The 519338-nt window shown below is 48.3% G+C and overlaps 1 protein-coding gene across 4 annotated transcripts; it reads left to right on the forward strand.

Moving 5' to 3' along the window:
- Positions 1-121113: 121113 nt before the first annotated feature.
- PIK3C3 (phosphatidylinositol 3-kinase catalytic subunit type 3) lies at positions 121114-486766 on the forward strand. 4 transcript variants are annotated; one of them, XM_063958224.1, is made up of 26 exons: positions 121114-121323; positions 129225-129413; positions 145389-145532; positions 173484-173613; positions 189466-189492; positions 224195-224281; positions 246591-246686; positions 266473-266544; positions 267156-267260; positions 272695-272787; positions 275284-275469; positions 292564-292718; positions 293113-293203; positions 301840-301907; positions 314480-314585; positions 327458-327574; positions 329825-329956; positions 331121-331249; positions 334743-334812; positions 335234-335298; positions 335875-335959; positions 343872-343946; positions 384001-384169; positions 403826-403916; positions 464038-464163; positions 486122-486766. In XM_063958224.1, exons 1-26 carry the CDS (start codon positions 121256-121258, stop codon positions 486134-486136), a joined length of 2691 nt encoding a protein of 896 aa, XP_063814294.1. In that variant the 5' UTR covers positions 121114-121255; the 3' UTR covers positions 486137-486766. The 4 variants fall into 4 exon arrangements, with proteins under 4 accessions (XP_063814294.1, XP_063814312.1, XP_063814320.1 ...); XM_063958242.1 differs by lacking the exons at positions 464038-464163; positions 486122-486766 and adding an exon at positions 423649-424211; XM_063958250.1 differs by lacking the exons at positions 464038-464163; positions 486122-486766 and adding an exon at positions 421098-423321.
- Positions 486767-519338: the final 32572 nt, after the last annotated feature.

The following is a 519338-nucleotide window of genomic DNA, read 5'->3' on the forward strand; positions in this document are numbered from 1 at the left end:
AGAGGGGAAGTCGTAAGCCCACTTGTACTACTTCCAGTAAGCAATTGACTGTTCAACAGTCCTTTGCGAGGAAGATGAAATATCACAGCAGTCATCCTACTGCAAAGCGGATAACTGAGTCCTTGACAACTATGTTGGTGTTAGACGTGCGTCCGGTATCCGCCGTTAGTTCACAGGGAACTAGACAATTTATTGAGGTAGTGTGCCCCCGTTACCAAATACCATCTAGGTTCCACTTCTCTAGGCAGGCGATACCGAGAATGTACACGGACGTCAGAAAAAGACTCACCAGTGTCCTATAAAATGCAGTTGTACCCAATGTCCACTTAACCACGGACATGTGGACAAGTGGAGCAGGGCAGGGTCAGGACTATATGACTGTGACAGCCCACTGGGTAGATGTATGGACTCCCGCCGCAAGAACAGCAGCGGCGGCACCAGTAGCAGCATCTCGCAAACGCCAACTATTTCCTAGGCAGGCTACGCTTTGTATCACCGCTTTCCAGAATACGCACACAGCTGAAAACCTCTTACGGCAACTGAGGAAGATCATCGCGGAATGGCTTACCCCAATTGGACTCTCCTGTGGATTTGTGGCATCGGACAACGCCAGCAATATTGTGTGTGCATTAAATATGGGCAAATTCCAGCACGTCCCATGTTTTGCACATACCTTGAATTTGGTGGTGCAGAATTTTTTTAAAAACGACAGGGGCGTGCAAGAGATGCTGTCGGTGGCCAGAAAAATTGCGGGACACTTTCGGCGTACAGGCACCACGTACAGAAGACTGGAGCACCACCAAAAACTACTGAACCTGCCCTGCCATCATCTGAAGCAAGAAGTGGTAACGAGGTGGAATTCAACCCTCTATATGCTTCAGAGGTTGGAGGAGCAGCAAAAGGCCATTCAAGCCTATACAATTGAGCACGATATAGTAGGTGGAATGCACCTGTCTCAAGTGCAGTGGAGAATGATTTCAACGTTGTGCAAGGTTCTGATGCCCTTTGAACTTGCCACACGTGAAGTCAGTTCAGACACTGCCAGCCTGAGTCAGGTCATTCCCCTCATCAGGCTTTTGCAGAAGAAGCTGGAGGCATTGAAGAAGGAGCTAAAAGGGAGCGATTCCGCTAGGCATGTGGGACTTGTGGATGCAGCCCTTAATTCGCTTAACAAGGATTCACGGGTGGTCAATCTGTTGAAATCAGAGCACTACATTTTGGCCACCGTGCTCGATCCTAGATTTAAAGCCTACCTTGGATCTCTCTTTCCGGCAGACACAGGTCTGCTGGGGTTGAAAGACCTGCTGGTGACAAAATTGTCAAGTCAAGCGGAACGCGACCTGTCAACATCTCCTCCTTCACATTCTCCCGCAACTGGGGGTGCGAGGAAAAGGCTCAGAATTCCGAGCCCACCCGCTGGCGGTGATGCAGGGCAGTCTGGAGCGACTGCTGATGCTGACATCTGGTCCGGACTGAAGGACCTGACAACGATTACGGACATGTCGTCTACTGTCACTGCATATGATTCTCTCAACATTGATAGAATGGTGGAGGATTATATGAGTGACCGCATCCAAGTAGGCACGTCACACAGTCCGTACTTATACTGGCAGGAAAAAGAGGCAATTTGGAGGCCCTTGCACAAACTGGCTTTATTCTACCTAAGTTGCCCTCCCACAAGTGTGTACTCCGAAAGAGTGTTTAGTGCCGCCGCTCACCTTGTCAGCAATCGGCGTACGAGGTTACATCCAGAAAATGTGGAGAAGATGATGTTCATTAAAATGAATTATAATCAATTCCTCCGCGGAGACATTGACCAGCAGCAATTGCCTCCACAAAGTACACAGGGAGCTGAGATGGTGGATTCCAGTGGGGACGAATTGATAATCTGTGAGGAGGGGGATGTACACGGTGATATATCGGAGGGTGAAGATGAGGTGGACATCTTGCCTCTGTAGAGCCAGTTTGTGCAAGGAGAGATTAATTGCTTCTTTTTTGGGGGGGGTCCAAACCAACCCGTCATATCAGTCACAGTCGTGTGGCAGACCCTGTCACTGAAATGATGGGTTGGTTAAAGTGTGCATGTCCTGTTTTGTTTATACAACATAAGGGTGGGTGGGAGGGCCCAAGGACAATTCCATCTTGCACCTCTTTTTTCTTTTCTTTTTCTTTGCATCATGTGCTGATTGGGGAGGGTTTTTTGGAAGGGACATCCTGCGTGACACTGCAGTGCCACTCCTAGATGGGCCCGGTGTTTGTGTCGGCCACTAGGGTCGCTAATCTTACTCACACAGCTACCTCATTGCGCCTCTTTTTTTCTTTGCGTCATGTGCTGTTTGGGGAGGGTTTTTTGGAAGGGACATCCTGCGTGACACTGCAGTGCCACTCCTAGATGGGCCCGGTGTTTGTGTCGGCCACTAGGGTCGCTTATCTTACTCACACAGCGACCTCGGTGCAAATTTTAGGACTAAAAATAATATTGTGAGGTGTGAGGTATTCAGAATAGACTGAAAATGAGTGTAAATTATGGTTTTTGAGGTTAATAATACTTTGGGATCAAAATGACCCCCAAATTCTATGATTTAAGCTGTTTTTTAGTGTTTTTTGAAAAAAACACCCGAATCCAAAACACACCCGAATCCGACAAAAAAAATTCGGTGAGGTTTTGCCAAAACGCGTTCGAACCCAAAACACGGCCGCGGAACCGAACCCAAAACCAAAACACAAAACCCGAAAAATTTCAGGCGCTCATCTCTAATACCGACAGCTTGGCAAGCACAAATGAGCGCCTTGTGGGCTCGATGCGCTCGCCACGCTGCGGGCACGATGGCGTGCGACACTATCTATTCTCCCTCCAGGGGGGTCGTGGATCCCCAAGAGGGAGAAAAGTTGTCGGTATGCCAGTGGTCGGGATTCTGGTGCCGGTATGGTGGTCATCGGGAGCCCGGCCACCGGCAACCTGAAGACCACCCCTCTGTGTCTACCTCCCTTAGGATTCGGAGGATCACAGAGAGAGTTACCGAGAAACATATTGGTGGGGACGACACAGGAAATCTGATGAGCGGTGAGTTTGATAAGAGACCAGTCACATTGAGAAGAGCAGATAAGTGCTATTGATATATAAAGAGAACAAGAGTGCCAGAGGGACTAATTCAATTGAGAGCAGGAAAAATAAAAAAAATACCTGAGTTTATCCTGCAACCGTTCGGGTTTTCCTATTCAATTAAAGGAGAGAAAATGAGACACAGTGGGCGGTATTTAATTCTTTTAACCCCCTTCGACACCTGTTCTGTTTCTGCTGACGGGCGTGGTATAATTATTTCAGCTTGCTACCACCGGGGTAGCGAGAGCACCCAACTCTTTACGCAGCTAACTCTGATTACTATGGGGGCAATATGAGCGATAACGGGGATCACTTTAGTAAGGAGATCGTGCGTGATATATCATTTGAATACCGCCCAGTGATTTCTATAGAAATCAATGCGTCTTTGCTTTTTGGTTTTGGATCTGGATGATTTTTGGGAAAAAAACATAAAAACAGCTAAAATCACAGAATTTGGGGGTAATTATGATCTTACTGCATTATTAACCTCAATAACATTCATTTCCACTCATTTCCAGTCTATTTTGAACACCTCACAATATTGTTTTTAGGACAAAAAAGTTGCACCGAGGTCGCTGGATGACTTTGCTAAGCGACACAAGTGGGCAGCACAAACACCTGGCCCATCTAGGAGTGGCACTGCAGTGTCAGACAGGATGGCAGATTTAAAAGATAGGCCCCAAACAGCACATGATGTAAAGAAAAAAAAGAGGTGCACCGAGGTTGCTGGATGGCAAAGCTAAGCATGAGAAGCTGAGCCACCAGTCATGAACATAGGTCAGGGCCTTAGCTTTTCCTTGCCACTTCGTGTAGTGAATGGCATATTGCCAATTTTACGTTTCTCATCAGATAATTTCTTTTTTTTTTGGCTATTAATTTTTGCTTCTTGGATTTTATACGCCCTCTGTGACATTGGGCATCGGCCTTAACAGACAACGTTGATGGAATTGCATCGTCAATGTTATGACTGGTGGCAGCAGCAGCTTCAGCGCTAGTACTAGAAACTGGAAGTGGTTCCTGATCTTCCACTATTTTTTCCTCCAAATTTTTGTTCTCCATTTCACAGGACAGCACCCCTTTATTATTACAGCACACAGAACAGTGCCCCTTTATTTTCACAGCGCCCCTGTATTCTTAAAGCATACAAGACAGGTCCAGTGTAATGTTATCTTAACAGCAGCAGCACCCCTGAATATATACAACATACAGGGCCAGTGTAATGTTATAAAGACATCAGCACCCCTATATTTCACCACATACAGGAACAGTGTGCTTTTCATTTCTAACTGCACCAACATTGCTATAGCAGACAGGATCAGTGTAACATTATTAAGACATCAGCACCCCTATATTTCACAGCATACAGGAACAGTGTGCTTTTCATTTTTAACTGCACCCAAGTTTTTATAGCAGACAGGGCCAGTGTAATGTTACTCATCTCTAATTTTAACCATGTGGGCATTGCAGGATAACTTTATACATTCCCTTAAGGCGGCATGTTTAGAGTTATAATGTCTGCACGCAGGTAAAATGCTGAAGAAGCCATGTTGGTATCCCAGGCAGCGCCGACTTTCTCGTGTCTAGAGAATAACGGTTGACATGGTGACAACAGACACCCAGACTGCATCCCCGTCAAAGGGTTCTCTTCATTGCTAAGACAAACCCTGTATTTTATGGTGCACAAAAGCCTTCACTCTGCGGAGATAAGTTACCTTCAGCTGACAGGCTTCACGTTAAATGAGCAAGTTGATGTACGGATTTATTTTGCATAAAAAGTGTAAGTGTCTCATACTTTATCAATCTCCTCGTATATTAATCTTGGGAGTTTTAACAAAGCTTTTCCTCAGCAATATGATTTGTGTGACTGGGAGAAAAAAGACGACTCATAATTCACCAGCGGAAGTGAGTAAAGCGGCAGATGTGCGCCAATTAAAAGTAAAATATGCTCTAGAAAAATCAGCGAAAACATACAGTTAGGAACTGGATACTGAAATATATAGACGTGTGGGACAGAAGCTGCACCTCATTATAATGTGCCTTATTTCTCTATATCACATGGCCGAATGTATGAACACACGCAGTAGTTACAGCACATGGATGTCCATGTTTATCAATGGAAGTGTGACACGCACTGCATGTTATAAACATGTGCTATCCGCTATGTGGTCTATCTAGAAAAGGAAAAATTCCTAAATTAAGAGCGGTGTGTGTGCCGGGTGATCCGTGGTCTCTGGCAAGCGCAGTGTGGTTTCCGTTGTGGTCCTGCGCCATAGAACATCAGGATCCTGCGCTGTCAGGTAATCAAGTTACCTCCTGCTCATAGCTGCACTGCCCTGGCAATGAAAATGGCATTGTATCTCCATTAAATAAATGGTTAATTGTACAATTAACCAGTCAATGCTGGGAGCCTATCTCACCCTCTACTCACTGTAACTCTCCCCTCACTACACTAAGCTACAGTATTCACTGAGTCTCCTACCTGCATCCCTGTTTTCTCTTGCTGCTGCTGACTGAGCTCCGACTACAGTACACTTCCTGGTCACATGACACATTCAAGTGTCCATCAGGGCACAAGGCCCGCCCCCACGCTCAGAGGCACACCTCTATTGGCTTCTTTTCTGTGCAGCGTTAATGCCTGTGGTGTGTCCCCGCCTCCCAGCTCTGCAAAGCTGTACCTGACTAAAACACAGAGGCAGAGCTGTTGCTGCCTCATCTCTCGTCTCCCTTCTGCTCCAGGGCTCTCCACAAAGTGCTGGGTGTCAGCTATAAAAAGAATTACACTAAACAAAGAAGATATTTTTGTAATAAATATCTTCTTTGTACTATTCTAATGGGTTTTATATAAAATGTCAGGGGTATGACAGAGGAGGCACGTGCTGTGTAGCACGTAACATGTTTTTTTCCTATGATGTGTATTTTGCAGTAGGGATCTTATACTGTATATATTTTACACCTGCATAGATTGGTGTTGTTTTTTTGTACTCCTTAAGATGGTTTACATTCTGCAGAAGTGTGTGTGGCATCACTATGTTGCTACATGTTGCTACATATTGACTGCCTGTTTTTTGTTTGTTTTTTGCAGCTGAGGGCACAATGACAAGCTGGAACAGTGTCACCATTTTGTCATGATCTACTATTCTAGTGAGGTGTTTCCCACCACTTATTCCATTACCTCTTGTGGTACATCCTATCACATATGCTGTGTAAGAAGGGCAGCATACCTGATTACCGCTGGCCTTTGCAATCTGCGCCACTAACTGGACTTAGGAGTTTCTGCCCAGAGTGATGCTGCGGCCCTGGTGGTTCTAGGAGGAATAGGATTGTATCCTTCTCACAGCACATTGCTGTAATTGAGTCCATAGGCTTCTTATAGGTTCATGCCAGCAAAATCTGTTCTTATCCTTCGTTGTGAAATCCAGCTTTGCCGGGCTTAGTAGATATTTGAAACGCTCTAAAAACCCTTAAAAAGGGTTTTGGGGTTTTTTTTTACAGCAATTTCACTTTAGTACATTCCACCCTTCTACTAATGACATACAGTATGTACTTACGTGTTCTGCAAAGGATAACTTTCCTGTCTGTGTTGACCGCTGAATTACCAGGTATATGATTTGGGAATTCCTATGTGCATGCACAGATAAACCAATTGGCAGTGCATTCCGCCACACATAGTGCCGATACTAGTATTCGTATATGTATTAACGTGCAATTAGTAACGTAAAGGACAGCTCTCCGGGTAAGTGCTGTTCTTTGCAGGGCTGGCAACAGACATCTTGAATAAATATTGTAACAGGAGTCTTGCTAGGATGCACTCTGCTACAAAAATTCCACCAGCGACCGACTCCAGTCTTGTGCAAAAACAACAGATACCTTTTATTCAAGTTGCTCAGAAACAAAGATATACATAAAACAAAGATCACTGTCTTTAGTATAAACAACCAGGGAGGTTAGGCCCTGCCTCACTCCCTCTTACTTAATAAGGAACCCTTCAGGTCCCGACATCCTGACACTAGTGCCCCAGTCTTCCGGATCCCACTGTCCCTAGCAGGCCTATCAACTGGACACTAACTGCCTTCAGGAGCCCTGACTCATGGGAGAGACTCTGCTTTAAACCCAGTAGCCAGGTGCTGACTGATGAAGCAGCTTCTCGTGCTAAAAAGCTTATAAGACCTGGTCTGGGCCAAATGTATGGGAACATGGCCCATCCACACTTCCCATCTACCCCCAGGACCCTGTGTATAGCTTACAGGTGGCAAAGTACCTCTCCTGCCACTATATATATTAGTGATGAGCGGGTTCGGTTTCTCGGAAACCGACCCACCCGAACTTCAGCCTTTTTACATGGGTCCGAGGCAGACTCGGATCCTCCCGCCTTGCTCGGTTGACCCGAGCGCGCCCGAACGTCATCATCCCGCTGTCGGATTCTCGCGAGATTCGGATTCTATATAAGCAGCCGCGCGTCGCCGCCATTTTCTCACGTGCATTGAGATTGATAGGGAGAGGACATGGCTGGCGTCCTCTCCGTTATAGTAGAAAAGAGTGACTTAGTTATAATTGTGGGGAGGATTGGGGACGGGGAGCAGCTGTTAGGGAGTACAGTGCAGGGTTTTGATTATAATACCACCAGTGAGTTTAATCCGTTGTTTCTCTTCCTGGAAAAAACGCTCCACCATATCTGTGCTCAGTGTGCTGCACTGCTGCATGATATATCTGTGCAGAGTGCACTGCTCACACTGCCTAATTGTGGGGACTGGGGAGCAGTTATAGCAGGAGTACAGTGCACAGTTTTGCTGACAGTGACCACCAGTCCAGTATACGTTTGTCTGCCTGAAAAACACTCCTGTGGTGGCTTTTTTTTCCTTCATACTAGTTTAGCAGTCTGCTGACAGTGTCCACCAGGTCCGTTATTATTATACAGTATATTATATATATATATATATATAGCAGTACGGTAGGCCACGGCTGTACCTACCTCTGTGTCGTCAGTGCACTCGTCCTCCATAAGTAATATAATACTATACTATCCATCCATCTACATTGTATACCTGTGGTGGCTTTTTTTTCTTCATACTAGTTTAGCAGTCTGCTGACAGTGTCCACCAGGTCCGTTATTATTATACAGTATAATATATATATATATATATATATATATATATAGCAGTACGGTAGGCCACGGCTGTACCTACCTCTGTGTCGTCAGTGCACTCGTCCTCCATAAGTAATATAATACTATACTATCCATCCATCTACATTGTATACCTGTGGTGGCTTTTTTTTTCTTCATACTAGTTTAGCAGTCTGCTGACAGTGTCCACCAGGTCCGTTATTATTATACAGTATATTATATATAGCAGTACGGTAGGCCACGGCTGTACCTACCTCTGTGTCGTCAGTGCACTCGTCGTCCATAAGTAATATAATACTATACTATCCATCCATCTACATTGTCTACCTGTGGTGGCTTTTAGTTGTGCGCATTAAAATATGGAGAACAAAAATGTGGAGGTTAAAAAAATAGGGACAGATCAAGATCCGCTTCCACCTCGTGCTGAAGCTGCTGCCACTAGTCATGGCCGAGACGATGAAATGCCATCAACATCGTCTGCCAAGGCCGATGCCCAATGTCATAGTACAGAGCATGTAAAATCCAAAACACAAAAGTTCAGTAAAATGACCCAAAAATCAAAATTTAAAGCGTCTGAGGAGAAGCGTAAACTTGCCAATATGCCATTTACGACACGGAGTGGCAAGGAACGGCTGAGGCCCTGGCCTATGTTCATGGCTAGTGGTTCAGCTTCACATGAGGATGGAAGCACTCATCCTCTCGCTAGAAAAAAGAAAAGACTTAAGCTGGCAAAAGCACAGCAAAGAACTGTGCGTTCTTCGAAATCACAAATCCCCAAGGAGAGTCCAATTGTGTCGGTTGCGATGCCTGACCTTCCCAACACTGGACGGGAAGAGCTTGCGCCTTCCACCATTTGCACGCCCCCTGCAAGTGCTGGAAGGAGCACCCGCAGTCCAGTTCCTGATAGTCAAATTGAAGATGTCAGTGTTGAAGTACACCAGGATGAGGATATGGGTGTTGCTGGCGCTGGGGAGGAAATTGACAAGGAGGATTCTGATGGTGATGTAGTTTGTTTAAGTCAGGCACCCGGGGGGACACCTGTTGTCCGTGGGAGGAATATGGCCATTGACATGCCTGGTCAAAATACAAAAAAAATCAGCTCTTCAGTGTGGAATTATTTCAACAGAAATGCGGACAACTGGTGTCAAGCCGTGTGTTGCCTTTGTCAAGCTGTAATAAGTAGGGGTAAGGACGTTAACCACCTCGGAACATCCTCCCTTATACGTCACCTGCAGAGCATTCATAATAAGTCAGTGACAAGTTCAAAAACTTTGGGCGACAGCGGAAGCAGTCCACTGACCAGTAAATCCCTTCCTCTTGTAACCAAGCTCCCGCAAACCACACCACCAACTCCCTCAGTGTCAATTTCCTCCTTACCCAGGAAAGCCAATAGTCCTGCAGGCCATGTCACTGGCAAGTCTGACGAGTCCTCTCCTGCCTGGGATTCCTCCGATGCATCCTTGAGTGTAACGCCTACTGCTGCTGGCGCTGCTGTTGTTGCTGCTGGGAGTCGATCGTCATCCCAGAGGCAAAGTCGGAAGACCACTTGTACTACTTCCAGTAAGCAATTGACTGTCCAACAGTCCTTTGCGAGGAAGATGAAATATCACAGCAGTCATCCTGTTGCAAAGCGGATAACTCAGGCCTTGACAACTATGTTGGTGTTAGACGTGCGTCCAGTATCCGCCGTTAGTTCACGGGGGAACTAGAGAATTGCTTGAGGTAGTGTGCCCCCGTTACCAAATACCATCTAGGTTCCACTTCTCTAGGCAGGCGATACCGAGAATGTACACGGACGTCAGAAAAAGACTCACCAGTGTCCTAAAAAATGCAGTTGTACCCAATGTCCACTTAACCACGGACATGTGGACAAGTGGAGCAGGGCAGACTCAGGACTATATGACTGTGACAGCCCACTGGGTAGATGTATTGCCTCCCGCTGCAAGAACAGCAGCGGCGGCACCAGTAGCAGCATCTCGCAAACGCCAACTCGTTCCTAGGCAGGCTACGCTTTGTATCACCGCTTTCCAGAATACGCACACAGCTGAAAACCTCTTACGGCAACTGAGGAAGATCATCGCAGAATGGCTTACCCCAATTGGACTCTCCTGGGGATTTGTGGCATCGGACAACGCCAGCAATATTGTGCGTGCATTACATCTGGGCAAATTCCAGCACGTCCCATGTTTTGCACATACCTTGAATTTGGTGGTGCAGAATTATTTAAAAAACGTCAGGGGCGTGCAAGAGATGCTGTTGGTGGCCAGAAGAATTGCGGGCCACTTTCGGCGTACAGGCACCGCGTACAGAAGACTGGAGCACCACCAAAAACACCTGAACCTGCCCTGCCATCATCTGAAGCAAGAGGTGGTAACGAGGTGGAATTCAACCCTCTATATGCTTCAGAGGATGGAGGAGCAGCAAAAGGCCATTCAAGCCTATCCATCTGCCCACGATATAGGCAAAGGAGGTGGAATGCACCTGTCTCAAGCGCAGTGGAGAATGATTTCAACGTTGTGCAAGGTTCTGCAACCTTTTGAACTTGCCACACGTGAAGTCAGTTCAGACACTGCCAGCCTGAGTCAGGTCATTCCCCTCATCAGGCTTTTGCAGAAGAAGCTGGAGGCATTGAAGGAGGAGCTAAAACAGAGCGATTCCGCTAGGCATGTGGGACTTGTGGATGGAGCCCTTCATTCGCTTAACCAGGATTTACGGGTGGTCAATCTGTTGAAATCAGAGCACTACATTTTGGCCACCGTGCTCGATCCTAGATTTAAAACCTACATTGGATCTCTCTTTCCGGCAGACACAAGTCTGCAGAGGTTCAAAGACCTGCTGGTGAGAAAATTGTCAAGTCAAGCGGAACGCGACCTGTCAACATCTCCTCCTTCACATTCTCCTGTAACTGGGGGTGCGAGGAAAAGGCTACGAATTCCGAGCCCACCCGCTGGCGGTGATGCAGGGCAGTCTGGAGTGACCACTGATGCTGACATCTGGTCCGGACTGAAGGAACTGCTAACGATTACTGACATGTTGTCTACTGTCACTGCATATGATTCTCTCACCATTGAAAGAATGGTGGAGGATTAAATGAGTGACCGCATCCAAGTAGGCACGTCAGACAGTCCGTACGTATACTGGCAGGAAAAAGAGGCAATTTGGAGGCCCTTGCACAAACTGGCTTTATTCTACCTAAGTTGCACTCCCTCCAGTGTGTACTCCGAAAGAGTGTTTAGTGCCGCCGCTCACCTTGTCAGCAATCGGCGTACGAGGTTACTTCCAGAAAATGTGGAGAAGATGATGTTCATTAAAATGAATTTTAATCAATTCCTCCATGGAGACATTCACCAGCAGCAATTGCCTCCAGAAAGTACACGGTGGTGGAGATGGTGGATTCCAGTGGGGACGAATTAATAATCTGTGAGGAGGGGGATGTACACAGTGAAAGGGGTGAGGAATCGGACGATGAGGAGGAGGTGGACATCTTGCCTCTGTAGAGCCAGTTTGTGCAAGGGGAGATTGATTGCTTCTTTTTTGGTGGGGGCCCAAACCAACCAGTCATTTTAGTCACAGTCGTGTGGCAGACCCTGTCGCTGAAATGATGGGTTCGTTAAAGTGTGCATGTCCTGTTTATACAACATAAGGGTGGGTGGGAGGGCCCAAGGACAATTCCATCTTGCACCTCTTTTTTCTTTCATTTTTCTTTGCGTCATGTGCTGTTTGGGGAGTATTTTTTTGAAGGGCCATCCTGCGTGACACTGCAGTGCCACTCCTAGATGGGCCAGGTGTTTGTGTCGGCCACTTGTGTCGCTTAGCTTAGTCACACAGCGACCTTGGTGCGCCTCTTTTTTTCTTTGCGTCATGTGCTGTTTGGGAAATATTTTTTTCAAGTGCCATCCTGTCTGACACTGCAGTGCCACTCCTAGATGGGCCAGGTGTTTGTGTCGGCCACTTGGGTCGCTTAGCTTAGTCACACAGCTACCTCGGTGCAAATTTTAGGACTAAAAATAATATTGTGAGGTGTGAGGTGTTCAGAATAGACTGAAAATGAGTGGAAATTATGGTTATTGAGGTTAATAATACTATGGGATCAAAATGACCCCCAAATTCTTTTATTTAAGCTGTTTTTTAGGGTTTTTTGAAAAAAAAAACACCCGAATCCAAAACACACCCGAATCCGACAAAAAAAATTCGTTGAGGTTTTGCCAAAACACGTTCGAACCCAAAACACGGCTGTGGAACCGAACCCAAAACCAAAACACAAAACCCGAAAAATTTCCGGTGCACATCACATATATATATATATATAGAATGTGGGGTAGACCTAACAATAGCGCTAAATGAAGAGCTCAACCTCCAGACGTACTCCCTGTTAGACGGAGTACAAAAGCACAAATGCAGAGAAAGGGGTGGTGTCTAAGGGAGCTAGACCCAATGATATCTTCCCGAATTTGACCACAAATCACTTTCAAATAATTTTTTAAATATATTTGGATAAAAGTATTCAACAATCACAGTGAATAACAAATGGCTGACATCATTAAAAAGTGCAGACATCAGATATGAACACCATATATTGCGGATAAATAGTAAGTCCAATGTGGTTTTCTTAATTAGTACATATCCAATGTTCTTATATCCGAATCAGAAACCCGAAGCGTTTCGTCCAACTGGACTTCATCAGGGGCTCAATATCAAAAACAAGTCGGAAGAACATAAAGGAATAGATGACCAATTAATGATCATATTAATCACACATCAGTAAAACAGGCTTTGCAATAACAGATGTAATAAAGAGTGCGCTGATTCCACAGCAAGGTTTTTATAGAATAAACTCAGCAGGAAGAGTGGCTTCTCCTAGTCAGCAGTGATTAATACGATCATTAATTGGTCATCTATTCCTTTATGTTCTTCCGACTTGTTTTTGATATTGAGCCCCTGATGAAGTCCAGTTGGACGAAACGCGTCGGGTTTCTGATTCGGATATAAGAACATCGGATATGTACTAATTAAGAAAACCACATTGGACTTACTATTTATCCGCAATATATGGTATTCATATCTGATGTCTGCACTTTTTAATTATGTCAGCCATGTGTTATTCACTGTGATTGTTGAATACCTTTATACAAATATATTAAAAAAAATATTTTAAAGTGATTTGTGGTCAAATTCGGGAAGATATCATTGGGTCTAGCTCCCTTAGACACCACCTCTCTCTCTCTCTCTCTCTATATATATATATATATATATATATATACATTTATTTATCTACAGTATACAGATATATAAATATGTATATCTCTCCTTCCTCCCCCACACACACCACGGTCTGTCTTTCCCCAATAACTCCATGATGATTCCCTGCTCACATCCCTGCTGGACACTAAGTGGCATACGCTTGGGGCCCCTCTGTTCCTCGGGGCCCAGTACTGGTGTCCCCTTTGACCCCCCCCCCCCCCTGTTGCTGGCTCTGGTTCTTTGTGTTGGCCACCGGCCGCTGTACTGTACCTCCGGGTTAATTAATGGGAAGTTCATTTGCACGTGCGCAGAGTGGTGGGGTGGCCACTGGGGGTGCAGGGAGGGAACCAGTGGGATCCCTCTGACTGCACCAATGTGGAATGAAGCCCATAGGTTTCTATAGGATAACACTAGCATTTGCTGGCATTACCATCTGCATCAGAAACCTGGCGGCCGGGCTTTAGTACATATAGGAAATGCTGTAAAATGCTGAAAATTTTGTTTTTTTCTTCATCTTCGGGGTGGCTATCTGCTTCAAAAATGAACTTAAACTTAGGGTCCACCCTATTGAAACTACTCGCTCATTTGAGTGCATTGCTGCCCAGAGTTCGACAGGATTAGGTTTCAGAGTACTTCTCATCTACCGGCCACCTGGAGATGGAAAGATATTTCTACAAGAAATTGCAGACACTGTTGCTGGCCTGGTTCTGGAACATCAAAGATGGCTCATCCTCGGGGATTTCAATGCATGGGTGGATGATGAGCTCTCACGCCTTGGCCAAGACCTCCTGTGCACAATGAATGGTCTGGGCTTCACACAGATAATTCCCTCTGCCACACATAAAAGTGGTCACACTCTTGATCTTGTCTTTCAGATTGGATTAGAAGTCACTGACCTAAAAATAAACCCAGTCATCTGGTCAGACCACTACTCCCTCTGGTTCTCAGTTGCAACCCCTCAAATAAGATCTCTGCCCGTGGAGTTGACCAGGTACCGTCCAAGGAGGGGTATGACTCCCCAGGCTCTTGCAGCAAATATGGATCTCTCTGCTATACTGGGTGCCTGTGAAGATCCCTGTTCCCTAGTCCGTTATTATAATAGGGATGTTAAGGCTGCAATTGATATTATCGCCCCTGTGCGTATAAGACCTCGTAAACCACATCGTCAAGCTCCATGGTACGACAACAGTGTTAGTGAGCTCAAGAAAAGGGGGCGTAGACTGGAAAGACGATGGAGGAAGACTAACCTAGTGGATGACAAAATAAAACTAATAAAGCATAACGAAGAATATCAATCGACAATCACTCGCAAGAAATCACAGTTCCTGTCAAATGAGATCACAGCAGCAAACAATAGGCCAGCTCAACTTTTCCGCACAGTGGAGATGCTTTGCAAGCCAGCATGCCTGCAGACTGATGAGACCCTTTCCCAAGCAAGATGCAACGAGTTTGCAAACTTCTTTGCAGATAAAATATCCACCATCCGGGCTGGAATATCCACAGTGCCATCAAAGGAGAGCCAAACTACAAAGCCTGCCAATATAAGCTACCTGCCTTCATGGACCAGCTTTGACCCAGTGGATGTAAAGGACACTGCTGAAATTGCTCGGATTTTGCGTCCCACCACCTGTGGTCTGGACCCAGCCTCAACCAAGCTTTTAATAGGTTGTACGGAAATAATCGGTCCTGTCTTTGCAAAAATTGTTCAATGCTCTTTGCAGACAGGCATTTTTCCTGGACCCCTAAAGGAAGCAATTGTTAGACCACTTCTTAAAAAACCTAATTTAGATCCCGACTGCATGTCCAACTACAGACCGGTATCAAACCTTCCTTTCCTAGGAAAGGTTATTGAGAAAGTGGTTGCAAATCAACTGGAAACTCGCCTGACAACCCATGATATTTATGATCCATTTCAATCAGGATTCAGGAGAAGACATAGCACTGAAACAGCCCTGGTGTGTGTGTTAAATGATCTTCTGATGGCAAAAGACAGAGGTGACTGTTCAATATTAATCCTTCTGGATCTCTCGGCAGCATTTGATACCGTGGACCACGGGCTTCTGATTGAGCGACTGATACACTTCTGTGGTCTGGATGGCACAGTCCTAAACTGGTTCAAATCATTTCTCACAGGCAGGTCACAGAGAGTATCATCTGGATTATACTCATCACCACCAGTGCCATTGCCATGTGGTGTCCCACAAGGTTCTATACTATCCCCCATGCTTTTTGCAGTATACATGCTCCCATTGGGCGAAATAATCAGGCGCCATGGCCTGGTCTACCACTGCTATGCAGATGATACACAACTGTACTTGTCCTTTGCTCCGGGCACTGATAACCCAGTAGCAACCCTAAATGGCTGTCTAGCTGAACTACAGGAGTGGATGAGCGCCAGTTGGCTGCGACTGAACCCGGATAAAACAGAGGTCCTTATAATACGACCGCAACATCAAAGGACAAGACTGCAGCATAGCCAACCAACTGGTCTTACACTCGGGGATTCAGAATTACAGACCAGTGATCATGTGCGGAATCTTGGCGTTGTCCTGGATGATGGCTTGACACTTAAACATCAGATATCAGCCACAATCAAATCCTCATTCTTTCACCTGAGGAACATAGCCAGAATCAAGCACTTAATTCCCTCAGATGATATGCCAAAAGTCATACATGCATTTGTATCATCTCGATTAGACTACTGTAATGCCCTCTACCTTGGTCTACCAGCAAAAGAATTGCAACGCTTACAGCTGGTGCAAAACACAGCTGCCAGGCTGTTAACCAACCAGCCCCGTTCCAGCCACATAACACCCATCCTCTACTCCCTTCACTGGCTGCCTGTAAGATGGCGAATCCTCTTCAAGATTGGCTTACTGAGTTTCAAAGCATTACATGACCAAGGCCCAAGGTACCTGAAACAGCTTCTGATCCCATACTGCCCCACTCGATTACTGCGATCTGTAGATGAAGGACTTTTAGCAGTACCTAGAATCTACCGTAATTCATCTGGGGGTCGAGCTTTTAGTCATGCGGCTCCGACTCTATGGAACTCACTTCCCAGCACAGTGCGAGAGGCCCCAACTATAGAATCCTTCAAAAGTAGACTCAAGACTTTCCTGTTTACTCAAGCATTTCCATAGTGTCTCTTTTAGTATCTTCATGCTTCTGTATTTTATGAAAAATGTACTTCATTATTTTTCTGTACTATATTATGCTGTGTATCTGTTAAGCGCCTTGAGTCCTATTGGAGAAAGAGCGCTATATAAATAAAATTATTATTATTATTATTATTATCATTTTCCCATTGTAGTGGGTGATGGGAGGGAAGTGACTGGTTTTATTTTGGAGCACAATAAGGAAAGAGGGTTGTACTGTTTCTGTAGGGTAACATGTGCTATATCTCCTGTTACCAGGGACGGATTAAGCCTTGGGGGTGCCCGGGGCACTTAAGACAGGGGCCCCGGTGGAAGGTGAGGGATGTATATTAGATTGTGCAAACCTCCCAACATGTCCCATTTCAGGAGGAACAAAATGCTCTCTACCTGGACTTCCCTCTTAATATATGATTGATGTCACCTGTGTTGAACTATTTAATTGATAAGAAAGGTAGTTCAACACAGATGTTTGCAATCATAAATTAAGAAGGAAGTCCAGGTAGAGAGCATTTTGTCACTCCTGGAATGGGTCACGGTGAGAGATATAGATTGTGTGTATATTAAATTGAAACCAATGGTGTATATTAGTTTTAAACTAATAGTTTAATAATGCCTGGGTACTGTTTATACAGTAGCTCCACCTAATTGAAAGTCAACTATTTTATACAATTTTCTTGTAGTGGAACAAAGAACTTAAACAACCTTAAAATACATATAGAAAAATAAAATAATTTATCTTATCACATGCAAGAATAGCTGCAGCCTCCGTACTACTTACACACTGGGACAGGACTCAAGAGGACTCTCTGTGTGTCTCTCTATCTCTAGACCCAATTGGTTTAGTTGCATAACAGTTTACACAGGACTTAGACACCCAGACGGGGAGGAGCAGAAGCTGGGATCCCTGTGTGACTTACAGATCTCTCCACCCTCCTATATCTCCTCTGGTCAAAAAGCTCCATCTGTAGCTCATATTGTCCTGCTCACATTCTGGCTCTCTCATTAAGAGGCAAAGCTAGTGATATCAGTGTGCTTTGGCTGGGGGGCCCCTGACACATGGGGGCCCGGGGTACAGTATGCCCTGCATCCCCCCCTTAATCTGGCTATGCCTGTTACGCTTTGCAATGTATAGTAGGCCGGTTTTGGAGCGCTTGGTTTCTTTTAGAGATGTTGCTTTGGCCAGAAAACCTGTTTTTATGGCTGCATTTTCTGTTTATTTCATCCCAATCCTTTTCCATAGTTGCTGCTGTTTGACACTGTTTTCCCATCACACAGAGGGGGGAACCCTATTTGCCTGTGGGAATGTGCCCTTTAATCAGTTATCATTTGTGGCCCTGTCCATGTAAACACCTGCTTGCTGCAAATATTATGTATCCCAGCAGGGCCGTAACTACGTGTGTGCCAAGTGGGCTTGGCACACAGCGCAGTTGCCCTGAGGGCGCACGGCCAGCGGCATGTAATGAGTCAAATTGACTCATTACATGCCGCCTCTGAAGTCTGCGCCGTGCGCTGCGCTGTGGAGGGAGAAGTCAGCAGCGCCGGGCAGCGGAGAAGGAGGAGGAGGGAGGGGGACTGGAGCCGCAGCAGCGCTATTTCATTGGTAGTAAGCGCCGCTGCAGCATCCCCCTCTCCTTCCGTATTGGCTGCCCGGCGCTGCTGTGGATGCTGGGATGCGGTTCCTCCATCCCAGCATCCACAGCAGCGCCGGGCAGCCAATACGAAAGGAGATGGGACAGCTGCAGCGGCGCTCACTACCAATGAAATAGCGCTGCTGCGGCTCCAGTCCCCCTCCCTCCTCCTCCTTCTCACCTGCCTGCGCCGAGGGAGCTGAGCTGCACGAGGAGCCTGACTGCCAGATGGTAAGTATCTCTCTTTCTTTCTCTCTCTCTCTCTCTCTGGGGGAAACCGTCTGCCATAATGTGTAAAAAGGGGGCCTGGCTGCCGCAATGTGTAAAAATGGGGACTGGCTGCCGTAATGTGTAAAAATGGGGACTGGCTGCCGCAATGTGTAAAAAGGGGGACTGGCTGCCGTAATGTGTAAAAAGGGGGACTGGCTGCCGCAATGTGTATAAAGGGGGACACCGTCTGCCGTAATGTGTAAAAAAGGGGACGCTGTCTGCTGTAATGTGTAAAAAGGGGACGCTGTCTGCCGTAATGTTAAAAAAGGGGACGCTGTCTGCTGTAATGTGTAAAAAAGGGGACGCTGTCTGCCGCAATGTGTAAAAAGGGGGACTGTCTGCTGTAATGTGTAAAAACGGGGACGCTGTCTGCTGTAATGTGTAAAAAGGGGACGCTGTCTGCCGTAATGTTAAAAAAGGGGACGCTGTATGCCGCAATGTGTAAAAAGGGGGACTGGCTGCCGCAATGTGTTAAAAGGGAGACTGTCTGCTGTAATGTGTAAAAAGGGGGACGCTGTCTGCTGTAATGTGTAAAAAGGGCTCTACCTGGTGTAGTGGCGCTACTGTGCAGCGTAATTTGAATAATGTAGACTACTGTGCACCGTAGTATGAATTGCTATTATTTTGTGGCCACGCCCCTTCCCCATGAAGCCACGCCCCTATATATTTTTCACGCGCCTACGGCGCGCACTGCCCCTATCTTACATGGGGGGGCGCCACTGTCGTTTCTTGCACACAGCGCTAAAATGCCTAGTTACGGCACTGTAATCCCAGCAATGTATGTTAGATAGTCATGCAGCATATGGATCAGCTAATTACTGTGTTCTCCGCATTCCCGCTGCAAGCTGCATCCTCCTTAGGTTCCTGTAGGGGATGCTACTCAGAAAGTGATTGAGATAATTGGGCCCGATTCAGATCTGATCGCTGCTGTGCGTTTTCGCACAGCGGGAGATCAGGTCTGAACTGCGCACACGTATGCACCACAAGTCCACAATACGCAGGCGTGACGGACCGCAGCAACGGGGATGGTGGGATGGGATGGTTGCGAAAATGCCAAATGCACCGGCAAACGCAAGGAGATTGAAAGGAAGAGGGCGTTTGTAGGTGGCAACTGACCATTTTTAAGGAGTGTCCGGAAAAACCCAGGAGGGACCAGGCGTTTGGAGGGAGTGTGTCTGACGTCAGCTCCAGTCCTGATTATCGCATTGGAAGAGTAAGTTCTGGGCTGCACAGAGACTGCACAAAATTAGTTTGTGCAGCTCTGCTACACATCCGAACGCACCCCTGCACAGCGAATTCACCCTCCCCTGTAGGCGGCGACTACCTGATCGCAGGGATGCAAAAGATGCACCCTAGCAATCAGGTCTGAATTGCCCCCAATGTCCACTGTAGATTATGCCATCTGAAAACCTTCTTGTGCTGAGAGTTTTATCTCTTTTTGCCATCTTAGTAGAGCCATTTTTGTTTTTGTTTTAATAACGTATATTGTCATTAATATGATGCTGCTATCTTTGCTCAGCAGGTGCATTTGCAGTTATTGACTATTTTGTGACCTCTGGTGAGTAATGAGTTATTCATTCTTTAGGGCAGGGGTGTGGAACCTTTGGCCCTTCAGCTGTTGAACTACACATACCAGCATGCCTTGCTACAGTTTTGCTATTTGGCCATGCTAAAACTGGTGCAGAGCATGCTGGGATTTGTAGTTCAACAACAGCTGGAGGGTGGAAGGTTCCCCATCCATGCTTTTAGGGCATTGATGTATGCATAGGTTCCAAAATTATAACAAGCAAATTGGTGTGTGGTGTAATTTGGGGATATTTTCTGGTGTCATGCGTTAATGTGTGTTCATGGCTGTTATATTCAGGGTATTGGTGCCTTCAGTGTTTGCATATTGTGGGTCATTCAGCTATAGATGCAAAGTGGCAGTTTTACGCAGAGAGACTGATTTTTCTTACACTGCGCATATGTATGAGCTGCAGACTGCACACACAGCGAGTGATTGCAGCAAGTTTAAATTGTCAAAAGGGGTTATTCCGACCCGTTCGCACGCTGCTGTTTTTTGCCGCGGTGCAAACGGGTCGGTTCTGCGCATGCGCAGCGGCCGCAATGCGCAGGCGCATTGTTGCCCAGTGACTCCTGTCGCCGGGCAGCAACGCCACTAATGAAGAAAGCGGTCACAGCGGCGACCGCAAGAAGATTGACAGGAGGAGGGCGGAACCGGGTGGCAACTCACCATTTTCGGGGGGTGGTGAGTCCAACGCAGGCGTATCCAGGCGTTTGGAGGGCGGATGTCTGACGTCAATTCTGGAACCTGCAACGCTGGATCCGTCACACTGGGTAAGTAACCCTTACCCTGGTCTTGTTGTACACAAAACTTTTTTTGCATAGCAGGGCTGCACAAGTGTTCGCAGCCTTGCTATGCAGAAATATACTCCCCCATAGGCGGCGTCTAGTTGATCACACGGGCAGCAAAAAGTTGCTACGCGCGATCAACTCGGAATGACCCCCTAAGTGAGTAACAGGAAGGTGGTAATGGGGAGTGGTCATAAGTACGCAGGTGTGGTATAGCCTTGTAGACAGTGTTTTCTGGGCATGCATATATTTGCAGCTGTGATCACACTTGCTATTGGAGAGGCCTGTGCATTCCAGGAGAGCAGGTCCACCTCTGCGTCTTGCAGGCGCACTCAGGCTCTGTGTGGTGACTTGATGTGCGATGATGTTGGCAATGTTTCTGCAATCATGCAGCTTTTTTTTAAAGATTATTTTGTTTACTACTTATCAATGTAGTAATTTATAATTTGTGAGTATTAATTTATTTGTATTTTCTCCTAGACAAAGATGTTGATGACGAAAAGCAGTGATGAACTTGTTTCTAAAAGCTCATCAGATTTTCACTGAAAAGATTCCTTACAAGATGAAGAAGATGAAATAGAGGAGTTAAAAAAAAAGAGTAGTGGTACAAAAAAAGAGCACCACGTTTTACAATGACAGAAAATGAGGCACTAATAGATGGAGTTATATCATATTATAAAATTATCTTTTGTCAAACTAAACTAAAAGGGACATGTGCCTCTAACACATCCTGTTTTGCACCCTTTTTGATCTAAGGGCCTAGGGGGTCATTCCGAGTTGATAGCTAGCTGCCGTTGTTCTCAGCGCAGCGATCAGGCTAAAAATCGGCATTTCTGCGCATGCATATGCACCGCAATGCGCACGCGCGACGTACGGGTACAAAGAGCTTTGTGGTTTTGCACAGGTTCTAGCAACGTTTTCAGTCGCACTGGCGGCCGCAAGAAGATTGACAGGAAAGGGGGGTTTCTGGGTGTCAACTGACCGTTTTTAGGGTGTGCTTAGAAAGACGCAGGCGTGCCAGGGAAAACGCAGGCGTGGCTGGGCGAACGCTGGGCGGGTGTGTGACGTCACAAACCAACCCTCCAACCTTAGAATCAACGCACACGAAGAGTAACTACAGGGCTGGTCTTGTTTTGCACAAGATGTTTTTGCAAGCGCTCTGCTGCACAGGCGTTCGCACTTCTGCAAAGCGAAAATACACTCCCCAGTGGGCGGCGACAATGCGTGTGCACGGTTGCTAAAAACTGCTAGCGAGCGATCAACTCGGAATGACCACCCTAATTCATACCTGATCGCAGCAGCAAATTTGTTCTCTATGGGCAAAACCCATTGCAGGGGGTGGGGGCAGATGTAACATGTGCAGAGAGTTAGATTTGGATGGGTTATATTGTTTTTGTGCAGGGTAAATACGGGCTGCTTTATTTTTACACTGCAATTTAGAGTTGTTTGAACACACCACACCCAAATCTAACTCTCTCTGCACATGTTATATCTGCCCCCCCTCCCCTGCAGTGCACATGGGGGGTAATTCCAAGTTCATCGCCGCAGGAATTTTTTTAGCAGTTGGGCAAAACCATGTGCACTGCAGGGGAGGCAGATGTAACATGTGCAGAGAGAGTTAGATTTGGGTGTGGTGAGTTCAATCTGCAATCTAAATTGCAGTGTAAAATAAAGCAGCCAGTATTTACCCTGCACAGAAACAAAATAACCCACCCAAATCTAACTCTCTCTGCAAAATGTTATATCTGCCCCCCCTACAGTGCACATGGTTTTGCCCAACTGCTAAAAAATTTCCTGCTGCGAATGGTTTTGCCCATTAGAGAACAAATTTGCTGCTGTGATCAGGTCTGAATTAGGCCCTAAATTCAGTATAAATTTGATATCAAATGATAATTATTTTGATCAGAAAATGTGATTAACCCTTAGACGGTACTGCGGAATGTAAAAGCCTTGTGTATAATGTTTTCAAGCAATGTGTAAGATATGTGTACCATGAGTTTAAAAGCACTTTTTATTTTCACCAAGTCATTGGGTGCTCTCACAAAAGCCTCTTATAAGCAATGTGTTGTAGCAGATAACACTATGCTTACAACACCACTCGTTTGTGTTTGATATAAATTTGATATCAAATGACAATTGTTTTGGCATTAAGAAGCGATTAAGAAGCGATTAACCCTGAGACATAACGGTGGTTCGAAAATTCCCAGTATGTTACACAGCGGGACTAATCGAAAAAAGCAGATAAAAAAAACCATAATACACTGTATTATGCCCTGGCAGTTAATCCGGTGTTGATAAATATTATAAGGCTAATAAAGGTTCTTAAAAGATCTGAAGTAAAAACAAGGCTACAAGAGCAAGATGCCTATACACTGAATAAGCCAGTGAGAAGAACCTATAAAAAAGGAACATGATTTGCGTATCCGGTATAAACCAGCAATGGCAATGTGATCTGGTCTTGCTCATAGACCTTGCGAAGTGCAACGATGGATTTAAAATAGGATTTTAATTACCTACTGGTAAATCCTTTTCTCGTAGTACATAGAGGATGCTGGGGTCCATATTAGTACCATGGGGATGTAGACGGGTCCACCAGGAGCCATGGGCACTATAAGACTTTGATAGTGTGGGCTGGCTCCTCCCTCTATGCCCCTACTACCAGACTCAGTCTAGAAAATGTGCCCGAGGAGACGGACAACATCGATAGAAGGATTTTACACAGATAGTGGCGAGATTCACACCAGCTCACACATACAAGGCAAACCAAGACAACCAGCTTGAAAACTCAGCAACGACTGAACAATATTACTTAACCAAGTACAGGAGGTCCAGTTGGAAGGACCGTGCATGAAATCTTCCGTGCTGAAAAGCCTCGTAGGAGGCAACCATCTTCCCCAGAAGGCAAATGCACTGATGAACCGATACCCGGGTAGGCTTCAAGACATCCCGGACCATACTTTGGATCACCAACGCCTTTTCCACAGGTAGAAATACCCTCTGCACTTTGTGTCGAGGACCATCCCCAGGAAAGACAATCTCCTTGTCGGCTCCAAATGTGATTTTGGAAGATTCAGGATCCATCCATGTTCCCTGAGCAGTCAAGTCGTGAGAGCAATGGACTGCAACAACCTCTCCCTGGAAGATGCCTTTATCAGCAGATCGTCCAGATAAGGAATTATATTCACCCCCTGCCTGCGGAGGAGGATCATCATCTCTGCCATTACCTTGGTGAACACCCTCGGTGCTGTGGAGGCCGAACGGCAGTGCCTAGAACTGATAGTGACAGTCCAACAGCACAAATCTGAGATAAGCCTGGTGTGGCGGCCAAATTGGAATGTGGAGGTATGCATCCTTGATGTCCAAGGATACCAGAAACTCTCTTTCCTCCAGCCCTGAGATCACCGCTCTGAGACTCCATTTAGAACCTGAATTCCCGTAGATAAGGGTTTAGCGACTTTAGGTTCAAAATTGGCCTGACCGAACCATCCGGTTTTGGTACCACAAAGAGGTTTGAATAGTAACCCTGGTTTACCAGATGAGGTGGAACTGGAACAATTACATCTGCCCTTTCCAATTTGTGAATGGCTTCCTGAAGGATAGACCTGTCTGCCAGCAAAGCTGGCAGACCTGATTTGAAGACCTGTGGGGTGGGAGCTCTTGAAACTCCAGTTTGTACGCCTGGAACACAATAGATCCAGACCGGACGACACCCAGACGTGACTGAAACATGTGAGCCTCGCTCCCACCTGCCCGTTCTCCAGGCAGGGAGGTCCACCGTCATGCTGAGGATTTTGAGGACACAGAGGCAGGTTTCTGTCTTGGGAACCTGCAGGTGCCGTTTTTTTGGATTTAGCTCGGCCACCCCTGAAGAACGTGGTAGGAGTCTTGGACTTTTTAGCTTTTGCAGACCGAAAGGACTGCACCGAAGACGTAGAAAAGGGTTTCTTCGTCGTCTGAGAAGCTGAGGGAAGAAAGGGTGACTTACCAGCTGTTGCTGTGGAGATCCACGCATCCAATGCTTCCCCAAAGAGAGCCTGTCCTGTGAAGGGTAGGTTCTTCACACTTCTCCTGGATTCTGCGTCTGCAGACCATTGGCGTAGCCAGAGTCCCCTGCGTGCTGAGAAAGCCATGGACGAAGTCCTCGCAGTCAGATTACCCAGGTCTTTCATGGCCTCCACCGTGAAACCTGCAGAATCCTGTATGTTACGTAAAAACAATTCAATGTCACTTCTATCCATAGAATCTAAGTCCTCTAGTAATGTGCCTGACCACTTTACTATGGCTTTAGAAATCCATGTACAGGCAATAGTGGGCCTTAATGCCACTCCTGAAGCAGTGTATATGGATTTGAGCGTAGTTTCAATCTTGCGGTCTGCTGATTCTTTCAAAGCAGTAGACCCCGGGACAGGTAAAACCACCTTTTTAGACAGTCTAGATACAGAAGCGTCTACTATAGGCGGGTTTTCCCACTTTTTCCTATCATCCTCAGGGAAATAAAAAGCCACAAGAACCCTCTTTGGGATCTGGAATTTTTTCTCTGGATTTTCCCAGGATTTTTCAAATAATGCGTTTAATTCCTTAGACGCAGGGAAGCTTTCTTATACCCCTTTCACATTGCACTAAAAACCCGGTATCGACACGGCATATTGCCGTGTCGAAACGGGTCCGTGTGCGATGTGAAAGGTCCTTTGGTGAATTAGCGGGTCGCCTGACCCGGTAATTCAACCCGGTAAAAAAGAAGGGTTATTACCGGGTTGATTACCGGGTCAGGCGCAGTGTGAATGGGAGCCGTTCCGATGCGACACGGCTCCCATTCACAGCATAGGCAGAGGCGGCGCAGGAGATGAGCTCAACTCCCGGCGCCGCCTCCACCCCCGCCCCTGCTGCTGCTGCGCCCTCCGCTGCCATGGCAACCGACCCGGTATATTGCCGGGTCGGAAAGCCAGCAACGGAGCGCAAATGCCGGATCCCACCCGGTAAGTACACGTTTCTCTTACCGCGTGGGATCCGGCATTTGCGATCTGAATGCAGCATTATTGTCTGTAAAGTAAGCCTCCTCTACCTGTTCAGGTGGTTTGTCAGTAATGTGTAACACATCCCTAATAGCCTCAATCATGAGTTGCACCCCTCTTGCCAGGGAAGCCTCACCCCCCGCAAATCCGCATCACCCTCTGCCGTCGCAGAGTCGGTGTCCATATCGACCTGCATAATCTGAACAAGCGCACGTTTCTTGGACACACCAGGGGATTTTGAGGTAGTGGGGACAGAACCAGACCTCCACAGATTGTTTTAAAATCTGATTCAGTCTCGTAATGTGCAATTCTAGTAGAAATCTGGGATATCATTCACTTAATAGAAGCTACCCACTGGGGCTCGGTTCGGAAGGCTGAGACAAAATATTACATTCCTGAGTACATGGAATGGATTCCTCTGGAGAAGATACATATTCTGCCGCACAAGACACAGAGTCCCTGGACATGGTTATGTGATAATTTGCACACACACACAGGAAAATGTCATACACAGTTTTCCCCAAGTACCTTCAGAGAAAACACAGAGATTAGAGCCAGCACACACAGTGCCCCAGTCGACAGTTACAGAGTAATTGCCTGGCGCTGACTGTGTACCTTAATAGATTACACAGTAATTTACAGCCTCCCCCCCTTCTACAACCCCCTGGAACCGCTCAGGATAGCTGGAGTTGTGTGGAGGGCAGCGCTCCCTGTCAGCGTCTCTTAGTGATGAACTGCAGGAAGAAAATGGCACTGGTGAGCTGCTGGGTCCGCTCTGAGGAGAAGCTCCGCCACTAAACATGGCGCGGCTTTCCGCACTTTACAGGATTATACTGGCCTGAGGTAATGCATTCTAGCAGTAGAACTAACATCCCTGATAGGAGAGGTGACCAGTTTTTAGGTTATATGCGCTGGCCCAGGGCACCCCTCACAGCACCGCACCTGATGTACTGCTGAGCCGCCCGGAGCACAGTGTCAGTACTGCGCTCCCACCCTGATGCCATTTACACCGGCTCCCCGCTTGTTGGATCACTGGTGACACACTCACCACTGTGATCTTCTGGCTCTGTTAGGGGGTGGCGGCAAGCTGCGGGAGTGAGCGGTCGCCTCGGGGGCTAACGATCATCACCCTCAGGAGCTTAATGTCCTGTCAGCGGAGATAGTGGCCATTAACCTCTGAGGGTTGGACACTACTCCCCCCCCTGAGTCCCACGAAGCAGGGAGGCTGTTGCCAGCAGCCTCCCTGTGTCTAACATCTTTGAAAAAAAATAATAAAACTAGAAAAGCTCTAAGAGCTCCCCTAGCTGTGACCGGCTCCTCCAGGCACATTTTCTAAACTGAGTCTGGTAGGAGGGGCATAGAGGGAGGAACCAGCCCACACTAGCAAAGTCTTAAAGTACCCATGGCTCCTGGTGGACCCGTCTATACCCCCATGGTACTAATATCGACCCTAGCATCCTCTAGGACGTAAGAGAAATATATATTAAATATCGATATATTCAGTAAGAGAGCATCAGCCATCAGCCAAGAATGCTATAAAAAGTCGCCATTGCTTTTGAAAAAATATTCCAGCAGGACTGCATACCAAACAAGTTGCAAACCGGTCGCGGTAAAGAGTTTCTAAAAAAAGTGTTTGAAAAATACAGTATGCAACATTTCGCAACCAATATCAATGTGAAAGCCGCCATTCTAGAATGATTCAAAAGGAATTTAAAATCATGTATGTGGTGCTATTTCATAGAAATATTGATTTGAAGTTAAACTCACCAGAAAGAAAGACTCATTCTGCTTAAGGTCATCGGAGGTGGACACCTTTTAAAATACAAATTGTCGCCGCATCACTGTTTGTGAAAAGAGCTCAGGTCTCGCCAGCTGTCCAGATCAGACACGCGCAGGCTTTGCTAAATGGCAATGTGAAATACACGATTAAACGTGTGGGGATGAAAATCTACAGCATACCTGTTGCCAGTAGAATGTTTCATTTAGAAAATCTGTTTTCAGGCCAAGTACCAAAAACAGTAATAGCAGCATTTGTAGACAACAAAGCATTTCAGGAGCTTATGATCAGAGACCATTATGTTTTGAACATAAAAACGTGGTACCCCGCCTAGCCCATTCAACCAGACTTTGAACACAGTGATGCATTCAGTGAGTACATCTCTCATACAGATCACAAATAAGCAAAACTCAGATTCCGGTATACTGGAATCTGCTTTGCAGAAGCGTTGAACCGGACAGTCAATGTGATAATACAAGCTTTATTTGATATCATCGAGATTGCTCAAAGGCACAATGTGTTATATGATTATCTATAAATTAAATAAATGTAATTTTTTTTGCATATTTTAACATTCATCATTATGCGGCTAAAAAATGAACACATTTCAGATAAATTGCATTCTGTACGCAGTGCAAAGTTTTTAAAGGAACCTACAGTATCCATGTGATATGTTTCCGGCCTGAAAACTGTCACAATCCCCTTTGCGCATTTGTAATCAATACACATAGTAGCGGTCAGCCTGGTGAACACTGGTTGGCCATTTATTTTAATGAGCAAAGTGTTTATTTTTTTATTCTTATGGCCTCTCACCGGAAAGTGTCATTTTCCCAAAGAATATAATAATTTATTTTACATTTACATTCAAAAATTATTCACCACCAAAAATGCCAGTTGCAAGACTTTTCCAGCAATGTGTGCGGTCAATATTGTAGTTACCTTTTAATTTTTTTATGCGTAAAAACTACATGAGGATTTCTTGACCCAGTTTAGTAATGACACAAAACGTAATGACACAATCTTTGTAAGATGCATGCCAAGAAGTCATTGTTTGAGTCATTATAAGGATAGTTACAGAACTGTGTAACATTTTGTAATAACCATTGTGTTTGAGGCATTTTATGTACAATGCATCATAATTATGATTTTAAAATGAACAACACTATTTAACTTTATGTTATTGTGTGATCGTAAGTTTCTTTCAAATTCCCTGATTAGAATCAAAGAACAAAACATGTCTTTCTAAATCATAAACATATTTTATTGGATCATAAAAAGTTTATTTACAGATACATAGTCAAGGCATTGTTATAACATGGCATTTTTTTAAAATTTCTATGGGTAAAAACTACAAATATGAGAAAGTCTTGACACAATTTAGTAAAAAAAAGAAAATAAATATCATGGTACAAAATAATCAAGCAAATTCTAATGTAAAATAAATCAACATAAAATAGTTATAGTTTAGAGTCAACAACAGTGATTCCTGTAACGGATCTACAGCTCTTTAAATAGGTAGTAAGTAGTCACTAGGTGTTGTTAGTAAGTGAGAATGTAAAACATTTATGTCTTCTTTAAGGGGTTGTATCGGAGGAGACGATGTTACATCACAATCAGCTGAGTTGTAGGTCTCTGCTTTTAAACAGTCTAGGTGTTGTCTATTTGTGGCATTACCAATGTCCGTGGATGGTATATTTAATGCAGACATAACACACATAAATTCAGCTCAACCATTCAGCATCTTACAATTGGAAGCGCTGTGGTTTTGCGTGATGCTTTTTATTAAATCCAGCATGTTAGATCATGGTACAGTGCTGCCTTTATACAGAAACTTGCCTTTAGCATTCCAGTTTGTTATGTGTTTAGAACGTGTCATTATAATCACTAGTATTTCACAGATTTTTATACCTTGCATTAATACCACTAAAAATTTCATGATGAACACTATCTGTAGCATCCGGCTGTGCAAAGTTATTTGCACTTGGCGATAAAAGTTAACATTTCTCTATCAGACTGTTTACTCAACACTAGTTAACTCTGCAATGCAGCTGTAAGTAGTACCAGATGTATTGTCTTATTCCATAAGCAATTAGTTAGAAGCCTAGTTAGAAACAGAATAGCAAAACCAAGCAGTAAGACAATAAATCTGCCGGATTGTTTCACCAAACGCTTCTTTTTACCAATGGCGCATTTCTTATTACAAAGTGATTTTAAAAGGTCACGCTTTTAAAGGTACTTCAGTTATCATTGTGACAATGATATTTTACTTTTAAGCATGATGGTTATTTCACAAATGGCAGTCACCAAATTGTTTGAAGCGCTGGATAAAATAGCATTTCTTTGTGTCACCTTTATTGGCATCTTTAAAAGCGTCTAATTACATCTTATCCGGACTGACATGTTCATAGCTGATAGAACTACGATAAATGACTAAAAGTTGTACAATTTAAGCTTTTTTGAAGTACGCTTTTTAATGACACATGCAACCGGTACATCTGATGGAAGTAAACAAATTTGTAAATGGTACTTGACAAGAGTATTGGTACTTAAATCAACCAGTAAATATCCATAAGGTAGATTAGTAGCATTTTCAAAACATCTAAAAAGTATTTACTTTGACCTGGGTACATCTGTCTAGCCAACGTTATCATCATCTGCAATTTATCCCTGGGGTTTTGAAAAGGACAATATACTTTGTGTTTAAATGTATCATCCTGCACTTCTTACCTTGACAAAATACATTTTGAATGAGGTACATGATGTTGATATTTCTATGGTGTACATACTTTGTAAACGCGTTCTCAATCTAAGAATTATTACTATCAGACTCAGACATAAGATCATCAACAGCCGCTAAATTAATAAGGGAGAATAAGTTGGTCATAGTTAAAAGTCTCAGGTAGACCCTCTATAAAATGCATGCCTGGGAAATCACGCAGATGATCGTACAATATTTTCAGGCACATGTGATAGATATGTAGCGGCATTTGGCAGCAGCATTTTCACAAAATAACTTTTCCTCAAATACGTGAGAAGGGATGTTGCAACGGGGTGTCCAACTAAATATCCAAACGGGAACTGTTGTGATGTTATCTTTAAGTTGCTGTTTAGTGGAACCACGCTTTTGCATTTTCTGCAGCGTGCTTGTTTCAATCTGCCAGTACTTTTTAAACCGGACTATACTGGGTTGGTGGATCACAATTTTTTTCTGATAGTCACCTTTGGGGTTTAAAGGATAATCTAAGACCAGGTCTTTCAGAATGTCAAAGTTACTACAAAGTGGGTAGTTCCGCGACAGGTTGAAACAGACTATAACCTTTGGTGGATATTAGTCCGTAACCAACTGTCAAAGTTAACATATTGCACATTATCAACATTGAGCGTTATACCTTTAACTTTTAAACTGGTGCTTCCACTGTTTAGATGATAGACGTATGATTTGGGGCTCGATGAATACAAACAAAAGAAGTTGATACTGATTACAGCACTCCCAAACAGAAGTAATTGGCGCAGCCTCCAAAGATAAAGATATCACCAATCTTTTAAATACAGAACTCAAAAATTGTCTGTCAGGAATCGACTCACCAAGCTGACATCTGTCCGCCGCTGCGGACTCCGTCCTGGGTCCCTGCATTCATCTGTCATCCGCGTCTCTGCCATCAGACGCCATCCTGGGCCTGGGAGCGCTCCTGTGATAGCGGGCGTGTAGCACGCCGCGTTCCCGCTAGGCCGCGGCATGGGCGCCGCCATGACAGCCTCCAGCAGTCAGCATACGGCGGCCAATCCGGTGCTTGGCCGCACCCACTTTTCCTCACTCCACCAATGACTGTTTAACTAGGGGTATATATGAAGCTGCAGGATCAGTCTGCAGGCATCCTGAACTTTGTGTCACTCCTGCGACTCATGTGTAAGGATCTGGTTCCTGTTTCCTCCGTGTACCTGGATACCTACCTGCTGTTCCGTGTTCCTGGCTTTCTACCTGAGACTTTGTACTCCTGGTTACTCTTCACAGCTCCGTGGAACTTCAAGCCTCAGCAATACCTGCTTCCATCTACAGGCTTCACACTCATCACCATCTCTGTGTGCTTCAGCCTAGCAGTAGAGACTGACTCCAGGTGTGTTCCATCTCTCCACCTGTGATACAGCTTGCTTGCTGCCAGTGCCTCATCACCTGCACTGTGAGTAAGACTCCTGCCTCTGCTATCAGGTTTGCCATACAACACCATCTCTGCTGGTTCCATGTTTTAATCTGCTCTGGTTTCCATACCAGAATATTCTCTGCCAAATTATCACTCATCTGTTATCATCACTACCGGTTATTATTTCTTCAGTCATTATTCATTCTGTTACCATAGACTCTCAGCTATTACGCTGTTCAATTGACATTTGCATTTCTACTGTTATTTTCTGCTGCCGTTTGTGAATCATCTGTATAATAAATATCATTGCGCTCATGCGCAGAAACATAATCCAGCCTCCTCGTTTTCTCCCATCCACCTCCACTGACCCACTAGCGCCCCCTCCGGGGACACAGACAAAACCAAGTCTGACAGTAAGTTCAGGATCGATGGACTCGGATGGTGGACGGAGTGTGGGGTCAGAGGCCTTGCAAAATCTGGTCTCCCGTCTGGATGGTCAAGAGGCTGCGCAGCAGCAGATGTTCCAGTTCCTGCAAGGGATGTCCTCCCGGATAGATACACTACAGCAATCCCTGCCTAGTGTACACACTTCTACAGTTCCTGTTACTCCAGCACCTGCCAGTACTGTGAGTTCCTCTATGCCGGCTGCATCAGCTCCAGTGTCACGTCTGCACCTGCCCGTGCCAAGCAAGTATGATGGCAGCCCAAAGTTATGTCGCGGGTTTCTCAACCAATGTGAAATCCAGTTTGAATTGTTGTCACATAATTTCCCCACGTCAAGATCCAAGGTTGCCTACATCATCTCTCTACTTTCTGGATCTGCTTTGAGTTGGGTGTCTCCTCTGTGGGAACGTGCCGACCCTCTGATTAACAACTGTCAAAGTCAGAAAAATGTCTCTATACACGTTGCCATATTTGCACCGCACACTGGTCCGCGCTGCGCATGCGTACGCTCTCCCGTGAAGGCGCATATCCGCAATAGCGTGCACCCGCGGGCGCACGGTATGCGTATTTACGGTAGAGTTTATGTAGTCGTAGCGTGCGACTCATTCGTTACACATTTTCATAATTAATGTAGTTTATAGATCATGATCCCTTTAATAGTTCCTGAAAGTTTGGTTAATATAGAACGTCCCTGAACGGAGGAATCCCTCTTTGTATTGTACGAAGGGTCTAACAGGAATCATATAGCAGTGTTTGGTACCCATCGGAAGAGTATTTAAGTAACAATATTCCGGTGTTGGTTTGGAGCGTATTAATCGCTCGTGCGGATAGTTATGGACATAAGAAGTTTATGTCCATTTCTATTATTTACTCATACTCAGGTATGCGGCGGGAAACCCAGTTTCCCACCCACCTGAGCTGTTGGAAATCGTCACAGCCCACCTGTATGAATCAACCTATGGCCTTTTGTTATGATACGGGGCCGAATTCCTTCATCCAATGGACAATGGGATTGTAGGGACTATGAGATTGCATTGTGTGTGGGGCATAAATAGGCAGGCCGACCATATCCAACTTCACTCTCATCAACGGTTTTCTTGCTGATAATCGGGAGCTGGATATCGAGGCGCATGCGATCATACCCTTTGTGCGTAAGTTTTCTCTCCGTAATCATTGTCATACTGTGAGCCAATATCTCTCATCTCTTTCCATTTCTCTCTCTCTCTCCTTTCTCTTTTCTCTCACATCTCCCCTAGACTAGTATTGAATTGTATTAGATAGTATTGTATATTGGTTAGGAAGAATCTGTTATATTGTAGTGTATCATTTGTACTGTTATTCTCTTTTACAAGTATATTAGATATAATACAGTTAATAGGCTTTGGACCCTAAACCCGTATCTGTGTATTTCCTATAGTGTTGTGTTCACTTGAGCGTCGGTGACGCTCAAGCAGCTTTGTAGTTAGTCAGGTTACACAAGGTTGCACTTACACCCTGTATTCACATTAAGGTATTCTGTGTATTTCATTGGTAAAAGGTTTAGACATAAAGGTATAGCGTTGTGAGCGTCTGCGCCGCTGGTGATCTCCTCGTGGTCTCGAGCGTCCGCTACGCCATAGCGAATCATTACTCTAGTCATAGCCAACAACGTGCTGTCCTGTGATCACTGGGCCGTGAGCGAACGTGATGCTTGAGCGTCTCGCCCACAGCTGAGCGATCGTTACGCAACTAGCGTACCCTTACGGTACTTCTTAAGTAAACAGCGTACAGTGTTCTTAGACTTCACTAAGGGTTGTTTATACGACAAAAGAATTTAGTATTGTCAATTGGGGACTCGTCCTGTCCTTCACATATCTGCACTAGGTAGAACAGCAGACATTATCCCCCAGCAAAGGGTGGGAGGTTGTCTCGCAGTGCTGACGGGATAAGCGTCTGCTTCGCTTAGATAAAGAGTGCTGAAGGAATCCGGGAACCGGAGGTAAGAACAAAACGCTTGTGTCTTTTAAAAAAAAAACTGTTTATTTGTCTTCTGTCTTGCGTACACACGCACGCATACATATATCTGCATTTCTTTTTCATTTTCGTATATCACTATTCCTGTTTGCCAATTTTTATAGTTGATAGAAAGTGCTAAAAGAGATTTGCTGTTATTTCATAATAGAGGTAATAGTTAAAGTATAGACCAACACACGGCTTGTCTGGGAGATAAGGCAGTCAGTATGGTGGGCGGTAGATGATCAGGGATCATCTACATTGATAAAAGTAGAAATTGTGTTACGGTGGATCTTTGTTTTGCGTACACGTGTCTCTAACAAAGACTAGCGTACGCAATCCAAAGGCAGACGCACGCAGCGTACATTACGCAACGTAGCGTCCGGTTACGCCCACGTAGCTCAAAGTCACGAAAAGTCGAATTAGCGCAAAGCGATAATTAACGCAAAGCGATAATTAACGCACAGCGGTAGATAACGCGACGCGGTAAATAACGCAAATCTATTTTTGGAAAATCGGAAATTTAGTTTAATAGATCCTGCTCCTAATTGGTAACACAGCTGGGCTGAAGAAAAATTTCTGCGCAGAAATAGATATAGAAACGAAAGTGTACATGTGTTGAGTGAGTGTGTTTTTGTATACAAGTTTATACAACTTAGAGGTTGAACCAAAAGAAATCGGGTAGGACATACGTGTAAGTGACATACACGGTGGCTAGGGAGGCATCCCTGGTTAAACATAATATTTGAGCATTAGAGTATAGCGGACCAGTACAAGACCAGGAGGTCAGACCAGGAGGTCGTACAGACAAGACCAGGAGGTCATAAGGAGACAAAGAGGTCCGCTATAAAGGTAAGAGGCACAACCCCGGGGGTTGGTGCAGAACCCATATAGGCCATAAGCTCTTGCTGAAGGAATCGCGTCCGGAAACATCGATTCCACTGATCTCTCAGTACATAACAGGTAGTGCTTATGTACTGAACGATTGTACCGCACGTAATTGTGTGCAGTAGTTAGTAATCTGACCTAATACCATTAGAGTAAAGTGGTCACAAACGCTATTTGTACATTCTGACGTGATTTGTGTAATTTTTTATTTTTAAAGGGAAGTTCGCTGGTCACTCAGGAACTATCTAACAACCCCACCTTTACTGGAAAGAGTAAGTGTCCTGCGGGTAACCCTCATATGTTCCAGTAAACAGAAAGTTCTTTCTGGTAGGGCCCTGTATCGAGTACGCCAGCACCATATCGGTGTGATCAGGTCGTATTGGTCGAGGTGGGCGAGTGAGTGGGGTACTCGGTAAACCGCCACCGCCGGCCTATTCTGAATAATTTGGTTTGCTGTAAGGGTTCGCTGAAGACCGTGATATAAAGATCAAAGGAGTAGTAAGCAACACCTGCAGATTATGGGGGCCAATTGTTCAGGTAGGGGGCGATCAACCTCGGTTCGGGTTGATTCAGAGAACCGACCAGTCGGGTCGGCAAGATACATCATGTGTGAAAAATACGGAAGTCACACAGAGGTTTTATGTGATGAATGGGAGAGAATGACTGTACAAGACAGGGACAAATTCCCAAGAATAGGTAGCTTCAGTCCAGAAGTGTTACAAAATTTAAGGAGGAGGATATGTCTCATAAAATCAACAAAGAGACGAATTCAGCATCATGATTATTTACAGTTATGGCACCAGGAAGGTGAGATACAGAGAGGTTTGGCTCTGGCGGCGGGGGCTGGCCCTAACAGAAAATTGATTGCCACAGCCCCGCCACCACCATATATAGCAGGAGAGAAGTTGATTGCGGAGAGAAACGCACTGGGTTGTAAAACACAAACACTTAGTAACCCTGTAAATGTTAATGATGTTAACCAAGTAACTCATGCAATTATTAACCCGTGCAAGTTGTACCCTGTTTTGAACTTTCCTCAGGAGTGTGATCAAGAAGACGATTCAGCAACAATTTCAGCTCTCTCTCTCGCAGCCACTATAGCAGAGACCACAGTAGGCACAGCAACACCCACGAGATTAGCGAAGGCCCCTAGCGGAGGGATAGGTGAGGTCGTGTCAACGGGTAAGTACGGCACCATGCACTACACTGAAACAATTGTACCACAACAAGCTGTAGAATCTACACAGGAAGAGGCTGTTAGAATTGCTCCTGTAAGGGTAATAGCAGTTCCCAATGGAAAAACAGATGTGTCTGGAGCCACTCCCATAAGGAACATTGCCATGTACACTCCATTTTCCCGAATGGAATTAAGAACAATAGTGTCCGAATTTCCTGACCCCAGGAAAGACTTAGTTGCTAGCCAAAAATACATCAGGGATCTAGGTAACACTGTAGAACCCAACAACAAGGATTGGCAGATACTGCTGAGAGCTTGTTTACCTTCCAATGTCGACTCAACTCAATTCTTAGCTGACTGTGCATTGGATAAAGATGTACCGCTTACAGACGTGTACAACAAGGATAACGTAAAAAGGATAAATTTACAGCTAAAGGAGTATTTCCCAGCCGTTGTTAAATGGAACAAGATATTCTCCATTAGACAAAAAGAGTCCGAAACGGCAGCAGAATATTTCCACCGGGCACTATTAGAAATGGCAAAGTACACTGGAATAGAAGACATTAAGACCAACCCAAACCATCAAGACGTAGCAGTATCTGTACTGATGGATGGTTTAAAGGAAACATTAAAGACTAGGGTTCAGACCACGCAACCATGTTGGCGAGGTCTGTCGGTGTCCACATTGAGAGAGGCTGCTATTGATCACGACAGAAACATCACTAGGCACAGGGAGTCGCAAAGTGATAAGTTGATGTCAGTAAGTATACAGGCGCTGACCACAAGGCAGCCTGCGTATGTACCACCGAATCCTGTGGGTAAGGCAAGTGTAATAACATGTTTTTCTTGTAACAGACAGGGACACTATGCACGAGACTGTAGAACAAAGAGTGTACAAAGATCTTTTCAACCCCCTAGACAACGACACGACACACGACATTGGGAGCAGGGTCCACAGAGGCGGAGTTTTGAGCCACATACAGGAGAAACAAAAAGATATCCCCCGAACAGAGACTGGCATGCCTCTGGTAGTTCCCAACTAACTCCCTCACAAGTAGTTGCTGCCAGCGGGATTCAGGGAGGTCAGCATACCCAATAGGGGTGTGGCCATACCTGTAATCTGCAGCCAGTTAAATTGATTGCCAGTCTTGGAAGTGAACCAGAGATTGCAATCAACGTGGCTGGTAAAACTTTAAATTTTCTTGTAGACACAGGGGCGGCCAAGTCAGTGATAAATTCGACAGTGGGCATGAGAACCACTGGTAGGACAGTTCCAGCCATGGGAGTAACAGGAGTAGTCCAGCACTACCCTGTTAGCAAACCAGCCGAGATTACAATAGGGCCTTTGCATACCAAGCATTCCTTTTTGCTGGCTGCATCTGCACCAACTAATCTCCTGGGTAGAGACTTACTATGTAAAATGGGTTGCGTCATTTACTGTACTCCTGAAGGTGTATTCTTGGACATTCCTGAGAATCACGCTCAGGAAGTGCGAGACATGTTAGACTCCCCATCAAAATTAATGTCACATACCATTATGACAAATAGGAATCCATCCCAAGTAGAAGAGATGACATCTCAGATACCAGAGTCACTTTGGACAAAAGATGGACAGGACACTGGATTAATGGCAAACGTAGCTCCAGTAGTTGTACAAGTAAAAGATGGTAGGATAGCTCCAAAAATCCCACAGTATCCTCTGAAGCCAGAGGTGGAGTTAGGAGTTTTCCCAGTAATAGAACGCTTGCTACAACAGGGCATTCTAGTAAGAACGTCCAGCACAGCAAATAGTCCCATCTTCCCTGTTAAAAAGAGTGGGGGGAGGGGTTACAGGCTAGTGCAGGATCTAAGGGGGATTAACAAAATAGTTGAGAGTCAGTTCCCCGTAGTGCCTAATCCAGCTGTCATCCTAATGCAAATTCCTCCCACTGCCAAATTTTTCACTGTTATTGACCTCTGCTCCGCTTTCTTTTCGGTACCTCTGCACCCTGACAGCCAATATTTATTTGCATTTACATACAGAGGAGTCCAATACACGTGGACTCGACTACCCCAAGGTTTCATAGACAGTCCAAGCATATTTTCTCAGGCTTTGCATGATTGTTTACAGTCTTTTCAACCAGAGAGTGGATCAGTATTGATACAGTATGTGGATGATTTACTACTGTGTTCTGATTCATTGGAAGCATCCCTGAAGGATACGAAACAGCTCCTGTTTCATCTTTCAGACACAGGTCACAAGGTTTCCAAAGACAAGTTGCAATTATGCCAAGCTAGGGTAAAATATTTGGGACACTGTCTAACACAAGGACTGAGACACCTGACCGCTGATAGAATCCAAGCAATTAGAGACATGACTCTACCACAAACCCAGCAACAGATCAGAACGTTTTTAGGAATGTGTGGGTATTGCCGTAATTGGATCCCAGGGTTTTCCATATTGGCGTTACCTTTGCAGGAAATGGTCTCCTCAAACAAACCTGATAGGATTTCGCATACTGACGAATCCGAAACAGCATTTGAGAGACTCAAACAGTGCCTAACACAGGCGCCAGCACTAGGTATGCCAGACTATGGGAAACCCTTTGAACTATACGGAACAGAAAGTGCTGGTTGCGCAGCAGGTGTACTAACCCAAAAACACGGTGACGCCAGCAGGCCAGTTGCATACTACAGCGCTCAGCTAGACACGGTAGCGCGATCCCTCCCCACATGCTTGCGTAGCGTTGCGGCGATAGCATTGCTAGTGACAAAAAGCGAAGATGTCGTGCTAGGCCACAACCTCACAATCCATACACCACATGCGGTATCTGCCTTATTGAATTCTGCCCAAACCAGACACGTCTCATCAGCAAGGTTTACAAGATGGGAATTGGCATTAATGGCCCCAGTAAACATCACCATAAGGAGATGCAGCGCATTAAATCCTGCAACATTTCTCCCAGGTGTGCCTGGTCAGACACAAAGGGTGGAAGGTGAGAGTGATGGGGAAAGAGGATTTAATACAAAGGAAGATACACATGATTGTATGGAATATTTGACCCAAAATTTTACCGCAAGGCCTGACATCAGTGACAATCCACTGGAAGATGCAGAACTCACGTTCTACACTGACGGTAGTTGTCATAGACAGTCAGACTCGGGAGACTTGTGTACTGGATACGCAGTCGTAGATGACCAAGACACCATAGAAGCGGAACCGCTAGGCCCACCTCACTCAGCCCAGGTTGCTGAACTGGTCGCCCTAACCAGAGCATGTGAATTGGCTAAGGGTAAGTCAGCCAATATCTACACCGATTCTAGATACGCCTTCGGGGTAGTACATGATTTCGGAGCCCTATGGAGCCTCAGAAATTTCATGACGGCAGCTGGTACACCGATAGCGCATGCAGCTTATATAAAAAGGCTTCTAACAGCGATACAGGAACCCGACAGAGTGGCTGTTATCAAATGTAAAGCACATACATATAGTCAAGACCCAGTATCCCTTGGTAACAGCCGAGCAGACAAAGCTGCAAAGCTTGCAGCTGCTACCCCCATACAGACAGACACCACACAACTGATGGTATTTAATACCATCAACACACAGAAGTTGTGTGAGATGCAGAATTTGTGTTCCACACAGGAAAGAGCAGTCTGGAGGGCAAAGGGATATGGCCAGGAGCCCTCAGGGCTCTGGACGGATGGACATGGTAAACCAGTGGCCCCCAGGGCATACCTTCCATGTCTGGCTGAAGCAGCTCATGGGCTGACTCATTTAGGCAGGGAGGGGATGTGCAAATTGGTAAGAGCATACTGGTGCGCCCCAGGATTCTCCTCTCATGCGAGTAAAAGAGCAATGTCATGCCTTACCTGTCTGAGAAAGAATATTGGAAAAGCAATACCTACAGAACCATCCCATATCCCACCTGCCGGCGGCCCTTTCCAGGTAATACAAATTGACTTCATTCAATTACCCCCATGTCGAAATTTGAAATATGTACTTGTCTGTATAGATGTTTTCTCGAATTGGGTCGAAGCATTTCCAGCAGCTACAAATACCGCTATGTTTACAGCTAAGAAAATTGTACAAGAATTTGTGTGTAGATATGGTATCCCTAGGATAATCGAAAGTGATAGGGGTACCCATTTTACAGGTGATGTCTTTCAAGGAATGTGTAAGTTGATGGGAATTGATAGCAAGCTGCACACTCCGTACCGTCCACAGGCGAGTGCGAAGGTCGAAAGAGTGAACAGCACTATTAAAAATAAATTGAGTAAAGTAATGGCAGAGAAAAGATTGACGTGGCCAGAAGCTTTGCCCATTGTTTTGTATAGCATCAGAACCACTCCCAGGTCCCCTCTTAACCTGTCCCCTTTTGAAATTCTGTTTGGTCGACAACCGCATGTCATGATTAACCCTCAGGATGATTTGAAATGTAACAATGAAGTAACTGTAAAATACTTGATTAACATGAGTAAGCAGTTGAGGAATCAAAATGATAATCTGAAGTTGGTGATTCCTGATTTACCAGATAGTAATTGTCATGACATTGAACCTGGGGATTATGTAATGATACGAAATTTTCTACGCTCAGGTTGTCTTATTGATAGATGGGAAGGACCATACCAGGTCTTATTGACTAGCACCACAGCATTGAAGGTTGCTGAGAGAGAGACTTGGGTCCATTCATCCCACTGCAAGAAGGTTGCTGATCCAGAGAAGTCCCGTGATAAGGAACAGACGGTAGAGGTTGTATCACTGGAGTGTCTGTTCCAGGAGGACTGAGGCGGCACCTGAGCCTTGAAGACCGAAAGCAGTTGTCGACTCCCTTCTCCCCTTTATTGTTTTTCTCCACTTCCCATCCCCTCTTCCTTGAAATTTCTTTTTCCCCCTTCTCATTCTTCTCTATTTTCCCCTCAAAGATGGACTTGCCTCAAGAGACTGTGATCCGGATTTTGATGTTAACCATGATGTTGACCAGAGCAGTCTGTTCCGGCGAGAGTACCATAGAGGTCGAAAGAGGTTCTGGAATGGGTTCCGATTATGATGATGGAGGCGTAGTTTTCCAAGATCAACCAAACCAACAAGCAAAGGCGAGTATCAGAAAACGATCCGATAGCATTGATCATAGAAGGAATTGTGACGGATTGTTAGCTGAAGAAAACTGTATCTGTAGGCTTTGTGACAATTTGATTGAAGATGGATGCATAAAGAAATGCCAATCCAGTTTTAATATCCATATGGACCGGCATCCATTGAGTGACTATCACTCCTTAGTGGGTAACGTATTAAACCAAACAGATTGTTGGGTATGCTCTCAAGTACCTCAGGGTCATAGCAAATCAGGGCTAGTACCATTTCCTTTAACGTTAGGGGAGGTACTTGAGCTAAGTGGTGGGAGACCGGTGGACCGGAGGTTTAACATCTCCAGCCCTCCTAGTTTGAAGCTCCACCAATACCATGTGGATAGGTCCCTCTTATGTTTCTCTATCGTCCTAAGTGGATGCTGGGGTTCCTGAAAGGACCATGGGGAATAGCGGCTCCGCAGGAGACAGGGCACAAAAAAGTAAAGCTTTACTAGGTCAGGTGGTGTGCACTGGCTCCTCCCCCTATGACCCTCCTCCAGACTCCAGTTAGATTTTGTGCCCGAACGAGAAGGGTGCAATCTAGGTGGCTCTCCTAAAGAGCTGCTTAGAGAAAGTTTAGTTTAGGTTTTTTTTTTTTCTTTACAGTGAGTCCTGCTGGCAACAGGATCACTGCAACGTGGGACTTAGGGGGAAAGTAGTAAACTCACCTGCATGCAGAGTGGATTTGCTGCTTGGCTACTGGACACCATTAGCTCCAGAGGGATCGAACACAGGCCCAGCCGTGGAGTCCGGTCCCGGAGCCGCGCCGCCGACCCCCTTGCAGATGCTGAAGCGTGAAGAGGTCCGGAAACCGGCGGCTGAAGACTCCTCAGTCTTCATAAGGTAGCGCACAGCACTGCAGCTGTGCGCCATTTTCCTCTCAGCACACTTCACTGGGCAGTCACTGAGGGTGCAGAGCGCTGGGGGGGGGCGCTCTGAGAGGCAAATATAAACCTTATACAAGGCTAAAAATACCTCACATATAGCCCATAGGGGCTATATGGAGATATTTAACCCCTGCCTGACTGGAAAAATAGCGGGAGAAGAACCCGCCGAAAAAGGGGCGGGGCCTATCTCCTCAGCACACGGCGCCATTTTCTGTCACAGCTCCGCTGGTCAGAACGGCTCCCAGGTCTCTCCCCTGCACTGCACTACAGAAACAGGGTAAAACAGAGAGGGGGGGCACATTAATGGCTATATATATATATATTAAAGCAGCTATAAGGGAGCACTTAATATAAGGATATCCCTTGTATATATAGCGCTTTGTGGTGTGTGCTGGCAGACTCTCCCTCTGTCTCCCCAAAAGGGCTAGTGGGTCCTGTCTTCATTAGAGCATTCCCTGTGAGTTTGCGGTGTGTGTCGGTACGTGGTGTCGACATGTATGAGGACGATATTGGTGTGGAGGCGGAGCAATTGCCAAATATGCAGATGTCACCCCCCAGGGGGTCGACACCAGAATGGATGCCTTTATTTGTGGAATTACGTGATGGTTTATCTTCCCTTAAACAGTCAGTTGAGGACATGAGGCGGCCGGACAATCAATTAATGCCTGTCCAGGCGCCTCAAACACCGTCAGGGGCTGTAAAACGCCCTTTGCCTCAGTCGGTCGACACAGACCCAGACACGGGCACTGATTCCAGTGACGACGGTAGAAATTCAAACGTATTTTCCAGTAGGGCCACACGTTATATGATTTTGGCAATGAAGGAGACGTTACATTTAGCTGATACTACAGATACCGTAAAACAGGGTATTATGTATGGTGTGAAAAAACTACAAACAGTTTTTCCTGAATCAGAAGAATTAAATGACGTGTGTGATGAAGCGTGGGTTGCTCCTGATAAAAAGTTGATAATTTCAAAAAAGTTATTGGCATTATACCCTTTCCCGCCAGAGGTTAGGGCGCGCTGGGAAACACCCCCTAAGGTGGACAAGGCGCTCACACGCTTATCCAAACAAGTGGCGTTACCCTCTCCTGAGACGGCCGCACTTAAGGATCCATCAGATAGAAAGATGGAAGTTATTCAAAAGAATATATACACACATGCAGGTGTTATACTACGACCAGCTATAGCAACTGCCTGGATGTGCAGTGCTGGAGTAGTTTGGTCAGAATCCCTGATTGAAAATATTGATACCCTAGATAGGGACAATGTTTTACTGTCGTTAGAACAAATAAAGGATGCATTTATCTATATGCGTGATGCACAGAGGGATATTTGCACACTGGCATCTCGGGTGAGTGCTATGTCCATTTCAGCCAGAAGAGCCTTATGGACACGACAGTGGACAGGCGATGCGGATTCAAAACGTCACATGGAGGTTTTGCCGTATAAAGGGGAGGAGTTATTTGGAGTTGGTCTATCAGACTTGGTGGCCACGGCTACTGCCGGGAAATCCACTTTTTTACCTCAAGTCACTCCCCAACAGAGAAAGGCACCGACCTTTCAACCGCAGCCTTTTCGCTCCTACAAAAATAAGAGAGCAAAGGGCTTGTCGTACCTGCCACGAGGCAGAGGAAGAGGGAAGAGACACCAACAGGCAGCTCCTTCCCAGGAACAGAAGCCCTCCCCGGCTCCTGCAAAAACCTCAGCATGACGCTGGGGCCTCTCAAGCGGACTCGGGGACAGTGGGGGGCCGTCTCAAAAATTACAGCGCGCAGTGGGCTCACTCGCAGGTAGACCCCTGGATCCTGCAGATAATATCTCAGGGGTACAGGTTGGAATTAGAGACGGATCCTCCTCATCGTTTCCTGAAGTCTGCCTTACCAACCGTCTCTTCCGAAAGGGAGAGGGTGTTGGAAGCCATTCACAAGCTGTACGCTCAGCAGGTGATAGTCAAAGTACCCCTATTACAACAAGGAAAGGGGTATTATTCCACTCTATTTGTGGTACCGAAGCCGGATGGCTCGGTAAGGCCTATTCTAAATCTGAAGTCCTTGAACCTCTACATAAAAAAGTTCAAGTTCAAGATGGAGTCACTCAGAGCAGTGATAGCGAACCTGGAAGAAGGGGACTTTATGGTATCCTTGGACATCAAGGATGCGTATCTACACGTTCCGATTTACCCCGCACACCAGGGGTACCTCAGGTTCATTGTTCAAAACTGTCACTATCAGTTTCAGACGCTGCCGTTCGGATTGTCCACGGCGCCTCGGGTCTTTACCAAGGTAATGGCCGAGATGATGATTCTTCTTCGAAGAAAAGGCGTATTAGTTATCCCATACTTGGACGATCTCCTAATAAGGGCAAGGTCCAGAGAACAGCTGGAGACAGCTTTAGCACTATCTCAAGAGGTGCTAAGACAACACGGGTGGATTCTGAATATTCCAAAATCCCATTTAATCCCGACAACTCGTCTGCTGTTCCTAGGAATGATTCTGGACACGGTTCAGAAAAAGGTTTTCCTTCCAGAGGAAAAAGCCAAGGAGTTATCCGATCTGGTCAGGAACCTCCTAAAACCAGGAAAAGTGTCAGTACATCAATGCACAAGAGTCCTGGGAAAAATGGTGGCTTCTTACGAAGCAATTCCATTCGGCAGATTCCATGCAAGAATATTCCAAAGGGATCTGTTGGACAAATGGTCAGGGTCGCATCTGCAGATGCACCTGCGAATAACCCTGTCACCAAAGACAAGGGTGTCACTTCTGTGGTGGTTGCAGAAGGCTCACCTATTAGAAGGCCGCAGATTCGGCATTCAGGATTGGATCCTGGTGACCACGGACGCCAGCCTGAGAGGCTGGGGAGCAGTCACACAAGGAAGAAACTTCCAGGGAGTATGGACGAGTCTGGAAAAGTCTCTTCACATAAACATTCTGGAACTAAGAGCAATCTACAATGCTCTAAGCCAGGCGGAACTTCTCCTGCAAGGAAAGCCGGTGTTGATTCAGTCGGACAACATCACGGCGGTCGCCCATGTAAACAGGCAGGGCGGCACAAGAAGCAGGAGTGCAATGGCAGAAGCTGCCAAGATTCTTCGCTGGGCGGAGAATCACGTGATAGCACTGTCAGCAGTGTTCATCCCGGGCGTGGACAACTGGGAAGCAGACTTCCTCAGCAGACACGATCTTCATCCGGGAGAGTGGGGTCTACATCCAGAAGTCTTCAACATGTTAATAGACCGTTGGGAAAGACCAATTGTAGACATGATGGCGTCTCGCCTCAACAAGAAACTGGACAAATATTGCGCCAGGTCAAGAGATCCACAGGCAATAGCTGTGGACGCACTGGTAACTCCTTGGGTGTACCAGTCAGTGTATGTGTTTCCGCCTCTGCCGCTCATACCAAAGGTATTGAAGATCATACGGCAAAGAAGAGTAAGAACAATACTAGTGGTTCCGGATTGGCCGAGAAGGACTTGGTATCCGGAACTTCAAGAGATGCTCACGGACGAACCGTGGCCTCTACCTCTGAGAAGGGACCTGCTACAGCAGGGTCCCTGTCTTTTTCAAGACTTACCGCGGCTGCGTTTGACGGCATGGCGGTTGAACGCCAGATCCTAAAAGGGAAAGGCATTCCAGAAGAAGTCATTCCTACCTTGATTAAGGCACGGAAGGAAGTCACCGTGAAACATTATCACCGCATTTGGCGAAAATATGTAGCGTGGTGCGAGGATCGGAGGGTTCCGACGGAGGAATTCCAACTGGGTCGTTTCCTACATTTCCTGCAATCAGGATTATCTATGGGTCTCAAATTGGGATCCATTAAGGTTCAAATTTCGGCCCTGTCAATATTCTTCCAAAAAGAATTGGCCTCTGTCCCTGAGGTCCAGACTTTTGTCAAGGGAGTACTGCATATACAGCCTCCTGTGGTGCCTCCGGTGGCACCGTGGGATCTAAATGTAGTTTTAGATTTCCTCAAATCCCATTGGTTTGAACCATTGAAAAAGGTGGATTTGAAATATCTCACATTGAAAGTGACTATGTTACTAGCCCTGGCCTCTGCCAGGAGAGTATCTGAATTGGCGGCTTTATCTTATAAAAGTCCTTATCTAATCTTCCATTCGGATAGGGCAGAACTGCGGACTCGTCCGCATTTTCTCCCTAAAGTGGTATCAGCATTTCATCTGAACCAACCTATTGTGGTGCCTGCGGCCACTAGCGACTTGGAGGACTCCAAGTTGTTGGACGTTGTCAGAGCCTTAAAAATATACATTGCAAGGACGGCTGGAGTCAGAAAATCTGACTCGCTGTTTATATTGTATGCACCCAACAAGTTGGGCGCACCTGCTTCTAAGCAGTCGATTGCTCGTTGGATTTGTAACACAATTCAACTTGCACATTCTGTGGCAGGCCTGCCACAGCCTAAAACTGTAAAAGCCCACTCCACAAGGAAGGTGGGCTCATCTTGGGCGGCTGCCCGAGGGGTCTCGGCATTACAACTCTGCCGAGCAGCTACGTGGTCGGGGGAGAACACGTTTGTAAAATTTTACAAATTTGATACCCTGGCAAAGGAGGACCTGGAGTTCTCTCATTCGGTGCTGCAGAGTCATCCGCACTCTCCCGCCCGTTTGGGAGCTTTGGTATAATCCCCATGGTCCTTTCAGGAACCCCAGCATCCACTTAGGACGATAGAGAAAATAAGAATTTACTTACCGATAATTCTATTTCTCGGAGTCCGTAGTGGATGCTGGGCGCCCATCCCAAGTGCGGATTATCTGCAATACTTGTACATAGTTATTGTTAACTAATTCGGGTTATTGTTAAGGAGCCATCTCTAAGAGGCCCTTTCTGTTGTCATACTGTTAACTGGGTTTAGATCACAAGTTGTACGGTGTGATTGGTGTGGCTGGTATGAGTCTTACCCGGGATTCAAAATGCCTCCCTTATTGTGTATGCTCGTCCGGGCACAGTACCTAACTGGAGTCTGGAGGAGGGTCATAGGGGGAGGAGCCAGTGCACACCACCTGACCTAGTAAAGCTTTACTTTTTTGTGCCCTGTCTCCTGCGGAGCCGCTATTCCCCATGGTCCTTTCAGGAACCCCAGCATCCACTACGGACTCCGAGAAATAGAATTATCGGTAAGTAAATTCTTATTTTTAATATCTCCAATCCCCGTAAGCCGGGAAATTGGGAAGTGTCATGGAGCAACCTTACCATGACCTTTTCGCATAGAGCAGATAGAATGCCTACAGATACAGAGCTTGTACGCCACATAGCCAGTAGAGGAAAATCTTTCCGGTATCGATATACCTTAGGAAATAGGATTACTAGAGTTGGAGAGGTATCACCAGGATACTGTGCACATATCGTACAAACTGATACGTGCATTAAGCAGAAGGAAGAATTAGGGTCAGGAGAGTTCACCTGGAAGGTGTGTAACATGGTAATGTCCTTCTCCGTCCAATATGTCCTCCCCGATGATGCATATTTCATATGCGGGAGAAAGGCGTACAAGTGGCTTGCCCCAAACTCTGAAGGATTGTGTTATATTGGAAGAGTATTGCCTGAAGTGATGACTGTAACACATGACAAAATGAAGGACATACACCGGGGTGCCCAAGCTCCTTATACTCACACCCATTACGAGCACCGAGTTAAAAGACAACTGTCAGAAAGGTTAGAGCATCCGGCCTCTGATCTTATCCATGAATCCACCGGGATTCAGGTTCTGGTAGCGTTAGATTTCACTCGCACCGCTCGAGGAGTGATGAATTATAGATACATTTCCGCACTCGCCAATTTGTTAGATAATATCACTGAAATGTATGATGACACGTTTAGATACACTGGAAGAGAACTCCAAGCTTATAAAACAGAACTGGTACAGCATAGAATGGTTCTTAATTACCTCACAGCAGTGACAGGCGGATATTGTGTTACATTGGCAACACAGTACGGCGTGAAGTGTTGCACGTATATCACAAATAGCACCGAGGATCCGGTAGAGGTCATAGACCAAAAGATGGACGATATTCTCCAATTGAAGTGGGAATTTCGCCGAAAACACAATCTCACTCTTGCTGCTGTAGGTAATGAGCTGACAGGTTGGGTGTCATGGTTGAACCCGCGAAATTGGTTCTCCGGTTTGGGAGACTGGGCTCAAGGAGTCATAATGGATGTTGGAAAGTTTCTCCTATGTATTTTAGGTGTTGTTATATCTATTGGATTGATATTTAGATGCGGGCAGGCTTTAATGAGGTGCAAACAAAGTACAAAAGTGATGAGCTTGAGGAGTGAGGAAACTGTAATTAACCTGGATTTGATTTATGACCCAATGATAGAAACCAGGATGTGATGAAAATGTGATTATACGGTCCGTTCCTTTCACCTGTTTTTCTGCTTTTCTCCAAGATAACAAGACCCCCTTGGACGAGGAAGTTGACGAGACGCTATACTGACAACGGATGGACCAAAGAAAGAGTTTTGACCACTTGAGAAATGGACACTTGATGAACTTTGCCATGGATCCCCAGTTTCCCTAGTATTTTTAAACTCACGCTAGCCCAACATTTTTTTGTAAATCTGATGGCACTGACAAAGCTTGTTGCTCATGCCTAAGGAGCAAAACAGCGCAAAGAAGACGACTTTCAACTGATACCGAACAAAACTTCGACGACAGATGTACATTTACCTGACATAGAATATCATTGCATTTTCCATAAGTGTTCTTCATCTTCATCCCTACAACCCTCAGGTAATAACACACATAGTATAGGGAATACAGGCACAGATATCAGCAATCACATATTCCCCCATTCATGTATCATCAACTAAAATGTGCTCCCCATTTTGTTAAAAAAAAAAAAAAATCCGAAAAGAGCTCGGTAAAGTTTGACAGCCCATCCACAGACCTGTACCACAGGATAAGAAGGAATTCAAATGTATACTTCGCAATACCTCGAAGCTTGATTTACCACACGTACGGCACGATGATACATGACCCTCCAAACATGGACTCATACACACATGCTTCTGCTTTCTCACTAGGTCATACCCTCTTCACACCTACTCCACTCTTCTTCCTTACCCCACCATGGAAATCAATTAACCCCTGACTTACATTTTTCTCCTTTTGAAATGTTTTAGAAGGTGGCAGTTATTATTGACTGCCAAAGGGTGGACTGTCAAAGTCAGAAAAATGTCTCTATACACGTTGCCATATTTGCACCGCACACTGGTCCGCGCTGCGCATGCGTACGCTCTCCCGTGAAGGCGCATACCCGCAATAGCGTGCACCCGCGGGCGCACGGTATGCGTATTTACGGTAGAGTTTATGTAGTCGTAGCGTGCGACTCATTCGTTACACATTTTCATAATTAATGTAGTTTATAGATCATGATCCCTTTAATAGTTCCTGAAAGTTTGGTTAATATAGAACGTCCCTGAACGGAGGAATCCCTCTTTGTATTGTACGAAGGGTCTAACAGGAATCATATAGCAGTGTTTGGTACCCATCGGAAGAGTATTTAAGTAACAATATTCCGGTGTTGGTTTGGAGCGTATTAATCGCTCGTGCGGATAGTTATGGACATAAGAAGTTTATGTCCATTTCTATTATTTACTCATACTCAGGTATGCGGCGGGAAACCCAGTTTCCCACCCACCTGAGCTGTTGGAAATCGTCACAGCCCACCTGTATGAATCAACCTATGGCCTTTTGTTATGATACGGGGCCGAATTCCTTCATCCAATGGACAATGGGATTGTAGGGACTATGAGATTGCATTGTGTGTGGGGCATAAATAGGCAGGCCGACCATATCCAACTTCACTCTCATCAACGGTTTTCTTGCTGATAATCGGGAGCTGGATATCGAGGCGCATGCGATCATACCCTTTGTGCGTAAGTTTTCTCTCCGTAATCATTGTCATACTGTGAGCCAATTTCTCTCATCTCTTTCCATTTCTCTCTCTCTCTCCTTTCTCTTTTCTCTCACATCTCCCCTAGACTAGTATTGAATTGTATTAGATAGTATTGTATATTGGTTAGGAAGAATCTGTTATATTGTAGTGTATCATTTGTACTGTTATTCTCTTTTACAAGTATATTAGATATAATACAGTTAATAGGCTTTGGACCCTAAACCCGTATCTGTGTATTTCCTATAGTGTTGTGTTCACTTGAGCGTCGGTGACGCTCAAGCAGCTTTGTAGTTAGTCAGGTTACACAAGGTTGCACTTACACCCTGTATTCACATTAAGGTATTCTGTGTATTTCATTGGTAAAAGGTTTAGACATAAAGGTATAGCGTTGTGAGCGTCTGCGCCGCTGGTGATCTCCTCGTGGTCTCGAGCGTCCGCTACGCCATAGCGAATCATTACTCTAGTCATAGCCAACAACGTGCTGTCCTGTGATCACTGGGCCGTGAGCGAACGTGATGCTTGAGCGTCTCGCCCACAGCTGAGCGATCGTTACGCAACTAGCGTACCCTTACGGTACTTCTTAAGTAAACAGCGTACAGTGTTCTTAGACTTCACTAAGGGTTGTTTATACGACAAAAGAATTTAGTATTGTCACAACTATACAGAATTCGTGTCAACCTTCAGACGGATCTTTGACGAGCCTGGTCGTGCAACATCAGCTTCTGCAGACCTAATCCAACTTCGTCAAGGTACCCGTAGTATGGGACAATATGTCATCCAGTTCCAGACGTTGGCCGCAGAGATTCAGTGGAACAATCAAGCCCTGGTAGCAGCTTTCTGGCATGGACTCTCTGATCGGATCAAGGACGAACTGGCAACCCGCGATCTTCCTGTACAATTGTCTGATTTAATTTCCCTGTGCATCAAGTTGGACTCTCGCATCCGCGAACGCAACAATGAACGTGCTCGGAGTGAGCCACGCAGAGCAAGGATGATACCTTCCGTACAGTTCCAGTCTCCACCTTCTGATGAGCCTATGCAAATAAATAGGTCCCGCCTAACTCCTGAGGAGCGGTCAAGAAGACTTCGTGAGAGACTTTGTCTTTATTGTGCGGCTGCAGGTCACCAGATTAATTCCTGCACAGTGCGTTCGGGAAACGCCAGATCCTGACTTGTAAAGGAGGAGTCAAGTTGGGATCTTCTAGACAAGCTCCTTCTAATCAAGACCTTATCCTTCCTGTGACTTTAGAGACTTCAGTTGGGCTTCAGTCTGCATCAGCATTAGTGGACTGTGGAGCCGCAGGAAATTTCATCACCCAAGCTGCGGTAAATAAATTTTGCTTGCCTGTATGTGAACTTTCTTACCCAGTCTACATTACCGCCGTGGATGGTAGCCGAATCTCCAAGGGGAATATTTCTCACCAAACTGCACCAGTGGTTTTGGGAGTTGGGTTCCTACACTCAGAATTAATAAAGTTCTTAGTCATTCCTCAAGCCACCCAGGAGATCGTTTTGGGCATGCCCTGGCTCCAGCTACACAATCCACAGTTTGACTGGTCAACGTTACAACTTACTTCATGGGGTTCACATTGCCATCAGTCCTGTTTAGCCCAAGTTTGTCCAATCAAGTCTACTGAAGTAAAAACCCAGTCAAGTCTTCCTGCGGCTTATCAAGATTTCTCTGATGTCTTCAGTGAAAAGGCCGCGGATGTCCTGCCGCCCCATAGAGAATGGGATTGTCCCATCGATCTCCTTCCTGGCAAGAAGCCACCTAGGGGGCGTACCTACCCGTTATCTGTTCCTGAAACTGAAGCGATGAGCGACTACATCCGGGAAAATTTACAGAAGGGATTCATCCGTCCTTCATCGTCACCCGCTGGTGCAGGCTTCTTCTTTGTTAAAAAGAAGGATGGAGGACTGCGTCCATGCATTGACTACCGGGGTCTCAATGACATTACCATTAAAAATAGTTATCCATTACCACTCATTACCGAATTATTTGACAGAGTTAAAGGAGCCCGCATCTTCACCAAGCTAGATCTCCGCGGTGCCTACAACCTCATCAGAATCCGGAGTGGTGACGAATGGAAGACAGCTTTTAACACTCGAGATGGTCATTACGAGTACCTGGTAATGCCATTCGGGTTGAGTAATGCCCCAGCAGTGTTCCAACACTTTGTGAACGAAATCTTCCGTGACGTTCTGTATAAATACCTCGTTGTTTATCTGGATGATATCCTCATCTTCTCCCAAGATCTTCCCTCTCATCGTCTACAAGTCCGTGAAGTCCTCCGACGTCTTCGTGAGAACCGGCTCTACGGTAAACTATCCAAGTGTACCTTTGAAGTTTCCTCTATACCCTTCTTGGGTTATATAATTTCCGGATCGGATCTCCAGATGGACCCGACAAAGTTGGAAGCCATTGCCAATTGGTCCATTCCAAATTCTCTCAAGTCTATTCAGCGGTTCCTGGGATTTGCCAACTACTATAGGAAATTTATTCGGGGATTCTCCACTCTCATCGCTCCTATTACCAACTTAACTCGGAAAGGGGCAGACCATTCCAACTGGTCAGAAGAGGCTTTAGCGGCCTTCCAGAAGATCAAGCTGGCCTTTATGTCTGCTCCAGTTCTGTCCCAGTCAGATGTAAACAGACCGTTCTAGTAGGAGGCGGATGCCTCTACAGTTGGAGTTGCAGCTGTTCTCTCCCAGAAGGGAACCGATGCGAAAATCCACCCCGTGGATTTTATTCTCGTAAATTCCTCCCTGCAGAAGCTAACTACTCCGTTGGAGATCAAGAACTACTGGCGATTAAGCTGGCCCTCGAGGAATGGAGGTATCTCCTGGAAGGGGCCAAACATCCGTTCAACATCTACACGGATCATAAAAATCTGCTATATTTAAAGGCAGCTCAGTGCCTTAATCCTCGCCAGTCCAGGTGGGCTATGTTTTTCTCACGTTTTAATTTTAAGCTTCATTTCCGCCCAGGTTCGCAGAATGTTAAAGCTGACGCCTTATCCCGATCTATGGAATCCGAAGAGGAAACGCCTGACTCAGTTCCACACTCCATCCTGAGTCCAGTGGTATTTGCTGCATCTCAAGTCTCCCCAGCTCCTCCTCCTGGTAAGACTTTTGTTTCCCCAGAACTCCGTCCCAAGTTGCTGTCTTGGGCCCATCAATCCAAGTTCACTGGTCATCCCGGTGTCCTGAAAACCTTCAAGTTCCTCTCTGAGACATACTGGTGGCCAAAGATGAAAGCTGACATCAAGGATTTCGTAGCATCCTGTCCTAAGTGTGTGCAGCACAAGACTCCTCGTCAGTCTCCAGCAGGTCAGTTACAACCATTGTCTATTCCTAGTCGCCCTTGGTCACACCTGTCCATGGACTTTATCTCCGACCTTCCTCCTTCTCAAGGATACAATACCATCTGGGTTGTAGTGGACAGATTTACCAAGATGGCCCATTTTGTTCCTCTCCAGGGTCTCCCTTCTGCCCCAAAACTCGCCCAAATCTTCCTACGGGAGATTTTCCGCTTACATGGTCTACCCTCAGAAATAATATCCGACCGAGGTGTACAGTTTATAGCGAGGTTTTGGAGGGCTCTCTGTTCTGCCATGCAGGTTAAACTGAAGTTCTCGTCATCTTACCACCCTCAGATGAATGGGCAGACAGAGAGGGTAAATCAAGAACTAGAGACATTTTTAAGATTGTATGTTTCATCTTCTCAGGATGACTGGTTTGATCTGCTCCCATGGGCCGAGTTTGCCCACAACTTCCGCTACCACACTGCTACTGAGACAACTCCATTCTTTGCAGTATATGGGCAACATCCTCGTGTCCCAGACTTCCAAGAACTCCCTCACATGGATGTTCCTGCTGCCACTACTGCCCTGAGTCAGTTTTCTTCAATTTGGAGGAAGATTCACGTTTCTCTCAAAAAGGCCTCCAGCCGGTATAAATACTTTGCTGATCGCAAAAGACGCGCAGTTCCTAGCCTGAAACCTGGGGACAAGGTTTGGCTGTCTACCCGGAACCTCCGTCTTAGGGTCCCGTCTATGAAATTTGCACCACGTTTCATTGGCCCCTTCCCTATCGAAAGAGTCATCAACCCTGTGGCCTACAAGCTGAAGTTACCACCTTCTCTGCGAATACCTAATGCTTTTCATGTTTCTCTCCTCAGACCTTTAGTCCTGAATCATTTCCAAAGAGCTCTTCCAGTTGGCCCCAAAGTTCGAACTCAGCGGGGCGTGGAGTTCGAGATTGGCAAGATTCTGGATTCCCGTTGCCGGTATGGACGTCTTCAATACCTTGTCGATTGGTCCGGTTATGGCCCAGAGGAGAGAAGTTGGGTGAATTCGTTGGATGTCCATGCTCCAAGGTTGGTCCGCGTCTTCCAATAACACTCATCCTTCCAAACCACGTGGGTGTTCGGTGCCCACCCTTAAAGGGGGGGTACTGTCAGGAATCGACTCACCAAGCTGACATCTGTCCGCCGCTGCGGACTCCGTCCTGGGTCCCTGCGTTCATCTGTCATCCGCGTCTCTGCCATCAGACGCCATCCTGGGCCTGGGAGCGCTCCTGTGATAGCGGGCGTGTAGCACGCCGCGTTCCCGCTAGGCCGCGGCATGGGCGCCGCCATGACAGCCTCCAGCAGTCAGCATACGGCGGCCAATCCGGTGCTTGGCCGCACCCACTTTTCCTCACTCCACCAATGACTGTTTAACTAGGGGTATATATGAAGCTGCAGGATCAGTCTGCAGGCATCCTGAACTTTGTGTCACTCCTGCGACTCATGTGTAAGGATCTGGTTCCTGTTTCCTCCGTGTACCTGGATACCTACCTGCTGTTCCGTGTTCCTGGCTTTCTACCTGAGACTTTGTACTCCTGGTTACTCTTCACAGCTCCGTGGAACTTCAAGCCCCAGCAATACCTGCTTCCATCTACAGGCTTCACACTCATCACCATCTCTGTGTGCTTCAGCCTAGCAGTAGAGACTGACTCCAGGTGTGTTCCATCTCTCCACCTGTGATACAGCTTGCTTGCTGCCAGTGCCTCATCACCTGCACTGTGAGTCAGACTCCTGCCTCTGCTATCAGGTTTGCCATACAACACCATCTCTGCTGGTTCCATGTTTTAATCTGCTCTGGTTTCCATACCAGAATATTCTCTGCCAAATTATCACTCATCTGTTATCATCACTACCGGTTATTATTTCTTCAGTCATTATTCATTCTGTTACCATAGACTCTCAGCTATTACGCTGTTCAATTGACATTTGCATTTCTACTGTTATTTTCTGCTGCCGTTTGTGAATCATCTGTATAATAAATATCATTGCGCTCATGCGCAGAAACATAATCCAGCCTCCTCGTTTTCTCCCATCCACCTCCACTGACCCACTAGCGCCCCCTCCGGGGACACAGACAAAACCAAGTCTGACATTGTCCTTGGAGATGGCGCTCCCTGCTGTTCTTAATGTTCCTTAAAAGAACCTCAAACTTAATCGAGGTCAAAGCATTTGTAGTCAAAAATAGAAGGATAGATGTCTGCAACCATTAAGAAGTACGCCCCCTGTGGAGATATGATTACATTCCTAATATCCCCAGTATGAGGATATACAGCATGGATTTATTCCCAAGGCAAACAGCAAGCAAACGAATCCCCTTTGCTAAATGGATCCACTTCAAGAACCCCCAAATTAATATGGAAAGAAACACGTCGCATAGTGTGATATAGTTTTAAAAGGATTTAATAAAACACACACTTTAAAAACATATAAAAGGGGAGAAACATCCAATGTGTAAGCACGCCTACCAGATGACTATTTGTCTGACTAAGAAATCAGACTAGAACATAACTTAAGAGTCCCGGTTTTACTCCAAAGTAGGTAGTCCTCATTCCTCAGGCACAGGCAGTCAAATGCTTTCCACGTGGGGTCCTCCCTCTGGATTTTTTTTTATTCTTAGTAGGTTTCTCAGGTTTGATGCATTGTATATAACACAAATGATCCACAAAACCATAATCATATACCTTGCGTATAGGACATTTCATACCATGACAGTTATGGGTCAGAGTGGTGTACTTTGAGCACCCATCGCAATAAAGTCATTGAAGATAGGGTATCTTGCAAGACAATACTAGATACTTGTTTGTCTCTGAACATTCGGTTGACCATCAAAATACACTGGTATGTCCACACTAAACACCTTAGTGTGGACATACCAGAATCAATGCACTCCTGTCTGATACACAACTTACAAAAGAGGCACTTATGGTTATTTCTGTGGTGGTACACTGTGTGACAAAATGTGCAAAAGAAATGGGCCCCTACAAATGGCGGCTAATGTATCATGCGGCCTATGATGTGAATAGATGGCGTTGTGTAAGCCACTCCCTGCAACCTTAATTAAACGCGATCATTACGGTCAACACCAACCAGGAAACTATCAAGCATTGTCTGAATAGCCTAGTGCAGTGGTTCTCAAACTCGGTCCTCAGGACCCAACACAGTGCATGTTTTGCAGGTCACCCAGCAGGTGCACACACTGCACAGGTTTATTACTTACTCACTGGCACATTTTAAAAGGTCCACAGGTGAAGCTAATTATTTCACTTGCGATTCTGTGAGACCTGTGTGGGGTCCTGAGGACCGAGTTTGAGAACCTGTGGTCTAGTGTACAGACTGCACTCCCTGAGCAGAAGATGTAACCTTATCCAAACTAACAAAATAATAATAATGATGGTATTCAATCGCTCTGAAATTGGGGTTATTGTGTTCAAAGCTGTCAATGGCTAATAAAAAAATAAAAAAAACAGGTTGTGGCTAAATCATTATTTCCGGTGCTGCTGGCCTGTGTTCTGCATCATGTACCTTGTGTTGGCTGCCGCGCTAAGCAGTCATTCCGTTCACTGACCCCATTGGCCAACCCCTGTCCAATAAATTTTTACGTTTTCTCAGTTTTAATAACATCACTCTTGCTCGTTTTACTTTTATCATCCTACAACATGACAAACTCATTACATCATCACTTCTCATTTCATCAGATTTACATTTTTTTACAGTATGACAAACTCTTCATCACAAAACGTTTCAAACCACGACCCATCATATCTAGTCATTTTTCTTCTTGAGTGAAGTGGTGTGAATCTTTTCCTTTACAAATGCCCATGTTTCATCAGAATGCTCTCTGATTTTTGATTGTAGAACAATATACGGTGTAATAAATCTTTAAAAAAATGCATGAATGTCGTTTACCACTGTGCATTAACTTCTTCTAGAACGCTGACATAGCTTTTGTGATTTGTTCGATGAAAGTGATATCTTCACAAAGTCTACCCACCATCGCATAATATTCTAATTCTGTTCTGATTTGTGTTGTCCACTTGCTACGATGGATTACTCCATATGGCATAACTGCTTCAGGTGACGTTGTTGCAACTTCATCCGACATAAAAACATTGGATGCTCCTGCAAACACATCTTCTGTTACTGCAGAAACGTGATCGATGTCTCCAGATAGCCCCGGTTGTTCTGAGTGTCTGAATCATTTTGGGTTTCATGTGTTCCATGTGTCACTATTCCAGGTGTATAAAATTCTTTTGAGCGTTCACGTCTTCATTAGTGTTCGTTACCGCATCATTACTTTGCGTGAATTGCTGTGTATCTGTTAAAGTTATATGGCTATCTTGTAAGTCTGGGATTATGATAATGTATCGGGTTGTATCATACGTGTATCCTTGTTATTAACTTTTCTTCTTGAGAGCCTCCAAGATCTCTTAACATTGCAGACTCCATAATATTAAAACTACTGCCTGCTGCATTTTCATCATCCTGCATTTCTGGGATTGTGATAATAGCCTGATTTGCATTGCGAATTACCCCCGGGCTTGTTTATGACATTTACAGTACCCACAGCTACTGCATGCTGGTGTTGTTATGCATGTTTAAAACATTGTATAATGCAGACAGCCGTTGGCATTTAGGTTTGACACCGTCTGAATGTTAGTTTTATTTTCAGACAGTTGACATTCTGGTTAGTAGTTAGATCACGCCCCCATAGTGTTGTGCGTGGCATGCCTCTCACTCGTTTGTTTGGCTTGGATTTACAATATAGTTGAATCATAAACAATGGAATAGAATAATTTAGACGATAATGGGTGTTCAAAGTCATTGAGTCTTGCTGATTCTCTATGGCATAGTCGATAAAATCGTGTCGCTGTAGTATCGTTTGTGATTGCCTGGATTGTAGTCTCATCAGTCTCATTGCCAACTGTTATAAAATGTTTGTAACAACTTGCTACATTGGCATCTGTAATAATTATATAAATTAGCTCTATATTCACCAGTATGATTTACATTGTGCACTATGGAAAAATCAATATTTTAGACCACCGATCATATAGCGACATTTCAGCAAGTGCAGCTTGACATTTAAATGCGAAAATTACGCCTCAGAATGTAAAAGTACAGCGTCAAAGTCAAATTGCATATTTCGATATTTAGAATACACTATGGCATTCACTAATGGATGTGTCTACGATGCATGCGTCAAATACGCATGCTATAAGCTAATACGCTAGGGCGCAAATTACCGTAACAGCAAGTTACTGTGCACATTACGTCAGAAGACGCATTTGTTAATAAATATCATACTGTAACACAATAGCAAATATTTCTTACTTACAGAAAATATACACTCAAATGTATTACAGCCAGAAATACAAATTCCTATAGTGTCCTAAAACATACAGTATCAGATTGTTTTGTCCAAACAGGCATTGTGTCCATGGAAGATAGACCTTTGACTGATTGAATGTGTAAATACCACTGTTTGCTTCAATTGTTAACAGGAATAATTGAGGCTTGGTAATGATCCCATTGATCCTGTGTTGTCATTGTCTCTAAGAAACAAGAAGCCAGATACGATACAATAGCTAACGATATGCAGATTCTTGATTGCTTAAAACACACATTCATGCACATTAGAATCCTGTGTGTTTATATTCAATAAAATACAGACCAGATATTGATAATTGAATTAATAGTGATATGTCATATGTATTATGTATCCTGGCTTTATGGTTTACACAGCACTAACCTGTCCCCTACACAATGAGTTATACATAGCCTTTACACAACTGGTCAACTGTATATATATATATATATATATATACGGGACTGCATAAGGACACCTTGTGTGGGATCAAATTGTTCAGGGTCACATAAGTAATAATTTGGTGGTTGCAAGGATATTGTCACATATTGCGGCAACAAGTAATTAGCGATACCGGATTCATGTATATTTCTGTATGATACTGTGGTCGGTTTGAACTGGTCGTTAGGTGGGAGCCCAGAGGTAAACTGTAATCACATCACAAGATTAGGTATCGCCCAGTGTTCGAGCTGACCAATGACCCACGGTGTACTGAATATGTCCCGCCCCTGGACCAATGGAAGAAGATCTTACTTTCCCCATTGTACGGTTATTTGAACATTGTATAAAAGGACACGCACCTGAGCCTGGTTTCAGTCAGCTTTCTCAGAGGTCATCTTGTAAGACGAGTGAGTCCTGGAATCCAGTGGCGCAGCGTATGTATGATGGTAACTGTTACTATTGTATTGGTATAGTTGTATTGCTAATTGTACTTGCATTCATTTCCCCTGGTTCTGTTGTATATTATTGTACGTATTATTGTATCTTTGAATTGCATTGTGTTGCTACAGTGTAGCATTGTTATCTCTTTGTGTCCGCTAAGGACTAATATTTATGGTTATTGGGTTGGACCTTTAATCAAAACTTACCGCTCTGACTCGGCTAAATTATTTTGTTAATCTGGCGGAGCGTCAGGGACGCTACCGACACTGGGCCTAATTCTGAGTTGATCGTAGCAGCAATTTTGTTAGCAGTTGGCCAAAACCATGTGCACTGCGGGTGGGGCAGATGTAACATGTGCAGAGAGATTAGATTTGGGTGGGGTGTATTCAAACTGAAATCTAAATTGCAGTGTAAAAATAAAGCAGCCAGTATTTACCCTGCACAGAAACAAAATAACCCACCCAAATCTAACTCTCTCTGCACATGTTACATCTGCCCCCCCTGCAGTGCACATGGTTTTGCCCAATTGCTAACAAACTTGCTGCTACGATCAACTCAGAATTACCCCCACTATACTAAGGTTTAAGTGTATTATATTTCTGTAGCCATATATAATCACCAAGGTATTACGAGAGCATCACAAACGCTCAAAAGGTACGCTAAGTGGCGCTACGCATAGGTACGCCCGTAGCTAGGAATAAAGTCTAAATAGTTAGCGTAACATTTAGGAAACTGCGCAACAGACTTATTGTCCATCGGTTTACTTTAAACAAAATTTAACAACAGCTTGTTAGGCGCACACACTCTATATACCATACATAAATAAACATATAGGAAACACGTCTAAACATACCTTTACTTTCTCTTATGTCCTAGAGGATGCTGGGGTCCATATTAGTACCACGGGGTATAGACGGGTCCACCAGGAGCCATTGGCACTTTAAGTGTTTAATAGTGTGGGCTGGCTCCTCCCACTATGCCCCTCCTACCAGACTCAGTTTAGAAAATGTGCCCGGAAGAGCCGGTCACAGCTAGGGGAGCTCTCCTGAGCTTCTTTAGAAAAATAAGAATTTACTTACCGATAATTCTATTTCTCGTAGTCCGTAGTGGATGCTGGGGACTCCGTAAGGACCATGGGGATTAGCGGCTCCGCAGGAGACAGGGCACAAAAGTAAAAGCTTTAGGATCAGGTGGTGTGCACTGGCTCCTCCCCCTATGACCCTCCTCCAAGCCTCAGTTAGGATACTGTGCCCGGACGAGCGTACACAATAAGGAAGGATCTTGAATCCCGGGTAAGACTCATACCAGCCACACCAATCACACTGTACAACCTGTGATCTGAACCCAGTTAACAGCATGATAACAGCGGAGCCTCTGAAAAGATGGCTCACAACAATAATAACCCGATTTTTGTAACAATAACTATGTACAAGTATTGCAGACAATCCGCACTTGGGATGGGCGCCCAGCATCCACTACGGACTACGAGAAATAGAATTATCGGTAAGTAAATTCTTATTTTCTCTGACGTCCTAAGTGGATGCTGGGGACTCCGTAAGGACCATGGGGATTATACCAAAGCTCCCAAACGGGCGGGAGAGTGCGGATGACTCTGCAACACCGAATGAGAGAACTCCAGGTCCTCCTCAGCCAGGGTATCAAATTTGTAGAATTTTGCAAACGTGTTTGCCCCTGACCAAGTAGCAGCTCGGCAAAGTTGTAAAGCCGAGACCCCTTGGGCAGTCGCCCAAGATGAGCCCACCTTCCTTGTGGAATGGGCATTTACAGATTTTGGCTGTGGCAGGCCTGCCACAGAATGTGCAAGCTGAATTGTACTACAAATCCAACGAGCAATCGTCTGCTTAGAAGAAGGAACACCCAGTTTGTTGGGTGCATACAGGATAAACAGCGAGTCAGTTTTCCTGACTCCAGCCGTCCTGGAAATATATTTTCAGGGCCCTGACAACATCTAGCAACTTGGAGTCCTCCAAGTCCCTATTAGCCGCAGGTACCACAATAGGCTGGTTCAGGTGAAACGCTGACACCACCTTAGGGAAAAACTGGGGACGAGTCCGCAGTTCTGCCCTGTCCTAATGGAAAAAGAGATATGGGCTTTTGTGAGACAAAGCCGCCAATTTTGACACTCGCCTGGCCGAGGCCAGGGCCAACCGCATGGTCACTTTCCATGTGAGATATTTCAAATCCACAGATTTGAGCGGTTCAAACCAATGTGATTTGAGGAATCCCAGAACTACGTTGAGATCCCACGGTGCCACTGGAGGCACAAAAGGGGGTTGTATATGCAGTACTCCCTTGACAAACGTCTGGACTTCAGGAACTGAAGCCAATTCTTTCTGGAAGAAAATCGACAGGGCCGAAATTTGAACCTTAATGGACCCCAATTTTAGGCTCATAGACACTCCTGTTTGCAGGAAATGCAGGAATCGACCGAGTTGAAATTTCTTCGTGGGGGCCTTCCTGGCCTCACACCACGCAACATATTTTCGCCACCTGTGGTGATAATGTTGTGCGGTCACCTCCTTCCTGGCTTTGACCAGGGTAGGGATGACCTCTTCCGGAATGCCTTTTTCCCTTAGGATCCGGCATTCAACCGCCATGCCGTCAAACGCAGCCGCGGTAAGTCTTGGAACAGACATGGTTCTTGCTGGAGCAAGTCCCTTCTTAGCGGCAGAGGCCATGGGTCCTCTGTGAGCATCTCTTGAAGTTCCGGGTACCAAGTCCTTCTTGGCCAATCTGGAGCCACGAGTATAGTTCTTACTCCTCTACGTCTTATAATTCTCAGTATCTTGGGTATGAGAAGCAGAGGAGGGAACACATACACCGACTGGTACACCCACGGTGTTACCAGAACGTCCACAGCTATTGCCTGAGGGTCTCTTGACCTGGCGCAATACCTGTCCAGTTTTTTGTTCAGTCGGGACGCCATCATGTCCACCTTTGGTCTTTCCCAACGGTTCACACTCATGTGGAAGACTTCCAGATGAAGTCCCCACTCTCCCGGGTGGAGGTCGTGCCTGCTGAGGAAGTCTGCTTCCCAGTTGTCCACTCCCGGAATGAACACTGCTATCACATGATTTTCCGCCCAGCGAAGAATCCTTGCAGTTTCTGCCATTGCCCTCCTGCTTCTTGTGCCGCCCTGTCTGTTTACGTGGGCGACTGCCGTGATGTTGTCCGACTGGATCAATACCGGCTGACCTTGAAGCAGAGGTCTTGCTAAGCTTAGAGCATTGTAAATTGCCCTTAGCTCCAGTATATTTATGTGGAGAGAAGTCTCCAGACTTGACCACACTCCCTGGAAATTTTTTCCCTGTGTGACTGCTCCCCAGCCTCTCAGGCTGGCATCCGTGGTCACCAGGACCCAGTCCTGAATGCCGAATCTGCGGCCCTCTAGTAGATGAGCACTCTGCAGCCACCACAGAAGAGACACCCTTGTCCTTGGAGACAGGGTTATCCGCTGATGCATCTGAAGATGCGATCCGGACCATTTTTCCAGCAGATCCCACTGAAAAGTTCTTGCGTGAAATCTGCCGAATGGAATCGCTTCGTAAGAAGCCACCATTTTTCCCAGGACCCTTGTGCAATGATGCACTGACACTTTTCCTGGTTTTAGGAGGTTCCTGACTAGCTCGGATAACTCCCTGGCTTTCTCCTCCGGGAGAAACACCTTTTTCTGGACTGTGTCCAGAATCATCCCTAGGAACAGCTGACGTGTCGTCGGGATCTTGGAATATTTAGAATCCACCCGTGTTGTTGTAGCAGTACCCGAGATAGTGCTACTCCGACCTCCAACTGTTCCCTGGACTTTGCCCTTATCAGGAGATCGTCCAAGTAAGGGATAATTAAGACGTCTTTTCTTCGAAGAAGAATCATCATTTCGGCCCTTACCTTGGTAAAGACCTGGGGTGCCGTGGATAATCCAAACGGCAGCGTCTGAACTGATAGTGACAGTTCAGTACCACGAACCTGAGGTACCCTTGGTGAGAAGGGCAAATTTGGACAAGGTAAGCATCCTTGATGTCCAAGGACACCATATAGTCCCCTCTTCCAGGTTCGCTATCACTGCTCTGAGTGACTCCATCTTGATTTGAACCTTTGTATGTAAGTGTTCAAAGATTTCAGATTTAGAATAGGTCTCACAGAGCCATCTGGCTTCGGTACCACAAATAGTGTGGAATAATACCCCTTTCCTTGTTGTAGGAGGGGTACTTTGATTATCACCTGCTGGTGAATTGCTTCCAATACTGCCTCCCTGTCGGAGGGAGACGTTGGTAAAGCAGACTTCAGGAACCTGCGAGGAGGCGACGTCTCAAAATCCAATCTGTACCCCTGAGATACTACCTGTAGGATCCAGGGGTCCACTTGCGAGTGAGCCCACTGCGCGCTGAAACTCTTGAGACGACCCCCCACCGCACCTGAGTCCGCTTGTAAGGCCCCAGCGTCATGCTGAGGACTTGGCAGAAGCGGTGGAGGGCTTCTGTTCCTGGGAAGGGGCTGCCTGCTGCAGTCTTTTTCCCTTTCCTCTACCCCTGGGCAGATATGACTGGCCTTTTGCCCGCTTGCCCTTATGGGGACGAAAGGACTGAAGCTGAAAAGACGGTGTCTTTTTCTGCTGAGAGGTGACTTGGGGTAAAAAGGTGGATTTTCCAGCTGTTGCCGTGGCCACCAGGTCCGATAGACCTACCCCAAATAACTCCTCCCCTTTATACGGCAATACTTCCATGTGCCGTTTGGAATCCGCATCACCTGACCACTGTCGTGTCCATAACATCTTCTGGCAGAAATGGACATCGCACTTACTCTTGATGCCAGAGTGCAAATATCCCTCTGTGCATCTCGCATATATAGAAATTCATCCTTTAAATGCTCTATAGTCAATAAAATACTGTCCCTGTCAAGGGTATCAATATTTTTAGTCAGGGAAACCGACCAAGCCACCCCAGCACTGCACATCCAGGCTGAGGCGATCGCTGGTCGCAGTATAACACCAGTATGTGTGTATATACTTTTTAGGATATTTTCCAGCTTTCTATCAGCTGGTTCCTTGAGGGCGGCCGTATCTGGAGACGGTAACGCCACTTGTTTTGATAAGCGTGTGAATGCCTTATCCACCCTAGGGGGTGTTTCCCAACGCGCCCTAACTTCTGGCGGGAAAGGGTATAACGCCAATACTTTCTTAGATATTAGCAATTTTTAATTCATCTGATTCAGGAAAAACTACAGGTAGTTCTTTCACACCCCACATAATACCCTTTTTTGTGGTACTTGTAGTATCAGAAATATGTAACACCTCCTTCATTGCCCTTATCATGTAACGTGTGGCCCTACTGGAAAATACGTCTGTTTCTTCACCGTCGACACTGGAGTCAGTGTCCGTGTCTGTGTCGACCGACTGAGGTAATGGCCGTTTTAAAGCCCCTGACGGTGTTTGAGACGCCTGGACAGGTACTAATTTGTTTGCCGGCCGTCTCATGTCGTCAACCGACCTTACAGCGTGTTGACATTATCACGTAATTCCATAAATAAGCCATCCATTCCGGTGTCGACTCCCTAGGGGGTGACATCACCATTACAGGCAATTTCTCCGCCTCCACACCAACATCGTCCTCATACATGTCGACACACACGTACCGACACACAGCACACACACAGGGAATGCTCTGATAGAGGACAGGACCCCACTAGCCCTTTGGGGAGACAGAGGGAGAGTTTGCCAGCACACACCAAAACGCTATAATTATACAGGGACAACCTTATAATAAGTGTTTTCCCTTATAGCATCTTAATATAATATAATATCGCCACACAAAATGCCCCCCCCTCTCTGTTTTAACCCTGTTTCTGTAGTGCAGTGCAGGGGAGAGCCTGGGAGCCTTCCTAGCAGCGGAGCTGTGTAGGAAAATGGCGCTGTGTGCTGAGGAGAATAGGCCCCGCCCACTTTCCGGCGGGCTCTTCTCCCGGTTTTTCTGACAACCTGGCAGGGGTTAAATACATCCATATAGCCTCAGGGGCTATATGTGATGTATTTTTAGCCAGCATAGGTACTTTCATTGCTGCCCAGGGCGCCCCCCCCAGCGCCCTGCACCCTCAGTGACCGTTGGTGTGAAGTGTGCTGAGAGCAATGGCGCACAGCTGCCGTGCTGTGCGCTACCTTAAGAAGACTGGGAAGTCTTCAGCCGCCGATTTCTGGACCTCTTCTCTCTTCAGCATCTGCAAGGGGGTCGGCGGCGCGGCTCCGGTGACCCATCCAGGCTGTACCTGTGATCGTCCCTCTGGAGCTAGTGTCCAGTAGCCTAAGAAGCCAATCCATCCTGCACGCAGGTGAGTTCACTTCTTCTCCCCTAAGTCCAACGTTGCAGTGAGCCTGTTGCCAGCAGGACTCACTGAAAATAAAAAACCTAACAAAACTTTTACTCTAAGCAGCTCTTTAGGAGAGCCACCTAGATTGCACCCTTCTCGGCCGGGCACAAAAACCTAACTGAGGCTTGGAGGAGGGTCATAGGGGGAGGAGCCAGTGCACACCACCTGATCCTAAAGCTTTTACTTTTGTGCCCTGTCTCCTGCGGAGCCGCTAATCCCCATGGTCCTTACGGAGTCCCCAGCATCCACTTAGGACGTCAGAGAAAGTTATTTTAGAGTTTATTTTTTTACAGGGAGGCTGCTGGCAACAGCCTCCCTGCATCGAGGGACTCAGGGGGGGAGCAGTGTCCGCCCTGCGGGGTCTTGAGCCACTGCCTCCGCTGACTGTACGTTGAGCTCCAGAGGGGACAGATTGCGCCCCGCCACAGGGTAATGCTCACCCCGGCAGCCAGCCGCCACCCCCTTACAGAGCTAAAGTGTGGAGAGTTAGTCACTGTCCCCCCGTACAAGTGGGGGGTCAGTGTGAAGAGGGTGGCTTAAGGGTGGGAGCGCGGTATTAACCGTGCTCCCTGACGGCTCAGCAGTACTGCGGTGCGGCGCTGTGATGGGCGCCCTGGGCCAGCAAGGTACCCTACACTGACCATTTCCAGCCTGTCGGGGTCCGCGGATCTCAGCCAGCACACAATTCCTCAGGCCAGTATACTCTTCAAGAGCGGAAAAACAGCGCCATTGAAGGGGCGGAGCTTCTCCTCAGAGCAGACCCAGCAGCGTCCAGCGCCATTTTTCCTGCCTGCAATCACTACTAGTGGATGTCCAGGTCCCTCCAGTGCAACTCCAGCTATCTGTACGGTACCAGGGGGTTGTAGAAGGGGGGGGGAGCCTGTATTGTAGGTTGTATCACCTATTAAGGGACACAGTCAGCGCTGGTTAGGGTCTCCCTATACTCCTAATAGCGCTGTATGTGGGTTGGCTCCAATCTCTGTGTCTCTCTGCCATTCTTGGGCAGAAACTCTGTCTAGTGAATACCCTGTGTGTTTGTGGGGTGTTTGGTGTGTGTGACAACATGTCTAGGGACACTGTTTCATATGCTGCAGAGGATTTGTCTTCCCAGGAGGACTCCAAACCATGTAATCAGGATTGCACTGTTGTAGCGCAGATCCCTGCTAGAGAGCCAGAATGGTTAGTCTCTCTGAGGGGGACTATTTCTCAGATTTCTGACAGGGTTGCTAGGACTGAGCATGCCACTCAGATCCTACAATCCTCTATGGTTGTATGGTCTGATACTGCTTCCTCTGGATCCCCTGCGGTAATTTCTCAAAAACTTGCACTTGCACTGCTTATGCAGGATGCCACGGACACCGACTCTGACACTGCAGATGGTGACAGGGATGTGTCGAGGGGGACAGCATCACTTGCTAGGGGGGTGCAGTTGATGATTGAAGCTGTGAGGGATATTTTACATATTTCTGACACAGCTCCTGAGCAGGTGGAGGAGGCCTTTTTTACAGATAATAAGAAGCCCCCCCCTCACCTTCCCGGCATCCAAAGAATTAAACGCTATCTTTGAAAAAGCCTTGGAAACTCCGGAAAATAAATTTCAGATCCCTAAGAGGGTCTTGGTTGCCTTTCCCTTCACAGAGGAAGATAGAAAGAAATGGGAGTCCCCGCCAATAGTCGACGCCTCTGTCTCCAGGCTGTCCAAATAGGTGGTGTTGCCAGTCCCGGGATCTACCGCTTTGAAGGAACCGGCAGATCACAAGGTGGATGCTACGCTAAAATCCATTTACACGGCTTCCGGGGCTATATTACGGCCTACTATAGCTTGTGCTTGGATTGCAAAAGCTATTGCCAAGTGGTCTATCACTCTGCAGGAGGAGTCAACTTCGCTGGATAAGGGTGACGTTGATGTATTTTTACGCCATATTCAGGATTTTGCAGGTAGATTCCATGAAGGACCTGGGTTCCATGGCGGCGGGGATCTCCTCCATGTCCGTCTCGGCTTGCAGGGGTCTCTGGCTGCGCCAATGGTCTGTGGACGCAGAATCCAGGAAGAGCGTGGAGGGCCTACCCTATACAGGCTCTCTTTGGGGAGGCGCTGGATGCATGGATTGCCACGGCTACTGCGCGTAAGTCTCCTTTTCTCCCCTCAGCTGCAACGGCTACAAAGAAGCCTTTTACACCAGCCACGTCACAGTCCTTTCGGCCCACGAGGCCTAGAAAGAACAAGCCTTCGAACACCTTCTTCAGAGGTGGTCATGGTAAAGGAAAGAAACTTGCTCCCGCAGGTTCCCAAACCCAGAAGCCCGCTTTTAATACCCCTAAGTCCTCCGCATGACGGTGGACAGCTAGGCCTGGCGGAGGGTCAGGTGGGGGCAAGACTCCAGCAGTTCAGCCACGTCTGGCCTGGACCCCTGGGCACTGGATATAGTGTCCAGGGGGTACAGACTGGAGTTTCAAGTTCCCCCGCCTCACCGTTTCTTCAAGTCAGGCTTGCCAGCTCTGCTGGCGGACAGAACAATTCTTCTGGAGGCCATCAGAAAATTGGTGGTGTCAGAGGTCATTGTTCCAGTTCCACCTCAGCAGTGGAACAAGAGTTATTATTCAAACCTTTTTGTGGTACCAAAACCGGATGGTTCGGTACGGCCTATTCTAAACTTAAAGTCTTTGAACCCTTATCTCAGGGAGTTCAAATTCAAGATGGAATCTCTGAGAGCTGTCATCTCAGGACTGTCGGAGGGGGAGTTTCTGGTGTCTCTAGACATCAAGGATGCTTACCTACACATTCCCATTTGGTCGCCGCATCAGGCATATCTCAGGTTTGCACTGTTGGACGATCACTATCAGTTCCAGGCATTGCCGTTTGGCCTCTCCACAGCACCGAGGATCTTCACCAAGGTGATGGCGGAGATGATGCTTCTCCTCCGCAAACAGGGGGTGAACATAATTCCATATCTGGACGATCTGCTGATCAAGGCATCGTCCAGGGAGAGGTTGTTTGCGATCCATCGCGCTCACGACACAGCTGCTCAGGAAGCACGGCTGGATCCTGAACCTTCTGAAGTCTCATCTGGAACCGACAAGGAGGCTGTCTTTCCTGGGAATGATCCTCAATACGGAAGCGCAGAGGGTATTTCTCCCGGTGGAAAAAGCATTGGTGATTCAAACAATGGTCCGGATTGTCTTAAAGCCTACACGGGTATCAGTTCATCAATGCATGTTCTGTTCTGGGGAACATGGTTGCCGTCTACGAGGCTCTGCAGTACGGCAGGTTTCATGCTCGACCTTTTCAGCTGGACCTCTTGGACTAGTGGTCCGGCTCTCACCTACACATGCACAAGAGGATACGCCTGTCTCCGAAAGCCAGAATTTCACTCCTCTGGTGGCTACAACTTCCGAACCTTCCGGAAGGCCAAAGGTTTGGAATTCAGGACTGGATCCTTTTAACCACAGATGCAAGTCTAAGAGGTTGGGGAGCAGTCGCTCTGGGGGAAACCTTTCAGGGAAGGTGGTCGAATCAAGAATCCCTTCTCCCAATAAACATCCTGTAGCTAAGGGCCGTTTACAACGCCCTTCTCCAAGCAGCACACCTTCTACAGGATCGGGCTATTCAGGTGCAGTCGGACAACGTGACCACAGTGGGCTACATAAACCGACAAGGCGGAACGAAGATCAGGGCTACCATGTCAGAGGTGTCAAAAATCCTCCTCTGGGCAGAAAGGCACGCGGTGGCGATGTCAGCAATCTTCATTCTGGGTGTAGACAACTGGGAAGCAGACTTCCTCAGCAGACACGATCTCCATCCAGGAGAGTGGGGCCTCCATCCGGAGGTGTTCGAGGAGGTAACCGGCTGGTGGGGGGTTCCTCACAGACATGATGGCCTCCCGCCTCAACAAGAAACTGCGGAGGTACTGTTCCAGGTCGAGAGACCCACTGGCAGTGGCGGTGGATGCACTGGTAACACCATGGGTGTACCCGTCGGTGTATGTGTTCCCTCCACTTCCTTCGATACCAAGGGTTCTTCAACTAGTAAGAAGATCAAAGGTTCTGGCAATCCTCATTGCTCCGGACTGGCCAAGGAGGGCTTGGTACGCGGATCTACTGGATCTTCTGCTGGAAGATCCAAGGCCGTTGCCTCTTCGGGAAGATCTGCTACTGCAGGAGCCGTTCGCTTATCAAGACTTACCACGGCTACGTTTGACGGCATGGCGGTTGAACGCCAGATCTTAGCTCAGAAGGGTATACCGAGTGAGGTCATTCCTACCCTGATACAGGCTAGGAAGGGGGTTAAGTCTAAACATTACCATCGCATTTGGAAAAAAATATGTTTCTTGGTGTAAATCCAAGAAGTTTCCTGCGGTGGAGTTTCAACTTGAACGTTTTCTCCTTTTCCTGCAAGCAGGGGTGGATATGGGATGGAGATTGGGATCCATCAAGGTCCAGATCTCTGCTTTGTCCATCTTCTTCCAAAAACAATTGGCTGTCCTCTCTGAGGTTCAGACTTTTTTGAACAGGGTTCTGCACATCCAGCCTCCCTTTGTGGTGCCAACGGCACCCTGGGATCTTGATGTGGTGTTGCAATTCCTGCAGTCTGCTTGGTTTGAGCCTCTGCAGGAGGCGGATCTCAAGTTTCTCACGTGGAAGGCGGTAACTTTGTTGGCCTTGGCTTCTGCACGACGCGTGTCGGAATTAGGGGCTTTATCTTGTAAAAGCCCATATCTGATCTTCCATGAAGACAGGGCGGAACTTAGGACTCGTCCACAGTTCCTGCCTAAGGTTGTATCGGCTTTCCATATCAACCAACCTATTGTCGTACCAGTGGCTACTGACTCCTCAATTGCTTCAAAGGCCTTGGATGTAGTGAGGACTTTGAAGATCTATGTGAAGAGGACGGCTTGTAATAGGAAAAGTGACTCTCTATTTGTCCTCTATGATCCCAAGAAAAGTGGGTGTCCTGTTTCTAAGCAGTCGATTTCACGCTGGATCATGTTCACTATCCAGCATGCTTATTCCACGGCAGGATTGCCGTGTCCAAAATCTGTGAAGGCACACTCTACTCGTAAAGTGGGCTCTTCCTGGGCGGCTGCACGGGGTGTCTCGGCTGTACAACTCTGCCGAGCAGCTACTTGGTCTGGGTCGAACACGTTTGCCAAGTTTTACAAGTTCGATACTTTGGCCTCTGATGACCTCCAGTTTGGTCAAGCAGTGTTGCAGGAGCCTCCGCACTCTCCCTCCCGTTCTGGGAGCTTTGGTACATCCCCATGGTACTAATATGGACCCCAGCATCCTCTAGGACGTAAGAGAAAATAGGTAACCAAAATCCTAACGGTAAATGCTTTTCTCGTAGTCCGTAGAGGATGCTGGGTGGCCGCCCAGCGCTGCATTTTCCTGCATTGGTTTCAGAGTTCAGTACTGCCTGGTTCCTAGGTAAGTTCTGCGTTATTTACTGTTTCAGCTATTGCCGAGTTGTTCCGGCATGTTAGCCGGATTTGCCTGTTGTGTGAGCTGGTATGAATCTCGCCACTATCTGTGTAAATTCTTCTCTTGAAGTATGTCGTCTCCTCGGGCACAGTTTCTAGACTGAGTCTGGTAGGAGGGGCATAGAGGGAGGAGCCAGCCCACACTATTAAACTCTTATAGTGCCAATGGCTCCTGGTGGACCCGTCTATACCCCATGGTACTAATATGGACCCCAGCATCCTCTACGGACTACGAGAAAAGGATTTACCGGTAGGTAATCAAAATCCTATTTTAAGCACATCATTTGTTTTTCATTTTACAGCGACAAAACTTAAATTAAGCCAATTCAAGCACAATAAAAAAATCCAGAGGTCGGATACTGTTTATAAATAATGCGTGCATTAATATATATATAAGTAAATATCATTCGATTTTTTTATTATGAATTAAACATCATTTAGAGAATTCTAATTTATATTGTACACACTGTAGTGAATATTTTTTATTTTACTTTTGAACCAAATGTCTTGAGTCGTTTTGGTGTATATTCACCAATTTACAAAAAGGATTACAGCCGAGATTCTAAAGGATATGTTTTAATCATAGTAATCAGCCTATGTATTTATTTATATTTTGCTAATAAATGTTCTGCATGGGCAGGGCCGGTGCTAGGGTGTTCGGCGCCCTCCTGCAAACTATAAAATTGCGCCCTCCCTCTCTTAACTCATAAAGGGTCAGTGTGCTTCACAAATGAGGGGGATTTACCGGGAGAGTGAAGGCAGGGGCAGTGACAGGGAGTTACAGGGAGGGTGAGGGCAGGGACGCTGAAGGGTGGTTACAGGGAGTGTGAGGGCAGTGACAGGGAGTTACAGGGAGGGTGAGGGCAGGGACGCTGAGGTAGAGTTACAGGGAGGGTGAGGGCAGGGACACTGAGGGAGAGTTACAGGGAGGGTGAGGGCAGGGATGCTGAGGGAGAGTTACAGAGAGGGTGAGGGCAGGGATGCTGAGGGAGAGTTACTGGGAGGGTGAGGGCAGGGATGCTGAGGAGGAGTTACAGGGAGGGTGAGAGCAGGGACGTTGAGGGGGAGTTACAGGGAGGGTGAGGGCAGGGACGTTGAGGGAGAGTTACAGGGAGGGTGAGGGCAGGGATGCTGAGGGTGAGTTACAGAGAGGGTGAGGGCAGGGATGCTGAGGTAGAGTTACAGGGAGGGTGAGGGCAGGGACACTGAGGGAGAGTTACAGGGAGGGGGAGGGCAGGGATGCTGAGGGAGAGTTACAGAGAGGGTGAGGGCAGGGATGCTGAGGGAGAGTTACTGGGAGGGTGAGGGCAGGGATGCTGAGGGGGAGTTACAGGGAGGGTGAGAGCAGGGATGCTGAGGGAGAGTTACAGAGAGGGTGAGGGCAGGGATGCTGAGGGAGAGTTACTGGGAGGGTGAGGGCAGGGATGCTGAGGGGGAGTTACAGGGAGGGTGAGAGCAGGGACGTTGAGGGAGAGTTACAGGGAGGGTGAGGGCAGGGACACTGAGGGAGAGTTACAGGGAGGGTGAGGGCAGGGATGCTGAGGGAGAGTTACAGAGAGGGTGAGGGCAGGGATGCTGAGGGAGAGTTACTGGGAGGGTGAGGGCAGGGATGCTGAGGGGGAGTTACAGGGAGGGTGAGAGCAGGGATGCTGAGGGAGAGTTACAGAGAGGGTGAGGGCAGGGATGCTGAGGGAGAGTTACTGGGAGGGTGAGGGCAGGGATGCTGAGGGGGAGTTACAGGGAGGGTGAGAGCAGGGACGTTGAGGGGGAGTTACAGGGAGGGTGAGGGCAGGGACGTTGAGGGGGAGTTAGAGAGGGTGAGGGCAGGGATGCATGCGGTGGTCTTCCTGGGCAGACAGGCGCAGTGGCGGAACTAGAGAATAGTGGGTCCAGGTGCAACAATATGCATTGGGCCCCATCCCATATTAAAAATAGGGAAATAGCATCCCCCAAAATATTGTTTGTCTCACTAATAAGGGGTGTCGCCACACAATAGTACTCCCAATTCACGTTACACTACACAGTAGAGAGCCTTATACACCGTATGCCACAACAGTAGAGAAGCTTGAACACGGTACGCCACACAGTAGAGAGCCTTATACACGTAGCGCCATACAGTAGAGAGCCTTATACAGGGTATGCCAGACAGCAGAGAAGCTTATACATGGTACACCACACAGTAGAGAGCCTTATACATGTTGAGCCACAGCTTAGAGCCCTATACAGGGTACGCCACACAATAGAGAAGATTATACATGTTAACACATAGGGGGTATTCAATTATTGCCAGATTTTTCAACCAGTCGAAAAATCGGCAAATTATCGTCTGTTTTTAGGGCGAATTAGATTCACCCTATTCAATGCCTGTGCCATTTTTCTGACTTGTTAAAAAGTCCGGCACTGGCAAAAATCACGTGAATCTGCAAATTTGCAGCCGATCTACGAGTTGTCGAATTTGGGGGCGTTTTCGCCCATGCCGATTCGACATAAAAAGGGGGAAAATTCATGGGTGAAAAGAGATTTAAAATCTGGCTCAAAACGCCCGCAATTGAATACCCATGGTCAAATTTGGCACATAATTGAATACCCCCTATAGTAGAGAAGCTTATACACGTTACGCCACACAGTTGAGAGGTTTATACACGGTATGCCACACAGTACAGAAGCTTATACACGGTACGCCACACAGTACAAAAGCTTATACGCGGTACGCCGCACAGTACAGACGCTTATACACAGTACGCCGCACAGTACAGACGCTTATACACGGTACGCCACACAGTACAGACGCTTATACGCGGTACGCCACACAGTACAGACGCTTATACGCGGTACGCCGCACAGATCAGAAGCTTATACACGGTACGCCGCACAGTACAGACGCTTATACACGGTACGACACACAGTACAGAGATGCACACGTCAACATTTACTACCGGGAATGTGAGAGATGGATAGATAGATAGATAGATAGATAGATAGATAGATAGAGATGTGGCCAACCTCATTGTTGCCGCAATGTGTAGGAACCGGCATACGCATCATGGCAAGCAGCAGTGAACGCCGTGCTGTGGCTATTCGCAGCCTCCGTTCACTCCATAGAAGTACACATGCGCGACTCATAGACATGGGCACACCAGTGGCGTCATCCATGCCGCGATGCGTACGCATCATGGGATGGATGAGTGTGGCTACATCTGTAGATATTGATATACACACATATAGTAAAACACACACAGCAAAACACATATACACAAACACACCCACAGAAAAGACACACACACAAACACATACATACAGCTAAACACATAGCAAATACATATACAGTATACACAAAAAATACACATAGCTAAACAGACATAGGAAAATACATATACAGTATATGCAGAAACACACACACCCATAGCAAAAAACACACTCTTTAATTTACATGTGTTCTCTTTTTCCACAAGTTCACTCTGCACCTCCTGGCTCTGGCTCCATCAAGGCTCTTCACTGCATGGGCTGAGTGCACTGAGTCACTCTTCTGTACACACACCACGGACTGCTGCCGAGACTCCCCCTCCTCCCTCCCTCCGTATGTCCCAGCATGCAGTGAGGGCCAACACAGAGTCCAGAAAGCAGAGAGCTGCAGCAGCAGTGCGGAGCAGAGAAGAAGGGTGATGTGACTGATCACCCTCTCACTGGCGGCGGGGACCAGCGCCAGTGAGGCGTTCTCTGTTAGAACATGCAGCTCAGTGGCGGCAGCGTGTAATGAGTCAGTGTGACTCACTACACTGCTGCCGGCTGCGGGCTCCTACACAGCGCTGGGCGGCTTCATAAGTGAAGAGGCAGGAAGAGGGGTGGCCCCATCAGTGAGGAGGCAGCGAGAGGGGCGGCTCCATCAGTGAGGTGCCGCTGCTGTCGTCTGTCAGAGTGACAGGCGCTGGCAGCCGGCATCAACAGCGCACATCACAGCAAGGTCCCAGAGCGGGGAGAGCGCCTCTCTGACCCAGCGCCTCCCTGCTTTGCAGGACCTTGCTGAGCGGGTAGCGCCGGCCCTGTGCATGGGTATGAAGAACAGATTGAAGATCTACTTCAAATTGTTTGATTTTCAATTTCCTTTCAAGTTACTATAATGACTTTTTTTGCAGATGTTTTGTATTTTTACAAAAAAATACAACAGGGGTCTATAGTAAAAAAAATTGCGGGGACTCTCACGTGACACCATCCATTCAATATCCTGAAATGTATTTTAACAACATTGGTTGTGTGAGATAATTAGAATTTGCATCTGTGCTGTCTAAGGGGGTAATTCCAAGTTGATTGCAGCAGGAAATTTTTTAGCAGTTGGGCAAAACCATGTGCACTGCAGGGGGGGGCAGATATAACATGTGCAGAGAGAGTTAGATTTGGGTGGGTTATTTTGTTTCTGTGCAGGGTAAATACTGGCTGCTTTATTTTTACACTGCAATTTAGATTTCAGTTTGAACACACCCCACCCAAATCTAACTCTCTCTGCACATGTTATATCTGCCTCCCCTGCAGTGCACATGGTTTTGCCCAACTGCTAACAAAAATCCTGCTGCGATCAACTCAGAATTACCCCCTAAGGCCCTCATTCCAAATTGTTGTCTGCTCGCTAGCTGCTTTTAGCAGCATTGCACACGCTAGGCCGCCGCCCTCTGGGAGTGTATCTTAGCTTAGCAGAATTGCAAACGAAAGATTAGCAGAACTGCTACTAAATAATTCCCTGCAGTTTCTGAGTAGCTCCAGACCGACTCCTAGACTGCGATCACCTCAGTCCGTTTAGTTCCTGGTTTGACGTCACAAACACGCCCTGCGTTCGGCCAGCCACTCCCCCGTTTCTCCAGCCACTCCCGCGTTTTTACCTGGCACGCCTGCGTTTTTTAGCACACTCCCGGAAAACGCTCAGTTACCACCCAGAAACGCCCACTTCCTGTCAATCACACTCCGATCAGCAGAGCGACTGAAAAGCGTCGCACGAACAACAGCAAAGCTGCTAAGTTTTTAGTTAAATAACTAAGCGCATGCGCCCTGCGTACCATGCGCATGCGCAATTAGCAACAAATCGCAGCATAGCGAAAATCGGCAACGAGCGAACAACTCGGAATGACCACCTAAATACATACAGCTGTGATAGCAATATCTGTGTTAAGGTGCATATACACAGTGCGATGTAACCTTATAAATTTGACTATATAGGGGTGTATTCAATACCTGTTGGGTCCTTTCCGACAGAGAAAGGATCCAACAGGTCAGTATTCAATGCAGGGCCAAACCTGTTCCCAACAATGGCAATCCGACTGTTTTTAAAGTCAGATTAACATTTGGGGGTCATTCCGAGTTGTTCGCTAGCGGCAAAAAATTGGCACTTCTGCGTATGCAGCGCAATGCCCGACGTACTATTACAACGAACGATGTAGTTTCACACAGGGTCTGGCGATGCTTTTCAGTCGCACTGCTGGCCGCAGTGATTGACATGAAGTGGGAGTTTCTGGGTGTCAATTGACCGTTTTCAGGGAGTGTTGAAAAAAACCGCAGGCGTGCCAGGAAAAACGCAGGCGTGGCTGGGCGAACGCTGGGCGGGTGTGTGACGTCAAAACAGGAACTGAACAGTCTGAAGTGATCGCAGGCGCTGAGTAGGTTTTGAGCTACTCTGAAACTGCACAAAAAAACGTAGCCGCTCTGTGATCCTTTCGTTCGCACTTCTGCTAAGCAAAAATACACTCCCAGTGGGAGGCGGCATAGCGTTTGCACGGCTGCTAAAAACAGCTAGCGAGCGATCAACTCGGAATGACCACCATTGTCGGAAACGGGGCTAAAACCTATCGGGTTTGGCCGCGCTTCCGACAGCAAACGTGGAGTCTATTTGGGGAAATGGTTTCCCCTATTTCCATATGTTCTTCTTTATTCTGTTGCACTGCGGACACAAAGAAAGTAAATAAACATTGAGAATTACTGTACTTCAAGCTGCTGTTTTCAGAATGGTCGTAGAAGTGTTTGCGCCTGCAGAAAGACAAAAGACTTGCTTATGGTCATTATCAGGACTGGTGTTTATTGCAAAGGCTGATTAAGGGTTACTACACGCGACATTAGCTATAATCAGACTGGGTACGGGTCGTTGGGTCGACTCAACTTAGATCGACCGTCAATAGGTCGACCATGGAAGGTCGACAGGGGCAATAGGTTGACATGTACTAGGTCGACAGGTCAAAAGGTCGACATGGGTTTTTGGACATTTTTGGTGTCATTTTCTTCGTAAAGTGACGGGGAACCCCAATTAGTGCACCGTGTCCCCTCACATTGCTCGCTTCGCTCGCCATGCTTCGGGCAAGGTGCCTCGCTCTGCTACCGCTGCGCTCGGCACAGGTTACCGTTCCCAATTGTAGTCCACGTGGATCATCAAGTATGAAAAAGTCCCCCCCCCAAAAAAAAGTGAAAAACTCATGTCACCTTTTGATCTGTCGACCTAATGACCATGTCGACCTATTGACCATGTCTACCTAATGCATGTCGACCTTCAGTGGTCCACCTAATGACTGTCGGCCTAAGCTGTGTCGACCTAACGACCGCATCCCCTCAGACTTTAGTGAATCTTTTATTTATATTGGTTTTAATTAGGGGCCCTTACAAACATTTGCCTTGGGGCCTACACTAGACCTAGTTATGCCTCTGGACCTGCTCTTTGTAATGTGGTGTAAAATAAAGGGGTGGTCATTATAATGTGATATAATATGAACTAAGGCACTACTATGGTTCATAAAATGAACTAGGCCCTAATATGGGAATAACATGAACAACTGCTACAGAGAGGTGTCTCTTTAGAAACACTGGGATAGGGGTCTCTTCAAAATGTAGCTGTGGAGCCCACCAGCAGCATATTTACCGCTTAGGAACCAAAATGGCTGCTTAGGGCCCCAAAGGTCCTAGAGTCAATAATTAGACATCTGCCGGATGCAGGCTGCAGCACTCGCTTGCTGTGTCTCATGTTGTACCATGCGTGTGACCTGTCATGAAGAGATAGGTACACTGATCCCTATACACAGGTCACACTGATATCCCACGTCTGATACACACTGATCCCTATACACAGGTCACACTGATATCACACACCTGATACACACTGATCCCTATACACAGGTCACACTGATATCACACACCTGATACACACTGATCTCTATACACAGGTCACACTGATATCACACACCTGATACACACTGATCCCTATACACAGGTCACACTGATATCACACACCTGATGCACACTGATCCCTATACACAGGTCACACTGATATCACACACCTGATACACACTGATCCCTATACACAGGTCACACTGATATCACACACCTGATACACACTGATCACTATACACAGATCACACTGATATCACACACCTGATACAAACTGATCCCTATACACAGGTCACACTGATATCACATCCCTGATACACACTGATCCCTAAACACAGGTCACCCTGATATCACACACCTGATACACACTGATCCCTATACACAGGTCACACTGATATCACACACCTGATACACACTGATCACTATACACAGGTCACACTGATATCACACACCTGATACACACTGATCCCTATACACAGGTCACACTGATATCACACACCTGATACACACTGATCTCTATACACAGGTCACACTGATATCACACACCTGATACACACTGATCCCTATACACAGGTCACACTGATATCACACACCTGATACACACTGATCCCTATACACAGGTCACACTGATATCACACACCTGATACACACTGATCCCTATACACAGGTCACACTGATATCACACACCTGATACACACTGATCCCTATACACAGGTCACACTGATATCACACACCTGATACACACTGATCACTATACACAGGTCACACTGATATCACACACCTGATACACACTGATCCCTATACACAGGTCACACTGATATCACATCCCTGATACACACTGATCCCTAAACACAGGTCACCCTGATATCACACACCTGATACACACTGATCCCTATACACAGGTCACACTGATATCACACACCTGATACACACTGATCACTATACACAGGTCACACTGATATCACACACCTGATACACACTGATCCCTACACACAGGTCACACTGATATCACACGTCTGATACACACTGATCCCTATACACAGGTCACACTGATATCCCATGTCTGATACACACTGATCCCTACACACAGGTCACACTGATATCTCATACCTGATACACACTGATCCCTATACACAGGTCACCCTGATATCTCATACCTTATATACACTGATCCCTATACACAGGTCACCCTGATATCACACACCTGATACACACTGATCCCTATACACAGGTCACACTGATATCACACACCTGATACACACTGATCTCTATACACAGGTCACACTGATATCTCATACCTGATACACACTGATCCCTATACACAGGTCACACTGATATCTCATACCTTATATACACTGATCCCTATACACAGGTCACACTGATATCACACACCTGATACACACTGATCCCTATACACAGGTCACACTGATCTCACACACCTGATACACACTGATCCCTATACACAGGTCACACTGATATCTCATACCTTATATACACTTATCCCTATACACAGGTCACACTGATATCACACACCTGATACACACTGATCTCTATACACAGGTCACCCTGATATCCCACCCGATACACACTGATCCCTATACACAGGTCACACTGATATCACACACCTGATACACACTGATCTCTATACACAGGTCACACTGATATCACACACTTGATACACACTGATCCCTATACACAGGTCACCCTGATATCTCATACCTGATACACACTGATCCCTATACACAGGTCACCCTGATATCTCATACCTTATATACACTGATCCCTATACACAGGTCACACTGATATCTCATACCTGATACACACTGATCCCTATACACAGGTCACCCTGATATCTCATACCTTATATACACTGATCCATATACACAGGTCACCCTGATATCACACACCTGATACACACTGATCTCTATACACAGGTCACACTGATATCACACACCTGATACACACTGATCCCTATACACAGGTCACCCTGATATCTCATACCTTATATACACTGATCCCTATACACAGGTCACCCTGATATCACACACCTGATACACACTGATCTCTATACACAGGTCACATTGATATCACACACCTGATACACACTGATCCCTATACACAGGTCACCCTGATATCACACACCTGATACACACTGATCCCTATACACAGGTCACCCTGATATCACACACCTGATACACACCAGGGACGTGCAGTCAGGGGAGGCAGTGCCTCCCCTGTGATTAATTATTAAAATAACAAAAAGATACTTATGACACATGCTCTGTGTCATAAGTATGTTCTTTATGTTATTCTAATAATTTTAGGGGGTTAAATAGGTTTGGGAGGCACTGATAGCAGTGCCTCCCGTAGATAATGGAAACGGGGATCGAGCGGGGGGTGGGGCCAAGAAGTGGGCTGTAAAAGCCCATTGAAAAGCATAGGCAAAGCGGCACCTATAGAAGTGCCTCGCTGACATCACTGTCAGCAAGGCAGAAATGATTGGACAGCGGATCCAGTGCTGGATCCGCTGGTCCAATCATCCATACGAGGCGGCGGGACAGTAAGCTGCTCCCCTCCCTTCATCCCCCCGTAGTCCGTCACCTGCTGCTGCCTGCTGGCGATCATGTCAGGGACCCTGTGCAGAAGACAGCGGCGGCAGCGCTCCTGGAGCCGGCGTCTGTAGTGTCTGGTAAGTGGTGAAAGTTGAGCAGCGGCGGCTGGCGCTCTCCTCCTCCAGCCTCAGCAGCAAGTGTCTGTCTGTGTGTGCAGCGGAGCTGCGTCCGGAGTGCAGGGACAGCGAGAGGCGCCTGTGGTGAGTACAGCACATCCATATCTCTCTCTCTCTCTCCTGTGCATTGATGTATATAAGCATAAGTTTCAGTTTTTGCAGGTACCGGCCCTAATGGATTCTACTGGACAAGTGGACGTGATTGGCGTGGGATGTAGGTAAGTAATCTCTCTCTCATTTTCTCTAACGTCCTAGTGGATGCTGGGGACTCCGTAAGGACCATGGGGAATAGACGGGCTCCACAGGAGACATGGGCACTTTAAGAAAGAATTTAGATTCTGGTGTGCTCTGGCTCCTCCCTCTATGTCCCTCCTCCAGACCTCAGTTTGAATCTGTGCCCGGACGAGCTGGGTGCTGTTCAGTGAGCTCTCCTGAGCTTGCTATAAGAAAGTATTTGTTAGGTTTTTTATTTTCAGGGAGCTCTGCTGGCAACAGACTCTGCTACGTGGGACTGAGGGGAGAGAAGCAGCCCTACTCTCTGAAGATAGGTCCTGCTTCTTAGGCTACTGGACACCATTAGCTCCAGAGGGATCGTACACAGGATCTCACCCTCGTCGTCCGATCCCGGAGCCACGCCGCCGTCCCCCTCGCAGAGCCGGAAGACAGAAGCCGGTGAAAGAAGCAAGAAGCCTTCGAAATCGGCGGCAGAAGACTCCAGTCTTCACATGAGGTAGCGCACAGCACTGCAGCTGTGCGCCATTGCTCCCACACTACACCCACATACTCCGGTCACTGTAAGGGTGCAGGGCACAGAGGGGGGCGCCCTGGCAGCAATTAGAGACCTCTTTGGCAAAAGTTTGCATAATATACAGTTGGGCACTGTATATATGTATGAGCCCCCGCCAAAATTGTACATGAAAGCGGGACAGAAGCCCGCCGTCGATAGGGCGGGGCTTCTTCCTCAGCACTCACCAGCGCCATGTTTTTTCTCCACAGCACCGCTGAGAGGAAGCTCCCCAGCCTCTCCCCTGCAGTTACACGGTAGAAGAGGGTAAAAAGAGAGGGGGGCACATAATTAGGCGCAAAAATCAATATAAACAGCAGCTACTGGGTTAACATTAAGTTACTGTGTTATTCCTGGGTCATATAGCGCTGGGGTGTGTGCTGGCATACTCTCTCTCTGTCTCTCCAAGGGGCCTTATGGGGGAATTGTCTTCAGATGAGCATTCCTGAGTGTGTGGTGTGTCGGTACGTGTGTGTCGACATGTCTGAGGTATAAGGCTCCCCTAAGGAGGAGATGGAGCAAATGTGTGTGTGAGAGGGTGTCTCCGTCGACAACGCCGACACCTGTTTGGATATGTGTAATTAAGTGCTAAGGTGAATTTATTGCACAAAAGATTAGAGAACAGACAGGGAATCCACCCATGTCTGTCCCTATGTCAAAAGACCTTCAGAGTCTCTCAATGCTCACTATCCAAAATAATAGACACTGATATCGACACGGAGTCTGACTCCAGTGTCGACTACGATAATGCAAAGTTACAGCCAAAATGGCAGAAAAGTATTCAATATATGATTATTGTAATAAAAGATGATTTGCATATCACTGATGACTCATCTGTCCCTGAGACAAGGGTACACATGTTTAAGGGGAAGAAAGCTGAGGTAAATTTCCCTCCTCTCATGAAGAAAAAGAGCGGGAATCTCCAGACAAGAAGCTGCAGCTTCCCACAAAGAAGTCTCAGGGAGTATCCTTCCCCTACTAGGGCCAGGATACGATGGGAATCTTCCCCTAGGGTGTCACGTTTGCCCAAAAGGTAGCCCTGACTTAACAGCTATCCTCAGGGATCCTGCAGATAGCGTGCACATTCTGGTACACTACTCAGACCGGCGATTGTGTCGGCATGGGTTTATAGCGCTGTGGCAGCGTGGACAGGTACCTTATCAGCAGAGATTGAGACCCTAGTTTGTATATATATATATATATATATATATATATATATGAAAAAATGTTTTTAGATCAGTGCGCTTATCCAATGTTCGAAAGTCCCTTCCAAGGGTCGCCCGATGTCACTATGCAGAGACTTGATTAGTCTTATTGAGTCCGCATCCAAAGCCGTCAAGCAAATTTCCTCGTGATCTATAAACACCTTCCAAACTTCTTTGGTGGCAGCTCAGTTCATCAAAAAATGACTTGGGTAGGTTCAGTCATGAATTTCTGTGGAGGTAGGGGAGAAGAACAAGCGCCATATGGTGTAGTAATTCAAGTAAATAGTGAATTATGGACACGTCAATATAAGGTAAGTACCGGATATAATGTTGAAATCAGGCCTATCGGTCTCTCTTTTCTCAGTGGCTGATGTTTCAATCAGGCACATAGGATAAGCTTTTTTATCCAGATAACTCAAGCAGGTCCTGTATGATGTGCTTATTCATTCAATTTCGACCAACTACCTTGTATAGCCCAAAAGGTGAAACGCGTTGAGAGACTGACCTACCTACCTACTGCCTGTATCACTGAGCTAAGACCTTTACTCTATTTATTTATTATGTTTTATTTTGTTTATTAAAAAACTTTGTATTGCTATACAAGGTAGTTGGTCGAAATTGAATGAATAAGCACATCATACAGGACCTGCTTGAGTTATCTGGATAAAAAAGCTTATCCTATGTGCCTGATTGAAACGTCGATTTGGTACGCATGACATATAGGGGAGGGTACCCTAAGATATTCACAAAGGTATTACACTATTTGGCGATGATCTTTGTCTCCTGACATATAGGTGGGGAGCAGCCACTGAGAAAAGAGAGACCGATAGGCCTGATTTCAAGATTATATCCGGTACTTACCTTATATTCATGTGTCCATAATTCACTTGAATTACTACACCATATCTTGTTCTTCTCCCCTACCTCCATATATATATATATATATATATATATATGTATATATAGAGATATATATATATATTAAAGATGCTGTCTTAAGAGAGATATATATATATATATATATATATATATATATAAAACATGCCCAAAGACATGAGTATACTGGGTCCTAGAGTCAAAGCTATGTCGATTTCTGCTTGACGTGTCCTGTAGAATATGCAATGGACAGATGATGCCGACTTAAGAGGCATATGGAAGGCTGAGGATTGTGTGGAGAAGGGTTCTCGGACCTGCTCTCCACAGCTATAGCTGGTAATTCTAATATTTTGCCTTATATTCCTGCACAGCCTAGGAAAGCACGACATTATCAAATGCAGCCTTTCAAATAAAGAAACAAGAAAGTCCGAGGTGCGTCCTTTCTTGCCAGAGGCGGGGGCAGAGAAAAGAAGCTGTACAACACAGCTAGTCCCCAGGAACAGAAGTCCTCCCCGGCCTCTACAAAATCCACCGCATGTCGCTGGGGCTCCACAGGCGGAGCTAGGCCCGGTGGGGGCACGCCTTCGTAAGTTCTGCAACAAATGGGTTCACTCCCTGTTAGATCCCTGGGCAATAGATATTGTGTCTCAGGGATACAAGCTGGACTTTGAGGAGATGCCCCCTCACCGACGGCCCTGCCGGCTTCCCCCCACGAGAGGGAAACAGTGTTAACTGCAATTCACAAATTGTAACTTCAACAGGTGGTGGTCAAGGTTCCCCTCCTTCAACAAGGATACACACTGATCCCTATACACAGGTCACACTGATATCACACACCTGATACACACTTGATCCCTATACACAGGTCACACTGATATCTCTTACCCGATACACACTGATCCCTATACACAGGTCACCCTGATATCTCATACCTTATATACACTGATCCCTATACACAGGTCACCCTGATATCACACACCTGATACACACGGATCCCTATACACAGGTCACCCTGATATCACACACCTGATACACACAGATCCCTATACACAGGTCACACTGATATCTCATACCTGATACACACTGATCCCTATACACAGGTCACACTGATATCACACACCTGATACACACAGGTCACACTGATATCTCATACCTGATACACACTGAACCATATACACAGGTCACACTGATATCACACACCTGATGCACACTGATCCCTATACACAGGTCACACTGATATCACACACCTGATACACACTGATCCCTATAAACAGGTCACACTGATATCACACACCTGATACACACTGATCCCTATACGCAGTTCACACTGATATCACACACCTGATACACACTGATCCCTATACACAAGTCACACTAATATCACACACCTGATACACACTGATCCCTATACACAGGTCACAGTGATATCCCACATCTGATACACAATGATCCATATACACAGGTCACACTGATATCACACACCTGATACACACTGATCCCTATACACAGGTGACACTGATATCACACACCTGATACACACTGATCCCTATACACAGGTCACACTGATATCACACACCTGATACACACTGATCCCTATACACAGGTGACACTGATATCACACACCTGATACACACTGATCCCTATACACAGGTCACACTGATATCACACACCTGATACACACTGATCCCTATACACAGGTCACACTGATATCACTCACCTGCTACACACTGATCCATATACACAGGTCACAGTGATATCACACACCTGCTACACACTGATCCCTATACACAGGTCACAGTGATATCCCACATCTGATACACAATGATCCCTATACACAGGTCACCCTGATATCACACACCTGATACAAAATGATCCCTATACACAGGTCACACTGATATCTCATACCTGATACACACTGATCCCTATACACAGGTCACACTGATATCACACACCTGATACACACTGATCCCTATACACAGGTCACACTGATATCTCATACCTGATACACACTGATCCCTATACACAGGTCACACTGATATCACACACCTGATGCACACTGATCCCTATACGCAGGTCACACTGATATCACACACCTGATACACACTGATCCCTATACACAGGTCACACTGATATCACACACCTGATACACACTGATCCCTATACACAGGTCACACTGATACACACTGATCCCTATACACAGTCACACTGATATCACACTGATCCCTATACACAGGTCACACTGATATCACACACCTGATACACAATGATCCCTATACACAGGTCACACTGATATCACACACCTGATACACACTGATCCCTATACACAAGTCACACTAATATCACACACCTGATACACACTGATCCCTATACACAGGTCACAGTGATATCCCACATCTGATATACAATGATCCATATACACAGGTCACACTGATATCACACACCTGATACACACTGATCCCTATACACAGGTCACACTGATATCACACACCTGATACACACTGATCCCTATACACAGGTGACACTGATATCACACACCTGATACACACTGATCCCTATACACAGGTCACACTGATATCACACACCTGATACACACTGATCCCTATACACAGGTCACACTGATATCACACACCTGCTACACACTGATCCATATACACAGGTCACAGTGATATCACACACCTGCTACACACTGATCCCTATACACAGGTCACAGTGATATCCCACATCTGATACACAATGATCCCTATACACAGGTCACCCTGGTATCACACACCTGATACAAAATGATCCCTATACACAGGTCACACTGATATCTCATACCTGATACACACTGATCCCTATACACAGGTCACACTGATATCACACACCTGATACACACTGATCCCTATACACAGGTCACACTGATATCTCATACCTGATACACACTGATCCCTATACACAGGTCACACTGATATCACACACCTGATGCACACTGATCCCTATACGCAGGTCACACTGATATCACACACCTGATACACACTGATCCCTATACACAGGTCACACTGATATCACACACCTGATACACACTGATCCCTATACACAGGTCACACTGATACACACTGATCCCTATACACAGTCACACTGATATCACACTGATCCCTATACACAGGTCACACTGATATCACACACCTGATACACAATGATCCCTATACACAGGTCACACTGATATCACACACCTGATACACACTGATCCCTATACACAAGTCACACTAATATCACACACCTGATACACACTGATCCCTATACACAGGTCACAGTGATATCCCACATCTGATATACAATGATCCATATACACAGGTCACACTGATATCACACACCTGATACACACTGATCCCTATACACAGGTCACACTGATATCACACACCTGATACACACTGATCCCTTTACACAGGTCACACTGATATCACACACCTGATACACACTGATCACTATACACAGGTTACACTGATATCACACACCTGATATACACTGATCACTATACACAGTCACACTGATATCACACACCTGATACACACTGATCCCTATACACAGGTCACACTGATATCACACACCTGATACACACTGATCCCTATACACAGGTCACACTGATATCACACACCTGATACACACTGATCACTATACACAGTCACACTGATATCACACACCTGATACACACTGATCCCTATACACAGGTCACACTGATATCACACCCCTGATACACACTGATCCCTATAAACAGGTCACACTGATATCACACCCATGATACACACTGATCTCTATACACAGGTTACACTGATATCACACACCTGATACACACTGATCACTAAACACAGGTCACACCAATATCACACACCAGATACACACTGATCCCTATACACAGGTCACACTGATATCACACACCTGCTACACACTGATCCCTATACACAGGTCACCCTGATATCACACACCTGATACACACTGATCCCTATACACAGGTCACACTGATATCACACACCTGATACACACTGATCACTATACACAGGTCACACTGATATCACACACCTGATACACACTGATCCCTATACACAGGTCACACTGATATCACACACCTGATACACACTGATCCCTATACACAGGTCACACTGATATCACACCCCTGATACACACTGATCCCTATACACAGGTCACAGTGATATCCCACATCTGATACACAATGATCCATATACACAGGTCACACCAATATCACACCCCTGATACACACTGATCCCTATACACAGGTCACAGTGATATCACACACCTGATACACACTGATCCCTATACACAGGTCACACTGATATCACACACCTGATACACAATGATCCCTATACACAGGTCACACTGATATCTCATACCTGATACACACTGATCCCTATACACAGGTCACCCTGATATCTCATACCTTATATACACTGATCCCTATACACAGGTCACACTGATATCACACACCTGATACACACTGATCCCTATACACAGGTCACAGTGATATCACACACCTGATACACACTGATCCCTATACACAGGTCACACCAATATCACACCCCTGATACACACTGATCCCTATACACAGGTCACAGTGATATCCCATGTCTGATACACACTGATCCCTATACACAGGTCACACTGATACACACTGATTCCTATACACAGGTCACACTAATATCACACCCCTGATACACACTGATCCCTATACACATGTCACACTGATACACACTGATCCCTATACACAGGTCACCCTGCTTGAACATTGCAAAGAGAGAACACCTGCTTGCTACAGATGATTGTTTTAAGTGTTTCCCATAAGGCTCCTGCAATCCTCCCTGGACACTCTCCCCAGCTCGTCCTCTGTGGCCTTGCCGTATCGGGAAACTTCCTAAAATGCACCAAACACAGTAGTCTACCGGTGGAAGTCCTCAAAGTTCTTCCACTAACTTCTTCTGCTCCGAGTACCACGAATCCGCCTTCTTTAGCAGACACGTGTAGCCGTTGCAGGCCCTACCTCTAGAGATTTTCCTGAGAGACCAGCGAAAATTCCCTAAACCTTTACTTTACACAAATCACGCTTGCATGTGCTTCCTATAACGCATATGATGACGAGATTTACGCACAAATATGCAAAACTTCGTATCACGTTGCGCCGTGTTGCCCATACAACCGTGCGGTCCAATCGTACCGCTTATAGACACTTGCTATCTATAAGTGGTAGGATCACTGGAGTCTCCACACTGTGCTCCAAAACAGCCGGAGCATAATACCATGAAAACTTTATCACACTCCGTTGCACGTATTCACCAAGACCGTGCTCACCACGTTTTCACCTAGACCGTGCTTCACCAAGATCACCAAGTTCACCAAGTGGGATTCAATACATTCACACCCTATTCAGCCCACACTAACATTCTATAGTTTTCTGATCAGAAAAATCCTTTCCTGTTAACTGATAGCTTTCCCCAGAGGTAATACAGAAAAAAAAAGTTTTTTTTAAACTAAATTTTGGAAACGAAACAAATTTGTGCTATTATCGCGTGGCTACCGTCTCGCGCTTAAACTAAAACAATGCTATTGTGTGATTTGTATTTTAGCAGTCGTACTGTTACGCATGTTGCGTAAACACGCCACGTGCGTAGGCCTTTACGTTGCGTACGCAGTCCCGCACGCTGTCCGAGACACGTGTACAAAGGCCGTACATCCGCAGTACTACAAATCCCACACTTCTATAAATGTAAGCGATATTTAACTATAATCGCTTACTTAACACTACACACAGTTTCTACTGTATAAACCTTTACTAGGCCAGGCTGCGTGTGCGTCTTACACTTACTCCCTTAAATATTAACTCTATATGTTAACTAAATAGCAACAAATTTTCCAGTACAGGTCAAAATAAATCTAGTAATCGCTAATTCAAATGGTATGATTCAGATTGGATAGCCATCTTGCAGAACATACATTGATATAAACACACATAATTATAATATTATATATATGTACCATTCACTGGTCTCCTGAGACTCATTTACTCATTAAGTGCTTCTAATTTGCATATGAATGCTGTGTGCTTTTGACTGCCTGTTCAAGAGGGTTGTTTTTTCCACTGCTAGGAAAAAGCAGTTACACAGGTTAATTTGCATTTCAATGGCTATCTTACAGCAAGCAGAGTTAACTGAATCCTAGAGGTAGAAGGAAAAAAAAAAACTTTGTTTATATCTGTGTGTCGTTCTTACATCAAGTATCCATCTCACTATTAACTTTCACTAGGCCCCATCTGAAACTATTTGTAATTGACTATGGCATGGGTTAAATAAATGCATTGGTAACTCATAAATGGTGATTTCTTTTTGACCAAGGACGGCTGATTATTCTTGAGCAGACTGAAAATCAGCCATTTAGAAAAATGACCTTCCCAACATGGCCGCTGCTCCTCCCCCTTCCACATCCATGAGGGTTACACAAAATGGTGGACAGGCCATGTGGTTAGTCCAAAATGGAGGACAAACCATGCGGCTTCCTTTGTCACAAAGAAATCACACACCATGCAAGCCCCTGAAGTTATTTTAGGCCTGAGTTAAAAAAAACAACAAAACACTATATCAAGGCTTTTGCAGCAACTTTTAAATGTACTTTTACCCTACTTAACAGATAAGCAATCCAATCTGAATCAAACACAACATGACTCATTTGAACCTTGTTTTGCAACAATATGATCAGATATGCAGAGTACAGGTGTATGCTTGTATTGTGTGCGCATTTGGAGCCAAACAGAAATTTACAGATTTTTAAAATAGCTTTGCGTTCTTACCTTCCGGATCCCACCAGAATCCCAACAAACCTTGCAGAGCAGACACCATCTTATCAGCAATGAAATAGGGTTTACCAGTGTATTCTACAGCCAAAAAAAAAGCTTACGTAGGATACCTGTCCGCCTTTTTGCTGATAGATAGAGTCTGCTTTAACCTGCTAGGCTGTGGGTATGAGGAAAACTAGGACGTAGCCCCCAATTGATAATGTTGATATTATCTTAGACCGCAAAGCTATACCTTTAAACACACCTTTACCATGGAGCTGCTGCGGTCGCTAGCTCACGCTACGTACTTCGTACGCTATTTGCGCACAGAGTCCCGTACCGTATACGCACTCAGCGTACAAACGCCGCACTGTGGGTACAAAGCACACACAGCGAGCGCACACACAATTGATAACCTTTAAACCTTGTTAATGATACAATGTAATGATATGCTTACACTTTAAACCTTAGCAGCAAAGTACTGCAACGATGTAATACCTTTAAACCTTAAGTAGCGCTGGCGATACAAAGTATCCGCAGTGCGTACACCTTAACAATGCTTATACACCTTAAACAGGTTAATCTACTTTAAAGCCCAGGCAGGAAAGTGAAAACACAACACCGTTTGTAGTTGAAACCACAGGGTTCTAAGGCCTCCATGGATTGATTCCAAAAAGGTAAAACAATACAAGTTATACACTACAGACTAACAAGTAAATCTAAACAGAATAATGGCTACAGAGAATGTACATACGTGAGAATGTTTCGCAAGCGCAACCCGAGTCGGTCCTCCGCTGGTCATACAGATAGCGTTCAGAGTCTTGTGTCCCCAAGCCTGCTGCAAGCTCTCTTTATTCACTTCATCCAAAACAATACAATGGTCACTGTAATCCCTTTGTCTACTGGACACAGAGATGTACCTTTTCATTACGGGAGGGGTCATAGGTTGATTTGAAAAGGTGGGCTATGTCTATCTCAACTGCTCCTGTGGGTGGTCTCCTCTGGATTCCCCCCGCACACACAATACACATCAAATTAAGTTTAAACCTATAGTCTGCTTCTGCATCTAACTATCCTCAGGAATATGCGATTTTCCTCAAACCAACACCAGAATGTTTCCCTTAAAATACCCTACAGCTGGATACCAAACACCACCTTGTAACCTTGTTCTGTCCCCTCCTATCCTGTAAAGGTGAATCCCTTTGTTCTGTTATCATTTTAAACAGCTATTTCTTTCTGATGTGGTGCAGGGGGCTATGTGTACAATGTGCACTATTTGTGTTAAATATGTAATGTTCTAATAACCCTCTACGCGCTCACAAACTCCGCCGTAAATACCCATATCACGCGCATGATCGCCGGAGCGATCCTACGCAAATTGCGGATATGTGCACGAACGGAGGACTGGGTGCACGAGCAGCGGGCATGTGCATGGGGTTAGTACATGGGGCATGTATTACAATATTTTTCGACTGTGACAGTCCACCCTTTGGCAGTCAACAATAACTGCCACTATCTAAACATTAAACAGAAAAATATACAATACAATATCTACAAAGGATTGAATGGTAGGAGGAGAGGTGTAGGTGGGAAATGTATGACCTAGTGGGATAGTAAAAGCATGTATGTATGAAATCCATGTCTGAGGGGCATGTATCATCGTGCCGTACATGTTCTAGATAAGCTTCGAGGTATTGCGAAGTATACATTAAATCCTTCTTATCCCGTATTAAGGGTCTGTAAGTGGGCCAACAAACACTACCGAGCTCTTTTCGGCTTTTTGTTTCAACAAATGGGGTGCACATTTAGTTGATGATACATGAAGGGGGGACACATGTGAATGCTAATATATATATGGATATTACCTATCGACTATGTGTGACACTACCTGAAGGTTGTAGAGATGAAGATAAGACACGTATCACAAATACATTCACATAACATTTGTGCAATCGTTCTTGGGTGTTGATTGAAGTCTTGTCCGTGTGGGTGTATCTTTGCTGTGAGTGTCCATTAAAGTCTTTAGAGTGTCCATTAAAGTCTTTAGAGTGTCCATTAAAGTCTTTTCCGGATGGATGTATCTTTGGTTTACGTGTTCATCAAAAGTCTTGTCTGGATGGATGTATTTTCGCTGAGGGAAAACAAAGGAGAAACGGGTGAAAGAAACGGACCGTGGAATCACGTCTTATCACAACATTGTCTCTATTGATGGGTCATAAATTAAATCAGTTGTTGTAACAATGCCCCCGTTCCTTAAACTCATCACTTTGGTACTGCGCTTGCACCGCATTAGAACTCGAACACACCTAAATATCAAACCAATCATTATGACGACTCCCAGGATACAAAAGAGAAACTTTCCTACATTCACGATAACATTTTGAGCCCATTCTCCTAAACCTGATAACCAATTGCGTGGGTTCAACCATGAAACCCAGCCGGTCAGTTCATTACTCACAGCAGTCAGGGTAAGGTTGTGTCTCCTTCGGAACTCCCATTTCAATTGCAAGATATCGTCCATCTTTTGATCTATGACCTCGGTTCGGTCATCAGTGCTGTTTGTAATGTACGTGCAACACTTCACACCATACTGAGTTGCAAGGGTGACACAATACCCGCCTGTCACCGCTGTGATGTAATTGAGAACCATCCTGTGCTGGATCAGTTCCGTTTTGTAAGCTTGCAATTCCCTCCCATATACCTGAAGGTGTCATCATACATCTCGGTGATATTATCTATCAGGTTCGCTAGCGCATGAATATACCTAAAATTTATAATTCCTCTGGCGGTACGGGTGATATCTAACGCGAGTAGGAATTGAATCCCGGTGGATTCGTGGATCAAATCAGAGGCTACTTGCTCTGTCCTATCTATAAGGTGTCTCTTAACGATGTGTTCATAATGAGTGTGAGTGTAAGGAGCTTGAGCATTGCGGTGAACGTCTTTCATCTTATTATGGGTTATGGTCATAACCTCTGGCAACACTCTTCCAATGTAACACAATCCCTCTGAGTTTGGGGCAAGCCACTTATACGCCTTCCTCCCGCATATGAAATATGCATCATCCGGGAGAACATATGGAACAGAATATGACATTACCATATTGCAAACCTTCCAGGTGAAAAATCCTATCCCTAACTCTCTCATCTGTTCAGTACACGTATCAGGCTGTATGATATGCGCACAGTACCCTGGTGATACTTCTCCAACCCGCATGGTCCTACTTCCTAAAGTATACCTGTACCGGAAATACCTTCCACCGTCGGCTATTTGGCGTATAAGTTCGGAGTCTACGGGTATTCTGACGGCTCTGTGTGAAAATGCCATGGTTTGGTTATTCCATGTCACTTCCCAATTTCCCGGCTTTCGGGGATTGGAAATGTTGAAACATACTAAGGATCTATCCACATGATATTGGTGGAGCTTCAAACTAGGGGGCCTAGAAATATTAAATGTCTTGTCCACCGGTCTCCCACCCCTTAATTCAAGTACCTCATCTATTGTTAAGGGATTCGGTACCAGTCCTGACTTGCTCTGACCTTGAGGTACTTGTGAGCACACCCAGCATTCTGTTTGGTTTAAAACCTTACCCACTAATGAGTGATAGTCACTCAATGGATGACGGTCCATGTTGATATTAAGGCTCGACTGACATCTCTGGATGCACCCTTCCTCAACTATGTTTTCACAGTTTCTACAAATACAATTTTCCTCAGCCAATAACCCTTCACAGTGCCTCCTAGTTTCGTGACTACCAGATCGTTTTCTGATACTCGCCTTTGCTCGGTGAATGTGTTGCTCTTGGAATTCTACAAATCCGTCCTTGCCATCAGAACCCATTCCAGATCCTTTCTCGACCTCTCTGGTACTCTCACCGAAACAGACTGCTCTGGTCAACAACAGGGTCAACAGGAAAACCCGGAATGCAGTCTCTTGGGGTAAGTCCATCTTGTTAAGGGGAGAGAAAAAGGAGAAAGGAAGGGGGAGGAAAGGAGGGTAATGGAGAAAATAATAAAAAGGAAAAAGAAAATCTGGTACGACAACCGCCTCTAGTCTTGTTGTTCTCCGTGCTCAGGTGCCGTCTCAACAGTGCTGCCTCTCAACCTTCCTGGAACAGACACTCCAGTGATACGATGTTCTCTCCGAGTCAGCGACCTTTCTGTAGGGAACATAAATCTTGCATTACCATGTGTTTAACTGTTGTGTGAAATAAACCATCCGTAGCAAATGAAAAAAGAGAGAGAGAATAATAAAAAGAAAATTTGTCAGATTTGCGTTCACCATCAGGCTGTCACACCAACATATCTATCGGTATCTCTGCACAGTCTCCCTTCACCAGTATTTCCACTCTCCACCCTCTGTGCATGGCCAGGCACAGTGATGCTGGTGAGATATACTGGGGTTGGGCAGACCTCTGAAAAGACCGAGTAGATATGTGACGTTTGAGCTGAAAATCTGTCGGTGAACGTCAGAGATGAAGAGGAAACTTTAAAGATAAATCACAGAGTTTACCTGGCCGCCCCTGTATCTACAAGAAATGATCTACCAACTCCATCAACTGTGACCTCAGGTTTACTACCAAGGCTAGCAATCAACTTCACTGGCTGCAGACTACAGGTGTGGCCCAAAATTTTTTTCCTATATGATCCCTGATCCCAATTACGTGTATCATAACTTTGCTCGTGTTCTTGTCTAGGGGGTCTGAATTTATGTGTGCTGTTACAGTTGCTGGCATAATGCCCTTCCCTTTTACACAGATAACAAACTCTTGGCTTCCTCCACGTGCCAGGGGCCTGGGGTTTTGGTCGAGTTGATGCTTCTTCTAGTGCTTGGATGCTCATCACCGTCAACCGCTCTCCCTGTGCTTCCCTGGTTCTTTGGATATTACGGTCATGCTCGATAGCGGACTCTCTCAATGCAGCCACCGAAATACCTCTCCAGTTAGGTAGAGAGGTTTGTACCCTGGTTCTTAGTGAGAGGGATTGTGTTCAATTACACCATTTTGTGTTGACTCTACAATGTGAGGTGCTATTATCTCTGCATAATGTACAGTACCGTACTTACCTGTGGACACGACCTCACTTATCCCTCCGCTAGGGGGCTTTACTACTGCTCTTACCGGTTGGGCCGTGCCCACCTGGGTGTCCTGTATAGTGGCTGCTAGGGAAAGTGCCGACATCGTGCTGGGTTCATCTTCTTGCTTGTAATCCTGAGGGAAGTTTAAAATGGGGTACAACTTGCACGGGTTAGAATTAATACATTTATCAGTTTTACTCTTATCATCATTAATACATTTATCAACTTTACTCTTATCATATATCGGTATGCCATTGTCTGTTGCCACTTTCTACCCTGTAATATACGGTGGTGGTGGTGCGGTTGCCATCAGTTTCCTGCTAGGGTTGGAACCGGCTGTGTAAGCTAGTTCCCTCTGCATATCACCCTCTTGCTGCCATAAATTTAAACAGTTTGTGTGTCTAATCCTTTGTTTTTGAGATTTTATCAGACAGATCCTAAGCCTTAGATCATGGGTCTTCAACCTACGGCCCTCCAGCTGCTGTGGAACTACACATCCCAGCATGCCCTGCCTCAGTTTTAGCATACTTTAATATTAAAATTGTGGCAGGGCATGCTGGGATGTGTAGTTTCACAGCAGCTGGAGGGCCACAGGTTGAAGACCCATGCCTTAGATTATGCAATACCTCTGAGTCAAAACTACCTATCCCAGGAAATGGTGCTTTATCACCCACAGTCATTCGTGTCCATTCATCACAAAAGGTCTCAGTGTGGGGACCATACTTCCCCCACATTACTAACCGAGCTGATCCCCTGGGTCTGAAATCTGCAGTCTGAACCCTGACTGCTGAACGTCCCTGTGTTGTGCACTTGGCTTCCATTGTGGACCTTTTTAACACGGGAAAACTTCCTAAAATGCACCAAACACAGTAGTCTACCGGTGGAAGTCCTCAAAGTTCTTCCACTAACTTCTTCTGCTCCGAGTACCACGAATCCGCCTTCTTTAGCAGACACGTGTAGCCGTTGCAGGCCCTACCTCTAGAGATTTTCCTGAGAGACCAGCGAAAATTCCCTAAACCTTTACTTTACACAAATCACGCTTGCATGTGCTTCCTATAACGCATATGATGACGAGATTTACGCACAAATATGCAAAACTTCGTATCACGTTGCGCCGTGTTGCCCATACAACCGTGCGGTCCAATCGTACCGCTTATAGACACTTGCTATCTATAAGTGGTAGGATCACTGGAGTCTCCACACTGTGCTCCAAAACAGCCGGAGCGTAATACCATGAAAACTTTATCACACTCCATTGCACGTATTCACCAAGACCGTGCTCACCACGTTTTCACCTAGACCGTGCTTCACCAAGTTTCACCAAGATCACCAAGTTCACCAAGTGGGATTCAATACATTCACACCCTATTCAGACCACACTAACATTCTATAGTTTTCTGATCAGAAAAATCCTTTCCTGTTAACTGATAGCTTTCCCCAGAGGTAATACAGAAAAAAAAGTTTTTTTTAAACTAAATTTTGGAAACTGAACAAATTTTTGTTATTATCGCGTGGCTACCGTCTCGCGCTTAAACTAAAACAATGCTATTGTGTGATTTGTATTTTAGCGGTCGTACTGTTACGCATGTTGCGTAAACACGCCACGTGCGTAGGCCTTTACGTTGCGTACGCAGTCCCGCACGCTGTCCGAGACACGTGTACAAAGGCCGTACATCCGCAGTACTACAAATCCCACACTTCTATAAATGTAAGCGATATTTAACTATAATCGCTTACTTGACACTACACACAGTTTCTACTGTATAAACCTTTACTAGGCCAGGCTGCGCGTGCGTCTTACACTTACTCCCTTAAATATTAACTCTATATGTTAACTAAATAGCAAAAATTTTTCCAGTACAGGTCAAAATAAATCTAGTAATCGCTAATTCAAATGGTATGATTCAGATTGGATAGCCATCTTGCAGAACATACATTGATATAAACACAAATAATTATAATATTATATATATGTACCATTCACTGGTCTCCTGAGACTCATTTACTCATTAAGTGCTTCTAATTTGCATATGAATGCTGTGTGCTTTTGACTGCCTGTTCAAGAGGGTTGTTTTTTCCACTGCTAGGAAAAAGCAGTTACACAGGTTAATTTGCATTTCAATGGCTATCTTACAGCAAGCAGAGTTAACTGAATCCTAGAGGTAGAAGGAAAAAAAAAAACTTTGTTTATATATGTGTGTCGTTCTTACATCAAGTATCCATCTCACTATTAACTTTCACTAGGCCCCATCTGAAACTATTTGTAATTGACTATGGCATGGGTTAAATAAATGCATTGGTAACTCATAAATGGTGATTTCTTTTTGACCAAGGACGGCTGATTATTCTTGAGCAGACTGAAAATCAGCCATTTAGAAAAATGACCTTCCCAACATGGCCGCTGCTCCTCCCCCTTCCACATCCATGAGGGTTACACAAAATGGTGGACAGGCCATGTGGTTAGTCCAAAATGGAGGACAAACCATGCGGCTTCCTTTGTCACAAAGAAATCACACACCATGCAAGCCCCTGAAGTTATTTTAGGCCTGAGTTAAAAAAAACCAAAACACTATATCAAAGCTTTTGCAGCAACTTTTAAATTTACTTTTACCCTACTTAACAGATAAGCAATCCAATCTGAATCAAACACAACATGACTCATTTGAACCTTGTTTTGCAACAATATGATCAGATATGCAGAGTACAGGTGTATGCTTGTATTGTGTGCGCATTTGGAGCCAAACAGAAATACATATTTTTAAAATAGCTTTGCGTTCTTACCTTCCGGATCCCACCAGCATCCCAACAAACCTTGCAGAGCAGACACCATCTTATCAGCAATGAAATAGGGTTTACCAGTGTATTCTACAGCCAAAAAAAAAGCTTACGTAGGATACCTGTCCGCCCTTTTGCTGATAGATAGAGTCTGCTTTAACATGCTAGGCTGTGGGTATGAGGAAAACTAGGACATAGCCCCCAATTGATAATGTTGATATTATCTTAGACCGCAAAGCTATACCTTTAAACACACCTTTACCATGGAGCTGCTGCGGTCGCTAGCTCACGCTACGTACTTCGTACGCTATTTGCGCACAGAGTCCCGATGTAATACCTTTAAACCTTAAGTAGCGCTGGCGATACAAAGCAGTGCGTACACCTTAACAATGCTTATACACCTTAAACAGGTTAATCTACTTTAAAGCCCAGGCAGGAAAGTGAAAACACAACACCGTTTGTAGTTGAAACCACAGGGTTCTAAGGCCTCCGTGGATTGATTCCAAAAAGGTAAAACAATACAAGTTATACACTACAGACTAACAAGTAAATCTAAACAGAATAATGGCTACAGAGAATGTACATACGTGAGAATGTTTCGCAAGCGCAACCCGAGTCGGTCCTCCGCTGGTCATACAGATAGCGTTCAGAGTCTTGTGTCCCCAAGCCTGCTGCAAGCTCTCTTTATTCACTTCATCCAAAACAATACAATGGTCACTGTAATCCCTTTGTCTATTGGACACAGCGGTGTACCTTTTCATTACGGGAGGGGTCATAGGTTGATTTGAAAAGGTGGGCTATGTCTATCTCAACTGCTCCTGTGGGTGGTCTCCTCTGGATTCCCCCCGCATACACAATACACATCAAATTAAGTTTAAACCTATATTCTGCTTCTGCATCTAACTATCCTCAGGAATATGCGATTTTCCTCAAACCAACACCAGAATGTTTCCCTTAAAATACCCTACAGCTGGATACCAAACACCACCTTGTAACCTTGTTCTGTCCCCTCCTATCCTGTAAAGGTGAATCCCTTTGTTCTGTTATCATTTTAAACAGCTATTTCTTTCTGATGTGGTGCAGGGGGCTATGTGTACAATGTGCACTATTTGTGTTAAATATGTAATGTTCTAATAACCCTCTACGCGCTCACAAACTCCGCCGTAAATACCCATATCACGCGCATGATCGCCGGAGCGATCCTACGCAAATTGCGGATATGTGCACGAACGGAGGACTGGGTGCACGAGCAGCGGGCATGTGCATGGGGTTAGTACATGGGGCATGTATTACAATATTTTTCGACTTTGACAGTCCACCCTTTGGCAGTCAACAATAACTGCCACTATCTAAACATTAAACAGAAAAATATACAATACAATATCTACAAAGGATTTAATGGTAGGAGGAGAGGTGTAGGTGGGAAATGTATGACCTAGTGGGATAGTAAAAGCATGTATGTATGAAATCCATGTCTGAGGGGCATGTATTATCGTGCCGTACATGTTCTAGATAAGCTTCGAGGTATTGCGAAGTATACATTAAATCCTTCTTATCCCGTATTAAGGGTCTGTAAGTGGGCCAACAAACACTACCGAGCTCTTTTCGGCTTTTTGTTTCAACAACAAACACATGTGAATGCTAATATATATATGGATATTACCTATCGACTATGTGTGACACTACCTGAAGGTTGTAGAGATGAAGATAAGACACGTATCACAAATACATTCACATAACATTTGTGCAATCGTTCTTGGGTGTTGATTGAAGTCTTGTCCGTGTGGGTGTATCTTTGCTGTGAGTGTCCATTAAAGTCTTTAGAGTGTCCATTAAAGTCTTTAGAGTGTCCATTAAAGTCTTTTCCGGATGGATGTATCTTTGGTTTACGTGTTCATCAAAAGTCTTGTCTGGATGGATGTATTTTCGCTGAGGGAAAACAAAGGAGAAACGGGTGAAAGAAACGGACCGTGGAATCACGTCTTATCACAACATTGTCTCTATTGATGGGTCATAAATTAAATCAGTTGTTGTAGCAATGCCCCCGTTCCTAAAACTCATCACTTTGGTACTGCGCTTGCACCGCATTAGAACTCGAACACACCTAAATATCAAACCAATCATTATGACGACTCCCAGGATACAAAAGAGAAACTTTCCTACATTCACGATAACATTTTGAGCCCATTCTCCTAAACCTGAGAACCAATTTCGTGGGTTCAACCATGAAACCCAGCCGGTCAGTTCATTACTCACAGCAGTCAGGGTAAGGTTGTGTCTCCTTCGGAACTCCCATTTCAATTGCAAGATATCGTCCATCTTTTGATCTATGACCTCGGTTGGGTCATCAGTGCTGTTTGTAATGTACGTGCAACACTTCACACCATACTGAGTTGCTAGGCTGACACAATACCCGCCTGTCACCGCTGTGATGTAATTGAGAACCATCCTGTGCTGGATCAGTTCCGTTTTGTAAGCTTGCAATTCCCTCCCAGTATACCTGAAGGTGTCATCATACATCTCGGTGATATTATCTATCAGGTTCGCTAGCGCATGAATATACCTAAAATTTATAATTCCTCTGGCGGTACGGGTGATATCTAACGCGAGTAGGAATTGAATCCCGGTGGATTCGTGGATCAAATCAGAGGCTACTTGCTCTGTCCTATCTATAAGGTGTCTCTTAACGATGTGTTCATAATGAGTGTGAGTGTAAGGAGCTTGAGCATTGTGGTGAACGTCTTTCATCTTATTATGGGTTATGGTCATAACCTCTGGCAACACTCTTCCAATGTAACACAATCCCTCTGAGTTTGGGGCAAGCCACTTATACGCCTTCCTCCCGCATATGAAATATGCATCATCGGGGAGAACATATGGGACAGAATATGACATTACCATATTGCAAACCTTCCAGGTGAAAAATCCTATCCCTAACTCTCTCATCTGTTCAGTACACGTATCAGGCTGTATGATATGCGCACAGTACCCTGGTGATACTTCTCCAACCCGCATGGTCCTACTTCCTAAAGTATACCTGTACCGGAAATACCTTCCACCGTCGGCTATTTGGCGTATAAGTTCGGAGTCTACGGGTATTCTGTCGGCTCTGTGTGAAAATGCCATGGTTTGGTTATTCCATGTCACTTCCCAATTTCCCGGCTTTCGGGGATTGGAAATGTTGAAACATACTAAAGATCTATCCACATGATATTGGTGGAGCTTCAAACTAGGGGGCCTAGAAATATTAAATTTCTTGTCCACCGGTCTCCCACCCCTTAATTCAAGTACCTCATCTATTGTTAAGGGATACGGTACTAGTCCTGACTTGCTCTGACCTTGAGGTACTTGTGAGCACACCCAGCATTCTGTTTGGTTTAAAACCTTACCCACTAATGAGTGATAGTCACTCAATGGATGACGGTCCATGTTGATATTAAGGCTCGACTGACATCTCTGGATGCACCCGTCCTCAACTATGTTTTCACAGTTTCTACAAATACAATTTTCCTCAGCCAATAACCCTTCACAGTGCCTCCTAGTTTCGTGACTACCAGATCGTTTTCTGATACTCGCCTTTGCTCGGTGAATGTGTTGCTCTTGGAATTCTACAAATCCGTCCTTGCCATCAGAACCCATTCCAGATCCTTTCTCGACCTCTCTGGTACTCTCACCGAAACAGACTGCTCTGGTCAACAACAGGGTCAACAGGAAAACCCGGAATGCAGTCTCTTGGGGTAAGTCCATCTTGTTAAGGGGAGAGAAAAAGGAGAAAGGAAGGGGGAGGAAAGGAGGGTAATGGAGAAAATAATAAAAAGGAAAAAGAAAAACTGGTACGACAACCGCCTCTAGTCTTGTTGTTCTCCGTGCTCAGGTGCCGTCTCAACAGTGCTGCCTCTCAACCTTCCTGGAACAGACACTCCAGTGATACGATGTTCTCTCCGAGTCAGCGACCTTTCTGTAGGGAACATAAATCTTGCATTACCATGTGTTTAACTGTTGTGTGAAATAAACCATCCGTAGCAAATGAAAAAAAAGAGAGAGAATAATAAAAAGAAAATTTGTCAGATTTGCGTTCACCATCAGGCTGTCACACCAACATATCTATCGGTATCTCTGCACAGTCTCCCTTCACCAGTATTTCCACTCTCCACCCTCTGTGCATGGCCAGGCACAGTGATGCTGGTGAGATATACTGGGGTTGGGCAGACCTCTGAAAAGACCGAGTAGATATGTGACGTTTGAGCTGAAAATCTGTCGGTGAACGTCAGAGATGAAGAGGAAACTTTAAAGATAAATCACAGAGTTTACCTGGCCGCCCCTGTATCTACAAGAAATGATCTACCAACTCCATCAACTGTGACCTCAGGTTTACTACCAAGGCTAGCAATCAACTTCACTGGCTGCAGACTACAGGTGTGGCCCAAAATTTTTTTCCTATATGATCCCTGATCCCAATTACGTGTATCATAACTTTGCTCGTGTTCTTGTCTAGGGGGTCTGAATTTATGTGTGCTGTTACAGTTGCTGGCATAATGCCCTTCCCTTTTACACAGATAACAAACTCTTGGCTTCCTCCACGTGCCAGGGGCCTGGGGTTTTGGTCGAGTTGATGCTTCTTCTAGTGCTTGGATGCTCATCACCGTCAACCGCTCTCCCTGTGCTTCCCTGGTTCTTTGGATATTACGGTCATGCTCGATAGCGGACTCTCTCAATGCAGCCACCGAAATACCTCTCCAGTTAGGTAGAGAGGTTTGTACCCTGGTTCTTAGTGAGAGGGATTGTGTTCAATTACACCATTTTGTGTTGACTCTACAATGTGAGGTGCTATTATCTCTGCATAATGTACAGTACCGTACTTACCTGTGGACACGACCTCACTTATCCCTCCGCTAGGGGGCTTTACTACTGCTCTTACCGGTTGGGCCGTGCCCACCTGGGTGTCCTGTATAGTGGCTGCTAGGGAAAGTGCCGACATCGTGCTGGGTTCATCTTCTTGCTTGTAATCCTGAGGGAAGTTTAAAATGGGGTACAACTTGCACGGGTTAGAATTAATACATTTATCAGTTTTACTCTTATCATCATTAATACATTTATCAACTTTACTCTTATCATATATCGGTATGCCATTGTCTGTAGCCACTTTCTACCCTGTAATATACGGTGGTGGTGGTGCGGTTGCCATCAGTTTCCTGCTAGGGTTGGAACCGGCTGTGTAAGCTAGTTCCCTCTGCATATCACCCTCTTGCTGCCATAAATTTAAACAGTTTGTGTGTCTAATCCTTTGTTTTTGGGATTTTATCAGACAGATCCTAAGCCTTAGATTATGCAATACCTCTGAGTCAAAACTACCTATCCCAGGAAATGGTGCTTTATCCCCCACAGTCATTCGTGTCCATTCATCACAAAAGGTCTCAGTGTGGGGACCATACTTCCCCCACATTACTAACCGAGCTGACCCCCTGGGTCTGAAATCTGCAGTCTGAACCCTGACTGCTGAATGTCCCTGTGTTGTGCACTTGGCTTCCATTGTGGACCTTTTTAACACGGGAAAACTTCCTAAAATGCACCAAACACAGTAGTCTACCGGTGGAAGTCCTCAAAGTTCTTCCACTAACTTCTTCTGCTCCGAGTACCACGAATCCGCCTTCTTTAGCAGACATGTGTAGCCGTTGCAGGCCCTACCTCTAGAGATTTTCCTGAGAGACCAGCGAAAACTCCCTAAACCTTTACTTTACACAAATCACGCTTGCATGTGCTTCCTATAACGCGTATGATGACGAGATTTACGCACAAATATGCAAAACTTCGTATCACGTTGCGCCGTGTTGCCCATACAACCGTGCGGTCCAATCGTACCGCTTATAGACACTTGCTATCTATAAGTGGTAGGATCACTGGAGTCTCCACACTGTGTTCCAAAACAGCCGGAGCGTAATACCATGAAAACTTTATCACACTCCTTTGCACGTATTCACCAAGACCGTGCTCACCATGTTTTCACCTAGACCGTGCTTCACCAAGCTTCACCAAGATCACCAAGTTCACCAAGTGGGATTCAATACATTCACACCCTATTCAGACCACACTAACATTCTATAGTTTTCTGATCAGAAAAATCCTTTCCTGTTAACTGATAGCTTTCCGCAGAGGTAATACAGAAAAAAAAGTTTTTTTTAAACTAAATTTTGGAAACTGAACAAATTTGTGCTATTATCGCGTGGCTACCGTCTCGCGCTTAAACTAAAACAATGCTATTGTGTGATTTGTATTTTAGCGGTCGTACTGTTACGCATGTTGCGTAAACACGCCACGTGCGTAGGCCTTTACGTTGCGTACGCAGTCCGGCACGCTGTCCGAGACACGTGTACAAAGGCCGTACATCCGCAGTACTACAAATCCCACACTTCTATAAATGTAAGCGATATTTAACTATAATCGCTTACCTGACACTACACACAGTTTCTACTGTATAAACCTTTACTAGGCCAGGCTGCGTGTGCGTCTTACACTTACTCCCTTAAATATTAACTCTATATGTTAACTAAATAGCAACAAATTTTCCAGTACAGGTTAAAATAAATCTAGTAATCGCTAATTCAAATGGTATGATTCAGATTGGATAGCCATCTTGCAGAACATACATTGATATAAACACACATAATTATAATATTATATATATGTACCATTCACTGGTCTCCTGAGACTCATTTACTCATTAAGTGCTTCTAATTTGCATATGAATGCTGTGTGCTTTTGACTGCCTGTTCAAGAGGGTTGTTTTTTCCACTGCTAGGAAAAAGCAGTTACACAGGTTAATTTGCATTTCAATGGCTATCTTACAGCAAGCAGAGTTAACTGAATCCTAGAGGTAGAAGGAAAAAAAAAACTTTGTTTATATCTGTGTGTCGTTCTTACATCAAGTATCCATCTCACTATTAACTTTCACTAGGCCCCATCTGAAACTATTTGTAATTGACTATCGCATGGGTTAAATAAATGCATTGTTAAATCATAAATGGTGATTTCTTTTTGACCAAGGACGGCTGATTATTCTTGAGCAGACTGAAAATCAGCCATTTAGAAAAATGACCTTCCCAACATGGCCGCTGCTCCTTCCCCTTCCACATCCATGAGGGTTACACAAAATGGTGGACAGGCCATGTGGTTAGTCCAAAATGGAGGACAAACCATGCGTCTTCCTTTGTCACAAAGAAATCACACACCATGCAAGCCCCTGAAGTTATTTTAGGCCTGAGTTAAAAAAACAAACAAACACTATATCAAGGCTTTTGCAGCAACTTTTAAATGTACTTTTACCCTACTTAACAGATAAGCAATCCAATCTGAATCAAACACAACACGACTCATTTGAACCTTGTTTTGCAACAATATGATCAGATATGCAGAGTACAGGTGTATGCTTGTATTGTGTGCGCATTTGGAGCCAAACAGAAATTTACAGATTTTAAAATAGCTTTGCATTCTGACCTTCCGGATCCCACCAGCATCCCAACAAACCTTGCAGAGCAGACACCATCTTATCAGCAATGAAAATAAGATTTTACTCACCGGTAAATCTATTTCTCGTAGTCCGTAGTGGATGCTGGGGACTCCGTAAGGACCATGGAGAATAGCGGCTCCGCAGGAGACTGGGCACAGCTAAGAAAGATTTAGGACTACCTGGTGTGCACTGGCTCCTCCCACTATGACCCTCCTCCAGACTTCAGTAAGGATACTGTGCCCGGAAGAGCTCATACCAGCCACACCAATCACACCATATAACTCGTGATATTATACCCAGTTAACAGTATGAACATAACACAGCCTCTCAACAGATGGCTCAACAATAACCCTTTTAGTTATCAATAACTATATACAAGTATTGCAGACAGTCCGCACTTGGGACGGGCGCCCAGCATCCACTACGGACTACGAGAAATAGATTTACCGGTGAGCAAAATCTTATTTTCTCTGACGTCCTAGTGGATGCTGGGGACTCCGTAAGGACCATGGGGATTATACCAAAGCTCCCAAACGGGCGGGAGAGTGCGGATGACTCTGCAGCACCGAATGAGAGAACTCAAGGTCCTCCTCAGCCAGGGTATCAAATTTGTAGAATTTTGCAAACGTGTTTGCCCCTGACCAAGTAGCAGCTCGGCAAAGTTGTAAAGCCGAGACCCCTCGGGCATCCGCCCAAGAAGAGCCCACTTTCCTCGTGGAGTGGGCTTTTACAGATTTAGGCTGCGGCAGGCCAGCCACAGAATGCGCAAGCTGAATTGTGCTACAAATCCAGCGAGCAATCGTCTGCTTAGAAGCAGGAGCACCCAGCTTGTTGGGTGCACACAGGATAAACAGCGAGTCAGATTTCCTGACTCCAGCCGTCCTGGAAACATATATTTTCAGGGCACTGACAACGTCCAGTAACTTGGAGTCCTCCAAGTCCCTAGTAGCCGCAGGCACCACGATAGGTTGGTTCAAGTGAAAAGCTGATACCACCTTAGGAAGAAACTGGGGACGAGTCCTCAATTCTGCCCTATCCATATGGAAAATCAAATAGGGGCTTTTACATGACAAAGCCGCCAATTCTGACACACGCCTTGCCGAAGCCAAGGCCAAAAGCATGACCACTTTCCACGTGAGATATTTTAAATCCACGGTTTTCAGTGGCTCAAACCAATGTGACTTTAGGAAACCCAACACCACGTTGAGGTCCCACGGTGCCACTGGAGGCACAAAAGGAGGCTGAATATGCAGCACTCCCTTGACAAATGTCTGAACTTCAGGCAGTGAAGCCAGTTCTTTTTGGAAGAAAATCGACAGAGCCGAAATCTGGACCTTAATGGAACCCAGTTTTAGGCCCATAGTCACCTCTGACTGTAGGAAGTGCAGAAATCGACCTAGCTGGAATTCCTCCATTGGGGCCTTCCTGGCCTCACACCACGCAACATATTTTCGCCATATGCGGTGATAATGTTGTACGGTTACATCTTTTCTAGCTTTAATGAGGGTAGGAATGACTTCCTCAGGTATACCCTTTTCTTTTAGGATCCGGTGTTCAACCGCCATGCCGTCAAACGCAGCCGCGGTAAGTCTTGGAACAGACAGGGTCCCTGCAGCAGCAGGTCCTGTCTGAGCGGCAGAGGCCATGGGTCCTCTGAGATTAATTCTTGAAGTTCCGGGTACCAAGACCTTCTTGGCCAATCTGGAACAATGAGAATAGTTGTTACTCCTCTTTTCCTTATTATCCTCAGTACCTTGGGTATGAGAGGAAGAGGAAGGAACACATAAACCGACCGGTACACCCACGGTGTCACTAGAGCGTCCACAGCTATCGCCTGAGGGTCTCTTGACCTGGCGCAATATTTTTCTAGCTTTTTGTTTAAGCGGGACGCCATCTTGTCCGCCTGTGGCCTTTCCCAACGGTTTACAATCAGTTGGAAGACTTCTGGATGAAGTCCCCACTCTCCCGGGTGGAGGTCGTGCCTGCTGAGGAAGTCTGCTTCCCAGTTGTCCACTCCCGGAATGAACACTGCTGACAGTGCTAACACGTGATTTTCCGCTTCTGCCATCGCCGTCCTGCTTATTGTGCCGCCCTGTCGGTTTACATGGGCGACTGCCGTGATGTTGTCTGACTGGATCAGAACCGGCTGGTTTTGAAGCAGGGGCTTTGCCTGACTTAGGGCATTGTAAATGGCCCTCAGTTCCAGAACATTTATGTGTAGGGAAGTCTCCTGACTTGACCAAAGTCCTTGGACGTTTCTTCCCCGTGTGACTGCCCCCCAGCCTCGAAGGCTGGCATCCGTGGTCACCAGGACCCAGTCCTGTATGCCGAATCTGCGGCCCTCTCTGAGATGAGCACTCTGCAGCCACCACAGCAGAGACACCCTGGTCCTTGGAGACAGGGTTATCAACCGATGCATTTGAAGATGCGATCCGGACCATTGGTCCAACAGGTCCCACTGAAAGGTTCTGGCATGGAACCTGCCGAATGGAATTGCTTCGTAGGAAGCTACCATCTTTCCCAGGACTCGCGTGCAGTGATGCACCGATACCTGTTTTGGTTTCAGGAGGCCTCTGACTAGAGATGACAGCTCCTTGGCTTTCTCCTCTGGGAGAAACACTTTTTTCTGGACTGTGTCCAGAATCATCCCCAGGAACAGTAGACGTGTCGCCGGAACCAGTTGTGACTTTGGAATATTCAGAATCCAACCGTGCTGGTGTAGCACCTCCTGAGATAATGCTACGCCGACCAACAACTGCTCTCTGGACCTCGCCCTTATCAGGAGATCGTCCAAGTATGGGATAATTAAAACTCCCTTTTTCCGAAGGAGTATCATCATTTCGGCCATTACCTTGGTAAATACCCTCGGTGCCGTGGACAGGCCGAACGGCAACGTCTGGAATTGGTAATGACAATCCTGTACCACAAATCTGAGGTACTCCTGGTGAGGATGGTAAATGGGGACATGCAGGTAAGCATACTTGATGTCCAGAGATACCATGTAATCCCCCTCTTCCAGGCTTGCAATAACCGCCCTGAGCGATTCCATCTTGAACTTGAATTTTCTTAAATATGTGTTCAAGGATTTCAAATTTAAAATGGGTCTCACCGAACCATCCGGTTTCGGTACCACAAACATTGTGGAATAGTAACCCCGTCCTTGTTGAAGTAGGGGCACCTTGACTATCACCTGCTGGGAATACAGCTTGTGAATTGCCTCTAACACAGCCTCCCTCTCTGAGGGAGTCGTTGGTAAGGCAGATTTGAGGAAACGGCGGGGGGGGGGGGGGATGTCTCGAATTCCAGCCTGTACCCCTGAGATACCACTTGAAGGATCCAGGGATCTACTTGTGAGCAAGCCCACTGATTGCTGAAGTTTTTGAGACGGGCCCCCACCGTACCTGGCTCCGCCTGTTGAGCCCCAGCGTCATGCGGCGGACTTAGCAGAAGAAGCGGGGGAGGACTTTTGTTCCTGGGAAGTGGCTGTATGCTGCAGCTTTTTTCCCCTACCTCTGCCTCTGGGCAGAAAGGACGCGCCTCTACCCCGTCTGCTCTTTTGGGGGCGAAAGGACTGTACCTGATAATACGGTGCTCTCTTTGGTTGTGAGGGGACATGTGGCAAAAATGCTGACTTCCCAGCCGTTGCTGTGGACACTAGGTCCGAAAGACCATCCCCGAACAACTCTTCACCCTTATAAGGCAAAACTTCCATGTACCTTTTAGAATCTGCATCACCTGTCCACTGCCGGGTCCATAACCCTCTCCTGGCAGAAATGGACAGTGCACTTATTTTAGATGCCAGCCAGCAAATATCCCTCTGTGCATCTCTTATGTAGAAGACAGCGTCTTTAATATGCTCTACGTTTAGCAATATAGTGTCCCTGTCTAGGGTGTCAATGTTTTCTGACAGGGAGTCTGACCATGCAGCTGCAGCACTGCACATCCATGCTGAAGCAATAGCTGGTCTCAGTATAATACCAGTGTGCGTATATATAGCCTTCAGGAGAGCCTCCTGCTTTCTGTTAGCAGGTTCCTTTAGGGCGGCCGTATCCTGGGACGGCAGTGCCACCATTTTTGATAAGCGCGTAAGTGCTTTATCCACCCTAGGGCGTGTTTCCCAACGTGACCTATCCTCTGGCGGGAAAGGGTACGCCATTAGTAATTTTTTTGAAATTACCAATTTTTTATCGGGGGAAGCCCACGCTACTTCACACACTTCATTTAATTCTTCAGAAGGGGGAAAAAATAAGAATTTACTTACCGATAATTCTATTTCTCGGAGTCCGTAGTGGATGCTGGGGTTCCTGAAAGGACCATGGGGAATAGCGGCTCCGCAGGAGACAGGGCACAAAAAAGTAAAGCTTTACTAGGTCAGGTGGTGTGCACTGGCTCCTCCCCCTATGACCCTCCTCCAGACTCCAGTTAGGTACTGTGCCCGGACGAGCATACACAATAAGGGAGGCATTTTGAATCCCGGGTAAGACTCATACCAGCCACACCAATCACACCGTACAACTTGTGATCTAAACCCAGTTAACAGTATGACAACAGAAAGGGCCTCTTAAAGATGGCTCCTTAACAATAACCCGAATTAGTTAACAATAACTATGTACAAGTATTGCAGATAATCCGCACTTGGGATGGGCGCCCAGCATCCACTACGGACTCCGAGAAATAGAATTATCGGTAAGTAAATTCTTATTTTCTCTATCGTCCTAAGTGGATGCTGGGGTTCCTGAAAGGACCATGGGGATTATACCAAAGCTCCCAAACGGGCGGGAGAGTGCGGATGACTCTGCAGCACCGAATGAGAGAACTCCAGGTCCTCCTTTGCCAGGGTATCAAATTTGTAAAATTTTACAAACGTGTTCTCCCCCGACCACGTAGCTGCTCGGCAGAGTTGTAATGCCGAGACCCCTCGGGCAGCCGCCCAAGATGAGCCCACCTTCCTTGTGGAGTGGGCTTTTACAGTTTTAGGCTGTGGCAGGCCTGCCACAGAATGTGCAAGTTGAATTGTGTTACAAATCCAACGAGCAATCGACTGCTTAGAAGCAGGTGCGCCCAACTTGTTGGGTGCATACAATATAAACAGCGAGTCAGATTTTCTGACTCCAGCCGTCCTTGCAATGTATATTTTTAAGGCTCTGACAACGTCCAACAACTTGGAGTCCTCCAAGTCGCTAGTGGCCGCAGGCACCACAATAGGTTGGTTCAGATGAAATGCTGATACCACTTTAGGGAGAAAATGCGGACGAGTCCGCAGTTCTGCCCTATCCGAATGGAAGATTAGATAAGGACTTTTATAAGATAAAGCCGCCAATTCAGATACTCTCCTGGCAGAGGCCAGGGCTAGTAACATAGTCACTTTCAATGTGAGATATTTCAAATCCACCTTTTTCAATGGTTCAAACCAATGGGATTTGAGGAAATCTAAAACTACATTTAGATCCCACGGTGCCACCGGAGGCCCCACAGGAGGCTGTATATGCAGTACTCCCTTGACAAAAGTCTGGACCTCAGGGACAGAGGCCAATTCTTTTTGGAAGAATATTGACAGGGCCGAAATTTGAACCTTAATGGATCCCAATTTGAGACCCATAGATAATCCTGATTGCAGGAAATGTAGGAAACGACCCAGTTGGAATTCCTCCGTCGGAACCCTCCGATCCTCGCACCACGCTACATATTTTCGCCAAATGCGGTGATAATGTTTCACGGTGACTTCCTTCCGTGCCTTAATCAAGGTAGGAATGACTTCTTCTGGAATGCCTTTCCCTTTTAGGATCTGGCGTTCAACCGCCATGCCGTCAAACGCAGCCGCGGTAAGTCTTGAAAAAGACAGGGACCCTGCTGTAGCAGGTCCCTTCTCAGAGGTAGAGGCCACGGTTCGTCCGTGAGCATCTCTTGAAGTTCCGGATACCAAGTCCTTCTCGGCCAATCCGGAACCACTAGTATTGTTCTTACTCTTCTTTGCCGTATGATCTTCAATACCTTTGGTATGAGCGGCAGAGGAGGAAACACATACACTGACTGGTACACCCAAGGAGTTACCAGTGCGTCCACAGCTATTGCCTGTGGATCTCTTGACCTGGCGCAATATTTGTCCAGTTTCTTGTGGAGGCGAGACGCCATCATGTCTACAATTGGTCTTTCCCAACGGTCTATTAACATGTTGAAGACTTCTGGATGTAGACCCCACTCTCCCGGATGAAGATCGTGTCTGCTGAGGAAGTCTGCTTCCCAGTTGTCCACGCCCGGGATGAACACTGCTGACAGTGCTATCACGTGATTCTCCGCCCAGCGAAGAATCTTGGCAGCTTCTGCCATTGCACTCCTGCTTCTTGTGCCGCCCTGCCTGTTTACATGGGCGACCGCCGTGATGTTGTCCGACTGAATCAACACCGGCTTTCCTTGCAGGAGAAGTTCCGCCTGGCTTAGAGCATTGTAGATTGCTCTTAGTTCCAGAATGTTTATGTGAAGAGACTTTTCCAGACTCGTCCATACTCCCTGGAAGTTTCTTCCTTGTGTGACTGCTCCCCAGCCTCTCAGGCTGGCGTCCGTGGTCACCAGGATCCAATCCTGAATGCCGAATCTGCGGCCTTCTAATAGGTGAGCCTTCTGCAACCACCACAGAAGTGACACCCTTGTCTTTGGTGACAGGGTTATTCGCAGGTGCATCTGCAGATGCGACCCTGACCATTTGTCCAACAGATCCCTTTGGAATATTCTTGCATGGAATCTGCCGAATGGAATTGCTTCGTAAGAAGCCACCATTTTTCCCAGGACTCTTGTGCATTGATGTACTGACACTTTTCCTGGTTTTAGGAGGTTCCTGACCAGATCGGATAACTCCTTGGCTTTTCCCTCTGGAAGGAAAACCTTTTTCTGAACCGTGTCCAGAATCATTCCTAGGAACAGCAGACGAGTTGTCGGGATTAAATGGGATTTTGGAATAATCAGAATCCACCCGTGTTGTCTTAGCACCTATTGAGATAGTGCTAAAGCTGTCTCCAGCTGTTCTCTGGACCTTGCCCTTATTAGGAGATCGTCCAAGTATGGGATAACTAATACGCCTTTTCTTCGAAGAAGAATCATCATCTCGGCCATTACCTTGGTAAAGACCCGAGGCGCCGTGGACAATCCGAACGGCAGCGTCTGAAACTGATAGTGACAGTTTTGAACAATGAACCTGAGGTACCCCTGGTGTGCGGGGTAAATCGGAACGTGTAGATACGCATCCTTGATGTCCAAGGATACCATAAAGTCCCCTTCTTCCAGGTTCGCTATCACTGCTCTGAGTGACTCCATCTTGAACTTGAACTTTTTTATGTAGAGGTTCAAGGACTTCAGATTTAGAATAGGCCTTACCGAGCCATCCGGCTTCGGTACCACAAATAGAGTGGAATAATACCCCTTTCCTTGTTGTAATAGGGGTACTTTGACTATCACCTGCTGAGCGTACAGCTTGTGAATGGCTTCCAACACCCTCTCCCTTTCGGAAGAGACGGTTGGTAAGGCAGACTTCAGGAAACGATGAGGAGGATCCGTCTCTAATTCCAACCTGTACCCCTGAGATATTATCTGCAGGATCCAGGGGTCTACCTGCGAGTGAGCCCACTGCGCGCTGTAATTTTTGAGACGGCCCCCCACTGTCCCCGAGTCCGCTTGAGAGGCCCCAGCGTCATGCTGAGGTTTTTGCAGGAGCCGGGGAGGGCTTCTGTTCCTGGGAAGGAGCTGCCTGTTGGTGTCTCTTCCCTCTTCCTCTGCCTCGTGGCAGGTACGACAAGCCCTTTGCTCTCTTATTTTTGTAGGAGCGAAAAGGCTGCGGTTGAAAGGTCGGTGCCTTTCTCTGTTGGGGAGTGACTTGAGGTAAAAAAGTGGATTTCCCGGCAGTAGCCGTGGCCACCAAGTCTGATAGACCAACTCCAAATAACTCCTCCCCTTTATACGGCAAAACCTCCATGTGACGTTTTGAATCCGCATCGCCTGTCCACTGTCGTGTCCATAAGGCTCTTCTGGCTGAAATGGACATAGCACTCACCCGAGATGCCAGTGTGCAAATATCCCTCTGTGCATCACGCATATAGATAAATGCATCCTTTATTTGTTCTAACGACAGTAAAACATTGTCCCTATCTAGGGTATCAATATTTTCAATCAGGGATTCTGACCAAACTACTCCAGCACTGCACATCCAGGCAGTTGCTATAGCTGGTCGTAGTATAACACCTGCATGTGTGTATATATTCTTTTGAATAACTTCCATCTTTCTATCTGATGGATCCTTAAGTGCGGCCGTCTCAGGAGAGGGTAACGCCACTTGTTTGGATAAGCGTGTGAGCGCCTTGTCCACCTTAGGGGGTGTTTCCCAGCGCGCCCTAACCTCTGGCGGGAAAGGGTATAATGCCAATAACTTTTTTGAAATTATCAACTTTTTATCAGGAGCAACCCACGCTTCATCACACACGTCATTTAATTCTTCTGATTCAGGAAAAACTGTTTGTAGTTTTTTCACACCATACATAATACCCTGTTTTACGGTATCTGTAGTATCAGCTAAATGTAACGTCTCCTTCATTGCCAAAATCATATAACGTGTGGCCCTACTGGAAAATACGTTTGAATTTCTACCGTCGTCACTGGAATCAGTGCCCGTGTCTGGGTCTGTGTCGACCGACTGAGGCAAAGGGCGTTTTACAGCCCCTGACGGTGTTTGAGGCGCCTGGACAGGCATTAATTGATTGTCCGGCCGCCTCATGTCCTCAACTGACTGTTTAAGGGAAGATAAACCATCACGTAATTCCACAAATAAAGGCATCCATTCTGGTGTCGACCCCCTGGGGGGTGACATCTGCATATTTGGCAATTGCTCCGCCTCCACACCAATATCGTCCTCATACATGTCGACACCACGTACCGACACACACCGCAAACTCACAGGGAATGCTCTAATGAAGACAGGACCCACTAGCCCTTTTGGGGAGACAGAGGGAGAGTCTGCCAGCACACACCACAAAGCGCTATATATACAAGGGATATCCTTATATTAAGTGCTCCCTTATAGCTGCTTTAATATATATATATATATAGCCATTAATGTGCCCCCCCTCTCTGTTTTACCCTGTTTCTGTAGTGCAGTGCAGGGGAGAGACCTGGGAGCCGTTCTGACCAGCGGAGCTGTGACAGAAAATGGCGCCGTGTGCTGAGGAGATAGGCCCCGCCCCTTTTTCGGCGGGTTCTTCTCCCGCTATTTTTCCAGTCAGGCAGGGGTTAAATATCTCCATATAGCCCCTATGGGCTATATGTGAGGTATTTTTAGCCTTGTATAAGGTTTATATTTGCCTCTCAGAGCGCCCCCCCCCAGCGCTCTGCACCCTCAGTGACTGCCCAGTGAAGTGTGCTGAGAGGAAAATGGCGCACAGCTGCAGTGCTGTGCGCTACCTTATGAAGACTGAGGAGTCTTCAGCCGCCGGTTTCCGGACCTCTTCACGCTTCAGCATCTGCAAGGGGGTCGGCGGCGCGGCTCCGGGACCGGACTCCACGGCTGGGCCTGTGTTCGATCCCTCTGGAGCTAATGGTGTCCAGTAGCCAAGCAGCAAATCCACTCTGCATGCAGGTGAGTTTACTACTTTCCCCCTAAGTCCCACGTTGCAGTGATCCTGTTGCCAGCAGGACTCACTGTAAAGAAAAAAACCTAAACTAAACTTTCTCTAAGCAGCTCTTTAGGAGAGCCACCTAGATTGCACCCTTCTCGTTCGGGCACAAAATCTAACTGGAGTCTGGAGGAGGGTCATAGGGGGAGGAGCCAGTGCACACCACCTGACCTAGTAAAGCTTTACTTTTTTGTGCCCTGTCTCCTGCGGAGCCGCTATTCCCCATGGTCCTTTCAGGAACCCCAGCATCCACTTAGGACGATAGAGAAACTACTGGTAGTTTTTTCTCCCCAAACATAATACCCTTTTTTGTGGTACCTGGGGTCACCTCAGAAATGTGTAAAACATTTTTCATTGCCTCAATCATATAACGAGTGGCCCTATTGGACATTACATTAGTCTCTTCGTCGTCGACACTGGTATCAGTATCCGTGTCGACATCTGTGTCTGCCATCTGAGGTAGCGGGCGTTTTAGAGCCCCTGATGACCTTTGAGACGTCTGGGCAGGCACGGGCTGAGAAGCCGGCTGCCCCGCATTTGGCATGTCGTCAAATTTTTTATTTAAGGAGTCGACACTTTCGCGTAATTCCTTCCACAAGTCCATCCACTCCGGTGTCTGCCCCGCAGGGGGTGACAACACATTTATAGGCACCTGCTCCTCCTCCACATAAGTCTCCTCATCAAACATGTCGACACAGCCGTACCGACACACCGCACACACACAGGGAATGCTCTGACAGAAGACAGGACCCCACAAAAGCCCTTTGGGGAGACAGAGAGAGAGTATGCCAGCACACACCAGAGCGCTATATAATACAGGGATTAACTAAATGATATCCCTTTATAGCTGCTATATGTATATTGCGCCTAAATTTAGTGCCCCCCCTCTCTTTTTTACCCTTTCTGTAGTGTAGACTGCAGGGGAGAGCCAGGGAGCTTCCTTCCAGCGGAGCTGTGAGGGAGAAATGGCGCCAGTGTGCTGAGGAATATAGCTCCGCCCCTTTTTCGGCGGACTTTTCTCCCGCTTTTTTATGGATTCTGGCAGGGGTATTTATCACATATATAGCCTCTGGGGCTATATATTGTGATATATTTGCCAGCCAAGGTGTTTTTATTGCTGCTCAGGGCGCCCCCCCCCCCCAGCGCCCTGCACCCTCAGTGACCGGAGTGCGAAGTGTGTATGAGGAGCAATGGCGCACAGCTGCAGTGCTGTGCGCTACCTTGGTGAAGACTGATGTCTTCTGCCGCCGATTTTCCGGATTCTTCTTGCTTCTGGCTCTGTAAGGGGGCCGGCGGCGCGGCTCCGGGACCGAACATCAATGGCCGGTTCCATGCGGTCGATCCCTCTGGAACTAATGGTGTCCAGTAGCCTAAGAAGCCCAAGCTACCACCAGTTAGGTAGGTTCACTTCTTCTCCCCTTAGTCCCTCGCTGCAGTGAGTCTGTTGCCAGCAGATCTCACTGTAAAATAAAAAACCTAAAATATACTTTCTCTCTAGGAGCTCAGGAGAGCCCCTAGTGTGCATCCAGCTCAGCCGGGCACAAGATTCTAACTGAAGTCTGGAGGAGGGTCATAGTGGGAGGACCCAGTGCACACCAGGTAGTCCTAAATCTTTCTTAGCTGTGCCCAGTCTCCTGCGGAGCCGCTATTCCCCATGGTCCTTACGGAGTCCCCAGCATCCACTAGGACGTCAGAGAAATAGGGTTTACCAGTGTATTCTACAGCCAAAAAAAAAGCTTACGTAGGATACCTGTCCACCCTTTTGCTGATAGATAGAGTCTGCTTTAACCTGCTAGGCTGTGGGTATGAGGAAAACTAGGACGTAGCCCCCAATTGATAATGTTGATATTATCTTAGACCGCAAAGCTATACCTTTAAACACACCTTTACCATGGAGCTGCTGCAGTCGCTAGCTCACGCTACGTACTTCGTACGCTATTTGCGCACAGAGTCCCGTACCGTATACGCACTCAGCGTACAAACGCCGCACTGTGGGTACAAAGCACACACAGCGAGCGCACACACAATTGATAACCTTTAAACCTTGTTAATGATACAATGTAATGATATGCTTACACTTTAAACCTTAGCAGCAAAGTACTGCAACGATGTAATACCTTTAAACCTTAAGTAGCGCTGGCGATACAAAGTATCCGCAGTGCGTACACCTTAACAATGCTTATACACCTTAAACAGGTTAATCTACTTTAAAGCCCAGGCAGGAAAGTGAAAACACAACACCGTTTGTAGTTGAAACCACAGGGTTCTAAGGCCTCCATGGATTGATTCCAAAAAGGTAAAACAATACAAGTTATACACTACAGACTAACAAGTAAATCTAAACAGAATAATGGCTACAGAGAATGTACATACATGAGAATGTTTCGCAAGAGCAACCCGAGTCGGTCCTCCGCTGGTCATACAGATAGCGTTCAGAGTCTTGTGTCCCCAAGCCTGCTGCAAGCTCTCTTTATTCACTTCATCCAAAACAATACAATGGTCACTGTAATCCCTTTGTCTATTGGACACAGAGCTGTACCTTTTCATTACGGGAGGGGTCATAGGTTGATTTGAAAAGGTGGGCTATGTCTTTCTCAACTGCTCCTGTGGGTGGTCTCCTCTGGATTCCCCCCGCATACACAATACACATCAAATTATGTTTAAACCTATATTCTGCTTCTGCATCTAACTATCCTCAGGAACATGCGATTTTTCTCAAACCAACACCAGAATGTTTCCCTTAAAATACCCTACAGCTGGATACCAAACACCTCCTTGTAACCTTGTTCTGTCCCCTTGATAATGTCAAATATTACCTTAAAACACAAAGCTATATCACTTGACTCGCTATTACCGTGGAGCCGCTATGGCCGCTAGACTTATTACACACACTACGTACTAAGTACGCTATTTGCGTACTGAGTACCGTATGGGTACGCACTTAGCGTATCAGACGCTGTGCTGTGTGCACGACGCACACGGATTAATATACTGTAAACCTTATTAATGAAACAATGTAAGGATATGCTTATACTTTAAACCTTAGCAGCCAAGTACTGCAACAATGTAATACCTTAAAACCTTAAGTAGCGCTGGCGGTATGAAGTACCCGCAGTGCGTACACCTTAAAAATGCTTATACACCTTATACCGATTAATACGCTATGAAAAGCCCTCTGTAGGAAAGTGAAAACACAACACCGGTTTGTGGTAAACCACTGGGCTCTAACACCGCAGTGGATTATTCAGAGAAAAGGGGTAAACAGATACAAGTTATACACTACAGGCTAACAAGGAAATCTAAACAGAATAATAGAGAATAATGGCTACAGAGAATATACATACGTGGGGAATCGTTCGCAAGCGCGTCCTGGACCAGTCCTCAGCTATCAGGTAGAAAGCCTTCAGAGTCTTTAGTCCGGCCAGGCAACAATGGTCTTTTTATACACAACATGCATACACAATACAATGGTCACTGTAATCTCATTGTTCATTGGACACAGGGATGTGTCCTTACATTACAGCAAAGGTCATAGGTGCATTTGAAAAGGTAGGCGATGTCCTTTCCCAACTGCTCTGGTGGGAGGTATCCTCAGGATTCCAGCCGCATGTGTAATTTACAGCAAATACAGTTAATGTTCATAATCTACTTCTGTACATAACTATACGCAGGAGCAAGCAATCTTTCCCTAACTAACACCGGAATGTTACCCTAAAAATACCCTACAGCTGGATACTAGACATCACCTTCCAACCTTTATCTGACCCTTCCTATCATGCAAAGACGAATTTCTCCATCCAGGAACTGTTTAAACTAATATTACTCGCTGTCATGGTCTAGGGGAACTACATCTACAAAATGCACTATTTGGGTTAAATATGCTATGTTTTAATAGCACGCTACACGCTCACAAACTCTGCCGTAAATACACATATCATGCGCACGAGTCGCCAGAGCGTCTCTTACGCAACTTGCGGATATGTGCACGCACGGGGGACTGGGTGCACGAGCAGCGTGCATGTGCATGAGGGGTTAGTACAAGGGATATGTATAACAATATTTTTCGACTTTGACACCCTCCTATCCTGTAAAGGCGAATCCCTTTGTTCTGTTATCATTTTAAACAGCTATTTCTTTCTGATGTGGTGCAGGGGGCTTTTTGTACAATGTGCACTATTTGGGTTAAATATGTAATGTTCTAATAACCCTCTACGCGCTCACAAACTCCGCCGTAAATACCCATATCACGCGCATGATCGCCGGAGCGATCCTACGCAAATTGCGGATATGTGCACGAACGGAGGACTGGGTGCACGAGCAGCGGGCATGTGCATGGGGTTAGTACATGGGGCATGTATTACAATATTTTTCGACTTTGACAGTCTATATACCCTAACCCTCGCCCTTAATACTAACCCTACTCGATCCCCGAACCCTAATAACCTGACCCTAATTTTATGGGGTAAATTTACTAAGGTGGGAGGTTTTTTTTAGAACTGGTGATGTTGCCCATAGCAACCAATCAGATTCTACTTAACATGTATCTAGCTGCTTCTAGAAGATTATAGAATCTGATTGGTTGCTATGGGCAACATCACCAGTTCTACAAAAAAACCTCCCATCTTAGTAAATTTAACCCCATGCTTCTAAAACTAAAATTCTGTTTATATTATACTGTACGTGTACAGCAGCAGCAAAAGTTTCCGTCCAACCGCATTGAAATGATGGAGGCAGCACAATGAGACTGCGCCAAACACAACATGGCTGCCACAGAGTAAACACACCTGACTCTGCCATCCAGGACCACTGGAAACTGGTCACGTGGGAAAAGGCGCAGAAGGGTGTGGTTACGCCGGACGCCGTAATTGGCCGGGAACGCTTTCAGTGTTGCCATAGTGACGGATGTGATCCCGGAAGTGCAATCTCTGCGCCGGCCAATGGCGGAGCGCTGCCGGGTGTTATTGTTGTTTCCTGTCAGATTGCGGCACATACTTACCGGGGATCGGTTCCTCTGTCGCTGTCTCCAGGTTCCGCCGCCATGGGGGAGGCGGACAGGTTCTACTATGTCTACAGCTGCGACCTGGACATAAGTGTGCAGCTCAAGATGTGAGCGGTCCCCTCATACCCTTATCACCCCCCTCCTCTGTTCTGCCCCCTCATACCCTTATCACCCCCCCTCCTCTGCCCCCTCATACCCACCTCTTCTGCTCTGCTCCCCTCATACCCTTATCATACCCCCCTCCTCTACCCCCTCATACCCTTATCATGCCTCCATCCTCTGTTCTGCCCCCCTCATACCCACCTCCTCTGCTCTGCCCCCTCATACCCTTATCACCCCCCTCCTCTGTTCTGCCCCCTCATACCCTTATCACCCCCCTCCTCTGCCCCCTCATACCCATCTCTTCTGCTCTGCTCCCCTCATACTCTTATCATACCCCCCTCCTCTACCCCCTCATACCCTTATCATGCCTCCCTCCTCTGTTCTGCCCCCCTCATACCCACCTCCTCTGCTCTGCTCCCCTCCCCTCATACCCTTATCATCCCCCTCCTCTGTTCTGCCCCCTCATAACCTTATCACCCCCCTCTTCTGCCCCCTCATACCCACCTCCTCTGCTCCCCTCATACCCTTATCATACCCCCCTCCTCTACCCCCTCATACCCTTATCATGCCTCCCTCCTCTGTTCTGCCCCCCTCATACCGACCTCCTCTGCTCTGCCCCCTCATACCCTTATCATACCTCCTCCCCTCCTCTGCCCCCCTCATAACCTTATTATATCTCCACCTCTGCCCCCTCATACTCTTATCATACCCACCTCCTCTGCCACCTCATACCCTTATCATACCCCCTCCTCTGTTCTGCCCCCTCATACCCTTATAATACCCCCTCCCCTCCTCTGCCCCTCCATATCCTTATCTTACCTACCTCCACTGCAATACTCCCCTCATACCCTTATCATACCCCCCTCCTCTACCCCCTCATACCCTTATCATGCCCGCCTCCTCTGTTCTGCCCCCCTCCTCTGTTCTGCCCCCCTCATACACACCTTTTCTGCTCTGCCCCCTCATACCCTTATCATACCTCCTCCCCTCCTCTGCACCCCTCATTACCTTATTATATCCCCTCCTCTGCCCTGCTCCCTCATACCCTTATCATACCCCTCCCCTCCTCTGCCCCCGTCTTACCCTTATCATACCCCCACCTCTGCCCCCTCATACCCCCCTCATCTGCTCTGCCCCCTCATACCCTTATCATACCCACCTCCTCTGCTCTGCCACCTCATACCCTTATCATACCCCCCTCCTCTGTTCTACCCCCTCCCCTCCTCTGCCCCCCCATATCCTTATCTTACCTCCCTCCACTGCAATACTCCCCTCATACCCTTATCATACCACCTCCTCTTCTGTGCCCTCCTCATACTCTTATCATACCCCATCTCCTCCTCTGCTCCTCCATACCCCCCTACTCTGCTCTGCCCACTCATACCCCTATTATACCCCCTCCTCTGTCCAAACCCCTATCACACCTACTCCTCTACCCTGACCTGCCATTTTATCTTGTTCCCCCGCATACTCCCCATACCCCCTTATCATCTATATCCATTCTTCATCAATCTTGTGACCCATCTTTCACTAGTATGTCTCACCCAACACCTTTTCTCTGACGTCCTAAGTGGATGCTGGGACTCCGTAAGGACCATGGGGAATAGCGGCTCCGCAGGAGACTGGGCACAACTAAAGAAAGCTTTTGGACTACCTGGTGTGCACTGGCTCCTCCCACTATGACCCTCCTCCAGACCTCAGTTAGAATCTTGTGCCCGGCTGAGCTGGATGCACACTAGGGGCTCTCCTGAGCTCCTAGAAAGAAAGTATATTTTAGGTTTTTTATTTTACAGTGAGATCTGCTGGCAACAGACTCACTACAGCGAGGGACTAAGGGGAGAAGAAGCAAACCTACCTAACCCGACCTTGGTGTTCGTTCCCGGAGCCGCGCCGCCGGCCCCCTTACAGAGCCAGAAGCAAGAAGTGTTCCTGAAAATCGGCGGCAGAAGACTTCAGTCTTCAACAAGGTAGCGCACAGCACTGCAGCTGTGCGCCATTGCTCCTCATGCACACCTCACACTCCGGTCACTGATGGGTGCAGGGCGCTGGGGGGAGGGGCGCCCTGAGGGCAATATAAACACCTTGGCTGGCAAATCATCACAATATATAGTCCCAGGGCTATATATGTGATAATTACCCCTGCCAGAATCCATGAAAAAAGCGGGAGAAAAGTCAGCCGAAAAAGGGGCGGGGCTATCTCCCTCAGCACACTGGCGCCATTTTTTCTTCACAGTGCAGCTGGAAGACAGCTCCCCAGGCTCTTCCCTGTAGTTTTCAGGCTCAAAGGGTTAAAAAGAGAGGGGGGGCACCAAATTTAGGCGCAATTATGTGTATACAAGCAGCTATTGGGGGAAAAATCACTCAGTTATAGTGTTAATCCCTGCATTATATAGCGCTCTGGTGTGTGCTGGCATACTCTCTTTCTGTCTCCCCAAAGGACTTTGTGGGGTCCTGTCCTCAGTCAGAGCATTCCCTGTGTGTGTGCGGTGTGTCGGTACGGCTGTGTCGACATGTTGGATGAGGAAGGTTACGTGGAGGCGGAGCAGAGGCCGATAAATGGGATGTCGCCCCCTGTGGGGCCGACACCAGAGTGGATGGATAGGTGGAAGGCATTAACCGACAATGTCAACTGCTTACATAAAAGGCTGGATGACGTAACAGCTATGGGACAGCCGGCTTCTCAGCCCGCGCCTGCCCAGGCGTCTCCAAGGCCATCAGGGGCTCAAAAAACGCCCGTTACCTCAGATGGCAGACACAGATGTCGACACGGAGTCTGACTCCAGTGTCGACGAGGTTGAGACATATACACAATCCACTAGGAACATCCGTTGCATGATCTCGGCAATGAAAAATGTGTTACACATTTCTGACATTAACCCAAGTACCACATAAAAAGGGGGTTTTATGTTTGGGGAGAAAAAGCAAGCCAGTGTTTTGTTCCCCCATCAGATGAGTGAATGAAGTGTGTAAAGAAGCGTGGGTTCCCCCGATAAAAAACTGGTAATTTCTAAAAAGTTACTGATGGCGTACCCTTTCCCGCCAGAGGATAGGTCACGTTGGGAGATATCCCCTAGGGTGGATAAGGCGCTCACACGTTTGTCAAAAAAGGTGGCACTGCCGTCTTAGGATACGGCTACTTTGAAGGAGCCTGCTGATAAAAAGCAGGAGGCTTTCCTGAAGTCTGTATATACACACTCAGGTACTATACTGAGACCTGCAATTGCCTCAGCATGAATGGTGCTGCTGCAGCGTGGTCTGATACCCTGTCAGATAAAACCCTAGACAGGGATAATATTTTGCTAACATAGAGCATTTAAAGACGTCGTCTTATATATGAAGGATGCACAGAGGGATATTTGCCGGCTGGCATCCAGAATTAATGCAATGTCCATTCTGCCAGGAGGGTATTAAGAGACCCGGCAGTGGACAGGTGATGCTGACTTTAAAAGGCACATGGAAGGCCTCCTAAGGGTGAGGAATTGTTTGGGGATGGTCTCTGGGACCTCGTATCCACAGCAACAGCTGGGAAGAAAAAATTTTACCTCAGGTTTCCTCACAGCCTAAGAAAGCACCGTATTTTCAGGTACAGTCCTTTCGGCTTCAGAAAAGCAAGCGGGTCAAAGGCGCTTCCTTTCTGCACAGAGACAAGGGAAGAAGGAAAAAGCTGCACCAGACAGCCAGTTCCCAGGATCAAAAATCTTCCCCTGCTTCCTCTGAGTCCACCGCATGACGCTGGGGCTCCACAGGTGGAGACAGGTGCGGTGGGGGCGCGTCTCGGGAACTTCAGGGACCAGTGGGCTTGCCCACAGGTGGATCCCTAGGTTCTGCAAGTAGTATCACAGGGATACAAGCTGGAGTTCGAGGCGACTCCCCCTCGCCGTTACCTCACATCAGCCTTGCCTGCTGCCCTCGGAGAAAGGGAGGTAGTACTGGCGGCAATTCAAAAGCTGTACTTCCAGCAGGTGAAATCAAGGTACCCCTCCTTCAACAAGGCCGGGGTTACTATTCCAAAATGTTTGTGGTACCGAAACCAGACGGTTCGGTGAGACCCATTCTAAAATTGAAATCCTTGAACACTTATATACGAAGGTTCAAGTTCACGATTATTGCAAGCCTGGAGAATTGCATGGTATCACTGGACATCAAGGATGCTTACCTGCATGTCCCCATTTACCCTCCTCACCAGGATTGTCATTACCAATTCCAGACGTTGCCGTTGGTCTGTCCCTGGCACCGAGGGTATTTACCAAGGTAATGGGCGAAATAATTATCCCGTACTTGGACGATCTCCTTATAAAGGCGAGGTCCAGGGAGCAGTTGTTGGTCGGAGTAGCACTATCTCGGGAAGTGCTACAACAGCACGGCTGGATTCTGAATATTCCAAAGTCGCAGCTGGTTACTACGACGCGTCTACTGTTCCTGGGTATGGTTCTGGACACAGAACAAGAAAAAAGGGTTTCTCCCGGAGGAGAAGTCCAGGGAGTTGTCGTCTCTAGACAAGAGACCTCACAATACAAATACAGGTGTCGGTGCATCAATGCACGCGAGCCCTGGGAAAGATGGTAGCTTCTTACAAAGAAATTCCATTCGCCAGGTCCCATGCAAGAATCTTCCAGTGGGATCTGTTGGACAAGTGGTCCGGGTCGCATCTTCAGATGCATCGGCGGATAACCCTGTCTCCAAGGGCCAGGGTGTCGCTGTTATGGTGGCTGCAGAGTGCTCATCTTCTAGAGGGCCGCAGATTCGGCATACAGGACTGGGTCCTGGTGACCACGGATGCCAGCCTTTGAGGCTGGGGGACAGTCACACAGGGAAGAAACTTCCAAGGACTATGGACAAGTCAGGAGACTTCCCTACACAAAAAATTTCTGGAACTAAGGGCCATTTACAATGCCCTAAGTCAGGCTAGACCCCTGCTTCAACACCGGCCGGTGCTGATCCAGTCAGACAACATCACGGTGGTCGCTCATGTAAACCGACAGGGCGGCACAAGAAGCAGGATGGCGATGGCAGAAGCCACAAAGATTCTCCGATGGGCGGAAAATCACGTGATAGCACTGTCAGCAGTGTTCATTCCCGGAGTGGATAACTGGGAAGCAGATTTTCTCAGCAGACGACCTTCACCCGGGAGAGTGGGGACTTCATCCAGAAGTCTTCCAAATGATTGTACACCGTTGGGAAAGGCCACAGGTGGACATGATGGCGTCCCGCCTCAACAAAAAGCTAAAAAGATATTGCGTCAGGTCAAGGGACCCTCAGGCGATAGCTGTGGACGCTCTGGTAACACCGTGGGTGTACCAGTCGGTGTATGTGTTCCCTTCTCTGCCTCTCATACCCAGGGTAATGAGAATAATAAGAAGGAGAGGAATAAGAACTATACTCATTGTTCCGGATTGGCCAAGAAGAGCTTGGTACCCAGAACTCCAAGAAATGATCTCGGAGGACCCATGGCCTCTGCCGCTCAGACAGGACCTGCTGCAGCAGGGGGCCTGTCTGTTCCAAGACGTACCGCGGCTGCGTTTGACGGCAGGGCGGTTGAATGCCGGATCCTGAAGGAAAAGGGCATTCCGGAGGAAGTTATTCCTACGCTTATTAAAGCTAGGAAAGAAGTGAACGCAAACCATTATCACCGCATATGGCGGAAATATGTTGCGTGCTGTGAGGCTAGGAAGGCCCCAACGGAGGAATTTCTGCTAGGTCGATTTCTGCACTTCCTACAGTCGGGTGACTATGGGCCTAAAATTGGGTTCCATTAAGGTCCAGATTTTGGCTCTATCAAATTTCTTCCAAAATAGAACTGACTTCACTGCCTGAAGTTCAGACTTTTGTTAAGGGAGTGCTGCATAGTCAGCCCCGTTTGTGCCTCCAGTGGCACCGTGGGATCTCAACGTGGTGTTGGATTTCCTGAAGTCGCATTGGATTGAGCCACTTAAATCCGTGGAGCTAAAATACCTCAACTGGAAAGTGGTCATGCTGTTGGCCTTGGCGTCGGCCAGGCGTGTATCAGAATTAGCGGCTTTATCATGCAAAAGCCCTTATCTAATTTTTTTATATGGATAGGGCGGAATTGAGGACTCGTTCCCAATTCCTTCCTAAGGTGGTATCAGTTTTTCATGTGAACCAACCTATTGTGGTGCCTGCGGCTACTTGGGACTTGGAGGATTCCAAGTTACTGGACGTAGTCAGGGCCCTGAAAAATATATGTTTCCAGGACGGCTGGAGTCGGGAAAACTGACTCGCTATTTATCCTGTATGCACCCAACAAGCTGGGTGCTCCTGCTTCTAAGCAGACTATTGCTCGCTGGATCTGTAGCACGATTCAACTTGCACATTCTGCAACTGGACTGCCGCATCCTAAATCAGAAAAAGCCTATTCCACGAGGAAAGTGGGCTCTTCTTTGGCGGCTGCCCGAGGGGTCTCGGCTTTACAAATTTGCAGAGCTGTTACTTGGTCGGGTTCAAACACTTTTGCAAGAGTCTACAAGTTTGATACCCTGGCTGAGGAGGACCTAGAGTTTGCTCATTCGGTGCTGCAGAGTCATCCGCACTCTCCCGCCCGTTTGGGAGCTTTGGTATAATCCCCATGGTCCTTATGGAGTCCCAGCATCCACTTAGGACGTCAGAGAAAATAAGATTTTACTCACCGGTAAATCTATTTCTCGTAGTCCGTAGTGGATGCTGGGCGCCCATCCCAAGTGCGGATTGTCTGCAATACTTGTATATAGTTATTGCCTAACTTAAGGGTTATTGTTGAGCCATCTGTTGAGAGGCTCAGTTGTTATCATACTGTTAACTGGGTATTGTATCACGAGTTATACGGTGTGATTGGGGTGGCTGGTATGAGTCTTACCCGGGATTCAAAATCCTTCCTTATTGTGTCAGCTCTTCCGGGCACAGTATCCTAACTGAGGTCTGGAGGAGGGTCATAGTGGGAGGAGCCAGTGCACACCAGGTAGTCCAAAAGCTTTCTTTAGTTGTGTCCAGTCTCCTGCGGAGCCGCTATTCCCCATGGTCCTTACGGAGTCCCAGCATCCACTACGGACTACGAGAAATAGATTTACCGGTGAGTAAAATCTTATTATAATGACTTCATTTCCTGACACCATAATGGCACCGTAATAATAATAATATATTTTTTAATTAAATTACACAAACGTTTTGTGTCACCCCTATTGTTTAGCATGCCACTTGCCTCCTGAATGCCATGCAATGCATTATTCCTGGCACAGTGGCTGTGTAGACATCCGTGAGACAGCTTGTACCTTGTCATAGAGAATTAGGTTATTCGCGGGGTGATAATACATCCAATGCGTCCATTGCAGGTTGAGGCACATGCACTGTTCATTGTCTACAGCTATCCGGCTTATAATTCCTGTTACTGCAGTTATCTGAGGAAGATTCTCCTGCTGCAGATCAGTAGATAATTTCCCTGTCAGTACTGTATGTGCCCGCCATCCTCACACGTCTGCACCATAACTGCAGAGGACGGGCAACCTTACCACCCGATTCTCCTTTAAGATAACCTTACATATAATAGTGTTCATTCTAGCACCCTGCACCTTTCAAAATCTGTGCAGTTCCTCTTTCCTGCCTGGGGTGTCGCTCTCTGCTCTGGTGCTTCTCAGCACACTCTGATCTGTTACTCAGTGCTGTGATACAGACCTGTGTGTGCTGAGAAGCACCAGAGCAGGGAGCGACACCCCAGGCAGGAACGAGGAACTGCACAGGATTTGAAAGGTGCAGGGTGCTAGAATGAACACTACATAAACTACAGGATGATGTTTATGTGTGGTGTGAAGTGGGAGATAAATACATCTCCATGCCTAGAACCGCCGACTTCCTTCCTGGCAGATAATTGCGTCTATAGTTATTCATGTGTAACGCTTCCATTTCTGATCCCTAACAGAGGAAGCCTAGAAGGAAAGCGGGAGCAGAAGAGCTACAAGGCGGTGCTGGAAGACCCCATGCTGAAATTCTCAGGGCTGTACCAGGACACCTGTTCTGATCTCTATGTTACCTGCCAGGTGTTTGCAGAAGGAAAGCCCCTAGCCCTCCCAGTGCGGACCTCTTACAAGGCTTTCAGCACCAGGTGGAAGTAAGTTACGCCGATAGAGTCTGAGCGGAGAGTAAAGGAGTAAAGCAAAAAAGAGCGAGTAATTGTGCACCTTACTGCAAGTGGAAAGTGTGCAGGGAGATTTGGATTTGGGAAGTGCAGGGCCAAACTCAGATCTAAATTTAAAGCTTTACATTATGTGTGAGTTACATGCAACAGCAGCCAGTATTTACCCTGCATGCAAAACTGAATAACTGTATTTGCCCCTTGTATTGCAGCATGGTTAGTTCTAGATACAAAGGGGGTGATTTAGACCTGATGATAGATGTGCTAAATGTAGCACATCTACAATCAGCTTCCCTGACATGTGGGGGGAAGCTCAGCACAGGGCTAGTCCGACCCGCATGTCAGTCCCTGCCCCGTTGCACAAGTACAAAAGCATCGCACAGCGGCGATACTTCTGTACTGGATGAGTAGCTCCCAGCCAGCGCAGCTCCCAGCCAGCGCAGCTTCTGCGCGCTGGCAGGGAGCTTCCCGTCGCAGCTCGGGTCGCAGCAGCTGCATGCGACATCACGCAGCCGCCGCGGCCCACCCCCCCCAGCGGTCCGGGCATGCCTGTGTTGCCTGGACTGCGCCTCCTAATCGGCGGCTAAACACTGCTGGCCCGCCCCCTCCCGCCCGGCATGCGCAGTACAGGCCTGATCGCTGCTGTGCGAACACGCACAGCACCGATCAGGTCTGAATTAGCCCCAAAGTTACTTGATCTATTTGCTTTGCTTCCACATTATGACATCATTACATCCTGGCCCTGATGTTGGGACAGTATGACTGATATGAGGTGCGGTCTAATGGGCGTGAGGGGAAACGGCGGTCTACCTGCTCTGGCCTGGCTAGGAATTAGAATGAAATAGAGAACATTACACACGTGACCGATCTTGTTACCTCACTTTTTGAGCCACCCTCGAAGATATGTAATCAGACTGGTCAGTAAGAAGAATTATCACTGTGAGTCTTTACCGAAATCCTATTTCTCTGACGTCCTAGTGGATGCTGGGAACTCCGTAAGGACCATGGAGAATCTTGTGCCCGGCTGAGCTGGATGCACACTAGGGGCTCTCCTGAGCTCCTAGAAAAGAAAGTATATTTTAGGTTTTTTATTTTCAGTGAGATCTGCTGGCAACAGACTCACTGCTACGAGGGACTAAGGGGAGAAGAAGCGAACCTACCTGACTGGAGATAGTTTGGGCTTCTTAGGCTACTGGACACCATTAGCTCCAGAGGGATCGAACACAGGACCCGACCTCGATCGTTCGGTCCCGGAGCCGCGCCGCCGTCCCCCTTACAGAGCCAGAAGCAAGAAGCGGTCCTGGAAATCGGCGGCAGAAGACTTCGGTCTTCACCAAGGTAGCGCACAGCACTGCAGCTGTGCGCCATTGCTCCTCATGCACACCTCACACTCCGGTCACTGACAAGTGCAGGGCGCTGGGGGGGGGGGGCGCCCTGAGCAGCAATATTAAACACCTTGGCTGGCAAATCTACACAATATATAGTCATCTAGGCTATATATGTGTAAAATACCCCTGCCAGAATCCATAAAAAAAAGCGGGAGAAAAGTCAGCCGAAAAAGGGGCGGGGCTATCTCCCTCAGCCACTGGCGCCATTTTTTCTTCACAGTGCAGCTGGAAGACAGCTCCCCAGGCTCTCCCCTGTAGTTTTCAGGCTCAAAGGGTTAAAAAGAGAGGGGGGGCACTAAATTTAGGCGCAATATTGTGTATACAAGCAGCTATTGGGAAAAATCACAGTTATAGTGTTAATCCCTGCATTATATAGCGCTCTGGTGTGTGCTGGCATACTCTCTCTCTGTCTCCCCAAAAGACTTTGTGGGGTCCTGTCCTCAGTCAGAGCATTCCCTGTGTGTGTGCGGTGTGTCGGTACGGCTGTGTCGACATGTTTGAGGAGGATATGTGGAGGCGGAGCAGAGGCCTATAAATGTGATGTCGCCCCCTTTGGGTCCGACACCAGAGTGGATGGATAAGTGGAAGGTATTAACCGACAGTGTCTACTCCTTATGTAAAAGGCTGGATGACGTAACAGCTGTGGGACAACCGGCTTCTCAACCCGCGCCTGCCCAGGCGTCTCAAAGGCCATCAGGGGCTCAAAAACGCCCGCTACCTCAGATGGCAGATACAGATGTCGACACGGAGTCTGACTCCAGTGTCGATGAGGTTGAGACATATACACAATCCACTATGAACATCCGTTGCACTCGGCAATGAAAAATGTGTTACACATTTCTGACATTAACCCAAATACCACAAAAAAGGGGGTTTTATGTTTGGGGAGAAAAAGCAGCAAGTGTTTTGTTCCCCCATCAGATGAGTGAATGAAGCGTGGGTTCCCCCGATAAGAAACGGGTAATTTCTAAAAAGTTACTGCTGGCGTACCCTTTCCCGCCAGAGGATAGGTCACGTGGGGAGATATCCCCTAGGGTGGATAAGGCGCTCGCACGTTTGTCAAAAAAGGTGGCACTGCCGTCTTAGGATACGGCCACTTTGAAGGAGCCTGCTGATAAAAAGCAGGAGGCTTTCCTGAAGTCTGTATATACACACTCAGGTACTATACTGAGAACTGCAATTGCCTCAGCATGGAGAGTGCTGCTGCAGCGTGGTCTGATACCCTGTCAGATAATATTGATACCCTAGACAGCGATACTATTTGGCTAACCATAGAGCATATTAAAGACGTCGTCTTATATATGAGGGATGCACAGAGGGATATTTGCCGGCTGGCATCCAAAATTAATGCAATGTCCATTCTGCCAGGAGGGTATTAGGGACCCGGCAGTGGATAGGTGATGCTGGCTTTAAAAGGCACATGGAGATTCTGCCTTATGAAGGTGAGGAATTGTTTGAGGATGATCTCTGGGACCTCGTATCCACAGCAACAGCTGGGAAGGAAAAAATTTTACCTCAGGTTTCCTCACAGCCTAAGAAAGCACCGTATTATCAGGTACAGTCCTTTCGGTTTCAGAAAAGCGAGCGGGTCAAAGGCGCTTCCTTTCTGCACAGAGACAAGTGAAGAGGGAAAAAGCTGCACCAGACAGCCAGTTCCCAGGATCAAAAATCTTCCCCCGCTTCATCTGAGTCCACCGCATGACGCTGGGGCTCCACAGGTGGAGCCAGGTGCGGTGGGGGCGCGTCTCGGGAACTTCAGCGAACAGTGGGCTCGCTCACAGGTGGATCCCTGGGTTCTGCAGGTAGTATCACAGGGATACAAGCTGGAGTTCGAGGCGACTCCCCCTCGCCGTTACCTCAAATCAGCCATGCCTGCTGCCCTCGGAGAAAGGGGAGGTAGTACTGGCGGCAATTCACAAGCTGTACTTCCAGCAGGTGATAATCAAGGTACCCCTCCTTCAACAAGGCCGGGGTTACTATTCCACAATGTTTGTGGTACTGAAACTAGACGGTTCGGTGAGACCCATTCTAAAATTGAAATCTGTGAACACTTATATACGAAGGTTCAAGTTGAAAATGGAATCGCTCAGGGCGGTTATTGCAAGCCTGGACGAAGGGGATTACATGGTATCACTGGACATCAAACATGCTTACCTGCATGTCCCCATTTACCCTCCTCACCAGGAGTACCTCAAAATTGTGGTACAGGTCTGTCATTACCAATTCCAGACGTTGCCGTTGGTCTGTCCCCGGCACCAAGGGTATTTACCAAGGTAATGGCCGAAATGATGATACTCCTTCGAAAAAAGGGAGTTATAATTATCCCTTACTTGGACGATCTCCTTTTAAAGGCAAGGTCCAGGGATCAGTTGTTGGTCGGAGTAGCACTATCTCGGAAAGTGCTACAACAGCACGGCTGGATTCTGAATATTCCAAAGTCGCAGCTGGTTCCTACGACGCGTCTACTGTTCCTGGGTATGGTTCTGGACACAGAACAGGAAAAAGGGTTTCTCCCGGAGGAGAAGGCCAAGGAGTTGTCATCTCTAGTCAGAGACCTCCTAAAACAAATACAGGTGTCGGTGCATCAATGCACGCGAGTCCTGGGAAAGATGGTAGCTTCTTACGAAGAAAATCCATTTGGCAGGTTCCATGCAAGGATCTTCCAGTGGGATCTGTTGGACAAGTGGTCTGGGTCGCATCTTCAGATGCATCGGCTGATAACCCTGTCTCCAAGGGCCAGGGTGTCGCTGTTGTGGTGGCTGCAGAGTGCTCATCTACTCGAGGGCCGCAGATTCGGCATACAGGACTGGGTCCTGGTGACCACAGATGCCAGCCTTCGAGGCTGGGGGGGCAGTCACACAGGGAAGAAATTTCCAGTGTCTGTGGTCAAGTCAGGAGACTTGTCTGCACATCAATATCCTGGAACTAAGGGCCATATACAACGCCCTGAGTCAAGTGGAACCTCTGCTTCGCAACCATCCGGTGCTGATTCAGTCAGACAACATCACCGCAGTGGCTCATGTAAACCGCCAAGGCGGCACAAGGAGCAGGGTGGCGATGGCGGAAGCCACCAGAATTCTTCGCTGGGCGGAGAATCAAGTGCAAGCACTGTCAGCAGTGTTCATTCCGGGAGTGGACAACTGGGAAGCAGACTTCCTCAGCAGGCACGACCTCCACCCGGGAGAGTGGGGACTTCATCAAGAAGTCTTTACACAAATCGATGGGAACTGCCACAGGTGGACATGATGGCATCCCGCCTCAACAAAAAGCTACAAATGTATTGCGCCAGGTCAAGAGACCCTCAGGCGATAGCTGTGGACGCACTAGTGACACCGTGGGTGTTCCAGTCGGTTTATGTGTTTCCTCCTCTTCTTCTCATACCCAAGGTGCTGAGAATCGTAAGAAAAAGAGGAGTGAGAACAATACTCATTGTTCCGGATTGGCCAAGAAGGACTTGGTATCCGGAACTACAAGAAACAGAGGACCCATGGCCTCTGCCTCTCAGACAGGATCTGTTGCAACAGGGGCCCTGTCTGTTCCAAGACTTACCGCGGCTGCGTTTGACGGCATGGCGGTTGAACGCCGGATCCTAGCAGAAAAAGGCATTCCGGATGAGATTATTCCTACGCTAATAAAGGCTAGGAAGGATGTGACGGCTAAACATTATCACCGTATATGGCGAAAATATGTTGCTTGGTGTGAGGCCAGGAATGCCCCTACAGAGGAATTCCAGCTGGGCCGTTTCCTTCACTTCCTACAGTCGGGAGTGACTTTGGGCTTAAAATTGTGGTCCATTAAGGTCCAGATTTCAGCCCTAACCATTTTCTTTCAAAAGGAACTGGCTTCTCTTCCTGAAGTTCAGACGTTTGTAAAGGGAGTGCTGCATATTCAGCCCCCTTTTGTGCCACCAGTGGCACCTTGGGATCTTAACGTGGTGTTGAGTTTCCTGAAATCACACTGGTTTGAGCCACTTAAAACCGTGGAGTTAAAATATCTCTCACGTGGAAGGTGGTCATGCTATTGGCCTTAGCTTCGGCTAGCCGTGTGTCAGAATTGGCGACTTTGTCACATAAAAGCCCCTATCTGGTTTTCCATATGGACAGGGCAGAATTACGGACTCGTCCGCAATTTCTGCCAAAAGTGGTGTCATCTTTTCATTTGAACCAACCAATTGTGGTGCCTGCGGCTACTCGTGACTTGGAGGATTCCAAGTTACTAGATGTAGTCAGGGCTTTGAAGATTTATGTAGCCAGAACGGCTGGAGTCAGGAGAACTGACTCGCTGTTTATCCTGTATGCACCCAACAAGTTGGGTGCTCCTGCTTCAAAGCAAACTATTGCTCGCTGGATCTGTAACACGATTCAGCAGGCTCATTCTGCGGCTGGATTGCCGCCTCCAAAATCAGTAAAAGCCCATTCCACAAGGAAGGTGGGCTCTTCTTGGGCGGCTGCCCGAGGGGTCTCGGCATTACAGCTTTGCCGAGCAGCTACTTGGTCGGGTTCAAACACTTGTAAAGTTCTACAAGTTTGATACCCTGGCTGAGGAGGACCTTGTGTTTGCTCATTCGGTGCTGCAGAGTCATCCGCACTCTCCCGCCCGTCTGGGAGCTTTGGTATAATCCCCATGGTCCTTACGGAGTCCCCAGCATCCACTAGGACGTTAGAGAAAATAAGATTTTACTTACCGGTAAATCTATTTGTCGTAGTCCGTAGTGGATGCTGGGCGCCCGTCCCAAGTGCGGACTTCTTATGCAATACTTGTATATAGTTATTGCTTAAATAAGGGTTATGTTATGGTTGCATCAGGTTTATCTGGTGCTCTGTTCTTGTTCATACTGTTAACTGGGTAAGTTTATCACGAGTTATACGGTGTGATTGGTGTGGCTGGTATGAGTCTTACCCTGGATTCCAAAATCCTTTCCTTGTACTGTCAGCTCTTCCGGGCACAGTTTCCTTAACTGAGATCTGGAGGAGGGGCACAGAGGGAGGAGCCAGTGCACACCGGTATTCCTAATTCTTTCTTAAAGTGCCCCGTCTCCTGCGGAGCCCGTCTATTCCCCATGGTCCTTACGGAGTCCCCAGCATCCACTACGGACTACGAGAAATAGATTTACCGGTAAGTAAAATCTTATTTTCGTACCCTGTGCTCCTTGTGTTGCTATCTCTGCTGTTATTGTATCAGTGACGTCACAGCTACAGCCTTTGTCACTCTGCCCCATCTCCACAAGACTGGGGTCGCCCACCTCCATACACAACCTCTGTGAATAAACACTGTATACCTCTACTCCTCTGTTACCTACACCTGGAGAGAGGGTCACATGTTCCTTTCCTGGCTCAGCCTCAGGAGAAGGTTGATAGGCCCTCCCCCTCAGAGGTTCTGCTGCTTCTGACTGTGGCCCACCCCTCCCTGGCTGCTCTCTGTCAGGGCAGAGGGGGGTTTGCATTGCATGACTTGCATCACACTCCTGTCCAAACCTTTTTTCTCTGACGTCCTAGTGGATGCTGGGAACTCCATAAGGACCATGGGGAATAGCGGGCTCCGAAGGAGGCTGGGCACTCTAGAAAGATTTATGACTACCTGGTGTGCACTGGCTCCTCCCACTATGACCCTCCTCCAAGCCTCAGTTAGATTTTGTGCCCGGCCGAGGTTGGATGCACACTAGGGGCTCTCCTGAGCCTTTAGAAAGAAAGATAGAAATTTAGGTTTTTTATTTTCAGTGAGACCTGCTGGCAACAGGCTCACTGCAGCGAGGGACTAAGGGGAGAAGAAGCGAACCTGCCTGCTTGCAGCCAGCTTGGGCTTCTTAGGCTACTGGACACCATGAGCTCCAGAGGGATCGACCGCAGGCCCAGCCTTGGTGTTCGGTCCCGGAGCCGCGCCGCCGTCCCCCTTACAGAGCCAGAAGCAAGAAGAGGTCCGGAAAATCGGCGGCAGAAGACATCAGTCTTCACCAAGGTAGCGCACAGCACTGCAGCTGTGCGCCATTGCTCCTCACACACACTTCACACTCCGGTCACTGAGGGTGCAGGGCGCTGGGGAGGGGGCGCCCTGAGAAGCAATAATAACACCTTGGCTGGCAAAAATACCACAATATATAGCCCCAGAGGCTATATATGTGGAAAATACCCCTGCCAGAATATAGGAAAAAGCGAGAGAATAGTCCGCGGAAAAGGGGCGGAGCTATCTCCCTCAGCACACTGGCGCCATTTCTCCTTCACAGATCCGCTGGAAGGAAGCTCCCTGGCTCTCCCCTGCAGTCTACACTACAGAAAAGAGAGGGGGGGGCACTAAATTTAGGCGCAGTATACAATTATATAAAAAAAGCAGCTATAGGGGACATAACTCAGTTAGTCCCTGCATTATATAGCGCTCTGGTGTGTGCTGGCATACTCTCACTCTGTCCCCCCAAAGGGCTTTTGTGGGTCCTGTCCTCTGTTGGAGCATTCCCTGTGTGTGTGCGGTGTGTCGGTACGGCTGTGTCGACATGTTTGATGAGGATAATGATGTGGAGACGGAGCAGATGCCTTTAGAAGGGATGTCACCCCCTGCGGGGCAGACACCTGAGTGGTTGAGCTTATGGAAAGAAATGAGTGCACGTATAGACTCTTTACATAAGAAATTTGACGACATGCCAAATGTGGGACAGCCGACTTCTCAACTCGTGCCTGTCCAGGCGTCGCACAGGTCATCAGGGGCTCTAAAACGCCCGCTACTTCAGACTGCAGACCCAGATGTCGACACTGATACTGACACCAGTGTCGACGATGATGAGTCTAACCTGATGCCCACTAAGGCCATTCACTGCATGATTGAGGCAATGAAAGAGGTGTTACACATTTCTGATATAAATACAGGTACCACTAAAAAGGGTATTATGTTTGGGGAGAAAAAACTACCTGTAGTTTTTCCCCCATCAGATGAATTAAATGAAGTGTGTGAAGAAGCGTGGGCTTTCCCTGATAAAAAATTGGTAATTCCTAAGAAGGTACTAATGGCGTTCCCTTTCCCGCCAGAGGATAGGTCACGTTGGGAAACACCTCCTAGGGTGGATAAAGCGCTCACACGTTTGTCTAAAAAGGTGGCACTACCGTCTCCGGATACGGCCGCCCTCAAGGAACCTGCTGATAGAAAGCAGGAGGCGATCCTTAAGTCTGTATATACACACTTAGGCATTATACTTAGGCCAGCTATTGCGTCAGCTTGGATGTGCAGTGCTGCCGCTGCGTGGTCAGATAAACTGTCAGAAAATATTGACACATTAGACAGAGACACGATCCTGCTAACCATAGACCATATCAAAGACTCAGTCTTATATATGAGAGATGCACAGAGGGAAATCTGCCGACTGGCATCTAAAGTAAGTGCATTGTCCATTTCTGCTAGGAGAGGCTTATGGACTCGCCAGTGGACAGGAGATGCAGATTCTAAAAGGCACATGGAAGTTTTGCCATATAAGGGTGAGGAATTATTTGGGGATGGTCTCTCGGACCTAGTTTCCACAGCAACGTCTGGGAAGTCAGCATTTTTACCCCATGTCCCCTCACAGCCTAAGAAGGCGCCGTTTTATCAGGTTCAGTCCTTTCGGACCCAGAAAAACAGGCGTGGAAAAGGCGGATCTTTTCTATGCAGAGGCAGAGGTAGGGGAAAAAGGCTGCAACAAACAGCAGGTTCCCAGGAGCAAAAGTCCTCCCCCGCTTCTTCTTCCAAGTCCGCCGCATGACGGTTGGGCTCCACAGGTGGAGCCAGGTACGGTGGGGGGCCGCCTCAAGAATTTCAGCGATCAGTGGGCTCGCTCACAGGTGGATCCCTGGATCCTTCAAATAGTATCTCAGGGGTACAAACTGGAATTCGAGGCGTCTCCACCCCACCGGTTCCTAAAATCTGCCTTGCCGATTGCTCCCTCAGACAGGGAGGCGGTGCTAGCGGCAATTCACAAGCTGTATTCCCAGCAGGTGATAATCAAGGTACCCCTACTTCAACAAGGCCGGGGTTACTATTCCACACTATTTGTGGTACCAAAACCGGACGGTTCGGTGAGACCCATTTTAAATTTGAAATCCTTGAACACATACATAAAAAAATTCAAGTTCAAGATGGAATCGCTCAGGGCGGTTATTGCAAGCCTGGACGAGGGGGATTACATGGTATCCCTGGACATCAAGGATGCTTACTTGCATGTACCCATTTACCATCCTCACCAGGAGTACCTCAGATTTGTGGTACAGGATTGCCATTACCAATTCCAGACGCTGCCGTTTGGACTGTCCACGGCACCGAGGGTATTTACCAAGGTTATGGCGGAAATGATGATACTCCTTCGAAAAAAGGGAGTTTTAATTATCCCGTACTTGGACGATCTCCTAATAAAAGCGAGGTCCAAGGAACAGTTGTTGGTGGGAGTAGCACTATCTCAGGAGGTGCTGCACCAGCACGGCTGGATTCTGAATATCCCAAAGTCACAGCTGGTTCCGACGACACGGCTACTGTTCCTGGGTATGATTCTGGATACAGTCCAGAAAAAAGTGTTTCTCCCGGAGGAGAAAGCCAGGGAGTTGTCATCTCTAGTCAGAGACCTCTTGAAACCAAAACCTGTATCAGTGCATCGCTGCACGCGGGTCCTGGGAAAGATGGTGGCTTCTTACGAAGCAATTCCCTTCGGCAGGTTCCATGCCAGAATCTTTCAGTGGGACCTGTTGGACCAGTGGTCCGGATCGCATCTTCAGATGCATCGCTTAATAACCCTGTCTCCAAGAACCAGGGTATCTCTACTGTGGTGGCTGCAGAGTGCCCATCTTCTAGAGGGCCGCAGGTTCGGCATACAGGACTGGGTCCTGGTGACCACGGATGCCAGCCTTCGAGGCTGGGGGGCAGTCACACAGGGAAGAAACTTCCAAGGACTATGGTCGAGTCAGGAGACTTCCCTTCACATAAATATTCTGGAACTAAGGGCCATCTACAATGCCCTAAGTCAAGCAAAATCCCTGCTCCTACACCAGCCGGTGCTGATCCAGTCAGACAACATCACGGCAGTCGCCCATGTAAATCGACAGGGAGGCACAAGAAGCAGGATGGCGATGGCAGAAGCCACAAGAATTCTCCGATGGGCGGAGAATCATGTACTAGCACTGTCAGCAGTGTTCATTCCGGGAGTGGACAACTGGGAAGCAGACTTCCTCAGCAGACACGACCTCCACCCGGGAGAGTGGGGACTTCATCCAGAAGTTTTCCAGATGCTGGTAAACCGTTGGGAAAAACCACAGGTGGACATGATGGCGTCCCGCCTCAACAAAAAGTTAAAAAGATATTGCGCCAGGTCAAGGGACCCTCAGGCGATAGCTGTGGACGCTCTAGTGACACCGTGGGTGTACCAGTCGGTTTATGTGTTCCCTCCTCTGCCTCTCATACCAAAGGTATTGAGGATAATAAGAAAGCGAGGAGTAAACACAATTCTCGTGGTTCCGGATTGGCCAAGACGAGCGTGGTACCCGGAACTTCAAGAGATGCTCTCAGAGGACCCGTGGCCTCTACCGCTCAGACAGGACCTGCTACAGCAGGGGCCCTGTCTGTTCCAAGACTTACCGCGGCTGCGTTTGACGGCATGGCGGTTGAACACCGGATCCTGAAGGAAAAGGGTATTCCGGAAGAAGTCATTCCTACGCTTATTAAGGCCAGGAAAGATGTTACGGCAAAGCATTATCACCGCATATGGCGGAAATATGTTGCATGGTGCGAGGCAAAAAAGGCCCCAACAGAGGAATTTCAGCTGGGTCGATTTCTGCATTTCCTGCAAGCAGGAGTGAATATGGGCCTAAAGCTAGGCTCCATTAAAGTACAGATCTCGGCTCTTGTCGATTTTCTTTCAAAAAGAACTAGCTTCAGTACCTGAAGTTCAGACATTTGTGAAAGGAGTGCTGCATATTCAGCCCCCTGTGGCACCTTGGGATCTCAACGTGGTGTTGAGTTTCTTAAAATCACATTGGTTTGAGCCACTAAAAACCGTGGATCTAAAATATCTCACGTGGAAAGTGGTCATGTTATTGGCCTTGGCTTCAGCCAGACGAGTGTCAGAATTGGCGGCTTTATCATGTAAAAGCCCTTATCTGATTTTCCATATGGATAGGGCAGAATTGAGGACTCGTCCCCAGTTTCTACCTAAGGTGGTGTCAGCGTTTCACCTGAACCAGCCTATTGTGGTGCCTGCGGCTACTAAGGATTTGGAGGACTCCAAGTTGCTAGACGTTGTCAGGGCCCTGAAAATATATGTTTCCAGGACGGCTGGAGTCAGAAAATCTGACTCGCTGTTTATACTGTATGCACCCAACAAGCTGGGTGCTCCTGCTTCTAGGCAGACTATTGCTCGCTGGATTTGTAGTACAATTCAGCTTTCACATTCTGTGGCAGGCCTGCCACAGCCAAAATCTGTAAATGCCCATTCCACAAGGAAAGTGGGCTCATCTTGGGCGGCTGCCCGAGGGGTCTCGGCTTTACAACTTTGCCGAGCAGCTACTTGGTCAGGGGCAAACACGTTTGCAAAATTCTACAAATTTGATACCCTGGCTGAGGAGGACCTTGAGTTCTCTCATTCGGTGCTGCAGAGTCATCCGCACTCTCCCGCCCGTTTGGGAGCTTTGGTATAATCCCCATGGTCCTTACGGAGTTCCCAGCATCCACTAGGACGTCAGAGAAAATAAGGATTTTACTCACCGGTAATTCTATTTCTCGTAGTCCGTAGTGGATGCTGGGCGCCCATCCCAAGTGCGGATTGTCTGCAATAATTGTAAATAGTTATTGTTAACTAAAGGGTTATTGTTGAGCCATCTGTTGAGAGGCTCAGTTGTTTTTCATACTGTCAAACTGGATATAGTATCACGAGTTGTACAGTGTGATTGGTGTGGCTGGTATGAGTCTTACCCGGGATTCAAAATTCTTCCTTATTATGTCAGCTCGTCCGGGCACAGTGTCCTAACTGAGGCTTGGAGGAGGGTCATAGTGGGAGGAGCCAGTGCACACCAGGTAGTCATAAATCTTTCTAGAGTGCCTAGCCTCCTTCGGAGCCCGCTATTCCCCATGGTCCTTACGGAGTTCCCAGCATCCACTACGGACTACGAGAAATAGAATTACCGGTGAGTAAATTCTTATTGTTCATCTTATCCCCTGGCACTTGTAAATGGGGATTCTCATTCTGATTAAACACAATTTCACACTTTTTACATACATCAGTGCCTATGTCAGGCACAGCCATTCCTGACACTGATAAGTTTTCTACTTTCATTTGCTAAGTGGAAAGGAGACAGTCTCTTATCAGCAGAAATACTTTCTGATCCTTCGGATCAATATGGGATCTCCATGTCTGTAAATAATTTTATTCTGAAAACGTATCACTAAAATAATATTGTTACATTTTTGCCCAGGATCACTGTTATGGGCCCTACACACTTAGCGACGTTGACGGGCGATAGGAACGATATATCGTTTAGTGTGGATGCACCGGCGATGAACGATGCGGGTCCCCGCAGTCGTTCATCGTTTGTTTTCCAGCGCAATTCAATTTGGACGATAACGATCATCATTCATCGTCCAACTCGCCGACATCGTCAAGTGTGTAGGGCCCTTTATTTTTACACAGAGAAATTGTGTGCGCAGCAAGCCACCGAGCCCGCAAGGGGCTTCGTTGCGCTCGACTCCCCCACCGGCATTCTGCGGCCGGGATCCCAGAGTCGGTGTACTGCTCACGGGATCCCGGCCGCCGGTCTCCCAGTCCAGTAAGGAATTCAGGGGGTCATTCCGAGTTGATCGTAGCTGTGCTAAATTTAGCACAGCTACGATCATTCACACCGACATGCGGGGGGACGCCCAACACAGGGCTAGTACGCCCCGCATGTCAGTGCCGCCCCCCCCCCCCACCAGAAGTGCACTTCAAGAGTAGCTCCCGACCAGCGCAGCTTTAGTGTGCTGGCCGGGAGCTACTCATCGCTCCCCGGCCCGCAGCGGCTGTGTGTGACGTCACGCAGCCGCTGCGGATCGCCCCCCCCGTTCAGTCCGGCCACGCTTGCGTTGGTCGGACCGCACCCACGAAACGGCGGGCAAACGCCGCCATTCCGCCCCCTCCGGCCCAGCAACCGCCTCTGCCTGTCAATCAGGCAGAGGCGATCTCAGCCCTACTACGGCCTTCGGCCGTCTGGCATGCGCCGGCGCACTAGAGCGCCGGCGCATGCGCAGTAGGGACCCGTTCGCTCGGCTGCGATAAAAAGCAGCGAGCGAACGGGTCAGAATGACCACCTCAGTAAGGAACCTGTGTTTGAGAACGTCTGCTCTATATATAGTGGGTATAAAGTTGTTTGTTTCCTGCCTGCTCAGCTGTAAGTCAGCTGCTGCCTCCTGTGCATTCATACTGGTGTCTCAGCTGAGCTGTATTATGGAATGTATCTATTTACAAACCGCCCGGGGTTCTCTCCGTCATTCTTACACTGTATGTAACTATAAGATCTGGCTGGCACTGCGATACCACACAACAACTCTTCTCATGCTAGAGGAAGTAGACGTTTTCTGCCAGCATCTGAGGGCGCAGGATGGGATCACCATCTCGCCCATCGGACGTGATGGTGACTGCCCTTGGCCAGTCTGCGTAAGTCCAAGCTCACTCAGACTGGGCGTCAGAACCCCTCTGCTGGCTCCACGAAGTCTGCTTCCGACAATGCAGACTCTGGACTCGGCACACCTACGTAACAGGGGCGACACACTCACATTTTGTAGAACAGTCCCGGTTCTCACCCCCCAAATACCGCAGCATTTCAATCATGCTGCAGCTAAGGGGGGACTGCGAGCGATCACGCAGGACCCATTCTCCCCGCAGGGTCCTGCGCATGTGCAGACCCCAAAACATTGGATTTGCGTATAAATCCAAATGGGACCTATATACACTGTACATAAAGCTAAACACGCAGGGAACTAACGAATATTAATAGAAAAATACAGCAAATTATTTTAAAAAAAGTTTGTTTTAAACCACTGCGTCACAACGCTGTAGAAAATATGTGAACTTCTACATGTTTTATAATTGTTTAGCCAAATTGAACATATTCTTTCTGAATTGAATGTGATTTTTTATTTTTGGGTGTCCCCCCTAATTACTCTACCTGAAATTTCATAGAGACAAATGTTAAAATCACACGTGCATTGCGCAGTCATAAAACCTGGCAAACGTCTTTCATTTGCAACGTTTTCTACAGTGTTAATGAGCGTTTATAGGGGGTAATTCAGACCTGATCGTAGCAGCAAATTTGTTAGCAGTTGGGCAAAACCATGTGCACTGCAGGTGGGGCAGATGTAACATGTGCAGAGAGAGTTAGATTTGGGTGGGTTATATTGTTTCTGTGCAGGGTAAATACTGGCTGCTTTATTTTTACATTGCAATTTAGATTTCAGTTTGAACACACCCCACCCAAATCTAACTCTCTCTGCACATGTTACATCTGCCCCACCTGCAGTGCACATGGTTTTGCCCAACTGCTAACAAATTTACTGCTCTGATCAGGTCTGAATTACACCCCCTAATGTTGGTCTGCGCTACTGCCCATTAGGTACCCTGTACACCGCGCCGCAGGGAGGATCTGAGAGCACACTGGGGGTCATTGAGACCTGATCGCTCGCTAGCAGTTTTTTGCAGCACTGTGATCAGATAGTCGCCGCCTACAGGGGAGTGTATTTTCGCTTTGCAAGTGTGCGATCGCATGTGCAGCCGCGCGGTACAAAAAGATCTTGTGCAGTCTCTGAGTAGCCCAGGACTTACTCAGCCACTGCGATCACTTCAGCCTGTCTGGGAACGGAATTGAGGTCAGACACCCGCCCTGCAAATGCTTGTACACACCTGCGTTTTTCCAACCACTCTCTGAAAACGGTCAGTTGCCACCCACAAACACCCTCTTCCTGTCCATCTCCTTGTGATCGGCTGTGCGAATGGATCCTTCGTAAAACCCATCGCACAGCAACGATCCGCTTTGTTCCCGTGCGACGTGCCTGTGCATTGTGGTGCAATCGCAGTTCTGACCTGATCGCAGCGCTGCGAGAAAAACTAGCGTGCGATCGGGTCTGAATGACCCTCACTGTGCAGGCAAAATGCAAGGTTTTATCTGCACTTTCACCAGGCTTCTGCCCAGCCCCCCGCCTGTTTTATAATCCTGATTTGAGAACTGACAGTGTTACATTGTTAGTGGTAGCAATATAATTGGTTCCTGCTGCATTATATAGACACTGGTGTATTTGTATTATTATTATTATCCTTTATTTATATTGCGCCACAAGGGTTCCGCAGCGCCCAATTACAGAGTACATAGATAATCAAACAGGAAAACAGCAACTTACAGTTGATGACAGTATAGGACAAGTACAGGGTAAATAAACATAGTTACATCAGCAGATGACACTGGAATAAGTATCAGGTGGCAGAAGACTGCTGGATGTGGTGCAGTTGAAGATTATTAAAGTAAGAAAGGATAAGCACACGAGGGAAGAGAGCCCTGCTCGTGAGAGCTTACATTTTAAAGGGTTTGTGTTTGTCTTCCAGCTGGAATGAATGGCTGAAGCTGCCGGTTAAATACGCCGATTTACCAAGAAGTGCTCAAGTGGCTCTGACAATATGGGACGTCTATGGACCCGGAAAAGCTATACCTGTGGGTGGTACAACGGTGTCTCTGTTTGGGAAGTACGGGTAAGTCTGCAGGTAGAGTTTATGTATAGTGGAAACCTGCGTTATGGAATCCTGGTGCAGTCTGTAGCATTTATTCTGAGACCATTGTGATTACTGGTGCTCAGGAACATGATGCCGTTATCAACCAATAGTATGTTTGCCATCACTTCTAAACACTGCTAGTAATGTGACCACATCTCTTTGGTTGCTCAGGGTTATGACATCTGTTTTTGTGGGTCAGGTTTCATGAATGTCCCCATTGTTTATTTCCTTATTGAGATAACCAGCGCAAAGCTACATTCACACTGCAGGGACACGAAGTGTTACATAACTAACCATGCTACGTATCTCTAGTACTTATAGCTGAGCTGTAAATCAGGGCTGGTATTTTGTGGTGCATAAAATAAGCTGGTATAGGGGAGATCGGGCACCAGGGTTGGCATTATCAGATTTATATTGGTTACCGACCCCTTGGATGTTCTATGTCGGTTTACTTTTTTTTCTCTGGCATCCATAAGGGATACTGGGGCTTACTTAATAAGATGGGTATAGTTGGGGTCCAAAAGAGCCGGTGCACTTTAAATTTCTTCAACTGGGTGTGCTGGCTCCTCCCCTCTATGCCCCTCTCACAGGCAGTTTAGAAAATAGTGCCCTCAGGAGAGGATGCACATCTCTGCAGCTCCAGAGAGTTTTCTTCAGTTTCTTTTAAACTTTATTATTTTCGGTATACAGTCTGGGCAACAACATGCCTGCACCGTGGGAGTTAGGGGGAGGGTGGTCACCGGCCTCTGTAAGGTGTCAGAGCCGCTTCCCCGCTGCAGGACCACCGTCCTGAGAGGTTGTTAGTTCCGCGGGGCACTGCGCCTTGGTGGTCGCAATAGCAGCACGTCGCACACCCCTAACATAGCCTGAAGGTGACATCAGTGGTGAGTACAAACCGGGGGCCCCGGTTCTTGATGCGGCACAGTGCGGAGGGCAACATTTGGGACCCTCCACGGCGTAACTCGCTATAGCGCCCCTTTGTACACTGGCAGCGGTAGTGCAAGCTAACAGCCATTGTGCCGTTTACACAGTATATGGAGACTTTGCCAGTATAGAGATTCTATGTAGCTACGGTGCCATTACAGGGGCGGTGCTTCCTCAGAGCGGGATCAGCAGCATTTTGGCGCCTTCCTCTGCCTACAGCAGTAGCAAGGACACACAGCTCCTCCAGGCACTCCGGGATACACAGGAAACTGGTACAGGGGTGTATAACAGGGGGAGAGCTGCTATTGTACACAATCTAGTGTCCTAAATAGGACAAGTAATCCGTTTTTTACGGTGATATAAATATATTCAGTCTGCAGATTTCCTGAGTCTGACAGGCTGGGGTGTGCTGTCATCCTCTCACTCTAGGTCTCCATCTCACACGCAGTAAGGGCAGGCTTGTTATTGTACTTGTCTGTGTGTTTGTGTTGTTACTGTAATTATGGTCAAACACGCATTATGCAAGGTTTGTCACACCAGATTCTCCCCTTATACCACTGGCTCCCTATCGTGTGACCAATGCAGTCAGTCTTCCCAAGTTAGTGTGGAGACTGGGGGTGGGGAGGGTCAAGAGCCATCCTGGCTCGGTGCCATAAAAACTATGATGGCAGACATGTCATCTCAGCTCAATACTAATAAACGGACAACACAACAACTGCAACAGGCTGTTGCAGACCTGGCTGCTAAGGCTGATGAAAGACAGCCTCCCCTCTCTAGGTCAGTGCCACTTAAACGTGGGCTGCCTGCTCTACTCTCAGAATCTGATGAGGATATTCAGGAGGAGGGGGAGGAATTGGAACCTGATATAGAAGATTTCACTTCTACACAGGGTATTGAGCCCCTCATTCTTGCTATCAGGGATGTATTAAAAATCCCTTTGGAAGACGCTGCTGCACTGCAGTCGTTTTTCCTAGCGCAGAAAAAGCTCAGCATCACCTTCCCTGATTCTCCGGAACTAGTTGAGGTTTGTAAACAAGCCTGGAAAAATCCTGATAAAATATACCAGGTTACAAGGAGGTTTTTACGCTCTTTCCCATTTACACCGGAAGGTAGGAAACATTGGGAAGAACCCCCAGCCGTAGATGTCTCAGTCTCACGCCTCTCTGAAAAGGTGGTTTTGCTGGCCCCTGGGTCCTTTCAGCTCAAGGTCCCTGGGGATAGGAAAATAGAAACTATACTACAGTCTATTTACACAGCGGCTGGCATGTCGCAAAGACCTGTGATAGAGTTGCTGGATGTATCATGCCATCCATACCTGGGCGACTCAAATTCCAGAGGGCCTTGCGGGGGATATTTCCCTGGTCACTACGGTGACCCTCCTAAAGCACATTCAAGACAATGCACGCGTCCTGTGTGACTATCTCTAGGAGATAGGCACTATTAATGCTAGGACCACTACCATGGCAGTGTCGGCGCGCAGAGCTTTGTGGCTGCGTCAGTGGATTGCGGACGCGGATTCCAAGCGCAGTGTGGAGTCTCTCCCTTTCTCAGGGGAATAGCTCTTCGGGGGTTGAGTTAGATACATGGATTTCTAATGTTACTGCAGGGATATCCACGTTTCTCACCTCTGGGGCCCCGCCGGCTAGGCGTTCCTACCCGGGGCCCCCTAACCAGTCCTTTCGGACCACCAGATTCAGATCACGAGCCAGATGTGAGTCCAATGCGGCACGAGGCACCAGAGGTAAGACAAGAAAAAACCAGCTGCTGCTGTTTCCCAGGAACCAAGCACCAGTTCAGCTTCCACAAAAGCCTCAGCATGACGTTGCCTCCCCACCCCAAGGGGATCTCGAGGTGGGAGCTCGTCTGCGTCACTTCAGCCGCTCCTGGGACGGCTCCTGCCAGGATACCTGGGTAAGGGACCTCATTTCCCAGGGCTACAAGCTGGAGTTCGACAGCGCTCCTCCGCAAAGATTATTCAAATCAGGCTTACCAGCTTTGGAGGATACACTGGTTACGCTGCAACAGGCTATCCTAAAGTTGGTCCAGTCCCAGGTCATTGTTCCAGTACCACTGCTACAACAGAGAAAGGGATACTACTCCCACCTGTTTGTGGTACCGAAACTGGACGGTTCAGTAAGGCCCATTCTGAATCTAAAATCCTTGAACCCTTACCTCAAGGTTTTCAAGTTCAATATGGAATCCTTGAGAGCAGTGATTGCGGGCCTGGAGGAACGGGAGTTCATGGTCTCTGGATATAAAGGACGCTTATTTCCATATCCCAATTTGGCCACCTCACCAGGCTTACTTGCGGTTTGCCCTGCTGAATGATCACTACCAGTTTCAGGCACTACCCTTCAGCCTATCCACAGCTCGGAGGGTCTTCACCAAGGTGATGGCGGAGACGATGTTCCAACTCCGGGTCCAGGGGGTCAATATTGTCCCTTATCTGGACGATCTCTTGATAAAGGCAAGATCCAGGGAGCTTTTATTGCTCCATATAGCACTATCCAACTTCTGTCACACCATGGGTGGATTCTCAATTTACAGAAGTCCCACCTTGAGCCAACTCGGCAGCTCCTGTTCCTGGGAATGTGGCTGGATACTGTGGCCCAGAAAGTGTTCCTCCCAGAGGACAAAGCAAGAAGATGGTACGACTAGTCCTACGGCTTACTCAGATATCCATTCATCTTTGCATAAAGTTGTTGTGAAAGATGGTGGCCTTCTACGAAGCCATTCAATTTGGAAGGTTCCATGCCAGAACGTTTCAATTGGATCTCCTGAGCAAGTGGTCCGGCTCACATCTTCAGATGCATCGGATAATTTGTCTGTCACCTCTGGCCAGGATCTCCCTCCTGTGGTGGTTGCAGTCCTCCAACCTATTGGAAGGTCGCAGTTTTGGAATTCAGGATTGGATCTTCCTCACGACAGATGCGAGTCTGAGAGGATGGGGAGTTGTCACCCAAGGGGCTCAGTTCCAGGGCAGGTGGTCAACCCACGAAGCCCTTCTTCCAATCAACATTCTAGAACTTTGGGCGATCTACAATGCTCTGCTTCAGGCCTCTTCTCTGCTCAGGGATCGGGCAATCCAAGTTCAGTCGGACAACGCCACGGCGGTGGCTTACATAAATCGACAAGGAGGGAGAAAAAGCAGAGCCTGCATGCGAGAGGTGTCAAAAATACTCCTCTGGGCAGAACAAAACGCAAGAGCAATGTCCGCAATCTTCATTCCGGGGTTGGACAACTGGGAAGCGGTCTTCCTCAGTCACCACGATCTCCACCCGGAAGAGTAGGGTCTCCACCACCAGGTGTTTCAACAGATCATCGACTTGTGGGGCTGCCCACAGGTAGACTTGATGGCTTCTCGGCTCAACTAGAAGCTGCCCTGGTATTGTTCGAGAGGGCAATAGACGCACTGACGTCTCCTTGGCCTTCTAGGTTTATCTACCTGTTTCCTCCGATTCCGTTGCTCCCGAGGGTGCTCAAACGACTCGGGAATCATGGAGTCCAGGCAATTCTGATTGCCCCGGATTGGCCTCGGACTGCGTGGTACGCAGATCTTCTGGACATGTCTGTAACAGACCCTTGGCCTCTGCCACTGAGGAAAGATCTTCTGCAACAAGGACCATCTGCCCAGACTTACGGCGACTTCGTTTGACGGCTTGGAAGTTGAGCGGAACATCCTAGCTCGCAAAGGCCTTTCCAAGAAGGTTATTGCAACCATGGTTCAGGCCAGAAAACCTGTAACGTCAAAATACTATCATCATATCTGGAGGAGATATGTCTCTTTTTGTGTAAGGATCGCACATATCCACCTGCAGAGTTCCACTTAGGACGTCTCTTACGTTTCCTGCAGTCTAGTGTAGATAAGGGCTTACGTCTGGGTCCAGATTTCAGCTCTCTCAGTTTTCTTCCAGAAGAAGTTGACAGTGTTGCCAGAAGTTCAGACCTTCTTGCAGGGAGTTCTCCACATACAACCTCCATTTCTGCCGCCCACGGCACCCTGGGACTTGAATATGTTGTTGGAATTTCTACAGTCCTCCTGGTTTGAACCTTTGATGACGGTAGAAGACAGTCATGTTGCTGGCCCTGGCTTCTGCTAGGCGTGTCTCTACTTGGTCTTTTACGAGGACAGAGCTGAGCTCAGGACTAGGCAGCAGTTCCTGCCGAAGGTTGTCTCTGCATTCCACTTGAATCACCTGATTGTAGTCCCGTCAAGTTCTGGTACATCTGCTCCTCCGGAGTCGTTAGATGCCGTGAGAGCCTAGATGATCTATGTCAAGAGAACAGCTCGGATCAGAAGGATGGATTCCTTGTTAGTGCTATATGATGCGCAGAAAAAGGGTCGCCCTGCTTCTAAGCAGCCCATTGCTCGTTGGATTAGGTTGAGTATCCAACAGGCCTATGTGTCGGCAGCCTTGGCCGTTCCACAGTCTCTGAAGGCCCACTCTACAAGATCAGTGGGGTCTTCCGGGGTGGCTGCCTGTGGTGTCTCGGCCTTGCAGCTATGCCGAGCTGCTACCTGGTCGGGGGAAGAACACCTTTGTGAAGTTCTACAAGTTTGATACCCTGGCCAAAGAGGATACCCAGTTTGGGCAGGTGGTACTGCAGGCGTCTCGACATGTTCCCGCCCATTCTGGATGCTTTGGGACGTCCCCATCATATTAAGTAAACCCCAGTATCCCTTATGGATCCCAGAGAAAACGTGATTTTAATACCTACCGGTAAATCCCTTTCTCGTGGTCCTTAAGGGATACTGGGCGCCCACCTCAGTGCGTTGACTTCTCTGCAGGTTTTTTCTTTTCCAAAAGCTACCTGTTGAGCTGTTGCTGTTTTGTTCCAGCCGTTGCTGGTTGTTTTGTGTTATGGTGTGCTGGTGTGTGAATCTCACCACTCATTGGACCTAATTCAGACCTGATCGCTCGCTAGGGTTTTTTTTGCACTGCTGCGAGCAGATAGTCGCCGCCCATAAGGGAGTGTATTTTTGCTTTGCAAGTGTGCGAACGCATGTGCAGCCGAGCGGAACAAAAAAGGTTTGTGCAGTTTCTGAGTTGCCCAGAACTTACTCAGGCACTGCGATCACTTCAGCCTGTCCGGGGCCGGAATTGACGTCAGACACCCGCCCTGCAAACGATTGGACACACCTGCATTTTTCCAACCACTCCCAGAAAACGGGCAGTTGCCACCCACAAACGCCTTCTTCCTGTCAATCTCCTTGCGATCGTCTGTGTGAATGGATTATTCGTACAACCCATCGCACAGCAACGATTCGCTTTGTACCCGTGCAACGCGCGTGCGCATTGCGGTGCATGCGCAGTTCTGACCTGATCGCAGCGAAAAATCCTAGCGAGCGATCAGGTCTGAATGACGACCATTGTTGTTATGTTCCTTCTCTCAAGTATGTCCTTTCTCCTTTTTGCACTATTTTACTTATAGCTGCCTCCTGGGAGGGGGCATAGAGGGGAGGAGCCAGCACACCCAGTTGAAGAAATTTAAAGTGCACTGGCTCCTTTGGACCCCTTCTTTCCCCATCACGTAAACCCCAGTATCCCTTATGGACAACAAGAAAGGGATTTACCGGTAGGTATTAGAATCCCGTTTTTTTTCAATAACTAAAGTGCTTAACTGCTGCTGATTAATTGTAAAGTGTCAATAAAATTTACAAATATGTAAAATAATTATTTCAAGAAATGATCAAAGTTAAATATATTCACGTTAAAGGTTGGATAAAGGGAGAGTTTGTTTCCTATGTATTTCATACTACCTGTAATAAACCCAATGAATTCTGAAGCAGCTGATTAACAAAGGACCACTACCTGCGTTTTGCAGCATTTCTGCCTGGTTATTGGATGTTTTACATATATTTTTGTGACAGTTGAAGACCTTTTCTTTATTTTGGATGACTTTGTATTTTTTTCTAAGTGTGTACACGGGAATTTACTAAGCACAAATCTCGGCAGTGTTGGGGCTATTCGTAGTAGTTTCCACGGCAGAGGACAGAAATACGAATGAATAGACCATCGGTCAAACGCGGCTGTTTGTTCATACAACACGGGAATTTACTATTCATTCGTATTTTGGTGTTTGTCCCTGAATGTTCAGTTGCGGTTGTATTTTTATGCTGATCGTAAAATAAAGCAGCAAAAACATAGACCTGCTTTTTCCTGGCGTGTTTTGATAGTCATGCACGGATCAGTGAGATCCGTGCATGCTTATCTGTGGGAAAGGGTCTGTTTAGGTTAAAAAAGTAAAAAACAAATTGCGTGGGTCCCCCCTCCTATGTATAACCAGCCTCGGGCTCTTTGAGCCGGTTCTGGTTGTAAAAATACAGGGGGAAAATTGCGTGGGGTCCCCCCATATTTAAACAACCAGCATCGGGCTCTACGTCCGGTCCTGGTTCAAAAAATACGGGGGACAAAAGATGTAGGGGTCCCCCGTATTTCTTTTTCATCCACTGGGGGTCACTGGAGTACTCTTGGAATATGGACGGGGCGTAGCCGGAAATGGCACATATTTAAATATTTAAATTAGTAAATGGCCATCCCCTCCATACTCCCATAAACCCTTCAGTATTTTTCTGTGCCTCGATTCGGAAGGTACAAATGGACAGAATGTCCTTAGACTCTTCAAACAAGATTATTTTAAATTTTTCTCTTACGTCCTAGAGGATGCTGGGTACTCCGTAAGGACCATGGGGATAGACGGGCTCCGCAGGAGACATGGGCACTTTAAGAAAGACTTTAGATCTGGGTGTGCACTGGCCCTCCCTCTATGCCCCTCCTCCAGACCTCCGTTTGATACTGTGCCCAGAGGAGACTGGGTGCATTACAGGGAGCTCTCCTGAGTTTCCTGACAGAAAGTATATTTGTTAGGTTTTTTATTTTCAGGGAGCCTGCTGGCAACAGACTCCCTGCATCGAGGGACTGAGGGGAGAGAAGCAGACCCACTTATGTGAGTTGAAAGGCTCTGCTTCTTAGGCTACTGGACACCATTAGCTCCAGAGGGATTGGTACGCAGGTCTCACCCTCGCCGTCCGTCCCAGAGCCGCGCCGCCGTCCTCCTCGCAGAGCCGGAAGATAGAAGCCGGTTGAGTATGAGAAGAAAAGAAGACTTCAGAGGCGGCAGAAGACTTCATGATCTTCACTGAGGTAACGCACAGCAGTAATGCTGTGCGCCATTGCTCCCATACACCTCACACACGGCAGTCACTGTAAGGGTGCAGGGCGCAGGGGGGGCGCCCTGGGCAGCATATGAACCTCTATTTGGCAGAAATATATATATATATATATATATATATATATATATATATATATACAGCTGGGCACTGTATGTATGTGTGTGTGTGTGTATATATATATATATATATATATATATATATAAGAGCCCCCGCCAATTTTCAGTATATTTGAGCGGGACAGAAGCCCGCCGCCGAGGGGGCGGGGCTTCTCCCTCAGCACTCACCAGCGCCATTTTTTCCAAAGCACAGCTGAGAGGAAGCTCCCCGGACTCTCCCCTGCTTATACCACGGTGAAAGAGGGTTTTAAAGAAGAGGGGGGGCACATAATTAGATGCATATATACATATTACATCAGCGCTACTGGGTAAACATATATTTAATGTGTTTTTTCCTAGGTCATATAGCGCTGGGGTGTGTGCTGGCATACTCTCTCTCTGTCTTTCCAAAGGGCCTTGTGGGGGAACTATCTTCAGATAAGAGGATTCCCTGAGTGTGTGGTGTGTCGGTACGTGTGTGTCGACATGTCTGAGGTAGAAGGCTCTCCTAGAGAGGAGGGGGAGCAAATGAATGTGGTGTCTCCGTCGACAACGTTGACACCTGACTGGATGGATATGTGGAATGTTTTAAGTGCTAATGTAAATTTATTGCACAAAAGATTATACAAAGCTGAAGCTGGGGTACAGTCAGGGAGTCAACCCATGCCTGTCCCTATGTCGCAGGGACCTTCGGGGTCTCAAAAGCGCCCACTATCCCAAATAGTAGACACAGATACCGACACGGATTCTGACTCCAGTGTCGACTACGATGATGCAAAGTTACAGCCAAAATTGGCTAAATGTATTCGATATATGATTATTGCAATAAAAGATGTTTTGCACATCACAGAGGAACCCCCTGTCCCTGACACGAGGGTACACATGTATAAGGGAAAGAAACCTGAGATAACCTTTCCCCCCTCACATGAGTTGAACGAATTATGTGAAAAAGCTTGGGAATCTCCAGACAAAAAACTGCAGATTTCCAAAAGGATTCTTATGGCGTATCCTTTCCCGCCAACGTACAGGATACGATGGGAATCCTCCCCTAGGGTGGACAAAGCATTGACACGCTTATCCAAAAAGGTAGCGCTGCCATCCCAGGATACGGCTACCCTCAGGGATCCTGCTGACCGCAAGCAGGAAGTTACCCTAAAGTCCATTTAAACACATTCTGGTACCTTACTCAGACCGGCAATTGCGTCGGCCTGGGTTTGTAGCGCTGTAGCAGCATGGACAGATACCTTATCAGCGGAAATTGAGACCCTAGATAAGGACACTATTTTATTGACCCTAGGGCATATAAAAGATGCTGTCCTTCACTGAAGAGTCGGTCAGACAGTATGTCGGATAAATACGACGGCACCCTTGCCGATCCTCTTTGGGGGGAAGGCTGGCGCATGTACTGGCTGGGGAAAATTGTTATTTTCTCTGACGTCCTAGTGGATGCTGGGAACTCCGAAAGGACCATGGGGATAGCGGGCTCCGAAGGAGGCTGGGCACTCTAGAAAGATTTATGACTACCTGGTGTGCACTGGCTCCTCCCACTATGACCCTCCTCCAAGCCTCAGTTAGATCTTGTGCCCGGCCGAGGTTGGATGCACACTAGGGGCTCTCCTGAGCCCTTAGAAAGAAAGTATAGATTTAGGTTTTTTTATTTTCAGTGAGACCTGCTGGCAACAGGCTCACTGCAGCGAGGGACTAAGGGGAGAAGAAGCGAACTCGCCTGCTTGCAGCCGGATTGGGCTTCTTAGGCTACTGGACACCATTAGCTCCAGAGGGATCGACCGCAGGCCCAGTCCTTGGTGTTCGGTCCCGGAGCCGCGCCGCCGTCCCCCTTACAGAGCCAGAAGCAAGAAGAGGTCCGGAAAAGCGGCGGCAGAAGACATCAGTCTTCACCAAGGTAGCGCACAGCACTGCAGCTGTGCGCCATTGCTCCTCATACACACTTCACACTCCGGTCACTGAGGGTGCAGGGCGCTTAGGGGGGGCGCCCTGAGCAGCAATAAAAACACCTTGGCTGGCAAAAATACCACAATATATAGCCCCAGAGGCTATATATGTGGTAAATACCCCTGCCAGAATCCAGAAAAAAGTGGGAGAATAGGCCGCGGAAAAGGGGCGGAGCTATCTCCCTCAGACACACTGGCGCCATTTTCTCTTCACAGTGCAGCTGGAAGAAAGCTCCCCAGGCTCTCCCCTGTAGTTTTCAGGCTCAAAGGGTTAAAAAGAGAGGGGGGGCACTAAATTTAGGCGCAATATTGTATATGCAAGCAGCTATGGGGGAAAATTCACTCAGTTATAGTGTTAATCCCCACATTATATAGCGCTCTGGTGTGTGCTGGCATACTCTCTCTCTGTCTCCCCAAAGGGCTTTATGGGGTTCTGTCCTCAGTCAGAGCATTCCCTGTGTGTGTGCGGTGTGTCGGTACAGCTGTGTCGACATGTTTGAGGAGGAGGCTTATATAGTGACGGAGCAGATGCCGATAAATGTGATGTCGCCCCCTGTGGGGCCGACACCAGAGTGGATGGTTAGGTGAAAGGTATTAACCGACAGTGTCAACTCCTTACATAAAAGGGTGGATGACGTAACAACTGTGGGACAGCCGGCTTCTCAGCCCGCGCCTGCCCAGGCGTCTCAAAGGCCATCGGGGGCTCAAAAACGCCCGCTCATTCAGATGGCAGACACAGATGTCGACACGGAGTCTGCCTCCAGTGTCGACAAGGTTGAGACATATACACAATCCACTAGGAACATCCGTGACTTGATCCCGGCAATAAAAAATGTGTTACACATTTCTGACATTAACCACTAAAAATGGGTTTTTATGTTTGGGGAGAAAAAGCAGGCAGTGTTTTGTTCCCCCATCAGTTGAATGAATGAAGTGTGTGAAAAGCGTGGGTTCCCCCTGATAAGAAACTGGTAATTTCTAAAAAGTTACTGATGGCGTACCTTTTCCCGCCAGAGGATAAGTTACGCTGGGAGATATCCCCTAGGGTGGATAAGGCGCTCACACGGTTGTCAAAATAGGTGGCATTTCCGTTTTAGGAACGGCCACTTTGAAGGTACCTGTTGATAATAAGCAGGAGGCTATCCTGAAGTCTGTATTTACACACTCAGGTACTAGACTGAAACCTGCAGAGCGTGCTGCTGCAGCGTGGTCGGTGACCCTGTCAAACATACTAGTTTGCTAACATGAGAACATATTAAAGACGTCGTCTTATGTATGAGGGATGCACAGAGGGATATTTTGCCGGCTGGCATCCAAAATGAATGTAATGTCCATTCTGTCAGGAGGGTATTAGAGACCTGTCACTGGACAGGTGATGCTGACTTTAAAAGGCGCATAGAGATTCTGCCTTATAAGGGTGAGGAATTATTTGGGGATGGTCTCTGGGACCTCGTATCCGCAGCAACAGCTGGGAAGAAATATTTTTACCTCAGTTTTCCTCACAGACTAAGAAAGCACTGTATTATCAGGTACAGTCCTTTCGGCTTCAGAAAAGCAAGCGGGTCAAAGGCGCTTCCTTTCTGTACAGAGACAAGGGAAGAGGGAAAAAGCTGCACCAGTCAGCCTGTTCCCAGAATCATAATTCTTCTCTCGCTTCCTCTGAGTCCACAGCATGACGCGGGGGCTCCACAGGTATAGCCAGGTACGGTGGGGGGCCGTCTCAAAAATTTCAGCGATCAGTGGGCTCGCTCACAGGTGGATCCCTGTTTCATTCAAGTAGTATTTCAGGGGTACAAGCTAGAATTCGAGATGTCTTCCCCCCGCCGTTTCTTCAAATATGCCTTGCCGACAACTCCCTCAGGCAGGGAGGCTGTGCTAGAGGCAATTAATAAGCTGTATTCCCAGCAGGTAATCCTTAAGGTGCCCCTACTTCAACGAGGACGGGGTTACTATTCCACACGGTTTGGGGTACCGAAACCGCATGGTTCGGTGTGACCCTTTTTTATATTTAAAATCCTTTAACACATACATAAAAAAATTCAAGTTCAAGATGGAATCGCTCAGGGCGGTTAGTGCAAGCCTGGACGAGGGGGATTACATGGTATCCCGGGACATCAAGGATGCTTACCTGCATGTCCCCATTTACTATCCTCGCCAGGAGTACCTCAGATTTGTGGTACAGGATTACCATTACCAAGTCCAGACTCTGCCGTTTGGACTGTACATGGCACCGAGGGTGTTACCAAGGTAATGGCCGGAATGATGATACTCCTTCGAAAAAGGGGAGTTTTTAATTATCCCGTACTTGGACAATCTCCTTATAAGGGCGAGGTCCAAGGAGCAGTTGCTAGTCGGGGTAGCACTATTTTGGAAAGTGCTACAACAGCACGGTTGGATTCTAAACAGTCCAAAGTCACAGCTGGTTCCTACGACACGTCTACTGTTCCTGGGGATGGTTCTGGACACAGACCAGAAATAAGTGTTTCTCCCGGAGGAGAAAGCCAAGGAGCTGTCATCTCTAGTCAGAGACCTCCTGAAGCCAAAACAGTTATCGGTGCATCATTGCACGCGAGTCCTGGGAAAAATGATAGCTTCCTACGAAGCAATCCCATTCGGCAGGTTCCATGCAAGAACTTTTCAGGGGGACCTGTTAGACAAGTGGTCCGGGTCGCATCTTCAGATGCATCGGCTGATAACCCTGTATCCAAGGACCAGGATATCTCTACTCTAGTGGCTGCAGAGTGCCCATCTTCAAGAGGGCCGCAGGTTCGACATACAGGACTAGGTCCTAGTGACCATGGATGCCTTTGAGGCTGGGGGGCATTCACACAGGGAAGAAACTTCCAGGGACTTTGGTCAAGTCAGGTGACTTCCCTACATAAATATTCTGGAACTGAGGGCCATTTACAATGCCCTGAGTCAGGCAAGGCCTCTGCTTCAAAACCAGCCGGTCCTGATCCAATCAGACAACATCACGGCAGTCGCCCATGTAAACCAACAGGGCGGCACAAGAAGCAGGATGGCGATGGCAGAAGCCACAAGGATTCTCCGATGGGCGGAAATTCATGTGTTAGCACTGTCAGCAGTGTTCATTCCCGGAGTGGACAACTGGGAAGCAGATCTTCTCAGCAGACACGACTTCCACCCGAGAGAGTGGGGACTTCATCCAGAAGTCTTCCAAAGGATTGTACACCATTGGGAAAGGCCACAGGTGGACATGAAGGCGTCCCGCCTCAACAAAAAGCTATAAAAGATATTGCGCCAGGTCAAGGGACCTTCAGGCGATAGCTGTGGACGCTCTGGTAACACCGTGGGTGTACCAGTCGGTTTATGTGTTCCCCCCTCTGCCTCTCATACCAAAGGTACTGAGAATAATAAGAAGGCGAGGAGTAAGAACGATACTCGTGGTTCCGGATTGGCCAAGAAGAGCCTGGTACCCAGAACTTCAAGAAATTATATCAGAGGACCCATGGCCTCTGCCGCTCAGACAGGACCTGCTGCAACAGGGGCCCTGTCTGTTCCAAGACTTACCGCGGCTACGTTTTGATGGCATGGCGGTTGAACGCCGGATCCTAAAGGAAAAGGGCATTCCGGATGAAGTCATTCCTACGCTGATTCAAGCCAGGAAAGATGTAACTGCAAAACATTATCACCGCATATGGCGGAAATATGTTGCTTGGTGTGAGGCCAAAAAAGGCCCCAACAGAGGAATTTCAACTAGGTCGATTTCTGCATTTCCTACAAGCAGGAGTGTCTATGGGCCTAAAATTAGGCTCCATTAAGATACAGATCTCGGCTCTGTCGATTTTCTTCCAGAAAGAATTCGCTTCAGTACCTGAAGTTCAGACATTGTAAAAGGAGTGCTGCATATTCAGCCCCCGGTTGTGCCTCCAGTGGCACCTTGGGATCTCAACGTGGTGTTGAGTTTCTTAAAATCACATTGGTTTGAACCACTAAAAACCGTGGATCTAAAATATCTCACGTTGAAAGTGGTCATGTTATTGGCCTTGGTTTCGGCCAGGCGCGTATCAGAATTGGCGGCTTTGTTATATAAAAGTCCTTATCAGATTTTCCATATGGATAGGGCAGAATTGAGGACTCGTCCCCAGTTTCTCCCTAAGGTGGTATCAGCTTTTCACTTGTACCAACCTATTGTGGTGCCTGCGGCTACTAGGGACTTGGAGGATTCCAAGTTACTGGACGTAGTCAGGGCCTTAAAAAATTATGTTTCCAGGACGGCTAGAGTCAGGAAAATTGACTCGCTATTTATCCTGTATGCACCCAACAGGCTGGGTGCTCCTGCTTCTAAGCAGACTATCGCTCGCTGGATCTGTGACACGATTCAGCAGGCGCATTCTGCGGCTGGACTGCCGCATCCTAAATCGGTGAAAGCCCATTCCACAGGGAAGGTGGGCTCATCTTGGGCGGCTGCCCGAGGGGTCTCGGCTTTACAACTTTGCCGAGCTGTTACTTGGTCAGGGGCAAACACGTTTGCAAAATTCTACAAATTTGATACCCTGGCTGAGGACCTTGAGTTCTCTCATTCGGTGCTGCAGAGTCATCCGCACTCTCCCGCCCGTTTGGGAGCTTTGGTATAATCCCCATGGTCCTTTCGGAGTTCCCAGCATCCACTAGGACGTCAGAGAAAATAAGATTTTACTCACCGGTAAATCTATTTCTCGTAGTCCGTAGTGGATGCTGGGCGCCCATCCCAAGTGCGGATTGTCTGCAATACTTGTAAATAGTTATTGCTAACTAAAGGGTTATTGTTGAGCCATCTGTTGAGAGGCTCAGTTGTTTTCATACTGTCAAACTGGATATAGTATCACGAGTTGTACGGTGTGATTGGTGTGGCTGGTATGAGTCTTACCCGGGATTCAAAATCCTTCCTTATTATGTCAGCTCGTCCGGGCACAGTGTCCTAACTGAGGCTTGGAGGAGGGTCATAGTGGGAGGAGCCAGTGCACACCAGGTAGTCATAAATCTTTCTAGAGTGCCCAGCCTCCTTCGGAGCCCGCTATCCCCATGGTCCTTTCGGAGTTCCCAGCATCCACTACGGACTACAAGAAATAGATTTACCGGTGAGTAAAATCTTATTATTTGTCTTATTTGAGTGTTTCAGCTACGTTGCTGGCTGCCTAATCGACGCCAGTCTTCATATCACATAGCAGGCAACAGGGCAGTACGTCAGGTTCTCCACGGAGACTGAACCACATTCTTCCAATGAGAGACCATTGTTATTATTGGCCTTGCCAGTTGCAGGCTACGACGTTTAAATACCCGTCAGAGCGTACCCTACAGTATACAGCAGTATGGGTGTTGCTTCGCCCTGCTTTGGTGGGGGTTTCAGGCAGGTCACGTTTGCCCTACAATAAGAACACCTTAGACTTCTCGCTGATCACGTTTGTGATTCTGCTTATCTCGCCTTTCAGCTTCACTAGTTACGGCACGATGTGCACTGTCGCTACGATCTTAACAGGCGCAGTCAGATTATAAACGAGAATAGAAAAGGCCGTGCTACAGCAGCAGCCATACCCAGACCATGGGGTAGAATACGGGTAAGGTATACTTCGAGACATCTCTAACCAAGTTGTAGTGGCCTTTACACCTAAGCCACTGACATAATGGAGTACCAGGTCATCTCCGAACGTCAGTTGTGGGCATCCACAGTTGGGTTGATCCGCAAATTTTGGGTTCACAGCGTACAAAATACAGTTTGATGGGTTTCCATCATTGCCATTTGCAAGACGGGTCTACTTACGTCATACAACAAGACGGCGGTTTTACAGACCGTGACACAGGCTCGATTAGGCTCAGCAGTTTGATACCGCAGTACACCCGAGTCACAGTTATTCCGGTTTTGGATGGTTCCAAAACTGGATGACTCTGTCAGTCCACTACTGACCCTAAAGACAGTACGTCACTTACTACAGATTCAACATGGAATGGTTGCAGTCGGCATGTTGGAATCCACAGTAATTCTGGATTACGAAGGATCTCGTACTTAGACGAATCAGGCCTACTTATGGGTTGCTGTAGAAACAATACTTACTTTCAAGCGCTACCGTTTGGCTTCTTATCGGCGCTTCGGGTAGGCACAAGAGTCAGGATAGTTCATCTCAGATCCCTGAGAGCGATAACAGTTCCCTGCTGGTATGCTCATCAAAGCTCCGTCTCAACGCTTATTCCTGCAACGTGACTTACTAAAGTACAATGCCGTCGTTCAGCACGATTGGATTGTCAACCTCAAGAAATCAAGCCTCATTCCGTCACAAAGGATTCATGCATAGGAATAATTCCGTGGATAAACGGATTTACCTGCCTGACCACAACACACAAAGTGTTTGTCATCACGTACAGTTAGTACGCAAGCCGCGGACAGTCTCGGTACATTTTGACATTCGACTATTAGGAAGGAGGGTGGTGTCTTTCGACGCACTCCAGTTCGCAAGAGTTTACTCGCGTCATTTTCACCTGGGTGTTATTGCATGCATCCACAACTTCATCAGAAAGTGCGTTTGTCTCCAAGGACCAGAGTATCACTACTCTGGTGGCTCCACGTATACAATCTAACCGCAGGGAGAATGTTCGGCGTCTGTAATTGGATAATTCTAAAGAGGGACGCGAGTCTCAGAGGTTGGGGAGCTGTAGTCCAAAATTGGCAACTTCACAGATCACGAAGATTGCTGCCCATTAAATGTCCTGGAACTCAGGGCAATTTACAACGCGCTGCGGCAAGCGGTGCACATGCTCCGGGCTCAGACTGTCCACGTGCAGTCAGACAACGCGACGGCGATCGCATACATCACCAAACAAGGAGGAATTCGAAGTCGCATGGCAATGTGACAAGTGCTCGAATCCTCAATTGGGCCGAGCGTCACCAGGTGATATTGTCGGCAGTGTTCATTCTGGGAGTGGACAACTGGGTGGCAGATTATCCCAGAGGTCAGGATTTTCATCCAGGAAACTGGGAATTAAATTCAGAAGCGTTCCTGATGTTGGTCCAGCGGTGGAGTTACCCACAGGGGGATCTAATGGCATCTTGCAAAAATAAAAAAATAAAATCATCAAACATCTCAGAATGTGTCCAGAACATGAGCTCCAAATGCAGGGGCAGTGGATGCTCTCAAGATCGCGTGGCCGTACAGCTTTGTGCATCTGTTTCCACCGTTTCCTCTGCTTCCTCGCTTGCTAAAACAGACCAAATGAGTCCACGACGGTCCTACTAGTGGCGCCTCATTAGCCTCGAAGAGCATGGTTCTCGGATCTCCGCGACCTACTCGCAGCCGATTCTTAACCGCTTCTGCCACGTCCGGACCTTTTACAACAGGCTCCGTGCCTTTACTCCGATTTCGCGAGGCGGCGCTTGACGGGGAGGCTGTTGAAACCGTCCTCTTAAGAAGGGAGGGCATTTCACAATCTGTTCTCCCAACCAGGTTAAGTGCTAGGAAGCCAGTTACGCCAGCTCATTATCACAGAATTTGGCGTGCCTATATAGGTTGGTGTGAAGTTCGGAAGTTCCGACATTATCTTTATCATCCCGTCTTTTAATGTTTTTACAGACTGAGTTAGGTGGAGGACTACGTTTCTACACTCAAGGTGCAGGTCTTGGCCTTGTCAATTTACCTGCAAAGGCGTTTGGCTCTTTTGCTGACTGTACTTACTTTCCAGCAAGGTGTCCTCAGAGTACAACCTCCAATTATACTACCTACAGCGCCATGTGACTTGAATCTGGTTGTTTTTTGTTTTTTGTTTTTACAGTCTTCATATTTTGAACCCTTACTACAAGTGGAGGTTAAGTTTCTCACTTGGAAAACATTCTTTCTTAGCCTTAGCCTCAGCAAGGCGTGTTTTTACATTGGGTGCCTTGTCATAGAGCGGAACTTCGCACGAATTCCGTTTTCCTACATCACTTAATCAATCGTAGTTCCTCTGTTATCAGTAGGTTCAGGAACTTCAGCTACTTTAGATGTGTTACGCGCACTACGCATTTATGTAGCCAAACATCAATTGTACGTTAAACAGTTTGTTCTCTATAATATGGTTAAGATGGCTTAGCCAGCTTCCAAGCAGACCTTATACCATACGTCAGGCTTAGCTTCATAATAGGCTACAACCGCCTAACTTAGTGTCAGACCATTCCACACGTTCTTGGGAACGTCATGGGCAGGCTACAAACGCCTACATCAGTGTCAGACCATTCCACAAGTTCTTTGGGAACGTCATGGCCAGCAGGTTCTGAAGTTTCTACGAAACAACTTAAACGCGCTGCTACAAAGTCATGAGTGCATGGTCATCAGTGCACACGTTTGTGCGCTGTTACAAGTTTAATACGTTTACAGCATCCGCATCTGGCTTTGGCCGTCTAGTGTTACAGGTGCCAAACGGCTCTCCCGCCCAAGGGGGAACTTTGGTACGTCCCAAGAGTACTCCAGTGACCCCTAGTGGATGAAAAAGAAAATAGGATTTTGGTACTTACCAGGTAAATCCTTTTCTTTGAATCCATAGGGGGCACTGGACGCCCACCCAGAGCAGTTTTACCTGACTTGTGGTAAGCTCAGGGGATCTTATGGGAACACATTATTTATTATTATTTATTTATTTATTACCAGTTATTTATATAGCGCACACATATTCCGCAGCGCTTTACAGAGAATATATACCCATTCACATCAGTCCCTGCCCCAGTGGAGCTTACAATCTATATTCCCTATCACATGTACACGGAGGAAACCCACGCAAATACGGGGAGAATATACAAACTCCACACATTATCACCAATGGATACGATGTTACGGTGATATCTATTATGGTGTCAACTGCTTAGTTGTCAGTTACGTTATGTGTCAACTTTAGTGTTGACCGTTATATTATACTGTTATATGTAATTCTCTATGGTTCATCCTCTCTATCGCTCCTGTTTGGCTCAGTAAAAATACTGAAGGGTTTATGGGAGTATGGAGGGGACGGCCAGTTACTAATTTATATACTTAAATATGTGCCATTTCCGGCTACGCCCTGTCCATATTCCAAAAGTACTCCAGTGCCCCCCCATGGATTCAAAGAAAAGGATTTACCTGGTAAGTACCAAAATCCTATTTTTTCAAACCAGCACCGGGCTCCACTAGCCAAAGAGATAATGCCACAGCCGGGGGACACTTTTATATAGGTCCCTGCGGCCGTGGCATTACCCCCCCTCCAGCCACTCAAGGGCCAGGGTGAAGCCCGAGGCTGTTCCCCCCCCCCCCCCCCCCCCCATCCGTGGGCGGTGGATGGGAGGCTGATAGCCTTTGTGTAAAAAATAGAATATTGTTTTTTGTGGTAGAACTACAAGTCCCAGCAAGCCTCCCCCGCAAGCTGGTACTTTGAGAGCCACAAGTACCAGCATAAGGAGAAATAATGGGCCCGCTGGTACCTGTAGTTCTACTACAAAAAAAAATACCCCAAAAAACCCACAACACACACACCGTGAAAGTAAAGCTTTATTTTACATACATGCACACTTACACACTCACACACTTACCTATTGTCCCACGTAGCCCCTCGGTCCCCTTGTCCCGTAGAATCCACGGTGGACCTGTTAAAAGATGCCCAAAATACTCACCTATTATGCGGTGTAGTTCTGTCCTCTTCAGTCCATGTAGCATCCAGGGGGTTTAAAAAGAACTTACCGAAAAAACCCGAACCCTCGCACTAAAGGGGTTCCATGATTACACATGAAACCCCTTTTCCCGAATGCCGGGACCCCCCGTGACTGTCACTGGAGAGCCAGCCAATCATGGAGTGCCACGTCATGGCGCTCTCCTGATTGGCTGTGTGTTCCTTGCCTGTCAATCAGGCTCAGCGCAGCGGCTAGAATGGAGGACCGCGATCCTCCATTCTAGCCTATGATGGGAACTTTGCGGTCTGCGATTAACCGCAAAGTTAATTGGGGTCACTCTTGTGAATGAAGCCCTGCACGGATCTCACTGATCCGGCCGGGATTCATTGTGTTATGTCCGGCAGTGTTTTACTAATCACTCCCGTAAAACTCTGCCCGACCATACGAATCACATCGACATCGGAAAATAGAAAACTCGGCAGCTTAGTAAATTACCGAAAATGAGTTCAAAAAGTTGCAGTAAAATACGTCCGATAAAAGTCGAGATTAAACTCCCACCGCATCGGCACAAACACGAATGTTAGTAAATATACCCCCTTGTGTCCTTTTGAAGTGATCACTGTGCTCCTGGATTGTGTGTCCTCTGATGATCAGGAGCCATGCCCTTTATATGGACCCGGGCAGTTTTCTGCTTCATTCTCACCAAGCCCTTTGTCCATTACTGTTACTGCTCAGAGACTATTGTCCTCTCATGTTACATACTGAAGTATTGCTCAATAGTTTATGAACCGTTTTCTTTATTTATAGAGTGATTACATATTGTGCTGCACATTACAGTCAACCGCATCAATCCCTTCCCCAGTGGAGCTTACAATCTGTATTCCTTATCTCATGGACACATACATACTAGGCTAATATATAGCCAGTTAGCGTGTATATTTTTTTGAGTGTGGGAGGAAACTGTAGTACACATAGGAAACCCACACATGCAGGGCGAGAACATACAAACTCCACACACGAGTCCCTGGTATAAATTGAACCCATGACCTCACTGTTGTCAGCAGCAGTGCTTACCACTGCACCATTGTTTTGCCACGAGGGGAGGAGGGGGAGGGGGGGGCGGGCAAGCTTTGTTAGCATATGATGTGCCTCTTTTCAGTGACATCAGTGGAGATTTTATAGAGGTTTTAAATATCCAGGACAACGGTGAGATATTGTCACTCTTCAAAAACCGCTTAAAGCTATCTTTCCATACAGCCCCTGACGCAGTTCATATAGTTCTGTCTGTCTCTCTAGCTCTGTCTGTCTCTCTATCTCTGTCTGTCTCTCTAGCTCTGTCTCTCTAGCTCTGTCTGTCTCTCTATCTCCTTTTTTTATTTCTCTTACGTCCTAGAGGATGCTGGGGACTCCAAAAGGATCATGGGGTATAGACGGGATCCGCAGGAGCTTGGGCACACTGAAAAGACTTTGGGTGTGAAATTTCTCCTCCCTCTTTGCCCCTCCTCCAGACCTCAGTTAGACTTTGTGCCCAGGAGTGACTGGACACACACTAGGCGAGCTCTACTGAGTTTCTCTGGAAATACTTTTGTTAGGTTTTTTATTTTCAGGGAGACCTGCTGGCTACAGGCTTCCTGCATCGAGGGACTGAGGGGAGATAAGTCAGACCTACTTCTTCTTAGTTAAGGGCTCTGCTTCTTAGGCTACCGGACACCATTAGCTCCAGAGGGTTCGATCACTTGGTGCACCTAGCTGCTTGTTCCCGGAGCCGCGCCGTCACCCCCCTCACAGAAGCCAGAAGAAAGAAGCCGGGTGAGTATGTGAAGATCCGAAGACATCAGATGGCAGAAGACTTCAGTAACGAGGTAGCAGCGCAGCGGTAGCGCTGCGCTCCATGCTCCTACACACTTCACCAACGGCACTTGCGGGTGCAGGGCGCTGGGGGGGAGCGCCCTGGTCAGCATGTTACTGGGTCTTTTATAGGCTGGCAGAAGGCATTTTCGGTGCCCGGGCACCGTTTTCCGTACCCCCGCCAGCATTTCAAATTTACATTTTAGCGGGACTGAAGCGTGCCGGGAAGGGGCGGGGCTTAGCAGCAAAGCTCACCAGCCCCATTTTCTCTCATCCACAGCTGCTGCATGAGACGTTGGCCCGGGACCTCCAAGCTCCAATTCAAGTAAAAGGGAGCAAATCGGGGGGGGGACACAGATATTTGGTGCATATATATTGTAATTAACAGCAGCGCTACCACATATATCGTTTGGTGGGATATATGGGCACTGGGGTGTGAGCTGGCATACTCCCTCTGTGTTTCTCTATCTGGGTTTCCTTGTGGGTCTGTCCCCTAGCTGAGGCAGTGTGTGTGTCAGTACTACGTGTCGGCATGTCTGAAGCTGAGTGTTACTCCCCGGAGTAGGTTGCTGGGGGCGCAGATACGGGTCTGGAGATGGCTCTACACACAGAAAATATAGGTATACCAATAGCGCTGTTAACACATGTTCACATACATTTGAGATATCTTACATCAAACAGAGTTTTCTATTGCAGCTTGGCCGAAGGAATACTGTGAGTGACAGACCACAGATCGGAAATGTGCTTGTGTCTCCGATGTATTCACCTCACAAATGTGGGTAGAAGTCACCTTTAAATATTCCAAAACAAATGGACATGGTGCAAGTACAGCCAGACATTTGAATAAAAGGGTGATTTAATAATAAACACTCACAAACGACAAAAATACATAAGACAACACAGCCTCCTGTTACCAGTGGTGTGGAGTTTCCGGAGCTCTGATCTGCTTCCCTTTCAAAGATCTGGGAGGGTAACTGCGTGGATGCCTGGTCTTATGTCCTAACCCACAATAGTGTTTACATGCTTATGTATTTTTGTCGTTTGTGAGTGTTTATTATATTATATATTATTATTATTATTATTATTAAATCACCCTTTTATTCAAATGTCTGGCTGTACTTGCACCATGTCGGCTGTTGTACTTGCAACAGCCGACACCTGATTTGCTTACGATGTTAAATACACTTAATACAAATGTGGCCTCATTGTCGAAGAGATTGGATAAATCTGATTCTCAGACACAAACATGGAGAAAATCCATGGAGGATGCTTTGTCTCAGGTGCAGGCCCCGTCAGGGTCGCAAAAGCGTTTGTTTACCCAGTTGGTAGATACGGATACCGACACGGATTCTGATTCCGATGTCGACTTCACTGAGGCTACTTTACACCCAAGGCTAGTTAAGAGTATTCAGTACATGATTGTGGCTATTAAAGATGATTTACGTATCTCTGACAAACCTGCGGATTTGTTTGTTTAAAGGGAAAAAACCTGAGGTGAAGTTTCCCCCCTCTCATGAAATGAATACTCTTTGTGAAAAGGCTTGGGAGTCGCCGGACAAGAGGTGGCAGATTCCCAAGAGAATTTTCATGGCGTATCCTTTCCCCTCTGATGACAGGGAAAAATTGGAGTCGTCTCCGAATGTCGACAAGGCTCTATCCCGTTTGTCTAAGAAGGTGGCGCTTCCGTCCCCTGATACGGCAGCTCTCAAAGATCCAGCGGATCGCAAGCTGGAGACGTCTCTGAAGGCCATTTTCGCTAATACGGGTGCATTGCTCAGACCTGCTGTGGCGTCGGTATGGGTGAGTAGTGCTATTGCTAAATGAGCTGATAATTTAGCTTCTGATATGGATACCCTTGATAAAGATAATATTCTGTTGACTCTTGGTTATATCAAGGACGCTGCAGATTACCTGAAGGATGCGGTGTGGATATGTTGGTCTCTTGGGATCAAGAACCAATGCCATGGCGGTCTCGGCCAGGAGGGCGCTGTGGATCCATCAATGGAATGCTGATGCCGACTCCAAGAAAGCTATGGAAGCTCTCCCCTTCAAAGGTAGTGTCTTGTTTGGTGTCGGCTTGACTGACCTGGTGTCTACCGCGACTGCGGGTAAGTCCTCTTTTCTTCCTTATGTTCCCACACAGCAGAAAAAGGTACCCCATCAGCAGATGCAGTCCTTTCGTCCAAATAAATACAAGCGAGGAAAAGGCTCGTCCTTCCTCGCTTCAAAGGGTAGAGGATGGGGAAGAAAGTCGCCTGCAGTATCAGGCGCTCAGGACCAAAAGTCCTCCCCCGCCTCTACCAAGTCCACCGCATGACGCTGGGGCGCCCCTGGGGGAGGCTGGACCGGCGGGGGGCCGTCTGCGGATCTTCAGTCAGGTCTGGGTTCACTCAGGCCTGGATCCTTGGGTCCTAGAAATAGTTTCTCAGGGATACAGGCTGGAGTTTCAGGAGATGCCCCCTCACCGCTTTTTCAATTCGGCCTTGCCAATGTCTCTTCCGGACAGGGAGGTCGTGATGGCAGCAATACAAAAGTTGTGTCAACAGAGGGTCATTGTTCCCATTCCCCCGTCCCAACGGGGGGTTCTATTCGAGCCTCTTTGTCGTATCGAAGCTGGACGGTTCGGTCAGACCTATTCTGAACCTAAAATCCCTCAATCCTTACTTGAAAGTTTTCAAGTTCAGGATGGAATCACTTCGAGCTGTGATCTCCAGCCTAGAAGTGGGAAATTTTATGGCGTCAGTCGATATAAAGGATGCCTACTTACACGTCCCGATATATCCTCCGCATCAAGCTTTCCTCAGGTTTGCGATACAGGATTGTCATTACCAATTTCAGACGTTGCCGTTTGGGCTTTCCACGGCCCCGAAGATTTTCACCAAAGTCATGACGGAAATGATGGTTCTCCTTCGCAAACAAGGGGTTACAATTATCCCGTACTTGGACGATCTCCTGATAAAGGCGAGGTACAAGGAAAAATTGTTAAATGTGGAATTGTCTCTGTCGGTTCTGCGACAACACGGTTGGGTTCTAAATTTACCAAAGTCTCAGTTGATTGTGATCACTCGGCTGCCCTTTCTGGGCATGATTCTGGATAAGGAGTTACAGAGAGTGTTTCTTCTGGAAGACAAAGCTCTGGAACTACAGACAATGGTCAGGGAGCTTCTGATGCCTACAAGTGTGTTTATTCATCAGTGTACTCGGGTTCTGGGGAAAATGGTTGCGACGTACGAAGCCATTCCGTTTGGCAGGTTTCATGCCCGGGTGTTTCAGTGGGATCTGCTGAGCAAATGGTCCGGGTCTCACCTGCACATGCACCGGAAAATAAGTCTATCTTCCAGGGCCAGGATTTCTCTCCTGTGGTGGCTACAAAGCTCTCACCTTCTAGGAGGGCGCCGATTCGGAATCCAGGACTGGGTCCTACTGACAACAGATGCAAGTCTCCGAGGCTGGGGCGCAGTCACCCACGGAAGAAATTTCCAGGGGAAATGGTCAAGCCAGGAATCTTGTCTCCACATAAATGTCCTCGAGTTAAGAGCCATTTACAACGGCCTGCTACAAGCAAAGAGCCTTCTTCAGGGTCATCCTGTCCTGATCCAGTCGGACAACATAACAGCGGTGGCGCATGTAAACCGTCAAGGCAGAACAAAAAGCAGGGCGGCTATGGTGGAGGCCACAAGAATCCTTCGCTGGGCAGAACAGCACGTGAGCGCTCTGTCAGCAGTCTTCCTTCCGGGAGTGGACAACTGGGAAGCAGACTTCCTCAGCAGACACGATCTCCATCCGGGAGAGTGGGCTCTTCACCAAGAGGTATTTGCAGAAGTGACGAAGCGTTGGGGAATCCCTCTGATAGACATGATGGTGTCTCGCCTCAACAAGAAGCTTCCGAGGTAATGTTCCAGGTCGAAGGGACCCTCAAGCCAGTGCAGTAGACGCCCTGGTGACTCCGTGGGTGTTTCAGTCGGTATATGTGTTTCCTCCACTTCCTCTCATTCCAAAGGTGCTGGGAATCATACGACGAGCAAAGGTTCAGGCGATTCTCGTAGTTCCAGATTGGCCGCGCAGGGCCTGGTATCCGGATCTTCAGGAATTATTGGTGGAAGATCCTTGGCCGCTCCCTCTAAGAGAGGACCTGTTACTGCAAGGTCCATGCGTATTTCCGGACTTACCGCGGCTGCGTTTGACGGCATGGAAGTTGAGCGCCAAATTTTAGCTCAAAAAGGTATTCCTGGGGAGGTCATCCTCACTCTCCTTAAGGCTAGGAAGGAGGTTACGGCGAAACATTATCACCGTGTTTGGAGAAAGTATGTTTCGTGGTGTGAGACCAAAACTGCTCCTGTGGAGGAATTTCACTTGGGTCGGTTTCTCCATTTTTTGCAGGCAGGCGTCGATGCAGGCCTGAAATTGGGTTCCATCAAAGTGCATATTTCGGCTTTATCTATTTTCTTTCAAAAGGAATTGGCCGTCCTTCCAGAGGTTCAGACTTTTGTGAAGGGAGTGCTGCATATCCATCCTCCATTTGTACCGCCTGTGGCGCCGTGGGATCTTGAAGTGGTCTTGCAGTTTCTTATGTCTCCCTGGTTTGAACCTTTGCGTAAGGTTGAGTTGAAGTTTCTCACGTGGAAGGTAGTCATGCTTTTGGCTCTGGCGTCTGCCAGGTGAGTGTCAGAGTTGGCGGCCTTATCTCACAAGAGTCCATATTTGATCTTCCATTCGGATAGAGCAGAATTGAGGACTCGTCAACAATTTCTGACGAAGGTGGTTTCTTCATTTCACCTTAACCAACCGATTGTGCTACCTGTGGCTACGGATGCTGTGGCTGTTCCAAAGTCTCTTGATGTTGTAAGAGCTTTGAAGATTTACGTCGCCAGAACGGCTCTTGCCAGGAAAACTGAGGCTCTCTTTGTCCTGTATGCTTCCAACAAGATTGGAAATCCTGCTTCTAAGCAGACTATTGCACGCTGGATTTGTAGTACGATTCAGCAAGCTCGTTCTTCGGCTGGGCTACCGTTGCCGAAGTCAGTAAAGGCCCATTCTACCAGAAAAGTGGGCTCGTCTTGGGCGGCTGCCTGAGGGGTCTCTGCACTTCAGCTTTGCCGAGCTGCTGCTTGGTCGGGTTCAAACACCTTTGCTAAGTTTTACAAGTTTGATACCCTGGCTGATGAGGTCCTCATGTTTGCTCAATCGGTGCTTCAGAGTCGTCCGCACTCTCCCGCCCGTTCTGGAGCTTTGTTATAGACCCCATGGTCTTTTGGAGTCCCCAGCATCCTCTAGGACGTAGGAGAAAATAGGATTTTAGTACCTACCGGTAAATCCTTTTCTCCTGGTCCGTAGAGGATGCTGGGCGCCCATCCCAGTGCGGACTGTTACTTGCAGTGTATTATTGCTGGTTAAATTTGTTTACACGCGGGTTGTGTATTAGTTGTATTCAGCTTGTTGCTGTTGTTAATTCATACTGTTATCTGGTTTCCTGATACTCAGGTTGTACGGTATGTTGTGGTGTGGGCTGGTAGGTTTTCTCGCCCTTGGTTTACACAAAAATCCTTTCCTCGAAATGTCCGTCTCTCCTGGGCACAGTTTCTATAACTAAGGTCTGGAGGAGGGGCATAGAGGGAGGAGCCAGTTCACACCCAGTCAGTCTTTTCAGTGTGCCCAACCTCCTGCGGATCCCGTCTATACCCCATGGTCCTTTTGGAATCCCCAGCATCCTCTACGGACCAGGAGAAAATGATTTACCGGTAGGTACTAAAATCCTATTTTTTTCTTATTACATTTGAATTTAATCAATTTATGGGCCAAATTTAATAGTCTGCAATTTGCGGGAGGCAGCGCGATCCCATCAAGCTAGGGATTAGATTTAAAGCAGCGATTAGAGGCAAACCAGGTTGGGTTTGCCTTTAAACAATTTGCCACTGTACATCTAGTAAGAATCGTGGCGGCTTCCAGGTATTTTGGGCTATTACATTTGCCCTATATACTTATTGCTCTAAGCAAATCCTTACTGCATTTTAAATGCAGAGATTGTCTTAGCCGCGTTAACCCTTTAAATGCAAGAATGTGAAGTGTTAACTGTTCAAGCTATCAACATCAAGATTGCGCAATTGGGCCATTGAGTCGCAGGCTACCTTTGGCCTCACCCAGTAGATGGTGGTCACCAGAAGTTTGTACGGAATGTAGACTATGGGGACCGCCGGTTCAGTGCAACATTCCTTTGCCCCATTACAGTAACTTCCAAGTCACAAGGACACTGTGAAAAATGATTTTCTCCCTTTTAGACTAGAATTGGGAGAGCCTGGATCCCTGACCTTATTCATTTCTTCCATTAATGTGTTGCAGGATGTTCCGGCAAGGAATGCACGATTTGAAGGTGTGGCCAAATATTGAAGCCGATGGGTCGGAGCCAACCAAAACACCTGGAAGGACAAGCAGTTCCTTATCTGAAGATCAGATGAGCAGACTGGCCAAGGTAAGTCCCTTCTGTCCATACGATTACTCTACATCCTGGTCTTTCAGGGACTGGAGATTGGTTCTGTGAGTAGTAACGTGACATTGTATTCCATCTTCTGGCACCAGCATTTCTGTGATTTATTAATGATCTGTAATAACGCGGGAGATGTTATCGCATCTAGAACCTGTACATCGTATGAGTCCTCCTTTTCTGCTCAAAGGCATTATAATGACATTGTAGTTGCCGCCTTCTGTTGGGTGACAGTTGGGCTGAGGATACGCAGTATAGAGAAGCAGACTTGTACCGGAAGTGGGAGGAAGAGCGCTGGGGGAGAGTCGGGAGATCTGGATGTAGTGTGGCGGTGGGACGGACGCTGCGGGGCAGCGTTTAGTGATACAAGATGAGTAAGTAGTTGGCGTGCCGTGGGATGATTTCTGTCAGTTTGGCGAGTGCATCATTTTTGGATACATTTACCCCACTTTCTCTTCCACTGGCCGATGCAGCAGTCAGTATACAGCATCTGATCCTTCATTGTGTTTCAGCTAATCTATTTCTATATTGAACTAGTAAAGGGACCTGACATGCCGGTCCATCTGACCCCCCCCCCCCGCCCCAAACCCATTCTCGTCCTGTCCCTTGCTCTGTCACCCCCCCCCCCCCCACACACACACACTCTCCTTAGCAGTGGTGTTCCTGCTGAGACTTTTGGGACCGCAAGTTGTGATAATCCAATACATGATACCTGATTGAGCTGCCCTAGTGCCTGCGCCTAATGCGGCCTTCTTTAGAGAGGGGTTCCCACCAGAACATGCTTTGTTACACAATAGATAAAAGATGGTCGCACAATGATGCTGTGCAGGAGAATGTGATGCCGCACACGACACACAAGTTATACAGGAGATGCAATGTCAAGATTCACGTCAAGCAGCATCATACATACTAACACCCTGACTGCGGCCAGCTCTCCGCACCTCTCATGCAAGCTGATGAGACAGGAGAGGGGCTGACGGGAAGAGGTGCTCTGTGCAGGCTGTGACATACCCAGCCCAGGGAGGGGGGGGAATCCCTGATCGGGACCGGTGGAAGGATAGCCGGCACCAGAGAACTCACTGGGTAGGTTGAGTGGAGGTGAGCGGTGCTTTATTATTTTATTATCTTTTATTTATATGGTGCCACAAGGGTTCTGCAGCGCCTAACCAAGTACATAAACAATGACTTACAGTACAAGACAATGCAGGGCAAGTACAAGGTATATAAACATTGCTGCATCGGGGGACAGGGCACTGAAACAAATTATCAGGGTGGTAGGTGGGAGTAAGGAGTTGAAAATAGTCTGCATGAGGGAAAGCACATGAGGGTTGAGGGCCCTGCTCGTGAAAGCGTACATTCTGAAGGAGAGGGGCAGACAGACAGGGGTGACAGAGGTGGGGTGGAAGTGTACAGGTTTCTTTTGTGTAGGCCGCAGTAGCAGGTCGTGTCTCTATCCTGGAGGTTGCTCAGTAAGTTGAGGTAGGCAGGGTGGGCAATGAAAGCAGCCCTCCAGCTGGAGTCTCCTCCAAGGCCAGAGAGGGGATCTGCAGGCATGGGGAGGTCAGCAGGAAACCAGAACACGATGCAGGAGGCAAAGCATGGAGAAGGGGGGGGGGGTTATTGTCAAGTGATGTCCGGAACTCCTGAAAGCCCGGTCACTCAGTAGTGAAAACAGAATAAGTCCCAAAAATTGTCTTATCTTGACCAGCCTTTACGACTGCTCTTTTGCCATCAGCTCCACTTCTCCTTCTGCATGTCCACTCAGGCTCTACTCCATCCTAAGGTGTCTGATTTTCGTCTTTATATTGCAGTCTCTCACGAGCAGGGCCCTCTCTACACTTTATAATTTTTCTTCACCTTCTTTGACTACTTCAGCAGTTCTCAAACTCTGCTCTAGGACCCTGTCTGACAAAATTCGAACCCCAGCGAGTTACAGCAGAACAGTGACGCCATCCCCTCATGACCCTGGCATATAACAGCCACCATCCCTACGTGCCCCTGACGTGGCAACCGCCATCCGTACACACCCCTGGCATATAACAACCACCACCCGTACATGCCTCTGACGTGGCAGCCGCCATCCCCTCATGCCCCTGACGTCGCAGCCGCCATCCCCTCATGCCCCTGACGTGGCAGCTGCCATCCCCTCATGCCCCTGACGTGGCAGCCGCCATCCCCTCATGCCCCTGACGTGGCAGCCGCCATCCCCTCATGCCCCTGACGTGGCAGCCGCCATCCCCTCATGCCCCTGACGTGGCAGCCGCCATCCCCTCATGCCCCTGACGTGGCAGCCGCCATCCCCTCATGCCCCTGACGTGGCAGCCGCCATCCCCTCATGCCCCTGACGTGGCAGCCGCCATCCCCTCATGCCCCTGACGTGGCAGCCGCCATCCCCTCATGCCCCTGACGTGGCAGCCGCCATCCCCTCATGCCCCTGACGTGGCAGCCGCCATCCCCTCATGCCCCTGACGTGGCAGCCGCCATCCCCTCATGCCCCTGACGTGATAGCCGCCATCCCCTCATGCCCCTGACGTGGCAGCCGTCATCCCCTCATGCCCCTGACGTGGCAGCCGCCATCCCTACATGCCCCTGACATATAACAGCCGCCATCCCCTCATGCCCCTGATGTGGCAGCCGCCATCCCTACATGCTCCTGATGTTGGAGCTGCCATCCCCACATGCCCCTGGCATATAACAGCCACTATCTCTACAGGTACCTGACGTGCCAGCCGCCATCCCCACACACCCCTGGCATATAACAGCCGCAATTACTACAAGCTCCTGCTGTTGGAGCCACCATCCCCACACGCCTCTGGCACATAACAGCCGCCACCCGCACACTCCCCTGACGTGGCAGCCACCATCCGCAGATGCCCCTGGTATAATATCCACCATCCCCACACGCCCCTGACGTGGCAGCTGCCATCCCCAGATGCCCCATTACATCTCCCCATACACCTCTATTATTAGATAACCCATTGTCTTTCACATATCAGTCCTCCCTCACACACTTACTGTTGTGCCTTGAGGTGGACTCTGGAGCCTGCAGTTGAAGCCCGTGCAGTGGGGTGGGAGTCATGCTTTCCCCAATCTGCAGACCTTATTGGATGCTCCCTGAATGTGACCTCCCCATGCTATGCAGAGAAGGAGGTCACATTATAGGCCGGAGCAGGTTCCTTCTCCAACTGTCATATGCAACACACATCTCCTGCTGGATGCCATATTGTAATCCTTTGTTATGTTGGCGTAATGGTCATGCAACCCCATCACCAGGTGGCCACAGTTGTCTACTTCATACATACCTGTCCTTGCAGATTCTTATTAATTTGAGTTTTTTTATACACAATAAATATATATAATTCTGTGGGTGTCATTTGGAGCTGGGAATAACGTGTGCACCTGGGTAAAACCGTGCTGCATTGCAGGGGTGGAAAGAGTTAAAGTGTGCACAGAGATTGTAGATTTGTCAGGGATGTGTCCTCATTCAAGTATTTATTGTTCAATGTGATAATAAAGCCATCCAGCTTTTGTGGGCTGCATGCACATGCTGCCAGTATTTACCCTGCATGCAAACATAACAACAGTGGGCCTTATTCAGATGTGACTGGAGCTGCTATCTCTTCCTTGGAAGCAGCAGTGATAGCGCTGTATGGTGATGCGGCAGGAGGCATCCTAGGGTCCCTGACTCGCTATCAGGCGGTTTGCAGCAGCCATTGTGCTGTGCAAGCAGCCCGTCGCAGAGGTCAGAAAATCTCCGCCCTTCGATGGGGGTCCCTGGCCTCTACCCTTCCCATAAACGGCGGCGACACCCCTCTGTTTTCACAAAGGAAAGCCGTCGCTGCCCCCTAGATGGCAGCAGCCTGTCAGTCACTCACAGTCTGCTGATGTCCTACTACCTTCAGCGCAGAACGGGTCCTGCGCATAGCAAAGTACTAATAATCTGTACTGTGCGCATCCCGTGGCAGCTGCTGCAGGATCTGAATAACCCCCTCAGAGTTGTACGCTATTGTGTACGACTCTGCAGTACCATACAGCTAATATGCTACTGCAGCAGGAGGGATCTGGGGTAACTAGACGCCTCCTGACTGCTTCTGAGATCCGCTGTTGTGTCTCGAGACGCACCATCGGATAACTCTGCGGGACCATCGGTCATCTGAGTAACCATCGGTTACTCAGATATCTGTCTCCGGTCCGCAGCCAAGGCCAGTAAATCTACATCGCCAGACGCAGACACTGACCTCGGCACTCCTACAAAACGGAGGCAACACACTTCCGTTTTGAGAAACTTACCCGGCCGGTGCCCCTTTCCTGCTCCCAATTGCTCTCAGCCTGTCGATGATGAGAATTGTATTAACAAACAAAAATAATGACGCTGCCTGTACGGATTTCCGTCATTACCTACAGGTACTAGGAGTAACACAAAGTATGCGGCCACGGGTGCATTGATGCTACTGTCAGTATAAATAGGCGTACTGAGAGTATTGTATTCAGAGTGAGTAACAGACGAAGTGACGCTGTGCTATGGTTAGTAAATACAGTGAAACATCTGGCATTGCATATAAAACCGAATGAGAATGGACCAAGGGTCTAATTCAGATCTGATTGCAGCAGCAAAACAGTTCTCTAATGGACAAAAACCATGTGCAGTGCAGGTGGGGCAGATGTAACATGTGCAGAGAGAGTTAGATTTGGTTGGGTTATATTGTTTCTGTGCAGGGTAAATACTGGTTGCTTTATGTATACACTGCAATTTAGATTTCAGTTTGAACACACCCCACCCAAATCTAACTCTCTCTGCACATGTTACATCTGCCCCACCTGCAGTGCACATGGTTTTGCACATTAGAGAACAATTTTGCTGCTGCGATCAGGTCTGAATTAGGCCCTAAATCTTTTGCTCTACTACATCACTGATAAATATTATTAACTAGCTTTTATATAAATAGCAGCTACATATTGACAAACTATGAAATGCTGGGTGTGCCGTGATGCTGTGTATTAGTGCTTTGTATACGTCTCATCCCTGTATAAGAGCCCGCTCCCGTGGAGTTCTGCTGCACACTACTGCTCCATCTTCCCATCCTCCAGTTCTAGACTATCGTGTATTTGCACTACGCCTTGGAGAGAGATAAAGTATCAACCAACCAGCTCCTGACATTTTTAAAGCACAGCCTGTAACACGGCAGTTGGAGCCGATTGACTGGTACTTTATCTCCCTCCAAAGCTTAGTACATAGACCCTATGTCTCTTTCTACAAATTTTTAGGCCTCTAAGTAGGCTACCTTCCGGAATAATGTTAATATCTTTGATCTCCCTTGAACGTTCTTGAGCTATCAGGTCAGCAGGCACTATCTTTAATGCATTGTCTGTCAAACGGAGCATGTTTTCCAGGTATCTTCATAGAAGCTTTCCTGTCCATCTTCTTATAGTGTACCTTTCTGTAATTACAGTATTTGTGCTCCAGCTAGGAGATTCGGAAGTCTTGGAGAACCAGGCTCGAGGAGTACTGCTGTAATGACCTCTGTACTATTACCAACATAGTATATGTTCTCTCTGAGTTCTGTAGGTAGTAGGAAAGTTTTCAAAAGCCCCCCCCCAAAAAAAAAAGTCCCCCCCCCCCCCCCCCAAAAAAAAAAAAAAAAGTCCTCTTCCGACTTCCGACTAGTATGTCAGCTATGTTAACGAATATATTTAATCGACCCCAAACTCTTCCATCATTTCTAGAAGTTCAGTTTGTTTGAAGCTATTTTTCTTTGATCGAACCATAAATTCCTAATTTCACAATAAGTGTGTTCCTCCCATGGCGACCATTAGATATTTTTTCATTTTTTCCGTTTTCTTTTTATTCCTTTGATCTCTGCCCGCTTCCTGCCGCTGCGCTTTCCTATGCTTGAAAAGCTGTAGCTTTTTGCAGAAGCGGGATTAATGCGGCAGACGGGGACAGGCCGCCGTCCTAAATACGTCCAACATCTCAGCGCTGATTTATGTGATCAATAAACACAGCCTTTGTTTTCATGGAATAGCAGCCTTTTATAAGGCCACTTCACCTTCACATTAAAGGAAAACCTAATTAAAGTCTCCTCTTTATAGCCTCAGGTTATCTGGAAAGATTTAATAGTACCGAGGGCGGAACACTGTGGGTGGAATGAAACCTCTTTATGGCTGTTTTCAGCTCTTACCCAAATGTTCCCTGCAAGTTTAAAGCTACTAACCCCTTACTGGACTTGTACCTGCGGTATGTTTCTGCCTCACATTAAACGGTTAACCTTTCAGTAAAGAAGGTCTGGTCTAATAGACATTTTATATAATTGTACGGTAAAGTCTGATCTCTTAGCAATAGTGAAAAATTAGAGTAAACTCCCTTAAACAGCTTAAATCTGTACACATCATCAAACATCTATACCCATTAATAATGGCCATAGACGTGACGGGATGCGGTCAATTTACCTACAGTCAAAATCCCGACGTGGTCAAAATACCGACATTGGAAATAACAACAGGTCAAAAAGTCAACATGATTTTTTTTCCCATTGAAACCAACTTGTTCATACTTTACCATCCCAGTGGACCTGGAGGAGGAATCACAAGGCACTGTGCGCTCGCCATATGCGAGGGGACGCGGTACACTTATACGGTGTCCCTATGTCCACATACACACCAGAACACCATTGAAAAACTTATGTCGACTTTTTGACGTGTTGTCCTTTTGATTGTCGACATTTTGAATGTCGGTATTTAAATGTTGCTATTTTTAATGTTGGTAATTTTAATGTCGGTATTTAGACCATGTCGGTATTTTGATTGTAGGTACTTCATACTAAACCCGATGTGACTACAGTGGGTGTGCAGCCTATAGTAAGGTTGTTTGTTGCAAATTGCGGCAAACATGACATTTAAAAATTCTCAAACGCAGCGTCCTGAAGGAGTCTGAGCTGTGTTAGTTCAGAGCCTGGTGTAAGTTTAAGGCCGGGTACACACGTTAATGATATTGGCATGACTTGTCATATTGGGCCGACAAATCGTGCATATTGTTTAGCGTGTACCCAGGATTGCTCGCTCCCGTGGGTTGCATGCAATATTTTTTTCTGGTTGGCCCTGCTGCACAGCCAATCAGAAGATATTGCATGCGACCCGATGTAGTCTAATGAAGGACGGAACTAGAGATCATACCGTTGTTCATTAAATCGCTCAATGTGCACCGGCAATCTCCTATGGTTCGTCCTGACTATCGGCAAGGTTGCAGGTCACGGTGATGTGTACCTGGCCCAAGGCTGGGTGCACACTACAATGATATCTCGCAGTGTGTACCCGAGATTGAACGATGCTGACGGTTGTTAAAGATATCTTACGGTTAGCCGTGCTGCACGGTCAATCACAAGATATTGTTAACGATACCATGCTGTTAAATGCAACATGGCATGTTACATTGTCCCGTTGTACCACTGCAGTGTGTACGCACAGGACGATATGTCGGCGCGGCAGCTGGCGTATTGGCCGGGAACACATCGCTCTGATATGCACCCGGCCTAAGAGTTTAAGAAGTGGTAGTGATTACTACAAAGCTGTTAATGGTGACTAAGGGCCACTTTGCACGTGCAGCAAATGAAAAGCGATTGCCGACGCACTCTGTTTGCAAAGTGAGTGACTGGTAGTCGGCGTTTGTGGGAGGTAATGGGGGGTGACTAGAATAACGCAGGCGTGTTGTGAGCGTTTTCTGACCATTGGCTAGTCGGCCACTGTGACTGCCACTGTTCCACTTAACATGTGACCGGCAGATGTGAGATGCTGGCGGTGTGCCTATGCACAAGACGGCGTCTGAGCATAAGTTGCCTGCATACGAAATCACAGCTGCACATGCAACTGCATGCACCTCTGTAGCAGGCCCCGAGTCCGGTTGGGGGCAGCTGTGAAAATCACAGCCACTTATTCTAACTTGGTAAAACCCTTGGTTTTCATAAATAAGACTGATTTGTGTACAATTGGGTGAGGGGTAGTTGCACATACTGTATAGGTGTGGAAATGAAAAAGAAAAACTAATAGGACGAGGTGGGGGAGTGTCAGCTAGTGTTTGGCGCATGAATCGGTCACAAAGATGCGATTAAGTTTCAGACTGACTCTGAATAAGGCCCCACAATAGTTTATAGGGTAAATAGTATACAAAAGCCTATTTCTCTGACGTCCTAAGTGGATGCTGGGACTCCGTAAGGACCATGGGGAATAGCGGCTCCGCAGGAGACTGGGCACAACTATAAAGAAAGCTTTAGACTACTGGTGTGCACTGGCTCCTCCCACTATGACCCTCCTCCAGACTTCAGTTAGAATCTTGTGCCCGGCTGAGCTGGATGCACACTAGGGGCTCTCCTGAGCTCCTAGAAAGAAAGTATATTTTAGGTTTTTTATTTTACAGTGAGATCTGCTGGCAACAGACTCACTGCAGCGAGGGACTAAGGGGAGAAGAAGCGAACCTACCTAACAGGTGGTAGTTTGGGCTTCTTAGGCTACTGGACACCATTAGCTCCAGAGGGATCGACCGCAGGACCCGACCTTGATGTTCGTTCCCGGAGCCGCGCCGCCGTCCCCCTTACAGAGCCAGAAGCATGAAGAGGTCCGGAAAATCGGCGGCAGAAGACTTCGGTCTTCACCAAGGTAGCGCACAGCACTGCAGCTGTGCGCCATTGCTCCTCATGTACACCTCACACTCCGGTCACTGATGGGTGCAGGGCGCTGGGGGGGGGGGGGCGCCCTGAGGGCAGTATTACACACCTTGGCTGGCAAATATACACCATATATAGTCCCAGAGGCTATATAGTTGTAAATTAATACCCCTGCCAGAGTTTCAAAAACGCGGGAGAAGTCCGCCGAAAAAGGGGCAGGGCTAACTCCCTCACCACACTGGCGCCATTTTTCCCTCACAGCTCCGCTGGAAGGAAGCTCCCTGGCTCTCCCCTGCAGTCTACAAGCTACAGAAGGGTAAAAAAAGAGAGGGGGGGCACTAAATTTAGGCGCAGTGTATGTATGTATGTATATATATATATATATATATATCAGCTATAAGGGGATATAATTCAGTTAGTCCCTGTATTATATAGCGCTCTGGTGTGTGCTGGCATACTCTCTCTCTGTCTCCCCAAAGGGCTTTGTGGGGTCCTGTCCTCTGTCAGAGCATTCCCTGTGTGTATGCGGTGTGTCGGTACGGCTGTGTCGACATGTTTGATGAGGAGGCTTATGTGGAGGCGGAGCAAATGCCTGTAAATGTGATGTCACAAGGAATTACACGACAGTGTCGACTCCTTGCATAAAAGGTTTGACGACATACCTACTATGGGACAGCCGGCTTCTCAGCCTGTGCCTGCCCAGGCGTCTCAAAAGCCATCAGGGGCTCTAAAACGCCCGCTACCTCAGATGGCAGACACAGATGTCGACACGGATACTGACTCCAGTGTCGACGACGATGAGACTAATGTAACTTCCAATAGGGCCACACGTTACATGATTGAGGCAATGAAAAATGTGTTGCACATTTCTGATGTTACCCCCGGTACCACAAAAAAGGGTATTATGTTTGGAGAGAAAAAACTACCAGTAGCTTTTCCTCCATCTGAGGAGTTAAATGAAGTGTGTGAAGAAGCGTGGGCTTCTCCTGATAAGAAACTGGTAATTTCTAAGACGTTACTAATGGCGTACCCTTTCCCGCCAGAGGATAGGTCACGCTGGGAAACATCCCCTAGGGTGGATAAAGCGCTCACACGCTTGTCAAAGAAGGTGGCACTACCGTCTCCGGATACGGCCGCCCTGAAGGAATCTGCTGATAGAAAGCAGGAGGCTGTCCTGAAGTCTATATATACACACACAGGTGTTATACTGAGGCCAGCTATTGCGTCAGCATGGATGTGCAGTGCTGCAGCTGCGTGGTCAGATTCCCTGTCAGAAAATATTGATACCCTAGACAGGGACACTATATTGCAAACCGTAGAGCATATTAAAGACGCACTTTTATACATGAGGGATGCACAGAGGGATATTTGCCGGCTGGCATCCAAAATTAGTGCAATGTCCATTTCTGCCAGGAGAGGGTTATGGACTCGGCAGTGGACAGGAGATGCAGATTCCAAAAGGCACATGGAAGTTCTGCCTTATAAGGGTGAGGAGTTGTTCGGGGATGGTCTCTCGGACCTCGTTTCCACAGCAACAGCTGGGAAGTCTACATTTTTACCCCATGTTCCCTCACAGCCAAAGAAAGCACCATATTATCAGGTACAGTCCTTTTGGCCCAATAGGGGCAAGCGGGTTAAAGGCGCGTCCTTTCTGCCCAGAGGCAGAGGTAGGCGGAAAAGCTGCAGCATACAGCCAGTTCCCAGGAGCAAAAGTCCTCCCCCGCTTCCTCTAAGTCCACAGCATGACGCTGGGGCTCCACAGGCGGAGCCAGGTACGGTGAGGGCCCGTCTCAAATATTTCAGCAATCAGTGGGCTCGCTCACGGGTGGATCCCTGGATCTTTCAAATAGTATCTCAGGGGTACAAGCTGGAATTCGAGACGTCTCCCCCCCCCCCCCCCCCCCCCGCCGTTTCCTCAATTCTGCCTTACCAACCACTCCCTCAGGCAGGGAGGCAGTGTTACAGGCAATTCGCAAGCTGTATTCACAACAGGTGATAGTAAAGGTGCCCCTACTTCAACAAGGACGGGGTTACTATTCCACAATGTTTGTGGTACCGAAACCAGACTGTTCGGTGAGACCCATTTTAAATTTGAAATCCTTGAACACATATATAAAAAAATTCAAGTTCAAGATGGAATCGCTCAGGGCGATTATTGCAAGCCTAGACGAGGGGGATTACATGGTATCACTGGACATCAAGGATGCTTACCTGCATGTCCCCATTTACCATCCTCACCAGGAGTACCTCAGATTTGTGGTACAGGATTGTCATTACCAATTCTAGACGTTGCCGTTCGGTCTATCCACGGCTCCGAGGGTCTTTACCAAGGTAATGGCTGAAATGATGATACTCCTTCGAAAGAAGGGAGTTTTAATTATCCCGTACTTGGACGATCTCCTGATAAAGGCGAGGTCCAGGGAGCAGTTGTTGGTCGGGGTAGCACTATCTTGGGAGGTGCTACAACAGCACGGCTGGGTTCTAAATATTCCAAAGTCACAGCTGATCCCTACGACACGTCTACTGTTCCTGGGGATGGTTCTGGACACAGAACAGAAAAAAGTATTTCTCCCGGAGGAGAAGGCCAAGGAGCTGTCATCTCTAGTCAGAGGCCTCCTAAAACCAAAACAGGTGTCGGTGCATCACTGCACGCGGATCCTGGGAAAGATGGTAGCTTCCTACGAAGCAATTCCATTCGGCAGGTTCCATGCAAGAACTTTTTAGTGGGACCTATTGGACAAGTGGTCCGGATCGCATCTTCAGATGCATCGGCTGATAACCCTGTCTCCAAGGACCAGGGTGTCTCTGCTGTGGTGGCTGCAGAGTGATCATCTTCAAGAGGGCCGCAGATTCGGCATACAGGACTGGGTCCTGGTGACCACGGATGCCAGCCTTCGAGGCTGGGGGGCAGTCACACAGGGAAGAAACTTCCAAGGACTATGGTCAAGTGAGGAGACTTCCCTGCACATAAATATTCTGGAACTGAGGGCCATTTACAATGCCCTAAGTCAGGCAAAACCCCTGCTTCAAAACCAGCCGGTACTGATCCAGTCAGACAACATCACGGCGGTCGCCCATGTAAATCGTCAGGGCGGCACAAGAAGCAGGATGGCAATGGCAGAAGCCACAAGGATTCTCCGATGGGCGGAAAATCACGTACTAGCACTGTCAGCAGTGTTCATTCCGGGAGTGGACAACTGGGAAGCAGACTTTCTCAGCAGGCACGACCTCCACCCGGGAGAGTGGGGACTTCATCCAGAAGTCTTCACGCTGATTGTAAATCGATGGGAACTGCCACAGGTGGACATGATGGCGTCCCGCCTAAACAAAAAACTAGAATATTGCGCCAGGTCAAGGGACCCTCAGGCGATAGCTGTGGACGCTCTAGTGACACCGTGGGTGTACCGGTCGGTTTATGTGTTCCCTCCTCTTCCTCTCATACCAAAGGTACTGAGGATAATAAGGAGAAGAGGAGTAAGAACTATACTCATTGTTCCGGATTGGCCAAGAAGAGCTTGGTACCCGGAACTTCAAGAAATGATCTCAGAGGACCCATGACCTCTGCCGCTCAGACAGGACCTGCTACAGCAGGGGCCCTGTCTGTTCCAAGACTTACCGCGGCTGCGTTTGACGGCATGGCGGTTGAACACCGGATTCTGAAGGAAAAGGGCATTCCGGAGGAAGTCATTCCTACGCTGATTAAAGCTAGGAAAGAAGTTACCGCAAACCATTATCCCCGCATTTGGCGAAAATATGTTGCGTGGTGTGAGGCCAGGCAGGCCCCAACGGAGGAATTTCAGCTAGGTCGATTTCTGCACTTCCTGCAGTCAGGGGTGACTATGGGCCTAAAATTGGGTTCCATTAAGGTCCAGATTTCGGCTCTATCGATTTTCTTCCAGAGAGAACTGGCTTCACTACCTGAAGTTCAGACTTTTATTAAGGGAGTGCTGCATATTCAGCCCCCTTTTGTGCCTCCAGTGGCACCTTGGGATCTCAACGTGGTGTTGGATTTCCTAAAGTCACATTGGTTTGAGCCACTAAAAACCGTGGATTTGAAATATCTCACGTGGAAAGTGGTCATGTTGTTGGCCTTGGCTTTGGCCAGACGTGTATCAGAATTGGCGGCTTTGTCATGTAAAAGCCCTTATCTGATTTTCCATATGGATAGGGTAGAATTGAGGACTCGTCCCCAGTTTCTCCCTAAAGTGGTATCAGCTTTTCATCTGAACCAACCTATCGTGGTGCCTGCGGCTACTAAAGACTTGGAGGCTTCCAAGTTGTTGGACGTAGTCAGGGCCCTGAAAGTCTATGTTTCCAGGACAGCTGGAGTCAGAAAGACTGACTCGCTATTTATCCTGTATGCGCCCAACAAGTTGGGTGCACCTGCTTCAAAGCAGACTATTGCTCGCTGGATCTGTAGTACGATTCAGCTTGCACATTCTGCGGCTGGACTGCCGCATCCTAAATCAGTGAAAGCCCATTCCACGAGGAAGGTGGGCTTTTCTTGGGCGGCTGCCCGAGGGGTCTCGGCTCTACAACTTTGCTGAGCAGCTACTTGGTCGGGGTCAAACACATTTGCAAAATTCTACAAGTTTGACACCCTGGCTGAGGAGGACCTAGAGTTTGCCCATTCGGTGCTGCAGAGTCATCCGCACTCTCCCGCCCGTTTGGGAGCTTTGGTATAATCCCCATGGTCCTTACGGAGTCCCAGCATCCACTTAAGACGTCAGAGAAAATAAGAATTTACTAACCGGTAATTCTATTTCTCGTAGTCCGTAGTGGATGCTGGGCGCCCATCCCAAGTGCGGATTGTCTGCAATACTTGTATATAGTTATTGTTTAACTAAAGGGTTATTGTTGAGCCATCTGTTGAGAGGCTCAGTTGTTATCATACTGTTAACTGGGTATAGTATCACGAGTTATACGGTGTGATTGGTGTGGCTGGTATGAGTCTTACCCGGGATTCAAAATCCTTCCTTATTGTGTCAGCTCTTCCAGGCACAGTATCCTAACTGAAGTCTGGAGGAGGGTCATAGTGGGAGGAGCCAGTGCACACCAGTAGTCTAAAGCTTTCTTTATAGTTGTGCCCAGTCTCCTGCGGAGCCGCTATTCCCCATGGTCCTTACGGAGTCCCAGCATCCACTACGGACTACGAGATATAGAATTACCGGTGAGTAAATTCTTATTTTCCATACTGCTTTGGAATGCCTGGGAGACTCCCGAATTTCAGGGAGCTTTCATGGGCCGCTCGGAGCAGGTCATTCTTCTGGACTTTGGCAGGGCCTTAATGATGCGTCAAAATGGCCTCAGTGACTGATGCCGCCAATTTCATTAATACGACTCCAATACTTTCCTCTCTGGGATCACCCAGGGGTTAGGCCGAAAAAGTAGGCTAATATCAATCAAATACCTATCTATATCAGACCCGATGTAACCAATAGCAGAGAGTTATTTAATCAAATAATAATGAGGAACGTCCAATATTATACCCAATCATTGTATACAGAGTAGTGCAAGGTTTTGTCTCTGTTTCTGAGATGTTCTCCTTACAGGTATCTTCCAGCCTGTTATATATTTTATCACCTTAGCAAACTGCGTCTTACTGTACAATATTTTTAAAGACCCCTTTCTGCACCTCTCCACCTCCCCGCATTAATGCATCTTCATCATGGACCCCTGCCTTTTGGGATCGTACTTTGCTGTTAGCAGAAACCTGTGTTGGCCAGCCCCAGACATCATCTACAAGTGCCGGCGCATAGCTACGGTGGCTTGGCTACTGATTGGGCGACTGTCATGGCTGCCATATGTTGCCGTGCTCTTAGCGCTCCCAGATGGTTACTGAAGATGGTCATCTAAGGTCTCAGAACTGAGCAACCACTAACTAGCTGCACTGGCTGTGTGATTTCTGTATCCTTCCAATGCCTGTATGACCTGATGGCTTGGCTTTGCTTGTGGAAGTTTTAGGTTTTCACATAATTATGGCAGTGTGCATTGATGACTTTTGTATGACTTGCAGAGTAAAGGGACCTGTGCCAGATCTAGTAAATAATTCTTGGTTGTTTCTCATTATTGGATTAAACCAATCATGGCACAGAGTAGAGAGTGTGAGAATTTCTATTATGTTGGGGGAATGCCTCCTAGAAATACATTTTACCCGCCACTGCTACAAGAAGGTGACATAAACATTCAGTTAAAAATAAATTGAGGAGACCCAACCTCTGGTACCAAGAACCTTCCGCCACCTCCCTAATACAACCGAGAACTTCCATGTAAGTGCACCCGCTCCACACTTATATCACATAATCCTGTTCCCCAAATTGAAATCATGTTATGTACTAATCTGAATTTAAGGATTTATGCCCCTGGAATGCCGCACTCCACCCACAGTAAGTGCTACAGTAACTTCAAACGTCACCATCTTGGCCTTAGTCTTATCAACCTACAACTATATTCACTTGTCCACTTCTTGCCTACAACTATGTGTTTCGGACATCTGTGCCTAGATAGGCACTACATCCTGGCACATCTTAGCACTGGATGTCCCAAACCAGCATTTTGCAGTGTGCTATTGCAGTTCGTAGATGATCTTAAAGCTGTAAAACCTCTAGCGGTTTTTGGGATTTATTTCATGTCCTGAAGAAGGCATGAAAATCCGTTTTCTTTTGACTTTTTATTTTTTTTGTACTAGCATTAACATGATCATTGCAGTCAGTGAAACATAAACCTAGAAACCTGGGGCACCAGTAAGTGTGCTGGTTCTCATTCCTGACCTTTCAGCCCTGTTGGCGGCCATTTTGTAGGCTGAATCACTGTTCATGATCGTGCCTTAATGGACAATATTTTCATGAGACCGGACTGATATTTATACAGTAAGAATAGACTGTATATTTATTAGCAAAGGCTGAGGTCCATGAAGCAATGGTTAAGTAGTAAATCCAAAGCCTCCATCTTTCTGCCCGCACAATGGCTGCCTCTGCTGTGACTCAGGATCACATTAATGTAACACTGCTGCAGATGGAAGTGAGCGTTTGCTGATGCCTGAGGCCTTTTCACTTATTACTTTTAAATCTATGAATATGAGGTGAGCAACATGTGACTGTAATGATAAGAGGGCGGGAAGCAAGCTGAGGAGATTGTGCTTTTCATGCCGTGTTTGTCGTTAGTTAATAAACTCTCTTTAATGCAGGAGCCTGATAAGGAACGAGTGGAGGAAGTAAGTACTGGTTACAGCATGTAGACTGCACTGGGTGATATTGGGTGATGTGAGGGGAGTGCTGTCATTGACGTGTTAGCGGATAGCTGTGCGGTGTGTTACACTGTCTCACTAAGTATTTGGTATTTCACATTGTGTCTAGTTGCACAGGAATGAAGATGTAGCAGTTACCTACAGACAATGGAAGCAGCCATGCTGTTGGAGACCAATGTTCTGTAGCAGTTGCCTACATACAGTGGGAGAAGCCATGCTGTTGGGGACCAATGTTCTGTAGCAGTTGCCTACACACCGTGGAATAAGCCATGCTGTTGAGGACCAATGTTCTGTAGCAGTTGCCTACAGATAGTGGAAGCAGCCATGCTGTTGGGGACCAATGTTCTGTAGCAGTTGCCTACAGATAGCTGAAGCAGCCATGCTGTTGGGGACCAATGTTCTGTAGCAGTTGCCTACAGATAGCGGAAGCAGCCATGCTGTTGGGGACCAATGTTCTGTAGCAGTTGCCTACAGACAATGGAAGCATCCATGCTGTTGGGGTCCAATGTTCTGTAGCAGTTGCCTACAGATAGTGGAAGCAGCCATGCTGTTGGGGACCAATGTTCTGTAGCAGTTGCCTACAGATAGCGGAAGCAGCCATGCTGTTGGGGACCAATGTTCTGTAGCAGTTGCCTACAGACAATGGAAGCATCCATGCTGTTGGGGACCAATGTTCTGTAGCAGTTGCCTACAGATAGTGGAAGCAGCCATACCGTTGGTGACCAATGTTCATTAAAAGCACTATTTTTTTTGCAAATTGATACATTCTGTTTGTTCTGCTTCCACTGGAGAGTAGTGTTCATTCTAGCACCCTGCCCCTTTCAAAATCTGTGCAGTTCCTCTTTCCTGCCTGGGGTGTCGCTCTCTGCTGTGGTGCTTCTAGCACACTCTCTGGTCTGTATCTCCATGATATAGGCCCTCATTCCGAGTTGTTCGCTCTCTAGTTGCTTTTAGCAGCCGTGCAAACGCTAAGCCGTCGCCCTCTGGGAGTGTATTTTAGCTTAGCAGAAGTGCGAACGAAAGGATCGCAGAGTGGCTACAAAATATTTTTGTGCAGCTTCAGAGTAGCTCTGACCTACTCCTAGCTTGCAAACACTGCAGACTATTTAGTTCCTGTTTTGACGTCACAAACACGCCCTGCGTTCGGCCAGCCACGCCTGCGTTTCCCCAGGCACGCCTGCGTTTGTACCTGACACGCCTGCGTTTTTCAGCACACTCCCTGATAACGGTCAGTTACCTCCCAGAAACGCCCACTTCCTGTCAATCACTCTGCGGCCAGCAGTGCGACTGAAAAGCGTCGCTAGACCTTGTGTGAAACTGCATCGGCTGTTGTGAAAGTACATCGCGCGTGCGCACTGCGCCGCATACGCATGTGCAGAAATGCCGTTTTTTTGCATCATCGCTGCGCAGCGAACATTTTTAGGTAGCGATCAACTTGGAATGACCCCCATAGACCAGACTCTGCTAGAAGCACCACAGCAGAGGGAGACGCCCCAGGCAGGAAAGAGGTACTAAATGAGTTTTGAAAGGTGCAGGGTGCTAAAATGAACACTAGGGGAGGTCACAGCTACACTATAATATATATATAATATGTTCTTGTTATTTGAAAATAAAGATTGCACCGTTTATTAATGTGCTGGCAATGATCAACATAAAAAGCCATCAGTGTCTCTCCCTGCATGTTGGATTTTATAATAATAATTAACAATACAAAGAGAAGATACTGAACCAAATTGTATGTATGTGTATATATAATACATATATATATATATATATATATATATATATATATATATATACAGTTGTGCTCATAAGTTTACATACCCTAGCAGAATTTGTGATTTTCTGGCCATTTGTCAGAGAATATGAATGATAACTCACAAACTTTTCTTTCACTCTTGGTTAGTGGTTGGGTGAAGCCATTTATTGTCAAACAACTGTGTTTACTCTTTTTAAATCATAATGACAACAGAAACTACCCAAATGACCCTGATCAAAAGTTTACATACCCTGGAGATTTTGGCCTGATAACATGCACACTAGGGTGCATCAAACGCCCCATGAATTTTTAAAAGTAAGAAAAATGATCTGTCCCCATGCTACATTTTTTAGAATTGTTAATGATATATTGCATACCAATTTTGAAGAATCTGAGATGATATCTATGTGGCCCATCATGCCCCTGAAGATTAAAGATTTCTATTAATTTCTATTTATTTTATTTTTTTACATTTTATTTCTATTTCTATAAATTACTATTTATTTTATCTGAAAAAGAAATAATGATTTGATTAATGGTTGGCTTCGTTTTGCTAAAGTTAGTAGTTTTGTATAATACAATAAACGTGCTTTAGTACCAAGATACAGACAATTTTTGAGTGTGGAGGTGGACCACCTAAGTCAAATCGTACATCAAAAAAAATTTGCACAGTTGTTTCTATGCTAAAAAGTTACATTTTAAGAATAGGGACAGCAAGCATTCCGAATGTCGGGGCGTTTGATGCACCCTGATGCACACAAGATGACACAAACGGGTTTGAATGGCTACTAAAGGTCTACAATGGCTACAATCTTTTTGCTTGTAATCAAAGTGTGTGTGCATAAAAGGTCAGTGAGTTTCTGGACTCCTGAAAGACCCTTGCATCTTTCATCCAGTGCTGCACTGACGTGTCTGGATTCTGAGTCATGGGGAAAGCAAAATAATTGTCAAAGGATCTGCGGGAAAAGGTAATTGAACTGTATAAAACAGGAAAGGGATATAAAAAGATATCCAAGCAATTGAGAATGCCAAACTCTAATTAAGAAGTGGAAAATGAGGGATTCTGTGGAAACCAAATCACGGTCAGGTAGACCAACAATAATTTCAGCCACAACTGCCAGGAAAATTGTTCGGGATGCAAAGAAAAATCCACAAATAACTTAAAGCTGAAATACAGGAGACTCTGAAAAAAAGTGGTGTGGTTGTTTCAAGATGCACAATAAAGAGGCATTTGAAGAAAAATGGGCTGCATGGTCGAGTCGCCAGAAGAAAGCCATTACTACGCAAATGCCACAAAGCATCCCGCTTACAATACTCCAAACAGCACAGAGACAAGCCTCCAAACTTCTGGAACAAAGTCATTTGGAGTCATGAGACCAAAATTGAACTTTTTGGCCACAACCATAAACGTTACATTTGGAGAGGAGTCAACAAGGCCTATGGTGAAAGGTACACCATTCCTACTGTGAAACACGGAGGTGGATCGCTGATGTTTTGGGGATGTGTGAGCTACAAAGGCACTGGAAACTTGGTCAAAATTGATGGCAAGATGAATGCAGCATGTTATCCGAAAATACTGGAGGAAAATTTGCACTCATCAGCCCGGAAGCTGCGCATGGGACGTACTTGGACGTTCCAACATGACAATGATCCAAAACACAAGGCCAAGTCGAGCTATAATTCGCTACAGCAGAATAAAGTGAAGGTTCTGGAGTGGCCATCTCAGTCTCCTGACCTCAATATCATTGAGCCACTCTGGGGAGATCTCAAACGTGCAGTTCATGCAAGACAGCCCAAGAATTCACAGGAACTGGAGGCTTTTTGCCAAGAAGAATGGGCAGCTTTACCATCTGAGAAAATAAAGAGCCTCATCCACAACTACCACAAAAGACTTCAATCTGTCATTGATGTTAAAGGGGGCAATACACGGTATTAAGAACTGGGGTATGTAAACTATTGATCAGGGTCATTTGGGTAGTTTCTGTTGTCATTATGATTTAAAAAGAGTAAACACAGTTGTTTGACAATAAATGGCTTCACCCAACCACTAACCATGAGTGAAAGAAAAAAGTTTGTGAGTTATCATTCATATTCTCTGACAAATGGGCAGAAAATCACAAATTCTGCTAGGGTATGTAAACTTAGGAGCACAACTGTATATATATATACTTGCTTTTTAGAGTATTTTGGTCCATATTGTTGCTTTTTTGTTTGGGGGGGGATTTTGCATTTTGATGATTCTTTTCCGAGCACGTATCTAACATATTGATTGTATATGTGTGTGTGCCGCTTGTGTGTAAAAGCTTTGTGTAATGCAGATACTGAGTGGCGTGGTATTTACTACTCTCTAGTGTTCAGTGCTAAGTGCTGTCCTGCTTGCATGCGTTCTAACGCTTATTGAAAGTTAGATGACGGGTTTGTGTACTGCTGGCACTGTATACATGTATTAGGAACAGTCAACTGACAGGGCGTGATTCTGATTCGCACGTATGACAATGTTCCCGTTGTTTGCACCTGCGCAGAGTATGCACAAGGTGCTGCTGCTATCTGGTCAGGCGTTATCATGTGGCAGCAAAGTGATGGGGTTCCTGGTAAGTGACTAGGAGGTGGTTAGTAGTGCACACAGACTCTGCAAGCAGGCATGGGAGGCCGTGGTCAGACAGAGACACTGCAACTGTCATAGGGATGGGGGCTGCATACACAGACGCACAGCGCAGGGATAGGAGGCCGTGGTCAGACGGAGACACTGCACCTGCTGTAGGGATGGGGGCTGCATACACAGACGCACAGCGCAGGGATAGGAGGCCGTGGTCAGACGGAGACACTGCACCTGCTGTAGGGATGGGGGCTGCATACACAGATGGACAGCGCAGGGATAGGAGGCCGTGGTCAGACGGAGACACTGCACCTGCTGTAGGGATGGGGGCTGCATACACAGATGGACAGCGCAGGGATAGGAGGCCGTGGTCAGACGGAGACACTGCACCTGTCATAGGGATGGGGGCTGCATACACAGACGCACAGAGCAGGTATAGGAGGCCGGGGTCAGACGGAGACACTGCACCTCCTTTAGGCCTGGAGCTTTTAATGGTGCGACCGGTGGTGGAGTAAAAGGACGCAGCATTTAGTATCATAGCGTGCACAAACACTAAAAGTGATCATCTCCATCCCAGCACATATGGGGAAACGGATATACAAAGGTCACTGGGTGCTACATCGACAGTTAATAAGTTAATGCCATATGGTCGACATGCATTAGGTCGACAGATGAAAGGTCAACATGCATTGAGATTGACGGGTTCAAAAGGTTGACGTGACAGCGGTCAATGCAAAGGGGTAAATTTACTAAGATGGGAGTTCTATTTAAGATGGTATGTTGCCCATAGCAACCAATGAGATTGTACTTCTCATTTATCTAGCACCGTCTAGAAGATAATACCTGGAATCTGATTGGTTGCTATGGGCAACATCCCATCTTAAATAGAACTCCCATCTTAGTAAATTTACCCCAAAGTTTTCTTTACATGTTTTCCCAGCTTTTGCTTGATTTACTATCCATGTGGCCTATGATTGGGAATAGTATCCTGTGGCTGGCACAGCGAGGCGTGGGGGTGCACCTTTCCACGGAATTGTGGTCACATATCATGAAACATACAAAGTGACACCCCCAATATGTGAAATCTTGCTGATGATTTCTGTTGAGCATTGTCATGTTGACCTTTTCACCTAGTCGACCTTTTTTACTGGTCGATCTTACCCACTGTCAACCTTTTACCTTGTCAACCTTTTGTCCCTGTCGACTTAATGCATGTCGACCATATGGGGTCAACCTAATGACCGTCTACCTAGACACTGTAGATCTTCCATATGACACCCATACACAGAAGGGAAGGAGTTTGTAGCAGCATTTGTAGTCCAATGGACGCTTCTGCGTGCGACTCACAATCAGGCCCAGAGCCACACAGGCATTTAGGGTATTTTTGCGGGTTTTTTTTTTTTCTTTCTTCATGTTTTATAATCTTGGTAGATGAAACCGCGAAGCACAGCCCGGGAACTTATTACACAGACCTTTTACAGAGCTGTGATGTCACCAAAGGTGTTATATTGTTAAAGCCTATTACAGCTGACATAGAGGGCCTGATTAGCACCCAGTGGAGGCTCCTTTCTCCTGTGCAAGTTGCGCAGCGCATGCGTCCAGAGCCGCGTCCAGGGCAGTGTTCAGAGTCGCAGCTGTGATGACACACTCAAAAGTGTATTGATAGGTAACAGGGAGGTGACTAAGCGGATGCACAGAGATGGTCTGTTTTATGGGCGTTTTGTGCACATGCAGATACACGGCTGTACACCAGGGGAGGGCGTGTACCGGTATTACAGCGTCTATAGATGCTCACAATGGGAGTCTCAGCCTTTAAACATGCCGACACACGGCTGTACACCAGGGGAGGGCGTGTACTGGTATTACAGCGTGTATAGATGCTCGCAGTGGGAGCTCAGTCCTTACACATGCCGACACACGGCTGTACACCAGGGGAGGGCGTGTACTGGTATTACAGCGTGTATAGATGCTCGCAGTGGGAGCTCAGCCCTTACACATGCCGACACACGGCTGTACACCAGGGGAGGGCGTGTACCGGTATTACAGTGTATATAGATGCTCGCAGTGGGAGCTCAGCCCTTACACATGCCGACACACGGCTGTACACCAGGGGAGGGCGTGTACCGGTATTACAGTGTATATAGATGATCACAGTGGGAGTCTCAGCCCTTACACATGCCGACACACGGTTGTACACCAGGGGAGGGCGTGTACCGGTATTACAGTGTCTATAGATGATCACAGTGGGAGCTCAGCCCATACACATGCTGACACACGGCTGTACACCAGGGTAGGGCGTGTACCGGTATTACAGTGTATATAGATGATCACAGTGGGAGTCTCAGCCCTTACACATGCCGACACACGGTTGTACACCAGGGGAGGGCGTGTACCGGTATTACAGTGTCTATTGATGCTCACAGTGGGAGTCTCAGCCCTTACACATGCCGACACATGTCTGTACACCAGGGGAGGGTGTGTACCGGTATTACAGTGTCTATTGATGCTCACAGTGGGAGTCTCAGCCCTTACACATGCAGACACACGTCTGTACACCAGGGGAGGGTGTGTACCGGTATTACAGCGTCTATAGATGCTCACAGTGGGAGTCTCAGCCCATACACATGCCGACACACGGCTGTACACCAGGGGAGGGCGTGTACCGGTATTACAGTGTCTATAAGTGCTCACAGTGGAAGCTCAGCCCTAACACATGCCGACACACGGCTGTACACCAGGGGAGGGCGTGTACCGGTATTACAGCGTCTATAGATGATCACAGTGGGAGTCTCAGCCCTTACACATGCAGACACACGGCTGTACACCAGGGGAGGGCGTGTACCATATTACAGCGTCTATAGATGCTCACGGTGGGAGTCTCAGCCCTTACACATGCAGACACACGGCTGTACACCATGGGAGGGCGTGTACCGGTATTACAGCGTCTATAGATGCTCACGGTGGGAGTCTCAGCCCTTACACATGCAGACACACGGCTGTACACCAGGGGAGGGTGTGTACCGGTTATACAGTGTCTATAGATACTCAGTGTGAGCTCATCCCTTACACATGCCGACACACGGCTGTACACCAGGGGAGGGCGTGTACCGGTATTACAGCGTCTATAGATGATCACAGTGGGAGTCTCAGTCCTTACACATGCAGACACATAGCTGTACACCAGGGGAGGGCGTGTACTGGTATTACAGTGTCTATAGTGCTCACAGTGGAAGTCTCAGCCCATACACATGCAGACACACGGCTGTACACCAGGGGAGGGCGTGTACCGGTATTACAGTGTCTATAGATGCTCACAGTGGGAGTCTCAGCCCTTACACATGCAGACACACGGCTGTACACCAGGGGAGGGCGTGTACCGGTATTATAGCGTCTATAGATGCTCACAGTGGGAGTCTCAGCCCTTACACATGCAGACACACGGCTGTACACCAGGGGAGGGCGTGTACCGGTATTACAGCGTCTATAGATGCTCACAGTGGGAGTCTCAGCCCTTAAACATGCAGACACACTGCTGTACACCAGGGGAGGGCGTGTACCGGTATTACAGCGTCTATAGATGATCACAGTGGGAGTCTCAGCCCTTACACATGTAGACACACGGCTGTACACCAGGGGAGGGCGTGTACCGGTATTACAGCGTCTATAGATGATCACAGTGGGAGTCTCAGCCCTTACACATGCAGACACACGGCTGTACACCAGGGGAGGGCGTGTACCGGTATTACAGTGTCTTAAGATGCTCACAGTGGGAGTCTCGGCCCTTACACATGCCGACACACGGCTGTACACCAGTGGAGGGCGTGTACCGGTATTACAGTGTTTATAGATGCTCACAGTGGGAGTCTCAGCCCTTACACATGCAGACACATGGCTGTACACCAGGGGAGGGCGTGTACCGGTATTACAGTATCTATAGATGCTCACAGTGGGAGTCTCAGCCCTTACACATGCCGACACACGGCTGTACACCAGGGGAGGGCGTGTACCGGTATTACAGTGTCTATAGATGCTCACAGTGGGAGTCTCAGCCCTTAGATATACCGAAACACGGCTGTACACCAGGGGAAGGCGTGTACCGGTTATACAGCGTCTATAGATGCTCACAGTGGGAGTCTCAGCCCTTACACATGCCGACACACGGCTGTACACCAGGGGAGGGCGTTTACCGGTATTACAGTGTCTATAGGTGCTCACAGTGGGAGCTCAGCCCATACACATGCCGACACACGTCTGTACACCAGGGGAGGGCGTGTACCGGTATTACAGCGTCTATAGATGCTCACAGTGGGAGTCTCAGCCCATACACATGCCGACACACGTCTGTACACCAGGGGAGGGCGTGTACCGGTATTACAGTGTCTATAGATACTCAGTGTGAGCTCATCCCTTACACATGCCGACACACGGCTGTACACCAGGGGAGGGCGTGTACCGGTATTACAGCGTCTATAGATGCTCACAGTGGGAGTCTCAGCCCTTAAACATGCAGACACACGGCTGTACACCAGGGGAGGGCGTGTACCGGTATTACAGCGTCTATAGATGATCACAGTGGGAGTCTCAGCCCTTACACATGTAGACACACGGCTGTACACCAGGGGAGGGTGTGTACCGGTATTACAGCGTCTATAGATGATCACAGTGGGAGTCTCAGCCCTTACACATGCAGACACACGGCTGTACACCAGGGGAGGGCGTGTACCGGTATTACAGTGTCTATAGATGCTCACAGTGGGAGTCTCAGCCCTTACACATGCCGACGCACGGCTGTACACCATGGGAGGGCGTGTACCGGTATTACAGTGTCTATAGATGCTCACAGTGGGAGTCTCAGCCCTTAGATATGCCGAAACACGACTGTACACCAGGGGAGGACGTGTACCGGTATTACAGCGTCCATAGATGCTCACAGTGGGAGTCTCAGCCCTTACACATGCCGACACACGGCTGTACACCATGGGAGGGCGTGTACCGGTATTACAGCGTCTATAGATGCTCACAGTTTGAGCTCAGTCCTTACACAAGCCGACACATAGCTGTACACCAGGGGAGGGTGTGTACTGGTATTACAGTGTCTTAAGATGCTCTCAGTGGGAGTCTCGGCCCTTACACATGCCGACACGCGGCTGTACACCAGGGGAGGGTGTGTACCGGTATTACAGTCTCTATAGATGCTCACAGTGGGAGTCTCAGCCCTTACACATGCCGACACACGGCTGTACACCAGGGGAGGGCGTGTACCGGTATTACAGTGTCTATAGATGCTCACAGTAGGAGTCTCAGCTCTTACACATGCCGACACACGGCTGTACACCAGGGGAGGGCGTTTACCGGTATTGCAGTGTATGTAGATGCTCACAGTGGGAGCTCAGTTCTTACACATGCCAACACACGGCTGTACTCCAGGGGAGGGCGTGTATCGGTATTACAGTGTCTATAGATGCTCACAGTGGGAGTCTCAGCCCTTACACATGCAGACAAACGGCTGTACACCAGGGGAGGGCGTGTACCGGTATTAAAGCGTCTATAGATGCTCACAGTGGGAGCTCAGCCCTAACACATGCCGACACACGGCTGTACACCAGGGGAGGGCGTTTACCGGTATTCCAGTGTCTATAGATGCTCACAGTGGGAGTCTCAGCCCTTACACATGCCGACACACATCTGTACACCAGGGGAGGGCGTGTACCGGTATTACAGCGTCTATAGATGCTCACAGTGGGAGTCTCAGCCCTTACACATGCCGACACACGGCTGTACACCAGGGGAGGGCGTGTACCGGTATTATAGCGTCTATAGATGCTCACAGTGGGAGTCACATACCTTAGATATGCCGACACACGGCTGTACACCAGGGGAAAGCGTGTACCAGTTATACAGCGTCTATAGATGCTCACAGTGGGAGTCTCAGCCCTTACATATGCAGACACACGGCTGTACACCATGGGAGGGCGTGTACCGGTATTACAGCGTCTATAGATGCTCACAGTGGGAGTCTCAGCCCTTACACATGCCGACGCACGGCTGTACACCAGGGGAGGGCGTGTACCGGTATTACAGTGTCTATAGATGCTCACAGTGGGAGTCTCAGCCCTTAGATATGCCGAAACACGACTGTACACCAGGGGAGGACGTGTACCGGTATTACAGCGTCCATAGATGCTCACAGTGGGAGTCTCAGCCCTTACACATGCCGACACACGGCTGTACACCATGGGAGGGCGTGTACCGGTATTACAGCGTCTATAGATGCTCACAGTGGGAGTCTCAGCCCTTACACATGCCAACACACGGCTGTACACCAGTGGAGGATCTGTACGGGTATTTCTCTAACGTCCTAGTGGATGCTGGGAACTCCGTAAGGACCATGGGGAATAGCGGGCTCCGAAGGAGGCTGGGCACTCTAGAAAGATTTATGACTACCTGGTGTGCACTGGCTCCTCCCACTATGACCCTCCTCCAAGCCTCAGTTAGATCTTGTGCCCGGCCGAGGTTGGATGCACACTAGGGGCTCTCCTGAGCCCTTAGAAAGAAATTATAGATTTAGGTTTTTTATTTTCAGTGAGACCTGCTGGCAACAGGCTCACTGCAGCGAGGGACTAAGGGGAGAAGAAGCAAACTCGCCTGCTTGCAGCCGGATTGGGCTTCTTAGGCTACTGGACACCATTAGCTCCAGAGGGATCGACCGCAGGCCCAGTACTTGGTGTTCGGTCCCGGAGCCGCGCCGCCGTCCCCCTTACAGAGCCAGAAGCAAGAAGAGGTCCGGAAAAACGGCGGCAGAAGACATCAGTCTTCACCAAGGTAGCGCACAGCACTGCAGCTGTGCGCCATTGCTCCTCATGCACACCACACACTCCGGTCACTGAGGGTGCAGGGCGCTGGGGGGGGGGCGCCCTGAGCAGCAATATAAACACCTTGGCTGGCAAAAATACATCACATATAACCCCCAGGGCTATATGGATGTAAATTAACCCCTGCCAGATTCCATAAAAATGCGGGAGAAAAGTCAGCGAAAAAGGGGCGGAGCCTATCTCCTCAGCACACTGGCGCCATTTTTCCCTCACAGCTCCGTTGGAGGGAAGCTCCCTGGCTCTCCCCTGCAGTCTACACTACAGAACAGGGTTAAAACAGAGAGGGGGGGCACTAAATTTAGGCGCAGTATAATTATATAAAAGCAGCTATAGGGGACATAACTCAGTTAGTCCCTGCATTATATAGCGCTCTGGTGTGTGCTGGCATACTCTCACTCTGTCCCCCCAAAGGGCTTTTGTGGGTCCTGTCCTCATTGGAGCATTCCTTGTGTGTGTGCGGTGTGTCGGTACGGCTGTGTCGACATGTTTGATGAGGAGACTTATGTGGAGGCGGAGCAGATGCCGATAAATGAGATGTCGCCCCTGTGGGCCGACACCAGAGTGGATGGATAGGTGGAAGGTATTAACCGACAGTGTCAACTCCTTACATAAAAGGCTGGATGACGTAACAGCTATGGGACAGCCGGCTTCTCAGCCCGTGCCTGCCCAGACGTCTCAAAGGCCATCAGCGCTCCCTCAGATGGCAGACAATGTCGACACGGAGTCTGCCTCCAGTGTCGACGAGGTTGAGACATATACACAATCCACTAGGAACATCCGTTACATGATCCCGGCAATATAAAATGTGTTACACATTTCTGACATTAACCCAAGTACCACTAAAAACAAAGGGTTTTATGTGTGAGGAGAAAAAGCAGGCAGTGTTTTGTTCCCCCATCAAATGAGTGAATGAAGTGTGAAAAAGCGTGGGTTTCCCCGATAAGAAACTGGTAATTTCTAACAAGTTACTGATGGCGTACCCTTTCCCGCCAGAGGATAAGTTACGCTGGGAGATATCCCCTAGGGTGGATAAGGCGCTCACACGTTTGTCAAGGTGGCACTGCCGTCTTAGGATACGGCCACTTTGAAGGTACCTGCTGATAAATAGCAGGAGGCTATCCTGAAGTCTGTAATTACACACTCCGGTACTAGACTGAGACCTGCAGACTGCTGCAGCGTGGTCTGTACCCCTTTCAAACAGGGATACTATTTTGCGAACATAAGACGTCGTCTTATATATGAGGGATGCACAGAGGAATATTTTGCCGGCTGGCATCCTGAATTATTGCAATGTCCATTCTGTCAGGAGGGTATTGGAGACCCGACACTGGACAGGTGATGCTGACTTTAAAAGGCTCATAGAGCCTTATAAGGGTGAGGAATTGGTTGGGGATGGTCTCTGGGACCTGGTATCCACAGCAACAGCTGGGATGAAAATATTTTACCTCAGGTTTCCTCACAGCCTAAGAAAAGCACTGTATTATCAGGTACAGTCCTTTCGCCTTCAAAAAAGCAGGCGGGTCAAACGAGGGAAGAGGGAAAAAGCTGCACCAGCAGCCAGTTCCCAGAATCAAAATTCTTCCCCTGCTTCCTCTGAGTCCACCGCATGACGCGGGGGCTCCACAGGCGTAGCCAGGTACGGTGGGGGGGCCGCCTCAAAAATTTCAGCGATCAGTGGGCTCGCTCACAGGTGGATCCCTGGATCCTTCAAGTAGTATCTCAGGGGTACAAGCTGGAAGTCGAGGCGTCTCCCCCCCGCCGTTTACTCAAATCTGCCTTGCCGACAACTCCCTCAGGCAGGGAGGCTGTGCTAGAGGCAATTCACAAGCTGTATTCCCAGCAGGTGATAGTCAAGGTGCCCCTACTTCAACAAGGACGGGGTTACTATTCCACACTGTTTGTGGTACCGAAACCAGCCGGTTCGGTGAGACCCATTTTAAAATGGAAATCGTTGAACACTTACATAACAAAGTTCAAGATGGAACGCTCAGGGCGGTTATTGCAAGCCTGGACGAGGGGGATTACATGGTATCCCTGGACATCAAGGATGCTTACCTGCATGTCCCTATTTACCTTCCTCACCAGGAGTACCTCAGATTGTGGTACAGGATTGCCATTACCAATTCCAGACACTACCGTTTGGACTGTCCACGGCACCGAGGGTGTTTACCAAGGTAATGGCAGAAATGATGATACTCCTTCAAAAAAAAAGGGAGTTTTTATTTATCCCATACTTGGACGATCTTCTTATAAAGGCAAGGTCCAGGGAGCAGTTACTGGTCGGAGTAGCACTATCTCAGGAGGTGCTACAACAGCATGGCTGGATTCTGAACATTCCAAAGTCACAGCTGGTTCCTTCCACTCGCTTACTGTTCCTGGGGATGATTTTGGACACAGAACAGAAAAAAGGGTTTCTCCCGCAGGAGAAAGCCAAAGAGCTGTCATCTCTAGTCAGAGACCTCCTAAAACCAAAAAGGGTATCGGTGCATCGTTGCACACGAGTCCTGGGAAAAATGGTGGCTTCATACGAAGCAATTCCATTCGGCAGGTTCCATGCGAGGACCTTCCAGTGAGACCTCTTAGATAAGTGGTCGGAATCGCATCTTCAAATGCATCAAATGATAACCCTGTCTCCAAGGACCAGGGTGTCTCTACTGTGGTGGATGCAGGGTGCTCATCTTCTAGAGGGCCGCAGTTTCGGCATACAGGACTGGGTCCTGGTGACCACGGATGCCAGCCTTCAAGGCTGGGGAGCAGTCACACAGGGAAGAAACTTCCAGGGCCTATGGTCAAGTCAGGAGACTTCCCTACATATAAATTCTGGAACTGAAGGCCATTTACAATGCCCTAAGTCAGGCAAGACCCCTGCTTCAAAACCAGCCGGTACTGATACAGTCAGACAACATCACGGCAGTCGCCCATGTGACCCGACAGGGCGGCACAAGAAGCAGGATGGCAATGGCAGAAGCCACAAGGATTCTCCGATGGGCGGAAAATCACGTACTAGCACTGTCAGCAGTGTTCATTCCGGGAGTGGACAACTGGGAAGCAGACTTCCTCAGCAGACACGACCTACACCCGGGAGAGTGGGGACTTCATCCAGAAGTCTTCCTGCTGTTGGTAAACCGTTGGGAAAGGCCACAGGTGGACATGATGGCATCCCGCCTCAACAAAAAGCTAAAGAGATATTGCGCCAGGTCAAGGGACCCTCAGGCGATAGCTGTGGACGCTCTACTGACACCGTGGGTGTACCAGTCGGTTTATGTGTTCCCTACTCTGCCTCTCATACCAAAGGTACTGAGAATAATAAGATGGCGAGGAGTAAGAACGATACTCGTGGGTCCGGATTGGCCAAGAAGGGCTTGGTACCCGGAACTTCAGGAAATGATATCAGAGGATCCATGGCCTCTGCCGCTCAGACAGGACCTGCTTCAGCAGGGGCCCTGTCTGTTCCAAGACTTACCGCGGCTGCGTTTGACGGCATGGCGATTGAGCGCCGGATCCTGAAGGAAAAGGGTATTCCGGAAGAAGTCATTCCTGCGCTTATTAAAGCCAGGAAAGATGTTACGGCAAAGCATTATCACCGCATGTGGCGGAAATATGTTGCATGGTGCGAGGCCAAAAAGGCCCCAACAGAGGAATTTCCACTAGGTCGATTTCTACATTTCCTGCAAGCAGGAGTGAATATGGGCCTAAGTCTAGGCTCCATTAAAGTACAGATCTCGGCTCTGTCGATTTTCTTTCAAAAAGAATTAGCTTCAGTACCTGAAGTTCAGACATTGTGAAAGGAGTGCTGCATATTCAGCCCCCGTTTGTGCCCCCTGTGGCACCTTGGGATCTCAACGTGGTGTTGAGTTTTTCTTAAAATCACATTGGTTTGAGCCACTAAAAACCGTGGATCTAAAATATCTCACGTGGAAAGTGGTCATGTTATTGGCCTTGGCTTCAGCCAGGCGAGTGTCAGAATTGGCGGCTTTATCATGTAAAAGCCCTTATCTGATTTTCCATATGGATAGGGCAGAATTGAGGACTCGTCCCCAATTTCTTCCTAAGGTGGTGTCAGCGTTTCTAAATGAAAGAGGGAGGAAGATGACCACAAGACGGTCATCTGCCAAAGAAAGCTTACTTTGTGGTGCACTCTTTTATTGAATTTAAATATGTAATGGTTATTTAATTAAAACTTAACATTTAATTAATCTTTTTATAATATTGTGATCGAAGTCAGACATAGACAACATGGATTAGTCAATAATGACCTATGGTGATCCCAAAAAGATTTTTTTGGGAGGGAGGGGAAATTTCTTTCGTATATAGAAAGTGTATATATAACATAATACAGCATATATAAGTGATTACGGGTTAACAAATATAAACACTTTAGTGTCAATTTGGAATTACTTTGGTGTATAACCCCACTTATACTGTATAGCGATAAAAATGTAGAACAAAATGTGAAAATATAATATCGAACACTTGTTAGCGGGTTGTAATATATTCAAAGAAACCCTTCAAAATTAATAATTGGGTCTCTACATAAATACCCGATTGCGGTACTCGTTTACCTCAGCTGAAGCATTTCTCCCTTATTTGAACAAATGTAACAGAGTGTCCTCTAAGAAGGCAGGAGTCGTGGGTATTAATTAAATCACAGTACGTGTCAGCGTTTCACCTGAACCAGCCTATTGTGGTGCCGGCGGCTACTAGTGAATTGGAGGACTCCAAGTTGCTAGACGTTGTCAGGGCCCTGAAAATATATGTTTCCAGGACGGCTGGAGTCAGAAACTCTGACTCGCTGTTTATCCTGTATGCACCCAACAAGCTGGGTGCTCCTGCTTCTAAGCAGTCTATTGCTCGCTGGATTTGTAGTACAATTCAGCTTGCACATTCTGTGGCAGGCATACCACAGCCAAAATCTGTAAATGCCCATTCCACAAGGAAGGTGGGCTCATCTTGGGCGGCTGCCCGAGGGGTCTCGGCTTTACAACTTTGCCGAGCAGCTTCTTGGTCAGGGGCAAACACGTTTGCAAAATTCTACAAATTTGATACCCTGGCTGAGGAGGACCTGGAGTTCTCTCATTCGGTGCTACAGAGTCATCCGCACTCTCCCGCCCGTTTGAGAGCTTTGGTATAATCCCCATGGTCCTTACGGAGTTCCCAGCATCCACTAGGACGTTAGAGAAAATAAGAATTTACTCACCGGTAATTCTATTTCTCGTAGTCCGTAGTGGATGCTGGGCGCCCATCCCAAGTGCGGATTGTCTGCAATACTTGTAAATAGTTATTGTTAACTAAAGGGTTATTGTTGAGCCATCTGTTGAGAGGCTCAGTTGTTTTCATACTGTCAAACTGGATATAGTATCACGAGTTGTACGGTGTGATTGGTGTGGCTGGTAAGAGTCTTACCTGGGATTCTAAATCCTTCCTTATTATGTCTGCTCGTCCGGGCACAGTGTCCTAACTGAGGCTTGGAGGAGGGTCATAGTGGGAGGAGCCAGTGCACACCAGGTAGTCATAAATCTTTCTAGAGTGCCCAGCCTCCTTCGGAGCCCGCTATTCCCCATGGTCCTTACGGAGTTCCCAGCATCCACTACGGACTACGAGAAATAGAATTACCGGTGAGTAAATTCTTATTTTTAGCGTCTATAGATGCTCACAGTCGGAGTGTCAGCCCTTACACATGCCGACACACGGCTGTACACCAGGGGAGGGCGTGTACCAGTATTATAGCGTCTATAGATGCTCACAGTGGGAGTCACATACCTTAGATATGCCGACACACGGCTGTACACCAGGGGAAGGCGTGTACCAGTTATACAGCGTCTATAGATGCTCACAGTCGGAGTGTCAGCCCTTATACATGCCGACACACGGCTGTACACCAGGGGAGGGCGTGTACCGGTATTACAGCGTCTATAGATGCTTACAGTGGGAGTCTCAGCCCTTACACATGCCGACACACTGCTGTACACCAGGGGATGGCATGTACCAGTATTACAGTGTCTTAAGATGCTCACAGTGGGAGTCTCGGCCCTTACACATGCCGACACGCGGCTGTACACCAGGGGAGGGCGTGTACCGGTATTACAGTGTCTATAGATGCTCACAGTGGGAGTCTCAGCCCTTACACATGCCGACACACGGCTGTACACCAGGGGAGGGCATTTACCGGTATTACAGTGTATATAGATGCTCACAGTGGGAGTCTCAGCCCTTACACATGCCAACACACGGCTGTACACCAGGGGAGGGCGTGTACCGGTATTACAGTGTCTATAGATGCTCACAGTGGGAGTCTCAGCCCTTACACATGCAGACACACGGCTGTACACCAGGGGAGGGCGTGTACCGGTATTACAGCGTCTATACATGCTCACAGTGGGAGTCTCAGCCCTTACACATGCAGACACACGGCTGTACACCAGGGGAGGGCGTGTACCGGTATTATAGCGTCTATAGATGCTCACAGTGGGAGTCTCAGCCCTTACACATGCCGACACACGGCTGTACACCATGGGAGGGCGTGTACCGGTATTACAGCGTCTATAGATGCTCACAGTTTGAGCTCAGTCCTTACACATGCCGACACATAGCTGTACACCAGGGGAGGGCATGTACCGGTATTACAGTGTCTTAAGATGCTCACAGTGGGAGTCTCAGCCCTTACACATGCCGACACACGGCTGTACACCAGGGGAGGGCGTGTACCGGTATTATAGCATCTATAGATGCTCACAGTGGGAGTCTCAGCCCTTACACATGCCGACACACGGCTGTACACTAGGAGAGGGCGTGTACCGGTATTACAGCATCTATAAATGCTCACAGTGGGAGTCTCAGCCCTTACACATGCCGACACATGGCTGTACACCAGGGGAGGGCGTGTACCGGTATTACAGTGTCTATAGATGCTCACAGTGGGAGTCTCAGCCCTTACACATGCAGACAAACGGCTGTACACCAGGGGATGGCGTGTACCGGTGTTACAGCATCTATCGATGCTCACAGAGGGAGTCTCAGCCCTTACACATGCAGACACACGGCTGTACACCAGGGGAGGGTGTGTACCGGTATTACAGCGTCTATAGATGCTCACAGTGGGAGTCTCAGCCCTTACACATGCCGACACACGTCTGTACACCAGGGGAGGGCGTGTACCGGTATTACAGCGTCTATAGATGCTCACAGTGGGAGTCTCGGCCCTTACACATGCCGACACACGTCTATACACCAGGGGAGGGCGTGTACCGGTATTACAGTGTCTATAGATGCTCACAGTGGAAGCTCAGTTCTTACACATGCCGACACACGGCTGTACACCAGGGGAGGGCGTGTACCAGTATTACAGCGTGTATAGATGCTCACAGTGGGAGTCTCAGCCCTTACACATGCAGACACACGGCTGTACACCAGGGGAGGGCATGTACCGGTATTATAGCATCTATAGATGCTCACAGTGGGAGCTCAGTCCTTACACATGCCGACACACTGCTGTACACCAGGGGAGGGCGTGTACCGGTATTACAGTGTCTATAGATACTCACAGTGGGAGTCTCAGCCCTTACACATGTAGACACACGGCTGTACACCAGGGGAGGGCGTGTACCGGTATTACAGCGTCTATAGATGATCACAGTGGGAGTCTCAGCCCTTACACATGCAGACACACGGCTGTACACCAGGGGAGGGCGTGTACCGGTATTATAGCGTCTATAGATGCTCACAGTGGGAGTCACAGACCTTAGATATGCCGACACACGGCTGTACACCAGGGGAAGGCGTGTACCGGTTATACAGCGTCTATAGATGCTCACAGTGGGAGTCTCAGCCCTTACATATGCAGACACACGGCTGTATACCATGGGAGGGCGTGTACCGGTATTACAGCGTCTATAGATGCTCACAGTGGGAGTCTCAGCCCTTACACATGCAGACACACGGCTGTACACCAGGGGAGGGCGTGTACCGGTATTACAGCGTCTATAGATGCTCACAGTTTGAGCTCAGTCCTTACACATGCCGACACATAGCTGTACACCAGGGGAGGGCGTGTACTGGTATTACAGTGTCTATAGTGCTCACAGTGGAAGTCTCAGCCCATACACATGCAGACACACGGCTGTACACCAGGGGAGGGCGTGTACCGGTATTACAGTGTCTATAGATACTCACAGTGGGAGTCTCAGCCCTTACACATGCAGACACACGGCTGTACACCAGGGGAGGGCGTGTACCGGTATTACAGCGTCTATAGATGCTCACAGTTTGAGCTCAGTCCTTACACATGCCGACACATAGCTGTACACCAGGGGAGGGCGTGTACCGGTATTAAAGTGTCTATAGTGCTCACAGTGGAAGTCTCATCCCTTACACATGCAGACACACGTCTGTACCCCAGGGGTGGGCGTGTACCGGTATTACAGTGTTTATAGATGCTCACAGTGGGAGTCTCAGCCCTTACACATGCAGACACACGGCTGTACACCAGGGGAGGGCGTGTACCGGTATTACAGTGTCTATAGATGCTCACAGTGGGAGTCTCAGCCCTTACACATGCCGACGCACGGCTGTACACCAGGGGAGGGCGTGTACCGGTATTACAGTGTCTATAGATGCTCACAGTGGGAGTCTCAGCCCTTAGATATGCCGAAACACGGCTGTTCACCAGGGGAAGGCGTGTACCGGTTATACAGCGTCTATAGATGCTCACAGTGGGAGTCTCAGCCCTTACACATGCCGACACACGGCTGTACACCATGGGAGGGCGTGTACCGGTATTACAGCGTCTATAGATGCTCACAGTGGGAGTCTCAGCCCTTACACATGCAGACACACGGCTGTACACCAGGGGAGGGCGTGTACCGGTATTATAGTGTCTATAGATGCTCACAGTGGGAGTCTCAGCCCTTACACATGCCGACACACGGCTGTACACCATGGGAGGGCGTGTACCGGTATTACAGCGTCTATAGATGCTCACAGTTTGAGCTCAGTCCTTACACATGCCGACACATAGCTGTACACCAGGGGAAGGCGTGTACCGGTATTGCAGCATCTATAGATGCTCACAGTGGGAGTCTCAGCCCTTACACATGCCGACACACGGCTGTACACCAGGGGAGGGCGTGTACCGGTATTACAGCGTCTATAGATGCTCACAGTGGGAGTCTCAGCCCTTACACATGCCGACACACGGCTGTACACCAGGGGAGGGCGTGTACCGGTATTACAGTATCTATAGATGCTCACAGTGGGAGTCTCAGCCCTTAGATATGCCGAAACACGGCTGTTCACGAGGGGAAGGCGTGTACCGGTTATACAGTGTCTATAGATGCTCACAGTGGGAGTTTCAGCCATTACACATGCCGACACACGGCTGTACACCATGGGAGGGCATGTACCGGTATTACAGCGTCTATAGATGCTCACAGTTTGAGCTCAGTCCTTACACATGCCGACACATAGCTGTACACCAGGGGAGGGCATGTACCGGTATTACAGCATCTATAGATGCTCACAGTGGGAGTCTCAGCCCTTACACATGCCGACACACGGCTGTACACCAGGGGAGGGCGTGTACCGGTATTACAGCGTCTATAGATGCTCACAGTGGGAGTCTCAGCCCTTACACATGCCGACACACGGCTGTACACCAGGGGAGGGCGTGTACCGGTATTACAGTATCTATAGATGCTCACAGTGGGAGTCTCAGCCCTTAGATATGCCGAAACACGGCTGTTCACCAGGGGAAGGCGTGTACCGGTTATACAGTGTCTATAGATGCTCACAGTGGGAGTTTCAGCCATTACACATGCCGACACACGGCTGTACACCATGGGAGGGCATGTACCGGTATTACAGCGTCTATAGATGCTCACAGTTTGAGCTCAGTCCTTACACATGCCGACACATAGCTGTACACCAGGGGAGGGCATGTACCGGTATTACAGTGTCTTAAGATGCTCACAGTGGGAGTCTCAGCCCTTACACATGCCGACACACGGCTGTACACCAGGGGAGGGCGTGTACCGGTATTATAGCATCTATAGATGCTCACAGTGGGAGTCTCAGCCCTTACACATGCCGACACATAGCTGTACACTAGGAGAGGGCGTGTACCGGTATTACAGCATCTATAAATGCTCACAGTGGGAGTCTCAGCCCTTACACATGCCGACACACGGCTGTACACCAGGGGAGGGCGTGTACCGGTATTACAGTGTCTATAGATACTCACAGTGGGAGTCTCAGCCCTTACACATGCAGACAAACGGCTGTACACCAGGGGATGGCGTGTACCGGTATTACAGTGTCTATCGATGCTCACAGAGGGAGTCTCAGCCCTTACACATGCAGACACACGGCTGTACACCAGGGGAGGGTGTGTACCGGTATTACAGTGTCTATAGATGCTCACGGTGGGAGTCTCAGCCCTTACACATGCAGACACATGGCTGTACACCAGGGGAGGGCGTGTACCGTATTACAGCGTCTATAGATGCTCACAGTGGGAGTCTCAGCCCTTACACATGCCGACACACGTCTGTACACCAGGGGAGGGCGTGTACCGGTATTACAGCGTCTATAGATGCTCACAGTGGGAGTCTCGGCCCTTACACATGCCGACACGCGGCTGTACACCAGGGGAGGTCGTGTACCGGTATTACAGTGTCTATAGATGCTCACAGTGGGAGCTCAGCCCTTACACATGCAGACACACGTCTATACACCAGGGGAGGGCGTGTACCGGTATTACAGCGTCTATAGATGCTCACAGTGGAAGCTCAGTTCTTACACATGCCGACACACGGCTGTACACCAGGGGAGGGCGTGTACCAGTATTACAGCGTGTATAGATGCTCACAGTGGGAGTCTCAGCCCTTACACATGCAGACACACGGCTGTACACCAGGGGAGGGCATGTACCGGTATTATAGCATCTATAGATGCTCACAGTGGGAGCTCAGTCCGTACACATGCCGACACACGGCTGTACACCAGGGGAGGGCGTGTACCGGTATTACAGTGTCTATAGATACTCACAGTGGGAGTCTCAGCCCTTACACATGTAGACACACGGCTGTACACCAGGGGAGGGCGTGTACCGGTATTACAGCGTCTATAGATGATCACAGTGGGAGTCTCAGCCCTTACACATGCAGACACACGGCTGTACACCAGGGGAGGGCGTGTACCGGTATTATAGCGTCTATAGATGCTCACAGTGGGAGTCACAGACCTTAGATATGCCGACACACGGCTGTACACCAGGGGAGGGCGTGTACCGGTTATACAGCGTCTATAGATGCTCACAGTGGGAGTCTCAGCCCTTACATATGCAGACACACGGCTGTACACCATGGGAGGGCGTGTACCGGTATTACAGCGTCTATAGATGCTCACAGTGGGAGTCTCAGCCCTTACACATGCAGACACACGGCTGTACACCAGGGGAGGGCGTGTACCGGTATTACAGCGTCTATAGATGCTCACAGTTTGAGCTCAGTCCTTACACATGCCGACACATAGCTGTACACCAGGGGAGGGCGTGTACTGGTATTACAGTGTCTATAGTACTCACAGTGGAAGTCTCAGCCCATACACATGCAGACACACGGCTGTACACCAGGGGAGGGCGTGTACCGGTATTACAGTGTCTATAGATACTCACAGTGGGAGTCTCAGCCCTTACACATGCAGACACACGGCTGTACACCAGGGGAGGGCGTGTACCGGTATTACAGCGTCTATAGATGCTCACAGTTTGAGCTCAGTCCTTACACATGCCGACACATAGCTGTACACCAGGGGAGGGCGTGTACCGGTATTACAGTGTCTATAGTGCTCACAGTGGAAGTCTCATCCCTTACACATGCAGACACACGTCTGTACCCCAGGGGAGGGCGTGTACCGGTATTACAGTGTTTATAGATGCTCACAGTGGGAGTCTCAGCCCTTACACATGCAGACACACGGCTGTACACCAGGGGAGGGCGTGTACCGTATTACAGCGTCTATAGATGCTCACAGTGGGAGTCTCAGCCCTTACACATGCCGACGCACGGCTGTACACCAGGGGAGGGCGTGTACCGGTATTACAGTGTCTATAGATGCTCACAGTGGGAGTCTCAGCCCTTAGATATGCCGAAACACGACTGTACACCAGGGGAGGACGTGTACCGGTATTACAGCGTCCATAGATGCTCACAGTGGGAGTCTCAGCCCTTACACATGCCGACACACGGCTGTACACCATGTGAGGGCTTGTACCGGTATTACAGCGTCTATAGATGCTCACAGTTTGAGCTCAGTCCTTACACAAGCCGACACATAGCTGTACACCAGGGGAGGGTGTGTACTGGTATTACAGTGTCTTAAGATGCTCTCAGTGGGAGTCTCGGCCCTTACACATGCCGACACGCGGCTGTACACCAGGGGAGGGTGTGTACCGGTATTACAGTCTCTATAGATGCTCACAGTGGGAGTCTCAGCCCTTACACATGCCAACACACGGCTGTACACCAGGGGAGGGCGTGTACCGGTATTACAGTGTCTATAGATGCTCACAGTAGGAGTCTCAGCTCTTACACATGCCGACACACGGCTGTACACCAGGGGAGGGCGTTTACCGGTATTGCAGTGTATGTAGATGCTCACAGTGGGAGCTCAGTTCTTACACATGCCAACACACGGCTGTACTCCAGGGGAGGGCGTGTATCGGTATTACAGTGTCTATAGATGCTCACAGTGGGAGTCTCAGCCCTTACACATGCAGACAAACGGCTGTACACCAGGGGATGGCGTGTACCGGTGTTACAGCATCTATCGATGCTCACAGAGGGAGTCTCAGCCCTTACACATGCAGACACACGGCTGTACACCAGGGGAGGGTGTGTACCGGTATTACAGTGTCTATAGATGCTCACGGTGGGAGTCTCAGCCCTTACACATGCAGACACATGGCTGTACACCAGGGGAGGGCGTGTACCATATTACAGCGTCTATAGATGCTCACAGTGGGAGTCTCAGCCCTTACACATGCCGACACACGTCTGTACACCAGGGGAGGGCGTGTACCGGTATTACAGCGTCTATAGATGCTCACAGTGGGAGTCTCGGCCCTTACACATGCCGACACGCGGCTGTACACCAGGGGAGGTCGTGTACCTGTATTACAGTGTCTATAGATGCTCACAGTGGGAGCTCAGCCCTTACACATGCAGACACACGTCTATACACCAGGGGAGGGCGTGTACCGGTATTACAGCGTCTATAGATGCTCACAGTGGAAGCTCAGTTCTTACACATGCCGACACACGGCTGTACACCAGGGGAGGGCCTGTACCAGTATTACAGCGTGTATAGATGCTCACAGTGGGAGTCTCAGCCCTTACACATGCAGACACACGGCTGTACACCAGGGGAGGGCATGTACCGGTATTATAGCATCTATAGATGCTCACAGTGGGAGTCTCAGCCCTTACACATGCAGACACATGTCTGTACACCAGGGGAGGGCGTGTACCGGTCTTACAGTGTCTATAGATGCTCACAGTGGGAGTCTCAGCCCTTACACATGCCGACACATGGCTGTACACTAGGGGAGGGCGTGTACCGGTGTTACAGCGTCTATAGATGCTCACAGTGGGAGTCTCAGCCACCTTTGGTGTTGCTGACTTTGCAATAATGGGGAGATGTTTAAGTGATTCATTGGCGCACTGGAGGAACTTGGAAGGGGTGCAGGAGAGTTGGGAAAAACTGAAAAGTGGAATACTAAGGGCAACAGACCTTTGTATCAAAAGGGTTAGGAAAAGCACCAGGAAAAGGAAGCCAGTGTGGTTCACAAAAGAAGTATCAACTAGTGTGAAAGCAAAAAAGATGTCTTTTAGGAAATACAAACATACTCAAAATAAAAATGACAAAGAGGTGTATCTTGACAGACGGAAGGATGCTAAGAAAGTGATCAGACGTGCAAAGGCAGAAGCTGGGGAGAAAATGGCCCAGTCAGTAGATAAAGGGGGCAAAACTTTTTTTAAGTATATAAATGAAAGAAGAAAATCAAATGGAGGAATAATAAGACTTAAGACAGAGAGTGAGAATTTGGTGGAGGAAGACAAGGCAATAGCAGATCACCTAAATAATTATTTTTGCTCAGTATTTACTACAGAAGGAGAAGGGAAGGGACCAGAGTTAAGTTGCAAGGACATTCATAAAAATAAGATAGATGAACGTACATTTACAGAGGAGAAGGTCCTAACTGAACTTTCAAAACTAAAAGTGGATTAATCAATGGGGCCAGATGGGATACACCCAAGGATACTAAAAGAGCTAAAAGATGTGCTGGTGGCACCATTAACAGAATTATTTAACCAGTCACTAAATACAGGTGCCATTCCAGAGGACTGGAAAAGAGCAAATGTAGTTCCACTGTACAAAAGTGGAAGCAAGGAAGAAGCAAGTAACTACAGACCAGTAAGCCTTACATCAGTAGTAGGGAAAGTAATGGAAAAACTACTAAAAGAAAGAGTTGTGGAATATCTTAAATCTAACAATTTACAGGATCCAAAACCGCATGGATTTACTGGTGGGAGATCATGCCAAACAAATCTTATTGGCTTTTTTGACTCTGTGATGAAAATAATAGATCAAGGGGGAGCTGTAGATGTAGCATATCTAGACTTTTGTAAGGCATTTGACACTGTCCCACATCGCAGACTGCTAAATAAACTTGAAAGTGTGGGGGTGGATTATAAAATAGTTAAATGGTTAAGAAACTGGTTGCAGGATAGGAAACAGACAGTTGTAGTAAATGGAGTGCAATCTATGGAGGGAAATGTTACCAGTGGAGTACCCCAGGGATCTGTACTCGGACCAGTTCTCTTTAATATCTTTGTTGGTGACATTGCAAATGGTATTGAAGGGAAAGTATGCCTTTTTGCAGACGATACATTGATATGCAGCAGGGTAGACACACCAGGAGGGGTAAAACAAATGATTGATGACCTAGCTAGACTTGAAAAATGGTCAAGAACATGGCAACTACAGTTTAATGCTAAAAAATGCAAAATCATGCACTTGGGTCTCAAAAACCCAAAGGCTAAATATAGTATCAAGGGTACTATAATGGAAACTACTGAGGAGGAAAGGCATTTACGAGTCACTATTTCAACTGACTTAAAGGCAGGAAAGCAATGCAACAAAGCAATGAGAAAGGCAAGTCAGATGCTTGGTTGCATAGGAAGAGGAATCAGTAGCAGGAAAAGAGAAGTAATAATGCCACTGTATAGGTCATTGGTGCGGCCTCATCTGGAATACTGTGTCCAGTTCTGGAGACCATATCTCCAGAAGGATATAAATACATTAGACAGTGTACAAAGAAGGGCAACTAAAATGGTGCATGGCCGACATCACAAAACTTACCCGGAAAGGCTAAAAGATCTTAACATGTATAGTATGGAGGAGAGAAGGGAAAGGGGAGACATTATAGAAACTTTCAAATATACCAAAGGTTTTAACAAAGTTCAGGAGGAAAACATTCTTCAAAGGAAGAGAAGTATTAGAACTCGAGGACATACACTGAAACTGGAGGGAGGCAGGTTCAGGGGAAATTTAAGGAAAAATGACTTCACAGAAAGGGTAGTGGATAAGTGGAATAGACTCCCATCAGAGGTGGTAGAGGCTAAGACTGTAGAGCAATTTAAACATGCTTGGGATAGGCATATGAATATCCTTACACATAATTAAGGTTCAAAAGGGTTGAGATTACCTAAAGGATAAAAAGTAAAAGGGGCAGACTAGATGGGCCAAGTGGTTCTTATCTGCCGTCAAATTCTATGTTTCTATGTTACACATGCAGACACACGGCTGTACACCAGGGGAGGGCGTGTAGCGGTATTACAGTGTCTATAGATACTCAGTGTGAGCTCATCCCTTACACATGCCGACACACGGCTGTACACCAGGGGAGGGCGTGTACCGGTATTACAGCGTCTATAGATGATCACAGTGGGAGCTCAGCCCTTACACATGCCGACACATGGCTGTACACCAGGGGAGGGCGTGTACCGGTATTACAATGTCTATAGATGATCACAGTGGGAGTCTCAGCCCTTACACATGCCGACACACGGCTGTACACCAGGGGAGGGCGTGTACCGGTATTACAGCGTCTATAGATGCTCACAGTGGGAGTCTCAGCCCATACACATGCCGACACACGGCTGTACACCAGGGGAGGGCGTGTATCTGCATTATCATAAAGTCATAGTAGCGATATAGACAGAGGGGGTCATTCCGAGTTGTTCGCTCGTTATTTTTTTCTCGCAACGGAGCGATTAGTCGCTACTGCGCATGCGCAATGTCCGCAGTGCGACTGCACCAAGTAAATTTGCTATGCAGTTAGGTATTTTACTCACGGCATTACGAGGTTTTTTCTTCGTTCTGGTGATCGTAATGTGATTGACAGGAAGTGGGTGTTTCTGGGCGGAAACTGGCCGTTTTATGGGTGTGTGCGAAAAAACGCTACAGTTTCTGGGAAAAACGCGGGAGTGGCTGGAGAAACGGAGCAGTGTCTGTGCGAACGCTGGGTGTGTTTGTGACGTCAAACCAGGAACGAAACTGACTGAACTGATCGCAGATGCCGAGTAAGTCTGGAGCTACTCAGAAACTGCTAAGAAGTGTCTATTCGCAATTCTGCTAATCTTTCGTTCGCAATTTTGATAAGCTAAGATTCACTCCCAGTAGGCGGCGGCTTAGCGTGTGCAAAGCTGCTAAAAGCAGCTTGCGAGCGAACAACTCGGAATGACCCCCAATAGACGCACAGAGATGCTGCAGCCTCTGTCTCAGTGTCAGTCCCGTATTGTGATCACATTACTTAGGTCACTATACACCAGGACTTAGCAATCAGCGTCTGCAGCTGGGATCCTAATCCTGGTAAAATGAGCTGAGATTTGGGGTCTTCAGGGAACAGGCAGCGACTGAGGGGAAAGTGATGACTTGGAAATTGATACGTATTACATTTTTAGAGTCCACCTGATATTCCTGTGTGTAATCATGAGAAGCTACAATCTAGGTTCCCTGGGAGTTTCCTATTGGTGAGCTGTAGTCTACACACTGGTCCAGCCGTCGCCTGGCGACTGCCGGTATTTTACTCCATCCCGTCGCATGTTACTGACCCGCAGCTGTATGTGAGCAATTGTGGGTCACATGTAGCCCATCGTGGTCTCTGCTTGTCGCTCTGTCACCTCAGAACCAGCCGTTGTGGGGGCTACAATAAATGTTTCTCTTACGCTTTCAAACATTTCAGTCAATGTTTTATTTTTTAAGGTATTTGTTACTATTTTTTAATAAATGGTTTTAATATTTCTATGCCCCAATCAAACTGTATTTTACTTTCAGTCTCTGTGTGTATCAGTCGTGCGCACGTTTTTAAATGGTCTATGTAATTTTTACAGGGACGTGCCATAGTGAGGCTGACCCTAATCCTGTTATTCTCTTTTATCAGATGCTAACCTGCATGGTTTTGTTTTTCCAACATATCTGCTTAGTCAGGGTTTATTTATCCAGTGGGCACTGCCATTTCTCTGACGTCCTAGTGGATGCTGGGAACTCCGAAAGGACCATGGGGAATAGCGGCTCCGCAGGAGACTGGGCACAAAAGTAAAAGCTTTAGGACTACCTGGTGTGCACTGGCTCCTCCCCCTATGACCCTCCTCCAAGCCTCAGTTAGATTTTTGTGCCCGACTGAGAAGGGTGCACACTAGGTGGCTCTCCTGAGCTGCTTAGTGAAAAAGTTTAAGTATAGGTTTTTTATTTTCAGTGAATCCTGCTGGCAACAGGTTCACTGCACCGAGGGACTAAGGGGAGAAGAAGCAAACTCACCTGTGTGCAGAGTGGATTGGGCTTCTTAGGCTACTGGACATTAGCTCCAGAGGGACGATCACAGGCCCAGCCATGGATGGGTCCCAGAGCCGCGCCGCCGGCCCCCTTACAGAGCCAGAAGACTGAAGAGGTCCGGGAAATCGGCGGCAGAAGACGTCCTGTCTTCAATAAGGTAGCGCACAGCACCGCAGCTGTGCGCCATTGCTCTCAGCACACTTCACACTCCGGTCACTGAGGGTGCAGGGCGCTGGGGGGGGGCGCCCTGAGACGCAATAAAAACACCTTAGATGGCAAAAAAATACATCACATATAGCTCCTGGGCTATATGGATGCATTTAACCCCTGCCAATTTTTCCTTAAAAAAGCGGGAGAAAGGCCGCCGAGAAGGGGGCGGAGCCTATCTCCTCAGCACACTGGCGCCATTTTCCCTCACAGCTCCGTTGGAGGGAAGCTCCCTGACTCTCCCCTGCAGTCCTGCACTACAGAAACAGGGTAAAACAAGAGAGGGGGGGCACTAATTTGGCAGATAAATCAATACAGCAGCTATATAAGGGAAAAACACTTATATAAGGTTATCCCTGTATATATATAGCGCTCTGGTGTGTGCTGGCAAACTCTCCCTCTGTGTCCCCAAAGGGCTAGTGGGGTCCTGTCCTCTATCAGAGCATTCCCTGTGTGTGTGCTGTGTGTCGGTACGTTGTGTCGACATGTATGAGGAGGAAAATGGTATGGAGGCGGAGCAATTGCCTGTAATAGTGATGTCACCCCCTAGGGAGTCGACACCTGACTGGATGGTCTTATGGAAGGAATTACGTGATAGCGTCAGCACTTTACAAAAGACTGTTGACGACATGAGACAGCCGGCACATCAGTTATTACCTGTACAGGCGTCTCAAACACCGTCAGGGGCTCTAAAGCGCCCGTTACCTCAGATGGTCAACACAGACCCAGACACGGACACTGACTCCAGTGTCGACGGTGAGGAAACAAACGTATTTTCCAGTAGGGTCACACGTTACATGATCACGGCAATGAAGGAGGTTTTGAACATTTCTGATACTACCAGTACCACAAAAAAGGGTATTATGTTGGGTGTGAAAAAACTACCCGTAGTTTTTCCTGAATCAGATGAATTAAATGAGGTGTGTGATGAAGCGTGGGTTTCCCCCGATAAAAAACTGCTAATTTCTAAAAAATTATTGGCATTATACCCTTTCCCGCCAGAGGTTAGGGCGCGTTGGGAAACACCCCCTAGGGTAGATAAGGCGCTCACACGCTTATCAAAACAAGTGGCGTTACCGTCTCCTGATACGGCCGCCCTCAAGGAACCAGCTGATAGGAAGCTGGAAAATATCCTAAAAAGTATATACACACATACTGGTATTATACTGCGACCAGCAATCGCCTCAGCCTGGATGTGCAGTGCTGGGGTGGCTTGGTCGGATTCCCTGACTGAAAATATTGATACCCTGGACAGGGACAGTATATTATTGACTATAGAGCATTTAAAGGATGCATTTCTATATATGCGAGATGCACAGAGGGATATTTGCACTCTGGCATCAAGAGTAAGTGCGCTGTCCATTTCTGCCAGAAGAGGGTTATGGACGCGACAGTGGTCAGGTGATGCGGATTCCAAACGGCATATGGAAGTATTGCCGTATAAAGGGGAGGAGTTATTTGGGGTCGGTCTATCGGACCTGGTGGCCACGGCAACGGCTGGGAAATCCACCTTTTTACCCCAGGTCACCTCTCAGCAGAAAAAGACACCGTCTTTTCAGGCTCAGTCCTTTCGTCCCCATAAGGGCAAGCGGGCAAAAGGCCACTCATATCTGCCCCGGGGCAGAGGAAGGGGAAAAAGACTGCAGCAGGCAGCCTCTTCCCAGGAACAGAAGCCCTCCCCCGCTTCTGCCAAGTCCTCAGCATGACGCTGGGGCCTTACAAGCGGACTCAGGCACGGTGGGGGCCCGTCTCAAGAATTTCAGCGCGCAGTGGGCTCACTCGCAAGTGGACCCCTGGATCCTGCAGGTAGTATCTCAGGGGTACAAATTGGAATTCGAGACGTCTCCCCCTCGCCGGTTCCTGAAGTCTGCTTTACCAACGTCTCCCTCCGACAGGGAGGCGGTATTGGAAGCCATTCACAAGCTGTATTCCCAGCAGGTGATAATCAAGGTACCCCTCCTACAACAGGGAAAGGGGTATTATTCCACGCTGTTTGTGGTACCGAAGCCGGACGGCTCGGTGAGACCTATTTTAAATCTGAAATCCTTGAACACTTACATACAAAGGTTCAAATTCAAGATGGAGTCACTCAGAGCAGTGATAGCGAACCTGGAAGAAGGGGACTATATGGTCTCTCTGGACATCAAGGATGCTTACCTCCATGTCCCAATTTGCCCTTCTCACCAAGGGTACCTCAGGTTTGTGGTACAGAACTGTCACTATCCGTTTCAGACGCTGACGTTTGGATTGTCCACGGCACCCCGGGTCTTTACCAAGGTAATGGCCGAAATGATGATTCTTCTTCGAAGAAAAGGCGTCTTAATTATCCCTTACTTGGACGATCTCCTGATAAGGGCAAGGTCCAGGGAACAGTTAGAGGTCGGAGTAGCACTATCTCAAGTAGTACTACGACAGCACGGGTGGATTCTAAATATTCCAAAATCGCAGCTGATTCCGACGACACGTCTGCTGTTCCTAGGGATGATTCTGGACACAGTCCAGAAAAAGGTGTTTCTCCCGGAGGAGAAAGCCAGGGAGTTATCCGACCTAGTCGGGAACCTCCTAAAACCAGGCCAAGTGTCCTGGGAAAAATGGTGGCTTCTTACGAAGCGATTCCATTCGGCAGATTCCACGCAAGAACTTTTCAGTGGGATCTGCTGGACAAATGGTCCGGATCGCATCTTCAAATGCATCAGCGGATAACCCTGTCTCCAAGGACAAGGGTGTCTCTCCTGTGGTGGTTGCAGAGTGCTCATCTTCTAGAGGGCCGCAGATTCGGCATTCAGGACTGGGTCCTGGTGACCACGGATGCCAGCCTGAGAGGCTGGGGAGCAGTCACACAGGGAAGAAATTTCCAGGGCTTGTGGTCAAGCATGGAAACGTCACTTCACATAAATATCCTGGAACTAAGGGCCATTTACAATGCCCTAAGTCAGGCAAGGCCTCTGCTTCAGGGTCAGCCGGTGTTGATCCAGTCGGACAACATCACGGCAGTCGCCCACGTAAACAGACAGGGCAGCACAAGAAGCAGGAGGGCAATGACGGAAGTTGCAAGGATTCTTCGCTGGGCGGAAAATCATGTGATAGCACTGTCAGCAGTGTTCATTCCGGGAGTGGACAACTGGGAAGCAGACTTCCTCAGCAGACACGACCTCCACCCGGGGGAGTGGGGACTTCACCCAGAAGTCTTCCACATGATTGTGAACCGTTGGGAAAAACCAAAGGTGGACATGATGGCGTCCCGCCTCAACAAAAAACTGGACAGATATTGCGCCAGGTCAAGGGACCCTCAGGCAATAGCTGTGGACGCTCTGGTAACACCGTGGGTGTACCAGTCAGTGTATGTGTTCCCTCCTCTGCCTCTCATACCCAAGGTACTGAGAATCATAAGAAGGAGAGGAGTAAGGACTATACTCGTGGCTCCGGATTGGCCAAGAAGGACTTGGTACCCGGAACTTCAAGAGATGCTCACGGAGGACCCGTGGCCTCTACCTCTAAGAAAGGACCTGCTCCAGCAGGGACCCTGTCTGTTCCAAGACTTACCGCGGCTGCGTTTGACGGCATGGCGGTTGAACGCCGGATCCTGAAGGAAAAAGGCATTCCGGATGAAGTCATCCCTACCCTGATCAAAGCCAGGAAGGATGTAACTGTGCAACATTATCACCGTGTTTGGCGTAAATATGTTGCGTGGTGTGAGGCCAGGAAGGCCCCTACAGAGGAATTTCAACTGGGTCGTTTCCTGCATTTCCTGCAAACAGGACTGTCTATGGGCCTAAAATTAGGGTCCATTAAGGTTCAAATTTCGGCCCTGTCGATTTTCTTCCAGAAAGAACTAGCTTCAGTTCCTGAAGTTCAGACGTTTGTCAAGGGGGTACTGCATATACAGCCTCCTTTTGTGCCTCCAGTGGCACCTTGGGATCTCAATGTAGTTTTGGGGTTCCTAAAATCACATTGGTTTGAACCACTCACCACTGTGGACTTAAAATATCTCACATGGAAAGTGGTAATGCTGTTAGCCCTGGCTTCAGCCAGGCGTGTCTCAGAATTGGCGGCTTTATCCTATAAAAGCCCTTACCTAATTTTCCATACGGACAGGGCAGAATTGAGGACTCGTCCTCAATTTCTCCCTAAGGTGGTTTCAGCGTTTCACTTAAACCAGCCTATTGTGGTACCTGCGGCTACTAGGGACTTGGAGGATTCCAAGTTGCTGGACGTAGTCAGGGCCCTGAAAATATATGTTTCCAGGACGGCTGGAGTCAGAAAATCTGACTCGCTGTTTATCTTGTATGCACCCAACAAGCTGGGTGCTCCTGCTTCTAAGCAGACTATTGCTCGCTGGATTTGTAGTACAATTCAGCTTGCACATTCTGTGGCAGGCCTGCCACAGCCAAAATCTGTAAAAGCCCATTCCACACGGAAAGTGGGCTCATCTTGGGCTGCTGCCCGAGGGGTCTCGGCTTTACAACTTTGCCGAGCAGCTACTTGGTCAGGGGCAAACACGTTTGCTAAATTCTACAAATTTGATACCCTGGCTGAGGAGGACTAGGGATGTGGCATAGACTCTTATAGAAATAATAAGAATTTACTTACCGATAATTCTATTTCTCATAGTCCGTAGTGGATGCTGGGCGCCCATCCCAAGTGCGGATTGTCTGCAATACTTGTACATAGTTATTGTTACAAAAATCGGGTTATTATTGTTGTGAGCCATCTTTTCAGAGGCTCCTCTGTTATCATGCTGTTAACTGGGTTCAGAACACAAGTTGTACGGTGTGATTGGTGTGGCTGGTATGAGTCTTACCCGGGATTCAAAATCCTTCCTTATTGTGTACGCTCGTCCGGGCACAGTATCCTAACTGAGGCTTGGAGGAGGGTCATAGGGGGAGGAACTAGTGCACACCAGGTAGTCCTAAAGCTTTTACTTTTGTGCCCAGTCTCCTGCGGAGCCGCTATTCCCCATGGTCCTTTCAGAGTTCCCAGCATCCACTACGGACTATGAGAAATAGAATTATCGGTAAGTAAATTCTTATTATTTCTATAAGAGTCTATGCCACATCCCTAGCCGCTGATTTTCGTCTAAGTTGTGCTATACGGTATATTGTAGACTTTTCCTAAATTGTGTGTTCAGAGGCTAGTTACAGAGTATAGGACAACAGATTGGCAGCGCTATACCTGCAACTATTGTCTGTATTGTACCTTTGTGCACAACTATATTAAAGTGTCATAGTACTGGCTGAGTAACAATCTGTATCCGCCATGCTTCGTTGTATGCGATGCGCCAATGTTCAGCCGGTGCTAACGGCGAGGTAATCACTTCTAACTTGTGCGTGCTCTGCATTACAGCTGACCAAGGCTCACCGGCAGGGTCACATGGTGAAAGTGGACTGGCTGGACAGACTGACCTTCCGAGAGATTGAAATGATCAATGAGGTAAGTGCCCAGATGGATTCTGTCTGACGCTGTATATTGCTCGTTAGGATGGGGACACATGGGAGTAGTTTCAGCTGAGCTAGATCTCCTTATGTAACTGTGAGGACTGAAGTGTTCAGTGTGTCCGTAAAATGTCATCTTGTCCTTCACATATAGCAGAGTATACCTGTATGGAGCTAACCACAATCCCACAGCACTGGGAGGATGACTGAGACCCTAATTACAATAGTCAGATATATACTGAGGGCCATATTCATCTTCAGTTGCAAATTCGCAAATTGCCCGATTATCGGACGACTGTGCATGTGCTACCACCGTATCGTGCACGCGCAAAGGCAGAAATGCATTCGTATTGCGATAGTAGGCTCAGCAAAGTGCCATCGCGTAGCACTTGCCATGGAAATGATCGTTTGTGAGATGTACAAACTTAGCGCCGCAGCGACTGCAGATGCGTATATCCTGCATATGCATGGGGCAATCAGAAGTTATTGATGGTTCTCGATTTCTGCGCATCTATCGCAATCATGGGAATGCATACCCAGATTTGCGAGTGCATTGACGGGCTTCTTTTACCTTTTTGGGCGGCTCTTCACACGTGTTCTGAGAAAATCGCATTTTCTTTTTCGTCCACTAGGGGGCACAGGATTCTTTACACTGGGTATAGGATGGATAGGGAGCGATGCAGTCATCAAAGAGTTACTTTGTTCTTCACAGCATGCTCCAGCCTCCCTGCCCCCTATATCCCACCCCCAACCCAAGGCCTGCCAGTTTTTTCTTTGATGCCGGCCAGGAGGCACCTTTTAAAAGAGGGGTCTGTCTATCAGCCCTGATTTACTTTTGCTTATTTTTTCTCTTACAAAAGATGAGCAGCGGTGCCGGCGGACTCTGCAAGCGCCCGCACAGCCGCTCCGACACCCGGCGCCGATGGCGGCAGCACCGGCGACTGGGTCGGTGACTTCCGCCGCGTACCTCCACACACCTTTACAGACATGCTTTGCCTACTTTGTAGTTTTCTCCGGATCTCTCTCGCCACATTTGCTTTGTTATCGTTCTTTTGCAGATCTATTAACATGGGGTAGGCTAATGGGCCCTACACACTTTGCGATCCACCGCCGATCTGCCCGGGGGGGGAGTGAGTGACGGGGGGAGTGAAGTGTCCGGCTCCATAGCAGTGCAGGCAAATATGGACAAGATCGTCCATATAGGCCTGCATGCACAAGCGACGGGGCACCAGCGATGAACGAGCGCAGAGCCACGCATTGTTCATCGCTGGTGCCTCCACACTGAAAGATATGAACGGTATCTCATTCATTAATGAACGAGTTCGTTCATATCTTTCAGTATTCTCGCCCAGTGTGTAGGGCCCATAAGATTTGGCTTGCCGCCTGAGGTGCGTGTCTATATAAGAACTTTGGGGGTCCATGTGAGGGAGCCAGGCCTTATTAGTCGTAGGGCATGCTTCCCAGAATGTACTCGCAACCTTCTCTGACTCCCCTTTACGCTGGCCACACTCCTGGATGCCCCCCACCTCCCGAGTGAAGTGGGCAGGGCGCTGACTAGAATTCTCTGTAAGTCATGCTTTTATGACACCACCACCCGCTGCTTGAGTAGGCAAGTCTTGGCATTGCGTGGTAGGCCTGCATTGGCACGAATTATATACAAGTATAGTGTGGAACATGTCCCTTTTCAGAGCGTTTCAAAAAAGTTTGCGACCTTAACCCTGTCAATTGAATAGCAAATAAATAAATCCATTTTGATTGGTTTCGCTAAGTACAAACTCCTGTTTTCTCTTACGTCCTAGAAGATGCTGGGGTCCACATTAGTACCATGGGTTATAGACAGGTCCACCAGGAGCCATTGGCACTTTAAGAGTTTGAGAGTGTGGGCTGGCTCCTCCCTCTATGACCCTCCTTACTGACTCAGTTTAGAAAATGTGCCCGGAGGAGGCGGTCACAGCTAGGGGAGCTCTACAGAGCTTCTCTAGTAAAGTTTATTTTAGAGTTTATTATTTTACAGGGAGGCTGCTGGCAACAGCCTCCCTGCAGCGTGGGACTAAGGGGGGGGGAGGGGGGGGAAGTGTCCGCCATGCGGGGTCTGAGCCACTATCTCCGCTGACTGGACACTGAGCTCCTGAGGGGATAGATCGTTCCCCGCCACAGGGGATCGCTCACCCCAGCAGCATGCCGCCAACCCCTTACAGAGCTGAAGAATCGGTGGCGAGTGAGTCACCGACCCCCCTAACAAGCGGGGGGCTGGTGTGAAGATGGCGGCAACAGGGTTGGAGCGCAGTACTAACTACGCTCCGGAGGCTCAGTGGTACTTAGTGCGGCGCTGTGAGGGGCGCCCTGAGCCAGCGCCTACATTGGTCAGCAAGCCTGTCGGGGTCCGTGGATCTCAGCCAGCATTTTACCTCAGGCCAGTATAATCCTTGTGAAGAGCGGGAAGACAGCGCCATTTTGGCGACGGAGCTTCTCCTCAGAGCGGACCCAGCAGCGTTCAGCACCATTTTCCTGCCTGCACAGCGCTGTTGAGGAAGAGCAAGTCCCTCCACAGCAACTCCAGCTATCTCTCATGGTACCAGGGGGTTGTAGAAGGGGGGGGGGGGGAGGCTGCAAAACGACTGTGTAACCTATTGAGGTGCACAGTCAGCGCTGATAGGGGGTCTCCCTTTATATTAAAAGCGCTGTGTGTGGGTTGGCTCCAATCTCTGTGTCTCTCTTGCCAATCTTGGGGGTGAAACTCTGTCTGCCCTCCCCTGTGTGTGTGTGTGTGTGTGTGTGTGTGTGTGTGTGTGTGTGTGTGTGTGTGTGTGTGTGTGGAGTGTCTGTGGTCTCCATTAAGCAATGTCCAGGGACTCTGTGTCATATGCTGCAGAGGATATGTCCTCTCAGGATGATCCCATTCCATGTAATCAGGATTGCACTGGTTTAGCACAGATACCAGCAAGGGAGATTTCAAATAGGGTTGCACAAAATGAATCTGCAACTCAGGCTTTACAGAACTCTAAGGCAGTCTGGCCCAGTTCTGGTACATCAGGGTTCCCCGCTGTATATTCACATAAACGTGCTCTTGCGCAGATCATGCAGAATGATATGGATACCGATTCTGACACTGCAGACGGTGACGGGGATGGGTTGCATCTCTTGCAAAAGGGGTGCAGTTGATGATAGAGGCTATTATGATGTGTTGAATATTGCTGATACAACACCTGAGCAGGTTGAGGAGGCTTACTTCACTGATAATAAGAAAGCCTCGCTAACCTTCCCTGCGTCAAAGTAATTAAATGCTATATTTGAAAGGGCTTGGGAAAATCCGGATAAAAAATTCCAGATACCTAAAAGGGTTCTGGTGGCATTTCCTTTCCCGGTAGAGGATAGGTAAAAATGGGAAAACCCGCCTATTGTTGACACGTCAGTATCCAGACTCTCAAAAAAGGTGGTTTTACCTGTTCCAGGATTTACCACCTTGAAAGAGCCGGCTGGTCGTAAAATTGATAATAAGCTCAAATCCATGTACACGGCTTCTGGGGCAATACTACGTCCCACTATTGCCAGTGCTTGGATTGCCAAAGCTATAGTAAAGTGGTCAGGCATGTTACTTGAAGACTTGGATACTATGGAGAAATGTGATGTTGAATTGTTTTTACGTAACATTCAGGATTCGGCAGGATTTCTGGTAGAATCCATGAAAGACCTGGGTTCCATGGCTGCGGGAATTTCTTCCATGTCTCTATCAGTTCGTCGAGGACTGTGGTTGCGCCAGTGGTCTGCCGACGCGGAATCCAGGAGAAGTGTGGAGACCGTACCCTACACAGGTCAGGCTCTCTTTGGGGAAGCGTTAGATACGTGGATCTCCACGGCTACGGCTGGTAAGTCACCTTTTCTTCCCTCAGCTACACCTGCTCCGAAGAAACCCTTTTCTTCAGTTACATCACAGCCCTTTCGGTCTACCAAGCCCAGAAAGGCCAAGCCGTCCAACACCTTCTTTCGGGGAGGTCGGCCCAAGTCCAAGAAACCTGTGGCTGCAGGTTACCAGGAACAGAAACCTGCTTCAGGTACATCAAAGTCCTCCGCATGATGGTGCACTGCATGCCCCGGAGGTGGGGCCGGTGGGAGGGAGACTCAGGCATTTCAGTCACGTCTGGGTGTCATCCGGCCTGGACCCCTGGGTGCAAGATATTGTGTCTCAGGGGTACAGGCTGGAATTTCAAAATCTCCCTCCTCACCGATTTTTCAAATCATGCTTGTCAAGAGGCCGTCCAGAAGTTGGTGGAGGCACAGGTCATTGTGCCAGTACCACCTCGTCTGCAAAACAAAGGTTACTATTCGAACCTTTTCGTGGTACCGAAACCGGCTGGTTCGGTCAGGCCCATTCTGAACTTAAAATCACTAAACCCCTTTCTGAGGGAGTACAAGTTCAAAATGGAGTCTCTAAGGGCAGTGATATCAGGTCTGGAGGAGGGGGAATTCCTGGTATCCCTGGATATTAAGGATGCGTACCTCCACATTCCGATTTGGCTGCCGCATCACGCTTATCTTCGATTCGCACTGTTGGACTGTCATTTTCAGTTCCAGGCCCTGCCATTCGGCCTCTCCACAGCACCGATAGTGTTCACCAAGGTGATGGCGGAAATGATGATTCTCCTCCGCAGACAGGGGGTGAACATAATTCCATATCTGGACTATTTGCTGATAAAAGCATCGTCCAAGGAGAAGCTGTTACGGTCCATAGCACCTCACGACCCAGCTTCTCGGGGAACATGGCTGGATCCTGAATCTTCCAAAGTCACATCTGGAACCAACCAGGAGGTTGTCCTTTCTGGGAATGATCCTCGACACGGAAGTGCAGAGGGTGTTTCTTCCAGAGGAAAAAGCGTTGGTAATACAAACAATGGTCCGGGATGTCCTGAAGCCAACCCGGGTGTCGGTTCATCAGTGCATTCGCCTTCTAGGAAAGATGGTGGCCTCTTACGAGGCCCTGCAATACGGGAGGTTTCACGCTCAGTCTTTCCAACTGGATCTCCTGGACAAGTGGTTGGGATCCCATCTACACATGCACTAGAGAATACGTCTGTCTCCAAAGGCCAGGATTTCACTCCTTTGGCTGCAACTGCCTCACCTTCTGGAGGGCCGCAGGTTCAGGATTCAGGACTGGTTCTTACTAACCACGGATGCAAGTCTCCGGGGCTGGGTCGCAGTCACTCAAGGGGAAACCTTCCAAGGAAAGTGGTCAAATCTGGAAGCCGGCCTGCCGATAAACATTCTGGAACTAAGAGCCGTCTACAACGGTCTTCTTCAAGCGGCCCATCTTCTGAGAAATCGGGCCATTCAAGTACAGTTGGACAATGTGACAACGGTGGCTTACATAAACCGACAGGGTGGAACGAAGAGCAGAGCTGCAATGTCAGAGGTAACAAGAATCATCCTCCGGGCAGAAAAACACGCGTTAGCGCTGTCAGCAATCTTCATTCCGGGAGTAGACAACTGGGAAGCGGACTTCCTCAGCAGAAACGATCTTCATCTAGGGGAGTGGGGTCTCCATCAGGAGGTGTTCAAGGAGATAACAGATCTTTGGGGCGTACCCCAGATCGACATTATAGCCTCTCGTCTTAACAAGAAGCTTCGGCGGTATTGTTCCAGGTTGAGGGACTCGCAAGCGGTGGCGGTGGACGCCCTAGTGACTCCGTGGGTGTTCCAGTCGGTGTACGTGTTTCCTTAACTTCTACTCATCCCAAGAGTTCTAAAGCTCATAAGGAGAACAAGGGTTTTAGCGACCCTCATTGCTCCAGACTGGCCAAGAAGGGCTTGGTACGCGGATATTCTGGATCTACTGCAAGAAGAGCCGAGGCCTCTTCCTCTTCGAGAGGACCTGCTGCAGCAGGGGCCATTCACTTATCAAGACTTACCGCGGCTATGTTTGACGGCATGGAGGTTGAACGCCAGATATTAGCTCGGAAGGGCATTCCGAACAAAGTTATTCCTACCATGATACAGGCTAGGAAAGGAGTAACGTCTTAACATTACCATCGTATTTGGAAAAAATATGTATCTTGGTGTGAGTCCAAAAAGTTTCCTAGGGTGGAGTTTCAACTGAGACGGTTTCTCCTCTTCCTGCAAGCAGGTGTGGATATGGGCCTTAAGTTGGGATCTGTAAAGGTCCAGATTTCGGCCCTATCCATTTTCTTCCAGAAACAGTTGGCTGCCCTCCCTGAGGTTCAGACTTTTTTGAAGAGAGTTCTGCACATCCAACCTCCCTTTGTACCGCCTATGGCGCCCTGGGATCTTAACGTGGTGTTGCAGTTCCTCCAGTCGGACTGGTTTGAGCCTCTACAGGAGTTTGAGGTCAAGTTTCTCACGTGGAAGGCTGTCACTTTGTTGGCCTTAGCTTCTGCTAGACGTGTGTCGGAGTTGGGGGCTTTGTCATGTAAAAGCCCATACTTGATCTTCCATGAAGATAGAGCTACGCTCCGGACACGTCAGCAGTTCCTTCCGAAGGTTGTGTCGGCATTTCATATCAACCAACCTACTGTGGTGCCAGTGGCTACTGACTCCTCAGTTTCATCAAAGTCCTTGGATGTTGCAAGGGCTCTTAAAATTTATGTGAACAGGACTGCTCGTCACAGAAAATCGGACCCTTTGTTTGTCCTGTATGATCCCAAGAAACTTGGGTGTCCTGCTTCTAAGCAGACTATCTCTCGCTGGATCAGGTTCACTATCCAGTATGCGTATTCTATGGCAGGCTTGCCGTGTCCTATGTTAAGGCCCACTCTACTCGTAAGGTGGGTTCTTCCTGGGCGGCTGCCCGGGGTGTCTCGGCTTTACAGCTTTGCCGAGCGGCTACTTGGTCTGGGTCGAACACGTTTGCTAAGTTCTACAAGTTCGACACTTTGACTGAACTTCAGATCATCAGAGGACAATCAGTTCTGCAGGAGCCTCCGCGCTCTCCCTCCCGTTCTGGGAGCTTTGTACATCCCCATGGTACTAATGTGGACCCCAGCATCCTCTAGGACGTAAGAGAAAATAGGATTTTGGTTACCTACCGGTAAATCCTTTTCTCGTAGTCCGTAGAGGATGCTGGGCGCCCGCCCAGCGCTTCGTCTTCCTGCTAGCGTTATTTGGTTCAGTACAACTTCGTTTTAGTTGAGTACTGCATTGTTACTTGGTAAGTAATGTTTCAGCGGTTGCTGAGTGTTCAAGCTAAGTTAGCTTGATGTGCCTTGTATGTGTGAGCTGATGTGAATCTCGCCACTATCTGTGTTAAATCCTTCTCTCGAAGATGTCTGTCTCCTCGGGCACAGTTTCTAGACTGAGTCTGGTAGGAGGGGCATAGAGGGAGGAGCCCACACTCTCAAACTCTTAAAGTGCCCATGGCTCCTGGTGGACCCGTCTATACCCCATGGTACTAATGTGGACCCAGCATCCTCTATGGACTACGAGAAAAGGATTTACCGGTAGGTAACCAAAATCCTATTATTTCCTGTATAGTATCCATTCCGTAACATGCGGCATTTGTTATTTATACTTATGGCATGTATTCTCTTTATTTGCCCTTTAAAGTTGAAGCCAAGTAAAGAATAACAGGAAACGTTCTTCCACCAAATGAAGATTTATTTTTACTTATATCCCCATCGGATTCTGATGGTGTTAAATATTTATTTGTAGTTTGAAGCAAACACATTGATATTTGCACAGTTATGTGGAAGCGGAACCTAGTGTGCTCCCAACACGTCTCTATAAAGGCCAGGCACCAAGAGAGTTATAGATGGTATTACACTGGGGCGACTTAATGCATTCAGAAGGTAACCTGCGCAGCTTCCAGCCGAAAGTCGCTAGCATCGCTGGTAACCATTTCCTCAACTGTGATTACTCTCAGGTACTAGTGACATTTTGGGGCTGCAAGTGGGGTCATTATTCTAGTCAGGATTTTAGTAGTTAATTATATTTATTCCTATAACGGTGGAAGCACCAGGGCCTGACGTCTCCAGCGCGTCGCTCTGCGGTGACCTTGTCCGGTCTGCACTCGCATTGTATATGGACAAGGTCCTTACTCACTTCCCGTGTTCCAGTAGCGTTGCCTCCGCTCATGTTAATTAAGCTCTATTTTACTGTGTAACTTTTACTAGCCCAGATCTTTAAATACTACCTTATTAAATCTTTACTGGGACATCTTGATAATGAGCTGTACAGCACTAAATGTCAGAGACTAAACGTGCGATGAAAGGTTACAGCAAACGTTACACTGTATAAGCTTTCCTGGAAGAGTTTAGATCAGGGATATTCAACATGCGGCCCTCTAGCTGCTGTGGAACTACACATCTCAGCATGCCCTGCCACATTTTGCTATTGGGGCATGGTAAAACAGTGGTAAAGCATGCTGGAATGTGTAGTTCTACAGCAGCTGGGGGGCCGTATGTTGAATCCCCCCTGGTTTAGATCATTGGTGGGCGACACATAGTCCAGGGTCGTACATTTTACCTTTTGTGGAGAGCCATGAGGTTAGTATGAGATTAGTAATATCAGACTGCTGGAATCTACAGTATGGCTGCTTATGCTGGAATGTGGAAAGTTCTCCACAGTACATATACTCAAATATAGTAATATATAGTTAAACAAAAAATTCTACATGCAGGCAACATCGACGAACAACACTGTTATCAGAGGACAGTGCATTTATTCTGTAATAGTAAGAGGGGAGAACAGGTGACTCGTGTAGGAGAAGATTACATAGTGAGATGGGAGAATAGGTGACTCGTGTAGGGGAGGATGACGTAGTGAGAGGGGAGAATAGGTGACTCGTGTAGGGGAGGACGACGTAGTGAGAGGAGAGAATAGGTGACTCGTGTAGGGGAGGATGATGTAGTGAGAGGGGAGAATAGGTGACTCGTGTAGGGGAGGACGACGTAGTGAGAGGAGAGAATAGATGACTCGTGTAGGGGAGGATGATGTAGTGAGAGGGGAGAATAGGTGACTCGTGTAGGGGAGGAGTACGTAGTGAGAGAGGAGAATAGGTGACTCGTGTAGGGGAGGAGTACGTAGTGAGAGGGGAGAATAGGTGACTCGTGTAGGGGAGGATGATGTAGTGAGATGGGAGAATAGGTGACTCGTGTAGGGGATGATGACGTAGTGAGAGGGGAGAATAGGTGACTCGTGTAGGGGAGGATGATGTAGTGAGATGGAAGAATAGGTGACTCGTGTAGGGGATGATGACGTAGTGAGAGGGAAGAATAGGCGAATCGTGTAGGGGATGATGACGTAGTGAGAGGGGAGAATAGGTGACTCGTGTAGGGGATGATGACGTAGTGAGAGGGGAGAATAGGTGACTCGTGTAGGAGATTACATAGTGAGAGGGGAGGATAGGTGACTCGTGTAGGGGAGGATGATGTAATGAGAGGGGAGAATAGGTGACTCGTGTAGGGGAGGATGATGTAGTGAGAGGGAAGAATAGGTGAGTTGTGTAGGGGAGGAGTACGTAGTGAGAGGGAAGAATAGGTGACTTGTGTAGGGAAGGATGATGTAGTGAGATGGAAGAATAGGTGACTCATGTAGGGGATGATGACGAAGAATAGGTGACTCGTGTAGGGAAGGATGATGTAGTGAGATGGAAGAATAGGTGACTCGTGTAGGGGATGATGACGTAGTGAGAGGGGAGAATAGGTGACTCGTGTAGGGGATGATGACGTAGTGAGAGGGGAGAATAGGTGACTCGTGTAGGAGATTACATAGTGAGAGGGGAGGATAGGTGACTCGTGTAGGGGAGGATGATGTAATGAGAGGGGAGAATAGGTGACTCGTGTAGGGGAGGAGTACGTAGTGAGAGGGGAGAATAGGCGAATCGTGTAGGGGATGATGACGTAGTGAGAGGGGAGAATAGGTGACTCGTGTAGGGGAGGAGTACGTAGTGAGAGGGGAGAATAGGTGACTCGTGTAGGGAAGGATGATGTAATGAGAGGGGAGAATATGTGACTCGTGTAGGGGAGGATGATGTAGTAAGAGGGAAGAATAGGCGAGTAGTGTAGGGGAGGATGACGTAATGAGAGGGGAGAATAGGTGACTCGTGTAGGGGAGGATGATGTAGTAAGAGGGAAGAATAGGCGAGTAGTGTAGGGGAGGATGACGTAATGAGAGGGGAGAATTGGTGACTCGTGTAGGGGAGGATGATGTAGTGAGAGGGGAGAATAGGTGACTCGTGTAGGGGAGGAGTACGTAGTGAGATGGGAGAATAGGTGACTCGTGTAGGGGAGGATGATGTAGTGAGATGGGAGAATAGGTGACTCGTGTAGGGGAGGATGATGTAGTGAGAGAGGAGAATAGGTGACTCGTGTAGGGGAGGATGACGTAGTGAGAGGGGAGAATAGGTGACTCGTGTAGGGGAGGATGATGTAGTGAGAGGGGAGAATAGGTGACTCGTGTAGGAGAGGACGACATAGTGAGAGGAGAGAATAGGTGACTCGTGTAGGGGAGGATGATGTAGTGAGAGGGGAGAATAGGTGACTCGTGTAGGGGAGGAGTACGTAGTGAGAGGGGAGAATAGGCGAGTCATGTAGGGGAGGATGATGTAGTGAGAGGGAAGAATAGGCGAGTCATGTAGGGGAGGATGATGTAGTGAGAGGGAAGAATAGGCGAGTCATGTAGGGGAGGATGATGTAGTGAGAGGGGAGAATAGGTGACTCGTGTAGGAGATTACATAGTGAGAGGGGAGAATAGGTGACTCGTGTAGGAGATTACATAGTGAGAGGGGAGAATAGGTGACTCGTGTAGGAGATTACATAGTGAGAGGGGAGGATAGGTGACTCGTGTAGGGGAGGATGATGTAATGAGAGGGGAGAATAGGTTACTCGTGTAGGGGAGGAGTACGTAGTGAGAGGGGTGAATAGGTGACTCGTGTAGGGGAGGATGATGTAGTGAGAGGGGAGAATAGGTGACTCGTGTAGGGGAGGAGTACGTAGTGAGAGGGGAGAATAGGTGACTTATGTAGGGAAGGATGATGTAATGAGAGGGGAGAATAGGTGACTCGTGTAGGGGAGGATGATGTAATGAGAGGGGAGAATAGGTGACTCGTGTAGGGGAGGATGATGTAGTAAGAGGGAAGACTAGGCGAGTAGTGTAGGGGAGGATGACGTAATGAGAGGGGAGAATAGGTTACTCGTGTAGGGGAGGAGTACGTAGTGAGAGAGGAGAATAGGTGACTCGTGTAGGGATGGAGTACGTAGTGAGAGGGGAGAATAGGTGACTCATGTATGGGAGGATGACGTAGTTAGATGGGAGAATAGGTGACTCGTGTAGGGGAGGATGACGTAGTGAGAGGGAATAATAGGTGACTCGTGTAGGGGAGGATGATGTAGTGAGAGGGAAGAATAGGTGACTCGTGTAGGGGAGGATGACGTAGTGAGAGGGAAGAATTGGTGACTCGTGTAGGGAAGGATGATGTAGTGAGAGGGGAGAATAGGTGACTCGTGTAGGGGATGATGACGTAGTGAGAGGGGAGAATAGGTGACTCATGTATGGGAGGATGACGTAGTTAGATGGGAGAATAGGTGACTCGTGTAGGGGAGGATGACGTAGTGAGAGGGGAGAATAGGTGACTCGTGTAGGGGAGGATGACGTAGTGAGAGGGGAGAATAGGTGACTCGTGTAGGGGATGATGACGTAGTGAGAGGGGAGAATAGGTGACTCGTGTAGGAGATTACATAGTGAGAGGGGAGGATAGGTGACTCGTGTAGGGGAGGATGATGTAGTGAGAGGGGAGAATAGGTGACTCGTGTAGGGGAGGAGTACGTAGTGAGAGGGGAGAATAGGCGAGTCATGTAGGGGAGGATGATGTAGTGAGAGGGAAGAATAGGCGAGTCATGTAGGGGAGGATGATGTAGTGAGAGGGAAGAATAGGCGAGTCATGTAGGGGAGGATGATGTAGTGAGAGGGAAGAATAGGTGAGTTGTGTAGGGGATGATGACGTAGTGTAGGGAGAATAGGTGACTCGTGTAGGGGAGGATGACGTAGTGAGAGGGAATAATAGGTGACTCGTGTAGGGGAGGATGATGTAGTGAGAGGGAAGAATAGGTGACTCGTGTAGGGGAGGATGACGTAGTGAGAGGGAAGAATAGGTGACTCGTGTAGGGAAGGATGATGTAGTGAGAGGGGAGAATAGGTGACTCGTGTAGGGGATGATGACGTAGTGAGAGGGGAGAATAGGTGACTCATGTATGGGAGGATGACGTAGTTAGATGGGAGAATAGGTGACTCGTGTAGGGGAGGATGACGTAGTGAGAGGGGAGAATAGGTGACTCGTGTAGGGGAGGATGACGTAGTGAGAGGGGAGAATAGGTGACTCGTGTAGGGGAGGAGTACGTAGTGAGAGGGGAGAATAGGCGAGTCATGTAGGGGAGGATGATGTAGTGAGAGGGAAGAATAGGCGAGTCATGTAGGGGAGGATGATGTAGTGAGAGGGAAGAATAGGCGAGTCATGTAGGGGAGGATGATGTAGTGAGAGGGAAGAATAGGTGAGTTGTGTAGGGGATGATGACGTAGTGTAGGGAGAATAGGTGACTCGTGTAGGGGAGGATGATGTAATGAGAGTGGAGAATAGGTGACTCGTGTAGGGGAGGATGACGTAGTGAGAGGGAAGAATAGGTGAGTTGTGTAGGGGATGATGACGTAGTGTAGGGAGAATAGGTGACTCGTGTAGGGGAGGATGATGTAATGAGAGGGGAGAATAGGCGAGTAGTGTAGGGGAGGATGACGTAATGAGAGGGGAGAATAGGTGACTCGTGTAGGGGAGGATGACGTAGTGAGAGGGGAGAATAGGTGACTCGTGTAGGGGAGGAGTACGTAGTGAGAGAGGAGAATAGGTGACTCGTGTAGGGGAGGAGTACGTAGTGAGAGGGGAGAATAGGTGACTCGTGTAGGGGAGGATGATGTAGTGAGATGGGAGAATAGGTGACTCGTGTAGGGGAGGATGATGTAGTGAGATGGGAGAATAGGTGACTCGTGTAGGGGAGGATGATGTAGTGAGAGGGGAGAATAGGTGACTCGTGTAGGGGAGGATGACGTAGTGAGAGGGGAGAATAGGTGACTCGTGTAGGGGAGGACGACGTAGTGAGAGGGGAGAATAGGTGACTCGTGTAGGGGAGGACGACGTAGTGAGAGGAGAGAATAGGTGACTCGTGTAGGGGAGGATGATGTAGTGAGAGGGGAGAATAGGTGACTCGTGTAGGGGAGGACGACGTAGTGAGAGGAGAGAATAGGTGACTCGTGTAGGGGAGGATGATGTAGTGAGAGGGGAGAATAGGTGACTCGTGTAGGGGAGGAGTACGTAGTGAGAGGGGAGAATAGGCGAGTCATGTAGGGGAGGATGATGTAGTGAGAGGGAAGAATAGGCGAGTCATGTAGGGGAGGATGATGTAGTGAGAGGGAAGAATAGGCGAGTCATGTAGGGGAGGATGATGTAGTGAGAGGGGAGAATAGGTGACTCGTGTAGGAGATTACATAGTGAGAGGGGAGAATAGGTGACTCGTGTAGGAGATTACATAGTGAGAGGGGAGGATAGGTGACTCGTGTAGGGGAGGATGATGTAATGAGAGGGGAGAATAGGTTACTCGTGTAGGGGAGGAGTACGTAGTGAGAGGGGAGAATAGTTGACTCGTGTAGGGGAGGATGATATAGTGAGAGGGGAGAATAGGTGACTCGTGTAGGGGAGGAGTACGTAGTGAGAGGGGAGAATAGGTGACTTATGTAGGGAAGGATGATGTAATGAGAGGGGAGAATAGGTGACTCGTGTAGGGGAGGATGATGTAGTAAGAGGGAAGACTAGGCGAGTAGTGTAGGGGAGGATGACGTAATGAGAGGGGAGAATAGGTTACTCGTGTAGGGGAGGATGACGTAGTGAGAGGGGAGAATAGGTAAGTCGTGTAGGGGAGGAGTACGTAGTGAGAGAGGAGAATAGGTGACTCGTGTAGGGATGGAGTACGTAGTGAGAGGGGAGAATAGGTAACTTGTGTAGGAGAGGAGTACGTAGTGAGATGGGAGAATAGGTGACTCGTGTAGGGGAGGATGATGTAATGAGAGGGGAGAATAGGTGACTCGTGTAGGGGAGGAGTACGTAGTGAGAGGGGAGAATAGGTGACTCGTGTAGGGGAGGATGATGTAGTGAGAGGGGAGAATTGGTGACTCATGTAGGGGAGGATGATGTAGTGAGAGGGAAGAATAGGTGAGTTGTGTAGGGGATGATGACGTAGTGTAGGGAGAATAGGTGACTCGTGTAGGGGAGGATGATGTAATGAGAGGGGAGAATAGGTGACTCGTGTAGGGGAGGATGACGTAGTGAGAGGGAAGAATAGGTGAGTTGTGTAGGGGATGATGACGTAGTGTAGGGAGAATAGGTGACTCGTGTAGGGGAGGATGATGTAATGAGAGGGGAGAATAGGTGACTCGTGTAGGGGAGGATGATGTAGTGAGAGGGGAGAATTGGTGACTCATGTAGGGGATGATGATGTAGTGAGAGGGAAGAATAGGTGAGTTGTGTAGGGGATGATGACGTAGTGTAGGGAGAATAGGTGACTTGTGTAGGGGAGGATGACTTAGTGAGAGGGGAGAATAGGTAAGTCGTGTAGGGGAGGATGATGTAGTAAGAGGGAAGAATAGGCGAGTAGTGTAGGGGAGGATGACGTAATGAGAGGGGAGAATAGGTTACTCGTGTAGGGGAGGATGACGTAGTGAGAGGGGAGAATAGGTAAGTCGTGTAGGGGAGGAGTACGTAGTGAGAGAGGAGAATAGGTGACTCGTGTAGGGGAGGAGTACGTAGTGAGAGGGGAGAATAGGTGACTTGTGTAGGGGAGGATGATGTAGTGAGAGGGGAGAATAGGTGACTCGTGTAGGGGATGATGACGTAGTGAGATGGGAGAATAGGTGACTCGTGTAGGGGAGGATGATGTAGTGAGAGGGGAGAATAGGTGACTCGTGTAGGGGAGGATGATGTAGTGAGAGGGGAGAATAGGTGACTCGTGTAGGGGAGGATGACGTAGTGAGAGGAGAGAATAGGTGACTCGTGTAGGGGAGGATGATGTAGTGAGAGGGGAGAATAGGTGACTCGTGTAGGGGAGGAGTACGTAGTGAGAGGGGAGAATAGGCGAGTCATGTAGGGGAGGATGATGTAGTGAGAGGGGAGAATAGGTGACTCGTGTAGGAGATTACATAGTGAGAGGGGAGAATAGGTGACTCGTGTAGGAGATTACATAGTGAGAGGGGAGAATAGGTGACTCGTGTAGGAGATTACATAGTGAGAGGGGAGGATAGGTGACTCGTGTAGGGGAGGAGTACGTAGTGAGAGGGGAGAATAGGTGACTCATGTAGGGAAGGATGATGTAATGAGTGGGGAGAATAGGTGACTCGTGTAGGGGAGGAGTACGTAGTGAGAGGGTAGAATAGGTGACTCATGTAGGGAAGGATGATGTAATGAGAGGGGAGAATAGGTGACTCGTGTAGGGGAGGATGACGTAGTGAGAGGGGAGAATAGGTGACTCATGTAGGGAAGGATGATGTAATGAGAGGGGAGAATAGGTGACTCGTGTAGGGGAGGATGACGTAGTGAGAGGGGAGAATAGGTGACTTGTGTAGGGGAGGAGTACGTAGTGAGAGAGGAAAATAGGTGACTCGTGTAGGGGAGGAGTACGTAGTGAGAGGGGAGAATAGGTGACTTGTGTAGGGGAGGAGTACGTAGTGAGATGGGGGAATAGGTGACTCGTGTAGGGGAGGATGATGTAGTGAGAGGGGAGAATAGGTGACTCGTGTAGGGGAGGATGATGTAGTGAGAGGGGAGAATAGGTGACTCTTGTAGGGGAGGACGACGTAGTGAGAGGAGAGAATAGGTGACTCGTGTAGGGGAGGATGATGTAGTGAGAGGGGAGAATAGGTGACTCGTGTAGGGGAGGAGTACGTAGTGAGAGGGGAGAATAGGCGAGTCATGTAGGGGAGGATGATGTAGTGAGAGGGAAGAATAGGCGAGTCATGTAGGGGAGGATGATGTAGTGAGAGGGGAGAATAGGCGAGTCGTGTAGGGGAGGATGACGTAGTGAGAGAGAAGAATAGGTGACTCATGTAGGGGAGGATGACGTAGTGAGAGTGGAGAATAGGTGAGTTGTGTAGGGGATGATGACGTAGTGTAGGGAGAATAGGTGACTTGTGTAGGGGAGGATGATGTAGTGAGAGGGGAGAATTGGCGACTCATGTAGGGGAGGATGACGTAGTGAGAGGGAAGAATAGGTAAGTCTTGTAGGGGAGAATGACATAGTGAGAGAGAAGAATAGGTAAGTTGTGTAGGGGATGATGACATTGTGTGTGGGGAGAATAGGGGAGTTGTGTAGGGGAGGACGACTTAGTGAGAGGGGAGAACAGGTGACTCGTATAGGGGAGGATGATGTAGTGAGAGAGAAGAATAGGTAAGTTGTGTAGGGGATGATGACATAGTGTGTGGGGAGAATAGGGGAGTTGTGTAGGGGAGGATGACGTAGTGAGAGGGGAGATTTGGTGACTCATGTAGGGGAGGATGATGTAGTGAGAGGGGAGAATAGGGGAGTTGTGTAGTGGAGGATGATGTAGTGAGAGGGGAGAATAGGCGAGTCGTGTAGGGGAGGATGATGTAGTGAGAGGGGAGAATAGGCGAGTCATGTAGGGGAGGATGACGTAGTGAGAGAGAAGAATAGGTGACTCGTGTAGGGGAGGATGATGTAGTGTGTGGGGAGAATAGGGGAGTTGTGTAGGGGATGATGACATAGTGTGTGGGGAGAATAGGGGAGTTGTGTAGGGGATGATGACATAGTGTGTGGGGAGAATAGGGGAGTTGTGTAGTGGAGGATGATGTAGTGAGAGGGGAGAATAGGTGACTCGTGTAGGGGAGGATGACGTAGTGAGAGAGAAGAATAGGTGACTCATGTAGGGGAGGATGACGTAGTGAGAGTGGAGAATAGGTGAGTTGTGTAGGGGATGATGACGTAGTGTAAGGAGAATAGGTGACTTGTGTAGGGGAGGATGATGTAGTGAGAGGGGAGAATTGGCGACTCATGTAGGGGAGGATGACGTAGTGAGAGGGAAGAATAGGTAAGTCTTGTAGGGGAGAATGACATAGTGAGAGAGAAGAATAGGTAAGTTGTGTAGGGGATGATGACATTGTGTGTGGGGAGAATAGGGGAGTTGTGTAGGGGAGGACGACTTAGTGAGAGGGGAGAACAGGTGACTCGTATAGGGGAGGATGATGTAGTGAGAGAGAAGAATAGGTAAGTTGTGTAGGGGATGATGACATAGTGTGTGGGGAGAATAGGGGAGTTGTGTAGGGGAGGATGACGTAGTGAGAGGGGAGATTTGGTGACTCATGTAGGGGGGGATGATGTAGTGAGAGGGGAGAATAGGCGAGTCGTGTAGGGGAGGATGATGTAGTGAGAGGGGAGAATAGGCGAGTCGTGTAGGGGAGGATGACGTAGTGAGAGATAAGAATAGGTGACTCGTGTAGGGGAGGATGATGTAGTGTGTGGGGAGAATAGGGGAGTTGTGTAGGGGATGATGACATAGTGTGTGGGGAGAATAGGGGAGTTGTGTAGGGGATGATGACATAGTGTGTGGGGAGAATAGGGGAGTTGTGTAGTGGAGGATGATGTAGTGAGAGGGGAGAATAGGTGACTCGTGTAGGGGAGGATAATATAGTGAGAGGGAAGAATAGGCGAGTCGTGTAGGGGAGGATGATGTAGTGAGAGGGAAGAATAGGCGAGTCGTGTAGGGGAAGATGACGTAGTGAGAGAGAAGAATAGGTAAGTTGTGTAGGGGATGATGACATAGTGTGTGGGGAGAATAGGGGAGTGGTGTAAGGTAGGATGATGTAGTGAGAGAGGGGTGAATTGGTGACTCATGTAGGGGAGGATGATGTAGTGAGAGGGAAGAATAGGCGAGTCGTTTAGGGGAGGATGATGTAGTGAGAGGCAAGAATAGGTGAGTTGTGTAGGGGAGGATGACGTAGTGAGAGGGGAGAATACAGTAGGTGACTCGTGTAGGGTAGGATGATGTAGTGAGAGGGGAGAATTGGTGACTCATGTAGGGGAGGATGACGTTGTGAGAGGGAAGAATAGGCGAGTAGTGTAGGGGAGGATAGGTGACTCGTGTAGGGGAGGATGACGTAGTGAGGGGAGAATTGGTGATTCATGTAGGGGAGGATGATGTAGTGAGAGGGAAGAATAGGCGAGTCGTGTAGGGGAGGATGATGTAGTGAGAGGGAAGAATAGGTGAGTTGTGTAGTGGAGGATGACGTAGTGAGAGGGGAGAATAGGTGACTCGTGTAGGGGAGGATGATGTAGTGAGAGAGAAGAATAGGTAAGTTGTGTAGTGGATGATGACATAGTGTGTGGGGAGAATAGGGGAGTTGTGTAGGGGAGGATGATGTAGTGAGAGGGGAGAATAGGTGACTCCTGTAGGGGAGGATGATGTAGTGAGAGGGAAGAATAGGTGAGTTGTGTAGGTGGAGAATGACGTGGCTGGCCACAAGATGGATCGTGGCGGAATAAAGAATCCAGGGGTCCTAGCTTAGGTGAAGTAAGTGGATGTAATTGGACAATGATAAACGGTGTGCTTCCCATCATGTGATAAGATAAGGGGAATCTGGACATTATTATATGAGGCCCAAGGTTCCCAAGCCAAAGTTAGGGGCTTTCTAGGGTATACATTTCATCTGATCGCTAGGACGCAATCTCCATATTCTTGCCTAAAGAGTTCAATTCCAGGAGGCTAAAGTCTGACCAGCGACGGCTGAGAGAATTTGCCAAATCTGTTAATTATTTTCTGTTAATAACGGTTTTATTTTATAGAACTAGCCAATTCAGTTGCATTTTAGTTTATTTTGGTGAAGAGTTGCGATGTGTATTTATTAGAGGAAGGAGAAAGTATCTTGTCGTAGGCGGAATATCGATGTTCAGTAGAGAGTGCCTAACTTGTCTGGCTGTAAGGGTGAGAGCTTAGGGCACGCCATAGAATATAAATGTATCAGCAGTATGGTAAGCTCTCCCATTGCTGCCTGGAACGTATGGAGATGTGTAATGCTGCGATATTACGACCGTATAATAATCATTAGTTGTTTTCTTTGATATTGATGGAACTTGTGTCTGTGTCCTTCCCATTCATGTTCTTACCCAAGTCTTTCTCCCAAGCGAGCCGGTGAGGACCTTCAAAATTCATAATGAGCAAAACACTAATGGTTTGATTTCCAGAGAGAAGGTCCTTGGTAGTTGTTGGACTTTCACACGTCATTCTAGAGTTGTTAAGGGGATGCTATGAAAAAAAAGAGCAGAATTTGTAAAGACTGAAAGATTTTCTTTTAGTGTGGATGTAGATTTAGATTGAATGTCTGGAGAGGGGTTTGATTTAGGTGAAATATTGGTCAATAGGCTATTTAATGCCACGATGAATACCATAATGGTGTACTGCCTGGGGATGGTCTGTGTTATCACACTGGGGAGCCATAAAAGGGAGGAAGCCGAGGCGATTCCCAGGCCTCGGCCTCTATTGCAGTCCAGACTGTTAGAAGTTGAATGCAATGAGCCGTCTGCGTACAGAGGCAGTAATGTTTAAGATAGGGAATACCTAGGCCCAATCCCTGCCTCAATTTCTGGAGGATTTTCAGTCACTTCTTATGTCGTATTTTAACCCTACATCTAACCCACCCCTCCTGCAGCCTAACCCTATCCGTCTCCTCCCACAGCCTAACCCTAACCTACCTCCTAGTGCCTAACCCTAACCCCAGTACTTACCGTTGGGATTGTGACCATAGGAATCCCACTGTCCTGACCACAACGCTTACATTTAAATGGAAAATAATGTTTCAAGCAGGTTCCCAACGCAGCGCCAGTGTGACCATCTAAAATTTCAGTTGTTTGGGGGTTTCATTTTGTACCTTGTGTGGAAGTTAGATTGGTTCATTTCTGTCAGAAGGGCTGAGAGGGACTTGGTCGGAATCTACAATATTAGTAGAACGTCATCACCATAGAGAGCTCCTTTACTTCGGGTATGGATCATTAGCTCAACAGGGTCAATTGGTCGACATCAAAATTGTCGACCCCCAAAAAAATGGTCGACACAGGGTGTGTTGTTGTTTTTTTTAACCATGTAAAAGCCAAATTAGTGGAATGCTTTCCTCACCATGCTTCAGGTTACTATTCCCAATTGTAGTTCACGTGGAAGGTAAAGGATAAAAAAATAAATAAATAACAACAGAACTTATGTCGACCATATGTGTTAACCATTGCCATGTCAACCATATGAACCTGTCAACCTTTTGATCCTGTCGACCCTTTGACCATGTCGATATAATTAGCATGTCGACCATACGGGTTTGACTTATTGACTGTCGACCTATTCACTTGTGACCTATCATCCGGATACCCTTTACATCCGGTATCCATTTAGATGGTCGACAGTGTTAAGGTCGACACTCATTAGGTCGACCACTATTGGTCGACATTGACATGGTCGACATGGGCAAATGGTCGACACATGAAAGGCCGAAACATGAAAAGGTCGACATGAGTTTTTCAATTTTTTTTATTTTTTTGGATCTTTTTCATACTTTACAATCCACGTGGACTACGATTGGGAATAGTAACCTTGCCCGAAGCATGGCGTGCGAACGCAGTGCACTAATTGGGGTTCCCCGTCACTTTACGCAGAAAACGACACCAGAAAAAGAAAAACTGCATGTCGACATTTCCATGTGTCGACATTTCACATGTCAACACTTTTCATGCGTCGACCATGCCCATGTCGACAAATAGTGGTCGACCTAATGAGTGTCGACCTTAACATTGTCGACCATTCATACCGCAACCTTACATCCCCACTGTGATGCCGGAAATGGCATGTTGCAGCGAGCGGTTCAGTAAGGAGGTCAGAGGGGACGGGGGGACCTTCTTGTGCCGTTAGACATTTTAAACTAGGCTGAAGTAGCTACGTTACCATAGCTGAAGGGGAGCGATATAGAACAACATAAGCTTGAGTTTTTTCTGTGAACTATAAAGGTATAATGCGTTGTTCAGTGCTACCCTGACAATCCATTGAAGGTCAAAAAGCATTTGGCTTAGCCATTGACAACTCTGGCCCTGCCCCTAGGCACCAGCCTGGACAGTGAGGTGCTGGATCCCTGTTGGGGGTAAAGCATTGTGGATCACTCTCTCCCAGGATCTACCAGAGCTGGGGTTCTGTACAGCCCCCGTTGCCCGTGGGTAGCAGAGTTACGATAGGAACAAATAAATCCGGGTCCGGTGGTCCCAGTGCAGTGGGATTGGTGTCATGAGGTCAGAGGCATAACAGGGTGACAATGTCACACGTTCACAGAGAACGGGCAGAGCTAATGGCGTGATGAGTCGACTGTCCTGCAGATCCTCTGGATGCTGTTCCTTGTAAGCCAAATACAAGTCTGCAAATTTGTCACTTGCAATCGGTCTTCTTTGTTATAGAGGCACCTCTCACCTGGCGTGTGAATGCGTGTGCAGCTGCTGCGGCGTGTAGAATGAGAGCATGATGTGTCTTACATACAGTACGTGTGCTCCTTCACCTAGCCTCAATATGCCATGCGGCATGAGGCTCCTGATACGATTGAGTTGCGCTGAGCGTTTTTCAACCTGCCTCTGCGTGTTACACTATGCAGCGAAACCACTTCAGGAGACTGCAGTAATTCATTTGATGTGTGACACTTGCGCATCTGCGTGCGACAGTCTGACTCTGTATACGAGGCACGGCAGATCTTGGCATGTACAAAAATTCCGCGGACGCTGCATCGTAGCCCTTCACATACGGAGTCAGACCCAGCCGCACACAGACATACAAGTGTCGCATATCAGTGCAGAAACACTTGTGTCGCATCGCATTGCGATTAAGATGCATTTATGAGTTGAAAAGACGGTCGTACAGGTCCTGGTGCGCCAAGAAGGGATGTTTGGTGTAACTGCAGCAGTAGTGTGCGAGGACACATCTGTATTTACTCCACTTATTTCATCTGTATAATTTGCCAATATAAGGTACCTGCTTTATAATCATGTCAAACAGCCATCACTTGCACTTAAATTACACTTACCTTACTCCGTACATGTGATATCTGGTCAGCATAAGGGCCCAGTGGTTAGCATTGCTGGCGATGTAGTTTCAGTTCCAGCCAGGGCACTGTATGTGTACAGTTTGTATGTTCTCCCTGTGTTTGCGTGGATGTGTCCTGGGTGATTTCCTATTTATACCCGGCCGTATTGCCCAATTTCTGCCTCGTGAAATGATCCCTTCTCTTCTTATAACAGAGCGAAAAGCGCAGCTCCAACTTCATGTACCTGATGGTGGAGTTTCCGTGCGTGAAGAGCGACGAGAGGGAGTACGGAATCGTGTATTACGAGAAGGTACCAAACTCTGATCTGTGTGTATATAATATGAAGAATTGTTACCTATAGGTTGAATTAATTGAAAAACTAAACAAAAGCCTCTTTCTAGCCAAAGCTCAATGGATGCAGTAGGTCTGGCGGCTGTATGGGCCATAGAACCTTAGTACATCGCACGGTGTGTGATTGATGCTTCGCCGTCACAGATAAAGCAGTCAGTAACGCGTCTCATGTACGTGTTTATCCCCCAGTACACAGAGAAGTGATTGCTCAGTGCGCCGTGTTCAGCTTCTGACACGTTCCCCGGAGACACAAGTGTGAGCGGATTGCAGAGAGAATCCGGCACTCAGACGGCGACAATTAACCTTGTCCGACCTTTTCCAGTCGGAAAACATTTTTGATCATTTATCAGGATGAAGCATTAAACACCGGGTAATGAGTCTGTCATGTTATTCCACACGTGTGCACAACAAATTGTTACTGTGCGAGGAGGGCGGGCTGGACACACAGGGCCTCATTCTGCGTCACACGCTGTGTCGCTGTCAGACACCATTTCAGCAATTATTTTTCTCTAACGTCCTAAGTGGATGCTGGGGACTCCGTAAGGACCATGGGGGGGGGGGGGGGGGGATAGCGGCTCCGCAGGAGACTGGGCACAAAAGTAAAGCTTTAGAACTACCTGGTGTGCACTGGCTCCTCCCCCTATGACCCTCCTCCAAGCCTCAGTTAAGATTTTGTGCCCGAACGAGAAGGGTGCACACTAGGTGGCTCTCCTGAGCTGCTTAGTGAAAAGTTTAGTTTTAGGTTTTTTATTTTCAGTGAGACCTGCTGGCAACAGGCTCACTGCATCGAGGGACTAAGGGGAGAAGAAGCGAACTCACCTGCGTGCAGAGTGGATTGGGCTTCTTAGGCTACTGGACATTAGCTCCAGAGGGACGATCACAGGCCCAGCCATGGATGGGTCCCAGAGCCGCGCCGCCGGCCCCCTTACAGAGCCAGAAGACAGAAGAGGTCCGGAAAATCGGCGGCAGAAGACGTCCTGTCTTCAACAAGGTAGCGCACAGCACTGCAGCTGTGCGCCATTGCTCTCAGCACACTTCACACTCCAGTCACTGAGGGTGCAGGGCGCTGGGGGGGGGCGCCCTGAGACGCAATAAAAACACCTTGGATGGCAAAAAATGCATCACATATAGCTCCTGGGCTATATGGATGCATTTAACCCCTGCCAGAATACATAGAAAAACGGGAGATAGGCTCCGCCCCCTTATCGGCGGCCTTATCTCCTCAGCACACTGGCGCCATTTTCTCTCACAGCTCCGTTGGAGGGAAGCTCCCTGGCTCTCCCCTGCAGTCACTACACTACAGAAAGGGTTAAAAAAGAGAGGGGGGGCACTAATTACGCGCAGTATTAAAGATACAGCAGCTATAAGGGGAAAAACACTTATATAAGGTTATCCCTGTATATATATAGCGCTCTGGTGTGTGCTGGCAAACTCTCCCTCTGTCTCCCCAAAGGGCTAGTGGGGTCCTGTCCTCTATCAGAGCATTCCCTGTGTGTGTGCTGTATGTCGGTACGTTTGTGTCGACATGTATGAGGAGAAAAATGATGTGGAGACGGAGCAGATTGCCTGTAATAGTGATGTCACCCCCTAGGGGGTCGACACCTGAGTGGATGAACTGTTGGAAGGAATTACGTGACAGTGTCAGCTCTGTATAAAAGACAGTGGTTGACATGAGACAGCCGGCTACTCAGCTTGTGCCTGTCCAGACGTCTCATAGGCCGTCAGGGGCTCTAAAGCGCCCGTTACCTCAGATGGCAGATATAGACGCCGACACGGATACTGACTCCAGTGTCGACGGTGAAGAGACAAATGTGACTTCCAGTAGGGCCACACGTTACATGATGGAGGCAATGAAAAATGTTTTACACATTTCTGATAATACGAGTACCACCAAAAAGGGGTATTATGTTCGGTGAGGAAAAACTACCTGTAGTTTTCCTGAATCTGAGAAATTAAATGAGGTGTGTGATGATGCGTGGGTTTCCCCCGATAACAACTGATAATTTCTAAAATGTTATTGGCATTATATCCTTTCCCGCCAGAGGTTAGGGTGCGTTGGGAAACACCCCCTAGGGTGGATAAAGCGCTCACACGCTTGTAAGGGCTCTACCCTCTCCTGAGATGGCCGCCCTTAAGGATCCTGCTGATAGAAAGCAGGAGGGTATCCTAAAATGTATTTACACACATACTAGTGTTATACTGCGACCAGCAATCGCCTCAGCCTGGATGTGCAGTGCTGGGTTGGCGTGGTCGGATTCCCTGACTGAAAATATTGATACCCTAGATAGGGACAGTATATTTTTGCCTATAGAGCATTTAAAAGATGCATTTCTATATATGCGTGATGCACAGCGGAATATTTGCCGACTGGCATCAAGTCTAAGTGCGTTGTCCATTTCTACCAGTAGAGGGTTATGGACACGACAGTGGTCAGGTGATGCGGATTTCAAACGGCATTTGGAAGCAACATGAGAAGACGCCGTATTATCAGGCGCAGTCTTTTCGTGGACAAGCGGGCAAAAGGTTCCTCATTTCTGCCCCGTGACAGAGGGAGAGGAAAAAGGCTGCAGAAATCAGTCAGTTCCCAGGAACAGAAACCCTTTCCCGCCTCTGCCAAGCCCTCAGTATGACGCTGGGGCTTTACAAGCAGAATCAGGCACGGTGGGGGGCCCGACTCAATGAATTTCAGCGCGCAGTGGGCTCACTCGCAAGTAGACCCCTGGATCCTTCAGGTGATATCTCAGGGGTACAAATTGGAATTCGAGACGTCTCCCCCTCGCCGTTTCCTAAAGTCGGCTTTACCGATGTCTCCTTCTGACAGGGAGACCGTTTTGGAAGCCATTCACAAGCTGTATTCCCAGCAGGTGATAATCAAGGTACCCCTCCTGCAACAGGGAACGGGGTATTATTCCACACTGTTGTGGTACCGAAGCCGGACGGCTCGGTGAGACCGATTCTAAATCTAAAATCTTTGAACACTTACATACAGAGGTTCAAATTCAAGATTGAGTCACTCAGAGCAGTGATTGCGAACCTGGAAGAAGGGGACTACATGATGTCTCGGGACATCGAGGATGCTTACCTTCATGTCCAAATTTACCCTTCTCACCAAGGGTACCTCAGGTTTATGGTACAGAACTGTCACTATCAGTTCAGACGCTGCCGTATGGATGGTCCACGGCACCCCGGGTCTTTACCAAGGTAATGGCCGAAATGATGATATTCCTTCGAAGGAAGGGAATTTTAGTTATCCCTTACTTGGACGATTCCCCGATAAGGGTAAGATCCAGGGAACAGTTGGAGGTCGGTGTAGCACTATCTCAGGTAGTGTTGCGGCAGCACGATTGGTTTCTCAATATTCCAAAATCGCAGCTGGTTCCGACGACTCGTCTTCTGTTCCTAGGGATGATCCTGGACACAGTCCAGAAAAAGGTGTTTCTCCCGGAGGAGAAAGCCAGGGAGTTATCCGAGCTAGTCAGGAACCTCCTAAAACCGAGCCAAGTCTCAGTGCATCAATGCACAAGGGTTCTGGGTAAAATGGTGGCTTCCTACGAAGCAATCCCATTCGGCAGATTCCACGCAAGAACTTTCCAGTGGGACCTGCTGGACAAATGGTCCGGGTCGCATCTTCAGATGCATCAGCGGATAACCCTGTCACCAAGAACAAGGGTGTCCCTCCTGTGTTGGTTGCAGAGTGCTCATCTTCTAGAGGGCCGCAGATTCGGCATTCAGGACTGGGTCCTGGTGACCACGGATGCCAGCCTGCGAGGCTGGGGAGCAGTCACACAGGGAAGGAATTTCCAGGGCTTATGGTCAGGCCTGGAGACATCACTTCACATAAATATCCTGAAGCTAAGGGCCATTTACAATGCTCTAAGCTTAGCAAGACCTCTGCTTCAAGGTCAGCCGGTGTTGATCCAGTCGGACAACATCACGGCAGTCACCCACGTAAACAGACAGGGTGGCACAAGAAGCAGGAGGGCAATGGCAGAAGCTGCAAGGATTCTTCGCTGGGCGGAAAATCATGTGATAGCACTGTCAGCAATTCCGGGAGTGGACAACTGGGAAGCAGACTTACTCAGCAGACACGACCTCCACCCGGGAGAGTGGGGACTTCACCCAGAAGTCTTCCACATGATTATAAACCGTTGGGAAAAACTCGACAGGTATTGCGCCAGGTCAAGGGACCCTCAGGCAATAGCTGTAGACGCTCTGGTAACACCGTGGGTGTACCAGTCAGTGTATGTGTTCCCTCCTCTGCCTCTCATACCCAAGGTACTGAGATTGATAAGATGGAGAGGAGTAAGCACTATATTCGTGGCTCCGGATTGGCCAAGAAGGACTTGGTAACCGGAACTTCAAGAGATGCTCACGGAGGATCCGTGGCCTCTACCTCTAAGAAGGGACCTGCTCCAGCAAGGACCCTGTCTGTTCCAAGACTTACCGCGGCTGCGTTTGACGGCATGGCGGTTGAACGCCGGATCCTGAAGGAAAAAAGGCATTCCGGATGAAGTCATCCCTATCCTGATCAAAGCCAGGAAGGATGTAACCGCAAAACATTATCACCGCATTTGGCGAAAATATGTTGCGAGGCCAGTAAGGCCCGACGGAGGAAATTCAACTGGGTCGATTCCTACATTTCCTGCAAACAGGAGTGTCTATGGGCCTGAAATTGGGGTCCATTAAGGTTCAAATTACGGCCCTGTCAATTTTCTTCCAAAAAGAACTAGCTTCAGTCCCTGAAGTTCAGACGTTGTAAAAGGGGTACTGCATATACAGCCTCCTTTTGTGCCTCCAGTGGCACCTTGAGATCTCAATATAGTTTTTGGGTTCCAAAAGTCACATTGGTTTGAACCACTTAAATCTGTGGAGTTAAAATATCTCACATGGAAAGTGGTCATGCTGTTGGCCCTGGCCTGGGCCAGGCGCGTGTCAGAATTGGCGGCTTTATCCTGTAAAAGCCCTTATCTGATTTTCCATTCGGACAGGGCGGAATTGAGGACTCGTCCTCAGTTTCTCCCTAAGGTGGTTTCAGCGTTTCACCTGAACCAACCTATTGTGGTGCCTGCGGCTACTAGGGACTTGGAGGACTCCAAGTTGCTAGACGTTATCAGGGCCCTGAAAAAATATGTTTCCAGGACGGCTGGAGTCAGAAAATCTGACTCGCTGTTTATCCTGTATGCACCCAACAAGCTGGGTGCTCCTGCTTCTAAGCAGACTATTGCTCGTTGGATTTGTGGTACAATTCAGCTTGCACATTCTGTGGCAGGCCTGCCACAGCCAAAAATCTGTAAATGCCCACTCCACAAGGAAGATGGGCTCATCTTGGGCGGCTGCCCGAGGGGTCTCGGCTTTACAACTTTGCCGAGCAGCTACTTGGTCAGGAGCAAATACGTTTGTAAAATTCTACAAAATTGATACCCTGGCTGAGGAGGACCTGGAGTTCTCTCATTTGGTGCTGCAGAGTCATCCGCACTCTCCCGCCCGTTTGGGAGCTTTGGTATAATCCCCATGGTCCTTACGGAGTCCCCAGCATCCACTTAGGACGTTAGAGAAAATAAGAATTTACTTACCGATAATTCTATTTCTCGTAGTCCGTAGTGGATGCTGGGCGCCCATCCCAAGTGCGGATTGTCTGCAATACTGGTACATAGTTATTGTTACCAAAAAATCGGGTTATTGCTGTAGTGAGCCATCTTTTCTAGAGGCTCCTCTGTTATCATGCTGTTAACTGGGTTTAGATCACGAGTTGTACGGTGTGATTGGTGTGGCTGGTATGAGTCTTACCCGGGATTCAAAATCCTTCCTTATTGTGTACGCCCGTCCGGGCACAGTATCCTAACTGAGGCTTGGAGGAGGGTCATAGGGGGAGGAGCCAGTGCACACCAGGTAGTTCTAAAGCTTTACTTTTGTGCCCAGTCTCCTGCGGAGCCGCTATCCCCCCCCATGGTCCTTACGGAGTCCCCAGCATCCACTACGGACTACGAGAAATAGAATTATCGGTAAGTAAATTCTTATTTTTTTTGCTACTGTGAAGACGTCTAAGTCGCACAGAGGCGCAAGTACGACTGAGGCGCACTGTAACCGGAATGTATTGGAAATGTGCTGGGCGGCCCAGGGTGTACGGAGATGGACCGTCTTATGGGTGTGCGGTGGAAATGTCGCAGGCGTGTCATACGTAGACGCTCATTAGCTCACACAGGAGGCCATACTCGGAGGGAGGTTCTGCACCTACTGTAGGGCCGGCACGGGTTTCGGTGGAGCGACCAATGGTGGTTACAGAGCATGAAATATACAATATTTAACAAAAACACACAAAAAATAATAATACTTGTTGACCATTTTTGTGTCAACCATTTTTATGTCGACCTTTTGTACCTGTCGACGTAATGATTGTCTCTAGACAGTGTGGCTCTGTTCTACCACACTCGGGGCGGATGATCTGCAAAATCCAACATGGAGAGTCTTGAGGTTTTTTTAAGGTGTCGGCGGATTGGCATTGCTGATTCTGTCGGCTGATGTATGGGCCGCTTTAGAGGGGGTCTGGCCATTTGTGTGTTCCGTCGACTTTGAGGTGGACAGATTTTTCTGATGCTTGGCCAGTTATGTTCTCTGAACGGAGGGATGTTCTCCTCAGACGCACACGCATGCCTTCACTCCTCATAGCCACCAACGCTATATATACAATTCCCAAGCACGACTCTCTCTGGTGCCAGGGAACAGCGATGGTTATACATCGGGAAAAGTCACAGCATACAGTTGTACATTATACAATTGTCCTATGCAGAGTAAGCGATGGGGGGTGTGGCTATGCAGTTTGTTAGTGAATACAAATTAGACTGACCACTGTGCGACTGTGTCACACGGTAAATGCCACAAATCTGCACAACTTAATTAGTCCATCGAACAATTAGCCTTGGTCCTAAAACTAAACCTTACATGCTATAAATATATTTGTCAATGCCCAAGAAGATTTCGTTGCAGTAAGAATTCCCATCAGGGTGTTATATATCGGTGAACATGCACAGCAGTATATAATATGTGCTTGTTATTATCCTAAGGCCTTATGGGGGGAATCAGTTATAAGAGTTGTGCCATCGCCACAACATCGGTGGTTTCTCTGTGGTAATATCGGAGATGTTAGTGGGTCACGATGTACGTTTCCTGATTGCGACGTGCGGGACATACAGCTTGTAGTTCAGTCGGTAATGGCCACCAGTAGCAGAGAAGCGCACTCACCTGCCGATAAGGAACAGCAATGCTCAGTAATATTGTAAGATACTCACTGGTCATTGCGTCTGCTTTGTAAGTTGTTTACTATTAATCCTCCAAGCTCTCAGGCTGAATGGTGTTTATTACAGGATCAGTATCACAGAACCGGATAGATCAGCAGAACATCCCGCGCCGCTGCGTAGTGCGACATCAGAGCGATATGTGCTCCTAACATCAAAGAGCTTTTACTGGGTTTTCCTCTGTGTTCTCTGCTGGTCACAGGCTCAGACACAATGTAACCGCGCATTGAGGTTGCTGTTGATCTGCACAACTACAGATAAATGGACATAAAGTGCCATACAGTATACAGGAGCTGGTGATGTGGCTTTACGCTCTTGTGTTCTTTCCTGGCATATTTACGTTTTGCAGCCCATACACCATTGGTTCTCAAACCGTGTGCCTTGGCTCCCTGGGCTGCCTTGAGACACTTGCAGGGGTGCCCTGTGTTGGTGGTCCAGGACCAATTAAAAGTATTTCTGGTCAATGTAATAGGCAAAACCAGTGCTGTTGGCTTTCACTGATAAAATATATGGACAAACAGAAGCAATTCTTGTCTCTCACCACATAACTGACCCCAAAGATGACATATAAACACAATTGACTTCATTTAATATCTCTTTCTAAATTTCTCAGTAAGAAACTTTTGGCCTATGGGTGCCGTGAAAAAAAAATCTGATCCTCCTGGGCAAAGTGATTCAAAAAAGTTTGTGAACCACTTATGTAGGGTTTAAATTCACTAAGGCAGTGGTTCTTAAACTGTGAACCTAGGCACCCTAGGGTGCTTCAGAGCACTTGCAGGGGTGCCCTGTGTCGGTGGTCCAGGACATGCAAATTATTTCTGGTCAATGTAATAGGCAAAGCCAGTGCTGGCGGCTTTCACTGATAAAATATGTGGACAAACAGAAGCAGATATAGGGGGGTGATTCAGATCTGATCGTTGCTGTGCGTTTTCACACAGCGGGTGATCAGGTAGTAACTGCGCATGCGTTTGAACCGCAATGCGCACACACGTCGGATTATAACAACAACTGGCATCGCCGATCAGCGACGGGATGGCAGGAAAAATCCGATTGCACAGGCGTTCGCAAGGAGATTGACAGGAAGAGGCCGTTTGTGGGTGGCAACTGAGCGTTTACAGGGAGTGTCTGGAAAAACACAGGTGTGCCCAAACGTTTTCAGGGAGGGTGTCTCACGTCAGCTCCGGCCCCGATCAGCCTCTTCTCATCACACTGGAGGAGTAAGTCCTGGGCTGCGCACACACTGCACACAGTGGCTATTAGCAGCTCGGCATACACATGCGATCGCACACTTGCGCAGAGAATTTACACTCCCCCTGGAGGTGGCGTCTATCTGATCGCAGGACAGCAAAGTTAGCAGCCCAGCGATCAGATCTGATTTACCCCCATTGTCCCCCACCACGTAACTGAACCTAAGGATGACCTATAAACACAATTTGCTTAATATGATATATCTTTCTAAATTCACAATAAGAAACTTTTGGCCTAGGTGCGCCGTGAAAAAAAATTCTGATACTTTAGGGCGCCGTGATTCAAAAAAGTTTGGGAACCACCACCATACACGGTTTTACTGACCCTGAGCGGACTTTAACTTTTAGGGGTCTATTTATGTAGAATCTGTTACTGCAGTGTAACTATCGTTTTGTACTAACGTGTTGTGCAGCCGCAGTAGGAACAAGTTATCACTGCAAGCCACCGTAGGTCCTCCTGACTGCAGTGATCCGCTGTAATCAGGCGTAATGCTCCATCGCGGTCACCATGTAGTAGTATACTGCGCGGGATGACGAGCCTGCGAATGGGACGTAATTAGTTCCCGCATACTGGGCATGCTCCAGCTGATAACATTTTGCAGTATGTTACAAGCCTACCTCACACTCGCGCCGTAAGGTAAGTAACATAACGCCCTCTCTAACGCCATCCAGAGGTGGCGTTATGTTTGCATCGACAGCTGCGATAAAACTAGCTTATAATTGTTTTGTAAAATGACAGTACACCGCGATCACCGTAACGTCCTCTGAAAATGGGACCATGTGAGATAAGGGGTTTATCACTACTTAGTAAATACACCCCTTTTATAAACTAGAATCAATCTATATGTTCCATGTTTTGTGGCCAAAATGTTCAGGTTCGCTTTAAATCCTGCACAATGCGTCAGCCCCGTGTGGGGAGCCTGTATGGCCCGGTGTCATTTCTCTGTGACCTCACTGTGTCAATATTTGACTAATTTAGCCGGTTCCTAATAAGAAGTTTCTGACCCATTTCCTGTGACTGCAAATAATGTAGCGACTGTCAGCGGGGACGCCTCGCACTTTCAATAACGGTGAAAAGATCACCTGTCCAATCTGCAGAAATGAATTGCAGCCGTGCCCTTGTCGCCTGTCTGCGATGATGGACAGCGCACCAGAAGATTACTTGTCATTCATGGCTAGAGAAATGTCCCCACGCCGTGCAGCTATAGGATGGCCTGTCCAATGACACATTATCCAGAAGGAAGGAACACAGGGGTCGTATCTGCTGTTTGAGAACAGTCGTCAGAAACGTTTGTTTTTTTTCTCATACTGTATAATGGAATAGTACAGTAGGTGGGTTTGTATTTTGGTGTATTGTTTACAGTTATGCCGTGCGCCTCTAAGCACGCCTATAGTAGTCACAATGCTGATTTGAGCGGGTGTTTCATGACAGCGCCACCTTGAAATGTACTGGCATTATTATCCCAGACGCATAGGTGGAAACCCAGTGTGATTGTAAATGAGATTCGGTGTGTTCTGTACGCGAGAATATGTTATAGAAACGTGGAGGGAGCCATTTTATTGTAGCTTATTAGGAGCTTAAAAGTGTGCATCCAAATGCCCTTCCTGATGGCTATGGTGGTTGATCGCTCGACTGCAGATTTTCGCTGCACAGCGATCAGGCTAAAATCGGCATTTCTGTGCATGGACCGCAGTGCGCACGCGCGTAGTACTTTCACAACAAACAAAGCAGTTTTACACAGGGCTGAGCGACGCTTTTCAGTCGCTCTGCTGATTGTAGAGTGATTGACAGGAAGTGGGGTATCTGACCGTTTTCCGGGAGTGTGCTAAAAAACGCGGGCGTGTCAGATGAAAACGCAGGCGTGCCTGGGGAAATGGGGGAGTGGCAGGACGAACGCAGGGCGTGTTTGTGATGTCAAATCAGGAACCAAACAGTCTGCAGTGATCGCAATCTAGGAGTAGGTCTGGAGCTGCTCAGAAACTGCAGGAAAAGATTTTCCAGCAATTCTGCTATTCTTTCCTTTGCACTTCTGCTAAGCTAAGATACACTCCCAGAGGGCGGCGGCCTAGCGTGTGCAATGCTGCTAAAAGCAGCTAGCGAGCGTTCAACTCAGAATGAGGGCCTATATAACTTTGAGAATGAGAGATTTGCTGCCATCTCCAGGCTCTAACCCCAGTGATGACTATGTGAGAGCTTTGACAGCTGGCTGTGTCTATTAATGTCCTGCAGAAAAATAAATACATTTGATACTTATACTTCTTACATACACCTTCGTATCACCCATTACGGCTGGGTGGGGTCTCATTACACACCACATCTTTCACGGTGTCTCATGCTGGGTACACACTGGCTGGTATATCATTCATACAATCCGTGAACGATCTATCGGCTGGACCACTGGCTCATATATACTGTACAGCCGATATGTGTGTTGACAGCGTAGTTCACAAGGCGGGCCTGCAGCATCTTGCAAATATATGTGTACATCTGTGTACAGCTGCCCGAAAGATATATTGGACAGAGAAACCATTGAATATGACATCACAAGTGTGCGGGCATATTCCGATGAGGTCTGCTGGCCAGACGTAGCGGTCGGACAATTGATGAGTGTGCATGAACTTTAGCAACTTTACCAGATTGCCCGTCAGCTGGACGGGCAAACTGTCGGCAAGTGTGTACCCAGCCTTAGGGGTCAATCCAATTTGTATGCGGAGGTTATGAGTTGCCGTTGCCACGGTGGTTCAGTGCCGGCAACGGCACCCGAACTCTTATCCCTGGCAGCCTGGTTTCTACCCCAATTCGCACAATTGGATTTCCTCCTTAATCTCTAGTATTTTGCCACACTGGCCCTTATTCCGAGTTGATCGCATATAGCAACTTTTTGCTGCTGGTGCGATCAACTTGACATCGGCTATGGGGTAGTGTATTTTAGCATAGCAGGGCAGCGATCGCTGGTGCAGCCCTGCTATGCTAAAAAAAGGTTCCTGCAAAACAAGACCAGGGTCAGACCTACTTACCCTGTGCGACGGATCCAGCGAGGAAAGTCCCGGGATTGACGTCAGACATCCGCCATCCAAACGCCTGGACACGCCTGCATTCTGCTGTCCACACCCAGAAAACGCTGAGTATCCGCCCCGGAACGCCTTCCCGCTGTCAATCTTCTTGCGATCGCTCTAGCAATCACTTTCTTCTCTCACCTGGTCGTTGCCCGGCGACGGCTGTTGCTGGGCAACGATGCGCGTGCGCATTGCTGGTGCCGCGCATGCGCAGTTCCGACCCGTTCGCACCACAGCGAAGAACCGCTGCGTGCGAATGGGCCGGAATGATCCCCACTATACTGTGTTTTTTGCTTCTTGTTATTGTTCATGTATTTATAAAGCATGAACATATTCTGTTGCACTTTTACAATTGAGAACAAACCCGTAATAAAATGAGACCGATAATAGGTAAGAGGGCCCTGCTCGCAAGCGTACAATCTATAGGGAAATAGAACGTGGGAGAATAATGACTACCTATTGTAAATGGCCCAGTCTGATTGCAGAGATTCTTGGACGGTTATATGATCCAGTCACACAGTAATGTGGCCCTGGGATCAGCAGGACGTGTGAGTGTAGAAAGAGAACATACTGTATGTAAGTACTGTGTGACGTGTGTACAGGAGGGGTAAGTGGGTAGAAGAGCTTATGGATGTTGGGGGTAATTCTGAGTTGATCGCAGCAGCAAGTTTGTTAGCAATTGGGCAAAACCATGTGCACTGCAGGGGGGGCAGATATAACATGTGCAGAGAGAGTTAGATTTGGGTGGGTTATTTTGTTTCTGTGCAGGGTAAATACTGGCTGCTTTATTTTTACACTGCAATTTAGATTTCAGTTTGAACACACCCCACCCAAATCTAACACTCTCTGCACATGTTATATCTGCCCCCCCTGCAGTGCACATGGTTTTGCCCAACTGCTAACAAATTTGCTGCTGCGATCAACTCAGAATTAGGCCCGTTATGTGAGTTGTTCTGGATAAGATTTGTTGTCAGGGAACAATTGATGGTTTGGAGGCTAGAGGAAAGTCTTGTAACGCTCTGTGTTCTGCTAATTAGGGAATAGTATCTCCCAATCGGCAATAACGACCAGCCAAGCACACCGCTAAATTAGAGCTGCTTATAAATGATAACACCCAGGTCTTAATGTCTTTTATTTGTCATGTTATTAATGTGGAATTGCATTTTAATGCCATGCTCCATTGGGAGAAATAATTGGAAGGAGGTGTGAGGCAGCACGCTCAGTCAGCGAGAGGTGATTTATTGTACAGAGGAGCCAGTTTTATTTCAGGCCACGATTAAGCAGCTCTTTGGTCTAGGCTCAGGCTGCTTCTGTGGAAGTAAACCCCCCGTTACGTCCTGACACACAGGCTGGCGGGGTGCGCTCGACGGAACAGCGGCAGCTCCACGCCCATACCATGAACTAGGTTTCCGCTGGTGATTAATGACCCCCGGAGCCCTGTGTAACAGTAGCGTTCACCTTTCTCAGCTGTGTGGTTGTCCCACATTCTGCTTAGATGTACAGGTTGAGTATCCAGAGCCGGCCTTAGGCATAGGCAAACTAGGCAATTGCCTAGGGCATTTGGTATGCTTAGGGGCACCAGCAGCTTCTGCTGATTAAAATGATATGCGGCATGCCTATATTCTGTGTGTGACTGCGGCAGTATCTGCATACGAAATGCTACATTGCAGTGTATTCCTGGAAATCACTGCAATGTAGCATTTCATATGCAGATACAGCCGCAGTCGCACACAGAATATAAGCATGCTGCATATCATTTTAATCAGCAGAAGCTGCTTGTGCAACCTAGCCACATAGCAATGCAAATAAGATGCATTTTCATAAACAAAAAAGGCGCCCGACGTTAGCAGAGCTGCCAGCTGACTCATGCCAGGCATCTCCTGCAGAACTAGCGGTGGTGCTAGGGGGCACCAGCCAAAATCTTGCCTAGGGCATCATATTGGTTAGGGCCGGCTCTGTGAGTATCCCTTATCCAAAATGCTTGATTTTTCCGTATTTTGGAATAATTGCATACCATAATGAGATATCATGGCGATGGGACCCAAGTCTAAGCACAAAATGCATTTATGTTTCATATACACCTTATACACACAGCCTGAAGGTCATTTTAGCCAATAACTTTGTGTGTTAAACAAAGTGTTTGTACGTTGAGCCATCAGAAAACAAAGGTGTCACTTTCTCTGTCTCGCTCAAAAAATTCCGTATTTCGGAATATTCCATATTTCAGAATATTTGGATATGGGATACTCAACCTGTATGTATATAGTTAATTCAAGTAACCAGATTCTTTACTGGTGAAAATAGGGAGGGCGTGCTGCAAGCCATAGCACCTAACCAGATTTTATAGCAGTGCATATTGGTGGTCATTCCGAGTTGATCGCTAGCTTCATTCGTTCGCTGTGCAGCAATGAGGCAAAAAAAACGGCACTTCTGCGCATGCGTATGTGGCGCAATGCGCACGCGCGACATACTATTACAACGAACGATGTAGTTTCACACAGGGTCTAGCGAAGCTTTTCAGTCGCACTGCTGGCCGCAGAGTGATTGACATGAAGTGGGCGTTTCTGGGTGTCAACTGACTGTTTTCAGGGAGTGTTCGAAAAAACGCTGGCGTGCCAGGAAAAAAGCAGGTGTGGCTGGGCGAACGCAGGGCGTGTTTGTGACGTCAAAACAGGAACTGGACAGTCTGAAGTGATCGCAAGCGCTGAGTAGGTTTTGAGCTACTCTGAAACTGCTCAAAAAAACTTTGTAGCTGCTCTGCGATCCTTTCGTTTGCACTTCTGCTAAGCTAAAATACACTCCCAGTGGGCGACGGTATAGCGTTTGCACGGCTGCTAAAAACGGCTAGCGAGCGAACCACTCGGAATGACCACCTTTGATGGTAATATGAGACTGGTTACTGTGCATTACACCCCCCATTAGTGCAGTCAGTGAGGCCGCGAGGGTCATCTCCGGTCCTGCTCCTTTGTATGAATTCACCAATCCTGTACCAACTGGCCAATAAAGACGTGAGCTTATATGTCAGTTTTGCAAAATAGAGAAGCATCACCCTCTATAAAGATATCTGGTTTTATGAAAGACTTACTGCATTGGATATACAGTATTTAATTAAGCAGATATACATTCAGTAATCGCAGCTCATAATTATTGGGGTCTCAGGGACCATCTTGCTTCATTGTTTCTGGCTCTCATCATAATATATGGTTTTGTATAACATGTATAATGTATATAATGCCTTCTGACCCTCCCATGTACCCCTTAAATGCTCGTCAGACGTCCCCATGTGCCATTAGATCTCCATTTGTGCCCACTAAATGCCCTCAGAAAGCTACTCGCATGCCATCAGACCTCCCTACATGCCTTTTACATGCACCTCATACATGCACTTAAAACTGATCTCTCCACATGATATCCGACCACCCCATGGGCCCTGTAAATGTCCCTCACACATCACTATCTGCTGTCAAATCCCCCACATGCCCCTTAAATGCACCTCATACAGTACCTCCTCATGTACCCCTAATATGCTCTTCTGATCTCCCCACATGTCATCAGACCTCCTCACATGCCCCTGATATGCTTTTCTGATCTCCCCACGTCATCAGACCTCCTCACGTGCCACTAATATGCTCTTCTGATCTCCCCACGTGTCATCAGACCTCCTCACATGCCCCTAATATGCTCTTCTGATCTCCCCATGTGTCGTAAGACCTCCTAACATGCCCCTAATATGCTTTTCTGATCTCCCCACATGCCATCAGACCTCCACACATGCCCCTAATATGCTCTTCTGATCTCCCCATGTGTCATCAGATGTCCCCATGTGCCGTTAGATCTCCATTTGTGCCCACTAAATGTCCTCAGAAAGCTACTCGCATGCCATCAGACCTCCCCACATGCCTTTTAAATGCACCTCATACATGCACTTAAAACTGATCCCTCCACATGATATCCGACCACCCCATGGGCCCTGTAAATGTCCCTCACACATCACTATCTGCTGTCAAATACCCCACATGCCCCTTAAATGCACCTCATACAGTACCTCCTCATGTACCCCTAATATGCTCTTCTGATCTCCCCACATGTCATCAGACCTCCTCACATGCCCCTATTATGCTCTTCTGATCTCCCCACATGTCATCAGACCTCCTCACATGCCCCTAATATGCTCTTCTGATCTCCCCACATGTCATCAGACCTCCTCACATGCCCCTAATATGCTCTTCTGATCTCCCCACATGTCATCAGTTTGCTTATACCATCTGTGTATAAGCAGGGATATCCCTTAAAACCTGGACTATTGGGGTGCCTTGAGGACTGCTTTTGGGAACCACTGATCTACACACTGCATATATCAGATCTACGCGGCAGATGACAGGGGTGAAGATTTTACTTCATACTTGGCTGGGATTTTACACTAAAAACATGATGACCGTCCTTTCTCCACCAAAACCCGCTTTTCCCCTTCCCTTACACCATTCTCGGGGCTCTTCTAATGAGATGGTGCCAGTGGCCTGTGGTGTCTCTCGCTGGTGGAACAGAAGGGCCTCCAAGCCTGGTAGTACGGAGTATCATTCAGAAATATGATGGTGGTACAGCTGTGGCATCATTTCTAAGGGGCATTTTTGTGTGTGGGACAGTGGAATAACTGTGTGTGGCATAATATGTAATAGGCATTACGGTGTGTGGTATAATATGTAGGGCATTACAGTGTGTGGCATAATGTGTAATGGATGTTACAGTGTCTGGCATAATGTGTAATCAGCATTACGGTGTGTGGCATTATGTGTAATGGGTGTTACGGTGTGTGGCATAATGTGTAAGGGGCATTACGGTGTGTGGCATAATGTGTAAGGGGCATTACGGTGTGTGACATAATGTGTAATGGGCATTACGGTGTGTGGCATAATGTGTAAGGGGCATTACGGTGTGTGGCATAATGTGTAATAAGCATTACAGCGTTTGGCATAATGTGTAAGGGGCATTACTGTGTGTTGCATAATGTGGCTATGCTTCTATTGTCATGTAGCCACTCCCCTAGTTTTGTGTGACCACGCCCCATCATGGCGCGTGACCACGCCCATTTTTACTATCAGTACCACTAAGGGGGGAAAAATAAAAAAATTCTACTTGCATGTGGCCTGATTAGAATGTCGACAAAACAGTCCCGTGGCGCATAGATCACTTACCTGCTAGTGCGGCTCCGGCTGTGTCTTATCCAGTACAGCGGTCGGGTGATGATGACTTCTAGCTGTAATTCCCTAACTCTATCCCTCCATTCCCACAACCCGACACTGATGTCGGCATTCTGCAGAATGTTAACTTATTGGACATTTTTCAGGTGTTGACATGTTCTGTGTTGACACCATAACTAAACATTGTGGTGTTGACACGGCTGTTGTATATTGTGATTATCTACGTACTCTAGTGACTGCACAGCACTGCTGTGTAGTGAGTCCGGTTGCTGTGTGGTGAGTCCGGTTGCTGTGTGGTGAGTCCGGTTGCTGTGTGGTGAGTCCGGTTGCTGTGTGGTGAGTCCGGTTGGTTGCTGTGTAGTGAGTCCGGTTGCTGTGTAGTGAGTCCGGTTGCGGTGTAGTGAGTCCGGTTGCGGTGTAGTGAGTCCGGTTGCGGTGTAGTGAGTCCGGTTGCGGTGTAGTGAGTCCGGTTGCTGTGTGGTGAGTCCGGTTGCTGTGTAGTGAGTCCGATTAGAAGTAAAACATTATTTAAGTACTAGTTACCAGCCCATCAGAATGACCGAATAACATAACAGTAATGTCAGCGACTGTGCGTGCCCGAATGGTGTCACACTTCAATTGTAGTGGCCGCCGGTGCGCAAAACACTTTAATTCCCCCCATAGAGATGAGGAGCATCGTTAGGATTTTTTTATTCGTATTAATTATACTGCAACAAAATTTGCTGCACAATAAGAACCTGTTAATAAATAATAAATGAATAAATAAATAAATAGTGTAATACAGTCTTTTGTATATGTTAGTTAAAAATCAGCTTTACTCCTTTATATATCCTGTTGCTTAAAATAAATACAAAATTGTCTCTTTAATTGAAAGTAGAACCTGCTTCCATGACCGACACAGGGGCGTCTTTGGGACGGCTCCCGTGTTTCGGAACTCATTACTGGTTCTATTCAGACAGGACACGAGAACGTCTGACCTACACTGTATTGCTTCCACTTTATCTCCGAGCAGCAGAATAGAAATCAGGCCCCAAGTCGCTCAGGCGATGCAAGGTCCCGAATATCACATAATGCTGCAATCTTCAGGCGTTTGTAAAGCTGCTTTCTCAGTAACGGTTATTCAAGTGTAAAAATCAAATTGTTTCACTTTCATGTCCATGCCTCTGAATTCCTATTACACCACTGGAAAACAATATACTTGTACCCTCAATCCATCTTCTATTAAAATGCCCCGGGAATGCAAGGGCATCACTTCTCCATCCGTGATATTTGCCTGGATTCTCTCCAGTATCTTGGAAAGACCTAATGCATTCTTAGAAATACATATTATATTTTCTAGGTTTCCTTCTGCTTTGTGTCTGCAAACCAGTAATCCCATTATCATTCTCTGCAATTACCATCCACTCGCACAGCATGATGCACACTCTATAGGCCCATATAGACGGGCCGATTTGGGAGAGATGTGTGCTGAGCGAACCGCTCAGCACACATCTCTCCCGCCGCTCAGCACAGCGCGATCTGTGCTAAGCGTGCGGGGGGAGACGGGGGGGGAGACGGGGGGGGGGGGGGGGGGGGGGGGGGGCGCGCTTTCTTCACCCAGCGGGTGAAGTGAACGACCCACTAGGGGCTGCGCATCGCTATCGCTGAGGGGGCTACACACGGACCGATCGTGCTGACATTCTAAGCAATCTAGTCAGATTGCTTAGAATATCGCTCTGTGAGTACCCCCCTTTAGGGTCAGATGTATTACGCCTGGAGAAGTGATAAAGCAGTGATAAGTGGAAGGTGATAATGCACTAGCCAATCCGCTAATAACTGTCAATTTACATATTGGAGCTGATTGGCTGGTGCGTTATCGGGTGGTCTTCAGTTTGCCGGCTGTCGGGGTCCTGGCGCACAGTATACCGGTACCGTAATCCAGACAGCCGGCATACCGACACCTTTTCTCCCTCTTGTGGGTCCACGACCATGCAGACAAGTTATCTGGAAAGGAAGGTAGAAGGAGGAGGCAGTGGGGAGGGAACGGGTGACTGTCCCAGTCCTGGGATTGAAACCAGTTTGGTGGATTGCTGGAGATGTTTGTGGCATGAAAATAGCAGGAGCCAGATACGAGTTTTCCCAGAGTAAGTCGAACGTTGGCTGCTGTATATATATGCTCTCTATAGGAGTCCACTAAATGATGCTCCTAAAATATTTAACCCCATTGCTGCGGAGAATGAGTCCCGCTCATCCGCTACAGTGAAGCGTGGGCTTTAAAAAATAAAATAATTGGTTCACCAATTTGAAATTTCAATGGTAAAACAAGAAGATTTGATATATTTTATTTAAAATGGATTTTCTGAAATTTCGAAGTCTTCTGAAAAAAATAATTTAATTTGTGTGGGTTCTACATTAAAAAAATGTTAAAAAAATCTGTGATATTGATGTTATATGCGCAAATGTCGAAAATTAGCCTCAGCACAGGGGTGAGGAAATCCTCAGCAGAAGGGTGTATTCCTTTGCTGACAGACATTGAGCTTTATGCGTTTTATGAATGCAGTTTTTGGTTTTATGTCTCCGCTGCAAACACATATATTTCTAAGAGCACGTCTAATGAATTCATATTGTGAGAAAAGACATTTAATGTTTGGGCCCCTTTTTAGGTTGAATCTGAAAAATGCAGTTCCAAATGAAAGTATAAATACAGATAATTAAAGCTTATCCTGCATAATAAATATACATACAAAACAAAGTGACGTCAATCCCTACTTAAGGAAACCTCAGGGTATGACAAAAACAGTATAATGATCCAGCGTCCTTTAGTTCACATTAGTAATAGACGTGTAGAATACATTTAATTGGCGCCCTTACTCTCCTAATGACACGCTGATAACGGCAGAACAAAGACTCCGTTTTTCAGATGCATCCTATAGTATGACACTAATTACCCTTTATACCGCGATATCTTGTAGGACGGCGACGAGTTCAGTCCGATTTCCACCAGTGCTGATATAGTGCGAGTTCCGGATCCCCAGATGTCTATGGTAAGTGCAACTTTTACTCCTCATTCCCTATTCTCCTGGCTCATTCCAAGTGATAGATAAATGACTTTGTACACGTTATTGTGCAGGGACATTAGCTGGGAAGTGCTGGAGATACAGGGTGTTATCTTTACACCAGGGTTGTTTTATTACCGGAATAGTTTAGTAGACATGCAGTTAATGCATTTTTATTTTAGCATTCACAACCCGCAGTGTTCTAAATGCTGAAATGCCATCTGCATGTTTTGGAGTGTTTTTATTGTATTGTTTTATATGTTATTGCAATGATTTTATGGTGTACATTTTACTTTTTACTCGTTTATTGCACATATTTATCATCCTATTCACTTGGGTCTTCCATAACGTTCTAAAAATGTTTTCTAGCACACATTCATCCTTCCCACTAATTATCTGTAGGTGGCCAATTTACTAAACTCCTAAGAGAGCCACAGAACATCTCCCAGTCCCAAGCACCTACTGGCAAATACAGAGTGATCTGGTTTCTGTAGCAGCAGTTATTGACAGGAAGGGACATTCTTAGATTCTATATTCTGTTGAACATGTTTTCTGGTTTTGCCTGCTGCAGGTTGAGTTTTGCCTTTTTGTCTTTGTAGGAGAATCTAGTGGAGAGCAAACACCACAAACTTGCCAGAAGCCTGCGGAGCGGCCCCTCAGACCATGACCTGAAGCCAAACGCCGCCACGCGGGATCAGCTCAATGTGAGTGGCACACTCTCGGACAATATCACGCAATGTCATTCCGGTGCGGCTTCTCAGTCGGGTGCAACGCTGATTGTTTTTCCTAGTCCTGCGCATGCAACTGATTCGCCAAAAAGTTGCATTGCACTTGAGTCCTGCGGTGTGTACGCACAGGAACGGCTGAGATGTGTATTGGAAAGGTACTGGGCAGTGACTGGGAGGTGGCTATTCAGTCCAACAAAGTTTTGAGGCCATATTCTGATGAGAATCTGCACCTAGAATGGGGCTACTACAAGTTACAGTGGTGTGACCGATCTGGCCACACCCACCCAGCAATGATCACACCCAGATGGATCTGGCCGCACCCACACTGAACTGATCCACCCAGATGGATCTGGCCACCACCACCCAGCAATGATCATACCCAGATGGATCTGGCCACCACCACACAGCACTGATCACACCCAGATGGATCTGGCCACCACCACACAGCACTGATCACACCCAGATGGATCTGGCCACCACCACACAGCACTGATCACACCCAGATGGATCTGGCCCCCACCACACAGCACTGATCACACCCAGATGGATCTGGCCTCCACCACACAGCACTGATCACACCTAGATGGATCTGGCCACCACCACCACACAGCACTGATCACACCCAGATGGATCTGGCCTCCACCACACAGCACTGATCACACCCAGATGGATCTGGCCACCACCACCACACAGCACTGATCACACCCAGATAGATCTGGCCTCCACCACACAGCACTGATCACACCCAGATGGATCTGGCCTCCACCACACAGCACTGATCACACCCAGATGGATCTGGCCACCACCACACAGCACTGATCACACCCAGATGGATCTGGCCTCCACCACACAGCACTGATCACACCCAGATGGATCTGGCCACCACCACACAGCACTGATCACACCCAGATGGATCTGGCCACCACCACACAGCACTGATCACACCCAGATGGATCTGGCCTCCACCACACAGAACTGATCACACCCAGATGGATCTGGCCACCACCACACAGCACTGATCACACCCAGATGGATCTGGCCTCCACCACACAGAACTGATCACACCCAGATGGATCTGGCCACCACCACACAGCACTGATCACACCCAGATTGATCTGGCCTCCACCACACAGCACTGATCACACCCAGATGGATCTGGCCACCACCACACAGCACTGATCACACCCAGATGAATCTGGCCTCCACCACACAGCACTGATCACACCCAGATGAATCTGGCCTCCACCACACAGCACTGATCACACCCAGATGAATCTGGCCTCCACCACACAGCACTGTTCACACCCAGATGGATCTGGCCCCCACCACACAGCACTGATCACACCCAGATGGATCTGGCCTCCACCACACAGCACTGATCACACCCAGATGGATCTGGCCACCACCACACAGCACTGATCACACCCAGATGGATCTGGCCACCACCACACAGCAATGATCACACCCAGATGGATCTGGCCTCCACCACACAGCACTGATCACACCCAGATGGATCTGGCCTCCACCACACAGCACTGATCACACCCAGATGGATCTGGCCACCACCACCACACAGCACTGATCACACCCAGATAGATCTGGCCTCCACCACACAGCACTGATCACACCCAGATGGATCTGACCACCACCACACAGCACTGATCACACCCAGATGGATCTGGCCACCACCACACAGCACTGATCACACCCAGATGGATCTGGCCTCTACCACACAGCACTGATCACACCCAGATGGATCTGGCCTCCACCACACAGAACTGATCACACCCAGATGGATCTGGCCACCACCACACAGCACTGATCACACCCATATGGATCTGGCCTCCACCACACAGCACTGATCACACCCAGATGGATCTGGCCACCACCACACAGCACTGATCACACCCAGATGGATCTGACCACCACCACACAGCACTGATCACACCCAGATGGATCTGGCCACCACCACACAGCACTGATCACACCCAGATGGATCTGGCCTCTACCACACAGCACTGATCACACCCAGATGGATCTGGCCTCCACCACACAGAACTGATCACACCCAGATGGATCTGGCCACCACCACACAGCACTGATCACACCCATATGGATCTGGCCTCCACCACACAGCACTGATCACACCCAGATGGATCTGGCCTCCACCACACAGCACTGATCACACCCAGATGGATCTGGCCACCACCACACAGCACTGATCACACCCAGATGGATCTGGCCACCACCACACAGCACTGATCACACCCAGATGGATCTGGCCTCCACCACACAGCACTGATCACACCCAGATGGATCTGGCCACCACCACACAGCACTGATCACACCCAGATGGATCTAGCCTCCACCACACAGCACTGATCACACCCAGATGGATCTGGCCACCACCACACAGCACTGATCACACCCAGATGGATCTGGCCACCACCACACAGCAATGATCACACCCAGATGGATCTGGCCACCACCACACAGCACTGATCACACCCAGATGGATCTGGCCGCACCCACACTGAAGCCACCACCACACAGCACTGATCATACCCAGATGGATCTGGCCTACACCACACAGCACTGATCACACCCAGGGGTAAATTTACTAAGATGGGAGTTCTATTTAAGATGGGATGTTGCCCATAGCAACTAATCAGATTCCAGGTATTATCTTCTAGAAGGGGCTAGATAAATGAGACGTAGAATCTGATTGGTTGCTATGGGCAACATCCCATCTTAAATAGAACTCCCATCTTAGTAAATTTACGCCCCCAGATGGATCTGGCCACCACCACACAGCAATGATCACACCCAGATGGATCTGGCCACACCCACACAGCAGTAATCACACCCAGATGGATCTGGCCACACCCACACAGCAGTGATCACACCCAGATGGATCTGGCCCAGAGGCGTAGCTAGGGTTTTCGGAGCCCAGGGCAAGATGGAAAATGGCGCCGCCCCCCCCCCCCCCCCCCAAAAAAAAAAAAAACAACAACAAACAAAAAAACACCAAAAGAAGCATGTGCGCGCTGTGAAAAATGGGCATGGACACACACCAGAAGGGGCTTGGCCGCGCACCAGAAGGGGTGTGACCACTGAAAATGACCCACAGTGCCAGTTACATTGCCCCACAGTGCCAGATACAATGCCCCACAGTGCCGGATACATGCCCCACAGTGCCAGATACATTGCCCCAAACTGCCAGATACATTGCCCCACAGTGCCAGATACATTGCCCCAAAGTGCCAGTTACATTGCCCCACAGTGCCAGTTACATTGCCCCACAGTGCCAGTTGCATGCCCCACTCAGTGCCAGTTACATTGACCCACAGTGCCAGATACAATGCCCCACAGTGCCGGATACATGCCCCACAGTGCCGGATACATGCCCCACAGTGCCAGATACATTGCCCCAAAGTGCCAGTTACATTGCCCCACAGTGCCAGTTACATTGCCCCACAGTGCCAGATACATGCCCCACAGTGCCAGATACATTGCCCCACAGTGCCAGATACATTGCCCCACAGTGCCAGATACATTGCCCCAAAGTGCCAGTTATATTTCCCCCACAGTGCCAGTTACATTGCCCCACAGTGCCAGTTACATGCACCACTCAGTGCCAGTTACATGCCCCACTCAGTGCCAGTTACATGCCCCTCTCAGTGCCAGATACATGCCCCACTCAGTGCCAGTTACATGCCCCACTCAGTGCCAGTTACATGCCCCACTCAGTGCCAGTTACATGCCCCACTCAGTGCCAGTTACATTGCCCCACAGTGCCAGTTACATGCTCCACTCAGTGCCAGTTACATTGCCCCACAGTGCCAGTTACATGCCCCACTCAGTGCCAGATACATGCCCTACTGTGCTGCCCCCCCCCCCCCCCTCACTGCTTGTTGATATGAGAGGGGAGGGGAGCGCAGCGCCTCTCCTTCCCCTCACCGCTCCAGGTCTCCGGCGGCTCGCGGACCGGCAGCCAATCAGGAGCCGCTCCGCAAGCTCTGATTGGCTAACGCCGCCAGAGACCGGACACACGCAGCGCTGCTAGTGCTGGCAGCGGCGGTGAGGGGAGGGAGAGACGCTGCGCTCTCCTCCCCTCACATTTCTGCGTGACGGGGGCGAGTGGGACATTTTGCCCTGGCCGCCGGCGGCGCCCCCCTCTCCTGGGGCGCCCAGGGCACGTGCCCCATTTGCCCTACCCTTGTTATGCCTCTGATCTGGCCACACCCACACAGCAGTGATCACACCCCCTGGGCTTTTCCAGATGGAGCTGGCCACACCCATGCTGCACTGGCCACACCCAAATGGAACTGGCCACACCCATGCAGCACTGGTCACACTCAGATGAACTGTACACACCCATGCGACATTGGCCACACCCAAATGAAACTATTCATCCCTTGTCCCTTATGGCCCTAAGTCCATCCCAGGTTCATATAGATTTGTAATTACACATTGGCCCTCATTTCAAGTTGTTCGCTCGCTAGCTGCTTTTAGCAGCAGTGCACACGCTAGGCCGCCGCCCTCTGGGAGTGTATCTTAGCTTAGCAGAAGTGCGAACTAAAGATTAGCAAAACTGCGCGTGAAATATTTCATGCCGTTTCTGAGTAGCTCCAGACCTACTTCTACCTTGCGATGAATGCAGTCTGTTTAGTTCCTAGTTTAACGTCACAAACTCGCCCTGCGTTCGGCCAGCCACTCCCCCGTTTCTCCAGCCACTCCTGCGTTTTTGCCTGGCACGCCTGCGTTTTTTAGCACACTCCCTGAAAACACTGAGTTGCCGCCCAGAAACACCCACTTCCTGTCAATCACACTACGAACACTCGAGTGACTGAAAACGTCGCTCGAGCTTTGGTAAAACTACAAAGTTTTGTGTGAAAGTACTTAGCGCATGCGCGCTGAGTATCATGCGCATGCGCAGAATTGCTTTTTCACTTGATCGCTGCACTGCGAAAAACTACAGCGAGCGATCAACTCGGAATGAGGGCCATTGTCCGTCCTTATGCACAGTGCAACAGTGCAAAAAGTCTTGTGGCTTCTTTGTGTGACTCTGAATCCGGCCCAGAATGCGCATCTGCCTACCTCCAGAGATCCCCTGCGGCACTGTGGTTAGTACGACACCGGGGTTTGCTAAACTCTTCATAGTTGAGGTGAAGGGCGAAGCTTAATATATAAATATTCCAGGGTGAAGGTCTGCTTTAGGTTACCCTGAATGCCACAACTGGGGCAGTCACACTGAGTGTGCAGTCTGTGGCGTACACTGTAATAACTGCTATAGATGACATCAGACCTGGATAACAGGGATATATATATATATATATATATATATATATATATATATATATATATATATATATAAAATAATATTTCACATTATTTATCTCCTGCACAGATAATTGTCAGTTACCCGCCAACCAAACAGCTGACGTCAGAGGAGCAGGACCTGGTGTGGAAGTTCCGATACTACCTCACAAGCCAGGAGAAGGTGCGTACTATTCCCACACTCAGCCTTCCAGTCCCACTGGCAGATGTACCATGGCCCAGTCCTCTGTCCAGCCACGAGGCATCCACTTGGTGTGGTGAACAAATACTAAGAGCTGAGCCTCGTGTCTCAGCGTTATACTTGGTTCCTAATGAAAGGCTGGATTCTGTTTTCAGAACCCGGTAAACGCGGGCGACAGACGCACTTCCACATATCTGTGATTATTATGCAGAATATTTTAATACTCTCTGAATTTTTTTTTTGTCAGACCTCAAATGGCAAAAACCCCTCATCTGTTAATATTTAATACACGTTCCAACCATGTGTAATGAACGTGTTTCTTATTGCAGAGAGGAATTACAGTGAGCGAGAGCCCTTCCTGTATATTATTATGTCTCTAGTTCCGGTCAGGTCTTGGATATAAGATAGGCAGAGTTATTTCTACCAGTAGAAGACAGACCAGAACGCTTCTCTCAGATACTTCCTATAGGTCATGATGTATCCTTTAGTATAAATGGGTTGCCCAGCTCTGGTCACCCCTTCCTGTAATGAATGTTGAGCCGCATTCTACAGGTACTTCAGACAGCGCCACCTCCCCTTATGCTAACGGTCAAGGATCTAGGAATACTGTAATCTCGGATAAATAAATAAGAGACAACCCAAACTTTGTCTGGAAGGAACAGCTAAATGTAATAGTCTCTGAGTCCCGAAAGTGCGGGGATTTTGTGCAAGTTTGCCCGTTTTTTTAAAGCGGCAAATTGTTGCTGCTTTAACAAAACAGGCAGACTCGCACAAAATCCCTGCACCTCCGGAACGCAGAAGCAATTGCATTTAGCTGGAAGTGTGTAGTGTGAATGGCACTAAAATAGCAGATGTTTTGTAATTGCAGAATTAGGAGTCCCTTTGATTTACACTTAAAATGTGAAAAAAAATATATTTTCTCAAAGACATAATCTAGTCACTGTGTCATATATAGTACGCGGAGAAGTATTTTTAAAGTGGAGGCGTTCTATTTGGGCTTGTTTTTTGGGCAAAGGGATATTGAGGATGAGTAATATACTGTATGCCAAGGATTGCAAACATTTGTCGGTGAACCACAATTTTTTTTTACATTTACAGCAATGGCAATTAAGATGCACTCAATGAAACAGCCATTTCTTAGGACCAGTGTAGTGTCTTGTGTCAGTCAGAGGGTAGAAATATCTTGGCAGCCACTTTGATATAAAGAGTGGTCACTGCTAAAATGTTGCTGTCTCTAAGGGGTATATTCAATAAAGGCCAAAACTGGATTCTTGTCGAAAAGACGGCAGTTTTCGACTTTTTCAGGTCGGGAGGGGTTCCGGCCTATTCAGTCCCCAGCATTTTTATTCGACAAGTCGGTGAATTCGATTTGTCGAATAGTACGTGAATTGGCGGTATAGCTGCCAATTCGCGTGCTTCTGGCGGAAACGGGGCCAAATTCGAAAGTTTTTGGCCCTGTTTCCGACCATCTCAGTTTGACTTAAAAAAAAGTCGAACTGAGATGAGGGACCTGAGAGGAGGAGGGGGGGGGGGGGGAGAGCCGCGGGCAGACGGGGGGAGCCGTGGGGAAAAGGGGGACAGCAGCGCTACAGCACAGTGCTGCAGGAGGATGGGTCATAGCCGCCGCTCACTGCAGCGTCCACCCGGCTCCAGCAAGTGAGGAGCCGGGTGGACGCTGTTGTGCCACATCCTCCTGCAGCGCTGCTGTCCCCCGTCTGCCCGCGGCTGTCCCCCGTCTCCCCGCTGGTCTCCCCCCTCTCCGGTTCCTCATCTCAGTTTGACTTTTTTAAAGTTGAATTGCGATGGGCATTGAACAGCCCTTGTCGGATCCATTCCGACAAATTCATGTGGGGATGGATCCGACCTCAATTGAATATACCCCTAAGTGAAAATCATACACAAGACAGCAGTCTGTAAGGAAAGGCAGTGAGCAGTAAGACGTCTATGGACACTGAAGTCGCATTCTCTCCCAGGAATATCGCAGGTAATATGGCAAATACTGATACTACTAGGAAGAGTTTAAAGTTTTAAAGTTACAACATATTGGTGAGATATCAGACATGTTCCTCTGAATAATCCTGATAGGACTTAAACTTTCTCTGGGGCATCAAGAGTAACTTTGAACATCCTGCAGTGAAATAGCTCAAATCACATGATGCCCAAGTCACATGACACCTACTGTAAGTCACATGATGCAGAGTAATGACCATTCTTTGAAGTGTCTGCTCCTATTCCTCTGCACACTTCTCAATGGGCTGCGCTGGTCATGAGAACGGTGTTTTAAATGGTGAGTATCTTAATTGATTTATTGAAAATTCTGGACACTATTTAAGGACTATTTGCGCTGTGCCCACTCTCCGTGTGCTGCATTGTCTGTGTTCTGAGTTGGTGCTGGATAGTTGCACAAAACCTTTTAGGGTTTGTTTGTTTTTATTCATCGAGGGAAATAATTACCATTTAGCCTTGTTTTCTCTTTAGGCTCTCACCAAATTTCTAAAATGCGTCAACTGGGACTTACCTCAGGAGGCCAAGCAGGCTCTGGAGCTCCTGGGAAAGTGGAAACCTATGGACGTGGAGGACTCTCTAGAGCTTCTCTCTTCACATTTTACAAACCCAACGGTGCGACGCTACGCAGTTGCTCGGCTTCAGCAGGCGGATGATGAGGTAGGTCCTAGCACATGGCTTGGTGTCATAGTTATAGCACTTATTATATGAGGATACAGTATAACTTCATTATCCATATATGGGGGGAGCTTGGACCGCACACCCTAATGCCAAACATATTAAGAGGTGCTACCATACTGAAACTTCTAGTTCCACACAGACAGACAGAAAATGCAGGTGCACACTCTATAGTACCAAGCACTTCTAATTGAAATAATTATAGTAAACTCTGCAATCTAACATAAAGCAAAATTGAGGTGCTTAGCATAATTTTTGGCAAAAAAAAATGTGGGCCCACCAACCGCGACCAGGTGACCTCATCTGGTGGGTCCCTAACACTAAGGTTCAAGTCCAGGGCACGATACTCCCCAGGTCAGCACAGGCCAACCGCCCCAAGGCGTCACACTAGTGAGAGGTTAAAGTGTTAATTAGTGTTACGTAAGTAAGAAGCAGAACCTATGTGCTAGGAGTGTTACATAGGTAGAAAAATAATTAGGTACTAAAAAAGTGCTAGATTAGGGGACATTTGCCTGCGGGAAATGCTGCAATGGGTTTTGGCATTCAAGTGCTGGACTGATAAATGGAACACAGTGATTTTCTATAGAGATCAGTGCGTCTTTTTCACGCCCACCCCAGAGAGCAAGTCTGATTCTTCCTAAAATCGCTAATTTTAGGGAAAATTGCAGGGACTTGCCCTGGGACCACGGTGGAACCCCCCCCCCCTCCAGGCCTATTTAAGCAATTGGAAGTTTCCAATTAGTTTAATTAGTCAGTTAATTACTTACCTTCCGAAGCGGGATCTTCTGCATCCAGCGTCAGAAGCTGGGTTTTCTGCAGCAGGGTGAGTCTGTGGGTTGTATGGAGTGTCTGTGAGTGTATGTAACTGTGTATAAGTGAGTGTGGTATGTGAGGAGCAATACTGACTTTCCATAAGTTCATCCTACCCTTGTTTAAGCTCAGGAACGGTCACCTACAGACTTCACCCACCGGAGACGGCTGCACATTCAAATGACGGCCACTTTACTAAGAGCATGAAACACCAATGGTGAAGTCACGTAGCAGTAAGTTCATCCTTGTTACCAGGTGAAATCGTCTCCTCAAACGACTTGGCCCAGTGTAGTCCCAAGTGTAAGCCAATGTTTTATGGTTCCGTGAAGGGTTACGGCAGAACACGTAAGACCAGTGTAGTTAGGAGGGCTGTGAAGGGTTGAGGCTGAAACTGGCCGTCTGGTGCTAGGACTATGTGCTGTGTTGGATTAAGACATTAGCTGGATATTGTTTGGACATTTGAGGGAAGTGTTACAACAGATTGATGTTATTAGGACTGTGTGCAATGATGGGTGAAGACAAAAGCTATAAGACTGATATAGTTAGGATTCTGTATTGTGAAGGGTTGACCTAGAAGCTATTAGGTCACTGTCAGGACTGCTGCAAAGGATTATGGTAGACTCCGTAAGACTGATGATGTTAGGAACCTTTGCTGTGAAGGGTTAAGGTGGGAAATCATTGGACCAGTACTGATCGGTCTCTGTGCTGTGAAGGCTAAAGACCGCCTGAGGTTAGGACTTTGTGCTGTGAAGGGTTAAGCAGGAGACATTGGACCACTGTTTTTATAGTGGACACCAGAATACTGATGTTCCTAGTACTGTGGAAGGTTTAGGCGGAAACTATTAGACCAATGCTGTTAAAACTGCTGTAAGGGGTTAAAGTGAAAGCCATTAGACCAGTGTCTTTATAACTGTGCTATGAAGGGTTAAGACTAAGGTTATTTTATGTTAGACCAGCGGTTCCCAAACTTTCTTGAATCACAGTGCCCTAAAACGTCAGCATTGTTTCCACGGCGGCCTTGGAAGCGAGTAACTTGTACTTACCTGTCATCCTTAGGGTGAGTTATGTGGGCGGGCAGCGTCAGGCCTATGTCGTTAGGACTCTGTTTTGTGAAGGGTTACTTCTAAAACTATCAGATTGATGTTATGAAGGGTTAAGCAGAAGCTGTTAGACTCTGTGCTGTCAAGGGTTAAGATGGAAAGTATTTGATGATTTTAGGACTCCATGCTGTTACGGGTTATTGTGAAATCTATAAGACTGATGATGTTCAGGCTCTGTACTGTGAAGGGTTAAGGCAGAGGCCATCAGACTGATGTTGGAGGCTCTGTGCTGCGAAGGGTTAAGGCGGATGCCATCAGACTGATATTGGAGGCTCTGTGCTGTGGAGGGTTAAGGCGGAGGCCATCACACTGATATTGGAGGCTCTGTACTGTGAAGGGTTAAGGCGGAGGCCATCAGACTGATATTGGAGGCTCTGTACTGTGAAGGGTTAAGGCGGAGGCCATCAGACTGATATTGGAGGCTCTGTACTGTGAAGGGTTAAGGCGAAGGCCATCAGACTGATGTTGGAGGCTCTGTGCTGCGAAGGGTTAAGGCGGATGCCATCAGACTGATATTGGAGGCTCTGTGCTGTGAAGGGTTAAGGCGGAGGCCATCACACTGATATTGGAGGCTCTGTACTGTGAAGGGTTAAGGCGAAGGCCATCAGACTGATGTTGGAGGCTCTGTGCTGCGAAGGGTTAAGGCGGAGGCCATCAGACTGATATTGGAGGCTCTGTGCTGTGAAGGGTTAAGGCGGAGGCCATCACACTGATATTGGAGGCTCTGTACTGTGAAGGGTTAAGGCGGAGGCCATCACACTGATATTGGAGGCTCTGTACTGTGAAGGGTTAAGGCGGAGGCCATCACACTGATATTGGAGGCTCTGTACTGTGAAGGGTTAAGGCGAAGGCCATCAGACTGATGTTGGAGGCTCTGTGCTGTGAAGGGTTAAGCCGGAGGCCATCAGACTGTTATTGGAGGCTCTGTGCTGTGAAGGGTTAAGGCGGAGGCCATCACACTGATATTGGAGGCTCTGTGCTGTGAAGGGATAAGGCGGAGGCCATCAGACTGATATTGGAGGCTCTGTGCTGTGAAGGGTTAAGGCGGAAGCCATCAGACTGATATTGGAGGCTCTGTGCTCTGAATGGTTAAGGCGGAGGCCATCAGACTGATATTGGAGGCTCTGTGCAGTGAAGGTATAAGGCGGAGGCCATCAGACTGATATTGGAGGCTCTGTACTGTGAAGGGTTAAGGCGGAGGCCATCACACTGACATTGGAGCCTCTGTGCTGTGAAGGGATTAAGTCGGAGGCCATCACACTGATATTGGAGGCTCTGTGCTGTGAAGGGTATAAGGCGGAGGCCATCACACTGACATTGGAGCCTCTGTGCTGTGAAGGGTTAAGGTGGAGGCCCTCAGACCGATGTTGGAGGCTCTGTGCTGTGAAGGGATAAGGCGGAGGCCATCACACTGACATTGGAGGCTCTGTGCTGTGAAGGGTTAAGGCGGAGGCCAACACACTGATATCGGAGGCTCTGTGCAGTGAAGGCCATCACACTGATATCGGAGGCTCTGTGCAGTGAAGGTATAAGGCGGAGGCCATGACACTGACATTGGAGCCTCTGTGCTGTGAAGGGTTAAGGTGGAGGCCATCAGACCGATGTTGGAGGCTCTGTGCTGTGAAGGGATAAGGCGGAGGCCATCACACTGACATTGGAGGCTCTGTGCTGTGAAGGGTTAAGGTGGAGGCCATCAGACTGATGTTGGAGGCTCTGTGCTGTGAAGGTATAAGGCGGAGGCCATCAGACTGATATTGGAGGCTGGATGATCTCCCTCCCTGTACTTGTCAAGCACTGACCTGTTATATAATGTGATAGAAATGTCATTACTTGTCTGAGGAGCGATACGGATTGTGTGCGCACGGGTCAGGCCTTTCATCTCTGCAGACAGCAAGTGCCCAGAAAGAATCAATTGGTTTCCAAGCGTCAGTGTAACCTCTGGCGGGGAAACGCCGGCTGGAGAATGGATTCTCTCAGGCAGTGCAACGGTCGTCTTCTTACTGGTAAACTTGGAGAGAATAAGTAGGTAAAGACATTGTAATGAGATTGCAGGCACTGGTGTCATCCTCGTGAGGGAGAAAAAACGTTTGCTGTTTCCTAGGGAAACCGGAGTCCCTGGTGTACAGTGTTGTGTAGCTCAGTGCCGACCGTGTCCGGGACTGGGGAATAATCAGCTTAGCGGGGTGGTAATAGAGCTGGGGGTCTGTATACATGATAATTAGCATTTCTCTAACGTCCTAGAGGATGCTGGGGACTCCGTAAGGACCATGGAAAATAGACGGGCTCCACAGGAGACATGGGCACTTTAAGAAAGAATTTAGTTCCTGGTGTGCACTGGCTCCTCCCTCTATGCCCCTCCTCCAGACCTCAGTTTGATACTGTGCCCAGACGAGCTGGGTGCTTTTCAGTGAGCTCTCCTGAGTTTACTGATAGAAAGTATTTTGTTAGGTTTTTTATTTTCAGGGAGCTCTGCTGGCAACAGACTCCCTGCATCGTAGGACTGAGGGGAGAGAAGCAGCCCTACTCTCTGAGTGCAGGTCCTGCTTCTTAGGCTACTGGACACCATTAGCTCCAGAGGGATTGGTACGCAGGATCTCACCCTCGCCGTCCGTCCCGGAGCCGCGCAGCCGTCCCCCTCGCAGAGCCGGAAGATAGAAGCCGGGTGAGTATGAGAAGTAAAGAAGACTTAAGAGGCGGCAGAAGACTTCATGATCTTCACTGAGGTAACGCACAGCACAGCAGCTGTGCGCCATTGCTCCACACACCTCACATACTCCGGTCACTGTAAGGGTGCGGGGCGCAGGGGGGGCGCCCTGGGCAGCAATATAAACCTCTTTTCACTAACGTCCTAGTGGATGCTGGGGACTCCGAAAGGACCATGGGGAATAGCGGCTCCGCAGGAGACTGGGCACAAAGTAAAAGCTTTAGGACTAGCTGGTGTGCACTGGCTCCTCCCCCTATGACCCTCCTCCAAGCCTCAGTTAAGATTTTGTGCCCGAACGAGAAGGGTGCAATCTAGGTGGCTCTCCTGAGCTGCTTAGAGTAAAAGTTTAAATAGGTTTTTTTTTTTTTTTCAGTGAGACCTGCTGGCAACAGGCTCACTGCATCGAGGGACTAAGGGGAGAAGAAGCTAACTCACCTGCGTGCAGAGTGGATTGGGCTTCTTAGGCTACTGGACATTAGCTCCAGAGGGACGATCACAGGCCCAGCCATGGATGGGTACCGGAGCCGCGCCGCCGGCCCCCTTACAGAGCCAGAAGAGTGAAGAGGTCCGGAAAATCGGCGGCAGAAGACGTCCTGTCTTCAATAAGGTAGCGCACAGCACCGCAGCTGTGCGCCATTGCTCTCAGCACACTTCACACTCCGGTCACTGAGGGTACAGGGCGCTGGGGGGGGGCGCCCTGGGACGCAATGAAAATACCTTAAATGGCTAAAAATACATCACATATAGCTCCTGGGCTATATGGATGTATTTAACCCCTGCCAGTTTTCCACAAAAAAGCGGGAGAAAGGCCCCCGAGAAGGGGGCGGAGCCTATCTCCTCAGCACACAAGCGCCATTTTTTCCTCACAGCTCTGTTGGAGGAAGGCTCCCTGACTCTCCCCTGCAGTCCTGCACTACAGAAACAGGGTAAAACAAGAGAGGGGGGGCACTAAATTGGCATATTAATATATACAGCAGCTATATTAGGGAAAAACACTTATATAAGGTTATCCCTATATATATATATATAGCGCTCTGGTGTGTGCTGGCAAACTCTCCCTCTGTCTCCCCAAAGGGCTAGTGGGGTCCTGTCCTCTATCAGAGCATTCCCTGTGTGTGTGCTGTGTGTCGGTACGCTGTGTCGACATGTATGAGGAGGAAAATGGTGTGGAGGCGGAGCAATTGCCTGTGTTAGTGATGTCACCCCCTAGGGAGTCGACACCTGACTGGATGGTCTTATGGAAAGAATTACGTGATAGTGTCGGCACTTTACAAAAGACTGTTGACGACATGAGACAGCCGGCAAATCAGTTAATACCTGTACAGGCGTCTCAAACACCGTCAGGGGCTATAAAACGCCCGTTACCTCAGGTCGATACAGACACGGACACTGACTCCAGTGTCGACGGTGAGGAAACAAACGTATTTTCCAGTAGGGCCACACGTTACATGATCACGGCAATGAAGGAGGTTTTGAACATTTCTGATACTACAAGTACCACAAAAAAGGGTATTATGTGGGGTGTGAAAAAACTACCCGTAGTTTTTCCTGAATCAGATGAATTAAATGAGGTGTGTGATGAAGCGTGGGTTTCCCCCGATAAAAAACTGCTAATTTCTAAAAAATTATTGGCATTATACCCTTTCCCGCCAGAGGTTAGGGCGCGTTGGGAAACACCCCCTAGCGTAGATAAGGCGCTCACACGCTTATCAAAACAAGTGGCGTTACCGTCCCCTGATACGGCCGCCCTCAAGGAACCAGCTGATAGGAAGCTGGAAAATATCCATAAAAGTATATACACACATACTGGTATTATACTGCGACCAGCAATCGCCTCAGCCTGGATGTGCAGTGCTGGGGTGGCTTGGTCGGATTCCCTGACTGAAAATATTGATACCCTGGACAGGGACAATATATTATTGACTATAGAGCATTTAAAGGATGCATTTCTATATATGCGAGATGCACAGAGGGATATTTGCACTCTGGCATCAAGAGTAAGTGCGATGTCCATTTCTGCCAGAAGAGGATTATGGACGCGACAGTGGTCAGGGGATGCGGATTCCAAACGGCATATGGAAGTATTGCCGTATAAAGGGGAGGAGTTATTTGGGGTCGGTCTATCGGACCTGGTGGCCACGGCAACGGCTGGAAAATCCACCTTTTTACCCCAAGTCACCTCGCAGCAGAAAAAGATACCGTCTTTTCAGGCTCAGTCCTTTCGTCCTCATAAGGGCAAGCGGGCAAAAGGCCACTCATATCTGCCCCGGGGCAGAGGAAGGGGAAAAAGACTGCAGCAGACAGCCTCTTCCCACGAACAGAAGCCCTCCCCCGCTTCTGCCAAGTCCTCAGCATGACGCTGGGGCCTTACAAGCGGACCCAGACACGGTGGGGGCCCGTCTCAAGAATTTCAGCGCGCAGTGGGCTCACTCGCAAGTGGACCCCTGGATCCTGCAGGTAGTATCTCAGGGGTACAAATTGGAATTCGAGACGTCTCCCCCTCGCCGGTTCCTGAAGTCTGCTTTACCAACGTCTCCCCCCGACAGGGAGGCGGTATTGGAAGCCATTCACAAGCTGTATTCCCAGCAGGTGATAATCAAGGTACCCCTCCTACAACAGGGAAAGGGGTATTATTCCACGCTGTTTGTGGTACCGAAGCCGGACGGCTCGGTGAGACCCATTTTAAATCTGAAATCCTTGAACACTTACATAAAAAGGTTCAAGTTCAAGATGGAGTCACTCAGAGCAGTGATAGCGAACCTGGAAGAAGGGGACTATATGGTGTCTCTGGACATCAAGGATGCTTACCTCCATGTCCCAATTTGCCCTTCTCACCAAGGGTACCTCAGGTTTGTGGTACAGAACTGTCACTATCAGTTTCAGACGCTGCCGTTTGGATTGTCCACGGCACCCCGGGTCTTTACCAAGGTAATGGCCGAAATGATGATTCTTCTTCGAAGAAAAGGCGTCTTAATTATCCCTTACTTGGACGATCTCCTGATAAGGGCAAGGTCCAGAGAACCGTTAGAGGTCGGAGTAGCACTATCTCAAGTAGTACTACGACAGCACGGATGGATTCTAAATATTCCAAAATCGCAGCTGATTCCGACGACACGTCTGCTGTTCCTAGGGATGATTCTGGACACAGTACAGAAAAAGGTGTTTCTCCCTGGTGAGAAGGCCAAGGAGTTATCCGACCTAGTCAGGAACCTCCTAAGACCAGGCCAAGTGTCAGTACATCAATGCACAAGGGTCCTGGGAAAGATGGTGGCTTCTTACGAAGCGATTCCATTCGGCAGATTCCACGCAAGAACTTTTCAGTGGGATCTGCTGGACAAATGGTCCGGATCGCATCTTCAAATGCATCAGCGGATAACCCTGTCTCCAAGGACAAGGGTGTCTCTCCTGTGGTGGTTACAGAGTGCTCATCTCCTAGAGGGCCGCAGATTCGGCATTCAGGATTGGGTCCTGGTGACCACGGATGCCAGCCTGAGAGGCTGGGGAGCAGTCACACAGGGAAGAAATTTCCAGGGCTTGTGGTCAAGCATGGAAACGTCACTTCACATAAATATCCTGGAACTAAGGGCCATTTACAATGCCCTAAGTCAGGCAAGACCTCTGCTTCAGGGTCAGCCGGTGTTGATCCAGTCGGACAACATCACGGCAGTCGCCCACGTAAACAGACAGGGCGGCACAAGAAGCAGGAGGGCAATGATGGAAGTGGCAAGGATTCTTCGCTGGGCGGAGAATCATGTGATAGCACTGTCAGCAGTGTTCATTCCGGGAGTGGACAACTGGGAAGCAGACTTCCTCAGCAGACACGATCTTCACCCGGGGGAGTGGGGACTTCACCCAGAAGTCTTCCACATGATTGTGAACCGTTGGGAAAAACCAAAGGTGGACATGATGGCGTCCCGCCTCAACAAAAAACTGGACAGATATTGCGCCAGGTCAAGGGACCCTCGGGCAATAGCTGTGGACGCTCTGGTAACACCGTGGGTGTACCAGTCAGTGTATGTGTTCCCTCCTCTGCCTCTCATACCAAAAGTACTGAGAATCATAAGAAGGAGAGGAGTAAAGACTATACTCGTGGCTCCGGATTGGCCAAGAAGGACTTGGTACCCGGAAATTCAAGAGATGCTCACGGAAGACCCGTGGCCTCTACCTCTAAGAAAGGACCTGCTCCAGCAGGGACCATGTCTGTTCCAAGACTTACCGCGGCTGCGTTTGACGGCATGGCGGTTGAACGCCGGATCCTGAAGGAAAAAGGCATTCCGGATGAAGTCATCCCTACCCTGATCAAAGCCAGGAAGGATGTAACCATACAACATTATCACCGTATTTGGCGTAAATATGTTGCGTGGTGCGAGGCCAGGAAGGCCCCTACAGAGGAATTTCAACTGGGTCGTTTCCTGCATTTCCTGCAAACAGGACTGTCTATGGGCCTCAAATTAGGGTCCATTAAGGTTCAAATTTCGGCCCTGTCAATATTCTTCCAAAAAGAACTGGCTTCTGTTCCTGAAGTTCAGACGTTTGTCAAGGGAGTACTGCATATACAGCCTCCTTTTGTGCCTCCAGTGGCACCTTGGGATCTCAATGTAGTTTTGGGATTCCTAAAATCACATTGGTTTGAACCACTCACCACTGTGGACTTAAAATATCTCACATGGAAAGTGGTAATGCTGTGAGCCCTAGCTTCAGCCAGGCGTGTCTCAGAATTGGCGGCTTTATCCTATAAAAGCCCTTACCTAATTTTTCATACGGACAGGGCAGAATTGAGGACTCGTCCTCAATTTCTCCCTAAGGTGGTTTCAGCATTTCACTTAAACCAGCCTATTGTGGTGCCTGCGGCTACTAGGGACTTGGAGGATTCCAAGTTGCTGGACGTAGTCAGGGCCCTGAAAATATATGTTTCCAGGACGGCTGGAGTCAGAAAATCTGATTCGCTGTTTATCCTGTATGCACCCAACAAGCTGGGTGCTCCTGCTTCTAAGCAGACGATTGCTCGTTGGATTTGTAGTAAAATTCAGCTTGCACATTCTGTGGCAGGCCTGCCACAGCCAAAATCTGTAAAAGCCCATTCCACACGGAAAGTGGGCTCATCTTGGGCGGCTGCCCGAGGGGTCTCGGCTTTACAACTTTGCCGAGCAGCTACTTGGTCAGGGGCAAACACGTTTGCTAAATTCTACAAATTTGATACCCTGGCTGAGGAGGACCTGGAGTTCTCTCATTCGGTGCTGCAGGGTCATCCGCACTCTCCCGCCCGTTTGGGAGCTTTGGTATAATCCCCATGGTCCTTTCGGAGTCCCCAGCATCCACTAGGAAGTTAGAGAAAATAAGAATTTACTTACCGATAATTCTATTTCTCATAGTCCGTAGTGGATGCTGGGCGCCCATCCCAAGTGCGGATTGTCTGCATTACTTGTACATAGTTATTGTTACAAAAATCGGGTTATTGTTGTTGTGAGCCATCTTTTCAGAGGCTCCTTCTGTTATCATGCTGTTAACTGGGTTCAGATCACAAGTTGTACGGTGTGATTGGTGTGGCTGGTATGAGTCTTACCCGGGATTCAAAATCCTTCCTTATTGTGTACGCTCGCCCGGGCACAGTATCCTAACTGAGGCTTGGAGGAGGGTCATAGGGGGAGGAGCCAGTGCACACCAGCTAGTCCTAAAGCTTTTACTTTGTGCCCAGTCTCCTGCGGAGCCGCTATTCCCCATGGTCCTTTCGGAGTCCCCAGCATCCACTACGGACTATGAGAAATAGAATTATCGGTAAGTAAATTCTTATTATTTGGCAAAAGGAGCATATATACAGCTGGACACTGTATATATGCATGAGCCCCCGCCAATTTTACACTTTTAGCGGGACAGAAGCCCGCCGTCGAGGGGGCGAGGCTTCTCCCTCAGCACTCACCAGCGCCATGTTTTTCTCCACAGCACCGCTGTGAGGAAGCTCCCCGGACTCTCCCCTGCTTATACCACGGTAGAAGAGAGGGTTTTAAAGAAGAGGGGGGGCGCATAATTCGGCGCAGATAATAACAGCGCTACTGGGTAAACATTAAATTGCTGTGTTTTTTCTTGGGTCATATTGCGCTGGGGTGTGGGCTGGCATACTCTCTCTCTGTCTCTCCAAAGGGCCTTGTGGGGGACGTGTCTTCAGATGAGCATTCCCTGAGTGTGTAGTGTGTCGGTACGTGTGTGTCGACATGTCTGAGGTAAAAGGCTCCCCTAAGGAGGAGATGGAGCAAATGTGTGTGAGTGGTGTCTCCGTCGACAACGCCGACACCTGTTTGGATATGTGAAATTAAGTGCTAAGGTGAATTTATTGCACAAAAGATTAGAGAACAGACAGGGAATCTACCCATGTCTGTCCCTGTGTTGCAGAGACCTTCAGAGTCTCTCAATGCTCACTATCCAAAATAATAGACACTGATATCGACACGGAGTCTGACTCCAATGTCGACTACGATAATGCAAAGTTACAGCCAAAACTGGCAGAAAAGTATTCAATATATGATTATTGTAATAAAAGATGATTTGCATATCACTGATGACTCATCTGTCCCTGACACGAGGGTACACATGTTTAAGGGGAAGAAAGCTGAGGTAAATTTCCCTCCTCTCATGAAGAAAAAGAGCGGGAATCTCCAGACAAGAAGCTGCAGCTTCCCAAAAAAGAATTCTCAGGGTGTATCCTTTCCCTACTAGGGCCAGGATACGAGGGGAATCTTCCCCTAGGGTGGACGAAGCCTTGTCACGTTTACCCAAAAGGTAGCGCTGACTTAACAGCTATCCTCAGGGATCCTGCAGATAGCTTGCAGTAAAAGTACTTTGAAGTCCATATACACACATGCTGGTACACTACTCAGACCGGCGATTGTGTCGGCATGGGTTTATAGCGCTGTAGCAGCGTGGACAGATACCTTATCAGCGGAGATTGAAACCCTAGATAAGGATACCATGGTATTGACCCTAGTATATGTGTGTATATATATATATATATATATATATATATATATAAAAGATGCTGTCTTATATATATATATATATATATATATATATAATATATATATATATATATATATAAAACATGCCCAAAGCAACATTTGTCTACTGGGTTCTAAAGTCAGCGCCATGTCGATTTCTGCTAGAAGTGTCCTGTGGAACATGCAATGGAAAGGTGATGCCGACTAAAAGAGGCATATGGAAGGTTTACCTTACAAGGCTGAGGAATTGTGTGGAGAAGGGCTCTCGGACCTGGTCTCCACAGCTATAGCTGGTAATTCTGATCTTTTGCCTTATATTCCCTCACAGCCTAAGAAAGCACGACATTATCAAATGCAGTCCTTTCGGTCGCAGAATAACAAGAAAGTACGAGGAGCGTTCTTTCTTACCAGAGGTAAGGGTACAGGGCACAGCTAGTTCCCAGGAACAGAAGTCCTCCCCGGCCTCTACTACATCCAACGCATGACGCTGGAGCTCCGCTAAGGGAGTCCGCCCCAGTGGGAGCACGTCTTCGACTCTTCAGCCACATCGGAGTTCACTCACAGGTGGTTCCCGGGGCATTAAAAAATTGTTTCTCAGGGTTACAAGCTGGATTCGAAAGGTGCCTCCTCGCCGGTTTTTCCTTATCGGACCTACCAGCTTCTCCCCCAGGAAGGGAGATAATATTAAATACAATTCACACATTGTATCTCCAACAGGTGGTGCTCAAGGTTCCCCTCCTGCAACAAGGAAGGCGATATGACTCAACCTTGGCTGTAGTCCCAAAACCGTACGGTTCGGTCAGACCTATTTTTAAAAATTAAAATCTCTGAACCTATACGGGAAAAGGTTCAAATTTAAAGTGGAATCGCCCAGAGCGATCATCGCCAGTCTGGAAGGGGGGGATTTGATGGTGTATCTAAACATAAAGGCTGCATACCTTCATGTTCCCATTTATCCACCCCATCAGGCGTACCTGACAATTGCGGTACAGGATTGTCATTACCAATTTCAGGGTAATTGGCGGAAATAATGGTGCTCCTATGCAAGCAAGGAGTCACAGTTGTCCCATACTTGGACGATCTCCTAATAAGGACGAGATCAAAAGAGCAGTTGTTGAACAGCGTGTCACTTTCGCTGAAGGTGTCACAGCAACACGGCTGGATTCTCAATTTCCCGAAGTCACAGTTGGTTCCTATAACTCGTCTGCCCTTCTTGGGTATGATTCTGGATACAGACCAGAAATGGGTTTACCTTCAGATAGAGAAGGCCCAGGAACTCATGACTCTGGTCAGGTACCTATTGAAACTAAGACAGGTGTCAGGGCATCACTGCACTCGAGTCCTGGGAAAAACATTCCCTTCAGCAGGTTCCATGCAAGGACTTTCCAATGGGACCTACTGGACAAGTGGTCCAGGTCACATCTACAGATTCATCAGTTGATCACCCTATCCCCCAGGGCCAGGGTATCTCTCCTGTGGTGGCTGCAGAGTGCTCACCTTCTAGAGGGACGCAGATTCGGCATTCAGGACTAGATCCTGGTGACCACGGACGCGAGCCTCCGAGGCTGGGGAGCAGTCACACAGGGAAGAAATTTCCAAGGTCTTTGGTCAAGTCAAGAGACTTGTCTTCACATCAACATATTGGAACTAAGGGCCATATACAACGCCCTAAGTCAAGCGGAGACCTTTTTTCGCGACCAACCGGTTCTGATCCAGTCAGACAACGTCACCGCAGTAGCTCAAAGGCGGCACAAGGAGCAGAGTGGCGATGGCGAAAGCTACCAGAATTCTTCGCTGGGCGGAGAATCATGTAAGAGCACTGTCAACAGTGTTCATTCCGGAAGTGAACAACTGGGAAGCAGACTTCCTCACCAGACATACGTCCTGGAGAGTGGAGACTTCATCAGGAAGTCTTCGCACAGATTGCAGTTCGGTGGGGACTGCCACAGATAGGATGGCGTCCCGCCTCAACAAAAAGCTGCAGAGTTATTGCGCCTGGTCAAGAGATCCTCCGGCAGTAGCGGTAGACGCCCTAGTGACACCGTGGGTGTTCCAGTCAGTCTATGTATTTCCTCCTCTTCCTCTCATACCCAACGGTTGAGAATAATAAGAAAAAGGAGGAGTGAGAACAATCCTCATTGTTCCAGATTGGCCACGAAGGATCTGGTATCCGGATCTGCAGGAAATGCTTACAGAAAATCCGTGGCCTCTTCCTCTAAGGCAGGACCTGTTGCAACAGGGCCCATGTCTGTTCCAAGACTTACCGCGGCTGCATTTCATGGCATGGCGGTTGAACGCCGGATCCTAGCGGAAAAAGGCATTCCGGGTGAGGTCATTTCTACGCTGATAAAGGCTAGGAAGGACGTGACATCTTAACATTATCACCGTATCTGGCGAAAATATGTTTCTTGGTGTGAGGCCAGGAATGCTCCTATGGAAGAATTCCACCTGGGCCGTTTCCTTCACTTCCTACAAACTGGAGTGAATTTGGGCCTAAAACTTAGGCTCCATTAAGGTTCAGATTTCGGCCCTATCCATTTTCTTTCAAAAAGAGTTGGCTTCTCTACCAGAAGTTCAGACGTTTGTAAAAGGAGTGCTGAGTATTCAGCCTCTTTTTGTGCCTCCGGTGGCACCTTGGGATCTTAACGTGGTGTTAAGTTTCCTAAAGTCACACTGGTTTGAACCACTTAGAACGGCGGAGTTAAAATATCTCACGTGGAAGGTGGTCATGTTATTAGCCTTGGCTTCGGCTAGACGTGTGTCAGAATTAGCGGCTTTGTCACATAAAAGCCCCTATCTGGTTTTCCATATGGATAGAGCAGAATTGCGGACCCGTTCGCAATTTCTGCCGAAAGTGGTTTCATCTTTTCATATGAACCAACCTATTGTGGTGCCTGTGGCTACACGTGACTTGGAGGATTCCGAGTTACTTGATGTGGTCAGGGCTTTGAAAATTTACGTGGCCAGAACGGCTAGTGTCAGGAAAACTGAAGCGCTGTTTGTCCTGTATGCATCCAACAAGATTGGTGCCCCTGCTTCAAAGCAAACTATTGCTCGCTGGATTTGTAACACGATTCAGCAAGTGCATTCTACGGCTGGATTGCCGTTACCAAAATCGGTCAAGGCCCATTCCACTAGGAAGGTGGGCTCTTCTTGGGCGGCTGCCCGGGGGGTCTCAGCACTACAGCTGTGTCGAGCTGCTACTTGGTCGGGTTCAAACACTTTTGCAAAATTCTATAGGTTTGATACCCTGGCTGAGGAGGACCTCATGTTTGCTCAATCGGTGCTGCAGAGTCATCCGCACTCTCCCGCCCGTTTGGGAGCTTTGGTATAATCCCCATGGTCCTTACGGAGTCCCCAGCATCCTCTAGGACGTTAGAGAAAATAAGATTTTACTTACCGGTAAATCTATTTCTCGTAGTCCGTAGAGGATGCTGGGCGCCCGTCCCAAGTGCGGACTTTTTCTGCAATACTTGTATATAGTTATTGCTTCAATAAGGGTTACGTTATAGTTGCATCGGTCTTGCACTGATGATATGCTGTTTTCATACTGTTAACTGGGTAGTTATCACAAGTTATACGGTGTGATTGGTGTGGCTGGTATGAATCTTGCCCTTGGATTAACAAAATCCTTTCCTTGTACTGTCCATCTCCTCTGGGCACAGTTTCTCTAACTGAGGTCTGGGGGAGGGGCATAGAGGGAGGAGCCAGTGCACACCAGGAACTAAATTCTTTCTTAAAGTGCCCATGTCTCCTGCGGAGCCCGTCTATTCCCCATGGTCCTTAATGAGTCCCAGCATCCTCTACGGACTACGAGAAATAGATTTACCGGTAAGTAAAATCTTATTTTTAAACAAATAAATAAATTACACATCTAAATCCCCCAGTACTGTATACTGTACATGCTTAGACGTGTATTATGCATGCGTGTGCTTGTAAACGTGTGGCAGCGTGAGTCACCACTGGGCTGAAATAGTCTTTTCCTATTCTGCTTCCTCCTGACACCTGGGCGCGTGTCCTGTTCCATCACACCTGAGCGGCACAGGGACAATGCAGAAATGCCTCTCCTTCACGTGGCGCTTGTGTTAGCGCTTTCTGTATGCAGCCCGTGTGATCCTATTGATTTACAGCGTGTATCTGCTAGAATAGATCTCGCACCATTAGTGTCTCCTTTTTATGGATTTTCTCTGCATATATTTAGCATAAGAATTCCTCTCTCTCTTCAAGGACGCTTCACTGCTCGATGACTGCACAGATGTCGTAACTTTAAACATTTCCTCTCTTCTCCTCAAGTGCCCGTTTCTCAAGCCGTCTGCGGGAGCGTTAGTCATGTTTCTCGGCGGCTGTTTAACAACTAATAAAGGAGGCAGCTGCCGCCTTACTATCTGTGTTACCAAACGTCTAAGGGGGGAATCCACCAGTGTTTAACAGGCCTGTTTGTGTGTGTGCCGCTGCAACCGCTTTCTTCGTATTCCGTGTCGTAACCTGGTGACCCCTGTCATTGGGCAATGACGCGCGTGCGCATGAGCATTCCGGACCTGTTTGCACCGCAGCGACAAACCGCTGCGTGCGAACGTGTCGGAATGACCCCCGATATCTCGAAAGAGCCCAACCAGATATACAAGATTCTTTTCAAACTAACAGTGATGTCACCAGTGAGGCTGTGCAGTGCTATATCCAGCAAACTGTATAGAGCATTTACAGATGTGTCCTCATACGGTACGTCACGCCAAACGACTCCTCTCGGTAACGCCAAGTCCTGTGTGACTCTGCTAGTGCTGGGCGTCTTTTCCCCGTCTCTTTACCAGAGAATACATCCTAATCACAACATGATGCAACTCGTACGCACCTTGAGACTGTGCCGATTGATATGCGGAACTCATACATCTGTGTGCGACTGAGTCTCTGAATCTGTATATGAAGTGCTACGATGCAGCGACTGCGGCTGTTTTCCATGCCACATTCAGTCGCGCACTCAGTCGCACACAGATATACAAGTGCTTCATACTATATTAAATGAATCCGCACAATCTTGCGACTAAGATACATTTTCAGGTAATAAGGAGCAGAAAAGACGCCTGGCGCTAGCAGAGTTACACGGGACAAGGCGGGTCACTGGCTCCAGGCGTCCTGCGTCACATGGCGTATTGAGGCTAGTTGTATGTGGATAAATCTGTAAATAACACAAGCATACTCTGCGCTTTACAATATACAGCAAATACACAACTCCCGAAACCCACATTTTTTTATACCAGTGTTGCTGACGGAATTCTGGACCCTGGCGAGTGATCAGGGCTAGACATGAGGAGTCGTACAGGGCTAGACATGAGACGATGTATAAACCTACATTTATAATTGTATTATAAAGAAGCTGAATACTGTGCTTTTCTCATGGAGAAAGCTGCTCATCCATTAGCGTCAGCGATCAGAAGCATGAGTTATTATTCTCACACTGAGTGATATATTCCTGCAGGATCTGCTGATGTACCTGTTACAGTTAGTGCAAGCCCTGAAGTATGAGAACTTTGATGATATAAAGAATGGATTGGAGCCAACGAAGAGGGACAGCCAGGGCCCCATGCTGGAGAGCTTGCTGACCTCCGGAATAAACCCCAGCGACGTGGACAGGTACAGCACACCTGGGCGCAGCTGGCATTACGTTATAGTGTTAGAAACCGAGCATGGTAGAGGAGTGTCTGTATACAGTGTGTAACAAAGAGCATTACACAACATGACAGAATCTAGGCCTTTATTTGCATGTCTTTAGGGACTCGGTAAATGAAGATGGAACTCAGCGGTGGAAATGTAAATGTCACATCTCAGTAAACACATATGACATTTTATAAATAGAAAACAGACACGCAAAGACCAAGAATCCCTTATAGCATAGCAGTGATGGAGATCGTTTTATAAGTATTCTTCATTGTGTGTGGGGAACAGTAATGTGTTATGTGAGTTACAGAGGAAATGATGACCTAGAACATTGTGTCACTGTAACAGCCGTACTTTCTCCATGTCACAGTTCACAGATCATCTCCAGTAATATCCCGCGATCTTCATCTCCTGCTCCCTCTTCCAAGGGCAAGGATGGTCTGGAATCTGAAAGCCTTGAGGTGAGCAGCACCTATCCCACCCCAGGTAATAGCGTCCGATGCGGTGTGAGGGCAGTACCTATCCCACCCCAGGTAATAGTGTCAGAAGCAGTGTGAGGACAGTACCTATCCCACCCCAGGTAATAGTGTCAGAAGCAGTGTGAGGACAGTACCTATCCCACCCCAGGTAATAGCGTCCGATGCGGTGTGAGGGCAGTACCTATCCCGTCCCAGGTAATAGTGTCAGATGCGGTGTGAGGGCAGTACCTACCCCACCCCAGGTAATAGCGTCAGATGCGGTGTGAGGGCAAGACCTACCCCACCCCAGGTAATAGCGTCCGATGCGGTGTGAGGGCAGTACCTACCCCACCCCAGGTAATAGCGTCCGATGCGGTGTGAGGGCAGTACCTACCCCACCCCAGGTACTAGTGTCAGATGTGGTGTGAGGGCAGTACCTATCCCACCCCAGGTAATAGTGTCAGAAGCAGTGTGAGGGCAGAACGTATCCCACCCCAGGTAATAGTGTCAGATGTGGTGTGAGGGCAGTACCTACCCCACCCCAGGTACTAGTGTCAGATGTGGTGTGAGGGCAGTACCTATCCCACCCCAGGTAATAGTGTCAGAAGCAGTGTGAGGGCAGAACGTATCCCACCCCAGGTAATAGTGTCAGATGTGGTGTGAGGGCAGTACCTACCCCACCCCAGGTACTAGTGTCAGATGTGGTGTGAGGGCAGTACCTATCCCACCCCAGGTAATAGTGTCAGAAGCGGTGTGAGGGCAGAACCTATCCCACCCCAGGTAATAGTGTCAGATGCGGTGTGAGGGCAGTACCTACCCCTCCCCAGGTAATAGTGTCAGAAGCAGTGTGAGGGCAGTACCTACCCCACCCCAGGTAATAGTGTCAGATGCGGTGTGAGGGCAGTACCTACCCCACCCCAGGTAATAGCGTCAGATGCGGTGTGAGGGCAGTACCTATCCCACCCCAGGTAATAGTGTCAGATGCGGTGTGAGGGCAGTACCTATCCCACCCCAGGTAATAGTGTCAGATGCGGTGTGAGGGCAGTACCTATCCCACCCCAGGTAATAGTGTCAGATGCGGTGTGAGTGCAGTACCTATCCCACCCCAGGTAATAGCGTCAGATGCGGTGTGAGGGCAGTACCTACCCCACCCCAGCTAATAGCGTCCGATGCGGTGTGAGGGCAGAACCTATCCCACCCCAGGTAATAGTGTCAGATGCGGTGTGAGGGCAGAACCTATCCCGTCCCAGGTAATAGCGTCCGATGCGGTGTGAGGGCAGTACCTACCCCACCCCAGGTAATAGCGTCTGATGCGGTGTGAGGGCAGTACCTACCCCACCCCAGGTAATAGTGTCAGATGTGGTGTGAGGGCAGCACCTATCCCACCCCAGGTAATAGTGTCATATGCGGTGTGAGGGCAGAACCTATCCCACCCCAGGTAATAGCGTCAGATGCGGTGTGAGTGCAGTACCTATCCCTCCCCAGGTAATAGTGTCAGAAGCAGTGTGAGGACAGTACCTATCCCACCCCAGGTAATAGCGTCAGATGCGGTGTGAGGGCAGAACCTACCCCACCCCAGGTAATAGTGTCAGATGCGGTGTGAGGGCAGAACCTATCCCACCCCAGGTAATAGCGTCCGATGCGGTGTGAGGGCAGTACCTATCCCACCCCAGGTAATAGTGTCATATGCGGTGTGAGGGCAGAACCTACCCCACCCCAGGTAATAGCGTCAGATGTGGTGTGAGTGCAGTACCTACCCCACCCTAGGTAATAGCGTCAGATGTGGTGTGAGGACAGTACCTATCCCACCCCAGGTAATAGCGTCAGATGTGGTGTGAGGGCAGTACCTATCCCACCCCAGGTAATAGTGTCAGAAGCAGTGTGAGGACAGTACCTATCCCACCCCAGGTAATAGCGTCCGATGCGGTGTGAGGGCAGTACCTATCCCGTCCCAGGTAATAGTGTCAGATGCGGTGTGAGGGCAGTACCTACCCCACCCCAGGTAATAGCGTCAGATGCGGTGTGAGGGCAAGACCTACCCCACCCCAGGTAATAGCGTCCGATGCGGTGTGAGGGCAGTACCTACCCCACCCCAGGTAATAGCGTCCGATGCGGTGTGAGGGCAGTACCTACCCCACCCCAGGTACTAGTGTCAGATGTGGTGTGAGGGCAGTACCTATCCCACCCCAGGTAATAGTGTCAGAAGCAGTGTGAGGGCAGAACGTATCCCACCCCAGGTAATAGTGTCAGATGTGGTGTGAGGGCAGTACCTACCCCACCCCAGGTACTAGTGTCAGATGTGGTGTGAGGGCAGTACCTATCCCACCCCAGGTAATAGTGTCAGAAGCAGTGTGAGGGCAGAACGTATCCCACCCCAGGTAATAGTGTCAGATGTGGTGTGAGGGCAGTACCTACCCCACCCCAGGTACTAGTGTCAGATGTGGTGTGAGGGCAGTACCTATCCCACCCCAGGTAATAGTGTCAGAAGCAGTGTGAGGGCAGAACCTATCCCACCCCAGGTAATAGTGTCAGATGCGGTGTGAGGGCAGTACCTACCCCTCCCCAGGTAATAGTGTCAGAAGCAGTGTGAGGGCAGTACCTACCCCACCCCAGGTAATAGTGTCAGATGCGGTGTGAGGGCAGTACCTACCCCACCCCAGGTAATAGCGTCAGATGCGGTGTGAGGGCAGTACCTATCCCACCCCAGGTAATAGTGTCAGATGCGGTGTGAGGGCAGTACCTATCCCACCCCAGGTAATAGTGTCAGATGCGGTGTGAGGGCAGTACCTATCCCACCCCAGGTAATAGTGTCAGATGCGGTGTGAGTGCAGTACCTATCCCACCCCAGGTAATAGCGTCAGATGCGGTGTGAGGGCAGTACCTACCCCACCCCAGCTAATAGCGTCCGATGCGGTGTGAGGGCAGAACCTATCCCACCCCAGGTAATAGTGTCAGATGCGGTGTGAGGGCAGAACCTATCCCGTCCCAGGTAATAGCGTCCGATGCGGTGTGAGGGCAGTACCTACCCCACCCCAGGTAATAGCGTCTGATGCGGTGTGAGGGCAGTACCTACCCCACCCCAGGTAATAGTGTCAGATGTGGTGTGAGGGCAGCACCTATCCCACCCCAGGTAATAGTGTCATATGCGGTGTGAGGGCAGAACCTATCCCACCCCAGGTAATAGCGTCAGATGCGGTGTGAGTGCAGTACCTATCCCTCCCCAGGTAATAGTGTCAGAAGCAGTGTGAGGACAGTACCTATCCCACCCCAGGTAATAGCGTCAGATGCGGTGTGAGGGCAGAACCTACCCCACCCCAGGTAATAGTGTCAGATGCGGTGTGAGGGCAGAACCTATCCCACCCCAGGTAATAGCGTCCGATGCGGTGTGAGGGCAGTACCTATCCCACCCCAGGTAATAGTGTCATATGCGGTGTGAGGGCAGAACCTACCCCACCCCAGGTAATAGCGTCAGATGTGGTGTGAGTGCAGTACCTACCCCACCCTAGGTAATAGCGTCAGATGTGGTGTGAGGACAGTACCTATCCCACCCCAGGTAATAGCGTCAGATGCGGTGTGAGGGCAGAACCTACCCCACCCCAGGTAATAGTGTCAGATGCGGTGTGAGGGCAGAACCTATCCCACCCCAGGTAATGACGTCAGATGTGGTGTGAGGACAGTACCTATCCCTCCCCAGGTAATAGTGTCAGAAGCAGTGTGAGGACAGTACCTATCCCACCCCAGGTAATAGCGTCAGATGCGGTGTGAGGACAGTACCTATCCCACCCCAGGTAATAGTGTCAGATGTGGTGTGAGGGCAGTACCTATCCCACCCCAGGTAATAGCGTCAGATGTGGTGTGAGGGCAGCACCTATCCCACCCCAGGTAATAGCGTCAGATGCGGTGTGAGGACAGTACCTATCCCACCCCAGGTAATAGTGTCAGATGTGGTGTGAGTGCAGCACCTATCCCACCCCAGGTAATAGCGTCAGATGTGGTGTGAGTGCAGTACCTATCCCACCCCAGGTAATAGCGTCAGATGTGGTGTGAGGGCAAGACCTACCCCACCCCAGGTAATAGCGTCAGATGCGGTGTGAGTGCAGTACCTATCCCACCCCAGGTAATAGCGTCAGATGTGGTGTGAGTGCAGTACCTATCCCACCCCAGGTAATAGCGTCAGATGTGGTGTGAGTGCAGCACCTATCCCACCCCAGGTAATAGCGTCAGATGTGGTGTGAGTGCAGAACCTATCCCACCCCAGGTAATAGCGTCAGATGTGGTGTGAGGGCAGGACCTATCCCACCCCAGGTAATAGCGTCAGATGTGGTGTGAGTGCAGTACCTATCCCACCCCAGGTAATAGTGTCAGATGTGGTGTGAGTGCAGTACCTATCCCACCCCAGGTAATAGCGTCAGATGTGGTGTGAGTGCAGCACCTATCCCACCCCAGGTAATAGCGTCAGATGCGGTGTGAGTGCAGTACCTATCCCACCCCAGGTAATAGCGTCAGATGTGGTGTGAGTGCAGCACCTATCCCACCCCAGGTAATAGCGTCAGATGTGGTGTGAGTGCAGAACCTATCCCACCCCAGGTAATAGCGTCAGATGTGGTGTGAGGGCAGGACCTATCCCACCCCAGGTAATAGCGTCAGATGTGGTGTGAGTGCAGTACCTATCCCACCCCAGGTAATAGTGTCAGATGTGGTGTGAGGACAGTGCCTATCCCACCCCAGGTAATAGCGTCAGATGTGGTGTGAGTGCAGCACCTATCCCACCCCAGGTAATAGCGTCAGATGTGGTGTGAGTGCAGTACCTATCCCACCCCAGGTAATAGCGTCAGATGTGGTGTGAGTGCAGCACCTATCCCACCCCAGGTAATAGCGTCAGATGTGGTGTGAGTGCAGTACCTATCCCACCCCAGGTAATAGCGTCAGATGTGGTGTGAGTGCAGCACCTATCCCACCCCAGGTAATAGCGTCAGATGTGGTGTGAGTGCAGTACCTATCCCACCCCAGGTAATAGCGTCAGATGTGGTGTGAGTGCAGCACCTATCCCACCCCAGGTAATAGCGTCAGATGTGGTGTGAGTGCAGAACCTATCCCACCCCAGGTAATAGCGTCAGATGTGGCGTGAGTGCAGCACCTATCCCACCCCAGGTAATAGCGTCAGATGCGGTGTGAGGGCAGGACCTATCCCACCCCAGGTAATAGCGTCAGATGTGGTGTGAGTGCAGTACCTATCCCACCCCAGGTAATAGCGTCAGATGTGGTGTGAGTGCAGTACCTATCCCACCCCAGGTAATAGCGTCAGATGTGGTGTGAGTGCAGTACCTATCCCACCCCAGGTAATAGCGTCAGATGTGGTGTGAGTGCAGTACCTATCCCACCCCAGGTAATAGTGTCAGATGTGGTGTGAGTGCAGCACCTACCCCACCCCAGGTAATAGTGTCAGATGTGGTGTGAGTGCAGCACCTATCCGACCCCAGGTAATAGTGTCAGATGTGGTGTGAGGACATTACCTATCCCACCCCAGGTAATAGCGTCAGATGTGGTGTGAGTGCAGCACCTATCCCACCCCAGGTAATAGCGTCAGATGTGGTGTGAGTGCAGCACCTATCCCACCCCAGGTAATAGCGTCAGATGTGGTGTGAGTGCAGTACCTATCCCACCCCAGGTAATAGCGTCAGATGTGGTGTGAGTGCAGTACCTATCCCACCCCAGGTAATAGCGTCAGATGTGGTGTGAGTGCAGTACCTATCCCACCCCAGGTAATAGTGTCAGATGTGGTGTGAGTGCAGCACCTACCCCACCCCAGGTAATAGTGTCAGATGTGGTGTGAGGGCAGTACCTATCCCACCCCAGGTAATAGTGTCAGATGTGGTGTGAGTGCAGTACCTATCCCTCCCCAGGTAATAGTGTCAGATGTGGTGTGAGGGCAGGACCTATCCCACCCCAGGTAATAGTGTCAGATGTGGTGTGAGGGCAGGACCTATCCCACCCCAGGTAATAGTGTCATATGTGGTGTGAGGGCAGTACCTATCCCACCCCAGGTAATAGTGTCAGATGTGGTGTGAGTGCAGCACCTATCCCACCCCAGGTAATAGTGTCAGATGTGGTGTGAGTGCAGCACCTACCCCACCCCAGGTAATAGTGTCAGATGTGGTGTGAGTGCAGCACCTATCCCACCCCAGGTAATAGTGTCAGATGTGGTGTGAGTGCAGCACCTATCCCACCCCAGGTAATAGTGTCAGATGTGGTGTGAGTGCAGCACCTATCCCACCCCAGGTAATAGTGTCAGATGTGGTGTGAGTGCAGCACCTATCCCACCCCAGGTAATAGCGTCAGATGTGGTGTGAGTGCAGTACCTATCCCACCCCAGGTAATAGTGTCAGATGTGGTGTGAGGGCAGTACCTATCCCACCCCAGGTAATAGTGTCAGATGTGGTGTGAGGGCAGTACCTACCCCACCCCAGGTAATAGTGTCATATGCGGTGTAAGGGCAGTACCTATCCCACCCCAGGTAATAGCGTCAGATGTGGTGTGAGTGCAGTACCTATCCCACCCCAGGTAATAGTGTCAGATGTGGTGTGAGGGCAGGACCTATCCCACCCCAGGTAATAGTGTCAGATGTGGTGTGAGGGCAGGACCTATCCCACCCCAGGTAATAGTGTCAGATGTGGTGTGAGGGCAGTACCTATCCCACCCCAGGTAGTAGTGTCAGATGTGGTGTGAGGGCAGTACCTATCCCACCCCAGGTAATAGCGTCAGATGTGGTGTGAGTGCAGTACCTATCCCTCCCCAGGTAATAGTGTCAGATGTGGTGTGAGTGCAGTACCTATCCCTCCCCAGGTAATAGTGTCAGATGTGGTGTGAGTGCAGTACCTATCCCTCCCCAGGTAATAGTGTCAGATGTGGTGTGAGTGCAGTACCTATCCCTCCCCAGGTAATAGTGTCAGATGTGGTGTGAGTGCAGTACCTATCCCACCCCAGGTAATAGTGTCAGATGTGGTGTGAGGGCAGCACCTATCCCACCCCAGGTAATAGTGTCAGATGTGGTGTGAGGGCAGGACCTATCCCACCCCAGGTAATAGTGTCAGATGTGGTGTGAGGGCAGTACCTATCCCACCCCAGGTAGTAGTGTCAGATGTGGTGTGAGGGCAGTACCTATCCCACCCCAGGTAATAGCGTCAGATGTGGTGTGAGTGCAGTACCTATCCCTCCCCAGGTAATAGTGTCAGATGTGGTGTGAGTGCAGTACCTATCCCTCCCCAGGTAATAGTGTCAGATGTGGTGTGAGTGCAGTACCTATCCCTCCCCAGGTAATAGTGTCAGATGTGGTGTGAGTGCAGTACCTATCCCTCCCCAGGTAATAGTGTCAGATGTGGTGTGAGTGCAGTACCTATCCCACCCCAGGTAATAGTGTCAGATGTGGTGTGAGGGCAGCACCTATCCCACCCCAGGTAATAGCGTCAGATGTGGTGTGAGGGCAGTACCTACCCCACCCCAGGTAATAGTGTCAGATGTGGTGTGAGTGCAGTACCTATCCCACCCCAGGTAATAGCGTCAGATGTGGTGTGAGTGCAGCACCTATCCCACCCCAGGTAATAGCGTCAGATGTGGTGTGAGGGCAGCACCTATCCCACCCCAGGTAATAGCGTCAGATGTGGTGTGAGGGCAGTACCTACCCCACCCCAGGTAATAGTGTCAGATGTGGTGTGAGTGCAGTACCTATCCCACCCCAGGTAATAGTGTCAGATGCGGTGTGAGGGCAGCACCTATCCCACCCCAGGTAATGGCGTCAGATGTGGTGTGAGGGCAGTACCTACCCCACCCCAGGTAATAGTGTCAGATGTGGTGTGAGGGCAGTGCCTATCCCACCCCAGGTAATAGCGTCAGATGTGGTGTGAGTGCAGCACCTATCCCACCCCAGGTAATAGTGTCAGATGTGGTGTGAGGGCAGTACCTACCCCACCCCAGGTAATAGTGTCAGATGTGGTGTGAGGGCAGTGCCTATCCCACCCCAGGTAATAGTGTCAGATGTGGTGTGAGTGCAGTACCTATCCCACCCCAGGTAATAGTGTCAGATGTGGTGTGAGGGCAGCACCTATCCCACCCCAGGTAATAGTGTCAGATGTGGTGTGAGTGCAGTACCTACTCCACCCCAGGTAATAGTGTCAGATGTGGTGTGAGGGCAGCACCTATCCCACCCCAGGTAATAGTGTCAGATGTGGTGTGAGGGCAGCACCTATCCCACCCCAGGTAATAGTGTCAGATGTGGTGTGAGGGCAGTACCTACCCCACCCCAGGTAATAGTGTCAGATGTGGTGTGAGGGCAGTGCCTATCCCACCCCAGGTAATAGTGTCAGATGTGGTGTGAGGGCAGTACCTATCCCTCCCCAGGTAATAGTGTCAGATGCGGTGTGAGTGCAGTACCTATCCCACCCCAGGTAATAGTGTCAGATGTGGTGTGAGGGCAGTACCTACCCCACCCCAGGTAATAGTGTCAGATGTGGTGTGAGGGCAGTACCTATCCCACCCCAGGTAATAGTGTCAGATGTGGTGTGAGGGCAGGACCTATCCCACCCCAGGTAATCAAGACAGGTATGGCGCTAACACTGTATGTCATATTTTTTGTTTCCTTCCAGCAAGATCTCTGCACCTTCCTCATCTCTAGAGCCTGCAAAAATTCGACCCTGGCCAACTACTTATACTGGTGTGTATGCATTTACTCACTGCTTATACTGGTGTATCTTCACACTTACTGCTTGTACTGGGGTGTCAGCACATTTACTCACTGCTTGTACTGGGTTGGCTGCACATTTACTCACTGCTTGTACTGGTGTCTGCACATTTACTCACTGCTTGTACTGATGTCTGCACATTTACTCACTGCTTGTACTGGTGTCTGCACATTTATTCACTGCTTGTATTGGCGTGTCTGCACATTTACTCACTGCTTGTACTGGTGTCTGCACATTTACTCACTGCTTGTACTGGTGTCTGCACATTTACTCACTGCTTGTACTGGTGTCTGCACATTTACTCACTGCTTGTATTGGCGTGTCTGCACATTTACTCACTGCTTGTACTGGTGTCTGCACATTTACTCACTGCTTGTACTGGTGTCTGCACATTTACTCACTGCTTGTACTGGTGTCTGCACATTTACTCACTGCTTGTACTGGTGTCTGCACATTTACTCACTGCTTGTACTGGTGTCTGCACATTTACTCACTGCTTGTACTGGTGTCTGCACATTTACTCACTGCTTGTACTGGTATCTGCACATTTACTCACTGCTTGTATTGGGTTGGCTGCACATTTACTCACTGCTTGTACTGGGTTGGCTGCACATTTACTCACTGCTTGTACTGGCGTCTCTGCACATTTATTCACTGCTTGTACTGGCGTGTCTGCACATTTATTCACTGCTTGTACTGGTGTCTGCACATTTACTCACTGCTTGTACTGGTGTCTGCACATTTATTCACTGCTTGTACTGGTGTCTGCACATTTATTCACTGCTTGTACTGGTGTCTGCACATTTACTCACTGCTTGTATTGGCGTGTCTGCACATTTACTCACTGCTTGTACTGGTGTCTGCACATTTATTCACTGCTTGTATTGGCGTGTCTGCACATTTATTCACTGCTTGTATTGGCGTGTCTGCACATTTATTCACTGCTTGTATTGGCGTGTCTGCACATTTACTCACTGCTTGTATTGGTGTCTGCACATTTACTCACTGCTTGTACTGGTGTCTGCACATTTACTCACTGCTTGTACTGGTGTCTGCACATTTACTCACTGCTTGTACTGGTGTCTGCACATTTACTCACTGCTTGTACTGGTGTCTGCACATTTACTCACTGCTTGCATTGGGTTGGCTGCACATTTACTCACTGCTTGTACTGGGTTGGCTGCACATTTACTCACTGCTTGTACTGGCGTGTCTGCACATTTATTCACTGCTTGTACTGGCGTGTCTGCACATTTATTCACTGCTTGTACTGGTGTCTGCACATTTATTCACTGCTTGTACTGGTGTCTGCACATTTATTCACTGCTTGTACTGGTGTCTGCACATTTACTCACTGCTTGTATTGGCGTGTCAGCACATTTACTCACTGCTTGTACTGGTGTCTGCACATTTACTCACTGCTTGTACTGGGTTGGCTGCACATTTACTCACTGCTTGTACTGGTGTCTGCACATTTACTCACTGCTTGTACTGGTGTCTGCACATTTACTCACTGCTTGTACTGGTGTCTGCACATTTACTCACTGCTTGTACTGGTGTCTGCACATTTACTCACTGCTTGTACTGGGTTGGCTGCACATTTACTCACTGCTTGTACTGATGTCTGGACATTTATTCACTGCTTGTACTGGGATGTCTGCACATTTACTCACTGCTTGTACTGGTTTCTGCACATTTACTCACTGCTTGTACTGGGTTGGCTGCACATTTACTCACTGCTTGTACTTGTGTCTGCACATTTACTCACTGCTTGTACTGGTTTCCGCACATTTATTCACTGCTTGTACTGGTGTCTGCACATTCACTCACTGGTTGTACAGATGAAACACAGTAACATAGGGGGGGTGGGGGTGGGGGGGGGGGGGGGGGGGCACAGATGTAACATGTGCAGAGAGAGTTAGATTTGGGTGGGGTGTGTTCAAACTGAAATCTAAATTGCAGTGTAAAAATAAAGCAGCCAGTAGTTATCCTGCACAGAAACAGTATAACCCACCTAATTCTAACTCTCTTCTGCACATGTTACATCTGCCCCACCTACAGTGCACATGTTATTTCTCTAGCATCCATAAGGGATATTGGGGACAGATTAGTACGATGGGGTATAGATGGGTCCAAAGGAGCCAGTGCACTTCTCCTACAGGTCAGTTTAGAATAAAGTGCCCTCAGGAGAGGATGCACACTCTGGGAGCTCCAGAGAGTTCTCTTCAATTTCTTTTAAAGTTTTTTTCTGCTGTGGGGTACACTGGGCTCCACAAGGAATAGACATAGGGGTGTAGAGTAGGATCTTGATCCGAGGCACCAACAGGCTCAAAGCTTTGACTTTTCCCAGAATGCATAGCGCCACCTCCTCTATAACCCCGCCTCCCAGCACAGGAGCTCAGTTTTGTAGTTGGTGCTGCAATAGCAGGCACATAACAGAGGGGCTGCTCCAGGCAGCCCTAAGAAGAGCTTTTTTTTGAAGAAAAAGTGAAGACTTCAAGGGCAGCAGCGGTGTGTAAATGTCAGAAGACATTCACTGCTGCAGCTCCAGCTCTCCCCAGCGGCGCTGTACACTCCCGAGCCCTGGTTGCCGGGTAACTACAGCAGGAGGCTCCGGTTTTCTTCACGTCAGGCACACACGGCTGGGGCTCTCCGGGATCACGTGGCCGCGCTTCGGGAGGTGGTGAGTGGGTCCCGCTTGCGGGACCCGGTCTTTATCGCGATCCGGCGCGGTCAGTGGGAGGCGGGCTGCGCGCGCTGGCGGTGGACACTGTGGCAGTACAGGCGATCCCACTAGATCACCAGGGCATGGGTGCAGGTCAGGTTTTCTCTCTAAACCATTTTCAGTAGCCCACAGTACCCGATGGTTTTGCCAGCAGGGGGATAAGGCTTAGACCTGAAGCCCCTCCCCCAGCCCCAGGGCGCCATTTCCCGCAAATGTTCCCGCCCTGGAGCTGCATATCTGTCTCTCCTTCACTCCCTGGCAGTGTCTGCAGCGCCATTATCCTTCAGCTCACTGTTCCTGGGAATGCTTGGGCAAATCCTCCTGTGTAAAGCCACCTGGTTGTCAGTGCTGTGAATTTACAAGACACTTAAGTATTCTACCTGCCTTTTTTAGTCAGTGTTAGTTAAAAAAGTGCATTTAGTCAGGATTTCCTAGTACAATTACCCTGTGATATACATCCAGTTCTTACTGTGTACTGTTATATCTATTGTTATATAGCTGTGTAAGCTAGTCCAGTGCAGTATTATTGTTAGTAATAACCTCTGCATTGTACAAACTGTGACTATCTGTGTGTGCATTTGATAGCTGAGTGGTGTCCTTTTCGTGTCTTTCACTCAACCTGCTATCCCTATATTCTATAACCTGAGGGGGCTTGGTGCGTCAGGTTTTATCTGATCTAGGATTTTCACAAAGATATACTGTATTACGTATTTTTCTCTGTGATTTAGTCACCATATCTCTCCTTTATCGCTGCTGGGGCTGACAACACTGCGCAGGGGTTTGGGCTAGAGGTATTGTGCTGCTGACAAATTGTACTGTGTTACCTGATACTGCAAGTTATATCATGTCTGCTTCTGAGGGTAACGGTTCTGGGGCTGAACACACTGTTTGTGTTGCTGAAGCCGCAGATGCCCATGAGGAGAATATAGCAGCTTTGGGCTCTGGTTCTGGGGGCTCCTTGCCCCCCAGTGGGATGGTGGCAACGGGGGCAAATAATGACCCGCCGTGGGCCGCTTTTTCCACGCTTCTGCATACGCTAGTTCATAAACTAACACCCCCTATGGGACCCCCAATGCCGGTACAACCGTTTGTGGTCCCTGCAGCTAACCCGCCATGGGCGAACGATTTATCTGCTCAATTGAAGAAGTTGAACCAGTCCCTGACTACTAATAAGTCTGACCGTCGCTCGCCTACGTCCAAGGGGTCCTCTAAGCGAATGCTTGTCTCCTCACAATCCACTGCTGTCACTGACACCTCGTCTGATGAAGACGGCACTTACACTGACCCCACAGGTTCTGACTCAGATACGGCTGATGGGGAGGGTGGTTCACATGTGGATGTTCCTGATCTTTTGGAGGCTATTACGTTAATTTTACAGATTACGGATGATCCCGAGCCATCCGTCCCTCCTAAGAAACCAGATAGGTTCAAGCGTCAGAAGGTGGTTAAACGAGTTTTACCTCACTCTGATCACCTAGTGGATATACGTCAGGAACCCTGGGAAAACCCGGGTACGAAGTTTGTGCCTCAAAAGAAGATGCTGGCTCGCTATCCCCTCGCGTCGGAGCTGTCTAAGAATTGGGAAACACCTCCTCCAGTAGACTCGCATGTGGCTAGGATGGTGGTTTCCTCAGCTCTACCTGTCACCACCGTCACGTCTCTAAAAGAGCCTACGGATAAACGTGTGGAGGGTTGTCTTAAAGCGATTGCAGCTACATGGGCTGCTGAGGCTATTGAAGCGTGGGCCTTGGAGTTAGAAGCTGAAATCTCCTCTGACCATGCTAGACAATGCTTATCATATATTGTCACAGCTTCTCGCTATATTAAAGAGGCGGCTTCTGATGCCGGTATCCTAGCTGCCAAGGGCTCTACTACATCAGTCCTTGCTCGCCAGATATTGTGGCTGAGATCCTGGCCTGTGGATCTGGACTCTAGAACAACCCTGGAGGTTCTCCCTTTCAAGGGAGATATTCTGTTTGGGAGGACTTAAATAAGATAGTGGCTGACTTGGCTACTGCCAAAACCGCCTGTCTGCCAAGTACTGCTCCTTCTGTGTCGAAGGCTAAAGGTACTTCCTTTCGCCCCTTTCGTCCTTCAGGTAAAGCAAAAGGTCAGGCGTACAACAAGCAGTCCCGCACTTCCAAACCTGGTCAGCCGAAGCCAAAAAGAGCCTGGGCGGCCCGTCAGCCAGCTTCCAAGGCCGATAAGCCTGTCGCATGATGGGGCGGGCCTCCCCCTGGGGGATCCCAGGGTGGGTGGCCAGCTTCTTTGTTCGTGCTGTTTGATGCACAGAAAAAGGGTTTCCCTGCTTCACAGCAGTCCATTGCTCGTTGGATTAGGCTTACGATCCAACAGGCTTATGCGTCGGCAGCCTTACCTGTTCCACAGTCTCTGAACGCCCACTTTACTAGATTGGTGGGCTCTTCCTGGGCGGTTGCCCGTGGAGTCTCGGACCTACAACTATGCCCAGCTGCTACCTGGTCAGGGAAAGAACACCTTTGTGAAGTTCTACAAGTTTGATGCTCTGTCCAAAGAGGATACCCAGTTTGGGCAGGCGGTGATGTAGATGTCTCCACACGTTCCCGCCCGTTCTGGAAGCTTTGGGACATCCCCATCGTACTAATCTGTCCCCAATATCCCTTATGGATGCTAGAGAAAATAGGATTTCTCTAACGTCCTAGTGGATGCTGGGGACTCCGTCAGGACCATGGGGAATAGCGGCTCCGCAGGAGACAGGGCACAAAAGCAAGCTTTTAGGATCACATGGTGTGTACTGGCTCCTCCCCCTATGACCCTCCTCCAAGCCTCAGTTAGGTTTTTGTGCCCGTCCGAGAAGGGTGCAATCTAGGTGGCTCTCTTAAAGAGTTGCTTAGAAAAAGTTTTTAGGTTCTTTATTTTCAGTGAGTCCTGCTGGCAACAGGCTCACTGCATCGAGGGACTTAGGGGAGAGAATTTCAACTCACCTGCGTGCAGGATGGATTGGATTCTTAGGCTACTGGACACCATTAGCTTCAGAGGGAGTCGGAACACAGGTCTCGCCCTGGGGTTCGTCCCGGAGCCGCGCCGCCGACCCCCTTGCAGATGCTGAAGATTGAAGAGGTCCGGAACCAGGCGGCAGAAGACTTTTCAGTCTTCCTCAGGTAGCGCACAGCACTGCAGCTGTGCGCCATTGTCTGTCAGCACACTTCCCACAGCGATCACGGAGGGTGCAGGGCGCGGGGGGGGGGGGGGCGCCCTGGCAGCAATGTAGAATACCTGTATGGCGAAAAATACATCACATATAGCCCTTGAGGCTATATGGATGTATTTAACCCCTGCCAGACTTCACAATCTCCGGAGAAGAAGCCCGCCGAAAAGGGGGCGGGGCCTATTCTCCTCAGCACACAGCGCCATTTTCCCTCACAGAAAGGCTGAGGGGAAGGCTCCCAGGCTCTCCCCTGCACTGCACTACAGAAACAGGGTTAAAACAGAGAGGGGGGGCACTGATTTGGCGATATACATATATATTAAATGCTATATGGGAGGAACACTTATATAAGGGTTGTCCCTGTATAATTATAGCATTTTGGTGTGTGCTGGCAAACTCTCCCTCTGTCTCCCCAAAGGGCTAGTGGGTCCTGTCCTCTATCAGAGCATTCCCTATGTGTGTGCTGTATGTCGGTACGTGTGTGTCGACATGTATGAGGAAAATGTTGGTGAGGAGGCGGAGCAAATTGCCTGTAATGGTGATGTCACTCTCTAGGGAGTCGACACCGGAATGGATGGCTTACTTATGGAATTACGTGATAATGTCAACACGCTGCAAGTGGGTTGACGACATGAGACGGCCGGCGAACAAATTAGTACCGGTCCAGGCGTCTCAGACACCGTCAGGGGCTTGTAAAAACGCCCATTTACCTCAGTCGGTCGACATAGACCCAGACACGGACACTGATTTCAGTGTCGACGGTGAAGAAACAAACGTATTTTCCTTTAGGGCCACACGTTAAGGGCAATGAAGGAGGTGTTACATATTTCTGATACTCCAAGTACCACAAAGAAGGGTATTATGTGTGAGGTGAAAAAACTACCTGTAGTTTTTCCTGAATCAGATAAATTAAATGAAGTGTGTGATGATGCGTGGGTTTCCCCCGATAGAAAATTATTGGCGGTATACCCTTTCCCGCCAGAAGTTAAGGCGCATTGGGAAACACCCCTCAGGGTGGATAAGGCGCTCACATGCTTATCAGAAAAATATCCTAAAAAGTATACTCACACATGCTGGTGTTATACTGTGACCAGCGATCGCCTCAGCCTGGATGTGCAGAGCTGAGGTGGCTTGGTCGGATTCCCTGACTAAAAATATTGATACCCTTGACAGGGACAGTATTTTATTGACTATAGAGCATTTAAAGGATGCATTTCTATATATACGAGATGCGCAGAGGGATATTTGCACTCTGGCATCAAGAGTAAATGCGATGTCCATATCTGCAAGAAGATGTTTATGGACACGACAGTGGTCAGGGGATGCAGATTCCAAACGGCACAAAGATGTATTGCCGTATAAAAGGGGAGGAGTTATTTGGGGTCGGTCCATGGGACCTGGTGGCCACGGCAACTGCTGGAAGATCCACCGTGTTTTACCCTAAGTCACATCTCTGCAGAAAAAGACACCGTCTTTTCAGCCTCAGTCTTTTCGTCCCTATAAGATATCTGCCCAGGGATAGAGGAAAGGGAAGAAGACTGCAGCAGGCAGCCCATTCCCAGTAACAGAAGCCCTCCACCGCTTCTACTAAGTTCTCAGCATGACGCTGGGACCGTACAGGACCCCTGGATCCTACAAGTAGTATCAAAGGGGCACAGATTGGAATGTCGAGGCGTTTCCCCCCTCGCAGGTTCCTGTAGTCTGCTGTACCAATGTCCCCCTCCGACAGGGAGGCAGTATTGAAAACAATTCACAAGCTGTATTCCCAGCAGGTGATAATAAAATTACCCCTCCTACAACAAGGAAAGGGGTATTGTTCCACACTATAGGGTGGTACTGAAGCCAGAAGGCTAGGTGAGACCGATTCTAAATCTGAAAAATTTGAACACTTACAAGGGTTCAAATCCAGATGGAGTCACTCAGAGCAGTGATAGCGAACTGGGAACAAGGGGACTATATGGTGTCCCGGGACATCAGGGATGCTTACCTCCATGTCCCAAAATTTGCTTTTCTCACCAAGGGTACCTCAGGTTCGTGGTACAGAACTGTCACTATCAGTTTCAGACGATGCCGTTGGAGTGTCCAAGGCACCCCGGGTCTTTACCAAGGTAATGACCGAAATGAGGATTCGTCTTCAAAGAAAATGGACGACCTCCTGATAAGAACAAGGTCCAGAGAACAGTTGGAGGTCGGAGTAGCACTATCTCAAGTAGTTCTACGACAGCACGGGTGGATTCTAAATATTCCAAAACCGCAGTTGTTCCGACGACACGTCTGCTGGTCCTAGGGATGATTCTGGACACAGTCCAGGAAAAGGGTGTTTCTCCCAGAGGAGAAAGCCAGGGAGTTATCCGAGCTAATCGGGATTCTCCTAAAACCAGGAAAAGTGTCAGTGCATCATTGCACAAGAGTCCTGGTAAAAAATGGTGGCTTATTACGAAGCGCTTCCATTCGGCAGATTTCACGCAAGAACTCTTCAGTGGGATCTGCTGGACAAATGGTCCGGATCGCATCTTCAGATGCATCAGCGGATAACCCTATATCCAAGGACAAGGGTGTCTCTCCTGTGGTGATTACAGAGTGCTCATCTTCTAGAGGGCCGCAGATTCGGCATTCAGGATTGGATGCTGGTAACCACGGAGGCCAGCCTGAGAGGCTGGGGAGCAGTCACACAGGGAAAAAATTTCCAGGGAGTGTGATCAAGTCTGGAGAATTCTCTCCACATAAATATACTGGAGCTAAGAGCAAATTTGTAATGCTATAAGCTTAGCAAGGCCTCTGCTTCAAGGTCAGCCGGTATTGATCCAGTGGGATAACATCACGGCAGTCGCCCACGTAAACAGATAGGGCGGCACAAGAAGCAGGAGGGCAATGGCAGAAGCTGCAAGGATTCTTCGCTGGGCGGAAAATCATGTGATAGCACTGTCAGCAGTGTTCATTCCGGGAGTGGACGACTGGGAAGCAGACTTCCTCAGCAGGCACGACCTCCACCCGGGAGAGTGGGAACTTCATCGGGAAGTTTTCCGCATGATTGTGAACCGTTGGGAAAGACCAAAGGTGGAAATGATGGCGTCCCGCCCGAACAAAAAACGGGACAGGTATTGCGCCAGGTCACGAGACCTTCAGGCGATAGCTGTGGACGTCCTGGTAACACCGTGGATGTAACAGTCGGTGTATGTGTTCCCTCTTCTGCTTCTCATAACCAAGGTATTGAGAATTATAAGACGTAGAGGAGTAAGAACTATACTCGTGGCTCCGGATTGGCCAAGAGGGACTTGGTACCCGGAACTTCAAGAGATGCTCACAGAGGACTAATGGCCTCGGGAGCTAAGATGGGATTTGCTTTCAGCAAGAACCATGTCTGTTCCAAGAGGAACCGTGGCATCTGCCTCTAAGAAAGGACCTGCTCCAGCAGGGACCTTGTCTGTTCCAAGACTTACCGCGACTGCGTTTGACAGCATGGCGGTTGAACGCCGGATCCTAAGGGAAAAGGCATTCCGGAAGAGGTCATACCTACCCTGGTCAAAGCCAGGAAGGAGGTGACCGCACAACGTTATCACCACATGTGGTGAAAATATGTTGCGTGGGTGAGGCCAGGAAGGCCCCACGAAAAAATTTCAACTAGGTCGATTTCTGCACTTCCTGAAAACAGGAGTGTCTATGAGCCTCAAATTGGGGTCCATTAAGGTTCAAGTTTCGGCCCTGTAGATTTTCTTCCAGAAAAAATTGGCTTCAATTCCTGAAGTCCAGACGTTTGTCAAGGGAGTATTGCATATACAGCCCCTTGTGTGCCTCCAGTGGCACCGTGGGATCTCAACGTAGTGTTGGGATTCCTCAAATCATATTGGTTTGAACCGATCAAATCTGTGGATTTGAAATATCTCACATGGAAAGGGACCATGTTGTGGCCCTGGCCTCGGCCAGGCGATTGTCAGAATTGGGGGCTTTGTCTTAAAAAAAGCTCATATTTGTTTTTCCATTCGGACAGGGCAGAACTGCGGACTCGTCCCCAGTTTCTTCCTAAGGTGGTGTCAGCGTTTCGCCTGAAACAACATATTGTGGTGCCTGCGGCTACCAGGGACTTGGAGGACTCCAAGTTGCTAGACGTTGTCGGGGCCCTAAAAATAGATATATATATATATATATATATATATATATATATTTCCAGGACGGCTGGAGTCAGAAAGTCTGACTTGCTGTTTATATTGTATGCACCCCAAAAGATGGGTGCTCCTGCTTCTAAGCAGACTATTGCTCGTTGGATTTGTAGTACAATTCAGCTTGCACAGTCTGTGGCAGGCCTGCCACAGCCAAAATCTGTCAATGCCCATTCCACAAGGAAGGTGGGCTCATCTTGGGCGGATGCCCGAGGGGGTCTCGGCTTTAAAATTTTGCCGAGCAGCTACATGGTCAGGGGGGAACACGTTTGTAAAATTCTACAAATTTGATACCCTGGCTGAGGAGGACCTGGAGTTCTCTCATTCGGTGCTGCAGAGTCACCCGCACTCTCCCGCCCGTTTGGGAGCTTTGGTATAATCCCCATGGTCCTGACGGAGTCCCCAGCATCCACTAGGACGTTAGAGAAAATAAGATTTTACTTACCGATAAATCTATTTCTCGTAGTCCGTAGTGGATGCTGGGCGCCCATCCCAAGTGCGGATTGTCTGCATTACTTGTACATAGTTATTGTTACAAAAATCGGGTTATTATTGTTGTGAGCCATCTTTTTTAGAGGCTACTTCATTGTTATCATACTGTTAACTGGGTTCAGATCACAAGTTGTACGGTGTGATTGGTGTGGCTGGTTTGGGTCTTACCCGGGATTCAAGATCCTTCCTTATTGTGTACGCTCGTCCGGGCACAGTACCTAACTGAGGCTTGGAGGAGGGTCATAGGGGGAGGAGCCAGTACACACCATGTGATCCTAAAAGCTTGCTTTTGTGCCCTGTCTCCTGCGGAGCCGCTATTCCCCATGGTCCTGACGGAGTCCCCAGCATCCACTACGGACTACGAGAAATAGATTTATCGGTAAGTAAAATCTTATTTTTAATATACCTAGCGGTAAATCATTTTCTCGTAGTCCATAAGGGATATTGGGCGCCCGCCTCTGTGCAGTGACTTTCTGCAGGTTCTCTGTTAGGTGTTACCTATTAAGCTGTTGCTGTTTATGTTTGCCAGTCGTTGCTGTCCTGGTTATGTTTTAGTGTGCTGGTGTGTAAATCTCATCACACTTATTGTTGTTATGTTCCTTCTCTCAAGTATGTCATTCTCCTTCGGACACTGTTTTACCTATAACTGACCTGTAGGAGGAGGAGCCAGCACACCCAGTTGAAGAAATGTAAAGTGAACTGGCTCCTTTGGACCCATCATACTAATTTGTCCCCAATATCCCTTATGGACTACGAGAAAATGATTTACCGGTAGGTATTTAAAATCCTATTATCTGCCCCACTTGCAGTGCACATGGTTTTGCCCAACTGCTAACAAATTTGCTGCTGCGATCAACTCTGAATTACCTCCATAGTCGTTGAGGTTGAGACTAGTAGTCCATCGAGTTCAACCTGAATTATATTGCATTCCCTAATCTATTTAGGTTAAATGCTATATCCTCGTATATCTTTTTCCGTTAGAAATTTGTCTAACCCATTTTTAAACGCTTTGACCGAGTCCACCATTACAACCTTCTCTATCAGTGTATTCCATATTTGTATTGCCCTTACAGTGAAGAATCCCTCCCAATTTTCTCTCCTCAAGCCTTAGCGGGTGTCCGCATGTTTTGTGTAGCGGTCTCTTAGTAAACAACTCACATGATCGCTCCGCATATGGCCCCTTTATGTATTTGTAACATTTGCACATATAGATTTGGAAGGAGTTTGTCCCAACTCGAATCTGAATTGCATTGTACGAATAAAGCTGTCCAGTATGTGTGGGCTGCATGTAGAAGCAGCGCGTATTCCCCCTGCATGCAAAATAATAATTGTACTTGCTCCCATGCATTACAACATGGTTTTTTCCAAGTGTGTTTTTTTTTTTTTTGCTTTGCTTTCTACCTATTTAATACGTATTAATTTACTGGCTAAAAGCTTATTAACAAATGACAAACAAACTTATTGTTTGAGCTATAGTAATACATCACATTTATGGTAAATCCAACCATCATCTCAGTAGGCACCTTCAGTGCTGGAGCTGCTATTGCCTAATGCACCATCTACATGGCAGCCTTAGAGGTCAGTGTAATCCCGCGCAGTCCAGGGGGATTATACAGTCCCTACATCCAAGGCCTCTCTCTGGGAGGTGCTGCCGGTGTTGTAGATGGATGTGATTTGCTGTTCCGGAAAGGCAGATTGCGTCCTTTTGCGCTGAATTGAATTCCCCCCTCTGTTTGGGACTCATTAGTGTAAAGTAGGCCGCGCAATCTGCTCCATAAGTGACCAAGGCCTGGGATGCGTTATTTCTGCAGACTGTGTCACCCTGGCTGAAGCTCAGCAGTGTAGGGTGTGATGACATCGGCTGTATAGAAGCTCATTCCAGAAATGCTTCTCCGTATACTCTGGTGCTGTGTATTCTGAATATTGTCATTCTCAGGTTTACAAGTTGCATAAAACCAAACGTGTGTGTCATTCTTCTCACAGGTATGTTATAGTGGAGTGTGAAGACCAGGACACCCAGCAGAGAGGCCCGAAGACGCACGAGATGTACATGAATGTCATGAGGCGCTTCAGTCAGGCGCTACTTAAGGTAATGTGTCTGATGGGTACGGCTGCTGTAATGCTGCTTGTACTGGCACTTATTGGTAGTCCTGCATCCACCGGTGACCGCCGATAGACGCTGTGTCCTGTTATTGTTCTATCCCCTGAGAGGAGCAGAGAGCAGCAGTACTGGTAGTCCTGCATACACTGGGGACCAACGCTGTTACTGTCCTATCCCCTGAGAAGAGCAGAGAGGAGCAGTACTGGAAGTCCTGCATCCACCGGTGACCGCCGATAGACGCTGCGCGCTGTTATTGTCCTATCCCCTGAGAGGAGCAGAGAGAAGCAGTACTTGTAGTCCTGCATCCACCGGTGACCGCAGATAGACGCTGTGTCCTGTTATTGTCCTATCCCGAGAGGAGCAGAGAGTAGCAGTACTGGAAGTCCTGCATCCACTGGTGACCGCAGATAGACGCTGTGTCCTGTTATTGTCCTATCCCCTGAGAGGAGCAGAGAGAAGCAGTACTTGTAGTCCTGCATCCACCGGTGACCGCAGATAGACGCTGTGTCCTGTTATTATCCTATCCCCTGAGAGGAGCAGAGAGAAGCAGTACTTGTAGTCCTGCATCCACCGGTGACCGCAGATAGACGCTGTGTCCTGTTATTGTCCTATTCCCTGAGAGGAGCAGAGAGAAGCAGTACTGGAAGTCCTGCATCCACCGGTGACCGCCGATAGACGCTGTGTCCTGTTATTGTCCTATCCCCTGAGAGGAGCAGAGAGAAGCAGTACTGGAAGTCCTGCATCCACCGGTGACCGCAGATAGACGCTGTGTCCTGTTATTGTCCTATCCCCTGAGAGGAGCAGAGAGAAGCAGTACTTGTAGTCCTGCATCCACCGGTGACCGCAGATAGACGCTGTGTCCTGTTATTGTCCTATCCCCTGAGAGGAGCAGAGAGAAGCAGTACTTGTAGTCCTGCATCCACCGGTGACCGCAGATAGACGCTGTGTCCTGTTATTGTCCTATCCCCTGAGAGGAGCAGAGAGTAGCAGTACTGGAAGTCCTGCATCCACCGGTGACCGCAGATAGACGCTGTGTCCTGTTATTGTCCTATCCCCTGAGAGGAGCAGAGAGTAGCAATACTGGAAGTCCTGCATCCACCGGTGACCGCCGATAGATGCTGCATGCTGTTATTGTCCTATCCCCTGAGAGGAGCAGTACTGGAAGTCCTGCATCCACCGGTGACCGCCGATAGACGCTGCGCGCTGTTACTGTCCTATCCCCTGAGAGGAGCAGAGAAAAGTCAATTCTTTATCATCTTAGTGAGCAAATTGGGATGCAGAGCTTAGTGGACACCAGTCTACAGCACTCTAGAGCACAGGTTCTCAAATTCGGTCCTCAGGACCCCACACGGTTCATGTTTTGCAGGTCACCTGTAGATTTTTGAAATATGATAGTTGGTGATACACAGTGCAGCTGCCGGGTGACCTGGAAAACGTGAACCGTGTGGGGTCCTGAGGACCGAGTTTGAGAACCACTGCTCTAGAGTATCGGCATTTGTTTCACAGTACCCTTAGGCCAAAAGTTTCAGCAAACAATTTTCAATTACATAAGTTGTGCTTCCAGTATACGTCACCCTCAGGGTGAGTTGTGTGGTGGGCAGGATTCTGTTTGTCACATATTTTACTGTATGATTGGCAGCCACAAGCACTGGTTTTGCCTATCATATGTAGCATAAATATTTTGATTTATTCCTTGATCACCTACCTGTGGCAGCCCAGCCAGTGCCCCATGGCACCCAGTTTTGGAACCAGTGGATTACGCCAAGTGGTTTACACTAAGGTTATATCCCGGGAGAGTACATACAGTATATAGGCCCTCATTCCGAGTTGTTCGCTCGGAGATTTTCATCGCATCGCAGTGAGAATTCTCTTAGTGCGCATGCGCAATGTTCGCACTGCGACTGCGCCAAGTAACTTTACTATGAAGAAAGTAAGTTTACTCACGGCTTTTTCATCGCTCCGACGTTCGCATTGTGATTGACAGGAAATGGGTGTTACTGGGCGGATGCACGGCGTTTTAGGGGCGTGTGGCTGAAAACGCTACCGTTTCCGGGAAAAACGCAGGAGTGGCCGGGGAAACGGTGGGTGTGCCTGGGCGAACGCTGGGTGTGTTTATGACGTCAGCCAGGAACGAAAAGCACTGAACTGATCGCACAGGCAGAGTAAGTCTGAAGCTACTCAAAAACTGCTAACTCGTTTGTGATAGCAATATTGCGAATACATCGGTCGCACATTTACGAAGCTAAGATTCACTCCCAGTAGGCGGCGGCTTAGCGTGTGTAACTCTGCTACATTCGCCTTGCGAGCGAACAACTCGGAATGAGGGCCATAGTCCCTAGGGGTTTAGATCATGCCCCAAAGATACTAGAATTTAGTATTATTTAGTAATATTGGTTAAAGCTGATATATGTTATGTGTGCGGTTTGGAACCATACATTGTATGTGCCCTTCGTGGCAGAGCAATGGTCTCCTACCAGGCATTCTGTTGGGTCATACAGGACGTCTGATCGGCATAGAATAAATTCCTTCCCCCCAAAATTTCTGTCTTTAATGAAATATATTTTTACCATGTTCCTAAATTATTTTATATCCCTACAACTGTGGGATCTAATGAGCAGAATGGGTGGGACTTGGGTTCTTCCGGTGGGGGATTTCCCCATAGTTTTAAGCCGAAAATACACGTAACCTTTAAAAAAATGTATTTATTTTTTGCTATGTTGCCCATCTGAAGCGTTGGTGCACACACGCGGAGAGATTTCCCTTGAACTGGCAGTGGGAGATTTTGACCATCTTTACCAGCGAGTTTGGCTATGGGCAATTTTGACTATCTCATTTAAATAGGGGGTGCTTTTACTTTTCCAGCGACCTAGTCAGAATTGACTTGCCCGCACACTCTATTTTTCCCAGCGATAGCGACCTGGCGGGGACGCACATCGCTGACGCTGGCTGTGTACACCCCTTTAGCGTCAGAGGGGCCAGAATATTTTCTACTTCTCATGTGGCGTTTTTACATTTTAAATGTATTCATCTTAAAACACATTTTGGGGACGGGCAAGCCCCTGCAAGAATCGGGAACGTGATTATTTGTTGGGGGTCATTACATGTTTACATTTATAGGTTTTGTTTTGCCTTAATTATTATTATTTTCTCTATCGTCCTAGTGGATGCTGGGGTTCCTGAAAGGACCATGGGGAATAGCGGCTCCGCAGGAGACAGGGCACAAAAAGTAAAGCTTTTTCAGATCAGGTGGTGTGCACTGGCTCCTCCCCCTATGACCCTCCTCCAGACTCCAGTTAGATTTTTGTGCCCGGCCGAGAAGGGTGCAATCTAGGTGGCTCTCCTAAAGAGCTGCTTAGAAAAAGTTTAGCTAGGTTTTTTATTTTACAGTGATTCCTGCTGGCAACAGGATCACTGCAGCGAGGGACTGAGGGGAGAAGGAGTCAACTCACCTGCGTGCAGGATGGATTGGCTTCTTGGCTACTGGACATCAAGCTCCAGAGGGACGATCACAGGTACAGCCTGGATGGTCACCGGAGCCGCGCCGCCGGCCCCCTTGCAGATGCTGAAGTCAGAAGAGGTCCAGAATCGGCGGCTGAAGACTCCTGCAGTCTTCAAAAGGTAGCGCACAGCACTGCAGCTGTGCGCCATTTTCCTCTCAGCACACTTCACACGGCAGTCACTGAGGGTGCAGGGCGCTGGGAGGGGGGCGCCCTGGGAGGCAAATGATTACCTATAAAGGCTAAAAATACCTCACATATAGCCCCTAGAGGCTATATGGAGATATTTAACCCCTGCCTAATTTTTCTAAATAGCGGGAGACGAGCCCGCCAGAAAAGGGGCGGGGCCTATCTCCTCAGCACACGGCGCCATTTCCTCTCACAGCTCCGCTGGTCAGGACGGCTCCCAAGTCTCTCCCCTGCACTGCACTGCAGAAACAGGGTAAAACAGAGAGGGGGGGGCAAATTTATGGCGATATTTTGATATAACAAAGCAGCTATAAGGGAGCACTTATTATAAGGCTATCCCTGATATATATATAGCGCTTTTGGTGTGTGCTGGCAAACTCTCCCTCTGTCTCCCCAAAGGGCTAGTGGGTCCTGTCTTCGTTAGGAGCATTCCCTGTGTGTCTGCTGTGTGTCGGTACGTGTGTGTCGACATGTATGAGGACGATATTGGTGGGAGGCGGAGCAATTGCCAAATATGAGGATGTCACCCCCTAGGGAGTCGACACCAGAATGGATGCCTTTATTTATGGAACTACGGGATAGTGTCAACACGCTAAAGCAGTCGTTTGACGACATGAGGCGGCCGGACAATCAATTAGTGCCTGTCCAGGCGACTCAAACACCGTCAGGGGCTGTGAAACGCCCTTTGCCTCAGTCGGTCGACACAGACCCAGACACAGGCGATGACTCCAGTGGTGACGGTGACGAATCAACCGTATTTTCCAGTAGGGCCACACGTTATATGATTTTGGCAATGAAGGAGGCGTTACATTTAGCTGATACTACAGGTACCACTAAACAGGGTATTATGTGGGGTATGAAAAAACTACCTATAGTTTCTCTATCGTCCTAAGTGGATGCTGGGGTTCCTGAAAGGACCATGGGGAATAGCGGCTCCGCAGGAGACAGGGCACAAAAAAGTAAAGCTTTACTAGGTCAGGTGGTGTGCACTGGCTCCTCCCCCTATGACCCTCCTCCAGACTCCAGTTAGATTTTGTGCCCGAACGAGAAGGGTGCAATCTAGGTGGCTCTCCTAAAGAGCTGCTTAGAGAAAGTTTAGTTTAGGTTTTTTTCTTTACAGTGAGTCCTGCTGGCAACAGGATCACTGCAACAAATGGTCAGGGTCGCATCTGCAGATGCACCTGCGAATAACCCTGTCACCAAAGACAAGGGTGTCACTTCTGTGGTGGTTGCAGAAGGCTCACCTATTAGAAGGCCGCAGATTCGGCATTCAGGATTGGATCCTGGTGACCACGGACGCCAGCCTGAGAGGCTGGGGAGCAGTCACACAAGGAAGAAACTTCCAGGGAGTATGGACGAGTCTGGAAAAGTCTCTTCACATAAACATTCTGGAACTAAGAGCAATCTACAATGCTCTAAGCCAGGCGGAACTTCTCCTGCAAGGAAAGCCGGTGTTGATTCAGTCGGACAACATCACGGCGGTCGCCCATGTAAACAGGCAGGGCGGCACAAGAAGCAGGAGTGCAATGGCAGAAGCTGCCAAGATTCTTCGCTGGGCGGAGAATCACGTGATAGCACTGTCAGCAGTGTTCATCCCGGGCGTGGACAACTGGGAAGCAGACTTCCTCAGCAGACACGATCTTCATCCGGGAGAGTGGGGTCTACATCCAGAAGTCTTCAACATGTTAATAGACCGTTGGGAAAGACCAATTGTAGACATGATGGCGTCTCGCCTCAACAAGAAACTGGACAAATATTGCGCCAGGTCAAGAGATCCACAGGCAATAGCTGTGGACGCACTGGTAACTCCTTGGGTGTACCAGTCAGTGTATGTGTTTCCTCCTCTGCCGCTCATACCAAAGGTATTGAAGATCATACGGCAAAGAAGAGTAAGAACAATACTAGTGGTTCCGGATTGGCCGAGAAGGACTTGGTATCCGGAACTTCAAGAGATGCTCACGGACGAACCGTGGCCTCTACCTCTGAGAAGGGACCTGCTACAGCAGGGTCCCTGTCTTTTTCAAGACTTACCGCGGCTGCGTTTGACGGCATGGCGGTTGAACGCCAGATCCTAAAAGGGAAAGGCATTCCAGAAGAAGTCATTCCTACCTTGATTAAGGCACGGAAGGAAGTCACCGTGAAACATTATCACCGCATTTGGCGAAAATATGTAGCGTGGTGCGAGGATCGGAGGGTTCCGACGGAGGAATTCCAACTGGGTCGTTTCCTACATTTCCTGCAATCAGGATTATCTATGGGTCTCAAATTGGGATCCATTAAGGTTCAAATTTCGGCCCTGTCAATATTCTTCCAAAAAGAATTGGCCTCTGTCCCTGAGGTCCAGACTTTTGTCAAGGGAGTACTGCATATACAGCCTCCTGTGGTGCCTCCGGTGGCACCGTGGGATCTAAATGTAGTTTTAGATTTCCTCAAATCCCATTGGTTTGAACCATTGAAAAAGGTGGATTTGAAATATCTCACATTGAAAGTGACTATGTTACTAGCCCTGGCCTCTGCCAGGAGAGTATCTGAATTGGCGGCTTTATCTTATAAAAGTCCTTATCTAATCTTCCATTCGGATAGGGCAGAACTGCGGACTCGTCCGCATTTTCTCCCTAAAGTGGTATCAGCATTTCATCTGAACCAACCTATTGTGGTGCCTGCGGCCACTGGCGACTTGGAGGACTCCAAGTTGTTGGACGTTGTCAGAGCCTTAAAAATATACATTGCAAGGACGGCTGGAGTCAGAAAATCTGACTCGCTGTTTATATTGTATGCACCCAACAAGTTGGGCGCACCTGCTTCTAAGCAGTCGATTGCTCGTTGGATTTGTAACACAATTCAACTTGCACATTCTGTGGCAGGCCTGCCACAGCCTAAAACTGTAAAAGCCCACTCCACAAGGAAGGTGGGCTCATCTTGGGCGGCTGCCCGAGGGGTCTCGGCATTACAACTCTGCCGAGCAGCTACGTGGTCGGGGGAGAACACGTTTGTAAAATTTTACAAATTTGATACCCTGGCAAAGGAGGACCTGGAGTTCTCTCATTCGGTGCTGCAGAGTCATCCGCACTCTCCCGCCCGTTTGGGAGCTTTGGTATAATCCCCATGGTCCTTTCAGGAACCCCAGCATCCACTTAGGACGATAGAGAAAATAAGAATTTACTTACCGATAATTCTATTTCTCGGAGTCCGTAGTGGATGCTGGGCGCCCATCCCAAGTGCGGATTATCTGCAATACTTGTACATAGTTATTGTTAACTAATTCGGGTTATTGTTAAGGAGCCATCTTTAAGAGGCCCTTTCTGTTGTCATACTGTTAACTGGGTTTAGATCACAAGTTGTACGGTGTGATTGGTGTGGCTGGTATGAGTCTTACCCGGGATTCAAAATGCCTCCCTTATTGTGTATGCTCGTCCGGGCACAGTACCTAACTGGAGTCTGGAGGAGGGTCATAGGGGGAGGAGCCAGTGCACACCACCTGACCTAGTAAAGCTTTACTTTTTTGTGCCCTGTCTCCTGCGGAGCCGCTATTCCCCATGGTCCTTTCAGGAACCCCAGCATCCACTACGGACTCCGAGAAATAGAATTATCGGTAAGTAAATTCTTATTTTTTCCTGAATCAGAAGAATTAAATGACGTGTGTAATGAAGCGTGGGTTGCCCCTGATAAAAAGCTGATAATTTCAAAGAAATTATTGGCATTATACCCTTTCCCGCCAGAGGTTAGGGAGCGCTGGGAAACACCTCCTAGGGTGGACAAGGCGCTAACACGCTTATCTAAACAAGTGGCGTTACCCTCTCCTGAGACGGCCGCACTTAAAGATCCATCAGATAGGAGGATGGAAAATATCCAAAAAAGTATATACACACATGCAGGTGTTATACTACGACCAGCTGTAGCGACTGCCTGGATGGGCAGTGCTGGGGTAGTTTGGTCAGAGTCCCTGATTGAAAATATTGATACCCTGGACAGGGACAATATTTTACTGTCGTTAGAACAAATAAAGGATGCATTTCTTTATATGCGTGATGCACAGAGGGATATCTGCACACTGGCATCACGGGTAAGTGCTATGTCCATTTCGGCCAGAAGAGCTTTATGGACGCGACAGTGGACAGGCGATGCGGATTCAAAACGGCATATGGAAGTTTTGCCGTATAAAGGGGAGGAGTTATTTGGAGTCGGTCTATCAGATTTGGTGGCCACGGCTACAGCCGGGAAATCCACCTTTCTACCTCAAGTCACTCCCCAACAGAAAAAGGCACCGACTTTTCAACCGCAGCCCTTTCGTTCCTTTAAAAATAAGAGAGCAAAGGGCTATTCATATCTGCCACGAGGCAGAGGTCGAGGGAAGAGACAGCAACACGCAGCTCCTTCCCAGGAACAGAAGCCCTCCCCGGCTTCTACAAAAGCCTCAGCATGACGCTGGGGCTTCTCAAGCGGACTCGGGGACGGTGGGCGGTCGTCTCAAAAATTACAGCGCGCAGTGGGCTCACTCGCAGGTAGATCCCTGGATCCTGCAGATAATATCTCAAGGGTACAGGTTGGAATTAGAGACAGATCCACCTCGCCGTTTCCTGAAGTCTGCTTTACCAACGTCCCCCTCCGAAAGGGAGACGGTTTTGGAAGCCATTCACAAGCTGTACTCTCAGCAGGTGATAGTCAAGGTACCTCTTCTACAACAAGGGAAGGGGTATTATTCCACTCTTTTTGTGGTGCCGAAGCCGGATGGCTCGGTAAGGCCTATTCTAAATCTGAAGTCCTTGAACCTGTACATAAAGAAGTTCAAGTTCAAGATGGAGTCACTCAGAGCAGTGATAGCGAACCTGGAAGAGGGGGACTTTATGGTATCCTTGGACATCAAGGATGCGTATCTCCACGTTCCAATTTACCCCTCACACCAGGGGTACCTCAGGTTCGTTGTACAAAACTGTCACTATCAGTTTCAGACGCTGCCGTTCGGATTGTCCACGGCACCTCGGATCTTTACAAAGGTAATGGCCGAGATGATGATTCTTCTTCGAAGAAAAGGCGTATTAATTATCCCATACTTGGACGATCTCCTAATAAGGGCGAGGTCCAGAGAACAGCTAGAGATGGGATTAGCACTGTCTCAAGAAGTGCTAAAACAGCACGGGTGGATTCTGAATATTCCAAAATCCCAGTTAATGCCGACAACTCGTCTGCTGTTCCTAGGGATGATTCTGGACACGGTTCAGAAAAAGGTTTTTCTCCCGGAGGAAAAAGCCAAGGAGTTATCCGAGCTTGTCAGGAACCTCCTAAAACCAGGAAAGGTGTCTGTACATCAATGCACAAGAGTCCTGGGAAAAATGGTGGCTTCTTACGAAGCAATTCCATTCGGCAGATTCCACGCAAGAATTTTCCAAAGGGATCTGTTGGACAAATGGTCAGGGTCGCATCTTCAGATGCACCTACGGATAACCCTGTCTCCAAGGACAAGGGTGTCTCTTCTGTGGTGGTTGCAGAGTCCTCATCTATTGGAGGGCCGCAGATTCGGCATACAGGATTGGATCCTGGTGACCACGGACGCCAGCCTGAGAGGCTGGGGAGCAGTCACACAAGGAAGAAACTTCCAGGGAGTATGGACAAGCCTGGAAACGTCTCTTCACATAAACATTCTGGAACTAAGAGCAATATACAATGCTCTAAGCCAGGCAGAACCTCTGCTTCAGGGAAAACCGGTGTTGATCCAGTCGGACAACATCACGGCAGTCGCCCATGTGAACAGACAGGGCGGCACAAGAAGCAGGAGTGCAATGGCAGAAGCTGCAAGGATTCTTCGCTGGGCAGAGAATCATGTGATAGCACTGTCAGCAGTGTTCATCCCGGGAGTGGACAACTGGGAAGCAGACTTCCTCAGCAGACACGATCTTCACCCGGGAGAGTGGGGACTTCATCCAGAAGTCTTCCACATGCTGGTAACCCGTTGGGAAAGACCAATGGTGGACATGATGGCGTCTCGCCTCAACAAAAAACTGGACAGGTATTGCGCCAGGTCAAGAGATCCGCAGGCAATAGCTGTGGACGCGCTGGTAACGCCTTGGGTGTACCAGTCGGTGTATGTGTTTCCTCCTCTGCCTCTCATACCAAAAGTATTGAGAATTATACGGCAAAGAGGCGTAAGAACGATACTAGTGGTTCCGGATTGGCCAAGAAGGACTTGGTACCCGGAACTTCAAGAGATGATCACGGAAGATCCGTGGCCTCTACCTCTAAGGAGGGACTTGCTTCAGCAGGGTCCCTGTCTGTTTCAAGACTTACCGCGGCTGCGTTTGACGGCATGGCGGTTGAACGCCGGATCCTAAAGGAAAAAGGCATGCCGGAAGAAGTCATTCCTACTTTGATTAAAGCAAGGAAGGAAGTAACCGTGCAACATTATCACCGAATTTGGCGAAAATATGTTGCGTGGTGCGAAGATCGGAGTGCTCCGACGGAGGAATTTCAACTGGGTCGATTCCTACATTTCCTGCAATCAGGATTGTCTATGGGTCTCAAATTGGGATCTATTAAGGTTCAAATTTCGGCCCTGTCGATTTTCTTTCAAAAAGAATTGGCTTCAGTCCCTGAAGTCCAGACCTTTGTTAAGGGAGTGCTGCATATACAGCCCCCTGTGGTGCCTCCAGTGGCACCGTGGGATCTCAATGTGGTTTTGGATTTTCTAAAATCTCATTGGTTTGAACCACTAAATAAGGTGGATTTGAAATATCTCACTTGGAAAGTGACCATGCTTCTAGCCCTGGCTTCTGCCAGGAGAGTGTCAGAATTGGCAGCTTTATCTTACAAAAGCCCATATCTGATTTTCCATTCGGACAGGGCAGAACTGCGGACTCGTCCGCATTTTCTCCCTAAGGTGGTGTCAGCATTTCATCTGAACCAGCCTATTGTAGTGCCTGCGGCTACAAGTGACTTGGAGGACTCCAAGTTACTGGACGTTGTCAGAGCATTAAAAATATATATTGCAAGGACAGCTGGAGTCAGAAAATCTGACTCGTTGTTTATATTGTATGCACCCAACAAGATGGGTGCTCCTGCGTCTAAGCAGACGATTGCTCGTTGGATCTGTAGCACAATCCAACTTGCACATTCTGTGGCAGGCCTGCCACAGCCTAAATCTGTAAAGGCCCACTCCACAAGGAAGGTGGGCTCATCTTGGGCGGCTGCCCGAGGGGTCTCGGCATTACAACTTTGCCGAGCAGCTACGTGGTCAGGGGAGAACACGTTTGTAAAATTTTACAAATTTGATACTCTGGCTAAGGAGGACCTGGAGTTCTCTCATTCGGTGCTGCAGAGTCATCCGCACTCTCCCGCCCGTTTGGGAGCTTTGGTATAATCCCCATGGTCCTTTCAGGAACCCCAGCATCCACTAGGACGATAGAGAAAATAAGATTTTACTTACCGATAAATCTATTTCTCGGAGTCCGTAGTGGATGCTGGGCGCCCATCCCAAGTGCGGATTATCTGCATAAATTGTACATCGTTATTGTTAACTAATTCGGGTTATTGTTGAAGGAAGCCATCTTTCAGAGGCTCCGCTGTTATCATACTGTTAACTGGGTTTAGATCACAGGTTGTACGGTGTGATTGGTGTGGCTGGTATGAGTCTTACCCGGGATTCAAAATCCTCCCTTATTGTGTACGCTCGTCCGGGCACAGTACCTAACTGGAGTCTGGAGGAGGGTCATAGGGGGAGGAGCCAGTGCACACCACCTGATCTGAAAAAGCTTTACTTTTTGTGCCCTGTCTCCTGCGGAGCCGCTATTCCCCATGGTCCTTTCAGGAACCCCAGCATCCACTACGGACTCCGAGAAATAGATTTATCGGTAAGTAAAATCTTATTATTATTATTACATTTTATTTATAGGGCGCCACAAGTGTTTTGCAGCGCCATACAAAGTACAGTACAGGGAGACAAAACTTAGCATTACAGTCTATAATTCACAGAAATAGAGTACAGGTAACAAAGAGCACCACAATTCTCATACATAATACAGCTAAGATGTAAATAGCGAGGGAGTGATCATCGTACTACTTGGGGCTGGCGGCCATAGATGGAGATGAGCCTTTACCAGCACGAGAAAAAGTGGTAAAGATGGACGCTGAGTAGGAGAGAGCTGCGAGTGAAATGTGAGGAGAAGAGGGCCCTGCTCTGAGGAGCTCTGAGGAGCTAACAATCTAGTGGGACAGACAGATGACATGAGGTGCAAGCAAGCGGGAGGAAGCCTGATCGCAGGATGTAAGCAAAGCAGAGATGTTAAGACATGAGGCAGGGGATGGAGGAGCAGCCACATCTGTTAATACATCATAACCAATCACGTTGCACCTTTAATACCCAATAATGTCATGCTGGTAGTGGGAGGGGCTTACCTTTTGTACAGAATACAGGGGGGGTTGGGTATGAAATGGCGGCTGTCTGGATGCCGGCGGTCAGGAGATCAACAGCGGCATCTCGTCACTCGATATCCCAACAAGGGGCGGTAGGTAGTCTAACCGACCCCCCCCCCCCCCCCTTAACCCCCTCTGTATTATGTGCCTATCCCTAAGTCTCCTTCCCAGCAGCCTAAGCCTATACACCCCCAGGTGGCCAGCCCCTACACCTGCACCCCCCTACTCACACCCTAACTGTCTCCCCCTCCCCCCCCCCCCCCCCCCCCCCGCAGACCAACCCCCCAGTGGTACCTAACCCTGCAACCCCTGCACACTAACCTTAAGTCTCCTGGGGTTGCCTAAGCTTAACACGCACACACACACACACACACTATCCATGGCGTAGTACTTACCCGCCCGCTGTCTCTGTGATCGGGATCCTGGCGTCTGTGTCCTGTCCCCTTTCGGGATTCTGGCATCAGCGTTCCTTCGTGTGTCGGGATTCTGGCGCCTTTATCTTGTGTGACGGGATCCCAACCATCAGGATTGTAACCGCATCCCAATACTGGGAACAGGCAGGGAAAGGACATAGCGTTATCCCTGACACTGTGGGGGTGCGCATACAGCAGGGGTGATGTTGCGGGGACAGTTAGTTACAGCTAGCTGATAGTATCCTGTAGTAGTTTATAACAAGTGAGTGTCGGGTCTCAGTGTGGAAACACATAAAGGCAGCAGATCCCGCGTTATCTTACAGAAGAGCCAATCTCTCCTTTCCATCTCCTACTGCAGGGCGACAAGTCGGTGCGGGTGATGCGCTCGCTGCTGGCCACGCAGCAGACCTTCGTAGACCGTCTGGTCCATCTGATGAAAGCCGTGCAGCGCGAAAGTGGCAACCGCAAAAAGAAGGTGAGCGCCCTCCATCCATCCAGCATTAGTCTCCGGTTATTCTCACTTCCCCGCCTCTGTCTGTGGTCTATAACCGTGTTCTCCTTCATATGCAGATGGAGCCACGCTTATCTAGCCTTCTCTGCTGAACCTAGGTGCACCAATTTGTATTAGCATAAACCTTTCATCTATTGTTCTCAGCTGCAATACAATACAGAGAGAACAATACATCAGGGGATTAAGTCATTACAGCAGGGAATTAAATCCGACTGTCCTGGCTCAATAATCCTATTTAGGGAGGCCAATCCCGGGCCGTTTTTTCAATCCCGGGATTCGGGATTGAAAAACACTCAATCCCGGGATCCCGGGATTGCAGTAGGGATCAGTGAAGAAGGGTGTAGGGAGCAGCACTGGAGGGTAGGTGGTGGTGCGGGAGGGTATAGGTAGCGGCGCGGAAGGCAGGGAGGGTGTAGGTAGTGGTGCCGGAGGGTGTAGGTAGCTGGGCGGGAGGGTGTAGGTAGCGGTGCGGGAGGGTGTAGGTAGCTGGGCGGGAGGGTGTAGGTAGCGGTGCGGGAGGGTGTAGGTAGCTGGGCGGGAGGGTGTAGGTAGCTGGGCGGGAGAGTGTAGGTAGCGGTGCGGGAGGGTGTAGGTAGCTGGGCGGGAGGGTGTAGGTAGCGGTGCGGGAGGATATAGGTAATGGTGCGGGAGGGTGTAGTTAGCGGTGCGGGAGGGTGTAGGTAGCGGGGAGGGTTGGTAGCGGCACCGGAGGGAGGCTGTTGGCACTGCACGGAGGGAGGGTGGATATAAGTAATACCACTTACTATTAGGTGGGTGGCAGCCATGGGCACACTGAACGTGGCGGCATTTCAAATGAAGCGCCGGCCGCCAGCCACCAGAGCTGGCGGACCGGCAGCCAATCAGGGAAGCGGCCGCAGCAGTCGCTCCTGCAGCTTCCCTGATTGGCTGCAGGTCAGCCAGCTCTGATTGGTTGGCGGCCGGCGCCACATTTGAAGTGCCGCCGCGTTCAGCGTTTGTCTATGGCTGCCGCCCGCCTAATTGTAAGTAGTATTACTTACACACCCACCCTCCCGCGCATGCGCAGTGTAATCCCGTGTATCCCGGGATTGGATGCTCCAATCCCGGGATTCAAATCCCGGCATTTTTAGGCCAAAATCCCGGGATCCCGCCGATCCCGATCCCGGGATTGGCCTCCCTAATCCTATTAAAGGCCAAGATAAAGATGGCTCCATCTGTAGCACATTACATAGAAACATCTAGTCTGCCCTAAACACATGTATGCACTCACACTAGGGTTATTTTTTGTCGTTAACCTAATGTATGTTTTTGGGAAGCCACACAAGCATGGTGAGAATATGCAAACTCCACACAGGTAGGGCCATGGCGGGAATTGAACGGTAGTGGATGAGAAGACGTGCGGATAGGAGTGTCTTAAGAATATGGCTTAAAGCGGTTTCATGCAAAGCCGCTCAGCCACTCACGCTGGAGGCCACACTCAGGCGGAGACACTGCACCTGCTACGGGGCTGGTGGTACTGACGGGGCATTCAGCATCTAGGGGCACTGCCAGTGGGCGTCACAGTCCGTGCACATTCAGACACACCAAGGACGGACGGCAACGTGCAGCAACGACTGCAGCAAAATAGTTGTCTGATTTAGAATCAGCCCCCTTAATGCTGTGAGATTATTCTGGGGTATAGGAAGAGTAAGCAGCCACTCCGAGACCAAAGGATTTTCTGTCACTGGCGCATCAGACCGGTCTCCGTGTTTGTACTCACTGTCGCATGACACGGAATATAAATCAAAGCAAACTTTGGTTGTTCTCCTCGTATTGTATCCAACTTTCCTATCAGAGCATATAGTAATAAATCGCTCTCATTTCTGTGCAGTATGGCAGTATATATTCCTATACTATTCTGATTGTAACTATAGTTCAACTATAAATCGTAATACATACATTTGGGTGGTGTTTGTGAAGCGTTCTAGACAACGGTTTGGGGGTATTTTGTGTTAAGCTCCTACAACGTACTGTAAACTACGGTTTATATAGAATATTAATAGCACACGGAAGGGACCAGCTGCTGTAATTAGGGAGCAGCTGGAGGGGAGGACCAGTCATGGTTGTCTGGCGTTCTGTCCATGGTTTGGGATATGTAACGGGAAGAAGGGACTTGTTTTAGTGACAGTCGACGTCTATTGGATGTGCGCTGGATGTAAGCGGTAATCACACCCTATTACGCCCTGCTGTCCCCAGAACGAGCGGCTTCAGGCCTTGTTGGCAGACAATGAGAAGATGAACCTGTCTGAGATTGAGCCTATCCCGCTGCCACTGGAACCGCAGGTGAAGATCAGAGGCATCATCCCTGAGAAGGCCACACTCTTCAAGGTAAAGTCTTCAGTCATTTCCGGGTGACGTTATTCTCAGTAATGAGATGGTCTATTGCTTGTATATTCTGTGTGTGTCTATACCAGAGCTGGGGGGCTGCTCATTGCCCACCCCTGATCTATACCCTTACATAGGCTGAAGCAGGAACCCACCGTTTGCTGGGAGTTTTCTGTAACTGCCACCTCCTGAGTATCCAGAACCCTAGATCTATACAGTAGGCCTCTCTTCCCGTTACGTGGGAGTGTTCGGGGAGGGGAGGCGCACAAAGCAACACAACCAGTGTGGGAGGCACTGTGGCTTAATGTGAACTAGGGCTTCTGTGTGGCATAATGTGAGCTGGGGGTATTTACACATTTATACTTGTAACATGGGGGGTAATTCAGACCTGATCGCTAGGCTGCGTTTTCGCACAGTGGGCGATCAGATCCAAACTGTGCATGCGTATGCACCGGGTACAAAGCGGATCGCCGCTCAGCGATGGGTTTGTGCGACGGATCCGTTTGCACGGGCGACCGCAAGGAGATTGACAGGAAGAGGGCGTTTGTGGGTGTCAACTGACCGTTTTCTGGGGAGTGCCTGAGAAAACGCAGGCATGTCCATGCATTTGCAGGGAGGGTTCCTGACGTCAATTCCGGCCCCGAACAGGCTGAAGTGATCGCAGCGGCTGAGTAAGTCCTGGGCTACACAGAGACTGCACAAGATCTGTGTGTACAGCTCTGCTACACATGCGTTCGCACACTTGCAAAGCGAAAATACACTCCCCTATGGGCAGCGACTATCTGATCGCAGCAGTGCAAAAATCGCCTGCTAGCGATCAGGTCTGAATTTGGCCCATTGCCAGCATATTTTATTGGCTGTTTTATTGGCAAGGGACCCTACAAAACCTTTATCGCGTTCGGCCTGAACTCTGATTGGCTGAATGTCATGTGTTGATCGGATACGGTTTGGATCCGTGTGACCATTGATGTTCATAGTGCAGCATCTCTTGTGTGATTGGTGTTAGCGCTACGTTTCTCAGTACACTATAGTGACCGGGGCTACTGGTATCATTCCATGCTGTGAGCACAATCTCCAGTTCAGGATTTAGTAGTATAAGGTGTAAGTACAGCCCAGGCCGTACATGCGCGTTCTTAGCCTTGTAACCCTCGCGTTTCTCGCCGGCAGAGCGCCCTCATGCCAGCAAAGTTGTACTTCAAAACGGAAGACGGAGGAAAATACCCGGTAATATTCAAAAATGGGGATGACCTGCGGCAGGACCAGCTCATTCTGCAGATTATCTCACTGATGGACAAGGTAAGCGAGGGAACATTTCTTGTGTGTTGTACATGCAGCCGACATGGAAACGTCACTTCACAGCTATACCTATTACTCCGTGATTTGTGTTTATGGAATGTTTGTGCTTCATTACTGACCTTATAATACATACAGATAATCTCACTGTATAACACCTGAGGGTGATATAATGCTCAGCCTCCCTGGCCAGAGTCTGCTGTCGCACAGTTATGGCCGACACATGATGGAGCCGACCTGTCTATACCTGCGTGTGTTGTGGACACATAAACACCAGGAAGATTGAGGTTACTGCTCTTTATGTGCCATTAACAGATTTGTTTTTAATTACTATACTACATCAAACGGCAGACAATCAATTAGTTAATTTCACTTACTGACTAATTCCCTGCACAAACCTGCTGTGTGCTCTGTCAGTGCTGCGTGATGTATGTGTATCACTGCGCAAGGTCAGAGTGCAACGTTTACTATTACATTATAGGTGTAAATCATGGCCGGGGCCGCACTACATCATTCCTTTTATTGGAGAGAGTTCCCGTCCCTTACACACACAGGGGATATTTATTTCTGTGGGGTGAAGAAACGGTCACAATAATTCAGCATTCCTGTTCACTAGGAACAAACAACATTAGACTGTACCTCCTACCTCCATGTTGTCACTGTATCTCCTACCTTCTACTTCTGCAACGTCATTGTACCTCCTACCTCCACTATGTCACTACACCCCCTATAGTTATCACTGTATCGTCTACTTCTGTAACATCATTGTACCTCCTACCTCCACTATGTCACTACACCCCCTATAGTTATCACTGTACCGTCTACTTCTGTAACATCATTGTACCTCCTACCTCCACTATGTCACTACACCCCCTATACTTATCACTGTATCGTCTACTTCTGTAACATCATTGTACCTCCTACCTCCATGCTGTCACTGTAACATTATTGTACCTTCTACTTCTGTAACGTCATTGTACCTCCTACCTCCACTATGTCACTACACCCCCTATAGTTATCACTGTATCATCTACTTCTGTAACATCATTGTACCTCCTACCTCCACTATGTCACTACACCCCCTATAGTTATCACTGTATCATCTACTTCTGTAACGTCATTGTACCTCCTACCTCCACTATGTCACTACACCCCCTATAGTTATCACTGTATCATCTACTTCTGTAACGTCATTGTACCTCCTACCTCCACTATGTCACTACACCCCCTATAGTTATCACTGTATCGTCTACTTCTGTAACGTCATTGTACCTCCTACCTCCACTATGTCACTACACCCCCTATAGTTATCACTGTATCGTCTACTTCTGTAACGTCATTGTACCTCATACCTCCACTATGTCACTACACCCCCTATAGTTATCACTGTATCGTCTACTTCTGTAACGTCATTGTACCTCCTACCTCCACTATGTCACTACACCCCCTATAGTTATCACTGTATCGTCTACTTCTGTAACATCATTGTACCTCCTATCTCCACTATGTCACTACACCCCCTATAGTTATCACTGTATCGTCTACTTCTGTAACGTCATTGTACCTCCTACCTCCACTATGTCACTACACCCCCTATAGTTATCACTGTACCGTCTACTTCTGTAACGTCATTGTACCTCCTACCTCCACTATGTCACTACACCCCCTGTAGTTATCACTGTATCGTCTACTTCTGTAACATCATTGTACCTCCTACCTCCACTATGTCACTACACCCCCTATAGTTATCACTGTACCATCTACTTCTGTAACATCATTGTACCTCCTACCTCCATGCTGTCACTGTAACATTATTGTACCTTCTACTTCTGTAACGTCATTGTACCTCCTACCTACATGCTGTCACTGTAACATTATTGTACCGTCTACTTCTGTAACGTCATTGTACCTCCTACCTCCACTATGTCACTACACCCCCTATAGTTATCACTGTATCGTCTACTTCTGTAACATCATTGTACCTCCTATCTCCACTATGTCACTACACCCCCTATAGTTATCACTGTATCATCTACTTCTGTAACGTCATTGTACCTCCTACCTCCACTATGTCACTACACCCCCTATAGTTATCACTGTATCATCTACTTCTGTAACGTCATTGTACCTCCTACCTCCACTATGTCACTACACCCCCTATAGTTATCACTGTATCATCTACTTCTGTAACGTCATTGTACCTCCTACCTCCACTATGTCACTACACCCCCTATAGTTATCACTGTACCGTCTACTTCTGTAACATCATTGTACCTCCTACCTCCACTATGTCACTACACCCCCTATAGTTCTCACTGTACCGTCTGCTTCTGTAACGTCATTGTACCTCCTACCTCCACTATGTCACTACACCCACTATAGTTATCACTGTACCATCTACTTCTGTAACATCATTGTACCTCCTACCTCCACTATGTCACTACACCCCCTATAGTTATCATTGTACCGTCTACTTCTGTAACATCATTGTACCTCCTACCTCCACTATGTCACTACACCCCCTATAGTTATCACTGTAACATCTACTTCTGTAACATCATTGTACCTCCTATCTCCACTATGTCACTACACCCCCTGTAGTTATCACTGTACCATCTACTTCTGTAACATCATTGTACCTCCTACCTCCATGCTGTCACTGTAACATTATTGTACCTTCTACTTCTGTAACGTTATTGTGCCTCCTACCTCCACTATGTCACTACACCCCCTATAGTTGTCACTGTACCTTCTACTTCTGTGACGTCATTGTTCCTCCTGCCTCCATGCTGTCACTGTAACATTATTGTACCTTCTACTTCTGTAAAGAAACTTTATCGCCAACCAACCTCCATAATGTTCTTCTACCTTCAACCCCCCATGATGTCACTGTACCCTATCTCCATGATGTCACTGTACCTCCTATCTCCATGATGTCACTGTACCTCCTATCTCCATGATGTCACTGTACCTCCTACCTCCATGATGTCACTGTACCTCCTACCTCCATGATGTCACTGTACCTCCTATCTCCATGATGTCATTGTACCTCCTATCTCCATGATGTCACTGTACCTCCTACCCCCATGATGTCACTGTACCTCCTATCTCCATGATGTCACTGTACCTCCTATCTCCATGATGTCACTGTACCTCCTATCTCCATGATGTCACTGTACCTCCTATCTCCATGATGTCACTGTACCTCCTACCTCCATGATGTCACTGTACCTCCTATCTCCATGATGTCACTGTACCTCCTATCTCCATGATGTCACTGTACCTCCTATCTCCATGATGTCACTGTCCCTCCTACCTCCATGATGTCACTGTACCTCCTGTCTCCATGATGTCACTGGTACATAGTTTTGGCTTCCTTGCAGTACATAGTTGGCGTTCAGTTTATCTCTTTTGTTCCTGTATATTCTCAGTCAGTAATTGTCGGCCACTGACCACACATAAGTGACACAAATGACCACCACTCTTTATTTTACAGCTGTTAAGAAAAGAAAATCTGGATCTGAAGTTAACACCTTACAAGGTTTTGGCGACGAGCACAAAACATGGTAAATACTGTAGGGGTTCCCCTCCATGCATGCCCCGTCTTTACGTAGGGCGATTACTGCCTATGTAATTAGCAGCTTCCCGTGCCCAGCGCATTATTAATCTCCAACTCTTCCATTGTGCCAGGCCTTTCTCTATAAATAGGCGCGGCACTGGCGTTGTCACTGATGTGCTATTTATGAGGACAGTGTATCAGTCCCTTTGTTGGACTAAGAACAGTATTTACCGTTCATGTTTTTATAATGGAAATTTCAACAAAAACAGCACAAAGCTAAATGTTTGTTCCCTGGCGTCGGTCTGCTATAAAGCAGGTAGATGAAGCTGACGGGACTTTCACTGACTGCGGTGCTCTAGTTGTTTCATTATAAATAGAGCTGCCATCAGTTTGTGTATATTCACCGAAACGTACAATTTGCCTTACAGGATTCATGCAGTTTATCCAGTCTGTGCCTGTTGCAGAAGTTCTTGCCACAGAAGGAAGTATCCAGGTAAGAGTTCTATGTCCCAGGAAGTGGTGAGGGCAGGAACCGCCGTGTTCCGGAGTCTGGCACCGCCGGCTTATCCCATACACCAGTGCTTCTCAATCATTGTCTTGCTAGGTACACCCTGGCGGCCCAGGGGCACTCTATGTAACCTTATGGGGTATATTCAATTAGTGCCGCATTTTCCAACAGTCGGAAAATCGGCACTAATTTGACATCAGTGTATTTAATAGCGGGCGTTTTCACCTGTTGTCGAATCCATTTTCGCCCATGCCTTTACTTTTTTTTCTTCTTTTTTTTGTCGAATCGGCATGGGTGAAAACGGACCCAAAAACTGTCGAAAACGCCCGCAAATTCGACAAAACACGTGGATCGGCGGCGAATTTGCCGATCCACGTGGTTTTCACCCGTGCAGATTTTTCAACCAGTCGGAAAAACGTCACGGGCATTGAATAGGTCGAATGTAAAACTTTTATGTAACTTTACCTTAACACTGAATATTCTGTAATAGATCTTAGGATGTGTTTCTGCTATCACTGTTATTCTTACTAACATATTGATTTTTTTCAATTATGTTTATAGAACTTTTTTAGAAAATATTCCCCAAGTGACAAAGGGCCGTATGGAATAAGTGCCGAGGTGATGGACACGTACGTGAAAAGTTGTGGTGAGTGTTAGATAACAGTTTGAGTGTTTTGTAAAATGTTGATTGATAAAAACTTGGACAGTGCGTGATACAGAAAGAATAGTCCACAATATAGGAAAGATTGGATACTTGTACCACAGAGCATGCAATCTATTTTGAGGGAAAAGACATTGGGCAGGGTTGAGGTGGTTTAGAAACCGATGGAACCAGCAAATTCCAAAATACAATGTTTACTAAAGGTTGTTGTGACCGGGTTGAGTATAAAGTGTCTTCCTGGTCTCGCCGGTCATGTGACGATCACTTCCGGAGGTGGTGGAAGAGGAGGATCTGGAATACTTGCTATAAGGGATGTTTTGCATATTTCTGGTAATGAGACAGATGTACAGCAACCTTTTTTTTTTCTCGGCACAGAAAAAAGTGCTGGTCGCCTTTCCTGATTCGAAGGAATTGGATGATCTTTTCAGGGAGCCATGGGTTTCTCCTGACAAGAAATTCCAGGTGACAAAGAAATTGGTTGCTGCTTTCCCGTTGGCTCAAGAGGGGCGAAAGGGCTGGGAGACTCCCCCTCTTGTAGATGCTTCAGTATCACGGCTGTCAAAAAAGACAGTGCTACCAGTTCCGGGGCTACTGCCTTAAAGGAACCTGCGGACAGGAAAATTTAAAACACCTTGAAATCTATTTTTGTTGCAGTAGGAGCCTTCAAAAGACCTGTTATTGCAGGCTGTTGGGTGACTCACGCCATTCATACCTGGGCGGGGGGTAACTTTCAGGAGGGCCTGACCGGAGATAAATCCCTGGCAGATATGGTTATGCTTATTCAACATATCCAGGAATCTGATCGTTTCCTCTGTGAAACAATAAAAAGCATAGGCATTATTAATGCTCGTACTTCTACCATGGCGGTTTCTGCACGCAGGGCGTTGTGGCTTCACCAGTGGGTTGCAGAGTCAAGGAGGAGTGTAGAGGCTTTACCTTTCACCGGAGATTGGCTGTTTGGAGGTGAGTTAGACGCATGGATTTCGAAGGCTACCGCTGGAAAATCCACGTACCTCCCATCTGCGGCTCCGCCGGCTAGACGCTCCTACACAGGACCTTCCCTGGAGTCCTTTCGGACCGCCAGATATAAGGGAAAGGCCACAGGTGCCTCAAATGCGGCAAGACGCTCCAAAGGTTAGTCACGAAAACCTGCCACCACAGGGTCTCCGGACCAGGGCGTCAGCTCTGTCTCCTCGAAGTCCTCAGCATGACAGTGTCCCTCCGCTCCTGGTGGGAGCTCATCTGAGATTCTTCAGCCTCATTTGGAGAAGCTCCTGCCAGGATGCTTGGGTAAAGGACCTGGTTTCCCAGGGCTACAATCTGGAGTTTGAAGTTTTCCGCCTCACAGGTTTTTTAGGTCCGGCTTACCGGCGTCCGAGGAACTACGCCTTACATTACAGGAGGCCATTAAAAAATTGGTTCAGAATCAGGTCGTTGTTCCAGTGCCAATTCAACAAAGGGGTGAGGGATATTATTCCAGCCTTTTTGTGCTACCAAAACCGGACGTTTCGGTGAGGCCCATCTTGTACCTCAAATCGTTAAACCCATATCTGCGGGTTTTTTCAGTTCAAAATGGAGTCTCTGAGATCAGTGATCTCAGGTCTGGAGGAGGTGGAGTTCTTAGTCTCTCTGGACATAAAGGATGCGTACCACCATATTCCAATATGGCCGCCTCATCAAGCCTACCTCAGGTTTGCTCTGCTGGACAAACACTATCAGTTCCAGGCGCTGCCCTTCGGCCTATCCACGGCTCCAAGAGTTTTCACCAAAGTGATGGTGGAAATGATGTTTCAACTCCGGATTCAGGGGGTAGACATTGGGCCTAATTCAGAGTTGATTGCAGCAGCAAATTTGTTAGCAGTTGGGCAAAACCATGTGCACTGCAGTGGGGGCAGATATAACATGTGCAGAGAGAGTTAGATTTGAGTGGGGTGTGTTCAAACTGAAATCTAAATTGCAGTGTAAAAATAAAGCAGCCAGTATTTATCCTGCACAGAAACAAAATAACCCACCCAAATCTCTCTCTCTCTGCAAATGTTATATCTGCCACACCTGCAGTGCACATGGGCCCTCATTCCGAGTCGTTCGCTCGGTATTTTTCATCGCATCGCAGTGAAATTCCGCTTAGTGCGCATGCGCAATATTCGCACTGCGACTGCGCCAAGTATCTTTGCTATGAAGAAAGTATTTTTACTCACGGCTTTTTCATCGCTCCGGCGATCGTAATGCGATTGACAGGAAATGGGTGTTACTGGGCGGAAACACGGCGTTTTATGGGCGTGTGGCTGAAAACGCTACCGTTTCCGGAAAAAACGCAGGAGTGGCCGGAGAAACGGGGGAGTGGTTGGGCGAACGCTGGGTGTGTTTGTGACGTCAAACCAGGAACGACAAGCACTGAACTGATCGCACAGGCAGAGTAAGTCTGGAGCTACTCTAAAACTGCTAAGTAGTTTGTGATCGCAATATTGCGAATACATCGGTCGCAATTTTAAGATGCTAAGATACACTCCCAGTAGGCGGCGGCTTAGCGTGTGTAACTCTGCTAAATTCGCTTTGCGACCGATCATCTCGGAATGAGGGCCATGGTTTTGCCCAACTGCTTACACATTTTCTGCTGCGATCAACTCTGAATTACCCCCATTGTCCCTTACCTGGATGATCTTTTGATAAAAGCGAGATCACGGGAACAACTGTTGGACAGCATAAACCGCACGACAGCACTACTGTCACATCACGGATGGATTCTCAATTTACTGAAATCACACCTTGAGCCATCTCAAAGGCTCCAGTTCCTGGGGATGATCTTGGACATGGTAGCTCAGAAGGCCTTCCTTCCCGAGGACATGGCAAGGACGCTTCGTACGGTACTGAAGCCGAACCGGGTCTAATTACATCTTTGCATACGCCTGTTGGGAAAGATGGTGGCCTCCTACGAGGCTATTCAGTATGGAAGATTCCATGCTAGGACTTTCCATCTGGATCTCCTGAGAAAATGGTCCGGTTCGCATCTACAGATGCACCAGGTCATACGTCTCTCACCACATGCCAGAATTTCTCTCCTGTGGTGGTTGCAGTCCTCCAACCTCTTGGAGGGTCGGAGCTTCGGGATGCTGGATTGAATTCTCGTAACCACAGACGCGAGTCTTCGAGGTTGGGGAGCTGTCACCCAAGGGGCACAGTTCCAGGGCAGGTGGTCATGCTACAAAGCATTCTCCCAATAAACATCCTGGAGCTGAGAGCGATCTACAATGCTCTGCTACAGGCATCTCCCCTGCTTCAAGGTCGAGCCATACAGGTTCAGTCAGACAACGCCATGGCAATGGCATACGTCAATTGGGAGGGAGGGACAAAGAGCAGGGCCTGAATGCGGGAGGTATCCAAAATACTCCTCTGGGTAGAAAAGAATGCAAGGGCAGTATCGGCCATATTCATTCCGGGAGTGGACAACTGGGAGGTGGACTTCATAAGTCGTCACGACCTACACCAAGGAGAGTGGGGACTCCATCCGCAGGTATTTCGACTAATAACAGACCAGGGGGGCTGTCCACAGATCGGTCTGAACTGCTCTCGGCTCAAATACAAGCTGCGGCGCTATCACTCCAGGGCAAGGGACCCTCAGGCGGTGGCTGTGGACGCACTGACAATGTCATGGGCTTACCAGCTGGTGTACCTGTTTCCTCTGATCCCGTTACTCCTCAGGGTTCTAAAAAGAATCAGAAGGCAGGGTGTTCAGGCAATTCTAATTGCCCCGATTGGCCTTGAAGAGTTTGGTTGGTACACAGATCTACTGGCCATGGCAGTGGAAGACCCCTGGCCTCTGCCACTGCGGGGGAATCTTCTTCAGCAAGGGCCGTTCGTCTACCCGGACTTACGGCGGCTTTGTTTAGCGGCATGGCGGTTGAGCGGAACATTCTAGAAGAAAAGGGTATTCCAGACAAGGTTATTACAACCATGATTCAAGCCAGGAAGGCTGTCACGTCCAAGCATTATAATCATATCTGGAAAAGATGCGTCTCCTGGTGTGAGGGCCGCAGGTTTCCTACTGTGGATTTCAACCTGGGGCGCTTTTTGCGTTTCTTACAAGCAGGTGTGGACATGGGCCTACGGTTGGGCTCCATTAAGGTGCAGATCTCGGCCTTGTCCATTTTCTTCCAGAAGAAATTGGCTGCTTTACCTGAAGTCCAGACGTTCTTACAGGGTGTCCTTCACATCCAGCCTCCTTTTGTGCCGCCCACGGCACCTTAGGATCTAAACGTGGTTTTGACCTTCCTACAGACCTCTTGGTTTGAACTGTTGATGTCGGTAGAGGGCAAGTACCTTACGTGGAAGACGGTTATGCTATTGGCCTGTGTTTCGGAACTTGGAGCTTTGTCTTGCAAGAGTCCCAACTTGGTCTTTCATGAGGACAGGGCAGAGCTCAGGACTCGCCAGCAGTTCCTGCCGAACGTGGTTTCTGCATTCCACCTGAATCAGCCTATTGTGGTCCCGGCTGCTTTGGCCACTTCCTCGAATCCTGAGTCCTTTGATGTGGTGCGAGCCCTGAAGATCTATGTCAGGAGGACAGCTTCTGTCCGAAAATCGAATTCCCACTTTGTGCTGTATGATGCTCAAAAGAAGGGTTGTCCTGCTTCCAAGCAGTCGATTGCTCATTGGCTTCGGTTTACAATTCAGCAGGCCTACTCTTCGACGGCCTTGCCTGTTCCAAGGTCTATCAAGGTCCACTCTACTAGGTCGGTGGGTTTACCTGGGCAGCGCTTTGCAACTATGCAACTATGCTGGGCCGCTACCTGGTCGGAGACAAACACCGTTTGTCCGGTTCTACAAGTTTGATACCCTGGCTACAGAGGATGTCCAATTCGGATGTATGGTACTGCAGGCGTCTCAGCACGTTCCCGCCCGTTCTGGGAGCTTTGGGACGTCCCTATCGTACTAAGTGGCCCCAGTATCCCTTATGGGTGATAGCGAAAAGAGGATTTTAATTACCTACCGGTAAATCCTTTTCTCTGAGTACATAAGGGATATTGGGCGCCCGCCTCTGTGCTTTGACTTTTCTGCAAGTTTTGTTGTTGTGTGAAGATGTTTGAATCAGCTGTTGCTGTTTCTGTTTCACTGGCTGTTGCTGGTTGTTTGTTCTGCTGTGTGCTGGTTCATTACTCTCACCACTCGTTCTCTTTGTCATGTTCCTCCTCTCAAGTATGTCCGTCTCCTACGGGCACAGTTTTCCTAGACTGGGCTGTGGAGGAGGGCATAGAGGGGAGGAGCCAGCACACCCTGTTTGAAGAATTTAAAGTGCACCGGCTCCTTTGGACCCCATCTATACCCCATCATACTAAGTGACCCCAGTATCCCTTATGGACTCCGATAAAAGGATTTACCGGTAGGTAATTAAAATCCTCTTTATTCATGAAGTTCCACCATATTACATAGCGCTGCCCATTGTAGGGGTCATACTACAAATACATTACACACCATGACATAAAACAATGATGATAATGGCCCTGGCCAGATGAGCTTATAATCTAATAGGTGTAAGAAAAGTGTGAAGTTCCATTTTCATCTTTTTAATAGATATCCCTTAGCAATGTTTGTGCATTTTGTTTCCTGTTCATCTATTCTGTGTTGTGGCATCCTATTTGTTTGGGACGTCTTATACAATTTACAGATGTGTCCTCATACACCCAGTGTTTGTGCGCTAATTGGCGCGACTTCGACGCTGCATTATGCATAGCTAGTTTCGGACTTTTTCATTTTAGCATGTTTTTCGCACTGCAGCCGCATACTAAAGACTTGTAGTGTACTGAGGGTTTAGGATTTGCACTTTTCGCACAATTTTGGCAGTGTAAATTCGCACAATGCTGCAATGCGGGATGTACAGTATGACACAGTAATATTAGTCCCCAGTCTCTTTCGCTCTGCTATAGCTCACCATTCAGCTTACAGTGTATGTGTACCTTGTGCTTTTATTGCATTAGTAATGCAAAAAATACGCTGAGTACATTTAATGCGGGAAAAAGACACAAGGCTTTGTCACATCATGGTGCCCCAAAAGGCTATTTTGACGTGATTTGAGCACAGGTGTACAGATGTGTTCTCATACTCCTGGCCTCAATACACCATGCAGCGTGAGGTGGCTGACCTGAGTGACCTGCGCCAATCGGGACCTGAGGGACCTGCGCCAATCGGTGTAGCGTAGTGACTTTTTCTTTGAATTTGCATCTCCGTATCGCAGACGCAGCGTAATTCCACTCAATCTGCACCAGAGACGCCGGGCTGCTACTAACCGCACAGGAAATAATAATAAATATGTACAAAGTCGCTGATGAAGTAAAACACAACTTGGCGTGAAAAACAGCTGCAGCACCGTAGCACTTTGTATACACACTCATAGTCTGTCGTACACGGATAAACAAGTGTCGCATATCAAATTAATCGGTGCAGTTTCACGAAGGGGTTTTGTCTCATTGCGACTAATGGGCCCTACACATTGAGCGAGCTGCCCGACGGCGGATACGGCCGACCGGCGACCCGGCGGCGGGGGGACAATGACGGGGGGAGTGAAGTTTCTTCACTTCCCCCGTCACCCGGCTCCATAGAAGTGCAGGCAAATATGGACGAGATCGTCCATATTGGCCTGCATGTACAGGCGACAGGGCACCAGCGATGAACGAGCGCGGGGCCGCACATCGTTCATCGCTGGTGCTTTCACACTGAAAGATATGAACGGTATCTCGTTCATATCTTTCACTAAAATAGCCCAGTGTGTAGGGCCCATAAGACGCACATTCAGGTGAAAAAGACATGGCGCAAGCAGAGACGTGCGTGACCGGGCGCTCCGAGAGGGGATGTTTGGCGCGACTGCAGTGTATGTGGACACATCTGCAGTCTGGAGTTTTGCTGTGAACAAGGCATCACGTCTAATGGTTAAGTGGAGAATCTGTTCCATCTTGTGGCAGATTTCTGAGTAATTGAGCTGTGAATATCTTTGTATATTTTATAATTAAATTGCAAATTTAGAAATAGTCACTACGCCATTCAGTTCCCGGCTGCAATTTCACAGCAACATCTGCAGACTCCATCCCACGTCACAATGTGAGGCCTCTTATTCAAACAATTATCCATCTCAGTAGTGCTAGATGTTTTTCTCTGTAACTATGGGGGTGATTCCAAGTTGATCGCAGCAGGATTTTTGTTAGCAAATGGGCAAAACCATGTGCACTGCAGGGGATGCAGATTTAACGTGCAGAGAGAGTTAGATTTGGGTGGGGTGTGTTCAGTCTGCAATCTAATTTGCAGTGTAAAAATAAAGCAGCCAGTATTTACCCTGCACAGAAACAAAATAACCCTCCCAAATCTAACTCTCTCTGCACATGTTATATCTGCCTCCCCTGCACTGCACATGGTTTTGCCCATTTGCTAACAAAAATCCTGCTGCGATCAACTTGGAATTACCCCCTATGTTCTACAAGATATTCAAGCACTTCGCTCTGTGGTAATCTGTCATCGCGAGCGCATGGCGTAGGCAGCCATCTTGTAGCCTGAACCGGTGGTCACTGAATGCCTCTGGATGTACCTGGAGACCTGCAGTGCTAGATGAAGGGAAGTCTCTTATGTCTAGTGGATTGGTAGGGCAGCAGGCATCCTGTGCGTATTAGTCCAGCATACATAACGGCCGCAGCCGTCCTCTGCAGATGCCGGGTCCACTGTAATCAGTGCTTGTCCAGCATACGAGAAATGAGAGCGCGTTTTACATGGACTTGTTCAGTCAGAGAAGCAGTGAGCTGCCGGAGGACGTTGCTGACGGGCGCTGACAGGAAATATATAGCTCAGGTTGCGTCAGATCTTGTGATTCATATGGCTCTGTCACTGTGTCTCATTACACTGTATTCTTCCTCTGCAGCGGGATACTGCGTCATTACCTACATTCTCGGAGTCGGAGACAGACATCTGGACAATCTCCTGTTAACCAAAACAGGTCAGTTACCATTCCTCCTCTGCCTGCACTTGGCACCATGGTGTCAGATCTCCTGTAACCTTATTTCTACAGATAAAGGGTGTCTTTTTTCGTTTTGTTTTTTTGTTGTTGGATAATTTAACCCACCGTTACTAATAAGGGTTGGGTACAGAATCCCAACAGTCAAGATGCCGGCGGTCAGAATGCCGACAGGGGCATCATGATGGGTAGAATCCCCACACATTTCAGTAGGTAGTCTAACCCTCCCCCCCCCCCCCCTGCACCCTAACCCTCCTCTCCCCCTGCACCCTAACCCTCCTCTCCCCCTGCACCCTAACCCTCCTCTCCCGCTGCACCCTAACCCTCCTCTCCCGCAGCCTATCCCTCCTCTCCCGCAGCCTAACCCTTCTCTCTCGCCTCCTAACCCTCCTTTCCCCCCTGCAGCCTAACCCTCCTCACCCGCAGCCTAACTCTCCTCTCCCGCAGCCTAACCCTAACCCTCCTCTCCCGCAGCCTAACCCTAACCCTCCTCTCCCGCAGCCTAACCCTCCTCTCCCGCAGCCTAACCCTCCTCTCCCGCAGCCTAACCCTCCTCTCCCGCAGCCTAACCCTAACGCTCCTCTCCCCCCCGGAGCCTAACCCTAAACATCCCCTCCCCCCTGCAGCCTAATCCACCTCTCCCGCAGCCTAACCCTAACCCACCTCTCCTGCAGCCTAACCCTCCTCTCCCGCAGCCTAACCCTCCTCTCCCGCAGCCTAACCCTCCTCTCCCGCAGCCTAACCCTCCTCTCTCGCATTGTAACCCTCCTCTCTCGCAGCCTAGCCCTCCTCTCTCGCAGCCTAGCCCTCCTCTCTCGCAGCCTAACCCTCCTCTCTCGCAGCCTAGCCCTCCTCTCTCGCAGCCTAACCCTCCTCTCTCGCAGCCTAACCCTCCTCTCTCGCAGCCTAACCCTCCTCTCTCGCAGCCTAACCCTCCTCTCTCGCAGTCTAACCCTCCTCTCTCGCATCCTAACCCTCCTCTCCCGCAGCCTAACCCTAAACCTCCCCTCTCCCCTGCAGCCTAACCCTCCTCTCCCGCAGCCTAACCCTAAACCTCCCCTCCCACCACAGCCTAACCCTCCTCTCCCGCAGCCTAGCCATCCTCTCTCGCAACCTAACCTTAAACCTCCCCTCTCCCATGCAGCCTGACCCTCCCCTCCCGCAGCCTAACCCTAAACCTCCCCTCCCCCTTAGCCTAACCCTAACCTTCCTCTCTCGCAGCCTAACCCTAAACCTCCCCTCTCCCCTGCATCCTAACCCTCCTCTCCCGCAGCTTAACCCTAAACCTCCGCTCCCCCCGCAGCCTAACCCTCCTCTCGCGCAGCCTAACGCTAAACCTCCCCTCCCCCCTGTAGCCTAATCCTAACCCTCCTCTCCCGCAGCCTAACCATAAACCTCCCCTCCCCCCGTAGCCTAACCCTCCTCTCGCGCAGCCTATCCCTCCGCTGCCGCAGCCTAACCCTAAACCTCCCCTCTCCCCTGCACCCTAACCCTCCTCTCCCGCAGCCTAACCATAAACCTCCCCTCCCCGAGTAGCCTAACCCTCCTCTCGCGCAGCCTAACGCTAAACCTCCCCTCCCCCCTGTAGCCTAACCCTAACCCTCCTCTCCCGCAGCCTAACCATAAACCTCCCCTCCCCCCGTAGCCTAACCCTCCTCTCGCGCAGCCTATCCCTCCTCTGCCACAGCCTAACCCTAAACCTCCCCTCTCCCCCGCAGCCTAACCCTAAACCTCCCCTCCCCGAGTAGCCTAAAGCTCCTCTCCCCCCTGTAGCCTAACCCTAAACTTCCCCTCCCCCCTGTAGCCTAATCCTAACCCTCCTCTCCCGCAGCCTAACCATAAACCTCCCCTCCCCCCGTAGCCTAACCCTCCTCTCGCGCAGCCTATCCCTCCTCTGCCGCAGCCTAACCCTAAACCTCCCCTCTCCCCTGCACCCTAACCCTCCTCTCCCGCAGCCTAACCATAAACCTCCCCTCCCCGAGTAGCCTAACCCTCCTCTCGCGTAGCCTAACGCTAAACCTCCCCTCCCCCCTGTAGCCTAACCCTAACCCTCCTCTCCCGCAGCCTAACCATAAACCTCCCCTCCCCCCGTAGCCTAACCCTCCTCTCGCGCAGCCTATCCCTCCTCTGCCACAGCCTAACCCTAAACCTCCCCTCTCCCCCGCAGCCTAACCCTAAACCTCCCCTCCCCGAGTAGCCTAAACCTCCTCTCCCCCCTGTAGCCTAACCCTAAACCTCCCCTCCTCCCTGTAGCCTAACCCTAACCCTCCTCTCCCACAGCCTAACCCTTTATTTCATTCATAGGGGTAGATGTATCAAATCTTAGAGATGAAGTGGAGAGAGATATGCCAACCAATCCGCTCCTGTCATATTTCCAACCCAACCTGTAACATGACTTTTAGGAGATGATTGACTGGTACTTTGTCTCTCTACAACATTTGATACAGTACATCCTTTGTAGTCTGTGGTTCAGTTTTCTGTGTATAATAAACATGGTTCATATTATTTATTTACAATGTAATTATGTGAAAATGTAAATATACGAAAGAAACCAGATTAGGCAAAATGATCATAAGTGTCTCATTAGTAGCATGTCGCAGAGTTTTGGATCCATAGATTAAGAATCCCAATCTGTACAAATCAGGTATTTCGGAGAACAGGTGTGTTGGGATGCCGGGAAGGGGGGGGCTACAGTTAAACCTCCCTCTTGTGTCAAACCCTAACCTCCCCCCAACACTCTCATATATTTGTATGTTGTGAACGGAACACGTGCCGTCTCTATGACTATTCTGCTGAATAACGTGAACACTCTTTAATAAAAATAATCCATTGATTGGGAATATTAGATTATATTTATACCGTATAAGCAGGATATTTCATTTGAGATTGGCCCCGCACCAGCCATACATACAAGTATGCAGATTGTTACAGATCAGATAGCGTGTTGTGTCTCTGCAATGGTCTATAGAGAGATATACTTATATAAATCCCACTTCTCAGCCCGGCATGTATATTCCTTTCCGTTTCATGCATGTTGCAGACTGCACTTTAATGCAATTACTGTTTCATTTAACTAATTGCAAGCAACACAACCTGCAGCGTCTGCTCTGTATTTCCTATGTGGAGATGACTGGGTTATTTTAGTAACCAGAAGGCAAAGTCTTGTTGCTAGGTGGAACAGAGACCCCACACAGTAGAGTTATACCGCAGACCGCCAGCAGAGGGCACTGTAGATCCACCGTTTCCTCTGCTGTATTGCGTCTCAGTACAAGGGATGAGGAGCAGTCGGAGAGAAGAGGTTCTGTTTATTACATTGCTTGTTTTGCCTCCAACAATTTGAACCATAAATTGAGTCTGCAGAAAGATAATCACATTGTGCAAAATGTTAGATTACAACGGTTCACTCCATAGAATGTCACGCATGAGATGCCGCCTTCCGGATATGAAATGCGCCGACTCCGCGCTCTGGTGTAGCAGGCGAGCTGCTGAGAGCTAATTACTTCTGTGTGCCATCACCAGTCGCTCCACTGTGTGTTCTGTGGGAGAAAACTTGGACTTATCCTTAAACTATACAACAGTGCATAGTGTATCATGCGAGCACAGAATCCCTACAGAAATGTGCAGGTGTCTGGTCCTGCTCTGTCTCAGGCTGAGATATTGTGTTTTCAATGAAAATAGATTTGCACAAGTGCAGATTGGTTGTCTTAACGCGCTGCACCAACAACCGCCCCAATACTTATAGGGAAATTGGGGTAGGGGCAGACTATAGGGCTATAGCAGGGTCTTTGCACCCGACTAATAAGGGGCAGGTGTATTACGCCTGGAGAAGTGATAAAGCAGTGATAAGTGCAAGGTGATAACGCACCAGCCAATCAGCTCCAATATGTAAATTAACAGGAGCTGATTGGCTGCTGCGTTATCACCTTCCACTTATCACTGCTTTATCACTTCTCCGGGGTTAATACATCTGCCCCTTAGGGGTATAGTGAACCACACTGTGCTGAAATTAAGTTGAAAGCATTACAGAAACTTCCTTTCCTGCAAGATTTATGAAAAATGTGCATGCCTTAATGTCAGGGGGGAGGGGTGTTCCATAGCACAGTGCACACTGAGAAGCAGCGCTGATTGTATACTGAACCCGATGAGAAGAGCTTTGGTGCAGCACTAGCTGCAGCCACCCGTACTAACAACATCACAGCTTCCAGAGGATGGTGCACTATTATCTCCTGGGTGCACATGGATAGCCTGCCCCCTCCGGCTGTAATGGTCCTCTGCACCTAAGGATACATGCTGAGGATAGTAACCGTATACCTTTTCATCCACTTGTCTATATTAATCCATTTCCTATCTCTGTATGACACATTTATCTCAGATCTATAGCGAATCTAACCCTCTCCTATCCATCTACTGTGAGCTTTAGTTTAGTCTCAGGGGTGCAGATATATTAAGCCTGGAGAAGGGATAAAGCAGTGATAAGTGGAAAATAAGGCACCAGCCAATCAGCTCCTAACTGTCATTTTTCAAATCTGTTTTGATTGGCTCGTGCGTTATCACCTTGCACTTATCACTGCTTTATCACTTCTCCAGGTTAATACATCTGCCCCAGTGTTAGTTTTTCTAGATGAGAGAATGTGTTTCCTCCACAGGACTAACATAAGGTGCGGCCTATTGCAGAATGCAAAGTGTTCTATTCTATACTACATGGTAGGAGTCCAAATCTAGGGTATCCGTTTGGATGGTCGACAGTCATTAGGTCGACCACTATTGGTCGACACATGAAAAGATCGACATGACTTTTTTTAAAATTTTCCCTTTTGGGGAACTTTTCCATACTTTACGATCCACGTGGACTACGATTGCGAACGGTAATCTGCCTGAAGCATGGCACTAATTGGGGTTCCCGGTCACGTCGACCGTTTTATGTGTCGACCTTTCAAGGGTTGACCATTTTCATGTGTCGACCATTTGCCCATGTCGACCATGCCAATGTCGACCAATAGTGGTCGACCTAATGACTGTCGACCATTCGTACAGGAACCCAAATCTAGTTAGTACTTTTTTATCCCCTTTAGCTCTCTCCTGAGGTAGTGTGTATACAAGCTGCATTACCACGTAGAGGTTTCATACCCCTAGCCAGAGACGGGCGCGGCCACATACAGCTGTATTTCCTTCCGGTTCTGTAATAGAGAGCAAGCAAACGTCAGTGTGTTTACTATGTTTATATGGCCGCAGAGGGGAGGGGGGTGTATGAGCCATAAGCACAATCAGCCTATTATGTTCACCAGCCTAAACGTCATTGCCGAGCTGCCACATTGGGGATTGCTGGCTTACCATCAGTGGCCCAGATTTATCAAGCCTTGGAGAGTGATAAATTGCATGGTGATAAGTTACCAACCAATCAGCTCCTAACTGCCATGTTACAGGCTGTGTTTAAAAAAAATGACAGTTGGGAGCTGATTGGCTGATACTTTATCACCGTGCTGTTTATCACTCTCCAAGGCTTGATAAATCTATGCCAATGTTTCTTAGGTGGTGGAACAGCTTTACATATACAGTTTGTGTGTGTGTGTGTGTGTGTGTGTGTGTGTGTGTGTGTGTGTGTGTATATATATATATATATATATTTCTCTAACGTCCTAAGTGGATGCTGGGGACTCCGTAAGGACCATGGGGAATAGCGGCTCCGCAGGAGACTGGGCACAAAAGTAAAGCTTTAGAACTACCTGGTGTGCACTGGCTCCTCCCCCTATGACCCTCCTCCAAGCCTCAGTTAAGATTTTGTGCCCGAACGAGAAGGGTGCACACTAGGTGGCTCTCCTGAGCTGCTTAGTGAAAAGTTTAGTTTTAGGTTTTTTATTTCAGTGAGACCTGCTGGCAACAGGCTCACTGCATCGAGGGACTAAGGGGAGAAGAAGCGAACTCACCTGCGTGCAGAGTGGATTGGGCTTCTTAGGCTACTGGACATTAGCTCCAGAGGGACGATCACAGGCCCAGCCATGGATGGGTCCCAGAGCCGCGCCGCCGGCCCCCTTACAGAGCCAGAAGACAGAAGAGGTCCGGAAAATCGGCGGCAGAAGACGTCCTGTCTTCAACAAGGTAGCGCACAGCACTGCAGCTGTGCGCCATTGCTCTCAGCACACTTCACACTCCGGTCACTGAGGGTGCAGGGCGCTGGGGGGGGGCGCCCTGAGACGCAATAAAAACACCTTGGATGGCAAAAAAATGCATCACATATAGCTCCTGGGCTATATGGATGCATTTAACCCCTGCCAGAATACATAGAAAAACGGGAGATAAGGCCGCCGATAAGGGGGCGGAGCCTATCCTCAGCACACTGGCGCCATTTTCCCTCACAGCTCCGTTGGAGGGAAGCTCCCTGGCTCTCCCCTGCAGTCACTACACTACAGAAAGGGTTAAAAAAGAGAGGGGGGGCACTAATTACGCGCAGTATTAAAGATACAGCAGCTATAAGGGGAAAAACACTTATATAAGGTTATCCCTGTATATATATAGCGCTCTGGTGTGTGCTGGCAAACTCTCCCTCTGTCTCCCCAAAGGGCTAGTGGGGTCCTGTCCTCTATCAGAGCATTCCCTGTGTGTGTGCTGTATGTCGGTACGTTTGTGTCGACATGTATGAGGAGAAAAATGATGTGGAGACGGAGCAGATTGCCTGTAATAGTGATGTCACCCCCTAGGGGGTCGACACCTGAGTGGATGAACTGTTGGAAGGAATTACGTGACAGTGTCAGCTCTGTATAAAAGACAGTGGTTGACATGACAGCCGGCTACTCAGCTTGTGCCTGTCCAGACGTCTCATAGGCCGTCAGGGGCTCTAAAGCGCCCGTTACCTCAGATGGCAGATATAGACGCCGACACGGATACTGACTCCAGTGTCGACGGTGAAGAGACAAATGTGACTTCCAGTAGGGCCACACGTTACATGATGGAGGCAATGAAAAATGTTTCACACATTTCTGATAATACGAGTACCACCAAAAAGGGGTATTATGTTCGGTGAGGAAAAACTACCTGTAGTTTTCCAGAATCTGAGAAATTAAATGAGGTGTGTGATGATGCGTGGGTTTCCCCCGATAACAACTGATAATTTCTAAAATGTTATTGGCATTATATCCTTTCCCGCCAGAGGTTAGGGTGCGTTGGGAAACACCCCCTAGGGTGGATAAAGCGCTCACACGCTTGTAAGGGCTCTACCCTCTCCTGAGATGGCCGCCCTTAAGGATCCTGCTGATAGAAAGCAGGAGGGTATTCTAAAATGTATTTACACACATACTGGTGTTATACTGCGACCAGCAATCGCCTCAGCCTGGATGTGCAGTGCTGGGTTGGCGTGGTCGGATTCCCTGACTGAAAATATTGATACCCTAGATAGGGACAGTATATTTTTGCCTATAGAGCATTTAAAAGATGCATTTCTATATATGCGTGATGCACAGCGGAATATTTGCCGACTGGCATCAAGTCTAAGTGCGTTGTCCATTTCTACCAGTAGAGGGTTATGGACACGACAGTGGTCAGGTGATGCGGATTTCAAACGGCATTTGGAAGCAACATGAGAAGACGCCGTATTATCAGGCGCAGTCTTTTCGTGGACAAGCGGGCAAAAGGTTCCTCATTTCTGCCCCGTGACACAGCCAGTTCCCAGGAACAGAAACCCTCTCCTGCCTCTGCCAAGCCCTCAGTATGACGCTGGGGCTTTACAAGCAGAATCAGGCACGGTGGGGGGCCCGTTTCAATGAATTTCAGCGCGCAGTGGGCTCACTCGCAAGTAGACCCCTGGATCCTTCAGGTGATATCTCAGGGGTACAAATTGGAATTCGAGACGTCTCCCCCTCGCCGTTTCCTAAAGTCGGCTTTACCGATGTCTCCTTCTGACAGGGAGACAGTTTTGGAAGCCATTCACAAGCTGTATTCCCAGCAGGTGATAATCAAGGTACCCCTCCTGCAACAGGGAACGGGGTATTATTCCACACTGTTGTGGTACCGAAGCCGGACGGCTCGGTGAGACCGATTCTAAATCTAAAATCTTTGAACACTTACATACAGAGGTTCAAATTCAAGATTGAGTCACTCAGAGCAGTGATTGCGAACCTGGAAGAAGGGGACTACATGATGTCTCGGGACATCGAGGATGCTTCCCTTCATGTCCAAATTTACCCTTCTCACCAAGGGTACCTCAGGTTTATGGTACAGAACTGTCACTATCAGTTCAGACGCTGCCGTATGGATGGTCCACGGCACCCCGGGCCTTTACCAAGGTAATGGCCGAAATGATGATATTCCTCCGAAGGAAGGGAATTTTAGTTATCCCTTACTTGGACGATTCCCTGATAAGGGTAAGATCCAGGGAACAGTTGGAGGTCGGTGAAGCACTATCTCAGGTAGTGTTGCGGCAGCACGATTGGATTCTCAATATTCCAAAATCGCAGCTGGTTCCGACGACTCGTCTTCTGTTCCTAGGGATGATCCTGGACACAGTCCAGAAAAAGGTGTTTCTCCCGGAGGAAAAAGCCAGGGAGTTATCCGAGCTAGTCAGGAACCTCCTAAAACCGAGCCAAGTCTCAGTGCATCAATGCACAAGGGTTCTGGGTAAAATGGTGGCTTCCTACGAAGCAATCCCATTCGGCAGATTCCACGCAAGAACTTTCCAGTGGGACCTGCTGGACAAATGGTCCGGGTCGCATCTTCAGATGCATCAGCGGATAACCCTGTCACCAAGAACAAGGGTGTCCCTCCTGTGTTGGTTGCAGAGTGCTCATCTACTAGAGGGCCGCAGATTCGGCATTCAGGACTGGGTCCTGGTGACCACGGATGCCAGCCTGCGAGGCTGGGGAGCAGTCACACAGGGAAGGAATTTCCAGGGCTTATGGTCAAGCCTGGAGACATCACTTCACATAAATATCCTGAAGCTAAGGGCCATTTACAATGCTCTAAGCTTAGCAAGACCTCTGCTTCAAGGTCAGCCGGTGTTGATCCAGTCGGACAACATCACGGCAGTCACCCACGTAAACAGACAGGGTGGCACAAGAAGCAGGAGGGCAATGGCAGAAGCTGCAAGGATTCTTCGCTGGGCGGAAAATCATGTGATAGCACTGTCAGCAATTCCGGGAGTGGACAACTGGGAAGCAGACTTCCTCAGCAGACACGACCTCCACCCGGGAGAGTGGGGACTTCACCCAGAAGTCTTCCACATGATTATAAACCGTTGGGAAAAACTTGACAGGTATTGCGCCAGGTCAAGGGACCCTCAGGCAATAGCTGTAGACGCTCTGGTAACACCGTGGGTGTACCAGTCAGTGTATGTGTTCCCTCATCTGCCTCTCATACCCAAGGTACTGAGATTGATAAGATGGAGAGGAGTAAGCACTATATTCGTGGCTCCGGATTGGCCAAGAAGGACTTGGTAACCGGAACTTCAAGAGATGCTCACGGAGGATCCGTGGCCTCTACCTCTAAGAAGGGACCTGCTCCAGCAAGGACCCTGTCTGTTCCAAGACTTACCGCGGCTGCGTTTGACGGCATGGCGGTTGAACGCCGGATCCTGAAGGAAAAAAGGCATTCCGGATGAAGTCATCCCTATCCTGATCAAAGCCAGGAAGGATGTAACCGCAAAACATTATCACCGCATTTGGCGAAAATATGTTGCGTGGTGCGAGGCCAGTAAGGCCCGACGGAGGAAATTCAACTGGGTCGATTCCTACATTTCCTGCAAACAGGAGTGTCTATGGGCCTGAAATTGGGGTCCATTAAGGTTCAAATTTCGGCCCTGTCAATTTTCTTCCAAAAAGAACTAGCTTCAGTCCCTGAAGTTCAGACGTTGTAAAAGGGGTACTGCATATACAGCCTCCTTTTGTGCCTCCAGTGGCACCTTGAGATCTCAATGTAGTTTTTGGGTTCCAAAAGTCACATTGGTTTGAACCACTTAAATCTGTGGAGTTAAAATATCTCACATGGAAAGTGGTCATGCTGTTGGCCCTGGCCTGGGCCAGGCGCGTGTCAGAATTGGCGGCTTTATCCTGTAAAAGCCCTTATCTGATTTTCCATTCGGACAGGGCGGAATTGAGGACTCGTCCTCAGTTTCTCCCTAAGGTGGTTTCAGCGTTTCACCTGAACCAACCTATTGTGGTGCCTGCGGCTACTAGGGACTTGGAGGACTCCAAGTTGCTAGACGTTATCAGGGCCCCTGAAAATATATGTTTCCAGGACGGCTGGAGTCAGAAAATCTGACTCGCTGTTTATCCTGTATGCACCCAACAAGCTGGGTGCTCCTGCTTCTAAGCAGACTATTGCTCGTTGGATTTGTAGTACAATTCAGCTTGCACATTCTGTGGCAGGCCTGCCACAGCCAAAAATCTGTAAATGCCCACTCCACAAGGAAGATGGGCTCATCTTGGGCGGCTGCCCGAGGAGTCTCGGCTTTACAACTTTGCCGAGCAGCTACTTGGTCAGGAGCAAATACGTTTGTAAAATTCTACAAAATTGATACCCTTGCTGAGGAGGACCTGGAGTTCTCTCATTTGTTGCTGCAGAGTCATCCGCACTCTCCCGCCCGTTTGGGAGCTTTGGTATAATCCCCATGGTCCTTACGGAGTCCCCAGCATCCACTTAGGACGTTAGAGAAAATAAGAATTTACTTACCGATAATTCTATTTCTCGTAGTCCGTAGTGGATGCTGGGCGCCCATCCCAAGTGCGGATTGTCTGCAATACTGGTACATAGTTATTGTTACCAAAAAATCGGGTTATTGCTGTAGTGAGCCATCTTTTCTCGAGGCTCCTCTGTTTATCATACTGTTAACTGGGTTCAGATCACAAGTTATACGGTGTGATTGGTGTGGCTGGTATGAGTCTTACCCGGGATTCAAAATCCTTCCTTATTGTGTACGCTCGTCCGGGCACAGTATCCTAACTGAGGCTTGGAGGAGGGTCATAGGGGGAGGAGCCAGTGCACACCAGGTAGTTCTAAAGCTTTACTTTTGTGCCCAGTCTCCTGCGGAGCCGCTATTCCCCATGGTCCTTACGGAGTCCCCAGCATCCACTACGGACTACGAGAAATAGAATTATCGGTAAGTAAATTCTTATTATAATATACATACACACACACACACACACAGAGGCACATCTGAGCACGTCAGAATCCAATCATTCCTGTACAGTGACACAGCGGGCGGCTGAGTATTCGGAGATCCTGCTTTATTGCTTTCTGAGTAGTCTTCATCAATACATTTGACACGTTACAAGAAATTACATATTTCTAAATGTCTCCGGCTCATCAATGCAAACAGCAAGAGAAAATGAATATATAACCTGTAATCAGGCGCTAATTTGGTCTCCTGTCAGACGCATCCCCGGAGAACGCTTTACGCTCCTCAACAAATGGCTGGTGAATGTCAGTTCATGTTATTACAAATCCTCCCTTCAGCTCCACTTTGATTCTCTTGGTGCAAAATGGGATTTAAAAAATGAAAACCTGTCCGGACAGGTGGAAATAAAATCTCCATAGAATCTCTGTATTGTTGGCTATTCATTTCAGCATGATAACGGCATTGTTAGACTTTGTGGTGTAGGTGCGTCCTGTATTCTTCCTGCGCAGTGTATAAGGGTTACTCAATTAGGGTGATATTACCAGGATATACTGCCCGACGGACGTAATCAGAGGCCGCTCAGTCGGCGCTGTGTTTGGACAAGGAATGTCACTGATGAGACTGTTTGCTGCTGACACACACAAATTACCATGTGAATGGCTGATGCAGCAGTACCTGACACACCGTGCTGTCATTGATTTGTTTATTTTAACCACCTAAGTGGTAATGGACGTTCTGAACAGCTATCTAGTGCTCGTAGATTAGAGTGGCATCAATAAAGCTGATATTTGCAAACACTGGCGTAGTGGTGCATGTCAGGGCAATGAACTGTATCGTGTGTCAGGTTAATAAAGATTCTTAATAGCTGTATCAAAGTCCTTACAGACTGATCTACAGATACAACAGGACAATATGTACACACTGTATGACATACAGATTTGTCCTCATGCACTACTGCTTCCATCGCCCCAAACATCCCTTCTTAGTGCACCGTGTTCCCTGCGACTCGTCTTGCGCTGAGTGTATTATCAGGGCCAGTTCTAGACCTTGTGGCGCCCAGGGCGAAAGTTTCCTTTGGCGTCCCCCCCCCTCCCCCAACGGTAAAATTGGGTTAGTGCGCGCCTGCTGCGCGCCTCAAAATAGGGGTGTGGCTTCATAGGGAAGGGGCGTGGTCAGTTTTGCCCCCTGTAGAGTTGTGCACCCTCTAGAGCTGTGCCCCCATTAGTTGTTGCCCCAGTAGCTGTGCTCCTAGTAAAAAAATAAAAAATACTTACCAGCCCCGTTCCTGCTTCCCGACCACTGCTGCACTCCGTCTCTGGCGCCGCTCCCCTGATCTATGGGAGAGACGCCATGACGTCTCTCCCATAGCGCCGCACAGAAAGGTCCTCTTCGCGAAGGGAAGCTAGATGCTACCGCACTGCGCGTCTAGTTTTCCTTCGCGGAGAGGACCTTTTCCTAACCACCGTCGCCGCCATCCCAGTTAGTAGTGGCTCTTGTCACGGCGGCGGCGCCCCCGGGACAGCGGTGCCCCAGGCAAAAGTTCTGCTTGCCCGTGGCAAGAGCCGCTACTGTGTATCATTCGTGTCTCTTTAGCTTGAATGTGCATTTTAATTGCAATTAGATCCGACAACACTGTATACAGATTCAGACTGCGTCGCACACAGATATACATGTACCGCATATCAAATTAATGGGTGCAGTCGAAAAAAGGCGCTACACTGCTCAGCTCGTTCACATCAGGCATCTCATGCCGCGTGGCATACTGAGGATGGATGTATGAGGACGCATCTGCATTGTCCAATCATGTGATCCGCGATGGATTGCAATGACCATCGTATAGCGTATACCCCCAATCCATCGCTTGATGCATTGTATGGTTGCATGGTCCCATTAGTTGTACTACAAGGCAAGTGGGACGATGCGATTCACTAACATTAATACCATGAACGTTATATTGTGTCATCGTACGGCAGATCATTGCAGTGTGTATGTGAGCATGATACATCGTTATATCGTTCAGGCTGCAGAAGACTGGTAAAGATTCCTATTGCTAAGATAGATAAAATAGTAATCAATTTCATGTAATACCTCCAATGCCAAAATGATTTAAATATCATTACTCCAAATAGTGCTTCCGTGGCGTCACAAGCTGGAAATACAGGAAGACACTGTTGCTACATTTGACAAGTAGGTTGTGAATAGATGATTCCCCCTGAACAGCGCATGTAACCATGGAAACAGCAGGTTGTTACAGTTGTGTCTAAGGAAGGTCCATTATTTAGTGTACTGTTATATGAGAGCTGTATTGGGGCGATGCCTCGATGCCCCAGCAGCCGGCTCCAGGGATTGGGAATATTAAACATGTTTAAAAATCCCGATCCTGACATTTTTTGGTTGGGATTGGGGAATCGGGCACATTTCCCTTACGTCCTAGGGGATACTGAGAATCCATTTAGTACCATGGGGTATAGACGGGACCACTAGGAGCCATGAGCACTATAGAAGTTTGGTTGTGTGTGCTGGCTCCTCCCTCTATGCCCCTCCTACCAGACTCAGTTTAGAAAATGTGCCCGGAGGAGCCGGTCACGTCTCCGGAAGCTCCTGAAGAGTTTTCTGCATTTGTTTTCTAAGTTTGTTATCAGGCAGGACTGGATGGCACCAGCCTGCCTGCTTCATGGGACTTAGGGAGGAGGACGGCCCAACCTCTCTCAGGGTTAATGGTCCCGTTCCCCGCTGACAGGACACTGAGCTCCTGAGGGAACTATTCGCAAGCCCCACCACGGCGAGCGTACATTCCCGCAGCACGCCGCCACCCCTAACAGAGCCAGAAGAAAGAAGAGTGGTGAGTAGTAAGCCGGCATCCCAGTTAGCGGGTCGCTGCCCATTATGGCGGCATGAGGGTACGGAGATGCACGGCTTCTAAACGGGGCGGACTGCGTCTCCTGCCTATGTACACTACAGCATACACAGTACCCAGGCTGGCACCACAGTCGTAAAAGGAGGTTTACTCCATTTTATGCACATAGACACATACAGACAGTATAAAGAAGAGCGGGAAGACCGCGTGCCATTGAAGGGGCGGGGCTTCACTATGAGCAGATCCAGCAGTTCACAAGTTCCATTTTCCCAACTGCGACTGACAGGGATGTGCAGCTTCTCCAAGAAACTGCAGATTACCTCAGCGGTACCAGGGGGTCAAAGCGGGGGAGGGTGAGTGATTTATTAGTGTAATAAGTCCCTAATCTAGGTACTTAGTCTGCGACCCAGCTAAGCTTGGAATTAGCGATAAGGGTGCCGTGTGCTGGTTCCATACTCTCTCTGTCTCTCCCTGGAAGGGCTCTTAGTGGGGTAATTGTGTATATAACTTTTTCCTGTGTGTGTGTGCTGTCACTGATACAGTATGTCAGGCAAAGAGTTTGTTTCATGTAAGGCACAGTGTTCCTCTTCTCCAGGGGGTTCACTGGTGTGTACTCAGTGTAGTGTACCTTCCCAGGCTAGTGGGGCAGAACCAGCATGGCTGGACTCCATTTGGGGAATGATTTCCAACATTTCTACTAAATTATGTCGGAATGAGAAAGAGATGCAATACTTAAGACAGTCTATGTCTGAGTTTATAAAAAAGGACTCAGTACTCAGATCAGCATCTCAGTCCCCTGCCATTTGTCCACAAAAACGTTCTTTGGCCCATATCCTGCACTCTGACTCTGATAATGAGGAGTCAGAAATGGAGGAGGGTGAGGTGGACTCAGAGGTAGGGGAGGGTACTCTGTCGCAGGGAATAGAGGCTCTCATAGATGCTATCAGGGAAGCCCTCAATATCCCTGATAAGGTGACAGAGGAGAGTGAGGAATATTACTTTCATATAAAGAAAAAATCCTCAGCTACTTTTTCTGTGTCAAAGGAACTCAGTACCCTGTTTGAAAAACTTGGGTTAATCCAGATAAGAAATTTCAAATCCCTAAACGGTTGTTATCATCTTTTCCTTTTCCTCCTGAGGATAGGAAAAAATAGGAAAATCCACCGATAGTGGATGCATCAGTATCCAGGCTCTCACGGAAAATTGTATTGTCTGTCCCGGGTGCAGCCTCCCTAAAAGATGCTGCCGATCGGAAAATTGAGACTACGCTCAAATCTTTGTATACAGCAGCTCGGGTGGCCCAGAGACCCGCTATAGCATGTGGGTGGATTACGCGAGCCATTGCTAAGTGGTCGGGTAACCTAATTGAGGGGTTAGACACCTTACCGCAAGAGATTATTTTGCTCCTGCAACATATACAGGACTCTGCGAGCTTTATGGTGGAAACTATAAAAGAAATAGGCTTGCTTAATGCATGCACTACAGCTATGGCAGTGTCTGCACGCAGGGGCTTATGGCTACGCCAGTGGACTGCGGACGCGGACTCCAGGAAAAGCGTGGAAGGCCTACCATTCACAGGAGAGTTCTTATTTGGAGATGAATTAGACAAATGGATCTCCAAAGCTACTGCAGTTAAGTACAGATACTTACCTTCTGCAGCTCCCCCAGCTAGGAAGGCCTATTCAGGATCCAATTTACAGTACTTTCGGACTGCCAAGTTTAGGTGCAAGGCCAGAGGTTCTTCCACCGCCACCAGAGGTGCTAGAGGTAATCCACGAAAACCAGCTACTGCCGGTTCACAGGAACTGAGCTCAGGCTCTGCTTCCTCAAAACCTTCTGCGTGACAGTGGACCGCGATGCCTGGAAGACAGGCAGGTAGGAGCCCGGGATAAAATTCTTCAGTCACATCTGGACAAGATCGTGCTAGGATCCCTGGGTTATAAACCTTATAACCCAGGGCTACAGACTGGAGTTCCAGGAGCTCCCACAGATTCTTCAGATCAGGCTTACCAGTTTCACAAGAGGCAAGAATAACCTTACAGGATGCCATTCAAAAACTGTTACAGACCCAGCTTACTGTTTCACTTCCACCTCATCTACATAACAAGGGTTACTATTCCAGCTTGTTTGTAGTACCGAAGCCGGACGGTTCGGTAAGACCGATTCTGAACCTTAGATCGTTGAACCCGTACTTACGAGTGTTCAAATTCAAGATGGAGTCTCTCAGAGCAGTGATCTCAGGTCTGGAGGAGGGGGAAATTCCTAGTGTCTCTGGATATCAAGGATACGTACCTTCATATTCCAATCTGGCTGCCTCATCAGGCTTATCAAAGGTCTGCACTGCAGGACTGTCACTACCAGTTCCAGGCCCTGCCATTTGGCCTCTCCACAGCACCGAGGGTATTCACCAAAGTGATGGCAGAGATTATGTTACTGCTCCACAAGCAAGGAGTGAACATAATTCCGTACCTGGACGATCTTCTGATAAAGGCACCGTCCAGGGAGCAGTTGTTGGATAACATTGGTCTCTCAACCAGACTACTACTGGATCATGGGTGGATTCTGAACCGACCAAAATCTCACCTAGAACCAACGCATGGTCCGGATCGCCTCTTCACATGCGCCGGAGGATTTGTCTGTCCCCAAAAGCCAGGATCTCCCTCCTGTGGTGGCTACAGAATTCTCACATAGTCGAGGGTCGGAGGTGCGGTATTCAGAATTGGATTCTGCTAACCACAGACGCAAGCCTCAGGTTGGGGCACAGTCAGGGGGTTCAGTTTCAGGGAAGATGGTCAAGTCAGGAAGTCATCCTTCGAATAAACATCCTGGAACTCAGGGCTAACTACAATGCCCTTCTGCAGGCCTCATTTCTTCTTCAGAATCAAGCCATTCAGGTCCAGTCAGACAATGTGACGGCGGTGACGTACATAAACCAACAGGGCGGAACGAAAGGCAGAGCCGCAATGTCAGAGGTGTCAGGAATACTTCTCTGGGCTGAAAAACACGCCGTGGCATTGTCGGTGGTCCTTATTTTGGGAGTAGACAACTGGAAAAGCAGACTTCCTCAGCAGACACGACCTGCACCCGGGGGATTGGGGCCTTCAACCGGAGGTGTTCCGGTGGTTGACGTGTCAGTGGTGGATATCCACAAATCGACATGATGGCCTCTCGACTCAACAAGAAACTAAAGCGGTATTGTTCCAGGTCAAGAGACCCACAGGCTGTGGCGGTAGACACCCTGACAACTGCAATAGTCTACCAGCTGGTGTACGTGTTTCCTCCACTTCCTCTTGTCCCAAGAATTTTAAAAAGAATGAAAAGGGAATAGGTTCAAGCAATCCTCATTGCTCCGGACTGGCCACGAAGGGCCTGGTATGCGGATCTTCTCGAGATGCTGATCGAAGATCCGTGGCCTGCCTCTTCGCAAGGATCTTCTGCAACATGGCCTGTTCGTCTATCAAGACTTACCGTGGCTACGTTTAACGGCATGGAAGTTGAACGGCTAATTCGAGAGGGATTCCTGACAAGGTCATCCTGACTATGATCCAAGTCAGGAAGGGGGTAACATCTAAACATTACAATCTTATCTGGAAGAAGTATGTCTCTTCATGTGAGAGCAGACAATATTCTGCAGTGGAATTTCATCTGGGACGTTTCCTGCTTTTTCTGCAGTCAGGAGTGGATGTGGGCCTACGTCTAGGCTTCATAAAAGTCCAGATTTCGGCCTTGTCTGTTTTCTTTCAGGAACAATTGGCTTCTCTCCCTGAGGTCCAGACCTTCTTAAAAGGTGTTCTGCACATCCAGCCTCCCTTTGTGCTTCGCACGACACCTTGGGATCTCAATTTGGTGCTGCAGTTCCACCAATCGGACTGGTTTGATCCATTACAGGAGGTAGACGTAAAGTACCTTACGTGGAAGACCGTCACACTATTGGCCTTGGCTTCAGCAAGACTTGTGTCGGAACTGGGGGCGTTGTCTACTTGATTTTCCATGAGGACAGAGCTGAACTCAGGAATCGTCAGCAATTTCTTCTTAAGGTGGTGTCCGCGTTTCACATCAACCAACCTATTGTGGTTTCGGATGTTACGGATGCCTCTGCTACTTCAAAGTCTTTGGTTGTTGTAAGGGCTTTGAAGACATATGTAAAGAGAAAAGTTTGTCACAGGAAATCGGACCCGCTGTTCGTTCTCTATGATCCCAATAAGTTGGGTGTCCTGCTTCAAAGCAGTCAATTGCACGCTGGATCAGGCTCTCTATCCAGCATGCTTATTCCTCGGTGGGTTTGCCGATTCCAAGATCTGTACAGGCCCACTCTACTAGATCGGTGGGTTCTTCTTGGGCGTCTGCCCGGGATGTCTCGGCTTTACAGCTTTGCTGAGTAGCTACTTGGTCAGGTTCAAATACGTTTGCTAAGTTTTACAATTTCGATACTTTGGCCTCTGATGACCTTCAGTTTGGTCAATCAGTTCTGCAGGAACCTCAGCACTCTCCCACCTGGTTTGGGAGCTTTGGTGCTTCCCCATGGTGCTAAATGGATTCCCAGTATCCCCTAGGACAGTGGTTTCCAAACTTTATTGAATAACGGCGCCCTAGAATATCAGAATATTTTTTTCATGGCACCCCTAGGCCAAAAATTTCTTATTGAGAAATTTAGAAAGAAATATTACATTAAGTAGATCGCGTTTATATGTCATCCTTTGGGTCAGTTGTGTGGTGAGGGACAAGATTCGCTTCTGTTTGGCCACATATTTTATGACTGACAGCCACCAGCACTGGTTTTGCCTATTATATTGACCATGAATCATTTGAATTTGTCCTGGACCACCAACCCAGGGCATCCCTGCAAGTGTCCCGAGGCACCCCAGGGAGCCACGGCACATAGTTTGGGAACCTCTGCCCTAGGACATAAGAGAAAATAGGATTTTAATTACCTACCGGTAAATCCTTTTTCGTGTAGTCCGTAGGGGATACTGGGCGCCCACCCGGTGCTTTGTTCTTCCTGCACTGTTACTTGGTTAAGTTGTGTTGTTTGGTTCAGCTGTTGTTGTTCCTGTGTACAAGTTTTGGTTAGCATGGCTTTCCTCTTGTTATGGTTGTGCTGGTTCTTAATCTCACCACTTTCCTATTTCTATATCCTTCTTTCAAAGTATGTCCGTCTCCTCAGGCACAGTTTCCTAGACTGAGTCTGGTAGGAGGGGCATAGAGGGAGGAGCCAGCACACCTAATCAAACTTCTATAGTGCCCATGCCTCCTAGTGGACCCGTCTAAAGCCAGTATCCCCTACGGACTACGAGAAAAGGATTTACCGGTAGGTATTTAAAATCCTATTTTAAAATGTTTAATTTCACCAATCCCCCGACGGATCGTCAGTCATCGATGAACTGCGGATCCAATTGGCGTTTCCAGCAGGGTCGGGGAATCTCCTCTTAGATGTACAGTATGTTGGCCATAAGTCAAATGTCGGCAACAGTGTGTTTCTGAATTTTCAACAGGTGGTTTCGAGCACATTTATTTCAATTAGGCAATGTAATTTGTACGGGGATTAACACTAACTGGCAGAGTGTTAGAACATATATGCCAGAGCGCAGTGTGTGTCTGCTGTCGGCATTGACCAGCAGTGTGAAGGCTTAAACACAGCTATTTGCCAGTTAGAGAGCACAGCGTGAAAGAGTAGAAAAGGGAATACCTGTCCAGAGTGATCACTCTACAATTTACTAAAGTCGACTTTGGTGGATTTGCCCCTTTTTTTGCGAAAAAGACGCAATTTTGCTAATCGCGCATTTACTGAGGATTAATTTGCACGAAAGTCGCATGTCAACTGCAGCTTCACACTCCAAATCACGGCAAAGCACCATTGGGACAGAAATTGTCCAAATAACATTGGTATCAGTGGAATTCTCGCATTTACTAAAAGTCGTCTTTGCAAAACCGCTCCAGTTCACACCAAAATCACTGCAAAATCTTCTGGTGAGAGAGAGTGATTTGTAATCTTACCCAAAATGGATTCTTGGTAAATTTCCCCCTGTAGTGCATTCAGGATAATGCTTCATGGTGGCCTGTATGTGCGTTTCAGCTGTCCCATGCTCAGTACATGCTTCAATACAATCTAGAGAAAGAAATTAGAGGAGCGCCTCAAAGTGCAATATCGTTTATTCACACAATATATATTAAAACCAGCAATTGTGACAATGATGTTTGGCTTAATACCTCATAGTTCTTCTGAGTGGGCTTAAATACCACTTGGTTTGCTAACGATCCTCAGCACGCCGGGACACCGCTGCTGTCTGCACGGGGAGGAGGACGATTCAGGATGCTAGGGTCACGTCACCAGGCCACACACCAGGCCTGGTGACGTGACCCTAGCATCCTGAATCGTCCTCCTCCCCGTGCAGACAGCAGCGGTGTCCCGGCGTGCTGAGGATCGTTAGCGTGAGGCGGGCAGCGCGAGTACCAGGGGTCTGACGCTGGATCGGCGGTTGGTGGAGGCGATACCAGGGGATATTTTATAACAAACCAAGTGGTATTTAAGCCCACTCAGAAGAACTATGAGGTATTAAGCCAAACATCATTGTCACAATTGCTGGTTTTAATATATATTGTGTGAATAAACGATATTGCACTATGAGGCGCTCCTCTAATTTCTTTCTCTAGACAAATCATCCTGTGGGATTCCGGGATTCTCTAAGAGGTCTGCAGTCTGAAACAAAGACTTGGTGCTGTTAAAACGTTTGGAGTATATTCCTGGAAATCACTATCTGCAAATCACCGTGAAGCGCACCTGTACGCTGTTCCACAAATCATATATATATATATATATATATATATAATGTAACTCCAAGTCAATCACACTTCTGTGAAATAAAACTGTCCACTTAGGAAGCAATACTGATTGACAATCAATTTCACATGCTGTTGTGCAAATGGAATAGACAACAGGTGGAAATTATAGGCAATTAGCAAGACACCCCCAATAAAGGAGTTGTTCTGCAGGTGGTGACCATAGACCACTTCTCAGCTCCTGTGCTTTCTGGCTGATGTTTTGGTCACTTTTGAAAGCTGGCAGTGCGTTCACTCTACTGGTAGCATGAGACGGAGTAGTGCAGCTCATCCAGGATGGCACATCAATGCGAGCTGTGGCAAGAAGGTTTGCTGTGTCTGTCAGCGTAGTGTCCAGAGCATGGAGGCGCTACCAGGAGACAGGCCAGTAAATCAAGAGACGTGGAGGAGGCCGTAGGAGGACAACAACCCAGCAGCAGGACCGCTACCTCCGCTTTTGTGCAAGGAGGAACAGGAGGAGCACTGCCAGAGCCCTGAAAAATTACCTCCAGCAAGCCACAAATGTGCATGTGTCTACTCAAACGATCAGAAATAGACTCTGTGAGGGTGGTGTGAGGGCCCGAAGTCCACAGGTGGAGGTTGTGCTTACAGCCCAACACCATGCAGGACGTTTGGCATTTTTCAGAGAACACCAAGATTGGCAAATTTGCCACTGGTGCCCTGTGCTCTTCACATGAAAGCAGGTTCTCACTGAGCACATGTGACAGAGTCTGGAGACACCAAGGAGAACGTTCTGCTGCCTGCAACATCCTCCAGCATGACCGGTTTGGCAGTGGGTCAGTAATGGTGTGGGGTGGCATTTCTTTGGGGGGCCGCACAGCCCTCCATGTGCTCGCCAGAGGTAGCCTGACTGCCATTAGGTACCGAGATGAGATCCTCAGACCCCTTGTGAGACCATATGCTGGTGCGGTTGGCCCTGGGTTCCTCCTAATGCAAGACAATGATAGACCTCATGTGGCTGGAGTGCGTCAGCAGTTCCTGCAAGACGAAGGCATTGATGCTATGGACTGGCCCGCCCGTTCCCCAGACCTGAATCCAATTGAGCACATCTGGGACATCATGTCTCACTCCATCCACCAACGCAGCGTTGCACCACAGACTGTCCAGGAGTTGGCGGATACTTTAGTCCAGGTCTGGGAGGAGATCCCTCAGGAGACCATCCGCCACCTCTTCAGGAGCATGCCCAGGCGTTGTAGGGAGATCATACAGGCACGTGGAGGCCACACACACTACTGAGCCTCATTTTGACTTGTTTTAAGGACATTACATCAAAGTTGGATCAGCCTGTAGTGTGTTTTTCCACTTTAATTTTGAGTGTGACTCCAAATCCAGACCTCCATGGGTTAATAAATTTGATTTCCATTGATCATTTTTGTGTGATTTTGTTGTCCGCACATTCAACTATGTAAAGAACAAAGTATTTAAGAAGAATATTTCATTCATTCAGATCTAGGATGTGTTATTTTAGTGTTCCCTTTATTTTTTTGGGCTATATATATATATATATATATATATATATATATATATATATATATATATATATATATATAGTGTGTGTGTGTGTGTGTGTTAGAAGCTCATATTTATGCTGCTGGCTTATTACCAGATATAATTAAAAATAAGAGTACATATCAGGACATTATAAGAAATGAAAGTATTTATTCTAATGCTATTCTATGTTTTTGGAATTTTTTGCATATTTTAAGTGGAAACTTAATTGATACCAGAATCTTGCTGCAGATCTGGTTGATTAGACACTGTTTACTAAACGTCAATTTATTTTTATTTATTTTTTTCAAATTGATCTCTATTGATGTATGGTTTCAGAGGCTGAAGCACATTTACTAACACATGATCTTTGGTACTCCTTTTTAAATGCTAGTTAAATGTGTGTTGTGGAAGCGTAATTTTGTGCCTTATAGTTGCTCTCATTAACTGTCCAATGTCCATGACAAACAGTTAAAAGTAGAAGCCTGGTTCACACAATACTACTTTGTCATCCTGTCTCATACTTGTAATACTCTGGGGTCAATCCTACTAGCCCCGATGATCTCCCGGATGTGCATTATAGCAGCATCGGGCGCACAAATTAGCACAAAAGTGCTCACTGCCCATAGGGTGCAAGATTGGGCGCTGTTGCCTGCGTTGAAATGCCGTGGTAATGGCACATCGCTCCCTTCGTGGCTAATAGGATTGAACCCTATGTATTGCAACATAGAATGAAGTATTGTATAATGAGTTACAAGTAAAACCGCATCTAACACACTACCTATGGTTCTCTATAAAGTTGTATAACATAATATTGTATATGTAAAGATATTAGGCTCTGCATCAGTCTCAGAAATATTCCTATATGCAGTGTTATTAGTAACATTTAGATGGTGATTCAAATGTTTTAACAGGCATTGGAGCAATTCAGTTGTTGCTCTGATCAGGCGCCCTTCACTTTAAACATGACCAAAGAGATGGGGTTTAGCCGTGTATAGCGGCTAAACCCGTCTAAAGTCCTGGTAATCAAACTCGTTAGGGTGATCAAACCGTTTGAGTCCCCAAACCACGGATTTATCACACATTTCTTCTCGCCACCCTGGCTGGCTGCATTAAGAAATGTGTCTCCCTGTAGCTACTGGGCACCGAACGGAGCGAGACTTGAATTGCTCTGTTTGCCCCCCCTAGTGACAGCCGCAGGGAGAAATATTTGAATTGCCCACTTAATATTTAGTATGGTTTTTGTTTATTTGATTGTGGTCCTATTTTTTTTATAAAACGTTAAGATTTATTCATTTTGTTAAGATTGCCCCAGAAAATAGAGTTTTCTTTTCCTCTCAAATGCTTAGAATACATTTTAATTCAGTAAATGTATCAGCTCCTGCCAGACAGCAGGAAAACGTGTAACCGTACCATGGATATAATATTAGCAGGTGGGGCATTTGTACACAAAAAAACTTTGATTCTCTAGTACAGTTTATAGTAAAATGATAAGTTTATGTAAGTAAAAGCTGGCAATCCGTTATTCATCTTCTTATTACAGGAGTTAATATAAAGAGACTGTTGTATTATAACTCTCCAGGAGTCTGGTAATTTCGTAAGTTAAATCATTTACTAAATAACCACATAATACATTAACCACATGAATACATATAGGTATACAAAGCATATAATAAAACAGCAGCAAATTGCAACAATATAGTGTAACAGGGTTGGGGAAATAAGAACACAATGCAGACACGTTCCCGGTGTAACATCGTCTTTCACTGCAGTTCAGCAAATACAGACAGTAGCCTGAAAAAAACAGGCCTAGTAATTAAATAAACTGTTGTACTCAAAAAACCCAGCACCAAAATCTCTAGAGTTCAATCTGTTGTCCTGGAGTTCAGCCCTCTCCTGCAATGCTTCCTAGCGCGGCTATACAGTTGGTCACTGGCACTAATCACACTCTGACCTACTCACTGGCTGCTATTCAGCATCAGTGCCTGGAGAACCGGGAAAATGAGAGGTTTAAACTCTTCCTGTTCTCTGGTGATTCCCAGCTGACTCTGGGCAACCTGGAAAACATGGTGTTTCAAACAACCATTGCTGTTGCAGAGTGCACAGGCTTTGCTTTACTCTCCCTTGGAGGGAGCAGATCCCACAGGAATATGGGCAATCCCTCTCACCACAATAGCTAAAATTAACAACACCTGCGTAGTCTATATATTGATTCCTCTAGAAATATCCATACAGAAAGGCTTTTTTAAAGGGACAGTGTGTGTGTGTGTGTGTGTGTGTGTGTGTGTGTGTATAATAAATATTTCTCTAACGTCCTAGTGGATGCTGGGAACTCCGTAAGGACCATGGGGAATAGCGGGCTCCGAAGGAGGCTGGGCACTCTAGAAAGATCTTAGACTACCTGGTGTGCACTGGCCCCTCCCACTATGACCCTCCTCCAAGCCTCAGTTAGATTTCGTGCCCGGCCGAGGTTGGATGCACACTAGGGGCTCTCCTGAGCTCTTAGAAAGTTATAGTCTTAGAATTTGTTATTTTCAGTGAGACCTGCTGGCAACAGGCTCACTGCAGCGAGGGACTAAGGGGAGAAGAAGCGAACTCGCCTGCTTGCAGCCGGATTGGGCTTCTTAGGCTACTGGACACCATTAGCTCCAGAGGGATCGACCGCAGGCCCAGCCTTGATGTTCGGTCCCGGAGCCGCGCCGCCGTCCCCCTTACAGAGCCAGAAGCAAGAAGATGGTCCGGAAAATCGGCGGCATGAAGACTCTGTCTTCACCAAGGTAGCGCACAGCACTGCAGCTGTGCGCCATTGCTCCTCTCACACACTTCACACTCCGGTCACTGAGGGTGCAGGGCGCTGGGGGGGGCGCCCTGAGGCAGCAATAAAAACACCTTGGCTGGCTAAAATACCTCAATATATGGCCCCAGGGGCTATATATGAGGTAAATACCCCTGCCAGAATTCCATAAAAAACGGGAGAATAGGCCGCGAAAAAGGGGCGGAGCCTATCTCCTCAGCACACTGGTGCCATTTTTCCCTCACAGCTCGGCTGGAAGGAAGCTCCCTGGCTCTTCCCTGCAATTACTACAGTACAGTAAGAGGGAAAAGAGAGGGGGGGGCATTAAAATTGGCACTGTATACAGTATATTATATAAAAAGCAGCTATTAGGGACATAACTCAGTTAGTCCCTGTATATATATAGCGCTCTGGTGTGTGCTGGCATACTCTTACTCTGTCCCCCCAAAGGGCTTTTGTGGGTCCTGTCCTCGTTTAGAGCATTCCTTGTGTGTCTGCGGTGTGTCGGTACGGCTGTGTCGACATGTTGAATGAGGAGGCTTATATGGTGACAGAACAGAGGCCGATATATGTGATGTCGCCCCCTGTGGGGCCGACACCAGAGTGGATGGATAGGTGAAAGGTATTAACCGACAGTGTCAACTCCTTACATAAAAGGGTGGATGACGTAACAGCTGTGGGACAGCCGGCTTCGCAGCCCGCGCCTGCCCAGGCGTCTCAAAGGCCATCAGGGGCTCAAAAACGCCTGCTCTCTCAGATGGCAGACACAGATGTCGACACGGAGTCTGACTCCAGTGTCGACAAGGTGGAGACATATACACAATCCACTAGGAACATCCGTGACGTGATCCCGGCAATAAAAAATGTGTTATACATTTCTGACTTTAACCCAAGCACCTCTAAAAATGGGTTTTAGGTTTGGGGAGAAAAAACAGGCAGTGTTTTGTTCCCCCATCAGATGAATAAATGAAGTGTGTGAAAGCGTGGGTTCCCCCGTTAAGAAACTGGTAATTTATAAAAAGTTACTGATGGCGTACCCTTTCCCGCCAGGTGGATAAGTTATGCTGGGAGATATCCCCTAGGGTGGATAAGGCGCTCACACGTTTGTAAAAAAAAAAAAAAAAAAAGGTGGCACTGCCGTCTTAGGATACGGCCACTTTAATAGGTGCCTGTTGATAAAAAACAGGAGGCTATCCTGAAGTCTGTATTTACACACTCAGGTACTAGACTGAGACCTGCAGATAGTGCTGCTGCAGCGTGGTCGGTGACCCTGTCAAACAGGGATACTAGTTGGCAAACATAAAAACATATTAAAGACGTCGTCTTATATATGGGGGATGCACAGAGGGATATTTTGCCGGCTGGCATCCAAAATAAATGTAATGTCCATTCTGTCAGGAGGGTATTAGAGACCTGTCACTGGACAGGTGATGCTGACTTAAAAAGCGCATAGAGAGCCTTATAAGGGTGAGGAATTATTTGGGGATGGTCTCTGGGACCTCGTATCCACAGCAACTGCTGGGAAGAAATAATTTTACCTCCGGTTTCCTCACAGACAAAGGTACAGTCCTTTCGGCTTTAGAAAAGCAAGCGGGTCAAATGGCGCTTCCTTTCTGTACAGAGACAAGGGGAAAAAAGCTGCACCAGTCAGCCTGTTCCCAGAATCAAGATTCTTCCCCCGCCTCCTGTGAGGCCACACCATGACGCGGGTGCTCCACAGGTGTAGCCAGGTACGGTGGGGGGCCGTCTAAAAACTTTCAGCAATTAGTGGGCTCGCTCACAGGTGGATCCCTGTTTCTTTCAAGTAGTATTTCAGGGGTACAAGCTGGAATTCGAGATGTCTCCCCCCAGCCGTTTCCTAAAATATGCCTTGCTGACAACTCCCTCAGGCAGGGAGGCTGTGCTAGAGGCAATTAATAAGCGGTATTCCCAGCAGGTAATACTCAAGGTGCCCCTACTTCAACAAGGACGGGGTTACTATTCCACACGGGTTGGGGTACCGAAACCGCATGGTTCGGTGTGACCCATTTTATATTTAAAATCCTTGAACACAAAAATTCAAGTTCAAGATGGAATCGCTCAGGGCGGTTATTCCAAGCCTGGACGAGGGGGATTACATGGTATCCTGGGACATCAAGGATGCTTACCTGCATGTCCCCATTTACCATCCTCGCCAGGAGTACCTCAGATTTGTGGTACAGGATTACCATTACCAAGTCCAGACACTGCCGTTTGGACTGTACATGGCACCGAGGGTGTTTTATCAAGGTAATGGCCGAGATATTGATACTCCTTCAAAAAAATAGGGAGTTGTAATTATCCCGTACTTGGACAATCTCGTTATAAGGGCGAGGTCCAAGGAGCAGTTGGTAGTCGGGGTAGCACTATTTTGGAAAGTGCTACAACAGCATGGTTGGATTCTAAACAGTCCAAAGTCACAGCTGGTTCCTATGACACGTCTACTGTTCCTGGGGATGGTTCTGGACATAAACCAGAAATAGTGTTTCTCCCAGAGGAGAAAGCCAAGGAGTTGTCATCTCTAGTCAGAGACCTCCTGAAGCCAAAATAGGTAGCAGTGCATCATTGCACGCGAGTCCTGGGAAAAATGGTAGCTTCCTACGAAGCAATCCCATTAGGCAGGTTCCATACAAGAACTTTTCAGAGGGACCTGTTGGACAAGTGGTCTGGATCGCATCTTCCGATGCATAGGCTGATAACCCTGTCTCCAAGGACCAGGGTATCTCTACTGTGGTGGCTGCAGAGTGCCCATCTTCAAGAGGGCCGCAGTTTCGGCATACAGGACTAGGTCCTAGTGACCATGGATTCCAGCCTTTGAGGCTGGGAGGCAGTCACACAGGGAAGAAATTTCCAGGGACTTTGGTCAAGTCAGGTTATTTCCCTACACATAAATATTCTGGACCTGAGGGCCATTTACAATGCCCTGAGGCCGGCAAGGCCTCTGCTTCAAAAACAGCCGGTACTGATCCAATCAGACAACATCACGGCAGTCGCCCATGTAAACCAACAGGGCGGCACAAGAAGCAGGATGGCGATGGCAGAAGCCACAAGGATTCTCCGATAGGCGGAAAATCATGTGTTAGCACTGTCAGCAGTGTTCATTCCCGGAGTGGACAACTGGGAAGCAGATCTTCTCAACAGACACGACCTCCACCCGGGAGAATGGGGACTTCCTCCAGAAGTCTTCCAATAGGATTGTACACCATTGGGAAAGGCCACAGGTGGACATGATGGCGTCCCGCCTCAACAAAAAGCTATAAAAGATATTGCACCGGGTCAAGGGACCCTCAGGCGATAGCTATGGACGCTCTGGTAACACCGTGGGTGTACCAGTCGGTTTATGTGTTCTCCCCTCTGCCTCTCATACCAAAGGTACTGAGAATAATAAGAAGGCGAGGAGTAAGAACGATACTCGTGGATGGCCAAGAAGAGCTTGGTACCCAGAACTTCAAGAATTTATATCAGAGGACCCATGGCCTCTGCCACTCAGACAGGACCTGCGGCAGCAGGGGCCCTGTCTGTTCCAAGACTTACCGCGGCTGCGTTTGTCGGCATGGCGGTTGAGCGCCGGATCCTGAAGGAAAAGGGCATTCCGGAGGAAGTCATTCCTACGCTTACTAAAGCCAGGAAAGAGGTTACAGCAACTCATTATCACCGCATATGGCGAAAATATGTTGCATGGTGTGAGGCCGAAAGGGCCCCAACAGAGGAATTTCAACTAGGTCGATTTCTGCATTTCCTGCAAGCAGGAGTGACTATGGGCCTTAAATTGGGTTCCATTAAGGTACAGATCTCGGCTCTGTCGATTTTCTTTCAAAAAGAACTATCTTCAGTACCTGAAGTTCAGACATTTATAAAAGGAGTGCTGCAGAGTCAGCCCCCGTTTGTGCCTCCTGTGGCACCTTGGGATCTCAACGTGGTGTTGAGTTTCTTAAAATCACATTGGTTTGAACCACTAAAAACCGTGGATCTGAAATATCTCACGTGGAAGGTGGTTATGTTATTGGCCTTGGCTTCTGCCAGGCGAGTATCAAAGTTGGCGGCTTTGTCTTGTAAAAGCCCTTATTTGATTTTCCATATGGATAGGGCAGAATTGAGGACTCGTCCCCAGTTTCTCCCAAAGGTGGTGTCAGCGTTTCACCTGAACCAGCCTATTGTGGTGCCTAGGCTACTAGGGACTTGGAGGACTCCAAGTTGCTAGACGTTGTCAGGGCACTGAAAATATATGTTTCCAGAACGGCTAGAGTCAGAAAATCTGACTCGCTGTTTATCCTATATGCACCTAATAAGCTGGGTGCTCCTGCTTCTAAGCAGACTATTGCTCGTTGGATTTGTAGTACAATTCAGCTTGCACATACTGTGGCAGGCCTGCCACAGCCAAAATCTGTCAATGCCCATTCCACAAGGAAGGTGGGCTCATCTTGGGCGGCTGCCCGAGGGGTCTCGGCTTTACAACTTTGCCGAGCAGCTACTTGGTCAGGGGCAAACACGTTTGCAAAATTCTACAAATTTGATACCCTGGCTGAGGAGGACCTGGAGTTCTCTCATTCAGTGCTGCAGAGTCATCCGCACTCTCCCGCCCGTTTGGGAGCTTTGGTATAATCCCCATGGTCCTTACGGAGTTCCCAGCATCCACTAGGACGTTAGAGAAAATAAGAATTTACTCACCGGTAATTCTATTTCTCGTAGTCCGTAGTGGATGCTGGGCGCCCATCCCAAGTGCGGTTTATCTGCAATACTTGTACATAGTTATTGTTAACTAAATCGGGTTATTGTTGAGCCATCTGTTGAGAGGCTCTATTGTTTCATACTGTTAACTGTGTTTCATATCACGAGTTGTACGGTGTGATTGGTGTGGCTGGTATGAGTCTTACCCGGGATTCAAAATCCTTCCTTATTGTGTACGCTCGTCCGGGCACAGTACCTAACTGAGGCTTGGAGGAGGGTCATAGTGGGAGGGGCCAGTGCACACCAGGTAGTCTAAGATCTTTCTAGAGTGCCCAGCCTCCTTCGGAGCCCGCTATTCCCCATGGTCCTTACGGAGTTCCCAGCATCCACTACGGACTACGAGAAATAGAATTACCGGTGAGTAAATTCTTATTTTATATATATATATATATATATATATATATATATATATATAGGATATTAGATGCATTCTTATATTTTTATTTATATTTGCTAAGTTCTACCTTTTAGTACCAGTGTCCCTCAGTTGCTTGTGTCTTGTATATCTTATGATGTACATTAGATGTTGAAATATTTATTTAGGAGACTTATTTCAACTGTAAAAGATATATTATGATCAGACTCGGATGGGAACCGGGTGATTCGCAGCAAAGTGACCCTAGAAATGATTCTAAAGCTTTGACAACTACCGTATATCCTCGAGTATAAGTCGACCCGAATATAAGCCGAGGCACCTAATTTTACCACAAAAACCTGGGAAAACTTATTGACTTGAGTATAAGCCTAGGGTGGGAAATGCAGCTCTAGCCGTACACAGCCCTCATAGTGCCAGATATGCCCTCATAGTGCCAGATATGCCCCCACAGTGCCAGATATGCCCTCATGCTGCCAGACATGCCCTCATGCTGCCAGATATGCCCCACAATGCCAGATGTGCCAGATATGCCCCACAGTGCCAGATATGCCCCATAATGCCAGATATGCCCCACAGTGCCAGATATGCCCTCATGCTGCCAGATATGCCCCACAATGCCAGATGTGCCAGATATGCCCCCACAGTGCCAGATATGCCACACAGTGCCAGATGTGCCCTCATGCTGCCAGATATGCCCCACAGTGCCAGATATGCCCTCATACTGCCAGATATGCCCCACAGTGCCAGATGTGCCAGATATGCCCCACAGTGCCAGATATGCCCTCATGCTGCCAGATATGCCCCACAGTGCCAGATATGCCCTCATGCTGCCAGATATGCCCCACAGTGCCAGATATGCCCCACAGTGCCAGGTGTGCCAGATATGCCCCACAGTGCCAGATATGCCCCACAGTGCCAGTTTGTTAATTACCCTCCGTCGCTCCCGCGCTGTCTTCTGAAGGAGGGACACGGAGAGCACAGCACGCGGCTCTCCTGTGTCTCTCCGGTGGCAGCGGCGTGGAACCGGCACTTCCTTTAACACACACACGCCGCTGCCGCCGGAGACGCAGGAGTGACACAGGAGAGCCACGCGCTGTGCCCTCCGTGTCCCTCCTAAATACTCTGGTATAAGCCGAAGAGGCTTTTTCAGCACAAAAAAAGGTGCTGAAAAAGTCGGCTTATACTCGAGTATATACGGTATATATTTCTAGCTCTGCTTCTCCTGTAATAGAGATCTCTGATCTAGGTCAAACACCCTGGAATATATATTCTCCTGGTGCAGAGGTAAAGACATGGCTGCGCCAGTGCAGTGTCCTATCACCGATAAGTGGCAGATTAATGTTTCTGAGATTCGGCCTGCAATCCCTTGTTATCTATTCCCTACGCACGATGCAGTGACATACCGCAGAGGCTTCATGAGGCCACTATCTGCAGTCTCACCCACAGTATTAATTGCACACTTTTATTTACATACAATTGTATTTTTGTTGTTGCTTTTATTATTGTTCCTGTTGTTATTATTAGTTCTAAAAAAATTATTTTTTCCTTTAAGATGCTAAGAATATAAACAAAAACCTTCTTGGTGTAGCGCCATTCAGCACACAGATCCCGCCATCTTTCTCTGTGTTGTAGCCTATGGGATTTGCAGCTTTCCTCATAGTGTATGTTAATCAGAGGAGTCTGACAATGCACATGGGTGTGTCACAGGAGGGCAGGGAAGAGTAGCATGTGGGGTGGTATTCATGTGACCGCCGGTCAGCTGACCGACAGTCACATGACCTCCTCCACAAGCCCGACGGCTCACTTTCCGGATGGTCGGCATGCCGACCAACAGGGACTATTTCCACTCGTGGGTGTCCACGACACCCATAGAGTGGGAATAGAACCCGTGGCGACCGCAGGTCGCCACCGAGCCCGCAGCGTGGCGAGCGCATCGAGCCCGCAAGGGGCTTGCTGCACTCGCCCCTTTCCGCCGGGATCCCGGCGTCGGTATGCTGCCGGGATCCTGGCGTCGGTCAGGAGACCGCCGGTCAGCCATACTACACCCGTGTTCTACAGCCTCTTACAGATTGCAGAGGATCTGCAGGTTATGTTTAATCAAGTGTTTTATTTCATTGTGTGACTCTTTTCCAGGAGTAGAACCCTATCGCCTAAACACCCAGGGGGCATCCATTGTAGTGCGGAACCAGTACGTAGCCTATTAATGTGCTCCCAGCCAGTTACATTAATGAGACACTGTCTGGCTAATGGGCCGTATTCAGAGAGGGAAACAAATGCCGTCACAGCCGCGAATTTGTACGCAGCGGCTGTGCGAAAATATGCAAATGTCGCAGCCACTGGGATTTATATTGAGAAACCCACTGGCAGCGTCTCTGAGCCTCTGCTTGCGCACAAAGGCGCCACCATCGAGCGCACAGTAACCCTATGGCCGCGCAGACTGGCCAACAGAACGGAGACGACGGAGCCATTTTGTCTGCATGCAGGATCGCGGTTGCAGGCTATTGCTTGCCCTGGTTGTGACACGCCTGCAGCCACCACCTGTTACCACCCACAAACCTGTCTATTACTTTGTGACTAAGGGATCTATGTACTAAGCCTTGTGCGGAATACTGGCCAAACGCTGATGTTTTTTTTAAAGGGGCAGTCACTTACAAGGCAAAACCATGCCATGCAGCTTTGCTGCAGTCTCGCCAAACAACCCTTCTCGGCGCGCCAGGTCCCGTGAGACTCTTCTAGCACCAGGCGTCTTTTTTTTTTGCTTCTTTTTTTCCAATAATGTGTCTAAGTCGCAATGCAATGCGAACAGGACGCACGAGGAGAGTGTGCTGAGTAATGTGATATATGACACTTGTATATCTGTGTGCGACTGTCTCTGAGTCTGTACACACAGTGCTACAATGTAGCAGCCGCAGCTTTTTTACAATACAAGTTCTGTTCTGCTCCGTCTACAGCCTCAGTCACACACAGTATACAGATGTCATATATCCCATTAATTAGCACAGTCTCCTCGTGTGTCCTATGTGGATTGCGTTGCGATTAAGATTCATTTTCGGCAACAACAAAAAAGATTCCAGACGTTAGCAGATTTGCACAGGACCTGGCGGCTCACTCATGCAAGGCATCTCCAGCTGCATGGCGTGTTGAGGCTGGATGAGGACACATCTGTACTTCCCATAGAGATAGGCTGTCTCCTGTAGTCTAGCTCCTTCAATCCTTACCCATCATCTCGTAGCCCAGGAGTACACCAGCCCAAGGCTTGTTACAGAGCCTCAATTAAGGACTTTAATAAATGTATTTGTTTCTCTTATACATGGGACACACTTTTTGTTGGTGACTGCTGCCAAATAAAGGTGTGTTGTATCTTTATCCTGACCCCTTAGATTTCACAGCCAGCGACATGAAGTTTTGTGCCTTCTCTGTATGACAGATCCACTCTGTGGCAAGCAGGAGCAGGCAGGGACAGTCTGCATTGTGCCCAGGCTCGCAGTGCCAGTCCAAGTGTCCAGCAATATTGACTTGAACCAGTTGATTTGGTTCCTGGATGCCCAGTGGAAAGCTACCGCTTAAGTAAGTTCTGTTTCAGCAGCTCATCACCTAGTCAGGAAAGTAGCTCTGTCTCAGCAGCCCATCACCTAGTCAGGGAAGTAGCTCTGTCTCAGCAGCCCATCACCTAGTCAGTGAAGTAGCTCTGTCTCAGCCGCTCATTTCCTAGTCAGGGAAGTAGCTCTGTCTCAGCCACTCATCACCTAGTCAGGGAAGTAGCTCTGTCTCAGTCACTCATCACCTAGTCAGGAAAGTAGCTCTGTCTCAGCAGCCCATCACCTAGTCAGGGAAGTAGCTCTGTCTCAGCCGCTCATCACCTAGTCAGTGAAGTAGCTCTGTCTCAGCCGCTCATTTCCTAATCCGGGAAGTAGCTCTGTCTCAGCCACTCATCACCTAGTCAGGGAAGTAGCTCTGTCTCAGCCACTCATCACCTAGTCAGGAAAGTAGCTCTGTCTCAGCAGCCCATCACCTAGTCAGGGAAGTAGCTCTGTCTCAGCCGCTCATCACCTAGTCAGTGAAGTAGCTCTGTCTCAGCCGCTCATTTCCTAGTCAGGGAAGTAGCTCTGTCTCAGCCACTCATCACCTAGTCAGGGAAGTAGCTCTGTCTCAGCCACTCATCACCTAGTCAGGGAACTATCTCTGTCTCAGTCACTCATCACCTAGTCAGGGAAGTAGCTCTGTTTCAGCAGCTCATCACCTAGTCAGTGAAGTAGCTCTGTCTAAGTCACTCATCACCTAGTCAGGGAAGTAGCTCTGTCTCAGCAGCCCATCACCTAGTCAGGGAAGTAGCTCTGTCTCAGCAGCCCATCACCTAGTCAGGGAAGTAGCTCTGTCTCAGCAGCTCATCACCTAGTCAGGGAAGTAGCTCTGTCTCAGCAGCTCATCACCTAGTCAGGGAAGTAGTTCTGTCTCAGCAGCTCATCACCTAGTCAGGGAAGTAGCTCTGTCTCAGCCGCTCATCACCTAGTCAGGGAAGTAGCTCTACCTCAGCCGCTCATCACCTAGTCAGGGAAGTAGCTCTGTCTCAGCAGCTCATCACCTAGTCAGGGAAGTAGCTCTGTCTCAGCAGCTCATCACCTAGTCAGGGAAGTAGCACTGTCTCAGCCACTCATCACCTAGTCAGGGAAGTAGCTCTGTCTCAGCCACTCATCACCTAGTCAGGGAAGTAGCTCTGTCTCAGCAGCTCATCACCTAGTCAGGGAAGTAGCACTGTCTCAGCCACTCATCACCTAGTCAGGGAAGTAGCTTTGTCTCAGCCGCTCATTTCCTAGTCAGGGAAGTAGCTCTGTCTCAGCCACTCATCACCTAGTCAGGGAAGTAGCTCTGTCTCAGTCACTCATCACCTAGTCAGGAAAGTAGCTCTGTCTCAGCAGCCCATCACCTAGTCAGGGAAGTAGCTCTGTCTCAGCCGCTCATCACCTAGTCAGTGAAGTAGCTCTGTCTCAGCCGCTCATTTCCTAGTCAGGGAAGTAGCTCTGTCTCAGCCACTCATCACCTAGTCAGGGAAGTAGCTCTGTCTCAGCCACTCATCACCTAGTCAGGGAACTATCTCTGTCTCAGTCACTCATCACCTAGTCAGGGAAGTAGCTCTGTTTCAGCAGCTCATCACCTAGTCAGGGAAGTAGCTCTGTCTAAGTCACTCATCACCTAGTCAGGGAAGTAGCTCTGTCTCAGCAGCCCATCACCTAGTCAGGGAAGTAGCTCTGTCTCAGCAGCCCATCACCTAGTCAGGGAAGTAGCTCTGTCTCAGCAGCTCATCACCTAGTCAGGGAAGTAGCTCTGTCTCAGCAGCTCATCACCTAGTCAGGGAAGTAGTTCTGTCTCAGCAGCTCATCACCTAGTCAGGGAAGTAGCTCTGTCTCAGCCGCTCATCACCTAGTCAGGGAAGTAGCTCTACCTCAGCCGCTCATCACCTAGTCAGGGAAGTAGCTCTGTCTCAGCAGCTCATCACCTAGTCAGGGAAGTAGCACTGTCTCAGCCACTCATCACCTAGTCAGGGAAGTAGCTTTGTCTCAGCAGCTCATCACCTAGTCAGGGAAGTAGCTCTGTCTCAGCCACTCATCACCTAGTCAGGAAAGTAGCTCTGTCTCAGCAGCCCATCACCTAGTCAGGGAAGTAGCTCTGTCTCAGCCGCTCATCACCTAGTCAGTGAAGTAGCCCTGTCTCAGCCGCTCATTTCCTAGTCAGGGAAGTAGCTCTGTCTCAGCCACTCATCACCTAGTCAGGGAAGTAGCTCTGTCTCAGCCACTCATCACCTAGTCAGGGAACTATCTCTGTCTCAGTCACTCATCACCTAGTCAGGGAAGTAGCTCTGTTTCAGCAGCTCATCACCTAGTCAGTGAAGTAGCTCTGTCTAAGTCACTCATCACCTAGTCAGGGAAGTAGCTCTGTCTCAGCAGCCCATCACCTAGTCAGGGAAGTAGCTCTGTCTCAGCAGCCCATCACCTAGTCAGGGAAGTAGCTCTGTCTCAGCAGCTCATCACCTAGTCAGGGAAGTAGCTCTGTCTCAGCAGCTCATCACCTAGTCAGGGAAGTAGTTCTGTCTCAGCAGCTCATCACCTAGTCAGGGAAGTAGCTCTGTCTCAGCCGCTCATCACCTAGTCAGGGAAGTAGCTCTGTCTCAGCAGCTCATCACCTAGTCAGGGAAGTAGCATTGTCTCAGCCACTCATCACCTAGTCAGGGAAGTAGCTTGGTCTCAGCAGCTCATCACCTAGTCAGGGAAGTAGCTCTGTCTCAGCCACTCATCACCTAGTCAGGGAAGTAGCTCTGTCTCAGCAGCTCATCACCTAGTGAGGAAAGTAGTTCTGTCTCAGCAGTTCATCGCCTAGTCAGGGAAGTAGTTCTGTCTCAGCAGCTCATCGCCTAGTCAGGGAAGTAGGTCTATCTCAGCCGCTCATCACCTAGTCATGGAAGTAGCTCTGTCTCAGCAGCTCATCGCCTAGTCAGGGAAGTAGCTCTATCTCAGCCGCTCATCATCTAGTCAGGGAAGTAGCTCTGTCTCAGCAGCTCATCACCTAGTCAGGGAAGTAGTTCTGTCTCAGCAGCTCATCGCCTAGTCAGGGAAGTAGCTCTATCTCAGCCGCTCATCACCTAGTCAGGGAAGTAGCTCTGTCTCAGCAGCTCATCGCCTAGTCAGGGAAGTAGCTCTATCTCAGCCGCTCATCATCTAGTCAGGGAAGTAGCTCTGTCTCAGCAGCTCATCACCTAGTCAGGGAAGTAGTTCTGTCTCCGCAGCTCATCGCCTAGTCAGGGAAGTAGCTCTATCTCAGCCGCTCATCATCTAGTCAGGGAAGTAGCTCTGTCTCAGCAGCTCATCACCTAGTCAGGGAAGTAGTTCTGTCTCAGCAGCTCATTGCCTAGTCAGGGAAGTAGCTCTATCTCAGCCGCTCATCACCTAGTCAGGGAAGTAGCTCTGTCTCAGCAGCTCATTGCCTAGTCAGGGAAGTAGCTCTATCTCAGCCGCTCATCATCTAGTCAGGGAAGTAGCTCTGTCTCAGCAGCTCATCACCTAGTCAGGGAAGTTGTTCTGTCTCAGCAGTTCATCGCCTAGTCAGGGAAGTAGTTCTGTCTCAGCAGCTCATCACCTAGTCAGGAAAGTAGTTCTGTCTCAGCAGTTCATCGCCTAGTCAGGGAAGTAGCTCTGTCTCAGCCGCTCATCATCTAGTCAGGGAAGTAGCTCTGTCTCAGCAGCTCATCACCTAGTCAGGGAAGTAGTTCTGTCTCAGCCGCTCATCATCTAGTCAGGGAAGTAGCTCTGTCTCAGCAGCTCATCACCTAGTCAGGGAAGTAGTTCTGTCTCAGCAGCCCATCACCTAGTCAGGGAAGTAGCTCTGTCTCAGCAGCTCATCACCTAGTCAGGGAAGTAGCTCTATCTCAGCCGCTCATCATCTAGTCAGGGAAGTAGCTCTGTCTCAGCAGCTCATCACCTAGTCAGGGAAGTAGTTCTGTCTCAGCAGCCCATCACCTAGTCAGGGAAGTAGCTCTGTCTCAGCAGCTCATCACCTAGTCAGGGAAGTAGCTCTGTCTCAGCAGCTCATCACCTAGTCAGGGAAGTAGTTCTGTCTCAGCAGCTCATCACCTAGTCAGGGAAGTAGCTCTGTCTCAGCCGCTCATCACCTAGTCAGGGAAGTAGCTCTACCTCAGCCGCTCATCACCTAGTCAGGGAAGTAGCTCTATCTCAGCCGCTCATCATCTAGTCAGTTAAGTAGCTCTGTCTCAGCAGCTCATCACCTAGTCAGGGAAGTTGTTCTGTCTCAGCAGTTCATCGCCTAGTCAGGGAAGTACCACCCCCAATCATTATAACTCTGCAAATAAAACCCAGGAGCACTTAACAATATTCTGAGTGATTTCATCCCCTGCCATCAGCCCTCTGTATTGATGTATATATTGCTGAGCAGGTATACACTCGCCTAAACTTTGAATAGAAAATGGATCCAGCTCTGTGTGTATTAAATGACACTTTCCCCGCTGCCTGGGAGAGCAGGGCATGAATTATAGAAGCTGCGTGTCCTGTCAGATAGATGTCTCTCTGTGAGCTCATTTGGTTATAAAGGACTGACTGTGAGACCGGGCCTCCGTAGTCCTGTCAATTGCAGCTGCTGTCGGTGCCATTTGAAAGTGCTGACACAGACAGCAATAACTTTGTGGCAGACTCCAGGGCAGCTTTTGCCGACGCAATGTAAATATTGTCTCAGCCAGGGTGTAAGTGTGCTGAGCGTTGCTGCTGCAGAAGCAGTTTGCTCATGTTTGAATTACCTTAAATGCACATTAAAGGCTCACGGAGCAGATGTTTAGTTTCTGGTGCCGCGTCTGCATCTTATAATATCAGGTCCCTCGATTACAGAGGTGATTCTATTCCTCCGACCACCGCCTGTACCTCTCCTTCCGTCACAGAAGGTAGAAGGAAGTAGCAAGGTCCTGCCTGCTCATATACAGTATGCGGGTTCAGTACGATTTACCGACGGATACAATACAGACGGTCGTAATTCCGACAGTCAAAATACAGACACGGTCAACATACTGACATTCATTATGCCGACATGTTAAAAATGCCGACATAGTCAGAATACCAATATTTGAAATGCTGACATGTCAAAATACCGGCATAAGTTTTTCGGTATCCGGACTCCAGGTCCACACACCTTAGGCCGACATGGGCAATAGGTAGACATGAACAAGGTCAACATGGAAAAAGGTCGACATGAGATTTTCACTTTTTTTTTTTCTAAATTTTTTGAACTTGTTCATACTTTACGATCCACATGGGCTACAATTGGGAACGGTAACCTGTGCCGAAGCATGACGAGCGAAGCGAGTGCACTAATTGGGGTTCCCGGTCACATTACAGAGAAAACTACACCAAAAAAACATAAAAAACTTGTGTCAACCTTTTCCCATGTTGACCTTTTTCAGGTGTCGACCTAAGGTGTGTTGACCAATTGGTGTCGACCTAATTGGTGTCGACCCTGAGTCCCAGACCAGAGTTTTTCTGGGGAGTTTTTGGTGTGTCAAAATACCGACATGAGGTTTTTTTTTTTTTGTGTGCCTAAGTGTTCCGCATCCCCTCGCATGACTCGATGCGCTTCACCATTATATTCCTCCAGGTCCTCTGGGATGGTAAAGTATCAACAAGTCTGTTTTGGGGCAAAAATTCCTTAAAAACGCACGTTGGCATTTTGACATGTCGGCATTTCAAATGACGTTATTCTGGCATTTTGAACATGTTGGCATAATGAGTGTTGGTATTTGGACCGTGGCGGTATTTTGACTGTCGGTCAATGGCTGTCGGGATTACGACCGTCGATATTGTGTCTGTCGGTAAATCAACTGCTATCAATATATACGGTGTAGCATGCAGACAGCAAACATAGGCCCAGATTTATCAAGCCTTGGAGAGTGATAAATAGCACGGTGATAAAGTACCAGCCAATCAGCTCCTAACTGCCATGTTACAGGCTGTGTTTGAAAAATGACATTTAAGAGCTGATTGGTTGGTACTTTATCACCGTGCTATTTATCACTCTCCAAGGCTTGATAAATCTGGGCCATAAGATTTTGGAATAAATGTGTTATTGCTGTTTTATGCTTTAAAGTGTTCCTGTTTGATTATACATGTTTTTATCCATTTAATTGACACAACAAGGCTAATGCTAGGTTGTTTGGGAGATCAGTATATTAGCGGTATCTAGGTGTGGCTACAGTTTGAGCGTTTGATTTATCTCCATGACGCACTTTGCATTAAAAAAACATGGAATGTATACATTGTAATTAACGCTGTCTTGTTCCCTTTACAGGCAAATTGTTTCACATCGATTTTGGGTACATCCTGGGCAGAGACCCCAAACCTCTCCCGCCCCCCATGAAACTGAACAAAGAGATGGTGGAAGGAATGGGAGGAACGCAGAGTGAGCAGTACCAGGCTTTCCGCAAGCAGTGTTACACCGCATTTCTACACCTGCGCAGGTAACGCCATATTGCTTTGACATTACACCAAGCTTGGGTATAGGATGTTAATTACATTGCACTTTAGAACCCTAGTATCTATTTCATTGGGGAGTTTGTACCTTTCAATGATTTGGAACAACCCTCTGTAGTCCTGATGCAGGTACTACTATTGTCTCCATTGCCTCAGGCAGCCTCCCAGTCCTTCTTTTCATGTTGCATTATGAGAGTCCACTATCACAATAAAGATAGACTGCACAGTGAGCATATATGTTGCAGCGCCACCTACTTGTCATTCCAGTATAGCTTGCAAACAACACTCAGCTTGTATCTGTTGCTATTCTCCAACATGTAACTGCTTCAGGCGGAGAATGACCATGAACTGCTGGAGTTGTTTGATAGGGGCTGATTTTAGTCCCAGGCCTAATCTGTGGGACAAAGGGCTACATGTGTAAAAAATGCACAGCTTTAATATGCATCCCGCATGGCCCCCGATCTTGGACTTTATAACATCCTGACCCTTGTGTCTGTATGGTGCTAGGTGCCCGGAGCAACTGAGACGCACTGAGAGGACTAGCGTGCCATATTTTTCTTTACATTTTGCACCTCATTGCAGACGCAGCTAAACGTATCTCAAAGTGCACTAGAGACTCTGGACTGTGACTGTAACCGCGCAGGGATTATTGTTAGACGCGTACAAGGTCACAGATGGAGCAGAACGGAGCTAGGTCTGAGAAAAAGCTGCAGCCGCTGCATCGCAGCACTTCATACACAGATTCAGACTCCGTCACACACAGATGTACAAATGTTACACATCACATTGATCGCTGTAATCTAGTAGAGTAGTTTTGTCCCTTCCAGTTTTTCTGTCTTTGCTAATAAGATGAGTATTTCGAGCAAGAAAGGCGCTCAGCATGGTTGCGTGTCCTGGGATCTGGTGCGACGAAAGGGGCAATTTGAGGGGACTGAAGCCACAGTGTATGAGGACACATCTGTTCTGTATACTTTTTATCTACACCTTGTACTTTTCGGTAGTTGTACTAGTTACACGCTGCATGTACTTCAGACCCTCCCTCCTGTGTTGTCAGGGCCAGAATATGCTGACCTACCTACCGGATGAGGTCACCTGGTCGCTGTTGGTGAGCCCATATTTTTGGCCCAAATTATGCTATGAACCTCATATTTACATGTTAAATTGCAGAGTTTATTATAATTGTTCTGGTTCACAGTGCTAGTATTTGGAGTGTGCACCTGCCCTTTCTCTTTTTTTCTGTGTAGTACTACAAGTCTCAGCATGGTAGCACCTCTTAGATTTAGAATTAGGGTGTGCAGTCCAGCCCCCCCCTCCCCCTCCCCCGTATAAGATTTATACTATGGCAGAGGCTTACTAACGACCATTGTTTAAAGGCGCTATTACCTTGATTTCCCCTGTGCTGTTGTGAATTTTATCTGCATCACTGCTGAAAGACACGTCCAAAAGCCTAATGTTATCTGCATGCAAATCTGTGTGTGACTGAGGCTGCTACCTCATAGCTCTCCAGCCAGCTGTTGGGTAACCGTGCCAAGGAGCGATTCCAAACTTCTCCTCGGGATCTCCCTCTGCACCATACACTGAGGAGCCTCTCCTGTCGTGCATCAGTGACAGCTACTGTTTATATTTGATGTTGGGCACTACAGCTCGGGTATATGACGTACGGTCAGTTAAGGGACAGGACAGAGAGCTGACGTTGGGTGTGTAACCAAGCGGTGTCTTCGTAGACACTGAGCCCTATGTTTTGCCGCCAGCAGCTGACGGTGTAGTTAGAGTTTCTCTGCATGTCTCCTGGGGGCTGATGTTGAGTAGGACTTCTGCTTATGCGTGGTACTCAGTACAACGTGTGGCAGACCCAGAAAACATGCACATACAGAAGTGTGGATGCAGGCTTGTATGAATTTTACAGCGATTGCGGAGGAGAAGGGATCAAACGTCGGTCGCCTATAGTAAGGGTGCTTGTGTATAATTGGGAGTTGATGTTTGTTGAATTACTGTGCAAATACACATATAGATGTGTCCTCATACAATTTTGCTGAAAATGCACCTTCGACACAACGCAATGTGCACGGGAGACTGCAGATTAATGTGAGATGCGACACTTGTATACTGCCTGTACGTAGCTTAGCTGATTGTGAATTCATTTCCAAAGCTGATGGTGTCTTTGGTGTTACAAGCTTGTGTGCGAGTTTTAGGAAACTAGATTTAATTATACTTTTTTTTTTCTACATACATACATACATACATACATACATACATACATACATACATACGTACGTATATAAATATACCTTGGAAGGAAAGTGTGTGACCGTTACGTGTAATTGGTTTATAATGAAACCTCCTATTATCAGTAATGTGTGCTAGTTATACAAAGATGAAATAACTGATGCTCCGTTTTCTAGAACTTGGAAGTAATAATGGTTCTTATCTATATAACGTGACCCCTGCGTTGTTAGGCTGCACGTCATTCATCGCTCAGTATTTTTCTTACCTATGTCAACTTATTTTACTCAACCGTCTTACTAGCATTAACTCGGCTGAAACATTGGGGTCTTATGCTGAGAAAATGGCAGTAAATTGAGATGTGAGAAACTGCATCTCCTGCTGATTACTGTGGTCTCTCTTATTTTCCATTGAATTTCAGATGTATGTCTTTAGTCTTTATCTGCTCTTCAGTGTGTACCCTGTCTTGGAATGACAGAATCACCTTAACTGATCACAGCAGCACAGATCATTTCAGGAGTTGCGCACGCGTTGATCCTCTCTGACTCTGTGAGTGAGGACACATGCATGTATTGTACATTGTATACTGGAGTTTCGGGAATAAAGGGAGGAGAATGGGGGTTGCACAGGAGATTGAGTAAATCTGTAGCCAGCACTGACCACATAGGTGTGAGAACAATGTGTTGTGCAGATGATTGACAGTTACCTCCACTCAGATTACGGAATCATTCATGGGAGCCCAGTACTTATGCGCTGTGTACACGTTATTAGTCTGACGGGTATTTCAGGGAATTGTAACACACACATTGAATGCAGAGCTACAAATTGCAGCTCACTGCAGACTGGAAGGGAATTGCATCCCAGCGGGAGCTGCTTCTAGCCCTGAGGGTCATTCCGAGTTGATCCCTCGTTGCCGTTTTTCGCAGCGCAACGAACAGGTTACTACTGCGCATGCGTATTGTACAGGTACAAAGCGGATCGTTGCTGAGTGATGGATTTAGTAAAGAATCCATTTGCACAGCCGATCGCAAGGAGATTGACAGGAAGAGGGCGTTTGTGGGCGGCAACTGACCGTTTTCAGGGAGCGTTTGGAAAAACACAGGCGTGTCCAGGCGTTTGCAGGGCGGGTGTCTGACGTCAGTTCCAGGACCAAAAAAGACTGAAGTGATCGCAGCGGCTGAGTAAGTCCAGAGCTACTCAGAAACTGCAAAAAACGTTTTTGTCCCGCTCGGCTGCACAGGCGTTCGCACACTTACAAAGCGAAAATACACTCCCCCATAGGCGGCGACTATGCGATTGCACGGCTGCTAAAAGTAGCTAGCGAGCGATCAACTCGGAATGACCCCCCCTGTGTCGGATCATCCAGCACCCAGCGATGGTTACAGACAGTAGACTATCACATGTCCCCATTGTAACTATTGGGTCTCTGCTGAACTGAGTAAATGCCGGGAGACCCCATCCCAGTAGTAGTGGAGGGAACATCCCGAATTAAACCATTGTAAATTGGGAAAACCCTTTTAAGAGCATGGATTAGTTCGGGTGTAGTCAATGTGTGGTGCTGTAGAACTACATAACCCAGCAGGCTCGCCCACAGATTTATGTTCGTGCATGCTATAACTGTGGTAGAGCATGCTGAGATGTGTAGTGCCACAAGTTGCCCGCCTTAGGCTGGGTACACACCTGAAGATCAGTGAGGGCATCCACCCACGTCTAGGTGCATGCAGTCTTGTCCAATAGATTTCAAGGCTGGAACTAAAGATATTGGACTATGTTAACGTCCCGCGGGAGCGAGCATCAGTAACGATATAGCGTGTGCACGCTGGGTGATAAGAGCGATATATCATCCGACCCGCCGGCTTGGACGATATATCGGGTGCATATCGTCAAGTGTGTACGCAGCCTCAGTCTGGATTAGTATATTCTTCATCATAGTCCTGATTGGTAACGGGTACAGATGTGTCACGCCAAGCAGCCCCTCTTGGCACGCCGTGTCTCGTGAAACCCTGCTAGCATCAGGTATCTTTTTTTCGACAAAAACGCTGTGCGACTCAGACACATTTTTGGCAAAAAAAAAAGACGCCGGACGTTAGCATAGCTGTGCCGTAGCTGGCGGCTCACTCGTGCCAGGCCTCTCGCGGTGGCGTATTGAGGCTAGATGTATGAGGACACCTCTGTAGCGTGGGACTGGTGCAAGTGTGGACGGTGCATTTGATGGATGCGTCTACAAACGTACCAAGCGGGAATGTTGCATCCAAAGATGCACAAAGTGGGTGTTCCAGCCCTTGCGCATTCAGGCGCACTGATGTTCTCCAGGAGAAGGGCGGCTATCAACATTACATAAAGTCACAGGCGCGACTACACAAAGATACTAAAGTGGTCGCGGCAGTGTGCCACTCGGAACCGGGCCCTTCACGTGGGTTTCCTACATGGTAATACAGCACTGCACATTATCCTGGCACTCTATAAAGTATGGGGATGACCCAGGCTCCTGCACGGATCGCCGCACGTTAAAGGTGAACGTACGGAGTCCCGCAAAGCCCGTTTCCTGCCACCCGGTATAACGCCGGCAGGACGCAGAGCACAATGATCGTTCTGTTCCAGCGTCAGATGAATCATCCCATCTACCTCTGAGAAGTAATGATCCCTTAGCAGTAAGGCTTTCCTCCGTGAGCCGCACATCCCACAGGCACTTTATAGATTCCAGCGCCGGTTCTGCAGCCCAATCACCTATAAATTATAATGAACACGCCAAGAAAAATATCTAACCGTGTAATTGAAGTCTCATTTCTCTGCACTCGTTTTATTGTCGTATAATTACAGGACTAGTGGTAAAGTAATTAGCTTCTTACACAATAGATTATACAATAGATAAAGTCCAACAACACTTCATACTTTAATGAACTTATTAATGAATGCGTATTCTCACCGTGTCTCCATGCGGCTGCCAGTGTCCCTTAGTGCGAGATCGGGGGTCGTATGGACAGTATGTAATATAACATTGATCTGCGCTTTATATTCTCCCAGGTAACCAGTAAATGGAATCTTCTCCTTCCTTATAAAAATATCCTCAACCCGGTAATTAGCTGTTCTGTTATATTGGAACTTATACTTATCCGGAAACGTGTAGTGCTCCATGTATTGTAAGAGATCACACAGCGGAAACCATGTTTTTCTGTTGTTGTCATGCAGATGTGTATATTGTGTAATTGGTTATATATGTTGTCATTACCACAGCATCATCCGATCAGATGGGAAGTGACCACCAAATTCATCAATTGTGGGGGGGATTTGGATACTATACATCGGTTGTTGCGAAACATCCAGGAATGGACAATATTTTGTATAGTGTGCGTGGGGGGATCCTTATTAAATCACCAATTGCCAGCAACATATCTAATATAATTAAAAATATGCATTCGCTTACCACATAAAATACAGTTTCTTTTAAATAAAGCAAATGACTATAACAGATATATATAACGGTGCATCATGAACACCTGAATAAAATAACCTACATATATTTTGGCTGTATTTTTGTACAAATTTAATAAAACAGGGCCTAATTCAAAGTTGATTGCAAAACAAACTTTTCCTCTAATGGGCTGCACTGCAGGTGTGCCAGATGTAACATGTGCAGAGAAAGTTAGATTTGGGTGGGGTTATATTGTTTCTGTGCAGGGTAAATACTGGCTGCTTTATTTTTACACTGCAATTTAGATTTCTGTTTGAACACACCCCACCCAAATCTAACTGTCTCTGCACATGTTACACCTGCCCCGCCTGCACTGCACATGGTTTTGTCCATTAGAGGAAAATGTTGTTTTGCAATCAACCTTGAATAAGACCCATGATGTGTGGGGGTGGGGGGTACAACATACACCTAGTAATGATAAGATTCAGGTCTCATCAATTGGATGAAAAAGACATCAATTTATAACCGACAAAGGTTGGTGATAAAATTATTACAAAACCTGTAATTAGGGACTAACCAAGTCCTCATTGCGACATTAGTGTGACCCCTTTATACACCCAGACTGTGTGACTTTCTGCCTGATTCGGTGATAGACGCATACTTGGTTTTTCCACAGTTGAGCAATTATTGGCGGCCTGGGCATGCGCGTGTTTGCCGCACTGCGGATGTGTCATGATGGTCTTGGGAAGCGGTCAGAGAGAGGATTTATTTACAAAGTGATTGACAGTCAGGGACCGCCTGGGGTGATTATACGGAGTGACGGCAAAAACACAGGTGCGCTGTGACAGTTTTCAGGGCGTGTCTCGGCCTGCGACTGTGATCCCATACGCAGTTACTGAACAATGGGTCCAGCGTCTTAGAAGAAGTTCTATACAAATCCAGGCGGTCGCAGCATTTGTATTTTTCCATGGTCAGTGCGTACATACAGCTGCGGCAGCATTAACACATCTCTGAGTCAGACCCTTTGTAAATCCAACTTTTTGTGCTCTGGAAAATGTGACCGTTGGTGAACTCTGCCTGTGCACCTGCTGGGTGACCTGGAACATGTGACCTGCTGGTGGGTGGCCTGGAAACTGTGACAGTTATTTGCATTCACCCACTAAGCAGGGATTTTTCAACTCTTAACCACTTGCTTGGCATGGTCGCATCAGATGCGACCATGCCTGCAAGTGCTCCATCTGACCTGGTCGAACAGGATGCGACCAGTCAGATAGAGAGTGTTAGCAGCGGCGCGGAAAGGGAAACTTCCCTTCACTGCTGCTGTCTGAGGGACCGGAAGGTCCTCTGCTTCCCTGCACTCTCCCCTACTGATTGCAGTGCTGCTAATCACTGCTGATCGGTCAGCACGGCAGGATCCCCCCCCCCTTCCCCCTCCAGCGGCTGCGGACAATTGCAGCCACTGGGGAGTGTAAATTAACCCTCCCAAGCCACCCCCAGACCCCCCCCCCCTGTATACCTGGAGGCTGTCCCGGCTTTTAAAGTGAAAACCAGTATGTTTCCGATGGTCGCGATGTTCCCGATCGATGTTTTGGGAAAAATGTAAAAAAATATATATATATTTAAATAAAATCATTTGGGATAGGGTTAAATTCGTGTTCTTCACCTAATTCACTCATAAAAAAACACCCGACAATTTCGGAGCGGTTTTTGGCTAAATAAATCATCAGTTAAGGGATAAAAAGGGGTAAAATGTTCCGCTCAGCAAACCTTTGCCCAGTTGAAACTGGGTACATTAGCTAGTTAATTATTATTATTATTATTATTATTATTTGAAAATAAGACTTTTTTTTCTTTAAACCAATAGAAGTTTTAGAGGCAATAGCTAGCACTCAATTTTCTCTGAATACGTTTGGCCTGATTCAGTCTCGCACCCAATGCCAGTTTTCATGGAGACGAGCGATATTTTGATACATGTGTGGAAAAATCACTTAAATCCTCCTACGCTCCACAGAGTGTACGCACAATGGCGCAGTTGCAGTTGGGACGTACAGTATCAGCATACTTGCCTACCCTCCCGGAATGGCCGGGAGGCTTCCGAAAATCGGGTGACCCCCCGGAAAGGTGGGCAAGCCTCCCGCTTTCCGTGCTTACCCTCCTCGGCCGCCCGCAGCAGAGAACAAGTGAGCGGTCAGAGGGGGTCCGATAACACGATTTGCGCTGAATCGCGTCATAGTAGCTCCGCCCCCCGCTATACAGTGCCTCTTTTCTCGGCACTGCATAGCGGGGGCGGAGCCACGATGACGCGATCGTGACGCCACGCCCCCGGACTTCCACTACCCTGTTGTTCACGCCCCCGGAACACCCATCCTGCTGCCGACCACGCCCTCATGCACCTACATTGCTGCTTCCTCCCGGAGGAGGGGGCAGCAAAGTAGGTAAGTATGAGTATCAGAGATGTATCGGAAAAGTGCTTACCACACTGAGTTTCAGCATTAAATACCTACACTTACTGCATTGAAGTCATTGGTGCTCGGTGTGCTGATTACCTGTGCACCTTCATACACCCACAAGTATGTGGACTCCTGAACGTCACACCTGTACAGCTTGTGCTTGTTGAGTATCATATTCGAAAAACCAAAAGTGTTTGTTCGGCTGGAGGTTAGGGCTCTGTGCTGTCCAGTCTCGTTCTTCCACACAAAACTCAGCAAACCATTCTGATGGACCTCCCTTTGTCATGTTTACACAGGAAAGTATCTTCCCCAGACAGTTTTGGTCCGAGGTTTGTGGGTGCTTACTCTGGAAACTCGGTCCATGAAGCCCCCGACAAACCGTTATTTTGCTGGCATTGCTTTATGAGGCAGTTTGGAGTGTAGTTATTGGTGCAAGTGTGGAACGACTATTTTTATGTGCATCAGCACTCTGCAGTTCCGAACTGTGAGTATGGATGGGTCTTACCCATCTGTCCAGGCTTTGTTATGTTAAACAAGAGTAAATGTTTAATGGAAAGAAAATTGTGTGCCCCCTCCCCCCCCCCCTCCCGCCTCTTTGAATCCTGTCGCAGATTGATGGCGGATTCATACTTCTTGTTGACAGTGGAGGCTATCGTAAGAAAAAAGGGCAATCCGTTTGGGTTTTAGACAGAAAATATACGACAGGTATCACTGGTGCTTAAGAATAGCCACTAAAATCCTCAAGTAAACATTATTCTCTATTCTTAAAAGTCAGACTGTCTACACTCCAGGGGGTTTATTTACTTACGGTCGATCGATTTTCATCAATATCAAAATGATGGAATTCTGTCTCAACCAATGTCAGGTTTCAAGGGCTGAAACACATTTACTAACATCATTTTTAAATCTGAAATTGATGAAAAATGATGAAAATAGATCTACAATTAATACACACTCAGGTGCAGGATTTGTTTACATGCCTCTATAAAAGTATCTGCATGGCGCAAGTCTGTCACTGTGTTACTGGAGTGTCACAGTGCTGTACAACTGTACAGTATTTAGCCCAAGAGAGATTGATACCTTATCATATTGACTGCTCTTTGTCTTCTATCACATGTATCCTGTTTGTAATCATCGCGATTACTTCCCTCCGTGCTCACATCCGCTACGCCACTACCAACTTGTAGACATTTGACAGTTAGTCTTTTATTTAAATAACCGATGATCAGCGATTTGCTTTAGGGTGTCAAAATGATTCTTAGTAAATTTAACCCTAAGACTACGTCCCCTTATGGCCACGTAATGTATTTCATATTTCTGTTTCAGGGTCCATAGGGATCCACAGGAATACCATGGGGTGTAGGTGTTTGGAGAGGACCGGGCACCAAACAGTTAAAGCTTTAGCTCACAGGATGCCTTGGCCCCTCCTCCCCTATACCCCACCCCCAGCCCAGACAGTTTTTAGTTTGGTTCCGGCAGGAGCAGGATGCACCTTTAGACAGTGTGGTTGATTTTAAGCAGCCCCAAGCTTTACATCCCCTTACGGCCACATAGTGTATTTAATATTTTTATATTTCAAAAAGTAAGAATTGGAAAAGGAAAACAATTGGGAGCATTAATATATTTCTCAATTATGTTCAGAAAAGCAATTTTGTTTCATTCTATTTCATGGCACTGCCCTTGTAAATTGCTGCAGCCATGTTCCTGACGCCTTAGTCTTTCTTACAGTCATTCTGTGTGACAGAGCCGATACCTCCAGAGAGAAAGTGAACCCTTATTAAAAACAAAACGTCAATTCAATAAGTTTGTGGTAGAAACGCAAAAAAAAAAGTTTTTTTTTCAGAGCTAATTGCGTAAATGCGGCCCAAACGGTACCGTCCTCATTTTTCTCTTACAGATGCTTTTCATTCTTGATTGCCTGCCATTACGGAGAAGAAAAGGATTGAGCGACAGATACAAAATTCCTTAAACAGGTTTATAATGAAAGAGATTAGGTAAAGATTGCAGAAATTCTCTAAAGCTTTCGGTTCCCATGGAAACCCTGAAACTGCACAGTGCCAGGGCGTTCGCCGCAGACATCTCTGATTTATCGTTAAGGGTTCAGATTTAAGAAGACTTTCCTGTGGGTCCAGTGGGAAACGAGAGGGTGGGAACACACAGCGTACACATGTTGAGTGATCCAGAGTGATCGTGAAAGTTTTTATACACCCACAAATAGGAAAAAAAAGGGTGTTTTATGGTGATCTTCCGAGACACTCAACCGTGTTTAATTTAGCGCTGCCCAGCTTCTTACAACTCCTGTAGGAGAATTGGGGGGAGGGGGGGGGGTGTTCTGCTGCCCAGCTACTTAAAACTCCAGTAAGAGAATTGGGTGGGGGGGGGGGGGGGGTGCTCTGCTGCCCAGCTTCTTACAACTCCTATAGCAGAATTGGGTGGGGGGGTGTTCTGCTGCCCAGCTTCTTACAACTCCTGTAGGAGAATTGGAGGGGGGGGGGGGGGGTGTTCTGCTGCCCAGCCTCTTACAACTCCTATAGGAGAATTGGGTGGGGGGGTGTTCTGCTGCCCAGTTTCTTACAACTCCTGTAGGAGAATTGGAGGGGGGGGGGGGTGTTCTGCTGCCCAGTTTCTTACAACTCATGTAGGAGAATTGGATGGGGGGGAGAGGGGGGGGGGGGGTTCTGCTGACCATTCCCTGTAACCTTGCTTGTGTCTATAGTGATCAATACTCCCTACTGTAGTGTGCCTGTGATAGCGGCAGTGACCCGGTGGTAACGGCACTGCAGTGCGGAGTACTGTTGGATTACTCTCTAAGGCTAGGTACATACTATGCAATATTTGGGCTGATTTTCTGATGGTCAGTCCCATGATCTTTGGGTGCGTCCGTAGCACCCAGGGGCGATTATGGAACCAAAAGCAGTGGAAACAGATCTGACACGTTGCATGCCATTTGTCGGAAACGATGAGCCGATATTGTGCACGCCCTGTAGTGTGGTTCTTTTAAGTGTTTTATTTTTCTACTTTGTGATACAGTTCTGCCAATTTCTGGCTAGTGACTCCCGCAGGGGACACACACACACACACACACACACACACACACACACACACACACACACACACACACACACACACACACACACACACACACACACACACACACACACACACACACACACAGTCTTACAGCTCCCTGGTGGTCCCTAGTGTGTAATTAGATGTTATCAGTGGTCATTGTGCCAGGGAATTGCACAAGGGGGGCAGGGGGGTATGGGTTTTTGGGTCGACTCAACTTAGGTCAACAGTCATTAGATCGACATGAGTTTTTGGACTTTTTTGGGTCTCGTTTTCTTCGTAAAGTGACGGGGAACCACAATTAGTGCACCGTGTCCCCTCGCATGGCTCGCTTCACTCGTCATGCATCGGACAGGATGCCTCGCTTTGCTCGGCACAGGTTACCGTTCCAATCGTAGTCCACGTGGATCATCAAGTACGGGAAAATCCAAAAAATTGAGGGGAAAAAATGTGAAAAACTCATGTCGACCTTTTGACCTGTCGACCTAACGACCATATCCCCAAGGGGAGATTGCAGGGAACAACTACTATCTTTGATTCAGATTCAGAAGTTCTGTTGTCTCTTGTGTGATGGGGGTTCAGCAGGGGTGTGAGCATGTACCCTACAGTTAAACACTTTGTAATCGCCATTAACATCATGCTACAGGGAACAGTTAGACATCGCAGACGCTTACTTATACGTTCTGTAGATCACCACTGTATTTCAGCTGCAGGTCTGGAGAGATGCGTGCTTAGTGGTCTCTCCGCATTAGTTATCCACTTTACGTGTGTTATTGTGTCATGTTGTATTTCCCCTGTGCTACACTTACTGTTTGTTTCCTGCTATTCTCCTGTCTGGCTGCTTGTGCAGCGTCTGCTTCCTGCGTTATTAGTGGTGCTGGCTGTCACCTCTGCGTTATCATTCCTCTCCCTCCTGTACCATCATCTCTGCCTTATGCCGGCTCCTACCGGTGTATGACTTCTCCTGTCCTCCTTTGATCTGAAAAGTTTATTTACTAATTTTTATAACGTAGCCCATCAACTCCGTGATGTTAATGATTCCTGGTAAGATTATGTTGTTCCCGCTGAATCATGTACTGCACTTTCAGTGGCTAATTGTATTACATACACATGTACACTTGCTTATTAATGCAAATATATAATCAGCCAATGCATAAAAGCATGTAGATATGGTAAAGAGGTTCAGTTGTTGTTCATTACAAATACCAGAATGGTGCAGAAATGTGATCTAAGTTATTGTGACTGTGGATTCATTGTTGGTGTCAGATGGGGCAGTTTAAATATCTCAGAAACTGCTTTATATTCACACACACAACAGTCTCTGGAGTTTACGGAGAATGGTGCACAAAACAAAAAGCACCCAGTGAGTGGCAGTTCTGTGGGTGGAAACACCTTGTTAATGAGCGAAGAACTGAGGAGGATGGCCAGACTGGTTCAAGCTGGCAGGAAGGTGAAAGTAACTCAGATAACCTATTAGTGGTACTGCAGAAGAACATCTGAACACGAAGCACGTCACACCTGGAAGTGGCTGGGTTATAGCAGAAGATCACGCCGGGTTCCGCTCCGGTCAGCTAAGAACAGGACACTGAGACTGCAGTGGGCACAGGCTGACCACCGCTGGGCAGGGGAAGTCTGGTAGAACATTGAGGAGTCTTGATTGCTGCTGCAGTATGTGCAGATGGTAGGGCCAGAATTTGGCATAAACACCATGGATCCATCCTGCCTTGTGTCAGATGCTCAGGCTGGTGGGTTTAGTGTCGTGGTGTGCCGATTGCTCTCTTGGTACTCTTTAGAATCCTTAATACCTATCTGGCATTGTTTAAATACTGAGAGTTTTTGCTGACCAGATGTATCCCCTTATGGCCACAGTGTGCCCCTCTTCTAATGGCTACATCTAGTAGGCTAGCGTGCTGTGTCACGCAGCACGTGTGTCTCACACTGGTTCCACCTCCATGACAGTGAGCTCAGCGTTCCCCAATGGCATCCACAGTCTTGATCTGTCCATGCCACATAGAATTCAGGCGGTTCTGGGGGCAGAGTTGGGTTATACCCAAAACTACAGAGGTGGAACTACTAAGTGGCTGCCTCCAGAATGTGATTGATGCATTTTAGTCAGCCGCCTCCTCTTTCTTGCTGACATTTCCTGTCTAATGCCAGTGACTCCAGTATGTAAATGAAGGGCTTATTCATACATTTGCGCAAATATATGTAACTGAGATCTCTGAATTCTAATATTGTGTTATTTAATCTGGTTACTGTTATCATTCAGGGTGCTGGGGGAAACATATTGCCTTTTTCTCTTACGTCCTAGAGGATACTGGGGTCCACATTAGTACCATGGGGTATAGACGGGTCCACTAGGAGCCTTGGGCACTTTAAGAAATGAATAGTGTGCGATGGCTCCTCCCTCTATGCCCCTCCTACCAGACTCAGTTTAGAAAATGTGCCCGGAGGAGCCGGTCACGCTTAGGGAAGCTCCTGAAGAGTTTTCTGCATTTGTTTTCTGTTTGTTGTTTTCAGGCAGATCTGGTTCGCATCCGACTCCCTGCTTCGTGGGACTTAGGGGGAAGGAACGGCCCAACCTCCTTTAGGGTTAATGGTCCCGTTCCCCACTGACAGGACATAGCTCCTGAGGGACCTATTCGCAAGCCCCACCACGGCGACTGTACAGTCCCGCAGCACGCCGCCACCCCTGACAGAGCCAGAAGTAAGAAGAGTGGTGAGTAGATGGCCGGTGTCCCGGTTAGCGGGTCGCTGCCGGTAATAGCGGCATGAGGGTAGGAGCGCATCGCTGACAGGCTGCGGCTCCAGGCTTCAGAGACATTCATGTTCTGCTGTGAGGGGCGCGCTGAAGCCACAACTATACCCACACTGGCACTATGTTTACAGGAGTTCTAACCCACTGTAAACCACACATATAACCTCAGCCAGTCTAAAAAAAAACGGGAAGACCGCGCGCCATTACGGGGGCAGGGCTTCACTTTGAGCAGATCCAGCGGCTCACCAGCGCCATTTTCCCTCTGCAGCTCTCACTGAACAGCCTGACAGACACGCAGCTCCTCCACGACGACTCCAGATTACCTCAGCGGTACCAGGGGGTCATAGCAGGGAGGGGGAAGCAGTATAGGAATACTAGTACCCTATTCAGGGTGTTTAGTCTGCGACCCAGCTAAGCTCAGCTTTAGCAAGAAGGGCGCTGTGTGGCTGGCTCCATCATTCTCTGTGTACCCCTAGAAGGGCTCTGGGTTAACTGGGCTTAACTTTTCTCGTGTGTGTGTGTGTGTGTGTGTGTGTGTGTGTGTGTGTGTGTGTGTGTGTGTGTGTGTATACTTTCACATTACAATGGCAGGCAGGGAGTGTGTTTCATGCACTGCAGAGTGTTTTTCTTCTCCAGGGGGATCATTACAATGTACTCAGGGTAGTACACATTCTCTGACTAGTGGATCTGAACCAGCATGGTTGGATTCTCTAAAAGGGATGATCTCAGATATGTCTAATAAATTGTCCCATACTGAGAAAGAGACGCTACAGTTAAGACAGTCTATAGATGACCTGATATATAGAGATTCAGGTCCCATACCAGCGTCTCAGACCCCTGCCATTTGTCCACAAAAGCGTACACTGGCCCACATATTGCAGGCTGACACATGATGATGATGATGATGCGTCAGACCCAGAGGAGGGTGAGGTGGACTTAGATGGGGGGATACAGCCCTGTCACAAGGAATACAGGCCCTGACAGAAGCTATTAGGGAGGTCCTGCACCTCAAAGATGACACAGTGACATAAAAGGATGAGGAATCTTATTTTAATGTGAAAAAGAAATCCTCTGTTACTTTCCCTGCATCTCAGGAATTAAATTCCCTATTTGAAGAAACTTGGGTTAATCCTGACAAGACGTTTCAGATCCCTAAAAGGTAAATTACATCGTTCCCTTTTCAAAAGGATGATAGGAAAAAATGGGAAAACCCACCGATTGTTGATGCATCGGTATCTAGATCATCACGCAAGATAGTCTTGCCTGTCCCGGGGGCAGCCTCCTTAAAAGACACGGCTGACCGTAAGATTGAGACCACTCTCAAATCTATGTACACAGCTGCAGGAGTAGCCCAGAGACCTACTATAGCTTGTGCTTGGATCACAAGAGCCATTGCAAAATGGTCGAGTAACCTACTGGAGGTTTAAATTCCTTGCCCAAGGGGGAGATTCTTTTACACTTACACTATATACACGACTCTGCAAGTTTTATGGTTGAGGCCATAAAAGAGAGAGGCTTGCTAAATGCACGCACCAAGGCCATGGCAGTGTCACCACACAAGGGCTTATGGCTATGTCAGTGGACTGCGGATGCGATTTCCAGAAAAGGTGTGGAAAGCCTTCCATTCACAGGTGAGGCCCTGTTTGGAGATGAACTGGATACGTGGATATCCAAGGCTACAGCGGGTAAGTCTACATTCCTTCCTTCCGCAACTCCTCCGCATAGGAAAACCTGCTCGGCTCCTACTCTGCTGTCCTTTCGGACAGGAACATTTTAAAATAAGACCAAAGGTTCTTCTACAACCTTCAAAGGTTATAGAAGTAAACCCAAGAAACCAGCAACTGCAGGTTCACAGGAACAGTACTCAGGTTCTCCTTCCTCTAAGCCTTCAGCATGACGGTGGACCACACTGTCTGGAAGACAGGCAGGTGGGAGCCCGTTTAAGAGATTTCAGTCACATCTGGGCAACATCATGCCAGGATCCCTGGGTCATTGAGCTCATCACTCAGGGTTACAGACTAGAGTTTCAGGATCTCCCACCTCACAGATTCTTCAAATCAGGCTTATCAGCTTCTCCAGAGGCAGTTATAATTTTACAGGATGCAATCCAAAAACTGGTACAGACTCAGGTCATTGTTCCAGTTCCATCTCAGCTGCAGAACAAAGGTTATTATTCCAACCTGTTTGTGGTACCGAGGCCGGACGGTTCGGTGAGACCCATTTTAAACCTCAAGTCATTGAACCCGTATTTACGGGTGTTCAAATTCAAGATGGAGTCTCTGAAAGCGGTAGTCTCACGTCTGGAGGAAGGGGAATTCTTGGCGCGTACCTTCATATTCCAATCTGGCCGCCTCATCAGGCTTATCTAAGGTTTGCATTACAGGACTGTCACTACCAGTTCCAGGCATTGCCATTTGGCCACTCCACAGCACCGAGGGTGTTCACCAAGGTAATGGCAGACATGATGTTTCTCCTCCGCAAACAGGGACTGAACATAATTCCGTACCTGGACGACCTGCTGATCAAGGCACCATCCAGGGAGAGGTTGTTGGACAATATTGCCCTCTCAACTCAGCTACTCCGGCTTCACGGGTGGATTCTGAACTTACCAAAATCTCACCTGGAACCAACACGGAGGCTTCCGTTCCTGGGGATGATACTGGATTCAGAAGCACAGAAGGTATTCCTTCCATTGGAAAAGGCATTGGTAATCCAGTCGATGGTGCGGGATGTCTTGAAACCAACCCGGATATCGGTGCATCTCTGCATTCGTCTTCTGGGGAAGATGGTAGCCGCCTACGAGGCACTACAGTACGGAAGGTTTCACGCAAGGCCCTTCTAGCTGGATCTGTTGGACAAATGGTCCGGATCGCATCTCCACATGCACCAGAGGATACGTCTGTCGCCAAGAGCCAGGATTTCTCTTCTATGGTGGCTTCAGACTTCTCACCTGACCGAGTGCCGAAGGTTCGGGATTCAAAATTGGATTCTGCTAACCACAGATGCAAGCCTCAGAGGTTGGAGAGCGGTCACCCAGGGGGAACAGTTCCAAGGAAAATGGTCAAGTCAGGAAGCTATTCTTCTGATCAACATTCTGGAATGAAGGGCCATATACAACGCCATTCTACAGGCATCACATCTTCTTCAAGATCAATCCTTTCAAGTTCAGTCGGACAATGTAACGGCAGTAACGTACATAAATCGACAAGGCGGAACGAAGAGCAGAGCAGCAATGTCAGAGGTGACAAGGATTCTCCTCTGGGCAGAAAGGCACGCGGCGGCGTTGTCGCCAATCTTCATTCCGGGAGTAGACAACTGGGAAGCAGACTTCCTCAGCAGACACGAACTCCACCCAGGAGAGTGGGGCCTCCACCCGTAGGTGTTCGGGTGTTGGCATGTTGGTGGGGGATTCCACAAATCGACATGATGGCCTCCCATCTAAACAAGCTCCAGCGGTATTGTTCCAGGTCGAGGGACCCACAGGCAGTGGCGGTGGATGCTCTGGCGTCCCCATGGTTCTACCAGATGGTGTATGTGTTTCCACTACTGCCATTGATCCCAAAGATTCTCAGAAGAATAAAAAGGGTAAGGGTTCAAGCAATTCTCATTGCTCCGGACTGGCCAAGACGGGCTTGGTACATGGACCTACTTGACATGCTCCTGGGGGATCCGTGGCCTCTACCTCTCCGAGAGGATCTCCTGCAACAGGGGCTGTTCGTCTACCAAGACTTACCACCGCTACGTTTGACGGCATGGAAGTTGAGCATCAAATTCTAGCCCGGTAAGGGATCCCAGAAAGGGGGTAACGTCTAAACATTACCACCGTATTTGGAAGAAAAACGTCTCTTGGTGTGAGAATTTCCTACGGTAGAATTTCAACTGGGACGTTTTCGGCTTTTTCTGCAGTCAGGTGTGGACGTGAGCCTACGCCTGGGCTCCATAAAAGTCCAGATTTTGGCCTTGTCCATTTTCTTCCAAAAACAATTGGCTTCCCTCCCTGAGGTTCAGACATTCTTGAAGGGTGTTCTGCACATCCAACCGCCCTTTGTGCCTCCCACGGCACCTTGGGATCTCAATGTGGTGTTGCAGTTCCTCCAATCTGAATGGTTTGAGCCCTTACAGGAGGTGGACGTAAAGTTTCTTACGTGGAAGACCGTTACACTGTTGGCCCTGGCTTCAGCCAGGTGGGTGTCGGAACTGGGGGCATTGTCTCACAAGAGCCCCTATTTGATTTTTCATGAGGATCGAGCCGAACTCAGAACTCGTCCGCAATTTGTTCCAAAGGTGGTGTCTGCGTTTCATATCAACCAACCTATTGTGGTTCTGGTGGTTACCGACACCACCTCTAACTCAAAGTCCCTAGATGTTGTGAGGGCTTTCAAGATTTATGTGAAGTGGACAGCTCGTCACAGAAAGTCGGACTCGCTGTTTGTTCTCTATGATCCCAATAAAATTGCTTGTCCTGCTTCATAGCAGTCTATTGCTCGCTGGATCAGGCTTACTATCCAGCATGCTTACCCTACGGCAGGTTTACCTGCCGGTTCCAAGATCTGTACATGCCCACTCTGCTAGGTCAGTGGGTTCTTCCTTGGCGGCTGCCCGGGTTGTCTCGGCTTTACAGCTCTGCCGAGCAGCTACTTGGTCGGGTTCAAACACTTTTGCTAAGTTCTACAAGTTCGATACTTAGGCCACTGAGGTCCTTCAATTTTGTCAATCAGTTCTGCAGGAACCTCTGCACTCTCCCACCTGGTTTGGGAGCTTTGGTACATCCCCATGGTACTAATGTGGACCCCAGTATCCTCTAGGACGTAAGAGAAAATAGGATTTTAATGATCTACCGGTAAATCCTTTTCTCGTAGTCCGTAGAGGATACTGGGCGCCCGCCCAGCGCTTCGTGTTTCCTGCACTGTTACTTGGTTCAGTATTGTTGTTGATTCAGCTGTTGCTGTTCCTGTTCAAGTTTGGTTAGCATGGCTTTCCTCTTGTTTGTGTGTGCTGGTTCAAATCTCACCACTGGCCTTTCAATCCTTCTCTCAAGGTAATTCCGTCTCCTCGGGCACAGTTTCTAGACTGAGTCTGGTAGGAGGGGCATAGAGGGAGGAGCCAGCGCACACTATTAATTTTTTAAAGTGCCCAAGGCTCCTAGTGGACCCGTCTATGCCCCATGGTAATAATGTGGACCCCACTATTCTCTACGGACTACGAGAAAAGGATTTACCGGTAGGTAATTAAAATCCTATTTTTTCTTGCTTGTAAATGAAAGAGGCAGATTTATTGTTAGATTTTGAGTCGGATGCTGCAGCGTTCGCATGTGCGTCTTTTGCCGGTACTGCTTCTGAGACTACAGCATGCTGCAGTCGCGCTAAACAGCCCCTCTCGGTGCTCCAGGTCCTTTGCGACTCTGCTAGCACTGAGCGTCTTTTTACCCATGCATTGTGACTAAGACCCACCAGGAGACTGTGATAATTAATTTCATAAACGACCCACGTATGTCTGTGTGATGGAGGCTCTGAATCTGTATGCAGAGTGCTACTGGGTACTTCTTGTAGAAGTGTGAAAGTAAAGATGTCCGTGTAATGGGATCTCGGAGTCTGGACAGACCAAGTCTAGCGTTCGGTTTAGCTCTGCATTCTGCTTCTTATGTCTCAGACTACTTCTCAATGTTTCGGTCATGTATAGATTTATTGGATGAAGAGTAAATAAAGTTTTTTGTTTTTTTTTTCCGTCTTAGATATTCCAACTTGATTCTAAATCTTTTCTCTCTGATGGTGGATGCCAATATCCCGGATATAGCGCTGGAGCCAGACAAGACCGTTAAAAAGGTAAGAGGAATAACCTTTGATGACCTTTTATCTTTATTACCGCTTTGTTCCCTTTTGTTATTTAAAACAAGGTAAAATTCTGGGCTTAGTCCTGGGTGTTACTAAAGGTGCCCACATGCACTTCCAGCCCTATGAATATTATTCTAAGGTCTGTTCACCAATGATTTGTACAACTGGTGGACACATAGAGCTATGTGACCCTGATGATTCCGGTGTATTGGGTATACTAAGAGAATACTGTAGATCCGATATTTCCCATTTGTCTGTCTGCTGCACACAGGGGCAGATGTATTAACCTGGAGAAGGCATAAGGAAGTGATAAACCAGTGATATGTGCAAGGTGATAAACATACCAGCCAATCAGCTCCAATATGTAAATTAACAGTTAGGAGCTGATTGGCTGGCGCATTTATCACCTTGCACTTATCACTGGTTTATTACTGGTCTATCACCTGTCACTTCCTTATGCCTACTACAGGTTAATACATCTGCCCCACTGACACGTACAATTGTTTCCCAGTGCCGGTGATGAGGTTTGGTCTAGTTTAGTCTTTTCAATTAAGCTCTTCAGTGTGCCATGCACATAGCAGTTTCTGTGAGACCTCATCGTGTAAGTACTACATGATTGTGTAGTGGTGGCTGCACAGGCATGCGGTCCGGCGTCATCTTTTGTTTCATAGCGGCACACAGCCACCCCCGAAAACGCTGCAGACAAGCCCTGTCGCTGGAGCACTCCATGAAAACGCTGTATCGACCCCCCCCCCCCCCCCCCCCCATCCCCAACAACTGCCGCTGACAATCACTACGCGTTCTCATCCTTTCTCTGGACACACTGCATGTGGCTGCTGTGTGCGAAAGCGTGGCTGCGTCCAGGTCTGAATCCGCTCTCTAGTCCCTCTGCAGCCGTCACTTAGGAAAGAGTGACCGGAGATGTGGCCGCATCGTCTTGCTAAGCCCTCATCTAGATAACTTGTCCTGAAGGGGGTAATTACAAAACGAATGGTTCCCAGGTGGCACATCCCATATACAACGAGTATGTTTTACACACACAAATGAATAGGGAAACATTAGGAAAATCTGAGACTCTCTCCTGAAACCAGGGACCATACAACTATGTATATAGTGATATAGTGTTTCCCTCAAGCACATTATATGCAGGACCACAGACAGAGATCCCGGTGAGCTCTGCGTTAGACGACACACCGTGCACCGCCCCCCCCTGTGTGTCCCATGGAAAGACGCCCTGCTCAGCAGTAATTAGCTGTAGCTGACGGACGCTGATTTCCACTTCTGCAGAGGGATGTTGGCCGCACACGAGAGCCTAACATCAGTGTCACCCAATGCAGTTCCTGCAGAACACGGCTCTGTATTAGCAGTCAGCGGAAGGGATTGTGATCTGTAAACTGATCAGCCGGTGATCCCAGCTCTGCAGATATTATTCTGATCTGAGTTACTGCAGGGTTTATTGCGGCAGTGGCCAGACCTGTATTATTATGAAGTCGCCTTGTTACGTGGCTCACAGCCCGTGGCTTTAGCATGCAGCCTGCTTCCTCTCCCTCGCTCTTTAATCTAGGCTTTAAAAGAGAGTTCACGGCTCTATTAATAAAGGTCCCGGGCAGCAGCCTTTCATTTCAGTAAACAGATTATTAGGCGTCAGGCTAGACACTTTACATAGCTGTGAATACAATCTTGTAATCAGGAACACGGGCGGCTGGCTGATCCTGCATATAAAGAGCCCCCTCTGCGCGGAGCGTTCGGAATGAAAGGGCTCAGACATTAGGAAGATGGAAAGTGCACATTAGAGTCCAATACCGCGTTTCCCAAATATTTATCCTGCCGGCATCCCTGGAACCGTATATTACTGATGTCGGGTATATTGCAAAAGTAAGAACTCTGGATGCTCACCAGATAACGTGTTCTTTCCCTCTGTTGTTACATTTAACGCCGCACTTAACTCGCACATTGCGGCGGTTTATCATTCTGTCTGGTTGCCGGTTGTTCTCACGGCAGCGGTAGTCCTATTGGAAACCCTGCTCTCTTACAACCACTTCTATTGAAGCATAAAGAGCGCAACGCTATAAATGATTGCAGGATGCAACACTCTGTGCTCCCCGCTAACCCTGGGGACAGTTTATATATATATATAAATAAAAAAATATATATATATATATATATATATACATCCAAGGGAGTCCTGCACTCACATCCGTGTGTGGTCAACTGCGGGGTGCACCCAGTAGAATCCACACAATCACGGTGGATCCACACATATAGTCGTAGTTCCAGTTTCCTGGGGGGCACTCTCCTTCACAAATCCAATCCAATCGTATTTTCTTAGATCATAATCGGCTTCATTAGGTCGACGTTTCGGCTCAACAAGCAGAGCCTTTATCAAGACAAGCCATACATATTTTCATATGGCTTGTCTTGATAAAGGCTCTGCTTGTTGAGCCGAAACGTCGACCTAATAAAGCCGATTATGATCTAAGAAAATACGATTGGATTGGATTTGTGAAGGAGAGTGCCCCCCAGGAAACTGGAACTACGACTATATATATATATATATATATATATATATATAAAATATTTAGGGGACACAGTTGGTGTAATGGTTAGTATAACTGCGGCACAGCAGTGAGGTCATGGGTTTGATTTCCACCACGGCTGTACATGTGTGGAGTTTGTATGTTCTCCCCGTGCTTGTGTGTGTTTCCTCCGGGAGTGCTGGTATCCTCCCAAAATCCACTTAACCCCCGAAGGTACTGGTTATCCCGCATTAGCCATAAGCTTACCGCACAGGGAAATTAGCGAGTAATTGAATAGCCGTGCGCGCTAATCCCAGAGCTACAGCCGCGCAGTTAACTCCATGGCGAATTGAATCTTCCCCATAGATTGCAAAATCCACTGGGGGCAGGGAATGATGGGAATGGCCAAATATTCTCTGTACAGCGCTGTGGAATATGTGTGCGCTATATAAATAACGGATAATAAATTATATGGTGGCACAAAAGTTCCACCACGCCGTTCATAGTATGTAAGCAGAGACTGCGCAAACACAACAAGTGCAAAAGACTTTGCAGTACATAGCAAACAGGATTGGGTACAAAATTCCAGCAGTCGGGATCCCGGCCGGCAGAATGCCGACCGCAGCGTGCCGACGGCCAGAATCCCAACGATCGTGTTAAGTATTTTAGCCCTTATCCGCCCCTCCAGCAGTCTAACCCTAAACCCGAACAACCCCCCCCGTCACCTCCTAACCCTACCACTACTAACCCCAACCCCAGTACTTACTGTACGTGTGAGAACAGAGGATGAGTGTCTTCTGTAGCTAGATGATCTTCATACCGTATATTCTGCGTCCTGGGATAATCTCCGGGGCCCGGGTCTGGCTCATGAGTAATGTAATCATTGTGCCGGAATGTCACGAACGTCAGATCTTTATCACCTCCCGCACCTGCGAGCAGTACACTTTCTACATTATGTCAGACGCATCTTTTAACAGGAACAAAATTACATATCCCACTCAATTTACAAGTCACTCTGAAGATGAGCTGGAGATGAGAGCAGATTTATGGGGACCTCGGCGATTGCTGAAGTCCCAGAAGTCAAACTCTCCTGCACATGCGTCTCTTGAGGAATGAGATTGCTGCAGAGTAACGTAGCGGGCAATTGGTTCCGTACCCTTGATTCATGTCCCATCCTTCAGTCAGCGCTGCCGGGATCATAAATAGCTCCCGGCTACTGCATTGTAACACGCCGCTCGCAGAGGAGAGGGGAAGGGAGGGATACATCTTTTACCCAAATGTATAAGGTTAAAAAAGCACTAAAATATAATGTAAACTTTATTGACAAAATAAAAAATAAAACAGCCATCCCAAACGAGGAAACCTTTCCGGGCGTAGTCGTAACCTACTTAATACATATAGTAGAAACTACAAAATTGTCTCCCAAGGTTCTCCAGTCCAATCACAACAACCCGGGGGTCGCAGCACATTAATGGCCGGCAGTCCACCACCGGTGGTGGTTTAATTAAAATATAGTCTGATTAAAGTGATAAAACAAAGTTACGCCACAAAAGCAGAACTTCTCCTGCGCTACTTTCTCCCGAGCCAGCGCCGCTGCGGGCTGCACACATTGTGTTGCCACTTACTGCAACCTGATTGGCCAGCACAAAGCGCAGAACGCAGACTGTACTTGAGGTGCAGAGACTGTTGATATGTTAGTCTTATGGGATTCCAAGTTCAATACTGGTCATCAGTCTCGATTTAAAGTTGTTTAGCTGCTTGGGTGGCACAGTGGTTAGCATTGCTCCCTTATAATGCTGTGTAAAGGTTCCTTGGTTTCTGGACCTGTGTGTGTGTGTGTGTGTGTGTGTGTGTGTGTGTGTGTGTGTCTGTCTGTCTGTCTGTCTGTCTGTCTGCCAGTTCTGAATAAGTAATACTCTCTGACTGACTTTATCGCTAAACGTTCCATCTGATGTGAAGTATACATCCACCCCAATAATTTAAGACACCGGGAAAGGGTCTCTGACACCTGCGTGTGCCGGGAAGTCACGGTGCAGTCTGGTATTTATCAGGCTTAGTTATTGTGGTGGTGACATATAGAACATGGAAGATGCAGCCTGTTCTTCCCACTTCACAGCAGTTGCATGGTTCTGCCAAAGCTGCTGCAAGTTCTATTATCATCAAATCTACTACAGTATGTGTGTGTGTGTGTGTGTGTGTGTGTGTGTGTGTATGTGTGTGTATATATGTGTGTGTGTGTGTGTATATAGATATATATATATATATATATATATATATATATATAATGTGTATGTATATATAATTATTATTCATTATGACACTGTTTATGGGTTTACAGTACGGGAAGCAATTAGCTTCCCGACAAACGGGATCCTGGCGGTCAGTATACCGCCGTCCTGCCACAGTGGGAGGGGGGGGTTTAGGTTTAGGCTGCAGAAGGGGGGTTAGGGTTAGGCTGCAGCGCCGGAAAGGTTAGGGTTAGGCACTGGGAGGCAGGGTTAGGGTTAGGCACATACAAGGAGAGGTTAGGGTTAGGTACCAAGCAGGGAGGGTTAGGGTTAGAGGCAGCGGGGTAGGGAGGGTTAAGTTTAGGCAGCGTGGAAGGGAGGGTTAGGCAGCGGGGGAAGGGAGGGTTAGGGTTAGGCACCAAGCGGGGAGGGTTAGGTTTAGGCAGCAGGGAAGGGAGGGTTAGGGTTAGGCAGTGGGGAATTGAGGGTTAGGGTTAGGCAGTGGGGAAGGGAGTGTTAGGGTTAGGCACCAAGCGGGGTGGGTTAAGTTTAGGCAGTGGGGAAGGGAGGGTTAGGGTTAGGCAGCGGGGAGGGGAGGGTTAGGATTAGGCACCAAGCAGGGAGGGTTAGGTTAAGGCAGCGGGGAAAGGAGGGTTAGGGTTAGGAAGCGGGGAAGGGAGGGTTAGGGTTAGGCAGCAGGGGAAGGGAGGGTTAGGATTAGGCACCAAGCAGGGAGGGTTAAGTTAAGGCAGCGGAGAAAGGAGGGTTAGGGTTAGGCACCAAGCGGGGAGGGTTAGGGTAGAGAAAAGGTGAGGGTTAGGGGCCTTCCTTGGTGGGCTGTCGGTATTCTGATGGACGGGATGCTGGTGTTGGTATACTGACCGCTGGCATCCCGTCCATTGGCACATCATACTGATCCATGCAGTACAAGGTAGATATCTGAGGTGTCGCAGTGAATAGACAATGCAGCAGATGGTTATTATTTCTCGGTAATGCAGTATATTGGGATTTGCTTCTAGTTTCGGATTCAGAAGAGCTACTGTTGAAGCTGCCTGAAGTTTTGGACTGTAGGTCGGGCATCTCTCTAGATACCTGGTATCCGGCTAGGAGTACGTCCCATCTATAACTCCAGGATAAATCACAGGTCACTGTTGTAGTGAGGTTGCTGTTATATAAAGAGGGAGCATAGAAAGTGGAATGAATACACGTTTATTCATTGAGAATACCTGGAGGTATAAAGATAGAGCAGTGTAGTGTGACACCCGGCGTACAGCCATGAGATCCGCTGTCTCTATCCTGTACCTCATCGCAGACTCCGGCTGTGCAGCGTGGGGTTTATTTCATTCATATCATAGACACCTAGGTATAGCCAAGGGATAGATCGGAAACACCATAAAGATTTGGCTTGCACAGTACTGTCACAATGGCCGCTCGGCAGACCAGCGGTGCGAGCGTTTATATTTATTTCCTGTAGTAACATCTACGTATTAATATAGAGCCAGCGTATTCCGTTGCAGTTTGGAACAAAACAGTAACATACAATAGTGCACCTGATCAGTGAGGGGGGCAAATTTTAATTTTGAAGGGCAATACTTTATACCTGCAGTAGATGTAGCAGTACATCACATATAAAAGCCCTTAATAATGAAAATATGCCCTCCTCGCTGATCAGGTGCCGGGGGCTGGAATAGAACACTAGTAATGTGACGAGCCTGGATAAAAACAGACGTGCACTGAGGTAAGAGGGCCCTGCTCGCAGGTTACATCCTGCAGCTAATACACAGGGGGGTCTCTGCGCTTGTTGCATGGTGCGCCTTATGTGTATAATTACCGAGGAGACTGGAACTATTGTACAAGCTGAGAATGTTCTATTGGGGAGTCACAGTATTCCTCTATATGTGAGTAATCCATTAATGTTCAGCAATTAGCCGTCGCATACAGAGAGGGCTAAATGTTTAACAATCGATCACTGACATAAATTGTGGCACTTGCGACTCCACAGTACACTGTACAACAAGCACGGACCCCCCATTTATATTATCTATAGGAATAGTGAGGCATTGTGCTGCTTATTCCTTGTATCCCTCAGCAGTGAGGTCCCCATTACTCGTTTAACCATTTGTTACATCCTGTGGCATTAAAGTATTGAGGCAGCCACTTGGGATAGGATTGCTTTGTGTTATACTATGAGATGAAGAGTCTGCATTATGCTGATATAGTGGTGGCACTTGTCCTGCAAACGCTTGGACCCGCCTGCGTTTTTCCAACCACTCCCAGAAAACGATCAGCTGACACCCACAAACGCCCTCTTCCTGTCAATCTCTTTACGATCGGCTGTGCGAATGGATTCTTCGTTAAATTCACCGCTCAGCAACGATCCACTTTGTACCCGTGTGACGCGCCTGCACATTGTGGTGCATACGCATGCGCATTTCTGACCTGATCGCAGGGCAGTGAAAAAACCTAGCGTGCGATTAGGTCTGAATGACCCCCATAGTCATAATCATGCAGCCCTCGTTTTGTGTAATGCACTACACTGTGCTATACTGTATTTATTTTATTAGCATGGTATGCAGTTATGCTTTACTATAATATTCTATGGGATAGGATAGAATACATTACAGTGTATTAGGAAGGAGAAGCTGAAAGATGATACTTGTCTGCACTAACATTAATTATTACATTATTTATGACTAGTAATTAGACCCCCCCTGTTTGCCAGGTCGCTAACTATAAAGTGTGGTACTATAGTCCCCCCCCCCCCCCTTTATACCCATTTATCTCCCCCTATTTCTCTCCCCTACTCCAACTATTTATCTTGTATCTCTCTCTCTCCCACTATTCCTCTCTACTCTCTCTCTCCCCCCATCTCCCTCATTCCTCTAATCTCTCTATATCCCCCCATTCTTTTCACCTCTCTCTCCCCCTGTATTCCTCTCATCCCCCCCCCCATCTCCCCGTATTCCTCTCTTCTCTCTCCCACCATCTCCCCCTATTCCTTTCATCTCTCTCCCCCATCTCCCCGTATTCCTCTCTTCTCTCTTCCACCATCTCCGCCTATTCCTTTCATCTCTCCCCCCATCTACCCGTATTCCTCTCTTTTCTCTCCCCCCATCTCCCCCTATTCCTCTCTTCTCTCTCCCCCATCTCCCCCTATTCCTTTTATCTCTCCCCCCATCTCCCCCTATTTCTCTCTTCTCTCTCCCACCATCTCCCCCTATTCCTTTCATCTCTCCCCCATCTCCCCGTATTCCTCTCTTCTCTCTCCCACCATCTCCCCCTATTCCTTTCATCTCTCCCCCCATCTCCCCGTATTCCTCTCTTCTCTCTCCCCCCATCTCCCCGTATTCCTCTCTTTTCTCTCCCCCCATCTCCCCCTATTCCTCTCTTCTCTCTCCCCCATCTCCCCCTATTACTTTTATCTCTCCCCCCATCTCCCCCTATTTCTCTCTTCTCTCTCCCACCATCTCCCCCTATTCCTTTCATCTCTCCCCCCATCTCCCCCTATTCCTTTCATCTCTCCCCCCATCTCCCTGTATTCCTCTCTTCTCTCTCCCACCATCTCCCCCTATTCCTTTCATCTCTCCCCCCATCTCCCGGTATTCCTCTCTTCTCTCTCCCCCCATCTCCCCATATTCCTCTCTTCTCTCTCCCACCATCTCCCCCTATTCCTTTCATCTCTCCCCCCATCTCCCCATATTCCTCTCTTCTCTCTCCCACCATCTCCCCCTATTCCTTTCATCTCTCCCCCCATCTCCCCCTATTCCTCTCTTCTCTCTCCCACCATCTCCCCCTATTCCTTTCATCTCTCCCCCCATCTCCCCCTATTCCTCTTCTCTCTCCCACCATCTCCCCATATTCCTTTCATCTCTCCCCCCATCTCCCCGTATTCCTCTCTTCTCTCTCCCACCATCTCCCCCTATTCCTTTCATCTCTCCCCCCATCTCCCCGTATTCCTCTCTTCTCTCTCCCACCATCTCCCCCTGTATTCCTTTCATCTCTCCCCCCATCTCCCCCTATTCCTTTCATCTCTCCCCCCATCTCCCCGTATTCCTCTCTTCTCTCTCCCCCCATCTCCCCATATTCCTCTCTTCTCTCTCCCACCATCTCCCTCTATTCCTTTCATCTCTTCCCCCATCTCCCCCTATTCCTCTCTTCTCTCTCCCACCATCTCCCCCTATTCCTTTCATCTCTCCCCCCATCTCCCCCTATTCCTCTTCTCTCTCCCACCATCTCCCCATATTCCTTTCATCTCTCCCCCCATCTCCTCCTATTCCTTTCATCTCTCCCCCCATCTCCCCCTATTCCTTTCATCTCTCCCCCCATCTCCCCGTATTCCTCTCTTCTCTCTCCCACCATCTCCCCCTATTCCTCTCTTCTCTCTCCCCCCATCTCCCCGTATTCCTCTCTTCTCTCTCCCACCATCTCCCCCTATTCCTTTCATCTCTCCCCCCATCTCCTCCTATTCCTCTCTTCTCTCTCCCCCCATCTCCCCCTATTCCTTTCATCTCTCCCCCCATCTCCCCCTATTCCTTTCATCTCTCCCCCCATCTCCCCCTATTCCTTTCATCTCTCCCCCCATCTCCCCCTATTCCTTTCATCTCTCCCCCCATCTCCCCGTATTCCTCTCTTCTCTCCCCCCATCTCCCCGTATTCCTCTCTTCTCTCTCCCACCATCTCCCCCTATTCCTTTCATCTCTCCCCCCATCTCCCCGTATTCCTCTCTTCTCTCTCCCACCATCTCCCCCTATTCCTTTCATCTCCCCCTATTCCTTTCATCTCTCCCCCCATCTCCCCGTATTCCTCTCTTCTCTCTCCCACCATCTCCCCCTATTCCTTTCATCTCTCCCTATTCCTTTCATCTCTCCCCCCATCTCCCCGTATTCCTCTCTTCTCTCTCCCACCATCTCCCCCTATTCCTTTCATCTCTCCCCCCATCTCCCCGTATTCCTCTCATCTCTCCCCCCATCTCCCCGTATTCCTCTCTTCTCTCTCCCACCATCTCCCCCTATTCCTTTCATCTCTCCCCCCATCTCCCCGTATTCCTCTCATCTCTCTCTCCCATCTCCCCGTATACCTCTCATCTCTCTCTCCCCCTATTGCTCTCCCCTATACCTCCCATCTCTCTCTCTCCCTTCGTCTCCCTGTATTCCTCTCATCTTTCTTTCTGCAGCAGGGTACACTGGGTTCCACAGGGAATAACATCGGGGTGTAGAGTAGGTTCTTGATCCGAGGCACCTACAGGCTAACAGCTTTGACTGTTCCCAGAATGCATAGCGCCGCCTCCTCTATAACCCCGCCTCCATGCACAGGAGCTCAGTTTTGTAGTTGGTGCCATGCAGTGCAGGCATACAACAGGCAGGGCTACTCAGGTAGCCCTCAAAAGAGCTTTTTTAAGTGAAATTTTAAGACTTCAAGGGCTGCAGCAGAGACACTGTGAGTGTTAGATGTCACTCTGACATCTCCTGCTGCTGCCCCATCACCTACCCCAGCTGCGCTGTATACTCCCGCGCCCTGGTTGCCGGGTACTTAAAGCGGAGGCTCCGGTTTTCAGTCAGGCACACATACCAACGCAGCTCTCCTGGATCGCATGGCCGCACTTAGGGAGGGGGTAAGAGGGTCCCCCAGGTGGGACCCGCTGAAAATCGCGATCCGGCGCCCAGTGGGAGGCGGGTCATGCGCGCTGGCGTGGACGCTGTGGCAGTACAGGGACCCCACTAGACCACCAGGGCGGGGGCACAGGTCGGTTTTACTAAAAAAACTTTTTTATATGGCCCACAGTACCCGGTGGTAAAGCCCAGCAGGGGGATAAGGCTCTGACCTGTAGCCCCTTCTCCAGCCCCAGGGCGCCATTTAGAGTAAATGTTCCCGCTCTGGAGCTGCATCTCTCTCTCTCTCTCTCGCTCTCTCCCTCACTCCCTGTCAGTGTTTGGGCGACATTTTCACATGCTGAGCTGACCCTGGGACTGTTTGGGTAAAACCTCCTCTGTAAAGCCGTCTGCCTGTCAGCTCTGTGCATTTTACAGGACACTTGTGTTAGTTAAGAAACAATGCATTTAGTCAGGGTTATGTAGTACAAGTATCCTGTGATACACATCCAGTATTTACTGTGCATTGATATATCTATTGATTGTATAGCTGTACTTTGTATTGCTAGTCCAGTGCAGTTTTATTGCATGTCATAATTTCTGCATTGTACATTGTGACTATATGTGTGTGCATACAGCTGCTGCATGACCTCCATTCCATGTATCTGACTCAGATTTCTGTCCCTGTATTCTGTACCCTGAGGGGGCTAAGTGTGCCAGGGCTATTGTTTAATATAGATGTTTCACAGGATATACTTTTCTCTGTGATTTTCAGTCACCATATACCTCTTGAATTCTCTGTTTGTGCTAATACACTGCACAGGGGGTTCTTGTTAAGGTATTAGACTGCTGATATTGTACTGGGTTGCCCGTGAACTGAGCTTACAGGTATGTCAGCTACAAGTGGCGACGGTGCTGCGGCTGATTCCACAGTGCGCGGTGGTGATACTGCGGACACATTAGAGAAAAACATAGTATCAGGGGGTTCAGGTTCTGGGGGTTCCCTACCCCCCAGTGGGTCCGTAGCATTGGGGGTTCATAATGACCCACCTTGGGCTACTTTTTTCATGTTGTTAAGTATGCTGGTAACTAGACTTACGCCCCCTATGGGAACTCACGTGCCGGTACAACTGCATATTGTCCCTGTGGTTATTCTGCCATGGGCAGATCAACTTACAGCAATTGAACCACTCACTGACTAAACAGAAATCTACCTCTTACCCGCCTAAGACCAAGGGGTCCTCTAAGCGGGCCATTACTTCCTCACAATCCACCCACGTCCCAGACACCTCGTCTGATGAGGATGGCGTGTATACTGACCCCACAGACACTAATCCAGATACTTCTGATGGGGAATCTGTCTCACAGGTGGATGTTCCTGACTTATTGGAGGCTATCAGACTAATTCTTCAAATTACTGACGACCCAGAGCCTGATGCTACCTCTAAGAAACCGGGCAGATTTAAACGTCAGGTTGTTAAACAAGTTTTACCTCACTCTGACCATTTAGTTGACATACGTCAGGAATCCTGGGAAAATCCGGGAAAGAAATTCACACCTCACAAGAAAATTCTGGCTCGCTATCCCCTCGCTGCGGAGCTAAGTAAGAATTGGGAAACACCCCCGCCGGTGGATTCGCAAGTGGCTCGGCTGGTGGTATCCTCAGCTCTGCCTGTAACTACCATCACTTCTCTGAAAGAACCGACGGATAAGCGTGTGGAGGGTTACTTAAAGGCTATTTATACCCTAGCAGGAGCTGTGCATCGGCCCACTATTGCAGCGACTTGGGCTGCTGAAGCTATTGAAGCGTGGGCTCAGGAGGTGGAAGCAGAGCGGCCTTCCAATTCTTCTGATAATGCTAGACAATGTCTCTCGTATATTGTCACAGCCTCTTATTACATTAAGGAGGCGGCTTCTGATGCCGGTATTTTGGCGGCCAAGGCTTCTACTACGTCCATTTTGGCTCGCCGGATTCTCTTGTTACGGTCCTGGTCTGTGGATCCGGATTCAAAGTAAACCCTGGAGGTGCTCTCTTTTAGCGGAGACATTCTTTTTGGAGAAGACATCAACAAAATAGTGGCTGACTTAGCTTCTGCTTAAACAGCATATCTACCTAGTACTGCTCATTCGATGCCGAAGGTTAAGAGTACTTCCTTTCACTCCTTTCGTACTTCAGGTAAAGCAAAAGGTCAGGCGTATTCGAAACAGGCTCGCACTTCCAAAACCACTAAGCCCAAACCTAAACGTGCCTGGGCTGCCCGTCAGCCTGCTTCCAAAACTGACAAGCCTGCTGCATGACGGGGCAGGCCTACCTCTGGGGATCCCAGGGTGGGAGGCCGACTTCTACTTACCCAGGAATGGTTGAAGACCACTTCCGACCCCTGGGTACGGGAAGTCGTCACTCACATTTACGCCATATCCTTCAAGAATCGTCCCCCTTATCGATTTTGCCTGACAGACGTCCCTTCGGATCAGGTGAAGGCAAAAACTCTTCATTTGGTGGTACAGTCCCTCCTGGACACAGGAGTGGTGGTACAGGTGCCTCTGGCTCAGAGAGGCAAGGGGTACTATTCACCGCTGTTCCTAGTCCTGAAACCGAATGGGTCCTCTCGGCCCATGCTCAACCTCAAGTCCTTGAACAAATTTGTGAGAGTCTCCAAGTTTCATATGGAAACTCTTCGCTCTATTGTTCTGGCCTTGGAGCCCAGGATTATATGGTCTCCCTGGACATACAGGATGCTTACCTGCATATTCCTATTGCAATGTCGCATCAGCAATACCTGAGGTTTGCTGTAGGCAACCTCTATTATCAGTTTCGTGCTTTACCTTTTGGTTTGACCACGGCTCCGCGAGTCTTCACAAAGGTCATAGCTGTAATGACGGCTGTACTCCACCGTCAAGGGGTCAGGATCCTCCTGTATCTGGACGACTTGTTGATCCTGGCAAAATCCCCAGAAATTCTCCTATGTCATCTGGATTTGACGCTCTAGTTTCTGCAAGCCCACGGGTTGCTCATAAACTGGAAGAAATCTTCCCTTCGTGGTCCCTGCTCAGAGCATGGTGCACCTGGGGTTGTTGCTGGACACTCACAACCAGTGGTTGTTCTTGTCTCAGGAGAAGGTCCTGAAACTTCAGGACAGGATTCAATGCTTCATATCTCTTCCGCTAGTGTCGATACACTCGGCAATGCAAGCACTAGGTCTCATGGTGTCGGCTTTCAACATGGTGGAGTACGCTCAATTCCATTCCCGCTCTCTGCAGAAACTGATTCTTGCCAAATGGGACAGCCTGCCTCACCGGATCAGGTCTCACATGCTCTCCTTATCTCCGGAGGTCCATCTGTCACTATGTTGGTGGCTGCATGACCAACGTTTGAGCAGGGGTCATCCCTTCTGGATCTCCATCTGAGTCCTTATGATGACGGATGCCAGTCTGAGAGGTTAGGGCGCGGTACTGGAGCAACACTCCCTTCAGGGTCGGTGGACCAGGGAGAAGTCTCTCCTCCTGATAAACATTCTGGAACTGCGGGCAGTGTTCAATGCACTGAACTTGGCCCAGCATTTAGTACAGAATAGACCTGGTCAAGTACAGACGAACAACGCCACTACGGTGGCGTACATAAATCATCAAGGCGGCACTCAAAGTCGCATGGCAATGAGGGAAGTATCAAGGATTCTTCAGTGGGCGGAACGCCATCTGCCAGCCATATCGGCAGTGTTCATTCCGGGGGTCCTAAACTGGGAAGCGGACTTCCTCAGTCGTCAGGATGTACACGCCGGAGAGTGGAGCCTCCATCCAGATTTTTTTTTCAACTCCTAGTGGACAAGTGGGGCCTACCAGATGTGGATCTGATGGCGTCTCGACACAATCACAAGGTTCCGGTCTCGGGGCAAGTACAAGGGATCCTTAAGTAGCGTACGTGGACGTACTGGCAATTCCATGGAACTTTCGGCTGCCATACGTGTTCCCTCCGGTGTCACTTTTGCCCAGAGTACTAAGGAATTTCAAGCAAGAAGGAGGAATCTTACTTCTGATCGCTCCAGCGTGGCCCAGACGGCATTGGTTCTCAGATCTTCAGGGTCTCTCGCTAGAGTGTCCCCTTCTACTTCCCAGATCTCCTCGTTCAGGGCCCCTGTGTATATCAGGATTTGGCCCGGTTGGCTTTGATGGCGTGGCTCTTGAAGCTTCGGTTCTGAGGGCCAAAGGATTTTCTGAGTCGGTCATTCAAACCATGTTGAAGGCCCGTAAACCGGCTTCTGCTTGGATTTATCATAGGGTCTGGAATTCTTACGTTGCTTGGTGCGCAACTAACAATCATGACACTTACAAGTTTAGTACGGCCAAACCTTTGGACTTTCTACAACAGGGCCTGGACTTGGGCCTTCGGGGGTCATTCCGAGTTTAACGCTTGCTGACGATTTTCGCTGCGCAGCGATCAGGTGAAAAAACAGCATTTCTGCGCATGACCCGCAATGCACACGCGCGACGTACGGGTACAAAGCTCTTTGTGGTTGTGCTCAGGTTCTAGCGAAGTTTTCCTTCGCACTGACGGCCTCAAGAAGATTGACAGGAGGGGACGTTACTGGGTGTCAACTGACCGTTTTCAGGGAGTGTTTGTAAAAACGCAGGCGTGTCTGAAAAAACGCAGGCGTGGCTGGGCATTCGCTGGGCGGGTGTATGACGTCAATTCCGTACACGAATAGGCTGAAGTGATCGCAAGCGCTGAGTAGGTTCAGAGCTACTCTGAAACTGCACAAACTGTTTTTGTAGAGCTCGGCTGCACATGTGTTCGCACTTTTGCTAAGCTAAAATACACTCCCCAGTGGGCGGCGGCATAGAGTTTGCACGGCTGCTGAAACTAGCTAGCGAGCGATCAACTCGGAATGACCCCCTTCGTCTGGCCTCCATCAAGGTTCATATTTCTGCCTTGTCGGTTTGGTTCCAGAGAAAAATTGCGACTCTACCTGATGTTCATACATTCACTCAGGGTGTGTTACGGATTCAACCTCCTTACATCCCGCCTGTGGCTCCTTGGGATTTGTCGGTGGTTCTGAAGGCGTTACAAGAGTCTCCGTTTGAGCCTCTTGAATCTGCTACACATTAAGTGTCTTTCTCTTAAGGTATTGTTTCTGCTGGCTATTGCCTCTGCTAGACGGGTGTCGGATTTGGGTGCCTTGTCTTGTAGGTCCCCCTATCTGATTTTTCACCGTGACCGGGCAGTTCTTATAACATGTCCCGGGTACCTACCTAAGGTGGTGTCTTCTTTCCACCTTAATCAGGAGATTGTGGTTCTGGCCTTTGTCCCTCCTGAATTGTCTTCCAAAGAGCGGCCTTTGGATGTGGTCCATATCTATGTGAAGAGGACAGCTCCCATCAGGAAGTCTGATTCTCTCTTTGTACTGTCTGGTTTTCACAAACGTGGCTGGCCTGCTCACAAGCAGACCCTGGCCAGATGGATTAAAATGGTGATTGCACAAGCTTATGTACATGCTGGTCGTCCAGCTCCTGCGACTATCAAGGCCCATTCTACTCAGACTGTTGGACCTTCTTGGGCGGCCCGTTGTGGTGCGACCCTTGAACAATTGTGCAAGGCGGCTACGTGGTCCTCAGTGAACACGTTCATAAGGTTCTATGCCTTCGATACTTCCGCCTCCCAGGATGCTTCCTTTGGACGCCGGGTTCTTGTGCCCGCTACAGTGCTTCCCCTCCAATGAGGAACTCTTTAGGACACCCCCGATGTTATTCCCTGTGGAACCCAGTGTACCCCGCTGCAGAAAACGAGATTTATGGTAAGAACTTACCGTTGTTAAATCTCTTTCTGCGAGGTACACTGGATTCCACATGGCGCCCACCCTGATGCACTTAGCTTCTTTGGGTTGGTGTGGCATAGCCGCTGACACCTTCTCGTGACGTGAGAATGTGGTGTATATGGCTACTAACAGTTGTCGTCTCTCTTACCTGCTACTGCATTGGACTGGTTATCAAAACTGAGCTCCTGTAGATGGAGGCGGGGTTATAGAGGAGGCGGCGCTATGCATTCGGGTAACAGTCAAAACTTTTAGCCTGTTGGTGCCTCGGATCAAGATCCTACTCTACACCCCGATGTTATTCCCTGTGGAACCAAGTGTACCTCATAGAAAGAGATTTAGCAACGGTAAGTTCTTACCATAAATCTCGTTTTCTCCCTCCATCTCCCCATATTCCTCTCATCTCTCTCCCCTCATCTCCCCATATACCTCTCCTTTATCTCCCCCTATTGCTCTCCCCTCTCTCATCCATCTCTCCTATACATCCCATCTCCCACATTCCTCTCATCTCTCTCTTCCCCCATCTTCCCCTATATCCATCCCATGTCTCTCCTTTATCTCCCCCTAACTACTCCCACCCCCTATTCCTCCCATCTATCTACTCCATCTGTTCCTAACTCACTCCCATCTATGTCCCCCTCTCTCTCCCTCTTTCCTCTCACTTCTCTCCCCCTTTTCTCCCATCTTTCTCTCACTCGCAGTACAGCTGAATAGAGTGGAGGCAGCCGTTATCAGTACAAGCAGCGGACAGGCTGCCCTTCATGTGCTCTCATTACACTTGTCAGGGACATACGTTTTACCGGATTATGTATAAAATATGTAATTTAACTGGACAAACCCTCTATTGTACTGGTGATCCACAAGGCCATACTATACATTATTAACTGAATTATTTATAATATATTGGAATGGCTACTGGTTTGTGTCATGAGAAGCTGTGTACGAGGAGTATGCAGAATATTAATATACTCTAGTAGAAGCTATATACATTTAATCTTGTATCACACAGTGTGACCCTTTAACCTTCGTCTAGTCTTTAGAATGACTTAATGACCCCAGAAGACCAATGGCCGGCCCTTTGGCTGATATGACGGATTTTCTCCTGGATGGCGGTTTTCTTACACGTTGAACCCGCTGCGTTCTCCCTGTATGTGAGCGGACGATCTAGAACTTCAGCCGACTGGATCATTTCTCAGCAGCACAGTTTCCCCTGTTACCTTTAGTAATATCTTATTTTTGAATTTTGTAATGTCATTTCCATTTTATTGAAATTGCTTTACTGAGATGATAAAAAGGCTGCATGGCCCCCTCCTCCCATAAACTGAGTGATGGATGTGTTCAGAGCCATTTAACAAGACAATACTATACCTTGTTGGGGCATTAAGCCGCTGCTTTCAGATCCCGCATTGATTTCTTTTGCTAAGCCTTAAACAAGAAATCTATATATATTTCAAGAAACTTAAATTAGCTAAAGATCTATTTGGATTGACCAGTGAAAAGAATTTATGCCGGTTGCTGGACTGCAGTCAATAGTCATTTTAGGTATGATGATGCTGCTTTTACAGCCGCAAAACGCCACGAGGCGCAAGTGAGCCACGCCGAGCGGTGTAGTGTCTTTCTCGTGCATTTGTGTGTCTTGGTTGCAGTGTGATACGACAAAACATCTTCAAGAGACTGCACGGATTAGTTTGATATGAGACACTTATAGTCCAGATCTGTATACGAAGCACAGCGGAACATGAAAAAAAAAAAGCCGCGGTCGCTGCATCATAGCGCTTTGTATACAGAGTGTGGGGTAAATTTACTAAGATGGGAGTTCTATTTAAGATGGGATGTTGCCCTTAGCAACCAATCAGAATCCAGGTATTCTCTTCTAGAAGGTGCTAGATAAATGAGAAGTATTATTTATCATTTATTTATTAACAGTTTCTTATATAGCGCAGCAAATTCCGTTGAAGACAAAACTGGGTAATAACAAACAGACATAGAGGTAGGAGGGCCCTGCTCGCAAGCTTACAATCTATAGGGAAATAGGCATGGATACAAAAGGAAAGGTGCTATCTATTGCATAGTTGTCCGCCAGATCGCATCTGATTGGTTGCTATGGGCAACATCCAATTTTAAATAGAACTCCCATCTTAGCAAATTTACCCCTTAGGGCTGTATTCAATAAGAGTCGGAAACTGCCGACTTGTCGGAAAGACGGCAGTTTCCGACTGGAATAGGTCGGAAGGGGTTCTGACCTATTCAATAGGGGCACATTTTTTCCGACAAGTCGGGAAACCCGGCTTGTCGGAAAGCAGTTGGATCGGCGGAATACCCGCCGATCCACCTGCTGCTGTCGGAAACGGGGCCAAATCCGACAGGTTTTGCCCCCCTTTCCAACAAACTCAATCCAACTTGAAAACAAGTCGGATTGAGGTGAGGAGCGGTGCGGCGGGCTACGGGGATGAGAGTAGTACCTGTAGTGCCTCCCCCGCCGCCGCACATATCACTGCCGGCTCCGGCCGCCGCTGGAAGCTCCTCCGCCGGCCGTCTCCCTCTGCTCCCCCCGACGGCCGTCTCCCGCTGCTCCCCTGCCGGCCGCCTCACACTGCTTCCCCGCCAGCCGCCTCACGATGCTCACCCCGCCAGCCGCCTCACAGTGCTCCACCCGCCGGCCGCCTCACACTGCTCCCCCGCCAGCCGCCTCACAGTGCTCCCCCGCCGGCCGCCGCACACTGCTCCCCCCGCCGGCCACCTCACGATGCTCCCCCCACCGCTGCTGTCAGCGCATCCGGCACCCACTGACAGCAGCGGCAAGACAGGACACAGGGAACAGCCAAATCCGACAGTCGGATTTGGCCGCTCTTTGAATAGGGGTTGTCGGGTCCATTCCGACAACTGCATGTAGGAATGGACCTGACTCTTATTGAATATACCCCTAAGACTTTGTTGCATAAAGATATACAAGTGTGGAATATAAAATTAATCAGTGCGGTCTCATTAATTAGTTTTGTTGCATTTGGTTGCAATTAAGATGCATATTCACTCAAATAAGTCGCTCTGCACAAGCCGAGTCGCACAGCACCAAATACACTGAGAAGGGACGTTTGGAGTGACTCCATCAATAGTGTATATACAGAACTGGTCTGTTCCGCACTGGTCATAGGAAATGTCATAGAAGATGATAGTAGGAATCCAACATTTAATTAGTAATGAAAAGTGATTAATGACGTTAATAAAATATAACCTTTAATAATAAACCATTAAAATAATGTTTCCTGAATCTCTCCCAAAGTGAGACCTTTGTGCATTTACTATCAAGGTTACTTTTTGTAGCACAGGAAAGGCATGCTGCGACTTGTGGTGCTCAAAACTTAAACACGTTGCATTTGGTTTCATCATTTAAGTTTTCACAGATAAAATATCTCCTGTGATTTAATCGACCCCATAATCATACTGTGAAGAACACTGCTATGGTATAGAAACGTGTCCCTCCCTCTAACAATAAGTCTCGTTATCATAATATTGTAAGTAAATAATAAAGAGCAGACTAATTCCAAAGGTCTACTAGTAAGATTAGACATGTTCCTCTTCTGTAGGTTTTTGGGGAAGAATGAATACGGAATTACCAAACCCTTTACTTGTTTAAAGCAAACATTAATGATTGCACATAATAATATAACAAGTAAAGGAGAAGTTGACGTTGGAGCTTACCATCTAGAGGAAGAAGTGCACTACTGAGACCATCGGAGCTAACGGGACTATGAGTGGACTATAGTGTGGAGCTTGGGTATTGCCATAGGCAGGTGCAGTGTCCGATGGCGCTCCGATAGTACGTCTTTGTACGCACGTCTGGCCCTCAGCCGCTCAGCGTCTCAATAGAGCGCAACATTAACATGCAGACACAGCAGCTCTGACAAAAGTCAAACCCACAACTGAATTAGCGCCCACCTCGGAATATCCCAGAGTATGGGATGACGGATGTCCGTATACCAGAATGCCGGCAGGGGGCAAGCGCAACTAAGCCCCTTAAGGGCTTGCTGCACTCGCCACGCTGCGGGCTCGGTGGCGAGCTTAGCTCGCCATGGGTTCTATTCTCCCTCTATGGGTGTCACCGGTATTCCGAAGGCGATATAGTACCCCTGTCAGGATCCTGGGATTGTATTGAGACAGTCGGGACGCTGACAGGCGGTATTTTAACCGCATACCGTATTTACATATATACAGGGTGATTCAAAAGTCGCAGTACACCCTTTTGTTTCAAAAACTGTGCAGGAAATGGGAAAACTGAATTCTCCAGTAAGGTATGGGTGAGGTGGGCTACCTTTTAGGGTATGTACCGAACATGGGCGCCATCTTGAAATCAGCCATCTTGAATCTTCTCTCCTCTTTTGTCAAAGCCATCTTCAGTTACCTGCAACCAAAAAGTGTGGTAACTTTTGAACCATACCTGCTATTTCACATCTGTTTGCAGCAATAAACTTTTCAGCACATTCTGATGTTTGACATGTTACACGACCCCCTTTCCATTTGAAAAAACTGACTTAGATTCAAGATGGCCGATTCCAAGATGGCGCCCATGTTCGGTACATACCCAAAAAGATATCCCACCTCACCCATACCTTACTGGAGTATTCAGTTTTCCCATTTCCTGCACAGTTTATGAAACAAAAGGGTGTACTGCGACTTTTGAATCACCCTGTACAATATTTGCAATCTGGTACAAAGCAACAGAAGACGAGAAAGCGTTAAACCCGTGGAGCTAAGTAATTCTTCTCTTGTCAATTTAAACATTTTTCTCAGAATGGGGTATGCAGGAGCTCAAATCCCTCTTAAAATCCCTGGAATATCTTCTGAGATTATTGTATCCGCATCAGAAGCAGTCTGATCATTTTATTCTCGCTGATTTATGAGGACAAAGCCTCTGGACTGCTCACTAGCCGCATGTGTTGTAGTGTTAATTATTTTGGTGAGTGTACTGCATACTTGCCTACTTTTGAAAAGTAGTTTCAGGGAGATTATAGATCGCACTCTAATGCGGTGCACCATTGAGGAGGCGTGTCACATTCCACCCAAGGGGCGTGACTATCTCCACCTATGGGCATATCTACTGTCAATCAGGGGTGTGTCCTGCAGTGGCAGGTGAAAACCAAAGTATAAAGCTCAGTACTTGCTACACACTGACATCGCAGCTACATTACACAGCAGGGCTACATACTGACATCACACCTACGTGCAAGGCATGTGACTATAGGATGAGGACAATGGAATTCAAGGACAAATTTAATAAAACACATGAGATTAAGGATTACATCAAGTGTAAAACATCTGGGGTGATCTATTGCCTTACTTGTACGTGTTCAAAAAGGTATATTGGAATGACAACGAGACCCTTGAAACAAAGGGTACTTGAACACGTAGGATCCATCAGAAACTGTAAAAAAGATCACAGTAAATTTAAACAGTTGACAACAGTGGCCAAACACTTTTTTGAGAAACATGCTGGCAGATCAACTGATTTGAAAGTGTTTGGCATTGAACAAGTACGATTGGGTATAAGAGGCGGAAACCTGACGCAAGAGCTTTTGAGAAGAGAAAGCTGTTGGGACCTTTCTTCTCAATGGACTACAAACCACATGGACTAAATGAACATATCAACTTTGCTGCTTTTCTATACTGACAATATATAGATATACATATTTAAAATAGATTAAAATTAGGATATACAGAAGTATACTGTATATTTAAATGGAACACACTGTTAATCATATTTTAATAACTATTTTCTTAATATAACATTTTCCAATATAGATTAATAATCTTCATGTGCAATATCATTCTGTACAATGAAGAAAATTGACAATGCCTCTGCAAACTATAAATAATAAAATGACTTTTCCCTCTCAGTTCATACCTGGATACTATTAAATTAATTATCTATAAACCTTTATATATTTATGAAAGCCAATATGGCTGAAATGTATTGATTTATGTTCATTCCTTTATTCATACATTATGTATCAGTGATATTACGCTGATACGTGTGTCTTTTCATGTTCAAATACCTTCTATGGAGCAAACATCACTATAAACTTATAAACAAAAATTATGACTGGTCCAACAACATGTCAATCAAGTTAGATAACCAATGAGGGGCAGAGGCAGGCTATTTAACTCCCTTCCGCCCGAGGTTCGGGTTCCCTATGATTACGCTGTAATGCGAAACGGTTGTTAGGCAGGACGGTACACGTGTTAAACAGGTCCATCAACTTAATAGCTAAAACCACTGTATTAATGGGTATTTAAGCCCCTGAAAATGCATAAATGTGTGTGTATATGTATGTGACAAACTGCTTCTAAATTAATTGTGGTGAGACGGCGAGTGATAGCCGCCTCGTGTGGGACGCGCTCATCAGCAGCACAGTGATCATATATACAGCTGTATAATAGTGGAGAGTCAGTATATTCAGACAGGCTGCACGTTCATCATATAGTTAATGACACCTGTTAATAGATCTTGCTAGACCACTGGCAGCGGTCAGCGAGATCACTACTGTTCGGGCACATTTAATATACCTTCAGACCGCGGGTGCTGGGAGACGCCAGCCGCGGTCAGCGAGTCCACCGCTGCCCGACAAGGCGGGTGATGTACACAATCCTGCCGATGTGTCCATAAATAACTTCATGTCACCATAGGATTGTTTGGGTATATTTGCATTTGTACAGGTTATATTATAATGCGGGATTCAGAATTGTTAATATTGATATGAACAGCCCACACCTGTACATACATTAAGAACATAGGAGTTTACAAAATACCCAATCACTCCTTTATATGTGTTTTAAGTTACATTGGTAAATCCATTCAGGGAGACTGCTGATTACAGACGGCTCGTTCTGGCTGTCTGAGCAGATCCCGATATACTTTACACTTACCAACGGTGGACGCTGAGAGGTGTAAAATTATAGAATTGCACCTGAGGTATAAATATTATACCTGATGTGGCTTTTTGGAATAATAGAAGTGTGGGACAGATACAGGTGGACTAATAACTAGACAGCCTAGGTTGAGAGAATGAATATATACATATTGTATGGTCAGCCATCCATACGCACCTCAGGGATGCTATGAAAAGATATTGAATATGGGATGTATGATGTCCAATAGAAGATGCTAAAAAGAGTCATCCAAATATATATATAAAGCACTGTTATGTGCTAAATTGAAGCTTTACCAAAATTCTTTAATTTATTGAGCAGTTTATTTATAATCTAATAAATGTACCTACAAACTTCAAAATAAATAAACATACAACATATTCAATTGGGACGTACAATAGTACAATAACAATAATGCTACAGAATTTCACGCTCCCTCCCAGAGGCCCTACAGCAAAGATGTCAACTGTTGTCATCTTTTGTTGTAACATGCAATATAAATTCATGGCAACCACCTCGCATATTGTGTTCATTCTCCTACATCATGTATTGTTCTGTCTTTCTCACATGAGGGGAAGTGTATCAAACCTTTGAGAGAAATAAAAGGGTAGATCCAATTACTTGTGGTGTTTACTGTGTGGGTAAAGCTCTAGTTTCAACATGTGGATCTTTCATTGCAGTTTCTGAAGCGCTAAGTGCACCCTCTGGATTAATGGTGGTCATTCCGAGTTGTTCGCTCGCTAGCAGTTTTTAGCAGCCGTACAAACGCTATGCCGCCTCCCACTGGCTGTGTATTTTAGCTTAGCAGAAGTTTTTTGTGCAGTTTTAGCGTAGCCCAATACCTATTCAGCGCTTGCGATGACTTCAGACTGTTCAGTTCCTGTTTTGACGTCATGAACACGCCCTGCGTTCGCCCAGCCACGCCTGCGTTTTTCCTGGCACGCCTGCGTTTTTACGAACACTTCCTGAAAACGGTCAGTTGACACCCAGAAACGCCCACGTCATGTCAATCACTCTGCGGCCAGCAGTGGGACTGAAAAGCTTTGCTAGACCTTGTGTGAAACTACATTGTTCGTTGTAAAATTACTTCGCGCGTGCGCCGCATACGCAGAAGTGCCGTTTTTTTGCCTAATCACTGCACAGCGAACGAAAGCAGCTAGCGATCAACTCGGAATGGCCACCCTTAACTGAATAGCTATGGGCTGACAATTAGCCGCGGCATAAACCGCACCGGATAATTGAATCTTCCCAATCGGCTTCTAGATATCAGGTATATAGCACAGTTATGTAGGAGTGGATTGGTTTTTATAGGCAAACTTCTCCACTTTATTTCTCTCCAAGATTTGGTAACTCTCCTCCTTGCTGAAATTCTTATATTTGTTCTGTTAGGCAATGCATCCGTACCGGACTTACTGCTATGCCCAAAGCTATGTCCAGTCCTAGAGGCTTTGTAGCGTCTGATGATACAATTAAATACATATCTGAAATTTGCGGAATTAATCTAGAAAAGAGAAAAAGAAAGCCACGTATTAAATAAAAGTCGCCTAGTAATCTGTATAACCGTCTCCCTCTTCCGTTGTTGCTGTGTTCAGTACATTTTATTTGCTAGCGTAATATTTTTCTGTGTATGAAAAGACGGAGGTTTACAGTTTTATACAAGTTCCAGATGGTTTATGTCTGCGCTAAATTGCAAATATTCCCATGAAATCGTCCGGAATGTCACCAGGAACCCGGTGAGCAGTTTACAATACAGAACGAATTGCTTCCTGTTTTATGCTTTTGTTTATCATGTTCTATACTTAATGTCTCTTCTATTTAATACAATCATTTATCAATGCAGAAATACGAGGCAGTGACACATTTCTCCCAACGCTTGGGAGCCGGCAATTTTGTAAGAGATGTTTGTGGCATAGACGGAGCGCAGTGCGTAACTATAGAACCCACCTATTTATCCAACGGTGCCCAACAGGTATCCGCAATGCCTGGCAGGTACACCCAGCATGTTCTACAGTGACCAGTGACCAATCAGAGAAGCATAAAGCAACTCTGGCCAACCCTGGTGCCCAACATATGCCTAAAGTCTTCATCCCCTACCTGCAAATGACTGGCTATTCTCCCCTTGCTGAACTGTCAGAAACCTGTCACTGTCACTCACATTTGCAGCACAAAGGGGGTCATTCCGACCCGATCGCTCGCTGCAGTTGCCGTCATTGCCTAGCGATCGCCTCAGAGGTGGTCACTGGGCAGGAGGGTGAGCGGTCCGGCCAACGCAGGCGTGGCCAGACCGTTGGTGGGCCACGGCGGCTGCATGACATCACACGCAGCCGCTGTGGGCCGGGGAGCGACGAGTAGCTCCTGGCCAGCACACTAAAGCTGCGCTGGTCGGGAGTTGCTCTTGAAGTGCAAAGGCATCGCCGCTGTGCAATGCCTTGGCACTTCTGCGGGTGGGGGGGGGGGTGGCACTGACATGCGGGCAGACTAGCCCTGTGCTGGGCATACCCCCGCATGTCAGTGTGAATGATCGTGACCCCCAAAGTCATTTTAGGGCTCCCAGGCAGATGCGCTGGACACTGGGATGTGAGTGACAGACTGGCACATGCCAAGTACTTTAGCATACAGTCGCCGGTCACTAAGGACCTGCCTATTGGGACATTGGTCTACAGTAGTCGGTCAGCGAGACATTGAACATATGGTATACGGTCATTAGGTGAACCACACTTAGGTCGACAGTCATTAGGTGGACCACTATTGGTCGACATGCATTGAGTCGTCAGGGTTTTCTAGGTCGACATGACATTTTTTTTAACTTTTGAACTTTTTCATACTTTACGATCCACGTGAACTACAATTGGGAACGGTAACCTGTGCCGAGCACAGCAGTAGTGTAGCGAGGCACCTTGCCCGAAGCATGGCGAGCAAAGCGAGGGGACACGGTGCACTAATTGGGGTTCCCGGTCACTTTATGGAGAAAATTACACCAAAAAAATAAAAATAAAATCTCATGTCAAACTTTTGTCATGTCGACCCATTTTGGGTGTCAACTTACTGTCGACCTAGACACTGTCGACCCAAGTGTGTTCGTACCTATGACCCATACCCGAACATGTTACCCTTAAATTACTCATATGTCTCAGTCAGTTGCACAGCTATTCTTGCTGTCCTGTGGGCACAATATCCCATCTTAAATAGAACTCCAGTCTTAGTAAATTTACCTCATAGTTCTCTTTCATACACTACATGGTACAGATGTGTCCACGTGCATCCAGCTTCCTGCCTCGCTAAACAGCCCTTCTAGTGACGCCATGCCGCGGTGTTACTCTAGCCTCCAGCATCTTTTTGTGGAACATTTTTCCATAGGACACACAAGCAGCTTATGCTGATTAAAGCCATATGCGGCATGCCTATATTCCTAGAAAACACTGTAGCGCAACATGTCGTATGCAGACAGAGCCGCAGTCTCGCAGAATATAGGCATGCCGAACATCGTTTTCATCAGCAGAGTCTGCTTGTGCGTCTCATTCCCGTAACCATGCTAATAAGACGCATTTTCTCCCCTCCAAAAAAAGACGCCTGACGCTAACCGGACGGCTCACTCACGCCAGGCCTCTCCCCACTATTGAGGCAGGAGGTATGAGGACACATCTGCATGTTCGTATTTCCTTATCGAAAAATGGAACATTGGAAACTCTCTCTTGTTCTCAATTTGCTTTTTATTGTAACAGACATTGCTTCAATAAAAACATAACAAAATAAAAAAGATGCATAACTTCCTGCGAATAAACGGCGGCACTGTTAAACCGCGCATCTTATGCAGAAACAGCGTATTAAGGAAGAGGCGCCGATGGGGTAATTAACATACATATGTCCTTATTAATTTAGAAAGCAGACATGATTTTATTAGGTTTGCGGTGTAACGGCACACATGCTCCGTTGTTCAATTGACCTTCAGAGCCAGTATATTATGTGTTCTCTTGGTGCGTCGCTCGTCAGCGTCCTCACTTATTATTTAGCAGCGTTGTCGGTGACTCCATTCTGCCGCCTGCTTTTATTGGAAGTGGGCTCTCTATAGTGCATTAGAGGGCCTCGTCTGTCTCTCCCTGCTACATATGCTTTTTAATTGTCATCCACAGACATTTAACCTTCTTTCTTCTTCAATTACTTGAAACATTTCCAGAGCTAGGGGATGTGAATGTGCCCTTGTCATTTTACAGTCGTAAATAAGCTTGTGTTCCAGCTGTTAGAACAATAGCATTAGAGGAAAGGTCAGGTAGGGGATGTTATTACTTGTACAGCTCAGTAATAGAAGATGCACAGTATCCGTCTCCTGCCGTTACAAAACTATCTCTTACACTGTTACGGCTGGCAGCCGCACAGAGGGGGCTACCAGCCCTTATCCCTTATAATGTGCCGGTCTACTATCTGTAGGAGAGGCCGCCAGCTTGTGGGATGAGCCAGTTTCCGTGGAAGGAAGCCATGAAGTTGTGTATTTGAAACACTGGCGTGAAAAAAAAAAAAATCCTATAGATTGTAAGCTTGCGAGCAGGGCCCTCCTACCTCCAGGTCTGTCTGTTTTTACTTTTTACCCAGTTTTGTTCTATTACTGTTGTTCTAATTGTAAAGTGCAACGGAATATGCTGCGCTGTATGGTGGCCAATCCCGGGATCCCGGGATTTAGGCCCAAAAATGGCCGGGATTCAATCCCGGGATGGGAAGCTCCAATCCCGGGGATTGAGGGATCAGCGTTGAGCGTCCACAGGATGCTCAAACGCTGCCCGGCTTCCTGCTTTCGGGTCCCCAGCGCAGCGTGAGAGGTCACGCTGCGCTGTCAGCTGCTGGTGGGAGCCGCCAGCAGCGTTCACAGGATGTTCCCCTCTCGCCCGCCCCCGGTATAGGGTGAGTTATATGTGCGGGGTGGGGTGGGGCGAGGGGGCGGCCACCTAGGGAAAAGCCAATCCCGGGTATCCCGGGATTGGCCATTTTTCAATCCCGATACCCGGGATTTTTAAAAATGGCCCGGGATTGGCCTCCCTACTGCGCTGTATAAGAGACTGTTAATAAATAAATATTAAATCTCCTACGTTTGACGTCGGCAACGCGTAGTCCAGAGTACGTCACCTGTCGTGCGTTGGTTTGGTGGGTGTATGAGGTGTGCGATAGGCCGTCTGCACACACATCACTCATTGCTGTCATGGGTGAAAGGGGCGATATATCAGAGTGCAGAAAAGGCTGATTATCGGTTTTCAGGCCAAGGGTGGCGGTATTTCTGACACAGCTTGGTTTGTGAGCTGTCCGCGTGCTGCTGCGGTGAAGGTGTATCATGACTGGACAAATGGCGCCATTGCGAATAAGCAACGCGGAAACTGCGGTGCTGCTGATGTGAGAGGTGAACGTCAGCTACGAAAGTGCGTGAGGGCCGACCGACACGATACAGTGGGGCAGCTCACCGTCACAATGAACCTGACGTGTGTCTAAAACTACAGTTCAGCCTGTCTAGCTGCTGTCCGTTCTGCACAATGATGTGACTCCACCGTGTAGATTGAAACCGATGTTTTTTTACTTTTTTTCAATAAAGGCAAATAATGAGATCTGGGAAAATTTAAATATATATAGTGCACCTAAAATGGCTGCCTCCCCTGGATCTTTCGTGGGTAGGATGAATCGGCCTTGCATCTGATGGCACAAAATGGCTGCCTCGTCTGTGGTATTGTGTGTTCCTGGGTCCTGTATTTTATGCAAACATAAACATCTTTATTTTGTACATGGTATATGTATAGTGCACACAAGCGCTATATTATAGAGTTACTCTTATTAAAGCGGGTTCTCATCCCCCCTCCCCCCATGTGGCTGTCGCAGTGAAATGAGGACCTTAAATCATTGGGCCTTAAAAAAAGGTATTCTACAATTGTGCTGAAAATCATCTTTGTCTCATGGGAGGCTGTGGCTGTAGCTGTCCCAGTGGGCTTCAGTTTACCGACGGACGCAATACCGACGGTCGTAATCCCAACAGCCATTGTCCTACAGTCAAAATAAGGAAACGGACAAAATACCGACATTCATCATGCCGACATAGTAAGAATACCGACATTTCAAAATACCGACATGAGTTTTTTTCAGGTTTTTTTGTGTAAATTTTGACATACCGTAGGACGACATGGACACCGTCTAAGTGTACCGCGTCCCCTCGCATGGCTCGCTCGCTATTATATTCCCCCTCCAGGTCCACTGGGATGGTAAAGTATGAACAAGTCTCTTTTGGGGCAAAAATTTCTTTAAAACGCATGTCGGCAGTTTGACATGTTGGCATTTCAAAAGTAGGTATTCTGACTATGGGGGTCATTCCGAGTTGATCGCTCGCTGCCATTGTTCGCAGCGATCAGGCTAAAAAACGGCATTTCTGCGCATGCCCCGCAATGCGCACGCGTGACGTACGGGTACAAAGCTCTTTGTGGTTGTGCTCAGGTTCTAGGGAAGTTTTCCTTTGCACTGGCGGCCGCAAGAAGTTTGACAGGAAGGGGGCGTTTCTGGGTGTCAACTGACCGTTTTCAGGTAGTGTCTGAAAAAACGCAGGCGTGGCTGGGCGTTCGCTGGGCAGGTGTATGACGTCAAATCCGGACACGAATAGGCTGAAGTGATCGCAAGCGCTGAGTAGGTTCAGAGCTACTCAGAAACTGCACAAATTGTTTTTGCAGAGCGCGGCTGCACACACGTTCGCACTTCTGGTAAGCTAAAATACACTCCCCAGTGGGCAGCGGCATAGCGTTTGCATGGTTGCTAAAATTAGCTAGCGAGCGATCAACTCTGAATGACCCCCAATGTCGTCATTTTGAACATGTCTGCATAATGAATGTCACCATTTTGACTGTCGGTCAATGGGTGTCTGTATTGTGTCCGTCTGTAAATCAATGATACCTGTCCCAGTGTCCTGTAATCTAGGTGCGCACAGAAAAGTACCTGTCCCAGTGTCCTGTAATCTAGGTGCGCACAGAAGAGTGCCTGTCCCAGTGTCCTGTAATCTAGGTGCGCACAGAAGAGTGCCTGTCCCAGTGTCCTGTAATCTAGGTGCGCACAGAAGAGTACCTGTCCCCGTGTCCTGTAATCTAGGTGCGCACAGAAGAGTACCTGTCCCAGTGTCCTGTAATCTAGGTGCGCACAGAGGAGTACCTGTCCCAGTGTCCTGTAATCTAGGTGCGCACAGAAGAGTACCTGTCCCAGTGTCCTGTAATCTAGGTGCGCACAGAAGAGTGCCTGTCCCAGTGTCCTGTAATCTAGGTGCGCACAGAAGAGTACCTGTCCCCGTGTCCTGTAATCTAGGTGCGCACAGAAGAGTACCTGTCCCAGTGTCCTGTAATCTAGGTGCGCACAGAGGAGTACCTGTCCCAGTGTCCTGTAATCTAGGTGCGCACAGAAGAGTACCTGTCCCAGTGTCCTGTAATCTAGGTGCGCACAGAAGAGTACTTGTCCCAGTGTCCTGTAATCTAGGTGCGCACAGAAGAGTACCTGTTCCAGTGTCCTGTAATCTAGGTGTGCACAGTGTCCTGTAATCTAGGTGCGCACAGAAAAGTACCTGTCCCAGTGTCTTGTAATCTAGGTGCGCACAGAAGAGTACCTGTCCCAGTGTCCTGTAATCTAGGTGCGCACAGAAGAGTACCTGTCCCAGTGTCCTGTAATCTAGGTGCGCACAGAAGAGTACCTGTCCCAGTGTCCTGTAATCTAGGTGTGCACAGTGTCCTGTAATCTAGGTGTGCACAGTGTCCTGTAATCTATGTGCGCACAGAAAAGTACCTGCCCCCTGTAATCTAGGTGCGCACAGAAGAGTAACTGTCCCAGTGTCCTGTAATCTAGGTGCGCACAGAAAAGTACCTGTCCCAGTGTCCTGTAATCTAGGTGCGCACAGAAGAGTAACTGTCCCAGTGTCCTGTAATCTAGGTGCGCACAGAAAAGTACCTGTCCCAGTGTCCTGTAATCTAGGTGCGCACAGAAAAGTACCTGTCCCAGTGTCCTGTAATCTAGGTGCGCACAGAAGAGTAACTGTCCCAGTGTCCTGTAATCTAGGTGCGCACAGAAAAGTACCTGTCCCAGTGTCCTGTAATCTAGGTGCGCACAGAAGAGTACCTGTCCCCGTGTCCTGTAATCTAGGTGCGCACAGAAGAGTACCTGTCCCAGTGTCCTGTAATCTAGGTGTGCACAGAAGAGTACCTGTCCCAGTGTCCTGTAATCTAGGTGCGCACAGTGTCCTGTAATTTAGGTGCGCACAGAAAAGTACCTGTCCCAGTGTCCTGTAATCTAGGTGTGCACAGTGTCCTGTAATCTAGGTGCGCACAGAGGAGTACCAGTCCCCGTGTCCTGTAATCTAGGTGCGCACAGAAGAGTACCTGTCCCAGTGTCCTGTAATCTAGGTGCGCACAGAGGAGTACCTGTCCCAGTGTCCTGTAATCTAGGTGCGCACAGAAGAGTACCTGTCCCAATGTCCTGTAACCTAGGTGCGCACAGAAGAGTACCTGTCCCAGTGTCCTATAATCTAGGTGCGCACAGAAGAGTACCTGTCCCAGTGTCCTGTAATCTGGGTGCGCACAGAAGAGTACCTGTCCCAGTGTCCTGTAATCTAGGTGCGCACAGAAGAGTACCTGTCCCCGTGTCCTGTAATCTAGGTGTGCACAGTGTCCTGTAATCTAGGTGCGCACAGAAAAGTACCTGTCCCAGTGTCCTGTAATCTAGGTGCGCACAGAAGAGTACCTGTCCCAGTGTCCTGTAATCTAGGTGCGCACAGAAGAGTACCTGTCCCCGTGTCCTGTAATCTAGGTGCGCACAGAAGAGTACCTGTCCCAGTGTCCTGCAATCTAGGTGCGCACAGAGGGGTACCTGTCCCAGTGTCCTGTAATCTAGGTGCGCACAGAAGAGTACCTGTCCCAGTGTCCTGTAATCTAGGTGCGCACAGAAGAGTACCTGTCCCCGTGTCCTGTAATCTAGGTGTGCACAGTGTCCTGTAATCTAGGTGCGCACAGAAGAGTACCTGTCCCAGTGTCCTGTAATCTAGGTGCGCACAGAGGGGTACCTGTCCCAGTGTCCTGTAAACTAGATGCGCACAGAAGAGTACCTGTCCCAGTGTCCTGTAATCTAGGTGCGCACAGAAGAGTACCTGTCCCCGTGTCCTGTAATCTAGGTGTGCACAGTGTCCTGTAATCTAGGTGCGCACAGAAAAGTACCTGTCCCAGTGTCCTGTAATCTAGGTGAGCACAGAAGAGTACCTGTCCCAGTGTCCTGTAATCTAGGTGCGCACAGAAGAGTACCTTTCCCCGTGTCCTGTAATCTAGGTGCGCACAGAAGAGTACCTGTCCCAGTGTCCTGTAATCTAGGTGTGCACAGAAGAGTACCTGTCCCAGTGTCCTGTAATCTAGGTGGGCACAGTGTCCTGTAATTTAGGTGCGCACAGAAAAGTACCTGTCCCAGTGTTCTGTAATCTAGGTGTGCACAGAGGAGTACCTGTCCCCGTGTCCTGTAATCTAGGTGCGCACAGAAGAGTACATGTCCCAGTGTCCTGTAATCTAGGTGCGCACAGAGGAGTACCTGTCCCAGTGTCCTGTAATCTAGGTGCGCACAGAAGAGTACCTGTCCCAGTGTCCTGTAACCTAGGTGCGCACAGAAGAGTACCTGTCCCAGTGTCCTGTAATCTAGGTGCGCACAGAAGAGTACCTGTCCCAGTGTCCTGTAACCTAGGTGCGCACAGAAGAGTACCTGTCCCAGTGTCCTGTAATCTAGGTGCGCACAGAAGAGTACCTGTCCCATTGTCCTGTAATCTAGGTGCGCACAGAAGAGTACCTGTCCCAGTGTCCTGTAATCTAGGTGCGCACAGAAGAGTACCTGTCCCATTGTCCTGTAATCTAGGTGCGCACAGAGGAGTACCTGTCCCAGTGTCCTGTAATCTAGGTGCGCACAGAAGAGTACCTGTCCCAGTGTGCTGTAATCTAGGTGCGCACAGAGGAGTACCTGTCCCCGTGTCCTGTAATCTAGGTGCGCACAGAAGAGTACCTGTTCCAGTGTCCTGTAATCTAGGTGCGCACAGAGGAGTACCTGTCCCAGTGTCCTGTAATCTAGGTGTGCACAGAAGAGTACCTGTCCCCGTGTCCCGTAATCTAGGTGCGCACAGAAGAGTACCTGTCCCAGTGTCCTGTAATCTAGGTGCGCACAGAATAGTACCTGTCCCAGTGTCCTGTAATCTAGGTGCGCACTGAAGAGTTCCTGTCCCCGTGTCCTGTAATCTAGGTGCGCACAGAAGAGTACCTGTCCCCGTGTCCTGTAATCTAGGTGCGCACAGAAGAGTACCTGTCCCAGTGTCCTGTAATCTAGGTGCGCACAGAAGAGTTCCTGTCCCCGTGTCCTGTAATCTAGGTGCGCACAGAAGAGTACCTGTCCCCGTGTCCTGTAATCTAGGTGCGCACAGAAGAGTACCTGTCCCAGTGTCCTGTAATCTAGGTGCGCACAGAAGAGTACTTGTCCCAGTGTCCTGTAATCTAGGTGCGCACAGAAGAGTACCTGTTCCAGTGTCCTGTAATCTAGGTGTGCACAGTGTCCTGTAATCTAGGTGCGCACAGAAAAGTACCTGTCCCAGTGTCTTGTAATCTAGGTGCGCACAGAAGAGTACCTGTCCCAGTGTCCTGTAATCTAGGTGCGCACAGAAGAGTACCTGTCCCAGTGTCCTGTAATCTAGGTGCGCACAGAAGAGTACCTGTCCCAGTGTCCTGTAATCTAGGTGTGCACAGTGTCCTGTAATCTAGGTGTGCACAGAAGAGTGCCTGTCCCAGTGTCCTGTAATCTAGGTGCGCACAGAAGAGTACCTGTCCCCGTGTCCTGTAATCTAGGTGCGCACAGAGGAGTACCTGTCCCAGTGTCCTGTAATCTAGGTGCGCACAGAAGAGTACCTGTCCCAGTGTCCTGTAATCTAGGTGCGCACAGAAGAGTACCTGTCCCCGTGTCCTGTAATCTAGGTGCGCACAGAGGAGTACCTGTCCCAGTGTCCTGTAATCTAGGTGCGCACAGAAGAGTACCTGTCCCAGTGTCCTGTAATTTAGGTGCGCACAGAAGAGTACCTGTCCCCGTGTCCTGTAATCTAGGTGCGCACAGAAGAGTACCTGTCCCAGTGTCCTGTAATCTAGGTGCGCACAGAAGAGTACTTGTCCCAGTGTCCTGTAATCTAGGTGCGCACAGAAGAGTACCTGTTCCAGTGTCCTGTAATCTAGGTGTGCACAGTGTCCTGTAATCTAGGTGCGCACAGAAAAGTACCTGTCCCAGTGTCTTGTAATCTAGGTGCGCACAGAAGAGTACCTGTCCCAGTGTCCTGTAATCTAGGTGCGCACAGAAGAGTACCTGTCCCAGTGTCCTGTAATCTAGGTGCGCACAGAAGAGTACCTGTCCCAGTGTCCTGTAATCTAGGTGTGCACAGTGTCCTGTAATCTAGGTGTGCACAGAAGAGTGCCTGTCCCAGTGTCCTGTAATCTAGGTGCGCACAGAAGAGTACCTGTCCCCGTGTCCTGTAATCTAGGTGCGCACAGAGGAGTACCTGTCCCAGTGTCCTGTAATCTAGGTGCGCACAGAAGAGTACCTGTCCCAGTGTCCTGTAATCTAGGTGCGCACAGAAGAGTGCCTGTCCCAGTGTCCTGTAATCTAGGTGCGCACAGAAGAGTACCTGTCCCCGTGTCCTGTAATCTAGGTGCGCACAGAAGAGTACCTGTCCCAGTGTCCTGTAATCTAGGTGCGCACAGAGGAGTACCTGTCCCAGTGTCCTGTAATCTAGGTGCGCACAGAAGAGTACCTGTCCCAGTGTCCTGTAATTTAGGTGCGCACAGAAGAGTACCTGTCCCCGTGTCCTGTAATCTAGGTGCGCACAGAAGAGTACCTGTCCCAGTGTCCTGTAATCTAGGTGCGCACAGAAGAGTACTTGTCCCAGTGTCCTGTAATCTAGGTGCGCACAGAAGAGTACCTGTTCCAGTGTCCTGTAATCTAGGTGTGCACAGTGTCCTGTAATCTAGGTGCGCACAGAAAAGTACCTGTCCCAGTGTCTTGTAATCTAGGTGCGCACAGAAGAGTACCTGTCCCAGTGTCCTGTAATCTAGGTGCGCACAGAAGAGTACCTGTCCCAGTGTCCTGTAATCTAGGTGCGCACAGAAGAGTACCTGTCCCAGTGTCCTGTAATCTAGGTGTGCACAGTGTCCTGTAATCTAGGTGTGCACAGTGTCCTGTAATCTATGTGCGCACAGAAAAGTACCTGCCCCCTGTAATCTAGGTGCGCACAGAAGAGTAACTGTCCCAGTGTCCTGTAATCTAGGTGCGCACAGAAAAGTACCTGTCCCAGTGTCCTGTAATCTAGGTGCGCACAGAAGAGTAACTGTCCCAGTGTCCTGTAATCTAGGTGCGCACAGAAAAGTACCTGTCCCAGTGTCCTGTAATCTAGGTGCGCACAGAAAAGTACCTGTCCCAGTGTCCTGTAATCTAGGTGCGCACAGAAGAGTAACTGTCCCAGTGTCCTGTAATCTAGGTGCGCACAGAAAAGTACCTGTCCCAGTGTCCTGTAATCTAGGTGCGCACAGAAGAGTACCTGTCCCCGTGTCCTGTAATCTAGGTGCGCACAGAAGAGTACCTGTCCCAGTGTCCTGTAATCTAGGTGTGCACAGAAGAGTACCTGTCCCAGTGTCCTGTAATCTAGGTGCGCACAGTGTCCTGTAATTTAGGTGCGCACAGAAAAGTACCTGTCCCAGTGTCCTGTAATCTAGGTGTGCACAGTGTCCTGTAATCTAGGTGCGCACAGAGGAGTACCAGTCCCCGTGTCCTGTAATCTAGGTGCGCACAGAAGAGTACCTGTCCCAGTGTCCTGTAATCTAGGTGCGCACAGAGGAGTACCTGTCCCAGTGTCCTGTAATCTAGGTGCGCACAGAAGAGTACCTGTCCCAATGTCCTGTAACCTAGGTGCGCACAGAAGAGTACCTGTCCCAGTGTCCTATAATCTAGGTGCGCACAGAAGAGTACCTGTCCCAGTGTCCTGTAATCTGGGTGCGCACAGAAGAGTACCTGTCCCAGTGTCCTGTAATCTAGGTGCGCACAGAAGAGTACCTGTCCCCGTGTCCTGTAATCTAGGTGTGCACAGTGTCCTGTAATCTAGGTGCGCACAGAAAAGTACCTGTCCCAGTGTCCTGTAATCTAGGTGCGCACAGAAGAGTACCTGTCCCAGTGTCCTGTAATCTAGGTGCGCACAGAAGAGTACCTGTCCCCGTGTCCTGTAATCTAGGTGCGCACAGAAGAGTACCTGTCCCAGTGTCCTGCAATCTAGGTGCGCACAGAGGGGTACCTGTCCCAGTGTCCTGTAATCTAGGTGCGCACAGAAGAGTACCTGTCCCAGTGTCCTGTAATCTAGGTGCGCACAGAAGAGTACCTGTCCCCGTGTCCTGTAATCTAGGTGTGCACAGTGTCCTGTAATCTAGGTGCGCACAGAAGAGTACCTGTCCCAGTGTCCTGTAATCTAGGTGCGCACAGAGGGGTACCTGTCCCAGTGTCCTGTAATCTAGGTGCGCACAGAAGAGTACCTGTCCCAGTGTCCTGTAATCTAGGTGCGCACAGAAGAGTACCTGTCCCCGTGTCCTGTAATCTAGGTGTGCACAGTGTCCTGTAATCTAGGTGCGCACAGAAAAGTACCTGTCCCAGTGTCCTGTAATCTAGGTGAGCACAGAAGAGTACCTGTCCCAGTGTCCTGTAATCTAGGTGCGCACAGAAGAGTACCTTTCCCCGTGTCCTGTAATCTAGGTGCGCACAGAAGAGTACCTGTCCCAGTGTCCTGTAATCTAGGTGTGCACAGAAGAGTACCTGTCCCAGTGTCCTGTAATCTAGGTGGGCACAGTGTCCTGTAATTTAGGTGCGCACAGAAAAGTACCTGTCCCAGTGTTCTGTAATCTAGGTGTGCACAGAGGAGTACCTGTCCCCGTGTCCTGTAATCTAGGTGCGCACAGAAGAGTACATGTCCCAGTGTCCTGTAATCTAGGTGCGCACAGAGGAGTACCTGTCCCAGTGTCCTGTAATCTAGGTGCGCACAGAAGAGTACCTGTCCCAGTGTCCTGTAACCTAGGTGCGCACAGAAGAGTACCTGTCCCAGTGTCCTGTAATCTAGGTGCGCACAGAAGAGTACCTGTCCCAGTGTCCTGTAACCTAGGTGCGCACAGAAGAGTACCTGTCCCAGTGTCCTGTAATCTAGGTGCGCACAGAAGAGTACCTGTCCCATTGTCCTGTAATCTAGGTGCGCACAGAAGAGTACCTGTCCCAGTGTCCTGTAATCTAGGTGCGCACAGAAGAGTACCTGTCCCATTGTCCTGTAATCTAGGTGCGCACAGAGGAGTACCTGTCCCAGTGTCCTGTAATCTAGGTGCGCACAGAGGAGTACCTGTCCCAGTGTGCTGTAATCTAGGTGCGCACAGAGGAGTACCTGTCCCCGTGTCCTGTAATCTAGGTGCGCACAGAAGAGTACCTGTTCCAGTGTCCTGTAATCTAGGTGCGCACAGAGGAGTACCTGTCCCAGTGTCCTGTAATCTAGGTGTGCACAGAAGAGTACCTGTCCCCGTGTCCCGTAATCTAGGTGCGCACAGAAGAGTACCTGTCCCAGTGTCCTGTAATCTAGGTGCGCACAGAATAGTACCTGTCCCAGTGTCCTGTAATCTAGGTGCGCACTGAAGAGTTCCTGTCCCCGTGTCCTGTAATCTAGGTGCGCACAGAAGAGTACCTGTCCCCGTGTCCTGTAATCTAGGTGCGCACAGAAGAGTACCTGTCCCAGTGTCCTGTAATCTAGGTGCGCACAGAAGAGTTCCTGTCCCCGTGTCCTGTAATCTAGGTGCGCACAGAAGAGTACCTGTCCCAGTGTCCTGTAATCTAGGTGCGCACAGAAGAGTACCTGTCCCAGTGTCCTGTAATCTAGGTGCGCACAGAAGAGTACCTGTCCCAGTGTCCTGTAATCTAGGTGCGCACAGAAGAGTACCTGTCCCCGTGTCCTGTAATCTAGGTGCGCACAGAGGAGTACCTGTCCCAGTGTCCTGTAATCTAGGTGCGCACAGAAGAGTACCTGTCCCAGTGTCCTGTAATTTAGGTGCGCACAGAAGAGTACCTGTCCCCGTGTCCTGTAATCTAGGTGCGCACAGAAGAGTACCTGTCCCAGTGTCCTGTAATCTAGGTGCGCACAGAAGAGTACTTGTCCCAGTGTCCTGTAATCTAGGTGCGCACAGAAGAGTACCTGTTCCAGTGTCCTGTAATCTAGGTGTGCACAGTGTCCTGTAATCTAGGTGCGCACAGAAAAGTACCTGTCCCAGTGTCTTGTAATCTAGGTGCGCACAGAAGAGTACCTGTCCCAGTGTCCTGTAATCTAGGTGCGCACAGAAGAGTACCTGTCCCAGTGTCCTGTAATCTAGGTGCGCACAGAAGAGTACCTGTCCCAGTGTCCTGTAATCTAGGTGTGCACAGTGTCCTGTAATCTAGGTGTGCACAGTGTCCTGTAATCTAGGTGCGCACAGAAAAGTACCTGCCCCCTGTAATCTAGGTGCGCACAGAAGAGTAACTGTCCCAGTGTCCTGTAATCTAGGTGCGCACAGAAAAGTACCTGTCCCAGTGTCCTGTAATCTAGGTGTGCACAGAAGAGTAACTGTCCCAGTGTCCTGTAATCTAGGTGCGCACAGAAAAGTACCTGTACCAGTGTCCTGTAATCTAGGTGCGCACAGATGAGTAACTGTCCCAGTGTCCTGTAATCTAGGTGCGCACAGAAAAGTACCTGTCCCAGTGTCCTGTAATCTAGGTGCGCACAGAAGAGTACCTGTCCCAGTGTCCTGTAATCTAGGTGTGCACAGAAGAGTACCTGTCCCAGTGTCCTGTAATCTAGGTGCGCACAGTGTCCTGTAATTTAGGTGCGCACAGAAAAGTACCTGTCCCAGTGTCCTGTAATCTAGGTGTGCACAGTGTCCTGTAATCTAGGTGCGCACAGAGGAGTACCAGTCCCCGTGTCCTGTAATCTAGGTGCGCACAGAAGAGTACCTGTCCCAGTGTCCTGTAATCTAGGTGCGCACAGAGGAGTACCTGTCCCAGTGTCCTGTAATCTAGGTGCGCACAGAAGAGTACCTGTCCCAGTGTCCTGTAATTTAGGTGCGCACAGAAGAGTACCTGTCCCCGTGTCCTGTAATCTAGGTGCGCACAGAAGAGTACTTGTCCCAGTGTCCTGTAATCTAGGTGCGCACAGAGGAGTACCAGTCCCCGTGTCCTGTAATCTAGGTGCGCACAGAAGAGTACCTGTCCCAGTGTCCTGTAATCTAGGTGCGCACAGAGGAGTACCTGTCCCAGTGTCCTGTAATCTAGGTGCGCACAGAAGAGTACCTGTCCCAATGTCCTGTAACCTAGGTGCGCACAGAAGAGTACCTGTCCCAGTGTCCTATAATCTAGGTGCGCACAGAAGAGTACCTGTCCCAGTGTCCTGTAATCTGGGTGCGCACAGAAGAGTACCTGTCCCAGTGTCCTGTAATCTAGGTGCGCACAGAAGAGTACCTGTCCCCGTGTCCTGTAATCTAGGTGTGCACAGTGTCCTGTAATCTAGGTGCGCACAGAAAAGTACCTGTCCCAGTGTCCTGTAATCTAGGTGCGCACAGAAGAGTACCTGTCCCAGTGTCCTGTAATCTAGGTGCGCACAGAAGAGTACCTGTCCCCGTGTCCTGTAATCTAGGTGCGCACAGAAGAGTACCTGTCCCAGTGTCCTGCAATCTAGGTGCGCACAGAGGGGTACCTGTCCCAGTGTCCTGTAATCTAGGTGCGCACAGAAGAGTACCTGTCCCAGTGTCCTGTAATCTAGGTGCGCACAGAAGAGTACCTGTCCCCGTGTCCTGTAATCTAGGTGTGCACAGTGTCCTGTAATCTAGGTGCGCACAGAAGAGTACCTGTCCCAGTGTCCTGTAATCTAGGTGCGCACAGAGGGGTACCTGTCCCAGTGTCCTGTAATCTAGGTGCGCACAGAAGAGTACCTGTCCCAGTGTCCTGTAATCTAGGTGCGCACAGAAGAGTACCTGTCCCCGTGTCCTGTAATCTAGGTGTGCACAGTGTCCTGTAATCTAGGTGCGCACAGAAAAGTACCTGTCCCAGTGTCCTGTAATCTAGGTGAGCACAGAAGAGTACCTGTCCCAGTGTCCTGTAATCTAGGTGCGCACAGAAGAGTACCTTTCCCCGTGTCCTGTAATCTAGGTGCGCACAGAAGAGTACCTGTCCCAGTGTCCTGTAATCTAGGTGTGCACAGAAGAGTACCTGTCCCAGTGTCCTGTAATCTAGGTGGGCACAGTGTCCTGTAATTTAGGTGCGCACAGAAAAGTACCTGTCCCAGTGTTCTGTAATCTAGGTGTGCACAGAGGAGTACCTGTCCCCGTGTCCTGTAATCTAGGTGCGCACAGAAGAGTACATGTCCCAGTGTCCTGTAATCTAGGTGCGCACAGAGGAGTACCTGTCCCAGTGTCCTGTAATCTAGGTGCGCACAGAAGAGTACCTGTCCCAGTGTCCTGTAACCTAGGTGCGCACAGAAGAGTACCTGTCCCAGTGTCCTGTAATCTAGGTGCGCACAGAAGAGTACCTGTCCCAGTGTCCTGTAACCTAGGTGCGCACAGAAGAGTACCTGTCCCAGTGTCCTGTAATCTAGGTGCGCACAGAAGAGTACCTGTCCCATTGTCCTGTAATCTAGGTGCGCACAGAAGAGTACCTGTCCCAGTGTCCTGTAATCTAGGTGCGCACAGAAGAGTACCTGTCCCATTGTCCTGTAATCTAGGTGCGCACAGAGGAGTACCTGTCCCAGTGTCCTGTAATCTAGGTGCGCACAGAGGAGTACCTGTCCCAGTGTGCTGTAATCTAGGTGCGCACAGAGGAGTACCTGTCCCCGTGTCCTGTAATCTAGGTGCGCACAGAAGAGTACCTGTTCCAGTGTCCTGTAATCTAGGTGCGCACAGAGGAGTACCTGTCCCAGTGTCCTGTAATCTAGGTGTGCACAGAAGAGTACCTGTCCCCGTGTCCCGTAATCTAGGTGCGCACAGAAGAGTACCTGTCCCAGTGTCCTGTAATCTAGGTGCGCACAGAATAGTACCTGTCCCAGTGTCCTGTAATCTAGGTGCGCACTGAAGAGTTCCTGTCCCCGTGTCCTGTAATCTAGGTGCGCACAGAAGAGTACCTGTCCCCGTGTCCTGTAATCTAGGTGCGCACAGAAGAGTACCTGTCCCAGTGTCCTGTAATCTAGGTGCGCACAGAAGAGTTCCTGTCCCCGTGTCCTGTAATCTAGGTGCGCACAGAAGAGTACCTGTCCCAGTGTCCTGTAATCTAGGTGCGCACAGAAGAGTACCTGTCCCAGTGTCCTGTAATCTAGGTGCGCACAGAAGAGTACCTGTCCCAGTGTCCTGTAATCTAGGTGCGCACAGAAGAGTACCTGTCCCCGTGTCCTGTAATCTAGGTGCGCACAGAGGAGTACCTGTCCCAGTGTCCTGTAATCTAGGTGCGCACAGAAGAGTACCTGTCCCAGTGTCCTGTAATTTAGGTGCGCACAGAAGAGTACCTGTCCCCGTGTCCTGTAATCTAGGTGCGCACAGAAGAGTACCTGTCCCAGTGTCCTGTAATCTAGGTGCGCACAGAAGAGTACTTGTCCCAGTGTCCTGTAATCTAGGTGCGCACAGAAGAGTACCTGTTCCAGTGTCCTGTAATCTAGGTGTGCACAGTGTCCTGTAATCTAGGTGCGCACAGAAAAGTACCTGTCCCAGTGTCTTGTAATCTAGGTGCGCACAGAAGAGTACCTGTCCCAGTGTCCTGTAATCTAGGTGCGCACAGAAGAGTACCTGTCCCAGTGTCCTGTAATCTAGGTGCGCACAGAAGAGTACCTGTCCCAGTGTCCTGTAATCTAGGTGTGCACAGTGTCCTGTAATCTAGGTGTGCACAGTGTCCTGTAATCTAGGTGCGCACAGAAAAGTACCTGCCCCCTGTAATCTAGGTGCGCACAGAAGAGTAACTGTCCCAGTGTCCTGTAATCTAGGTGCGCACAGAAAAGTACCTGTCCCAGTGTCCTGTAATCTAGGTGCGCACAGAAGAGTAACTGTCCCAGTGTCCTGTAATCTAGGTGCGCACAGAAAAGTACCTGTCCCAGTGTCCTGTAATCTAGGTGCGCACAGAAAAGTACCTGTACCAGTGTCCTGTAATCTAGGTGCGCACAGATGAGTAACTGTCCCAGTGTCCTGTAATCTAGGTGCGCACAGAAAAGTACCTGTCCCAGTGTCCTGTAATCTAGGTGCGCACAGAAGAGTACCTGTCCCAGTGTCCTGTAATCTAGGTGTGCACAGAAGAGTACCTGTCCCAGTGTCCTGTAATCTAGGTGCGCACAGTGTCCTGTAATTTAGGTGCGCACAGAAAAGTACCTGTCCCAGTGTCCTGTAATCTAGGTGTGCACAGTGTCCTGTAATCTAGGTGCGCACAGAGGAGTACCAGTCCCCGTGTCCTGTAATCTAGGTGCGCACAGAAGAGTACCTGTCCCAGTGTCCTGTAATCTAGGTGCGCACAGAGGAGTACCTGTCCCAGTGTCCTGTAATCTAGGTGCGCACAGAAGAGTACCTGTCCCAGTGTCCTGTAATTTAGGTGCGCACAGAAGAGTACCTGTCCCCGTGTCCTGTAATCTAGGTGCGCACAGAAGAGTACTTGTCCCAGTGTCCTGTAATCTAGGTGCGCACAGAAGAGTACTTGTCCCAGTGTCCTGTAATATAGGTGCGCACAGAAGAGTACCTGTCCCAGTGTCCTGTAATCTAGGTGCGCACAGAAGAGTACCTGTCCCAGTGTCCTATAATCTAGGTGCGCACAGAATAGTACCTGTCCCAGTGTCCTGTAACCTGGGTGCGCACAGAAGAGTACCTGTCCCAGTGTCCTGTAATCTAGGTGCGCACAGAAGAGTACCTGTCCCCGTGTCCTGTAATCTAGGTGTGCACAGTGTCCTGTAATCTAGGTGCGCACAGAAAAGTAACTGTCCCAGTGTCCTGTAATCTAGGTGCGCACAGAAGAGTACCTGTCCCAGTGTCCTGTAATCTAGGTGCGCACAGAAGAGTACCTGTCCCCGTGTCCTGTAATCTAGGTGCGCACAGAAGAGTACCTGTCCCAGTGTCCTGTAATCTAGGTGTGCACAGAAGAGTACCTGTCCCAGTGTCCTGTAATCTAGGTGCGCACAGTGTCCTGTAATTTAGGTGCGCACAGAAAAGTACCTGTCCCAGTGTCCTGTAATCTAGGTGTGCACAGTGTCCTGTAATCTAGGTGCGCACAGAGGAGTACCAGTCCCCGTGTCCTGTAATCTAGGTGCGCACAGAAGAGTACCTGTCCCAGTGTCCTGTAATCTAGGTGCGCACAGAGGAGTACCTGTCCCAGTGTCCTGTAATCTAGGTGCGCACAGAAGAGTACCTGTCCCAGTGTCCTGTAATTTAGGTGCGCACAGAAGAGTACCTGTCCCCGTGTCCTGTAATCTAGGTGCGCACAGAAGAGTACTTGTCCCAGTGTCCTGTAATCTAGGTGCGCACAGAAGAGTACTTGTCCCAGTGTCCTGTAATCTAGGTGCGCACAGAAGAGTACCTGTCCCAGTGTCCTGTAATCTAGGTGCGCACAGAAGAGTACCTGTCCCAGTGTCCTATAATCTAGGTGCGCACAGAATAGTACCTGTCCCAGTGTCCTGTAACCTGGGTGCGCACAGAAGAGTACCTGTCCCAGTGTCCTGTAATCTAGGTGCGCACAGAAGAGTACCTGTCCCCGTGTCCTGTAATCTAGGTGTGCACAGTGTCCTGTAATCTAGGTGCGCACAGAAAAGTAACTGTCCCAGTGTCCTGTAATCTAGGTGCGCACAGAAGAGTACCTGTCCCAGTGTCCTGTAATCTAGGTGCGCACAGAAGAGTACCTGTCCCCGTGTCCTGTAATCTAGGTGCGCACAGAAGAGTACCTGTCCCAGTGTCCTGTAATCTAGGTGCGCACAGAGGGGTACCTGTCCCAGTGTCCTGTAATCTAGGTGCGCACAGAAGAGTACCTGTCCCAATGTCCTGTAACCTAGGTGCGCACAGAAGAGTACCTGTCCCAGTGTCCTATAATCTAGGTGCGCACAGAATAGTACCTGTCCCAGTGTCCTGTAACCTGGGTGCGCACAGAAGAGTACCTGTCCCAGTGTCCTGTAATCTAGGTGCGCACAGAAGAGTACCTGTCCCCGTGTCCTGTAATCTAGGTGTGCACAGTGTCCTGTAATCTAGGTGCGCACAGAAAAGTAACTGTCCCAGTGTCCTGTAATCTAGGTGCGCACAGAAGAGTACCTGTCCCAGTGTCCTGTAATCTAGGTGCGCACAGAAGAGTACCTGTCCCCGTGTCCTGTAATCTAGGTGCGCACAGAAGAGTACCTGTCCCAGTGTCCTGTAATCTAGGTGCGCACAGAGGGGTACCTGTCCCAGTGTCCTGTAATCTAGGTGCGCACAGAAGAGTACCTGTCCCAGTGTCCTGTAATCTAGGTGCGCACAGAAGAGTACCTGTCCCAGTGTCCTATAATCTAGGTGCGCACAGAAGAGTACCTGTCCCCGTGTCCTGTAATCTAGGTGCGCACAGAAGAGTACCTGTCCCCGTGTCCTGTAATCTAGGTGCGCACAGAAGAGTACTTGTCCCAGTGTCCTATAATCTAGGTGCGCACAGAAGCGTACCTGTTCCAGTGTCCTGTAATCTAGGTGTGCACAGTGTCCTGTAATCTAGGTGCGCACAGAAAAGTACCTGTCCCAGTGTCCTGTAATCTAGGTGCGCACAGAAGAGTACCTGTCCCAGTGTCCTGTAATCTAGGTGCGCACAGAAGAGTACCTGTCCCCGTGTCCTGTAATCTAGGTGCGCACAGAAGAGTACCTGTCCCAGTGTCCTGTAATCTAGGTGTGCACAGAAGAGTACCTGTCCCAGTGTCCTGTAATCTAGGTGGGCACAGTGTCCTGTAATTTAGGTGCGCACAGAAAAGTACCTGTCCCAGTGTCCTGTAATCTAGGTGTGCACAGAGGAGTACCTGTCCCCGTGTCCTGTAATCTAGGTGCGCACAGAAGAGTACCTGTCCCAGTGTCCTGTAATCTAGGTGCGCACAGAGGAGTACCTGTCCCAGTGTCCTGTAATCTAGGTGCGCACAGAAGAGTACCTGTCCCAGTGTCCTGTAACCTAGGTGCGCACAGAAGAGTACCTGTCCCAGTGTCCTGTAATCTAGGTGCGCACAGAAGAGTACCTGTCCCAGTGTCCTGTAACCTAGGTGCGCACAGAAGAGTACCTGTCCCAGTGTCCTGTAATCTAGGTGCGCACAGAAGAGTACCTGTCCCATTGTCCTGTAATCTAGGTGCGCACAGAAGAGTACCTGTCCCAGTGTCCTGTAATCTAGGTGCGCACAGAAGAGTACCTGTCCCATTGTCCTGTAATCTAGGTGCGCACAGAGGAGTACCTGTCCCAGTGTCCTGTAATCTAGGTGCGCACAGAAGAGTACCTGTCCCAGTGTGCTGTAATCTAGGTGCGCACAGAGGAGTACCTGTCCCCGTGTCCTGTAATCTAGGTGCGCACAGAAGAGTACCTGTTCCAGTGTCCTGTAATCTAGGTGCGCACAGAGGAGTACCTGTCCCAGTGTCCTGTAATCTAGGTGTGCACAGAAGAGTACCGGTCCCCGTGTCCCGTAATCTAGGTGCGCACAGAAGAGTACCTGTCCCAGTGTCCTGTAATCTAGGTGCGCACAGAATAGTACCTGTCCCAGCGTCCTGTAATCTAGGTGCGCATAGAAGAGTTCCTGTCCCCGTGTCCTGTAATCTAGGTGCGCACAGAAGAGTACCTGTCCCAGTGTCCTGTAATCTAGGTGCGCACAGAAGAGTACCTGTCCCAGTGTCCTGTAATCTTGGTGCGCATAGAAGAGTACCTGTCCCATTGTCCTGTAATCTAGGTGCGCACAGAAGAGTACCTGTCCCAGTGTCCTGTAATCTAGGTGCGCACAGAAGAGTACCTGTCCCAGTGTCCTGTAATCTAGGTGCGCACAGAAGAGTACCTGTCCCTGTGTCCTGTAATCTAGGTGCGCACAGAAGAGTACCTGCCCCAGTGTCCTGTAATCTAGGTGCGCACAGAAGAGTACCGTACCTGTCCCAGTGTCCTGTAATCTAGGTGCGCACAGAAGAGTACCTGTCCCAGTGTCCTGTAAACTAGGTGCGCACAGAAGAGTACCTGTCCCAGTGTCCTGTAATCTAGGTGCGCACAGAAGAGTACCTGTCCCCGTGTCCTGTAATCTAGGTGCGCACAGAGGAGTACCTGTCCCAGTGTCCTGTAATCTAGGTGCTCCCAGAAGTGTACCTGTCCCAATGTCCTGTAATCTAGGTGCGCATAGAGGAGTACCTGTCCCCGTGTCCTGTAATCTAGGTGCGCACAGAGGAGTACCTGTCCCAGTGTCCTGTAATCTAGGTGCTCCCAGAAGTGTACCTGTCCCCGTGTCCTGTAATCTAGGTGCTCCCAGAAGTGTACCTGTCCCAGTGTCCTGTAATCTAGGTGCGCACAGAAGAGTGCCTGTCCCAGTGTCCTGTAATCTAGGTGCTCCCAGAAGTGTACCTGCCCCAGTGTCCTGTAATCTAGGTGCGCACAGAGGAGTACCTGTCCCCGTGTCCTGTAATCTAGGTGCGCACAGAAGAGTACTTGTCCCAGTGTCCTGTAATCTAGGTGCGCACAGAAGAGTACCTGTCCCCGTGTCCTGTAATCTAGGTGCGCACAGAAGAGTACCTGTCCCAGTGTCCTGTAATCTAGGTGTGCACAGAAGAGTACCTGTCCCAGTGTCCTGTAATCTAGGTGCGCACAGTGTCCTGTAATTTAGGTGCGCACAGAAAAGTACCTGTCCCAGTGTCCTGTAATCTAGGTGTGCACAGTGTCCTGTAATCTAGGTGCGCACAGAGGAGTACCAGTCCCCGTGTCCTGTAATCTAGGTGCGCACAGAAGAGTACCTGTCCCAGTGTCCTGTAATCTAGGTGCGCACAGAGGAGTACCTGTCCCAGTGTCCTGTAATCTAGGTGCGCACAGAAGAGTACCTGTCCCAGTGTCCTGTAATTTAGGTGCGCACAGAAGAGTACCTGTCCCAGTGTCCTGTAATCTAGGTGTGCACAGAAGAGTACCTGTCCCAGTGTCCTGTAATCTAGGTGCGCACAGTGTCCTGTAATTTAGGTGCGCACAGAAAAGTACCTGTCCCAGTGTCCTGTAATCTAGGTGTGCACAGTGTCCTGTAATCTAGGTGCGCACAGAGGAGTACCAGTCCCCGTGTCCTGTAATCTAGGTGCGCACAGAAGAGTACCTGTCCCAGTGTCCTGTAATCTAGGTGCGCACAGAGGAGTACCTGTCCCAGTGTCCTGTAATCTAGGTGCGCACAGAAGAGTACCTGTCCCAGTGTCCTGTAATTTAGGTGCGCACAGAAGAGTACCTGTCCCCGTGTCCTGTAATCTAGGTGCGCACAGAAGAGTACTTGTCCCAGTGTCCTGTAATCTAGGTGCGCACAGAAGAGTACTTGTCCCAGTGTCCTGTAATCTAGGTGCGCACAGAAGAGTACCTGTCCCAGTGTCCTGTAATCTAGGTGCGCACAGAAGAGTACCTGTCCCAGTGTCCTATAATCTAGGTGCGCACAGAATAGTACCTGTCCCAGTGTCCTGTAACCTGGGTGCGCACAGAAGAGTACCTGTCCCAGTGTCCTGTAATCTAGGTGCGCACAGAAGAGTACCTGTCCCCGTGTCCTGTAATCTAGGTGTGCACAGTGTCCTGTAATCTAGGTGCGCACAGAAAAGTAACTGTCCCAGTGTCCTGTAATCTAGGTGCGCACAGAAGAGTACCTGTCCCAGTGTCCTGTAATCTAGGTGCGCACAGAAGAGTACCTGTCCCCGTGTCCTGTAATCTAGGTGCGCACAGAAGAGTACCTGTCCCAGTGTCCTGTAATCTAGGTGTGCACAGAAGAGTACCTGTCCCAGTGTCCTGTAATCTAGGTGCGCACAGTGTCCTGTAATTTAGGTGCGCACAGAAAAGTACCTGTCCCAGTGTCCTGTAATCTAGGTGTGCACAGTGTCCTGTAATCTAGGTGCGCACAGAGGAGTACCAGTCCCCGTGTCCTGTAATCTAGGTGCGCACAGAAGAGTACCTGTCCCAGTGTCCTGTAATCTAGGTGCGCACAGAGGAGTACCTGTCCCAGTGTCCTGTAATCTAGGTGCGCACAGAAGAGTACCTGTCCCAGTGTCCTGTAATTTAGGTGCGCACAGAAGAGTACCTGTCCCCGTGTCCTGTAATCTAGGTGCGCACAGAAGAGTACTTGTCCCAGTGTCCTGTAATCTAGGTGCGCACAGAAGAGTACTTGTCCCAGTGTCCTGTAATCTAGGTGCGCACAGAAGAGTACCTGTCCCAGTGTCCTGTAATCTAGGTGCGCACAGAAGAGTACCTGTCCCAGTGTCCTATAATCTAGGTGCGCACAGAATAGTACCTGTCCCAGTGTCCTGTAACCTGGGTGCGCACAGAAGAGTACCTGTCCCAGTGTCCTGTAATCTAGGTGCGCACAGAAGAGTACCTGTCCCCGTGTCCTGTAATCTAGGTGTGCACAGTGTCCTGTAATCTAGGTGCGCACAGAAAAGTAACTGTCCCAGTGTCCTGTAATCTAGGTGCGCACAGAAGAGTACCTGTCCCAGTGTCCTGTAATCTAGGTGCGCACAGAAGAGTACCTGTCCCCGTGTCCTGTAATCTAGGTGCGCACAGAAGAGTACCTGTCCCAGTGTCCTGTAATCTAGGTGCGCACAGAGGGGTACCTGTCCCAGTGTCCTGTAATCTAGGTGCGCACAGAAGAGTACCTGTCCCAATGTCCTGTAACCTAGGTGCGCACAGAAGAGTACCTGTCCCAGTGTCCTATAATCTAGGTGCGCACAGAATAGTACCTGTCCCAGTGTCCTGTAACCTGGGTGCGCACAGAAGAGTACCTGTCCCAGTGTCCTGTAATCTAGGTGCGCACAGAAGAGTACCTGTCCCCGTGTCCTGTAATCTAGGTGTGCACAGTGTCCTGTAATCTAGGTGCGCACAGAAAAGTAACTGTCCCAGTGTCCTGTAATCTAGGTGCGCACAGAAGAGTACCTGTCCCAGTGTCCTGTAATCTAGGTGCGCACAGAAGAGTACCTGTCCCCGTGTCCTGTAATCTAGGTGCGCACAGAAGAGTACCTGTCCCAGTGTCCTGTAATCTAGGTGCGCACAGAGGGGTACCTGTCCCAGTGTCCTGTAATCTAGGTGCGCACAGAAGAGTACCTGTCCCCGTGTCCTGTAATCTAGGTGCGCACAGAAGAGTACCTGTCCCCGTGTCCTGTAATCTAGGTGCGCACAGAAGAGTACCTGTCCCCGTGTCCTGTAATCTAGGTGCGCACAGAAGAGTACTTGTCCCAGTGTCCTATAATCTAGGTGCGCACAGAAGCGTACCTGTTCCAGTGTCCTGTAATCTAGGTGTGCACAGTGTCCTGTAATCTAGGTGCGCACAGAAAAGTACCTGTCCCAGTGTCCTGTAATCTAGGTGCGCACAGAAGAGTACCTGTCCCAGTGTCCTGTAATCTAGGTGCGCACAGAAGAGTACCTGTCCCCGTGTCCTGTAATCTAGGTGCGCACAGAAGAGTACCTGTCCCAGTGTCCTGTAATCTAGGTGTGCACAGAAGAGTACCTGTCCCAGTGTCCTGTAATCTAGGTGGGCACAGTGTCCTGTAATTTAGGTGCGCACAGAAAAGTACCTGTCCCAGTGTCCTGTAATCTAGGTGTGCACAGAGGAGTACCTGTCCCCGTGTCCTGTAATCTAGGTGCGCACAGAAGAGTACCTGTCCCAGTGTCCTGTAATCTAGGTGCGCACAGAGGAGTACCTGTCCCAGTGTCCTGTAATCTAGGTGCGCACAGAAGAGTACCTGTCCCAGTGTCCTGTAACCTAGGTGCGCACAGAAGAGTACCTGTCCCAGTGTCCTGTAATCTAGGTGCGCACAGAAGAGTACCTGTCCCAGTGTCCTGTAACCTAGGTGCGCACAGAAGAGTACCTGTCCCAGTGTCCTGTAATCTAGGTGCGCACAGAAGAGTACCTGTCCCATTGTCCTGTAATCTAGGTGCGCACAGAAGAGTACCTGTCCCAGTGTCCTGTAATCTAGGTGCGCACAGAAGAGTACCTGTCCCATTGTCCTGTAATCTAGGTGCGCACAGAAGAGTACCTGTCCCAGTGTGCTGTAATCTAGGTGCGCACAGAGGAGTACCTGTCCCCGTGTCCTGTAATCTAGGTGCGCACAGAAGAGTACCTGTTCCAGTGTCCTGTAATCTAGGTGCGCACAGAAGAGTACCTGTCCCAGTGTCCTGTAATCTAGGTGCGCACAGAAGAGTACCTGTCCCATTGTCCTGTAATCTAGGTGCGCACAGAAGAGTACCTGTCCCAGTGTCCTGTAATCTAGGTGCGCACAGAAGAGTACCTGTCCCAGTGTCCTGTAATCTAGGTGCGCACAGAAGAGTACCTGTCCCAGTGTGCTGTAATCTAGGTGCGCACAGAGGAGTACCTGTCCCCGTGTCCTGTAATCTAGGTGCGCACAGAAGAGTACCTGTTCCAGTGTCCTGTAATCTAGGTGCGCACAGAGGAGTACCTGTCCCAGTGTCCTGTAATCTAGGTGTGCACAGAAGAGTACCGGTCCCCGTGTCCCGTAATCTAGGTGCGCACAGAAGAGTACCTGTCCCAGTGTCCTGTAATCTAGGTGCGCACAGAATAGTACCTGTCCCAGTGTCCTGTAATCTAGGTTCGCACTGAAGAGTTCCTGTCCCCGTTTCCTGTAATCTAGGTGCGCACAGAAGAGTACCTGTCCCCGTGTCCTGTAATCTAGGTGCGCACAGAAGAGTACCTGTCCCAGCGTCCTGTAATCTAGGTGCGCATAGAAGAGTTCCTGTCCCCGTGTCCTGTAATCTAGGTGCGCACAGAAGAGTACCTGTCCCAGTGTCCTGTAATCTAGGTGCGCACAGAAGAGTACCTGTCCCAGTGTCCTGTAATCTAGGTGCGCATAGAAGAGTACCTGTCCCATTGTCCTGTAATCTAGGTGCGCACAGAAGAGTACCTGTCCCAGTGTCCTGTAATCTAGGTGCGCACAGAAGAGTACCTGTCCCAGTGTCCTGTAATCTAGGTGCGCACAGAAGAGTACCTGTCCCTGTGTCCTGTAATCTAGGTGCGCACAGAAGAGTACCTGCCCCAGTGTCCTGTAATCTAGGTGCGCACAGAAGAGTACCGTACCTGTCCCAGTGTCCTGTAATCTAGGTGCGCACAGAAGAGTACCTGTCCCAGTGTCCTGTAAACTAGGTGCGCACAGAAGAGTACCTGTCCCAGTGTCCTGTAATCTAGGTGCGCACAGAAGAGTACCTGTCCCCGTGTCCTGTAATCTAGGTGCGCACAGAGGAGTACCTGTCCCAGTGTCCTGTAATCTAGGTGCTCCCAGAAGTGTACCTGTCCCAATGTCCTGTAATCTAGGTGCGCATAGAGGAGTACCTGTCCCCGTGTCCTGTAATCTAGGTGCGCACAGAGGAGTACCTGTCCCAGTGTCCTGTAATCTAGGTGCTCCCAGAAGTGTACCTGTCCCCGTGTCCTGTAATCTAGGTGCTCCCAGAAGTGTACCTGTCCCAGTGTCCTGTAATCTAGGTGCGCACAGAAGAGTGCCTGTCCCAGTGTCCTGTAATCTAGGTGCTCCCAGAAGTGTACCTGCCCCAGTGTCCTGTAATCTAGGTGCGCACAGAGGAGTACCTGTCCCCGTGTCCTGTAATCTAGGTGCGCACAGAAGAGTACTTGTCCCAGTGTCCTGTAATCTAGGTGCGCACAGAAGAGTACCTGTCCCCGTGTCCTGTAATCTAGGTGCGCACAGAAGAGTACCTGTCCCAGTGTCCTGTAATCTAGGTGTGCACAGAAGAGTACCTGTCCCAGTGTCCTGTAATCTAGGTGCGCACAGTGTCCTGTAATTTAGGTGCGCACAGAAAAGTACCTGTCCCAGTGTCCTGTAATCTAGGTGTGCACAGTGTCCTGTAATCTAGGTGCGCACAAAGGAGTACCAGTCCCCGTGTCCTGTAATCTATGTGCGCACAGAAGAGTACCTGTCCCAGTGTCCTGTAATCTAGGTGCGCACAGAGGAGTACCTGTCCCAGTGTCCTGTAATCTAGGTGCGCACAGAAGAGTACCTGTCCCAGTGTGCTGTAATCTAGGTGCGCACAGAGGAGTACCTGTCCCCGTGTCCTGTAATCTAGGTGCGCACAGAAGAGTACCTGTTCCAGTGTCCTGTAATCTAGGTGCGCACAGAGGAGTACCTGTCCCAGTGTCCTGTAATCTAGGTGTGCACAGAAGAGTACCGGTCCCCGTGTCCCGTAATCTAGGTGCGCACAGAAGAGTACCTGTCCCAGTGTCCTGTAATCTAGGTGCGCACAGAAGAGTGCCTGTCCCAGTGTCCTGTAATCTAGGTGCTCCCAGAAGTGTACCTGCCCCAGTGTCCTGTAATCTAGGTGCGCACAGAGGAGTACCTGTCCCCGTGTCCTGTAATCTAGGTGTGCACAGTGTCCTGTAATCTAGGTGCGCACAGAAAAGTAACTGTCCCAGTGTCCTGTAATCTAGGTGCGCACAGAAGAGTACCTGTCCCAGTGTCCTGTAATCTAGGTGCGCACAGAAGAGTACCTGTCCCCGTGTCCTGTAATCTAGGTGCGCACAGAAGAGTACCTGTCCCAGTGTCCTGTAATCTAGGTGCGCACAGAGGGGTACCTGTCCCAGTGTCCTGTAATCTAGGTGCGCACAGAAGAGTACCTGTCCCAATGTCCTGTAACCTAGGTGCGCACAGAAGAGTACCTGTCCCAGTGTCCTATAATCTAGGTGCGCACAGAATAGTACCTGTCCCAGTGTCCTGTAACCTGGGTGCGCACAGAAGAGTACCTGTCCCAGTGTCCTGTAATCTAGGTGCGCACAGAAGAGTACCTGTCCCCGTGTCCTGTAATCTAGGTGTGCACAGTGTCCTGTAATCTAGGTGCGCACAGAAAAGTAACTGTCCCAGTGTCCTGTAATCTAGGTGCGCACAGAAGAGTACCTGTCCCAGTGTCCTGTAATCTAGGTGCGCACAGAAGAGTACCTGTCCCCGTGTCCTGTAATCTAGGTGCGCACAGAAGAGTACCTGTCCCAGTGTCCTGTAATCTAGGTGCGCACAGAGGGGTACCTGTCCCAGTGTCCTGTAATCTAGGTGCGCACAGAAGAGTACCTGTCCCAGTGTCCTGTAATCTAGGTGCGCACAGAAGAGTACCTGTCCCAGTGTCCTATAATCTAGGTGCGCACAGAAGAGTACCTGTCCCCGTGTCCTGTAATCTAGGTGCGCACAGAAGAGTACCTGTCCCCGTGTCCTGTAATCTAGGTGCGCACAGAAGAGTACTTGTCCCAGTGTCCTATAATCTAGGTGCGCACAGAAGCGTACCTGTTCCAGTGTCCTGTAATCTAGGTGTGCACAGTGTCCTGTAATCTAGGTGCGCACAGAAAAGTACCTGTCCCAGTGTCCTGTAATCTAGGTGCGCACAGAAGAGTACCTGTCCCAGTGTCCTGTAATCTAGGTGCGCACAGAAGAGTACCTGTCCCCGTGTCCTGTAATCTAGGTGCGCACAGAAGAGTACCTGTCCCAGTGTCCTGTAATCTAGGTGTGCACAGAAGAGTACCTGTCCCAGTGTCCTGTAATCTAGGTGGGCACAGTGTCCTGTAATTTAGGTGCGCACAGAAAAGTACCTGTCCCAGTGTCCTGTAATCTAGGTGTGCACAGAGGAGTACCTGTCCCCGTGTCCTGTAATCTAGGTGCGCACAGAAGAGTACCTGTCCCAGTGTCCTGTAATCTAGGTGCGCACAGAGGAGTACCTGTCCCAGTGTCCTGTAATCTAGGTGCGCACAGAAGAGTACCTGTCCCAGTGTCCTGTAACCTAGGTGCGCACAGAAGAGTACCTGTCCCAGTGTCCTGTAATCTAGGTGCGCACAGAAGAGTACCTGTCCCAGTGTCCTGTAACCTAGGTGCGCACAGAAGAGTACCTGTCCCAGTGTCCTGTAATCTAGGTGCGCACAGAAGAGTACCTGTCCCATTGTCCTGTAATCTAGGTGCGCACAGAAGAGTACCTGTCCCAGTGTCCTGTAATCTAGGTGCGCACAGAAGAGTACCTGTCCCATTGTCCTGTAATCTAGGTGCGCACAGAGGAGTACCTGTCCCAGTGTCCTGTAATCTAGGTGCGCACAGAAGAGTACCTGTCCCAGTGTGCTGTAATCTAGGTGCGCACAGAGGAGTACCTGTCCCCGTGTCCTGTAATCTAGGTGCGCACAGAAGAGTACCTGTTCCAGTGTCCTGTAATCTAGGTGCGCACAGAGGAGTACCTGTCCCAGTGTCCTGTAATCTAGGTGTGCACAGAAGAGTACCGGTCCCCGTGTCCCGTAATCTAGGTGCGCACAGAAGAGTACCTGTCCCAGTGTCCTGTAATCTAGGTGCGCACAGAATAGTACCTGTCCCAGTGTCCTGTAATCTAGGTTCGCACTGAAGAGTTCCTGTCCCCGTTTCCTGTAATCTAGGTGCGCACAGAAGAGTACCTGTCCCCGTGTCCTGTAATCTAGGTGCGCACAGAAGAGTACCTGTCCCAGCGTCCTGTAATCTAGGTGCGCATAGAAGAGTTCCTGTCCCCGTGTCCTGTAATCTAGGTGCGCACAGAAGAGTACCTGTCCCAGTGTCCTGTAATCTAGGTGCGCACAGAAGAGTACCTGTCCCAGTGTCCTGTAATCTAGGTGCGCATAGAAGAGTACCTGTCCCATTGTCCTGTAATCTAGGTGCGCACAGAAGAGTACCTGTCCCAGTGTCCTGTAATCTAGGTGCGCACAGAAGAGTACCTGTCCCTGTGTCCTGTAATCTAGGTGCGCACAGAAGAGTACCTGCCCCAGTGTCCTGTAATCTAGGTGCGCACAGAAGAGTACCGTACCTGTCCCAGTGTCCTGTAATCTAGGTGCGCACAGAAGAGTACCTCTCCCAGTGTCCTGTAATCTAGGTGCGCACAGAGGAGTACCTGTCCCTGTGCCCTGTAATCTAGGTGCGCACAGAAGAGTACCTGTCCCAGTGTCCTGTAATCTAGGTGCGCACAGAAGAGTACCTGTCCCAGTGTCCTGTAAACTAGGTGCGCACAGAAGAGTACCTGTCCCAGTGTCCTGTAATCTAGGTGCGCACAGAAGAGTACCTGTCCCCGTGTCCTGTAATCTAGGTGCGCACAGAGGAGTACCTGTCCCAGTGTCCTGTAATCTAGGTGCTCCCAGAAGTGTACCTGTCCCAATGTCCTGTAATCTAGGTGCGCATAGAGGAGTACCTGTCCCCGTGTCCTGTAATCTAGGTGCGCACAGAGGAGTACCTGTCCCAGTGTCCTGTAATCTAGGTGCTCCCAGAAGTGTACCTGTCCCCGTGTCCTGTAATCTAGGTGCTCCCAGAAGTGTACCTGTCCCAGTGTCCTGTAATCTAGGTGCGCACAGAAGAGTGCCTGTCCCAGTGTCCTGTAATCTAGGTGCTCCCAGAAGTGTACCTGCCCCAGTGTCCTGTAATCTAGGTGCGCACAGAGGAGTACCTGTCCCCGTGTCCTGTAATCTAGGTGCGCACAGAAGAGTACTTGTCCCAGTGTCCTGTAATCTAGGTGCGCACAGTGGAGTACCTGTCCCAGTGTCCTGTAATCTAGGTGCGCACAGAGGAGTACCTGTCCCAGTGTCCTGTAATCTAGGTGCGCACAGAAGAGTACCTGTCCCCGTGTCCTGTAATCTAGGTGCGCACAGAAGAGTACCTGTCCCAGTGTCCTGTAATCTAGGTGCGCACAGAGGAGTACCTGTCCCAGTGTCCTGTAATCTAGGTGCGCACAGAAGTGTACCTGTCCCAGTGTCCTGTAATCTAGGTGCTCCCAGAAGTGTACCTGTCCCAGTGTCCTGTAATCTAGGTGCGCACAGAAGAGTACCTGTCCCAGTGTCCTGTAATCTAGGTGCGCACAGAGGAGTACCTGTCCCCGTGTCCTGTAATCTAGGTGCGCACAGAAGAGTACTTGTCCCAGTGTCCTGTAATCTAGGTGCGCACAGAGGAGTACCTGTCCCAGTGTCATGTAATCTAGGTGCGCACAGAAGAGTACCTGTCCCAGTGTCCTGTAATCTAGGTGCGCACAGAAGAGTACCTGTCCCCGTGTCCTGTAATCTAGGTGCGCACAGAAGAGTACCTGTCCCAGTGTCCTGTAATCTAGGTGCTCCCAGAAGTGTACCTGTCCCAGTGTCCTGTAATCTAGGTGCGCACAGAGGAGTACCTGTCCCAGTGTCCTGTAATCTAGGTGCGCACAGAAGAGTACCTGTCCCCGTGTCCTGTAATCTAGGTGCGCACAGAAGAGTACCTGTCCCAGTGTCTTGTAATCTAGGTGCTCCCAGAAGTGTACCTGTCCCAGTGTCCTGTAATCTAGGTGCGCACAGAGGAGTACCTGTCCCAGTGTCCTGTAATCTAGGTGCGCACAGAAGAGTACCTGTCCCTGTGTCCTGTAATCTAGGTGCGCACAGAACCTGTTGAACAGCGTTTATGTTTAGTGAATTCAGAACATCTACAGTATATAATAATTTCCTAGTGCGGAGGTATAAAACATGCGGCCCACCAGCTTACTTTGGAATTACACATCCCAGCATGTGTTACCACAGTTTTGCTACTTAGGCATGCTAAAACTGTGGCATGGCATGCTGGAATATGTAGTCCCACAGCAGCTGGAGGGGCCGTGTGTTGAATGCCCGTGTCTCCAACATTACGCACAGTGGGAGCTGCCGCGCGTGCCGCATATCCAAAGACTAGCACCGCTAGAGCAACAGGGCCGACCCTAGCCAGAGAGGACCCGCCGTGAGCAAGTAAGGTAAGTATGTTCGTGGGCGGGGGGGGGGAGGATGTGATGTCGCTGGGGCAGAACTTCACAGGACAGGGTGGGGCAAAAGTGATAAGGCGTGGGATAGACATAGCAAGAGGCAGAACGGGCTGAAGCTGCGTGCAGAGGGAGATGTTCCGACACATGCCAGGTCCCCTTGGTAATCTTTGCATAAACCTTCCTATACTAGAAATACGCCTGTTATTATTACAGCGATTGGTTGCTATAGGCAACACCACCTTTCCTCAGTGTCCCTAACAACTTTGCATCGCCCATCTTTCTCATCTCTCCGTTCATCTCCAATGACCTTGTACATTGGATCAATGGAATGTTCACACAGGTCATGTGGTCATGTTAGAACGCAGCGAGGGTTAGGGGACCATTTGCACCGCCTGGAACTCTAGCTGCTGCGGTAAGCGATACCTCTCACATTTTTACCTCTACCCCTTGCCATCGCTCCAAAAATAGATAGTATTTTGTGGCGTTTGTGCGTCCCATTCCTCAGGGCTGTATATACAGGTGCACCAGACTTCAGGTAGTGTAACCGCTGCTCACCGCATCATCTCATTATCATGCGCATATAATTCCAGATGATGAGATTTTGTCAATAATTCATGCTCAGCCCTGTGTCCGGCCCTCGGCCCCTCCGGCAGATCACCTTGTCACTTCTCCTTTTCCCTCCTGCTCTTTTCAGAAACATTGCCTTTGAAGGAGCCGGCGCACATTTCCATATTCAGAGCAGGGTGCGGTGTGAAAAGGCGAGCGCGGTCTGATTAAATTAGCAGGTTCCTGTCTGTGTCAAAGCAATTTAAATGTTCAAGTCAAATGTGCATACAGCATTTAGCTGCTCCCTAATGATCCCTTAGCGTGTGAGCAGAATTTACATTACACGCGTGTTTCACATCCTCCGGGTAAACAACACCAATATTCCCAACCGTTAATCAGGGATGGGGGTTCTGGATCTAGGATTCACAGCCGCACTGGCATTTCTGCTCTCCTGTACCATATATGGGTGGTCATTCCGAGTTGTTCGCTAGCTGCATTCGTTCGCTGTGCAGCGATCAGGCAAAAAAAAAAAAGGCACTTCTGCACATGCGTATACGGCACAATGCGCACGCGCGACGTACTAATACAGCGACCAGTGTAGTTTCACACAGGGTCTAGCGAAGCTTTTCAGTCGCACTGCTGGCCGCAGAGTGATTGATATGAAGTGGGCGTTTCTGGGTGGCAACTGACTGTTTTCCGGGAGTGTTCGAAAAAATGCAGGCGTGGCTGGGAGAACGCAGGCGTGGCTGGGAGAACGCAGGGCGTGTTTGTGACGTCAAAACAGGAACTGAACAGTCTGAAGTCATCGCAAGCGCTGAGTAGGTTTAGAGCTATACTAAAACTGCACATAAAAACTTTGCCGCTGCTCTGCGATCCTTTCGTTCGCACTTCTGCTAAGCTAAAATGCACTCCAGTGGGCGGCGGCATAGCGTTTGCACGGCTGCTAAAAACTGCTAGCGAGCGAACAACTCGGAATGACCCCCTTGGTGTATCAGCACAGCCTGCCGCCGGATATTACAGAGACTTGCCCCGGTGATAACCCACACCGCCCTTCTGTAAGCAGAAAACAAGTCATTTTAATCAAAGGAAGCCTAAAGCTACAGGCTGTCCTCATAGAGAAGAGAAACGGTTCCCTGTGTCTCTCCTAATTGGAGTGCTGGAACATTAATGGGATTGCAGAAAAACATTTCTCTGTTAATTAACAGAATCGTTTTTCTTTGCTGTTTCAGTACACATCGGGCACGTAATGGCCTCGTATGTATGGCGGCAATTCTATCCCGTCTTTTAAATGACTGTTCTCTACCTGCAGCATTTTCTATGTTCATGTCTGTATTGCATTTTAGTTATTTTAATCCATAAACCCAGAGCTTGTCCACAAGGAATGAGCTAGTCTCTCTCTGTAAGTTGCTGCTAATCAGTAAAGAAGATCCGGTGAGTTTGCGGCATTATAGCCTTTCGCGGTGCGCACATCGCAATCTGTCACATGGAAACAGTGGGAGGGCGCCATCAATGTGCCATGCCGTTCTGCAACATCGAAGCGGCAATTAGAACGACGCATTTCCCATCCCTCAGCCCCTCTCATGTGAATCTCAATATGTATAGTTTGGAGCAGAGAAGGGAAAGGGGGGACATGATAAAAACTTTCACATCTATTAAGGGTTTTGCCAAAGTCCAGGAGGGAAACATTCTCCAAATGAAGAGAAGCAATAGGACACGAGGACATGCACTGAGACTGTAGGGGGGGATGTTCAGGGGAAATTTGAGGAAAAACTATTCACAGAAAGGGTAGTGGACAAGTGAAATAACCTCCCATCAGGTGTGGTAGAGACTAAGACAGCAGAGCAATGTAAACATGCATGGGATAGACATAAGGATATCCTTACAATGAAATAATCATCACATAAGTTTTGAGATAAATATGGTCAAATAGGGGCAGACTAGATGGGCCAAGTGGTTCTTATCTGCCGTCACATTCTATGTTTCAAGTGACAAATATTCCCGTTCAGCATTATTAGGGCCACTCATTGTAAATACCACTAACTAGCCCTCTTGCATAAAGATATTTTCTAATGTAATTCCATTCGCTCTGCTGCCAGTTTAAGCTTGCGGTACAAGATCGCTGTCCCGGGTGGCCTCATTATAGACACAAGCCTGCAGGCCACCATGTTGTTTTCCGAAGCACGAATCATTCGATTGCGGCCAGCCCATTCACTGATAACTAGTAACGCCAGCCGTGGAATATGCCACCCCTGTACCCAGCGTACCCCGTACTATAGGGCTTTTCTTTTCTACTAGGTGTTAACGTAATGGCGTATTTTTATATTTGCTTTGTCACTGTCATTTGGTTCTTTAACCAGTTTGATTGCAACACAGCTGCCCAGCGAAACAGTATAAATTGTGTTTTTTCCAGCAGCTGACTGTGCAGTGTGCCGATGTGTCTTGTATTGTACACTTCTGCTGTTTTCCTCCAGCCCTTCTTCAATGTGTCATTTTGTTTTCGCACTTCTCTCCTCCTCCAGGTGCAGGATAAATTTAGATTGGATCTGTCGGACGAGGAGGCCGTGCATTATATGCAGACACTCATCGATGACAGCGTCAACGCTCTGTTTGCAGCTGTGGTAGAACAAATACACAAGTTTGCTCAGGTGAGAGATTGCCCTGCGCCGGCTGCTCCTGCAGACTCATTATTTTTATTTCCGCTCCGCACTCACCTTAAGTTAATATTGACAGAGACAGATTGGCTGCTTCTCCATACATCCCAATAGGCTTACGCAGTGGAAGGACCTGCTTCCCAGTCATTATAAATGCTTCATAGTGCACAACAGAGGTGGGCAGCCTGCACAGTTCCAGAAGCTGTGCAGAGGTAGGTGGTCTTTGGCTGAACTACAAGTCACAGCATCCCCTGACAAAGGCTGGCGAATCGTGTGGTGTCGTCTGCTGCCGGGGGATTCGGTTGATCTGCGTGCTGTTGCAGTTAAACATACAATGGTGGTCATTCCGAGTTGTTAGCTCGCAAGCTGCTTTTAGCAGCTTTGCACACGCTAAGCCGCCGCCTACTGGGAGTGAATCTTAGCTTATCAAAATTGCGAACGAAAGATTCGCAATATTGCGAAAAGACTTCTCTGTGCAGTTTCTGAGTAGCTCGAGACTTACTCTGCCAGTGCGATCAGTTCAGTGCTTGTCGTTCCTGGTTTGACGTCACAAACACACCCAGCGTTCGCCCAGACACTCCCCCGTTTCTCCGGCCACTCCCGCGTTTTTCCCAGAAACGGTTGCGTTTTTTCACACACTCCCATAAAACGGCCTGTTTCCGCCCAGAAACACCCACTTCCTGTCAAGCACACAACGATCACCAGAACGAAGAAAAAACCTCGTAATGCCGTGAGTAAATTTCCTAACTGCATAGCAAATTTACTTGGCGCAGTCGCACTGCGGACATTGCACATGCGCATTAGCGACTAATCGCTCCATTGCGAGAAAAAAATAAAGAGCGAACAACTCGGAATGACCCCCAATATTGTGAAATTGCCTGCAATACTTCTGGCTGCCACAAGATGGCTCTTTAAAAGGAATTCTCCTGTGCAGGTCACATTCATGAGAAGCAGGCAGCTCCTGTGTACTGTGCTCTGTGGATAAAATGACCATGTACCGTATATGGGGGTCATTCCGAGTTGATCGCTAGCTGCTGTTGTTCACTGCGTAGCGTTCAGTGAAAAAAACGGCTAATCTGCGCATGCGTATGCACTGCAATGCGCACGCGTGTCGTACGGGTACGAAGTCCATTGTGGTTTTGCACTGGTTCTAGCGACCATTCCAATCGCACAGCCGAACGCAAGGAGATTGACAGAAAGAGGGCGTTTATGGGTGTCAACTGACCGTTTTCTGGGAGTGTTTGGAAAAACGCAGGCGTGGCCGGGCGTTTGCTGGGCGGGTATCTGACGTCATTACCGTGTCACTCGTCGCAGCAATCATCGCACAGGATAAGTAACTACAGGGCTGGTCTTGTTTTGCACAAAATGTGTTTGCAGGCGCTCTGCTGCGCAGGCGTTCGCACTCCTGCAAAGCGAAAATACACTCCCCCGTGGGCAGCGACTATGCGTTTGCACGGCTGCTAAAAACTGCTAGCGAGCGATCAACTCAGAATGACCCCCATACTCGGCAACATCTGTACAATACAACCTCACATGTTGTGGCATTGTCATTAATATTAGTATTATCAATCATTTATGTTATTATTTATATTACTTTGTAATCATTCAAATCCAGTTGCTAAGAAAAATTCCTGATCAAAGCAGTTGAATAGTCTGACAATTGCATCGAAACAATCTATAAATATACTGAAAAGGCCTTTCTCGCAGAGAATCGTAACGAAAGTGTATGTGTGTAGCGGGTTTTTTTGTGTTTTTTTTTATTCACCAAACGATTGGATTACTAATTACAGTATGTGATTGTAACATCTGTGTCTCAATTGTGCATTGATGCAATTTCATAGAGGTGCAATTGTCATTTCTCAACAAACATATCTAGTCCCTGACTCTTTCCTTACGCTAGGGGGAATTATACCCTTCAGTTATCAAAATAATAATTGTAGAGTTACATTTGAGGATTTATTTCTAGGAAATATACAAAAAACAAAAATACACTCTCAATATGCGCTCAACATAAGTCCATAGAGAAACGTCTATATCCCTTGTACTCCCGAATATCCTTTGAGATTCTTCGGTTTAACAATAAAAGTGAAACCTCCAACAGATACACGTACCGTACTCACATGTACAATGCGTGTAATATGCCCATAAAGGTATCTTTATTCTCCAATCCTTAAAATTTGTGACACAGATATTTCCTCGATGGACTGGTCCTCGTGAATCCCGCAGATGGAAATAAAAGGAGGAGCAAGAGACCGATAGTGTAATACGTTCAGATGGTACAGTATCCCCCCATGAAATGGTCAGATGTTATTACCATTTATATACAACGTACCGTACTTACGTAGGTACGGAGAAATAAATTCATATAAAGGTATCTTTAAAGATGAATAAAATGAGGCGTACCCCAACTCACGTTCAAAGGGGTATAGGAAGTGCACTTCAAGGTATCTTTAATACTCCTCCTCTCTTTCTTCTTATTCGGATGGATGATGGTTATAGTGACTGGGCTGGCCCTGGATCTGAAGCAAGTCAGCAACTCCTCCTCTGTCCTCTCCCTCTCACAGCAGCAAACAAGGTTTGGGAGTACAAGGGATATAGACTTTCCTCTATGGACTTGTGTTTAGCGCATATTGAGAGTGTATTTCTGCTGCGGGGTACACTGGGCTCCACAAGGAATTACATCGGGGCTGTAGAGTAGGATCTTGATCCGAGGCACCAACAGGCTCAGAGCTTTTGACTGTTCCCAAGATGCACAGCGCCGCCTCCTCTATAACCCCGCCTCCATGCCAGTGAGCTCAGTTTGTAAGTTGGTGCCTTGCAGTATGCAGGCACTTTACAGGTGGCTGCCTTAAGCAGCGTTTTTCAAAGTAATTTTAAAGACTGAACAGAGGATTCTGTTTGAAGACTTCAAGGGCTGCTGCTGGTAAAGTCTTAGAGACTTTTCAGCGTGCAGCTCCATCACCCCCAGCGGCGCTGTATACTCCCGCACCGGGGTTGCCGGGTCACTGCAGCAGAGATGAAGGCTTCTTCCTAACTGTAAGTCACACACGCGCCGCCGTCTCCAGGATCGCGGGGCCGCAGACACGGGGGAGGCAAGGGGCTCCTGTACCGCACTTTACCGCGATCCAGCGCGGCCGTAGGAGGCGGGCCACGCGCGCGCTGGCGTGGGCACTGATTACTGGGCAGCTTGCTCCACTAGCCACCAGGGTATTATTTTGGGCACAGGTCAGGGGGATTTAGTACAATCCCCTGTTTTATGTTCTGCCCGCACACCCGGTGGGGATGCCAGCAGGGGAGCAGGCCGGACCTGAGGCCCCAGGGCGCCATTTCTACAATGTTCCCGCCCTGGAGCTGCTTCCTTCTCCTTCACTCCTGGTCAGCGGCCATTACAGCTTGAGCCTTGCTGTTCCTGGGATTGCTGGGGCAAATCCTCCTCTGTGGAACCGCCTGACTGCCAGTGCTGTGCTTCCTACAGGACACTTGAGTATTCTACCTGTAACTGGGACTGTTAGTTAAGAAAGAGAGCATACTGTCAGGGTTGTGTGGTACAAACACCCTGTGATATACATCCAGTGCTTACTGTGTTTGTTATATCTATTGTAATCACATATAGCCATACTGAGTATTACTTTGTATTGCTAGTCCAGTGCAGTTTATGGTACATAATTTCTGCATGGTACACTTGTGACTATATATCTGTGTGTGCATGTAGCTGCTGCGTGGCTGCCTTATTGCAGGGTATTTCACTCAGCGTGCTATTCCTATATTGCCATACCTGAGGGGGCCAAGTGTTTCAGGTTTTTCTATTCTCAATGTAGGATTATATCACAAGGGGGAGGAGGTCTGGAGGCGCTGCGGTTGGGGGAGGGGCAGGTGGGGGCTGTGGCGGATACTGTCGGGGTATTTTTGCTTGTGATTTATAGTCACCATATATTCTATATCTATTGAACCTCCGGTCTGTGCCGTCTGAGAGTTCTTGCTAGGTATAGTGCTGCTACACCTTGTACCGGGTTTCCCATTATTGTGCACATAGTTATGTCTGCTACACGTGGCAATGACGTTGGGGCCTCTCCCACACTGCGTGGTAGTGAGGCCGCTGACGCAACGGAGGATAATTTAGCAGCCGAGAGTTCAGGTTCAGGGGGTTCATTACCCCCCAGAGGGTCAGTAGTGCTTGGGGCATCACAGGATCCGCCTTGGGCTACATTCTCCACATTGCTAAGCACGCTTGTGACTAAATTGACGCCCCATGTGGGACCACCTGTGCCACTGCAGCAGTTTATGGTCCCTGCTGTGAACCCGCCATGGGCGCATCAGCTTTACACTCAGCTGCAGTATTTGAACCGATCTATAACTAAATCTAAGTCTCACTCTCGCCCGCCTAAGACTAAGTCATCTTCTAAACGGGCCATTACCACCTCCCAATCCACGGCTTTAACCGACACGTCCTCTGAGGAGCAAGGTGCATATACTGACCCCGCTGACACTGATGTTTCAGATGGGGAAGGAAAGTCATCTGTGGATGTCCCGGATTTGATTGAGGCGATTCGTCTCATTCTTCAAGTGTCTGATGATTCTGAGCCTGAAACTGTCTCCAAGAAACCGGATAGGTTTAAGCGTAAGAAGGTGGTTAAACAGGTTTTACCCTACTCTAAACACCTGGTTGACATATGTCAGGAATCCTGGGAAAATCCGGGGACAAAGTTTACACTGAATAAGAGACTGTTGGTTCGCTATCCTCTCTCTGCGGAGGTGTGTAAAAATTGGGAAACCCCACCGCCTGTAGATTCTCATGTGGCGCGTATGGTTGTTTCCTCTGCTATGCCAGTAACTACCATCACCTCTCTGAAGGAACCGACGGATAGACGTGTGGAGGGCTGTTTAAAAGCGATTTATACCCTAGCGGGGGCTGTGCATAGGCCAACAATTGCAGCGACTTGGGCTGCTGAAGCTATTGAGGCGTGGGCTCAGGAGCTTGAGGCGGAACTGTCTGACGACGCGACTAAGCATGCTCGACAATGTCTCTCATATATTGCCACGGCTTCTCTGTTACTTAAGGAGGCGGCCTCCGATGCCGGGGTGCTCGCGGCCAAGGCTGCTACTGCGTCCGTCTTGGCCAGACGTATCCTTTGGTTGAGATCCTTGTCGGTGGATTTGGATTCCAAGAAAACCCTGGAGGTGCTTCCTTTCAAAGGAGACATTCTCTTTGGAGAAGACCTAAATAAGATTGTGGCTGATCTGGCTACGGCTAAAACAGCTTGCCTACCTAGTATGGCTCCTTCCGCACAGAAGGCTAAAAGTACTTTCCGTCGGCCCTTTCGTACTCCAGGTTAAGAAAAAGGTCAGGCGTACCCAAAGCAAGCTCGTGCTTCCAGACCAAACAAGCCCAGACCAAAGCGTGCCTGGGCTGCCCGTTAGCCAGCTTCCAAAACTGACAAGCCTGCCGCATGACGGGGCGGGCCTCCTCTGGGGGATCCCAGGGTGGGGGGCCGACTTCTAGGTTTTGCCCAGGAATGGTTGAAGACCACTTCAGATGCCTGGGCGAGGGAAGTCGTCGCTCGAGGTTACGCCATACCCTTCAAGAATCGTCCCTCGCAGCGGTTTTGCCTGACAGATGTGCCTCTGGATCCGGCAAAAGCAAACACGTTGCACTCAGTGGTCCATTCCCTCCTGGTCACAGGAGTGGTGGTACAGGTGCCTCTGGCTCAGAAAGGCAAGGGGTACTATTCCACGCTGTTTCTAGTCCCGAAACCGAACGGGTCCTTGCGGCCCATTCTCAATCTGAAGTCCTTGAACAAGCATGTGCGGGTCTCCAACTCTGCGCTCTATTGTTCTGGCCATGGAGCCTGGGTACTATATGGTCTCCCTGGACATACAGGATGCCTACCTGCATATTCCTATTGCGGTTTCTCATCAACAGTACCTGCGGTTTGCGGTGGGCAACCTTCATTACCAATTTCGGGCGTTACCCTTTGGTTTGACAACGGCTCCCCGAGTTTTCACCAAAGTAAGGGCGGTCATGACGGCTACACTACGCCGTCAAGGGGTCAGGATCCTACCGTACTTGGACGATTTGTTGATCCTGGCAAATTCCCCAGAACTTCTCCTGTGTCATCTCAATCTGACGGTCCAGTGCATGACCGCCAACGGGTGGCTGATCAACTGGAAGAAATCCTCCCTGGTTCCTGCTCGGGCATGTTACACCTGGGAGCGTTATTGGACACTCACAACCAACGGTTGTTCCTGTCTCAGGAGAAAGTCCTGAAGCTTCAGGACAGGATTCGATGCTTCCTGTCTCGTCTGCGAGTGTCGATTCATTCGGCAATGCAAGTGCTAGGTCTCATGGTGTCGGCTTTCGACATGGTGGAGTATGCTCAGTTCCACTCTCGCCCTCTGCAAAAGTTAATTCTGACCAAGTGGGACGGCCTGCCTCACCGGATAAGATCTCACTTGATCTCATTATCTCCGGAGGTCCGCCTGTCACTGAGCTGGTGGCTGCTGGACCATCAATTGAGCAGGGGCCGTCCGTTCTGGATATCCGACTGGGTCCTCCTGACAATGGATGCCAGTCTGAGGGGTTGGGGCGTGGTGTTGGAACAACACTCTCTTCAGGGTCGGTGGACCAAGGAGGAGTCTCTACTCCCGATAAATATTCTGGAACTGCGGGCAGTGTTCAATGCGTTGCCACTGGCCCAGCATCTCATACAAAACAGACCTGTTCAGGTGCAATCGGACAACGCCACCACGGTGGCGTACATAAATCATCAGGGCGGCACTCGAAGCCGCATGGCAATGAGGGAAGTATCAAGGATTCTTCAGTGGGCAGAACGCCATCTGCCGGCCATATCAGCAGTGTTCTTTCCGGGCGTTCTGAACTGGGAGGCGGACTATCTCAGTCGTCAGGACGTGCACGCCGGAGAATGGAGCCTACATCCAGAGGTGTTTCAACTTCTCGTGGACCTGATGGCGTCTCGACACAATCACAAGGTTCCGGTCTTCGGAGCAAGGACAAGGGATCCTCAAGCAGCGTTCGTGGATGCTCTCTCAATCCCATGGAACTTTCGGCTGCCGTACGTGTTCCCTCCGGTGTCACTCCTGCCCAGAGTAATACGGAAGTTCAAGCAAGAAGGAGGAAACCTGCTTCTGCTAGCTCCAGCGTGGCCCAGACGGCACTGGTTCTCCGATCTACAGGGCCTCTCGCTAGATTGTCCCCTTCTACTTCCACAACGACCAGACCTCCTCGTTCAGGGCCCTTGTGTTTACCAGGACCTGGCCCATCTGGCTTTGACGGCATGGCCATTGAAGCTTCCGTCCTGAGGGCCAAGGGTTTTTCTGAGGCGGTCGTTCAAACTATTTTGAAGGCCCGTAATCCGGCTCCTGCTTGGATTTCCTATAGGGTCTGGAATGCTTACTTTACTTGGTGTGCGTCTCACAATCATGACGTTTTCAAGTTTCGCATGGCCAAACTTTTGGCCTTCCTACAACAGTGCCTGGACTTAGGCCTGCGTCTGGCCTCCCTCAAGGTTCACATTTCTGCCTTGTCGGTTTGGTTTCAGAGAAAGATTGCCACCCTACCTGATGTCCATACATTCACTCAGGGTGTGTTGAGGGTTCAGCCTCCTTTTATGCCGCCTGTGGCCCCTTGGGACTTGTCGGTGGTTTTGGAGGCCTTGCAAGTGTCTCCGTTTGAGCCTCTTGCCTCTGCTGACCTTAAGTGGCTTTCGCTTAAGGTCCTATTCTTGCTGGCTATTGCTTCAGCTAGAAGGGTCTCGGACTTGGGTGCCTTATCCTGCAAGTCTCCCTATTTGATTTTTCACCGTGACCGGGCGGTTCTTCGAACGCGGCCTGGTTATTTGCCTAAGGTGGTGTCTTCTTTCCACCTTAACCAGGAGATTGTGGTTCCGGCCTTTAATTCTCCGGAGTTGTCTCCCAAAGAACGGTCTTTGGATGTGGTACGGGCTTTCCGTATCTATGTGAAGAGAACTTTCTCCGTAAGGAAATCTGATTCTTTTTTTGTGTTGTTTGGTTTTCACAAACGTGGCTGGCCTGCTTCCAAGCAGACTCTGGCGAGATGGATTAGAATGGTGATTGCACATGCTTATGTACAGGCTGGTCGTCCAGCTCCTGCTACCATTAAGGCCCATTCTACTCGGTCGGTTGGACCTTCTTGGGCGGCCCACCGTGGTGCGACCCTTGAACGATTGTGCAAGGCGGCTACGTGGTCCTCAGGGACCACGTTTATAAGGTTCTATGCCTTCGATACCGCCGCTTCCCAGGATGCTTCCTTTGGACGCCGGGTTCTTGTGCCCGCTACAGTGCGTCCCCTCCCGTGAGGAACTGCTTTGGGACATCCCCGATGTAATTCCTTGTGGAGCCCAGTGTACCCCGCAGCAGAAAACGAGATTTATGGTAAGAACTTACCGTTGTTAAATCTCTTTCTGCGAAGTACACTGGGCTCCACAAGGCGCCCACCCTGACGCACTTAGCTTTTTTTTGTTGGTATTGGCATAGCCGCTGACACCCTCTCCTGCAGTGCGTGTGTGGTATAATTGGCTACGATCGGTTGTCGTCTCCGGTACCTGCTACTGCATTGGGCTGGTTAACAAAACTGAGCTCACTGGCATGGAGGCGGGGTTATATAGGAGGCGGCGCTGTGCATCTTGGGAACAGTCAAAAGCTTTGAGCCTGTTGGTGCCTCGGATCAAGATCCTACTCTACACCCCCGATGTAATTCCTTGTGGAGCCCAGTGTACCTCGCAGAAAGAGATTTAACAACGGTAAGTTCTTACCATAAATCTCGTTTTTTGTATATCACTTTCTGGATATAGTGACTTCTCCATATACACCTCTTTGCTGCCATTCATTAGCGCAGTCACCCTTCACCGTCTTTTTTGTTGTACATTATTTCTAAGAAAGTAAAGCCTTATTGGTCACGAAAAATAGCAATATAAAGTCATCTGATACCTTTAAGGAGAATGAAATAGTTCAGTGTAAAGTGCCACACTGACACTGTAGGAAAAGGTTATACAGCTGCCATACCCCAGTCACTACCTGTCGTCAGGTTCTATGCTGGGTTACTATGCGCTTCCTGTTATGTGGATCCCGTCTGCCTATAAGACAGCATTTACTAGTACAATTGTGATTTTGTTTTGCTCCGTGCGCTATGAATTGCATTACACGTAATGTATGAATGCCGTGTGACTTAGTAGCGCCGAGCATCTTTTTTACATTTTTTCCACGAACATGCGTCCTGGTCGCAAAGTACTGCAATCGGATGCACAATCAGCATCTGCTGATTAAAATGATATGCAGCATGCCTATATTCTGTGTTTGTGACTGCGGCTGTATTTGCATACAAAATGCTGTGCTACAGTGTTTTCCTGGAAATCACTGTAATGTGGCATTTCAGATGCAGATGCAGCCGCAATTACACACAGAATCTAGGCATGCCGCATATCATTTTCATCAGCAGGATCTGCTTATGCGTCCTACTACATAATTTGCGACCAAGATGCATCTTCACGAAAAAAACGCGCCCCCCCCCCCCCAAAAAAAAAAAGCTCTGCGCTACCTAATTTCACCACGTCATGGCACGACGTGAAGTGGTGTTTACAGTGACTGCAGCAAGGAAGTAAGAGGACATATCTGTAATCAGAGTTTGTCACGTGCAAGAGCCTGCCGCTAAGACTCCCCCCCCTTGTCACACCTTATCTCACCAGTGTGCTGTCTTCCCCTTCACCAGTTGTGCGGGAATCAGTCTTTATCTCTAAAAAAAAAAAAAAAAAAAAAAGGTTATGTGCAATGTAAAGTGACTAAGCATTGCTCCTGACGTTGTTGTGTATTTGAATAAATGGGCGGCTGAGAGACTCATGTGTTCATGCAGGTGTGCCGCCGCACCTCCTTCCAAGAGGCCAGGAAATCTCCATTCGAATACAGAGCTCCTGGTCTTTTCATTCCCACAAAACGTAGGCGACACGCGTCCATTCTGGGAAACGGCTGCCATCACCGCCCCCAAACAGCAATAGACTGTCAGTCACATGACATCTACAACTGTACTGCGTCCAGCATCTCGGAATCCTGACTGCACGCGTGCGGTACAGGTCTGGCACATGCACAGAGTACCAGGCATCAGTACTTTGCAGACTTTTTCAGGCCCCTGCACGCCCGTTCCAGCACACATCCCGCCCTCCAGTCCTATACAATTACAATTCAGACTTGACACTTGGAGAAGACGCTCGTGCGCAGTAGTCAGCACTGAAAATAGTCTCGGCTCACACATGCAGCTGACTCTGAATATGCCCCGTAGTGCACAAGCCACTCCTCAGTAAGGAATATGCTCGGTTATTTCTACATATTTCTTTCAGTGCATTCTATAATCTCAGATCTTGAGCTTCAATGTAATCCTCCACACCAGAAGGGCCAAACGGTGGGGTTCTTCCTGTTCTGTTTTTAATAATCAGTAGGAATGATTGTGCACATTGTATCTGCTGTACACACTCCGGGGGAAATTTACTGAGGTGGGAGTTTTTTTAGAGCTGGTGATGTTGCTCATAGCAACCAATCAGATTCTACTTAACATTTATCTAGCTGCTTCTAGACGATAATAGATAATCTGATTGGTTGTTATGGGCAATATCACCAGTTCTAAAAAAAAAAAAACCTCCCACCTTAGTAAATATACCCCTATGATGGCTGACAGTGCTGCTGAGGATGCAACCTATCAATTCCCCCGGTAGCTGTGGACATCCCAGAGGCACCTTCTCCACCAGAAGCCAGTGACAGTGCTAGGAACCGGTGAGCCTGTCTGTTCACAGAAGGAGCTCTCCGAGGTCAGTGGTCTGTACGGGTATGGGACTATGTCGACACCAGAAATAGGTCAACACGTAGGTCGACATGGAAAAAGGTCGACATGAGGTTTTTTTTTTGTGTCGTTTTCTTCGTAAAGTGACTGGGAACCCCAACTAGTGCACCATGTCCCCTCGCATGACTCGCTTCGCGTGACATGCTTCGGGCAAGGTGCCGCGCTGCACTCGGCACAGGTTACCGTTCCCAATCATAGTCCACGTGGATCGTAAAGTATGAAAAAGTTCAAAAACATAAAAAAAAATTAAAAACTCATGTCGACCTTTTTCCATGTCGACCTAATGGTCGTGTTGACCTATTTTTGGTGTCGACTTAGTCAGTGTTGACCAATAGGTGTCGACCTGGAGTCCGGATACCGTCTGTACAGGGTAGCTTGCAGTACACAGAATCGGTGTGAGGCTGCTCCAAGTGTACACACTGACCTAAACCAGCTGTCTATTCTGAGGCACAGTGGACAGGTCACCCGTCTAGGAAGGTGCTAGTATGGACAGTGGCGTTCCGGATTGCTGCTAGATGTCACTGATAATGCCTGGCACCCACATCAGCGCTACGCTACAGATTGCTGAATCTTTCCCTGCTCGTTACACTAGATGTGGAAAACATGTCCTCATAAAACCGCAACTGATACTAAGCTGTATGAGCCAATCCTTCCCGGTCAGTGACATTGCATTCATTTACACTGCAATAAAGGGAGCCGGAAAGCTGCATCCAGAGCCATCAGCGGAATATTAACAAGACGGTAAATAAGAGGAGTATACCGGATCACATTTTAATGATTTGTTTTGTTGCAGTTATTAGACGCGGAGAAGAAGCCTCCTCACAAGAGAATTAGATTCAGCAATTCGCCAGGTTTTTGTTTTGTCGGCTTTAATGACGGTAAACTTTCCCAGCGAAGCCTCCAACATGTGGTTATTTCTAGTGAGGGTCGTGCTGCATGTCCAGCATTACAGACCCGCTCTGTTCCTGGATATAGGAAAACGTTATACTTATACAAATGAGTGCTGGAAGGTTATGGCTGTGCTCTGTTTGGAGTCCTGGCGCCCCCTAGCCTGTGGCCTTTGTAATGATTATCATTTGTATTGGAGTCTTCACAATGTTTTTTTTTTTGTGCAGAACTCGTTAATCATTACAAGATCACAGTCATCAATTTTCCAGGCTGAATTTTTCATTTCTTTAACAGGAGTGTTTGAATAATGATTTTTCTGCTGCAACTCCTCGTCGCCCCTATCTCTCTCATCATCATCGGCTCATTGCCTCCCTCCCCCCGCCTCTGCTGCCTCACCTGCTGCTTCCTGAACTTGTTTCCTATTGATTTGCCAAATCTAACCCGAATCCCGCTCCCCTGCTGCGTGCCGAGCCTTTATCTGTACTAGGGGATGCGCACGTGAGCGGCCATATCTAATACAAATGCACAATTAACCCTATGCACTCACCATAAATGACTGAAAAAATACAAATAATATAATGTAGCGCTAATGGGACATTTCTCTTACAGATTTGCTTTAAAGTTCAATATAGTAATAACCCATTGTCTCTGATGTAGGCAGCTGGAGCTACAATCTGATTCAAAATTGAGGCTGCAGTCTGTTGAGCTGCTGTACAGTCATTGTCCGTGCTTCTTTATAGGAACACACCTGTCCATGAAATGCAGAGGAAGTGTACAAGCTGGTCACTCATACACTGACTGCACATAAGAGAATAGATGTACAGATGGCGCCATGCTCATCTTGCCTCCTCTGCTGCACCTAGGTGCACCAAGGTGCATTAGCATAAACATTTCATCTATTGTTCTCAGCTGCAATACAATACAGAGAGAACAATACAGCAGGGGATTAAGTCATTACAGCAGGAGAATAAGTCTGACAGCCCTGGCTCAGTTTATACTATTAAAGGCCAAGATAAAGATGGACCCATCTGTAGTATGCTCATAGAGTAGCTCTTGCCTCCTAACAGGACAACCCTAATGTAGAGAGCTGAGAGAGCACGATGGACATTCTTAGTTAAATAGAAACTCTGAGATTAGATAGAGAGATTTTTATACTGTACTGTGTAAAAACATAATAATAAAAAAAAAACTATATATATATACAGATCACACATTTTTGGTTCCCCTACTGAGATAATGTCACATATATATGTATATTATATTATATATCTATATATACACATAATATATATGGAATTATCTCAGTAGGGGACCCAAAAATTTGGGATTTTGGATAAGGGATACTCAACCTATATATATATATATATATATATATATATATATTTCTCTAACGTCCTAGTGGATGCTGGGGACTCCGCAAGGACCATGGGGGAATAGACGGGCTCCGCAGGAGACTGGGCACTCTAAGAAAGATTTAGTGCTACTGGTGTGCACTGGCTCCTCCCTCTATGCCCCTCCTCCAGACCTCAGTTAGAATCTGTGCCCGGCCAGAGCTGGGTGCTTTTAGTGAGCTCTCCTGAGCTTACTAGTAAAGAAAGTATTTTGTCAGGTTTTTTTTATTTTCAGAGAGCTTCTGCTGGCAACAGACTCTCTGCTACGTGGGACTGAGGGGAGAGAAGCAAACCTACTAACTGCGGCTAGGTTGCGCTTCTTAGGCTACTGGACACCATTAGCTCCAGAGGGATCGAACACAGGACCTGACCTTGTCGTCCGTTCCCGGAGCCGCGCCGCCGTCCCCCTCGCAAAGACAGAAGCCAGCAGAAGCGGAGAAGACATTGAAATCGGCGGCAGAAGACTCCTGTCTTCACATGAGGTAGCGCACAGCACTGCAGCTGTGCGCCATTGCGCCCACACTAACCCACACACTCCGGTCACTGTAGGGTGCAGGGCACAGGGGGGGGCGCCCTGGGCAGCAATTGATACCTCCTGGCGAAAGCTGCATATAGACAGTGGGACACTGTTATATGTATGAGCCCCCGCCATTTATTTTACAGAAAATCGCGGGACAGAAGCCCGCCGCTGAGGGGGCGGGGCCTTCGTCCTCAGCACTCACCAGCGCCATTTTCCTGCCACAGCTCCGCTGAGAGGAAGCTCCCCAGGCTCTCCCCTGCAGAATCACGGTAGAAGGGTGAAAAAGAGAGGGGGGGGGCACATAAATTTAGGCGCATTGTTCATAATACAGCAGCTACTGGGTAAACACTAAAGTACTGTGTAATCCCTGGGTTATATAGCGCTGGGGTGTGTGCTGGCATACTCTCTCTCTGTCTCTCCAAAAGGCCTTGTGGGTGTCCTGTCCTCATTTAGAGCTTCCCCTGTGTGTGTGGTGTGTCGGTACACGTGTGTCGACATGTTTGACGAAGAGGGCTATGTGGAGGCAGAGCAAGTGCAGTTGACTGACGTGTCGCCGCCGACGGTGCCGACACCTGATTGGATGGATATGTGGAAGGTGTTAAATGATAATGTAAACTCCTTACATAAAAGGTTGGATAATGCTGATACCTCGGGCCAGTCAGGGTCTCAACCCGTGCCTGATCCTACAGCGCAGAGGCCCTCAGGGTCTCAAAAGCGTCCACTATCCAAAATGGTTGACACAGATGTCGACACGGATTCTGACTCCAGTGTCGACGACGATGATGCAAAATTGCAACCGAAAATGACAAAAGCTATACGCTACATGATTATAGCGATGAAGGATGTTTTACACATATCTGAGGTAAACCGTGTCCCTGACAAGAGGGTTTATATGTATGGGGAGAAAAAGCAAGAGGTGACTTTTCCCCCTTCACATGAGTTAAATGAGTTATGTGAAAGAGCGTGGGATTCCCCAGATAAGAAAGTCCTGATTTCCAAACGGTTACTTATGGCTTACTCTTTCCCGCCAGAGGACAGGGTGCGCTGGGAATCCTCCCCTAGGGTAGATAAAGCTCTCACACGCTTATCTAAGAAGGTGGCCCTGCCGTCGCAGGATACGGCCACCCTAAAGGATCCTGCAGATAGAAAGCAGGAAAGTATCCTGAAATCTGTTTATACACATTCAGGGACTCTACTGAGGCCGGCAATTGCGTCGGCGTGGATGTGTAGTGCTGTAGCAGTGTGGACAGATAATCTGTCGGAGGAAATGGATACCTTGGACAGGGATACCATTATGCTGACCCTGGGGCATATAACAGACACTGTCCTATATATGAGGGATGCCCAGAGGGACATTTGCCTACTGGGCTCTAGAATTAATGCAATGTCAATTTCTGCCAGGAGGGTCCTGTAGACTCGGCAGTGGACAGGTGATGCCGACTCCAAAAAACACATGGAGGTGTTACCTTACAAGGGTGAGGAATTGTTTGGGGACGGTCTCTCGGACCTGGTTTCCACAGCTACTGCTGGGAAGTCAAACTTTTTGCCATATATTCCCTCACAACCTAAGAAAGCACCGTATTACCAAATGCAGTCCTTTCGCGCACAAAGAAGCAAGAAGGTCAGAGGTGCTTCCTTTCTTGCTAGAGGCAGGGGTAGAGGAAAAAAGCTGCACCTTACAGCTAGTTCCCAGGAACAGAAGTCCTCCCCGGCTTCCACTAAATCCACCGCATGACGCTGGGGCTCCACGGGTGGAGACAGGAGCGGTGGGGGCGCGTCTCCGACATTTCAGCCACCAGTGGGTTCGCTCACAGGTGGATCCCTGGGCTATACAGATTGTGTCTCAGGGATACAAGCTGGAATTCGAGGTGATGCCCCCTCAACGTTACCTAAAATCGGCCCTGCCAGCTTCCCCCATAGAAAGGGAAGTAGTGGTAGCGGCAATTCACAAGCTATTTCTCCAGCAGGTGGTGGTAAAGGTTCCCCTCCTTCAACAGGGAAAGGGATACTATTCCATAATGTTTGTGGTACCGAAACCGGACGGTTCGGTCAGACGTATATTAAATTTAAAGTCCTTGAACATTTATCTGAAAAGATTCAAGTTCAAAATGGAATCGCTCAGAGCGGTCATTGCAAGCCTGGAAGAGGGGGATTTTATGGTGTCTCTGGACATCAAGGATGCTTACTTGCATGTCCCCATTTATCCGCCTCATCAGGAGTACCTCAGATTTGTGGTACAGGACTGTCATTACCAATTCCAGACGTTGCCGTTTGGGCTCTCCACGGCACCGAGAATATTTACCAAGGTAATGGCAGAAATGATGGTGATCCTGAGAAAGCAAGGAGTCACAGTTATCCCATACTTGGACGATCTCCTCATAAAGGCGAGGTCAAGGGAGCAGTTGCAGATCAGCGTAGTGCACTCTCAGGAAGTGTTGCAACAGCATGGCTGGATTCTGAATATCCCAAAGTCGCAGCTGATTCCTACGACGCGTCTGCCCTTTCTGGGCATGATTCTGGACACAGACCAGAAGAAGGTGTTTCTCCCGACGGAGAAGGCTAAAGAGCTTGTGACTCTAGTCAGAGACCTCTTAAAACCGAAACAGGTGTCGGTGCATCACTGCACGCGAGTCCTGGGAAAGATGGTGGCATCGTACGAAGCCATTCCCTTCGGCAGGTTCCATACGAGGATCTTTCAATGGGATCTGTTGGACAAATGGTCCGGATCGCATCTTCAGATGCATCGGCTGATCGCCCTGTCCCCCAGGGCCAGGGTGTCTCTTCTGTGGTGGCTACAGAGTGCTCACCTTCTCGAGGGCCGCAGGTTCGGCATACAGGACTGGGTCCTGGTGGGAAGAAGCTTCCAAGGGTTGTGGTCAAGTCAGGAGGCTTGTCTGCACATAAATATCCTGGAACTAAGGGCCATATTCAACGCCCTGAGTCAAGCGGAGCCCCTGCTTCGCAACCAACCGGTGCTGATTCAGTCAGACAACATCACCGCGGTGGCTCATGTAAACCGCCATGGCGGCACAAGAAGCAGAGTCGCGATGGCGGAAGCCACCAGGATTCTTCGCTGGGCGGAGAATCACGTGCAAGCACTGTCAGCAGTGTTCATTCCGGGGGTGGACAACTGGGAAGCAGACTTCCTCAGCAGGCACGACCTTCACCCGGGAGAGTGGGGACTTCATCACGAAGTCTTCATTGAGATTACAAATCGATGGGAACTGCCACAGGTAGACATGATGGCGTCCCGTCTCAACAAAAAGCTACAACAGTATTGCGCCAGGTCAAGGGACCCTCAGGCGATAGCTGTGGACGCCCTGGTAACACCGTGGGTGTTCCAGTCGGTCTATGTGTTTCCTCCTCTTCCTCTCATACCCAAGGTGCTGAGAATCGTAAGAAGAAGAGGAGTGAGAACAATACTCATTGTTCCGGATTGGCCAAGAAGGCCTTGGTACCCGGAACTGCAAGATATGCTCACAGAGGACCCATGGCCTCTGCCTCTCAGACAGGACCTGTTGCAACAGGGGCCCTGCCTGTTCCAAGACTTACCGCGGCTGCGTTTGACGGCATGGCGGTTGAACGCCGGATCCTAGCGGAAAAAGGCATTCCGGAGGAAGTTATTCCTACGCTGATAAAGGCTAGGAAGGACGTGACAGCAAAGCATTATCACCGCATATGGCGAAAATATGTTGCTTGGTGTGAGGCCAGGAAGGCCCCTACAGAGGAATTCCAACTGGGCAGATTTCTGCACTTTCTACAGTCTGGAGTGACTATGGGCTTGAAGTTGGGATCTATAAAGGTCCAGATTTCGGCCCTATCCATTTTCTTTCAAAAGGAACTGGCGTCTCTTCCTGAAGTTCAGACGTTTGTTAAGGGAGTGCTGCATATTCAGCCCCCTTTTGTGCCACCCGTGGCACCTTGGGATCTCAACGTGGTGTTGGGTTTCCTAAAATCCCACTGGTTTGAACCACTTAAGACCGTGGAGCTAAAGTATCTCACGTGGAAGGTGGTCATGCTGTTGGCCTTAGCTTCGGCTTGGCGTGTGTCAGAATGGGCGGCTTTGTCACGTAAAAGCCCCTATCTGGTTTTTCATATGGACAGGGCAGAATTGCGGACTCGTTCCCAATTTCTGCCAAAGGTGGTGTCAGCTTTTCATTTGAACCAACCTATTGTGGTGCCTGCGGCTACTCGTGACTTGGAGGATTCCAGGTTACTAGATGTAGTCAGGGCTTTGAAGATTTATGTAGCCAGAACGGCTGGAGTCAGGAAAACTGACTCGCTGTTTATCCTATATGCCCCCAACAAGTTGGGGGCTCCTGCTTCAAAGCAAACCGTTGCCCGCTTGATCTGTAACACGATTCAGCAGGCTCATTCTGCGGCTGGATTGCCGCATCCAAAATCAGTGAAAGCCCATTCCACAAGGAAGGTGGGCTCTTCTTGGGCGGCTGCCCGAGGGGTCTCGGCTTTACAGCTTTGCCGAGCTGCTACTTGGTCGGGTACAAACACATTTGCAAAATTCTACAAGTTTGATACCCTGGCTGAGGAGGACCTTGAGTTGGCCCATTCGGTGCTGCAGAGTCATCCGCACTCTCCCGCCCGTTTGGGAGCTTTGGTATAATCCCCATGGTCCTTACGGAGTTCCCAGCATCCACTAGGACGTTAGAGAAAATAAGATTTTACTCACCGGTAAATCTATTTCTCATAGTCCGTAGTGGATGCTGGGCGCCCGTCTCTAGTGCGGACTTTCTGCAATACGTGTACATAGTTATTGCTTAATAATGGGTTATGTTATGTTGGCATCCATTGTTGATGCCCTGTTGTTGTTCATACTGTTGACTGGGTAAGTTTATCACAAGTTATACGGTGTGATTGGTGTGGCTGGTATGAGTCTTACCCGGGATTCCAAAATCCTTTCCTTTTAATGTCTGCTCTTCCGGGCACAGTTTCCTTAACTGAGGTCTGGAGGAGGGGCATAGAGGGAGGAGCCAGTGCACACCAGATAGTACTAAATCTTTCTTTAGAGTGCCCAGTCTCCTGCGGAGCCCGCTATTCCCCATGGTCCTTACGGAGTTCCCAGCATCCACTATGGACTATGAGAAATAGATTTACCGGTGAGTAAAATCTTATTATATATATATATACACATACATACATACATACATACATACATACATACATACATACATATACACACACACACTATGCATAGACATGACTGGCACCTATGCACTCTAACCATTACTATAATGTGGACAGTATGGTGGCACAGTGGTCAGCATTGCCGATTTGACAGCACTGGGGTCATGGGTTCGTAGCCAACCCTGGATCTGTGTTGGGTTTGTATGTTCTCCCCTTGCATGGCTGGATTTCCTCCAGGTGTGATTCCAGTAAGCTTTAATTCCAAAAGTAATTATTTGGTGTATGTAAACTCGTTGTTGATGGGAGTTTCCATTTACACTGCTCCAGATTACTATAACAACAGAGGTCATTTGTCAATTTACAGTACAAAAAAAACAATAAAAAAATGCAACCCTTCAGTGCGAAAGCCTTGTTCAGCGAGCAGCAGAGAATACGGACTTCATACGAGTGTTCCTTATCCTCCTCCCCATAATACCTGTAACATCGGCATACAATCTATCTATTCCTCAGGCCCCTGCATTGCAGCAATGAAAGGCTGTGAGCACTGGAAGGAGCGGACAGTCAGCGCATGACCCGTTGTGCGTAAGCATACACAGCGCTAAGTGTCATGGACACCCATAGAGGGAGGAAAGGCTGTGTTGCAGGGATTGCGGCGTCAGTATTTTACCACTAGTCTGGATTCCGGCGTCGGCATTGTGATGTCCAGGATCCCGACTAGCCGTATGGTGACCGCTTCCCGCACCAAGTTCCGTTCTTCTTCATCTGTGACTTTGTAGTTTGTAAAACCAATTCCTGTGTGGTTAAAGTCGCAGTCTGGCGCCTCTGCTACACTGTAATTGGTGCTTTCATTGCGTCCGCAATGCGACTGAGACGCAGAATTTACAGAAGAATACGCAACATTACTCTTCCTGCCGCATGTCAGTGGTGCCGGGCACCTAGCGCCATATGGACTCTCTGTGTATGAGATATGAAATGGCATTTCCGTTACCGTGACTCTTAAAGCGTTATGTGTTATGGTGAATGTATATCCTATTCCTCAGTGGGTGGTAAGAACGTGGTGATCTGCGGCCTCACCGGCACGTACAGTACAGCAGGTCTATGTGTGGCTCTGATCTGTGATTAGTACAGTACAGCAGGTCTATGTGTGGCTCTAATCTGTGATTAGTACAGTACAAGGTGCTTTCACTGTGTGGTTTTTCTTCATAACTCTGGATACGTTTTAAATGGCAGCTTCTGTGAGGTGAGTCGCTATCTGACGTATCGTGTGCCTGCAGCTCCAGATAAGTGCGCTGGGGAGAAGATGACCTTTTACTGGGGGATTTGTATCTTTATATGGCAGACACGTTGCCGTCCTATTATTGGGAAGGTCTGACGTCACGGTGCAGAGAAAAGCTCACGGTCGTAAAGCCATGAACAGGCGGCAGCGGCTGCTGCAGTACTGTATTGTTACTGTAATGATTTATATACTTCCAGCTCTCGTCGCGTGAATGACCATCACAGGTCTCCTAAAGATACTTGGCCTAATCCCGTGTCGGGCACAAGTCCAAATGCTGATGGCCGCCTGCAAGCTGCACGTGCTCCATAGAAAGCAGTTGCTGACTGCGCATGTGACGCACAATGCGTGCGCACACAGACGGAGATGGCAGGTGGCGGTGTATTGATCCGTACGTTGACGGATCGTTTTTTATGTGAATTGGGCACGGCGTCGGACAGTAGGAAAAACACTGCATACCGTACGTAATAGATGACACAAGTCGTACATGGTAGATGAGTAAGAACAAGAGGGGACGGAGGGCCCCGCTGGAGATAGCGTGGTATGAAATGAATTGATACTGAGCTCTGTGAAGGTACCCGCACTCTAAAGGGGAGCATAGAACATAATTCCATAGGAAATCAAAATGAAACATTACGTAAGTTTTACCGCACGGTATACATTGTCTGTTCACGCTGGTCTTCTCGTAATGTACAGTGTAATCCGCTCCCCTCTGACTGCGGCACTCAATCCTGTATGGAGGTCTTCAGGCTGTCAACCCTGTAGTCCAATCTGTTACAGGTTCCAGGCCGGGCTGTCCATCTCTCTGCTTGTAGAAGGGAGGTGCGGGGGTTCAGGGAACCAGAAAGCAATACTAACCACTGTGCTACCATGCAACTAGATTGCAGACAGATGATGAGATATGTGCTGTGTACAGATTATAGCTGTTATCTTCACTTATATTGTTAATGTCAATACATTTAGGAACGTATCTTGTTGACACAACGTAATTAGAATGTACAGGCCACCATAGACTTTTTGTATAATATATACTTTAAAAAGTTGCATTCTAGGGAATAAATCATTTCCCCTCATCTATTCACCAGGAAAGGGTATGCACCCTAAGAGATTATTATTATAATATTTATGTGGCCCCACTAGGTGTCTGCGGTGCCCTAGATCTCAGTAGCTTAGCCAGGGACTGAGGCCAGAGCCGGCCCTAACCAATATGATGCCCTAGGCAAGATTTTGGCTGGTGCCCCCTAGCACCGCCGCTAGTTCTGCAGGACATGCCTGGCATGAGTCAGCTGGAAGCTCTGATAACGTTGGGACACCTTTTGTTTATGAAAATGCATCTTATTTGCATTACTATGTGGCTAGGATGCACAGGCAGCTTCTGCTGATTAAAATTACATGCAGCATGCCTATATACTGTGTGCGACTGCGGCTGTATATGCATTACAGTGATTTCCAGGAATACACTGCAACGTAGCATTTCATATGCAGATACAGCCTCAGTTACACACAGAATATAGGCATGCCGCATATCATTTTAATCAGCAGAAGCTGCTGGTGCCCCTAAGCATACCAAATGTCCTAGGCATTTGCCTAGTTTGCCTATGCCTAGGGCCGGCTCTGGGTCCTGCTATGGGGCCCCTGACTGGCTGCGATATCTGGTATTTAATCCTTTTGTGTTGCTAGAACACGCTATAATAGGCATATACACAAGAAAACACTGCTGTAAGTATATAAATCACATGCTAAATTCCATTTTCCCTTTTGAAAAGGTCAGTAAATGAATTTCCCTTTAGGCTTATTTAAGCTTTTAAAATGAGAATGAAAGTCATTTAAACCATATTTAGGTAAGTAATGGATTATCATTTTCTGTCTCTTTACAGTACTGGAGAAGATAAACGCCACTGTTTTCTGCTCGGCGGATAATGAAGTGTCCGAAACAAGAAAAGCTGGAACGTGCAGTCACAGAACGGAGCGTATTCCAGGCTGAGAAGACCTCGTAATATTGTCCCCGAAACAAAGTATTCAGCCGCGCATCACGTGGCACACCATACGTAACACATATGCATATTGTGCCGGACTATGGTGCCAGCATTTTGGTAAATCTCTTCTAGCGGAGAAGTGGAGAATTCTGAGGCTGGATGTAAATTATGAGCCGCCGTAGTCTGGCGACAGAAGACGTATGGAGCTGCAGATATGATGCGGACTCCTCTGTTGTTTACGCGTAGTGACGAGAACGATCGGCTAACCTCAGACGTTCTAACAGGCATTAGGCGATAAAGATAATTCACAGTATGACCCTTTGAAATCACTTATCTGTTAATGGGCGCCATTAAATATTAACCAGTGGTAGTCGTAAACCAGGAGTATTCGATGACTTATGTAAACAGGAAATATGCCGCAGTACTCAGCCCCCGTCCGCCAGGACCTCAGGCCTCATAAATTCTGTATAATATCCAAAACAATGATCGCTGTCATCTCTTATTTTATTTTTGTCAGGCAAAAAAAAATTATCGGTTATCCATTAATTTTCTGTGACTTTTCTATTTGTGTGTCTTCCTCTCAAGTGAACAAAGCGCAATATATACGGGCGCTACAGGGAAATACACAGAAATGACCTCAAACACAGGGGCAGATTTATTAAGCCTGGAGAAGGGATAAGTGGAAGGTGATAACGCACCAGCCAATCATTTGAAACATGACAGTAGCTGATTGGCTGGTGTGTTATCACCTTCCACTTATCACTGCTTTATCACTTCTCCAGGCTTAATACATCTGCCCCACGAATAGATATCCAAAATAATTGTTTGTTGCGTGAAAAAGTTGCGCCACAAAAACATAAAACCAACTATTTACGTTTCCAGGACAGAATTTATTACAAGGTTTCTGGTATACTTCTCGAAAATGTAAGTTGCATCTTAAACCTAAGTGAAACCCCCTCCCCCAACTAACTTTAGTATATACCGTACAGGTCTGGGACTCAGGGTCGACACCAATTAGGCCGACACCAATTGGTCGACACACCTTAGGTCAACACCTGAAGATAAAAGGTCGACGTGGAAAATAGGTCGACATGGGAAAGGGTCGACATGAGTTTTTCATGGTGGGGGGTTTGTTTCGTTTTCTCTGTATTGTGACCGGGAACCCCAAAAAGTGCACCGTATCCCCTCGCATGCCTCTCCATGCTTCGGGCAAGGTGCCTCGCTCCACTACCGCTGCGGTCGGCACAGGTTTCCGTCCCCAATTGTAGTTCACGTGGATCGTAAAGTATGAAAAAGTTCAAATATGTGAAAAACCCATGTCGACCAATTGTCCGTGTCGACCTATTGCAGGTGTCGACTTCAGGTGTGTCGACCTAAGTGGTGTCGACCTGGAGTCCGGATACCTACCGCACTATATATAATGGAAAAACACAGCTAGCACTATTGCTATTGGTTTAAACATTTGAGATTCATAGATCCGTGCATTGGGGGTCATTCTGACCTGTTCGCTCTCTGCGTTTTAGCGCAGCAGAGTGAACGGGTCCCTGCTGCACATGCCAGACGTCCGAAGGCCGTAGCAAGGATGCAATCGCCTCTGCCTGATTGACAGGCAGAGGCGAATGCTGACCGGGAGGGGGCGGAACGGCGGCGTTTGGCTGCCGTTTCGTGGGTTTGGTCCAGCCAATTCAGGCGTGACCGGACCGAACGGGGAGCTGGCCACACACATCCGCTGCGGGCCGGGGAGCGATGAGTAGCTCCCGGCCAGCACGCTAAAACTGCGCTGATCGGGAGCTGCTCTTGAAATGCAAAGGCATCGCCGCTGTGCGATGCCTTTGCACTTCTGCGAGGGGGGCCGGACTGACATGTGGGGGGGACTAGCCCTGTGCTGGGCATCCCCCCGCATGTCAGTGTGACTGATCGTAGCTGTGCTAAATTGAGCACAGCTACGATCAACTCGGGATGACCCCCATTATACAGTATTTGCTCATCCTTGCTCGTTTTGTTCACCCATTAGGATATTTGGTATGCAAATGAATTTCAAATGTTAAAACTCCCAGAAGTGCGTTGCCTGAATGCATTAAACCACCCGCGGACATGACGCCATTACTGAGAGGCTCTTCTGCACTTAAAGGTCCACATGAAAGTTCCACCTGGTGAGAAGGATACAGTCTGATCTACTACTTTAGCACCTCCTTCTTTTGGGTGTGATACAGAAGATAGACACTTAAAAAGGTCGACCGGTTCGAATGGTCGACATGAAAAAGGTTGATTTTTAAAAAAATTATTATTTTATTTTTTTAAACGTATTTCGGCCACATTTGTGAAACGTGTCCGCTTACCACGCTTCGGGCTCAGTGTCTCGATCCGCGGTTACTAAAGGTAATAGTTTGTGACATGGATAGTTAATGCAGCAAAAGTTGTAAAACATTGGGAAAAAACTAAAAGTGGTTTTGACCTTGTCGACCCTATAGTGTTTTCCTTCATTTCAACTTCTGTTTTCCTCACTAATGAATCCTGAATGATGGCACAATGGGACGGTCCCCGTTACACGTGCCACTTTAGTGTGTTCTAAAGCTTTGTATCCTATGTGTAGAGGGTACATAGTGTGTCCCAGGAAAAAGCAATAGGACAAGATTTGGCTTTCAGCACCTTCCACCACCCAGAAAAATAAAGTTATTTGCCGCTAGGTAAAGGCTGTGTGGCCGCAACGTCAGGGCCACAGAGACTGTAGTGAGACCTGGGTACTGAAGGGGCGTGGCCCAATCCAGGAGGTGTGACCACTCCCCCTCCAGGGAGAAAAAATAGTAATACTATGCGTGGCCTCACATGCTCCTGCACAAGGTACTGTATATCAGGAAATCCTCTCTACTGTGCCTTCTTCACCCCTACCATCTGTTATATAATCCTACCCATGCAGGGCCGTCTTTTCGTATGGGCTCAATGGGCTCTTGCCCAAGTGCCCCAGGAGTATAAGGGCCCTAGGCTGATAGCTGAGGGTCCCCTCTTTCCAGGGGTACCAGATTTTTGAAAATCGGCCCTGGGGAACCGGAGATATCTGACTTGAAAGCAGCGGTCCCCATCCAAGCCTGTTAATTGTTTTTCCTAGCCAGATATATCCGGTTCTGTCTGACTTCGAGTTTTTCTGAGGGTATAATCCAAAAGCTGTCACTCTTCTCTTTTGGTGGACTCTGGCAGCTTGTCTCTACTATACCCAGAACCAGAGATATCAGCCTTCCAGCAGCTGGTCCCTGCTCCAGCTCCACACGCCTAATATGCAGTTTTAGATTTTCGTTGGTGGTTTGCTCTGGCTCCTGAACTCTGACCCCAAGTCCCCAGAACCTTCTGAAAGGTGAAACTCTCTAGTTTTTTATCCCATTCAAATACATTTTTAAATATAAAGCCCACTCCACTATCCACCCTCCCCTACATATTAAGCACCCCCTACCACCCTGGAAGTTTTGTACCAGGGACCCTTCATTCAGCCCAATGCCCCCTTCTACAGTTTTGCCCCATCTGTGCAGTAAAGGAGTAATTAGCAGAAATTACTGCTCCAGGTCCTACATGCTGAGCGGAAGATAGAACATCCCCTACCGCCTGCGGGACATCAAAGCTGCCGCTGGAGGATGGGTAGGGGGGCCCAGTGCATTGCTGTGCCCAGGGGCCTACACTGCTGTTAAGACGGCCCTGGACCCATGAAAACTACATTTTGCCTTTCCATTTAAGTGTCCAACAATCTGTTCTAAGCAAGGCACACCTTATAGTGCTTAACCCTTGCAGATTTGCATTTTTGTCATTGCTATGACTGAATAACTCTTGGATCCAGTGCAGATCCCCAGTGCAGTGGCCAGAGACTATTACTTTTGAGTTCTGCCCTTCTAATCATGGCTCTCTTAGGGTATCCTGTCCACCCCATTGATCACAAGTAACCAGGAGATATCACAATAGTGATGTTATCAGGGGTTTCCTTCAGTGTAAGGAGTGCAATGGAGAGATCTGTCTCAGGTATACCCTGTCTATCAGCACTGACATATATGAGTAACCTGCATATACCCCTTTCCTCCAACCATCACCACCACTTCACCTCCCTGCCAACATCTCTGCTGTAGACTTTCCCTTCCACTTTACGTCCAAAATTGATGCTATATACTGCAACATCTCCCTCCAACCCCCTTCCTCCCCCCCCCCTCCCATACACACACACACCTGACCTATCCACCTTGACTTCTTTCTTGTTAAAGTCAATGCCTATTTTTCATTCTGTCTTCTTTCCTCCTTGAACCCATTCCTTGTCTAATTGCTTCCTCCTGACTCCTGCTCCCATATAACCACCTTGTTAACCTCTCCCTCTCCTCCTTTAGTACCATCCCCTCATCATTCCAGCATGCTCTGGTCTTCCCCATTCTCAAGAAATATTCCCTTGACCGAGCATCTCTCTGCAATTACAGTCCCCTCTTTCTTCTCCCCTTCGTATCCAAGCTTTTGAACAGGTTGTGCACAACCAATCCACCTTCTTCCCATCCATTATCTCTTAGACCCACCTCAATCTGGTTTTTATTCTCTTTACTTCATTGAAGCTCCCCTCACCATGGTCACCAATGCCCTTATTTCTTACTACTTAATTGAAGTCCCCTCACCAAGGTCACCAATGACCTCACTGCCAAATCTGAGGATTACTACTTAGTTCTTATCCTCTTCCTCTTCACTGCAAGCTTATACCCCTTTCACACCGCAGCTTGAACCCGGTAAATTGCCGATTTCTCTAACGTCCTAAGTGGATGCTGGGGACTCCGTAAGGACCATGGGGGGATAGCGGCTCCGCAGGAGACTGGGCACATCTAAAGAAAGCTTTAGGACTAACTGGTGTGCACTGGCTCCTCCCCCTATGACCCTCCTCCAAGCCTCAGTTAGATTTCTGTGCCCGACGAGAAGGGTGCACACTAGGGGCTCTCCTGAGCTTCTTAGTGAAAGTTTTAGTTTAGGTTTTTTATTTTCAGTGAGACCTGCTGGCAACAGGCTCACTGCATCGAGGGACTAAGGGGAGAAGAAGCGAACTCACCTGACTGCAGAGTGGATTGGGCTTCTTGGCTTCTGGACATTAGCTCCAGAGGGACGATCACAGGTTCAGCCTGGATGGGTCCCGGAGCCGCGCCGCCGGCCCCCTTACAGAGCCAGAAGAGCGAAGAGGTCCGGAAAAAGCGGCGGCAGAAGACGTTCCTGTCTTCAATAAGGTAGCGCACAGCACTGCAGCTGTGCGCCATTGCTCTCAGCACACTTCATACTCCGGTCACTGAGGGTGCAGGGCGCTGGGGGGGGCGCCCTGAGACGCAATAAAACACGATTAAAATACCTTACATGGCAAAAAATACATCACATATAGCTCCTGGGCTATATGGATGCATTTAACCCCTGCCAGAATGTACAAAAAAACGGGAGATAAGGCCGCCGAAAAAGGGGCGGAGCCTATCTCCTCAGCACACTGGCGCCATTTTTCCTCACAGCTCAGTTGGAGGGAAGCTCCCCTGGCTCTCCCCTGCAGTCACTACACTACAGAAAGGGTTAAAAAAGAGAGGGGGGCACTAATTAGGCGCAGTATTAACAATACAGCAGCTATAAGGGGAAAAACACTTATATAAGGTTATCCCTGTATATATATAGCGCTCTGGTGTGTGCTGGCAAACTCTCCCTCTGTCTCCCCAAAGGGCTAGTGGGGTCCTGTCCTCTATCAGAGCATTCCCTGTGTGTGTGCTATGTGTCGGTACGTTTGTGTCGACATGTATGAGGAGAAAAATGATGTGGAGACGGAACAGAGTGTCTGTAACAGTGATGTCACCCCCTAGGGGGTCGACACCTGAGTGGATGTACTGTTGAAAATTACGTGACAGTGTCAGCTCTGTATAAAAAACAGCTTGTGCCTGTCCAGACGTCTCATAGGCCGTCAGGGGCTCTAAAGCGCCCGTTACCTCAGATGGCAGATACAGACGCCGACACGGATACTGACTCCTGTGTCGACGGTGAAGAGACAACCGTGATTTCCAGTAGGGCCACACGTTACATGATTGTGACAATGGAAAATGTGTTATACATTTCTGATAATACGAGTACCACCAAAAAGGGGTATTATGTTCGGTGAGGGAAAAACTACCTGTAGTTTTCCTGAATCTGAGAAATAAAATGAGGGGTGTGATGATGCGTGGGTTTCCCCCCGATAACCATTGATAATTTCTTAAAAAGTATTGGCTGTATTCCCTTTCCCGCCAGAGGTTAGGGTGCGTTGGGAAACACCCCCTAGGGGGGATAAGGCGCTCACACGCTTGTAAGAACAAGGGCTCTACCCTCTCATGAGATGGCCGCCCTTAAGGATCCTGCTGATAAAAAGCAGGAGGGTATCCAAAAATGTATTTACACACATACTGGTGTTATACTGCGACCAGCAATCGCCTCAGCCTGGAGGTGCAGTGCTGGGTTGGCATGGTCGGATTCCCTGACTGGAAATATTGATATCCTAGATAAGGATAGTATATTATTGCCGACAGAGCATTTAAAAGATGCATTTCTATATATGCATGATGCACAGCGGAAGATTTGCCGACTGGCATCAAGTATAAGTGCGTTGTCCAATTCTACCAGTAAAATGGTCAGGTGATGCGGATTCCAAACGGCATTTGGAAGTATTGCCTTTAAAAAAGGGACATTTGGGGTCGGTCTTTTAGACCTGGTGGCCACGGCAACAACTGGGAAATCCACGTTTGTACCCCAGGTCGCCTCTCAAAATAAGACGCCGTATTATCAGGCGCAGTCCTTTGTTGGCAAGCGGACAAAAGGTTCCTCTTTTCTGCTCGTGACAGAGGGAGAGGAAAAAGGCTGCAGAGATTAGCCAGTTCCCAGGAACAGAAACCCTTTCCCGCCTCTGCCAAGCCCTCAGTATGACGCTAGGGCTTTACAAGCTCAGGCACGGTGGGGACCCGTTCTCAATGAATTTCAGTGCGCAGTGGGCTCACTCGCAAGTAGACCCCTGGATCCTTCAGGTAATATCTCAGGGGTACATATTGGAATTCGAGACGTCTCCCCCTCGCCGTTTCCAAAAGTCGGCTTTACCGACGTCTCCCTCTGACAGGGAGGCAGTTTTGGAAGCCATTCACAAGCTGTATTCCCAGCAGGTGATAAGCAAGGTACCCCTCCTGCAACAGGGAACGGGGTATTATTCCACACTATTGTGGTACCGAAGCCAGACGGATCGGTGAGACCGATTCTAAATCTAAAATCTTTGAACACTTACATACAGAGGTTCAAATTCAAGATTGAGTCACTCAGAGCAGTGATTGCGAACCTGGAAGAAGGGGACTACATGATGTCTCGGGATATCAAGGATGCTTACCTTCATGTCAAAATTTACCCTTCTCACCAAGGGTACCTCAGGTTATGGTACAGAACTGTCACTATCAGTTCAGACGCTGCCGTAGGGATGGTCCACGGCACCCCGGGTCTTTACCATGGTAATGGCCGAAATGATATCCCTTCGAAGGAAGGGAATTTTAGTTATCCCTTACTTGGACGATTCCCTGATAAGGGTAAGATCCAGGGAACAGTTGAAAGTCGTTGTAGCACTATCTCAGGTAGTGTTGCGGCAGCACGATTGGATTCTCAATATTCCAAAAATCGCAGCTGGTTCCGACGACTTGTCTTCTTTTTCCTAGGGATGATCCTGGACACAGTCCAGAAAAAAGGTGTTTCTCCCGGAAGAGAAAGCCTGGGAGTTATCCGAGCTAGTCAGGAACCTCCTAAAACCGAACCAAGTCTCAGTGCATCAATGCACAAGGGTTCTGGGTAAAAATGGTGGCTTCCTACGAAGCAATCCCATTCGTTAGATTCCACGCAAGAACTTTCCAGTGAAACCTACTGGACAAATGGTCCGGGTCGCATTTTCAGATGCATCAGCGGATAACCCTGTCACCAAGGACAAGGGTATCCATCCTGTGGTGGTTGCAGAGTGCTCATCTTCTAGAGGGCCGCAGATTCGGCATTCAGGACTGGGTCCTGGTGACCACGGATGCCAGCCTGCGAGGCTGGGGAGCAGTCACACAGGGAAGGAATATCCAGGGCTTAGGGTCAAGCCTGGATACATCACTTCACATAAATATCCTGGAGCTAAGGGACATTTACAATGCTCTAAGCTTAGCAAGACCTCTGCTTCAAGGTCAGCCGGTGTTGATCCAGTCGGACAACATCATGGCAGTCACCCACGTAAACAGACAGGGTGGCACAAGAAGCAGGAGGGCAATGGCAGAAGCTGCAAGGATTCTTCGCTGGGCGGAAAATCATGTGATAGCACTGTCAACAGTATTCATTCCGGGAGTGGACAACTGGGAAGCAGACTTCCTCAGCACGACCTCCACCCAGGAGAGTGGGGACTTCACCCAGAAGTCGTCCACATGATTAAAAAACTCGACAGGTATTGCGCCAGGTCAAGAGACCCTCAGGCAATAGTTGTAGACGCTCTGGTAACACCGTGGGTGTACCGGTCAGTGTATGTGTTCCCTCCTCTGCCTCTCATACCCAAGGTACTGAGATTGATAAGATGGAGAGGAGAAAGCACTATATTCGTGGCTCCGGATTGGCCAAGAAGGACTTGGTAACCGGAACTTCAAGAGATGCTCACGGAGGATCCGTGGCCTCTACCTCTAAGAAGGGACCTGCTCCAGCAAGGACCCTGTCTGTTCCAAGACTTACCGCGGCTGCGTTTGACGGCATGGCGGTTGAACACCGGATCCTGAAGGAAAAAAGGCATTCCGGATGAAGTCATCCCTATCCTGATCTAAAGCCAGGAAGGATGTAACCGCAAAAACATTATCACCGCAATTGGCGAAAATATGTTGCGTAGTGCGAGGCCAGTAAGGCCCGACGGAGGAAATTCAACTGGGTCGATTCCTACATTTCCTGAAAACAGGAGTGTCTATGGGCCTGAAATTGGGGTCCATTAAGGTTCAGATTTCGGCCCTGTCTATTTTCTTCCAAAAAAGAACTAGCTTCAGTCCCTGAAGTTTAGACGTTTGTAAAAGGGGTACTGCATATACAGCCTCCTTTTGTGCCTCCAGTGGCAATTTGGGATCTCAATGTAGTTTGGGTTCCAAACGTCACATTGGTTTGAACCACTTAAATCTGTGGAGTTAAAATATCTCACATGGAAAGTGGTCATGCTGTTGGCCCTGCCCTGGGCCAGGCGCGTGTCAGAATTGGCGGCTTTATCCTGTAAAAGCCCTTATCTGATTTTCCATTCGGACAGGGCAGAATTGAGGATTCGTCCTCAGTTTCTCCCTAAGGTGGTTCCAGCGTTTTCACCTGAACCAACTTATTGTGGTGCCTGCGGCTGCTAGGGACTTGGAGGAATCCAAGTTGCTGGATGTTGTCAGGGCCCTGAAAATATGTTTCCAGGACGGCTGGAGTCAGGAAATCTGACTCGCTGTTTATCCTGTATGCACCCAACAAGCTGGGTGCTCCTGCTTCTAAGCAGACTATTGCTCGTTGGATTTGTAGTACAATTCAGCTTGCACATTCTGTGGCAGGCCTGCCACAGCTAAAATCTGTAAAAGCCCGTTCCACAAGGAAAGGGGCTCATCTTGGGCGGCTGCCCGAGGGGTCTCGGCTTTACAACTTTGCCGAGCAGCTACTTGGTCAGGGGCAAACACGTTTGCTAAATTCTACAAATTTGATACTCTGGCTGAGGAGGACCTGGAGTTCTCTCATTCGGTGCTGCAGAGTCATCCGCACTCTCCCGCCCGTTTGGGAGCTTTGGTATAATCCCCATGGTCCTTACGGAGTCCCCAGCATCCACTTAGGACGTTAGAGAAAATAAGAATTTACTTACCGATAATTCTATTTCTCATAGTCCGTAGTGGATGCTGGGCGCCCATCCCAAGTGCGGATTGTCTGCAATACTTGTACATAGTTATTGTTACAAAAATCGGGTTATTATTGTTGGGAGCCATCTTTTCAGAGGCTCCTCTGTTATCATACTGTTAACTGGGTTCAGATCACAAGTTATACGGTGTGATTGGTGTGGCTGGTATGAGTCTTACCGGGATTCAAAATCCTTCCTTATTGTGTACGCTCGTCCGGGCACAGTATCCTAACTGAGGCTTGGAGGAGGGTCATAGGGGGAGGAGCCAGTGCACACCAGTTAGTCCTAAAGCTTTCTTTAGATGTGCCCAGTCTCCTGCGGAGCCGCTATCCCCCCATGGTCCTTACGGAGTCCCCAGCATCCACTACGGACTATGAGAAATAGAATTATCGGTAAGTAAATTCTTATTTTTTCAGGCTTCCTAAACGGTTCGAGCTGCGATGTGAAAGGGTCACCTTCAATTTAGCGTTTTCAAAATACTGGTATTTTGAAACGGTAAAAAAGCAGGGTCCTACCCGTTTCAGACCCGTTTCATTGTGCAGTGTGAAAGGGTCTGAAACGGTATTTGCAAGCCCCAGAAGGTGATAGGCTGTCTCCATGTGTGATGTCACCAGGCAGAACCAGGAAACTGGTTGTTAAACACAGGAGACACATGAGAGTGGCTTTAGAAGCGTTTGCAGTGCAAATACATTATACAATGGCAACTTGGAGTGATGAAGAGGTGAGGGAGCTGCTAAGAATCAGAGGGGATGAGGAAATCTGCAGACAAATAACTGGGACAGTCAAGGATGCACTCATATATAAAACATGGTTAAAATGCTTCAAGCTGCTGGGTTCCATCGTACGACCATCCAAATTATTAATAATAAATTAATAATTATTAATAATGTGTGGGCCAGAAAAGTCCATTTATAATGACAACCACTGTTTTCTATGGGTGAAACGGGTTCAGTGTGAAAGGTACCAAAACGGTAATGAAATGGTAATATACTGGTTACAACATGCGATGTGAAGGGGGTTTAACTGCTCAGACCCGTTTTAAGAACTGTTTCAAAAGCAGGGTTTGCAATGTGAAAGCAGCATTAAACACCACTGATTACCTGTCCTCCCACATACTGTCCACTCCATGTCACTGCACTCTCATGGTTCACCTCTTATTTGTTCCTTCGCAGTCTCTAGATCTACCTACTCTCCTCTCCCCTTTACAATCACTGTTGGTCCAATATCTATCCTTTGTTCCCTTCTCTCTTCCCTCTGCATGCCCATGAGCCTCTTTACTCTCTGTACACTAATGACACCTGAATAACTTCCTCTGAACTCTTCTGTCTCCTGGTCAACTTCTCTTGGTGACCCAACAATTCCTTAAACTTAGCATCTCTACAACAGAACTAATTGGGCTATAGCTACTAAATCAGGCATTAGTAGCTTTTAATTCTATAGCCGTTTCAAATCTATAAGTCAAACCCGCTGGTGATTGGTGTCTTGGACAACCTGTTGTTTAGTAAATCTACCCCATAGTCTTTCACCCCTCAGCGTTCCTCTCATCTACACCCGTTTCCATCTCAGAAGACAATACTACCCTCTTCCCTATTTCCCATGCTTTCTTGTTGTCACCCTTGACACCATCATTTCCTTCACCTCACATTCAGAACCTCTCCCAATTCTTCTTCCATCTGCATATTGGCCCTCATTCCGAGTTGTTAGCTCGCTAGCTACTTTTAGCAGAAATGCAAACGCAAAGCCGCCGCCCTCTGGGAGTGTATCTTAGCATAGCAGAATTGCTAAAGAAAGATTAGCAATTCTGCTATTAAGTATTTCCTTGCAGTTTCTGAGTAGCTCCAGACCTACTCCTAGATTGCGATCACCTCAGTCCGTTTAGTTCCTGGTTTGACGTCACAAACACACCCTGCGTCCGGCCAGCCACTCCTCCGTTTCTCCAGCCACTCCTGCGCTTTTACCTGGCACGCCTGCGTTTTTAAGCACACTCCCTGAAAACGGCCAGTTTCCGCCCAGAAACACCCACTTCCTGTCAATCATTCTCCGATCAACAGAGCGACTGAAAAGCTTCGTTCGCCGTGAGTAAAATAGCATAGTTTTGTGTAAAATTGCTTAGTGCGTGCGCCCTGCTGTGCATACGCATGCGCAGAACTGCCGGATTTTAGCCTATTAGCAATACTGCTAAAAATAGCAGCGACAGAACAACTCGGAATAACCACCTTTGTAATCTCTCATCTATCAAGCCTTTTCTCATCTGGAACCTACTAAAACTCATCCACACACTAGTAATCTCCCATCTGGCTACTGTGACCTACTCCTGTATGGGGTGTAGTATGTCTGACCGCAGGTCAGCATACCGATGCCGGGATCCCGGCAGCATACCGACGCCGGGAACCCGGCGGTGAGGGGCGAGTGCAGCAAGCCCCTTGCGGGCTCACCACGCTGCGGGCTCCGTGGCGACCGCCACTCGTGAACACCCACGAGTGGAAATAGTCCCTGTTGGTCGGCATGCCGACCATCGGGATAGTGAGGGGGTGGGATGCCGGTGGAGGTCATGTGATTGTCGGTCACCCGACCACCACCCCCTGTATGGCCTATCACATACCTACCTTGCCTCTCTGCAATCAATCCTCAACACTGCTGCCCAAGGCCCCATCTTATTTACTTCTGTCGACGCTCCACCTCCACTACCGCCTCTACTAGCCACTCCACTGGCTCGCGTTCCTAGACCGAAACAAGTGGCTAATTCAGACCTGATCGCTGCTGTGCGTTTTCGTACAGCTGGCGATCAGGTCTGTACTGCGCATGTGCCGCAGTGCGCATATGCATGCCAGAGATGCGATCGGCATCTCAGCCCAACGATCGCCTCTGCCTGATTGACAGGCAGAGGCGTTCGCTGAGCGGGAGGGGGCGGGCCAGTAGCGGCTGTCTGCCATTTTGGGTGCGGGATGCAGGCGTGCCCGGACTGTGCGGGGGGTGGGCCATGGCGGCTGCGTGACGTCACAGGTTGGGACATACTCGCCGAGTGCAATAGCATGGCAGCTGCCCGTGCGGCGGGTGGAGGGCCAGACATGCGGGGCGAACTAGCCCTGTGCTGGGCGTGCCCCCACATGTCGGGGTGGCTGATCGTATTTTGCACGGCTGCGATCAGGTCTGAATTAGCCTCCAAGTTCAAATCCCTCTCACCTACAAAGCGCTCCACCACAGTCCCTATCCACTACCCCTTAATTCTCCATCACCATTTTCATACACTCTCCCATCTGTCTACTCCGCTCATCCAACAACCACGTCCTCCCTTATTCCTCTTCCTACTCGTGCCTTCAGGATTTCCGTTGCTCTTTTCTCATACCCTGGACCACTCTTTCACACTTACACCCTGTCCTGGAAACTCCTCTCTACTACCCATACTCCTAACCCTCCCCTCTAACTCTGCACCTCAGATCCCTGCTACTCTCTACCACCCTTAGCTCGCCCATATTTGCCCTAAAAGCTCTTCTTCCCTCCCGTCTACTCAGTGCAATTAAATGGGGTGGGTTTGCAATATGTCTTTATGCTATCATTTACAAACTACTGTAGTCTGTAACCCATTAATGTGTTTTTTTGTTTGTCGTCCCCTATGTACGGTGCTAAGGAACTTTGTGACACCACATAAATATAATAATACTATAGGGTCCCCTGGCTCCCTTGTTTTATAGGGCGACGCTACTGTACCTGTTAGAGACGCTAATTTCATAATGCTGCATTAAATAAGTGCCGGACATTCTCATTCAGTACTTGGGAGAAGAGTTCAACATTAAAAAATGTAATGTCAACTTCTTCCTAGGTAGTGATAGGTAAGAGGATTCTCAGGACGGCTGAATGGGAGGACTTGGAGTCTGGTGCTCTGTATATTTATGTGTTCTGCATAAATCCACATAGATAACTTCAGGCAAAGATTTCTTTATTTATTACTGTTTTAATAAGGATGAAATTGAGGAAGAGCCGGGAACATGGCGTTCTGTTTATTGTGTGCACCAAGGTTGCACCTGAAATACATTAGGACCCCCGTCTTATAATATGAATCGACAACACTGCTTACCTCTAGGAACTTTATGTGAATCTTATAAGTAAAGTAATCATACATGTCAAGTATAAAAATATATATGTGTATACAGTATATTGGGCTGTAAAATGTAACACACACAAATGTACAGACTGCAGAGTGGCCCAGAAGTCTCCATACATTGGGGAACATTGTCACTTTAGAACAAAATGTATCTTTATTCACAAATATGCTCTATGTGGTTTCTGTTATAGGAAAACACGGATGTGATTATTGTCTCCCTTAGTGTAACGGTTGGTTCTATTAGTAAATAAGATGCCAGATCGGAAGTTTGTGTCGCCATCCAATTGGTTTACTACCCATTTATAAAAATTCCACTCATCTGCCCAGACAGGTACTGTGGCGTTACAGTGGGGGCATAATATGGTGTCGAGGGCGTTACAGTGGGGTCATAATATGGTGTCGAGGGCGTTACAGTGGGGTCATAATATGGTGTCGAGGGCGTTACAGTGGGGTCATAATATGGTGTCGAGGGCGTTACAGTGGGGGCATAATATGGTGTCGAGGGCGTTACAGTGGGGGCATAATATGGTGTCGAGGGCGTTACAGTGGGGGCATAATATGGTGTCAGGGACGTTACAGTGGGGGCATAATATGGTGTCAGGGGCGTTACAGTGGGGTCATAATATGGTGTCGAGGGCATTACAGTGGGGTCATAATATGGTGTCAGGGGTGTTACAGTGGGGTCATAATATGGTGTCGAGGGCGTTACAGTGGGGGCATAATATGGTGTCGAGGGCGTTACAGTGGGGGCATAATATGGTGTCAGGGACGTTACAGTGGGGGCATAATATGGTGTCGAGGGCGTTACAGTGGGGGCATAATATGGTGTCAGGGGCATTACAGTGGGGGCATAATATGGTGTCTAGGGCGTTACAGTGGGGGCATAATATGGTGTCAGGGGCATTACAGTGGGGGCATAATATGGTGTCAGGGATGTTACAGTGGGGGCATAATATGGTGTCAGGGATGTTACAGTGGGGGCATAATATGGTGTCAGGGATGTTACAGTGGGGGCATAATATGGTGTCAGGGGCATTACAGTAGGGGGCATAATATGGTGTCAGGGGCATTACAGTGGGGGCATAATATGGTGTAAGGGGTGTTACAGTGGGGACATAATATGGTGTCAGGGGCATTACAGTGGGGCATAATATGGTGTAAGGGACACTTTGGGGTTTCTGCTGACGGGCGTGGTATAATTTCAACTTGCTACCCCCAGGGGTAGCGAGGCGCCCTAACCCTATACACAGCTAAACCTGATAAATATGGGTGCGATATGCGCGATAACGGGGATCACTTTAGAAAGGAGATTGGGCGTGATATATAATGTGTCTCTGCCCTATGTCTCTGAAAAGTAACCTTTTCCTGCAAGGCCACACCCCATTGGGTGCAAATGTTATTTTTTTAGATGTATATGGTGGTGGGGGGGAACGCATTTTTCAGTGTTTGTCAAATCATCTAGAAACTGCGCTGTCAATTTTCAATCGATATTTATTATATTTACTCACTGGATTGTAGTGATGGAGGTTGGGAACCTCTGCTGTACATGGAGACACTTGGATCACTGCGTATTGTCATGTATTTGTTACTAGGGTACTGTAAATCTAATCATTTAATCTCTCTTTAGCTCCCTGGTGCTTTTGCTACTGGCTGGTGTCCTGAATTATGCTTCATATTGGAAATGAGGTGTAAGAATGATGGCCCTTTCTCATTATCTTATCTGTTACTTGTTGTCACTGAGCATTACCGGATAGTTATAAAATAAAGCCTGCAAATCAACCTCCTCTTAATGGAATGTCCGTGTGATTCATCCCTGCATCAGCGCTTTGCTTTTAAATTAACTCATTTTAGAAAGACTGTATATACTATAATAATTCAGAAAATACTATGAATCCCAATCACCAATCAGGTTTTTAATCATAACTCCATTGTTTGCCCTTTTCATGCGGCTTGTATAATGCTATACTATATTACTGCTAGTGCAACGGACATGTGCAGTGAAATGAATTGGGGCTACGCAGAGGTTTGATATCTGCAACTAGCTCCCTTGCGAGTTCACTTAATAAAAGTTGGTTGAAGCCTCCTACAGACCAGCAGATGTATTCAAATTAGCGTTGAGAAGTTCTGTATAGAAGCCATAAGGCTGCATCAAATATTCCGTAATTCATTTTAGCGATTGGGGGACACGTTACAGTAAACAGATGTACATTCTAGGTTATTCATTCCCTTCCATCCTAAAGTTCAGAAAAGAAAAGAAAAAATCAACATATTTACACAAAATTACAACAGCAGGCGACTCCTTGCGGGATGTGTTCAGGATGCCGGCACCAGAATTCCGACACGTGGCCAGAAGACTGGCGCTGGAATCCTGACAGCAGTCGAGATGTTGACGACGGAATCCTGATCGGAAGTATGGTGGTCATTCCGAGTTGTTCGCTCGTTATTTTTTTTACGCAACGGAGCGATTAGTCGCTAATGCGCATGCGCAATGTCCGCAGTGCGACTGCGCCAAGTAAATTTGCTATTAAGTTAGGTATTTTACTCACGGCATTACGAGATTTTTTCTTCGTTCTGGTGATCGTAATGTGATTGACAGGAAGTGGGTGTTTCTGGGTGGAAACTGGCCGTTTTATGGGTGTGTGCGAAAAAACGCTGCCGTTTCTGGGAAAAACGCGAGAGTGGCTGGAGAAACGGGGGAGTGTCTGGGCGAACGCTGGGTGTGTTTGTGACGTCAAACCAGGAACGAAACTGACTGAACTGATCGCAGTGGCAGAGTAAGTGTCGAGCTACTCAGAAACTGCTAAGAACTGTCTATTCGCAATTCTGCTAATCTTTCGTTCGCAAATCGACTATGCTAAGATTCACTCCCAGTAGGCGGCGGCTTAGCGTGTGCAAAGCTGCTAAAAGCAGCTTGCGAGCAAACAACTCGGAATGAGGGCCTATGTTGGGGATTCTTAGGCAGTGCCGTAACTAGGCATTTTAGCGCTGTGTGCAAGAAACGACAGTGGCGCCCCCCCCCCCCCCATGTAAGACAGGGGCAGTGCGCGCCGTAGGCGCGCGAAAAATTCAGATGGGCGTGGCTTCATGGGGAAGGGGCGTGGCCACAAAATAATAGCAATTCATACTACGGTGCACAGTAGTCTACATTATTCAAATTACGCTGCACAGTAGCGCCACTACACCAGGTAGAGCCCCTTTTATACATTACAGCAGACAGCGTCCCCGTTTATACACATTACGGCAGACAGTCCCCCTTTTAACACATTGCGGCAGCCAGTCCCCCTTTATACACATTGCGGCAGCCAGGCCCCCTTTTTACATATTACGGGAGCCAGTCCCCCTTTTTACACATTGCGGCAGCCAGGCCCCATTTTTACACATTACGGCAGACAGTCCCCCTTTTTACACATTGCGGCAGCCAGTCCCCCTTTTTACACATTGCAGCAGCCAGTCCCCCTTTTTACACATTGCGGCAGACAGTCCCCCTTTTTACACAATGCGGCAGCCAGTCCCCCTTTTTACACATTGCGGCAGCCAGTCCACCTTTTTACACAATGCGGCAGCCAGGACCCCTTTTTACACAATGCGGCAGCCAGGACCCCTTTTTACACATTGCGGCAGCCAGTCCCCCTTTTTACACATTGCGGCAGCCAGTCCCCCTTTTTACACAATGCGGCAGCCAGGACCCCTTTTTACACAATGCGGCAGCCAGGCCCCCTTTTTACACATTGCGGCAGCCAGTCCACCTTTTTACACAATGCGGCAGCCAGTCCCCCTTTTTACACATTGCGGCAGCCAGTCCACCTTTTTACACAATGCGGCAGCCAGGACCCCTTTTTACACAATGCGGCAGCCAGTCCCCCTTTTTACACAATGCGGCAGCCAGGACCCCTTTTTACACAATGCGGCAGCCAGGACCCCTTTTTACACAATGCGGCAGCCAGGACCCCTTTTTACACATTATGGCAGACGGTGTCCCCCTAAAAGAGAGAGAGAGAGAGAGAGAGATACTTACCTGACAGGCTCCTCGTGCTGGCAGCTCCCTCGGTGCAGGCAGTGAGATGAGAAGGAAGAGGAGGGAGGAGGAGCAGGGAGCCGCAGCAGCGCTATATGATTGGTAGTAAGCGCCGCTGCAGCATCCCCCTCTTCTTCTGTATTGGCTGCCTGGCGCTGCTGTGGATGCTGGGATGAAGGAACCGCATCCCAGCATCCATAGCAGCGCCGGGCAGCCAATACAGAAGGAGAGGGGGATGATGCAGCGGCGCTTACTACCAATCAAATAGCGCTGCTGCGGCTCCCTGCTCCCCCTCCCTCCTCCTCCTTCTCTCCGCTGCTCGGCGCTTCTGTCTTCCCCTCCACAGCGCGGCGGCGGCGCACACAGCAGAGGCGGCATGTAATGAGTCAATTTGACTCATTACATGCCGCTGGCCGTTGCGCCCTCAGGGCAACTGCGCTGTGTGCCAAGCCCCCTTGGCACACACGTAGTTACGGCCCTGTTCTTAGGGTTAGGCTACAAGGAGGGGCGTTAGGTTTAGGCACCACCGAGGAGGATTAGGGTGTGGGAAGGGTGGGGAAGTATACTTACCCATCCACTGTCGGCATCCCAAACACCATTCACTCATTTGTAGGAAGAGATGAAAATGAAGTAATACAAAGGAATGTACAATTTATATTTGCTACTTTCTGGCCGTTTAACCACTTGCCTGGACGCATCAGAATCTGAGCCGTAACTACGTGTGTGCCAAGGGTGCTTGGCACACAGCGCAGTTGCCCTGGGGGCGCACGGCCTGCGGCATGTAATGAGTCAAATTGACTCATTACATGCCGCCTCTGTGTGCGCCGCGCTGGAGGAGAGAGACCAGCGCCGGAGGCAGCGGACAAGGAGGAGGGAGGGGGAGCAGGGAGCCGCAGCAGCGCTATGTTATTGGTAGTAAGCGCCGCTGCAGCATCCCCCTCTCCTTCTGTATTGGCTGCCCGGCAGCCAATACAGAAGGAGAGGGGGATGCTGCAGCGGCGCTTACTACCAATAACATAGCGCTGCTGCGGCTCCCTGCTCCCCCTCCCTCCTCCTTCTCATCTCACTGCCGCCACCGAGGGAGCAGCACGAGGAGCCTGTCAGCGGGGAGAAGGTAAGTATATCCCCCCCCCCCCCTCTCTCTCTCTCTCTCTCTCTCTCTCTCTGTCTCTCTCTCTGTCTCTCTCTCAGACACCGCCTGCCGCAATGTGTAAAAAATGGGACTGGCTGCCGCAATGTGTAAAAAATGGGGATGGCTGCCGCAATGTGTAAAAAATGGGACTGGCTGCCGCAATGTGTAAAATGGGACTGGCTGCCGCAATGTGTAAAAAATGGGGACTGGCTGCCGCAATGTGTAAAATGGGGTCCTGGCTGCCGCAATGTGTAAAAAGGGGGACTGGCTGCCGCAATGTGTATAAAGGGGGACACCGTCTGCCGTAATGTGTAAAAACGGGGACGCTGTCTGCTGTAATTGTAAAAAAGCGACGCTGTCTGCCGCAATGTGTAAAAAGAAGGATCGGCTGCCGCAATGTGTTAAAAGGGAGACTGGCTGCTGTAATGTGTAAAAAGGGGGACTGGCTGCCGCAATGTGTAAAAAGGGGGACTGGCTGCCGCAATGTGTAAAAAGGGGGACTGGCTGCCGCAATGTGTAAAAAGGGGGACTGGCTGCCGCAATGTGTAAAAAGGGGGACACTGTCTGCTGTAATGTATAAAAGGGGCTCTACCTGGTGTAGTGGCGCTACTGTGCAGCGTAATTTGAATAATGTAGACTACTGTGCACCGTAGTATGAATTGCTATTATTTTGTGGCCACGCCCCTTCCCCGTGAAGCCACGCCCCTATAAATATTTTGCGCGCCTGCGGCGCGCTCTGCCCCTATCTTACATGGGGGGGGCGCCACTGTCGGTTCTTGCACACAGCGCTAAAATGCCTAGTTACGGCACTACATCAGATGTGACCACACCAGCAAATGCTTTATCTGACCTGGTCGCACAGGGGCCCTCATTCCGAGTTGATCGCTCGCAAGGCGAATTTAGCAGAGTTGCTCACGCTAAGCCTACGCCTACTGGGAGTGTATCTTAGCTTCTTAAAATTGCGACCGATGTATTCGCAATATTGCGATTACAAACTACTTAGCAGTTTCAGAGTAGCTTCAGACTTACTCGGCATCTGCGTTCAGTTCAGTGCTTGTCGTTCCTGGTTTGACGTCATAAACACACCCAGCGTTCGCCCAGACACTCCCCCGTTTCTCCGGCCACTCCTGCGTTTTTTCCGGAAACGGTAGCGTTTTTATCCACACGCCCCGAAAACGCAGTGTTTCCGCCCAGTAACACCCATTTCCTGTCAATCACACTACGTTCGCCAGAGCGAAGAAAAAGCCGTGAGTAAAAATACTATCTTCATTGTAAAATTACTTGGCGCAGTGCGAATATTGCGCATGCGTACTAAGCGGAATTTCACTGCGATGCGAAGAAAATTACCGAGCGAACGACTCGGAATGAGGGCCAGGATACGACCAGTCAGATACATAGAGTTTGCAGCTGCAGGGAAGATAAACTTCCGTCTGCTGCCGCTCAGAGGGACTGGAAGGTCCCTCTGCCTTCCCGCACTCTTCCCCAGTGTTTGCCCTGCTGTCGGTCACTGCTGGTTGGTCAGCACGGCAGGACCCCCCCCCCCCCACACACACACACACACACAACTGACGGCTGCAGACAATAGCCGCTGGGGATGTGTAAATTAACCCCCCCCCCCCCCCCCCCAGCCCCTTTCTGTGTAGCTGGTGGCTGTCCCAGCTGCTAAAATGAAGGTCACGATGGTTTCAATGTTCCAATGGTGCTGGCCAATGTGGGGGGAGATTTTTTTTTTTACAAACACTGTATAAAAAAAAAGTTTTTGTTTTTTTTTAACTAAAATCATTTTGTATAAGGTTAAATACATGTTCTTCACCTAATTCACTCATTAAAAAACCATTTTCTGAGCGGTTTTTGGAGAGAAAAAAATTGTCTGTTAAGCGGTTAAAAAGGTTTCACCCTTTACAGCCTGGTGCACGTGCATTACATTCATGACATTCATGACGACTATTGTGACCTGTATTTTACTGTAGGTGAGAAAGGGTAAAGGTGAAAACTGGAAAATGAAATATCTCTACGTTCCAAACATAACTGGACCGGTCTGTAGCGAGAAGGTATAGCGCCAGTGCGGGGAAGGAGAAAAAAAAAAAACTTTTCTTTTAAGTTGTTTTTATATCATTAATGTTTGTTGTTACGTTTGTGGAGTACAAAAAAGATGGGGAAAGAGATACGAGAACAAGATACATTGTAACATTCTCTGCCAAACAAGAAAAACACATTGCAGTCTGCATGTCCCTGCATCTCACCCGACTTGTAGGGGGATCCGGTCTGAAGATCGACAGTGTCTAGGTCGACAATGTTTAGGTCGACCACTATAGGTCGACAGTCACTAGGTCGACATGGATGGAAGGTCGACAGGGTTTCTAGGTCTAAAGGTCGACATGAGTTTTTTTTTTTTTTTTTAATTTCCCCCATACTTAACGATCCACGTGGACTACGATTGCGAGGGAACGCGGTGCACTAATTTGGCATCCCGGTCACTTTACGAAGAAAACGACACACAAAAAAAATCCTCATGTCGACCTTTAGACCTGTCGACCTAGAAACCCTGTCGACCTTCCATCCATGTCGACCTAGTGACTGTCGACCTATAGTGGTCGACCTAAACATTGTCGACCTAGATACTGTCGATAAAACGAACCACACCCGCTTGTAGCAGGCCACGAATAAACAGTTTTGGTGACAACCTCACATCCAGTAATTAGGGTGCCATTAGCATACAGATGATATTGGAGGTAGAGGCCGCTGATAACCTCGCCCACAGAACAGCAGATGACATTAGATCTGTACCCCAACCGCTAATTTTGATTGTCAAAAAGGCGAATCTAGGTAGCCGCAAAGTTTCCCTACTAGCTGTCAGTGACTACAACCAATAGGTGGGATGCCACCACAGTCATTCTCTCCAGGAACCTGCAGAAGACTGCCGATTTTAAGGGTGAAGGGGCGGGGCCTAGTAATGCAATTCTATGCTATATTTGGCCCTGCCCCCTTTGGTATATGCTGCAATTTCCATTTTGTGTTGCATTGAAGGGGCGGGGACTAGTTTTGCAGACAATTCTTCCCCGCCCCCATCACCGGCCACCTGTATCTCAACAGGCATCTCCCGGAGTGGAGATTTTGAAAGTAAGCATTTATTAATTGTATTATTCAAGGCATGGCGAGGACTATGAAAATAAAAAGTAGTGATAAAATCTGCCAGTAGGGGATAATAAGTTGACATACCATGTAAAAGCCATGTAAGCTACCAACAAATAAATAAGAGAAACCTAAAATAAATGCAACATTTTTATTTGCTGCGGGGTACACTGGGCTCCACAGGGAATGACATTGGGGGTGTAGAGTAGGATCTTGATCCGAGGCACCAACAGGATAAAAGATTTTATTGTTCCCAGAATGCACAGCACCGCCTCCTCTATAACCCCGCCTCCGTGCACAGGAGCTCAGTTTTGTAGTTGGTGCCATGCAGTGCAGGCATACAACAGGGGGGCTGCTCCAGCAGCCCTGAGAAGAGCTTTTCAAAGTGAAAATGAAGACTTCAAGGGCTGCAGCAAAGGCACTGACTTTGTTAGATGTCAGTCAGATATCTCCTGCTGCAGCTCCATCACCTCCCCCAGCGGCGCTGTATACTCCCGCACCCTGGTTGCCGGGTACCTACAGCGGAGGCTCCAGTTCTTCTTTGTCAGTCACACACACCACCGCTGCCCTCCTGGATTGCGTGGCCGCACACAGTGAGGAGGTAAGAGGGTCCACCAGACTCTGGTGGTCATTCCGAGTTGTTCGCTCGCTGCCGATTTTCGCAGTGCAGCGATTAAGTAAAAAAACAGCAAAAATGCGCATGGTACGCAGCGCGCATGCGCTAAGTACTTTCACACAAAACTTTGTAGATTTACACAAGGTCGAGCGACGTTTTTTCATTGCTCGAGTGATCGTAGTGTGATTGACAGGAAGTGGGTGTTTCTGGGCGGAAACTGGCCATTTTCAGGGAGTGTGCTAAAAAAACACAGGCGTGCCAGATAAAAACGCAGGAGTGGCTGGAGAAACGGGGGAGTGGCTGGCCGAACGCAGGGCGTGTTTGTGATGACAAACCAGGAACTAAACGGACTGAGGTGATCGCAGTCTAGGAGTAGGTCTGGAGCTACTCAGAAACTGCAGGGAATTATTTATTAGCATTTCTGATAATCTTTCGTTCGCTATTTTGCTAAGCTCAGATACACTCCCAGAAGGCGGCGGCCTAGCGTTTGCAATGCTGCTAAAAGCAGCTAGCGAGCGAACAACTCGGAATGAGGGCCTCTGTGTGTGTGTGCATATAGCTGCTGTGTGACCTCCATTTCGTGTATCTCACTAAGATTGCTATCCCTATATTCTATAGCCTGAGGGGGCTACGTGCATCAGGGTAATTATCTAATATAGGTGTTTCACAAGATATACTTATTGTGTATTTTTCTCTGTAAATTTTAGTCACCATAAACCTCTGGAATTTTCTGTTTGTGCAAATACACTACACGGGGTTCTTGTCAGGTGTTGTGCTGCTGATATTGTACTGGGTTGCCTCGCATTGAGCTTTCAGATATGTCAGCTACAAGGGGCGACGGAGCTGGGTCTGATCCCACATTGCGTGGCGGTGACGCTGCAGACACGTTTGAGGAGAATATAGCAGCTGAGGGTTCTGGTTCTTGGGAGTTCCTTACCCCCCCAGTGGGACCGTAGCAACGGGGGTTCAAAATGACCCGCCTTGGGCTATTTTTTCCACGCTATTGAGTATGCTAGTAACTAGACTTGCGCCCCTATGGGACCTCCTGTGCCGATACAACCGCTTATGGTCCCTGCGGTTAATCCGCCATGGGCAGAACAACTGTCCTCTCAGTTACAGCAATTGAACCAATCACTGACTAAACAGAAATCTAACCCTTGCCCACCTAAGACCACGGGGTAAATTACTTCCTCACAATCCACCAACGTCCCAGACACCTTGTCTGATGAGGATGGCGTGTATACTGACCCCACAGATTCTGATCCTGATGCTTCTGATGGGGAATCTGTTTCACAGGTGGATGTTCCTGACTTGTTGGAGGCTATCAGGCTAATTCTTCAAATTACTGATAACCCAGAGCCTGACGCTGCCCCTAAGAAACCGGACAGGTTTAAACGTCAGAAAGTGGTTAAACAAGTTTTACCTCATTATGACCATTTACTTGACATACGTCCGGAATCCTGGGAAAATCCCGGAAAGAAATTCACGCCTCACAGGAAGATGCTGGCTCACTATCCCATCACGGCGGAACTTAGTAAGAATTGGGAGACACCCCCGCCAGTGGATTCGCAGGTGGCGCGGCTGGTGGTATCCTCTGCTCTGCCTGTAACTACCATTACGTTTCTGATAGAACTGACGGATACGCGTGTGGAGGGTTGTTTAAAGGCGATTTACACCCTAGCAGGTTCTGTGCATCGACCCACTATTGCAGCGACATGGGCTGCAGAGGCTATTGGAGCGTGGGCTCAGGAGTTGGAAGCTGAGATGTCTTCCAACGCGTCTGATCATGCTAGACAATGTCTATCATATATTGTCACAGCCTCTCATTACGTTAAGGAGGCGGCTTCTGATGCTGGTATTCTGGCGGCCAAGGCTTCTACTACGTCCATACTGGCTCGCCGGATTCTCTGGCTGCGGTCCTGGTCAGTGGACCTGGACTCTAAGAAAACCCTGGAGGTGTCCTCTTTTAAGGGAGACATTCTTTTCGGAGAGGACCTCAACAAGATAGTGGCTGACTTAGCTTCTGCTAAAACAGCATGTCTACCTAGTACTGCCCATTTGGTACCGAAGGCTAAGAGTACTTCCTTTCGTCCTTCAGGTACGCACTTCCAAACCTAATCAGCCCAAACCCAAACGGGCCTGGGCTGCCCGTCAGCCTGCTTACAAGACTGACAAGCCTGCCGCATGATCGGGTGGGCCTCCCTCTGGGGGATCTCAGGGTGGGAGGCCGGCTTCTAGGGTATACCCAGGAATGGTTGAAGACCACTCCCGATGCCTGGGTACGGGAAGTCGTCACTCGAGGTTATGCCGTATCCTTCAAAAATCGTCCCCCTCATCGATTTTGCCTGACAGACGTCCATTCGGATCAGATGAAAGCAAAAACTTTTCATTCGGTGGTACAGTCCCTCCTGGACACAGGAGTGGTAGTACAGGTGCCTCTGGCTCAGAGAGGCAAGGGGTACAATTGACCGCTGTTCCTAGTCCCGAAACCGAATGGGTCTTCCCGGCCCATTCTCAACCTCAAGTCCTTGAAGAAATTTGTGAGGGTCTCCAAGTTTTGTATGGAAACTCTTTGCTCTATTGTTCTGGCTATGGAACCTGGGGATTATATGGTAACCCTGGACATACAGGATGCTTACCTGCATATTCCTACTGCAATGTCACATCAGCAATACCTGTGGTTTGCGGTTGGCACCAAGGTCATGGCTGTAATGAAGGCTGTACTTCGCCGTCAAGGGGTCAGGATCCTACCATACCTGGACGACTTGTTGATCCTGGCAAATTCCTCAGAAATTCTACTACGCCATCTGGATCTGACTATCTGGTTTCTGCAAGCCCACGGGTGGCTCATCAACTGGAAGAAATCTTCCCTGGTCCCTGCACAGATCATGGTGCACCTGGGGTGTTGTTGGACACTCACAACCAGCAGTTGTTCTTGTCTCAGGAGAAGGTCCTGTAGCTTCAGGACAGGATTCAATGCTTCCTATCTCGTCCGCAAGTGTCAATACATTCGGCGATGCAAGTACTAGGTCTCATGGTGTTGGCTTTCGACATGGTGGAGTACACTTAATTCCATTCCCGCCCCCTGCAGAAGCTGATTCTTGCCAAGTGGGACAGCCTGCCTCACCGGATCAGGTCTCAAATGATCTCCTTGTCTCCGGAAGTCCGTCTGTCACTGAGCTGGTGGCTTCAGGACCAACGATTGAGCAGGGGTCATCTCTTCTGGATCTCTAACTAGGTCCTTCTGACGACGGATGCCAGTCTGAGAGGTTGGGGCGCGGTGTTGGAGCAACACTCCCTTCAGGGTTGGTGGACCAAGGAGGCGTCTCTCCTCCCGATAAACATTCTGGAACTGCGGGCAGTGTTCAATACCCAGAACTTGGCCCAGCATTTAGTACGGAACAGGCCTGTTCAAGTACAGTCGGACAGTGCCACCATGGTGGCGTACATAAATCATCAAGGCGGCACCCGAAGCCGCATGGCAATGAGGGAAGTATCCAGGATTGTTCAGTGGGCAGAACGCCATCTGCCAGCCATATCGGCGGTATTCATTCCAGGGGTCCTAAACTAGGAAGCGGACTTTCTCAGTTGTCAGGACGTACACGCCGGAGAGTGGAGCCTCCATCCAAAAGTGTTTCAACTCCTCGTGGACAGGTGGGGCCTTCCAGATGTGGACCTGATGGCATCTCAACACAATCACAAGGTTCTGGTTTCCATGGAACTTTCAGCTGCCATACGTGTTCCCTCCGGTGTCACTCCTGCCCAGAGTAATAAGGAAGTTCAAGCAAGAAGGAAGAATCCTACTTCTGATCGCTCCCGCGTGGCCCAGACGGCATTGGTTCTCAGACCTTCAGGGTCTCTCGATAGAGCGTCCCCTTCTACTTCCATAGCGCCCAGATCTCCTCGTTCAGGGCCCCTGTGTATATCAGGATTTAGCCTGGTTAGCTTTGACGGCGTGGCTCTTGAAGCTTCCGTCTTGAGTGCCAAAGGATTTTCTGAGGCGGTCATTCAAACCATGTTGAAGGCCCGGAAACCGGCTTCTGCTCGGATTTATCATAGGGTCTGGAATTCTTACTTTGCTTGGTGCCCATCTAACAATTATGACGCTTACAAGTTTAGTACGGCCAAACTTTTGGCCTTTCTACAACAGGGCCTGGACTTGGGCCTTCGTCTGGCCTCCATCAAGATTTATATTTCTGCCTTGTCTGTTTGATTCCATAGGAAAATTGCGACTTTACCTGATGTGCATACATTCACTCAGGGTGTTTTGCGGATTTAATCTCCTTATGTTCCGCCTGTGGCTCCTTGGGACTTGTTGGTGGTTCTGGAGGCGTTGCAAGGGTCTCCGTTTGAGCCTCTTGAATCTACAGACCTTAAGTGGCTTTCTCTTAAGGTTCTGTTTCTGCTGGCTATTGCCTCTGCTAGACGGGTGTCGGATTTGGGTGCCTTGTCTTGTAGGTCACCATATCTGATTTTTTACCGTGGTCGGGCGGTTCTTAGAACACGTCCAGGTGTCTTCTTTCCACCTTAATTAGGAGATTGTGGTTCCGGCCTTTCCCTCTCCTGAATTGTCTTCCAAAGAGCGGTCTTTGGATGTGGTACGGGCTCCCCGTATATATGTGAAGAGAACTGCTTCCCTTCGAAAGTCTGATTCTCTCTTTGTACTGTTTGATTTTCACAAACGTGGCTGGCCTGCTCACAAGCAGACCCTGGCCAGATGGATTAGAATGGTGATTGCACATGCTTATGTACAGGCTGGCCTTCCAGTTCCTGCTACCATTAAGGCCCATTCTACTCGGTCTGTTGGACCTTCTTGGGCGGCCCGCCATGGTGCGACCCTTGAACAATTGTGTAAGGCGGCTATGTGGTCCTCAGTGAACACGTTCATAAGGTTCTATGCCTTTGATAAATCCGCCTCCCAAGATGCTTCCTTTGGGCGCCGGGTTCTTGTGCCCGCTACGGTGCGTTCCCTCCCATGAGGAACTGCTTTAGGACATCTCCAATGTCATTCCCTGTGGAGCCCAGTGGAGCCCGCAGCAGAAAACGAGATTTATGGTAAGAACTTACCGTTGTTAATTCTCTTTCTGCGAGGTACACTGGGCTCCACAGGGCGCCCACCCTGACGCACTTAGCTTCTTTGGTTTGGTAAGGCATTAGCCACTGACACCTTCTCCTGTCATGAGAATGTGGTGTATGTGGCTACTAACGGTTGTCGTCTCTTTTGCCTGCTACTGCATTGGACTGGTTAACAAAAACTGAGCTCCTGTGCACGGAGGCGGGGTTATAGAGGAGGCGGCGCTATGCATTCTGGGAAGAAGAGCAAAGCTTTTAGCCTGTTGGTGCCTCGGATCAAGATCCTATTCTACACCCCCAATGTCATTCCCTGTGGAGCCCAGTGTACCTCGCAGAAAGAGATTTAACAACGTTAAATTCTTACCATAAATCTCGTTTTTCCTTTTTGCAAAAAGCTGCAGAAAGAAAAAGTTGTGTAACCTGTCAGAGGAACGTCTCACACACCTCCGAGCTTATAGTCCACTCACGATGTTCCATGATATTGCATTATACCTTGTACAGCGCCCTATTTTCCTCTACAGGCAGATTTTGAAACTATTTTTTTTTTTAAATCTCCCTCCCCGTGGCCTTGAATAGTATGCTGACTAAATGTGGCGGCATTGCACCTATTAGTTATACATATCTACACATAGCTCTGAATAGGAAAACTTTCATTATGTGTAATATGTAATACAGCTCTGTAACTGTACATCCCTGTGTGCACAGACGTGTTCTGGCTGACATTCAGAATGCTGACAGTCATGATGGGCCTAATTCAGACATGTACGAAAACCTGATGGTCTACGTACTGTACATCTCCGATGATGGGGCGGCTGCGTATGATCGCACACATTACAGGCAGGTTTAGGGTACGGCTAGGGTTAGCTTTAAGCTAAAACTACTGCATGTTGACATATAACCAACCCTTCAGCTCTCCCCTGCACACATCTCTGCAGGTACCCCCGCCCCCTTCTCCTTTCTCTCACCCCTCCACTTTCTCACTTATCCTATCTCTTTTTTTGTACATCACGTGGCTCTGACGCTCAGTGGACCTCATTCATGTTTGTATGCAAAAGAAGCACGCGACTGAGCTAAACCGTGCTGCGCTGCAGGTGGGGCAGATGTAATATGTGCAGAGAGAGTTAGATTTGGATGGGTTATATTGTTTCTGTGCAGGGTAAATACTGGCTGCTTTATTTTTACAATGCAGTTAAGATTTCAGTTTGAACACACCCTACCCAAATCTATCTCTCTCTGCACATGTTACATCTGCCCCCCCCCCCCCCCTGCAGAGCACATGGTTTTGCCCAGTTACTTGCTTTTTTTTGCCTTACTTACAAACATGAATCAGGCCTAAAGTGAAAAGGAAAAAAGCAGTGATGCTGCAGTAATAAAAAAAAAAATGTAAAAAAAAAATTCTACAGTATCACCGGTTTACTGCATGGCACCGACTTACAAACTGAGCTCCCTGTGCATGGAGGCGGGGTTATAGAGGAGGCAGCGCTGGGCATCTTGGGAACAGTCAAAAGCTTTGAGCCCGTTGGTGCCTTGGATCAAGATCCTACTCTACACCCCGATGTTAATCCTTGTGGAGCCCAATGTACCTCGCAGAAAGAGATTTAACAACGGTAAGTTCTTACCATAAATCTCGTTTTTACTGCAGTATTAGTATAATAGCAGTATATTGCCCCTCCTTGACCCGCAGCGCCCAATCACTGCTATCACACCTTCCTAACCCCCATCCGCAAATAACTTACGCCCTGAATTAATCAGCTGGTGTCTAGCTATTCCGGACCGCTGCCTTCTGCTTACACTGACGATGTAAAGTGTCTTGTATCCCCCCCTCAAGTTGACACCATAACCATACATCAAAGAGAAGGCTTTGGCTTCAGCCCTGAAAACGCAGCCACTGTGAAGTGCTTAATTACAATTCTTCATTCTAAATATGATTCTAAATAATTTACCCTTTCACTTCGGTAAGCCTGTAATGTGATTGTAATGCTCCCCCTAGGAAAGTTCTGTTTCCTCACAATCTGTTACGGAATGCTTTCTAATTTCCTTCCTGTCAGGGTTTTACATAAGCAGGCATTATGCGGCGGGGGCTCGGCGTAACCCACCAGCGCTTCAGGGGCCAGGGTGGAAATTGAATGTGTAAATGAAATGGGCAGAGTGTCACCACATCCCTTAATGCCGACGTGATTAGACTTTAGGCTTTACAAACAGCAAACAATAAAAGGTGCAGATCTGTGAGACATGTACCACTGGGGCCTGGCAACGCGGTGCTGATGTCTCATTAATTTAGCTCATGTTTTAACTTAAGTCTGCGCATGCATCTGCCGCTGAATCGCCCCTATAATGCACAAGGGGCCTAATTTAGACCTGATCGCTCGCTAGCTATTTTTTGCAGCGCTGCGATCAGATAGTCGCCGCCTATAGGGGAGTGTATTTTCACTTTGCAGGTGTGCGATCGCATGTGCAGCCGAGCGGTACAAACAGATCTTGTGCAGTTTCTGAGTTGATCACTTCAGCCTGTCCGGGCCCGGAATTGACGTCGGACACCCGCCCTGCAAACGCTTGGACACGCCTGCGTTTTTCCTACCACTCCCAGAAGACGGTCAGTTGCCAGCCACAAACGCCTTCTTCCTGTCAATCTCCTTGCGATCGGCCGTGCGAATGGATTCTTCGTTATAGCCATCGCTCAGCAACGATCCGCTTTGTACCTGTATGATGCGCCTTCGCATTGCGGTGCATACACATGCAGAGTTCTGACCTGATCGCATCGCGGCAAAAAAAACTAGCGTGCGATCAGGTCTGAATGACCCCCACGGTGAAATCATATGTGGATGGAGCATTTTTTTTTTTTTTTATTTAATTTGCACCAATCACTTCCGAGTTCATAACTGCAACTATGGGGCGGGTGCAACCTGATTCTGCAGGGATGCAGCTGGTATCCCGGTGCTCAGTATGCCAGCAGATGGAAGACCGGCGCCGGAATCCCGACACCTGTCAGTATACTGATACCGGAATCCCGACACCTGTCAGTATACTGATACCGGAATCCCGACACCTGTCAGTATACTGATGCCAGAATCTCGAACATAATTATCAGGGGTAGGTTAGGGTTAAGCTGCAAGGAGGTAGGGTTTATGGTTAGGCTCCTGGGAGGGGAAGGGGAGGGTTACGCTGCAGAAGGTGAGGTTAGGGTTAAGCTGCAGGGGAAGGGGAGGGTTACGCTGCAGAAGGTGAGGTTAGGGTCAGGGCCGGTTCTTGCCCTTGTGGCGCCCCGGGCAAAAGTTAGGGGCGTGGCTTAGTATGGGGCGTGGTCAGTCACGCCCCCATTTGTAGCGCGGCTGAAAGGGAAAAAAGAAAAAGAATACTTACTATACCCCGCTCCTGTTTCCAGACCCTGCAGACCGGCGCCGCTCTTCTCCTCGGATCTATGGGAGAGACGTCAGTCATGACGTCTCTCCCATAGCACAGCATAGGCACTAGAGGTCAATTATGACCCCTAGCGTCTGTGCCACAATGCTGTGCGGTGCGCGATGACGTCATCGCGCACCGCACACCAAAGGTCCTCTCCATGAAGGGAAACTAGACGCTTAGCGTCTGATTCCCTTCAGAGCGGGGGAGGACCAGCGCCACGAAGGGAAACCAGACGCGTAGCGTCTGGTTCCCTTCTCACAGCGGGAGGGGGGGCACAGCGGGGGGACACTGCTGGGGCGCACACTGACAGTGGCGGATCTTGCCATGGTGCGGCGCCCTCCGGATGGCGGCGCCCCGGGCAAAAGTCCTGCTTGCCCGTGGCAAGATCCGCCACTGGTTAGGGTTAAGCTGAAGGGGAGGGTTAGGCTGTGTGGAGGGAGGATTAGGGTTAGGCTGTGGAAATGCAGAGCCGGCCCTAACCAATATGATGCGCTAGGCAAGATTTTGGCTGGTGCCCCCCTAGCACCACCGCTAGTTCCACCTCTGACCCTACACCCCTTTCCCAGCACCATCACCCCCCACCCATAGCAGTTCTTTTTTTTTTTTCTACCTACCCCCTGTAATTTAAATAAGAACAGTGTGCACATTCGGTGCACAGCCCAAAAAGGTATGTGTTTTTTCTGGCAAGGGGCATGGCCACACAATAGTACCCCCAATTCAAATTATGCCTCACAGTAGTGCAACTTTATTCACAATTTATCATGCAATAGTGTCCCTTATTCACATTACATCACACATTAGTACCACTTTACCTTATATATGTTACTCCTCACAGTATTGCCCCTCATTCACATAACATCATACTGAATTGCTCCTTATTCACATTACACCACACCATATTGTTCTTTATTCACATTACACCACACCATATAGCTCCTTATTCACATTACACCACCCCATATTGTTCTTTATTCACATTAGACCACACAGTAGTGCCCTTTCTATACGTTACGCCACACAGTAGAGCACCTTATACACATAATGCCACACATTGGTAATGCATTTATACACAATACCATACAGTAATGCCCCTTACACATATGACACCCATTATTAATGTCCTTATAAACATAATGCACCTTACACATTATGCCAACCTTTATTAATGCCCTTACACACATAATTTCCCTTACACATATGCCGCACATTGTTAATGCCCTTATAAACATAATGACACACATAATGTCCCTTACACATATGCCGCACATTATTAGTGCCCTTATACACATAATGACACACATAATGCCCCTTACACATATGTTACACATTATTAATGCCCTTATACACATAATGACACATATAGTTCCTGGCGTGAGTCAACTGGCAGTTCTGCTAATGTCGGATGCCTATTTTTTATGAAAATGCATCTTATTTGCATTGCTATGTGGCTAGGGTGCACGAGCAGCTTCTGCTGATTAAAATTATATGCAGCATGCCTATACACTGTGTGCGACTGTGGCTGTATCTGCATACGAAATGCTACACACAGAATATAGGCATGCTGCATATCATTTTAATCAGCAGAAGCTGCTTGTGCCCCTAGGCATACCAGATGCCCTAGGCAATTGCCTAGTTTGCCTATACCTAGGGCCGGCTCTGTGGAAATGTAGGGATAGACTGCAGGAGGGGAGAATAGGGTTAGGCTGCAGGATGGAAGGTTGGGGTTAGGCTGCGGGAGGGGGAGGTTTAGG

Source organism: Pseudophryne corroboree, chromosome 1 (genome assembly GCF_028390025.1).
Source record: "Pseudophryne corroboree isolate aPseCor3 chromosome 1, aPseCor3.hap2, whole genome shotgun sequence".
Lineage (NCBI taxonomy): Eukaryota > Metazoa > Chordata > Amphibia > Anura > Myobatrachidae > Pseudophryne > Pseudophryne corroboree.

Coding starts and splice junctions, on each gene's coding strand:
- PIK3C3 (XM_063958224.1), top strand. CDS start 121,256: ATGGGGGAGGCGGACAGGTTCTACTATGTCTACAGCTGCGACCTGGAC. Junction 129,414..145,388: donor GCTTTCAGCACCAGGTGGAA/GTAAGTTACGCC, acceptor TTTGTCTTCCAG/CTGGAATGAATGGCTGAAGC. Junction 327,575..329,824: donor GTGGCAACCGCAAAAAGAAG/GTGAGCGCCCTC, acceptor TGCTGTCCCCAG/AACGAGCGGCTTCAGGCCTT.